At 44.1% G+C, this 576,716-nt stretch overlaps 1 protein-coding gene across 1 annotated transcript; it reads left to right on the top strand.

The window, feature by feature from the left end:
- Positions 1 to 137,782: 137,782 nt before the first annotated feature.
- ERBB4 (erb-b2 receptor tyrosine kinase 4) lies at positions 137,783 to 514,137 on the top strand. Its single transcript, XM_066322426.1, has 27 exons — positions 137,783 to 137,835; positions 168,425 to 168,576; positions 250,383 to 250,569; positions 333,122 to 333,256; positions 353,131 to 353,196; positions 361,166 to 361,284; positions 365,254 to 365,395; positions 366,803 to 366,916; positions 368,291 to 368,417; positions 371,255 to 371,328; positions 372,512 to 372,602; positions 374,056 to 374,255; positions 379,268 to 379,400; positions 382,085 to 382,178; positions 383,646 to 383,800; positions 389,721 to 389,795; positions 407,541 to 407,673; positions 410,783 to 410,905; positions 413,129 to 413,227; positions 434,396 to 434,581; positions 488,150 to 488,305; positions 490,788 to 490,863; positions 492,819 to 492,965; positions 494,194 to 494,291; positions 496,527 to 496,697; positions 510,596 to 510,887; positions 512,686 to 514,137. The coding sequence occupies exons 2-27, from the start codon at positions 168,520 to 168,522 to the stop codon at positions 513,120 to 513,122; spliced, it is 3,687 nt and encodes a 1,228-aa protein (XP_066178523.1). The 5' UTR covers positions 137,783 to 137,835; positions 168,425 to 168,519; the 3' UTR covers positions 513,123 to 514,137.
- The last annotated feature ends 62,579 nt before the right edge of the window (positions 514,138 to 576,716 follow it).

Genomic DNA, 576,716 nt, shown 5'->3' with positions numbered 1-576,716 from the left:
CAACAAAGGATTTTGGTATTTTCCCTACTTTTAGCTTCATGCATGTAGATATTTCTGCTTGGGGATTAGAATAGATATGTGAAACTCGAAGGGAGGTTGAGGCTGAAGAGGAGCGTTCCCATCACAGAGGATCTGCCAGGAGCCTGACCTTCTGTAGAGGGTTTTGCTCAGGAAAATTGACTGTTCAGACCGAGCCAGAGGTCACTCTCAGCTTGTGGAGCTTCCTTCAGGCCGTAGCTTTTGGCCTCTTTGTTTTTAAACTCATTTTTCTACAACGGAGCAAAGCAGGCACATGGGAGGACGGGCTGAGCACGGGGAAGGTTTGCCAGCAGCAGGACAGCCACATAAAACCCCTGCATCCCGGCTCTGAGCTGTGGCATCACAGCATCCCTGGGCATCAGTGTAAATCCATTCAGTATGCTTCTCGCCTCCCAGCCTTGTAAAGTCGTCAGAAAATGAAGTGAAAAATGGTGCACTGATTTCTAGTAACTTTACTCTGCGGGAACCAATTTGGAAGCGTTTGAGTGCACATTTGCGGGAGGATTTGGGCACGAGCGCCGCGAGGTCTCCAGCAGTACATTTCCTTTTAGAGCCTGTAATTGGAGCCCTGAAATTTCCTCCGACGCTTTATTTTAGAAATAGCTGAGGGTTTGGAATGGAGTCATATAAAGTTATGGCAGCACTTCACGATTTTAGGAGGCTTTGAGCGTGCCAAATTGGAGCGCCGGCACGGGTCTGGCTGGCTGTGGCAGTCATCGGGACTGCTCCAGGTCACAGCTGTCGGCGACAGCGGGGCAGGAGCAGGCTCTGATGACCTTTTCCGAGCGGCACGATGAGCCTGCCGCTTAGGAAGTTTCACGGAAGATCCCCCCGAAGGAAGGCAGTTTCGTTGGTGACATTTTCTGTGAGCAGATATCATTAGTGAACCTGACTGCTGGTGGCTCGGGGAAAGCCGCCGCGTTCTAGGTGGAACTGAATTTCCCAGATGTTGGCCTTGTCCTCCTTACATCTTCCTTTCTTATTTATACGGGCCTGAGTGCAGGAGAGCAGGGCATAAAGAGCTGGATGTTCGCTGGTCTCTGCAGCCCACTTCGTGATTCTTTTATGGGTATTACCTTGAACTGCTGGTTTCTTTTAATCACTGCTTTCTGGTTTGTTTTTTTTTGTTTGTTTTGTTGATGGAGAACTGTTATTTGCAGATCATTTTCCCTGACATGGGCACCCCACCCAGTGCTGCAGGCTGAAACTCATTCTCAGGACTAGAATTGATATCAGCTCTCTGGGAGGTACCATGGCAGATCTCAGCACCAAACGGTGCCTTCATATCTTTGGGTAAACACAAAGTAAAACCTTCATATTCAGCTGTCATTTATACTTCTAGCAATAATTTAAGGTCTTCATAAATTGACAGCCTCCCCCGTGGAAGCAAATCTTTGTTGACAGCACACGAATGAAAGAAACACATCGGTGGCATCCTTTGGTTGGGCTTCATGGGGAGCAGAACAGCAAAGGAAATGAAGACCCAAGCTCCTGTGTGAGCTCCCTCCCATAGGTGTATTTGTATCCAGAGGGAATTTTTTTTTCTCTACTGGGCCAGAAAACCAGAAATCAAATCTGAGAGAAAGAATAAGCAACCAAAATATGTTTTCAATAAAGCAAAAGAAGCAAAACTTTTAACTTAGAGAGTCGTTTTGACTCTCTCTTTCTGCTTTTTAAATGTGTTTAGGTCTCTAATGACTTAATGTGTGCAGCTGTAAATCTGTCTGATAGCAGGCTCGGTTTTCCTTTTGTGCTTTGACAAACACAATGCCTGTGTCCCTGTAGTTCTTACTCCACTGGTGTGCAGGGGAGTGTTTTTCTTCAGAGCAGTAGCACAGTTTGAGGGCAGATCCTTCCAGTGCCCTCAAGTGCATACACCAGTTTGGATCACAGCCTGTCCACGGAGCAAGTATCCTAAATTTCCTTTCCAGCCAGTGAAGTCTAGTGCTCCACTTCAGGTGTGCAGTCTGTGAGAGACCCAGGAGTCTGAAGCAGTCCTGCAGGCACTGCCAGTGCACTCGTGGAGACTGGCTGAGGGGCTCATGGACCACCACCACTCATAGCTCCCTCTACAGCTGTAACCAGTTCTGGTAGTAGATGGTTTTGACCTCTTCTGCTCCTGCTCTTCCATCAAGTTACTTTCTTGTGTGGGCAGAATCTCTTGTCGTTCAGGTTGGCCATCCTAGGTTCTGGTTGCTGTGCTTCCCTGCCACGTTGACTGTACAGCAGAATAAAAAGAGTGGTGAGGAGAAAAATAAAGCTCAGCATCTGTCCTGCCTCACATCTGTGTCACAAGGCAGAATTTTCTGTGTGTGCTGGCAGAATTTTTTGGTGTTATTATAAATGTAATTATAACCAACCACTTAGAACCAGGCAAGGTTTTATCTGGAAGAGCCTTCTCTCTCTCTCCCAGGCGGCACTGGGCCAATGAGCTGTCACAGGGAAAGAAACATCAACATTTTGTAACAAAAACTCTCCGGGACCTTTGTTCCAAGAAAATAATTAGGTTAATTTGACATTGTTGTCTTGATCCAGGATATATGCCCTGTGTCTGGCTGGCTGGCTGCAGCACTTGGAATTTGAGAGCACCAGAGTCATGATCCAGTTCACACGTCCTCTCAGTGTTTATAAACAGGGAGTTCTAAGTCATGTGGTTGAATTTTTTTTTTTTTTACTGATGAAAGTTTTCTGCTGCCAGGGTTACCCACAGTGGAAGAAATCAAATCTGAATTACACTTGACATCTTTTAAGAGTAGCCAAGAGGGTGCCTCAACACATCATAATATCTCTGAAGTATTTTATTTCATGTCAGTGTTGTGGTTTATATTGTGTGCATGTCTTTTTTTTTTTTTTTTTTTTTTTTTTTTTTTTTTTTCCTTTGTACACACCACTTGCTTTGCTGGTCAAAATGAAACTGATAGAAATACATTTCTGTAGCCCAAGTGACTTCAGGAACTTGTAAAGCCATTGAAATTAAAAAAAAAAAAAGGAAGAAAAGCATTCTTGACTCTGACCTTCCCCTTCTTCGGGAAAAATAGTAATCCTTTTTTTGTCTGCATGGGATTCTGAATGAAAGCTAAGATACTTGTCCTTCAGGCTTTGGATGTTGGGTACTGGGGGGGAAGTTCCCCCTTCTCCCAGGGGACATTTGGGAGTGAGGGACCCACTGCTTCCCGTGGTGTTTTTAACAGACTTTTCTGAGCCTGAATTACCTGCTTATTTTGTCCAGAGGTCCCAGTGTTGGCCCAAGTCCCTTCCTTATACCTCTCCTGGTTTCAGCAGGATTTAGTCTGTGTCAATTTTAATCTCTAACGACCTTGTGAAGTCATTCACGCGTTAACTCTGCTCCTCCTCCAACATAAATCTCATGTCCAGCCTTGTGGGTAAGGAGGGAAAGAGCACAGTGCACTCATTTAAAAGGAGCAGATGCCCTTGGGCAGAGCCTTTGGATGCTGGCCTGGTGCTGAGAAGCCCTAGAGGAAGAAATTCCCAGTCCTTTTGTGTGAGGGTGCAGTTTCACTGCTGGTTTGGGGATGTGCCTTCAGACGCTGAGCCATCTCCCCACATCTGACGCAGCGCCCTGCCTGGAGAGCGTCACTCTCTTTAGACCCTTAAAAAGGATCTTTGCATTCTTTGTTGTTGCTGTTCCTTATGTATTTCTTCCTTCTAGTAGCCTATATCTGTATCTAGTGTTTGTCAAGTACAGAACAGGGTTGGTTTCTCCTGACTCAAAGCCCCAGCTGGCTACATTTATTCCAAAAATCTGACATATAAAGCGTAGGAGCCAGGACTGGTGGAGGGCGGGATGTTGATTCTGCTCTGCAGCTTGTCTTTAGACATTAAACAAGACTTCAGGGTTGGAAAGGAAATGCGGTGTTTTAAAATTGCATGGAATGGCCAGTATTGAAAAAATAATTTAAAAATAATGAATCATCTCGTGTGTATAAACAGAATGGCATTGAGTAAAATAAATAGAAATATAATTCAATTAATATACGTGTCTAAATATAATGACAGAGTTGAAACACAGCTGCTCTGTGCTTATTGAACAGACATGTTTTGACAGTATTGAAGTGAAAAAGCAGAAGCAATTATCCTACATTTTTACCCATTACACTTTCACTGAAAATTATCTATTCCATTTAAATACTCCTATTTCACTGAAGGGGGATTTCGCAGTATATGCAATCCTTACTGAAAAAATAATCCAAAAACACTAGTAGGATATTAGGCATTTTTGGCATGTTAAAATTCCTGCCACCAATAGAATAAAACTGTGCAGGATAACCAGTGAGATTCTGCTGTTGTAAAACATGAAATACAATTATCACTGTGCGAATGGTGTCTTCTCAGGTTGCAGCAAGCGTTTGACCTAAACGAAGACTTGCCCAGATAGTAGTGTTTTGGAGACATCTGAGTGGGGATCAGGATTCTCTCCTGTCTCTTCATTACTGCTCTTAACTGCAGAAGTTGTTGAATTGTGTTGAGGAGTCCAGCCATTTCTCAGTGAAGAATGTAATCACAGAATCTCAGAATTTAAAGATTATCTAGTCCAGCTCTTCTGCAATGTGAGAGTTGCTCAGACCCCTGCCCAATCTGACCTTGGATGTTTCCAGGGATGGGGCATCCACCACCTCTCTGGGCAACCTGTGCCAGTGTTTTACCACCCTGATTGTACAGAAAAGAAAAAAAAAATTAATTCCAGTCCAGCTGCTGCTGGTGCATTCTTGGATGGAGAAGCTGGTGCCGGTGACTTTGGAAAAGGACAGCCCACAGCAGCACATTTCAGCTTCCCCTTCAGTTCAGAGTACAAAGGGATTTCTGAGCTGCAGGGGTTAAGCCTGGAAGTAATCTGTCTGGCAGTCCCTCAGGGAGCTGCCAGTGGGAAACCTTGCTATGCTAATGGCATCGGACTTTCTCTTTCTTTTAAGCCTGACTTTCATGGGATCAGTTAATGATAGTGAGTTAGAAAACCAGTTGTTTTGCAAAGTCAATAAATGTTGCATGCAGTGTTGCATGGTTTTGTTACAAACCTCTCATTAGTGCCTTGAGCAAACAATACAACTTCCAGTCCTGATATTTATTGGCAGCCAGGACCCATGGGTAGCCCAGTATCTTTTCCTCCTAACACATCAGAGGAGTAAATAAAACCTGGGGAATGTATGAAATCATGCTGGCAGAGTTTGATTAACCTGACTGGAGGCAGCTTTTGAATGGGATATAGTAAATTGAAGTCCTGCTCAGATTCAGTGATACTCGCCTTTTGTGGCCACTCATTTTGGGAAAGAATGACTGGAGGATCCATGCCAGGGAGTTTGTGTGCAAGCATGTTTCACACTGCAGATTTCCATGGCCACCTGTGAATTAAATGTGTGTGCCCATGTGTTCAGGTTCCATTTTACTGATGAGAAACAAATTTCACAGATAAGTGCGTGCTGGTGGTGCAGGCCAGGAGGTGACACATCCACTGCCTCCCTCCTCTGGCAAGTCTTTGCATCTGGTATTGTCAGGGTTGAGACCTATCCTGATCTGTATCAGCAAAGGTCCATTACATGAAAAGCAGTATTTGAAGGCTACTTTTGAAGTCTTCAGGTCTATGTACCCTCAGTACTTCCTAAAAAAGTGCTGCTAGTGCTACATATTTGAAGCCATAGCACAGAAACCTACAGATACCGTATCAAGTTGCTCAGTGGAGAAAATCCACCGTGCCTGCAGTTAGGCTTTCACCATCCCAGTCGTTATGCACCCTGTTGTCATCCCCCTGCAGCCCTCAGGGGTTTGAATTCGTGTTTTGTTTAGTTTAATAGATACATCATCCTGTGCACACTGTCACTTTTTGCATGCTGGATGGTGATGTGCTCTGTGATATGTATGAAAATGCTTCGAAGGAAAGAAAAAAGTCTCTGTACATAGGCATTAATTGCTGTCAGATCCTCATGGTTTGGGCCAAGTCATTCCTGAACAGGCACACGTTTGTTTGCTCTGCTTAGGCTCTAGTGAGATGCTTTAGTATCTGTCATTAATAGCGAAAGAAAATAGTTGGTTTAACTGGGGGAGAAAGCAGCAGTGGAGGATGAAGGTCCAAGAGCAGTTGCCAAATTTCTTTCAACCAAATTGGCTGCCAGTGTGTACTGTGAATGAAGAAAATTGAGAACGGCAGCTAAGGCTTAACTAATGCAATCCTATTTGGGGCTGCAAACAAAGGCTTTGGCCTCTGTCCACGGGATCTGACCTTTCCATTGTGGATTGAAAGTTAAAATGATGGCTGGATTCAGTGTGACTAAGAAGGTACGAGGAGAACGAGACGAAAGCAGAAACCTTGGCCAGGTGTTGCTGAGAAGTGCAATCTGTTCAATGCTGGAAAAGCAAAAAAGCTTTGTCTTCATCTGCAGGTGTCATTTAGAAGCAGGCTGAACAAAATCCTTCAGGATTTCGGAGGGTGATGGTGTCCATCCAATGCCACTGGCATGCTGGGCTGTTAAATAATCCTCAGCCCTGCCGGCTTTGGGAGTTATTAACTATTGTCACGACTTGCCTCCAACTCTGTCTCTAGGGGCATCTTTTTCCCATTTGCAGTTATTCATATGAAGAGCTCTTGGGCCTGGTCCAGGCTTAGCTCTTCGTTTCCCCCTTTGCTGGGTGCCCAGGGAAAGGCTCTCTAAGAGGGGCCTTTCATTGCTGCATTCACAGGCTGGTCTTGGCTGACTTGTTTGGAAATACACACACCAAAGGAGCAAGCCCAGCTGCTGCCTTAAAGCAAGTGATGGTAAACTCACTACTGCTGCAGCAAAGCCCCGGTAAAGCTGATGGGTGACCTGCAGCACACAGGTACCAGCACACACCTGCAAACGAGCTGGTACAGCCTCCTGGGCGTGGCTGTGCCACCCCCAAACCTGCTGAGACCAGAGGGCAGGCTGGAACACCTCGGGGAGAGAGGTGGAAATAATTCAGTGGGCATGCCCTGGGTGGGCTGTGCTCTGTCTGTCCAGGTTGGGGTGTCACATGCACAGTAACATCATAGGCGCTCTGGCTGGCCTCAATTGTCCTGCTAGGTGGGAAACGGCAGCATAGCTGACCTAGAACAATGTAGGAGTTGGCTTTTGCAGAATATCTCTGTTTTTTTGGGTGCTTTCCTACTCCAGTATTTTGGATTTTTTTTACAAGGCTAAGAAAGTCAGAAAATCTGGAGTTGTTTTAGATTATTGCTCGTAAAAATCGTTTTAAGAGCCTTATAACTGTAAATGCAAAAGCAAATAATAGCAGGAATCTCTGTTAGATCCTTGCTCTAGCCAAAGCCTAAAATTGTCAAATGCAATGGCAATTAAAATATTAAAGCCAGCCCTCCCCTTCCCCTTTCCCTTCCCCAAGATTTTACATAGTCCACTACTGGATGTCTTTTAATGCTGTGTCTGAAAGGCTTTGGGGAGGTGCAGGCAGTCAATACTTTGCTTTTCCATCAGTAATGTTGAGGAAGTGGATTCCTTATCTAGTGACAGCAGACTGCTGCTTTAGTGGCACTTAGGTTGCCAAGAACCTCCCTGGCTTGTTAGGGATGAGCTGTCAGGCCATGAGCAGTTGTCTCCTTGCTGGAGGAGGTCCTTCTGTGGATCTGCCTGTGCTGGGGTTGGTGTTCCAGGCCGTGTGAGGAGCTCCATGGCATGGCTGGGTGCCAGCTGGGAAGGCGTCTCCATCAACACAAAGAATTGGAGAAGAATAATTTCCCCGCACGCGGCGACAGAGTAAACAAAAGTTATAAATAGGAGACGTCCTGCTTGTAGTGAAAATCCATCTGCACATTCAGCAACGCAGCATTGTGTTCAGAGAGGATGAGACGTCTCCTTTCTCTGAATTTTTTGCCCTAAAAAGCACCGTTTACATCTCCTTTCCACCATGCTGAGCTTCACGGCCGTGGCGGGTGTCTCTGGCAGCCTGCAGAGCCTCAAGGCATTCCTGCAGAAACACCATGGAAGACAATTTCAGTTTCGAGGGAGAGATGACCAGCAGCTCCAGTGGCGAGACAAAACAGTTGAAAATTGAACACTTTTTGACTCAAGTGAATACTCTGACTCAGCAGAGTCTCTGCTGTTCTTCCCTGCTGGCCCTGCCACTCCGGGGAACTCGCCTGGAGAAGAAACCACTGAGGCATTGCAGCCCTGCAGTGTGATCTCAATAGGGTTGGGTTTTGAGGGGCAGTTTTTCTTCTTCTTTTTTTTTTTTTTTTTTCAAAGAAAACGAACATTTTCTAGTGGGAAAACATAACGCTTTTTCTGCCCAGAATGTTTTCCTTTTAAAATCCAAACAGAAGCAAAACGCAATCTGTTCTGACAGGAGCAGGGAGGGAGGAAGTATTGGCTGGCTGTATGCGTGCTATTTTTGGTTTAACTCATGGAAGACAAGTCTCTTGGAGTCTCCTTAGAATGCCTGCACATCACAGGAGGCTCCCTGGTAGAAGAACAAGTGGATGGCAGACCCTGAGCACCCGTGCAGGGTGGAGGCAGTGGATAGAGAGATGAAAGCAAGAGAGAACACTCTTGGGTCCTTGCTCAAGGAGGAGGGAAGAGCAGTGGGGAAGGCTTCTTCATGATGTATCTGAACTCTTTCTGAGGAAAAGAGGCAAGGCTTTACTTCAAACAGAGTAGTTATGGGTTGCTTCTTTCTTTTTTTTTCCCCAGTTGCTGTTTCTTTTGAAATTTCTTGGCAGTTTTAAGAATTAAAAATGTAAAAAAATCTTCAGACTTACATTTCCTTGTTCTTTTTCCTCAGCGTTTTCCATTCTTCATTTTCCCAGAGATAAAATTAAGGAATGTTAATAGTGAGAAGAAAAAAAAACCCACAAAAAACAAAACCATTGATTTTTTTTTCTCCCATCGAAAACCACTGAGAATTCCCTTTAGGCGCCCTTACATTCTAAGATATGCTATCAATAAACTACTCAGCATTTCTTAGCTCTTCCCTGAAAGATCTTACTTTCCACAACATCGCTGTATTTACAAATAGCATGAGATCATATTGCATTCCTGATGGGTCTTGGAAATGAGATGTTTGTTTAACAGTGTCACACTTCATCTGCTAATGCCTTGGAGTTTTTTTTCCCCTGTATGACCAAAGAAATGGGTTTTAAATGGCTGATAAATACACACATGCATGTCCACACACAGACACAGGCAGGCCAATCTCTTTGCTACATACTCACTTTCTTAATGCCATTTTTTCTTTTTTCTTTTTTTTTTTTTTTTTTTTTTTTGGTTGTTTGAAAAATCATGTAAGCATAATAGGGATAATTAGCTTTGACTATGAGCAAATCTGGCAATAAAACACATTAGCTACAGCTTTAAATCAACATCTCAGCCTGCAGCCTTAACTCATAGTCCTGGTAAAATCTAATTAAAACTGAAATGATCATCTAGGCATTTGATTTTAATTGCATGTGCGTGTGCATGTTTGGCTATTTGGCCTGCACAACCGATTTTCCTGAAGTACTGGAGTTTGCTGAGAGCTGCTTTGAAACTGATGCCACAATCACAGGGAAAAGACACAAAAAACTTGACAGACACAATTCAAAGCCTTCGGATGGGCGTTCTGAAAAAATAGTCCTGCAGGTAGCATGTCCGAGCTGTGTTATTAGATGGCTGCCTAAGAATATTAGTTACACATTGCGAGGAGAATACTCCAGGAACTGGAGCTGAAATGTACAATAACAGAGCTGCAGCTTTCCCCTCCCTTGAAAGAAGAGCTCTGCCTTGACTCCAGCCGTGAAAAGACATTTGTAATGCAGATTAAATCTGTTCACATGGGGAATTTGTGGGGAATTACAGATGCATGTTACATTCACATTTGGACTTCCTCAGCACTAACTTCACCTTGTAGACCAGCCTTCCACCCTCTGGAAAAGCCTGTGGGGGCAGGCACTGGAGCAGCAGACCTACTCCTGCCATTTGGAAAACTTGCTGGGCATCTGCCTTTGGAAGAGCACCTAAGGATGACACCCAGGTGCTTCCCTCCTGGAAATGTCTGTGTTCCCACTGATCTGTTCTGACTGGGAATGTCACCTCAGCTCTCCCAACAATAACATCGAGAGAACAAATAAAAACAACACGAACCGTCCTCTGTATTTCAGGAAGAGCAACCCCTTTGTGATCAGGGAACCCTTCTGGGAGTATGATGGATCCTTGGGAACCTTGGAAATCTCGTGGGGTGTTCCTGGACACTCTGATGATAATGTAGGCTTAAATAGCCTCTGTGGTTGGAATTTTTATGTAAAATACACCTTAAAACCGAAAGCAAGGACATGACTACTCTGAAGGGACATACTGGATTTAAGTGAGGCTGAAGTTGAAGTGTGTTGGTCCCATTTCATTTCCCAGTGCTACCCGAAAATAAGCGGAAGAAAGTTTCCACGTGCTTCGGAAAACCAAGGATGCAATATTTTAATATGGGGTGTTTACAATGGGCTGAGTGCACCCTGAATTGTGCAAGGTGACAAGGTTGAGGCAGTTATGCAAAATACAAAGGACCCCTTTGATGCAGTGGCCACAGTGGTCAGAGGTAAGGTTTTTTTTGCACACTGACAGTAGTTTGTAGGTGTGTGTGAGCCTCTGTGCTGCAAGATGCAGCGTGAGCAGAGTATTTGTGCAGCTCTGGGCTATGCTGCTGCTGCACAGAGCTTTGTGCTGTGGTAGCAACCCTAACACTGAGTGCAAAGTGGGTTTAGGCGTGGTGAGTGTTGGTTTGTTGGGTTAGTTTTTCATTCATACAGGGCACTTTGTTATGTTATTTATTCAGACAAACTGACGAATTTTAGAAATTTCTCTGGCTGAAAAATCCACAGGGTGTGGCCCTTCAAGCTGAGGATGTGGGAGCTTTTCCCACTCACTGACTTCATCGTGTTCTCCAACCAAGATGATCCAGCTTTTGGTCTGTTGGTGAATGGCAGACCAGCACAACTGACCGATTTGGCCAAGCCAAATCTGGCCTATTTTTACAAGACAGTGTTGAGCTTCGACCATGGGCCTCTCTTCTCTTGACTGAGGGTAGGGAAGTTCAGTCTAAGTTAAGGGATGGGATAAAGTTGGGTGTGGGGTGTGCTGGCCTCAGCCCCAAAGTTGGTATTCTCTGTTGCAGAACAGGAGTTTTAAGAAGAGGAACAGGTATGGGGAAAGAGTTTGCTTGAGAGTTAATTTACCAGGGCAGACTGTTCAGAGCGTTTGAGCTGGTGGTGCACGGCGTTCCCCAAAGACATGGTAACTCTGCCTAAAGTCAGCTCCAGCATGAATGCTAATGATTAATGCCTGGAGATCCCAGTGGTCTTGGAAGCAATATAGTTAAGTAAAAGGCAATGGGTTGGATAAAAGGTCTTAAATCAGACTAATGTTGGCAAATGTCACTTGAAAGAGGGATTTTGGAGGGGAAAAAAAGAAAGAAAAAAAGGAAAAGTAATTTAAGAATAAATTCAAAGGAGGGGAAGCAGACATTCCACAAACTAATAAAATCTCTGCAAATGAGAAAATCAGCCTGCTCAGATTGAAATTTAATCACAGAAAGGATTTCATTGTAACAAGGAGAAATATAATTACCACTCAAGAAAGGAGAGGGCTTTCTGCCTCTCGGCTGGCAGGAGGAGCCCAGTGCTGAGCAGGGGAGATGGTGTCAGGGAGAGAAGCAAGGCCCACAGCACTTGTCTTACCAGCAACAAGCACAATCCCTGCCATAAGCAGAGCCACATTCCTTAGTGAGGCAGCTGTGGATGCTGATGTGTAAATATCCTGGAAGCATTCCTAGGGAAGGAGCATCCACATTCTCCAGAGGTGCAGGGCCGACCAGGAATGCTCCTTGTGGGTCCTCGTGGTGATGCTCTTCCACCTCAGCTCCCACTTGGCATGACTTGGGAGAAGGCACTTGGGCCACTGGAAATGCCCGTGGTGTTGTGCCACAGCTGTAATTGCACTGCAGACTCATTTAAGGCCATCTGAAAGGTCAGTAAAAACTGAAATGAAGTGTGATATAAATGCAGAAGTTCTTCCATGGCCAAAAAAGAAAGTATCAGTGTGCGCACCTTGTATTGCCTTTTGAAAAGGAGTAGGTGTTGATGGTTTTAAGACAAAAAAAGACTATAAAAATCCCACCTGTTGTTTGTAGTGCAGCAGCACGAATCCTTCCAGGAGCAGGCTGACCACACCGTTGGACTTTTAGCTTTATTTAGAAACAATTACAGCCTCCTCAGAGCTCAAAATATGTCCATAGTTTAACAAGTCAATATTTTCTCTGTTTTCCCCTGCTGAATAGACTGTTGTTTCCTTCCTTGTTTTGTTGTAGATGCAATTCAAGCTGGGTTGGTTTGATTGATATGTTCTGTTTCTTTTCTCTATTTATGGCATTGAGCTCCTGGAGTCTCCACTGACTTCATTAGAGTATTTTAGAAAATAAGTATCCTCAGCATTATTTTCTTTCCTTGGCCTAGTGGGGGAAGAAAAAAAAGTACAATAGAAAAGCACATACTTTAAAACATAAAACCAAGCAGCTAGTTTGGGCATACAGTGGAGTGGGGAATGATAGCAACAATATTTAAAAAGTTCCCCTTCAGCATTCTATCAACTGCAAGGTTTTTAAAAGAAATTAAGATTAGCGTATTTGACAGCTTTTGACCACATTTGAAATTGCTGCTGAAGTGCTTGGTGGGCAAACTCACGTTCTGCTGCTTTAATTTACCTTTCTAAAAAAATTATTTTGCTTCCACCTCTTTCCTGCTGAATTTTAGAAATGTTGTTTGCTTCATCTCACGGCTGACCTCGTCAGGAGGAAAGGATGCATTTTGAGTGGCAGGGAGGAGAATTAGCATGTGGCTGTGCCAGCCACCTGACAGGGTGCAAGATAAGACATTAATCACAGCCACTGCTCTCAAAATACACGTGGTCTCACACCGATGGGTGCTCTGGGTCCTTCCCTGAATGTAGTGGGCCACCAGTGGATTGCTCGAAGAAAGTCCCATTAACTTTTAAAATGGGAAGTTTCACAGGATCAGATGTCTTTGTGTCAGCATTGGAAGAGTTAATAAGATTAGGTGAAAGGAAAAAAAAATTAGAACTCTTTAATTGGCCAGAATATGCAGTGCTACATCTCCAGCTCTCCGTGCCAGCAGAGGTATTTGGCTAGTGGGAATTAAACAAAGAATTGTGCAAACATTGGGAAGCGTTGCTGAAATTATTCAGCAGTCTTTTTTTTTTTCTTTCTTTCTTTTTTTTTTTTTTTTTTTTCTACTTTAGGATTAATTTGTAAATTTACTCTTGATAATCATTTATAAAATAACCGTAACCCTGGAATATTTCAGGTCACGTCAAGATCGTGGTTTAAACATGTTGAGCCTGGTAAAATGAAAAGTCAATCAGAATAGAAATACGACTCCTGTCGTATTTCATACTGCTTTGAAAAGGCTGGTCCCAGGGAAATAAAAAAGAGGAGTCCCTGGTCTTGTAGATTTGTGCCTATAGCTGCTGCTTTCAGTAGGCTGTACGTCTAGGAACAGACGTACATATTATGTTCTCTTTGAGAACATAAATACTGGATTTTTTTGGTTTTTTTTAATCTGTGAAAATACTGTCTTTTTTCTTAATTAATTCCACTATTAAACAAAGAGCAGTGAAACATGCTCTTATGATGTGTATTTTTACAGCAAAGTATTTAAAGTGGCCCGTTGGATAATTTCATGCTGCATTAAGTTCAGTAAGATCTTCTCATATGCATCATTTTTACTGCTTCCTATATCTTTGGCCATAAGCTTTTTAATTGCCATGCGAAGAAATAGAATACAAAATTCAATAAGAAATACATTTTTTTGGTTGTTTTTGGCTCCATCTGATGCAGCGTTTTTCAGACAACGGAGTGAACCTCGGTTGTGTGTTTTGTTTGGAAATCATTGGGTTGCCTTTAGGGTGCTACCCTTGACTTATCAAAGGCTCTAAAAGCAGCTGCCCCGTGAAGAGGAGAGGTTTCATTAGGGCAGAAGGTTCAACCTCTGGAAGGGAAGAGTGCTGGTAATTCCAGCCCTCGCAGCCATTTGTTGAATCTCTGGGATTTGGGGAGCATCCCAACGGCACAGGGAACACACTTAGGGGTTGTCTCACCCACCTCATTTTCTGTCTGGGTCTTGCACCCATAACCCAGATCAGCTTGTATTACCCCACAATGGATTTTGGCTTTCAAAGGTCAAAAATATCAGAGTCATTGAAATGACGGTCTTTTTCTAACAGAGCTTTCCTCAAGACCAGCGTGGTTGTGTTTTGAGGAAGCGGCGCTTCCAGCAGAGGAAAAAGAAAATGTTTTGCCAAAAAACTATTCCTGGCATGGTCTAATGCAGAGTTGCAGACTTAAGATGAGCAGGCCTTGGGACACTTTCCTTGGAGGTGTTTTTTGAAACCAGACCACTCCATAAATACTTAGAGTTACATTTCTGAGGCTCACATTCACAGAGCCTTTATGAATGCAAATGTGGCGCTCATGGTTGAACAAAGGGTAAACTAAAAAATGGAAGCTGATGTTGTTTGCTTTAGAGAGGAAAAAGAGAATAAAAGATGAACTGAAGACTTGGTTTCCACAGCTCTGAGCTCCATGTCTCCTTATGCCCATTTCCATGATTCTCTGAGTGCCTGTGGGGACTCTCTGAGCCTCTTCCCAGAGAGCTGCTGCATGATGGACCAAAGAAAGATGCCCTGAGGTTCACCCACGTGTGTTTTAGGTTGGATTATGGCTCTGGCTTGGAGTTCTGGCATCAAATAGCTTCCACTCCATTTCTGAGACTTTTAACTTGCTACTTATCCACCATTGCCTGATAGTGGTTTTAGTTGTTTGATAGCAAAGAGCTCCCCTCTTAGCAATGTGTTTGCTAACTGGCTGAGATGATGTAAAAAGCAGCCTGAAAAGGCCAGATCCTCCCCAGGGCTGAAACTGATCCTAGTTTGGTGTAAAATCCAGGCTTTAGCTGATGAAAGATGATATAAAAACTAGGGGTTTCTTATTGCTTTGCACTTTCTTTGCTATCTTTAAAGGAATTTTGTCAGACAGACACGCTGACCAAAACGGGCTTGTGGCCTGTGTGGGGTATGTGCATTTATGTGAGCCCTCTGTGCTCTGGGGCTTGACCCAATGGTAGAGGACTGTAGGGCTGCTCTAACACTGTCCCCTTCTCATCCTTAAATGCAGCCTAGAGAGGAACTTGTGGCACAACTTGTGGTTTGTCTTCCATGCTGAATATTAAAAATGCAGAGTGAAGGGGGCTGGTAAAAGCCCAGCTGTGTGGAACTTGGAGGATTGAGCTTGGAGGTCTCCACCTGCAGCCTGGGCAAGAAAGCGTGGCTGGGGGACTGGAGGTGGATCACTGTGCTCACTTTGGATTTTGGCACTTCCCTTTTGCATGGCTCAAAGGTCTCTGTGTACACCCCAGGAGTGTAAATCTCCGGAGCTGGCTTTGTCTTAGGAGAATTATTGCAGCGTTTGGTTATAGATTGTCTGTGGATGGACAGAAATTGTTCTGTTTCCTCCTAGTGGGTTTATTCTTTGGGTTTTTTGTTCATTCTTTGAATTCTAGTTCAAGTAGGCGGAATATTCCTTATTTTCTTTCATTATAAGGTAAACACAATTACCGTGATATATCCTCTCCAATTTCTGTTATGACTGTGCTTTGAAACTATAACCTGTTTTTAGCTGGAAATCCTTAGAGGAAGTCTAAGGAGCCAGAAAATGCTTTAGTGGGAAAGCGATATGTTTAAATAAACCTTACAGAGATAGTGCTCGCCCAGTAGATGAAAATATGAAGTCTGAGTATTGTTGGGTAGAGGAGTAGCTCTGAATCTCTCATTCCTTTCTATCTCAGGTAACCTGATTATCGCTGTAATCTCTTTTGTTCTGTCACTTTGAAAAGACAGTATCATCTGTCATTCTGTGGGAACCCCCCACCCCTGACAAATAATTGTAGGCAGAAGCAAATATTCCTTATTTAAGCATTGGTTTAAAAATGAGAGTAATATTTATATAGCCAGAAGCATACTTGATATATATTTTTATATATATGTGTGTATATATATATTAAAAACAAAAAAAAAGAAGGCACTGTCTCTTTTGAGCCAAATATAAATCGTGCTTTGTATGGTTTCTTCAGGAGATATCTGGGTTGTTGGGACATTACCTGTTAAAGGCTTTATTTTCTTAGCAGGTGACCTTCTGCAAAGGGGCACTGGCACTGCCTGAGCGTGTCTAAGCATGTGTGTGCCAGCACATACATTTATCTTCCAGACAGGGACTTGGACATCTGTAGGACTAAACCTTGGACAAGCACTCAGGAAACGGGATGTATTTTGTTCCACCAGCTAAGGTCCTTGAGAAAATAAGATTCAGTTGGGTTAAATAATAAATGAAAGGAATTCAATTATTTTTTGGTTTGTTGGTCCACCCCAGCGAAAAATACCCCTACGTCAGTAATAGCAATATGATGTGATAGCGCATTAAACAGGCTGGGTTAACTGAGGATTTCTGTCCTCACCATGACCAAAACCAGCACCGAGTGCCTCTCCCATAACCAAGGGCTACATTAGCTGGGCAGATACACAGATTTTTTTGTCCTCTGTGAACATCCAGGCCTCTGCTGACCCCCCTGAGCATCCCTGGGAGCTGGATGAAGCTTTGGGGGCCGGCGAGGCGTCGGCCAGGAGGGTGCCCAGTCGGGGAGCGCGGGTTTTTTGGCTGAGGTCGGCACAGCTGCTGCCCTTGCTGGCAGGCAGGGAGGACACCTGTGTGCCCCTCTGAATGAAGGCAGCCTTCACTCGGGGGGATGCTGCTGCAGCAGCCGTGCCCCGCGCGGAAGCGCGAAGAAAAGGCCGATGCTCTGTGCCACGCGTGCTCGGGCGCATACTAAGGAAGCAGCAGGGGAGGAATAAAAGGCACTGGCTCGTTGGCACTGGCTCCTTGGCTGGCCTCGCTGCTATTCAGAGCCTGCCTGAATTAGCAAGGCTGGTGTAAAACCATTCTGCACCACCACAAGTAATATGGTAATACTGGAAACGCAGGAAGGGAAATCCCGGCCCAGTTAAATTCGTGGGAGCTTTTTGTGGTGAGATCAGTGGAGCTTTCAGCTCGTCTGTTTAGTGTTCGGGAGAAGTCGTTCCTCAGCATCTGAAACTGATTTTGTTGAAGTAAGAGTGTTATTTGTTTAGGAATGCTTGATAAAAAAACCCGGTGACTTTCCAGTCTGAAGCGAAACTGGGACAGTTTCTTCTTAGTATTTCACTGCAGTTACAGCTGGTGTGAGCTCCTCTGGGCGATGCCTGTCAGAGGGAGCTGCAGCACCTGGGAAAGGCTTTGAAAATCAATCAGGGCTCCCCTCTGCTCTCTCCTGCTGCCGTTTCCCCCAGGCTGGAGGAGCCCTGTCCTGTTGGCAGAGGTCCAGTGGCACAGCCCTGCTGATGTCCAGATGCGATTCGAGCGGCAGCTCCTGTGGCCACATTCAGCCCAGGTGGTTTCAGCTCTGCTCTTCATGCTGGCCATGCATTTGCCCTTGCAGTCTCAGCACACAGAGAAAAATCTTCCAACTGTGTCTGTTTCTAGCTAACACTGTCTGTATCTGCATTATTCTCTTGATGGAGAGACATTTCCCATCAGACATTTTAAATAAGAATTTAGTGTGAGTGATGTCTAGTGATCTCCTAGTAATTTCTTCAAATGCTTAATCATAGCTGTGTCCCTGAATATCTTCTCCATCTCAGCCACAAGACTTTCAAGCTGTGACAACTGCTTCAAGATAAAAGTGGTGTGTACAGAATTTTTGTATTTCTTTTTGTAAGAAAAATATTATATATGTTTGCCTTATGTTTTGTTCCCTGTACTTTCCTACCTATTGCAATTGGACCTGCAAGTGAACCACTAGACCTCTAAGACAGACCTTTTTTAGATGTTATCTGTTTTCCAAGTCATTGCTGTTCTTTCTTTGCATCGCCTCAGCAGAACCAAAGCATAACAGAGAGCGATAGCAATCCTAATTAAACAAAACCTAACTTAAAGGAGCTTAAAAACCAAAAGATACTGTTCCTCAGGGGACAAGGGATTATAACTGGTTCTGTTTCGTCTGGGTGGTCGGTGTCGCTGGAGGTCTCTGAAGGCTGCAGATGATAATAGTGTCACACATTTTGCTGGCAGGTGTTGATCTCTCAAGACAGAAAACAAGCTGTCTCTGCCCACCTTTGAGCCTCTGTAGTCCAGAAAATGGCTTTCAGCAACACTCTGGTGAAGCTTTCTTGCTTCATTCAAGCCTGAGCTTCCTGTTAAACTGACTGCGTAAATGTCTGGATGACTGACTTGAGGGAATGAAATAGCAGGGGAAAATAGTTTTAAAATTAAATATAAATATATATATATTTTGGACCTGGCTGTATTTTTGCTTAGCCACACAGCAATTTCACAGGGTATTTCAGCAAATTAATTCTCCTGTCCTAATGGCGTGCATGGATGTGTGAAGGCATTTGCCTGTTTGTAATAATATACACCAATTACACTTATTTTTTGAAGGAATCCTCTTGGGAGGGTTTTTTGCCCTCAATTCTTAGCCCCAGTCCACAGGATTTGGAACTTGGCTGTTCCTTGTGTCTTCCCTGAGGTGGACTCACTCCTGGACTAGGTGAGATGTGTTATTTCTGGTCTCTGTTTAAAGAAGAACAACCAAAAAGCTGTCTTTCCCAACATCATTGCACTTTAACCAAATATTTGCATTGCAATTTTTGATGAATTATAAATGAATCAACAACGTGCCGTAAATTTAGTATTCAAAAATACCCTACATGTCACATTACCTTGATTTCCCCCTTCATTCCTAAAGCGTAGGCAGACTGCTAAGATTGGCAGATGCAGAGTGTGAACGAGGCAGTTTCTGAGTCAGTGGGTACAGCTCGGATTCCTTCCTCAGGAAGGGTGTCCCTCATTTGAAGCTGTCAAAACAGCACTTGATGGAGGCTGCAGTTGCTGGAGCACTGTGTGGAGAGTGAATATTCGAGATGTGTCTTCCTCCAGGAGTGGTTCTACAAGCAGGGATCACCTTCCTCCTCCCTCAGCTGTGCATCAGTGAGATGACCAGCAAAGACTTGCATCAGTGATGGCCAGCTTAGCTTGGGTGGCTCCACCCAAGGAGGATGGAGGTGGTCTGGTCCAAAAGTGAGGCTGACAAAGCGGGGCTTTGCTCAGGGTCCTGCTGATAGCCGAGGTGAAGGCAGAGCTGGGGATGTGTCCAGCTCAAAGCGACTCCTCAGCAGGCATGACAGACACATTAATGTTATGCTGAATTTTTTCCTGACAAAAAATGAACCTGGTTGTGATGCTCTGTCATAAAAGATGGATGGCTTTAGGGTTGTTGGCCGAGGTGTGCAGTGGGAGCCGTGGGGCTGGTCCCAGACCTTGCTCTGGCCTTGTTAATAAGCAAAGGCACGTCGTGAGCTTCAGCGTAGCTCACCAAGGTCACGCTCAGGTGGTGAAATGTTTGGAGTGTCTGTGCAATTAAAAACTAGCTGAGGGTAGAAATCCTGCGCTGCTAATTCCAGTCTCCGCTGGAATACCCTAGCGATCGGTGCTGGGCTTTCTGAACAGTCTCAGATGATGAACTGCTGATCATGTCCTTTCTAAGCTCTCCATAGTTAGGTCTTTGTTTACCTAAACAATTCAGCTTCTTTTTAGTGTGTTGTAAGCACAATCATTAGTTCCTGTGCTTTGCTAAGGGAAGGAAAGCAGCATGCTTTCTGCTTTGTTTTTTAATGCCGTTCAGTGAAAGGCTGAGACTGAGCTCCAGACTTTGCCCCAGGAAATGGGAAGCTCAGAAACTCTGAATACTGATACTTTTCCTGTTATACAGGTTCATAACTGACACGGTTTTCAAGGTGTGAAAGTTGCCAGGAGTTTTGCTGTCTATTTGGGGAGCGGGAAAATGAAGGGGTTTTTTTTAAGGGATGCTGGGCTGACACTGACATCACCTGAAAGACTGCAATGCAGGAGCTTGCTCTGAAGTGGAAGTATCCTGGTACTGCTCCACAGCAGAGTAGACCTTTGTGTTCCCATGTCCATTTTTTCCTTATAAATCACACCAGACTGATTAACTCATTCTCATAATTACTCAAAACCATGTTTTGCTGGCGTTGTCGCCGAGTTGAATCCCAGTGTTAGATTTCCACAGGTCTTATTAAGTGACTGTGGAGGGATTTTGTTACCACGGCAGCTGTTCTAATTTTGCCGTCCCGTGTCATCCGCAAGATCTGCTTTCTCTTCTCGGATACCTGGAGTCCCATGAGTTCACATTTTTTAGGTTCAGTCATTCTTGACTCTGAATTTCCATGCCTCTGTGAAACCTCTACCTCAACAGCTTTTAACCTGAGGAGTGTAACTTAAAGCAAGTCTAAAGTCAGAGGGCTTTGAAGGGATGCTCCAGGTCAACACCAGGTAACAGATACTGATGATTCAAAGGAATCTGCCAACAAGGATCTTTTTGCTGCCAGAGCAGCCCTGTACATCACTTCGAAGGACTCTTGGTGACTTTCAGGCAATTTGTGTTATAAGTGAATAGATTTTCCTGCCTGAAATGAGTGATAAATGCTCAATATTCAGAGTTATAAGGAAGCAAACTGTTAAATACAAAGACGCTGTTAGATACGTGAAGAGAGTGCTGTAGGAATATTTGGGATGGTGAAGAAAAATGGAAAATTGAAGGGGTAAAGGAAGGATAAACGAATGCAGACTATTTTTAAATATTGTTTTCTACAAATGTACATCTCCCCCATACAGCTTTTAGAGTTCTTGACAGACGTATGTGCAGCAATGGAATCAGCAGACAGGCAGCTTTGAACTGTGCAGTGGATGCACAAGGAATATTGATTCATCCAAGCTTTCACTAACCTTGGTAATAAAATACTTCAGAGTCCAGAATTTCAAATGGCCAAAGTGTTCTTCAACCTTGTCTGCCTTGTACTAATGACAAACTGGCTTTTGTTCAACAAAAGGCATCAGGAGTTCTCTTTCCAGCAAACGTTTTTATTAAAAAGATATTAATGTGGTAGTGATCTTCCTTCATTGTGGGGAGGTTTGAGGTCTTGTCTGTGTCCCTGTTCCGTCTAATGCTGTTTGTTTGGTTGTCTGGGGTCTTTGGAGGGCAATTCTTGGGAAAAAAACCCCTTAAAAATCCCATCTGGAACACCAATGTAACTTGCTGCTGTTTTTATTCTCCATTATGGCAGTTATTATGGGCATTAGTGATAATTTAGATGATTTTTTTTTTTGGTTTTGCATACAGAAGAAAGAGTTCTTTTCATTTAATCCCTCCAAGAAAAGACAATCATCATCACAGGGCATTTTTGTGGGGTTTGTTCATGCTCTTGACATTGCACCTGACAGATGTAGTGATAGAGTGAGAAAGGTATTTTTTCCTGAAGCAGTGTAAGAGTTTCCCTCTTCCAGGTTTTAGGCTGGTACCCTGTGCTTCTCATGCAAGGTGTGCACTCGGCTGTAGATCCAGCAGAGCAGAAAGAGGGAACTGAGTAGACTTTTTTAGGTCAGAAATGTTCTGTGGTTCCACCCAGCCTTTCAGTATTGACTGAAGGATTTGTGGGTTTTACAGCAGAAACAAACAGAAATGGTGATTTGTTCCATGCCTCTGCTTCACAAGAGGAAGTGGTAAGTGATTCAAGTAAACTATTAGTTACCAGCTAGCTCTGTGGCAGAAGAAGTGAGCAAGTCTTTTTGCAGTTCTTACATTTCCTGAGCCTCCCTCTTTGGATTTCCCTGCCAGATGTTTCCCGTTCAATCCACATTGGTTTCCATTACCACCTTGAAAATTGACTTGAGGTAGAAATGCATATTACAATTATATTGCTGACTTTTGCATAAATTAGTGTCAATTTCTCTTAAATGTCCTGCCACTTTGGACAAGTGTAGTTTATCAAAAAATAGTAGTAGCCATTTGAAAGTGTTGTTTCTGAGTTCAGGGAAGGGCTTGTTTTTGTGTCCTTTAAGATGCCTGGCACTGGAAATCCCTTTCTGTAGACACGGGGCAACTGAGAGGTGTTTCAAAAGATTTTATTCTATTATCAATCTTGTAGAAGAATGAGACATAAAACTCAGTGCCGTTCTATCAGAAGCCAAACTGTTTCTTTGTTACAGTACCTTACAAATGGTTTTCAGCCTATTAGCTTTTGCCACACAATGCTAACACCAATCACCTGTTATTTTACCCCACATGGTCATGTTACAATACACCTTTCACTTAGATCAGTTCATTTAGATCACTTCCACATTAGATCAGTTCTAATTCTCCAAAATGTCTGGGCTGTTTGCAAGGCCATCGTTTGAAACTTGTTTCCAGTTCAGTTTCTCTCTCAGCAATGTCTTCTCTATTCCACGGCCTCTCTAAGTCAGCACACCTTATCTCAGAGTTTGCACACAGATGTACAAGACTATGTGAGCTTTCAGTCAGGCTTTGAGAATCCTCTACAAATCCATTTCTCACAGCCTGGCTCCCAAAGCAAGATGCTGTTGTGGAGGCAAAAAAACCCCGAGGAATTCCAGGCAGCAGCTGGCAGGAGCAGCCCTTGGCCTGTTCCCCATGGGCAGATCCCCAGATCCTGTGGCTGCCCCGGGCAGGGAAGGAGCAGAGAGGTTGAGTGGAGGGTGCAGAGAGCAGAGGCACAGCTTTGTGTGGAGTGGTTGTTCATGGGAGCCTAATGCCTGTACACGAGAGCTAAATGGAACTCTGTAAAATCCTTAACACGGCACTTGATGTTCTCTTTAGGAATCACGAAGCATGTAACGTCCTTATGTTCTCCAAAGGGTTTATTTGGCAGCCTGTTAGCATCTCACTGTGACACGACTGAAGGGGGAATAACCAAAACAACAAGGTGCAGGGAAAGGAGGCAGCAGGCACCAATTTGGAGTAACAGCTTCATAGCAGGGTACCTGTGACTCCTCTTCCCTTTCCCTGGATGGGCAGCAAGCCTTGATGACCTTGAAGACAACATTATGTTGGTCAAATGATGATGGGGACTCAAGGAATTTTGCCTAAGGCTCCCAGTCACTGCTGGATTCCAGTATATCTGGGGATGAGCCAGTCTGTGTAGTCCAACACAGGGTTTGTTCATTCACTGTGGTCTTCTGCAGTTATCCAGATTTTGGGCCCAGAAGTATCTTTGCAGCTAGCCAGGAGCATCCTGAAGTTGCAAGGTGAATATTTCCATCAGTGGGAAAGGAGATCTGTGCTGTGTAGGTGAGGATGGCTGCTTATGAAGAGGAAGTAAGTAATCAGGGTAGGAAAATGAGAGGAAAGGGGAGAACAAAGTAAAGGATTAGGGTATTCAAGTAGCTGGTAGATTAATGGGGCACAGTGCATACCTTTGGTCTTCACTTCTTTGATTTAAAAACCAAACCAGCTTCCAGCTCATCTGTAATATTAATTTTCATACAGATGCCTTTAATCCTACAGTTTCCATTTTCAGAGCAAACAAAGATGTATTTATTTTCCTTATAAGCCCTTTTTCCTCTCCTCCACGCAGTGTTTTCGACTGAGCACTTTTTAATGACTGAGAGACAGAGAGAAGTAGTAAGTGTGCAAATGGCAGCTTGTCAAAGGCAACTTGGAGCCACAGCCTGGGCACCCCCAGCATACTGGGGGCATCCCTGCTTGGTTCCTTGATTCCAGCATGGTCCCTGCACCTCCAGACAGGGAGTCACTGGGATGTGGGTACACTCCTGGGGACACACACACGTATTTATGTTTTACTAAAAAAGTTACACACATTTATTTATGTTTTACTAAAAAAAGCGACTGCTTTGCCATCACTGTAACAACTTTCCCCCTGGGTGAGCATCTCGCCACATCTGAGCAGTCCCACCCATCACACTCTACTGACTTCCACATTGTCAGTCTGCTGGAGCTGCTTTTGGAACCACTTGGGGTTCCTCTCCATTTGGGGACAGGTGTTGCATTAGAGAAAACCACTTTCTGTTTATTCTTCACTCCATTTGGGGACAGGTGTTGCATTACAGAAAACCAAGAGAGGAGGCCATGCAGTGGAAGCGATGCTGCAGTGTGAAAGTTTGGCACGTGCTTTGCAGAGGAATTCCAGAGAGAAAAAAGCTCTGGGAAACCTTCCCTAATCCTCCTGCTGTTCTCCTTTATTTTAAATGTTTCTCCTTCCTCTCAGTGTGCTGGGCATTTGGACTGGGACAGGTTTTTCCCTTCTTCCTGCTTCCCATCTTTTCCTCTCCCCTTGCCCAAGGGAGTTAAGGGGCTGTAGACCTGGAAGGTCTGTGCAGAACATGGGAAAGAATGACATCCCCATTTTGTAAGCCTTTTTTGTGCCATCTGGGATTTTCAGGGTCTGCATATTTTTATGTGGTTGTTGTTTTTTGTTGGTTGGTTGGTTGGTTTATTTGGGTTTTTTTTGTTTTGGGTTTTTTTTTTTTTTTTTTTGGTGTTTTTTTTTTTCTTCTTGTTGCTGTGGTGGTGGGGGGTTGTGTTTTTTTTTTTTTTTTAAGATCCTTAAAATAAATGTAGTACTTCAGCGTCTGTGTGCCTAACTGTGTATGTGTGTGTGTCTTGGGGTGATTTTATGATAACATTGATAATATTTATTGTATTAATTGATAATATTGTATTCCCCTGTAGTCTGCTTCATGGCCTGAAATGGGTCCTGTAGCTTTCCCCTGCCCAGTCTAAGTAGTTTCCCATCTATAGCTGAAAGAAATGAGAGATGAGCTGTGTCTGGATTTTGCAATATTCAAGAATTCTATAAATGACATTATTCTATTATTATATTGTATTATGTACACCTGTTGTTCCAGACAGAAATCTCGGGTTCATGACTGGAAGAGCAAACACCCAACCATAATCTCTGCAAATACTTTGGTTTGCAGTAATAATGTTTACGGCACAACAATTAACCAGCCCGATTCCCCCACACTCAATTATTTTATACAGTGCATCAGCTGATTTAATCAGCTCCCTTTCTAACAAGTCTGTCCTTTTTAAAACAAATGGATTTCCAGTAGGATCAGATTTTCTTTCCAACTATTTTTATTTCTGGTTTCTTCAGAGATGATTTAATTGCTGTAAGAATGGTCTTCGTACTTGCCATTCTTGATTATATTGCTACTTAACAAGCTGTATTAAATGCGTGAAAAAATCAAATCAGAAAATTGAGCCACTAGACAGCAACAAGGAAAACATTTTTTTTTTTTTTTTTTTTTTTTTTTTTTTTTACTTCAGTACTGTTGCCACTGATGGGAAGTGTGTGTAATCAAGTTATTTTTGAATTATCTTCAAGCTGGGAGGAAAAGAAAACTTGGGATAATGGATAATTTGAAAGTAACTGCACAGAAATGCCACTAAAAATGATGGCTCATAAGTTGATGAGCCTTTTCCTTTACCGTTTCCTTTACCTTGTTCATGCCACAGGAAGGTGTTCAGCTGCAGCCTGTCCCAGTGTGGGGCTTCCCAGGTGTTTGGAATGGAGTTAGTGCTGGGGAAGGGCCTCTTCTTGTCTGGTCTTGGCAAATCTTGCCCAGACAGAGCAGTTCTGGGCACTGTGCAGCAGATCCAACCCATGGTGGGCACGTGGGCTGCTGGGGCAAGTTTGGGGCGGTTTCATGATCCTAATAAGTTGCTGTAACTCCACAAAGAGCTGTGGCACATGGTTGCGGTAGTGTTCTCCAGGGAGGGGAACCCTCTCAACCCAGGGCACATCCCCTAGGATGGAAATCAGGTGCTTCTGAGGCCCATAAATGAATGAGATCCTTCATCCTGGGGTGGCTGAAGGCAGTGGGGAAGCTCTTGGGGCTTCCTTGGTGCTTAGAGAGAACCCCAGCCTCTTCGGGCAGCTGCTAAATATCAACAGCCCTGTCTGCTACCACGGTCCTTGTTGTGAGCCCTGCTTTCTTTTCTGCAAAGGGAAAGGCCTTACAGGAGAGGTCAGAGCCTGAGGCTTGCAGACACCTCCCCTGTGGGAAAAGGGAGCAAATCCCACCTGCCAGGTAGGATGCAGGCACAGAGGAGATGGGCAGTGTGAGGCAGAAGTATTGTTCTCCATCAGAAATACGAGTGGCACCGTTGGGACGTAATAACTCGCTCGCAAGGAAAAGTTTCTTTCTAATGTCCATCATTTAATGGTTGGCTTATGCCCTTGAAGTGAGATGTCTTCTATCTGTAATACAGCCACGGTAATTTCATTCTAAAAGTACCCTATTTGATTAAGAAGCAGCCATGAAGGCAAATATCACATCTCCAGATGGAAAGTTGGCCTGGCAGGAGAGGATGAGGAGCTGCCATTAAGTGAGGCCAGGCTGGGGTGTCCCCTCCGACCAGGGACACAGTGTGGCACGGCCCATTTGTCACAGCAGGGATATAAATTTGTTTTCTAGCCCTGACATGTATTTGTCCTTTCCTTTATTGCAGCGATAATTTCTTAAAAATACCGTTAGGAAAAAAAAGACAAAAGGAAGTGTGGAGAGCGTGAGACCTCAATCTTAATTTTGTCCTAACCTTTACCAAATGGATTAAATAACTCCTGCAGGTAACGCCAGCAGCGTTTCTCACCTGAGTGTTGATGGCCCATCAAGGTGCTTGTAGAAGGGGAAAGCTCTTCACCTTGTGCTAGTCCTTAGAGCATGAAATGTCTTTAAATGAATTTACAGAACAAAAAAAGATGATACGGTGTGGTAGAAAAGCACGGAAATGTTAAACCAGTCTTGTTGAACTGCAGATCTCTCTGCCACTGAGGTGGGTTTTTTTTTTTTTTTAACTTGAGGATTTTTATGCTGCCTCTGTAAAATACTGAGATGCTCTTGTGTGATGGTCCAGCATCCAACTATCAGAGAGGGTGGGGAAGAGATGAAGAGCTGCTTTTCCCAAAGGTTTATGGCAGAGCTGTGTGCCTGGCAGTGTGCTGCTGCTCAGGACAGAGCTCTGGGCAGGAGCCTGGGATTTAGAGAGCTCATGCTGGTGGTTTTATGGAGCAACCTGTGCCTGTGAAATGGTGCCCCTGAAGCAGCTGGACACATTTTAAGCCAAGTGAGAACAACTACACAGTATGGAAATGGTGATTTTATCCCAGTACACCTGGCTAAGGTGATTTTATCCCAGCACGCCTGGAGGATGTTTTTGTACTTCCAGCTAATTGGAGATTATTAAACTCAGGGAGGTGGCAGAAGGGTACAAGAATAAGGCGGTTGTTTTTTGGAGCGAACTCCTTTGGGTAAAGCAGTGCCTTTTAAAATAAGACAAAGCATTTATACCCTGTGCATCCACCCCAGTGAGTCACAGGGCCCTCCTTTGGTGTGTCTTCTGTCCCATCTGATCCATGGAGTGGAGAACAAAGGGGGATGTGGGATGCTCTGTTGGGAAGGTAACCATCATATTTTTGTTTTCTGAAGCTACATAGGAGGGAAATCAGGCTGATAGCTGCTGAATTGCCCCAAAAGGATTGCCCCAATTGCCTCTCCCTGCATTCCCAGACTGGTGTGTCCTGGCTGTATGGTCTGCTCCCAGCCTTGCATTTGTGGTCTTGGTGCCATTTCCATCCTGGAAGGAGCCACACAGTGCTTCTGGCCCTGTGAAATGGCTACAGCACATTTTGCTGTAATAAACTGGGGTGATGAACTGTGGTGAAGAGGCTGATTTAACTGCCTTTGCAGGAAAAGAGAAAATAATTGGTTTTGTTGGTTCTCTTATTTTCATTCTTTTTAAAAGAGAGAAATGAAATGCAAATACGGTAGAAATTTGAAATACAAATACAGTATACAAAGGGAAATGTGCATTTGTTCAGCAGCTTTTATAGCTCTCCTCTGCAGTGTTTAGCCCCCACAAGCAGCCTGTCCCAGACTGTGAGAGTGCTGACCGAGGCAGGAGACAGGAGGCTTGAGACAGGAGTGCACCATGTTGTTTTCAACACATAAAAGTAGGAGGTCCAGTTGGAAACACCTGGGAAAGAGCATTTGTGCTTTTGCAAAAGTTCTGGGGCAGGACAGCCTGTACCTGGGAGGAGAACAGAGCTGGGGGTGCCCTTGTGGGAGCTCTGGGGGTGCAGCAGCTCCAGCTCAGCCTCTGGTTTCTCAGCCCTCCTTCAAGATGCTCCCAGGGGTTTCTCTGACTCCGTGGCATTGGAGTCTCTGTGCATAGTTTAACTGTCCTAAACATTTTCTGGATAAAAAGTCAAGCTCTGTGTGTGATCCTCTAAATCATCAAAAATGGGTCACTGAGCAGTTTAGCAGGAGCACGAACTGGAATCTCCCCCTTTTCTGTGTATCATCATTCATCTTCACCTGCTTGCCTCCAAAAAAAAAAAAAAAAAAAAAAAAGGGCTCTGAGTGGCCCTCTGAGCTGTTACTGCTGTTTTACTGAAACCTGAGTGTGAAACCACACTCAGACATGTGCCAGCATGCTGCAGGAGAGACAAAGGTACACATAAATGCTCACGCAGCTGCTGTTCAGGATTCACCAGCATAAAAACCACAGTGGATGATATTTTGAAGCCCCATATCAAGGTGGTGTTCACCAAGTAAAAAGCTGTTTTAGAAACTGGGAGGCTGTGAGAAACCTGTTTGGAAACCTGTAGGCTGGTTAAAAAGGCATTTAATTAATAAATAGGGTATTCAAACAAAGGTGCCAAGTGATGGGAGTGGGCAGAGAGGTAGATATTTGGGGGGTGAGTTTCTTTAGCCTGGTGACTTGCTGGTGAGTTTTGTGCTCTGGATGTTGTGTTGTACTGAAATGCATAAAATGATGACTGACTGGTGTGTTCAGAGTGCTGTTCAGACATTTTTCCTGCTCTTGAAATGGAAGGTTGGCTGCCCAGCAGCCATGTGCAGAGGTGTGGGGATGCAGATCTCTCCAAGGAAATGGCTTTTCCCTGGAGCACCTGCAGTGGGCACAGTGGCTGGGGCCCCTTCCCCATCTCCCTGTCTGAACCTGGGAAAGCTCTGTAGCTTTCCAGGGGTGAGGAGCTGAGAGGGGGGAGCAGGAGGAGGTTGGAGTCTGCTGTGATGCTTTTGCCAAGAGTGGGGAATTGGTCCCAAACATGGGAAGACACCAGTCCAGCCACCTCTTCAAGGGAAGCTGGCTTGTCTGTGTGCATTGAGTGAGGGGAGCCAAATTAATCTCTGACGGGAGTAGGCTCAACCCATTGCTGGAATCAATCACTTATTTATGGTGGTGACAGCTTTAAGCCCGAGTTCCCAAGTTCATTTAAACACCACTAAAATCTTTGACACATTTTAAAATACAGTGAGGAACATGTTCATTGGAGAGAATTCCACACGGAGTCATTAAATGCAGAGAAACAACCTGTGGCTCAGGAGATTCTGCTCCATGAGCTCCTAGGGACTGGGGTGGGGGGTAGGATTCTGAGAAATCTGGAGAGATAAACGATGGTACCTGCTCCAAACATCCCTGGTGGACCTTCATCACAACAGGGTGAAGCCAGCTCAGGCTTTCTGTGTGCCCTCTCTCTGTCTTTTGGGCTGGTTTGGGAGCTCTGTGTTCCCCAGATTCACCTTGACTCCCCTAAATCCCCCCCCAAAACCCCTTCTTTCAGCAGATCCCTTACCTCTTATCAGGGGAGTGTTTAGAGCAGCTGAAGTGCCTTGTCTGGGAGACTGATGGTGACATTAAAGCAATGCTTTCCAGCCCTCTGCTGCTCTTCCTTGGATTGCTGGAAAATGAGGAACAGGGCTTGCCAGCCAGGAAGGAACCCTGGAAATCCATGTTCATTGATCCAATGTCTGTTATTTCTTTGGCTTGTTGGTGAGTCCTTGCTGATGGGTGTGGGTAAAACCTCCAGGGAGGGGAGAGACTGCCCAACAATTGTAGGTCATACTAATTTTTACCTTCTGTGCTGGGAAAAAAAAAAACCCCAAACATTGTTATATGACATAATTTAATCATCACAAACATCCTGTGAGTTGATTTATTAAATTATGGGGAAGGGTAGTGGAATGCTATCTTTTTGGGATTTAAAACAAACTAAAAAAAAAGGAGCTAACTGATTAGTCCCATGCTACAGTTATGGATGAAGCAGCACAAAACAACATCCAGCTCAAACGACAGACACAAAGGTCGTGGCTGGTAATCACAGTGACACCAGGATGAGTTTTTCTAGACCAGCTGTGAAATTGTGCAGTAAATTACGTTGCATGTGATGTGTTATTCCCTGGTTTAGTAAATAAGCTTCCTGATGGAGGCAACTGCAGGGAGCTGTGCTGGACTTGGGTAGCCAAGTGCTCCAGGAGTGCTGCTGAGGGCTCATGTGCTCACACAGCTGCAGGTGTCCTCTTTGCTGCCTTTTCCTTGGATCATCCCTTCAGCTGGGTGCTCTCCTGCTCTCTTCCCAGATTATTCAAAGCCTGTTGTGTCTTAAGGCTCTGCATTGCCTGTTTCTGCAGGTGAGCAAGGGCTGCCTGAGTACCACGTGCTGCACTGTCTGCAGCTGCCTCAGGGTCAGTGCATGGAGGATGCTTCACTCCCTGATCCCTTCATCTGCCCTTGGCACGGCTCATCCCTGCCCAGATCCACTCCCTGATCATCTGCCCTTGGCATGGCTCATCCCTGCCCAGATCCACTCCCTGATCCCTTCATCTGCCCATGGCATGGGTTGATCCCTGCCCAGATCCACTCTCTGATCCCTTCATCTGCCCGTGCCATGGCTGATCCCTGCCCAGATCCACTCCCTGATCATCTGCCCTTGGCATGGCTGATCCCTGCTCAGAACCATTCTCTGATCACCTTCATGGATTGATCTCTGCCCAGATTCACTCCCTGATCACTTCATTTGCCCTAAGCTTGGCTGATCCCTGCCCAGATCCACCCTCTGATCCCTCTTCTCAGCACCGTGAGGTACTGGTAGTGCTTGATGCAGGCAGTGTGCTTTTTGCCCTGGTTGCTCTAGGCAGAAAGAGCTGCTGCTCCTGGCCATGTTTGAGGCTGGATACTGAGATTTTTGGTTTGTTTGTTTTTAACCGGGGAAGCACAAAGTAACTCTTGAAGAAATTGAACTGAGGCCATCGTGGTCTGACCACTGGATCAAAATAAGGCAGTTTGTTGTGAAAGCAATAATGCAGTGAGAACATCCAGAGCTCAGCTCACGTGTGAAGCTATGGAGTGCATCAGGTGGAAGCTGTTTCCATAGCTGCCAATGCCTGTATCCATTACCCAAATTAGCACTCAGCAGGAGAGGGGCTCTCCCTCCCTCACTGTGCTCAGTGGTACCTTCTCCCTACCTGGAGGGGAGGAGTGAGCAATCACCTGTCTGAACCAGGTTTGTGCTGCTGTGGGGGTGATCACACTGCACATCACCTCCCTGGTGCTCTTCCAGGAGCTGAGGAATGATACTACAGCATCTTCAAGAGGTGCAATGGCAACATTAAAAAGATGCTCAATATTCAGTTAACTTAAAATTTCAGTATTCAGTGGTAGTTCTTGATTGCATGTAGCATTCTCTTCCCTGCAGTAGCTGTTAGGATCATTGGCCATGGCAACTTTGTGGTATGGCACTGAAATCTTGGGCTGTAGTTTCTTCTTCAAATCCTATTTTCACCGAGACGTCCCCATAAGCGATGAAAATAACTGTACTCATATGTTTATTTGGAGGCTTCCTTACTAAGGAGGTGTTTAATAAGCACCTACCAACAGAAACAAATTGAGTTCCTTGAGTCACAGCTGGAGTTGCAACTTTTTCTCCCTTGATTATCGGGGAATATAGTCTGCATGGAAGAATTCAGAGCTTCCAGAGACATCTGGTTGCTAAATAATATCATTAAAGTAAATACAGCATAACGGGGAGCTACTCCCACGTTCCTAATGAGCAGAAAGTAGGGTTTGGGTTGGGGAAATTCATTAGCTGGTAGAGGGAAGGAAGAAGGGAAGAAAAAGAAAAAAAAGGAGGGAAGCCAGAGAGAAGGGGCAAAGTGAAGGGAGAAGAGGAGAGGGTGAAAGAGAGGAGGTGAGGTGCCCTGTGCTGGAGCCTGGGGTGACACAACACCCAGGGAGTGTTTGCTGCCAGAAGCAGATGATGGTGGTGCTGGAGGTAGCTGGTCACACACAGCTGAGGGACCAAGAGCTGGTGACACACAGCTGAGGGACCAAGTGGCCCCTCAGAACTGTAGGACGCTGTCTTGTGGAGCACTTAGCAGTGTTGCTCAAAGTTTAGAGGCTCTTTTTCTCCCCAAGTGACTGTATAAAGGACATTTTTCTTCCTAAGTGACTGGCTTCTTCTTTTTGCTCCATAACTAATTTAGAGAGTGGGAAGCCAACTTAACAAATCTGTGCAGAGTTCCTGTATTTAGCTATGGGAGAGAGAAATGCTCATAAGAGCAGCCAGGTGGAAGCCAGTGAGCTGGGCTGACCTGCTCTTTGCAAGCCACAGTGTTGGACTAACCACTTGGGGAGCTCCAGAAGGGCTTTTCCTCTCCTTCCAGAGAGGGCCAGCATGGAGGTAAGGATACCTTGAGCTCCCATCTCCTGATGGTATTTTTCCCAATGGGCAAAGCCCAGGCACTGCTGTGGTAGTGCCAAGGGAAGAAGGTGAGCCACCTTTGCTCCATGACAAAGCCAGTGTGGTGTTTGGGAGGGGCTTCCAGTGGGGTCTCATGCCCAGGGCTTGGCTGTGTGAATATCCTGGCTGTGCTGTGTGATGGATGGTGCTTTTGCTGCCTGAGCTTTGCCTTCTCTCACTTGGCAGCTGCCGAGCATACAGTGGGGGTCCTTTTCCTTCTTGGAATTCATCTGAGTGGTGGTTTTCAAGAAGTATTCTGAAGTGGTTCCTTTCTGGCTTTATGTTTGCACACTGTTCAGCCATGAGGGGAAATCTCTAAGACATGCAGGAATCTTCAGGCCGAGGGTGTTCTCCCTGCTCCATTGTAGACGTGGATTGTTTTGGCAGAAAAACATGTTTGGGAGACCCTGGCAAGGCAGATTGTCCCGAGGATAATTTTTCTGCTGAGATAAATAAACCCCACATGTGTTTGCCTGCGAGCCTGTCACTGCCTGTTTGATCCTCGTTGTCTCCAGTGTTGTGCCCAGCAGGAATTAAAGCCAGCAGCACCTCGCTGTGGCCCTGGTGATCCCAAAGAGGTGAAGGATGGTGCCTCACATTGCTATGGACAGGCCTCCCCTCGGGGCTGCTGCATCTCCTGCAGCACAGCAGGGATTGCTCATCTCTTTTCTTCACCTTCCACACTGAAATCACAGCAGGGAAAAGCATGGATGTGGGTTGGTCTGATTCCCTTACAGCCCTACACCTCCTGCAAAGTGTTCTGTGTGGATGTTATTCCTCACCTCTTTGTCAGGAAACCACTGTGGGGTTAAGTGTTCTGCCAGCTGGGAGGAAAGGTTGGGTGAGGTGATAGTGCCAGAGCAAGGACTCTGGTTTTGTGGAAAACAGGCAATAACTGTCCTTATCTGTTATGCTTCGCTGCATGAACCTTTCATCTACTATGCTCCAAGGAAGACTTTCCCATCTAATACTCTGCTGCTAAATAGATATTAAATGATATATTTCCTTACTTGCTGTGTGTTATTGTCATTTTGGTGTGTCTGGTTGCACACAGCGCTCTGCTGTTTCATGGGCACAGCACTGACATACGTGTTCTCTTGCAACAGAAGTGTGCAGGTATCACATCCAGAAATCTGTATAGTGAAACTCCCCTGTGAACTTCCAGTATGAAAGGCAAAATGGAATCCAACTGTCATCTAAATGATTTCATAGGGGGTGCTTGGAGTTTTGTCCTCTTCTTGAGTTGGTATGAGATGGAAAGTTTCACTCTGTTCTCCTATACCTGTGTGATTTTTGAGCTGGTCAGACTGACGTAGCAGCAAGCAGAGGTGTCTGTGTTTATCTTGCTCACAAAATAGTCCCACTTCCAGATAGCATCCTGGCATTCCTGGCTGCCACATTCCTCACTGCTGTGTGTTGCTGGGTCCCAAGAGGAGCAAACCTGAGAAATCAAGAAATTGAAGCTTTTCTTACACGTCTTTGATTGCACAGACCACAAACAGAATAAATTCCTGATTAGGAAATTCCTGCATTGAAACTTTTGTGTGAGGAACTGATTTAGTTGCTGCTTAAACATGCAAAGCAGTGGCATATGTGAAAACACATGCAGGAAATGTAAGGTGCAGTTTATATATATTTTTTTAATGGGGTTAGTTGCCCTCATAATGGAGAACATTGGTTTACAGGGTGTTCTGATAGCTCTGTGAGCTTCACAGGGAAAACAATTTGCCTTTGGGGACAAATGTCTAAAAATAAATGAATTTTTCAGGATGTTTGTACCTGAGTCACAGAAGGGTGGAAATTCAGCACACTGCCTCCCAAAACTCACCCATATGATGCCATCTGTCTACTGCAGAGTTGGGGAAGAAGCAGTGAGGAGCTCTCCAAGCCTCTGGTGTTCACTTTATTAAATGGACAGCCTTGCAAACCATCTGGACTTTCTGTAGGTGTTGGCTGCGTAGCATTAGGTGCCTTTTTTTGGTTTTCTTACTTTTTCTTCGTGTGTGTGTGTGCATTTCACAGAAAAATGGTGGGATGGTTCTGACTGGGGCAGGCAAAGTGGAAGATAAGCCAGCAGCAATTGCCCTGCATGTCCAGGCAGCGTTAGCAACACTTTCCCTCACCTCTGTAGGATTTTCCAGTGCTCTTCAAAAGGCTAAGTCTGGGGAAAAGTGACACAACAGCAATTTAAGGACTGCCGGAGGTTTTCGATGGCACGGAGCATTGCTGTGAAGTGACGTACAGAGAAAACACTGCTCCTGGAGCCAGTCTAAATTTATCACTGTGTCACAACAGATAGTTAAATTTAAATGTGTGTCCAGCAGTTGCCATTTCAGTAGGTTGCAATCAGCTTGAATTGATATTACCCGAATAAATCAAAGAGCTGAATAGCACGTCCATTTCTGATACGGCAGTGCAGTGCACATTATCTGAGAGTAAAAGGAGTTGGTGCAGCTCTGACTGTGTTACTGAAGCCCAGCTCAACACTGCAGAATAAAAGAACAAATTTTGGTATATTCTGGACTCTTCCAAATGGAAAGTGCTTGCCACTGCAGTGTCCAAGCTGGTAAATTACTGTGGCTGCTTGTTCAGGGATCGATGTGCAGTCTGCTGAATGCCATCATCTGCCCATGACTGGGAATGTGGTTTTCTTCATTGAAGTTAAAGGTTACAGCCAGTTTTATGCAGCTGCATTTGGTTTTGGGACAGGTCAGCCCTGGGCAGCACTGTGCAGTTAGACTTCGCTGTGATGCACCTGTACTTTCTCCTAGGGAGAAGTTTTTTCTTGTCACTATTCCAGGTCACATCACATCTGGAGTGTGTTTTTGAAGAGACTTTCCTGTCCCCGCTTACTGAGTCTGGGTTTCTGCTGTGGAGCTGCCTCAAGGTGCCTGTGCTCAGTTTCTTTGGGCTGAAACTCCACTGGATGATGTGCTCCCAATCAGCTTCAGTTGAGAGCAACTAAAGCTCTCTAGTTGCTCAGAAGACTTTAATCCACAGGATTGGGGTGGATCCGGTCGGCTCTGAAATTCCCAAATGCATGTGCTGTGGGTGTTGGGGACTGGGTGCTGCTCTGTTTCATTTTCCAGGTCCCTTGGCAGTGCTGAGCTCCCTCAGCTCAGGGAAAGGTGCCTGGAGCTGGGTGCTGCACACGTGGGAGGAAAGGAGTGACTCCAGCTGTCTCTGCTTTTCTGGGATATTTCCATGCAAGGGGATGTGGAGTGTCAGATGAAGGAGGAGGTCTCCTTGCTGTTCACTGCACAGCCTTTTACTGCCTGACTTCCTCTCTGCTCAGTGCTGCTCTCTGACATCCTGGGAAAACCTCCATGCTGAATCCACCTTGTCTTGATTTCACTTGGGAGAAACAAATTGCTTCCCATCTTACATCTCCATCAGCTCTGTAAAGTCTTTTGTTTTGCTCAAGTTCAGTTCTTCTTGCAGACATGGAGAGATAATCACATCCCTGCTTTTCTCTCCTCTTTTCAACCCACCATGAACCTTCTGCTGCTGTCCTGCCTCGTTTGTTTCTTCCTCTGATTCTCCTCATTAAATAAATTTCTGCCAGAATGTCCTGTCAGATGAACAGTAAATTAATACATTGTAGCCCAAACTTCAAATAGGAAAAAAAAAAAAGTATTTAATTGCCATGACTTGTGTTCTTACCTTACCACAGTCAGTGATAAAATGGCTATTGACCTAATTGGGGACAAGGCATTGCTCTCCCTAACTTTGTGTTTCTTCTTAATCACCATTAATGATTATTTATCATTAATAACTTCATTTCTTGTTTGTGTGGAGAGCAGTTGTCCTAGTTGGCCAAAATCTTCCCTCTTTGTTGGTGTAATGGTTATGGAGATTTTGGGGCTGTAGCCCAGCAACCTCCCTGATTGAGCTGGCACAGGGAAGTACCACTTCCAGAAACTCTGCAATATGAGATAGAAAATAACCCACCCAATGGCTATAAAATGCATTCATTTAGCTCTGACATTTTTTGTTAAGCTCTGAAGAGAAAGCATATGGAGATTATCTTTCTGGTTTATATATTGAAATACAGGAGCTCAGGGGCAGAATTGTAAATGGTGCACTTATGAGTTTATTTTGCAACTCATAGGTATGTTTCCTCACCTTGTTGTATGGAATCGAATATTTAAGTTTGCATGGCACTGCCTTTGATGTCTGGAAGCCTTTGTGGTTTTTTAGATGGCTCTTTACATCAGGTTTACTGTCGTCCTGGTAGTTTAAAGGAAAGCAAGAACGTGATCTCATGACTCTGAACAAGACCTTAAAACTTTGACACTCTCTTTTCCTGGAGGACAAGATATATTCTGGTCATCTACAAGCCTGTGTTTTTCAGTGACAGCAGCTTTTGGTGCTGTCTGGAAAGAAAAGCTACTCTCTTTGATGGAGAGAGGGTTTCTGTCCTCCTTGACTTTAGGAGAAGGAAAGAAAGAAAGAAAGAAAACAGCACTTCAGTTCTTTTTTCTTCAGCGTGTACACCGTGTCATTATACAATAAACATGTTATTCCCTTTTTCTCCTGAAATACCTTTTCCTTTCAGTCACTTGATGCTGTGGGAACATTTCTGGTACTACACGCTGCAGCATCTTTGTTCTGCAGACAGCAGTGAACCAGAGGCAACACTGAGGCTGGGTTTGAAGCTCCTCACTGGGAAAAGGAAAACTTTACACTTGTATTTTAATGAGTGAGGCATGATCTAAAGCACATCACAGACTGGGTTTTTGTTTGTTGTTTTCCAGTCGTACATCCTAGCTTTGCCATGTTCCCATGACCTGGTGGAGCAGAAATGAGTAATTTCTGTATCTGGAGGGCTTTTGCTCTAGCACCTCATTACCTGCCAGGAATGCCTTAATGCCTCTTGTGCCATTTCTGGTTTTCCATGTGTGATGACCAGCTTTCTGCATTTCAGGGCATCAGAGGTCAGCCTGTGCTAAGGCATGTGACATCCCCTCTGTCCTGGCTGAACCTGGTTCCAGCAGAGGACAGCTTGCACCTCCTGGGCTTCCTCTGCACCTGAGGCATCAGGAGCGGGCTGATGTCTTCGTGGCCTTTTTGTCTCACCCTGAGACTGAGTCAAAGGAGCGAGAGGAAATTAATAAATGTTAATATATGCTGGTTTAATTGAGAAGCGCTGTTTTCATCAACTGCTGTTTGAAGAACGGGCTTAAGTATGTTTGCAAGCCCAAACAAATGTTGGCTTTTTAAAGCTGTTGCACAAATACAGGGATCTTGCTGCTGCTAAAGAGGTTTAGAGCTATGAGCCCAAACTCTATTGATGAATAATGTGGCTGGGATTCAGTAAAGCCTGTTAAAGATAATATTTTTCTCTTCAGTAGCTTAAGCCAAGCTTAAGCCAAGTCAGCCTTCAAATCCTGACTTAGGCACCTTATTTTGTGTGTTGTGCCAGCACCACAGCACTCAGCATTCTGTGTTATTTGGAACAAGCAGGAGGTGATCTCCACCTCATTCCTGTTTTCAAGAGAACGAATGTGGTTCTTCCTTCAGACCTTTCAAAGGCTTCACCTCTGGTTGGAGAGAAGGAAGAGATTGTTCTGCTGCTGACAGAGTTCAGCTGTTTCTGCTGCTCTTCTCACCATCTCCTAGGCAGAGGAGTCTTGGGGCAGTGATTATGACATGGGGGAGTAGGATCCCTGAAAGCAAAAGTGAGACTTGTGTTCAAAAATATTTGAGAGAAGTCTTTTTGCTTTCTTAGGGAAAATGGCTGAGACATCCTTGCATCCTGAGGCTCAAGTGACATTTGCCTTAGAAACATTTTTAAAATAGTTCTTTAGGTAAAATGAAGGTCATTTCTGTAAATTAATTACACTTGAGGCTTGGAGAGCAATGCGATTTAAAAGTTACAAACCAGAGCAGCCTTTCCAGATTGGTGGCAAAGTCTGAAGGCTGCAGACCTGTTTCTAAACGTAGTCATGGTTACTTGGCTTGTGTCTGACGGAGAGGTTTGTGCCTAATCCACCAGGCAGGTAGGAAAGATAAGACCTATTGACTACACTGCGTAGCTGGAAGACCTTGAAGGAGTGTGCTTGGGGAAGGAATGGATATTCATAAATAAAATTACTTCAGTGGGTGAGTTCAGGCACAGCAACGTGCGTGAGGAGCATCTCTGCCTTTCTCTGCATGCACACCCAAAATATGGTCGTTTTGTCAGAGGTGTGGTGCTCCAGGTACAACAATTAGGATGTCCCTGAGTTCAAAGTGAATTCCCTGCTTGAAAGCAGGTTATGAGGGTCCTTGTGTTCTGGTTGATTAATTCTTGTGGTTTCCTGTGGAAATGGCCCTTTCGTTATTTCATCGATACCAAAATTAAAGCGTGGCCCCACTCAACAGCAAGAACAAGGAGCTCATTGTGGCACCCCATATAGCACTGACCTTTCTGCAGCAGAACAGCAGATCCAGATCTGTAATACTGGGCACAGCTTGCTGATTGTGCTGTCTGAGATCTCTTTAAACTGGCTTTCTCCAGCTGGGATAACCCTGGAAAAACAGCCTGTCCTATGGCTCTGCTCTCCCCAGGAGAGGAGACAGGCAGCCCTTCTCACTGCCGGGGATGCTCGGGGTAATGCTTCCATCTGTGTAGTGCCCCCCAGCCTCCTCCCTGCCTGAAGCAGGGTTTATTTTGCCCTGCTCAGGGCTCAGTGGTGAGTGAAAACCTGCCAGGGCTGGAGGGGATCACTGAGGCAGGCTGGGCTGGGCTGACACGGGCTCTGGGTGGGCACAGACACCAAAAAACAGGCAAGGGGCTGGCCGGCACACATCATCCCCTGCCTGGGGACTGTGCAGGGAAACATTCCCCGGGGGAAAAATGGGCCACCTGAAAGGCATTTGTGTATCAAACCCCAGCTGAGGGGAACAGAAACCCGAACATGGGGACTTTTTGGTTTTACAAGTGTACCAGAGGGGAGTTTTTGTGACTCTGGGCAGATTAATTTCATTTTTTTTTTTTTCCTCCCCCACTCCTCTTACTAGTTCATTTAGCAGTGTTAAATCAAAATGCAGGAAGCTGCTGGCTGTGCTCATGCTGTGTCAGGTGTTTCAGACAGCCTCAGTTGTGACCAAGAGCCATTGCAAAAATCTAAACTGGGTAAAGCACTGCTGGAAGCCAGAGATTAATGGCATTTCCCGAGTAATTTTTGAGTAAATAATCCCATGTGTTTGTTTACCTTTTATCACAAATAGCATCAGGAAACCTGAGAAGATATATCAACCTCATTTCCTAGGTGCTTTGACGTCCAGGCTGCAGAAGAAGGAGATGGAAAAGCAATCAGATGTGCATGTTGCTTTTCAGAAAACATCCGTTTTCTTTCTTTGGATACATATTTATGTTAGGGAAATATTCCTTGCACATAAGGCTCATAGGACCAAAAGGAAGTATTTCCAAAAAAAGACAAGAGAGCTATTTTCATAGATTCATCATAGGATCAGAGAATGATCTGGGTTGGAAGGATCTTAAAGATCATCCAGTTCTACCCCCTGCCACGGGCAGGGACATCTTCCACTATCCCTGGCTGTTCCAAGTGTCCTGGGCTTGGACACTTCCAGAGATGGGGCAGCCACAGCTTCTCTGGACACCCTGTGCCAGGACCTGTGCCAGCACTCTCACAGGGAAGGATTTCTTTCCTATAACTAATCTAAAACTGACCTCTGTCAGTTTGAAGCCATTCCCTGCTGTCCTGTCACTCCATGATCTTGAAAAAGTTCCCCCTTGGCTTTATTGTAGCATCCTGTAGGTACTGGAAGGTGCTCTAAGGATATTTGAGATGGTTTGCTTCTATTTCTGGATAACCAAGAGCCACAATGCTCTGGTATTCATTTTGGTGCGAAAAGAGGTAAATTAGAGGCTGGGGGTGGCTTCTGTAAATGCATGGGGAGGATCTCATTTTGCTGCCTGAGGGTGATGGGGAATGGAAAGAAGAATGGATCTTATTCTGCTGCCTTAGGAAGATTCTGGCCTTGCCTCCAGCAGTACAAAGGATGCACAGGACCAACTGGACAAAGTAGGATTTGCATTGCTCTCTGTCCACAACATTCAGGTCCAGAGAACAGGAGAGTGAGCACTGGCATAAATGAAGCAAACAGACCAGTGTGGACTCTTGGACCAAAAAGCAATTAAAATGTGAAGGATGGTTTCATCTAGGGCTGCCCAGAGAGCCTGTGGGATCTGTTGGGCAGGGGTGCTGGTCCAAGGCGGGTGAGGGAGGAAAGGCAAGGATGGGGAGAGAGGAATTTCAGGAAGGCAGAGCAATGTGCAGTATTTGAGGGTTTGGGAAAGAGGGAAGTGAACATTAGGACTATAAAACTCGATGCCTACTATGAGCCGCCTGCCACAAGTGCTCTGCAGAGAGCTGTGATGGTTATTTTCCCCGTCTGTTTTTTAATTTATTGTACCAGAAGCAGGAAGGCAATGCCCAAAGTCTAATGCAAAAATAAAACAGAGCAGTTTTTGATTGCACTGCACAGTCAAGTGGAGAAATGAGATAACTGGGACTCCAGTTTAAGACCCATCTGAGCAAAACCCAAGAGGAGCCTGGCTGCAGGTTGAGTGGTGGAGCCACTGGGGCTGCCTTCAGGAGGGGAGCTGAGTGAGATCACTCAGCAGCCTCTGACAAGGAGTGCTGGTCAGGAAAACTGAACTTCTTGTAGACTTTAGAGTGGCTGTGCTGTTTTGAATGTCCCTTACCTGTCTGAAGTTCAGCTGCTTTTGATGGGCAGAGTCCTGCAGCCTGGTCTTACAAGAGCTGCTGGGGCTCATATAAGATTAATGGTGCTGCTGTCAGGGGTATTACCTGGCAAAGAAAAACTGGCAGATGGAATACTGGATTCTTTTAGAAAGGCTGGTAGAAAAAAAAAATCCTGTGTTTTTTTCCCTTCCTCCAGGACTGAATTAGTCAGGATGCCTGGGAAATAAAACGGAGTCACGGTGTTTACTCTGTGAAAAGTAATGCTCTCCTTTCCCCTCCCTGAGGTTATGTTTTTACAAAGGGCAGTGCGTGAGCATTGCTGGCTCCTTTGGCACCTCCTGGTTCCCGGGGGCGTGGGAATGTGCCAGCAGGAATGCCTAGAGGAGATGGGGGCCTCCCTTTGTGCTGCACCCATGGCATCCAAGTGGGGAAAGAAGGATAGGAAGAGAAACTGCTAGCTCTGGTGGCTCCCGTTAGGCTTGGAGTAACATGTTTTATTTATTGATTTTGCTGAAGAAATACTCAGAAACAGAAGGAAAAGAAATACTTAGAAACAGAAGACAAAGAAATACCATCTTCCAGAAAGTTAGAGATGCCTGTATCTGTCACTGGAAACCAGGTGTGCTCTTGGAGAGGCTTCCAGCAGGAGTGCCCAGCCCACCCTCTGGTATTCTGGAGAATGGCAGCACATCCCTGTTCATGAGGCAGTGCTGCATTGAGATCTAAAACCTCGCTCAGACATAAAAAATTGTTTTGAAAGTGGACAAGCGCCAGCAACACCTGGAGAGTTGTGTTACATTCATAATTAAGAGGTGGCATCAGAAGGGGACGTCTGGAAGGATTTTTTTGTAAGAGAAGTGGTACAATTATGGTAAATGAAGTCAGAACAAGGGCACGGTGCCCTGGCAAGGACTGGTGATTGCTAAAACATTCTGGGCTCACTAGCACCTGGAGAGGAACAGGGTGCTGTAGTTGGAGGGATTCTGTCTGCCATGGGCATTTGTAGGTCATCCGTGTGCTCTCCTGGCAGGAATCTTCCTCTGTCCCCAGGTTAAATTGGTACCAAGCTGTCTACAGCACATCTCGGCCTCTCACGTGTTGTGCAGCTTTACTTCAGTCCGTGGAGACATTCACAGGAACAAAATGCTGTGTTTTCCCCGAATTTTCTGGGGAAAAGTTATCCCTCCTTCTTTGGCAAGCCAGCTTGCAGAGATGCCACATCCCAAGCAGTGTGAGGCAGGTATTCCCCAGGGATTTACACTTTCAGTATCACTCCTATCCTGAGCACCCAAATGCAGAGAAGCCTGAACACATTATGCAACCACTGACCTTGATCGGGTTCAAAATTATCTTAAACGTTAAACAGTAGCAAGCATGACTTTTATTGTGGGAAGTATTTTATGTGGCATTCAAGCATGATTGCTGTAGTCTGGGGTCTGCGTTTGACTTTATTATGCTTCAAGTTTTCCCAGTTAATTTATCAAAATGCCATGCAGCTCTGGGGGGCAGCTTTGTGGTATATGATTGACTAAATAATGCTCTGCATTTAAAGGCTTTTAAAGTTACTGCTTTCACACCAGGTGTATTTGTTGTTGTAGTGCAGGTCACTTCCTCTCCTAGTTGTGCTATCCTCCAAGCAGAGCTCAGTAGAAACAGTTTCTAACGACATGAAGCGGATTGAAGGGATGGACAGTGTCTGAAAAAGAGGTTGTTTTCTTACCCAAATGTTATTGAGCCGGTTGTTCAGTTTCCTTTTGACACACACATCCTTTTTCAGATGCCATTTACAGATTAAATGGTGAATTTTGGTAAGAGGTTTGGAGGCAGCCATCAGTTTGTGAAGTGGCTGCAGGCATCGTAATATCCTTCTTACTTGACTTGAAATTCACCCACTGCTTTCAGTAGAAAACGAAATAACTTTTGAGACCCTTTACTCGTGGCACAGTAATTTTAATTGTTGTCATTTCCTGGCTGCTAATGAAAGAACTGTGGAATCTGAGTGTCCTGTATATTTGTGTTTCAGAAGGGTTGAAGAGGAGATGGAGCCTGGGCCGTTCAGATTAGCGCAGCAAAGCGAGGATGCTGATGCTGTTTCAGGATGGGGCTCATTTCTTTTCTTTCCAGGGAACATTGGCATTTCTAGTTCATTAAGTTCCAAAATAGGATTTTAGGCAGAAATTCCAGTTTCTGACAAGTCATTTGTCTTTACACCTAGGAAAAGATCGTTTTCTTATTGTATTAGGGAATTTGGCAGGAGTGTATTCTCCTTCCTCAGCCATTCATAGTTGTTGCTGCACTCTGCTATGCAATGATACAGTTGTATGTAGGGATTTCTTCCTTCCAAAACCTATTTTCTAATCTTTTTCTAGCTGCAAACTTCAAAAGAGAATGATTATTTCGGGAACGTACCAAGGGTTAGGTAAGGACTGAAGGCTGTAAGAAAGTCAGAGAAGAGGCATCTCAGTAACAAAAGAGGAGGCATCTCAGGAATAAAGTAGATTTTATTGGGGGAAGAAAGTGGAGAACAGGTTCAACGATGTGGAGAAGCGCCTGAGCCACATATTCTTTTTTTCTCTAAGGTAAAACTCAGAGCCTGGCTTAGGTCACGTTGTGTGTTGTGTGATCTGTTGGCCAGCGCTGGCTGCGTACCTTGGAAGGTCGACACAGCTTGATGACTGGGTGAACAGCTGTATTACTGTAGCCATTTCTATTTTAGAAAAGCTAATGAAGCATTTGTGAAGGCCTGAGAACAAGGTTGAGAGGAGAGGCCATTCACACCAAGCAATACACTGAACAATAAAGGAGCTCAGGGTATAGGGACACGCAGCTTTCAAAGCTGACCCAGAGCCGAAATGAAGTGCTGGGGGTGCTTGGCACTGGAACGTGATTGTTTTGGTTTGGAGGTCTGTGGTCCTGGCTGAGGTAACTTGGAAGTGAGCTGAGGTGATGCAATACCATCCCTGCATGAGTGAGTTCGTCCCTCCCATGTTTTGGAGCCTCAGCACACGTACAAACCCACAGTCCTAGCACTTTCAAACAAATGCATTTACTGTAGGCAACAGAAAAATGCAAGCTCAGAAAGAGCTGTGGGACTAGCTCTCTCAGGCAGTGCATGGAGATTTAAGCTGCCTCCAGTTGACATTGTCAGGAGGAGTGTGGTAATTCTTTTCATCCATTCTCTTAATTGCAGATGCTTTTTGAGATGTCTTGGTGAAAATTTTTGTGAATCTCTCGAGGGTGACATCTGGTCGTGGTAGGAGGCTCTAAAATTGCAGGCTTTCTTTACTGCTCCTGTGCACTCCGTGGAGTCTGCTGAATTTTCCTTGCTTAGTTGAAAAGGGGAGGTTTTAATTCAGCGAGTATGGGATTGGTGATGCAATGGGAGGGGCCATACCTTGCACCAGTCACACAAATGTCTCTGACCGCCTCCAAGCAAACTTTTCAGTGTCTGTGCCTGCTGCAAGTCGAAAAGTCAGTGCCCCGTGACATGCTCCACTTTGGCTCCCGTGGCATTTGCCCTGTCTGCAGCTGCTCTGGTAGATTAGATTGTGTGTGACTCAAGCGGGAGTGGGGCTGATCTGACAATAAATGTGTATTTTAAGTGTAGCTGTTGCGCTGCATTAATGTTGTTTATCTTGCCACGGTAGCCGTGCGTTGGCACATGACATGAGCGATATTAATGATGTTGGAAAAGGCTTTTTAAGAGACCGTGCTGGTGCTAAGTCAAGTGTAGTGTAATTGCAGGAGTATCTGGTCTGCTGATAAAATAAGGGCAGCTAATTGCCAACACTTTTGTTTTCTCAGTCTTTCTTACTTATGAAAGACTTTTCTCGGCTTGGTAAATGTATTCCTTTCAGGAACTTGTGTGCTTTCGCACACAAGGTAACTTGTGTGAAAGCATTTGCAAGATTAATTTTCACTTACTCTCGGGAGAATTGGGGAAGATAAAACAACCACGTACCTTCCCATTATATTTTTGGCTGTGTTTGCCCATTGGGCTCTTTCTAAGATGCAGGAGCTGTAGATAACAGACCGTGCAGCACGTTGTACAAAGGTAGCCTCTTCCCACACACAAGGCCCATTAGGAAATTTTCAGCTATCATTTGTTAGTATATTCTAACAAATAGGAAGTATATTCTCCTTTTTCAGTGATTTATTGGCCGATTTATAAAGGTTGCTAGTGAAATTACTTGGAGTGGGGGGACTGAAAAATGGGGATGAACAAGCAGCCAACTGAAAATCCAGCCCTTCCCTCATGAGCCATGGTCCATACCATTTTCCAAGCAGGAACATTAGTAAGAGCCAGTTATTTCTGTTGGTTTTCTTTCATCTTGTTGGAAGCCACATGGTTCCTGTTCCACTCCACACACTGATGAGACTCTTGAATCATCTGCTAGTTAAATAAAAATTTTGAAGTCAGTTAATGTTTTAATAGAGAGGATTTGTAAGCTTGGGTTTGGAATCTCTTTAGAGGGATACATTGAGTAAGGTAAAGAAACAATTATTATGTATAGACATTATGTGGATCTCCATGAGTTTGTGAAGTCCATTTCTGTGGAAATAACCTGGCATTGTTAGCATCTTCCTCAAAGATTCATGCCAAGGTTCTGTTATTTATTAGATATTTTTCTTTTATTAAAAAAAAAAAAGGATTATAGGATTTTTGCCACCCTGTATCACATTTAAGTCTGTTAAATCCCCTGTATCTCTCAGAGACAGAATACCAGAGGCTTGGAGGAAAGTGTTAAACCTGTGAAGCTGACGTAAAAGATAATATGGCCACAGGCTTCACCCTGAGCTCTAATAGTGAGAGACTGCCTTTCCCACCAAGGTTTACAGTTTAATATCGCTCCCGAGACGTGCTGTCATTAACCGTGACTTTGGAACCAAATCCTGCGTCTTGTTCCATCTTAGGGACACTCGGAGGGCTTACAGTGTTTATTGCCTGGAAACCAGAAGTTTCATGGCATCATGGAGATTGCACTTCCTCCAGTGCATTAATTCTCCTGCTCTGTCGGCTGCAGTGAGACGAGGCAGAGCTCCTTCACTTGTACTGCACTGCTACTCTGTGAAACGCCTGGAAAACTGAGCAGAGCCTGCTCAGGATTGCTAAACTCGGGGGAAAAAAAAAAATTACACTGCTTTTAATAGATGTTACTTAATTTGTTTCTGGAGGATGAAAAGTTTTGTCAGCTCCTTCTCTTACCTAATAGCGCTCTAAAAATGATGTTGACTCCTTGGTAGTCTTTCCTTTATGTTTTCTTCATAACAGCCTGTGTACATTTTGCCCTCTGTAAGCACTGCTGACCCTCTGTAGTTGCCAAAGAGAGTAAGAAGGGTCACAGGGCACTGTGGAGTGGAATTTTCTGTGTTTGTGGAGCCCACACTGCAAACCTCCTGTCCCTGATTAATGTCTATGAGTGCAAGAGAGTAAGATCAAGGATCAAGTCATTTCAGAGGGTAAACCAGTTTTGAAGTTGTGAAGACGACTTGCTAGGAGGCATAGGAGAGGCAAAAGATGAAATGACTTGAAAGTAGAGTTTAAGCTTCCACCCACTGTGGTTTGAGGACTTTTCTTGGTGAGGTAGCAGGCTCAACTGATGGCATCCCTCGTTCTTCCTCTCCCCTGGAGAAGCTGAGTTTGTCCGTGAGTGTTGTGGGCTGTGCTCCTGGGTCTAAGTGAAAACTGAAATTCAGTTTACAGTCCCAGTGTAACTGAACAGGAGAGGCTGAAAAGCAAACCCTGGAATGGAAATTTTGCACGTGGGATGTGGAGCTCTGCAGTGATTAGTAATAATGTCACGGGATGGAAATTAAAAACAAGCAACTTGTGTAGGCTAGCACCTGTGACAATTCAGTTTTGCTCTGGTCATGAGATGATCACCGTGTAACAGGCCTTAACTCCAGTTTGTAATTCTGTAATTCCTAAGCAATTGTAACTGTCAGGGGAGCTCAGTGTAAGCTGCTGCATAAACCCTTGTAACATGGCTGGCAAAGACAGTGACAATGGATGCTGGAAGCGTCAGGGATGTCTGACTGTGGCATCCCGTATTTATATCTGACTCAAACCTCTTATTAACCTTCACATAATGGATTGTCTGCGTTTCTTACCCAGGAATGCACTTGGGCTTGTGCTCAGCTCTGAGTGTATTTGCAAATCCAGCTGAGCTGTGTGGGAATTAACTGTTGCTGAGCTGCACGATCTGCTGAGACCTGGATTCAAGGGCCACTCTTTTGGATCCACAAGTTCCTCCTCCAGGGCCAGCTGTCGTGATGTGATGTCTTTGACTCCCATCCACAGCAAATGGCCTCCATCCCTCTATATCTATCCCTCTATCCCTCTATTGCTCTATCCCTTTATCTTTTACCTGGTATACTGGTCTATCAGACTAGTCCCAGCTGCTCTGCCTTTTCTCTCAGCTCAAAGAAGCTGTGGCCTTCTGAGAAGAAGGAGGTTTTCCTTAGTCTTGGGTCTCAGTGGTGGTGCCAGTGAGGAGCCCCCTCACTGTGTTAAAGACTTTTGGCCACAAACTTTTGCTTTTGGCTGCCACCTGTGAGAATTTAAATCTATATATTTTACCAAAAAATTTATATATTTATATTTGTTATTTTTTATTACTCAAAAATTTGTATTACAGGTTATTATTTACATTTTTATATGTATATTTGGTTTATATATATATATACTTATATGTTTATGTTTATGTACACACGCTTTGTACATGTATTGATTTACAAATATTCGTCTATATGCAACGTCTATATGACTCATAAACACATATTCATTGTTGTTTTGTGGTAAACAGCATTTCCTTGCTATGTTTTGATGCACAAGGACTAGAAATGTCTACTTCAGGAGGTATCCACCTGAAGAGGATTATCATGCAGAGGCCATAAATTATATAAAAAGTGTTTGTTGTTAAACTGTGATAAACTTAGCCACAGGGAAGCATCTGGCACTTTATTGCCGATGAGTTCCTTTGTGTTCCCCTTAAGCTCCAGCCAGACAACGGCACATTTATAACTTTTTAAAAATTAAATGTGGAGCAGAAAGAGCCATGTTGGGTTGGAGATGTGAGGCGCTCCGGTGGGATTGCTCCAAAGTCACACAGCTGGTGCTGCATCCAGTGAAAGCCTTTCTTCCTCCTTCCATGGCTGAGGAAACTGGGGGCAGTGGGAGAAACAAGAGCAGAACTTAAGGAATCCTCTTTCTGGTCTCTAGCTTTGCTATCTATCAGCAATTAAATAGAAAACCGACCCCAGCAAATGAGACTAACTTGCCTCAAACTACGCATTAGCTATGGAATAACTTAATGGACAGGTTTTTTCTCTCCTTCTGGAGAAAAGGCACTCAGTTTGAAGTCTCAAGGCTCAAGTAATTTTTCTCTGCAGTGAGAAATGGCAGGCAGTGCAGTAACCTTCAGAACATGTGAGTAACACCAGTTCTGTGTCAGAAAGCTGTATAGCTGAAATGGTTTGCCCAAAGTACCTGGAGTCAGAGTGCATACAAAATGTGCTTGGTCACAACTCATGTTTTATAGGAGTGTAAAAGGAATGGAGCTCTCTCTGAAGGGTTTTAAAGGCTGGTGGAGTGAGTTACTGGCAAGTTGTCTTGGCACTACTAAGGCAAGCCTGGAAGGTGTCTCTGGAATGCAGGAGTGTCCTGGTTTCAGTTGGGATGAGGTTCATCATCTTAGTTGCTGGTGTAGTGCTGTGCTTTGGATTTAAGGTGAGAGTAACAGCCTGAAACTGATAACTTAGTTGTTGCTGAGCAGTTCCTACATGAAGTCAAAGTCTTTTCAGCTTCTCATGCTGCCCTGCTACTGAGTAGACTGTGGGGAACACAGAGCTGGAAGGAGTCAGGACAGCTGAGCCAGGGGATTTTCCACACCGTATGGTGCCATGCTCAGGGTACAAACCAGGAGGAAAGCTGGCCAAGGCTGCTGCTGGGGCATTGGTCAGCACGTGGTGGACAAATTATGCAAAAAACAAAAGGGGGTTTTGTAACATCTGTAACACAACTGCATTGTGCGACATTTGTTTTGTATGTTAATACTTTATTGTTGTTATTATTATTATTTTCCCAGCACTATTAAACTGTCTTTATCTCAGCCTGTGAATTTTGCCTTTTTCCCCCCAGTTCTCTGTGCCATGCCAGTGTGGGGCAGAGTGAGTGAGAAGCTGTGTGGTATTTAACTACCTGCCAGCTGCACGGGTCACTGACTCTGTACTGAAGTGTATTTGCATCTTGACCTGCTGTGAATGAACTCCTGACTGTGGATGGGGAAGTTGGCTGTAGGAAAGGTTATCCTGAAGGCATGTTTAAGGAGAATGAGCATGAGCAGTGAATTGAGGGTTTCCACATCATGAGGTTGCCTTTTCTTTGAACAACACCGGGGTGATGGTGGTAGAAGTGTTTATATTTGGAAAAACAGGAGCTGTCCCCTCATGGGGGGCATAAGGCTCTCCAGTTTTCTCCTCAGTTCTTGCAAACTGTTGTATTGTGTAATCCTGTCTGCAAATTTTACTGTGCCTTGTTTTACAGTGCTAGGCTGCCACTTTTGCTTTTCCTCTTGCTCTGGGAGGACAGCTGTGGGAGGTTAAGAAACTCTCACTCCCAGTCTGAGTCTCCTCATTGCCTACATTGCTCTGGTGCTAGCATTGTATTGATCAAGTTCAGTTTGGGGGTTTCTGTTTCTTTTGGAAATTCATTCTATCTCCTTGGTAATGTATATGTAGGAACTCAATGCCTTGTTAAACTTTAGTTTCTGAATCTAAGTAAGTTCAGTTCCTGGGTCTACCCACAGAAAGTGGGCTCAGTGTTTACTCTGCATACCTGTAGCTCAGCTTCTTTCTGCTTGAAACCATCTGTGAAGGAAGTTGCTGTGGCTCCCTCACCAACATAAGTCTTTCTCCACCTCTGGAGGGACCCTGCTTGCAAAATTGCCCAGCTGCCTCATGGTATTTTCACCAAAAAAAAAAAAAAAAAAAAAAAAAAAAAAAAAAAAAAAAAAAAAAAAAAAAAAAAAAAAAATCAACAAAACCCGGTCAACTGACCAAAACCAGAAAACCCCACAGCAATGAAACAATGACAACAAAACCCCCAAACCAGAAAAAAACCTCCAAAAAAACCCCAAACAACATCCTCAAACAAAAAGCCACCAAGAAACCCCTGCTTCTTTGCTTCTTTCTTGCAATTTTGTCTTTGCTTTCCCACTGTGTTCTCCTATGCAGCAAATTTACTCCTCCAATCAATTTCTAATTTCCTGGGTTGTTTTTACTCGGGTTTGGTTTTGGTTTTTTTTTTGGTGCCACAGATGTATTTTTCTTGTGTGAAATCTGCACAGAAGTGCCTGGGAGTATGGAATTGTCCACGCTGCCTCTCTGCTGTTACAGCCTCATTTCCACTGGCTGAAGTCCAGCACCGCTCCCAAAAATTTCTGTAGTCTTTGTACCATTTTGATGCCGCTCTTCAAGGTGTACTTTGTGCATCATTTCTGTCAGATACTTACTCGGTGTGCATCTTATAGATCCTATACCCTTTCATGTTTGTTGTAATCCTCAAATGTTTCCTCAATGCTATGATCTTTTTTTTCTCCTGTAGTGCTCACTTATAGTCAGAGAGCAATTGAGCAGAATCATCAGATCTGTTTCCCTTAAATATGTCCTGTTTTGCTTTCTGAAGAATCAAGATTTCTTGGGCCTAATCCCTGTTTTTCTTGCCTTCCTGTTCCACCACTTAAGCTCATCTGTCTGCTATAGCAGAGCTCAAAGGCAGGAGGGTGCCTTCACCTGCCACTGTTGATGTACAGCCACCACCTGAACACACCAGCGGTCTTCAAGCAGCAGAACAACCAACCAGGCAGGAACATGCTGATGTTCATCCACACCAAAGGAATACAGAAAAGCAAAGGAACAAATTCCAAGGAAGCTCCCTTGGTGATTTTGTTGTTGTTGTTCTCTGCTTTTTCAACTTCTCAGCAGGGATACAGGCTTTTTGCATTCCTGCCTGGAAGCCAGCAAACCCACATTGGTAGTTTAGTTTTCTCTTTGAGAGCCCCTCTGAGCTGGAAAGGAGCCCTACAAATCTTGCAGATACCATCCTCAAGGCATCTGTGGCTCTGTGTCTGAATTGATTTCAAACTGCCGTCCATAATCCGGATAATAATCTACTATTCACAATTAGATGTAGTTCCAATTTCTTGAATGCTCAAGCAATCATTTTCTTTGGTAATTGAGTTCCCCGTAGAATTCCGCTATTCTGATCTCCTGCTCGGAAAACTAAGCATATTAATTTGAGAAGCTGCATCAGTGCCTGGCCAGGACAATGGCAGCAGAATAATTGCATGGAAATCTCTTACAACAGGTTTATTTTCATCTAATAAAGCTTTCCCTGGCGGTTATGCTGCATGCCATGAATTGTGATACAAGCTCTAAGGTCTGCATGTGTGTGCTTGCATGGGCAACTGGATTTAAGTATAGCACTCCAAGATACCTTCACTATATTTTTTGTAAGTGTTTAAAGATCAATTTTTGAAGTATTTACCATTCTGTCTTTCTTTTCATGATGAATTTGGGGTAAGGGAAGGGGAGAGGAGAAGTGACTCCTCCTGCCTGCAGGATTTATGCACATACAATACACATTTACAGATACTGGAATGAAAGGTATGTTCCAGTCTCTAAATGAAGATTCAGTTCTATTGGATGCAGGACAAACAATTAATAAGGGACTAGAGGCCTTTACAAGAGCTTATAACCCAGCAAGGCAACAAAGGAAAGCAGAAAACAGGTGCAGAGGACTGAAAACATTATTAATTAGTACTTTTGAGCTGTGGGCTGGTGAATGGTGGGACTACTGTGTTTCAGATTTCATGGAGTTACTCTCAGTATTTTTTTTTTTTTTTTTTTTTTTTTTTTTTTTGGTTATTGTTGTTATGGTTATTTTTGTTGTTTCACCTACTGGGGTATTTTGTGGATTGAATGCTTAAATAAGAGAAGGCGTGAAGAAGATTAAATAATTATGGAGTGATAGCAGGATCTCTCATATAGAGATGGAGTTCATGCTTGTCTTACATTTCTAGACATGACTTCTGTTTTCTCCCATAACAGGGTCAAGTGGCACAGTCTGGCATTTTCAGAGGGTCTGTGTGGCCAATTCCTGTTGAAGTTGACTGGACTGTGTGGATCTCTATGTCTTGAGATTCCAAATGCATTTTGGGCCTGTTTTCCTTCCATGTCTGTTTGGTAGTTTGATGGACTTAGTGAGGCCCAAACTTGCAATATTAGGCAAACGACTTAAATCAATGTAAGAGAAAAAAACATCAGAAATGTGTCCCACAATGGGGCTGAAGTATTCTAGGGATGCAAAGTTAGTTATGAATGAAAGATCTTTTCTTTTCAGACTTGCTGCATCCCTCACTTTCCATAAAGGATAGCACAATCTGTAAATGAATGCCTCTGTAAATATTCAGTGTATGTCAACAGTTATGGAGCACAGTGGTGTTAGCTTTTTGTTATTTACAAGTAGTTGCTGTAAAGTTTTACACAGTAATCCTACAGCAGCACCATTTCATGAAGAACCTTTACTTCCTGGCAATCAGATGAGTGATGCTTCAGAGGTCAGATTTTCAAAGGAAAACTGGAAGTGCAAAGTCCTGTTCAGAACCTCTCCTTTCCTCTCCCACTAATACTGATCAGCTAAAACTATTTCAAAAAAAGAGTATTTTTTTCCTAATGAAAATGTTAAGTAATGCAAAAGAAAGATCTTCTTTATAATCTTGGCTGTATATGAATGCATAAAACCAAGGAAAATACAATGTACGTACCAGGCCACACCTTGGCTGTTACATTTCCACTTGCTAGGTTGGTTTGATGGGATGTAATGACAAAAGCCTGAATATTGAGGCACTTTCCTTCTGCTTCTATCAGTGAAGTCACTCTCAGTTTCTGCATTGCCTCCCTTCCACCAGACATAAATATCCTTGGCAAAACCACATTTATTATATATACAAAAAGCAACCCATGCCTGGCATATTTATTCTCTTTTTCCTGCCTCAGTTTATTGGATAGCGGAAAAAGCTACCTGCGCCTGCCCCAGGTATGTGCATAGATGTGGAATCATAAATGTTGAACTATTATTGAAGGTGGCATTTTATGTAAAGCAGAGGGAAAGCTGCAGAAGCCAAGCTGCTCTTTTTGCCAGTGGGTTTCCCCTAGTTCCTGCTGTCAGTGGTGCTTATGTTCATCTTGGTGTGTTTCACATCTCTTTCCTCTTGGTGGATATGATCCATTGCTACCAATCTTTGCAAAACAGTTTCGTGGGAGTGTAGGAGAAAGAATCCAGGTGACCTGGCCCCTGATAATTAACAGCTGTGTTAATTACCAATACAGCCTGGCCCTGATGAGCCACAGCTGTAGCCAATAAAGACAAATGTGATAAAAGGGAGTGGGTTGGCTGCTGAGGGGGAATCATCATGGAGGAGGAATCTTGAGAGAGACTCATGAAGATGCATGAGGTCTTGAGGAGAGAGAATCCCTGCAGTGAGGTCAGTGTGGGTGTGCAGCCAGAGCCTGTTGGTGGAACCTGCAGTCACAGTCTGGCTGGGGAAAAGCTGCAGTCAGAGGCTGCACACTGATCCCTGCAGGCAGAGTTCAGCAGGAAATAAGCAGCAGTCAGAGGCTGCAAGGGAAACCTCCAGCAGGAGCTTGGTGCAGGCAGAGGCAGGGAATGGTTGGAGTCAGGATGGCTGAGCTGTACAGAGGAACAAACCAGGGCCCTTTGCAGGCTGGGATAAACAAGGAGTCTGTGTCTGGGCTCATTTCTACCCTCTGACAAGGGGCCTGCTGCAACATGGTAGGTATTACAGTTTTCCCCACAGCAGCACCAGTAGCTTCCCTCCTTGCACACTGCATCTCTGTGAGCTAACCTCTTGGATGGCTTAATTCTGTTCTGTGCGATTTGTAACATTGTGCACACCTGTGCCACATGCACCTGTTTGTATTTTTGACTCGGTAGTGGTCTCAAACCCAGTGAGTGTGAAGCAGTTCTCTTAATGTAGTCCTCATGCTGGAATGGGAGTTGGCATTCTTCTTTGGAGAAACTGCCTTTGCTTTTATGTGATGGACTCCTGTGGCTCTATGCCTAAATTAATGGAGAAACGAAAAGGCTTGCACATTCTGGATCTGTGGAATCTGAGGGGATGATAGGTTAAGGAAAATTTACATTCCTTTCATCCCTTCTCTGATGTATTGGTCCCCAGAGAGCAGATGAGCTGTCCTTAGGGCTGGCAGCAGCATTCTTTCAAAGAAAAACCCTTTCTGTTTTGTTCTTAGAAGAGAGACAAAGCATGCCATGTAGGAAGGGGCATGATTGAGAGGGAGAAGAGCAAATTACATGTGCTGAAATAAAGGTACTAACACGTTCAATCAGGCCAGCCAAGAATTCCTTGATGTCATCTATGGTTGTGTCAGGCCTCTGTATAAAACACTTGAACTTAACAGTGGACTGTGGAGTTCAGCTGGCTATTTGGGTTTTTGTTGGATTGATTTTCCCTTTCTGTTATTTTTTTTTTTTAACACAATGATGGTGTTTTTTACAGCAAACACCAGAAACTGTGCATGCACCCTCCACAAACAGAATATACTTGTTAATATATTTTGGCATTCAGAAGTAATCTGTGTCAAATATTGAGTATCTGCTTTCCACTCCGCTGGCAAGTCCAGGGAAATGGCAGGCCATTGGAGAGGCATTGATTTCTAGCGTATGTCATTAGAATTGCATTATAAAGCTTGGCACCAGGTCTGTCTTAATCCATCTTTTCACGTCGAGAGGAGAGAGAGAGATGAGTGCTGTCAGCCCACCAAGTGTTCAAAGCTCCCACATCTGATGGCAGGAGTGCTGGGCATAGCTGTTCTTCCCAGCCCGGATCCAGGATCAAAAGTGGATTGAGACACCATCCTTCCAGCCATCTGCTGGGGTGAAGGATGGCCATGGAGATGTGCCTTCTCTCACTCCTTGTGTGACAGGGAGTGTCATCGAGCTCCCTAACCACAGGCAGCTGCTGATTTAGCTGACGGTTTGCTTTCCATTTCCTCCCAGTAGGCGCTCTTAGTGTGATGGAGAGAAGTGCAGCTGTAAACCTGAAGGACAGGGCTGGGTGGGGGTTGAAGGAGTGCTTGTTACTCTTAAAATTTTGCTTGTTTTGCTTTGGCTAAAGGGGGTTTAGTGGGATGAATCTTGCAGGATTTAGGGAGGTAAACCCTGGCACCTGCTCTTGTCCTCACAATGCTGTCTGGAGTGAAGTGTGCAAACATAACCCTGTGCAGTTTTCTGAGCTGACTCCTGGGGGGTTTAAAATCAGGTTAGTTTCAGATTTTGTTCTTTTTGTTTGCATTAAAAGTTTTTTTTCCACTCCAGTCCTGTGTTTTACAGCTGTTCCTTAGAGGTCTGATGCTTTTAGTTGTGTCTTGCTCAATCTGTAGCTGTGTACTCATCTTTTCTACCTGGAAGAGGTATAATATGTCATTTCTGCCAGCATTTGTCTGCTCTCACTCAGTGCTCACTGTGGAGCCAGCTTCTCAGTGGCAAGTACCTAAGGATCAGTGAGATCCTGGCTATCATGTGTCAAATACTGACAGTATAAACATGACATTTACATGTGTGTGGATGAACACACACCTTATGTATGTATGTGTAGATACACGTAGTATAAATCAAGGGATGATTAAAAAAAGGAAAAAAAAATCAACTAACCAAATGTGTCTTGTGAGGGAATTAATTATAAAGAGGCAACAAGCTGTCCCTAATTAGACCAGATGACATGTTAACCTTAATTTTTAACACTCCTTGACTCTGTAGATTCTCAGCAGTTGCAACTAGGAGTTTATGTAAAGATGCAGAGCTTTTGTCTCATTATATAAGATTAGAGCTAGGAGTTTCTGGAATGCCACAGTTAAAGAAGACATATTCAAGGTGCTGGTAGCTTGAAAAATAATAATGCCTGGAGCTTTGCTACCTGTTAAGCATCAGCATTCACTTTCAAACCAAAAAGAAAAATATCTTCCTCTTCATTAGAGAGAGCCCAAGCTGGAATGCTGAATGAAAAATTAATTTTTATGGGTATTTTTAAAAATAAATCATCTAGGTCTGAATTCCTTCCTGACACCTGAAAATTACCCTATTTTTGTCAAGATAAACTTGTTGCTCAGTTCCTGTCCATCATCTGGCAGTACATACTTCAAAGACGGAATTTCTTTCAGCACTAAATTGACAAACCACTTTTGTCTGAATGCCAGGGGCAGTGTGAGTGTGGTTCTGGACAAGAGTGATGAGGAACCTGCTCACAATCACACGTGCACAAAACCACCTGGGGCCTCTGAGGTAACTTTGCTGGAAAGCTTGTCTCAGCATGAGTGAGAGTTAGCAGCAGCTTGTCTATACTGAGAAGGAGAAAAAGAGAGTGAAGTGGGAGTTGGGGAAAGTATTTGCTTGCTCGAAATACATGATGGTTGAATCTGGTGAAAGGGTAACTTTGGGGATCCTGGATGTTTGCCATAGCAGGCCACCACAGAAGTGGTGTTGGTGTCTGAGTCATGTTTTCCTCAGAGGTGAGGTGTGGTGAATTTTAAATGCAGTCATTTGCTGAGCAAGGCTGTGAGTGCAGTGTTTGTCAACAGATTGTGCTTATTGAAAAGAAAAGGGTCATGGCAGTAAAAATAGGAATTCAAGACCCAAACTGGAGTAGTTGGATGCTAAAATATACATAGAGGCCTCGGGGGACTTTGCCTCTCTTGCAGAAGCTGAGGCCAGCTGGTTTGTGCAGTTTGAGAGTGGATTCAGTTTGCTGCTGACCGATGTGCACAAGTGGCACTACATTAGCTGGGTTAAATGCTGTTTCCCAGGGCTCAGGCTAAGCCCAGACCTGAGCTTGGTTTGCCTTCAGGATGCAGAGCTGAGATCAGCTCGGCCAGAGGCTCTCTGCTCTTGTGCAGGCTGCAGGAGACCTTGGGGTTAACCTCTTGTGTGGTGGGTTGTACCTTGCCAGATTGGGCTGTAGAAGCACCAGGTACTGCAGGTATTCCTGTCTTCTCTTGGTCACAGGGAAAAATGGCATTTGGGTTGGTCTTATGTTGCTCCAATATCTGTTTAAATGTTCCTGACTGATAAACAATTACAGCTTCAGTGAGGGGGCAATCATACTGAGTTCTCCCTTGTTGTACCAGATCACAGATATAGGATCATATAGTAGCACTGCATTTTATGTGTGTGCATCCTTCTCTTCTAGATGGCTTTGGGTAGCTGTTTGTGCAAAGGTGTGCAAAAATACAGCAGGAGGCGTTTGAAAAAGAAATTGGTAGTGAATTTAGACACTAGGCAGTGGGAGTTCAGAGGTAGGACACAGCCTTTTTCAGAAAAGTATGTTTCTGTCAATAGGTTTTATACCCAAACTAAAGCCACCCAAAATAACTAGATACTGAAATGTAAATCTTGTTATCAATCTCAAAAGCTGTGAAGCATAATCATCTCATAGAGAATTATGGCCCTTAATAGCTCCGTCTAAGACTGCATTATTAGCTGAATAGTCTCATTTTGCTGGACATTTAACCTTACATACACACAATTTATGATGGATTAATTTAACAAGTTTTAAAACTTCCAGAGTAGAACAGAGGTTGTGATCCCAGTCCTGACTGTGAACAAGCTTCATTCCAATTTGCTATGCATCCCTTTCCATTGTGCCAGTGTTTGGTGGCAGTTCACAATACCTGTAAAAGCCAGCAGTGTACTCTTTGCTCATCCCACACGGGTCCAGGGCATCAGATCCACATCAGACCTGGAGCTCATCTCAGTTCTGTGGTTGCCTGCAGACTGAGGTGACCTTGATTGTTTTCATTCTCCTTGAACTACTCTCTGGTTTTGTGCATGTGTGATTTATCTTTTTTTTTTTGGTTGTTCTCACTGTTGGAAGGCAGCTCTCTTTTGATATGTAGGAAGTATTCAGGTAGGTGAACAGACAAGGCAAAACAGGGTGTAGTGGTGGTGGGAGGGAAGAAACTGCAATGGAATCATTCTGCTGTGCTCCCAGCAGGGAAATTTCATTTCTGGCAGTGCTGCTTTGTATTGACTCCAGCTACTATCTGAGGTCTGTTGCCACAAAAAAAAAAGTAGTTTTTGTGGCAGTGGGTGCCTCAATATCCAGCCTATTCTTTTCCCAAAAGTGCCGATTTTCTCATTGGCATGCATGACTGTTTCCTGTGACAGAGCTGGAAGTCTGCAAGAACACCTCCAGCCATAAGTAACCCCTCAAAAACCTGTAAGAAATTAACTCAGATTTTCTATCTTAACTTGGATCATTAATTAATTCTATCTCTGCCCCCGTTACACAATTAGAAATATTGCCGGTGTCCAAATGTGCGATTACTACATCTGTTAGGAAAGGGAAGAAACAAAAGAATTAATGTTGATGATAATTTATACTGACACACCAAGGATGGGGAAAGCACTCAAGGCACTGAAGACCTGGCTGGAGCTTTCAGCTGAGCATTTGGAACAATCTAATGATTTGGACATTGTTCTTCTTTCTTAGCCTATTGTTTTTCCTTTACCTCCCGCTACCCAGTGACCCAAAAGTCTTTTAAAGCACACGAGTGCACTGTCCACACATCAACACTGCAAAGTGTTCCAGGGCTTTAGAAAGACTTGCTTAGCAGGGAAGTCTTTAAAGTAGGAATATATATCTGTAACTTTTAAAAAATTGTATTTGGAGCCTTTTATTTCGCTTTTTGAAGGACCTTAGGAGGTTCCTCAGTGTAGCATGTTGTGTTCATGTCACTGTGCCTGCTGAGTGAGAGTAGTTTGCTCCCTTCTTGCCCCTTCTGTATGGCAAAATGGTGCTTAAGGGCAAGAGGCAGCCTGGCTTCTCCTACAACATTTCCTTCTATGTTCAGTTGTTTTGGGGGTATGAGGTCCCTGCCTGCCTATTGTCCATGAGTTGTTCAGTGCCTTTTGAGTGTCCTGGCACTGCCTGTCTGCCTCTCAGCCCTGTGCCAACAGTGAGTCTCAGGTGCTCACCACCTCCTGTGCAAATTTGTTTTCTCTCTTCTAAATCAATCTTCTCCTAATTTTACCAGTTGCCCCTTCTGCAGCACTTGGCAAACTGCACTTCTTTAAGCTTATCCACTGCATCTTTGTTTTTGCAAACCTTGGAACTGCAAACTCTTCAGCTTTCTGCCCCCAAACTGAGCAGTCTGGACCCTTGGGCAAGGTGGCAGCTACATCCCCTTATGGTGTTCCTTGGCTTTGCTGAAGAACTGCAACCTTCCCAAGATGGCACTGCCCACAGGATGGGGATGTGCCAGGGACTCGTGAAGCGGCAAAGCAACACCTGTCCTCCTCACAGTACCCCTCCAGATGATTCACAGCATTTTCTTGGTGCTCTTTCTGGAGGCCACTGCACAATGAGCCAATGATCCCGGATAACTGTCAGTGATGGCTCCAAGATCTCCCACGACTTCAGTGTGACATAGGCAGGGTTGGGTTTTTACCCTTACCTAGTGAAGCTCAGCTGTCTCCTCCTTGCTTGCTCTCTTGGTTTTTTGGCTTTCTGCTGCTGTTCTTCACCACTGCTGCAGCATTTGAGGACGTCCATTGTTTTAGTTTCACCTGCAGGCTCTGAGATTCCACCATTTCTTCCTTCTCCAGGCCTGTGATGGAGGTACTGAATGAAATCTTCATTAATATGTACCCCAGAGGACCCTGGTGCTGGCTCTTTTTGATCCTCAAACCTTTTGCTTCCTAACCAGCTTGTAGTCCATAAAAGACACTTTTCTTGAGGCCCATGACAGCTTAGTTTCTTAAATAATCTTTTGCATGGGCTTTGTCAAAGGCTTTTTGAAAATCCAATTATTTTGAAAATCCCTTTTATTCACCCACTAGTTGACTACCTTGTGTGACTCCTATCGTTATCAAGGCAGGATTTCCCTTTGTTAAAGACATGCCAGTTCTTTTTCAATAAGGTCTTTCTTATCCGTGTGACCAGGGGCTTTATTCTTCATAATAAGCTCTTCCACCTGAGCAGGGTTTGCAATGGGGCTTGGTGATCTCCAGCTCCCAGGACCATGACCTGGGCCATTTTTCTGGCAGTGAACCAGCTGCTGTGAGGAACAGTGAGGTGGTTCTGTCACTGGGAAGCAGCACCCAGGTCTTCTCAGTACGAGTTTCAGCTCTAAACGCTGAGATACAGGTTTGAATGCACTTTGTGATGTTTATGTTTCATGGTGGATTCCTGGGCAGCCCCTGCAGGTGTTCACTGCTGCCTCAGCAACAACCACCAAAATGTCTGGATACAACCAGGACCCTCCACTGCCTTTGGGAACATTGACAGAGTTTTCTGTATCTCCTTCAGGTGTGTTCCTTGTCCTTTTTCTTCTGTTTTTCCCGTGAAAGAGCTGCTCAGGGCAATGGGACCTCAGAGGAGGTGGTGGCCACTCTCCAGCCAGCTGTACCCTCACCTCAGGGATGGGCTGCTCTGGGTCAGCAGGGCCCTGGCCTGCAGAAGTGTCACCTTGGATCCCCCTTCTCCTAAAGGGGAACATCACTGTGGCCACATGTTGCTGTCCCACAAAGGGCCCCAGAGGATCTGGCACCTTTGAGGTGCTCCTGCCTTGAGAAGAACAGAGTGGCCATGGGTGGCCCCTGGGCTGGGGCAGCTCTGAGGGACTGCCTCTGGAACAGGCAAAAACTGGAGATGAGTAACAAAACCACTTGTGTTTATCCACTGGGGAAAGAAATTTGTTATTCTATTCCAGAGACCATCCATGGAACAAATTAGGGGGAAAAAACCAAAACAAACAAACAACAACAAATCGGGAGATTTGGGAAAAAAAGAAACTTAATCTCCACATAGTTCTTGCTGTGGCTCCAGGGAACACGGACTGCATGCAGAGCAGAAGCCACAATGTCCCTGAAACTTCGTGGAGGCTCCAGTGAAGCACCATCAGCTCTTTAGTGCGATGGTTGTCAGAAAACAATTCAAATGTTTTTGCAGCTCAACAGATGCTACACGTAAACATGATGTCCTGGCAAAACCATGTGAATAACGCTGCTTAACACACTGGCACACAGAGAAATGCAAATTGCAAAAGCATTAAAATGGTGGTGTTATTGATGTATTCTGTTAATAGCAGTGGGAGGTGACTCCTGAGATTTCTGATGAGTTGTGCTCATATCCAGTTGCTATGAGAAGGTGGGTAGATTCGCTGTGCTGCTCCCTTGCAGCCTTCTAAAGATTTGGTAAGCAGGGGAAGGATGTGTTTAGACCCTGGAGAGCAGGTGCCTGTTGTTCTGTTGCAGGCAGAGCATTTTGTTACCCTCCCATGAGTGATGGCATTGTGCTGGGCTGTGTGTGGTGTCCTTACTGCCACCCCTGTGGAATTTGAGGGCACGGTGGGGGAACCTGCCTGGTGCCTGTGGCCTTTGTCTTAATGAGCAACTCTTCCTTTTCAACTTGGGGGTGTGGGGAGGGGAAAAAATCTTGATGATTAAAGATGCTGTGCTTTCTTTTTGACTACTCCTTATCGATAACTCCTCACGATGCTGCGGCAGTGCGTATTCCCCATGAAACATTAATAGCTACAGGCTTCTCGTTACTGAGGCAGCCTTCTGATGCCCTGGCAGGCAGTGGAGCTGCAGGTCAGGATCAGGATGTTCCTGTGGAAGGAGAGGATGGCTGGCCCTCTCTTGTTCTTGCGCTTAATTCAGCACAGCAGTGCCTTTAGAACTGGACCACGACTTTTAATCAGCAGCATTATGGATCCTTCACAAGTCAGCTTGTGCATCAAATCCTTTCCTTGCTCCTTTAGTGAGTTTAGTCAAAGTGGTCCTTGTAAGGAGCCTGTCCAGCTTGAGGAGATGCTGCTGGAGGGTTTTCCACCATGCTGGCCTGTTCAGCACATGCCAGGCTCTGATTCTGGCCACGTTTAAGACTCTGACAAGCCTTGCATTGATTCCAGTAGGGGCAAGATGTAGCCTGACCTGTTTGTACAGACTGGTGCGCTGGCTCGTAGCTGTTCAAATGTGCATTTTGGTTTTATGTGCATGTTCTTTGCCACTGGATACACCAATGCATTTATTAAATCTGCCATGTCAGCCTGTCAGTCGATGGGGCTGCACTCTGTCTGCTCCAAAGCTGAGTTGTTGCTGCACTGACTTGGCTGGAGTACTTGTTTTATAAGTGAATTTGCTACGTGCATAGCTGTAATTCAACTTCTTGGACTAGTTTTCACTGGGATAGCTTTCCTTTTTTCCCCTTCTTTTTCTTGATTTCTTTCTGGAAAATCAGTAGTCATACGGTGAGATAAATGGGAATATTGACACTACGGAATACTTGTCTCAAACTCTAGCAGATCAAAGCTTTTAGGGCCCTCTTTCTTCCTTTTGAAACAGAGCCCGAAATTGATCTTCAAAGCTTGTTTCCTAAAATTGGAACAAAGATGGGTATCTTTATTCAAACTGAAATTCTGATCCATAAAAATGTTCTTAACTTTAGTTGGAATTTCATTGATTCTTGTGTGGCCAAGTCCCGACTGGTTCAGCAGTGAGTTGATAGATGAAAATGCAGCTGAGAGAACGTAGAAAAAAACTCTAGGTTTTCCAGGACTAAGAAAATGTTTTCCCTTTTGCCTGTTTCCTTGTTCCCATGGTGATGGCTATTAGTGGAGGGACCAGCTCTGAAGTTGTCGGACTAGTCAAGCTGTATGTTATATGCTGCAAGTTGAGAGTAATTTAGTGATTAATTTGCAAAAGTATCTGCAACTTCTGGTGCCCAGCTGGAGCCACTGGAAGATGATTTTCTATGCAGTGTCCTGAAAGGAAATTCCTTTAAAGCTTGTTATAAATCAGGTGTTCCAAACTTGCCTGCTTTAGATCTTGTAGGAGACGTAAGCTTGCAAACAGACCTATTTGATGTCTTAAGTTTTGTTTTGTTTTGATTTTTTTTAAGTTCTCTTGCAAAAAGGCAGCTTTTGGGGGAAGTTAGTCAAAAGGAAGAATAATTTAGAGCAGATGCTTTGCACATCTATCGCTGTGTGTGCCGCTAGACAAAGTGGCTGCTTTAGAAAGGAAGCACTTTATCAACAGATCTGCAATCTGTCAAACACAACTGACTGCTGGAGAGTCTGTCAGGAACAGCAATTTGACAACTGAGATGGACTTGCTGGATCTGTTGAGAGCAGCACCTGCTGTCAAAGGGGTAAGGAAATATTTAGGCATTGGTTAACATACAGAAATAGTGCATTTTTTTTTCCCTTGAAATCCTGGAGTAGCATACCTTCAAATTTAGAACAACCTTCAAGTTCTCAAATATCTACATGCACCCCTCCTCCTCAAATCTCCTGGCAGGCTGAAGAGCTGCACATGGTGAATTAAGCAGAAACTCTTTTTTTTTTGTTTGTTTGTTTGTTTCTAGAGGATCCAATGCACGAGAATCCTGGTTTCTTAATGAGCGTCCACGGGGAAAAGGGATGTCATGGCTTTTTAGTTTCAGCCTGAAATTGGATAATATGTTGACTTTCCTAATGCATGATTAATATTTTTTTTATTTCTTCATGAAGAAAAACAAGCAGCGAGCTCATTGTGGTGTAGGCCATGAGTGCAGCTGGCGTTTTCAGTGCAGCAGGAATGAGCTGGCCGTGTGGGAAATGCTTCTTTGCACCATGGAAAGAGTTTTTCCCTGCAGTCTTGGAGCCAGGCAGGCACACAGACATCCCCTCACAGGCTGGCAGGAGGCAGGGCTCTGATGGATGGCTGCCTTGCTGGAGAAGTCGGTCGTGGGTGCACCTCACTCGTTTCATTATTTAATTACGCAGCGCTCCCAATGCTGGGCAGTAAAACTGCATTTTCACCCAGAGCTGATTTCCATTTAGTCTGTCATGTTAATAGTGAAATAAATTGCTCTAATTGCCTGCAAACTTCATCAAATTCATATTTCTTCCTTTTTTTATTGAATATTTATTAAACTTCATGTCATGTCTTGCTTGGTTGGTAAAAGCGGCCCAGTCTGTGCATAACATTACGCTTTAAAATGCAGGGTGTCACATTTTCCCTCTTCCTCTTGAATTTTAATTTAGATCGCGAAGTTTTGCATTCATGTTCATATTAATCATGCAATTTGAAGAAAAAAAAACAGTCTGCAAAGCACCCTTGTCTCTACATCAGCTCTGATTCTGCTGAGCCTCTTATTTAAAGGGAGAAGCCCCACTGGGGCCAAACCTGAGGCTGGCGTGTGTTTGGTAAGTTTTGGACACCACTTTCATGGAGAACATGTACTAGAAGTAAAAATGAAAGACTCTGAAGCCATATGGCAAAGAAAAAATAACTAATGAAAGGACTAAACAGTATTTTCAGGGATTGATATTTATTTTCCCGTATCTCGTTATTTTAGAGGCAATTTGATGGTTTTATTTTTTTTCCTGAGTGATTGATTTGCCTACTGTGTGTATTTGTGAGAGTGACTTGGAAACCTCCAGGTAGTCCCATTCCTAATACGCAATGCTAAGCAACATGCACAAATCTTCCAAAAACTGATGAATTCAGATGGGGTCAGGCGTTTACGAGCAATTTTAGATACCTTAACTCCAATTAAGTATTTGCCTGAGGAGGAAGGCAAATAGCCTCAGCTCTCCTGAGAGTGGTGAAGAAACATTGTAGTGGTTAGAGAATCCTTTGGCCTCTTTTTAAAGTACTATTGGTTTTCAGCCTCTCTGGAGTTTCTCTGTTTGGGTCAAGGGCTTCTGACCTTTGAGGTTGAGAGCACTTCTCTGCCCCTCAGATCTTTGTCAGCGAGTGCTCCTTTTGATGCACTGATCATCTGGTTCTGGGAGCAATCCTCTGGTTCTGTGCATGCCTCAGATGGCACCTGGCAGCAGTTTTCTCAGTGCTGCTGGGCAGGTGGTGGCCATGCAGGGACATCTTCCTTCCCCTGCTCGCCTTCGTAGAAGATCTTAGAGCCAACTGTTAAAGCAGTTACATTTTTACTCTTTAGATAAATTGCTGTGTTCAAATGCATACTTAGATTGCTATATTTTGCCTCCCTTGTCAGCTCTGTCAGTTCCAAAACTCACAGGAGGTAAAATTCAGCCTGTTCAGACTCTAAGGAAGGTGGTTTCATGCCAAGTGATCCTTTTTTCCAAGTGCTTCTAGGTTTAAATTGCTGCATAGTCTCTTCCTTTTTTTCTGCTCTACCATATATCCATTGAAAACATGTCCCTTAAAAACTGTGATTAACTACCTCACTTTCTTTGCTTTTTCTATTTTTTGTTCTTTTTTTTTTTTCTCTCCCCTCTCCAAGCTTTTTAACCATGCCAACTGGTATTATTTATGGCTATAATTAAAATACGGTACATGTACAAGATGCTGAATTGGGAGTATATCTGCATTTAAAAAATATATAAAGAAATTACCCAGGCTATTGATCAACCCAAGTGGCAAATGCACTGAAGAGGGTTTATCTCTGTGTCAAATGCTTCTGTCAGAAAAACTCCAGAGGAATTGTATATAATGGTTTCATGCACCATTCATAGTCTCAGTGGTGGTGTTACAATGATACAGACTTGCTGAAGGAGTCCTATGCTTCTTTAATTAAAAGAGAAAAAGAAAGGAAAGAAGTTAAAAGTATGATTTGTATTCCAACTAAAGAAATGAACGGGTAAGTACTTATCACCAGGCACAGCTTTTGTGTTTATTCATCCAAGCACTAGAAGCACATATTTTAGCATCTGAATGATTATAAATATGTTTACTAGCTATCAAAATCAGAGCTGTTTAATTTGAGAATCCCAATTCATATTCAGATGCGTTTTGCCTTTCACTACTAGTATTAGTTATCCCCTTCAGCATTCACAGTTCTGGCATTCATCATTTTTTTTGGCTCACAACATATTGAGACGTAACTGAGGACGGGTGTCAAAGTGGTTAAGGGACATGTTGTGTGTTTTGATTGCTCTTACGTCAATGTGCCTTGTCAGAAGGGCTGAATGCAGACATTTGGGACACATGCAGCATTACCCACTGCATCAGAAAAGCAGCACTTTTTAATTTCTCTTGTTTCCAGTGGCGTACTTGTCCGAGGAGGGGAAAAAATGAAATAGTCCTGATGCAATTAAAAATGATTGGCGCCTGCCTTGAAATAGCCATCTCCAAAGCACACCTTTTGTAGCTGCAACAAAGCAGTTGATGATCATGGTCTAGGAACCTACCAGGGCACACGTGTGTGATGCTGCATTTGTTTCCTGTGTCGTCTCTGCCAACGTGACAAAATGTTCATCTGCTGCACATTTTTTTTTTTCCCATCCTTTTTAAAATGCTTTTTTTAAGACGTCTGTCCCAAAAGTTCATCCAGATGGGACCTTACATCAACAACAACAACAAAAAAAGAAAATAAAAAGGGAAAAAGTAAAGAGCAGATCAGCTCAAGTTGTGGATGGAGTCCTGACAGGCTTTGGGAGCAGCCTCTGATCCTGTAACCACTCCATTGAAAACAGTGGGAAGGAGACCCCTTCCTCATTTAGCCTGGGTGGGTTTTGCTGTGAGACCTGTTGACAAGCTACATTCTGATTTTTCAAAAATTTGAGGCAAAACACTGTATTTTAAAAAAGTCTTTTTGGAGTATAAAGTACACTTTTTCCTTCATGTCTTTGTACTAGCTGATACCTCCTTTTCTCTTCCTAGCTCTTGTAACAGATATAATAATGTATGTTGTAATGGATGTAATAATAATAATATTTAGCGGGTCACTTTCTCCAAAGCCCTCAGCTTGCCTCACAAACCAGAGCACAAATGGCCCTCAGAGGTTGCACAGTGGTTGGTGAACATCACTTTCCATTTCAGCAGCCTCTGAGCCAGAGGGTCTTGGCAGTTCCTGTCACTCTGGTGCTGATTTTTCCAGGGTTTTGGGCCTGCTGAAGTTGTAAGAATTCATGCCAGTGTTGGTGAAGTCTACCATGGGCTACCCTTTTGGAACTGAAGGACAGCTGGAAAACAAACTCTCCCTCAGATTCGATGGGACTCTGAAGGGTCACTCAAAATGCTTTGCTAGCCACTGTGAAGGCCTGCTCATGTTTCGTGGATGCCCTTGGTGACTTATAATAATAAATGCAAGCTAAATATAGGGAAATTTTTAATTTTTATTTTTATCTGGTATTTTTAACAGGCTCTTCTGCCTGTTTGGAAGTTTTATTTTGTCTCTCTAGTTCTTTCCATGGGAGCATTCTGCTGCTGATTGGTGTGTTCACTGTTCTCTGCACGCTTCTTTCTCTAGTAGTGCCCTACTTGCTGAGTATGGCAAAATCTTTCTGTGCCACAGATTGCCCTTTGCTGTTCTTCCATTTTCCTGGTAGTCCTTTCCAATTATTTGACCTTTTGTTTTCTTGATGACTAATTTTTCCTCTTGAAATCTTCTGCTTTAGTCAGCAGAAGTGGGCAGGGTTCTCCTCCATACGTTAGACCAAATGCTGTGTCTCACTCAAACCCCTAAAGCAGGGCTTAAGATGAATGTTAAGTTTTCCTTATATTGATGCTCTGTCTAGAGTTGCCTGTCATGTTTCCAAACTCCTCCTGGTTTCTTGCAGGTCTGGGGGATTACTCAAGGGATGCCTGTTCTCCCTCTGTACATCCACTCACAGGATGGGGAAGCAAAATAATGGCACTATTTTCCTGTTGTGTAGTGAAAATTCTGTAGCTCTCTAATTTGTCTTCCTCATAAGTTTGTTCTTACCTAGGTCGTGCATTAATCATTTTGTTTTCCAGTGTGTAATATCTTTCCTCAGGAGATTTCTCCTTTCTCCCCCATCCCTGCCTTGCATACACTTTGGGTTTGTGTGATGCCAGCAGTGGCTGAAGGCAAATACTATTAATTTGAAATCTGAGCATGCTGTGCGAAGGCTGGCGGGCGGTTCCAATATGTTTGTTTTTGAGAAATAGCAGGGCTGTCTTGGGAAGTGTTATTATCATGCACTTGTCTCACAGACTCTTCAGGGTTCACGTTTTCAAGTGCCTCGTGGTCAATAGATGGTTGTTAGGGGCGAATATCCAAAAGCACTCAGCAGCCCCCAGCTCCTGTTGGGAGCTGCTGTGGCCCTGGAGGGTGACCCTGGTGTGCTGGGCAGGGACATCCCCAGGGCTGGCTTTGGTAGCCTTGGGTGTGGGATGTGTTAACCTCCTGCTGCAACATTTGTCTGGTGACATGTGGGGAGAGGGTTGGTTTGATGTAAAACCATAACTTCAGCTGTGGCCTAAGTCCACTGATGTCAAAGCAAATTGTTTGTCCATTATAATTCTCACTAATTGCTGTAATTTTGATACAGAAGTATGCAAAATCAATAATTTTTTGAAGAACCCTCGAGGTGAGCGAAGAGCCTACTGGGGGAAGGGAAGCCTTCAATTTAGTGGTGGATTTAATTCACAAGAATTATTGTTTTGCCAACAAACAAAAGTATGTTTTGCAAGTGCCATCTGTCCTTTTAAAATCATATTTGAACAGCGTTGCTGGTGATTTCCCAGAAACAAATCTGTCTCCTGTCAGTTTAGAGGAAAATTGCCCATAATGTTGGGGTTTACCTTCCTCCTCAGGTAAACCCGGGGGTTGGACCTAGTTAGTCTGTGAATAGTCACAAATACTGCAGCACCCAAATGTGGAGACATCTACAAAGTATTGTGCTCTATTTGTTTCGTAGGCAGGGGATCCTTAGCGCTTTCTGAACATTGATCCTTTTCCTCTGTGTGGGTTTAAGTAGCAGAAGTGGCTGCTACTATAGGGAAAAAATCATTTTCTTTGATTATGCCACTTGAAAGGCAAGTTACGGTATTGAGCTTAGTTACTCCCCACTTTATTTACTCCTTTTTTTTTTTTTTTCTTGATAGAAAATATGGGAAGAAAGTATTCAGCATTTGTAGAGAGATACTTGTGTTCTTCTGCCAGATACAGAGGCGTGAAAGAAAGCATTATGCATAACAAGATATTCTCAGGAGATCTGTTTAGCAGAAGGGCAGTGTTAGATGTAATTTGTTTACTGACAGAGTTTCCAACAATGGTTCAATGGACCAGGAAACATCACTAAAGTAATGAGTCCTTTCCTTTTTTAAAGTGATTATGTTTGAAGAGTGCAAATTAACCCGCTTTTTGAAGCTGCTGCTTAGGTGAAACAATTTGCTGATGAAAAGGCATCCCCCAACTGGCTCCAGCAGCCGATGTGGATAGAAGGTGCAAAGGCCGTGAGTGCATAGGAGAAAAGCTGTTTTCTGTAAATCAAATGCCAGCAGCAACCAGGCTGATCTAATCCAGGACCTACTGCAGTGAAATTGTGGGGCCAGGAACAAAGGCGTTAGATTGTGTGTGAAGAAACTACTGTAAATAAAGCTAGCTTGACTGAAGATCAGCACAACTCCTGGGGGAAGCCAGGGGATTACCCAAATGCTGCCTGATCTCCTCACACAGCACAAAATGTCTGTCAGCTAGCCCTGCTCACTGGTTTCTGAGTGAAGTGTTCCTGCAGCCTGCTCTTCATCCTGGTGGCTTGCAGGAGTTTGGGTATAGATATTATTGGGGATGTGATCTGGGAATAAAACAGGGTCATCATCGCTGGGTGTCAAACAGCACCTCACATAGCTGGCAACAATCAGCCACGACCTGAGGTTTCTCCAGAGAAATGACCCAGGATCCTGCAGAGCACATGAAAATATTAAGTGACTGTTTCACCTTTCTTTAGGCAGATGCTGTTGGTTATTCACGCCTGACGAAGGCAGAGGTGCACTTTTATAGCATTTCCAGCCAGCTGTGATTGTGAACTGTCTGTAATGGCCTCTTCCCTTCCACGTTGTGTGGGTTTTGGTTGTAGCAAATGCAAGAACCAGGTGCTCCTCTGAAAACGAACGCAAAAGGCGTATTTGGCAGTCGGGTGAGAAAAGTCATGTGGGAGATTTCCAAATGACCTGCTGAGCATTAGGCTCAGCTATCAGTGGGGACTCAGTGCCCAGCTGCCATTTGTCTCTGCTTCTCAAAGGAGTTTTTCCATAGAAACAGTGCTGTGTAGTAGATGAATTTAACACTGCTTTTAATTTGGTCAAGTGAAGGTTCTTCCGAAGGAGCGGTTGATTTTTTTTTTTTTTTCCTCTTACACAAATCATTACAAAATTATCTGGGCATGTAGTTTTGATTTGCTTAAATACTGGAGTTGGGCTTGAATGACTGAAACAAGCACACAGTGTTATCTGATGCACTCGAGACTCCTGACAGATAAATAATTCAGCCCTTCAAGACAATGTTTTGTTAGAAATTAGTGTGCCTACTGGGTATAAAGCAAAGAGGTGCCATTCATAGTAATGCAGACACCTCCCTGGGGTTATTGACTATTCTCAAGTGAGATCTGCTCACTTAAAATGATCACCTTTTTCAGAAAAACACATTTACTTTAATGGCTTTCAGTATCTCTAGCTTAGCTGTTTTGGTGACTGTTTCCATTTCAGTGATTAATGCTGTTAATAACTATAATCAGAATTCTTTTCAATGCCATCCTCTGCTAAAACTGGTAATGCTGGTGTTTTTGTGTTTTCCATGGTTAAATGTATTTTCTGTATAAAAATTACATGCATATCTATTTATTTCTGAAGTAGAACAAAGCTACCCAGGACTGATGCCCACCACAGCTTCTGCTGCAGTGTTAGAAAAGCCAGATATGAATGTGCCCCTTTTTCCTTCTCTCAGCTGAGCTGCACATAAAAAACCAGAAAGGAGGTGTCAACTCCATATTACAGAACTTTTAAAAGCAATTCTGCTTCAGGCTAAACCCAGTTTATTCCACCTCCTGGCACATTGAAGATGATGATGATGACCTCCCAGCAACCTCTGAGGTATTCCACGATGTTTAATTCTCAGTTAGGGACTTTGTGTTTGCCAGCAGATGATGTTCTCATGGATTTCCCTGCATTTGGCCTAGGCAGGGAATAGCAGACAGCATCGTGAAGTTCTGCTCTGGAGTGATTTTTGGCAATAGGTGTTGCAAGGCCATATGGATTTGACCTTATGTAGACTCATCCCTAATCCCATTCCTCCCGTTCCGTTTTTGCAATTGCATTATTAGCTGGCAAAGAACTAGGAGTTAGGGCTGTGAGAAAAAGAGGAAGCTGTCAGAATAAGCGCAGGAAGACAGAAAGATGGATTGAAAGTGCCTGCTCGGTAACTCACTGCCCAGTCCAATGTGTATTGTGGTTCTGATGTGAGTGGCTCAAGTACAGGTGTAAAGAAAAAAATAGCAGGACAGTTCCACCACTAGTTAATAGATTTTATTTTGTTGTACTCATGTCTGACTTTCCCTTGGTCTTACTTTTTTATTAGAAAACCTTCTCAAGAATTGTTGTTTACTGAATTTCCTATTCTTTACTCTCAAGTCTATGATCAAGAGTTTTAGGGTTTGATTGCTTTGGTTTGGCTGGTTTTCCTATTTTTTAAAAAAATAACATTTTTTTATTTTTTTTGTGGCCCTACAATTTAGAAATACTTACTAAAAATCTTTAGGAATGGTTAACTCAATGAAAATAAGTTATTTTGCAGAAGAGAGTTTCACACAGGCTACAAAGCACTGTTTTGTTCACAGAGACAGCAGAGAATGACAGTGAATTATGAATGCAATGGTACCTGGAAAATTACCCTTGCTTCTTTTCCTAGTGGTGATGATGCTTTTGAAAAGCAGTTAAGTGCAATAATGATTTCATGTTCATATTTTTCTTGCAGTACAAGTACTGGAAAATGTTCACAGATATTGGTGCAATAATTTCCAAGGGAAAAAACCCAAAAAAACACCCAAACCTCTCCATTCTAAATTCAGACTTCTGAATTTAATATGCAGGTGAATGCAGATGCACTTGAGCTGGAAAGGGGCTTTGAAGAAATCTTCCTCTTGCCTTTTTTTCTTCTCACCAAAATGACAAAAAGTGCGTTTATGGATCTGTTGTGAAAATTTGAGATTTCATGGTGAAAGTTGTCTCTCCAGAGTTCTTCCCCCAGCTCCACCTTCTTGTTCCATGAAAGCCCAGCTCCCTGCAGGAGTTTGAATGTCCTTGTGCAGATGATGCAGAAGGTGGCTCAAGTTGTAAATGTGAGGGGCTTTTCTTTCTTCTTGGGCAACAGAGACTGCCTGGTCTGTGGTGATTCAGCTCCCAGAAAAAATGTGATCAGAATCAACAGGTGTTTACTGTACCTGAAAATTTTGTGGGTTTTTTTTAAGCACTTAGCATGTTGTATTTATTTTGATGTAAGCCGAATTGCTTCTCTCAATAGATACCAAAGCTTCTGCCAGTTACTGATGTTACTTCCCTTTAGCAGCAGCTCATGGCAAAGCACCAGAAAAGTAAAGTGGTATCCTGCAATAATCTGCAGTGAGTTGTTTGCCTTCCACAGATCTAAGGAAAAGGCCTGTGGTTGAGTTTGATCACTTCTCACTGCTGTGTGCAGAAAGACAACCCTGGATTGGGGAACTACTTACACAAAATGCATCAAACTATTTCGTGCTGTTAAAAGACCAACTTGAGCAGTACAGGAAACTTACTTTTGAACTCCTTTGTGCTGTTCTCTTATTTAAAAGGGGAAAGAGATGACACTACTCCCAGCAAATTAAACCAAAACTGAACAAAAAAAGACAGATGGGCTAACCAGTCAGATGTTCATACTTTCAATTTAAGGAGCAGGGGTTTGTCCTACATTTTGTGGCACTGTTAACTGCAAGGAGAATGCCATAAAATGCAGTTCATTCTCAATTTAAGCAGTGTTTGGTTATCTGTCTAAAGCACCATGCATGGCAATTGAAAATGTAGCAGCGTCTTGTTCCTTTACCCCAGTCAGTAGCTGTTTATTGGTAGAATAAATAAGTAGTAGAAGTCTCTTCTAGAAATTGAGTTCAGCATTTGGTCTTCCCTTCTTTTTTTTTTTTGTTTTTGTTTTTGTGTTGGCATTCCAGGTTATTTTGTGGGTACAGCATTTGTCTGTTCTGAAAGACCAGTGCCTCATGTTGCAGACATTAGATTTGTGTCCTAGACCTGGGTTGGGAGGTGGTGATCACACACCCTGATGTGGCAATGAAAGGCACCTGCAAACCCCCATCTGGCTCCAGAGGCTGGGATTTGTTGGGAGGCTGCTGTGAAGGGAGAGGTGTTGGTGCATGCCATGCTCTTCTGCTCTCAGCAGGCATCTGCTCCAGCTGTGCCTGAACTCCAGGCGGAGGCTGGGCTGCTGTCTGATGATGCTTTCAGCAGCTGGTGATGGTCCTTGATCTCTGCTGTCCCATGGGGCTGTCTAAAGCCGTGTGTTGGCCTGCAGGGACCAAAGGCTGGTAGAAGAATGTGATGGAGCCTGTGAGCTCTGTTACATGAGTCTAGGAGCTGAGTCCAGCCTGCTCACTGCCTGCTGTTCCACTAGAACAAATGACAAGGCAGGAGGTGAGTCTCTGCCTTTGATTCAAAACCAAAGAGATGGGAAATCATCTCTCTCTCATCGCTCAACCTGGTCTCTCAGAAGTAAGACAAATACCATAATGAAATCTATTATAATTTGTTTTGCCATGGGGTGCTTCTTTTTTTTCCCTGTCCCAGGCAGTTAAACACAATACCCACTGGAACTGCTGAATACTTTCCTGTGTGGCAGTAAACTGTGGAACTGCCACTTGGGGAGTTGTTCAGGCTGTTTTGGGGCTTTCAGTTCGTAGCTAATGACCTCCATAGTGGTCAAACTACTACTCCAAAGGCTGGAAGTCAAAGCAGCATCCGGGCCACTCAATATATCAGTGTTTAATTGACAACGTGCAAGACCTGCTCGTGATTTACAGCCCGATAAAGGGACACACTTTTTATGTTCTGCCAACACAATTGGCAGAATATTTTAGGCACAGATGGCACATTAGCCTTGGACAGCTGGTTCCCTCTCTGCTGTCACATCCAAGGACCATCTAACTAATACTGTCACACATGACCCAGTTCACTGGGTAAGCGAGAGGGGTTCTCACGCGTGGCTTCGTGTCAGCCCGGAGGCACATGAAAATCAATCTGCTAAAAGACTGCCTCGAAGAGGTTTCCAAGACTTAGCACCCCACCATGCCCTTCTGGCTGTTCACTTGCTGACCTCCCTCTTTCAGCTGCGTGAGCGTAACCAGAGTTTGCTTCTGGGTGTGGAGTGTGCACATGTGCAGCCTGCAGAGCGTGGTTCTCTCCTTGCCGTGTCCTCTGCTCTGCATCCGCACAAATGCGGGTTTAAAAACACAGAGGCAAAGCACACACGTGTGGCGTGAATCTCTTTAAAGTGAGGCAGTAGGGGATCACTGAAAGGTGGCTGTTTAGAAAGGTGTATCTTTAATACTTAGTAAAAAGATTTAAATAATACACGGTAGGGAGGCAGTATATAGTGACAGTATAAATTATGTGTAGATGATAGTGAGGATGAAGTTAAACTTCCAATGCTCTTGGAAAGAAAGAGAAAAACAACCCCAAATTTTTTTCTAGAACTTCCAATGCTCTTGGAAAGAAAGAGAAAAACAACCCCAAATTTTTTTCTAGAATGCAAAGAAAGGTCTGAGGTGGAAAGCTGAAAGCTATGTTTGTTGACAGATGAAACACGCTTCTGAGATCACAAACTTAGTGTTTCAAGGTATGGTCCCAATAAAAATAAAACAGTGTTTCCATAATTTCTTGTTGTTCTATCAGAGCTTCATTGACTTTGCTGCAAACTGCTGTGTGGAAAGCCTTTAAAATGTATTTTGGTTTACAACATCAGATACAGACTCCAAGAAGTGATGAGATTAGTTATGAGCTTTTATTGATGTCAAGTTATTAGACCAGAAAAATTGGAGGTTCGTGTTTAAGGATACAATTTTTATAAGGTACAATACAATTTGTAACAGGAACAAAGGTCTTGGATTGTGGAGAGGCAAGCAACCAGGAACTAGGAGGGAGGAAACATCACCCTGCCAGGGAAGCACTGGGAAAATATCCACTTGCCTTATCCCTGATCTCTTCTGTCAGCAAATCTTCACTGTCTGTGGCTGGAGAGCAGCTTGGTTTGTCTTGGAGCAAGGAACATGAGGATGTCTGTGTATAACATGATGCTCACAATATGCAGGGGATGACAGGGTCAGTGTCTTGATCCCAGTCACATCTTGCAGAATTTCAGATAGCTGGTGTTATTTATGGAAATTTTGTGCTGTTTTAGAGGTTAATGATAACAAAAGATAGACTGAAGAACCATTCAAGTTCACTTATTTTCTAAATTAGAAATAAGGTAAAGGCTTTGGTTTGGATTTTTCTTACAGTATTATCTGCTGTTTTCTTTAGGATTTGTCCCCAAAGGTGAGACTTCCATTTGGTTTAGTGGAGAAAGCTGCCTAAACATATCACAAAGTTCTTTATTTAACATTAATGGAAGCAGATAGCAGTAGTTGAGCTTGGCTTTAATACTGATTTTGTTTTAAGCTCCTATCTCCAGGAGGCAAAGCAGACTCAAGACTCTGAGCTGTGTGTTAAATGCCTCTGTAGAACTGCCATGGAAGTTGCAGGCTTTCATTTTCATGGAATGTGGAACGTGCAGCTCTGGGTGTGAGAGCGCTGCATCAGATTTCATTTGCTCTGGAGTCACTTGCAGGTGACATGTAAGAGTGGCTTTTAAATTTGCTTTTGGAGGCACTGGAATGAATTTGTAAGATTTCCAGTGTACTCTGTGTTGTGCGTACTACTTGGCTGACCAAGTGTCTCTGAAGAATAACATTTCTGAAGGCTGTGTCAGAGTCAGGTAACCTTTGAAAGACTTTGTGCTGTAGTAACACAGTGGAGTACATCACACTGATTTAGCATCCCAAGGGATTTGGGAATCTATAATTAACAAATTAGTGCCAATCACCAGCCTGTTTGGACATTAAGGATCGATTAGCATTGGGACTGACATTGATGTGCTCCAGAGTTTTGGTATTTCATTTAGCACCTTTGTGCAGCAGAGGATGGCAATCTGCCGTGGCCTCAGCACAGTGAGGAGAGTTGTCAACCCCGGGCAGGAATTAAGGTGTAATTGGTTGTTCCCAAACTGAGCAGGTGACCATGGGGGCTGGGGGAGCCAGGTTTGAGCCACCTGGGAATCCTGCAAGTGGAATGACCTTCCCTCCCATTTGATCATTCCTTTTCACTCCTGCCTGTTTGGCAGTGGGGAAGTGCTGACCAGCTAGATCCATGGAATGTGAGCTGTAACTTCAGGTCTCAGGCCATTACCTAAAATTAAAGCATATGTGACAGAGAAACTTGCACTATGCCACAGAAAGGCAGGTTTGTACTGTACACCTGGTGGTGTTTTCTGCCTTCTGTGTTTGTTCTTGCCTTCAAAATCAGGCTATGAGTAAAGTAAGTATGGAGATGAGTGAAAAAAAACCATCTATTTGAGCTTGTGTGATTATTTAGAATACCGAAATAAAAAAAAAAATAACTGCGCTGAAAACTATATATTCCATTTGGTGTAATTATAGATAGTACTGCTGACTGCATACGAGCCATAGGCAGAAATTATTAGCAAATGGGTACACTTCTGTGTGCTTACTGGCGTGCTAGTAATTGTTTCATCCTTTCAGATCATCTGTGTAATGGCAGAGATTGTGAAAGCCCTCGTCCTAAGCTTTTATTCAGTAAAGGAGCTGTGCTTGATAAGATAAGGCATTATGGCTGATAAGAACCATGCAACTAAATGAGTACATGACAGGACCAAGTGGACAAGTGGATGAGTAATGGAATATCCATTCAGTGTCCAAGGAAAAGTTTACTTGATTTTGAAGAGCGGGTTGTTTTCTGCTGCTTTGAATTTCCTAGTGCCTGTTAGTTATTATCTATGCGAGTATTTTTATCTCTTGCTGCCTCTGGGTTTTGACTTGGAGTTTTTGCTGCAGTGTGAGGAGAGTGTCCACTGAAGGAAACAGTTCTCCCAGACTACTCTGTTGCTGTTGGGGCTTTGCACTTGTTGAGCAAGACTTCTCCATGAATTGGTGTCATTTGAGACTCCAGGTTGCTGCTGGTATCCAGCACCAATAATCCATGTGATTCTGAAAAGAGCACTGTTAGCCTGGCAGGGAGAACTGACCAGGCAGCTGGAGGTGCTGGGCTCTGACACATCTCAAAGTGTTGCTGCTCTTTTGGCCTGAAATGGGAATGACCACGCTGGGCTTGGCGCTTGGGGAATGTCCTGGGTGTCCCTGTGTGAGCTAGGAATATTTCCTGAGGAAAAAAACTCAGGCAAGAGCTGACTCCATCTGAGCTGTTAAGGTTTTTGGCAAAATGAGGATTGTATTCGGAATGAAGGGTCGCTCCAGGTGAAATTTCAAAACCTCACTGATCACCTCCGTGAGCTTCATGCAGACTTTTCTTCCCTCGTGTTGTGGTAGTTAACTTAGGAAAAAGAGGGATTTGTCAGAGTTTGTTTTGTTACAGTTGGACACTTTTACCCAAGTATTCTTCTCAAACAAAAAAAAAATGAAGTGAAATCCAGTGTAGACGCAGAACAACTCATAATGACAGCTTTAAATCACTGCTCTAATTAGTGAGCACTTCCTGGGGACTCATTAGAATTATAAAAGCATTATTGTTAGTATGCAGTGGCTGGAACATGTCAAGTTTTGGGCAGTTCAACAATATTACCTTGAAGAAAAGAGTTTTGCAGCCTTTAAGAGTTTTCTGCAGTTTGTGAGAAAGCAAAAATTGCGATGTCCTGGAAATCCTCTATGAATTGGGCCTTATGTTTGCTCTGAAAAAATGAGGAGGGGTTTTGAGTTGATATGCCACAGTCTAATAGGTATATAGTGACTGCTTAATGGGATTTACATTCGCTCAAACAAAATTAGGTTGGTAAAAGACAATGCAACATGCTGTAATGTAAACGGGACTGACGGCAGAATTAAATGTTTGTGGAAACAGGGCAGCAGATCTATCAAGAGCTAATTAGACAGAGAGTTCAGAGACAGACTTGGGAGTAAACAGCACCAACAAAGAGAGAGGGGAGAGCGAGCAAGAAAGAAAATGGAGTCTTTGTGTGGCGATGAAAAGGAGTTACAAACAAGGTTATTTAAATTGGAAGGTCTGATGGAGCCTGTCCCGTGAGAAGGACTTAGTCTTTATCTGAACCTGTTGATTAACACAAGTTGAAGGGCAACTTTGATAACCCCTTTTATGTGCAAATAGTTCCTCTTTGTTGCAGTTTGCTATTCGTGGTATCTTCCTCCCCTACACTTTTTCCACAGGATAATATTTCCATTTCAGCCTTTCTCTCAGGCACCAGTTTAAAAGCAAGGCTTCAGCCGAAGCATTTCCAGCAGCAAGAGAAATCCTGGAGAGCAGGGCCAGGGAAGACAAGAGAGTTCAGGTATTTCCTGTTCCCTGCAGGGCTGTGTGCACGGGAGGAAGGCAATCTTGCAGAGAGGCATCAGGTGAAAGTGATGCTGTGGATAAAGTTGGCACGTGAAGGATGCTGCTGGCCTGCCATGCCATCAGCTGTGGTGTCCTCGCCATTATTGCACCATTTGGCACACCCACTGCCTTTTGTAGGCTCCTACTGTCACATGGAGGAAGCAGTATTTGTTTCAGTAAAACCCTGGGTATATTTACTTCACCAAGATCAGTCCCTGAATTTAGCAGGAACAGGATTTGATCAAAATAAATTTCTAATAAAGAAACTTGCAAAATCATTAGTAAATCAATTGCTGAGGTATTTAAATGATTCTTGTTTAGCCTTCATAAATTCTTTCTTCAAAGCTTAAGAAATTCTAAATTCTTCTAGCTTAAGAAATTCTCTGGAATGAAGAAATTCTGAATAAGAAATAACAAGGTAACTTTGTGATTTTATATTTATAGAAGGCTTATTCAGGGCAGGCCATGGCATTTCCCTTATTACCATCTTTGGCAAATCCTAATTTGGGTCTGGTTGTTTTGGTTTTTTTCCCTCTGAGCTGTAAATAGATGATGGACCCTGCTGAATTTTGCACAATCGTGTTTGTACTGGGAGGGAATCAGAAAAACCCTTGTGCTTTTTGGTTTGGATTTGTTTCTTTTGTTTTAATGGGAGGATTGTCCTTTCTATTTTACTAGCAGAGCTGTGATTATGAGCACATAAGAGCTAGGATGAGAAGCTGTGCTGGTTTCTCTGACAGAAAGTGTCACTTTTCAGAGGGAACCATAAAGCCTTGCTCCCAGGGGCTGGCGAAGCAGGAAGAAGGGAGTGCCATGTTCAAGGGCCTTTCCCTGCCATTCGAGCTCGGATTTCTGTCTGAAACCAAATCCACGGACTCTGAAAGCCAGATCAGATGGGAACACTCTGTGTGAAGTGCCTCACAACACAACTCCAGCTTCAACAGAAATGCACCGAGTCTTGTCTTACGTGCTCAGAGATGCTGAGTCTGGTAGGGAGTGTGATTTGTATCTCTTAGGGAGTGTTATTTGAGGAAGGACATCTGGGCTTGTGCCAGGGAGATGGAGCCTGTGCAGGGTCCTGGAGCTATGGGATAGGGAAGGTGGCTCTGGCCGTGCAGACTTGGCTCAGGGCTGCTCCAGCAAATCTTCCTGCATTCATTCTAATTTTTTTTAGTAACTTGTGCTTTTGTTGGGATGCTGAAAATCCATGCTGCTTGGGGTTTATTCCTTTTGCTGAAGTAACACTCCTGCAAGGATTAAAATAATGTGGGGTTTTGTTTTGCGGTTTTATTTTATCTATAAAGAGGCATTCCCCAGGGGAAAAAAAATGGCCTGGGTGTAGCAGTTAACCATCAGAAATGAATTACATTTTTCTTTTTTGCTTGCTTAGTGTTCTTGCAAGTGCAGGTCACAGTTTCTTTGCCTTTACTTCATCAAGAGCAGCATCCTTGTGTTTGACAAGGTCTGTGGGAAACCATTGACTTTCATGTTCGTTTGATTACCGTTTAAAAATGAAAGCTCTGCATTTTGGCACGGACAACAAAAGCACAGGGAGGCTTTGGATCCCCTTTCTCTGGTGTCTCACGCAAAGAGGAAGGTGAGCTGCCGTGTTTGAGGGGTTTTTGTCAGGGAGCAGCTGGACTGTGAGCTGCTGACCGAGGGGGAGGACCTGCTGGGGGAGAAGTCTCTGCACCAGGGAGGCAGGAGGACACTTCCTCCAAGTCCTCAGGCATCACCCTCTGAGGAAATTATATTTAGGGAAGGGTGCCTGCGACAGCTCTGGCTTCTTTTTCTTTCTGCCGAGGTTGGGATTAATGCACAGGAAATGTAGATGTTGTTTTCAGACTTGGATGTTTATTATTTCTCATCTATTTAGAGACCCACCAGCCATGAGCTCTAAGTAGCCAGGTAGAAAACGCAGGGAAAGTGGAGTACCTCTGACTCTTTCCAAGGTTATTTAAGTGCTAATTATGCAATAACGAGGTGATATCTGTATTATTTATACTTCTGAGCCAATAATGACCACTCAAGGCCCGCAATGCAGACCTTATCAACCAGTTACAGAAAACCACCCAAACCCATGAAGAAGAAGGACTTAGACAATGCCCAAAGCGCTCCTTCTCGACTCATGTGTATTGCTGTATACTAAAACTCCAAAATCTAAGTTTCCAGAATTCCAACAGGTGCCCATGCTCGAATTGCAGGGAGGAACCTGCAGGTAAGAAGGCAAAACTTCCCGTGTGGTGGATCTGAGAGATCCCTTGCTGTAATAATCACCATAACAGATTATAATGGCAGGCAGCACCAGTCGTGCAGTGTAAATGGCAGAAGCCTTAGCATATGTTGTTACTTTGCTGGTAGCTGTCACCAAGCTTGTGACTGAATGCAGAAGGATAAAAACACACACCCTTTTACCTTGTTTCAGTCACACTAGGGCCTTTGAGAAATTTTTTTTTCTTGTTTCTTGGGTTTCAGCTGAAGAACACAAAGCAACAACTCAAAATGTGTGAAGGTATTTCACTACAGCTACACACAGAAATAGATTTCATTTTGTTCTCTGGGGGGGAAAGAGAAAAAAAAATATTAGTGCTAAAGAAAAATATGGTTTGGTGGTTTTCTTTCCTGACTTTTAGACACAGTTTCCAATGGCAGTTACTCAGAAGAAAGGACCATTCTGAACTTGGCACAGTGAATCCTTCGCTTGCCCTACCCTCTGCTAGCTCTGGGTTCAGTTCATTCTGTGAAATGGGAACAGAGGTGTTGTTTTGGCAGGGAGGTGCCAATTTGAGCTCTTGTGTCCAGCTTTGCATACAGTCATTGTCTGCAGTCACAGTCACTGGCTGTTGCAGGCTGCAGGGGACTCACAGTTGGTTTTATTATAATGCTTTGAGGTTTTATATGGATTTTTTTTTCCCTTAGGAAGTAAATATTTGTCCTAACATTTCATCTCCCTCATTTTTTTTGTACTTTTAGAACGTCATAAAATGCATCAAATCGTGTAATTTTGTTAATTCTGTGCTGTTACATACACTGTATAATTTTAGTGCAGAGGTGCTCTTCCAATGAGAGATTGCTATTTCATGTACAAGCTTCATTTAATTTCAGGGTGGGAGAATTTCCAAAACTCAGGGCGGATTCTTAGATGAAAACCCCTGCCCCTTTGAAAAACTCAAAGTTTGAGCTCCGTGAAGGCTGTGCTGAGAGCCTGGGTGGTTCTGCTGTTTTCTTCTGTGCTGTTCTAGTAATACAAGAGTGTATTGATTGATTACAGTTGCCAGATGCGACCACTGTACAGGAGTAGTCTGGTCTGGAATTTCAGGTGTAAGCAGATTTTAGCTGCTCATTTTCCCCCCACCCTCAGCTTGTCCCTGGTCCGGCATCCTCGCCTGCTCCCTCACGTGATAAATAACACTGTCTCACCAAGGTCAGCTGCAAAGGCCCTTTTTACATATCTCATAAATTTTAGCCAGGTGCCACCGATGTGAGATTAATGTAATGGCACTCCAGCAAGCACTCAGCCTTGTCTTAATTATGCTAAGGTTGCCGGTTCACCGTTCCTCTTCATCTGTCTCCCGCTTTAGGGAACACTAAACACTATGTCATTAGATTGTCTGTTCCACAACATTGGCCCTTTGCATTTACAAAGTCATCAGATGGCTTATGACCTAGCTTTTCTAAGAGATTAAATTAAATAAATAGTCAAAACAAAACAACATAAAAAAAAAAATTAAGTAGGAAAGGAGCCTGTTGGTGGAAGGAGGGCAGAAGGAGAGAGCTGAGGGGGTATAAATGCATGTGCCTTCATGTTGGGCTGCAAGCTTGGGAGCTTTTTCCTCTTTTATTGGTTTGTATTTGTTTTGGTTTTGTTTGTTTGGGGTTTTTTGGGTTTGCTTGGGAGGTATTTTTTCTTTATTCTTTTCCTTTATTATCCCTTTCCCTTTCCCTTTCCCTTTCCCTTTCCCTTTCCCTTTCCCTTTCCCTTTCCCTTTCCCTTTCCCTTTCCCTTTCCCTTTCCCTTTCCCTTTCCCTTTCCCTTTCCCTTTCCCTTTCCCTTTCCCTTTCCCTTTCCCTTTCCCTTTCCCTTTCCCTTTCCCTTTCCCTTTCCCTTTCCCTTTCCCTTTCCCTTTCCCTTTCCCTTTCCCTTTCCCTTTCCCTTTCCCTTTCCCTCCCCTCTTTTCCTTTGGACTTTATAAATCCTCTACTGTGCCCTTTGGGGAATCAGTTGAGAAGGTGCCCCCTGTGGCTCAAACCAACCTGGATTTTTTTCTTCCCTGAGCTCTGGCAAGGGGACACAGGGAAGCACAGTGAGTCCCTGAGCTCTGGGGAGGGGACAGAGGACAGCAGGGAAGGGGACACAGGAGAGCAGGGTCCCCGGGCTCTGGGGACAGGGGAGAGCAGGGTCCCCGGGCTCTGGGGACAGGGGAGAGCAGGGTCCCCGGGCTCTGGGGACAGGGGAGAGCTGGGTCCCCGGGCTCTGGGGACAGAGGAGAGCAGTCCCATGGCAGTGAATTGGTGGTGGCTTTGTGTCATCTTTCCAGAATAAAGCTCCTGTTGAGGCAGGGAACCATTTCCTCCTACATCTGGGGCAGTATGAGTAATGTTTCTTGGACATTTGTTCCTTTCCATCTGCAGGCTCAGTTTAGCAGCCTGGAAAAAAGGCTGACCTTGATTTTTATTTTATTTGTTTTGTGCTTTATGGCCGCAATGGAAGAGACTCTTGTTTCCAGTCTGAGCGTCCCCTGCTGGCTTTCCAGGGAGGAGAGTTTAGAGATGACCAGAAAGGACTATTTGATGCACCACTTTTATTTTCTGTGAAAACAAATGCCCCAAAAGGGCCTGAGCAAGGCCTGTGTTGGAGCTGCTTGGTGGCTGTGCCCAGATTGGGGCAGTCTGAAACTTCCCCATGAGGAAAGAGGAATCAGGTGTCTTCTGTGTCCAGCAGCAGCTCTCTGTGATGTGCTCAGATGGCTCATTCTCACTTTCTCCAGCAGTTCCTGAAAACAAATGTGGGGATTGCAGATGAGACAAGTTTTTCTGTTGATTTGCAAGCTCTGAAAACATCAAGTCTTAATTTCTGCAACCGAGGCTAAATTCGAGCTTTGTGCTCCATTTACTACCTAGTACTTCTAAAAAATCTTTTAAAAGGGGAAGAAAAAGCATTCTTGACAAAGGAGGGCCTTGTGTGAGGCACAGAAATGCAGGCAGAGGGAAGCAGTCATGCTCTGAATAGCACACAGTGCCCACTCTTTTCCAAGCTCCCCAAGCCAAGGGAAGGGACCCAATGAGGAGGTAACGAGAACAATCTGATTTTTTATCTGTGTTGTACATAAAGCTGCTGCCTTATGGCTGCTACTGTGTGCTGCAGGGACTTGTGTACCAACATCTCCCTCTCTGCCTGCATTTCCTGAGCCCCAGGATCTTCAGGTCCCTGCCTTGGTTTCCCTGCTGTTGGTAATTAATGCAACAGCCACATGTTTTCCTGCTGGGAGGGAAAGGGCTGGGGGTGCACACCTGACCTTTAAAAAAATCCACTGCAGAGGTTTCATGGTTTTAAATACATCAAAACGAATCTATTCAGTCCAAAACTGAAATTGCTGGAGATAATCCTAAAGAGACTCTGTATCACTGGTTACTCCACCAGCTGCTGGTGGCTCCAAGGCACAGATCTGTCACCTGGCTGTCAAAGCATCTGGTCAATAAAGCAGGTATGGAGTGTCAGCAACGACCAGTGACACAGGAATTACTGCTGTTGCTTTATTAACATAATTAATTCTGTGGACTTTTTTAGCCAATAGACTTTCTACAGTCAGCTATCCATGGAATAATTATTTTTTAACCCCCAGAAATTTTTTGAAATTCACCTGCGGTGTGTGTGTAAGCAACTTAGTTGAAAGTGTTTTGAAAATAGTGTTGAACCTCTGTTCAGGGTCAGTCTCCTGCCAGTGTAATTCCAGTGGCAGCTTCTGTCTGCAGTAGAGTTTGCTGGTTATTCCCAGACACAGGAACTGCAAAGGTGCTATCCAGTAATGATCTGTGCTGCTGCACTGTCGCAGCATTACAGGAGTGAAAATACCTCCTGTCACCACAGTAGAAAGCACACCTCTGACTTCCTCTAAAATATCTGTGAGAAGAAACACAACCATGGCAAGCCCAGTCCTAATCGCACATTCCAGCACATGGAAGGTCTTGCACTACCAACTTCTAATGGGACAAGATTTTATTTTGTAAAGTGATTTATTAAGTTGAAGTTAATATGCTTACACACAGCTTGAATTTCAGCTTTGTTTTGCTCGTCTACTAGAGAAGAATAAATGCCACTTCCTCATTTTTGGGCGTAACGTTTTTGCAAAAATATTTCAGGGGCGGATTTAGACGACTGTGTTCTGGTGAGTGCTCCCACAGAAAGCAGACCCCTGTGCCTGACCACCAGAAATGCAAGCAGGATACTTTGTTCTCCTCAAAACTCTTGACTTCACTGCAGGGACTGTTGACAAGTGTGTGAACATCCATCCTGATGGCCCTTGGAGGAAGGCTGAAGTGAAAACATTGACTTTTTGCCTTACCTACCCATATTTCTCAGAAATAAAGGGAAAAGCTGGGGAATGTAGATGTAGAATGAAATAGTGCATTGCCTTGATGTGGTCAGAAGTGAAATGTTTAACAGTCAAGTGGCAAATGCAGTGGGGATAGGAGTGCTTTTAAAACACCCCTATTTTCACTGAAATTTTTCAGCCTTCCTGAGGTTTTGTGTTTACCCAACTAATTTATTACATTGATTGAGCGCAGTAATTGCATGTTTAACTGAAGAAAATGGCTTCATTTAAGCTAAAGGTTTATCTCTGTGTCAAAAAGCTCGTGAGCAGATTGGGTGGATCTGGCTCTTTTCCTTGCCCACCTCCACATTCCTGTGTAGACTGGATTTTTTTAGAGCTCCTTGCCCTTGCAAACATGAAATGCTCTCCCTGCTACCCAAAACTCCAGGGATAATGTCAACTTCTTTTCAGCTACAATATCCTTATTTCAAAAGGGAGACTGTGAGAAAACATCAGTGGAGAACCTGCCTAAATGTTTGCTGTAGCCCACGGTGTATTTTTTGACTTTTGGAGTGAGACATGCGTGTCTTAAGGAAAAGGGTGGGGTAAAAGGAAAGATGTGGAAAACCCACCCAGCCACGAGTCTTTCGAGCTGCGAGACAATTTTGGAAATGCTTTGTTCACTTAGAGGGTGCTGGAGTTAAAAAATGAAAATTGCTTTTGCAGCAAAGTGCACCATGAGGTCTGCAGGGACAGATTAGCACTTTGGCTCTGTGAGCCTTATATAGTAAATGCTGCTTCAGTGGTTACTCCAAGATAGGATATGAAGGTGAGGGAAGTTCAGAATTGCTCGAGCCCCTGTGATTCACAGTTAGCATCACATTAAAATAAGGGCCAGCTCTGATTTTATTTAATTGGCAAAGACAGTAATGGATCAATCAGGCAGTTTAGTGCAGGGGTTTTGTGTGGAATGGTTTTGTAGCTTCATGAGCTATTTCTGTGCTGCTGTGACATAGGAAGCTTTGTTTTCCCCTGTCAAATTTTAGTCAAAATGGCCAGGATGATGGCCTGTTTTGATCCTTGCTGTACATGGGCAAAAGGAAGGGGCAAGGGGGTTAATTTTGAACAGGCTGCAGAGGAGCAGAGGCAGCAGGGTTTTGTCTGTGAGTGCAAGATGTTGCATGTGTTACAGGCAGGGGTGGCACTGGATAATCTCCAGAGGCTGAGATCTAATTCACCTTGGTGCTGAAAGTAAACCCTCGGCCCATGAACAATTTGATAGTCCCAAATTAGGGCTGCACTATCACTGTTAACTTCTGTAAGAGGATCAGAACTGCCCTTATTGGCATGTGAAACATTTATTTATTTATTTGTGTTTGGTTTAGAGCTGCCTCAAGCACACCCCTGACTTGGATGGGAATTCTGCACTCATCTTAGAAACACTGTGAAGTATTTTTTGTGAGCAGTTTGTCTTCATCCCTGGTTACACAAATCTGATTTCCCTTGTGATCCTAAAGCAAGAGATAGCGAAGAATTACCTATGAGAAGGCAAATCCACTTCAAGGTATTGATGATTTGGTTTAGGCTGGGAAATAGCGAGGGTAAGCTGGCAAGACAGCCAGGTGCTGGAACAGTCTCCTTCTGGGGGCACTGGGAAGAAGCATCCTGGCAGGTTTCTGTGAGCTAGAAAATGTGAGGCAGGCTGTGTAGCCTGATGATCTGCCATGCCAGGGCTTTGGCTAGAGGACTTGAGGGCCATCAACCCTACTCCAACCAGCTACTGAGAGCTGTCAAAAGTCTCTTTTGATTCTGTGCAAGTGCAGGTCATTCTTGGTGCAAGTTACCCAGGGTCCACATGCTTCAGGTGGTCTAAGAATCCTCTTCTCTTCCCCAGCATTGTCTTCTCACTTCCCTGAGCTGAAGTGCAGCCACAGTGCTGAGCAGGAGCCAAATCTTGGACAGGATTTGCAGTCAATGACTCAGAGGTGCAGCTGTAGGAGAGGTGTTTGATCAGACACCCTGTATGCCAGAGAGGTTTCTGTCCACCCACTCCAGTCTGCAGGTTGACAGAGGGAAAGGGGATTTCTGTGCCTGCAGCGAGGTCTTGGACAGCTGCTCACTTCCCTGAGCTAGGGCAAAGCCTGCCTGGTGAAGAAGGAAATGAATCCTATAAATGGCTTTGATACTATCAGCAGAGAGGGCATCAAAAGGAATATGCAGAAGAGGCAAAGATCATGGCTGGATTTGCCATCTTGAGTGTAGTGTTTCCTACACTTCACACAAAACCACCTTTTTCAGTAGGGGATATCCTTTAACAAAGACATCAGTAATAAGACACAAACCAAATAATTGTCAAAAGAAAAAAAAATCCTTCCAATGCCAATTTACACTCTGTGTATTCTGGGTGGGCTGTGTTTATGGGCTGCCTCTTGCAGATTTTAGTGCCATAGAGGCAAGCAGTCTCTGCTCAGGAATAGAATTCCTGGCGTTTTCCAGGTCACAAAGACAGTGACTCAATATTTGTTAAAAATAATGAAAGCCTGTACAGGATAAAATGATGGCAGGAGTAAAATGTTGCCTGGAACGTGCTGGAATAGGTAAATTTTTAGCAAAAGAGACCTGTCCCCTTGCAATTTTCTCCCTCTCACATTTTAGTGAGTGCCTCTTTCACTAAGCCTTTAATGAGTGCAGTTGCTGGCAGTTTGGCCCAGTCCCTGGATTGTGCTTCATTGGCCAAAGATGTGTCAAAAGTAAAACTCGACAGAGATCTTGTCACAAGAGGGCCTTTTCATTAGGGCATGTAGTGATAAGGGTACAAGGGGAAATGACCTTAAGCTGAAGGAGGACTGCTTTATATGAGGTATTAGGAAGAAATTCTTTACTGTGGGGCTGGTGAGGCCTTGGGACAGGTTTCCCAGGGATGCTGTGGCCTTCCCATCCCTGGAAGTGTTCAAGGCCAGGTTCTCTGATGGAACTCTGAGCAACCTGGGATATAGTGCAAGATGTCCCTGTCTGTGGCAGGGGTGTTGTAAGTGGATGATCCACAAGGTCCTTTCCAACCCAAAACATTCCATGATTAAATGCCTGAAGTTTTGCTATAATGGAACTTGGGATGTGTAGAAGATGAATATATCAAACATCTGCCTGGGCAGACAGAGGTTTGCTTCATTAATCACTGAAGAAAAGTTCTTGGTACTGAGTTCTTGCCAACTTTATCCCAGTTAAATATTTGCCTCTCGTTTTAGAGAGTTTGCGTTTGCCTGCAGGTGCAGGAAAGGAAAGGAACTGCTTAATTCAAATGAACCTTTTGTTTTAAACTATAAATAGGAAGTCATCCTTGTTTCTCACTCCTTTAATCAGGCAACTTTTTATTAGTCTTATTTTGACATTTGTGTTGGAATTAATGTGATTGGCAGCAGAATCTAATAAATGAGAATTTCAGAGGTGTTTCTGAGCTGCTAAATGAACCTTTGCCTGCCGTTTGACTTGGCAGCACTTTGTCGAGTTCTGCATCAGCTGGGTTTTATTGTGTGGGGAGCTAGATAATCAAGAAGGGAATGGTACGTGGCTGCAAATTAAACATTTTGCTCCGAGTGCTGACTGGTGGCTGAGCAGCAGTGTAATGTCAGAGAGGGAGGCTGGGGGAGCGCCAGCCCAGCGCTAAACGCGCCGTGGCAAATGTTCAACAACGCGCTCGTGTCAAAACAAATCAGATCATAAGCAGCACCAGCTTGCTCTGCTTTGTTTGCAGGGAACTTCTCATCCCTGCCTCGTGATGAACGGTGCTGATAAGCACAGGGGGAGTTGCTGTATATAGCTAATGTCTGCTTTAATACCTCTTTGAATATTAATTTCCTAGCAGAGGGGTTCTTTACGTTTCGCCCTTTGCAAGCCTACCAAAGGAAGACATGATACTGCTACACTAATGCTGTAATTGATTTAATTGTGCCAGTATCTGACTTTTTTTATTTGGTTTTGGTTTTTGTGGGTTTGGTTGTTTTTTGTGGGTTTGTTTTGTTTTGGTTTTTTTTTTGCTTGTTGCATTCATAAGGCTTTTCACTGTGCCTTGAGTGAATGGCAGCATCCAGCAGTGGACATGACCTCTCTTGTGCTGGGCCAGGAGTTTCAAAATCAATGGGCTACATGCTGCTTCTTGGATACAGAGCCAGTCCTGCTGAAGCACACAATGCTAATTTGTCTGAATATTGATAATATGTTGGGAGAAGCCATCCCCTCTCACTCCCTTACCTCAATGGACCTATCGATCTTTTTGTTATGTTTCTGTAATTTATAGGACATGGTCTGATGATTAAAGAAAATTATCCATTGAGCAAGCTAATTTTCAGTGTCTGCTTCAAATACTATGAGGGAGTATAAGCAACATAAAGCTACAGCTGTTCTTGGTTGTGTGTGGTGGGACATGGCTTGAGCCCTGTAGCTACCCAGTTTTATATAACTTTAGAGGTATTTGGCTGAGTCACAGTTCTTGAAAACAAACAATATTTAAATTTTATTAAAGAACTCCGGTGATCCTTGCTGTTGTCACATTTGGAACACTGTGTTCTGGTAAAATGGAGATCACTGTTGTTATTGCAGCTTTCCCCAGGACAGGACCAGAACAGATGACTCACTGGTTTAAGCTGGCAACACTCAATCTGTGAGCAGAGGTTTTTGCTGCATATTTGGCAGACAGTACTTTTCCTAAAGACCCCACTTCTGCAGGTACCTTCCAGAGTCACTTGGTGTTTTTCTCTGCAACAGGTGCATTGGGGAATGATGACATAGCCTCCTGCAAACCTGTGGTCAGGAATATTTGTGTGCTGCAAACTGGTTCCCTCGTCCTTGTTTTGGGACAGGATGAGGAGCTTGGTGCTGCTGAAGCAAAGGAGGATTCAGATGTAGAGCATTAAAGTGCTTGGAGGTAATTGTGGGGCTCCAGGAGGTGGTGTTTTTGTTCCTGGAGAGTGTTTTCTCTACACTTCAAATAAAATTAAGAGGAGAAAGGTGAGAAAAAGTTTGCATATGCTTTGAAAAAGCTTTATGCTGTGCTCTACTTGATGCTTCCCTCACTTTGGAGTTGGGAGAACTTGTCATCTTCCCTTCTGGTGTCACTATTTTTTTCCCTCTTTTTTGGGGTAAATAAAAGTGAACCTCAGAAGTGTTTCCAAAAGTTCTGGGCTGCCTAATCAATAGTACCTCTGCTCTCCTGAAAACATGAGCAGCTTGGTGTTTAAAAAGTGGCATTTTTAAAAGCCGAGCAGTCCTGCATTTCTTGGAACTGCACAACAAGGAGCAGCTCGTGATCGTACTTAACTGGCTGCAGAGGGAAGGTATGTAATGAGAGAAATATCCCCCACAAACCCTGTTAAAAGGGCTTTGGGTATGTAATGGGACAAATATTCCACCCCAAACCTTGTTAAAAGGGCTTTAGGTATGTAATGGGACAAATACCCCCCACAAACCTTGTTAAAGTGGCTTTAGGGGGGTGGTGAGCACTTGGAAAACACCTGAGGAACTGTGCTGACCATGTACCCTGAAGTTTGCCTTTTTTCAGATGCTCTGTGAGGTGGTCTTCAACTACGTGTTCTTTTCTCCTGCACAACGTTTTCCTTGGGCAGGCTCTGCTTCAGCTAGGCATTTAATGCTGTTGGTTAGACACCAGTGTGTGCCTGTGTCTGCTTGAATGCACACATTCTATTCTTCCATCAAGTATCCAAAATAAACTTTGAGCCTGGGCTGGAGGCATCTCCTGAGAGTCACCAGGAGGATTTGATCAGGTACATGGGGGCTGCTTTTGATGGTGGTTTTGCTCATCACTTTGCCACAATGAACACTCTTCACAATGGCTGAAGGAAAATAAAGTAACAAAACCTATGTCATAAACAATAGTATTGTTTATTTAAAAAAAATCCAAACCAACAAAGCACATCCCAGCACTATTCTAGCCAATGTTTTAATTACATATGAGGCAGGAGGACCGAACACTTTTTCTTACTCCTTTTTTTCTTTCAACTTACAACAAAGGCACAAATGGCAAGCAGCAAATTTTAAACTGAAGCTGTGTATCCAAACAAGCAAGAAAAAAAAGCATCTCAAGAAAAGCCACAGGTTTGAAATCTGATTTTTCTAAATCATAAATAATGTATTGCATCTGGCTTTTCTGATCAGGGGTTTCAGCTCTAAAGGGCATGCTGGGCAGAGCTGATGGGCAGAACCAAAAAGATAAGCCATGTAAATGACATGAGCTGCAAAGAGGATTTCATCTTTTCGGGAAGGTGGGGGGAATCCTTCATCAAATGTGTAAAATTTCTTTGATAACTAGACCTGGCAGGGAAATGCATGGAGTTCCAGCAGTGATAATCAGTGCTTCAGGTCTCTAGAATAGCCAGTAAACCAAAAGATTTGTGTTTACCTAATTCCTTCAGGACTCGAACACGTGAATGTCATTGCATTCGTGCCAAATAAGGGCACATATAGAGGAAAGAAAACTCCAAAATGTAACAATAGAAGGGCTGGGTCTTGTGTATAATTTTTTTTTTTTTTCATGGTTTAGGGACTGCTTTCTGCAGATCATTTTTAGTGCTAGATCTCTCCAGGCCAGTGTCCCACTGCAGGCAGGGATCAGCCTGGCAATCCTCTTGGGTAGTCCCCAGAAGCTGTTGTTTAACCCAAACTCTCATTCTTTCTCCCACTGCATTAGCCCAAAAATTCATGGAAGCATTAGAATTTCTCACTCAGAGCTTGTGCTGGTTTTTTAATATGCAAACTTTGGCCAGAATTAGTCAAAATGGGCAAGACCTATCCTGTGAGGGAGGCTCTGCTCTCTGGATGCTCCGCTCTCTGGATGCTCCAGTTAAACATAAGGAAATAGCCCCTCACCATCCCAGGGTGGGCCACCACTTCTGTTCCGGGGGTGCAGGCCAAGAGTGACTCCCCTAAAGTAAAGGTGTGTCCTTTTCTGTGCTTGGACACAAGTTTTAGGAGGTGATGTGTCGCTTGTCACGAGCTGTTTTCGCTGGAATGTGTAAATCCCAAGTCGTGCCTCTTCTCTCTCCTCCTTAGGCTGCTGGTTTTATTGCTCTCCCTTTGGATGAAAGCTGTCTGGGAGCCTCTTGCCCCTGCAGCTCTGTCCCTGGGAGGAGGCTGCTGGAAGAAATCAGGTTGAAGGAGCCTGTGAAAAACGAGATTCACTTTTTGGTAGATTTTAAGAAATAGGTTTTAATAAAAGATAAGACAATTAGGAGATAAGGAAAAAAAAGCAAAGTACGGTTGGTTGGGTGACTTGGCATTTAGCCAAGTCCACAAATTGCTATTTCACAGGCTTTCTTTAAATACCCTTTCTGTTGTATCAGTTTGTGGAATATTCATATTTTCCCATAAACTAGTTTCCATATTCCAGGGACTGTTTTGCAGGGCCCCTCCTTGGGTCTGCCTTTTTAGAGCTGCGTGTTTCTGGGCTGTGTCTTCATTATCACCTCCAGATTGGGCCTTGGTCTGTGCTTTCTTCAGATGGGAGATGCTGATAGTTGGTGTATCAATAGCAGAGTCTTCTTCACATGTTCACTGGATGTTATCCCAGCCAAACAGACAGTTTAAGTACACTATATCACTACTACCACTATGCCTAATTTTCTTTACTAACAGCAGAATATAAAAACTTATATCCTTACCGCAAAGTTGTTAATCATATAGCACACACCTTGCGAAAAGCCAACTTTATAATAGTCACTTATAACAGAGCCTAATTTTCAAGCTGACCATGCCTTGGCGCAACCACCCTTCCTCTCCACTCTGCCACAAAGGTTCACAGTCCAGCCCTGAGGAGCTGCAGCAGAAGTAATTATCCACTCTCTCTGCTGCTGGGCTTGGGGGGCATCAGTGAGAAAATGTGTGAGCTCCTGTGAGCAGCAAGAGGGTGCTCCTGAAGGGGATCCTGAGCTGTGGTTGGGATGTTAATCAAGGTGTTAATTGGGAGTCTGACCTGGAAGCAGGCAGGAGCCCTGCAGGCACTGTGAGAAGCTGGTTTGCTGTGCACAGCGTGGACTAGACCTCAGATCTGAAGGCAATTTAGAGCTCCATTGATTTGTAAGGTAAAAGGCTGATGTGAGTTTGCTTCATTCCTCCTGTGACTCAGGGACAGTGAGCCAGTGCAGGGGGAAGCTGAGCTGCCTTCACCCAAGGAGAGTTTGGATGCAAAGTGTAAAGGTGAGCCTGGCCTTTGCAGTGCCCAAGGAAAATACCTTTCAAATTCTCCCTTCTTCAAGGAGGCAAAGTCTTTGTGGTAGGACCAAAACCCCCAGGTTGGGATGGCTGAAGGGGGAAATGGTGTTTTTGTTCCTGGAGGGTGTTTTCTCTACACTTCAGATAAAATTGTTAGGATTAGGAAGGTGAGGGAAAACTTGCATATGCTTTGAAAAAGCTTTATGTTGTACTCTACCTGATGGTCCCCTCACTTTGGAGTTGGGAGGACTTGTCATTTTTCCTTCTGATGGTGTCACTTTATTTGTTTTTTGGGGCAAATAGATGTAAACCTCAGCAGTGTCTCCAAAAGTTCTGGGCTACCTAATCAATAGTACCTCTGCTCTCCTGAAAACACGAGCAGCTTGATGTTTAAAAAGTGGCATGTTTAAAAGCCAAGCATTTTCTTGGAGCTGCACAAGGAGTAGGAGCAGCTCCTGATTGTAGTTAATTATACAGCCTGGGGCTGGGATGGCTGAATGTGAGTGTGGTGGGTGTCAGCCTCAGCAGAAGGGTGTCTGCAGGGGCAGGGAGGGGCTCCCTGTGGCAGTCACAGTGCTGGTTCTGGTGGGCCAGCTCGCAGGATTCCATGTCCACTGTCCTTCTGCACCTGAGAGGTGATGACTTTGCCACCACATTATTTGGATTTTGCCAGCGAATTATCCAACGTGGCGGATGAACCTGGATTTGTGCTCTGGATCTGTGCAGCGCCGTGTAACCATCGCTTTTGTCACTTGGTGGGGACTTGTGTTTTAGCTCATTTATCTTCATAATGAGTTCTGTTTCACACTTCTGCAGACAAGCACAAACGTAGAAATGAATGCCATTAGGGAAGGAGGAGGATCCTGGAGGCTGAACTCTCAGAGAAATGGGGTTTTTACCTCTGGAAGTACATGGAGGGCCTGCATTTTAATACCTACCAAGCAGCTGATGTCCTTGCTGCCAAGGAGGAGCTGCATCTTGTCCTTCTTCTGCTCTTTCAGACAATACCAGTTGTCCAGTGCCAGCCTGTGAAACGTGGCAGGGGTTGGTCTGTTCTTCACAAAAGCTCAGCTGTTGTGTGAGCAGTGCCTGAGCTGGGGACCTGAAAGAGATGGAGTCCTCCCTCCATTACAGCCTCAGTTTTGTAGTTTTGTAGTTTAAAGCACTGTACCTTTTTGCTGCTTTTTTTTTTTTTTTTTTTTTCTTTTCTTTTCTTTTTTTTTTCTTTTTTTTTCCTTCCAGCATTTCAGAATTCCAAGTCTAGAAAAGGAAGATTCCTCTGTGTGAAGTGTGCTGGCCTGTGCGCCCAGAAAGTGCTGTGAATCAAAAGGCTTGAGCTTTTTTTGTGAGATGAGACAGATTGCTGCCCAGCATCTCCAGAGGACAGCTGCTGCTTCTGGTTTTCGGGGGGATTTTGTTGTGGGAGAGAGTGGCAGGAAGGGCTGGAACAAACCCCCTGTTTCTCCTTTTGTCCTTCCCAGGCTGCAGCAGGAGCTGGCAGGAGGGCAGGGGCTGCCAGGACATGGCTTTGCAGGGAGACTGGTTCCCTCAGAGGTGGCTCCTTGGGAGGATGCTTGGATTGGAGCTGCCACGTGGCTGTGAGGGAACATGCACTGGCTTTGAGATGGGTTTCCAGGAAATCTGGGTCAGGATTCCGCTTTTGTTGCGTTCTTGGAGTCGTTCGTTGATGTATTTATTTTTGTGGCATGAGTCTGCTGTTGTGTTATCTTGTCTTGATATCTTCAGTTCCAGCTTTCATGTTTTTCAGGTTCTGTGCTGCCCAGGGGTGCAGTTCTGAGCCTCATTTTAGGTGTCACTCAGCTCTTCACAGAGCAGGGAGACAAAACAAATCCTTTCCTAATGAAGTCCAAGGACAATGGGTAAAACTTTCAGGCCCAAAAGCACAGACAATGGTGAACTGAAGAGAGAAAAACAAGAAGGATGAGACCTCACAACCTGAAGCTGTAACTGGACAATTAAACCCCAATATGCAAATGGACCAAAACTTATAAAAGTGTGAGATCTCATGACCGGTCATCCATTTTGTGGCCATTTTGGGTCCACCTTGGCTATAGCCCTGGCCAGGCTCTTGCCCTGCCCAAGGTATATCCTATACTTTTCAATAAATATCTGCTTTATTCTCTAGCTCTGTCCAGTCTCTGATGGGGCAGATTCTTGTTCCATTTTTGATCCCTTCCTATCAACAAGGTCTTACAACCTGTTAGCCCCACAGTTAGACTTTAGGCTCTCCAAGGTGGGACTTCATTTGTGGATTTGTGTGTGCTTGACACAGAAGAGCCATGATCTTCATCAGGTGTGTAGCTACTCCTGCAATGGAAATAACATTTCCTTTCTCCCCTTGCATGAGCAAAGACATGCAAATGTTGCACAGGGGTGGCCTCTGAGCAAACTAGGACGTGAGTGTCCTGGAGATCCTTGGGTATAGAAGGCTTCTCTCTTTTCTCTTTAAGCATTTTGGTGAAGCTGGTTTTTCCAACACTTTTTGTAGTCTTCCAGGCAGTAACATGGAGGAGGAAAAAAAAATAATTATGCTTTAAAAGCACAGAACCATGAATCCATGAATGTAAAACAGAGCAGTGATACCCTTTGAACCTCAAACCGAGTAGCTGCAAGCTGAGGTTGTTGGTTTGGTTTTTTTGTTTGGGGTATTTTTGTTGTTGTTGTTGTTTGGGTTTTTTTAAAATATTATTTTTCCTTTTTTGTTTACCAAAATAGCACATTGGAAATGTGGGGATACTATATATTCTGAACGATTTTCCAGGGTTTAAGTGTAGCTATTACCTGCCTCCTTTTAAATGAGCCATTTCAGAGTGATAATCTCTCCCTATCAGATCATGATTTTGAGCAATTGGTATCTCTGATATTAGCTTTAACCTTTCCAGTGTAAGCTCATTAAGATGGAGAAAACATACACAGGGGAGATCACACAGAGCTCATCTTTCAGTGAGCAGTCCTGCCTCTTTAGCAAGGGAAACTGCTCCAAAAAACAGTCAATAGAAAGGTGTGCTTTTTCCCAGGAGAGCACCGTGGGATAAACGAGGTTGTGGATTCATGAAAAATCATGTCCCCAATCAGCTCTGATGCTTTGGTGCATGTTGTTGATCCCTCAGCAAAACCTGGGGGAGTGGAGCAGGTGAGGGAGAACACAGGAAGGAGGAGCACAGTGCTCACTGGAGCTGCTGAAAGGAGGATTCTTTAGGAAAAAAAAACCCGTGTGAGGCTTTTGCTTCCTCAGTGCCGTGATCCCTGCAGCAGATCTGTTGCTGTTTACATTTCACCCTAATCTCTACAATGTTGATCTAGATGTTTAATGAGTGGATTGGTGTGAAATCAGGCTTTAGGCTCCCAGGCAGTGGCTTAGTAAATACAATAAGCAGCCGCTCTTCTAGCCTGGAGGGGCTGTTATGAATTTTTTATCACTTTTTTCTTTTTTTTTTTATCACATACCAGTCTGACAGTATTTGGATTCGTAGAAAGAAAATAACCCCAACCCCTCACTTTCCCAAGAAATCTCCATTTCAAATATTTACACAGGGCAACACAACTGCTACCCCGTTGTTGGTGAGTAAGCCCTTCGTGTCATTCTGACAGTGGGGGAGACAGACACCTGAAAGAATCATTCTGGTATTTACTCTGACAGGCAGATTGAGAGAGACCTGATGTGAGAGGAGGGTGTCAGGGAGCCTTGGGGGCAGGCATAACCTGCTGAAGGCCCTCACCAGTCTTTAACTCTTTCTGTCAGCTGAGGGTTGGGTTTTGAGAAGTGGTGGTTTTGCCATCCCTGTTCTTTAACTGTGCTCAAAAATGCCTCCTGGAACTGATGGACCAGCTCTGTGCAATTGCCCCACTAATACTTGTTCAAAACCATTGTCTTGCTCTTAGTCTCTTGCAAAGACTAAAAACCCACCAGAAGACTGAAAATTAAAAGTAGCCCCTTTTAGGTATCTCTGCTAAATGAAGTTTTCATTCCAAACTTTCATTGGGATGAAGCAAGGAGGGGACAGGGCTCCAAAACACCTGTACCCAGGTGTACAAGCAAATCCTGCTCATTCTGTGCTGCTGGGTGGGCAGGAGCTTTGAGGCTGGAGCTGCAGTGTCTGCTGCAGCACACATAGACTGGAGAGAGAGACAGTGACTCCCTATTAAAAATAGGTAATGGGCCATGACGTCCACTAAATGAGGTCTTGTGATAGTCACAACAAATGCAGTGTTTCAGGCAGATGAACATAATTCTGTCAGTGGGATTAAAAGGAAATGCTGCAAAATTACACAGATGGTTTTCAAGAAGTCGTAAAAAGTTAATTGAAATGTGGGGTTTTTTGGTTGGTTTTTTTTTTTTTTATTATTCGTTCTATGCCATGTTGCTGCGGAGCACTGGGGGTGTGGATAAAAAAGGATTTTTAGGGAGGTTAAGTAAAGTGAGAAAGGATTTGATGGGACCTGTTTATAAAGAGCTCAGGGGAGGTTTCTTCTTGTCCTCTCCTGCAGCTTTGCACCTGCCCAAAAGGAGGATGCTCCTGCTCATTCCTCCTTGCAAGGCCACCTGAGGGGAAGAGGCAGGAGCACTCCATGCTGGTGCTCTCGGGGATGATGGAGCTGCTGAGGGGCTGGGGACACTGAGAGAACCTTCTCTCTTCAAGAGAAGAACCCATTTTAAATTGTTCTTTGTTGATTCTTGCCTGGGCAGTGCCATTTTCCTTGTGCTGAGGAGCTGGCCAAGCACACAGCCTGCCCTGGCAGCTTGTGCACAGAGTGACAGTGTCCAGTTTGCCCAGCAGCCTGAGTATGAAAAATTAGAGCAGTCCCAGGAACCCTGGGATGCATATGGGCTTTCTCATCCGAGTATTTCAGCCCTTCCAACTGAGCTGCAGGCCTTGGCTTTCAGCCTTCACAGCCAGTTTGCTTCCTTGAAAATTGAGTGTGTGTCACAGATTACAACAGAGCTGTGACTTCCATTGTGGGTGTTTTTTGTGGGTTTGTTTGTTTGTTTGTTTGTTTGTTTGTTTTTTTTTTTTTTGTTTTTTTTTTTTGTTTTTTGTTTTTTTGTTTTGTTTTTTTGTTTTTTTTTTTTTTTTGGTTTTTGTTTTTTTGTTTTTTTCCTGCCTGCTGCTCCTTGCAGAGCTGGAATCTGAAACCTTGTGGATGGGCTGGTTCTTCTCTGCAGACCTGCTGATGGGTGGTGCCTGTCTGTAGAGTTTGGCAGTTGAAAAAGTCAAGGGTGGCTTTGGCATTACGGTGAGATAAATGCACCAAATACAACGTGTCATGTGTTTTAAGAATAGCAGTGATGCACCCTGAGATGTGGGATCCTTGTGCAGGAGGAGGTGTTCTCTGTCCCAAACACACCGTGGATTAGCTGGGAGCCAAAACCAGAGGCACAGAGTCCAGGCAATCTGGCTAATCCTGGGGGCAAACTCTGCCTGCAGTATTTGGGTATGTGATACCTGGGTGGGGGTTTTGGGTCTTGCAGGGATCTTGGATGCCCTGCAGGCACTCCCACGGTGGTCAGTGCCCCAGAGAGCTGTGCTGAGGGGACAGGAGGGTTTGTGTGGAGCCTGCCAGCATCCCATGGGCTGCCTCGCGATGCCCTGGCCACCCTGCATGCATGGTTCAGGGGGTCAGTGTCCCTGAGACGTGTGACAACTTTGTGTTCTGCCCCTGTGCTGTGCCAACACCTTCCCAGCTACCAAAGCACAGCACTGGGAGCACTTCTATGGGAAAAATTAACTCCAGCTCAGCCAGACCCAATGCACTCCACTACTGACACCGTGAAAGCAGGATTGGGAGAGCAACAGCATGGGAACAAGCTGTGTCCTGTGAGGGTCAGATGAAGGGGATTGCCAAAATTTTCACCTCCACTTGGCGAAACTGAGCTATGGAAGGGCACCGTGTTGGCAGCTCCCAAGCAGGGAGGCACTAGAGCCGTGTTCTCCCTGTCCCAGCAGCAGCCAGGCTCTGCTGCCATGGGTTTTGGCACAGACACCTCAGCTGTTTGTGGCCACAAACAGCTGGGGCCAGCCATCCCTCAGCACCACCTGTGGCTCAGCCAGAGATAAAGGTGCAAAGACCCAACCCATGTGCCTGAGCAGGCTGGCAGAGGTGGGCAGCCTCCCTCTGAGCCCCTTGGTAAATGTCAGCATCTGAACCAGAGCAGAAATACTCTTTCTGTAGAGATGTTACCCAGGAGGACATGCTCTGTCTCCATCCAGGCAGGGAAGAGCTCTGCCAGAGTGCTCCTGTGGTCATCAGTGCCATGGGAAAGTCCAGTCCCACCACTGAAACATCTCCCTGGGAAATATCTTTATTCAGTGTTCCAGGGTGACCTCGTGTGTGGTGTTTTTATCCCCTCTTTGAGTTCTTGTGTGTCATTTAAAGCTCACTTTTTGGGGAGGGATTTTCAGCCCTAAAGACTTGGGTGGGAAAAATCTGTTTCAAAGATTTCCAAATCGTCGCAACCTTTAGCACAGTGCTGGGGAGTTCATTTCTCCCTTTAATGCTCACCTGGTGTTGTTTTGCCTGTTGTGCAGCCTGTGGAAAGCGCTGCAGGGATTTGCATGGGGTTTGTTTGACCCTGCCATGTGATGAGCAGGATCAGGTTTTGGTGGTTTTATCAGCCTGTCAGCATGCATCATTTTCTCTCAGGGGAAATAAGTCATCTGCTTTGCCTTCCCTGCTTGTTGCACATTTGACTTGATGCTGCCACTGTGGCAAAGATACCCTGGACTCTTTTAATCGTGCTCCTTTGGAGGCAGGGATAAAAGAACGTGTTCTCTAATTTGGGCCAGTGGTGGTTTGAAGTAAGCATCCTTGTAAACGAGCCCCCTGACCAGGTTTTGCATTTCCGTGTCCCTAGTCTGCCCTTACATTTTAGGGATTTTGATCATCAAGATCAAGTCTGAGGCACCCAGATCTCAGTCACAGCTGTGCTTAAGGCAACTCCTTTTATCTCTCTAAAGCAAACCCTCCCAACTGTAAGCAGGTAAGGAGGATTAACACTAGTTAGTAATTTGTCTCTTGCTCTTTAATATGCCTGTAGCCCCATGGGGACAGACACTGCCTGCAGTGCCTCAGAGGAGGCAAAGAGCTGGACAGACAAGGCACCTGCAGGGCTCAGGTGGGCCTTGGGCAAGAAATAAATCCGTGCCTTTTGCTCAGGTACTCATTCAGCCTTCCCTCTGGCTTGGCAGCTTCGAAATCTCCTGCTCCAGCAGCAGTTCTGCAGACAACTGTTGAAATCCACAGCCAGACAGGAGGCAGAACTGCAGAACTGTTTTGTCAGAAATTCGTCCTTGAATGTTTCCTGCATCTGTGATGTACCTGGGGGATGAGTTTCAGATTTCCCACCGTAGTTTTGTCAAATTTGCTTTATGTTGAACTGCTTTGAGACCGAAATGGAAGATGTGGCCTTGTCAGGCACCTTGCTTTGTGATTTGTGCATGTTCCAACCTCAGTCAGTAAAGGAAAACAATAGCATAGAAACCCCCCACCTGTGTTAAAGCGTTTGAAAATGTGGGATTGAGCTGTGTCTGCTGTAAAGTGACATCCTGGCACGTGCTGGGACTTGCAAGGCCACTGGAGAGTTTCTCAGACGTCGCCTTGTGCAACCCTTTGAAGGCAGAACGCGACGCAGGGAAAGTGTTCTCACCAAAAATCTTGGGGACTTCACTGAATAAAAGGTTTAATCAAGACTGAAGAGGACTTCAGTGCTCTGAAACACTTCTGTAGTGCTTGGGTGAGTAGGGATGGACTGAAAGAAAGGACGCCTAAGGTTTGGTTTTTTTTTCCTTCCTTGCACACAGACGCTGGCAAAATCAATAGTTTCATCTTTGCAGTAATTCAGGTGACAGTGTGCATAGTCACAATCAAAACACTTCACATGAAAAACTGCCACTCTTAATAGGAGCTTTTTAAGCAGAGCAATTGGCAGCTACCTGCTTGGCTTGAAGGAATTTATTAGAATAAATTAGCCATTTCTCTTTGTTTCCTCCACTGCCGTGTTACAGGTTTACACACAGCTTCCTACGTGCCCCTGTGTATTTAAAGTGCATAAAACTGGTGTGTAGAATCTGCCTCCATTCCTGGCAACTTGAGCAATTAGTTGGGATTTATTGGCAAAGAAGAGGCAACTTTCCTGTTTCCCTGGTGAGAATTCAGTTTAGTGCCCTGTGTGATGGCACACAGAAGGTGCATCCCTCAGAAGTAATGACTGCCTGGAGACTCCTCATCACTCAGATGTCCACTGTGCTTCAGTTGTGTGGAGTAAGGACCCTGTAAGAACAGTGGATCACACCAAAGGATCCGTGGAGCCTTGCTGCCTTTCTTCAAGCCCTTTCTCCAAAGGATTTTTGGACCATTGCATCGGGTTTCCCACAACAAAAGTAAATTTTGTGCTGCCCATGTCTTGCTGCTGCTGGGAAGGGATGTGAGCTGGTGGGTTTTGGCAGTGCACTCTATCAGGAGCACGAAGCCACACTGTTAATTTAGGAGAAAACCGTGCTTCTGCTCACATTGTTTCTTCACCTTTACAAATCTTGTTGGTGTTATTGGATTTTTGTGTTTGGTTTTTTTTTTTTTTGGGTTTTGTTTTTTTTTTTTTTTTTTTTTTTTGGTTTTTTTTTTTTTTGCACTTAAACTTTGTCATTTTTTCCTTTTTTTCCTTTTTTTCCTTTTTTTCCTTTCCCTTCTTTCCCTTCTTTCCCTTCTTTCCCTTCTTTCCCTTCTTTCCCTTCTTTCCCTTCTTTCCCTTCTTTCCCTTCTTTCCCTTCTTTCCCTTCTTTCCCTTCTTTCCCTTCTTTCCCTTCTTTCCCTTCTTTCCCTTCTTTCCCTTCTTTCCCTTCTTTCCCTTCTTTCCCTTCTTTCCCTTCTTTCCCTTCTTTCCGTTCTTTCCCTTCTTTCCCTTCTTTCCCTTCCTTTTCTTTTTTTTTTCCCTTTTTCCTTTTTTTTTTTTTTTTTTTTTCCTTTTCTTTTTCTCTTTTTTATTAGTATTTTCTGCTTTCCACCATAGAGCCTTGGCCTCTTGAATAGCAGTGGCTGAGCAGGCAGAATGCTTGAGCAGTAGCCAGGAAAGTTCAGCGACGTTCAAAAGCAGCACAGAAGAAACGATTATGGATTCTGGGTGCTTCATTCCACTGTTTTCAGCACTGCTTGATCCTGCTGTTCTGCCATGTCTTTTGGGATGACCCTGTTCTAGCTAAGATATAATGGGCTGGTGTTAAGAGACTGCAAACAGAACCTTCAACAGCTCAGATGGGCTAATGTGTATTGAAGGAAGGACAGCCAACCAGCAGTAATTATCAGGAAACCACAATTAAGTTGTCTTGGTTCAGTGTTGTGGGCCAGGGCTTTTTCAGATGTCAGAACAGGATCTGGGCAGCCACAACCTCAGGTTGTATCGCTGTGATAATTCTTCCTCCCTTTGTGCTGTCAGCTTTCATTTCAGGCTGTGTCATGTTCAGATGGGCAGGATGCCTCATGAAAAGCCCTGTCTATGTGCCTTGTTACTGTCCTTTACAGCTTGTGATTTGTTGGGTATTTTTGGGTTTTTTTTTGATGGCATTTTCTTAATAGACCCCGTACCACAAGACATTAGTCACTTGAGCAGCCTTCTCTGGTGCCATGAGCATTCTGGACTTCATCTGCATCACTGTACAATGTGTTTAGTTTTTCTGCTAGTTCACAGCTGATATTTTTGGGAGCTACAAGTTACTACAGCATTTTTTGATGAAGCCCTCCACAGGGTGAGTGGAGCAGGACTGTGGCTGGCTCTGATGTAGCATCTCTGGGCACTCTGCCCTTGCCCTAATGTTACTGTGGGGAATGTGCTTGTGGGTGCTTCACCCCTTGAAGCTGTGGTTGCTTCTCCTAAAACAAATAGAGGCTCTCCCTGCATTGGAGAATGTGCACCAATTACAGCTAATGGTGGGCAATCAGTCTGGATTCAGCAGGAGCTCCACTGTCACAAACAGGCAGCTTAAATTTTATTGCTCTGGTTCTGCTCTCACAGCTGTAATTGGGTCAAACACTTTGGCAAGGGATGTACTTCCATTGCCCACATCCTGCTCTGCAAAGCCTTGGTGCCACCAGAGGGGACCTCCACCCCTCACCTCCCCCTTGGCAAAACCTCTGTGCCACCAGAGGGGACCTCCACTGCCCACATCCCCCTTGGCAAAGCCTCTGTGCCACCAGAGGGGACCTCCATTGCCCACATCCCCCTTGGCAAATGTGCCACCAGAGGGGACCTCCACCCCTCACCTCCCCCCTTGGCAAAGCCTCTGTGCCACCAGAGGGGACCTCCATCCCTCACATCCCCCTTGGCAAAGCCTCTGTGCCACCAGAGGGGACCTCCATCCCTCACATCAAGGGGATGTGAGGACCTTGGCAAAGCCTTGGTGCCACGTCCAAGGTGCCAGAGAGCAGCTGGTGGCTGCCAAGCCCAGACAGGGCTGGGACTGGCCGTGGCACTGACCAGACGTACCCAGTGTGAGTTGGTTTTCTGACAGCCCCACAAGCAGGAGGGAGGATGCAGCACCTGGCCCAGTGGTTTTTATTTTCTCCTCTCCGTGTGTGAGATGGCAGTGACAATGTGGGGAGCGGACCTGCCTTGTTTAGGGCTGTGTTTATTGTGATTCCAGCCCCTTCTGAACACTTCATGGGTTTGTACAGGCCAAGTGAGAGAGAAGCACAAATTGTTTCCATTTTTCCTGATGGGGGAACTGTGAGACAGAGCAGCGTTTGACCTCCCACATCACATTGCTGACGTTTGGCACAGCTGAGTGTTTGGAGCGCAGATTTCTTGAATGTCAGGCCGGTGCCCTATAAACACAGGTTGCCTTTTGTTGTTTGCTGGGCACAACTGTGTGGGAGAAGCAATAAAGCCACTCTGTAGGCAGGGCACTGAGGAATGCTGCTCGATTTGCATATGAAAACATTTATCCTAATACTCAGAGCGAACTGAGCGACCAGCGAGGGGTTTCCATGGGCCCGGAGTCTGGCAGAAAGAGGGTCACACCACCCTCTTCAAATGAACTGCTTGAAGTTTAATTAAGTCCATTACCTCCTGGGAAGTTGGAAGCTCCCGAATTTCTTAATTGCCTCCTGTGCAACTAAAGCTCCGTTGTAAATGCAGAGCTTGGAGATTTTCCCTTTCCTTGCTGATGGCGAACAGCAGCAGCGGCGAGGAGTGTGTAGAGCCGTGGATGGATGGCAGTGATGGATGAGCCAGCACAGGGAGACACAAATAACGTGGCACATTGGCAGTGGTTTTCAGCTGTCTAGGAAGGAGGCAGAGGGGGCTCCGCCTGCACACCATCTGGATGAGGCAGTGGGCACAGGGAAGAGGAGGGCGCTTTTCACTCGTTGGAGATCAGAGCTGACACTTGGATGTGTTCAGGGTGCCATCTACCCTGTCTAAATATTTATTTCTTGCGCCGTGCTCAGTCTAATGCAATCAGACTACAGTGTGGAGGGCTGCCATATCCTTTTAGCTCTGAATTTGTCTTGCAGTAACAGGCTCTGCTGCCCCCAAACCACGCATGGAGATTGCAGGGAGGAGAGGAGGGAGGCTGGAGCACCAGCTCGCATTCCAGCACCTCTCCTTCCCGCACTACATCTGACAGCACTTGCTCCGTGCACTACCTTAGGCTGTGTCACTCCACTGAGTTCGTGTGAGCCTGATTCCCTTTTCATTAGGAGGGAGATAAACGAGCCAGCGTTACCTCTTGATGTATAAAAATGTAAATTGCATTCCACTGGTCTCGGTTTGTTTTACCATTCCCACTGATTGTGGAACACTCTTGCACTCTGCGTGTTTTCCAGGTACTCCCCCCGGCTGAAGAGCAGTGTGCTGTGACAGGCCAGCCTGAGAGCCTCTCTGCTGAGCAGAAACGTGCTCAGTTTGGGTGTGCTCACCCTAAGTTGAATTATCCATTGTGTGTGCACACCTCCTCCACCCATGCACAGTCCTGTGAAGGTGCGATGGCTTAGGAGAAATTTGGTGGTTTTTTTAAAAAATCACTTGAGTCCTGGGTGAGACGCAGAGTTGGATTTGTTGAGCATAACACAGCCACTGGAGCCTGTTGTCATCAGTCCTGCCGTGCCTGTGGCCTTGGTGTGCAGAGCTCTCTGTGACACACTCGTGCAGAACTTGTACACTCATTGCACAAACACACAGTGAATAAAGAGTGTGTACAGTGTTCTGCTTGAAAGGATGCTTACTCTGCTCATCTCAGACTCCACTGTGATGATTTCATTTGGTCCTTTGTTCTTGCAGACTTCTTAAATTATTTTTTAATAGGATGGTTAACTTGGACTCACCACCCCATCGTGTCTGTAGTTCAGACTAAAACTGTTTCAAATCAATAACATGGGGTACAATTTTTCAAGTTTCTCAGCGTGGAAGAGCTAAATCATCCAGGGCTGTTCTTGTAGCTCTGTGTGTTACAGCAGCATGTGGAGGAGAAAAGCTGAAATACAGTTAAGGAGTGGCTTGACCTCCATGCAAGGAGTGCACTGTTAAGTATTCTGATTTTTTAAAAGTAAAGTTTACCTCATTTTGGCTTTATAACCCATTCTTAGATCTGTTGTAGGCATTTGATTTAACAAATTTAAAGCAACAATGATACATAAGAGATAGTCTCCAGTTCAATAAAGGAATTACAGGAACAATCCCTGAAAAAAAATTGTTTTGCCTATGTGCATTTACAAATCAATTTTCATGATCTTGTTTAATTTGTGTATGACTGCATACGTTCACTGTGGGATTTATAGCATTTACTGACTGTGTCGAACACCCTTTCAAGTTGTTCTTACAATTTAGTGCCAGAGAAGTAAAAATGCTTGTGATTTACATGGGCTGAAGGAGAACTGGTGATCCCAGCACAGTGCAGAGGTGGTGAGAACCGTGGGCTTGATGTGTGTTCTGGTGAGGTGGGTGACTCCATGAGTGTTGATAGATGAGGGGCATTGGGTGAAAGACTGTCCCCCTTTCAGCCAGCCATTCCCAGGAAATATTTTTGAGATACTATGCTGTGTTTTTTCCCTGTCTGAGAGAATAGCATTTTTAAAATAGCAGCATAAAGGTCGGGGCTCAGACCCAGAGGCTCATGTGCTGCAGCAGGGCAGGCTTGACAAGCTGTGAGAGCACCTTGCTTCCTCATCCTCTGATGAGAACGAGAGTAAGAGACAGTGGGAGCAATAGTAATGCTTAATTAAAAGGTACACTATTGTCCCCTGTGTATATTTGCAACTGTATATAATGTAATTAACATTACTTTAAAGATGCATGGAAAAATACCTGCTCCTCTGGGGACTTGGTAAGCAGCTAAAGGGCTCTGTGTGCAATGCCACCTCCTCTCTGAAGCAGCTGAAGGGAAAATTGGTGTTGAAGCAGAGCAGGAAGGCTCATTATGTTGTGTAACTGCATGTACAAAGTGGGTTGTGTTTGTCTGAGCTGGGCTGGGGGAGCAGTCTGTATTCCCCTCCCTGTGCTGGATGGTCTGGAGGCCAGGCCAGGTCCCATGGCCATGGTGCCATGGCAGAGCCAGAGTCCCCTGGGTGCCAGCCCCATTCCAAGGGAGCCAGAGCATCCCTCTGGCTGCTGCATGCACCTTGCCAGTGGCTCTGGGACCACAGGGTGAGGTACCCCAACTCTTCCAGTTGTCAGGCACAGGAAACCTGCTGGATGCTCTCCCTTAATACCACTGATGCCCTAAGTTTCAGCTTTCATGTTTTTCACATTCTGTGCTGCCCAGGGGGGCAGTTCTGAGCCTCATATGAAGTGTCACTCAGCTCTCTTCACAGAGCAGGGAGACAAAACAAATCCCTTTGCTCCTGGAGACTAAGAACAATTTTCAGGCCCAAAAGCACAAACAAGGGTGACCTGAAGGGAGGAACAAGAAGGATGAGACCTCACAACCTGAAGCTGTAATTGGACAATTAAACCCCAATATGCAAATGGACCAAAACTTATAAAAGTGGGAGATCTCATGATCAGTCATCCATTTTGTGACCATTTTGGGTCCACCTTGGGTGTAGCCCTGGCCAGGCTCTTGTCCTGCCCAAGGTGTACATTTAAGGCCCTTCAGTAAATCCCTACTTTATTCTCCACCTCTGCCCAGTCTCTGTTCCAGGTCAGCCCTCCCAAGGCATCATCTTTAGCAGATAAACTCAAACACAGGATGAAAGAGAGAGAATGGGGCTGCTGGAGAAGCAAGGGTGACCTGCCCTCTGCTGCTGGGTGGGCCTCAGACTCTCACTGTGGCGTCCACCTTCAGGTGTATGGATGAAACATGTACAGCAATGATAGAAAAGGTCTTATGTGCTGTATTAGTGGCTGAAAATTTACTGTACTTCTTTTTGATGAGTTTGTAAAATTGTGCCATTGCTTTGTTCTTACAGAAGCCCTGACCCCACCACCCGTCCCAGCAAATGAACTTTCATGTTCTCAGGGTTTGTAACTGGAGCCTTTTGTATGGTTTCCAAAAAAAGGTGCTGTGTTTAAATGCAGGTATTTTACTGCTCCGGTATCTTTCTACTCTCTTTGCTTAGTTCATCCCTCGGAGATTGTTTGTAATTCTTTATTTTGTTTATATGAGGAATATTAAAAAAAAAGGTGTTATTCCTAGCTCTGTGTGAGATCACCCTGTTTATGAAATCACACCAGCTTGAGACACAATTACCACAAATAATTGCCAAGAATGCTTGCTCTAAAAACAAAATTTTACAGTTACTGTTGCCAGTGCTTTTCACCAATGAAGGTTGTCTATTCAAGGCTGAATATTATGTTTTCCTGCTCAATTATCAGGCACTGAGACTGTGCACTCCAGTAGGATATCCTTGAGTGGCATTTTGTTTAATTGAAGGACTGAGAGGAGCAAAGTTCTTGGTCCTTCAGGTGATGGGGACAGAGAATTTGGCAGTCATTTCATCATCATTTCCATCATCCCAGGGAAGTGCCACAGTGAACAACAAAAAATAACCACAGCCAGAAAAAAACCTGTCCTTTCTGGCAAAGAAAACTTTAGAAAATGTGGTTCTACAGCAGGAAACCTTCTTCAGGTTATTTTTCAGCTGCACCTGGTGTTGCTGTGCCGTGGATGCCTTGTCCCTTGCTGTGTGGTGGGTGACAAACAGGCCCCCCTTGGGCACAAGTGCTGCTGTTGCCCCTGTGAGGGATTAACTCTGCTCATCACATGGCAGAGTTGCTTTTGGTTCCTTTGGTGTGCTTCCCTTCAAAATCCCAATTTCATGTAAAAATGAAATTTGTCTCAGATTTTCAGGCCTCAGATTTTTATTCAAATAAGAAGTAAATGGCTAAAGGCAAGCCAAAATTGTTGGGAATTGTTTTTGGAAGAAAATTCTCAGGTTATGCTGAAAGGCACAGACACATTGCTCTTTCATCAAAATAGATAGCAGGACTGCAGGGAGGGGTGAGGGATAAGAAATGGAAACGGAAAGAAAGGCTTTTCATTACACCTGCTCCCTGGAGAGACAGGGGACATGGGAGAATGATGCTACTAATCACTGATAGTGTGGGGTCTTGCCTGTTAAATCCATCTGGCCAGATAAAAAACTTGCCATTAGCTGAGAATTTGGTGGTGAGCCCTTGCTCTTTGCAGGAGCTGTACAGAAAGGGCTGTTGCCTGTGATTTGAGGAAAATTGGCAGGTACTGGGGGCTCTGCTGGGCGCTGCCCTTGCACTGGGAAGCTCAGCAGAGGGCTGGATAATGCTGCACTGTGCTCTTGCAGGGGTTTCTGGCAGGCAGTCAGCTGCCTGAAGAGTTCATGGCTTTAACTTCAATAGCATTTTGTTACTTTTCCCCCCACCATGACTGGTGTATGCTTTTATTTTTAGATATGAGTGCTGGTGGGGCCATTTTTCCCACCACTCCCTTGCCTCAGGAAAGTCTTTTCAGTTTGTCAAAACCACCACTGAAACCAGGGCTGACCATTTCCCTTGGCAGGGAATCTGTCCTGAGCTGTTACTGATGAGAGAAGGGTCACTGGAAATGTAGGATTTTAGGAGGAGTGCTGATGAAAATCAAGAGATTGGGAGAAATACTGGCTGCCAGAGAGGGCTGGGTTGCTTTGCTGCATGCTGGAGCATCTTTCTCCTAGAAAAAGTGGCAAGTTTTGATCCTGCCAGTGCAGGAGCAGTGCTGATGTGGTCATTTCATGGTCAGAAAAGCTCCTCACTCTGTGAGGAAAGGTCTGGGAGCTGTAATGATAAAAGTTTCTGTAACTTTAAGCTACCATGAAGCAGAATAGCTGCTTTTTGTATCTTAAATTTATTTCCAGGATACAGTGTATGAGCTCTTTTTTTTTATTTTTAACTGTGCAAAATTATTGCGTAAGCTGTGACTTTGCCATACCAAAGCATCTGGTCTAACATTCAGATGCCGAGTCTCTGTAGATTCCCCTAATTCCAGTTTTATTTCCTTTCATAATCAATGGTGGGGTGTTTTGCATTCCTGAAACCCAGACTCCAGAAATGCTGTGATCTATGGGAATTTCAGCTTTGATAAAAAGAAAAATTGCAGAACGTAAACATTAGATGTATAAAAACAACTCAAGGAATACTCTGAATACATGTATAATATATAAATATATATACATGAACATGAAGATATATGTCTTGTGTGCATGTATACAACACAAATGACTGAGGAAGTCCATTCCATGGTGATGCTGATGCGGTTAAATTAAAAGCATTAAAAATGTCACATTTAAAGTGCAGTGTCTTCACATGAGAAAATATATTCCCTTGGCTGCCTAGAGATGTTTCACTGAGTGCAATTCCAGGTCAGAAGTCCTTTTCCTCTCACAAACACAGCGTAGAGATGTAGTGGGATGTCCTTAAAAACAATTCCTTTGTGGAGAATAACTAACTGAATTTACTGCAGAGAAAGCATTGCTTACTGACAGAAATATGGCAGAGCTCTGGACGTGTGCTTTTGGTTACTGAGGTAATTGAGAAAATTAAAGGATGATTCTGTTTGGCATGAAGTGCACTGGGTGGGAGCCTCATGCAGCATTCTTGGAACTCCCTGGGAAGGGAAGGAGCAGGAGGTTCTGCAGGGCTGGATTACAAATCCATGTTTTCTTCTTCGCTGTTCTTGCTGGAGTTGTTCTGTTTGAAACTGGGGAATCAGTTAACAAGTAATTTATTAACTGGACAGTTTTCTCCACATTTAAGGGCTTGCTCTATGCCTGTGCACGTCTGGCTCCTGCCACCTCTGAGGCATTTGTGTGTCCTAAAACATGTGAGTAGCTCCCAGAAGTCAAGGGCATTGCTCATGTGCTGTGGGAATTTACAGGGCTGAGACCTCAAAGAAAACCTGGTCTAAATCTGAGGCTGACTCATCTCCGAGAGAACCTGTTACACTGAGTAGGTGCTTTAGGTGAACTTTCTTGCAGGATGAGGCTCTGAAAAATAGAAGGACAGAGCCAAACTGGTGTGCTTAAAAGCAGCATTTGACTTGGGATAAGCCCCATCTTTAGGATCCCACCTTGGAGCCCCCCAGTCTTATCGTGACCTAAATCTTCAGCCTCGTCAATGTCCATGAGCCTAAGGACTGTGAGGCAGTAGCCATTTCTGGAAATGCTGGCTTAAAAGGAAAAGGAGATGGGGAAGTAAATGAAAAAAAAAAAAAAAAAAAAGCCAGGAATAAAGGGAGCAAAAGCTAGCATGAATAAATCGCTTTAGACAGAGATTGTTATTTCAATCTGTGATGGACAGTGTTCCCTATTTTCATATAAGCTCTTCATCAGTGTAAGAACATGGCTGCTGTGGCATGGCCTTTAGCTGGAGTGGGCTGGCAGGGAGCCACTGGATCTCACTTGTTTTTCTGCTTAGACAGGGCATTGTCAAAGGACACAGTGGCTCTTTGCTGTAAATCTCACTGCTATTTATGCTGCAGCAGCGTGCGTGATCCAGGCAGGACTCATCTTTCATGAGGGTTTTTTATACACTGACCAATAATCCATAGGGTTTGAGCATGGTCTCTTCCCTCTCTAGTCAACATCAAAAGAAGATCCCAGAGTGCTGAATAGGGATTTTTCTCTCTGCTGCTGTGGTTGGGGGTGTAAAGCAGAGCACAGTTCAAAGATCTGCGTTCCTGAAATTGCCTTGTAATGCTTTATTCATATCTTTGATACTGCCTGACAGAAGGCAAATTTATTCATTCTGTTGCCTGGCTGTGATAGAGAGCTTAACTCCTAGAGTAAGTAAGATAAGTAGTTTGCAGAGATGCTGTTTAAAGCCTTTACCTGGTTTGGGGCTGCAGGAGGGCAGAGATGCCACCAGAAGCGGTCCTTTGGAGATCACCCAGCTCAGATTCCTGCCCCAGGGAAGCCCCAGCCCCAGAGTGGGCAACTTAGGCTGGTTCAAGGAGGATCCCTGCATACAGGGATGGGGTCCTTGTTCTTGTTGGAAGATAAGTGTGGGCAGCTGGTTACCTCCTTTTTACCAGCACAGGGAGCCCCAAAGACACCTCTGGTAGCCCTCTGGCCCTTTTGTGGGCCACAGCTCCACTGCATGGTGTTAGCCTGCACCCCAGCACTGAAACTGGCCCTTGGCTGATCAGCCCTCACTAGGCTTCTGGTAGAGTCCATGCACAGGTTTATCAGGATCCCTCTAGTGCTGAGTTTCAGCTCTCCCTGAGGTTGTCACCTGCCACCATTCGCAGAGGACGTGCTCAGAGTTGGCACCCGTGTTGCTGAGGGTGGCCCTGATGATGGTGCAGTTTCCTTCTGGTCCTTCACTGCTTGGAAATGGATGTCAGGAGGATGGGCTGCCAAGTGACTGACACGGTGCTCCCATGCCCTCCCTTCCCTAGGGGTGGGGAGAACATCAGTCCTTCCCAGATGTCAGGAACCTCCCTTGAGCACCAGTTTTTCACAGGTGTTTTTCCAATTTTCAGTTTTACAGTTTGGGTTTTTTGTTGAGTAAGTGATGTGACACATACACAGAGGAGATATTACAAGCTGTAAGGTTTTATGGTGTATCAGGAAAGGAAGAAAGCAGATCTAGCTGTTGGCAGCAAGTATTAAAAATGAAGCAGGTTTAGAAAGGATTATTTTTGCCTTTTTATTTGGAGAAATAATCTCTCTTTAAAAGTTAGTTACTAATATCCCCCATGACTATACATTTATCTCTACCCCTAATAAAGGATTTTATCATTAATACGCATGAATTTTCACTTACATTATAATCCAATCAGAGGCAAATCTCCCCCTTTAAATGCAAAGTGTTCAGCAGAACAGGGACTCTTGGATAATTTGTTGAGTAAGATGGCTCAAACACGGCAGAGTGAGTTTAATTTTCACTATACTCCTTGGTGCAGCAGAAATTGCCTTTTGCTGTGTGTTTTGTGTTTTCATATGAACGTCGTGGAGGGGTGGAAAACAAACTGATGGAATAAACTGGGCAAACTTGGAGGCTGAGGGGCTTGTCAGGTATGGGGAAGTGTTTGAGGAGCAGTGGGTGACAGGGCTGCCCAGAGAGAGCAGGCAGGCTTATCTTTCCCTGGGGCTTTGACCCATTAGAAACCAGTACTCAGCTTGCCAGCCTTGTTCTTACTTACACTCAGCTGAGTTTTGGGTTTTTCTCCCAGTGAATGCCAAATAATTCTAAAACTCCTTGTGCAATTTCAGAGTGGTATTCTTCTCCTCGATGTGACTCTGCTTCACCCCAGTGTTACAGATTTTAGCAAGTCAGTAAAATAACTCCAGGATTCATTTAATGACACAACACCCTGAAACTGATTTTTTTTTTTTTTCCCTGTCATTTGCCACTGTGGCATTTCTGCTGTTTGAATCTTGAAGTGGATTTGTTCTGGAAAGCTAGAACAAAGAAAGCTGGGTGAGCTTCCCTCACCCAGTTGGGAAGGTGAGGAAAATGCTGGGAGCAAAGTCTATCCCAAGCAATAATGTGATACTGCTGTTTCTAACTGTTTAAAGCAGTCCAAGCATAGTGTGCTCTCAGGACCTGTGTAATGCTTCCCAGTCTCAATTGTGGCTCCTAAAGTGGTGGCAGAGGAGAGGAGTAAATGCCACTCAAAGGAAATATCTCCTTTATTAGGGCCTGACCTACCCATCCCTGAATTAGGGGAATCCTTGCAGAGCCATATTCCAAACTATTCCCTTCCTGCATTACCCACTGGTCATGGAACCAATTCCAGCCAGCATGGGGCAGATGTGGCAGCAAATCTACTAGCCCTCTGTGCAGCTCAGGAGGTCACAATTTCCCAAAGTGTGGCACTCTGAGGTACTTTAAAACCCTTGGAAGATGAAGGGAAGAGCCAAGTGCTTTGCTTTCAGTCTGCCTAGCGAAGCACACAGGGAATCCCTCCACTACTGCTGCTTTGTTAATGGATTTGTATCTTGTTCCAAGGCAGGGATATCCATCCATCCATCCATCCATCCATCCATCCATCCATCCATCCATCCATCCATCCAATCTCTTCCATCACACCTCTCCCCACAATCACTGCCTCTCCCGCCATCGCTGTTTAATTGGCACCTCAGAGCTCCGTGCCAGGACTCTGCCAACAAAATTTGAGTCTCATTTTGCCACGTCTTTTTCCTATTATTATTCCTTGGGCAGAGGAGTAATGCACTGAGGTGTCGGTTCCCTCCAGTTTTTAGAGCCTCTTGTGTGAGCTAGCGGTGTAAGGTCATTTTGGTTTTGTTTAAACCTTGGCTTTATCAAGTGGCTGTGCATTGTCACAGACTGGTGACTTGGGCAGGACTGGTGTTGCTCGGGTCTTACCTGATGCAGTATGAGTTGCTCAAGGTGAATGACTGGGTGTCCCACTGAAGGAGGAATACAGGAGACCTCATGCCTGATAATTAACAGCTGTGTTAATTACCAATACAGCCTCAGCCCTGATGAGCCACAGCTGTAGCCAATAAAGAGAAGTGTGATAAAAGGGAATGGGCTAATTGGTGAGGGGAGGAGTATGAAGAAGGAGGCTCCTGGTCAGAGAGAATCCCTGCAGTGAGGTCAGTGTGGGTGTGCAGCCAGAGCCTGTTGGTGGAACCTGCAGTCACAGTCTGGCTGGGGAAAAGCTGCAGTCAGAGGCTGCACACTGATCCCTGCAGGCAGAGTTCAGCAGGAAATAAGCAGCAGTCAGAGGCTGCAAGGGAAACCTCCAGCAGGAGCTTGGTGCAGGCAGAGGCAGGGAATGGTTGGAGTCAGGATGGCTGAGCTGTACAGAGGAACAAACCAGGGCCCTTTGCAGGCTGGGATAAACAAGAAGTCTCATTTCTACCCTCTAATAAGAGGGCTGCCGCAACATCCCATTTACTTCTTGCATTTAGGGTGTGCTTTAAATTCTCTATTGCCTAAAGAGGGCAGTGGGATGCAAAGCAAACCTTGCCCATAAGCACTTGATTCTTCCTGCAGCTCCTCTTGAGGGTCTGTGCCTGGAGGAGCATGGAGGTTGAAAGTTTCCATTCATATAGAATCACTTGGATTATCTTGGGAAGCAAAAAGAAAACAAAATTTTTCCTGCTAAATCACAAAATCCTAAAGGTGTGCACCGAAATGGTGCCAAGTGCCTCAGAAGCTCTGGGCAGGGATTAGAATTAGGGATTTACCAGGTCATCTAACACATTCCTCCTTTTAAATTGCTTGTGCCACACTGATGCCTCTTGGTTTGCAGCATTCAGAAGGGCCCTGTGGTGAGGGACAGTGATTTGCCAAGAGGTGAGCTGGGCTGAGGTCTGGTGCTATTTTACATAATGGGGTCAAAATTGCACACAAGGAGAGTATTTAGAAGAAGGTAAAAATAAATCTGCTAAATATTTGGATAAACCTGTAGCTGCTCAAAATGCTGATGGCTTGATTATTTGTCTTTGTCTAGTTAAATGCTGTTTTTTTAAAGTCTTTTGCTACCAAATGACTGATCTCAAAGAGGCTTACAGTAAAAGAAATACATATTTAATTTGGAAAAAGTCTTGCAGGGAGGAATGTATTTTTGCTGGTTTGCACAATAAAAGAGCAAACCACTTTTCATTCTTGCCTGATTTCAAAGACAGAAAATTGTCAGTTTGCCATGAAAGGCTGTTTTTGCTGACACAATTGGTAGTTTAGCTCTGCTTTGATTTCCTATTCTAAATATGTTGCAAGATTATAGGGTGCATCCCAAGAAATATTCAGCAATTTTTTTCCTTTTGAATTGCTTAAAAATTAAGATAATGATTATGAACATGGCATAAGTCTGTGCAAGATGTATTTTGTTTCCTTCTCCTTGACACTCAATGTGTGCACTCTTGGGATGATGTTTTGTTACGGGACATCAATTCCATCACGATATTTTGAGTTATTAGTAATGAATTCAAAACTAAATGCAAGTCTAGAGTGTCAGCTGGTGTAAGTCAATGTCATTCCATAGAAGTCAGTAAAGGCATGCCAGTTTTTCTGGGATGGTGGTGTGCCCTGTGGTTATTTTTCCATCTGTCTCCATAGTGCAGAGCTGGTTTTGCCACCACAGGTAAAATTTATATGTATATGAGGAATAGAAGAAGGGCTCAGTCATTTAAAATTGTGAGGGAACTCGAAAAGCAATTTAAATATTTGCCCCTCCAAAGCAGGCAGAGACAGCTGATTGTGATCATTGCTAAGAAATCTAGATATCATCTAATGCATGGATGACGGTGTATTTCCTCAGTGGTGTCCCAGCAATGGAAAGCATCTTCCATTTCTGCTTCACCTGGGAGTTGGTTTGGGGCAGGCTGACACTTTCAGTAGATTCCCTCAAATCACCTTCCCAATGGGCACAGGTTGTGCTGCTCAGTGTGGCCACAACCATTTTTATTTATTTTTTTTATTTTAAAATGTATTGCTGAGGCAGCAGTGACCACTCAGGTCTCTCTCCTCCCCAGCTGTAAGGACCTATGGCAGAAAGTGGATGCACTACACTTCTTTACTTTCCCAGTTTCTCAGTGAATCAGGAATAATTTTTACAGATGGAAACCATATTTTTCCTAAATCTTACTTGTACAAATGATGGATCTGTTTTGGTATTTCCACCCTTACCCTTGCAAAGGAAGAAAAGACAGGGACATACATCCAGCAAGGGAGGTTGGGAGCCTGAGAAATACTGCTGGATTATAACAGGAAATGTAGAGTCAAGGTGGAGGTACTGCCCCATTGGAAATACCTCTATTACCATGGCATTAAATTAACCTTGAGGTTTCACAAGTTCATTACATCCAGCTGTTTATATTGGCTTTTTATGAGAGGTTTTATTCAGGGTGAAATCCATAACTGCAGTATTTTTACAGGCAAGGAACCCCTCATGGTGAGGGTTGGGGGTTTTTTGCCTACTTATTGATGGCAAATGCTTGCAAAATGTGTTACAGATCGAAAAGTGAAAAAAGTACAGCTTTTGTTTATATGGAGTCACTATTGCAAATGTCATGTTTGCATATTTTGAAATTAAAAATCAATACACCATTACAATATCAAGAAAGAATATTTTACAAGCATCTGTTGTAAAAAAGGTTATGGATTTCCTCATTAGCAGCTGGCTTGGAATAGAGTGAGAAGGGATGGGGCTGTTGGCAGGGCACTTTGGGAATGCTCTGCTGAGCCTGGGGTTTGGAAAACAAATACCCCTCTGCTTTTGGGAGGCTGGTCCTGCTCTGAGTCGGTGCCTTGTATATCCCTTCCAGGGCCAAATCAGAGCTGCTTATTCTTGTTGTACTTTATGTACCAAGTAGAGGATTAGTATTTTTTCTTGTAAGTAGCTGCTAATGCTAATTTTCCAGGGCAGAGCTAGAGGAATGGATCTTAAAGCCATTTTAAAAAAAATTATGACAGGGAATGAAAATGATAAAACTTAAAGCCTCTTTCTTTTTTTCTTGTCTTTGTTTAACCAGTCAAGGCAACTTAGTCATAAAAACGTGTTTTGCTTGATATATTCTGCTTTCCCGGAGTTTCCCTGTGTGCCAGTGGATAGGCTGGTGAGAATCTGAACCCTACCTGCAGCTGTTCAGTGGTGTTTTTATTAAGAACATACACAAACAGCCCTTTTAGCAAAAGAAAACCAGAAATAACTGCTTGCTGGGGAATGAATTACTCTTCTTGAGCCAAAGCCAATGATAACGTGTTGAAGTAAAAATTTCCTTGCTGTTACAATAATAATGTTTTTTGGTAGGCAGCATGTAAGATTTCTGCTATGATTCACCTACTCACGTCTTTGGTTTTTAGGAACACAACTTTTATATGTGGTGTGCCACTAAATACAGATTTGACTAGCCCTAAGTTCCTTGCTGAATGAGCGTGTGTGTGACTAATTCACTGTCTGGGACAGAAGCAAACTGTTCTCTTCATTAATCAAAGAGGCTCCTTATTGGCCACCAGTTCCAAGTGATCTCATTTTTGTGCCTTTCTTTGAAGTTTCTGGAGCGAGCCAATGCATAGAGATATTTGTAGGCTGTGTTGGATTAGGTTAGCTGCTAGACAGATAAGTTTGGAGCACAGCATCTTCTAGAACTGATCTGGGGTTGCAGGCTCACCTATCTTTCTTTCCAACCACTATGTATTTTATCAGCCTTCAGCAATTTTATAAACTCCCCCAGGACCAAGCGCCTTCTTTTTCTGTCTGTAGGGGATCATTGTGGAGATGAAATGAGATAAAAGGAGAACCAATTAAATAAAATACTTGGGTAGTATCTTGGTACCCAGGCTTGCTGGGTTGAGAACTTGTAGGTTTTCATATCATTTATTTCTAAAATTATTCTGTAAGAAAATGTAAGAATTCGAGCAGTTCATGTTCTTCAGAGGATTGACACCTCAGCCTGGGGTATTTTTGGCTTGTTTTTCGGGTTTGGCCTTTGCTTTTAGTCCATGGTCCTCATGCTATGGAGATGTGCTGGTAGCCAGAGGCGCAGGAGAATCTACCCTGTCCTTTGGAGATGTGATGGCAGTGAAACCACATCTTTAGCCTGTACCATAACCATTATCCCACCTTGCTGGGGGCCAGGAGAAGAGGACATTTGTGATTATACACCCAACTCAGTCGTGTGCTTCCTTATCAGACGGTTTCAACCGACAAATCCCTAAGCTCAGCTGTCATTTCTGAAAGATTAAAAAGTGTACTAAAAAAAACCAAAAAACCAAAAAAAAAAAAAAAAAAAAAAAAAAAAAAAAAAAAAAAAAAAAAAAAAAAAAAAAAACCCCAAACATGAACAAGCACGCAGATACATTTTTAAAATATACTTTTCTTTTAAAAACCCCAAAACCCAAGCGGAAAAGGTGAATTACCACTTTTTGTGCTGGATGACAGTCACACAAACGGCGTTATCAGCAGAACCCCATTGAAGTGAGAGAGTTTGGTAAAATGCAAATGCCCATTACTCAAAAAGCTGCTGGGAAGACAAAGTGACTGCGTGTGCTGGGATAGATGGTGGCTGGGTAGAGATCTATTGTGCGGTGAGTCGTGTGGCAATAAAACCAGACAGATAAATGCGGGTCAGCAGAGGAGATAAGACAGGCTATATAATGCCCAGCCACCTTCTGAGGGAATATATAAAACCACAAGAGCCTTTGCAACAGATGACATGAAAACTTACAGCGCTGGTGTTTTCCACACAACAGCAGCGCAAATCTTTTTTTTATTAACTAAGTTGAACTTTAAAATTATGTTATGACCAAAAATCAATAAAGAGAAACTGATTTAAGTTCATCCGAGTGTGAAGGGGTTTATTACCAGTGCTACATCACTCTAATGATGTACTCTTAAAAATTTGGTTTTGTGATATATTACATCTATTATTGCTAAAAGGATAAAACTGCAAAGCAACAGTGGACATTAATAAATCAATTTAAAGAAAAATGGGCAGGTAGCCAGGGGAAAACGAAATCCAATTTGCAGTTTTTAAACACTGTGCAATTGTAATGTATGCAAATGACACCCACGCCAAGGCTCCGGGTTTTCAGTTGCTAATGGGATTCTCTCCTTTTGTTTGTTTGGCCTAGGATAATCCTCCTCGGAAGCTGCACTCTGAGAGTGCACTGATATGTAATATTTCTGCAGCTAATTTTCTCACTTAACCTTCCAGATAGATCCACACTATAAAAGCAGCCCACAGGGCTTTGTTGATCAGGTTGCATGAAGCATTTCTCGGAGTTGTTAAAACACAAAACATCTGTCTTCCCGTCTCCGTTCCCATCCTTGTCCTGGTTTTCAGATGTGTGCTGTGTGCCGTGCCGAGGGGTGCTGAAATGGTGCTCTCTTTCTGCTCATTAACACAAGAGTTAAAGTACGACCTGTGCTGCTCTGGTTTTGAAGATGTAGCTAGGTTAAAAGTTTTCAAAAACATACCCCAAGATTTTTCGTTGTTCTCTCTACCTAATTTATAACCAAAATGGAGGTAGCAATGGAGCGTGGTTTTGGCAAAGCACACTTTGAATTCCTGTTGGGAAGCGTTCTGTGTCCCCTGATGCTGTCTGCTTGCAGGCTGTGCTCTTCACAGAGAATTACAAAAGATCCTCTTTGCCCGTGACCTTTCTTATTGTAATGGCATCTGACAGTGAAAAATGCTGGGATTTTCAAAGGAGCCTAGGAATTTAATTGGACATCCACCTCTTTAAAACTCGTTCAGCGAGCCAGGCTTATTTATTTTTATTAATATGCTCACAACTCTGGGAGAGAGCAACAGCCAAAACCAACCCGCGTCCGTGATTACAGAGAATTTGTGAAAGGCAGGGATTGAAATAAGGTGTCGGTGAATAAATGTGCTTTTGTCAGCCCTGCTCTGGAAACTCTTCAATCTGTGTTAAGTCCAGAGGCTTCTTCATTAGGGCACCGATGTAGGGGACAAGTGACACCCTGGCAGTGGCAGCGACAAGCTCCACGGTGATTATTTCCTAACCATCATCATACCCAAGGTGCTGGGGTCCAGGAAGAGAGGAGTGAGGTTTCTGCTCTGTTTCTACTCCTCCTTAAGGGAGATCCTTCGTTCCAGGTGGGTCAGGTCTGTCCTGCTCTCTCGTGCTCACCCTGCAGAGCTGGCAAAGATGAGGAGCTGTGAAAATACGTTTGCCCTTTTTAGCGCCCGGGTTGTGAGACAGGTCTGTTGAGTGTTTGTGTCTGTATTTGTTATTTGCTGAGTGCTGGCCAATATTGTTAGATGAACTCAGTGAAATTAAAAATTTAAGAGGTTGTTTGTGGATTTTTTTTATAATAGCATGTTGCGCTCAAGGAATGTGTCTTTAAATTAGTGTCTGTAGTGTCCTCCAACTGTTCCCTCTAAGCTTGGGGAAAGCTGAATAAAACATAGGTGGAAACAATTTGGAAATTGCTTTCAGCGCCAAATAGGACTGGGATCTTTGCTTTCTCTTATGTAATCTCAAGCTTGTTAGCAGCCACTTTAACTTCTTGTTAAATCAGTTTTTAATTTCTTACAGGTTTGCACATTACTAATGTAAAGTACAGACTCCGGGAACAGGGAAGTGAAGATGCTTCTCTGTTTGGGAATTGGCTCGAGTGGTGATTTTGGATAGCCAGGGGCTCAGGCTTAAAACAGTGTGCAGATCACCTTCAGGCAGCTGCAAGGTAAAGGCAACCCAGCAGTCAGCAGAGGCACGGCAAAGTTATTGCAGGAGGATCACTACAGTGATACTTGAGCGCACATCTTTATTAATATTGAAATGTCAATGGTATTTTTAGCCCAGCGTTTATTACCCCTTTGAGCAGGGTGCCTAAATGAATCCAAATGTCTTGATAGATGTCTTTCCTTGATGCCTGCCCCAGAATAGTTGAGAACCAAACAATAATTACAATCACTTCTATACAGGCAAGAGAATCATAATCTTGGATCTTGCAATTTTCTTCTGTCTTTAGCTATCATATGAGTCTGTCATTCTTGCAAGTTTTAATTTCTGGCATCTGCTTGGCAGGGGTAAAATTAGCTTAATTGCTGTTAGATTTTTCAGGAAGTCTTCCAAGCGTTACTCCAGCAGACAAATTGTGTTTGCCTCTCCACAAACAGAAGCAGCGATAGTACGTGTCCCAGAATGTATTACATCCACTTACCAACGATTTCACAGCAGCCCTCACAGCCAGAGCACAGACAGAGCTGGCACTGGAGAGTGGCAGCAGAGTTATCAAGCAGAAATCTTCCCTGTGAGCAGTGATCTCCCATGATTATGGACTCCCGGGAGGTGTTTGAATGGATTAAAGTGGGATGACACCACAGGTGATGTCAGGCTTGCTCCCTGCTGTGTTCTCTATCCAAACTTGTCTGGTGAAACATTGGGCTGCAGCTTGCAGGCAAGGATGAAGGATGAATGTGGATCCAGAATTCCTCAAACCTTTGGGATTCTGAAGGCTCTCAGGAGCCCACTAGTGAGAGCACAGCAAAGAGCACACTCAATGTGTCCATGTAGGAGGAGGCAAACACCCGCTCATCTACAAGAAATTTGAAGCAAATATTTATTTACTACTCACAAGTTAAGCTTTTGTGAGGAGGAATGCCTGCTGCCATTTCAGTTCAAATTACTAACATGGGGGGTTAGTTTCAAAAAAAGGGGTCTGAGTCCCCAGCATCCTTGCTGTGGTCTCAGGCATGGGATAACTGAAGGAGTAACAGGAAGGAATGTTGCCACATGTGGAGTTATTTGTGTACTGCCAATTCTACCTGCTCTGGGAGGATTTAATAAGACAAAGAATCTCAGGAAACTCAAGCCTAATCTATTTTTTTTTAAAAAAACTAAGGGAAAATAGATCTAAAAGAGCATGAGGAAGTAATTTTATTGAACTTGAAGTCTCTATTTGTCTCTTGTTGTGCCTGGATTGTTTTATCCACAAAGGATTCATTTATTACTCTTTTTAATGATGGAAATCTTCTGGTCACGGGTCTATTTAATGAAGTATCATAAAAATAAAACCTGTGTTATTCAATGGTATGGACAGGGCATCAATATTTTCTTATTTCTCATAATCTAGGGATTCAGTTTCAGGAAAACACAGCTGACCTGGGGAGAGTAAGACTCCTGTAATCTCACCTAAGGCTCAGCCTTTGCACTTCACTCAGTGCATCCACAGTCATGTGCTGTGTGGATTTGCAACTGATGGATGCATTTGCTTTCATTTAGTGTTTTGTAAACCCTGCAATACAATTTGTACCAATGTCCTGAAGATGTATTCTAGGCATCGATTGAGCTTTTTCAGTTTCCTGCGTAGTGTTTCTTGTGCTGTGTTTCTTTTGAGCATTATTTTGAGGAAGTGATGTGATGCTGTCTGTCCAGCCTCACTTATCAGAGAGCAAAAGATGCTGTGTTCCTCTCCTGGTGCACAAGACTTTTAGCTTCTTCTAAGACCTGTGTGTCAAACTTTCATTTCGGTGAAAACAGGGCAGCATTTCTGGTGTCTTGAACGAAGCTGCTCTTCATACCATCTTAAAAAAGCCCAGATTCCAGGGAATTCAAGTGATTGTTGGCTGTATTAGAGAATCTGCTGGGTTAGTCCTTACTTCATCTGTCCTTCCTCTATAAGCAGAGAGTCTGAAATTGGTGATAAAAGGCAAGTATCAAAAACGGTGAGATAACTACCTCGAGCAAGCAAGGGGCAGAGTTGCTCTGCATTATGCAGAACTTGGACTTGATAAAGACTTCACTTTTATGTGTTTGTTTCTGCAAGGGCATATTGAGTGAGAATTAGACGGAGCCAGTTTGGCTGGATTCATAGTGGCAGGAGATAACAACAGTAGATGAGAAACATGTTTGTCTGGGCCAGAAACCTGGTGTTGCAGGGAACAGTCCAACAATATTCACTGATGTCCAGTTTTCTTGGCATAAACTGGTGCAGTTCTTTCTTTTGAGGTACCTTCTGCCTTCCCCTGGTAATTTAGCATGATTGCATAATGATAGCGATTTAGTGTTAACAGACCCTTAAGTTCAAAGCCATTAGCTGCAATGAACTTGAGATGGAGTCAAGATTTATTTAATCTGCGTTCTGCCAAAACTAGGAGGTAAAACCCAACATCAGTCAAATAAAGCATTGCCACTTGTCAGATTAAAAACCCCGTGGTTCTGGCTGATGGGTTAAACTAGGCTGCTGATTTGGTCACTTCTGAAAGGACATGTCATCTTGTACTTGAGGCATCAGAAAAGCTGTAGATGTCATCCCTCCGAGCCATAAAGCTTTCTTCTGTCTCTTTTACAGCCTCTCATAAGCCCTTCAAAAGTTCCTCAAGCTTGTGTAGTTAGAAGTCTCTTTATCTGTCATTTTGTTTGAGTTGAAATACTTTGTGGAGCCGTCAGATTTTCCACAAAACGTTTGGGATGTAAATGTGCTTTTGTAACCTGGGATAGAAGGGACTGGAGTTCCAGTTTCTGGCTTGCCTGATATGGCAGCTTTTAATGGAGTTTTTCTTCCCTGGGACTAGACAGCTTGTCATTTCCCTAAGAAATTCCCAAGCTTCAACCTGTGATGTTTCAAGTGAACGTTTGGTCTTTGTTGAAGTAAATCTGGCCAGCCTTAAGCAAAATGGGGGCCTGCAAATGGGTCCCTGCAAATTCTCCCAGCATTTTGGCGCAGTGGTTTATTGGTGAACATGGAGGAAATAAGGAGTGGCGAGTGTATGGCTCCCTGGGGAAACCCGGGTAGGAAGCATAGGGCTTTGATGGGAAAATCCCAGCCCTTAATCACTGCCCTCCAGGCTGACCAATGCTTTCCAGAACCCCAGAGATCAAATCCATTAGCTGCAGGTTTTGGTGCAAGTGCACAAGAGTTTCGTTAGTGGAATGATTAGAAGTGGACTTCTAAAACACCAAACAGCAGCACCTGCCACTGCCTGCCCTGACCCCACGTCTCACCTTCTACCCTCACCCCCCTCCAGTTTTATAGCACAAATAAAGCAGATGTGCAACATACAGTGCCCGACTGCTTCTTTAAACATATTAAGATTTTACAGTTATGTCTTTAATTACCTATTACCTTTCCCAGTCCATTATTAATTAATTTCCAAGCTGGCAAACTGGGAGGATAAGAGCCAACAGTGTGTTTTCTGCCTGCCCTGGCAGTGCAGGAATAGTTTTGGTGTCTTACACACCGTGTCTGTCAAAATGTCTGTTTGCATTTTCCATCTAATTTTTCTTCCCTCTGTGTTGAGCAGATGATGCTAGTGCTGGAGCTGATGTTACTTTTTATTTTTCTTTGGGTTTTAATGCATTAGGACATCTCTCACAGGAGAGGTGTGTGGGAAGAGTTATTTGTACTTGGGAAGAAGTGTACGTTCCCATTTAATGCCCGTTTGAATTCAGCAGCTCTTTAATTGTAGTATTCAGTAAGTGGGGCTGAATGTCACATTTAGCAAGGTAATGTCTGAAGAATGTTGCTGAAAACAAAAAAGGAATTGGCAAGAATTGTGCAGTTGGTTGCTTTTGGCCAAGTCTGTTGACATAAGTGACGCTACTTTCACTGAAAAGAGTAAGTTTAAAAAAGCAAAACAGAAGGCAAAGTCTTTAATAATCTACACAAAGTCTCACATGGGATCTACTCAGCCATTTTGCTCCTTTCTGTGTGTAAGAGAAAGGCAGGAATTACGTCTGTGAGGGTATTTTTTTAAACTAGTACCGCATGGCAGGAAAGCAATTATCATTCTGCCTTGATCTTGGGGCTGTGCGATGCCTTGGCATCGAGCCAGAGCCAGTCCTGCCAAAATGACCTGGCTGGGACACCAAAGGCAAGGCCCGCAGCATATCGTGGACCGAGGAGTCGGGAGCATTGAGTGATGAGGACTCCGTGCTTGCAAACATCTCGGTATGATTCATGGCTCCTCTGTCATTACTCTGCTTCCCTTTTGGCTGAGAGGCTGTGGAGGCTGAGGTGGACTTGGCAAGGTGGGGATATTATCTCTGACCAGACGCTGGCCAGGCCGACTGAGCAAGTCTGGGAGCAGGAGAGCTCCTAGGAGAAGTTTTGTCTGGCAGTTGAGGCTGTTTCCCGTGGTGTGTCTGCTGTAAAATTGCCCTGGGTTTTGCTGCCACCTGAGCTCCGAGTTGCCGAAGTGGCAGCGCAGCACAGGAACTGTGTGACGGAGCTTTTCCTGCCTTATCTAATAAGGTCCATGGGTGACAGCTGATTAAATCACAAGCCTGGGGAAATAAAAATGTAATGGCTGCCTGTAAACAACATCTTAAGTTAATTTAAAATTTTCTCCTAAGATGATCAGTGTTTATTAAAAAAAGACATAGGTAGCTGTCCCTGAGACCTAAGGATTGTGCCTGTGCAGTGTCCACGACACTTCTCTGTGGCTTTGTTGGAACAACAGAATGCAATACATGCTGTTGAGGTGTATTAAAAAATCTCCATGGTTATATTCTTTTCATCAGATGGGCTTAGAAACACGGAATGTGTGGCAATAACTGTGCTCTGGTTCTGATGAGCTACCAGCAGTCTTGGAAAAATGCTTGGCTGGCATCTGCACTGAGGCCTTGGGAGGGCTGACCTGAACCAGACTGGGCAGAGGTGGAGAATAAAGTAGGTATTTATTGAAAAGCCTCCAGGAGCCACCTTGGGCAGGGCAAGAGCCTGGCTTGGGCTACACCCAAGGAGAACCCAAAATGGTCACAAAATGGATGACTGGTCACGAGGTCTCACACTTTTATAAGTTTTAGTCTATTTGCATGTTGGTGTTTAATTGTCCAGTTACAGCTTTGGGTTGTGAAGCCTCATCCTTCTTGTTCCTCCCTTCAGTCCCCCATTGTTTGTACTTTTGGGCCTGAAAGTTGTCCTTGGTCCACAGAAGGAAAAAGATTTGTTTTGTCCCCCTGCTCTGTGAAGAGCTGAGTGACACTTAATATGAGACTCAGGACTGCACCCCTGGGCAGCACAGAGTCTGAAAAACAAGAAAGCCAAAACTTAAGGCGTCAGCACAGGTTTCTGCAGGTCAGCCGGATCATCTGATACTGAACTGCAAACTCTAAAGGAAACCAGTCCTCAAGTACTGTGCTGTTTATTGATCTAGTACATTAGCCAGTTCTGGAATATAAAAGCGATGAAGAAATGAGGAAATTCAGGGCTTTGTCTCCAAGGATGTGTTTGACACCAGCCGTGTGTCTCATTTGTGCTGTGGTGAGCACGAGGCAGAGCCAGTCACATGGTGATGCCACTCTCTCTCTGAGAGAGCGAGAGAAAAAAGAGAAAGCTCTGGTATGTTAGGGAAAGTGGATGTTTACAGTTTAGTGCCTTCCATTTTTTGCCTTGAAGATCACTGGTAGAAGGATTTTTTTTAGAGCTGTCCCTTTGTCACATCAGAACCGTGTTCACAGAGCATTGCTGAACCCCACAAGAGAGCTGAAGGAGTCTTGAGTATTACTTTCTCTTTTTTTAGTTTGTCACAACCTTAATGTAATTTGAAACACGTCTCTGTATTTTGTCAGCTGTGTAAGAACACGTATTTGCCACAAAGTCCCGTTAATATGAGCACCCTCCCTTTCCAGTTTGATAGAAGGCACTGCCAGCAAACTTCCAGTCTGAGTTGTGTTCCTTCTCTACTCTTGTGAGTTAGTTAAAATAGAGGAGTTAGATAAACTGGCCGTAACTAATTTAGTTATTATGCTGATCCCAAAATGACGTCTGCAATGCTGCAGCTGCTTTGCGGCTAAAACACCAGGAAATTTGGTTGTTGTGTGTTTTGCAGGGAGTTTCCTAACACCACTGTATTTATTTCTCATTTACTTAATGGAAGTGCTTAAATCTGAATGATACGTGTGAAAACAGATCCTGTCTTGCTTCAGAGCTTAGCAAACCAGAGGAGGAAGTCAGGCTGAAAAACTTGGTCCAACTACTTTTTTGCTCTTGAGAAGTTTGGTCCAAGGACTTTTCAAAACATGACTAGAATCAAAATGAGCACTGTCAAGCTCTGTGCTGAGCAGCCATCTCCTGTGTCTCCCACAGTTATTCTGGTATTGTTCTCAAGTATGATTTCATACATTCTAATGGGAGAAAACAACACACTCTGTTGATTTTTATCATTTTAAGGTAATTTGATGTAGTAGGAGCTGCATGTTGATCAACTGATGATAAAGAGGGGAGTTAATCAACAGCCATTAGGTACTTAAACATTATAACAAGTGAAGAACAACCCGTGGAGGGAATCAAGAGTTCTCTTTGTTGTCCTTTTTGATTTGTTTTAATTCTGTCTTCCTGCAGTTGCTTATTTGAGAGTAAAACAAACGTGGTAGGTGGGACTAGCTTGCATTAAAAATTGTACAACCCTGAAAATCTCTTATGTGCATATCGCAGAAAAAATATTCCCCTTAACTAAATGAGCAATTAGTATTTACCAGTGTGGAGCTCTGATTTTTCAGCTGATTTAACCCCAGAGAGAGGTGAGGTGTTTTCCACTCCTGTTTGTCTTTGTGGGGACAGCAGTGAGTGGCACAGGAGATGCCACAGTGGGCAAGTCACTGTCTGAAGGGAGAGCTGGTGCTCTCTGCTACAATCACAGAGCAGAGAGCACAAAGTGTTTCACGCTCAACTGCTTGGTGCTGAAAAGTGTTGAAGCCACCCCAAACCCCTTATTTACTGCAGATCCAGGGGGGCTGTGCAGCTCATGTTTTTCGTGCACTTTGAAACTGCAATCTGTCATGCCTGTGTAGGCAATGCATGGTTTTGAAAAAATGCTACTTGGTTTGCCATTTACTCAGTCTTGAGGGAAAATAATGGTATTTTTAGGTATTCAAACGCTTGTGGGCTAGACTCTGCTTTATTCAAAGCTTGTTGAAAAAAAAAAATAACCAAGATGGGGCAATCAGCTAGCAGGGAGTAGGCAGGAGGAGAGAAGTAATTTTGGGGCTTTTGTGTGTTTTTGATAATATGAAACCAGTGATTTAACATGACCTAGAATCACATAGCATAAAAACAGATCAAGTAATCTTTTATTGGTTTAGTTATGTCACTTTTGTTGCTTTCTTTAGCTGTGCATTTGTACAAAGATTTTGAATTGAGAAATTGAGTTTGAGTGACGCTTTCCAGTGGTGTCGTTCAAAAGGGAAGAAAATGAGAAATTTTGAAACCTCTTAAGGCACAGCAGGCTTCACTGCTGTGAGGGTGGTGACATTGCAACTGCTGGGGACAGCCCCATTGGTCTCAGTGGCCTCTGGATTTCTCATGTGATTTACACAAGGAATCTTAGTGTGAGTGAAATTTGTCTTTTGCAGGTGTATTTTATGTTTCTTTCTCTTCTTTTGTTTCTCTTTTTTTTTTTTTTTTTTTTCCTCTCTCTCTCTCTCATATTTACTCTCAAATAAAACCCCTACTATTGTCACTGGCATATGGTCTTGTTTGCACCTTAATTTGGGCAGAGGCGTTTCTAACAGCTTCAATAACCAGGTCATGACACAAGTGCCAATACGCTCCTGTAAGATTGATACTATATCCCTCTAATTCGAGGGAAGCTCCAAGGACGGAAATGTCCTTTCATATACCCAAGACCCTAAAAAACTCCTGGGACCAGATGTGTGGGCACCCAGGTGCGTGGTGGCTGCACGGGGGAGGCTGTGGTGAGGTGCTGGAGCCTTGTGCTCTGCAGACTTTGGTGAGTGTCCTGCCTCCAGGAAACGCTGGGACTGCCTTGAGCTGGACAGAGTGCATTTCACCAACTCCTCCATGGGCACTGCTCTGTGCTTTCTTGATGTAGACTTGTCTAAAAGCAAATCTGGAGTCCTTCTTGAAGAGCTGGGAGGAGAGACGAGCACCTCGAGGTGTATCCATGCTTGGCTGGATGATGCCGGCAGCGTGTTTTCCCCATCTTGGAAAAGCAGGGAGAGGTGAAGGAAGGACCAGGGGACTTGTGAGTGTTCATTGCCTGTTTCGGTTGGGTTCATGTTTCCGTGGCAACACACCCTTGCCTGCCTTGAGATCCAGGGTGAAATGACCCCTGTTGTGTCTGTGAGGGGCTGCCAGGTTTTGTGAAACGGGTAGAAAATCAGTCAGCTTTTGGGGCAGCCTTGGCTCTGCGGTCAGACCGCGTAACACACACAGAGGCAGAAACCCGGGGAGTGGCTGCAGTCTGCTCTGGTTGGGCTTTAGTTCAAGGCAGACAAGAGGGGAAATGCTGAGTAAAATGATCTTGTTGGGCTGATTTTTGTATTGAATAAATGAAAGTGCTATTTTTAATGGGGACTGTGAAGGGAACTGTGATGATTGAGGGCTACGAATGAAGCACGAGTCGTAGAAGGGGATAATATTTCAAGGTAGATAGTACAGAGAAAATGAACATAGCTCTTTGGGGTAGTGTTTTGCTTTTCCAACTGCTTGTTTACTTTTTCCTGCTACTATGAGTCAGTCTTTTAAAGGTACTGCCGTGTTTAGTATTGGGCAGAAGCTGAAAACCTCAGCACACAGTCCTGAGTTCAGACTGAGCAGTTACTCAGCATCCATTAATTCACTTAAACAAGAGCTGGATTTCGAAAATTGCATGGCTCTCAGCACTCTGTTAATAAGCATTTTTGAAAACAGAACTCTCTATTCTGGTGCCTGAGCAGGCATTTATCTCTTCTGAGAATGTTCCAAATGGTTTTTTTTCCCAGCAATGTGATACAGGAGGAAGTAAAGGCCTGTGCTTGCCATGGGTTGGAGTGGGACGAGCAGCTCAGCTGGACACTGAGGGAGGTCCTGCTGGAGGCTGACTTTTCCAGCCCCTGAACCGTGGGACTCTGCACAAGGGGATGAGCCATGAGCCCAGTATTGCAAACCCAGGCAGCTCCAAAATTCCCTGTCTGTAAAAGAGCTTGTGGGGACAGTTGAAACCTCTGCTGTCCTTCAGCAGAACTTCTGGATCTGCCCGTGTGCTGAGCTGGGAACGTGCCCGTGTTCTGTGCCACCTCATCAGCCAACCATGAGCACCTCTCAGTTCTGCAAGGACCACTCTTGATCCTCCCTGTGACAATGTGTTTTTGTAGCACTGGATGAGGCAGACCTGCTTCTGCCAGTGCCTGGGACCTCCCTGTGATGTGTGTTTGGTTCACATCCGCTCCCTGGAAGTGCCTGGAGGTTGTGTCACAACAGGAGCCTCTCTGCTCCTGTCTCTGACCCATTTCCCTTGTTTTGCACCCTGCAAGATTGTGGATTGTGTGTAAGGTCCTTTGCCTGTCACTGCTCTGCATTCAAAACTACTGAGCTGGCAGACTGCTTGTTCCCCGAAATATTAATCCCTAAATCCCTCCTTACACCACTAAATCTGAAGCAAATGCAATCTTTCCCCCTTCTCTGCTAATTATATTCATTTGGAAGCAGACGTAGCAGTCTCCAAGGACCATCCTTTTAATTTCCCTTCCACGTGTAGCAATTAGCTGGGGGTAGTTACTGGCTCAAACAATGAGTGCACTGAACAGGTTGGAGAATGAAGTACAGCACGAAAGTTGTAGGGCTCTACCGGTTCAATGTGAGGAGTTGTCAGCCAGGGCTTGACAAAAACGTCTTATTGTCAGGTAATCAAAGCCTGGGGAAGTCCAGCCCCTGGGGCAAACAGTGGTGGAATCCTGCTTTATTCAGATTTTAAAGGAAAAATGGATTTTTTTCTCCCCCCTCTCTTCACAGTATATCAGATATAAGTCTTGGATTGCCCTGAGGAGACAGGTGTGTGTTTTTTCACGACAGAGAATTCATATGGTGTAAGTCATTTTTGTATTGCCTGGACTACTTGGTTTTTCATTGTAAAATGTACATCTCTAGCCTTTTTAATGCCTTTTTTTAAAAAGTCTTTATCACTTGGCAGGGATGTAAAAAGTTAATAACAGATTTATAATTTTATTAGCATTTATGCTGCAAGCACTAGAGAGTTCCCCAACCCAAATTTAATGCATCCTTAAAGTCCTTTTTATTAGCTTGTTAATTCCCAGCAGTACCATTTTATGGAAATGCGAATTAATTTTTTTTTTTTCCAGAGGAGAAACAGTAGTTTAGATCCAGATGATGAAAACATGAAGGTGTGGGGTTTTGTTTGTTGGTTTTGTTGTTTTGGGTTTTTGTTGTTCTTTTTTTTTACAGGGGGAGGGGATGATTCTTCCTTTTTATTTCTCCAAGAGTGACTGTTTTATTGTAGCATTACAATTGCTTGTGACAGATATAGGTGACACACCAGGTGACAAGGAGTGGGCTCCTGGTGTCATCCTCTCCAGCAGGGAACCGTGACCGAGCCCTGGGCAGGCACGAGCACCGTGTGTGCACTGGGAGGGAATGACAAAAAGCCTCTTGGTGACCCAAACCTGCTCATTCCTGCTGCTTTCTGTCAGACTTTGTCACTTCCAAACACAAGTTGGGTGGATTTTTCTTTCTTTTTTTAGGTCTGTCTGTAAGAGATGAGCTCCATTTCTGATCTGTTTATTTTGATAAATGCCCTTTATGTTAACAAGAGACTTGGACTGTGACTTTTTCCCACTGAGGACAGGGAATTATTTTAAAAACAAAACTAATTCCCTCATTCCACTGGCACACTGAAAATGAAATTCCTTTGGGGGAGGAGCCATGCATGTATTTCAGTCTGTTCCAACTGTAGTGTTATGCCCATGTTATTTTTATTTTTCCTTCATGAAATGAACAATATGGTGTAAATTAAAGATGTGTAGTGGCTATTGCACCCCATATAAGCCCTCCTCATTGCTTGTTCATTCATCCATCCGTGATTCCATGTGGGAGCCACTGAATTTGTGGTTACTGTTCTGCTTTGCACATAGCAGGAGCAGACCCGTGCAGGAAAATAGATTTCAATCGTTTCCTGTATCACTAATTGTAATTTCTAGGGCTCCCTCTGTGACAGAGCGAACAAAATAGAGCTTTGAGAAAAACTATCATTAGCCTCGTGGATCAATATGGTTTAGGAAATACAAAACAACTTCAGCTGTTTAAAAATAGGAAGTGCCAGAGGGGGTTCCCACCACCCTGCTGGAAGCAAATCACAGCATTGATCTGTCTGCAGAGTAACTGCAAAATTTGCAGAAAACAGGTGAACCAGCTGGGAATATAAATGGAGCCTCTCTGCAAGCCGTGCCTGTGTCGGGTCTGGCCCTCCTGGGATCAGCTGTAAGTGAGACAGTCGCTGGCTTTGGGAGGAGGAGTGGGGAGGGAGGTAATGCCAGCCACAGGATGCCTCTCTCCCAGCACAGCCCTGTGCATCTCCTCCCCTTAATGGCTTCTGTCCACATCTCTCCCTCTCTCGGATCAGAAGAGCTGCTCAGGGAAGTCACAAGCCAGTTTGGAGAAATCCACCCATGGGCACAGGACAGGTCATGCAAAGAGAGAAACCCCAGCTGGAATGGCAGCAGTAACCTTAGCCCCAGGTCAAGAAAAATGCTGGGGGAAAAAAAAAAAAAAAAAAAAAAAAGGACAGTGACCCCTTGACTCTTTAAAATCCGTGGAGTAGTTGTATGGGGTTCAGTAAAACGTTTCTCAGATAATTTACTTTGAGGTTTCTGAACCAATCTCTGGCAGTTCCATTTTTTATTTATTCGTCAAGGTTAAACTTTTTACACCCTGCTACGGAAGACATTTCCCCTCCTCTCCTTGCCAACTTCACCTCCCAAACTTCACCTCGTTGGCATCGCTGCCTTGGCCAGCACATCCTCCTCATTCCATATCAGGAGGGGCTTACAAATCCGGAGCTGTTTTGGGGTGTGACCATTCATTCATCTGTGGCAGAGCAGCCCAGGAACCCCAGGAGCTGCCCTGGGCTGATACCCAGCTGGGCTAGGGGCTGTTAACACTTGTTTTGTGCTCTCTTTCTGCACGGTGTGCCCAGAGCCCTCCCAAGATCACTCACCAGGCTTTTTGGGGATTAAGGTCTGTAGCCTTGCTTTGTGGTATTTATTAATGAATGATTTATGAAGGCAGGGCTCAGCCCTCCACTGTTAACTCCAGATCCTGTTACATTCCTTCCCAGCCCACAGGGTTAGTTTTCAGGAAAAATGCAGGCAGGGTAGGGCAGCAGCAGCACTGACTTTGCTGCATGAATATCGCTCCTGAGAATATGAATGTGGGCAGCTGTAGGTGTCTAGAGAAATTTGAATCACCTGAGGGGTACTGGGCTCTTGTCTTTTCTTGACTGTAACCCACCAGAACTGAAGTTTCTTTCCCTTGTGTCACGTTACTTCCAGGCAAGGAGGAATTCTTGAGTGTTTGGCTTGTTCTATTTCTATCTCAGCTTGCCAGTACTGAATCTGCTACTTAGTTTAACTGGTATTTCAGCTTGCCAGTAGAATCCCAAATTAAAACATCCGGGTGATGAAAGCCATCTTTGTCTTGACCAAGAAAGAAACTGTGGCATCCCAGGACTAAAAAAGTAAATTTCTGTGGGCTGAGCACATGTCTGAGAGAGTTTATTTACTGAAGCAGTTGCTGGCCAGTCCTCTGAGTGCAGGATTCCTCCCAGTCTGGCAATGAATGTCCAACCAGGGCGTTAAATCAGCTTTCTGTGGAAAATATCCTTGTTTGCTGCGAGTCCAACTTGGAAAACCCTGTTTGCAGGATACTAATTAATGGTTTTCAGTGAGGGTGAAATCAATTACAAATTGCTGTAAAACTCTGATAAGCTCCTTGAAGCAAGAGAACCGAAATCTAAGTAAGCCTTATATATATAAGTATACAAAACCTAGAGAGGTTGACTTCAATTAGGTTTAAAAGATGCTGAAATATAATTTTGCTTGAGTACTAAGCTAGCAAGCCAGGATCCCTCTCTTATAAATGGGTGCCTCTAAGTGTGATTTAATCCCAACAGGAGCAGTCATTTGCAGCAGGACTGCTCCCTTTTGGTAGCAGACTGTCCCAGGCTGCTGACAACACTGACTGGTGGCAAGATGTTGCATGTTTGGATGGCTAAAAATCCATAGGAGGAATCCCACTCCTCCTCGTTTTAAGATCTCCCTGTATTACTGCATTCTAAGAATCACTGGGCGAAAGATTCACAAGTAAGCATGACTGCTTAATCCCTAACTAGCTCCTTTACTGAATCTTTATAGATTATAATAATATATTAGAGGTTTTTTGTGGTTTCTTAAGCTATGCTTAAGATTTTCCTGCTCTGTGTTCAGAGAGCTCATTGGCATTTGTGCAATAGTGAACAGCTGAGAAATGGTCTTCTGTCAGTTTAGAGTAATTTACTGGAGCTGCCAGGGTTTGCATCTGAAAAAGACATCTTGCACAACTGTTTCTTTAAATATATGTTCGGGGTTTTTTTTTGGTCACGTGTGCTTTGTCCAGGCTGTCAGCACGTTTTTGGATACTACAGCGTGGTATTTCAAGACAAAAAGTCAGACTTCCCTACGCCTCAGAAAGCTCCTTCAGGGAAATAATGCCTCTGAGGCAGGACTTGTAGAAATACCAGTGATGTCCCAGAGATCTGGGCTTTTCAAAATGCCTGATGTAAAGACATCTCATTTTGAAGACTCTAGTTTTCATAAAGGCATGTTAAAATGTGAAATGCTTACTTTTTTCTGACTTTTTTGAAGGCCAGCCTAATAAATGATTTCTTTTTTTTTTTTCATTTTCTCTTCTTATTCTAAAATTTGCATTTTCTCAGTTTGACCAGGGTTTTGCAGAGGAAACAACAAAGACACAGCTTTAGCGCAAGCTCGTGGTAGAACACCTTGCTGTCCTGAAGGGGTCATTAACTGAGTCCGAGTTACACTGGGGTAGCTAAATTCCTCATTCCTCTTGACCTGTCTCTGTTCCTAGTGCCTGCGATGCAAAACTCCAGCCTTGCAGGGAGGAAATAACAGCCAAGAGTTAAATGTTTAGAGGACCCTCTGCAGCTGGGAGGGTGGCAGATATTCCTATTGGCAGGCTGATTATTGTAGCCGAGCACTGGAAGAGACAGGCGGTCCTGGTATTGTCAGTGATGGCAGAGCATCATCTGAAATATTCAAAGAACAGCTGTGGTGGTTTTGGCTGTTGCAATCTTGATTGTGTCAGCACAGATAGATTTCTTTCTGTTTTTCCTGGAGAACATAATAGTCAAATGAAACCTGGCTAACTACAGCCTTGGGGCTGAGTCGCTGTGCTCTACCTGCGATGTGATTGCAATTTTTGACAGGAAGACTAATGCATGTTTTATTGTTGTGTATTTAAATTTGATTTGGGGGTAGAGGGAGAGAATGTTTTATTAAAAAGAGAAGGAGAAGAGCTTCTTTAAATATTTCCTGTTGCTCCTCAGGCAGGCTGTGGAAGGAGAAGGCAGGGAGATCGAGGCAGTGCTTTTCTTTTTCAGGGGGTTTGAGTGCCACAGAAGTGCTTCTGTAATAATTCCAACCCAATACAGACATAAATTAAGAAAGGCAATGTAAGTAAGGGCTTGAATCAATTCTGGCTCAGCAGTTCAATGGAGCTGTAAGTAAGCACTGGCTAAGTTACACCTATATTTTGCAGGACCATAGTTTAAAATCACGGTGTTCTCCCATCCGAGCAGCTCGGATCAGATCAAAGGGTGTGGTGATGCTAATCTCTTGCTCATGAGGTTTGTGGCACTGATTTATTGTGTTCAGTGACAGCTGTGGAGAAAACCCCTTTGAGCTCCTAATTTCTGAACACACCTGCCCTGCTGGATGGGCAAAGAGAGCCTGAGATGCTCGTGGGCACAACAGGGAGTGTGGCACATGTCCCTCCTCACCCTTGGCATGGCACAGTTTTGTGGCTCTGTTCTGCTACATGTAGAATAAGGATGTAAAGTCTTGGATGAGTCTTGTTTTCCACAGAGCAGGGGGAGGTTAATTCTCCTGGGGAGCCTCAGAGGTCCAAGACATCTGATGTTGTCACCACCCAGTATAGTTGTACCCAGAGCCGAGCTGCTGAATGAGCTGGGGAAATTAATGGGGATTTTGCAAAACAGCTTTTGAGTTTGTTTGTAGTTCTTTTTCTTCTGGAGAGCATCTGGCTTTGGAGAGGAAAGTGGGGTTTGGGGCCTTACATGCAAATAAGCCCTTTGCATCAAAGTTAAATATGTAAGATGTGCAGTCCAGGTATCAGGGACTGGTAAACAGCTCAGGATCCCTCTAGCACTGGATTTTTAAATTGTGATCTGTCATCTTAGGCTCCTGTGTGCATTTTGTGAGGAGGTCCATAAAACGCAAGGAAAAGAAGAGGTTTGCTGTTAAAAGACATTAATTTTCTGTACGCAGTTGCAAGCTTTCACTGTGAAATTTCAGGAGCCCAGAAACTGAAAGATTAAATCTGCCCTTTTGGCAGCTCTGTCTTTTATTGCAAACCCTTGTGACAGCCCTGGGCATGGAGAAAAAAAATATATAATAAAGAGGAATAATAGGCAAAGTGATACCAGCTTCAGAGTTTGGTTTGTATACATTTGGAAACAGACTGTCTGCCTTGGAAATACACATTTTCAGGAGCTGAACATGTGTTGGCATCAGCCAAAATTATGGGAGGATTTTTATTCTTAGGTATGTGATGCTTCTGTGGGTCCACTAGAAATAAAATAAAAACCCTGTTTGACTTGACAAGATGGGAGCCAGTGTAAACCATTGATGAGCCAGATGTGAGACATGGAAGAAGATGCAGCTTCAGCAATTTACAGCTTGATTCAGCCACCAGTTGGGTCACCCTCAGGTCTGCAAGAAACTCTGTCATTCTTGGTTTGGTGATTGCTACAGCAGTGCAGGTGACTCAGCTACTCTTTGTCTGGTCTTGGTGTCTTAGAATTCTTTTTTTTTAATGAGAAAAGTTGGATGTGGGTGGGCAGGAGAGGAGGACCTTGTGCTGCACTTGCCATTTTTGCTTCACTATCCGGAATTTTCTCAGGGCCGGGTGACTTTTAGCAGCCACAAAATGAAGGAGTGTTGAATGATATTTTCATTTTTTTTTCATTTAATATATAATACAGGTGGCTCGTAAATATAATATTCTGTTGGGTAGAGAACTCTTCCAGACATAAGGCAAGTGAAGAGCATGTTGCCAGTTGAGAACTGCTCTGTGGAGTTTACGCTGGTCATCAGCTGCTCCTTGTGTCATTGTGTGTGTCCATGTACTGTGGGGCAGCCACTGGCTGAGGGAGAAAAAAAGAGTTTCACTGCTGAAAATCATAAGGAGAGGAGAAATCAGGTGTAAACAACGCTGGAGGTTGTTCCTGTCTGTGCCATGTGGTCCTATGTGGTAGGAGAAGGAATACAGGTGACTTGGCCCCTGATAAGTATCAGCTCTGTTAATTACCCAACACAGCCTTGCCCCATGAGCCATAGCTGTATCCAATAAAGATAAGTGTGATAAAAGGGAGTGGGTGAGCTGGTGAGGGGAGGAGCATGAAGAAGCAGGCTCCTGGGCAGAGAGAATCCCTGCAGTGAGGTCAGTGTGGGTGTGCAGCCAGAGCCTGTTGGTGGAACCTGCAGTCACAGTCTGGCTGGGGAAAAGCTGCAGTCAGAGGCTGCACACTGATCCCTGCAGGCAGAGTTCAGCAGGAAATAAGCAGCAGTCAGAGGCTGCAAGGGAAACCTCCAGCAGGAGCTTGGTGCAGGCAGAGGCAGGGAATGGTTGGAGTCAGGATGGCTGAGCTGTACAGAGGAACAAACCAGGGCCCTTTGCAGGCTGGGATAAACAAGGAGTCTGTGTCTGGGCTCCTTTCTACCCATTTCTAAGGGGGCTGCTGCAGCACTAGCTGTCCCTGCCCTCCTGGTCCGGGTGCTACACTCAGAGTGACAGTGGGAGAAGCTGTGACAGTCATGGATAACAGCAGCATTAGCTCAATAGTAAACTGCAAACAAAGAGATATTTGTGAGTGTATTCAGAATGAAAGGTGAGATATGATCCAACTCTCTGCAGATTTGTGTATTCATTACTTCAGCCGTTGTAAAATACCGCATTTCCTCTGTAGATTCTCTTGGACTTAAATTTATGTTATCTGGGCATAAACTAGAGGATTTTTCACCTAAAAAAACCCTCCCAGCTGTAGAGAGTTTCATGGGTTACTGAGAGGGATTCAGCTCTTTAGCTGCTCTGAAATCCCAAGGGAGTCTTGTGGGTGTAGAGCCTTAGGTGAGCTTTCTGGAGCCTGACTGGAAACTGTCACTCTGCCTGGAGCTGGAGATGTCACAGAGGTGCCACCTGACAGGTCCAGAAATGAGACGTTACAATCTAATTAGCCAAACTACTTAGTGATCAATTTTTTGGGGAAAATAAGTAGATAAGTGCCGGGGTTATTACTGCAGGTGGCAAAAGGGGTATCCCAGAGCAAGTGCGCTTGCAGGTATAACGGGTTGAAAAAGGGAGGGGACCCCATTCTGCATTAAATCTGGGTGCTAAGCTGGATCTGACTTCCCCATATCTGACTGACTTCAAGCTGCCTGTCTGCCCTTCTCTTCGCTGCCTGCAGTTGTCAGCCTCTGGCAAAGCCTGTTGAAGCTGCTGTGAATTCTTTCTCCAAAAAAAAAAAAAATTTAAGTGTCTTATAAACTAAACTGGGGTCTGATGTAATTTGTGTGAAAACTGGCTGGAGTAAACATCCTCCCTAAACACCTGTTGTTTGTTTTGTCTGTTGTTTGAAGGCCTGATGGCGGTGTTTTCCTCCAGTCCTTTGTTTTAGAAATTATTAGGGATTTTCTTTTGATTTAGGCTGTTGTTGGGGTGGTGTGCACTTGGTAGAACTCGGACGCCGTGAAAACTCTCCTATAGCATGTCCCCTTGCATTCAGCATTTTTCTTCCATAATAGTGATTAATGAATAGCACAGCAATTAATTAGCTTTCGGCTTATTAGCAGAGGTGGTCGAGTGCAAAAATATTTAAAGGTGTATCATCATTCAAGAATCCCATTTAGGGCTGTAAACTGAACTTGCGTTGTCTTTGCACCTGGAGGGGTTGGCTCAGCACGAACAGCAGAGGACAGTCTTCCCTTCAGAGGGATACAAAGGAAAACACCAGGAAAATGTCTGTTTGAGTTTTTCCCTTTTCGTCTCTTCCCCATCTCTTGCCTTGGGAGCCTGCAGGCTCTCAAATGATTGTGGGCTCTAATTGGAAATTGACTCCCTTGCTTTTAAAATCTTTTCATAAGGCTCTCTCCTACTTCATTAAATCATTAAATGAGTTTAGCAGGTATTAGTTTTGAGCTTTATTAATTGTGACTTGTTTTTCATTATGAGATAATTGTCAGTCACGAAACATAACTGCTGCAACATATCTAAGCAGACAAAAGTTTCCAGGAGGCAGGGAGATAAGAAATGCAGAAAGGTCGCTTGTACAAAAACTTATTGAAATAAATCCTTCCTAGAGGTATTTAAGCATTCCTGGAGATCCCTTGTTTGGTGTGCTAAACGAGCTTCAGAAGCTCTGGCAGGAATTTGGTGAAGAAAGTGATGCATTTATGGTTTGAGTTGACCCTGGATATAACCAGTCCTGCCCTCAGTGGGAAATACTCCCAATTTCCAAGCAGGGCAGAGATATCCAGCTCCTTGGAGGCTCAGTGCATGCTGCGGGGTGCCAAGGGGGAGATTGAGGTTCTTCTTGCAGGCCTGCTGTTGCTAGCCGCCAAAACTGCTCTTGATTTTCACAGACTCCATAAATTTTGTGGCTCGTCCTGAGCGTCCCCAAGTGCCCCCCACGCCAAGGGGTGCGGGGGGCATTGGGATGAGTGCCCTGTGGGCTCAGGGGCTTGTCCCTGCCACGGCAGGAGGAGACTGGCACCGCAGAGCGCAGCGCCCGCCTGCTCCGTGCTGACAACAGCACTGCAATTTATCTTGAGCCATTTCCCCAGAACTTCTGGGAAACAAACTATGCATCATTTTAAAGATGCTTTCATGAAACAATTAGGCTGCATTAAATTATTTCTACTCTCGTGTGTAGCGCTTCCTCAGCGTAGACAGACCTTGACAACTCCAGGGATTGGAGAAAACATCCAAGCTGCTACCCAGTTTGGAACTAATGCCTGGTAAATACATTTCTAAGTTTTTTGGGGCTAGCAGCTATTAATCTAAATGTAATTCATCCTTCCACTCAGAAGACATTACAGTTGTAATGCCAACATTTGCAAGCAACAGTGAGTCATAGTAGTAGCCTCTGAACACCCATTCTTTATTGAAAACAGATATGCCATTGCCAAGCAATAAGATAAAATCTTTTCTGCAGATTTTGGAATGTAAAAAATGGCTTCTGGAATGTAAAAAAAAGAAAAAAAAAAGGAATTTATAAAAAAACCCCAAAAAAACAGTTTCTGAGAATCCTGAGAGTGAAAGATATGTGGCCTTCTAAAGGCTGTGTCTTAGAAATGACAGCACTGCTGTGATTCCAGGAGCAGGATATTTCATCTGTTGTTTAATGGGCTAACAGAGTAAAATATCACCCTGTGATGATTTTGAATGTGTGTGGGTTTCTTTATAGCCTTTCATGGAGACGCTGGCTTCAATTTTGTCCTGGAGAAGCTCCTGATATAAATTGGTAGAAGACCAGTAAATCAGGCAGAGGTGCTGGTGCAGAGGAGAGGCTGTGCTGGTGGCTGCTCTCTGCCTTCTCTTCCCTCTCCAGCTCTGGGCAGCACAGAAAACTTGTTAACTTTTCCAGTGAGGCTGGAGCAGCACCATCTCTAAACTAGGCAGCTCAAATTTGGTTTTGGAGCACTCACGGGGGGATTCGCCTGTTAAATTCTTTATCTCCTGTTCTTTACTGCATTAATGGGAGTGGTTCATTCAGGTTCTGCTGAATGTAACCTGAGGTAAAAGCTATTACACAGAGCAAATATCAGAACTGGAGTTTAATCCTGTGAGTGGCAGGACCTTGCTGTAAAACATTTAGCACATTGTGTTGGAATGGGTGCAGAAGCAAAGAATTTCCCTGTAACAGCCATCATTAATACAGGGATTATGAGGATTGTAAGTTCAAAGGCAGGCATGAGTTCCTGTGAAGGTAGTTACCATATTTGGTGTTAGAAAATTACTGTCTCCATGAGGGGATGTGAATTTGCCCCTTGGCATTGTCCCCAGTTTTGGACAGAAGGAAAAAAAGAGAAGAAAGATGAAAAATTTGGTGTAGAAGAGACCTGGGGCAGAGGAAGATCGCCGGTGTCTGTGCATAAAAAGTGCTGCAGAGAAGGACATTGAATGAGTCATGGTCTTAAATGCCAGCAGGAAGGACGCAAGGTAGGAATTAGGGGGTGTCTCTGTAACACTGAGGATGACAAAGCATTGCAATAAATAAAATGGAGAGCTCATGGGTGCTTCATCATGGTTCCATAGGGCTGTGTGTCTGTCTCAAAGATGCAGCCTATCTCTATCAGAAACCTGTAGAGGTGGAGGGGAATTAGGTCTGGCTGTACACAGCCTGAGCACCATGTGAGTTAGAAAAATCTGCTTCTCGCTTCAGGCACAGTCCTTGCTAACCATTTCAAAGTTGCTTAAGAGTCACCACAAGTCAGTAAAAATAATTTTGAACTTGTTGTAATGCAGCCAATGAACATTTTTTAGGAGACAGGATTTACTTCTCCTTCAGCTAGTTGGTGACAGAAGCTGAGCCACTAGGTTAGGATTTTTTAAAAAAACCCTTGCTTGTGACCTGTTTGCATTCATAAACAGATGCAGTTTCTTCTTCTTCAAGCTGATATATATCTTTTGCCTACAGCCCAGGCAGAGAAACGGATATTCTCCTGTGTGTACTTGGAAAGCTTCTACCACAGATTTCAGTTCACTGCACTCAGTGGAGTTCAAGATTGTGCAAAGCCAAACAGCTCTTTTATGGAGTCAATGGAAATGTTGTTTCTTAGGGCTTTTTTATCTAGCATCTTCCTAGGCAAAGTTGTCACTTTCCTCTTTGCTTACAAACGGCACCAAAAGCTAAATGTTGCCTGCTGGAGTTAATCAAAAGGCTGAACCTGATGGAGCTCCTGTCATCATCCTCAGTTCTCCCTAAACGATGGAGGCAGCTGGATTTAACCTAGCAGAGCGTGGAGAAGGAGCAACAAATACTGTGTTGGGGTTATTTTCCCAAAGATCTGTGCACCTTGGCAGGCTGATTTGTTTATAATCACCTTGCAAGAGTGCAAAGCGAGCTATCTGGCTGCAACACTAAAACCATTAGGAAGGAGGATTATTGTCATGAATGCAGGTTGACACTGAGCTCTGCCTTCCAGCCTCTCCACACAGCCACTGTGAGGGGAACCCCCCAAAATATGTCTGCTTTTGGCTGGCTGTCAAATCCAAAATGAAACACCTGTGTGCAAGATAAATTCATGAGGACTGAGTGCTAACTGGTCGTCTGTGGTCCTGACCACCTGCCAGCCTTTAGGAACTTGCAGTTATTTGTGTGTGTGGGTATTTATTACCTACTTGTGATTTGTTTGTTGATCCTTTTTGTCCCTCGGTCATCTGCAGTAAGGGTCAGGCAGCCTGTGGATATTTTATTTGTGCAGAAGGTGGTGTGGCAGGGAATGGGAGCTGTATTCACTCTTTGCTTCTTTACCTTTAATCTAGATCCCTCTGCTAATGTTTCAAGAAAGCGCCCCTGGTAGTTTTGGACTTTGCAGCTTCATTTTTTTGTTTCAGTGAGCTTGAACTCCCCCTAAAAGCCATTCTCTCCAGAGGTACTTGGCTAACCTGGACGGCACTCCTCGACACAGAGGGAAGGATTCAAGGTCAAACTCGATGGTGCTTCCTCATTTTCCTGCTAGTTCCATTAGCATTCACGACTGAGACTCCTGCGTTTCAGTCTCCCTGCAGAAATATATGGGCTCTCCATGAAGAGAGGATTCCATATGCACTGCTTTTGGTGAAATCTGTTTATCCTCGCAGTCGGCCAAGAATAAATAAAACAGCCTTATGGCTCCTGTGAGTATACACTATATGCTTCAATTATTGGTGCATTATATTAGGAGCAGATGCTACATTCCCCCATATAAAAGGGAAGAAGATTTCGGAACAGTAAAACCAATTTTTTTGCTTATGCACTGTAATTATCACCATTTCTTCATTTCAAAGGCATCTGCCTGACGCACCCTCATCGTGATGTGCTGTGTTACCATTTGCGTTACATTTTATTCCTGAGGATAACAGCGACAGTGGTTGTTCAGGTTGGAGGGAGGATTCTCCTCGTTTCAAGCACTTTGAACCTTGGTGTAGCACGGGGTGGTTTTTTTTTAGCTTGAATTGCTTCAGGCGTTTCTTCTGGGCAAGTCAAATTGCCAGTTTGCCCTCAAGAGAGCTGGCATGGATACAGCCCTGCTTGCTTAAGGCTCTGTGGTTTGTGCTGCTTGGGAGCTGCCCAGGGCAAGGGGCTGGAAGGACAGAGAGCTGTGGCATCTCCAGACATCATTTGATTTGCTTTTGCTACTCTTAAAAACATTACTACCATGTATTCTCTCTCTATAAAGCGCTTTGGTCAACTGAACCTGTGGGCTCACTTGTTCTCATACTATTCAACAGAAAGTTTCTGGGGTACAAAATAACCCCACAAAAGCGAGATTGGGATGGGCGCTTTTGCTGATACTGGATTCCTCCTGTAGACTATCATGTGTAAGAAAATAGTTTTCAATAATTTTGCCAGGCTTCCTTCCCAAAGGACATAAAACTTGCTTTACTTCAGCGTTGGAGTCCTCAGCTCCAGCGTGCAGAAGTGTTCTCTCTCCTCTAAAGCAGGACTGAACTGAGAGCTGTTCTGAAGCTTTGCCCCCCTTTCACTGTAGCCATTGTATTGATAACACCAAAAGAAAAAAAAAGGTATTTCAGCTGTCTCAGATTCTTGTGCCCATAAAACTTTTCTAATGTATTTCTAGCATCCGCACACTTCTCTATGCCATATTCTGGCCCCTAGGAGATCAGCTCTTGGTAATTTTTCACCTGTGTCTGCTGTGAAATCAAATTTATTCCTTACCATTTGATGTCATCTGGGTTGGCTTTTGCAGGCTGAACCTTACTGGAATAGGATGGTGTTTAAAGCACAACTGCAGCTTGAAGGGAGACAGAACGGGGGCTCAAGCATTTGAGTGGCCACAGCCCCCCCGAAAATCACCGCATAAATTTGGCTTCCCTGAAAAGAGACATTTTTAGGGTGTGTTTCACTCCAGTCCTTGCCTTCCTGCAGTGTTGAGTCGTGCACAGGGGGCTGGCAAACAGCGGAGCCCTCCTGGGTGACAGGCGGGGATGGGAACAGTAGCAAGCCCCGAGGTGTGTTGATACAGTCGGTCTCGCTTCCTCCCTTCCTGTGATATATTAACTACTTTGGAAGTTTCCCAGCTGTTTCAGGGGATAAATGATGGCAGTGGGGAGCCCATATTTAACCTTCACTGTTCAGGCTGCACGCTTTGTAGTTGTCGTCTTTTATCTGCCCGGCTCGCTGGGAAAGGCTTCAGACATCTCCCTGCTGCTCCCCCTGCCCGCCTGCTGCCCTGCACATGGAAGGCACAGCCACTCCTGCCTGTGTCCTGCAGAGCTCAGCCTCCATCCTCTGCACTTATGGATGCACCACAGGCATCCCCCAGGGAGTTCCCAGAGGCTCCCCCAGCATCCTTTGGCTCCAAGATGTGTCACTGGCTTCTGTTGTCAGTTTGTCTTCTCCCAGCTCAGGTAGAGGTGATTTGAGTGGATTTCCATTATTTCAGTGAATGGTGGGTACAGGTGGTTTGGGTAAATAGCAGTGAATCTCAGTGGTGAGGTTCCCCACCCTTCTTACTCCCCAAAAAGGTTCAAGCCTGGAATAAGTCCTGGCCTCATGTGAGTGAATTTCAGGTATTACCCGTGACAGTTGCACCAGGCTGCACTGGGAGGCACATGCAGCTGTGCTGAGACATCTTGGTGGTCCCTCCTTTAACCCAAAGGGGTTTTACCTGGGATTAATTGTTTTGGTTTTTCATGGCTAGAAGGGAAAGAAATGGATGAAATCTTTGGGCTGGCTGAACTCACCTTGTCTAAACCCCTGTGGTGACCCTGGGTAGGGCTGTCACTGAATGGCATATAAGCATTTAATTTAATTATTGTGGCTCTGAAGCTGTTAAATACTACACTATTTGAAAACAGAAAGGAAAATAAGGGGGTTATTCTGCATTATTTTGGACCACAAAACTATCACTGCATATCTTGATGGATCCTAGAGCCATCAGAGGGCACCTGGGCATGTAGGGCTGGGTGTACAGGCTGGCTGCTGGTACCCACATCAAGCAGGGAGCTGGTCTTGACCCTGTAGAAGAGATTGTCATGCTGAGTGTTCAGCTGGGGTGGCTGCAGAGAGCTGAGGGATGCTGTCATGCACCATCAGTGAAAAGCATGTGACACTTTTTGTCCTTAGCCGTTGTGTATGACCTGCAGTAAGGAGTCACCTGTACGAAATCCAGGGATGGGAGACGCAGGAGAAAGTGATTTTCCCACTGGTAAGAAGTTAGCTGTGTAAATGCCATGGGGGTGTGGGGAGGGGAAGAACAGGCAGCGTGTTCTCCTGCACATTTTCTGAAGGAAGAGAATCAGTTTGGTTATCGTTCCTCTGACTGAGGCTGTGGTACATTGAAATCTGATTGAAGGTGTCACAGGTGCTATGCAAATAATGTAGATAAAGTACAAGTCCTCAGGATCTCGCTGATACTATTTGGACAGCAACCAGTAAATAGGAACAAAGGAGACAGAAAAAGAAAGTAGCAGGATTCCAGCAGAGACACATGGGCATAAATGTTTATTTTGACCAGGAACTTGGAGGCCTCAGGAAGCTGTGTGGCCATATAACACACCCATATCCAATAGCTGTCTTAGTCTTTAGCCGTGTGTGAGAGTACACAGAGAATTTGAAATTATATTAGGTAAGATTATGTGGCTGGGCAGAGAGAAGGGCTCTGTGGCCACCCAGGGCTTCCTCTAGACCTGCTGTTTTGATTCTGTGATGGAAAGTTTTTAAAGAGTACTTTGCTTTAGGTCTCCCTGATTTGTTTGTCTCGCTGCTTTTCTGGCACTTCTGTGTCCACCCAAACCGCCCCTTTAGCTTCAGTGCTGAGTGCCTCTGTGTGCTCTGTGCCACCAAGGTACCAGCTCAGGGAGCCACAGGCTGAGATATTCCTACTCTTACGAGGCATGTGTCAACTTCAGGATCATTCAGAAGATGCAGCAGTCTTGCGCTTGGATTTTTGTCTGAATCTAAATTTCAAAATGGAAAGGGTTTATTCATGGCAGTTCGAGGGTGCTCACCTTTGCTACATTCCCAAAATGCAAATACATGCTGTTCCAAACCACACTGACTTCTGTCCTTGATGCTGAGATGAGTGAGGTGCTGCTTTCTCATGTCTCTGACCTGGGGGCTGTGGAATTATTGTCACTGACTGTAAACTGTATCCTTGACTGTGAACGGTGCGGGAGCATTTTGTTTTAAAGCACGAGAGGTGGGCCACGTGCAGTTTATTCAAGACTAGCCTTGGAACCCTGGGCCTGGCAGCTCACAGTGGACATCTGCCAGCTAGACAGAGCCTTTTGCTTAATGAAGTTCCAAGACAGGTGGTGGGAGCTGTGATTTATGAGGAAATAATCTGAAGGAAACTGATAGCAGAAAGTTTCTATGCAGCTTGTATTCTACTTGTTCTCAGTCTGTCTCCCCTTAGACTCTCAGCAGTGTTGGGTAAGGGAAGCTCACCTCCTGACTTGGGGTCAAAGTGCCTGACCCAATTGACCAGACAATTCAGCGTGATTGGCTTCAGGCATTGCCTGAACTACATGAGAAAGATCTTTTCTCCCTCTGTTGGAAACGTAGAAAATAATGCGCACTTTCAGTTTGGGAGCACGTTTTGGAAAGCTTATTCCCTTATTTGAGCATGTCCAGTCTTCCTTCAAAGCCAAACTCAGCATCTTTGCATGGTCAGTGTGCCCAAATCGCATTGATAACCTTATCTGAGCAATAAACCAGCCACAGCCGTCTGATCTTTTTCCTTTTCACATCCCCTCCTAAGCAGGTGAGAGTCAGCGAGTGCTGTTAGATCTCTCCTCGAGTTGTTGGTTTTCTCTCCTCCGGAGGGACTGCGGTGGAGGGTACTTGCTCTGCTAATGAGTGGTGCTCAGAAGCCATTTAAGCCCCTCGGAAAGTCGATAGTTGAAGCAGGTAGCCCCCGCTGACGTCCGCAGAGCTGCTGTGCTGCATCCTCCCTGCTGCGCCTGGTGATAAGGCACAGCTTGAATCTTCAAATGCCACTGGGAAGGATGATCAATCTCAATCCAGCCCTCACTCTCTCCCCCGGACGACTTCTGCTGAGGAAGAGAGGGAAAACATAAAAGCCGTGGCTTTAGGGCGTGAGAATTTGGAAGTTGGCGGAGTTAAAAATCGATCATGACCCGCAACAAAGGACTCGCAACTTCATCGCGGGCAGGGTTACTGCTGTGCCGTCCCAAAAGCGAGTAAAAAACCATAAACGCAGACACAAGCAAAGATGAAAACTTTTGTATTCTTGTTATTATCCTCAGTGGAGGAAAAACTGCTTATTCCATCCACTTGCCAGGCAAACTGAAGCTAAAATGAAATAGGGGGGATCCTACTTATCTGATGTTTGCAGCAATGCTGTGCATATCATATACAGCAGGGAACTGACACAACACAAAATGTAGCATTAATCCCCAAGAAACATTTTACAGACCTGAACACAAGATGCTATGGCTTCTATTCAAGGAGGATTGATTTTTTTTTTTTTTTTTCTTTAGGGATCTTTTTCAATAGTTTCAGCAATTGGAGTATTTCCTGGAATTTACTTAATTCTTTTGCTTTCCTAGAACGGAGTACAACTTAATAGTGTAAGGCTGTGTTTGGTGGTTGTGGGTTTTTTTTTTCATTTCAGGAATGTGTTAACACCCAGATTCTCTCAGAGGTCTTTTTTCTTTTGCTGAGATTTCCCATCACATGTGGAAAATGCTTGCACCTGTATAATGCTCTAAGATCTGACCCTGTGAAGCAGATACTTTAAATATAGGATTAAAAATCCGTATTTTGCCAAGCTTCATGTCAAAATGTATTTTGAGGTAAGCGATGCTTCAATCTATGGAACTCGGTGCTTTGCACTGCTTGAGATCCAGGCAGTGATTAAGTGCCTGCCTGGTCCTTAAGTACATGGAGAAAGGCTTGGGAGCTTTAAAATTAGGTGTGAATTCTTACAGGGAGGTTAATTTAGTTGATGTATAAAATAAGAAGGGAATCCCTGTTGCTCTTACTGATTGCCAGACCCCTGAATTAAAGACTTCAAAAGCAGTGATGAAAATGCTCTTATTTCAGATTGGTGGTGCCCTGTGCCTTGCCATTTTTCTTCCTTACCATGTGTTCCTCCACTGGCTTTTATTTTTCTCCTCATTCTGGCACATCCTGCATCTTTGGTTATCTGGCACTGAGAATCCCAATTATCCACGAATTCTTTCCTAGGTGATGGTTTTTTTATGATCTGTGAGTCTCCTCTTTCTCTCTTCTAGTTTTGAGACTGAAGGCAAAATGGACAGATTTACACCCAGAATATAACTAATGTGCAAAAAATTGTTTCCAGGGGTGCTTTCCCCTAAGTTACAGACTCCTTCAGAATCAAGTGGTCTAGCAATAGCTAGGGAAAGAAAAGAAGAAAGAGAAGGTGTCTGAGTTTTCAGTTAAGCTTCTTTTTAATGAAATGCAATGGCCTGCAAAACGTGGAAATCTCTCCTCCTGTTTGCTTTTATACCAGAGGTATTTTTTAAGGTCTGTTGTGTGCTCCAGGTCTGCTCTCTGCAAGGTGATTTATTTGTGTCGAGTTTGCTGTGTGTCTGTGACATCAGGAGCCTGGCTGAGTAAAATTGGACCTGAATGAAAAGGGTTTTTTTTTGTCTGGGAACCAACAAGATAAATTTACCAAACAAAGTGAATCTGAATTTTTGCCTGGTAATGTTGCTTGATATTGCTTCACATTATTTCTTACTTTGTGTATATATCTTACTATATATATAAGACTTTATATGAGTTGTAGTAATTTCTCCCAGCTGGGAAAAAGATTTCCCAAAGTTCATACATTTACTTTTTTTCCCCAAGTCCAACCAAACTTCTACAAATAATGGCATTACCTCCAGACCTAGGAATAGGTTCTTGTCTGCTGTTCTTTGAGCTGTCACTTGCAGAGGTTTTATTTCAGGAGGATGAAAAAGTACACATGCTTTCCTCCTGCACATGTGCTTTACATCTCTTGCATTGCCTCTCAAATCAAACACTGAAATGCATTTGGAGAACTTCCCTGTGGAAATGCAAACCACAACTTTTGTTGTCAGTTTAATTCTGAGGTTAAAATAGGTATTTAATTAATTTCTTCCCTGAAGTTGGGCTTTGAAATGGTGCCCAAATAAAATGATTCATTTCATCTACTCTGATTTTTTTTTTTAGCAACAACAAAATGTGTTGGGGAACTCCTCTGCTAATTAGCCTTTTTATGGTTGAGAATTTCATTGGTTTTTGCAATTATAAGGCTGGAAAAATGTGCCCAGTGTTTGCACACACCGCGTGGCAACAGCCTGTGAGAGTGGGAGGGAGAAGATATTGCATAAAAGCAATCCTTTCAGTCACAGTTCACTCCTCTTACCTGAGTCCTGCACACTTGCTCTTGCAGAGGTGCTTCTGGAATTTGCTGAGTCGGAGCCCTTGCTCCTGCCAGCGCTGCAGTGAGCCCAGCTCTGAATTCCCTCCCAAAGGAAGGGGGCTGCTGGAAGGCTGCTCCCACCCCACAGGGCTGGGGTCTCCTGGCCCAGCTGCTGTTTGTAGGTTTCCCTCACCTCATGTTATAAATATTGGGGAGTTAATTCGGGTTTTTAAAATAGATTTTTTGTATAAAAATATATGCTGTATCAAACGCTTCTGCTTTCTTGAAATAAAAGTGTGGTGCAGCTACAAGTTGCTTTCAGGAAGAGCAGACCCATTCATCTGCAAAATAAAGACGGGAGTCTCCACCAGGAGATGGGTTTTCTCTGGAAATGGGATTGCCAACGACTCAGTGATTATCACTTGATTGAGATTTTATTTATATCAGACCAGTAGGCATGTATGTGAATGTGAAGTTTTCATAAATTTAATTAGGAGTTTTAACACTGCTCGGAAAACTATTCATCAGATTAGCAGAGGAAAAGAAAGGAAATATAAATTTGAAATACCAATGAAGTGGATAATGGGGCGAGGCAACTTTTTGCCTCGAGCAAGAAAAACTGTATAAAAGTGGACTGTGCATGGGCAGAATTTGTGACCAGGGAGGACACGGCATGGTGTCGGGTCTGAGGGTCACCCAGCATCGATCCTGGGGTCCGTGCTGTCCCGTGGAGTTTGGCTTTCTCCATAAAATTCTATTCCGCAAAAATTTTATCAATGAGTTGGCGTCGTTTTATGAAATTAGACTCGTTATTTATAACACCTCACCTGCGTGGTTTTGGCTCCCAAGAGGTGTGAGCAAGAGGATGTGGCTGTAGGGACAAACTGAGGCGCTTCTGAGAGAGGAGGGGCAGAAGGGAAGGTGATAAGGGAGAAGGACAGATAAGGAAAAAGCCAGGGAAAAACTTGAGGGCAAGGACCAGGCTACTTCCCTGGTGAATAACCCTCTCCCTGGGGTGCTGTGCTCAGTATTTCCATGTGAACTCGGGGTGGTGTGTGAATATAAAACTGGGTAATCCGAGCTCATCAGCAGGAATTTACTGAACTCTCAGTAGTAAGAAAAGAAACCCTTGCAAGGTCTTCAGTTGCTCTATGAATTATTCCACTTCTGTTTTGCCATCACTTTTGGTGGTGTTCTCCACCAGGTGGTACAGTAAGCACAACAGAAAGGAAATCAAAAAGACAGGACAATCCTCAGGGGTCTGTGTACAACCTTGATGCTTTAATGAAGCAAAAGTAATCTGTCTTTAGGAGAAAGATTTTATTTATTCAATTATATTGGATTGAAACTTGTTAATATCTAATATCCTGTGTGCTGGGAATAGCTAGTAAAGGAGTTGCAGCCACAGCCTTTTTCTAAATATGATTTCAGGGGTAGTTCTGAGGCTCAAGTACATTTCCTCAAGGAGAAGTAGTGTGAGATGAGAAGGAATTCGATCAGTGTTCTTAAAGATCTGTGAGAAGCCAGCTTTTTGATTTTAATATGAATTTAGTGCCTTATGGTAAACGGCAGAAGAAAATCCCAGATACCCTGCAAATCAGAGAGATCTTTCCTCTGGAAAAGCCATTTGTCGTCAGACAGGCTCATTTTGGTGGCACAGTGCTCTTTGTTGGAAGCGAGTTTCACGGACATGAGACTAAGGATCCTCCAGTGGCCACGGTTCTGTCTCTCAGCCTTTGGTACACTCAAGACTGAGGTGTGCAAAGTGCTGCAGTAAATCGGGGATGTAGTCAGTAGTTTTGGTGTTTCGATGAAAAAAGGGAGGTGTGAGTTGCAAACTGTGGGGTCCTCTGTCTTCCTCTACAGCCACACTGCAGCTTACCTTTCCTAAAAGCATTTATTGATTCTCCTGACTTGTGGCCCGGAATTAGTGGGGGCAGTTTGGGGTCCAAGAAAAAGAGATATAGGAAAAGTGAGTGGTGTAATTGGAAGAACACGAGGAAAAGGAGGAGCTGCCTGGTGTGATTTCAGATTGCATAAACTCTGTTTCTACCACGATGCTTTTGTTATGTGAAAATCCATGTGCTGACAGCACCATGGAAAGAACTTTTGGAAAGAAGCATCAATCTGACAGCAGGGGAGTGTGCACTGGCATCCCAGGTGGTCAGCTCTGTTGGTAAACAGGATGCAAAAGAAGATAAGGAGGAAAGTAATTCTGGCACAGTCGTTTCTACTTCTCCCATTACAAAGAAATTACGAGCAAGATGTGTTTTGAAATAAGAAGCAACTAGTTGTATAATGCTGCTACGAAGTACCTGAAGGAAGGATCATCACAGAATCAAACTGCCACAAAGAAAAGCAGTTGTAGCTGTGGAAAAATAATTTTGGTGCTTTTCCTTCTCAAATACAGGTATGTGGAGGAGCATCTCAGCATGACAATGAGGTGATGCTTGTCATTTGTGTGACAGAGACAAATTAGAATCCAGCCATCTCAGGGTGGGAACGATTTTCTTGAAAATTAATGACTTGATTAGAAGGAGAAATGAAGCTTCTTCAAGGGGACATGCAAATAAAGGAGGAATCACTAAAACTGTCACCTGGTGTAAAGCGAACATTACACAAAGAAAGATTGGTGGGATAGTCTACAGAGACAAATTTGATGCGATATTAATCATGCAGCACCAGTGGGCGCAGAGGGGAGAGGGAGGGGAAGGATTCAGCGTGGCACGTGTGTGACTTAGAGAGGTGTTTCCTGCTGGAGCAGGGGAGGAGTATCCCATTCCCCAGGGTGGGTACATCCTCTGCACCCCCAGAATGGGATTTTCCAGGCCCTGTATTCTTCTGGATGGTCTCCAAGCCCAGTGCAAGGGGTTCACCTCCTTTCATCTGGAGACAAGGGCCACAGAGAACCTTAACTGCAGTGAGTGCTTGTAGTTCCCCAGTGGCAAACCTGCAGAGCGTGGTGGGTGGGCTCTGTAATCCAGAAATCCTGGGGGATTTCTGCCACCTTTCAGGAGGACTGTGGCCATGAGGAACCAAATCTTACAGGAGCAATTAGCTTTGGCTGCTAGCCCAACCTTTCCTTGCCAGGGAAGGAGCATGACTGAGGACAACCAAGGCAGCTAAAGCAAAAGTGGTGCTTTTCTTAAGCACAGAAGTGTTACCTACATTAATGACTACAAAACAAGCAGTATGTTCACAGAGGGCAGTGATTTGAGCTCAAGGTGGTTTTTTAGGTTTTTGCCAAGTCCAAATGACCTGTAAGGTGTATATTTTTGTATTTTCTCCTTGCTGTGGCTAGTCACAGGCCTTTCAGCCTGATGTAGGCAACACAACAGGACCCAAAGCTGTTCATCAAACCCTGTTTTCTCTCGTGCAGCACTACCAATGGAAAGGAGACTGATATCCAACCAGTTCTCTTAATTGCATCAAATTTGTCACACATAAGTTTGATGAAAATTCGTGAGGGATCTTGCAGACACCTAAGAGCAAATAAAAGTCCAGCACCCCGCTGTAGCTGCAGCTGACAAAAGCGGGTATGAAGATAAGCTGGCAAGCTGATGATGTGGTGATTTCTATTTCCTGGACATCAGCACCAGGGGCACTGAGGCAGCCGTGCGCTCTCTGGATAGTGATGCCAGGGACAAGCAGGGTGGATTTCTGCTGCTGGGAAGCAGATTTTTGGCCCATGTATCTGCAGGCTCTGCCAGAAGCCCTGGAACAGTTTTCATACTTTCAGACATATTTTTACAACGATGTGGCTTAGATTTTGTAAATGATAAGGAAAGCATGGGTTAGTGAGCACACAGTTTTCCTCTGGGAGGTAGGGCTCTGCACAGGCTGGATTTGTGGCAAGTCTTAGGGGCAGGAGCCATTTGTTTTCATTTCCAGTTCTTGGTCTACCTGCTTTGGAAAATGGCTGTTTTACTGTTGGTAAGTAGTCTGAATCACTTGGTTTTCTAGCTGCATCACACCTGTATCAGGACAGTTTCCATCCACGCTCCCTCCAGGCCAGGCATTACCACCTGGAATTCCCTCTGCCTCCAACATGGCTGTGATAGGTTGTTGTTGTGGTTTTTTGTTGTTTTTTTTTTTTTTTTTTTTGCCAGAGAGTAAGTGTACTTTGCTGGTCCATACTGGACATTTATTTTTCTGAGATCAGGGTGATGGCTTCCTGCAAAGCCCCAAGAAACCTTGTGAAAATCAGCATCAGCACGTGTGTGCAGTTTTCACACTGAGTGTCAGGGGCTGCCTAACTTGCCTTGCACAAATGCCCTCAAATGTTCACATTTAGCATGCTGGGTGTACATTTCTGTGCTTCCTCATGCTCTCAAAACATGATCCTGTACAGTCATGTCATGCTTTGCTTGCTTGTTTTTACTAAGATGATGCCAGCCTGGCAAAAAGACTCTGTTAATAGCAGGTCAATTCATTCCCCAGCTAAGAATTTCTCTTGATTTCCAACAGAAAGTTTTGACGCCTCTGCATTTTTGCTGTTGTTTGAAAGTAGTCACTTGGATTGTCTTCTTATTACCCGTGTATATTTAAACACAAATTGTATCTGACTGCGGTGACACTAATTAAGGTGGAGGCACTCAGATGCAGCCCCCCTTGCGGGGAGCGTGGCCAATAAACCTGCCGTGACTGGCAGGTGTTTCGACCACTTTAGACAACAGCAATTTCATAAAGTGTCCTTCCCCTTCTCCTTGACAAGGAGGGGACAGCCAGGCCCCCTCTGAGGCATCCTCCAGCAGGCAGGGACCAGGTGGCCTCAGGGAGCACAGAGCTGGCACCCAGCTTTTCCAGGCTGTTGCCTCCTGTGTTCTGTAATCACAGATTTCGACCCCACCCTGCCCTAAAATATAAAAGGATTTTAAATTATCTCAGTGGTTTTATAATATCCCAGCGATGTGCTCCTGAGGTATTTGACCAAATATTATTAAAACTCTGCAAGGGCTAATAGTCCTGGAAGTAGTGCGACGCCTTCCTGTGACATTGAAATAATTTAGTAATTTTACAGTACATTTGAATTTTGGCATTGTTCAGCCACTCAGTTTCCATTAACTTCGCCTGGAATTTCTTATGTCCGTGCGCACAGGCAAAAGCGTCAAGTTTCTCCTTCATGCTCCAGAACGCCACCTGAATCACAATCGTGCTGCAGCTAATTGTTATTAATTAAGCTGTTCCTAGCAGCCCGAGCTGGACTGTGCTTTTCTGTGGATGCAGTGAAAAGCGAAGGCGTTCAGCACGCCCGGAATTGTGGGGGAAGAACGAGACAGCCCTTCTCCTGGGAATGTCTCTGCCCCCGTGAGAGAGATGCTTTTGGGGAGGGTCTGGGTGTGTTTAAGGATGGACTGGTTACCATCAAGGAGCTGTGCTGCCCTTGGCTGCCGTTTCCCTGTCACAGCCAGGCAGTTCCAAGGACATTTTCCAGCGGAATTCGCACGGAGCCGCTCCGGCCGCACGTGCTCCCGCATCACTTAAACACGAGGCCTTGGCCAGAGCCCCCGGCACAAGGTTTGCCCAGGAATCACATGGCAGGTGCCCTGTGCTCCCCCTCCTGCCTCCCTCCCCTCTCCCAGCTTCAAGGGATCGGGGAGTGGAGCGAGTGAGAGGAAGGGATTAATGAAGTGGGGACCCCGGGAGCAGCCTGCTGGCAGAGGGAAAATTGGGAAAATTGCTTCCTGGCTTTTCTTCTCAGTGAGGCTGCTGAGGAGCGTGCCTGCTGCTCTCTGCCCGGGTAGGAGCAGTGAGGCACCTGGCATTCATCTGTTTGCTTGTGAAAATAAAGCCAGGTGAGGAGGACTTCGGGCAGGAATACTGTCATCTTCACATCAGAGGCAGCAATGGGAAGCTGCTTTGGGTCTGTGGGAACGTGTCATCCATGTCTCCAAAAAAAAAAGGGAACCTGTCCTCTGTTGTGTCTTCTCCTGTTGTCCCTTTGCCTTGCCTTAAGAACCAGAACACAGATGATTTTGGCAATCGCTGCAAACTGTTATTTTAACACTGAGATAATGGTTACCCTGTGCAGGACGAGAGGTCAGGAATAGTCTTGGGACTTCTCCAAGTCCAAAAGAATGTGGAATGGCTTGTGTGCAGACCTTAGGAATAAGCCCGAGGGCACAGTCTGGTGGCTGCTCCAGATTGCTGACTTAAAGCCTTGCTGGAGCCAGCAGGGTGGAAAGGGAATCCCTGGGAGAATCATCGTGGGTGGATGGGGTGGGAGTCTTCTGCACCACGCTTAGTCTAGGAGAGATTTTCTCCTGCCATTTCTCCACGTGGCACCAAACTGAAGCTTTAACCTGATCCTCCTGGTGCTGCCACCACTTTTCCGGGGGCAGCTGCAGGGTTTTGTATGGCATTGCATTTCTTCTATCCCAATAAATTCTTTGGCGTTTTGCCGTTGCACGTCTGCTCTTCTGCTGGTAGTGTTTGCAGAAAAATCACCAAATCTCCTCTGGCAACCTGGGCTGGGACCTGGGAAGTCAGTGAAAGGCTTTATGGCTGTTTGCAGGGTAAACCCCCTCATCCTGCACTTATAACTTCCTCCCAGGACTGCTATTCGTGGCTCCAGTGATAAACTAGCCCTGCTGTTGCTGACTGGAGCATTCTAAACTAATGGTGCTTCTGCTCCCGGGATTTACCATTTGGAAGATGCTTTATTGCTATCTTGTGACATTTCTCTGCACTTTTATGCTCATTTATATAACTGATTTCTTTGATTTATGGCAGGTTTTCTTCATGTGTAACAATGCCATAAATTGCACAGCCCTCCTGTAAGTGGTTATGAATGTGAGATATTCAGTAAACTATGGCATGGGGGAAAGGGTGGATGCCTTTTGAAGAGGATTTTGACCCCAATCCCAAATAAAATAACCCGTTTTCTCAAAAGAAATAAGAAGCGAGCATCAAAATGAGTCCAGTATAGTCTATTTCTTGACCAGCCAGGTGGTTGTGGTTTTTTTAGTGCAAAATATAAGTTATTCATGTAGATAAAAGAATGCATGAGGCCAAACCCACAGGGTGGTGATGTTTGTGTGGTGATCTCTGGAGTTCTGTTATCCAGGGTCTGCAGAGGTTTTCAGAGAAGCAGCAAATTAATGTTGTTCTTTCAATAAACCTTTCTCTTTCTCTTCCCTTTCTGTTTGTAAACCTGCCATTTCAGATGTTGCTGTTTTTTATACCCTCAAACAAGCTCATATTTCCAAGGAGTGTTCAGTGGCCATCAGGGATCCAAAGCCTATCAAAGCCACTGGTCAGGCCTGTGAAATAAAGACCTTGGGGTTTGATTGTGCTGGCATCTTGCTTTGTAGAGAAAGAGAAACAGCACATTTAAAAATTACTTTCTGAGTTCAGCTGTCAGAGAAGCTTTCGGTTGACCTTTACAAATTGATACCGTCACAATCAATGGACAGAAGTTTACGGGCAGTCTCTGGGGTGGGGAAGGTGGGCATGAACCCAAACATTTATAAAATATATATAAACTGCATTTAAAAAGCCCAACAGAAATAACAGCAAGTGTTAACAGGGAGTGTATTTGAACCAACTGTTCCGTAAAGAATTTATAATACCTGAATCTAAGTATGGTTAGTTAGAACTTACCCACTGAGGTGATTTCTGAAAGTATATAAAACTAAAAATAACAAATAAATGCGCCTTAGGTTGGTGCAGTGCAGCAATGGGTTGGGTGAGGGAAGCGATTAGAGATGTTGAAGTTGCTTTGAGAGATTCAGCTGCATTTGAGGTGCAGTGTGAGACTCCCCCACGCTCCCTCCAGCCTTGGGAGGCACAACCATTTACAAAGGCTCAGGAGGAACTGTGTGAAGAGGGACAAGACACTCTGTGATTTCAGCTGCTGCCTCACTAGTTTTTAAAGAATCTATGAGACACGCTGAGAATCTCCTCGAACACAAACACGTAGCCTTCCCCTCTCCAGGTAAAACAGGCAGAGCCTTCCGTGCTGCAGGAGCTTGCCCAGAATATTCAGCTCATGCACAGTGAGGTTATCAGCACACCAGGGATGGGCTGTGCAGGAGAGGCTGCCTTCACAGCGGGCTGCATGTTCTTATGCACAGCGTGGAGAAGAAACAAAAGGTTATTGCCCAGGCTTCATTTACTGAAAGTTTGTTTTTCCTGCCTGTGAACTGCTGTCTGAAAGCACCTGTTTTAATAAAACATATGGGGTTTATTACTTAGTGCAGCCATGGGCACATGGAAGCTTTGGTGTAAGGAAGTCTTGTGTAAGAGAGCACGTTAATTCTTTGACTTGATGACCGTAACAGGTACGACCCCCACAGATTCCAGGGTGTGGTCTCTGTTCCTAGAGTGTATTTGAGTGTATTTTGGCTCTAGACAAGGTGTGGTGTTCACCTGGGGGTCAGAACAGCCTCAGCACAGCCCCTGCCTCTCCCTCTGATGCAACGCCATTCCCCTCATCTGCAGTGCTTCCAAGTCCAAGTAATTACCATTTCAGCTGTCTGGTGTGAGCTGGATTCTCCTGCCTGCTTGACAAGGTTATCGTGTGTGCTTGAGAACCTGTTATTTTCATTAATGAAAAATAAACTGCATTCAGTCCCAGCTTAATAGATGTGTTTGTATTGGCTAAAACGGGGTGTTTCTGCCATCACGTTCTCCTGCGCTGCACAGTCACCTTGAAGCACTTGGGCAAAGCAGCTCCCAAGTGTTGGGTCTGTCCTTGCCTGGTGATGGGGACACCCAGCCCCTGTCTTGGCCATTTCAGGCGTGGCCCATGAGAGACTGGCTTTCTTCAACTCCCAAGTGTTTTTTTCCAGGGACTGTTTAAGTCCCCCTGCATTTTTGCCTCTTGAAGTTGTGGGGGGGGGTGTGTTCTCACCGAAGCAGTCCTTTTCTTTAGGCGTTGAAATTCCGCATTTACTTTAATCATTTTGATTAGGCGGTATTTGGGCTGCGCGATAATTGCCGATGTAAGGTGAGGAAGATTTCTGTGGGTGATCTCGGGGAAATACCTTTTGCATGTCACAAGTGGCTTGTGCTGAAGCTGTAATGAGGCGCCTCTCGCTGTGTGCTTTAGTGGTGACTAATTACCCGTGTTACAGTGGAGACATAAAAGCACCTGTCCCACCTACCCGCTCTGAGCCGCATCTCTTACATAAACCACGCTTAAATACTGGGAAGGAGGATCTGAGGGCTCGGGAGCACCTTGCCCCAGTGTATTTTCAATACTGTGCAATATTGAGGGCTGCAATCCCGCAGTCCCCAGGCTGGGAGCCGGGAGGAAGATGAAGGAAGGCGCTCCCCCGTGCACACACAAGCTCCGTGTGTTTGCACAGCATTAATTAAAATGCATTTGAATTGAGTGAGTGCTGGCAGTGTTTGGGGCCCTCTGGGGAAGGGAGAAGCAGGGAGGGAGGCGGAGAGGCCGGCGGCTGTCGGGAGCTGTGTGTGTCCCGGTGGAATGGCAGGAGCTGCTGGGGAACGTGGCCACCAGGGCAGTGCTCTGTGCCAGCTGAGCACCCCTGGAGACCACTGCCAGCGGGAAAGAGCCCTCTGTGTCCCAGAAAAGCAGCCTGGTTTGAGAGCTGGGAAACTATTTGGGTCCAACCTCCCAGCAGATGTTACTGGCATCCCTTGCCAAACTAGGTCTGTGCACCTTTTGAAGGTGCAAAAGACCAGACCTGGTTCCCCTGTGCTCCCCCTGCTCCCACCTGTGGGTGTGCTCCCCTGGTGCTCCATCATTCTCCCTCCGCTCCTTCCCTTGGCATTGGAAAAACAATCCCAATCCTTCTCACTGCTGGGACCTGCAGAGATTTCCCCCACTTTGCCCTGGTAGGGAGCCAGGATACACGGTGACACAGTGATAGAGGGAAGCAGGCTGCCACTGCTGCTGCACTGGAGCAGGACTTGACAAGAGTGATGGCTGGAAAGCAGGGAGAACGATATTTGGACACTCTCAGGCCTTCAGCTTGGCACTCGGAAGAGCACGTGGCCTTGTGTGATGGTCATTTATCTGCAGGCTTATTAGTCTCAGAAGGTATTGGTGATGGTCTGTACTTCAGTGCTGTAGGGGAGAGTTTTGGTTCACATCATTAAGAGTCAATCAAAGCCTTGATCTTGGGTGCTGCACTCAGGTGCCCAGCTAGTGCAGGAAGAGTTAGTTTGTAGTGTTCTTCAGCAGCAGCAGAGAGGACGACTCCTCTGCGTGATGGTTCGGAGCAGCAACGTTTGCATGGACTAACTTGCACTCTGGATTTCCTTGGGGGAAAAGCGTAAGTCAGCTGGAAAAGGGATGCTGGGTACATTTCTTTTGTACTGGGAGGCCCAGTAAGGAGCTCAAAATGGAAGCCTGGTGAAAGGAGAAGGTCCTGCCAGTGCTAAGAAGCTGGAGGGCAGAGGAGATCAGTGTTGTATTCCAGAGCTACTTGAAAATGATTGTGCTGTCTCAAAATGCAGCCTTACCTGAGCTAAGCCAGCTGCTGGGAGCAGAGACCACTCAAAACCTTCCTTAGATAACATCTGCTAATTGCTTGTTTGGGTTATGCACTTCATTGGGAAGTAGCTTGCAAATGCTGAAGGTATTTCCATAAACAAAGTTATTTTTTGCATCGGGCATGAAAATCCCACAGTCTTCCTAAGCTGCCCTGCTGCGTAAGTGGCTGTAAAAAAATATTTTCATTTTAAATGTTTTCCTATCACAACGTGCGTGCTGGTAACTTGCCAATTTGACCACTGGAGCCACAAGCATCTCCTCGAAGCCATCCTGATGGGGGTGTTGGTCAGCAGCACGGTGCCACGTGTCACCCCCTTGTCACCTCCATCCCTCGGCTTCCCCACCAGCTTGGAGGCTTATCTGCTGCCTCCTTGTCAGAGTGAGTGCTTCCAGATTCACAGCAAGACCTCAAGGAGAGACAGATGATAGAGCAGATGGTAGATGACTAATTTGGCAAAGTTAGATGAGTGGAAATTGTTTGCTTTAATTGCTTGTCAAGTCCAGTACCTACATTATAGTTAAGAAGCGGCTATTTACCCTCAAATAGAACAAAATGAGGAAAAGGGTGGGGTGTGTTTGTTTGTGAAGAGTAGGGAGAAAATGTGCAGAAGTAAAAAAGAGAATTTTTTTCTTACACAGAGAAAAAAATTGGTATGAAGGCTGGAGGTGGCAGAACCATTGGCAAAACTTCCTGTATTAATTCCTGCCTTTTTTTTTTTTTTTTTGGTGGTAGCTGTGTGGTATAGGTCCTGCTCAACATTATTCCTGGTTTTTTCCTTTCCGGTTGCTGTGCCGTAATATGGATGTGCCATAACTAAAAGAGAAACAAACAATGCTGGAAGTACTGGCATAAAACAAGCTGTTGGTGATGGCTTGACGTGGTCAGTACAAGTGAAAATCCTTGAAATGTGGCTGTACAAATCTAGTCAACATTTTGCTGGTGTTTTTTGGTTGGTGTGAACAGGGAGGCACATCAGTAGAATACGCTGCGAACCACCCACCAAAGGGATTTTGGAGAGTTTGGCACAAGGAGACGGCTCCATCAGCTTGGAAAAGTGTTATCACACGTAGCTAATCCTTCTTGATGGAGTCACAATCGCTGTCAGTCTCTACTGTGCCCAGCTGTTTCTGTTCATAAATTTGGGAATGAGCTTCCATGTGTAGGTGGCATAGGATCAGCCTCCCCTGGAAGTGGGACCAGGCTGGTAACACACATCCTTGCAACTTTTCTGGAAGGGCTGGACTACAAAGGTGTATGAGATAATAGTCGAGATTTTAGTGACCAAATTTCAGGACATTAATGCTTTTAGTCCCTGGTACTTTCCAACCCAGGGACCACTTCTCCACGCTACGGAGAAGAAACGCTCTGGGGGAAGCGTTTGTACTGCCTGCACTCTGTCACCTCATCCCAGGGACAGGCTGGGCAGCAGCTGGGTGGCCATGCTGAGCTCCTCTTGTGGCCATGTGGCTGTCCAGGGGCTCATGCCAGTCGGGCTGATTGCGTGCAACTGGATTCAAATGGGATGATAATTTTCTAGTGTAGAGCAGACCTTGCGGAAGGAAAACACTTGTGCCAGCTGAGCTTTTAATTAGGAGTACAGAGAAAATTATGCTCTCCTTCATTACAGTCTCCCACCTAGGGAAAGAAAGGCTCCAATTCTAAAGCACTCTCCCAAATCACCGGGTTTACAGGAAGATGGCTGCTGACCTCCAGGAGTGTTTTGACTTCTCACGGGAAACATCTGCGGGACTGTAAGTGCAGGCAGCCCCTGGCTTCATTAGGACGTGCCTAATTGCAAGAAAATTCAGCTCATTCAAGGAGAACTGTAAAATAATAATGAAAGGATTAAAAGTGTGTTTCCCCTTCCTGTGTGCCTACGTGACAGGGTGCCCAGGCTGCTGCTGAGAGCGCGGAGCAGAAAGGAGCGAATGGGAATTGCTGAGGCACCCGCTGGTAATTAGTTGTTCCTTAAGGAGCTCGAGTATTCCCCCCATCTGGGGGTCTTAACAAATTGCCACGAGTGTTTGCAATTATTAACAAACAGCTTTGTTAGCTGCCTTTCAGGAAACCCCGATGATGGTGCTGTCTGTAAAAATGCAGCTAATTAAGTAAATAAGTGGGAAGTATGGGAGAGGAATGTGTTAGGAAGAGGTGAGGGCTGTTGTTGGGCTCATCTTTTCTGGGATGAAGGAACGTGTGATTGTTCCTTTTTATAAAGACATTCCTCAAACCAGTAAGACCAAGAATTTAAGCCTCCCTTTGTGGTTTTTTTTTTTGGCCCACTTGACAAACCGATTGACAAAGGGAGGTTGTGCTGCCTTCAGGCAGAGGCTGGTGCAGGGCAAATGCACTGCTCTCCTGCATCCTTGCCAAAGAGGTAATAATTAATGTTTTATGATTCAGAGGAAAACATATTCAGATGCTTGAGATAACTCCCTTAGAGTTAGCGATGAGGATGCCTCATCCCTGCTTCTTGGAGTGTGCTCTGGGAGAGGAGTGAGACACCAGGATTTCAGGTGGGGGTGACCGTGGTGGAGATAATGGATTCCACTCCTTAGTACTCCAGATGCAGGCTGATCTGGAAAGGGCTTGAATAAGAAATGGAACAAGTTGATCTCCTTCCAAAAGTTGAGCTGGGAGGATTATAAAATCCATTAGTATTGGAAGAAGCAGAAGTAGATGGAGGCAAGCGTGATTTCTTAATTTAACGTATAGATTTATCATCAGCAGAGCAGAGCAAAATAATGGGCTAAAAAGCAGAATTTAATGGACGTTTTTAAATGTCTCCATTATTTGCCACCTTTAAGTGAGCGTTTGAATGATTTGGCTATTTTATGAAAAAATGTCAATGGAAAATTAATTTCCAAGTCATGTGCATGAATACTGATGAAAAACATAAGTTCATTTCAATACAGAGGATTATTACAGTTGTAATTGGGGCCATTAGGAGCTGAAACTCTGTCACTTTAGGTAGCTGGTATTAAGTAAACAACTGAATGTGAAACGTGGATGTGTGAGTAATGCCTGGAATCCACTTTGGTGGTGGCCAAGCAGTGCTCTGCTCCAGCACCCACCCAAAATCCCCCATGACTGGGGTGCAGGTGAGAAGTGGCCACTGCCTTGTTGCTGGTTTGGGATGTCCCTGATGGAAAAGGCATGTCCTTGAGCTTTGGGATAATTTTAGTGGTGGATGGCTCTGCACATGAACACTCTGTGAGGATTGTTGTCAGGATGTGGGAAGAGCAGGAATGGCTGAGTGTGTTTAGGCATGATGCCTTGGGAAGGGAGCAGAGACTGGACAGAGCTAGAGAATAAAGCAGATATTTATTGAAAGGCCACCAGGATCCACCTTGGGCAGGACAAGAGCCTGAGCAGGGCTACACCCAAGGTGGACCCAAAATGGTCACAAAAATGAATTACTTGTCATGAAATCTTACACTTTTATAAGTTTTGGTCCATTTGCATATTGAGGTTTAATTGTCCAGTTACAGCTTCAGGTTGTGAAGTCCCATCCTTCTTGTTTCTCTCTTCAGTCCACTGTTGTTTTTGCTGTTGGGCTGAAATTTGTCCTTCGCCTTCAGCAGGAAAAGGATTTGTTTTGTCTACTTATTCTGTGAGGAGAGCTTAATTTAATATGAGGTTCAGAACTGCACCCCTAGGCAGTGCAGAATCTGAAAAAATGAAAGCTAAAACTTAAGGCATCAGGTGGAGAGATGGTTTTGAGGGGTTGGTGGCATGTCAGTAAATCAGGTTAGACTGGAGCTTCCCCCCCACACTTGGGCAGAATGTAGGGGAAGTCTGATTTTGCTGGGTGTGAAGAGCACTGGAGGGTTTTCCTGGTGGATATGCCCCTGCAAAGCCTCCCCCAAGCAAGGCAGAGACTACCTGACCAGAGATACTCAATATCAAGAGCAGCTTCAGACTGGAGGCACAGCCAAAGCTGCTGCTCTTTGCCCTGTGTTAGAAACAGAGAATGAGTATTTTGTGTTAACCAGCAGAGGTTTTGCTGCAAGAACAGTCAGAGCTCACAATCTTGATTTTTTTTTCTTTTTTTTTTTTCTTTTTTTTTCTGCTCATCCATTTCTGCAGCTGTATTAAACAACACACCTAACAATATACAACAAAGTACTTTGAAGAGGGTTCATGAAATACAGATTATGGTGGTTTTGCCTGGCATGACAAGGAAATATATTTTGGCGTGCCGGTGTTTATGCCTCTATACAGCTGGAACATCCCTGCAAACACTTATTATTTTGGCACTTAATTTTAAAGAGCTGCTACAACACATAGACCCATGTGTTCCAGGAGAGGAACAGGAGGTGAGTGGGATATGTTCCTGCTCTGTGCTGAGCTCAGGGGTGGAGGGACTGGAATCCTGTGTGACTCCTGCTCAGTTCCCACTTCATGCAGGGTTACTTTACTGCTTTTTAACTACTAATGGCAAATCAGACCCAGAACAATTATTTCTGCCCCGGAGAGGCAGGGAATTGCCTCTATGGCTCAAAATGGGGCACAAGACTTGTGAAGTACCAGTTCACAGCCCGTTTTCTGGCCTGTGTCCCTCCCAGGTTTGGCTCCCTGGCATCAGTGGGCCAACAGGAGCACCTTTGGGACTGTCCATGGCAGAAATGCCTTTTTACCCCATTAGTTGTCATTTGCCTTGAAAAACCTGCCAAGAGCGAATCTTATCTCTGTGTTTTAAAGGATTCTCTGTGAAGGATGGGAGATACTGTCCCAGCCTTTCCTCCTGCAAGTGAAGGACCTAATCTGCTTTTCTTAAATACTGGCATCTTTTGTATTTTGAATATGACATAACTATTAGGTGCATCGAAAGCGTACATCACAAAGCTGAGACACAGAGATTAATGACTTATAGTAATAATGGATTATTAATCATCCGTGATTATACCCACAATTTGCCTTGTGGCTTCAGCTTGTTGTGCAGGTCAGAGCCCTCTCTTGCTCTGAGTTCCGTTTCTGCATCAACTTGCATTGCTGGTTGGGTACCAGTGGGAAGGAAAATGTGCACTTCTGCACCCCTCAGTTGATGTAGGATGATCACTTTTGCTATGTGACTTGACTTGAGACAATCTGTGACCAGTTTTTTTGTAGAAGGAAACATCTCTTTTTAAGATGGGTGTTAAGTGCTTGGAATTGCTGTGAGATAAATTTAAAGGATCAGCATGATTTAGTCTAAATTAGCTTTAAGGTTTTTTTTTTTTTTTTTTAAGCCAAAAGAATTGATTGCTAGCCATATCAAAAACTGGGAGTAGTTACTGCAGTACAGTTTGGCTGTACAAAATTAATCTCAGTCAAATGAAACTCGTAACCCTGGCTCACATGTGGGATGGCTTCGCCCCTGCCGAATCCCCTTGCATCAGCGGGCTCCAGGTGTTTCTGCCTCCTCACAGCAAACAAATGGCTGCATTAGCTTTCAGGAAACGTTTAATGGGTGTGCAACACGGAATATCAGTGTTGCAGTGTATAGCTTTATTAGCTGAGCTGCAGGAATTTTTTTATTTTTTATTTTTTCCTGAGCTGTTGTTTGTCCTTAACAGGGATTGCAAAATGGAACGGAAGGTATTTATTAGTCCTTGGGAGCCTCAAGACAGAACAATACTTACCTGGCTGGAAATATGATCAGTCTCGTAATAGATACTGCTGCATTTAAAGATGAAACACACAAACCCATTTTGTAATTGCTAAGCAAGAATTTTTAGGTGTCCTGGCAGGCAGAGGCATGTGTCTCCCTGAAGAGTTTAGCACACAAGTGCAGGTCTCGAGGGTTTTCTAGTAAATTTGTATACATGAGCTAGGACAGGGCTTTGCATTTCCAGAAGAAAGATGTGCCATCTCCTAGTTGCAGTGCTTAAACCTTCCAGTGTTCCCAGTCCCCCAGAGCTACGTGAGGTCCCAATATGATGGGAGATTCCCAAGATGTCTTTCCATCTTGGGAATGTCCCAAAACAACTGTTAAAATATTATGAATAAAGTAACGTTTAGGTGTGATTTACTCTAAGTGGTACGGTTTTACAGAAAATCTAAAATTGGAATGTTCATGCTTTTAAGTTAAGCCTCAAATTAGGGTGGGAGCTTGTCTTTTAAAACCTGAGCAAATCAAGCAGTTCTGTTTTTCTTCAACACAGTATAATGAGCATAGGTCAGATATTTAAAATTTTTGACTGCAGCAAGAACTTTGAAATTTCACTTTTACCACGTCATAGAAAGAAATAACATTCCAGCATTTCCTAAGGTGGGCAGACCTAATGCCAGTTTGGAGAAGCAGCCCTTGCAGTGCCTGTTCAGCTTTGGTCTGTGTTCTTTAGCCCCTGGAAACACAACCTAAAAATTATCTGATCAGCCCTTCACCCAGTGAATGGTGTGCAATGAAACCAGCTTGTGTCTGCCCTCCTCGTGGCTCAGTTGGAGCAGATTTTACTGCCATTTTTAGGGCAGAGGGAGTTTCCTTGGGAGAAAACTTTGAGCAGGTTATGGCTCCTGAAGCCCTTTGCCAAGAGTTTGCTGGAAGCTCAAATTGCCCCAGCCTAAGAGCAAATAGTTCTGCAGCAAAGAGACCACAGAGGGAACAGAGATCAGCATTGTTCCCAGTTCTGTTGAGGTAAAAAACGTGTGGGAAAGGTTGTATGGCAAATAAACAGTCAATAATTGTAGTACTCTGGAAAACCTAATTACTTTTGGTATTTATAAAAAGGACCTGCACCAGTCAAAAGAGTATATTTTAGCCAATTTTACTGATTATCCCTCCAGTCATGGAGAATTTTGTTTGTATTGATCTGATCCAGAAGGGTGATTGGCTCCAGAAATGCCATTCTTGTCAGGCTCCTGTTTTGCATAACATAATGCTCATTTCAAATGTTTAGATATACCCAGAGTAATTTGCTCACAGATAAGAACGACCCTCAAGCTGTTGATTTAAGAGGAAAAATAAGTGCATTGAAACAGACAAACCAAAACCAGCCCAGCCCCACACTTGACCATTTAAGCAGCATCACTGTCAGGGCAGACTGAGCAATGTGTGAAAATTTAAAATGCTGCTTCTGTATTTCTTTCTCTGTTTTTCTGTCGGGTGTTGTGGTTGTGTTGGTGTTTTTTTTTGTTGTTGTTGTTTTTTTTTGTGTTTTTTTTTTTTTTTTTTGTCATTGAATGATGAGAACAGGCTGATATACTGAGCTGAGCTGGGATTCTGTGGTGGTTTTTAACTGGGCTTCAAAATGTAGAGCAGAGTGATGTAATATTAAAGGGCGTCCTTTGAAAACTGTATTAAGTTGGTGTTTCCTGACACATCTTTGCTGTGCATTCAGCCTGGGGACTCGTGGAAAGACAATGTGGTTTTTGCTGTTGTTTTTCTCCTATTTAATTGCATAAAGCTGAGGTTTTAAGGAAAGTGATAGGGAAAACAACATCGGGTGTAAGTCTTCAGGTTGCTCTTGGCTTGTCTAAAATGCTGTTCAGAATAGTGAAAATGTTGAATTATGCAGGTCAGCTTGAATGCACAGTTCTCTCCAGCCTTGTGACCTTCAGCAGTCCGTGATGGGAGTGCTTCTGCCCAGTGTGTGATTCTGTCACTGGTGGAGTTGGTAGGGCTTTGCTGGGACCTGGGTTTGACCCTTTGGGTGCTGGGGTCAGCCTGCTTGGCCTTTTCCCTGCATTTCTGCCTTTTCATCCTTTCTGCGTTTGGTGCTAAACACCAGCACTTCAGCCCACGTGATGAGAGGTGTTTAAATTGCTGAGATGACCACAGGCTGTATTCCTGCTATCCTGGCTGTACTGCTGGTACTCAAGCGTGACTTGCGTGACCCAGTCCTGTGAATCATTGCAGATTTTTGTTGGAACTCCCTGCATCGCTGTGTACAGACTTTATTTCCTTACGTGCTCCAGTGCCCCTCTTCCACAGTGGCCTGACTGACTGTGCTGTGGGTTTTTTTTTTTTTGCAGTGTGTGCTGGCACTGAGAACAAGCTGAGCTCCCTCTCTGACCTGGAGCAGCAGTACCGGGCCCTGCGCAAGTACTATGAGAACTGCGAGGTAGTGATGGGCAACCTGGAGATCACCAGCATCGAGCACAACAGAGACCTCTCCTTCCTGAGGGTAAGCAGGCTGCTCCTCTCCTTCCCTCTGCTGCTGGGGGCTGGAAAAGATCAGGCATCTCTCCCAGCAGCTCCACTGTGATGGAAGAGGATGATGAAATGTCAGAGAACAAGAGCAATGTCATTGCTGTGACAGGTGCTCCGTAGTGTGAGTCATTTAGATTTATCCAGGATGTGAGGGAGAAAGCTGTGAGAACTGGATGGTGACACCTTGCAGGTCTCTCACTTTGTGTTGCCAGCAGGTACAGGGCATCTTAGGTGGGGTTTAGGAAGGTCAGAGAATCATGCAGGGAAGCACTGGAGGGCTGGAGAAGCTAGTCCTAATAGAATGCTAGATATGGACTGATTTATAGACTAAGCAAGGGAGTGACTCTGGGACAATGTTTGTGGAGCATTTAAGAAAAAGAAAAAAAAAGTCGTTGGTGAATGAACATGAAACCTTCTTCGGGTATGAGACTGCAGCTATGAGCCTAGCAATCTCCAGCATCCAGGGGAAGTCTGTGATGGGTGAAGGCTACACTGTTTTTGGGGAGCCTGGGTGGTGCATTCCCTCAGTCCTCTTTACATCAAATTTTGGGTTTGTGCAGGAACATGTCAGTGTGGTTTTCAGATACGCTGTTGCTATGCTGGCAGCCTAAGAGAGAAGGTGAATATTGAGTTCAAAGAACTCAAGCCCATCGTTATTTGGGATTTCACAGTCTTTATGAATAAAGAAATATCTCCCTAAAGGAGCAGTCCAGGTGGGCATCTGAGGATGATGTGGCTGTAATATGGAAGGTAGGTGTGACGGCCAGAAATGGCCAGGCACCGCCAGTGTGGTTGCAGTCTGTGCTGTGACTGTACTCTCCATGCAACAGATAAGGCTTTACACTGCTCATATTGCTCTCCTGTACCTCTTAAAAAGGCTGATGTCACGTTCCAGGATGTGCTTGTGTGTGTCAGTGGCGGGTTCACGTGGCAGGAGCGGCGCGATTCAAATCCGGCAGCAGGAAGAGGCGGTGGGAGGCAGCCCTAGCTGGCGGGGTTACACTCACTCATTCCGAGTGCTCAATTTCAGTCTGTAAAACTGTGAACTTTCTACCACGGTTTCTAGCAAAGGCAAAGCCAAGCCTCCAGCAGCGTGTTGAGCTTGGCTTCACAACAAATTTGTTGGGGATTTCACAGCCTTGCCGCTCCATACATTGGCGTGTATTTACTCAAAGCGTGCACCAGGCTGCTGAAAGATCTCTGAGCAAAACTCAGCTACCAGACGTGTCTGGAGTAAAGTTGGGGGTGCTAATTGCGCTCAGACTAACAGATTGCCTGTTAATTTGGGTGACGAATGCCTTGGAAGTAAACGCTATCCATACATTTCACAGTTGTGACAGGTGGGGAAAACACATATGCTTTTGCTCTGAAATAGATACATCCTCAGCGCAGCTGGACCAGCGTTCCCCGACGCCTTGGACAGGTGGCAGATCCTCCTCCTGTGAGGCCAGGATCCCTGCTCTGACTGGGGCATCTCTGCAGTTTCAGATGCCTCCTGAAACCCCTGACTGGGCCGTGGTGCATGGCTCAAATTCATCACAGGCTGTCCTTCCGCTTCAGCTTTCCTTCCTCCTCCTGCTGCCTGCTGGGAGGTGTGGAGAACAAATTACTTGGAAATTAGGAATTAGCTGCCATAAGCAGCGTAAAATACTTGCGGAAAGAAGGCAGTAAAATCATCAAATGGGAACAAGAAGGGAAAGCCCTGTTGGGTAAATGAAGGTGGTTTGGTCACCTGTGCTTTTTGGTGACAGCTCTACTATTGCCTTTTTATTAGTTTTATTACTTCTCTTACCTACATCTGCTCCCTCACAGATGTCTCAGCAAAAAAGCAGAACTCGAAACAAAACTCAGCAAACTGGAAGGCCTAGTTAGTATGATAAATTGTAGTCATTAAAGTAGAAAACCAAACAGAAGAGAACATGTTCTCGGTGAGGCAAATAAATAAATAAATGTTGGCACATTTACGCCGATAATTCGACATTCATTAGTCAGGCAGTATTACTCCTTTTATCATATTAAAAATGGTTTTAATGGCCAAATGAAGGTGGCAGATGGGACATAACTAAGAGAAAGGCTGTTTGTCTCTCTCAGGCTTAAATAGGGGGAACAACACGCTCCTTCAGCCTGCTCCAGTGTTTCAGTCTCTGCTGCAGTAATTTCCCTCTTCCTCCACCAAAAACGCTTCAGGCAGACGCTGGTGCAACCCTGGGTTATCTGTGTCCCCAGCTGATGGTGACCATGGCTCTGTGTGCCCACCTGCCCTCTCTGTAGTGCTCAGCTTCGCTGGGCAACTTCTTGCTCCAGGACAGAGTGAAGAGCTGGTGAGCTGTAGGCATGCTGAGCCTTTTCATCATGCAGTAATAAACAAATAGCAGAAATGAATTGAAGTGAAAAAAACCCCATAATTTTATTTACCCTGCAGAGGAACATTAAAAGATCAGCATCCCATCTCTCATATTTATTTAGACATTTATTCCCTAAGTAGATTTGCTTTATGTCTACGAGTTAGCTCTCTGGATATCTGCTGATGAAGACTAAAAGGGGCTGTCTGTCACTTGAATGAAGTGCTCAACCACTTAAACTTCCAGGCCTGCAGTTCATGAGGAGCTGGATTTCTGTAAGAAGGGATTGCACGTGCCAGCTGTTCCTTTTCCTGCTGTTCTTACATGTGAGCAGAGCACGAGTACATACTGTCTGTGTTACTTTAATATATTTTATTTTGGTCCCTGGTTGTGTTGTAGTCTTGATATTGCTTTCCTGTGAGCAACTGCAATATGAACTTGTGTTCTGCATGTGCTGCCCTGCAGCTCTGTTCCTGCTGCTTGGTGCTTCCCTGCGTTGTGGCCACAATGGAGTCGTGGCAGAGGAGAGGAGCACTTGGTAGCAGGAAAAATTTGTGTCTAAGCCTGAGTGTTGGGCAAGGAAAGGCATTTCTGGCCTCTGTGGGCAGATAGCTGCCTTGCTTTGTCCTTCTTCTGAGGCTCAGCCTACTCACAGAAAATGTACAAGGGATTATTCCAGATTTGAAGTCCTACCTCTGGCAGCTTTGGCAATGAGGTGAGGCTGAGGTTAATGCAGCCCGTGGCTGCTGCAGTCCCACCTCCCTGTCACAGCCAGGGCAGGCTCTCCACTGGCACAGTGCTGCCAAGAGCGTGATTGAGCTGAGCAGGACAAATAATTGGGTGGCAAGCAGCCCCTGGGAGCTCCCTTGTCCCTGTGGTGTGTCCAGGCTCACCCAGGAGCCAGCAGTGACATGGTAAGGGATGGGGCCCCATCTCCCACTGCTTCCCAACCCACTAACACGCTTCACCTAATTGCACAGGCCAGGCTTCTGCACTGGGATTTGCTCCATGAAACCAGATAAGCTGCTAGAGCTGGTGCGTGTCTTGAGTCTCGTCCAGGAGAGAGCTGAGATTTACTTCCCTGCTTTGGACTTCAGAAAATAAAACCTTGAGAAAAGCTCAGATTGTTCACTGGTTCATATTGCAAACAACTGTTTGAAGAACAGAAGGGGGAACCTATTTTAGTTTTGCTTGGCAGAGCTGACAGTTCCTATTGTGGGCTGTACTTATTTCTTAATAATATCTCCATATTCAATTTTCAGAATAAAATACACAATTAGTGTATCACATAACAATCTTCTTCAAGTACTCCTGTTAAACACATTTGGTAAATGAGAGTTATCTTTGACTAATCCCCTGGCTTTTAGCAATTCACAGTCAGTAAATTGTCTTCTCGTGCCTGGATTTTATTTAATCAATTCAGATTATTTATTTTTAAAGACATGATCAAAGTTCTGTGCTATTCCCTGCCATAATTCTCGCAAGTGATTATGAAACTCATTTTTAACTGCAATCAACAGTCTTCAAAAATTATCTACCACTGCTTTATGGGTGGGTTGTTTTTTTTATATTTACCTCAGCACTGCCTGTGTAGCACCTCCAGCCACACTTGCAGAGCCTAGTCTGACATTTAACAGAGTGGATGTTTCATGGTGAAAGTTACATTTATTGCAGAGATGTAGGGTGCCATCTTCCCTCTGCCAGCTGCCTCAATGTGGGAGAAAGGAATCCAGGTGACCTGGTCCCTGATAATTAACAACTGTGTTAATTACCAATACAGCCTGGCCCTGATGAGCCACAGCTGTAGCCAATAAAGAGAAGTGTGATAAAACGAAGTGGGTTGGGTGGTGAGGGGGAATCATCATGGAGGAGGAACCTTGAGGAAGAGGAAAACCAGAAAGAAAGATGCTGAGGAGAGAGAATCCCTGCAGTGAGGTCAGTGTGGGTGTGCAGCCAGAGCCTGTTGGTGGAACCTGCAGTCACAGTCTGGCTGGGGAAAAGCTGCAGTCAGAGGCTGCACACTGATCCCTGCAGGCAGAGTTCAGCAGGAAATAAGCAGCAGTCAGAGGCTGCAAGGGAAACCTCCAGCAGGAGCTTGGTGCAGGCAGAGGCAGGGAATGGTTGGAGTCAGGATGGCTGAGCTGTACAGAGGAACAAACCAGGGCCCTTTGCAGGCTGGGATAAACAAGGAGTCTGTGTCTGGGCTCATTTCTACCCTCTAACAAGAGGGCTGCTGCTACACCCCACCTTCCATTCCTTACAGTAACCTTGAGACTCTGTAGAAGGTGGGATTCAGCTATTTGGACTTTATATTCTTAGTTGTTGGTTGTGTTTAATCTTTGGAGGAAGTTTTGGTGAAACAGACCCCTCTGCCGGGCGAGGACTGCCCGAGAGCCAGGGGATGAGTTGGGTTGCAAAGCATGCTGCCCGGCTACATGGCATTCAGAGCTGCTGCTTGTTAAAAAAACACAAGTGGGAGCTTTTAAAGCTTTCTGGTCTTTTTCAGCAAAACAGGGCTAAGCAGCCCCTTTGGAAAGCTCTGGTGGCAGAGCTGAAAGGAGATGTTGCCACAGAGAGAGTCTACATCTGGCCAGATGTGTCAGGTAGGGGTGTGCAGAGACGGGAGGGTATTGCTTGGCACAGCAGCATGGTGATGTGTGTGGCTCCTGAAGGCCTGGCAGCAAAATCCTGCATCCCTTCTGCAGCAAAATGGAACCTGACTGCCCAGCTGACAGGCTTCAGTAAGGTCCCTGCTCAACAGAAGGGGCCGTGGAGTCCTGTGCCTGTCAGGAGTTCTGAGAAAGACAGGCTGTGGGGGTTGCTGTGTCTCTGTGGAGAGGGATTTTCCCCAGAAGTGCTAGGAAAGCATTGCAGTGTGGCCTTACCCCAGGATTTCCAGGAGGGGTTTGCTGGGCAAGGCTGCCCTGTAGCATTTGTCATGCAGTGAGTTGCATCACTTGCCAGAGTGTGCTTTGTCTTTGGCTGGCAAGAGGCAAAGTGGCCTCCAGGTAATTACAGACATGGAAATTGAGTACATGTACTTATGTGTTCGACATTGCCCTTTCAGGACCTTACCTGTTAGAAAACAAAACACAAACAGCAGAGGAGGGATGGTCAGAGCTATGCATGCCACACAAATCCAGGTGGAAAGAGGACACCTCCAACTTGCTGTTGAACACAACTGCTGTGCTGGGTGGGTTACAAGAGACCAGTTGCATGCCAGACCGTGCTTCTGGCGTGGACAAAATGTTTCACACCGGCTGTGATCAGCTGCCAGCTGTGCTGGGTGAACCTGAGCTGAGTTTAAAGTGAGCTGCATCCCAGACTCAGAGGGTGGAGTGGGAGCAAAGGCTAATTGCAGAAGGCATATGTGATACAGCTCTGCTCCAGGAGAATGGAGCATATCTTCTGCCATTTCCCATTGCTTGTGGAGAAACAGCAGCTTAAAATAATCCCAGCAGTTTAAACCCTTCCCAAAATGGCTGGGAAGCAAGGAGAAAAATGCCACAGATTTGCATGGGGTCTTTCCTGTCCTGTGCTTGGAAGCAGGTACTGAGGTGCTGCAGGCACAGTGAGTAGTTGAACACCAGGCACTCTTGTGGGGACTGGTGTTCCCATGGCCCTCAGCCCTTTATATTGACAGATATCACACTCCACATAGTCCCTAACATAGAGTCAACCAGCTGCATCCTGACCCCACCACTCCCAGAGCCCCCCAGCTGGTGGGGAAAAGGCATCCAGCACTTTCTCACCTAAATGTCTTCAGAGGTGTCACATTATTATTTATCCCCCTTGTGTTATACTGGCAGATCTCCTGCTTTCCTGGGCTGCCCCAGTTCCATTACAGGTGAAATTCAGGCATGTCCCTGCAGCTCTGCAGGCTGGCCTTAGCAGCCCCTGTGCCTCCCTTGGATGCTCAAAATCCCTTTTTTTGCACTGTCTTTTATGGTTTTAACCCATTTTTTTGTACACACAGGACAAGGTGCTGCTCTTTTTGTGCCAAAGCCTCTGGTCTAAGCCTCAGGCTGCTGCTGCTGGATGCAATTTAGTAGCCCAGGGACCCTTCCCACACGTCTCCTTCCTTCTCCCCAAAAGACTGGGTCAATATACAATTAACCCTCAAACTGAGTTTGCCAAGCTGTAACCAAATATATGTTCATCAGCACACATCATTTAGGAGTTATTTTTTGGTGGCTTGGTAGGAAAGGTGCATCTGAAATGCCCAGTTGTGTTTAGGAGGAGAGTTGGTGCTGTGGGAATGCAAATGCACCTGTTTTGGTGCAGCAAAATGTGCATGGGCTGTGGTGTGAAGATTGGTGCCTGCTGAGCGCTCTGAGGCTCCCCAGGAAGCATTTTTTTGGGGGGGAGGTTGTTATGGTGGATGGCTGCGGATTTCCAGGGTAGCCTGAGTCTAATGGGGATGGCACTGGGCTGCTCCTGACATCCCACCTGCTGCAGGGCTGCCCTTGTGAGGGCTGCCAAAGCCACTGGGGTTGATTTGCTGTGTAAAACTCATGCCATCCTTCTCATGGAGTGATGTCCCTCCCATGAAGGGGGAGTTCAGAGGCTCCCCTGCCAGAGCTCCTGGGGGGCTTGGGGATGGATCCCACCCTGGGGCTTGTTTGGCCCCTTCTCTGGGTTGGCAGTGACCAAAAGCTTCCCCAGCTCTCCCACAGCCTTTCTTTCCCTGTGTCTCCTTTGATAATGGGGAGCATCCTTCAGCTGTATCCTGTGTAGAGAGGAGAGGTCAAGATTTGAAGTCCAGGTTGATTAAGGAGTCTCTTTAAATTGTCTTTCAGCATTTCCTATTCAGCAGCCATTGTATAGCAGGCGCCCCATCCCCAGCTGCCTGGGAAGCCTGTCTGATTCATGTGCAAGGCAGTGGTAGCCACTCCAGATCAGGAGAGAGATCAAAGAAGCCTGGCTTAAATTATTCAGAGCAGCCCAGACCCCCACCCATGCTCAAGATCAGCAATATCCTTTTCACTCTCTATCCCATTTTTGTGATTGCGGTGAAGCTGCCCTTGGTTAGGCAGAGCGGAGCACTGGGGAGGTGATGGAGGGCAGCTCCCTCGTGCCTGGGGGCTGCACCAGTCCTCCCTGGGATGTCAGAGGGAAGTCTGCCCTTCTCACAGGTCCTGTAGAACCTCACAGGTGCCTCTGGCAGCTGTTGGGTCTGGCAGGGGTGCCCAGGTGGGTGTGGGATGCACGGCATGGGAGCGCTCCTGCTCATGGCAGTGTGCCATCCCACAGTAATCCCACCACCCTGCTGGGAAAGGATGAGGGGCACGAGGCTCCAGGGCCAAAAATATGCCCAGGACGTAAGGATCACTGCTCCAGGTGGAGTGTTTCCCAGTTTTGCAGAGGTACATGCTGGATGGGTGCAGGCTGGCAGCAGTTCTGCTGGATCACGTGTGGAGGATGAGAACGCAGAGCAGCAGTCAAATACTTAACGTGAACAAAAATAAATGGATTTATGGCTCTGTCTAGGCTTGTTAATTTTTTAAATTAAATACAGACTATGGATTTCTTTTCCCATTGTTTAGTGCCTGATCAGAGTCTTCCTTCTGTCCATCCATGAAGGGCTCTGATGTATTTTGCAGAAACTCAGACATGTGGCTAAACCACAGAAGCTTCTGGGATGAGTGCTATAAAAATGTTGGCAGTGGGGAGAGGAGGACATTATTAAAAATAAAACAGTGCAAACCTTCTTAATTAGGTGTTGTCTCTCTTCAAAGCTGATCTTCCCTCTTGGCCAGTGAAACCAATTATACCCTCTCTTTCAACCAGCCTATGTTGTTAATAATCTTACTTTTTAAATGTAAACCTCTCCCCTACAAATGGGAGTGGAAATGCTGGCATTACTGAAGCTTAAGAAAAACAAACAGCAGAGTCAAGTTAAACCAGCCAATGGAAAAAAAAAAAACCAACCAGCAAAACAACTGTGGTTACAAACACTTTTAAATTATAGATGGATTTGTTAGGTTGTAAAGCAAATGAGCAGTGTTCTTTCGAGCATAGAAAGAAAGGTTATGTGGTGTAAATGGTGAGTGTAATGAGATTTGAAGTCTTAACCCCAGCTAGAAGATGGAATAAACTCTACCATTTCACTCTGTTCGCTGACAAGCTTTGCTCAGATGTCATTAAGGTTTATTTATTCTCCTCTTTGTCCACCTATCCTCTCAAATCCTTCAGTGGAGCAGAGATGGAAGTTGGGAGCACAGATGAAGTATGGAGAGGGATATAGCTACATATGTAATCGAGGTATAGCACAAGTGGAAGTGTGTTACACTTTCCTTCGAGTAACATTCTTCTGTTTTCCTGAGCATTTAAGCACTACGTTGCCAATTTTCTCTGTAACCCTCCCTCCAATCCCATTTTGCTATGGAATAAAATGAAATTAGACAAACCAACTGTGAGAGAGCTGAATAATCTTGCATTGTAATACACTGACTCAGAGTCCTGGATCAATGGGCTTGAATTACTGTTAAAATCCATATGAAAAGAAAAGCAAAGTCTTTTGCTGTAAGCTGTGTCAAGGGGTGGAGGAGCAGAGGGACGGATTGAGGCTTAGCCAACTGTTTTTGTGCTAAACTGGATCAATTTTAAAGGTTTCCTCTGTAGGTGCCAGCCGCAGGGCTTTTGTAGTTCAGAAATGTCAGCACCATTGTGCAGATTGCAGAATTCAGCAGCAATGCTCCCACCCCAAACTGTTGCAGTGCACCCTCACACCCAAGCTGATGTTTCCAGATTAGGAAAAGAGTTTGAGTTTCACCCCTGGACATTTAAGAACCAGAAACTTCTGTGCTTCTCCCACCATAATTGGTCCAGTGCCAGGACAAAGGCACCTCTTGGGTCTTTGAAATGTACCTCGAGACCTGTAGCTGTTTCTATTGGGCAGCTTTCCAAAAACCCCTCCTTGATTGTTGGATACTTCAGAAAGAGCACGGGGTCTCTTGGTGCTTTTTGGGGTGTCTTAGCCAGTGCAAAGGCCTTCCCTGCACTGTGCACAGCGTTTATTCTTTTTTTTCTTGTATCATTTGTTATTTTCTCTTTTATTGAAACTTTTTGATTTTTTTTAAAACACACCCAATCAGCCATCTCACTAATTATCATTAAGCCATTTCTGGGAGGTTGCTGGTCAGCCCTCAGAGCTTGATACACCTCTGTGGGGCTCAGAGCACGCTGGCCTCACCCAGAATTGTGTCACCAGACCTGGCCACTAATTAAAAGTTACAACCCCACAGTTGTGCAGATTCTGCCTGGGTGCCCAGGAAGGCTGGGGCAGAGGGAGAAGCTGGCCTTCCTGGGCATCCTCCTCAAAACCAGCATGTCAGGGGAGTGTTTTCATGGATGTCTGCTGGTGAAAGCTGCTTTGTTGTGTGGGGCTGGTGGGCTGGAGCTGGCCAGGGTGTGACAGAAGATGTGTCTTTGTGGGAGTGGGGGATTGAGGATGGGTTTGCCCAACCCAGCAAGCAGCCAGCAGGAATATCTCTGTTAACCACCCATGAGCTGGTTCTGAGTGCTGAATCCTGCAGGGTCTGAAAGCAGGCACCACGGACTTCTCAGGAAGGTTTGGTTAAAAAGTCAAGGGTCTACTCCTAGTTGAAGGCAGTACTTCCACAGGGCAAGCACACAACCGGTCTCATCCACTGGTACTCGATGTTAGAAGTTAACTCAAAGGATAATAGAGTCTGCCTGCTGTACTGAATGGCATGCAGTGTTTCTTTTCCCCCTTTGGTGGTCATTAGTCGTTCCAGAGAGAAAGAGTGAAGTGCTTTGAGGTGACGTCCGAACATAATAAACCTGAAAATGTCAAAAGGCAAGGCAGAAATATCACGCTGATTTTGACAAACCCGCACTTGCTTCATGCAGGAAAAATAATACTGATAGCTTGATGTTGCTCACTGGAGAGTGGTTAGAGCAAAAATACGTTTTGTGAGAGAGTTTATGCTCATGCTTTAAGAAAACAACTTTAATGAGCACAACATGGAGCTTGAAGCCCTCAAAGTAAATGCTGTTCTGTCTGAATATGGTAAAAGAGAGATTTGTAGCCAAGCGGGCCAAGAACTTGAGTGGTGGCCAGACCCTGATGTCACCATTTATTCTGATTTCTTACGTTTTGGGATGTCCACTATGTCTGATTCTCAGGTTTTGAGATTGACTCAAATCCTAAAGTGCCAGCAAAAAAGCTCTACAGTATTACAGATTAGTGTCTAATTCAGGATAACAGTGGTGATGGTGGTGGTATCTGTATATTGCTGTCTGCAGACAGGGGAGCTTGAGATGTGCAACAGGATTGGCTTAAATTCTGTGAACCAAAAATAACCCCCTGGTGTAAATACATACCCCAGGAATAGTAATGACAGTGCACCCTTAAAACTATGATGCAGAGTAAAGGCCTAAGAGAATAAAATCCATTCTGAATATCAGGGAAGCACAGAGGATGGTGAGGGAAAAAGAAAAGGTGACTGCAAACGTGTGACCTCCCTGCATTTCTGTCCCATTTGTGTGATGTTCCCCTGAGCACAGGACACCTTGCTGATACAGGGAAATGTGTTAAAGACACTATTAAATGCCTGGATCTCTGTGCAAGGGCACTGCAGGAGGGGATACCATGAACCTCAGCTCTAAATAAGTGTCAGCAATACGTGTGTGAGCAGAGAGAAACTGGGTGAAAATCTTTGCAGCGTTTATGCATTGCAGTATTTAATACCTGAAAGTATGAAATGCTTTTAAGTATTTATGTATTATGTTTGAGGTATTTATGCTGTGTTATAACCACTGTAGAGAGTGGAGACAGCTGCTCAGCTTTGACCTACAACGTTTTGTTGCTGCTGGTTGCAGTCCTAGCTCTCCAACTGGTGCTGGGCATCCTCCTTGCCCTCCTCCTCTGCCTGTTTTTTTTTTTTTTTTTTTTTTTTCCTTGAAAATGCTGACATTTGGAATTGAGGTCAGGTGGGGTCCATCAGTTTAGGAAGTGGGAGCTGACCCCCGTGTGCTGTCAGTTATCTCTGGTGCCTAGCAGCAGCGTGGCCAGAGGTCACGGCAGCGGTGCCCGGTAATGACGGCAGGTGCTGGAACACGCTCCCTTGTCAGCTCATCACTTCAGTGCCAGAGCAATAATTTGATCTCAGCAGAACAGCTGGTTTTAGACTACAGATTATCCACTATTTCATCTCCTCACGGAGCTGCAGAGCTGATTCATTTCAGCTACAGATCAATTATGTCCCAAAACAACACTCAGTTCACTTGTATCATGTGAAATGAAGATAAAACGGGCTCAGGCATTAAGGATAGATCTTGTATTACAGACCCTCTGTCCCTGCACATAAATACCCATCACCAGGGAGTGAGTATTCATTCATTCCTGCAGCCAGTCGTGCTCATTTCATTAGGAGTTATTTTAGCAGAACAATGCATATATAAGAATAAACTGTGCTTAAAAGGGCATTTATTTCTTGCACTTCCTGTGAGCGTCCCTGGTTGGGGGACACCCTAATCACTCAAAGTGATCAAGTGTTTAGTCAAATACATCTGCTCAGAGCCTGTTGGGAAGCACTGCATATTGCATGTGAGGATATCAGTCCTTGCAAAGCAAGTGTTATCATATAGGCTTTTGCTCGATGTTATTGGCTGTTGGAGTCCTGGAAACTTAGAATTTGGGATTTTGGTGTGTAGTAATACACATGAGTCAAGATGGAGGATTTGGGGTGTTGTATAAGTCGTTCTTCCTTCTTCATGGGTTTAGGTGGTTTTCTGTAACTGGGTGAAAAAGGTCTGTCTTGGGTAGTCATTATTGGGTCAAAACAAAACTAATATAGATGTCACCTTGGTATTGGGTAATTATCACTGAAGACTTTGGAAAGAGTTAGAAGCTCTCCATTTTACCTTGTTTCCCTAGCTTGTTAGTTAAGCTCATGGCTCGTGAGCCTGTAAATAGATAATGTATAATAACTATTCCAAGTCTAATCTCGACATCTTCATTTCCCATGTTATTCATCCTGTCCTTGGCAGAGAAGGACAGAAGCTGAAACTGTCACAATTGGTCTTTTAAGCAAAAGTTTCTCTGTGAAATTGAGAACTTTTGCTTAATTTGCAATGAAGAACCCTTCACCTTCTGAATCAACATGGAGCATGCTTGGCCAGCACACACCTGGACTATGCTAAGAAACAGCAAAGTCCCAAAAAGAATGGCATAGCTAGAGGTATTCCTAGCAGGCAAGGCAGCATTTCCTTGGGCAGAGTAGGTCCAGCACGTGTCAGTCTATACCAGCATGGATGTGTTGGCATCTTTCACAGCAGCCCTGCCATCCCCTGCTTGGGCATCAATTCAGCTTGTTCTGGTGGCTAAATAGAGCTAGCTGCAAGTATTCACCAAGCAAATGCTGGTAAAACGTTAAAATACTGCTTTGGCTTTGTGAGCCTGATGTTTGCACAAAAGGTGTAGAATTTATTTAACAAAAAAGGTAATTAGCGTGATTTTCCCCTGGTGGATCGAAGGGATGCAGGTGTCACGTGGTGGGTGTCACTGGGAAGTTCCCCAGTGTGCTTCTGTGCCACTGGCAGGGAGTGAACTACCCACCCTAGTCTGTTTTCTGAAAGAGAGGATTTTTCAGGTAGCATTTTGGAAGCTTTTGGAAGCTTTCTGCCTCTCTAGGCAGAGCAGTGGGAGAGGGGAGCACTGTGAGCAGGGTTATATACACCCCTGTGTTGGGAGGTATGGAGCAGCTGGCTCCCAAGAGACCTCATAGCACTCAGTAGTCCCAGGGCTGGTGTCCTCAGCTCGATCTAACAAGAAGAATTTGAAAATATCAGCCCTGAAGGGGAAGCATTTCAAATCAGGTAATCTGCACGCACATGCACAAACCCGTTGGAGCCAGCCAAGCCTGCAGCCAGGAGTTATAAAAATCCTATTTATTTAAATGGCTTTGAATAGTGTTCACCCACTCCCTGAGATTTCAGTTTGAAAAGAAATCATTTTGGTTGGGTTTCTGCAACTCAGCTCCTCCTGTAAAAGGTCACCTTTCTCCAAATGTGCCTTCAGATTGTGGGGCCTTGTTATGGTTTTTCTTTCAAAGTTTCAGTTGTTGCTTAAAGCCCCTGCTGTACCCAAAGTGTTGTGTTGTTCCTTCTGGAAGGAAATTACATATCCTTTTACGTCTAATAAGGGCTGAAATTTGTCTAGGTGAAGCAACTGGTAGTTTTACAATGTCTGCTGTCTGAACTCTCCCTGCAACTCTGAGAAGCCTAAAGCCAACAGCTCCTTCAGCAATTTTCAATTTTTCTTTTTCTCCCATGAAATTTTAATGCTCCATCATGGCATGAATTCATAGTGGATGCAAATGCTTATCAGATCTGCTGCAGACAGCATCCACTGGATGGTGATTTGCCAGAAGCATAAATCCCATTGTGTGTGGTTAGCAGGGACTTCTCCTTAGCAAAAGGAGCCGGTCTTCATCTTGGCTTCAGGAAAGCTCCCAGTAAAGGTTTCTCTTGTTTCCTTAAATAAACATCTCCAGCTCCATCCTCCAGAGGCATCTCAGAGTGCCCCTCTAGGGCTCTCACGAAACAAAAAGAACTCTTGTCTGATAGCACTTTTAAGAGGCAATGATTTGTCTTACCCCTCACTTAACTAGCAGGTAATCAGCCATCATCTGACTCAATACAAGGCATTTAAAAAAAATTTGTTCGTTTTTTAATTGAGCTAAATGCCTCCTCTGCTTTCTCACTGCCTCTGATCTCTGCTGGAGAGAACAGATCTTAGCAGCCTGGAACATCACACATTTCTCCGATGGCTTTTGTTTCCCGTGTGCTCTGGTTCAGCAACAGTTTTGGCTGATGGCTGTGGCAGCAAAACACCTTTTTTTTATTTAAGCTACAGCTTCCTAGAAATATGTCTTTGGGCTTAATCAACATAACCTTCAGCAGTTCTTTGAAACCCAGGATCTTAAAGCCATGAATGTCAGAAACACTTTATGGCTTGTGGGAGTCTTTAGTGCCTCTGACAGATAAAAGTGGAGGAGGAGGCCATCAAAAAACTCACCACATTCAGGCTGGAATGGGATCTCGCTGGTGGCTGACAGTTGTGCCCCTGCCTTGGAAAGGAAAGGCTACTGAAAGGAAAATGTATGACTAAAAGAAAGGATGAGCTCCGCAAGACATCTGTGTGCGCCGAGCTCGGGCACCCTTTGCTGGCAGAAACACTCCTCTGCCAAAAGGTCTTTTGGATGTCAGAGCTGTTGGTTTATTATTAGGACAGTACTGTTGTTGTTATTTTTAAGAAGGAGAGGATAAAATGAGAATAAATTACAGTAAAATGTCAGCAACTGCTGAAAATAGAGGAGAAGCAACAGTGTGTCTCTGGCATTTTTGCAGCCAGGCAAGCACGCGCAGCAGGAATAGTGCCAGCATGCAATTTCCATCAGCTCCAATTACTACCTTGGCCTGGTTTTAAATATTTAAAGTTTCATGTTTAATTTTGGATGATGTTGAATAACAAGAATCAAAATATGGAAATTCACTAAGGAGTATTGGTCGTAGCAAGCGGGTATCAATAATGTAAGCCGTGTGGGACTGAATGGCCCTGGTCTTCTAAGACTTTTCCATTTCTCTTGTGTTCCCTGTCTAAACGTGATTTATTAAACAATCCTCTGAAGGGATTGTCCTTCTCCACTATCTTTTATTATTGGTGGGAGCCAATTTGAGGCTCGCTCTGTTGTGCGAGGGACCGGCTCCCTCGTGTGATTGATGAGCCAGATGGGAAGTGATTAGACTTTTACAAGCCCATGCTGCTTGGAACAATATTACCAGGAGGAAAAAAAAAAAAACAAAAGGCTGTTGTTCAGATTTTCGATTCATAGCCTATTATTGCTTCTGAGGTTCTCCTTCCTCCTCTTCCGTGTCCCCTCATTTTTCTGGCTTGCTCTGCACCATCAGGAGAGTGCATGGAAGAGCGGTCGACGGAGGTAACCGTAGCTGTTGTGGGCAGCCACACTTTTTTCCTTTATTGTTGTTATTTTTTATGAAGACTGATTGTGATTTGTCCCTGATGTGCTTCCCCAGAGGTTTGCCTTCTTCCAGGAGAGGCGATAAACCAGGCAGGCTGTGGAACAAGGCTGGTAGGAGGAACAGGAGGACGGGTAGGACACAAGGAGGGGCAAACCACAACCCTTTATCTTGGGGCTGTCGGTGTGAAACCTGTTTGCCCTCTGTCAAAGAGCGTTTGCTGGATCCATGGAGTTTCATCCTAGAAATGTAAGGTGGTGCATAATCATCTTTACCCCTGTGCTGGAGTTCTGGAAACTTAGATTTTGGGGTTTTGGTATAGTAATGCATGTGAGTCAAGATGGAGGATTTGGGGTGTGGTCTAAGTCCTTCTTCACCTTCTTCTTCATGGATTTGAGGGGTTTTCTGCAATTGGGTGAAAAGGGTCTGCATTGCGGGCCTCGGGCGGTCATTATTGGGTCAAAAGTATAAATTATATAGATGTCACCTTGTTATTGGGTAATTAGCACTTAAATAACCTTGGAAAGAGTTTGAAGGACTCCTTTTTATCCTGTTTCTCTAACTTGCTAGTTGATATTATGGCTCGTGAGTTGGTAAAGAGATAAGAAATAAAAAACCTCCAAGTCCGAACTCGAAACCTACATTTCCCCTGTATTAATCCTGGCCTTGCCAAGGGAAAAAAGAAGCCAGAGCCTTCATACCCCTAAGATTCCTACATCGATTCCTCGTGTTTTCATTTAGGGGTTTTCACCTTGTTATTTCTTTATTTTCAAAGTCTTCCTCAGGAGATCTCTAAAACTTTCCTGCAGGAGCGATGGCAAATTGCAGCCAGACAGCTGAGACACAGGCACTGTACAGCAGCCAGGTATTGCAGGGAATGGGGAACCCCATTGCCCTGGTACAAATTAAATGGATTATTCCATTTCAGCTTTAAATATGAGCTGTTTATGCACACAGAGCCTCGGGAGACTGTCCCCTGTCAGAGCTGTTTGCTCAAAGTTATCACTGAGGCCAGAATGAGGTGATGCCCAGCCTAGAACATTTGGGGAAAACCAAAAAAATGCTGGAGAGATGAGCACTGCTGCCTATGGCTTCTTGATATCTCAGTGGTAGGATCTCATCTCAGCTGGAGTGGAGCTTGGGATGTGGCTGCTGTTTCTATGCATTGAAAGGATGCTTCATATGGGTATTATCCTGCTGTCAATGATAAAGCTTTTGCAATAGGGGGAAAATAAGGTAATGTGTAGGCGAATCTGCGGATGGCTGGGACAAGGAATTCTGCCAACCCGTATATTCTAGAGCATGTGGGTTTATTGCAGGGTCTGGGTAAAAGGGCCTTGCCTTCAGCCACCAGCCTGGGCTGGAGGGAAGTCCCAAAGAGAGAGGGAGAAAGAACAGGAGGGTGAGAGCTGAGAGAGAAGGGAGTGAGAGGGCAAAGGGCAGGGGGAAGAGAGCAGGGGAGAGCAAGAATAGGGGGAAGAGGAAGGGTAAGAGTAAGAGGTAAGATAGCTAAGAGTAGCAGGAAGGAGAGGAGGAAGGGTAAGAGAGCGAGGTCCTTGTTACAATACATTCTATCTCCTTTTGTGATGAATATTCTAATTTTCAGTGACCAACCAACACAAGACACAAAATCCTATAGAATCTACATACAGCCTATAAGAACTACTACATTACCATACTGTGTTATATTTTAAACTCTAAAAACTACTCTTTAGACTTCTGTTTTCCTGCATTGGTCTTTAGATCCCTTAGCCAGCAGAAAGGGATTGTTCAATCCAAAGGGATTCTCCTTCAGCTTGCTAGGCTATTGTTTTCAGGTTATATAGTAACTAAGACTCAGTATCCTACAACTCAAAGTCAGCTTTCATTTCTATTTCGATTGTAGGTTTCATATTTTCAGAATCTTTTACTAAGCAATCATATTTATAAGGTTTCCCTGATTCATCTTCCCCAACAGTAATGGGTGATGTTTTATGAGAAACCTCATAGTAGATTGCAGCACCTAGGTGAGGGAGGTGGGAAAGGAGGATTTGTTACCAGGAGAAGCAAACTTCTGTAAAAACCAGACCTGTAGAAATACTTGATGCTTCAGCTGAACTGGGAAAGAATTAGGATTAGAAAAGTCAGTTGGGGTAGCCCCAAGTTTTATTTAACTCATCAAACTGAAAGTCCTGCAAAGTGTTTCTTTTCAACAATTGAAATTTTTTTTGTTCATCTCCCGGTTCTTAATTTGTTTTAAGTAACGTGTTCGAATCAACTTTAAAGCACTAAGCACCTTGATTTTTCAAGTGTGTTTTTCCTTCCCCTTCCCAGGCAGAGCTATTTGCCACACTCAAGATTAATATGCAGTTTGCTTTGGTCAACCAAATATTGATTCCCCGTGCTGATATGTTTATTCTTTGAAAACTTTCTCCAAACTAATAAGGATGGATTTTTCCATGGCATTTTATCAAATCTGCCTTCTCTTTGCTGGGTTAAAATTTGATGGAAACAGGTTATTTGTAAAAATGCAGGTCAGATTTTGCTGTAGTGAAAAGAGTTCATGTCTCCATAGGAAACGTAATGAATGAAACAAAATGAGGATCACAGAAGTTGTAATAAAATTTGTAAATGTGTGTATCATTGAACTTCATTGAAGTTATTGTAAATGGTGTTGTTACATTGTTTAATTAGTTACAATTAGCCCAGGAACAGCTCAGTCTCTGCTGGAGCCTTTTCTCTTGGATTTACAATAGATCATGGTAGAGTATTTTTCCCATTACTGTCATGGAAGCAGTAATTGAGCTGGATCTGATCTCCCACATTGACTGGCTTTATCCATAAAAGTATAATTTATATATGTACAACTAGTTGTCTTTGCCATTTTTAACGGGAGCCTGGAGCAGGCATAGAAGAGATGGCAGAATTTATAGTCTGCTAAGGCATTTTTCATCAAGAGTCATCTGTGAAAACAGATTTGAGCCTATAAAGCAGGAACAAGATAGTTCTGGCAAATCTTGGAAGTGCTTTTCTTGGGGTCCCTGGACTGGTGACATCCTGGGCAGTGGGGTTAGGGGTTTGACCGCAGACATACCTTTATGCATTGGGAATCCTTCTCCAGAAGAATCCAGAGAAGAATCCAGTCCTTGCAAAGCCTGACCCTGGTGGATGCAAGGATTTTGCCTTGCTAAGCATTTCAGTGCATTTGGGGGTTTCTTCATATTGATCTGCTAAACCCGTTCAATAAAGTGATAAATAATTTATTTGCTGACGCTTTGGCCAGCCTGCTCTCTCTGCACCTCAAAGAGATGTGCTGTGAGAGCTGTCTGTGCTAGCTCTGCAGGCAGGGAGGGCACTCAGAAACAGAGTTCAGCTGAAGCCTCTCCTGTGAGCTCGGCACGGGACGAGGAGAGAAGGATGGATCTGCCCCCCAGTCTGGAGAAGGCTTTGAGTTTTGGGGAGGCTGCTGGGTGAGAGGTGCTGTGCAGGGGTACCAGCTCCTGCCTAGGCACAGCAGCTCCCTATTGGGTTGGAGCTGGAGCCAGATGGGACTTTGTGTGTTAAGAAAAGGCCAAACCACCTGAAGCCTTTCTCTGCCCACCTGTAAACACAGGCTTGGTGCAGCTTAACGTGCACATGCCACACTCAGGGAGGGTAAAAGGAGTGTCTTGTGTCTCTGGACCAGGACAGCTCTTTGCCTCAGCTGCTTAATGCACCCTCCACCTTGCTCCTAAACCATCAGATGGAGCAACAGCACATGAGAAGTCAGACTGGCAGCTCCTGGCAGGCATGGTGCCGGTGGATGGACTGGAGCTGTCTCAGCAAACACTGAGCCATGTGCAAGTTTGCTCAAAACTGTTTCCATCAAAGGAAGACTACATTATTTATGATTCCATTTTCCTCTCTGTTTGGAGAGCATTTATCAAATCAATCAGAGAATTAATTAGGTCATTATTATTTTTTCATTATTTGCCTAAGCCTCGGTGTATTTACGCTACCCAAATAGAAAGGCCACCAGTAAATGGGATCAAGAGCTTGAAATAACTTTTTTCTTCCCCATACTTCAGGGGAGGAGCCTGAGAGTGGCTCTGCAGTATGACAGCTGGCAATGAAGTTGTGATATATAAGAAGTGATGGGATGCTGTCAAGTGTCATTTGTCATCTCTGTCCTGAACGAGACGAGCTCTGTTCTGTGCTCTTGGATGGGCAGAGTAGTTTTGGGCCCCATTTCACAACTGAGACACCAAGAAGTTATAAATCAACACACATGAAAGGCCCCAAACAGCTGTGACCCCCGCCACTTAACCCTTTTGCACAGGTTCCCCTGCATCTTTGTTAATGTCCCCTCCCACATGTGGTGTCACCTCCACCATCCTCTGGTTGTGGCTGGAGCTTCCCAGAGCAATGCCAACCACCATTCCTCTGGTCTTTCCTCAGAAATAGGTTCGGTTTTTTAATTCAGACTCATTTAGTGGTTTTGGCAGGATGAGACCAGCAGTGAGTGGCCTGGCTGGCTACCAGGCTTGTGGGCTCAGAGGAGTGGGGACACTGCTGTTCCTGGCACCACATTTGCCAGAGGGGCAGTGCCTACAGACTCTCAGCCTCCATGTCAGCACACGGGTCCTGTAGTTTGGGATTTGCTGCTTCCTGACCTGCCTGACAGGGAGAGGACCTGTTCCTGCAGGGTGGTGTTACCTCAGGTGCACAGGGAGCTCCCCAGCCAAGGGGGACACCAAAGTGGTGCTTCCCATTCCCCAGTGCCTGGGGGCTCCTGGGCCAGGAGCTGTGGATGGACGAGGGCAGGGGAGGATTAGGGGTTTGGGGGGAATTATAGCAGCACTCTGTCTGTTTGCCTTAAACTGCTGGACAAAAACTCAGTGGTTCCAGATGTGTTTCAAGAACATCCCAAGGTGAGGAGCCAGAATGGCTGAGTATTTTCCAAGACGGAAGCAGGACAAAGGGGTTGTTTGGAATATGATTCTGCATGACCCCTGTACCCCACCTCATCGACTCCATATGGGGCTTGTTTGCAAGGAAACTGTTGGGTTTTGTTCTTCCAGCTGCTTGGAGTGTTAATGGAAAAGCTTTGCAGTGCGATTTTCCTCCAGGTGACCCAGCTATTCTGAAAAGCACTAAGGGCCACTGAACAAAAGTGTATAATGTATAATTAATGCAATAATTGTATAATTTCATTCCCCTTTTCATCAAAGTTGCTGTACACAGTGCATGTATTAAATATGACTACAGTGCTGTTTCCCAAGACAACTGCTGAAGATGAGTTAGGAAGTTCTCAATAGGCTATTCCATTTAAACATTTTCTTTGCAAAATAAATACAGGCTGTCTTGTGAATAAGAATGAGATTAGCTGAAGTCATTAATTAGTATGACTTTTTAAAAGGAAGCTGTAAATGGAATAATTTACCACATACAGCATCTTAATTTTCTTCACTGTGAAATATTTTTCTTTTTTTTTACTATTTATTCTCTGCTGCTGTTAAAAGGTTGCCATTCAAGGCCTTTCATAAGTTCTAAACTTCATCTTTGGAGGGTACTCCTTGGTTTTTTTAGCTTGCGTCTTTTTCACCCAGGCATCCTGCTCCTAGGTTTTGGACAGAGGGAATATTATACCTGTGACTGAACCATCTTTGTGTCTCTTGGATTTTGTTCCTCTGGGAGTTTCCCATCACCAGAGGGTTCAGTTTGGTGACCAGAGCTCAGTGCCTGAGTTTTGACCTGCAGTTATCTAATAGATCAGAAAAAGAGATTGCAGGGTAGGAGATCTCTAAAGGAAGGGGATCTCAGTGTTGCCATGATTTTCTCTTGTAAAATCATGTAAAACTCCTGGCAGCGAGCTGGAGACCTGAAATCCTGAAAAGGGACACAGAAGAGCTTTGCATCAGTGTGTTGCCCTCACGTTTTTTTTTGTCTTCACTATGTAGCTCGGTTTGAAAATTGTTGAGATGCACGTTGTAGGGAGATCAAAAAGATCCTTTTTGTTGGGTGGAAGGGGTTAAACTGAAGTAACTGAAGTTTAAAAAGAAAACTTTTGAGGAGTTGTTTCATAAAGAAATTCAGAAAGATGAAATTAAGGTGGTTTAGTCTCAGAGCTTTTCTCGAATGCTTGGAGCAATTTGTTTAAACACTGATTTTAAGATTTATTTTCCTACCTTTTTTTTTTTTTTTTTTTTTTTTTTTCCAGTGGCATGATTTTAATTCCTTGTCTGGTGTGCCTGTTAATTTTGCACGCTATCACAAGCCTAATTCTTCTCTGTTTCAAATGAATATCATATAAATTAATTGCCATATGATTACCATGTAATTACATTGTGACTCATGACAGTTTAGACAAAGTATCATAGCTGCATTTTAAGGAGTGATAAATGTTTGACTAATGTGTCAGAAAAATGTAAATATATTTTGATTATTGTGGCACTGTTAAACACATTAATTCTCTCCCTAGTTTCTGCAAGCTGTCAGTCATGCTGTGGCAAAGAGCAGTCAATCAGACTTCCTAAATTGATCTGGTTTTAGGCAACATTTAGCATTTGAAAAGATTTTTGCACCAAAGGCCACGGAGGAGAGAAGTGGCCTAAGTGGCAGTGCAGGATCATCCACGACACTCTGGAGACACCTGTATTTTCCAAGTCAGCTGCTTATTAAATAAATCTATCAAGTTCTATCTTTAGTTGAAAAACTCGGGGCTTTTCTCATCAAATTAGCTAAGTTGCTATTCAGTAAGTCCTGTGGTCAGTGTGAAGGGGCAAAAACCCTTTTACTATCTGCTGTGAGGCGTCAGGCAGGCTCCCATTGATGGCAAAAACGTGTTTAGCATCGAGTTCCTTGCAGCAGTGTCTTTAGTTTAAATGGCTCTGAGGTCTTTAAGGTTTTAGGAAACTGCCTTTCAGTAGCTTCCTGGGGCTGGCTGCTCAGATAGTGGGTGTTTGCTCTCGGTTCTGAATGCCATCACCACTGATCTGCTCTTATCACTCAGAGCGAAGTGTCCCAAGCCAGACAGCAAGATTAAAAGAGAGCATGTTGCTGTTTTCCAGCTTTCTTTCGTGCCTGGCTGTCAGCACCACTCCAAAAGCTCAGGGTAGGGCAGGGTCAGCCCAGCCACACAGAGAGCTGCTGGGCTGCTGCACGGATTTGGGCTGGCAGCTCACGAGTGCTGCTCTTCTGGCCCTCTTTAGAGAAAACCTCTGAGACTAAACCGCCTTAATTTCATCTTTCTGAATTTCTTTATGAGAGGAGCCCTGAAAACTTTTCTTTTCAAACTTCGGTTTAACCCCTTCCACCCAACAAAAAGGATCTTTTTGACCTCCCTACAACACACATCTCAACAGTTTCCAAACTGAACTGCACGATGAACACAAACAAAACACGAGGCCAACTAATACCCAGCTCTTCTGTGTCCCTTTTCAGGTCTCCAGGTCGCTGCCAGGGCTTACACGATGTGCCAAGAGACAATCATGGCAGTACCATGCCTTTACAGCATATCCCTGTGTTACTTGAGTCACTTAAAAGGGTGTGGAAAGGCTTCAGGAGCAATTCCAGAGTGGGACTGATCTGGTCACAGCCCCCCACCTTTCCACCCAACACCCTGCCTCCATACTGTGCCCTAGGGTTTGGGTTTGTCTGGATTAGCAGTGTAGCTGCTGATGTTTTGCCAACTAAATTAAGCAGCCATTAGTTGAAATGATTAATTGAACTGAGCCAACAGGACAAAGTTCTCTGCTCATTTTAAGGTCCTGCTAGGCGCAGACTAGTAGCAGCTGACAGCAAAGAAATAGGCAAATCCATTTAAAACCAAGTAAGCTGTGGAGCTGCTGAGTAGAGGAAGGGCAAGGGAGGTGTTTCTAGTGGGTTCACAAGCTGGAAATGATCAGCCTCGTGGCTTAGGATCCCCTTCCTTGGTGCTGAGTGACAGCTGAGTCACTCCTCCATCTCCCATGGGCCCTGACAGGCAGGGACTCCGGCTGGCAGGGCTGCAGGGAGCTACTGAGGATGGAGGCATTTCCCAGCCACCCATCTCCAGCCCTTCAGCTGGAAAACCGTGTCCCAATGCCCTACAAACCCACCTCTGAAGAAGCTGTGTCTAGTCTGCAGCAGCAGTGAAGTTGCCCTACTTCTGGGAAGGGTGAACTTCAAAAGCCTGGCAGAGCTTGGTTCAGTTTTAACAGTGACTTCTTTCCTCTTCCTCCTTGCTCTCCTTTATTAGCTGAGGAAAGTGGGGGAAGAAAATAAATTGGAGGACTTGGCTAATGCAATGTGTGACATTAGAAATTACCTTAATAATGGAATGCATGATTAGACCAATTAGAGAAGCAGGATGGAAATGCTGTGTGTGGAGGTAGTGCATGCTTAGCATACACAGCCCCTAAAAACAGGGCTGATAACCATCAGGGAGGCAAGAAAATCACTCTTGTGTTTCCTCTGCTCCAGAACTCTGGTTTGATGGTCTTTGCTGTGGCCAAAGCCAGGTCACCTTTGTCCTTCTGACTTCAATTATTTTTCTCTATACCTTTGAGAAAAGACACTGCTGTTTCAGTGAGCAGAGTGAAAATGGGCATTTTCTAACAAATTGCCAGTCCTTCCTACTGGATCTAAATGTGGTGTGTAACTTTGGGAAGGCTCACACCATATGCTGTGATTGATGCCATGGATATGTGACCACAGCCATGCGTGCTGGAGCTATGTACAGCAGTGGTTTGCTTGAAAAGGGGAATATCTACATGTTTGTAGAGGATATACATGTGAATCCTATGGGATGGCAGCTTATCTGTCCCATTCTTCTAGGATCACCCCTCTCATCAAATCTCTCCTTTAAAAAAAAAAAATAAAATCCTAGGGATTTTGTGTCTTTGCAAATGGAAAACTGACCTTTTGTTTTGGTTCATTTGTTTATTTTGTCTTTGAGGGGCTGAAAAATAAAGCCACTCTATTCCAGCCATACGACCCTGTATGAACACAGCAGCACTAATGCTGTGGTAAGTGATGTTGAAATGCAAGAAAAAGCTGTAAAAGTTAATTCAGTGAGGAGTGCTGAGTGGATTTTTTAACATTGTTATTAGCATGCATGATATGAAAACCACCTAATTCTTACTATAGGAAAGATTACAAGTCTTTGAGAAGGAAAACAAAAATCTGGGGCGGTTTTTAACATATCCCTTTGTATAAAATTTGAGTGTTCTGGGTGTTCAGCTAAGCATTTTTTACAGTGCTCCTTGAGACACATGTTTTCTGGCCTGCCATTTCTGGGTATTACTTATTTCTTCCCTGGCAGTCCCAGATTTTGTGGAAATTTTGTCATTCTTCTAAAGGTATGGGTGAGCTGAGAGTCAGAGCAAAGTTTTGCTTGCAGAGCTCTTTGTCCCCAGGCAAGCACAAGTGTCATTTTTGTTGGAGGCCCAAAACTGGTGGGCAGAAGCAACATTTCTGCTGGTTTTTCTCGGGGAAATAGTGGACTCTTCCTCTTGCCTCGTGATACAGCACACTGTCAGTCCTCTCTTTGTTTTCTACATCTGCACTTCCAATCTCAGGGGTGTGCTGGTATGGTCTCCTTGAAGGCTGTTCTGCAGATAGCTGGGGGTTAAGCATAGCCAGGCATAAACAAAGATGCTGTGTTGGGTAATGGGATATTCAAGGGCCTCGTTTCGGATTGATGATGATGAATGGAAGAAGGGTTACAGGCTAGAATAGGCGTGGGAGTCTGCTTAGCCACAAGAAACGCTTGACGCGGTAGGAAAGTAGGGAATTAGAAGTAATTTGCCTACCTCAAGTACTGTACTTTCTGTATGAGAGCTATCAATTGTTTAAATAGAGAGAATTGAAATCATACTGCCTTTTGGCACAATAGGACTTAGTCTGATTTTATCCATTAGAGTATAAATTTGTCAGGAGGAATGCTGGCTGGGGGCACTTGGGCTGGGGTGTGAGGAGACAGGTTCAAAGAGGTGCCAAGTGCCTGGCTATTGGCTTTATTAACTGGAATGTTTTGCTTAAAACGTTGCCCAGAGGCTTTCAGGTTTAAAGTAAGTCTTATCCTGTGTATGTGTGCACCTCTGGGAGTCCACACACATTTAACTTGCTTCAGGAGCTCTGGGTAGGAATTTAAGGCTGGCAATGCCAGAAAAAGGTGACCCTGCTGTTCCCTCTCAAGTCTGCAGCATGGTGCAATGCAATTCCTGCAGCACAGTTATTTTTCCTCTCTGGACCTCTGGCTTCCCCTGTGCGATGCCAATTGCACACTACAGCCAATCCTCATATTGCTGCCCTTCCTGATCTTCCATTGCCCAGCCTTCTGTCCAGAAATATTTCTGTCCAAGAAAACAGGTAAATCTTGAAGACATGCATTTCCAGTGCTTATTTCCCAGATACACTTGTTTGTATGGGAATTGCTGAGGATTTAGGCAACCTTGGTACAGTAGCTTTGCTGTGCCCTGGCTTAAAACTTGCCCACCTCCAGCTGCCTGTCCCCCGAGCAGAGACCCCTCGAGCTCAGGCTCTGGTGTTGGTGGCTGTAATGGGGTGACCCTGGCTGGAATCCAGGCACCCACCAAAGCCACTCTCTCTGCAGGTGGGCAGGGGAGACAAAATACAACAAAGAGTTCCTAAATTGACATAAGGACCAGGAGAGGTCACTCACCAAATAACCCTCACGGGCAAAGCACACTTGAGTTAGAGATATGAATTGAATTTATTACTGACAAAGTCTCGGAGCAGGATAATGAGAAGTAAAATAAAACCTTAAAAACACCTTTGCCCCACCCCTCCCTCCTTCCAGCTCTACTTCCTACCCCCGTGGTGCAGGGAGAGAGGAACTGGGATTGTGGTCAGTTCATCACCTGTGGTTTCTCAAGGAGAAGAGTCCATCCCCTGCTCCACTGTGGGGTTCCTCCCTCAGGAGACAGTTGTCTATGAACTTCTCCACCATGAGTCCATCTCACAAGCAACAAAACCATGAGAACTGCTGCAATGTGAGTCAATCCCACAGGCAACAGTTCTCCCAAAATTGCTGCAGTGTGGGCTCTCCTCTCCATGGATGTCCCACAGGGTCACAGCGTCCTGTCAGGCATCCTCCTGCTCTGGTGTGGGGTTCCTCCACAGGTTCTGGGTGGATCTCTGCATCCCTGTGGATCCCCGTGGACTGCTGGCCTACAGTTGCTTCACCACAGGCTGCAAAAGAATCCCAGCTCTGGTGTCTGGAGCACCTCCTCCCGTCTTTCTGCACGGACCTTGGTGTCTGCAGAGTTGTTCTCCTCACATGTTCTCACCCTGCTCTTCTCTGGCCGCAATTACAGCTGCACCACAAGTTTTTCCTCTTTCTTCTCAAGTCTGTTATCCCAGAGGCATCACTAGGAGTTGTAAATGGCCCAGTTTTTGCCAGCAGCACATCCATCTTTGGAGCCACCGGGGATTTGCTCTGCCAGGCATGAAGGCAGCTTCTCACAGAAACCACCCCTGCAGCACCCCACTACCAAAGCTTGGCCATGGAACCCAAAGCAGTGTGTGGTGTGTGAGTGCAAACCCAGCTTCGTGTGCAGATGAGATTGAGCACCATATCTTTACCTCCTTTCTTCTGAAATCTGTTGTCCCAGAGGCATCACCACCAGTTGTAACTGGCCCAGTTTTTGCCAGCAGCACATCCATCTTTGGCGCCATGGGGAATTGGCTGTGTCACACGTGAAGGCAGCTCCCAGCAGCTGCTCACAGAAGTCACCCCGTAGCTCTCCCACTACCAAAGCTTGGCCATGGAACCCAAAGTGGTGTGTGGTGTGTGAGTGCAAACCCAGCTCTGTGTGCAGATGAGATCGAGCACTTTATCTTCTTTCTTCTGAAATCTGTCATCCCAGAGGCATCACCTCCAAATGATGGTGGCGAAGGCCGCGCTTCCATCTTTGGCGCCATGGGGAATTGGTTGTGCCACACATGAAGGCAGCTCCCAGCAGCTGCTCGCAGACACCACCCCTGCAGCTCCCCACTACCAAAGCAGTGTGTGGTGTGTCAGTGCAAACCCAGTTCTATGTTCAGATGAGGTTTTTGCTGAGGCCTGCCGGGGCCGTGTCTGGGCTGTGGGCGCCGGCCCTGCCGCCTTCTGCCGCCGCAGACGGGCTGGCTGGGCACGGCCAGAGCCTCCAACCAGCCATCTGTCACTGCCCACAGCCCTTTCCCTCCCAAGGCACGAGGGGTTTAAACAATCACAGAAGGTAATTGCTCAGTGATTTGTCCGAGTTTCACCCGGCAGTCGCTGCTCAGCCCAGCCGTGCCCTGTGTGAGGCCTGGCTTTCTCCAGAGACGGGGGCTCTTATCTTCTGTTTCTGCTCCTTCCTCTGTTTTCCTGGAGTCTTTGAATTCCCACACCTGGTCCCCCCACTCACCCAGGACATGCCTTTTGTTCCCGTGGCATCTGCCACGCTGCAGTCGCTTTTCCCGTTTGCTTTTCCCGTTTATCCCAAAGGAGGGGCAGTGTTTATCCCCAATGATTTTAGCATTTATTGTCTCCTGGCCTGCTGTGGGCCCTGCAGCGGGAGCTGGAAGCTCTGGTGTTTGCCAAGACGTGCTGCCTCACAGCCTGAGAGGGCCATGCATTCCTTTGCCCTGGAAAACAGCAATGTCTGGCATGCTGCTGAGGCCTTGATCTGACAGAAGTCGTGCTGGAGTTGACTGTCAAGATGTTTTTTTTTTTTCCAGTAAATTAAGAGATTTCTGCTTAATAAGTCCATAGAGATGTTGATGTGCTATGAAAAAAAATTCCCTTTGCATGGCAGGAGTGAGGAATCTCCCCTGCCCCATCTCCCATGTTGGCTGGTCATTGGAAGGAGTTGTGCACAAAGAAGTAAACAGGGTCACTGTTGGCAATTTAACATACTTTACTCCTCAGTCACAGCTTTACAATAAGAGGTAAAAGCCATTTCAACAATACTTCTGTTCTTTTTTGTCTCAGGAGAAACTATATGAATATGTACATCTCATCCTTGAAAACTGTAACTTATTTAATCTTGGAATGGGTCTGCTGTAGCACTTTCTTGCTTGACAGTGGCCCATGTGAAAGGAACGGTGACATGACCAAGAAACTCAATTCCAGCTAAAGGAAGGAGTCATAGCCAGGACAATAAGAGGAAGAACTAGCACGAGGATGCATTCCATTTTGCCAGTTTTCACATCAGGTGTAGTTGCCAGCTAATGCAGGTGAAGCAGAGCAGGTGCAGGTGTTGTATCCAGGGTAAAACCTACAAGCTTACTGTTTCCTCAGCATTCTTTTAGTACGAATCACAAGAATTTTTCCTAATTGTTTTTCTTAATTGTGTTCCTAATTTTATTGGGTGTCTAACAACCTCAGTCCCAAAACCAGCCATATTAACTCTATACTATCTAAATACCTTCTAGAACCACAAAAAAATGCATATTCTGATTTTGTTTGGCTGCATTACAACCCCTGCCCTAACACTGGGCACACAAATTCTGTCCAAACCGAATGATTTCTGGAATTTCAGTAAATACCTCTGGGTGCTGAAGGCTCTATCTGCTGCCAGTATAATTCAGCTGAGCAAGGTTTTATGTGCTAAGCAGCTGGTGTTTCTTGGTGTTGGCATCCCACAAACACAGCCTTCAGTGTGATTTCAGAGGGAGCAGAGACCCTGTGCTTCTGTGAGTATTGACAGTCTGTGCCCAGGTTTTTCCTAAGTGTTGTGTCAAAGGGTTAAGTAAATACGGAGGCACATTTAATCCTGCAACCTGTGTATTTGAAGAGATCATCCTTGAAACTACCACCAAGTTCACCAGGAGCAAAATCCACAGCTTTGTGAAATTCAGTGGAAAATTGGCTTCAAGGAGCATTAACTCAGGTTCTCAGTGAATGTCTTTCTTCTTGATTAAGAGAGAGGGGAAAAAAAAAAAAGGAGAAAGAGCACCTTTAGATACTAAAATCACTTTTTTACTTTCCCTGCAAGTTTGAATTTGTCCACTACCTGGACTATTTTACTGTTTTATATATTGATACTGATAGAGAAGTAGGTTTAAGCTTAATTCTAGGCTCCAGGTGGTTTTTAGAAGGTGATCACGTTTACAGCCCTGAGATTTGTTGCATGGCTGTCTCCCCTTCCAAGCCTTACATCTAAACCCCGCTTGCTCAGATGTGAAAATTCTGTGGCATTTCACAGTTCCCGTGAAGGAAAAGATCTTTTTCTGCAAAGCCTTTAGCCTTATTTCCATGGGAGATGGCAGTGTACTTTCCCCCAGCACCCAGGCATGCATGGAGAGGTCATGGCCAGCTCTGCAGCCTGCTCTGACTTGGCCGTGGGGATTTTGGAGAGGGGCATTTTTCATCCACTCCTCCAAGATCCAGCGGGGCCACAGTTCTCCCAGTCTGCCAGCAGGGCTGAGAACTCCAGAATATCAGGCGTGGTGTGGTGAACACAAATGGCAGCTCAGCTGAGGGTTGGAAGTGAGAAGGGGTGCTTTTGAATCACTTGGCCCATTTTATTAAATCATTCTGAATTAGGTGATCTGAAGAGGAGAATTCTTGCTGCTCCGGGTCCGTTCAGTGTCGGAGGATTGTGGAAAAACACAAAAGACCCTCTGGTTCCCCTGCTTGGAGCCCAGAGCCCCTGTATGGGGGCCTGCTGTATCCTCCTCCCACCACAGTGTGGGAGAGACAGGCTCTGCAGCTCCCTTTCTGCTCTGGATTGGACTTGCTTGATGCTGCGTGTGATAATTTTATTTTAGGCACCATAGTACGGCCATGTGTTATTTTGTAGGAGCAGCACTGTGTCATCCAGCTGGTGGCTTTTTGTTTGGCTTTTTCTTTGCAGAGACAAGCTTTAAACTCAGCTTTTACAGTAATGCAGGAGCATCAGCAAAGCGCACCAAGGCAGGATTTGCCCTTCCCATTGCTCTGTTCCTGTAAGGGACTCACTGCTAAGGTGTGCAAACCCTGTTTTTCATTAGGAAATAGAAAAACGTATCTTGTTTTAGTTAAAAAGGAGCTGTTTGCTGGAAGAGAGGTTTAGGCTACCGAAACCTTACTGAGTGTGGGTACCAGTGAAGGAGAAGAGCATGAGTAAACACTTGTTCCATCATTTCTGTGCATGCTTGGTTTTCAGCTCACTTGTGTTAAGCTTTTCAGCTTTTGCATCTGCTGTGTTATTTTGCTTTCATTTTTTAAAGTGTTCTGTGTACATCTAAACCCACTTGAGGATGATCTGTTTTCTCCTTTTGATTCTTTCCAAGGCAATAAGACATCTGGCTGCTCCTGGTGTGAATTATCAAGTCTCATTCTTTTAACCCCCCTCATCACTTTATTTGTAAAGTGCTCACCCGCTGAGATACCAGGGGCCATGTGCAAACAGTTTGAAACAACATTGGGAAATAAATGGCATGGGCAAAAATGATGGGATGCTTTTTAAAGCGGAAGAGCCGTGAGTGCTGAAAAAGGCATGTTGGGGAGTGTGGGAGAGAGGTCAGATCAGTCCAGCATTGCTGCAAAACCCAGCGCTGACCCTTCTTCCAAAAGTCAAGTGTAAAGTTCAGCTCTTCCTCCCTGGGTGGTGACTCCACCAAGCACAGGTGATGCCTTAAGTTTTAGCTTTCATGTTTTTTCAGATTCTTTGCTGTAGGGGTGTAGTTCTGAGCCTCATATTAAGTGCTAGTAACCTCTCTTCACGGAGTAGGGTGACAAAAATCCTTTTCCTGATGAAGACCAAGGACAACTTTCAGGCCCAAAAGCACAGACAAGAGTGGACTGAAAGAAGGAACAAGAGGGATGGGACCTCACAACCTGACGTTGTAATTGGACAATTTAACCCCAATATGCAAATGGACCAAAACTTATAAAAATATAAAACTTCTTAATCAGTCAGCCATTTTGTGACAATTTTGAGTCCACCTTGGATGTAGCCCTGCTTAGGTGTACCCTAAAGGGCTTTCAATAAATACCTACTTTATTCTCTAGCTCCGTTCAGTCTCTGTTCCAGGTCAGCCCTCCCAAGGCATCACTGGGATGTGCCCTTAAATCTTCTTCTTGATTTGGCCAATGCTGTAAGAAAATCCACATCCCTGACCATTTGTAAGAGCAGGACCCAGCATTGCTGGGGTGATGACCACTGCAGGAGGAGACTGGAAAGCTTTCAAAAACTGAGCTGCCATCCCTGGGACTGTTCAGGGCCAAGCTGGATGGGGCTTGGAGCAACCTGGGGTAGTGAAAGGTGTCCCTGGCAAGCGCAGGGGGTGGGACGAGATGAGCTTTAAGGTTCTTTCCAACCCAAACCCTTCTATAATTGCTGTGGAGGCAGCTAGTGGGGAGACCTGTGCATGAAGGCAATGGGTGCCTTGGTGTTCAGCTCTGCCTGTGCCAGGACAGTGTCTCTGGGAGCTCTGCTAGAAGTAAAGTTGTGGTGCTAAAGCCTGGCTGGCTGAGGCACGTTTGTTGCTCGTGTGAAGTCCTTGGAGGCAGCGTAAGGATGGAGGCTGAGCCAATGAGCTGTCTGGATCATTTGTTTGTGTGCCACCTCTGCCAAATGGCTTTTTTTGGGGAGAGCCCTGCCAAAAAAAGGCCCAAAACAACATCATGCTGCCAAGATGTTCAACTTTCTGCGCTCGCTCCAGCAGATAGAGATATCCAGAAAGACAAAGCGCTGCTGTGATGTTCCTCTTTTCCCTCGTTCGTTCCAGATGCCCAGATGGCCACACCAGCCTGGGGCTCCTTTGGGAATGGCATGGATGGAGCGACCTGCCTGTGCAGGGATGGGGCAGATCAGAGGATGGGAAGGCATCAGCCCCACATGCCTCTTTTCAGCAGTTTGTGGTCTTCCAGCACTGCTTTTGCAGGATCTCTGCAAAGAACCTTGTGGAAAACAAATAGGAGCTTTTGTAGAAAATAAGAGGGTGATAAAACAAATAACACATCACTGGTCTGTATAATTTTAAAATAGCTTAGATGCAGGAGAGTTGCCAGTGGATGAAAAGAAACATCCAGATCTGATCACAGCTTAGAGTGGCTGCAGGAGCTGAGCAGTCTGTCCCTCTGTCCAGGATTAACTCAGTTTATCCTGAGCACTGTGGGAAGCAGCACTAGCATCAAAGAGGATAAACACTGGTTTTCCTGGTGCTTTTCCATCTGACAAAGCCTTCAGACCCTCACACTCCACCCAGAAGTGTTAGGATTGGTGCCGGCAGGAGGTGAGTGAACCCCAACCCTTCCTGGGAGCAGATTGCTCACATGGAAATCTGTCCCTGGGTTGGGGGGTGAAGAGCTGGGGGACAGGACTGAGGCAGGATTCAGGGGATGGATGCCAAACACCAACAAGGGCATTATTAGTAGTGAGGTGGGTGCAGGTGTTACAGAGACAGGGTGCCTTCAGCAAAGAGTCAAAGCAAATTCCTCTCTGCCAACCTTCCATCCTCGGGATGTTTATTCAGATGCCATGCATTTTTAGTAATCCTCACTGGGACAAATTCAGTCAGGTCTTTCAAGGTTTTCTTGGGCAGAGATGAAGGCAGGCACATCCATGAACACTTCAAGGGCAGGTGCCTACAGGAAGTGAGGAATTTTGACCAAGTAACAGCTTGAGACTGAAGTTGAGAAATTTGGCTTTGCTGTGCTAGATGGCAATGAGAAGACTCAGTGGGTAGATCTGAAACTGAGGAATTTAATCAACATAGCAAAGGACAGGTTCGATTTTAAGCACTTGTCTTTATCTTCAAATGGAAATGTAGGGTTTGTGGGGCTAAGAGGGAAAAAAAAACCCGGGTAAGGGAGGTGGGTTTGGAAAATCAGTGTTGTTTTCAGCTGGCCCTGCTGCGCTCTGTTTGTACTGAGGTGCTTTGCTGATATTTCTGTGTTGCTAAATCAAAACAACTCATTGATTACAAAGTGTTGATGGAAGAGTAACAGCCACGACAGGGAGGTGTGGCTGAAAGGAAGTAACAATCTCAGAATGGAAACCAGTCAGCCCAGTGGCACCTAAAACTGATGTGTCTGGTGTTCTCACCAACACAGGGCTGGAGACATCTCACACCTACATTCAGAAGGTTTTAGCCAGGAGAGAGAGGGGAAAGGCTGAACAATAATACGGGTTGCTTGAACTGATTGAAAATGAAATGGACAATTTTCAGCTGCAAAAATCAGGTGAAAGGACAAAGAAAACGAGTCCTACAGGACCAACTAATAATCAAGATAAATGCTGAAGTCTGCACAGTATTATTGTGTACTGTGCCGTGTTTGTTGGATTTCTGAAATGCCGTGAGAATTTCCCCATGCTGCTGTCTAGGTTGAGTCAGACTTCTCAAATGCTCACAGTGAGATTATTATCTAGGCTTTCCTTTAAGGTGCTAAAGAAAAAAAGTGCAAAAATGCTTATGATTTTTTTCACTGAGGTATAAAATAAATAAATATGAGCATAAAATGTGTTTTGAGAGTTTTAGCCATTTTCTCCCTGTTAGCAGGATCTTGTGCTATGGCTAGGAAGTGTTTTGAAGGCATAATTAATAATTTCTTTATTTTTTACACAACTATTTCTCTAACACTTTCCTATTCTTGTTAGCTTTTGGAAAACAAACTCAGTTTGAACTTGAGGGAAAAGAAGTTTGAAATGTTTTAAACAAATTAACTCCTCCTAGGACCTTAACTACCATGCTCTCTCAGAATTTTAAATCAAATCTGTGAATAAAGCCTATGAGGTCCTCTTTTAAAAATGAAGCAAAAAAAAAACCAACAAAAAAACAACCCAACCTCTGAAGCAGACCAGAGAAAAAGAAGACAATAGTGCTTGGAAAGCAACCTCTTGGCAAAGAGGAACAAGAGCAGTGGAATAATTTAATTGCTCATCAGCTAATTATACGGTATTATAATGTTAATGTGTCTTCATCATGACAATGTAATAGGTATAGATTGAAGCATATGAAAAAGAAAGTGTTGATGCAGTAATTATAACTAAGAGCAGAGCTGTTAGAGTAATTATAGCGCTTCATCAGGTAATTAACGTATTGTTCAACTTGAGATGGAGAACAAAGAGTGAAGAAGTTAAATATTGAAGGACATGCCTTCCCTGCTCCCCAGCTCCCTGTGCTTGCCGCAGGAGGTGATACTCCGTATTGATACTGCTATTTTCTTATTTCCTTGGACATCTTTTATTGAGTGGGGGAGTGGCTGCCGGGGTGCCTGCAGGCAAACAGGCCAGCAGCCTGGCAATAGTTATGTTAGGCTTGTCTTAGTTTGGAAAGACTGGTATCTGCCGGGGAAAAGCTGGAGCCTCTCTTAGAATGGAGGATGTAAACCCCCTCCCTCTGAATTATCATAATTTTGAAATCAGGGGCTCTCAGGCAAAGATATGGGAATAGGAATAACAGCTCTTTACCAGGAATATTAAAAATGTAGTAGTACAAAAAAAAGCAATCAAACCAAAAAGAAAACACTGACAGAGTCAGAATGTGACCTGACCCCCTGTTGGTCAGGGTGTTGGTGTCAGTCCAAATAAATCCTCCTGCAGTGACAGCTGTGGTTCTGTTGGAGCAGAGATGATCCTGTAGAAGGGTCCAGTGGTGGTGAGATGGGTCCAGCCTTCCTCTGGCAATCCAGTGCAGACAGGCTGTGCTGGTGTTCTGAATCCCAGGTTTGATCCAGGTAGGAATGCTGGGCTCCTCCCCCTGGGTGGAGCATCTCCCAGTGGGATGATGTAATTGTCTCAGCCCTGCAGTGAGCCTCGATGGCCCATTGACAGCAGATATCCCCCAGAGGGAGGATGGGTCATGGCAGAGATAAGAACACTGCCCCACCTGGTTTGAACAGCTGCCCCACCCTCTCCCCCCAGAGCTGTGAGGAATAGAAGAAATAAAGAAACACCTCCCCAGCCAGTTTCAAGAGATGGGAATCGAATACATCTTCCATTGAACCCAAGACAAAGCTGTTTATGCTGAGGACCCTCTGGACCCTCCTTGCTGCAGAGGCAGTCAAGGTGCAGATGGGTGTCTGGCACTAAAGGGCAGCAGGTGCTGCTGCAAATTGACCTGTGGTCAAAGACACTGATTCAGCACGGGCAGAACTGAGGCACAGGAGAGGTCCTGGAGCAGAACGACCACCTGAAATTGAGATTGGTTTCTCCTGTCCACCTGCATGACTGCAGGATGCCAAAGGCATCCCTGCCTAGGCACAGCCCCGCATTTGTGCTGCCCACCCCTCACTCCTGCTGCCCCAAACCCCTGTGGGAAAGCAGCACTGGCCTGGCTCTCACAGCTCCCAGGCTGGGGATTCTGCTTATTTGGATCAAATCCAATGTGCCCCCAGTCAGGCCTCCCATAGGGAAGGTGCCAGGCTGCCCCTGGCACATCCCTGCCCACAGCATCACTGGGGGAAACCACTGATCAGGGTTTTCATCTTGATCACTGCTCCAAAGAGGGATGTGAGGCATGTCCCACCTGTGCAATTTGACTTAGGCTGTATGAAAAACCGGTTCAGGATCATGGAACAGTGCTTGAGAGGGGGTGATGTATCTGGGTTTGATTTTCATTTGCTGGTGAAGTAGACCAGGTTGTTTCCAGCTTTGTACAAACTTAATAAGGAAGCCCTTGTGTCTTGGGCAGCAAGTACTTGCAACCTAAACATTACTTTCAAATATCCAGTTTTGTGTTTGAAGCCCTTCCCCCCAAAAAACCCAAGAGTTTGTCTCACTCATCCCACAGGAGAGCTTAAAGTTGCTAGACCAGTGCTGTACACATGTGGATGCACTTAACCATGAACATATACTTCCATATACATCTATACTGGTCTTATTCTCATCTTGGTGGGCAGATTTTGTCAGAATCAGTAGGTTTTGTCAGGGTATCTCCCAGTCAAGTCTACACCTGAAGCATGGCACTAGCAAAGGGTGGGTTGGTTCCCTGTCCCTGGTCCATCAGGACATCTCAGCACTGCTGCCTTTTACCAGCCTGCAATCTGCAAACACCTCCCTGGAGAGCTAATGATTACTGCTGGCAGCATTTTTTATTTCATTTTTGGCTGAACTTCCCTCCTTCACCTCAGCACAGTTTTCTGTTGAAAATCAAACCACCTGGCAACTGATTGTCATTGTGAACAGCGTAATTTGTGATGAAATTAGGGCAACAGTGGGACTGGTTTGGTGAGTTCATTTAGCGATGTGCTGATTTGCAGGTCAGTTTGATGCCTTGCCACAGTTTATTTAAATGTTGTGTCCCCTTGCAGGCTCTCCAGGTGCAATGTGTGGTCCTATTCCCAGCCTAAGTGGTCAGAGTATTTGCTCAGTTAGAATCAAACTGAGTGTTAAAATTTTATTTTAAGGTAAATCATGCCATGCAGCAGGAAGGAGGATGTTGTTCTTCTGGTGAAAGGTGTGGAGACAGATACTGTACAGTAACAGAAAGGTGGGATCAGTGTAAGAAAATGGGATTTGGAGCAGGTGAGCTGCAAGGAGCTTGGCTGCAAAGGCAGCCAGTGCAGAGCCCTCAGGATCATGAGCTGAAATCACTGAAGTGCAGTAAAAGAGGGCTGAAAGGAAATTAGATTGCTGGTAGAGAAGGAATAAACCCAGAAGAGCAAGAAGAAGTATGATAGCTAAAAGGGCAGAGTTAGATAAGGGTGTGCTGAGTTCTAGGTTAAAAAAAGACATCCAGGTATCAGAGAGCAGAAGCTTTGGAGCAGCCACATGATCATAAAGCCGAGTGGAATTTCAGGATGGAGGTTGTTAAGTTTATGAGGGGGATTACATGCTGCAGTGGCAGCAAGAGCACCTCCCTCCACCTTGATCCTGAGCAACCTGAGTACATCCTGCTGAGGGTTTTGGAGGGGGGTAAGAGAGAGGAGCTGGAGCTCTTGTGGCCCCAGTGACCATGCCCTGGCATTTGTGGGTGCTTTAAGCCCACTCTGCCTCGGGAGAGAAGTAAATAAATGTGATTAAAGTCTCTTGTCTCCTCATCTGGAATGCCGTAGTTTAGGGCCTCGATTCATCATTATTTGAGAGCCTAGTGTTACTAAGGTCATGTGTTAGCAGTAGGCTGTGTTTCAGCACAGCTAACCCAACCTGAGCATTTCAGTCTGCCTGAGTGCAGCTTCAGTTACTCTTCAAAATGAATGAAAAACAGACACCTATGTATTTTGAACACCTCTGGGAAAAAAAACAGCCTTAAAATACAGTTATAATGACATACTCCATATGCAGCCAATTGTAGGCAAAATGGAATAAAGCTAGGGGATCAAAAAGTGCATTTTAATGCACTTTAATACTTTTCTAGATTGAATTTGCCATGCTCTGCAGAAAAAACCAAACTTTTATTGAGCAGAATGATATATTAAATTTGGTTGACTCTTTGGTGTTAGAAGCTGGGGAAGTTTGTTCCCTGGTAAAAAGCGCATTTCTCTGTCTTGAAAAGATTTAATTGTATTTCCTCTGTCACAGGCATGGAAGATGTGCTCTCTTTTAACAAGTCTGTCTGTTTGGGCTCCAGTGTGTGATATCAATAGCACTCTGGAAAAGTCCCTTTCAGTGAAACAGGAGAGTTTATTCGGATTGTGCAGTAATGATGGATGGACGTAGAGTATCTCCTGCTGCATTGTGGCTGACACTGTACAAATAGCTCAGGACTGCCTCAGCACCATGTTTCCAGTTCATTCCCTCAAGAACTGGCACTGCTCATCTCAGCTTGAGGGTCTGCTCTTAGCCTGGGGGTCCCAAAATCCCAGCAGGGTGAAGCTGCCGTGGCACAGCCAGTACGAGTGATGCTGTTAATCCACCCACAGTGGTTCCTCTGGCTTCAGGGAGATTCTTTCTGGAGGGTTGAACTTGTTGGTTTTGAAATACTCGTCATTCACAGCTTCTTTACCTCTGTGTTCCTGGTTTGGGGCCAAACCTAGCAACTGAAACGTGGGAATGAAAATAGGAGAGGTGGTTGCAGGAAACAGCAGGAGCATCAGAGGAAAGGTGCTTCTCCAGGGGAAGTCAAAAGTGTGCCATGCAGGCACTACCTCCTTCCCCCCAGGCAAAGCTCCTTCTTGGCCCTGATCACAGCTCAGTGCCCCAGACCTGCGTGTTCTATTTACACCTCTGAAAGATTTGCTGTTAGGATTGAGAACACTCTGCTTGTCTCTTCAGCTTTGGGATCCTGACTGGAATTCTTTCCTCAATGAAATCAATGATACCTTACACTGGCAAGAGCCACAGCTACCTGGGCATTGGAATTAATTTTTAGATAAATTTACCAGGTTTAATTTGGTGGCTTTTGTATCTTTTCTGTGTTGCTTATATGTTTAAAGGCGGGCTGAACAGGATTTTGCAATCCACCTCGTCTCCACCACTTGGAAATATTTTTATCATTTCTCTTCTTTGTTTCAGTGGTCACACTTTTATTGTGGTCTTCTTTATTTTGGCTTTGTCCTTGCTGGTTGTAACCACCATGGTTACAAGTGGAACCAGTGGTTCTGGACTGCCTACAAACAGGAGTGTGTTGCAGCATCCCCTTGGTATTTGCTTACTCTTTAATCCTCCTAATATTTTGCATTCCATTCTAATGCACTTCTATCTGGGGTTGTGGCCAGGGCTGCCCTGTTCAGAAATACTTTGATTTATGTGTGCAAATGGGAATTAAGCCCCAGGTCAGATACAGTGGCAGATGGAAAGCCCTGCCTCTCCCCTCTGTAGGTACCCTCACAGCCTGCCCCATGTCCTCTTGTCCCTTTGGAAAATGTCATCCAGCACCACCATGGCCTGATACTCATGTCCTCCTCCCCACTGATGCCTTAAGTTTTAGCTTCCACATTTCTCAGGTTCTGTGCTGCCCAGGGCTGCAGTTCTGAGCCTCACATTAAGTGTCACTCAGCTCTTCACAGAGCAGGGAGACAAAACAAATCCTTTTCCTGCTGCAGACCAAGGACAATGAGTACAACTTTCAGGCCCAAAAGCACAAACAACGGGGGACTGAAGAGAGAAAACAAGAAGGATGGGACTTCATCACCTGAAGCTGTAACTGGACATTTAAACCCCAATATGCAAATGGACCAAAACTTATAAAAGTGTGAGATCTCATGATCAGCCATTCATTTTGTGACCATTTTGGGTCCACCTTGGGTGTAGCCCTGGCTCTTGTCCTGCCCAAGGTGTGCCCTAAAGGCCTTTTAATAAATATCTGCTTTGTTCTCCAGCTCTGTCCAGTCTCTGTGTCAGGTCAGCCTCCCCAAGGCATCACCAGCACCATGCACCTGTTTAATTTCTCTTCTTTTCTTGCAAGTCATCCATTCAGATTTCCTGGGAGTGGAAAGGAGAGTTATTGACTGTCTTTTCATGAGCTGTTTTGAAGCAATAAATAGAGGCAAAAGACAAATGCAGCTACATCCAGGGAAAGAAAAATCGTAATTAATATCTCACCAGAGTAAAGTGTCTTTTTAAGGGCAAGAGGGGAAATAAAAGGAGGAAGAGGTATTAGCTTGACATATATCAATGTTTTAGCTGGATATATATTCACTGCAGTTGTGACTAGCATGTGATTGACTAATAAGGGAACACAGAGACAGCATAGAAATGAAGCCTTTGAATGAACTCTTACAGAGATTCCATCAGTTGATAGAGTTGATAGAGATGAAGATAAATCTCAGATGTCAAAATCGTGGGATCATGGAGTTGCATTTCTTTGTGGTGGGGACTCTGTACATAGAAACGGAGTGTTTAGCTAACTGCTATTAAAAATGTTATAAATGCAGGGTATTAAGTGTATGTATCACAATGCAATGGCTGGCCCTGGTCCTCTTGGGAAGGGTTGCTCTGCAAAAAAAGGGGTGGCATTTTATATCAATGCCAAGAGTAATCCCATGTGTGGTGGGCTGTGCTGAAGGAGAGATCTCAGCCCTCAGCACATGTGTAAAGGTACAGGAAGGCACAGGATACATTTAAAAGCTGAGACATCTGCCCCTAATTTATGTAATCATTTGACAGTGTAGGCCTGAGGCCAAGAACAGATAAATTGCTCAGGCACTACCCAATAAGTTACAGCTGATGTGTGACTATAGTAATTGTGGGGTCTTTTACAAGACCCGTGTCTTGCACAAATACAATTACTGTGTTTTACAGCAGTCAGTGCAAATCACACATTTCCATATTGCATACCACCGTGGTATCTGATTAGCACCAAATTCAATTTGTGCTAATAAGCCTAAGGCAAAATTAGCTTGGTACAGTGTCATTTAGCAGTATTTAGACATGAAAACCGAGTTGTTTCGTTTTGCTTTGCGTAGGTGTTCTGTAGTACAGCAAACAAGGGGATCCAGAGTGTTAGCCTGAAAGATTTTTCTCTCTAGGAAAGACGGTGTGTGTTATCAGGAGTTGTGAATGTTGACATTACAGAGGGTGTGACAGTCACAAATTTACACCTCTGAGCTCACAGGAAAGGGTTCAGTCAAAACAATATGAGAGTATCAGCTGGATTTTTCACAGCAGTCCAAGAAGCCCATGATACAACTCGATCATACATTTCTAGATGCCAGCACTAGTTGCCTTTGGTGGTGTGTTGGGCTTGGGTACTTAAAGCTTAACATGATTTAGGAAATATTATCAAAGTGTGGCCCACAACACAAAGTTGTTGCAAGGGGCACTTTCCTGCTCCTGAGTTCTGTGAAATTCCAGTGAAATGCTGGCTTTAATTGTACCTGAGAAACTCCATTAATGTAAGACAGGATGGTTTTGTTTTGCCACGTCAACTGTTCCCAGCAGGATTAGCCACAGCTGGACCTGTGTCCACTAATGCTGTGTGAAATGGCTTTTAAAAGGGTAATATTAATGCCTTTAGAGGCAATTTTCATATGCAAATCCATTAGGAGTGCACAAATCCCTTGGCTGTTTGTGAACCCTCAGGGCACTGAGGCGCTCGTGTAAGGTTATTTTTTTCTTTTCCTTTTGAGCTGCCCCTCCTGATGCTTCCCAGTCCACTGCTGTACCAAGCCTGATATCCTCCTTAATTCCACTGGGGGGAATAAAGTATTTCACTGGAGCTGAGTCTTTGCTTGGCTTTCAAGAACTTGAAGAAGTAACTTTATGTTGTGCCTCCCTGTTTATATATATACTTAATTAAAGATAACACGCTGTTACCTCCATATAAACTGTGAAGTGGCCCCAAATATTTTTTTTTTCCTGTGTAATAAGCCCACTGCTCTGCTTGTTTTATTAGATATTTGCTGATTTACACTTGCTAAGGATCCAGCCTGGACCTCCTTCCAGTCAGATGGGTGTGAAACTGCCTGCAGGACCTTGATTGTCAGTAAAAAGCCAATGTTAGCAATTTTCATCAGGCAGCATGGAAATTAATTAGCCCAATTTTATGGAAATTAGCTCATTATAAATAATTTTAGTTGGCCCATTCACAAAGCACTTTACACATTAGGAGAAAAAAATATAAAAAAAAAAAAAAAGGAAAAAAGGAAAAAGCAAAGCTCTGTGAATTGGATACCGAAAAAACTCTTTCTAAAAACAAATGCTCTTCAGCAGCTGTGCCATTGGCAGGGGAGGGGTGGCACCCGCAGATTGAGCCTCTAGACTGTGCTTTTTTCCCCACTCAGTGCCTGAAAGAGCAGCAGGGAGGGATTTGTTGGGGACTGCAGATGTCCTTGCAGAGCCTGAGGTCACACATTCTGCCCCTGCAACCTTTGGCCTGGCCAGGGGAGGAGGAGGAGCTGGCAGAGTGGACATCTCCCAGGGGTGCTGCTCCTGTGGCTAAGAAGAAATAAAATAGTTCAGGCACAAATGCTCAATTACAGGGGAGAGAGTGGGTGCAGGTGCTGGAGAAGCTCTGCAATCTCCTTCCTTTGACTCTTTAGACTGTAAGGAGTCACATTGCAAGGCAGAAGGGCCCTGAGTTCTCAGTGATCTTGTGTATGTGGGGGTCTGTCACAGCCCCAGAAGGTCCCTTGGATCAGGTTGGCCCTGTGAGATCTCCAGGCAGTCCAGACCAGACAATCCTGGGGCTGCTGTGTTTTGATCCCCATCTTTTTTAAGGGTTTCTTGGTTCTGAGGGGTGTCGAGCCCAACCTCTGTCTCCTGTTTCAGTTTTTTATCCACTTTGGTATTTTTGCCAAGGGTTTTTTTTTAATAAAACCTGTCTTCAGACTAGTCATGGAACACACAGGTCATGCAAGGGGACAAAGACATTCACTCCAAGCATTGTCACTTTGCTTGAGGAGTTTCCAAGGTTTGCTGTCTTCAGGGTGTCTGAAAGTTTGCCTGGGGCTCATAAATTTCCTTGAGCCCACATGGACTGATTGTCTTGTTAAAAAACAGATTTTCTTTCTGAAAGTGTTCTCTGTCACCCCAGTTTTATTCCTCTCTCAGATCTGTGTGTTTTTTGAACTGTTGCCTTCTCTCCCTTTGGCTAAACAGCATTCTTGCAATGCCTGGAAAGAAGCTGGGGGAAGAAACCCTCCTTATTTAGGGAGTGAGTGTCCTGTGTTCCCAGAGAGCCAGATTTCTCAGGTTTTAATCAGGTGTCATTGCTCAGCCACAGACACCAGTTCCAGGAGTGGGGCAGAGCATCATGTCCTGCCAGATAGATTCCCACTTGCTTTTTCAAAGAATTCACTAAATTCACAGAATGACTAAGTTGGGGAAGAGAGTTTCAAGATCATCAAGTCCAACCAAAGGCCTTTTGTATCTCTCTGGGCATTTTCCTGGGAATAATTAGCATCCAGCAATGGGATTTTCCTTCCTTGCAGCCCCTTCCTTGGGTGTCTGGCACTGTTTGTTTTGCAGGGGGGTGAGGGAGGAGCAGAGCACCCCAAAAGGCTCCTTTCTCTACCAAGAGAAGCCCTTTGTGCATGAGCATGTGAGGATGCTCCCAAGTGTGTGGCAGCAGACAAGAATCAGTCACTTCTATAATCCTCAATTTTCTCAGCCCCTCTGTTTAAGGAATTATGGCACAAAAGTTGTGGTTCATTTTGAAGTGTGAGCTTTAAATAAATTGTAGCTGAAGGAGTGTTTTGGAGGTGAGAAAAAACCTTTCTGGCAAGTGACAACATCAGAATTATTACTCCTTCACAATTTGCTTAAGCAGCCACTATAAACAGCTTCTAATCAGGCTCCCTTGGTGTTTAGAGATATCTGTGGATTGATTTTAATTAGATTGGCACCTCTTTGTTAATTCTATAATGTTTGTTTGCTCATAAGTTAAAGAGTATTTGGATGCTGTGAAACTGTTTAACTTCTTTAGTTAAATTTGAAGGAGTGGGCTCTAAGACATGCTGTTTTCTCTGCTAGTGGGGTTTTACAAGAAATAAATGTGGGGGTTTTGGGGGTTGTATTTTTTTTTTTTTTTTTACACCTCAACTGCAATTTGAAGCACCTTAGGCATCTCCACTGAATTGACCAACACTGCCCAATTAAAAATAGGAAATGGCACCAACACAGGAAAATGTCAGTGGTTGGGTGTCTTACAAGGTAATTTTTTTTTTGGTGGTTATTCCAGAGCAACAGGTTTGTGGCATTAATAAAAATCAAAGGATGGAAAAGTTATTTACAAGGTGTTTCAGAGTCATTAATGCCCAGCACTGAGGTTTTTTTTCTGGAGCCCTCTCTGAGCACCTGCCTGCTGCTGGAGCTGCTGGGCTGGAGCCCTGAGCCAGCATTTTCCCAGACTGAGGAGGAGTTTAAATCTCCATCATCAGTGAAGATGCTGAACCCACGTGAACCAAATGGAGGCTGCAAGTTGGGTTTTGCATTCCCTTCTTTCTGTCTTTGGTGTGAAATTGCTTCACTGGAAAAATACCTGATTATCTCTAATCTGCACCTTTTCCATTATGTTTTTTTGTTGATTTACCTTGATTTGAGTTTGTTTTTCATAGTTATTATGGACTTCAGCCTACTTCCCACAGATTGTCAGAGCTCTTCCTATGCTGAACCCATTTCTGTCTGATTATCCGAGGGTGCCCCTGATGTGATCCTGATGAAAAGTACATAGGGGGCTTGTAAATTGAAAAATGAACTTTGAAACACACCCTCCCTCCTGCCCAAAATGGAGAGTGTTCTCCATAAAAAGAACATTCAGCAATGAAATACCATTTGTGCTGTATTGCCTTTATAAATTTGGGCTCAGAAAATGTGACAGGATATATTTTATCACTGATGTTATCAGGTCTGCATAATTGTTTCCACAGCATCCTACTGCAGCCAGGCTGAAATAGGAAAGAAAATAACTTAGGAGTGAAAGGTGGGCCCCAGAGGAAGTGGCTATGGATTTGCAGCAGAGCAGACTGTGGGAACACAGAATTATCACACAGAGGAGCCCTAATTCCCCTGAGCAGGGCCTGCCCAAGGTGGGGCACAGGAGAAGGCTGAGAAGGGGCTCCCAGAGTGAGGTGTCAGGACATCCAAGGCTCTAAGTTTTACCTCAGGGCTGATGCACGGTAAAGTTTCCAAAAAGGCTGAGATTTGCACTGGAAACATTGCTCAGGGAAACATTTGGAAACATTTCCAAAGGACTGCATCTAGAAATGCCCCAAACACCACAAGCCTCCAGCTAGGATTAGGCCCTGGAGATGGGCATCCTCCACACTGGGGATGGTGGGCTCCATCCCAACCAACTCTGCACAACCAGCTCTCTGTCTGGTGTTTATTTGTCTCCAGCACGGGGTACTGAGAGAATGCATGTGCTGGAGCCAAGCCCAGCACCATGGAGTTATCCATGCTTTACTTCCAGTGGGCAGTTATTTTGAATCCTTGGATTTCAGTCCTTCACCTGGCATTTCTGCCTTTCATCCTGGATCATCTCATCTCTTCTTGATCTCAAATCGGACGACAAAACAACCCAACTTTCTCTTGCTGCAACAAGTATTTAATTCAAAGGCTGTCTGAAGATCAAGAGAAGAATTTCACTTTTTGCTGAACTAGTTGTCCAAGCAGCCAAACAGGGCTCAGTATTTTCTTTTATAAAGATTGATTATAGCAAGCAAGATGATTCTTCTTGGGTGCGATACTTTTGAGTCTTAAATTTGAAAAAAAGGCACAAAATTATGTCTTGGGTCTAAAAGTGTTTGTACAGTATTTGCATGATGACACAGTCCAAAAAGCCCCACCTGAGTATCATTGTAGGAAAAAAATATTTCAGAAGAAGGAGTTCTGCTCTCTGGTGTCTCAGTTCAAACAGTCCAGGGAGTTGGAGAGACTGTGAGGGTGATGAAGCACTGAGCCAGAGAAGCTGTGGCTGCCCCTGGATCCCTGTAAGTGTCCAAGGTCAGGCTGGAAGGGGCTTGGAGCAACCTGGGATAGTGGAAGGTGTCCCTGCCCATGGCAGGGTCTGGAAGTAGATGATATTTAAGGTCCCCTCCAACCCAAGCCATTCTGTGATGAGTCTGTGATTTAGGGTTAGGATGGACAGGTACATCCCTACTGAGGTACACTGCTGGGTGCCTGGCTTGAAACCTCAACATTTTAGCTGTCAGAATGGTGTTGGTTGTGATTTCTGTATGACATTCCAAGCAGTAGCCAAGCCTCCTGTCCTAGGGATGCTGCTTTTCCAGGTGCCTTTGCTTCCTCTTTCTTCTTTCCAGTGGCAGATTTGATTGCACTTCCCTCTGCAATCTTTGCACTGAGCCACCAGCTTGGTATTAGCATAAAAATCCAGTGCACTGCTCTCCTATGGAAGCATTTGCATTCGATACCCACCAGCTTTAATATCCTCAGACATACCCCTCTGGTGAAGGAGAGCCCACAGGCAGGATCCAAGCCACATGTTTCATGTGGGCTGAGCTCTCCAACATGTTGATGTTAATCCTTGACTTTTGATTAGACACACAGAATCCTGCAGGAAGGGGCTCTCGGTGCCTTGCTCCTGTAAACTTCAGCTTCGATTTTAGAGATGATTTCCAAGCCCCTTTCTTTGGGAAACCCCTGTAGCAGTTTTTTCCATGTGCCTCTCTATCTGAGCAGGAGGTGAGCCCCTTGCCTTGACATGAGCAAAGCCCGTGGTTCCTGACTTGCAGGCTAAACTGATTATTCACTAGAAAATGAGAGAAAGGCTTCTGTCTCACCGCAGCTCTGTCGAGTGAAATACCCAAGTGTGGGACAGATATACTCCCTCCTACACGAGGAGATTACCTTAAAGACAGTTGTAATAGTCTGACTTAAACCTCTAAATGCAATTAAATCCTGAGTTAAGCCTGAAAAATTTGACCTGACATTCTGTCTTTGACTCATCCGGTTTTTTGTGTTCCGATATTACGGGGAATGCGCTGTAATGGATCACACACTCCAAAGAGTGTGCTGAAAGAGCCGGGGTAAATTAGGGACAGCACATCAGGCTGGATTTTCAGAGTCAACCATCAATTTCCCTTTTGTAATGTGTGCTAACGTCTGACAGCTGAATATGTATTTAATGGGATTTTGAAAACATAGACTTTTGATCTATTAGAACAACACGCCTTGTGAGAAGGTGCCTGTGCTGCTGCATAGCTGAATGCTTTAGGAAAATTAACTCACTTGAAAGCTAAATAAGGCTGAAAACCAGCTTGTTAGCAGAGGAGATGCCATCCACTCTGTCCCAAAACATTGCCTTGGCTAGGGGGGAGCCTCAGCCTTTTTTGAAGGCTCAGAAATGTTTAATTAACCTCACTCTTCCCATTATTTTTCACTTTAATATGCCATGTAACTTACCAGCCCTTCCATCCAGATGTCCCTCAGATGCTGCCTCCCACCTCAAGAGCGAGAGAGCTCTTGATGAAAGCTCAGAAAACTTCAATCTGACCGTAATTTCAATGCTCACCACTGCCAGATCAATTCCCTCAGCCCATCAGTAAGTGTGAATGTGTTCTCCCCAGCTGATAGTGCTTTTCAGCCTCATACCTCAGCTCTCTGTTTGCTGCTCACAGGAGATGGCTGCATTTCATGGTTTTCTCAATGGTTTGGCAGTTTGGCCACCAGTTGCCCCAGGGAAGGACTTGCCCTTTGGGTCAGTGTTGCTCCCAGCCTCTACTGCAGTGCAGGTAGTAAATAGCATCCAGGAGAAATGCAGCTCACAGCGACAGGATGAAGTAAGTGGAGGGTTGTTTGGTTCATCTGCCCCTGTCAAAAATATCAGATATAGTAAAAAGTATCAGGAGTATCAAAAATCTGTCAAAGATTGCTTGTGAAGAACTTCTGCTGCAGAAGAGGCTGGGGTGATTTAGGTAAGCATCTAAAGCACAAAGTTCTCTGAACTTTGAGCCTTGCTGCAGCTTTCCTGTTATTCCTGTGAATCAGCCTACATCAGGTTTCTGTAAACTCATCCCTGGTATGAGAGCAGTAGTTTAGGACTGGTTCTTTAAAGCTATGATTAGCCCTGTATGCTGAAGATTTGCAATTATTTCCAAAATCTGGAAGGATCCTAATTATTAGCATCCTCCTGTGTGGAAAAGCATGATAAAGTTGGCCATAGAGCAATGCCTGGGCTATCAGTTTCCATAAATATTTAGAGGTGCTGGAATAAAGGAGAGCAGGGAGGGAGGTGATGTGCTCTTACTGTATCCCATTTCATGGTTATGATAAGGGCTGGTGTGGCACTTTCACCAGGGGAAATGTGGCACTGCTGGAGCCATCTGGAAGGATTACTCTATTAATTTCCATTGTGCCTTTAGATATCTTTTCCTTTTCTGTGCCTCTGCCTGTGACTGAGCCAGTTGAAATTAATTTTCCTTCTGTGACAGGTAAACAGGTATCTGCATCCAGCCCGTTGCAAGATTTTTTTTAAGCTGCACCAACCATTTTTTGGGGGGAAAACAATCGATAGGGGCAATGACGAGCTTCAAGCTGCCCAAATTGTGAGAGAGTAATTGCAAGTGAACAGTAAATCGTGTTGCCCTTCACTTGAAACACAGCCAGCTTAAATAACTCCTGGTGGTTTTCCTCTCTGACTGTTTGTGGATCTTTACTCATTTTGCTGAGGCTGGGAGGGAGATCTGAACTGAAAAGTTGGGGAGGGCTGTGAGCTTGCCAAGTGACCATCGCTACAAGTGGGATTTCTCTTGCCTTATAAAATGTTCCTTTGTCAGGGTTGTCTTGCAAAACAGCATAAAACAAGAGCCTAGTAATTGCAGACAAGGTGCAATTTAAAATCCTGTGTTTTCCAAAGGCAGAGAGCCGGGCAGAAAGCAGTCAGAAAAACCACTGTAGAGATGTCATGTAATGAGATAATAGTCTTTTTCTTTCAAGCACTTCTGGCTCGCCTTGCTGGGCAAAAAAATATTTACCAAAAGCAACACATTTTATATTTTTCTTAGATCCTTCAAGAGAACAGCAAGTAGTCATAGGAAGGGGGTCAGCTAAAGGCTCAGGGCAGCAGATCAAGTGAGTGCAAGTTGTCTGTTTGCAGAGGATGCACTTTGATGTAGAGCAGTTGGGAGATGATATCACAGGGTTTCATAGTGCAGGCAGCACTTTCCAGTAATTACTTTTTTTTTTAAATTTTTTTTTTTTATTTGATGCAAAATGTTTGCCATGGTCATCAGCTATAGAGTAGGGAGCAGATTTCTGACTTTTCCCAGCTACAGGTCTCCCAGAGGTAGCTGGAGGGATAGAAGGCAGCACCATCAACTGCATCTCCAAAATAGCTCAGTTCATGTGTTTCAAAGCTGACCAAGTGATTTTGGCTTGGGTGAGCAAGATTAAAATAAGGAATACCCATCTGGGTGACATTTTTTTCCCTCCATATGTTTTCAATGCAACTTTTTTGTCCCCTTAACAAAGTCTAAGTCACCCCTCAAAAAAAACAAAACAAAACCAAAAACAAAACAATCAAAAAACCCAAACCAAATAAACAAACTAAAAACCCTCAACAAAACCAAACCAAACAAAAAAACTAAAAAAAACCCCAATAAAACAAAACAAACTCCCCCCCATCAAACCCTTGAAAACTTTACTGCTCAAACCTCCATAGATTTTAAAGACAAGAAATACAAATAAAATCACTCCCAGGTTTATCCAGTGGGAGGTTTTTTTTCATATTTTAAAGTGTCTTGGCCCAAAGACCATGAAATCTGAGGAGGCAAAATTTTCTTGGAACACAATAAAAATAGTTATTCAAAAAACCCCTTCAGCTATGGAAAAAATGTTTAATTAATGAGATTTCTTAAAAATAGCTCAAAGTTCTCTAATCCTTGCCTCAATATTTGCATCAAATCTGTTGATGAGTTTTTGCAGTGGGTTCTGTGGTGTCTGCTTCTGCCACCAGCTCTTGAGCCCATCCTACAGTATTTTGGGAAGGATTTCCATGTCACTGACACTTTGCCTGGACAGGTAGCTGAACTGGCTTTGTCTTTGAGTGAAAAAGGCCCCAAAAGGTGTTGTAGTTTCATGTCCTTTGTAGGACTCGGTTGAACTGCTTTGCTTGTGGAAGCACGAGAGCTGCTGTTTTTGTGTTTGTCTTGTGAGCAAGAGGCCCATGGCAAGATTTTAGGCACAGCAGAACCTTTCCAGAGCTGGATAAATGGCAGGCAAGAGAAGGCCAGGCCTTTCTAATCTGAGTGCCAGCCAAACTTCTCCAGGGGATCCTGCAAAGAGAGATCATTTACACTCCTATCAGTGTTCTGTCACTTGGAAGTGACCCACCAAGGTGAAAAGAAAACATTGGGGTGTTTTAGTCAAGGTTTGAACATGAAGCCCACGAAGGGCTTTCAGGTCAGTCCCTTCAGAAATAAATGGGATGAGAGTCTCTGCCCTCGTTTCACTTGTGTGAAAAGGCCTTGAGACCTAGAAAGTGTAGGACTTGGAGCTTGAGATAAAGCAGAAAATATTTATTGTTACACTCTTGTAATGGGTTAACAAGGCCTTAGACAAAATAAAATGCAATTACTCGTGTTTGTTTTGCAGACTAGTGAAGAATTTAGGAGGCAGTGAGAAGTGGCAGTGAGTCACACAGAGGTGTTTGTGCTTAAAACCAAATCTGCTCCTTTCTAAAGAAAAGGGCCTCTACACCTTAAGGCAAGACTCAGGGGAGAGAGCTTGGTCTGGTGTCAGCAATGCTTAGGCTGACACTGGTGGGTCTGGGTCACGTGTAGGTCAAGGTGTATTGTAATCCTAAATCAACACAAATGAACGCAGCTCTGGCTTTGGGGTTATTTTCGACCTAAATTTTTGGCACCTGAAGGGGATTTAGCCCTGAAGCAAGTGGTGATGAGTGTAGCCCTAAAACTGTGAGAGGGGACTTGGAGTTGGCTGCTCCTGACGTGACCTGCAGTGAAGCTTCAAAAGGTGCGTTCTGGGGAAGTCCTTTGCCTCCTGGTTTGGTGTCTTTCCTTGAGTGCCTCTCCTGCTGCACCAAGATACCCCTCAAGAAGCTTGAGTTTGGGGCATGGAGAAGATGATAACACTCAGCATGGATGATGCTCTCAAATCACTCCAAAGAGATTTGGGCTTGGGGAGCCTTTTTGATGTTTCTTAAAAGAGCATGGCAAGCTGAAGTTTCTCTGGTAGGATTACATGGCTTGAGGGAAGACCACATATATTAAAAGCTTCACAGCACTGACTTATTTTGTCTCCTATTAAAAGCTTTTTCTGATCAAATTTGGCTTTGAATCCATGCCAGCCTCATAAATCTGGTTGGTGGTGGTTCTCCCCTGACCCAGAAGTTAAAAATAAGGAAAACAAAAAATACAAATACTTTCAAACTGTGCTGTAATGACATGAACAAACAGTCTTTGTGTACTTAAAATAAAAACCTTTAAGAGCTTTCTTTTCCCACAGATTAAAAAAATAGCCAGATAGGGAGATCCATTGAGCAAATTTAGTGCCTTGAAATATTTCAAAGAATTTTCAGGCAGTGAACATTTCCCCTGTTTGTGCTGGTGACCCTTGTGGTGCCCGAAGGAAATTTTAGTGTTGAGAGACACTTTGAAGCATTGAAGAAATACTGTGGAATTAAGCAATAGTCTCTAGTGGATTAAATTGGTAGGACTTCATCCCTACTTGGAGATGGGCTCTAGCCCAGAGATTTTGGGAGTGTACAGTGTGGAGTCATAATAGGCCTTTTTCATACTATTCAAAATGAACTTTTTATTTCTGAGAAGATGTAATACTTTTTTACTCACATGCTTATTTTCCTAGGATACATGTTCTCTAAAGTAAGAAATCTTCCTGCTGCTTAAACCTTTCTGCTAAAAGACAATGAGACTTCTAGGAATGCTGCACAAAATCCCTCCTCTGCACCAGGGATGCAGCAGATTGTGTAGATTGCCAAGAACTTACCCAGCACCTTTGACTTTCGAACACCACATTTGCATGCTGTTATCTCTTCTGAGTGTCACTGTGTTGCTGTTTCCCAGCACTGATCGTGCCTGGAGTCCGTCTTGTAGATGTATCAACCCTTCATTCTCTCTTGTAGTCTGTGTCTGACCACCCAGCAAAGCTTTCTGACACCTCTTTGCCTCAGAGCATGGGGGTAAATGTCTTTGGCTTGCAGGACTCGAGTACATGCTTCACTGTGCTAAATAAAGATGAACTCTTAAGTACTTGCTTGTTTAAAGTGATCATTTTCTAATGGCATGAGGTTTCTTCTCCTAATGTGGTTAACAAATTGCTGATGGCCAGTTTGATATTCTTCACACGCTTCTAATATTTGCAAGAATTTGCCATCTACTGTACTTTGGAAAAATGCCATGAGTTGGCACTGAACTGTTCTGAGGGATATTTTTGCAAATAAGTTGTGTTCAATCACACCAGTGGTTGTTACCATCTACATACATCATCTTTAATAATTTCTGTTCTCTTACTGGTGACTGGAGCCAATGTTTAAAATGGTTTTCAGGAGTTACCGAAGACAAATAATGTTTATCTTATGAATCATCAAATGGAGTTTTTGTGCTAAAACTCATGTAACTATTAAATATGTAAATAGTTCTTTTGACATAATTCAAATTCTCCTAGAATTTGACTCAGTAAATGAAGGTGAATCAAACTTGTGGTTATGATTCATAAAATTACATGTGAACCTCACAATATGTATTTAAACCATGCCCAGTCTTAGGGGTAGAAATCACAGAGCCAAATTGCAAACTGGTTTCCAGAGAGCTGGGACCAGCTTCTCCTGTGCTTCGCCCTTTCTGCAGCTCCTGGCTCAGATGCCTGTCTCAGAAATCCATTGTGCATCAGTTTACCAGAATTTCTGACTGTGTCTTCAGTGGGAGCTCTGTCCTCATGTGGCTTTTACGTAGCTGTGCTTTGTATTGTGGCTATGGACATTTTCTGCCACGTAAGCATGCTGTTTTATTGGTGTGGGGGTGTGAGAGGCTGCTTCTTTGAGGAATCTGAAATTGGCACAGTCACCACTAGCAGTGCTCCCACAGGATGATTGATCTTGAGCCTTGAATATGAAATTGAGTAGCTTTTCGAATTGTTTCAGTTCTTAACATTGCAGTGACATTCTAGAGCCTGTAAATGTAGATTCAAATACCTCGAATCATCTAGTGCATTGCAGACTCTGTGTCGTTAGTTACAAGCTTGTTATTTTTCCCAAAAAAAATGCTGTCACAATTAGGTCGTACAAACTTTTTCTGTAAATCAATCTATTAAGCTCCATATTGAAGGGCGACATAAATAAATGCCTGGCGTTTGCTTGTTGCTGCTTGGTAATATTGAACCTAAATCTTAACATTCAAAGGATGAGTAAATTACAGACGTGTTAATTTTATGTTGTTTCCAGCTTGCTATTCCAGTAGCAATCCCGTTGTCCTGCACAGCTGTTCTGCCTTTGTCTTGCTTCACCAATAATGACATCCAGTGCCTTAGACCATTATCTTCCTTTCAGCCTTTCTCCTTCCAGCCCTGTCTTGGTTTCAAAGACAGGTGTCTGCCAAGGAAGGTTCCCTTGGGATGGAGAATGTGACACCCACCCCCCGCCCCCCCTTCCCTCCAAATTATTATCACTTTGAAATTGCAGGGCTTTCATGCAAAGACATGAAAGAAATGACAGCTCATTGCTCGTGTGCACATGTGTAACAGGACGACCCAAGCCCCAGCAGCACCAAAGGGGATGAGGAGCCCCCAGCCGCCTCCTGCCGCCCTCCGCTGCAGTTCCGCTCCCGGCCGCCGGGGGCGCTGCCGGCTCCGGGCGGGGCGCTCATTCCTCCGCGCCGCCAGGGGGCGCTGTGCCGCCGGCCCTGAGGGGCCCCGTGATGGCGGCCTGGCCCCGGCGGGCGGTGACGGGCGGCGATTGCCGGGCTGCCGGGCCGAGCTGGGCCGTGAGGGGACACCCAAACAGCAGGGAACAGAACCAAGGAGGAGCAGACAGTGCAGGGACACCGCGGCAGGCCAGGAGCTCTGCGGTGGCACAGGGTCTGGCCAGAGCCGAGCCCGGCGCTTTGGCGCTGGAACTGAGCTCTGGGCAGGCGGATGGCAGGGGAGGAGGGAAACTGCTCCTTCATCCCCTGATCCCGAAACAGGACCCAGCAAAACCCAGCCAAGCCTCTGGGGCAGCCCCCTCACCTTTTTCTCTTGGTACTGCCCCAAATCTGCCCCCGGCCAGCATTTAATTCCATTGAAATGTTGTGGCACCCAGCTACAGCTCCTGTTTCCTAATGGCCCCGTTTGTCTGTCAGCAGTGCCCCACACTGTCCCTCCTCCAGGCAGCAGATGGGAGAAAATCCTACTGGAAAGACCAAACCCAGAAGAATGACTTTGAAATTATTTCAATCTATTTTAACTAGTCCCGCAAAATTTTGTTTTCCTTATGCAATTGCCTCTTTTCAGATGCTCCATTCCTCTGCCAGTGCACGGAACATTCACGGGGCGCTGGTCTAGGGCTCCCTGGTGACTTCATCGAGGGCTTTCCTGAAGGCAAATGGTGGAGGAAGGCTCAGTAATGGTGATTATAACTTTATTAGCTACTTACACGTTTCTGGTGGGGAATCTGTTCACTGGGGAGCTGTGCTAAAGGAAGATGACAGAACATCCCTGTGATTGTCCTGGTTCCTTTTATAGTGCCGTTTCTGCTTCGTGGAAGGAGTCTAAAACCTGTTCATTTCCCAGAGTCTCATTAAAGACTAATCTGGAAAACTGAAAAAGAAAATACCTACTTTGGATCAGTCTACCTACGGTTAAAATAATTGCAGTTGTTGAACTGGCCAAAAGCTTTGCACTTCAGGTACTTCATTGGTAGCTTCTGTTTCCATAGGTTCAGCAGTCAGGGTGAAGAAAGAGAGGAGGCAAGAAGGGAATTACTAGTCCTGTTATTATAAGGCCTTGATTATTCTTGCATGAAACAGGTTTTATTTATCTCCTTGAGCATTTCATAGATTTCCTTTTATAAGGTTAGTAGAGGTACTTTTTCATCTTGTCACAGCTCATTCCTCCCACCTTTCTTGGTGTTGATTTTCACTAGCTGCAGGGTCAGTGAGTCCAAATGTATTTTGCCTCTCAACTCTTTGATCATTCAATCTTGGCACGGTTATTTTGAGGGTTTGGGGGTTTTTTAATCTATTTTAGGTCATTGCCAAATGATTTTGGATAATGAGCTATTGAAGAGCAGCAGAAGACTTCCCCACTACTACCAGCAGCAGCAGCATTAAAAAAAAAAAAAGATAAATGCAGTATTGATATTCCTGCCTTTTGGGAAAGTTCTGCTCTTTCAACATTTGTGGCAACCTTGATATGGGATGACAAGTTAAAGTATCCAGAAATTTGGCAGAACGAAACGGAAAAAAGAAAATATTATCAGTTAAATAAACAGCTTAAAGGAGGAGAAAGAGGCACTGCCAGGAAAGCTGGGCTTGGGTCAGTGGAGCATTTCTGGCTCAAATCTTGAAATCCATCTCTGCTGCCTTTCCCTGCTTTAGGAAAGCTATGGCTGTCATTTCTGGGCTGAACAACTGTGAAATGGTTGCTGCAGTTTCAGGGTATGAGCTTTTGTCATCACTCTTGTCCTGCTTTACATAATCTGTAACAGAGCAGGTATAGATTTTATTCGCCCTTATTGTTCAGAGGAATGTTTAGGTGAGAATCAAAACTGAGCAGGAACAAGTAAGAAATGTTAGGTGACATCACCATTCGTTCCCCCACCAGGACAAGAGACAAGCACAGTGCCAGGGTTTTTAGGGCCTCCTAAGGGGGGCAGTGGGAATAATAAAAAAGTCTGAAGTTGTGCAACAAAAGGCAATGGATTTTCTCTGAAACTGCCTGCTTTCGTGGTGGCTTAGTTCAAATGTGCCCAAAATTCTGGGTTATGCCTATCACAAAACATCAAGAAAATCCTTTGGGCTGTGAATTTCTGTGTAATGGACCAGGGATCACTGACAAAGTCCTCCAAGGCCAAGCTTCTGCAAATAACAAGTGGTTTTCAGGAGGAGACAGCATTTTGAATACATCTGTATGTCCAAGGGAGCTGTTACCAGGTGCTGAACGCTGGACATAAACATAAGGAAGGCTTGAGAAAAGCAGTCAAAAGATGTACAATTCTGTTGAAAGAACGAGCTGGTAGGAAAAGCAATTCCCAGAGCAATTAAAATTCACCTCTGGGGTGTCCAAGGTTCACAATGAGGCAAAGACAGCTCCAGATCTTGGCAACAGATAGAAATAGTCTGTGTTGACAAAGAAAACGTAGCAGCTTGGAAAGCAATGTTTAGAATATACAAAATTCTATAATAAAAAGGGTTAGTAAGGCAGAACAGTTTAAAAGAAGACATTTGTTCATAAATCTTTCTGATGTCCGCACCACAGGAGCTAAATTTGGTGTTCAGTTTGCTTTGCTTTTAGACGTTGGTGATGTGTCCAGGGTCAGACTTGGATGCTGCTGTTCAGACCACCTTCTTCAGTGAGTTATTTGCCTTAGAGGAGTTCCCAGGGGTGGGTTCTTGTTGTTTTTCCATAGCCTGGGAGATTCCTTGGGATGCAGGGTTTAGGTAGCAAAGATGTGGAGACCTAAGAACAGCCTTTCAGTATCCCAAGGGGGCCTGCAAGGCCAAGGGCTCTTCTTCAGCAGCTGCGGTGGTAGGTCAAGGAGTAATGGTACAAACTGAAACAGAGGAAATTTAGGTTAGGTATGCAGGATAAATTCTTCCCTGTGAGAGTGCTGAGGCCCTGGTGCAGGTTACCCAGAGAAGCTGTGGCTGCTCCATTCCTGGAAGTTTCCAAGGCCAGGCTGGACAGGGCTTGGAGCAACCTGGAGTAGTGGAAGGAGTCCCTGCCCATGGCAGGGGGTGGAACAAAATGGGCTTTAAGTTCCCTTCCAATTCCAATCATTCTGTGATTATAAAGGCTATAAAATCTGTTCTGCTCCACTTCACATCTACCAGCAGCAAAATCTCTCTGAGAGATGCTCTGCCTCAGAAAAAGATTCTCAAATGGAAGCCTGACAGTCCTTGAATGCCTGCTGTGCCAGGGCCTGTCCCTGTGTTTGACACTGTATTAAGAACTGCCATGTGCTTCTAAAGCAATTTCCCTGCCCAGCATTCCCAGGCTATCTGTGCCCTGGGGTCACTGCTTCCCAGGGACTGCCATGGCACTGCCAGCTCCCCCAAAGTGCCTCTGTGGCTGTTCCTTTGGCAGCACACAGTGTGCAGCCCCCTCTCTCCTGCCCCTGCACAGCCGTGGGATGTGCAGCTCCCAGCTTCCAAAGGAGCTGGGCTCTGCACTTCAGCTGGAAGCCAGAGGTTATTTGAGTTGTAATTATGGAGCTCTCTCTGAAATAAGACATGAGGCCTCAGCTAGTTTTAGGCCTGTAGGAAAAAGTAAGCACTTGACATGAGTTTGCACTGTGTGAGCTCTCTTTGGAGAAACCCTTATGCACTTCACAGGGATGTGTGTGAAATCTGAGGATTTCACTGTAAGAGAGACGAATGGGGTACTGGGAATGGGGGAAAAAAATTCCTCAGTTTTAGAGAGTGTGCATGATGCTCCCAGTAGGCAAATTATTATAGCTTAAGACTGTAATTAAATTAAAATGCAATGCCTTAGTATTTCCTGGGCAGCCCCTCCGTGAAGCACCAAACTGTTTCTTTTAGAGAGAGGTTGTGTAACTTGCCTGCTGATCACTGGATAGAGACACATGAATAGTTCGGGGCAATGAAGGAGTGATTGGAATACTAAACCCTGTTTGTAGAGGCACTGGGGTGAGGGGAAGGGAGTGTGCATCCCCTGTGGACACCCTGTAAAAGGAGCATTGCTGTTTTACCTCTCCTGCCCTAAGGGTGTGGGTTCTGACAGGTACAGAATGACAGCTGGAGAAAAAAAAAATTACTTACGCTAATTATTCAAAAATGAACTAATTGCTATTAATTATTTTATCACAAAATCAATTAATATTGTACTGCAACCTATTTTGAATTAAAGGGGTCGATAAGAATCAGATAAACTGTGGACACAGCAAAACTCCAAAGTTAGTCTCTAATAAGAAATGAAGCCCCAAACAGTTCAGGACTGAGATTGAATTAGTTGTTATTTTTATTAAAAAATAAGAGCCCACAGCAAAAACATGAAAGCAGAAGCTTCTTTATGGGAGAGGAGAAAGCTGTTTGTGATCATGAATGAAGTTGAAAAGGACAGTAGTAGCAACGGGTTTTTTCTAGCTATCTACATGTTTCTGAGGTGATTTTCATCTTAATTTAAAGAAAAAAAAAGAGAAAAGAAGACTCACTGTGTTCCAGTGTTTAGGTTATTGTGCTTAAAGTGATGCTTGAAAGGGAATAGATCTTCAATACTTAATCATCCCTCGAACAAAAGCATGCTTTATGTTCTGCACTGCCAGTAAAACAAACTCTCGGTAGCTTTGGTCTTAGTCTTGGAGTGAGGAGGTTTCTAAGGGTAAAAAAGTAAATGGAAAAAAATAATCGGTTCTGTGGAAGTATCTGGGTGGAAAAATGCAGTTGAGGGGATGGTATGTAATAAATTCCAGGCCAGTTCTCATGGTGACATAACTCAGCACTGCTCTGTTGGCATTCCTGGGGTTTGTGCTGTGAGAGCCACAGCTGAATTCTGGGAATTCAGGGACACCAATCGTTCACAGTTGGATAATGGCACAAACAAAACCTGGAGAACATCAGAGGCATAATTAATCCTCTGCCTTTGCTTTTGAGTCATTATGTGGGGTATGTGAGTGGGTGGAAGTTTGCATTAGAAAGGGAGATGTGCTGCTGTCTAGAAAAGGATGTGGATGTCTGGTGTGTGGCAAAAACATGCAGGTGTTTGGATGCTGGTATCTTATTTTTGGAATGATTTGCTGGCTGGTTAATGATGGCAAACCAGGAGAAATGGATACGGGCTTCCAGAGGATGGGTAGGTTTTGTGGGGAGATGCAGGAGTGCTGTAATGCATGTGCCTAATAGAGATAAAGTTATCTGGCCTAAATTTTTCAAACTCATGAGCGGAATTTAATGTTTGGGGCTTCATTGACTAACGCACAAAGCAATTTGAGTAATGAAAAACTGCTCTTTGTCAAGCAAAAGCAAGAGGCATTGATGGAAAAGCTAATTTATTTACTCTTTTATGCAGAGAACATTCTTTGCTGAAGTTCAAAACTGACTCTGCAGCTATTGATGAGTACTCCTGCGAGGAAAATGGCTAATGAAAGCACTGACACCCTCCCCACGCCTCTCTTTTGAGACTTGAAAGTTGCAGCTTTGCTGAACATTTGTAAAGGAAGCACTCACAAGTGTTCGTTGTTGTTGTCTGGTAAAAACTTGCATTTTTCCAGCACTAAGTGCTAGAAATAGCTTGTTTCAGAGCACTGAATGGCTGGAAGGCTTTGGTTACTCCTGGGCCTGCCCTCCTGGGTCTCATCCTTCCCTTGCCCTCAGCAGCCTGCCCTCTCCTAAAGCCCTCTGCACGCCTGCTACAGCTGTAGCTCTTTCAGAGGATCTGTGATCCACCACTTAGGGGCAAAAGAAAAAGTGCTCATTTTCCCTCCAGCTGAGAGACTAGGATCATTGCCATCATTTACCCTGCCCCACATCTCATCAGCACTTCTGACACTGTTATGTATTTATGGGCCCCATCTGATGTGCTGTTTAAGAGCACCTTAGTTCATAATTCCTGATTCTAGAGACTTGTGAAATTCAGCTATGACCTATGATCATCTGGCTAAAGTCAAGTCCATCTTCCTCTCTAAAGCTGTGGCAACAGGCTGGTTGCCTGAGCATAGGAATGCTGTGTCTTGCTGTCAGTTTGAAGTCAGAGTATGGATCAGGAATTTTGCTAAAGCTCGATTGAGAATCTGTGGTTTCACTCTTCTCTGTGCCACGGGTCTGAACTGAGATTTGAAGCTGTAGCTTTTGCCCAAAGCCAGTAAATGGGAGATATTGGGGGTCCGTGTGCTTAAGTGAAGGGAAATAGTGTTTGGAAGATGGAAGGAAAGAAGGGAAGGAGCTGAGACTTGGGCAATTTAGTGTCTGCTCTGACAAATTAACCCCCCTAATGACTGGGGATTTGAATCCTCACCTGATAAACTCCATCCACCTTCTCTTAGACTCACTGTATCACATCCACGAGCTCTCGTTGCTTATAAAGCTTAAGAAGTTCTGTTATGTGACAACAATGGTATTGCAGTGTGTGTTAAAAGGTATCAACTTCTTATAAAGACAGAGAGGTCTTTGAGTAAAAAATGTTAAAAATCTGACCATCTTTGTCTTGAAATCAGGGGGCGATTAACCTGAGAAGACTTCAGGCTGTGGTCCTGTAAAATGACTTTCTCCCTGTACAAACTCCTACGTCCATGTCCAGAAATGGAATGCCAGCTGAACAGTGCTCACACACACACAAATATGCTGGAATGGCACGAGTGCCTACAGTCTAAACTATGTCAATCCCACAGACATTTTTGGTGGAAGCGTATCACAGTAACTCGTGGTGCTTTTGTGCAGACCTCTGCCCACACTGGAAAGCCACACTCATGTTGACTGTGGGGAAAGCCTGTCTGCACTCCCACACACCACACAGCAGGACTGAAGGGAAAATATGGGAACATACCAGTGCAAAACATACCCTTGTAATTTAATATTCTATTTCTATTGACCTCCTAAAAATAAAATTGAGACCTGATCTAACAAGCATGAATTTGAACGATGTGCCTTAAAACCAATAGCAAAACTGTGTTATTTTTATGTCACCTACTCAGAAGTCAGTAACATGCCCTTGTCTGGGTACTCCAAGATATGCAATTTTTAGAAGAAAGATATGTCTAGAGCTTTCTCATTCTGTTTCACACTTCATGTAGTTATCAATGTGTTGTTCTATCATGTTATGTAGCATGTAAGAGGGCAAGTGCAGTTAGGTGCTCACTGTGTAGATGGCAAATCTGAAGAGATTTTGGAGGGAGTTCTCTCTAAAATATGGCTGGGCTTCAGTCATGGATTTTTTTTTTTTTTTAAATTTTAATGCTTCACTTTTTGCAAAGGTCAGTCTGTCTGCAGAAAAGTGACATTTCTGTGAGAAACACAATCTAATAGACATGTACAGCAAAAATGAAACCCAGAGCACACCAAATCCTCCCTGTTAGTGTTCTCAAGTGGACACAGTCAGCTTTGAAGATCTCCAAGTCACATTCCTGGTGACAGTGGGTGGCCTCAGAGGAGTAGGGATCATGCTTGGCATGTGCTGAAGCATCCCTTATCCAAGGGTCCCAGGTGTTAGGCAGAATGTTACAGAGAGTAAACAGGCAGAGATGAAATGTTCTGACTGACCATTTGTTGAAGGTGGGGCTGTGAAGTACCCACTCAACTTTCTGGTTTTCAGACATTTTCTTGCTCTGCTGTCTCAAACATGTTTGTCTGCCCTGGCCTCCTCCTCCTCCTCCTCCTCCTTGCCTTTGATCGATTTTTCATGAGCTTTGTGCAGAGGGTGACTCATGTCCAAAACATGAGCACAGCTGTTTACTACTGAGACCTGTGTGTACTTCACAGAAGGGTGTTTTCTCTGTTTCTGTAAATCTGGCAGAGCTTCCTTTTATCCATGGCACTGTTTGTTCAGAAGATGGAAGGTTATTTAGAGAAAGCAATCGGGGGACATAACCTTTTTCCCCCTTATTATCAGAGATTTATGCAATGTGACTTTGAGAGTCTTTATCACAGTTTTCACAGCATTTTATCCACTTGGGTTAGAAGGAAGCAACCAGGAGAGGGGCAGGTGTTCTGCAATATCCAAGGGGTACTAGTGAAATCAGAGATTGTCCTCAGAGCAGGGTGGTCCCAGTGCTTTATCTCCTTTCAAAATGATGCTGAATTTATTAGAGGGCAGCAGGCAGTGCTGCAGGGAGTGGAGGTGATGTGCTGGCTGTCCCTTGGGTTTGGGGGTGGAGGTGTGACAGGCTGCGGTGGCCAAGGTAGATACCCACAGGACATATTTGTTCATCTGGGGTGTAGCCACTGGTTTTGGTGTGTGTGTGTGTGTTCAAATGCTGCCTCTGGAAAATACCAGCACATTTCCTATAACCCCAAGATCCTGTGCTTTGCACATGCACTGCTGTGACTTATGGAAAAGCTCTGAGGGTGAGTGTTGATGAGTGATCCACGGCCCTCGGTGGTCACTGGCCCCATGATTGTTGAGGTCATCCTGGTTTTGAGTGTTAATTGCAAACAGGTGAATATTGCCCTGTGTTCTGATTCTCTTGTGCCCTTCAACAAGATAACCTGGCAGGGCTTCTGGTCAGAGCTGCCCAGCAAAACTGCTCCATATCTACTGCCTGCTGCTGCCCGTGGAGGGATATCCTTACAGACACCTTCCCGTGGGTCTGTTAGTCCAGACACCAAATGCTGTCCCCCGCCACGTGCCTGGGAACAGCGTGAGAGCAGCAGCAGGAGCTGACAGGCTGTGCTCTGCGCTGGCCCAGACGGCCAGTCTCGGGAGCCATGCTTATAAAGCACTTCCTAATGAAGGGAAAAGAAGCCAGAGAGTTATTTTCTAAGAATAAAAATCCCTTTATGGTTTTTTTGAGAACTACGTTACACTTTGCACAAATGATCGCCTAGCATCTGGCAGGCTGGGTTTTTGCCATGTGTGGCAGAGGATACAGTTTGTGGAGTTGGAAGCAATCAACTCAAAAGCTTTTGTGCAGTCCTGGAGCCCAGGAACTTGTTAATTTTGAGCAGTCGTTTTCCGCATTTAGCCCATTAGAGACTCTATTTTTGGTGACCTAGTTTGAGCTCTTTAAAAAATAATCAAGCAGCATTTTTCAGATCTGATTTGTAATGGGACTGTGGATTGGTTTTGCAACTTGAAATGAAAGTTAGAGGAGGGGGATAGAACTTTCATCTGCCTGGTCCTTCAGAGCTAACATTTGCAATTGATTTTAGAGGGCCTCTAGGAAGGTTAATCTGACAAAGACTGTGGCTTGGCTTCACCACTTCAAGGCTTATTGTTTGACTTGCCGCTGGGAAAATAATAAAGTAGCCAGGTTTAAATAATACTTTCTGTGCAATAGCCTCCAGGAGTGCTAGCAAGCATTACTGGGCATCATCCAAACACCGTCAGAGCCTGTGGATTTGCCTGCTCCCCAGTGGGTAGGATGGGGTCTGGATTGGAGAGGAGCAATTGGAGCACATGCCAAAACGTCTAGCCGTGGGTTACACGCTGGCTGCTGTGGCAGAGCTGGGGTCAGGGCTTGCACACACACATCCTGCTTCTGTGCTCTAGCTCAGCTCTGGGAATTAGCACCATGCAGGAGAGCTGCCTGCCTGTGAGTGCCTGTGAGTGCAGGGGGTCCCTGGGCATGACAAACTTTCGGTTCCTGTCAGGGGACAGGCATGCTGAGAGCAGCCCAGGCCAGGCAGTGGCTTTTTCAGGTGTGCACTTGGGACAATTCCAGTGAAACTAAAGCAAAGAAAATGACCAACGAGTAAAATCTCAGTTTCTGGCTTCATATATGAGTTGGTTTTGCATTTTCTGGCAATTCAAGATTATGTTTCCAAATACCAGATTGCCTGGAGTGGCATTGCAGTGGAAACAACCTTTTTTCACTTGTTTGTTCTTAATTTTCTCTGGATACCTCTTTTCTCACTGTGCCAGGAAGCTGCTTGGAGAGCAGACCCCAATTCCAGGCTCCCTTCTGAGGGAAAGCAGCCTGGTGAAACTGGCACTGCAAACAGAGTGATCCTCTGAATCCTCATGAAGAGTCTCTGTGATATTTCTAAGGATCTGCAAATTAGAGATTAAATCTGCTAACTCTGAAGGAAGGGTAAAGACAGCTCCCCCTCTCTAGGAGACACAGCAGCCCCCGGTGTGGAAAGGTTCACAGGTCGTTGAGGTGCCTACAGGACAAATGTGCAGGCAATTGTGTGGTGGATGTGTGCATCTCCTGGCTGCTGTCCTTGGAAAATCCTTCACTGGGGTGCATGGAATGGGAGAGATAGAGCTGAGGCACGCAGAATTGCACCAAAGGTTTGGAGCAGCTGTGGGTCAGCTGAGCCCTCTTGTTATTGAGGTTAGAACAGCTCCTTCATCTCTCTTGATCCCTGCTCAAGGCCAGGTTGTGTGGGGCAGAGTACAGCTCTGGTTTAAATTGGAGTTGCTTTCTGTTGAATGCTCTGTGCCTCTCTTTTCTCAGCATAAATATTCTTCCAGGGGCCACGAATTGTCAAAGATGATAATATAATTCAGTTGACATCAGATTCTAATTAAAAATCTTTGGCCTATTAGAAATATGAGATTCCTATATTTAATTTATATTTGATTTTTTTAAAGAAGAAAATCAGTAATTTACCAGTTTCCATTGCTATTTTCCTTTTTCTGTAGCTCAAAAGTGTCTTGATCCAACAAACAAGATATGGCAAATATTCTAAATAGTGTTCAATTTTATTTTTTTTTTAACTGAAAAAATATGTAAATGCCCGAGAAATTATACTTTGAAAAGTGGCTACTGCAAATTAACAGCATTTCACATGGATCTTACTTTGCATTTTTAATGCCCATAATGGGTGTCCCAAATTACATGATTTGCATTATAAACCAGAACAGCTCCTGTGTCGCTGCTGCTGTCCAACAGTTGAATAACAAGGCTTTTCTTTCCAAACTGTATAAATACATATTTACCCAAATGATGCAATTTAGGGCTCTGTTATTTACGTTTTTCTGGTCAGTCAATCACGCTGACATCTTTAATTGCCAATGCTTTTTAAATGCATCTGAGCAAGTCTGGTGTTTGAGGAATGCAAGTGCCAGGCATAGGCTGGGAATGATCATTTTGTTATTGCACTGACATTTTGCCTCTTGAGTGGTGCCTCCTCTTTCTCTGCCTTTGTCTTATGGAAAATGTTGGGTTATGGTGTTGTTCCATGTTCAGCAGGGATGGTTTTACCTTTCCCCTCCCCGTGGCACTAAGGGATAGGTTGGGGACACACTGGTTCCTTGGGGTCACTCCTGTCCCAGGCTTTATTCTGCAGGTGAGCTGGCCCACATTTCACCAAAAACCCAGGATGCAGTGTCCAGCCACTTAAGGCAGGAGCACCTTTGGTGTCTTTGTCCTCCTTCTCCTGCCTCCAGGCTGTTTCTGCAGGCTCCTGCTATCTGAAGCCTCTGGAGAAAGAGTTGGATGATCTCCATCATGTAATCCCACCATCATCAACATTATTGATTGCTGAGAATCCTAACCTGGGTCATCTACACCTGTCTTCAGTAGCTTTTTGGGGTTGCTGGTCCTCACTGTCCAAGGAGATTTGATGTCATTCAATTCCTGCATCATTAGTGTGGTGTTCCCAGGGCTTGAATTTCACTCTGAGCTGGTGGTTGGAATCATAAATGTGTGAACCCCTTTGAGTCAGCTCGACTGTTGTGTTGACTTCTGGCTCAGATATGAAGAGGGAGCAGGTCAATGGGTGGATAAACTCACTTTTCTTTAGTGCTGTCTCCCTTACCCAGACAGGTTCCTGAAGCATCCAAGGGCTGTGGTACCTGTTTCTCAGTGACTTTCCCTTTGGACTGTAATTTTCTGGTTTCAAACAGATTTGTCAGGTGCCTGTTCCAGCATGCTCCAGCAAGGATTGGAAAAATAATCCCAGGGTAGATGGCAGGAACCCAAGTTCATTGATATCTGTTGGGATACTTGTGGCCTCCCCACAGAGATCTACTGGAGTTCATCTTCACCACACTGTTAGTCTCAGGACAATTTCCTCCAGGAAGCACTAGGGGAAACCAGCAGCTGTGGTTTTGTTGTTCATGGATCTGCTGCTCTCCCTCATCTCTGGATCTTGAGCAGAGCCCTGCAGTCTCCCCAGCTTTTTTTATCTGTCCCTGTGCCACTCACAGAAGAGGTTTGTTGTAGTGGGCATGAGGGGTGATGCCAATGGGACAGTTTCAACAGATGTTGCTTTAATGAAATAAAGCCTGGAGAAAGGTAGGAGTTGTGTGTTGTGTCTCAGTGCCCCATAAACAGGCATGATGTCTGCTGTTTGAGTCAATGCCATAGCTCTCTCTGCAGCTTGTGAACTAATGTTCACTGACAAATGGGCTTCAGGAGGAGGGGAAAAGGCCAGTGCCACAAATCTAGCCATTGCTGAAATGCCCAGGATCTGAGGCTTTTCAGAGAACAGAAATGTGATTATGATGAATGATGGAGGCAACAGCACTTTGTGCTGTTCTAATAATACCTAGCCAAGTGAAAAAAATCCAATAAATGCCTGTGGTTACCTGGCTGTGCAGGAGCTGTGCTGGTGCCAGCCGGTGTCAAGCACAGCCCTTTCAGCCCGTGGGGGATCAGGGAGGAGAGCTGGTTGATGTGTTGGTGGCTCAGGGGATTATTTCCCCGGCAGGAACCACAGATGCAGGAGCTCTGTCAAGGCACCCTCCAAGCCCCATTGCCTTTCTCCTCCACTCAGAGGTCTGAGTGCTTCCCAAAGGAAAGCTGGTACAATTCTCCTCTGGGTTTTCCAGGAGCAGCCGTGCTGAGCCTCAGGAGAGCTGAAGGTGGTAGGAAGGGAGTTGTGGCTCTGGCAGAGGGAAGTGAGGGTTGTGCTGGACAGTGGCTCCCAGTGACACAGCAGAGCATTAAAGCAGGTTTTCCAGCACTTCTCTTCTGCACTTGCCTGCATTATGAAAAGAGGCAGATTCTTAGCTCACTCCCTGAAACCATCAGGGTGGTAGTTTTTTTGTTGTTGTTTTGTTTGGTTTGGGGGGGTTTTTTGGTTTTTTGTGTGTGTAGTTTTTTTGTTTTGTTTTGTGGTGGGTTTTTGGTTTGGTTTGGTTGTGGTGTGTTTTTTTGGTTGGTTTTTTTTTTTTTTTTTTTTTTTTTTTCACAAAGAGAAGCAATGCTCTGCTTTTAATCAACATTTTCCTGGCATCCTGTTCCTTGTGCTGACCTCAGTGCAGCAGTGCAGAATGGAGGGATCTCTCTCCCTTGCTCTCATTTGCTGCTTCCATATTACATGGGCCTGACCTCCTTCCCTCGTGTCCCAGTCCCTGAACCGTGTTTGGCACCTTGCAGCAATTCCAGACCTCCGGGAAAAGGCTGTGCACTGCATTTTATGCATATGTGGAGGGCTGTGTCCTTGTGGGGTGTGCAATCAAATCCAGAGCTGCCAAAGCTGAACCATGCTGTGGGGTCACCATGAGTCATGTCACTGTTTACAGGGCTGCAGGAACTGGCCGTGGTGTCCCATTCTTTGTCCCAGCCTGTGGTGGGGTGAGCAGAAGCTTACCTGCTGGGCAAAACACACAAGTCCAAAGAGCAGAGCTACAAGCTGCATCAATAGCAACACACATGCACCTCTAAGAAGAGGAGAGGGTGGGAATAACGGCAGTGGGATACTGAAAAATCAGGAATTAAAGATGCATAACACAAACAGCTAATTTGCCAGATCGAAACCCAGCAGGATGATGATAAAAGTGCACAATGTTTATTCAGATCTGAGTGACTATTTGTTTTCAAAAAATGCGTTTTAGAACTTAACATAAATTCAGTTATATGATTCTAGCACAGCTTACTATTTATTAGGGAATATGTGGGGGGTTTATAGCCTTTGTTCACCTTAGGGACAAAATTAAAAAAATAATAAAAGAGACACATTTTATTTTAATAGTAAGGACTTCCTAATCTAAGCACTCTTAGCAGCTAGGCTGCAGAGTGGAAAGAAATGCTGGATATTTCCATTTATCCTTTGTTGTGGAACACTATCACCTCTCTCTATCTCCATCAGCAGAGCTAGGTAATAATTTACTGCAGTGGACACTGAGGGATATCAGCTCCAGGACGCTCCAGTCCAGGTAGTTTGTCATCATGAGCTTTCAAGAAGGTAAATTAAGTTGATTAAGGGAGAAGATCTGTCATGTCAGCATTTTTGCCCACCGAGAAGGCAGCACTCCTTCCCTCCCTCCTTATTCCAGCCTGTCTTCCTTGTACTGAATTTTCTTGTGTATGGAAGTAGCTTTGAAGAGCTGCTTTCCTAGCTGTGCCTCAGAAATAGCAGATGTTATATATATGGAAATGTAAATGATGCTGATTAGCCAAGTGTGGTTCGAGGTAAAAAGTTCAATCAGAACACGGAGAGCAGGAAGGGTATTTGGCCACTGTGCATGATCAGCCCTTCAGCAGCTGCCAGAGAGATTCCTACTAAAGCTTGGGAAAGCAGGGCCTAGGAAAGGCAGCCAGTGTCTGTAAAAGATGAACACACATGCCTGGTGTAACACTGTCTTTCTGGAAATATTAACATCTTGACCCACAGCAAAATTTCATCATCCATCCTCGATGTGCTTCAGGAGCCTGTTTGGTTGTGACCCAGCACAGTGTTAGTGCTGTCACTCAGTGTTCAGAGCCCTCAGGGGCTCAGCTGAAGTCCCCAGGCTGGAGCTAACTTTTATGTGGCTCTTTGTCCTCCTGCCCAGACCAAGGCTGAGCCTCTGCCAGGGAGGATGGACACCATGGAGGAGGACATGGCTACAGCAGTGATAAGTACAGCAAAGCCCCTGGTGACATCAAAGGGACTTCCTGGTCTTAACCCTGATTAGTCCTGAGCTTGTTTTCTTCTCTGAAGGAAAATACTTCCTTCTTCTTGGCTTGTCACATAACTGCTAATATTGAAATGAACATTCAGTGTCGTTGGTACAGCTAGAATTAGTCCCAGCACAACTTTCCTAGAAGGAAAAAGCCTTCTGTGAGGAACCCTGGAGGAAGGCAAATATTTTTGTCTGTCCTCCTGCTCTGTAGCCCTCCCCTCTGTGGGCACACACACAGACACACATGCAATCCCCTCAGCAGCTCTATCCAGTCCCATTCCTTGGGTGTCCAGTGTGAGAAAGGATGGCTTGCTGGCAAAGACACTTCCACTTCCAGGAAAGGATAGAGCATAAAGATAATTAAAAATTTTGGGAGTTCCTGTGAAACAGCCTGTGATTAAGCATAAAGGTTTCTCGTGGAACAATTAGGTGAATTTGGCCTCAGATATCTCCCCTGACTTCATGGCCACTGGTGAGCGATACTAAAATGGTTGGAGTTCTGTCTGTTTTAATGGATTCAGCTTTAGTTATGAATCTCATCAAGAGCAGTCAAACCAAAGGACACTTTATTTTGATTTAATTTGTAGATCTCCTGTAAGTTTGACTGCAACAGAGAAGGAAAATGCAGTTTGCCTTGTTATTGGCAACACCAACATGTGAAGAGACATGAGCCTGCAGTGCCTTTCAGATGCTCATCTCATACCTGTACCTCCAGTCTCATACTTGCAGGGAGAGTGGCAAAGGCCGTGATAACGAAGTTTCTCAAGGAGATGTTACCCCTTAGAGCCAAAGCTGGGTCAAGAGCCAGTTCTTTGTTCCCTGGAGTTTGCTGTGCACCCAGCCACTGGGATTTTTGGGGTTCCATGTAGCCATTGTCCCATTCTGATGGTTATTCTGGCAAGGGAAAGCAATGGACTGCCAGGACAGTAGTGATCTCTTTAGACAGAGGAATGCCTTCTGATAGTTAGGTGCTGGTGAGACACACTAACTTTGGCTCAGTGCAAGCCAAATGTGATCTGCTAGCAAGGAAAACATGGATAGGCCAGTGAACCTTGCCTGGGAAGGGCAGGATTGCTGGGGTGTGTAGTGCAGCATGTGCAGACCTTACCACCAGCCCTCTTTTAATGAGTAATTTGAAAGTAATGCTTATATGGAGCAGCAACTTTCAGCTCTTTTCACTAAGCTCTTAGCATTGGCTTGCAAAGATCACGGCTGTTTCTCTGTAAGTACTGATAATTTGTGTTTTCCTCTTGACTTTTCAACTTCATTTCAGTTAAGAATTCCATTACACAGCGTAAGGGCATTGTGTGACACAGACCTTTCCCTTTTCTGGAAAGCTTATAGCCTAAATGCACAAGAGAGGGGATGAAGGCTGGCAGTTTTCTGAAGGCAAAGGAAAATTTGCTAAATCCTCTCTTGGGGACCAGCGAAGCAGAGAGATGAACTGCTGGGCTGGTGGAAAGGGAACAGAATCTCTAAAGGAGGAGGAAAGAGAAGAGCTGAGCTTGGCATGCTTTGTGTACAGAACAAAAGCTTAAATGCTCTACTAATTGCTGCCAATACCTGGGAGTGCTTCGAGCTGAAGGATAGTGGCAGCACACACGTAAATGCCAACTAAAATAAGCCCCCTTGGCTTTTGAGAAGGCTTGGGCAGGTGACAGTTCCCTTCTTGCTCAAGCTCTGGTTCAACAGAAGCCAAAGCCCAAAGCTCTTGTGGTGTCAAGTCTTTAACATTCACACCACCAAATGTAATTAAGCTCTGCGAGGGCTGCACCCTGGGTAGAATTTATCTCTTGGTTTGTAATGCTCTAATTTAGCATCAAATATTCATGGACTGGCAGGGTCAAGTAGGGATAGAAAAGTACTGTAACAGGCATAAGCAAAGTAGGATGCGAAAGAATTCAGCTTAAAGGTTAGTCATCCATGGAAACCCATTAGAAAAATACTGTAAATAACGTCCTCTATCTGTGAGTCTCAGAGCTAAACATGAGCCACTCCTGCCCCGACCCATGGAACTGCCAGAGCATGGGGTGTGCCAGCTCACACACGGAATTCAAAGCAGAATTATATAGTTACATACCCAAACTCTTCCAAATACTGAAGCATGTTCGGGGTGCTCTGCACTGAAGAAGTCTCTTGCATCTCATGGGTTTAAGGGGCAGAAAAAGCTGGGTTTGAGACATCTTGTATATATCTATGAAGGGGTTTTGTAGGACCAAATTACTTTTTTGGGCATACCCTGCCTGTTTAAGGACATGGTTCAAAGCCTGTAAAATTATGCTTATTGATTTCAAAGGATCAGGATCTATACTGTCCAATTTAATATTCACAAAACTAATTTATTCAACAAATGAAATTACTGAATTGAGCAAAACGAATGGATTTATTTATTCATTCAGGAAGATGTTTATGGGGCCTGAAAGGTGTGTTTTGGAGTATCTGGTAGGGAGTTCTCAGGCTGGGCACACTGGGTTGGGAGGAAGGGCAAACACCTTAACCCCTGAGACTGTGCAGGGAAGTAACTGAAATTCAGAGCAGCTGGGAATAAATAATGAGCTGGGCAAAGTCCAGGTGTCTTCTTTTGTCTGGCACCAGGGTAAGAAAAGAGAGAGGATAAAAATAATTCCGTGGAGCAGTGTGGAAAGAGGAGCTGCAACATCTGGAAGTGTGTGGGACTTTAGGAAGTGTGTGGACACAGCGAGCTGAGTACAGCCTGGACGCTCCATCTCCAGCAGTAAAACACCCATCACCTGCCAGCTTTTCCCAGTTGCCTCTCCAAAGCACTGGCAGCTACAAGTAGAAGAGAACTGGGTAAAAAGAAAAGTCATTTGGAGCCAGAAATGCCTGCGACTTAAACCTGCTGCTGTAGCTGCCAGTTGAGCTTTCCAGCCAGGCTGGGTGCTGGGAGAATGAGAACTGAGAAAAACCTGTCATTTGAGCTAGGATTTCCCCCTTATCTCCCAGCAGCATGCAGTGAGGAAACTACCTAAGGACTGCATTTTTAGACACCCAAAAAATCTGAAGACAAGAAATTGGGCAGGAATACAACACACAAACACACTTTTAAAAAGCATGTATGTGTATCTGTAAATATGTAAAAAGCCACGTATAGCTAAAGTCTCACACCTGTGTTGTGCAGGAGTTCTGAAATTTCTGGAAGCTCCACAGATGCAGAACTTAATTCTGCAAAATCCTCAGGCACCTTTTAGAGTTAAATTAATACCGGTGTAATTAAAATGGTAATACTATTTGTTAAAAGAAGAGTATTTAAATAATTCATTTTCCTATTGGTTCTGTGGCGTGTGCTTAGGTTTAGCAATTATATGCTAAGTAAAAACAGCCTCTCCTGTAATGATTTCATGATAATCTGACCTTTGATGGTCCTGGCTCACAGCAACTGGCACTTTCTGCAGAGTTTACAGACTGTAAAGTAATTAATATCAATGAAATACCACTGCTGGCCTTTTCATGTATTTGGGTCCTTGAATACTCCCTTTTTCCCTCTCTCAAGCATTTTTTTTCTCCCTGATATCCCTGACTCTTGGGAGTGTGGCCACTGGACTGCTCCTGATGAAGGGCACATCCAGCTGAGGGGTGCACTGGTGAGTCCTCTCTTTTGGGGTTCAGGAGACATAATTGACAATAGGCCAGGCTTAATTTGATTTAATATTAAGCACAATAATAGCTCTTGAAAAGCTGTCTTTCAGGGAAAGGTAATAAGGGTATTAATAAAAGCAGGTGAGGAAAGATGCCCTGGTTTGAGCTTCCTGCATTATTTCATCACTGTCAGTCAGCACAGAACTCCCTTGAGATTATTCCTGTGTAGTTAATAACATTGTTTCTGTGATGACTTTAATGACTGAGCCTTTATTCCATCCTTAGCTATGACAATAATCACTCTGGTTCTTTTTTTTTTTTTTCCTTCAACAAGCTATTGTGTGGGGTTCAGCACACTAAGGAACATTTTTAAATATAGAGGTTTCCTCTAATTAAGTTACTGGCAAAAAAAAATTACTTGTCCAGTCATTTGCTGGTGATGAGTACTGAAAGAAATTATATCTTGTAGAGAGTATTACACTTTTCCTGCCATGTTCCCCCTTAAAAAAAGAGCAAAATGATATAAAATAAGCAGTAAGATTGCAAACTCAGGCACTCAGAAATTAGATAGTGCCAGAATGATGGGTGTCTGGATCTGTCATTCCCCACTCCTGATCATGAGCTTTTCCTCTTTCTTCTCTTATCTCTTGCCCTGTATCCCATTTTTTCCTTTCATAAAATTACCTTTTCTCCTAAAGTCTTAATTTTTAACCTTTTTAGAATTTTTATGCCAAGGCCAAATGTCTTTTTCTGCTCCGTGTCTCGAAAAGAGAGAAATAATTTCCTCTGCAACTTTTCCAACCCTTCTCAAAAAACTCACCTGTAATTCAAAAAAAGGTGTCTGCACACCTTGAGGGAGTCACCGTTTGTTCACTGTACATTTAGGATATCTGGTCATTCTGGACATGATTTTAAAAGTTCCTGTTTCCTATAAGGTTGTGCATCCACCTTTGTTCAGAAACCACACAGAAAAGGCAATGAGTGGGAGGAGTTTTTAGTGTGCCCTCTTGAAGAAAAGTAGTGGAATTGATGCAGAGGAAAATCTTATTTTAGGGTTCGTGTAGTCACTGCAGACTAAAGGTTGTTCCCCTGGTTGGTGGCACCCTACATAATCTCGAAAAGTGGAGTTTACATTTCTTTTTTAAAGTATACCTCTGTGTTTGAAAATCAGATCATTTGCTAATTGCTCACATCTTATAAATTATGGATCTCTCCTTAAAGGAGATTTTAACAATCTGTTAAAGCCTGAGTAACAGAGTAATTCTCCAGCTTCCAGATAAACAAAAACAAAAAACTACAGCTTTAGAAACGAGAAGCCTCTTCACTTTTTATCTAAATGGAAATAAACCAAATCAAAAGCCAGTGATTAATGAATCTCTTCAGGGTTTCTATTCTTGAAAAGGTCTGAGTTAAAAAGGCTGAAATTGTTTCAATAGGTAGGTGGGATGTTGAGCTCAGATGTATTTATATATGCTCAGCCAGAAATAAAGAGTTGCAAAAATCCAATATCTGGATGAAGATTCTCCTCCTCAGTGAAATCAAACAGTTAACAACTCCAATATTCACTCATTTCAGTGTGCGAAAATGTCCTAGAGCACCAATAAAAGCGGTTCCTCCCAGGAAATGCTTTTAAAATACTCATTAAAGAGTGGATGTTGTACATATGAAACAAACTGGAAGTGGGTTTTTAGGAATCTTATTTTCTTGAAAAAGGGAAGCAAAGCTCTCCAAAAATAAGCAAACTGCTTTTCCAGGATTGGACAGCCAGCTATTTGCTTCTTGCAAAAATGCAGACTGAGAATGTTGAGCTGAAATTTGGCAAGGTTAACACATTTTCACTATGTGTAGTCAGATCCTGTGTCCAGAAATAGAAACAGCCTTTTTTCTTGCAGGAGTGGTGGGGCACCTTCACCTGCAGTTTAAATAGCAAAAATAGAAAATCCTGTTGTTCGGCTCCACCTCTGTACCAGATCTCTGGGATGTTTAATTCATTCTGCATTATTCCAAAGAGTGGGAATCACGACAGCCAAGAGCTCCCGTTGCTTCCACAGCAGAGACTGAAGCAATGTTAATAAATGCATTTAATTTACTTGTCTAACTCTAGATTTTCCTGTAATTCATTCCAACTAGCCTGGCTGTGTAGTAGGAAAAAGCGATCACGGTATCTGATGTACAAAGCCTGTCACTCACCATATATCAAATGAACAAATAAAAGTGCCCTGTTCCATTAAATGACCACAAAACATTCTAAGGATCTTCACATGCACCTTGCTTACCATGGGCAATTCTGGGCACCCTGTTAGAGCTTGCACTGCTTTTGTCATGGGTAAACTCTTCCATCAGACTTTTGATCAGACACTTGACTTTTTGAACGCATCATGGGGAAGGCATCCTTCCTCACCTCTGCTTTTTGTTCACCGTGTACTTTGTCCCTCTGCAGCCACAAGCTGTCTCTGGTTGTAAGCTGGAGAAGCTGGGAGTGCTTGTGAGCTGTGAGAGACTGTGAGCATCCCCCTCCTCCTCCCTTTCTTCCATTTCCTTCCCATGGGAATGGGTAGATGGGCTCCCTGTGGTGCTCCAACCAGTCCCATGGGCCAGAGGACCCAGTTTTAGCAGCCTGCTAAAACTTAGTGCAGCTTAGACACGAGCAAAAACGTGAGGGGACAGTGAGGGATTGAATGCTCTTGTCTTCTCTGGTACAGGGTGCCTTGTTCTGCCAGAATAAATGCACTGCCTTGGCTTCTGCTCTGCAAAGCCCATTGCCATCTCAGAATGTCTGTGGCAGTGCAGCCAGTGTAAATGTGCCCGTGAAGATTTGACAAGACAGCCCTGACATTGGCTTTTTCAGCTAAAGTGTCCTGAGACCCTCAAATGCACTCAGCTTCTCACGGGCTTGTGGCTCTCTGAGGGAAATTGATAAAAAAAGATGTCTTTGCACATGATTATTACCTTCCTAAAATCCTTCCAGAGTGTTGATATTATTTAGTTTATGAAGTGGCAGTTTGTGCAATTTTATGTTGCCTGGAAAGAAACTATGATTTACTCGATTTGAAGCTCCCAAAAGCAGAGAAAGCAAAAGGCATCAATCTGTGCTGTTGGAAATTCTGTAACCGAGCAGGTATTGGCTGATGTGCTTTGAGTGTCTGCAAAATGCAGCTACTGCTGAACAGCCTGAGTGGTAAAGCATTTTGTAACAGCATAATGCTCTCATTGTAGTCTTTTCAATCTCATTTAGGACTAACCTTTCCCTTGGGAGATGATACAATAAACTCTCCTGGAAAGCACGCTGCAAATATGTTAAAGCCAATCAGTTAATACAGTGTAATGTCAAAAGTCTTACTGACTGGTTAAACATGTGTCTTCCACAGCGCTCCTCAGGACAGACAGATGTTAGCTGTGAAGATGGGGTTGTTACAGAGTGCAGCCTTTGTCTAGGTCATTGTGTTGCTCCACATAAACAGCTTAGGATTTATTGAATGCTCTCAGCCAGCCCGGGCAACTCAAAGTTTTAAGCAGACACTTCTAGGACACTTCTAAGCAGATATACAAACAAAGGAATTGTGGTTTAGGAAACGTTGGGAAGACTCTCAGATACTGACGTAACCCTGCTCAGTGTCTCTGCTCAGGTGATATTTTCAACTGAAAAGTGGGCAAAGACACGTGGGGCAAGCTGACACCTGAGCTTCAGCTGAAGAGGTATTAAGCAGGCAGAATACTAGGGTATGTCATTAGAAACTATATTTCAGAATTTGAAAACAAAAGGGTTGGGGGTTTTACTCCTGTTATTTGCCTATTTCTACTTAGTGTTCCCATTCCCCCATTCTTTTATTATTATTTTGTCTTTCAAGTCCCAAATTGTTTTCTCATCAGTACTTTAAAAATTAGTCAAGATACGTATTTCAGTGGCTCCCCGTGGTTTTACCTATCACCTTTCTTTCCAAATGCCAGATTTGGACATTGTCCTGGAATTCAAAGGTTTCTAGACTGGTATCTGTTTTTCTTCCAAGACCTCCCTAGACCCTACTGTAATGTGTATTAGCTCAGACACAGCCAAACTTACCTCAGATAAGCAATAGTGTGTTTCCTACATCAAGCTCAGTAAATAAATAACTGCACAGCTAATGCTCCTATTTTAATGTATGAAAAGTCCCAGTCTTGGAATAATGCAATATAAAGACCAGCCATTCAGAAAACAGAGCTTTAGTTCAACAACTCCCAAGGTGGGTTCTGTAAATTGTGTAGCAAAATCCTTACAAATTTCCAGTGGCCTTAAGAAAAGAAGCATCTGACTGACTGCTGCTGTAGAGCTGAGGGAATCGAGTGTGGTGTTCAGTTCACTGCTCTGCTGCTCAGGGTGTTCTGTAAGCACATTACCAGAGAGGAGCAGATGTCTGTGAGGGAAAGGGTCTGAGTAACAGCTCCTACCAACTGTCATAAATAACTGAATCACAGTTCGATTCTGCAGCACACAGGTACAGCTCTTAGCAAAATTCAATCCAGGCCCTTCCTTTGCTGTTAATAATACACCCTAATGCAAATTGAAAGACTACCACAAGATCCTCTTTCTTTATTAACCAATTTGAATAAAAGCTGCACCTTCAGTGCTGTGGACAATAATCTCTCTGCAGCTGCAAAGGCAGCTCTAGTTAGGATACACTGCTTGATTCTGACCAGGCACTAGGAAGTGTTTTCTGCAAGCTGTGTTCTGGTATTGATCAGTGTGCTCAAACTTTAAGGGTTTTTACTGAAGCTTGTATAGAGTACCTGGAAAACCACGGGTGCTCAGGAGTGCTTAACATCACAATTTCCCAAGTGTTGACTAATTAAGGGATGCACAGCCTGGAAGGAGACAAGACATGAGCTTGCAGTGGGACAGAATTCCTCGTGTGTGTGCCATGTTAGCTGTGACATAGTCTCTAAATGGGGTGTCCTCTCAGACAGGAGGAATGTCAGTGTGTGCCACATATTTCTCATGGTGCACGTGGGGCTTGGAGAGAAGCTGGCTGAGGCTGGATCTCATAAATACCTGAAGTGCTTTGAAAATCTCAGCTTCTCGTGTCATTAGAAATTCATAACTCTCAATGAGCAATGCGTGGAACAGCTATTATATATTATTATATGTATAACAGCTATATTATATAATATTTATATATATAACAGCTATATAATATATAATGGATTATACATTATAGATTATACATAATTGAGCTCCATAAATGGCAATTTCCACATTTCAGTCATTATTATTTCTCCCAGAGTTAGAATTGTAAGCTGCTTAGAGACTACTTTTCAGCTGGTTATTCAGTAAACTTTTATTTTTTAGTTGTGACAGTGACAAGTGTGTTGTATTGCATGGGCAAAAATGTATGGAAAAAAAAAAGGAAATTAATTGATGGATACCAGCATGCACACAAACCTGCCTCACTGAATTTTTGAACTTATTTAAGTTAGGCAGGTGTTGATTTTTTGCTGTACTATGGGGTTTTTTTCTAATTATAAAAATTTGTTTCTTTGAAATTTGGCCAGTTGGATGTTGGGCAGTTCTCACCAGATACAAAAGCATACTTTTCAATTGATAAAAAAGCGAAATGTGAGATAATCTGTTCAAGTCCACTTGAGATGAGAATAGTGCCTCCTTTTTAAAATATTTGTGAATGGAACACACTTGTTCTTCAGGTGATGAATCTTTCCCTTCTGCACTTGTGTTTACTGATGCTTTCAGGTGAGATTGGAGTAGACCAAAATGTTCTTAGCTTCTGTGGAAAAGGGGAAAAACACCCTAAAAGAGAATTTACTGTCAGTGGTCCCACAATGACCCCTGTGACAGGTTTTTGTTGCTGTCACTCCATGCTGGGGACAAGTGAGTGATCAAGCTGAGGTAGAAGGGACATTTCCAGCTCAGGTTCAGCGACTGGATAAATGTGTCTGCAGCTGAAATAAACCCCACAATAGAGTTCTCTTCGGTGCTTCTGCCACAGCCCAGCCCTCCTGATGGATGTTAAGGAGCCTTGGTAGTGTTTATGAGAAACATCAGCCTCCCTAATCGTTCATTGATCTGTTGTTCTGGGCGGAATGATGAAGTTTTCGCTGTTATTTTGCTCTGCTTCACTCAGATTCACTTGATTCGAACCGAAGGACGATTTAAGATGGCAGGGCACAATTTTACTCCCATTTACTCCCAGCTGACAGGATAATTCTGGTTTTGCTGTTGGGAGCTTCAAGTGCTTAATCTGTGCTCAGCTAATATTAGTTGTAATTAAAGGAATGGGCTGTCTAGAGCTCGTTTTTACAGTTCATCACCTGAAAAAGAACCTGCAAAAAGAAGCCTTTTGCTTTTGGTGTCATTTTGAGTTTCTTTCTCACCCTCTGCAGGGCTGTCCATCTTGGGGTGGACCCCTGGGGAGGGCAGCACCTTCACTGGCTCTGTTTTCATTTTAGGGTAGCTATTTTTAGATTTAAAAACCAAAAAACTGGCTATGTTTGGGCTCGTAAAGTCTGTTAGGAAACTGGTTCCTAGACTGACATGGCTGTTCCTGGAGTGCAGGACACTCCTGGACACAGACACAGCAAACTGTGGAGTACAAGTGCTCATCTCCTGTCTGAAAATGGAGATAAAGGGCTTTTTTTTTTTCCTGGTAAATATATCAGAACCCTGTGGTTTGGTGTGTTTTTTGAGCAGCTCATTAGGCATTAGATATGTCAAGGATTAACACTTTTTCCCCTGACACTCCTTTTGTTTCTGCTGGAAGCTCGTCCTTATCCAGAGGCTGATCCTCAACAGGCTCAGTTTCTTTTCTGTCTTTCCTGAGGGACAGACTCATGGGAAATGTGGTTTTGCAAGTGCCTGCAAGCCCTGGCAGGAGAACCAGAACGGGAGATGGTGGCACTCACTGTTGTGAGTCTCTCTGCCTTGTTGGGAGCACAGATGGAAGCTCAGGACACCTGAGTCCAGGATACCTGCCCAGGGAAGTGTCCAGCCTTAAATTCAAAGGATGAGAGGTTCAGATCATGCCTGACCTTGGCACGAGGTGCAAGGGAGGAGATCTGGCTGCTGGTCCCATCTGGCGTGAGGATTTGTGAGGTGGTGTGGAAGCCAACAGGCGTCTTTGCAGGGACTCCAGCAGGGCTGGGAGTGAGCTCCAAGTGGGCAGGGCTCCATTTTCAGTGAGAGTCATGTTAAACCTTGCAGTGCCTGGCAAAGTGACAGTGTTGGCCAGGAGCGGCACTTAGAATGCCTTCTGCGTTCCCGGTGCATTTTTTTAAGATGGACCGGTAAGAAAACACCCAGCAAACCAAAAACCAGGTAGAAACCATCCTGCAAAGCAGGTTATTGTTCTGCATTTTTCATTCCTGTTCAAATTTGAACCCAAATGAAACTCTGTCTTAATATAACAAACTGCTAGATTTGGTTGGTCAAGCAGTTGTTTCCTAGGAAATTAGAAACCCCTTTGGATTTATTTTCATATTTGGTTTTGCAAGCATGAACATGGCAGCGTCTCCAGCAAATAAATGTGTGTTGCAATATGGTGGAAGCCATGGGACTGCAAAGAACCTTCTGGTTTGTCAAAATACTTTCCATAATTTGTCATTTCAGTTGGTTAAGCCAAAGTGCAGGGCTTCTGAGGCAGTTCACAATTATCAGCAACAGTACTTTGTCATTTTCTCTGGTGGGCTATTTTTTTTTGTTATATTTTGGTCTTATTTTGGCCCCTTTTTTCAAGTTTGTAATGAAGATTTGCTTCTCTACGTGTGTGTGTGGCAGTTCAGCCCTGTGCTGAATTGCAGCCCTATCAGGTGGAATTGCTGTTTGGCAGTAAGACATACCCTAAAAATAGAAAATGTGGTTATAAGTGACAACAATTGGCAGGGAGGACCTGTTCAGATGCAATTTTGGAACCGCTTTTAATTTTTTTCCACTCAATTCCAAGTTAAACATCCATTTAAATTAATTAGAGCAATCACAGTGTCCCTAGAATATCAGTGGAGAAACTGAAGCCATGAGTGTAATTTAAATATTTCCTGAGTTCTGAGGAGATGCTAAAAAAAGCCAGCTTAAAGGAATTTTTGCATATGATGAAAAGCAAATTCCTGACCAAACTGGCTAAGCTCAAATGTCTGAAGGCAAAGAGCTATCATGAAAGTGCTGTAAAGCTTCTGATTATAATGAAATTAGTGTCCCAGGGTATAATGCAGCTCTACATTTAATACTTAGCTGCTGAACCATACTTCTCAACCTACCTCCACTCACTGGGTTCTCATCAGAGTCCTGTCAGGACACTGGGCTTTGTTTAGATGCCAGGCAAGTCTGGAAATGACTCCACAGCTTTTCCAGCAGCTTTCAGCTGAGCACAAATGCGTGCCTTCAGAAGGACAGCTAGTACCTCGATTTTGTGGCCGAGAAATCACTCCTTCTGCACACTGCCACACGTGTTAATAACCTTGCAGGCTTTTATAAGCCTAATTAAAAGCCTTGTGCACGCTTAAACGTGAAAGCATGGCAAAGAGCTGAACCAGCAAAGCAAGATCCTGTCCTTGGTGCTGCAAATCCACTGCTGCCTGCCTTTATTAATGATACAGGCACGAGAGACACGTTGAATTCTCTGCCTGCTGTTGCTTGTCGGGTTGTTTTTATTACAGTATCGACTGGAGTCCCCGTCATGTTGGCTGTAGTCTGGGCACGTCACTCCGAGCAGGAGTTTTCTTTCAGTGTTTTGTTTAAGGTATTGACTTTGCCAAAGGGAAGGGAAAAGTGCAGGCAGGCACTTCAGCACGCAAGCAGTGGTATCAATTTCTAAGCCATTAAAATATGCACATGCACACAAACACACGACTCTACACTGGTTGCAGGCATGGGGTTAGGTGAGCTTTGAGAAACAGACTCAAGAGACCCTCTCCAACATGGAGATTCTGCCTCGAGGATCTGGCCAAGAGCATCCTTCAGCCTGTGCCAAGGTCTTCTGAGGATGGTGGGGTCATTTTAAGTGTCGAAATGATATTTTTTCAAAGGCATTTGCGTATTTCTAGGCCATTTCTTTCAATTCCTTAGAATGAACTTTATTTTCTAAGGGAGCATATTTCTCTGCTATTGAGTGTTCTGAATTTTTTTTCCTTACAATTTCTTAGGCATGTTAGTCTTCTGGACTTTGAAAAACTTTTTCTGGTTATTGGGTTTTGGGGTGATTTTTCCCTTTCCAGACCAGGCAATCAATTCCTGAATATGAATCCTGAATAAAGCAGGAGGTTTATCGAGCAGTTCATCTCAAGCCAACGAAGATTTCAGCCAACTCAAAGGTGCAGCAATCATTTTGCTAAAGGTCTGGGTAGCAGTTTTGATTGGAGGCTGGGATATATAGTTGTGGATGGTTCTAGCACTGCCAGATGAAACTTGGAGATGAATCTTTGCAAATGTTCAGTCATCGGTTCCATGTGAAAGTATTAATACAGATGTGTTAATACAGACGTGTGTTGTCTTTATTTCCTCTTGCAAACCAGCCTCCCTGTGTCCCATTTGTTCCAGTTTGATGGTGAGCTCTTCCAGAGGTGTTTTCCATGCTGTGTCCCTGCAGTCCCACCCTGAAATACACTGTACAACACAGAGTTACTTGCAGAGAGACAGTCTCATCTGAACTGTGGCATTGCCCCAGTGGATTCTGTTCGTGTACTGCAGAGGCCTTTGACCTGCTCTCTGCTTTGAGTTGTGCAAAGCCATCCTTTTGTGAATCCTTAATACCTCACAGTGAGTTTCTGTTCAAGCCTCAAGAAACTGACAAAAATGGCTACCTCTTTATTTTCTACCTTTTAAACAGCTGTTTCCAGTAAACTCACTAAAATTAAAACAGGAACGCGCTTGAAATCATTATGGTAAAACAGAAATTGTTTTCCGGGTGGTTTGGTTTGTTTTTTTCCCTTGCGTAGCAGCATCTTGTCCTAAACCATCCACTGTCTGGGAAAGCTCAGGACAATTAAAAGTGGACCATGCCTGATGTGTTTGTTCCATTTGTGCCTTTCAGTCCATCCGGGAAGTCACTGGCTACGTGTTGGTGGCTTTGAACCAGTTTGAATACCTGCCCCTGGAGAACCTGCGCATCGTCCGTGGGACCAAGCTCTACGAGGAGCGCTACGCTCTGGCCATATTCCTCAACTACAGGAAGGATGGCAACTTTGGACTCAGGGAACTGGGCTTGAGGAACCTGACGGGTGAGTGAAACTTGCAAATGTGGTGGATTGCTTGCAAGGAAAAAAAAATGAGCTTGGTGGGTGTTTCCCCAGTGCCCTCAGTCACTTGCATTCTGCAGGAGACTGAGGTACCACGAGAGCCTGGCAGTTGTGTGTTCTCTGAGGGGTTTGTTGGTACATCATTCTTTTTTTGGTTCACAAAAGCAGTTCTCTCCATAATGATCAAAGGCTGCCTGTGGGAGTCCTGGCAAGAGCATGTTAGAAACAAAAACAGTTGTTGAAAGAGTATGTGAACTTTATTTCTGTGTGTTGGTATCATGACCATGTTGGTTTCCTTGTGATCTTTGATTATTGCACGCGTTGCTTCAGGTGCTGGGTATTTTCTGCCAAGGTACCTTAGCTTTAGCATCCTCTCTGCCTCTTTGTCTTTGGTTTATTTAATTTTGGAACTCCCTTTCCTAAGCAAAAACAGTGCATTACATATAGTGAGAACAATGCTTATTCTTTTGAGCCAAAAATGTAAGCAAAGTCCACAGCTTCATGTTTACCTGTAAATTCGGGGCTGAATCATGCTGTGGAATAAATCAACAATTAATTTCCTCCATCTGAGGATCCAGAGTCAGTGGTTTGGGAGATTAAAACTTGCTAAATATCGGTGGACTGTGACAATAAAGAGCAGGCAGTGGCTCTTCTTAGGGAGTTCACTGGAAGTGTTTTATTTACACCTGGTTCCTCATCAACTATGATCATTTATACCCTAACCTTTGGTAATTTTGATGTGGCCTTGTATCTGCTAGTGGCTGAAAGCTGACTGAAAATCACTGACCTGAGCTGGCTGTAAAGATTGAACCTCAGTATGGAAAGGTGGGAGCCTTCTGAACTATATTTAGGCACCCTTCCCTCTCTGCTTTTTTTGTCTGCCAGTATTCAGAGAAGCAGGAGTGCTTACAGTTCCCTGTTCAGCCTCACCAGGCTGTGCAGCAAGGCTTTCAAAAACGGGAGGGAAAAGAAGGCCTGAAATTTTTTACAAAATAAACCAATTTTGGATGACTCTGATTAGGCTCTTTCCTCTGGTAATATTTTTAACAATTTTCTTTACTGAGACCATCATGCCAATATCAGAGTGCTTCCCTAACGTCTCTAAATCCCTGCCATCTACTACTCTTCACTCTGTCACTGTCATAATCCAATTTCTTCCTCTCCTGTTCCCATATTTCATCCCACCTTTCTGATACAGGGAGTTCATTTTGACTGACTGTGCCTTCACATCATCCAGAGCCACAGCTTTGGGTGATAACAGCATTATCTTTTCCTTTGTATTTGTTTTCTGGTCTTTGAGTCTCAAAATGCCTTGTAAAGACACTAGGCTGGGTGAAACTGAGACAGAGAGGTGAGGCCAAGGCCAGAAGATGATGGGTCTGAGGTGGTTCTGTCAGGTGGGAGTTGTGCTCTTAGCCATTTAGCCATTGCTTTGCTGTTCAGTAGGGTAAAAAAAAATTATCTTGTAGGCTTGTGCTCAAATTTTCTTCTTGAACCAGCTTCCCTGTGCCAATTGGCAGCTCCTCAGACTCCAGAGATGCCTTCTGGGAGCTGCTGTGACGTGACAGACACAGCACCAAAACTGCCCAGCAAGTGGTTTCATTTTCTTTTTTAGTGTCTCGAGAAAACTGGCCTTAGCTCAGCCTGTCAATCTCTCCCGACATGAGATCATCACAGCCACTTCTTCTCATTTAGGTGTTTACAAAGGCCTCTGATGGGATTGTTTGACTCGAAATGAATTGTTGTCTTCTGGAAGAAAAATGCCCTAATAACACCAGCTTGTCTCCATGGAGCACTTAAAACAGCTTCTGGGTGCTGAATGTTGAGCCAGTGTGTGCTTGAAAATACTCTTAATGTTTTCTAGATAACATGCCAGAGTGTCTCCAGCAGCTGTTCTCTGCCCATTTTGTGCACTGGTGAAGATGCACCTGGCTATTTTAACCCACGACCTGCCTCTTGCTGCACATGCTCTTCCCCCACAGCATGTGCATACTTCATTAATTTTCCTGGCACATCCTTAGCACTAGTAGCTGCATAAAAATAACTGGTGGATGTGGGAGTTGGTGATGTGATGGATCAGCTGTATCTGAACCTATTCTTTAGGCTTACCCCAGAAACCACAGGTGAGCTGCTAAACCGAAGAAGCAGCAGCCCCCACGAGCTCCCATTCTTCAAGTCCACAGCAGATTTGAAGAGACTGGCTTTGAATCGTGCATCTCTTCCACTTGAGTAAAATATTACATGGCTCTTGTCTTGCCTGTGAAGAATTGTCATTCCAGGGCTCATGCCTTGTTCACAGGAGTTGGGGGAATTCTTTTTTTATTCGTGCAGTGCTGGATGATAGGCTCCTGAGGGTATTTCTGCCTAGTACCACACAGCAGACAAACACAAGCCCTAGTCCCTGTGTTAAATAAATGAGGAAGCTGCTCTCACCTGCAGCTTCTCCTCAGACACAGGATTTCGGTCTCCTGTGCTGTACCACTGCAGTATTCTCTATGTGTTTTTAACAGCTGTGTTTTTATTGCTAGATATGACTATCAAGTTTTCATATTTAAATGTAACTTTAAATGCTTGAATTTCCTCCCTTGCACTATAAAAAAAAAATGACAGCTGTGAAGGCAGTTAGTTTTATCTCACACAGAAAACATGATCCAATTCTCACTCATGATGTCTGTCAAACCACAAGGGAGTTTTGTTTGTATAGCTCAGCCCAGGACTGTGTCCTAAAATGCATGTGACACTTGCAAAAAAATCTTAGCTATAAAAATCCTGTTCTCATTTGTTATAAAAACTTAGTCAATGGTTCCACAAACATGTCAAAACTGAACTGACACTGAGCTAATGAAGTGGCTGCTGCCATCTCAGCTGGACTCATCTCAGTGTGCAGATCCAGCTGCCAAGTAGCCTCACAGTGAAAAGGAGGGTTTGACATCCTGGATGTAAGAGGAGGGTTTGACATCCTGGCTGTATTCTTCAGGCTGAGATGAGCAGAGCAAGTGGTGCTGAGAGAGAAGGTGTGCCAGCTTCTTCAGTCTTTGCCCAGGAGCCACTGCAGGTCACCTCAGCTCACCCAGTGGAGGGGCACCATCAGTGCTCACATGTGGAGCACTCCAAACACAGAGGGAACCTGATGGCTGCATCTCATTACAGCAGTTATCTCTCTGAGAGGGGAAAGGGGGATATCACACAAGTGCCAGGACCATTCAGGAGGTAGCCCCTATTTTCCTCTGTGCAGATGAGTAAGAGAGATCTACAGCAAATGATGTGTCTTTGAGCAGTGACAACCTCATCTTCCTATTGGCCTTGGGGACAGCAGCTTCTGTGCATCCCTTGAATTCTTTGAATATATTAAAATGAAGTGGACTTAGCAGTGATAAGTGCAGTAACACAAAAAAGAAACAAACCCATGGCAAAATATTTAGGGGTTTTCTCTGTTTGTGTTCCAGGAATGCAAATGAATGATAAATTAAGATAACTGAGGTTCCAGTGAGAAATGGATATATTGCAGCTTAAACCATTTGATCAGTGATAGACAAACAAAGGAAATCTAATTTGATGAGCAGGAGAATGATGAAGAAAGGACCATTTTCACAGGTCCTTTAGAAAGTAAATTTTCTGAAATTGTAAATATCACCTTCAACAGATTTTTTTTTTTTTGGAACTGATTTTATATCTTAGAGTTTTTGATTAAATTTGGGGGTTATTTTTCTTTTTCTGCAGAGCAAAATTTTAATGTTTGATGGTTATTTCTATAATGTTTTCAGTGTTTTTTCCCCCCACAGGAAACTGAAAATGATAAAAGGTACTTTAGAGCAGCATCACTCCTTAAAAGGTTGCTTTTTGAGCAGTTTTCTGGGTTTTTTTTCCTTAACAAGCTCATTTACTGCAATTATATTGCAGCTCACTCAAATTGGAGGGAAGGGCATGGGAGGAGTCGAGTTCTGTTGGCTGTGCCTTTGTTGGACCTAAAATTCTTTTGGAAACGGTGCGTGGATGTCTGAGCAGGAGTGACGGCACATCAGGGATGTTTGCAGCAGGGATGGAGACCACCCCCTTTTTCCTTGCCTTGGTCACAAAGGCTGTGCCAGCAGCACCTTTCCTTGGAGGACACGCAGGAGCCATGTGGCTGTGACCCTCCTTGTGGCACATCCCCGCATTCCTTGATCTCCGCGGCGGATTCTTGGGATGAGCGGAAAGCGCTGTGTAACTCGCCTCAGGCTGCTGTGCAACAGGTGGGCGAGGCACCGCATCTGTAACCTCGGAGAGGGGTTGCTAGGATACATGGAGGCGTGAGGAATTGGTTTAAACTCCCTGCGGCCCCTTGGCATCTCCGCAGGAGAAGCCGCAGCAGCTCCATGGATGCCCAGGCGTGCTCCTCTCCTGCATCCCCGGAGCTGCCCTGCCCACGGGGCCCAGCACAGCTTTGTGCCCAGCCACTGGGGAGGAGAAGAGGGAGGAACACCTCCTTTCCCAAGGGATGGGTGGCTGTGGAGGATTCTCAATATGGTGCCACAGACCTCGGGGACAAGCAAAGAGCCAGCCATGAGTGCCCCTTGCTCGCCCTGTCCTTATGGGAGAGGGGGAACGAGGCTTGTGGCTGCCCTCAGGCTCATAAATGCAAGTGTGCCTGCTAGAGCATGTCTCTTTTCTTCCCCTGTTAGACTCTTTCCCAGAGGAAAAAAAAATCATCAAAAAACCCCAACAACAACAACAACACCCCCCCCCCCAAAAAAAAAACCCCCAAAACAAAAACTACCAAAAAAAACCAAAACCAAAACAAAACCCATCCCATTCCAGCTGCTGCTGTCCTCCGACATCACAGATCACAGGTGTGATTTGACAGCCAGGAGAGCCCCCAGGATCCAGCCCTGGTGGCACTGGGAGCACTGCTCCCTGCCACTTGGCGTCCGTGCCTGGGAATGCTTCCAGCCTCTCCCAGGCTGCAGATGTGGCCCCAAGGAATCCCAGATAAGCGACCTGCAAGCTGAGGAGCAAGTGCCTCCAGCTGGCAGAAAACTGCCCACAGGTCTTAGCAAGGCAAAAAACCTGGTTTTTATATGGCCAGAAATAAATGCTGATTTTGAGCCTTGTGAAATTTCTATTCATGAGTTTATTTTGTCCAGTAACAAAGGTAGGACGTTGGGGTTTGAATTTCAGCAAGGCGAGAATTTTGCGCAGTGTCTCTGAAGGGTTTGGATATGCTCTTTTCATGCTAAATAGTATAACTAATGTCTGTGATTCTTTGCAACTCATTGATCAACAAATTATGCTCAGTTTCCTTTATTTCACAGCACTTCACTGTTTTCAAATCTGTCTGTGGCGTTAGAAATGTGCAACCTTGTTTGGAATGACTATGGCAAGGATTTAAGCGAAAAGCCCATCCAAATAATGATATACTGGCAAATATTTTAAACTGGAAATTCAAAGGGTGCCCCCATGTGTGCTGGTACTCCCCTTCCCCCCCAATGCTTTCACATGAACTAGGAGTCACATGTATTGCAAAAAGGTCTAACCAGTTTATTGAAAGTAATGCACAGCATTATTGACATGAGCCAGTGCTGTCATGCAGCAGGATAACTTCATGTCACACAGCCTCTCCTGCAACAAAGCAAGGCTTAAAATCAAGGGGAGGAGAAAAGAGGCCAAATCCTTATCTGGTGTAAATTGGCTTACTTGCTTTGATTTTATAATGAAGTGAAATTTAAATTGCCTTTACTTCATTCAGTGGATAATTTAATTCGTACTTTAATTTATAAATTAACTAGTGTCTAACATCCACTTAAGACCTTTTAAGGATGTTGTGTACACAATTAATACCAGCTAATGACAGCTGACTGAAGGCATGTCTGCCCTGGGAGGTCTGGCCAGGGATCCTTGAGCCAGCATCCAGCCTTGCTGGCTTTGGGAATGGTGTTGACCACACCACGTGGGCCCTGTGCTTGTGCTGAATAACCCAGCAGATCATTCCTGTCTCTGCAAACAGAAGCATATTTCCTTGGGCTTTCAGAGTCTTAATTATGTGGCTGCTGAGTAATGAAGGGTCAGTAGGTAAAGATTCGGGTCTAGGCTAGATGGAGGAAATCCTTTGTAGCCCTGCAGTAATCTACTTCTACTACGTGTGAATCATACCACTTCTACAACAGAGCAAATAATGCTTGCCTGCTTTAATTAGATCAATTTGGAAGGTGTCATTGAAAATGCTATTCAGAGAGGATCTGGTGTGATGGTGGGCTTCAACTTTAACACTGTCAAATGTTAGTTTAAATGTCATTTATAAAAATACATCCAGGTATGTTGCCATTGTTACCTGATAATGCCATGTAAAATAGTAACACCACTCATTCGGTTTTTCCTTGGCAGTTTCTCTCTTTCACGTCTCTGCAGTAGTTCTATCCGTGCCTTTTTCAATTATGAAGCAAGAAATTCTCCATGTTCTGGAGATGTTGAAACACCCTTTAGCTTTCTGGAAATGTAGGCAATCAAGATAAATCCAGTAAGACTGAAGCCTTGCGGTAATGGAGTAGCTTTGCCTGGTTTCCACGATTCCAGAGCTTCAGCAGCACGGGGGATTTCTCTGTCTGCATGTTTCGCAGGGAGTTAAACATCTGAACAGAGTAATCCCTCCATTTCAATCACACGGGTCAGGAATGGGAGACATTTCCAAATATCCAGCTTTGGCAGACAGATCTGTGCTGAGCTGCACTATAACTTAAGTGAAGTGCAGTAAGCGTTAACAGTCGGGAAGGATTGTACAGTTTATAGTGACAGCACGGCTGAACAAATAGATTTCCCAGCTTCCCAGCAGCTTGGGAGAGAAAGGAACAGCTGGATTGTTCTCCCCAGCTTAGGCTAAGTCTTGACTAGGTGTTCTAGACATTTAAATCCTTGATGCTCCAGTAGTATATCTTCTTCAGATGAATGAAAGAAATATTACTTTAAGTGGTTTTTGTTTGGTTTGAGGTTTTTTATTTTTTTATTTTTTCCCCCTTTCTCTCTACAGTCTTCTGAGTTCATTGATTTTCTCATTTCCTTCTGACAGGCTACAGCTGACAAGGAATTTTGTGCTTTTGTAAAGTAATTAAAGTCTTGTGTTACATGGGGAATGTAATCTATCTGCACTCCCTGGCCAAAGGCAAGTTGCTGAGCAGGACAGTCCAGTTGTCACCATCCACAGTGGGGACATGAGCTGTGAGCCACTGGTGGGGCAGAGGGACCAGCCTCCAGCCCCGTGGAGCTGCTGACTTCTAGGGCTCAAAACGGCACAAAACTGTAGGGGTCAGGTGTCAATTCAGTGCAGGAACTTAAAGCTCAGCAGAGGCATTTCAGTGACCTTGCACACGGGTGTGGAAAGCTGCATATCCTCACAGACCTGCATTTAAACCAAGTTCAAGAGTGGACTCTTTTTCTAGTTTTTCTTGCTAGCCTGTAGAAATAGTAAGTTTGGGTTCAGGTCATGATTCATTGCAAAAAGAAAGAAATTCTGAGTTCAAAGAAGGTTGGATCAGACCCCTAGGTTTACATACTGGAAGTAGTTGCTATCCCTAGGATATTTTCATGCCTGTTCATTTTCATGTCATTTGCTGCAGAGAGGAATTCCCTAGAAACCCTGTATGGAGGGACTGGAGAGGCAACGAACCGAAAACTTTCCTTTGCAGCATTTAGCTGCAGGAAAGCTCCTGCAGACAGGGGGGACAGAGCAGCCCCCACACACTCAGCACAGGGGGATGAGTGTCACGTAGGCTGACAGAGGCAAGGCTCCAGCACAGCCTGCTTGTTCCCCGGCTGCACACCAGTCACAAAGTAAGTCTCCTCAAAGCCCCCAGCGGGTATTTGCAGTTTGGGCAGTGCAGAGCTAGCACACAGAGCTGGGATGTGAAAGGGAATCACTGCTGTTAACAGGATGCGTTGGGTGTTAGTCTGTAAAAGAAGGTGCAACAGGCTCAGGCCCTCTGCAGTGCTGCACTGCTGCCTGCAGTGTCCAGGCTGAGGAAAACCCTTGGCAGCTTCTGAATTTGCCCGCAGGTGACAGCAGTCCCTGGTGGGGAGCAAGGGGTTCGCTGTCGGGAGCTTCTTCCTGTGGCTGGGGAAAGTGAAGGGAGCTGACAATAACAATGGTCAATTGGCCGACAATTGCAATAGACCCTTCCTGACCTGACTCGTGGCAGTGGAGGTGCTGCCCGGGATGTATCCAGGGGCAGCAGTTCCAGGCAGCCAGGAGTGAGTGTGCTGTGTAAACGGGGAAAATGCAGGAGGCATCTGCCCTGCGCCTCTGCAAAGACACCGAGGCAAGCCAGAGATGGGCAGGAACAGGGAACCTCGAGGGCAAATAGAAAAAACTAGAAAGAGAATAGAAGGAGGAAAAGAGAGATGCAGCCCTGCAGCAGGGAAATCAGAGTGAACAGAGGTGGGGGAAACAGCCAAGCAGGTGCCCCAGGAGGAACGGCAGCGCTCACCTGGACTGTACCTGCACGGAGGATGAAGGAGCAGCCAGGCTGTTGGATACAGACCTGCTGGAGCTCTCTGGCACTGCAGGCTCCCTGGTCAATCCCACCTGCCTTCAACCACGGAAAAGGAGCTGTGATTGGTGTGAAGTGCCAGCGTGAGGGAGTCAGAGCTGGAGGCAGGTAATATGTGTGGACACGGAGCTGTCCGGGGGCTGCAGGAGCCTTTTGTGCTTCGCCAGGAACATGCCTGCGGGCGTGGAGTGGGGGAACAAAGGTATCAGATGAGGAGAACACGCTGGAGGCCTTTTTCTTTGATGTTTGGAAATCGCTCAAGGGGCTGTCTTCTCTGAAACCCCTTTGCCTTGCCTTTTTTTTCTTCTTTTCTATTTCATTGTTTTTCTCCTTGGTGAAACTTTCATAGATGTACTCTCATTTCTTTAAGGCTTAGAAGTGAGAGCACATCCATCCATCCAGCCCTTGTACAAATGCTGTGCTCACGCTGGAATTCCTCGGGGAGCTGGCTTCTGCTTCTGCCTGTCAGAAACAGCAGAGCCACGTGCTTTGGGTTTGAAACTCTGGACTTGGGAGGGGGGAGGCAGCACAGAAGGAAGGGCAGCATCAAAGACATCCCTGTCTGCCACGCTGGAGGGAGGAGATTGTGGTGTTGCTTGGGGCTATTTTTTTCTGTTGGTGGTTTTTAACTGGCTGGCTGGACACGCATTCAGGTTGATGCCACAGGCTGTGGAAACTTTGGATGCTGGTTCCATCAGCAGGAAGGTCAGTCACCTTCCAAAATTACTCTGGGGTACGAGTACCTGAGGGCAGGATGAGTTTATGTGGGGAGGTTCAAGATGTTCTTGCTTAAACTGCTGCTTTTCCCCTCCAGCCTCATGTGCATAGACTTAGTCAGGACAAGTGGAAGATCCTTGGGGAACGTTTTTAGAATTGAAAAATATCTGTCAGGGAAGCCTTCTGTGAGAAAGGAAGTTGGAAGTTGGAAGAACAAGGGGGAAAGTGCTGAAAGTGCCAGGCAGCACCTTTCTTTTAAAAATGACAAAGTATGGCTTATTTAAGAGCTTTTCATGCTTTCTCCTAACAATTGACTTGTATTTTCAATCAAATTATGTTAATTGAACAATAAAAATCAAATCTGTTTTAGACTGAATTTTGTTTTATAAAAGCATTCTGGTTCCTCCTTGTTAAGCCAAAACAACATCAAATAAATGCACCTGAACTAGTGGTGGACTTTAAGTCATGACTGAGTTCATTCCCTGGTTTGAGGGCCCAGGCCAAATCCTGCTGAAATTGCCCTTTACTAGCACTGTACAGGAAGCAGAGTGGATATGTATCCCAGGAGATGCCTTTCCCATCTCTGGTGAGTTTCCTTTCTATGAATAATCATCTTCCCCTAATATTCTTTACAAACCTCAGCCAGTTAAGGATCCATTATCCTGAGCACAGTGTTGCAAACACTAATAAAAAACGTAATGTGGAGGAGAGTCAACCGTTAATAATAACAACAAAAGTAATAGAAAAGGGTAAGGCAAATACAGGGAGGATGAAGGCAAAGCACCCTGCCCCAAATGTGGTCAGTGGGGAAGCTGGGCTGGACACAGCTGAATGTGTCCTAGGCTGTGGAAGGAGCACCCAAGGGCTGATAAAGGATTTTCCTTCATGTTGAATCAATAGGTACAAGCTGTGTTTTGGGAGAGCTGGATGTTGATTGGCATTGGCAGGACATCCAAAGCCCTGAGCATCCACAGCATGGATGTATCCTGCCAGTCCCACCGTGACCACGCAGGAATTAATTGGGATTTGTTCTGAAATGGTGATACCACGCTCCCTAATTTTTTGAACTCCACCCCCGTGGCACTCTTCAGTCAAATGACAAAGCCTCCATCCTAGGAGTTGCCTCTGGCTGGCCTTTGCTCACAGTAAGATGTTTCCTGAAGTGCTGATGCAGGTGTGCTCTGCAGGGCTGCACTGTGGAGGTGACAGTCCCCAAACACTGCAGCAGCAGCTGGGCTCAGAGGCCCTCCTGCTTTAGAGAGGGCTGGTCTGTGAGTGAGGCTCGATGCCTTAAAAGCAGGCACAGAGCTGAAGTATGCACAGGGCGAGGTTGCAAGGGCAGCATGCTCCTCTTTGTGTGTCAAAGAAGAGCTGAGAGGGATGTTTTAATGGCTGTGAATGCATAACAGCTTAATCCCATGGGCTGTGCAGTTAGCCCAGTGCCAGCTCCATAAAACTCACTGCAGCCCCCACCTCATCCAGCAACAAGACTCGTAGATGTTCAGAGCTAGTGGTTTTGATTTAATATTCAGAAGCATTCAGCTTCCCAAATAAAGATAATAGTTTTGCTAGTTGAGAGGTTTATTAATATGTTAACATGGCCTTAATTTTAAGCCTTCTATTCCTCCCTTTCTAGAAAAATGTCTTGCCACAAACCAGCCTTGAAGTTTGGAAAAGTAATCAAAGCTCTGCTGAGCAAATTTGATGACACTGATGGGTTGAATGAGCTATGACCTCTGCTGGCCTCATTCTGCTCCATTTCCCTTTCAGGCTGGTAGCAGTAGCTGGAAGTAAATATTAATCTGCTAATTTACCCTCTGGTATAAATAGAAAAAAGTGTTTTGTCAGTGTGCCTGTCCAACCTTACTGCTTTGCTTCTGAGGACGAAGTGGCAGTGCTGCCTGTGTGTTTCTCTGCTCAGGGGACTTCTCTCAGAGATACATGGAAGAGTTGCTTCCCTCTCTACTTTCTTAGGTGAGTAATTAGAGTTGTAATCTAGGGTTTAAGGATAGCCAACAAAGAAACCTTGCTCGGGTTTAAATAAAATTGCTCCTTAACATAACCTGTTAAATTGAAACAAACCCCACATGAATGTTCTTTTAAATCCATTTACAAGTGCCTTGTATTGATTTAGCCTACTTCAGTAACTCAGATGAGCTAAATTGATGTCTGTGCACTACGTTAAGTACATTCTCTTGGGGTTTCATACCTGGCGAACTGACTTGACTTCAAAACTGATTTCAGTTAAACCAGTGCAAGCTGTGTGTGAAGAACAGACCTTTCTTATTTGTTGCTACTGGTTTGGCCAACAGCAGTGTTGACACCTTGGGGGAAAATGTATCTTTGCCCTACTAACTGTGATGCTGGGGTCTCCTACTCACCCTGCCCCTAAATTTGACTTTTAAGTGACACTACCATTGCCCAAACCTTAGTAGCCGCCTTCTTTCTGCAAGGCAGCTGTTTGAAAAGGATTGTTTAATTTTTTTTTTCCCCAAGATGCTCTGTCCCCTGGTGTCTGGAGAAGGGAAGAGAAACAAAATGCTTGCAGACCTACTCTCTACCCTCCTGCCTAATGCCCCCTAGCCAAACAACAGTTAGGAGCCCTCCAAAGAAGGTTTCTTTTCATTTTCAGACAGTGCCTCTCAGCTTTGGCTGAGCTTGGTGTCTCTTTGTGCCACATACCAGAGTCCCTTCAACCACTAACCTGACAAGCTCTTTTCATCTCAGCCACCTAGAGCTAATCTGAGGTGCCCAAACTGACACTTGTGGCCAAATCTCTGCTTCACTTGATAGTGTGGAAAGGAATTGAAGCCTAACCCAGCATCCTGCTGAGCATGGCACTGAGGGCCAAGGTTTCCCTTTATTCCTTGCAGAGACAGGATATGGGATATGGTTCAGGTGTGCCATTTACCACACATCTGCGAGCTGTTTGTTCAGAAATTGTCACTCATTATTTGAGCTGTGGTAGCTGGTGCTGTATAAGCTCTTTGCACCCTAAATGGAATACAGAAATGTGGTTTGCCTGGTTTTTATGAAGGATTACTGGACCTATTACCAAGGTTTAGATGGTGAGAGTATCAAACAGCAGCAGCAAAATATCCTCAATAAACACTGAGGTTTCTTTTACTTGTTATGAAAAGTGTTTCAGCATAGACATTTCAAAATTAGGGGCTGTGTTCCTGTTTTAAGGCTCAAGATTTTGCAAGTAAACCTAAACTTCTGTAGATGGTAATGTACAGACCTGAGCTCCTCCTTTCTAGAACATAAAGGTCAGCAGTTTACAGCAGACTTATCTGTGAGCAGCACTTTCCAGTTGCAGCTCAGAAACTCCTGAAAAAAATTAGCCCCTGTGCTAAATAGTTGAATGTGATCAAGACAGGAGGCCACCAGTGGACCCAGAGAGGTGGATGAAGCAGAGACAGGGAGACAGAGCAGCTTCTCATGGAGAAATAGTTCTGCACATCCACGGCTCCCAAGATAGCCAAGTTTCATTTCTGTTTGAAGGCAAAGGGGGTTTGGGGGGAAGGATTTGAAAGGTCAATGCGATAACTTGCTGGATGTCCGCATCTTTGAGGAAAGAACAAAAGATGTTTGAAAATGGATCTGGTGTCTGATGAAAGGTGGGAGAAGGCATAAATAGTGTATGAGAGAATGATAGGCTCTGGAAGATCCTGAAAGTGAATAAAATTTGCTTTTATTTGATGTGATGAGGAGACATGAAATGCAGGGAGAAGAAAAAAGATTGTTTCGAGTGGTGAGCTGGGCAAGTAGTCACACAGTGGAATTCAGAAGGAAACAGAGAAGGGTGAAATTACTTCTTAAAGGAGACATGCTGTCATCAAAACATGAGAAGGGCCTGGACAGGAGCTGAACATTCAGCGATAGAAAAAAAAGGCTCTGTTAGAGAGGGCAGAGGTGGCATAAATGTGTCACGTAGATTGAGGCTCTGAAGAAGAGGTGGGAGGAGAGAGGGCTGCAGGTGGCATTGGCTGGGGCTGAAGGAGGTGCTGAGTTTGTTCTCTGTGACAGCTATCTGCCTGGCACTTAGAAATGTACTGTCTTGCTCTAATCTGCAATTGCCATCTCCAGGTGTATCTGCAAGCACCTCCTGGGAGATTTTGTCAGGAACGGTGGATGCTGAGCAGCTGGGGAGGATTGTCCAGCCTCCCTGCCACCAGAGGCTGTGCTTTCTTATGTCAACACATTGTCATGCTCGCAGATGTCACCAGGAAACAAATACTGGCTTTTGTAACACAGGCCCATTCTCAAGGAGAGAGACGTGGATTCCAAAAGGGAGGGTTTCAGTAAATGCACAAAGAAGCTGCAGCAGCTGAAGTTTACATTGTGTTTTTCTTACTCTCGCACTTGGTGTATTATCTAAAGAGATCTGTGAGTGAGGTGGTAAAACAGGGCTTTTTTAATTATACATCACCCAGCAAACTGATAAGGCAAACAAAGCAGCCAACCAAATAGCACAGGCATGAGCCACTTCAAAATAATAATGTAGCAAGAACAATAGGGGAGTAATTCACAGCTCCCTAAGAAATTTTCGCAGTTCAGAGGGGGTGAGATAGCAAGCAGCTATTGACTGTTTTCCTTTCATGTTTTCCACCTGTCTGCCGTGTGATTGGGAAGTATATTACCCGAATCCTTGCGGGAGTTTTCCCAGGATTGTTTTAAAAGCCTTGCTCTGCAAGAAACAATCCTAATGGAAACAAAGATGTGGATATGAAATGAATACAGGGAATGGAAGGAGAGTGACAGCCGATTTGAACTACAGTTTAAAGTCTTCATAACTTTGGTGACATGCGGATGGACAGCAGCAGCTCCAGCATTTCCCTAGCCCGTCTGGGCTGCTCTGGCCTGGCACAGTGGGGTGAACTGGCACAGAGGAAAGTGGCAAGCTCAGCACGTGAAGAATTCAGTGATTCTGCAGCCTGAGGGTGCAGGGTGGTTGTGAGCTCTGCCTTATGCACAGAGCCCAGGGATGGAAATCCCAGCTGCCTCCTGCCTCAGCTGCCCTTGGAGGTGGAGAGAGGGAACCCGGCATGAGCCACAAAGGCTTCCCCAGGCACTGAGCAAACATTTGGGTGCAGGCCAGGAACGTTCCCCATGCTACCAGAGTCATACTGTTCACAGGCTGAGAGCTGAGTGGCCTGAAGCCAGCCCACAACATCCACTTGAGATACCACGATTGCAGCACAGGCGTAACCTTTAAAGGAAAACAGACACCCCCAAACCCTGACCTGATCCCGAGCTCTGCAGCAATGCACATTTGATGTGCTGTCCAAACCAAGGAGAGGAAAAGCTCTCCTCACAGTGAGTGAAGAACTAAAGGAATCAACCCACTGCTAGATCTCTTCTCCTTCAATATTAGCATCTTTATTCCTAAAGGAGCATTTCCATACTGGAGAGATTTAGTAGAGATACTCATTGCAAAGGAATAAGATGGGGAAAAGAAAGTTTTATGCTTTGTTGCTTTTCTGCACATGTCTGTCTATCTATCCCTTCAGCTTTCCAGTTTTCATCTTGTGGCAATATTATAAGGGTCACTTTCAAGAGGCAAAGATCTAAAATAATTACCCCTGTTTTCAAAAGGTGGTGATGGCCACATGTTTAGAAACAGAGAAGCACGTAACTCACATTAGTAGGAGTTAGCCATCTAAGAACCTTTGAAACTGGTATGCACTAGGAACACAAGTCCAGTTTGGAAAGGGTAGGCCACAATCCTGGAGTCTCAGGTTCCTGTGCTAGTCTGAAAAAGAGATTGAACATCTTAAGTTACATAGACAGGTTTGTGAAAGTCAAATTGAGGATTCTTCTGAAAACCTTAGGTACTCAAATTTTGTGATGGCCTGTGAATTTCAGCTTCCATTCAAAAACAAATAGATCCATTGCCAGACGTCACAAAGGCAGAGCAGAAATTAAAAATATGAATCCTAAATTCTGAGAAGATGGACTGCACATACAAAAAATAACATTGATTATTTTTAACATCTCAGCATTTTTTGGACATGATGTCTCGTGGGCTGGCCGAGATTCTGGAATGCTGGGGGCTGGTTTATCCCACTTTTGTAAAAATAGCAGACATCTAGCAAATGCGAAAAAGCTGAAGAACTTTCCACACAACCTTTTATTGTGTGCTTGCAGGGTGGGATAATGTAACATACTTTTGCTTTACTTTTAGAAGGTCCTCATTGAGATTTACTGGCAAATGCACAAGTCATTTGTATTTCTGTGAATACAGTGTAGAATATGAAACTTTCTGTTTCTGGCCACTTTCCAGCCAGCACTATCTGTTTATTACAGGCCATGTGTGGGAATGGAGTCATAAACAACCTCTTACTTTGGCAAAACCAGAACACTAATCACTTTTGTATTAGCTCCAATAAATCCTGAAAAAGTAAATCTTGTGGATTAAAAAGATAATAATGTGCTAATCCTTTCTGTGGTCACTAACCATTTTAAGCTGTTCCATCTCTCATGCCTGAAGGATAAATCCTCTGGCTCTTGATGAAAGGCTAGATAGCGAAGTACGTCCGCACATCAAACACCACACTCCTTATCAACAAACGCATTTTTCTCACTCCTGCTGATAATTTTTGATCCACTTTTACCTTCAATGCGAGCTCTCAGTTTTCCTCTCCCACCCCACTGCCTGGTCCCCTGTCACCATGACTCCTCACTGATGAAGAGGGGGCCTTACAGAAAGACCTTCCTGACTGGTGATGGGGATTCAGTTATTAGTCAAAGACTTGTAGCAGTCACATCCAGCTAGCCCATTTTATAGACTAAGTGAATCAAAAAATTCATTGTTAATTACATAGCAACAGAATTGTTATGGACATACTCTGACACCTGTTAAAGTCAGGGAAGAGGTTTTGCTGCTTTAAAGGGGCCATTTCCCTTGGTAATGGAGTTGCCCAGAGTTAGAGCCAGAAGAGGGGGCAAGGGAAGCAAAACAGCTGAAGGCTTGGAGGTGCTGCACACACTTTTCTAAGTTAATTTCTGCTTTTAAAGAAGTTTAAAAAAATCACAGCTCAAAAAGCTCCTGATTGTAGGAAATGCAGTAGCTGGTTGCAGCAGTTGCAGTTGCATACGCCAAACTGAGACATGAAGGCAAAAACATCCTTCAGATCAGTTCCTGCTCCTAATCTCCAATAAATATTTTTAGTGGGTGTATCAAACAAAGCCACAGCAAGTGCCAGCACAGCCTGTAAGCAGGATTGTTCACATCATACAGCCATCAACACACTTCTGATTTTTCATGTTTGGCAATGGAAGTGGTGTTTTTCTGTTGCAAAGTGAATATTGTTCCTTACACAGAAATGCAGGAACCTCATTGTACATGGAACAAGCAGTTGATTAAAGATTGGAATAGTAATGAATGTATTAAAGTGGAATGTACTTGGGTAATTGATTAATTGGTGCAGTCTAAGCTACTTGCAGAGCATTACATTCACTCTCTGTTAAATCAATTTTTGTCTTTTGTCCAAGCCTTGTGACTGAGAGCTGAAAAAGCGTGAACAACTATTGAAATCATCCGGACTGGTTCTGTGGGAGCTGGGAAGAGCCCAGGATCCCATTTGCAGCCTGTTGCTTGCCTTGGATCTCACTCTAACATTTCATTAGTAGTATCTCAGGACTGCAGGCAGGTGGAAGATGTAATTAGTAATGCTCTCATCTTCCCACAGGCCACTTTTGCATTTCTCCCACCTTGTTGCTGAATTCTTAAAATGAAAAACCCATGGTCTCATGCAGAAAGAAATGGCACGGTGACATTTTAATTAATGTGTTCATCCCAGGGAATATAGGATTGTGGTGAGAAGCTTCAGCCTGGGATAAGAGCTACACATTCCTTAGCAACACAAGAATAACAGAAAGGACTCTCTGATTACATTTGAAAATCACACAGCGCCTGAAAGCCACAGACTGATGACTCTGGGCTAGCACCAGAACAACAAGCTCTGCAAAGCAGGACTGTGTTCAGGACTAGCTCTTGAGGACCAGAGAGAAGAGCAAGATGGGATAGGGTAGACTTACAAGAGCCTGCTTTATGAAAAGCTCCAGTTTCCTACTTTTAATAGCTGTTTGGCTATTGGTAAAAAATTATATTTTAGCTCCTTTCAGGGCCCAGTGGAAGAAGAGCACACAATTCAGTAAATTGATGGGGCACTTAAAATGTAATAGTACAGCAGACTCTGTGCTTTTTGGGAGTTTTCTTCCGGGCTTTTCCAGGTCTGTGCTGCCTTCTGCTACTCTGTGGCTGTGGCACTTCTGCCCTCATCTAGTGACTGACACAAACAGATCAAACCTCAGTGCAGGCCCAGTGTGTGTCAGAGGATGTTGGGGCTGTCAGCAGCCCCTCAGTGATTTTGTCAAATATTCTGGAGAAGTGGGAAAGCCCATCTCCTAGGAACTCTCCTCCCTGGTGTGCTTCTGACCACTGTAAAGAGCTGCAGCTCTGTGTGCCATCCTTCTCCCTGGTGACTCTGTCCCAGATGGACCTTTCAGGCATCCAATCTGTTCATCTTTCTCATGGTTTGTTGAAAACAATGAGTGAGGCTTTTAAGAAGATGTAACAAACAGAAACTGGAGGAAGGTGAACCTTTAGATTCATTCACAGGGCACAGAGCCGTCCCCAGAGTAACTAGCTTACCCTTGTTTTGTTATTTGCTTAGGAGTATTTCACCAAGCTTTGAGCCTAGCATTTAGAAAAATGCTGAAAGTGAAGCGCTGATATAAAATAGTAATGAGTAAATTAGTAAAATACTGATTTCCCAGCTAGAGAAGCTGGGCCCAGCCCAAACATCTAACTTACAAAATAATGTTAATTCCTTGCCAGCCAAAAAAAAAAAAAAAAAGCCCAATCACCTGAAACTTTTAATTTAAAACTAGTTTCCAAATGCGTAAACAACACTCTTATTCATCAGCTAAGCTGTCAATCCATACTAAAACTTTGTTAAAAAAAAAACCCTTCCACATCTTCCACATTCATACTAAACCACCACAATTAGTAAAATACTGATTTCCCAGCTAGAGAAGCATATGTAGAAACATTTGCAGAATTAGGGCCTAGAGTGTTTTGTTTGCTTCTAAACCCTCCAGGTATGCAGTTGTTTGAATGTCTTTCATTTTGATGCCTAAATGTGCCCTTTATAAGAGCCTTCCTTCCAGTTGCTACTTTAAAGAAGGTTTGTATGTCTGGCTTTTTATTTCTCATACAGCCTTAAACTCTACCAAAAGCCAAGAACACTAAACAGCAGCTACTGTTGGCATCTGAAAATTAGGGCTTAATTCCCCTCCATGAATATTCAGAGTTGGGAGCCCCTAACACTACAATACAGTAAACACCAAGACTGCAGGCTGCCTCATTCACTTGCACAGGAACTCTTTTTTTATCAGCAAACACGGTTTTGACAACCACTGTGAGGCAACATGGCCCTATATCCAATATCAACAGAATTTGCATGAGTTTTCCTGTTAATTGCTGGAGTGCACTGTGCTGTGTGATGGCCAGGGAATGCAGCAGGGAGGTCTGAGCTTTGCCAGTCACTTGCAATGCAGGATTCAGCTAATGGGAGTTTATTAGCTCCAAGGAACAGCATTTAATGAGCTGCCACCCTCACACCAGGCCTGCTTTCCAAATGGTGAATGGTGCCTGCCAGCCCACAAGTGATGGATGAGAGAGAAGGAGGACGCAACAAGAGGTTTCTGGTATTCTTTAAGCAAACCCACTGAAATCCCAAATGGCAAAGTGGGTGAGCCCTTGATAATCTCTTAGAAATGGAAATAAAAGGCGTATTCCTCTGACTTGCTCTTGGTGAGTTATACTCACAACAGTCTTAACCAAAATGTATGGAAAGAGGATATAAACATCTGTGGTTTTAAGCTCCTGTTTTCTTCATAGCCTTTGAAAGCTTTATGAATGTGCTGTTCATTATTAAAAAATGGGTGTTTCCATGGGCGGATACTCTTCTGTCAGAGTGAGCTAATTGTAAATTAAGGTATCAAATATTCACGTTATTTTGAATGCAACTGGAAAAGAAAAATCCTTGATGGTGTGCTCTTCCACATCATTGTGATGTAAATATCCTTAATAGCATCACTGTAAAACATGATTCTCAACAGCACTTCGTGTAACATTGAGTGTAAACTGCACTTTAATTAGTGCTGCTGTTACTTTGATTCATTCCTATAGGGCGGTTGCTAGTCTTGACAGCATACGCACTTCTCCACTCTCTTAATTGATCATTGTGTTGCTTTATTATTTTAATCAGGACTCTGACCTGCACTGAAAAATGGAAAGAAGCCCATTTTGCAGAGACAGACATGCAAATCTCTTATCTCTGGTTTCTTTAGGTGACTCTCTGTTAGAGTCTCTCTGATACTGCGACACTGATTGGCGAGAACAATTTACCACTAAGGCATAATAAGGGAAAATGTAATAAAATGTCACTAGACACTGCTCATTTACAGTTGTTTGGCTAAAAAATAGGTTTCATAAAGCTTAGGTGAACTTGGAAATCACCTGAACACGTGGCTTCCTGGATTTATGCCTCAATAAGCCTCAATATATGCTCATAGCCACTTCAGAGTGCTGTGCCTATTTATCTCACCTCCAGTCAAAAACTGTGCAGAGGGTTGTGATCAGATGTGGCAGGGAGCATCTCCCAGGTGGCAGACACTGGCCTGAGGCCCCAGAGATGTGACTGCAGGTACAGGCACCCCATTCCTGAATGACCTTTGGAAGTTGTCCCTCTTTGTTGTGCTGTCCACCCTCATTTGGCCAGCAGAATAAATTTAACCTACAAGTCACTAAAAGCAAGTTTCCTGGGGACTACCTAAGACAAAGAGGGTACCAGCCTCTTGTGGGTCCTGCCTGCCCTCCTGCAGGGCAAGTATTTAATCACAGCTTCCTTTAGGGTACTCCTGAACTCATACTGCCATGCCTGTTCCTGCAAGCACATTAATTAATCAATTACCAAAGCAGCATTAAAAAAAAGAAAAAAAAAAAAAAAAGAAAAAGAAAATAAATACTACAGTCTCAAAGGGATTACAAATTCACAAATGGCCCCAAACTTGTTCAGTCCAGTGCTGCCCTGTGGCCCTGCCTAGTGTGTTTTGATGCTGGTGTTTCAGAGCATGGACTGATCTTCAAAAGATGGACAAAAGTGGCATCCCTTCTCAAACAGGGATTGCTCAGATTACTGCCACGGAGTCATTTCCTGTATGTCACCAGCGCCGAGCAGTACACTCTGTCCCAGAATAGCACTGAAGCTGCTCAGAAGAAATTTAAGTCTCTTGCTTGTGTTGCAGTTCCAGACACCTGTAGCCCTGTCCTTACCACTTCCCGTTCCTCCTCTTCTCTGGAAAGGCAGCTCCTCACTCTTGATCTCCTGGAGTGGACTGTTGTCCTGGCTGTGGGAGGAGGAAGGCAGTGGCAGTCCCTGTCAGGATTCCTAGGATAAGGAGTGGATAAGGAATTGAGTCCCAGCGCAGTATTTCATTATCATCACTGATTACGGAATTCACGTCCAAGAAGAGCTTGCTTTTCAGCTTTCAGCCGGTATAAAGCAGACTGCTTGTGCATTTCCAGCCTGGTGTTATGTAGATATTGAGAGGGAAGGAGATGTTCTGTGGTCACAGATGTGATTTTTTTTCTGATACTGTCTCAAGACAGACTGTTTCTGTGTTTAGTGTAGTAAATCTTTATCTGGTTGCCCACAGCACTTCTGTGTTCAAAGGACTTCCTTGCTTTCAAGATTCTTTGCAGCTATTACTTTAAACTTCCCCTTGCTTTTATAGAGTTCTTTATGTTCCTACAGTCTTTGGGACTCTGTCCTGGCTTACATGTGAGCTCCATACCTTACAGGTTGCTGTGCTTACAGTTGCTTTCATTTAGAGAAACCAGTTTGAGTTGTGTCAGGTTTTGTGTTAGGAAAATTCCTGACAATTCCTGGCTCCCTTGCCAGCAGGAATTGCTTGAATCCAGTTGGTAATTTCTTCCATGAGACCTGGGCTGGGCTGGTGCCCCAGTGCTGCCCTGCCCTCTGGTCCTTTGTTCATGGCAAGGCAGTTTGTCCTGAATCATCGGAGTAATGTCTGAGATAAAGCCACAATGAAATGAAATTAGTTAGCTTTTTCCACTGCTTTCGGATGAGACCTTTCATCATTAGACTGTGATATATTTTAATTTTTTTAAATTGTTTTACATTTCCCATGACAAAAGAATGACTTAAAGTGAAGATGAGAGATTTCCTTATGCAATATCACATCCTTCAGTGCTTGGCTCCAAGAAAATTGCACATTATTGCAGCATGAATCAGGTTAGATGAGCATTTGCTCAAGGAAAGGTTTGTGTCTATGTACCTGCACACACAACCTAAAGGCACAGGGTTTGCTTTAAAACTCTTTTCCTTATTGATCATACTTGAATATAAAAAAGTGTGTAGATCTTAAAAGCATACGTATGCTTTATATTCAGTGCATCCCCTGAATTTTTTTTCTGAAAGCCACAGGTATATTGCATCCAAGATAAAGACCTGCTCAGAAAGGGTTTCTACCCAAAATTTCCAAGGCTGGAGTGCCCCACAGCTACCTGATGTCCTCATCACTTTTTCTTGCTGATATATTTTTCATCAAATCTCCCCGTGAGGAAGCCGCTTCCCCCAGTTTTCTGGGTGCAGTGCAGTGCAGTGCAGGGCTGGGATGGGGTGGGAGGTGTTGGGTGGGATGTATCTGGGAACGCATGTGGCTCCAGCACTATGCTCCTGCCAGCCACCCGGCATGTAGGAAAGGGAATCCGGGTGACCTGGTCCCTGATAATTAACAGCTGTATTAATTACCAACACAGCCTGGGCCCTGATGAGTCACAGCTGTAGCCAATAAAGAGAAGTGTGATAAAAGGGAGTGGGTTGGGTGCTGAGGGGGAATCATCATGGAGGAGGAACCTTGAGGAAGAGGAAAACCAGAAAGAAAGATGCTGAGGAGAGAGAATCCCTGCAGTGAGGTCAGTGTGGGTGTGCAGCCAGAGCCTGTTGGTGGAACCTGCAGTCACAGTCTGGCTGGGGAAAAGCTGCAGTCAGAGGCTGCACACTGATCCCTGCAGGCAGAGTTCAGCAGGAAATAAGCAGCAGTCAGAGGCTGCAAGGGAAACCTCCAGCAGGAGCTTGGTGCAGGCAGAGGCAGGGAATGGTTGGAGTCAGGATGGCTGAGCTGTACAGAGGAACAAACCAGGGCCCTTTGCAGGCTGGGATAAACAAGGAGTCTGTGTCTGGGCTCTAATAAGGGGGCTGCTGCTACACCATATGCTGTGGAGCTGTGCCTCCCCTGGTGCTAGGACTAAGCTTGTAAACCCCACAGTTCAAAAAGGCCTTTGTAAAATGTGATCATAGGAAGGGAAGTGTTTCTTTGAGACTATTCCTGGAAATGTATTTTAAATAGTCCCTAAGCATACGGTTCCATTATATTTAATCTGAAGAGCCAGGAGGGCAGAGAAGATGGAGTGTTGAAGTCATAAGGCTAGGGTTGCACTCCCTACAAGCTGAGGGGAGTTGAGTTTAGCTGCTTGGCCAAGTGGCACCATGGGAGTCTGCAGGAATGCTGAGAGCTTGAGGCTGTGAGATGCTTCCTTTAGATTCCCACCTTGGGTGGATGCACTTGTGTGTGTAACTGTACACACAGAGCAGCTTCGCTGGAAAAGTGATCCCAGGGCTTGACACTGAGCTCGGAAGTGAAATTTCTCAGAACAGTGGTCAGCACGACTTGCATAAGCTTTTAAACCACTGAAGATAGACTTCTGTAAGGCTCATATCATCATTTAAATTTCAGTAGGATAGTTTATTTAACAGATGCAAACTTTGCCTGATTTCTCAAGTATGCAGTGAAAGACACTGTCCACACCATGTCAGACCATCCCCAGAGATGCTGATGTGGGCTGAGTGCACCACCTTAAATCCACACCTTAGAGGGTGCTGTCACAAAGTGTGTGTACAGTACAGTGTACAGGCCCTTGGTTGGGATGCTGCCCTTGCTGAATTTGCCGTTGTGCAGCTCCACTGAGTATTAGTTTTTAAAGCAGGTAACACCTTCTGCTTGTAAACAGGGATTACAAACAAATGCCTGGTGTTAGAGCCACAGCTTAAACGAGCTGCAGAGTTCATTACAGGGTGAGTGGAAGTTCCTGGAGGCTTCTAACACAAGGACATTTTCTTGCTGCTCTCACAGGCTCATAAGTGAGTGGCAGACCACTGCCGTTAGTGTTGCTACAGCATTGTAATAAACTGGGGATTTGATTCCAGAACTCCAACGCTGGGATAGTTGCTTGGGTGCAGATTCAGGGCTGGGTGGGGGTGACACTTCTGAAGTCATGCCACATGGAGATATTCCTGATCCTTTCATTCTTTTTTAGGATTTACTAAATAGTTTCCTTTTTTGATCTAGGAATAGCTGTTACAGTTTGCTGCTGGTCAGGGAACAGTTAAGCCTTCCTCCAGGGCTATTTTTAAATGTGGCAACAACTGTCTTCAGTGTTTGTAATCTGTCCAGGAATAGACACCACTTAACAAGAACTCTAAGCAAAGAGCCTTTTTCAGGAATTCCCACTCTTCACAGGCGTTTTGTCTGGAGATCACTTTCAGCCCAAGGACACTTGGCAGTCAGCTCGGTGCTCCCAGTGCTGCTGGAGCAGGTGAGGGCAGCACCTTCCAGAGCACAGGCAGCTCCACCACACTGACTGCAGGAGGGGACAGCACAAACCCACACTCACACAACCCAAGGTCTGTGCAGGCCAGGACAGGGAGTTCTCCAAGGCTGACTGGAGCCAATCCAGCTTGGTCCTGCTGTCTGGACATCTCTGCCACCATGGAGCGTGCTTCTTGCTTGTAGTTTGTGTCTGCATCTCATCACTCACGCTGAGCCTAATTGCTTATCAGGCAGTTCTAGTGTGAACAGCAGTTGTGTACTTCAGTGGCAGGTCCTGTTAAGTTCAGCCCAGCCAGGCCACACTCATTATGTTGGGAGGAGGGAAAAGAATCTCCATAATTATAAGACTTGCCCAGCTTTCTCCCCTGCTTCAAAGCAGTTCATTCTTTGGAGGGTGGATGGCATCTGCAGAAAATGCATCTGCCTTCCCATCTCCTCGTCACATATATTGGGTTATTCTTTATATTTTGTGTTGAGTGCTGCTGTATTATGTGCTATAATCAAAAATAGCCTCTGGAAAATGTGTAACTCAGCAAAGGCCGGGTTCCCTTGGTCAGTGCCTGTGATGGGCATTGCATCTGCCCACTGCTTGCAATTGCTGCCACACTTCTTGTCTTCTGTATCTCTGTGTCACACTATGCCCAGAAAGCTGAGCTCTGGACCCCTAAATTTAGGCAACCCAGAGAGCTTTTTATGCCTGTAAGGCTGGATTATGTTTGGGGCTGATGCTGAAAGTGGAATCGGCTGTCTTTGTAAAACCATGTAAGTATGGGAAGGTGCTTGAGTGTAACTGGAACATGGTTAGTGGAACTGAAGGGTGTGCTTGTACAGCATTCAGAGAGCCTGGAAGGTTTGCCAGCTGCAGACTACAAAAAAAGCTAAAGTACCCATCCATAGGTCCCCAGGCAGAATATAAACCTGAATATTACAGGTGCATTCTTGACTTGCTGAATCTAATGTACATTTTGCATTACTTGGGCAGGATAGAGTCCTTTAAGGTGTTATTTTCTCACTGGAAACTGGAAAATTATTATTTTAAAATAGACTAGAAATCAGCTCAGTGTAGGCAAGCCTCTGTCATTTGCCAGAGACATTTGTGGCATACAGGCAAGAAGTAGCATTTTAAGCCGGAATTGAAAATGTAGTTTTCTGTGCCAGGGGTTGAAGATTATTGCTGCCTGTGATTTCTACATCTGATAGTTCTGAGCTGTGAAGGGAACATTTCATTCTCAGCCAATTCTGATATGTGAGAATCCTGAGATCTGTTTTAGAATACCGCTGAAAGTTAACACCAAAGTTGCAGCACCTTGTGAGCAGTTCAGGAGGTACAGCCAGACCTGAATTGCATACCTCATGGGACACACCAGGTTAACAGCACTGTTCTTAGCAGGAAGGCAAGGAAGTCACTTTGCAAAGTGGCGACTTGCTTTTGATGAAGCAGACTAGTGTATAACAGTAATTGAATGACGAGTTTGTGACAGAGTGTTTTTTCTTATGTTACCTGTCAGCATTCATCCCAGTGGATGTTGGTGGGCTTTTTTAATCACTAGATAGAAGTGAAGAGACTGACCTTCAAAGGAACTGAACTTCAAGGTTATGGGAAGTGCCAGGGCCTGATAAGACATCTGTGAGTGTAATGCGCCTCTGCATTGAGAGTTTAACAAAACCAAAATAGACAACCCTCCCAGGGTTCTCTTGAGGGCAGGGATATAAAGCACAGGTTTGTAATGAAGATGACAGTGGATGGCTGCATCTTGAAAAAGTACAAGAGAAGAAAAATGGAGAGAAAGTGCTTAAAAATTCCAATTGTGGCAATAGGAAGGTATAAATTTTGTAATGATTTATTTCTCTCATGATCGATAGAGCCCAAAAGAAGTTTTAGCCAAGTATGTAGATTGAGATGAAAAATTAGCAACCCAAAGGCTGTTAAAGGGAGTCCAGTTCAGCTGTTTGCTGGCTCCAGCCAAAGGACTAAACAAGGACAGGAGAAGTTGAAATGAAAAAAATTACTTTTGTTAGGTCAATATGCTACACTATCCGTTTTTAATTAGGCCATGACAGCGAATCTCTGCCTCTCTTGCACTACTCGTATATTCAAAGATCATCCAGAATATGCTAATGTAAGGCTTTTAGTATCCTTTTAGGGATACATTTAGCATATTAAAAGCATACTGTGAGCATTAGCAAGACATACTGAACTGGTGGTTCACAGTCAGCCAGACCTGGAGTTTACTGAGGCCACAGGATGCTCTGTGTCCTGTAAATTATTACCGTGTATACTTTTAAAATTAAAAGCAGGTCACTGTTTTCCTTAGTAATTAAGGCTGGAAACTTATTCCACTGTGCCCATCTGCCTTAATGTGCTGCTTGATAAAATCTTTTCTTAACTGATTTATTCAAAACATGTAAATGTCTCTTAGATTCTTTTCCATCAAGACAATCATGACCAAGTAATTATAAATGGTGAGTTCATCATTTAGACACTGTTAGTCAGAATTCGGACTTTGTAGAAATTCAGGCCAGAGGGAGAAGGAGGTGTGGAGCCTCCCCCAGTTATGAAGACCTATCTTTCAGAGTAGCAGCAGACTAGAGGATCCTCATTCATTCCTCCTCCTTCCCTGAAAGCAGTCAAGCATTTTCCCTTCTCTCTGAGTGAGTGGCACTCCCTTAGACCCTCCACAGCTTCCCTGTGCTGCAGCAAGGACCCTTAGCCTCTTTCTATCCTGCTTCACTGCTCCCCAGGGACCTTTGGATGAACAGTGGCTAACAGCAAACTTTTCTGAAAGCAGGAGGAACCCTTGACAGGATGTCCAGGGATGGGAGCTGTGATCTGTGATACTTCATGAAACAGGAACTATGCCCTATCAGAAATAGCACCAGGTTTTGTGCAGGGAGATCCCATTGCATTGTATTAACCAGTTTCCTACACACCTCCTCCCAGGGTACCTGTTGTGGAGCTGGCCATGAAACCTGGTTTGAGGAAAGCAGAGGAGCAAACTTCTGTTATTCACTGACTTCCAGTTCAAATGAGGAAATGGTGGATTTTGGTTCTCCAGAGGAGCTAGGAGATTAGTGGAAAGAGGTGCAGAAAAATAAACTCCTGCTGTTAGAGATGCAGCTGGGGGACAGCAGTCACTGAACCCCATGTGTTTCTGTCCCTCTGCATTTCTCAAGTACTTCTGGGCCCTAATGAGGAGATGCTGCCTCCTGTCCTCTGGAAATGCTTCAGGCTTCCTTGAAGGTGTGTGTTTCCTTCCTTTGTGCTTCTGTGACATTATGTGAAAGACAGTTGTTCCACCTTTGCTTGTTCACACCTCTGAAGGATTGTTTCAAGAGCCAGCTTGGAACAGGACACTAAAAACTGCAGGCATTTTATAGAATTAAGTAATTTCAAAATTACCATAGCAATTTGCATAAATTTCTGTGTAATCACTTTAATACATTTTCAGGCTCCCCAAGGCAATGTTTTAAGGCATGTTACATAGTAAAAGTGGGATGAAACAAATGAATGCTCATGCACGTAGGGCAGGATTTTCCAAAGCAGTCGGTGTTGGTGGTGTTCTGGCAGGATTTTGCATCACTGGAGTCTTTGGTGACAAATCTCCCCAGATCCCTGCTGAAAGCTCTGTCCACACAGTGTGGGGCTGCAGAGGTGCTGACCCCAGAGCCCTGCAGGGTATGGACACAGTCCACTCAAGAGTTTCCTCTAGAAGCAGTCCATCCACTTCAGTGTTATTATTTGCATAATTTCAAATGCTCAGGCTCTTAGAGGGCTGAGTCTTGTGTGACCCCCACAGTTTCCAAAGACCATCTCACTGGGAAATCATCTCCTCCATGAAACAGCCCAAAAAATGGCCATTGATCCATGTGCACTGGCAATGCCTGTCTGGTTTTTGAAAGAAGGCTTCCACAAAGGAGCTTTGCCTCAGCCCAGGCCATTTGCTGGGCTAGCTGGTACCTTCTCCCATTCTGAGCACATGGAGTTTCCTTGCCTGAATTCCTGTAGTGTTACTGGTCATGTCCAGCATATTTGACTGCTAGAATGGGTAGGAAAAGGCTCATCAGAGTCTCTTCCCTGTAATGGTATGCACAGATTGTGATCTGGCCAGCACTTATCTCTATTTCAAAAAAGAGAGTGGGTGGAGATTCAGGAGCCTTTCACAATAAATCATGATTTCCAGTCGTTATGGCTTCTTTCTGAACCTCATTCAGTTCATTTTATTTGGGGTTTGTCAGTAAAACCAGACACAACACTCCATGCTGAGTAGCCATCCTGAGAGCCTCTTTTTGCACTGAGCCCTGCTTCTTGACACTTTAACAGCCCTGGCATGACTGAAACTGTTTCCTGAACCATCTTTATAGGTTGTATTGGCTCTTCAGGTGTGGTTCAGCACTTGGCAGCCCCATAATTTGCCTTTTCTCTTGGTTTTTGCCAAGTTCAGAATATCTTTGGCAGGAGGACAGAGAGGGCTCCATGCAGGTGTCTGTGCATTTGGTCAGCGTATAAATAAATTGCTGTGACTCAAGAAATGCATCATGAGCACTGTAAAGAAGCTCCTCAGTGCAAACCTGCTCTGGAACTGATTTTGCTGTGCATTGCAACTGTTACTGAAGATGATCAAAGTCACACTAAGTGTTAGAGCAGACTACAACAATTTTTTCTTTATTTCATGTGTCAGTCTCTTATTGTGCCTTGTTCTAGGCTGTCTTATTTTAAATCTGTACGTTTTCAAAATGGTTTCACTGTTCTGCCACTAAAGATTCAGCTTTTTTAGTGAACCATCAAAGAATCAGTTATTGACTGACTTTGTCTTGGCAGAAGTGCTTACCTTTCAGCTTCTTCTCTGTATAAGAAATCTACTTCATTTTCTCTTTGTTAGGCTTTAATAGAGTACAGTTTGGTAGGGCCTACTGTGCAGTAAATTAATTTCAAGTCTGAAACTGAGAACACTTTCAACAGGAAAGAAATTTTAGGAGATACACATATGCATATGCCTTTTTTTTTTTTTTTTTTTTTTTTTTTTTTTTTTTTTTTTTTTTTCAAAAATTAGGGCAGGCATGAATTTGCCTCAGCATTACATGTTTATTTCAGTTGTAGTTTCAATGGAAATTTCTGTAAAATAAACTTGGTATACACCAAGAAATGCACACACACAGCATGTAGTCTTATGGATAATTACAAGAAATCTTATTTAATTTTTCAAGTGTTCAGTGTAAAAGCTGGAAATGCTTTTCTTTAGTGATGGGTAGATCTCATTTGAAATGTGATTTGAGCTTTTATTATTTGGGTTAGTTTAAGTCTCACGTGCTAGCTATTGAAAAAAATTTATATTTTAGCTTCAAAAGAAATTTAATTTAGCTAATTGAATAATCTCATCCTTTTGTTTATCCATGGACGAGTTATCACTTTGTGTGGCATTGGATTTAAGGTGAGGTTTGCATACTGGTGAGGTGATTCCACTTCTCTGCTGGAGAAGTTTTGCTCAAATCCTCCCAGCAACCCTCCATTAACACCCATGTTCATTTCTCTTCCAAAGAAAATAAAGGAAGTGTGCGTGTGAAATCAGAGAAGTAATTAAAATGGCAAGACATAGGAAGCAATAGACTTCAGCATCATCAAAGCTTTACTTTATAGAACTCTCCAATTCAAAGCTGGCCCTTGCAAAGGTATAACATCAAGGTAATTAAACTTGTTTTGTAGTTTGGTCACTTTGCCTGTTATCCCGCTTATTTGGGTGGTATTTTATTAATGATCTCTCAAGGGAAAACTACTGTAGCTGGCAAATTAATGAAATATTAATGACAGCCCGAGCGATGTGTGTGTGATTGCACTCTGGAGAAGCCTGACCTGAATGTGCTGTGCACTGGCTGTGCTCTGTGAAGAGGAAAGTCAGCACAGAGCCTGCTGTGAGTCCCGTGTCCCCAGGGACAGCCCTGGGTCAGCAGGTGGGGATCCACAGGTAAGTCAGAGTCAGGGGTGGGCACTGGGGCAAGAGCCACAAACCTGCTGAGCTGAAAAGGCCAAGAATGAGCTAAAGGAGCATGGCCCAAGAGTGAACAAAATCTCCAAGGAGGTCTGGAGGCAGAGGAAGAGGAGGGAGCTGTAAGCACGATTCCAAGAGAATCTGGCAGAGAGGAGAAAGTGACAGAGAAGCCCGTCTTGGTTCTGGGATGCAAAAACATCCCAGAGCAGCAGATACTCCTGCAAGCACCTTCCCTGATTTTTTAAAAGTCCTTCCCCTGTTGCTGTGCAGGGGAAGAGTTGTTGTTCTGCAATAAGTGCCAAATCCTCTTTCCCTGATGTATTTATCACAGGACATCTTTGACAGTGGCCTCTTGTGGTGAGCTGAGGTGAAAGCTGTGTCTAGGAGTTCTTTTCCATTGGTAACCTTAGTTTGTTAGCCCTGGTTGTGAGAAACACGTGTAAAGAAACTGCAGCTTTCCTGGAGCAGGCTTGAGGCAGAGGTGTAGTACAGTAACAGTTAAAATAGCCCAAACAGGGCTTTTGAAACTTGTTAGTTAAAATTTTTTCAAGGCCTCTGGCAAAACAAGAGCTTTTTGGAGTCATTCAACCTTATTAGCTCTGCAACTGTTTACGTACCACCATGTACTTAAAACATGAACTGTTTAAAAATAACAGCGTTGGGAGGATGGCCCAGATTTTTGAAGAATAACAAGTCATTTCCAATTCCTCTGAACCCTTCTCCTCTTTCCCTGAGTGTGCAGCATTTCCTTAGCTTAGAAGCTTTTTGATCATTTTAAAAATTAACATTGCAGCGGGTTCTGAAGGGATGCGCTCATCAAGGAAGCCAGTTCAGGTAACAAAAAGGCACGATTGTTTGTTGTCTCTCTCGTTATGGGGGAGAAAAAAGACCCTGCCAGCTGATCAGAGCCCCTTACAGCTGCTGGCTCCCAGGTGCTGCCTTCCATCCTCTCTACCCTCCCCTTCCCAGCGGCTCTGGGAACACGGGCACCACGGAGATTCTTCCTGGGTGGATGGTGGTCCACGATAGGAAATGTGGCAGTGGTCACTGCAAAACCATCTTGGGTTCCCTGATGGGAAAACTTCCCTTCCAGCTTGGCCAGATCACCTGTAGGTGACAGTCTGAGGAAAGGGGGGGTCAGAGAGGGAAGGAATATGCATGTTCTGGAGGGTTTTCCCCTGCTGGATGGTTGGATAAATGAGGAAGTGAAAGGAGTCATGGAGCCTAATAGGCTTTCCTTGGGAGATCTTGGGCTCACCCCTTACTTCTGGTGTGGGTGAGTTATCTCCACTGCTCTTACCTTGCCTCTGCATCTGTAGAGCAAACCAGCAGTAATCCTTTCAGGAATTCCCTCTTCTTTGGTGGTGGTACTCTCTGGAATTCCCTTTTCCTTGTGCCTACACAAGTTTGGGGTCAAAGGCTGTCCCAGTCTTTGGGGCTCCTGTGGTGGCTGAAGCCTTGGGTTGCCCTGTAACCATAAACAGCCTCAAGGCTGAGTTGTTGGCTTTTTCCTAGTTCTGAATACAAAGCTGCAAGACAAAAGGCATTTTAGCAAGGGATATATTTGTGCAGGTATTTATGCACGCAGCCCCAGCAGCACAGGGAGTGAAGCTGCTGAAAAATCAGCTGTTGCCAGCACGGCCTCTCCACTTGTCTTACACCCAAGTGCACGCAGCAGAGTTAGTGACTGCTGATGTGGAAATGTTCTTTTAAACCAGGCATTCATAATTAAACTGAGATCAAATACTCAGCCTTCACTCTGGTGCTAATGATGTGCAATAGCTTCCTTTTCTTGTATTATTTTTTCATGTTTGTCTGTGTGTGTGTGTGTGTATTTTTGCAGCAAGATAGAAATTATATTTTTAGTCAAGAGCACTAATTAATAATTCATTCATGAATAATGATGAAAGTAGCTGATTAAAATGTATGTCTAGTTTCAAAAGGAATAATCTTCAGAAGTTATAACTGTTTATAAAGTCCATCTCACCCCCCATCTTCTCTTCCCAGCCTCTGTGGAGCAGCTGTTGTTATTCCCATTCACAGGTATCAGGTAGTAATTATACTGGGGAATGTATCTAATAGGTAATTACCAGGGATCCAGAGTAATCAAGTTGCAGTTACAAAAGGTGCAATATGAGGGAAATCAGCTGCAGCCCTTCCTTCAGCCATGTGTCTCTTGGTTCAGGGGGACAGTATTAGATGGTGTTCCACCTACTAGTTCTCAGTGTCTGTATTTCTTTCTCTCCTTCACTCTTTCTTTGGAAGGACAAGGAACAAAACCCTGAAAACGTAATACAAGGAGAAAAAGTAAAAAGAGAAGAGAGATCAAAGCCTTTCATTAACATATAGTGTGTGTAAAACCACCTGCAGGGGCAGATTTGTCATGGTACATTTTTGCAAAAATCATTAGCTTGTCATGGCAAAATGGAAAAACTAATAAAACAGCAGTAAAAACAGGTTAAATTCTGAGCCTGGAGGATCAGCTTGTCTAAAAAAAAAAAAAAAACCCACACTTTTTTTAGGGGTCAGGTCTTACTTTCTCCAATCCTGTATGACCATGACCCTTTCCCTTTTAGCCTAGCCCTTTTCCAGACCTCAACATTTCTGTAGTGTTTTGTATTTGACATGTTGAAGAACACTTATTATTACCCTTTCCCCTCTAGATGATCTTTTTTTTTTCTCTCTCCTGGTGATGCAGTGGTGGTTGTACATAAAATTATAGGTTGCTCCACTGTCCTCGTCCTTTTAGCTACTCTCAGCTTATATCCTTAGCTCAAAAGTACTTGAAAAAGTTCCAACAAGTTTTTAGGCAGAAGGGCACTTACTGAGGCCTCTCCTGTTGTATCATGTCTTTGTGAGCTGTGAGTCCTTATTTTTTTGTTAGTGTGGATATGGTTATTACTCCTCGTGAAACAAAGTCACATTACATGCACAGTTGGCAATGTTCAACTCCTAATAACTCATCAGTGTTTGCATTCTGAACTAAATGACCTGAAAAAATTGTGGGTTAAAATGGAAAGGAAAAGGAGGAAAGGGTAGACACATTAGAAAGAAGAGAGGTTCAGGAATGCATTCAAAACTGAGAAATCTTAATTTTCCAGACCATCTAAAACAGGAAAGCCATTGAAGTGTAGGACTAGGTGTTCATCTGGTGTAAATAGATATGGTTCACTGGGTATAAGGGAGCTATGCAAATATCCATCTGCTAGGGATGCAGACCACTTTTTTTTTTTTTTTTTTTTTTTTTTTTTTTTTTAAAAGGCATTTAGAAGCCAAAGGAAATGTGAGAGAGCTGTTTATTTCTAAAAGCTGTGCCAGGTCCACCCCAGATGAGCAGGAGCAGGATGACAGTGCTGATGCCCCACACTTTTACTGCCCCATTCAGCCAAATCTCTCCATTAGGATTTGCTCCTGCAGGAAGGTCCTGCTGGCATCCCTCGTGTTCAGGCTGCTGCCACAAACACCCTTTGTGGCTTGGAAGAACTGGACAAGTCACCATGGAGGCAATGGTGGCATCTTCTGCTCCTCAGCTTGTGTCTCATTTGCTCCATCCTGCCTGGGACTCATTTCTTCCTGGAGCTCATTAAAAACATGTGGGAAAAGTGGCAGTGAATACCACTACAGGCATTTAGCTGGAGTAGTGAAGCATTACAAGTGAGAGTTACTCTTGTTTATTAATTGGTTTTTTCCCTTTTTGAAATATAAAAAATTCTGTTGGTGAGAGAGCGCCGAGCAGGTAGTGTGATATAATGACAGAGTCAGGAGGCCACAGACATTAACACACACAAAATCTATTTGCCCTCTTCAGAAAGGAAGTGTTCTTTGGGGTTTTGGGGGTTTTTTTTGGTAATTTGTGCCCCAGGGGTGAAGCTCCCAAATGTACTCTTGCAAGTGTTAGTTCCATGTCCATTAAAGTTCCATTGCAAAACTTCCCTTTGCTGCTGAAGGATTAAATGTTACCTCTGTATTCCTGCTTTCAGCCCCTCTGGTGCCATGAGATCTCTCCTGTGCATTGCACTCCGTGTGTGATGTGACAGGGTGAAATGTCTTTTGAAAATATATTGTGGTTTTCCTATACCAGAGCCCTGAAGTGCATTGAAAAAGCTTTCTGAAGAGCTCAGGAGCAATAAAAATTTGTTTGCTACGTTTTGTGGGTTTGTTAGTCCATGTAAAGCAGTTTTCTTTGAACAAGTGACCTCTTTCTTGGTGGTTCCATTGTGCCATGCTGGCTGTCCTGGTAACACAGACAGGGAGGACTCTTCTTCAGGATGAGGGATCTTGCAGAGACCTGAGCTACCAGGGACCAAAAGCTGCTTTGGACACCGGTGGTGATATTCACGTACATGCAGAGATTTAGGGTGATGTTACTGTGGAAGATGCCCTTTTAGCACTGTGGGTGGGAATGAATTTGGCTATTTGGATTCTGTACCCCAAAATTCCAAAGCAGACCCTTAATCTGATGAAAGCAGCACTTTACTAAAAGCAGTAGACTAATGCATGATATCTGTGGTAGCCACTGTTTTTCTATTGCTGGCTTGACCATTTTTTATTTTCTTCTTTATCAGGCCTGGCTTTGATCCTCAGGAGCCTCCTGCCCATCTCTTTCTCCTCAAACTAGCTAATCATACCCCTGCCAGTTTTTCAGTAAAGATAGTGCTGCTTCAGTTTTCAGCTCTGCTCTGCTTTGGCGTTAGCACCTCTCATCCTTTAGGCACATTTATTTTCTCCACTTATTTATCTCTCTGATGGAACAATCTTGGTTGTTGCAATGGTCAGAGGTGGTTTTGATCTGTCAGTCCAACATCTTTCTTAGTTAAAATCATAATGTGAAATATATTGCAGTTATTTCTGTGAGAAATAAAGCTTTTGGGGGTGTACCAAAAGAAGGCCTACCCTTATGGTTTCGAATTTTTAAAGCAAAACTGAAGCATTCTTTCTATCAAATCAGCTCTTGTGATTCTCCTTCGATCACACTGCCAGATTTTTCTTTTATTACCTTGAAGCAATTTTTCCTCCCCTCTTACCTTCCCCACCCTTTTAATTTTCAAAGCTTTGCTTATGTCCAAGCTTCTACTGAAACTTCCTTCTAAACAGTGGTGATCCATAGGTGGTCATAATCTGGAAAATGTTCCTATTGCTTTGCATTATTTTAATTATTAATATTCCAGTTGTTAATATTCAATAGTGTCTCATTATGCAAAGCTTTTGTCATTCTGAAGAGCCACAGTTTTAGCAGGGTCCAAAGCACCAGAGTTTTCTTCCGAGAAGATAAAAATTTGTGGTATTTACTGTCAATAAACTTGTAAGATAAAATTGTATCAGCAAGGGGGCAGAAAAGCAGAAAATTGCAGATATGTGAAGAGCTTACAGAATAAAGAGTTAGTTAACTGTTTTTCTAAGATGGATAGAACAGTGTAAAATCCACAGGTAGCAGTAATCGGGGTGGCTCATTCTGCGTTTGCTTTCTTAACACTTTAAAATAATATTTTTTAACTGAAAGTAGGACACAAATAAACTGGTTCCATGTAGAAGAGAGAGAAAACAAAAAGTGATGAGCTCAGCTGTTTTCACCTGCTTAATACCTGCACCCAAGTTTTAATGGACATGACGGAAAAAGTTCTTCACAGAGAGGGTGATTGGGCATTGGAATGGGCTGCCAGGGAGGTGGTGTGGTCACTGTCCCTGGAGGTGTTTAAAAAAAGCCTGGATGTGGCACTCAGTGCCATGGGTCTGGTTGACAGGTTGGTGTCATAGGCTGGACTCCATGGCCTCAAAGGTCTTTTCCAAGCCAGCTGATCCTTTGATTCAGGCCTCACTGGGACTCTGAATCACAGCATTGCCTGGTCACTCTAAAGCACTCAGTGCCCAGCCCAACGGCCAGGAGGTAATTTGGGTAGTGGGGAAAAAAGTGTGACACTCATCAAGTGACAGATGCTGGGAAAAGAAAGCCACGATGCTTTTGCCCACAGCAATAAATCCCCCAGCTCTGGATTCTTATTACCTGCAAAGGCTGCTGGTGACAGGGCTGTGATGTCCAGCACCAGTTGGCCTGTGGCTCAGCATCAGCTGCAATAGGGACCCTAATTGGTTTTTGACAAATCCTTAGGAAGGCTGCCAGAAGTCTTCTGGCACGCGCTAACAACTGGTTTATGGTTCTGCACAAATGTACAAACTCCTGATAGAGGTTAAATGTACTGCATTAGCAATTGTATTCAATTTGATTATATCATGGGAAGAGAGAGGTGATGATTTTGCGATTCACTTGGGAGCCATTTGAAAATATTGCAAACTTGACAGATGGCAAAAAGATAGCTTAGCAATGTTGCATTATTCCTACAGTGTTTTAGTTCCTAACACCTGTGCTCGTTCCATGCTAAAACAAAAGCACTAGGCCAGCACTTGGCATGGCTCTTTGTTGCAGATTTATCAAAGACACAGTTTCTCACCTGGGAAGGCCTTACCTTCATTTCCACACTAGGAATCACAACTTTGTCTTTCCATAACAAACCAGAAGTGCAAGCAGGACATTCAGCTCCACTGAGTTCAAAGTGCCAGAGGAACCCAACTGCTGCTTGGTTTCTTTGTACTCCACACAGGAGCCGAAATGAAAATGTGGATGGTGGTGCACAAAGCCAGTTCGCCTCACAGCCCCTGTTCAGAACAGGCCTTCCTGCACCTTTTGATGTGGAAGGCTTTGAAGATGTGCTAAGGGAACAGGTAGTCACACAACCACATGCTTTCATGCAGAATCCCACCACGGAAGAGCATTAAATACACAAGTCTCATTACAAACAGCCTCAAGGTAAAGAAATAAGGAATGGTGGGATCCCAACGTGGCCCCAGTACAACCAGGACAGAAGAGAGATGGGGCACGGCTCTCAGAAGGCTGGCTGCTGGTCTTGGTCTGAGTCAGAGCCATTTTCAGGGCAGCACAGTCCTTTGGATGAGAGTCAGCTGCCATGGGCTCACTTTTGGCTCTTCTGCCCACAGGGCTCAGTCTGGTGCCCAGAGCAAGGAGGGGAAAGGAGGGGAAGAGGCAGGGTTAAAACTATCCCTGGGCTGTTTTGTTCAAGGCTTTCTCTCTTTCTGGGACCCTTTAACTACCTGTCCAGTGCAGCTGTGAACATCACAGGCAGAACAGGGCCCTGAGAGAGGATGGTCCACCTCCCACAACCACCTTCAAACTCTTCATTCTTGCATGTGGAACTGGACAAAACTCTTGGCAGACTCCCATTTCTAAAGCTACCACGGTCCATAAGCTATGTCACCATGCCTACTGTGTCACATTTTGAGATGTGTCATTCATCACTTTTTTGTTATTTGCACTTCACTTTGATTTTGCTGAATGAAACATCTTCTTTTCTCCCACCATCTCTGCAGCATTTTTTGTACTCTTTGCCTCCCCTTTTTAATTCTTTCCTCTTTCTATCATACAAGCAAAGCTTGTAGTCTTTTCATTCTAAAACATAAATCCAAAAAAGGAAAAAAAACCCCATGTTTAGAGACTGTGTTATACAAACCTATTCTTCAGGGCAAGCACATTTTATCCATTAAGCAGAAGAATACCTTTCAAACTGTGACTTGCAAGCTTCTGTGGGTTGATGGAACAAGCAGTTTCAGTTATGGTAAAATCATCCATGTGGAAAACCAAACTGTTAAACATTCCAGACAAGATAGCTTTTCAAACCCTGGCATGGAGACCAGTAAATACCCAGTAATTCTGTGACCACCAGTTGTTTGACTGAAGCCAAAGATAAGCAACCTGTTGCCTTAAAGGGCCATTGTGTCACAGAGGTGTCTGATCAGGATATTCTCTGTTATTTGACAGGGACTGAAATGTTGCCAGAGGACGTGAAAGAACCACACTCACCCATCAGGTTGTGATACGAGAAAGAAAGAGTTCATTATGTTTTGGGGCTTAAATAGGGTTTGAAATTTGGTCAGGAATTGGGGGACGAGAGTAGCACCTCTCTGACCCCAGTGGTTAACGTAGAAGTGCATTAATTTGTCCTTCCCCTTGGAAGGAATGTATTATTTACCAAACATCAGTCTTTGTTTTTGTTAGAATTCATGAGAAAGCTCCAGTCCAGGAATGAAAACATCAGAAGGCTGAAACAGCAGGTTGACACTGATACAAATCAGCACTGGTGGGAATTTCTGAGGCTGCTGAGCTGCTATCTTGGAATCACAGAGGAGCTGAAGCTGTGGCCCCCACAGCCCCCAAGTCCAGGGAGCTGAAACGTGGTCAGGGCACAGGGAGCTGCTGGGAAGTGCCAGGCACTGCAGGGGGCTGGGTGAGGGTCCCCCACAGTTACAGCAGTAAGACAGGACAGCCTCTGTTCCATCTTCATCCTGGTTGCCCAGAGCTCCCAAGGAAAGGTGGCTCAGCCAAGCCCTTGTGGGAAGTGGTGGAGGGGGAGTGTTTGTGGTGGCTATGTCCTTTCAACTGCTTGTTGGGGTGGAAGATTCAGGGGCCTGGAGGGAAAGGTGATGGGAACTCAGTGTTGTGTTGACAGTCAGACAAACCCCCGTGAGCTGTGGTGGGAAGATGGAAGGGACCTGCTCTGGGGAAAATGGAGATTTCCTGCTTTTTTTGCTCTTGTGCATATGCCTTCTCTTTGGAAAGGCTGTGGTGACAGGAAGTGGGAGGTGATAACTCTGAAGGTGTTTTGAGTAATGATGGGGTGTTACATGGTATTCAGAGAAGAATGGCTCCATCCCATTTTCTGCCTGGTGTTTCAGTGAAGGGGTGCCGGAGGATTAATCACACATGACTCCTCTGGAGGAGATGTGCTTACACTGCTAACTGCAGGGTGGCTGGAGTTGTGTCTGCAGCCCTTGGCAGGTCTGTATGAGTTTGCTCTGCTCATGCCCACAGCTGAGTCTGAGCTGTCTCTGCTCAGTAACACCCTGTGTCAGAAGGCATTAGCCCAGCTCTAGCAGTTGCTGAAGCACATACGGAGCTCTTGGGGGACTCGGAGCACGGATAAATCTTGCTCATCTGTAAGAGAGTGGTACCTATTCAGAAAGGTACCCAACTAGCTCAGAGTGAGCCAGCTTAGCCACCAGGCACAGCCCAACTGTGCAGCACAGCAAACTGCCCCACCTAGAAGGCCTGTGTGTGTGTGTGACAGCTTGCCAGTCACGGCATCCACGAGCTGGTCCCTTCTCCTTGGCCACCACGTCTCAGGAGAAGTGGGATTTTCTCTGCTTGGGGACCAAGGAATCCTTTCTCATGTTGTGTTTTTGCCCAGGTTTTAGCTTTCATATGTTTTAGACTCTCTGTTGCCTAGGGATGTAGTTCTGAGCCTCGTATTAAGTGTCACTCAGCCCTTCCCCGAGTAGGGAGACAAAACAAATCCTTTTCCTGCCGGAGACCACGGACAGCAGGTACAAGTTTTTAAAAAACCCTTGTAACAAAAGCATAAACAACTGTAAACTGAAGAGAGGAAACAAGAAGAATGGGACTTCCTAATTTGAAGCTGTAACTGGACAATTAAATTCTAACATGCAAACAGACCAAAATTTATAAAAGTGTGAGACCTTGTGACCAGTCATCCATTTTGGGTCCACCTTGGGTGTAGCCCTGGCCAGGCTCTTGTCCTGCCCAAGGTGTACCCTAAAGGCCCTTCAATAAATACCTATTTTATTCTCTAGCTCTGTCCAGTCTCTGTTCCAGGTCAGCCCTCCCAAGGCATCAGTGTGAGAGAGCAAAAGCCTTTGGTCTGCACTGCTCTCTGCAGATGCTTGAGATGAACATTTGGGGGAGAGGGTTCAGCTGTGTTTTGCTGGATGTCTTTGGGAGGCTCCATGGGTTAAGGCCTTGCATCGTGCCTTCAAAGGCTGTGGCTCTGGCTGTGCTGTCCCCACAGCCACTCTGTCCCACTGCCCTTTGTGTCTCCAGGCCTTTACTCCACCTGCCTTGTCCATCCTCTGTGCCGCCTGCCCACGGCAGAGGCAGTCATGCATACTCTGTGTGCAGGATTTCTTTATGGAATGCAGAGGAAGGGATTTTATGCTATCATTGATAATAAACAACATCACAAGATAGCAACAAATTGATTTTTTTAATCATTTCATCTTCTTCCCCTACTATTACATGGGATTATTCTGTCTGTTAACCTTTCAAGCTATGGTGCTAATTTGCTTTATTGCTTAAAACCCAATGTGAATTTCCCTCAGGCTGTTCCAGAAATTGCTTGCTTTGTTATCAAAGGATCAACAATTCACTGAAGACATCTGCTATTTTTTTTCCTCAAGCTATTTTAAGAAGTATATAGGGATGTGTACAAGGAAGAACTGTTGAAATAGTTTAGAAAGTACTGCCCCTCCTGTTACAAGCTCTTCATGGTGCTGTGCAACAGTTGTACCATCCCAAAATGCTCACTCATCCCTGGAATGGTTTGTTGTCCCAGGCACCCAATACAAATCTTGGCACAGAGACTTAAGGTTTGTATTTTATTCCCTTTTGTACTATAAAGTGAGCAGACCCAAGAAAAAGGTGGAGAAGGTGCTGAGGGAGATTTCCAGTGAGTACTGGAGTGGTCAATTTAGTGGTGGCACGTGAGCAGACAGACTAATGCTCACTGTAACTCCCCTCCTCTGAGGTTCTCATCACACAGATCAGAAAAACTAACAGCACAGGCATGAAACGAGGGATAATAAATCCATTTGTAGACTGCTGGCTGGTCTGTGGAGGTCCCTGCTGCAGTCAGGAGTGTAGCAGGCACGAGTAATGTCGGTGCTTTCACCTCTGTGGTGCTCTTCCGAGCATGAATCTGCTGCAACTCCCACTGGCAGCAATCCATTTCCTTTAAAATCAAGCGCTTCTTTCCAACACTGTGTAGCAGAAGAGGGAAGGTCATAGGAGCCTAGCCTGAGCTGTGTTGACCGTTCCTGTGCTCCTTTACTGCTCATGCTTTGTGACTTAAGCTTTTGCATTTGCTTGAGTTGAGGCTCTCAGAGTGCCCCTTTGAAGCTGGGTTGTTTTCCAGATATAGCTGCAGGAGCAGCTTTGGGTACAAGCTATTCTTCCTGTCTTCAGATTTATGTTAGACAAAGAGGTTTTTTTCTGCCAGGAAATCCTATCCAGGGTTCGCCGAAGACATGTTGTAATTAGTTCATTTGTTTGACATGATACTTTTAAACGACCTTCTATGAGAGTGGCAGTGTGCAGTTGTCACCTGCTCAGGTCTGCTTTGGTTGTGTTGCTCTTCTCTTTGTTCTCACTCGTCGTTATGATTTAATTGGAGTTCAGCAACGACCCTGACGGAAATGAAGGGAAGGATTCAGGCAGGAGAAAGCAAGGAATGTGAAAATGAAGCATAGTATAAAGGAAGCTTTTGTAAATTGGATGCCACACGAGGTGAAATCGAAGCAAGTTGTGTTTCCTGGGAGCATCTGATTTCATTCTTCATCTGCTTACTGAACTTAATGAGTGGAGCTGTTATTAACACCAAGGCTATTTTCCATGACCCGTTTTGTCTATCTGATACCTCTGAGTGGTGTAAACATCTCTGCCAGGGGAATGGGGCTGTTGGAGACCAGCTTCTGAGGGCATGGAAGAATCACCTTTCCCACCTGGACTTTGTGGCCAGAACAACTCATCTGACTTTACACTCCTGCTTCTCACTGAGTGACTTTGGCTGGCAGGGAATTAAGCTAACCCTTATCTCCCTGGAAAATTTAATAAAGATTTGAAATCACTTCTACTATATGAGTGATCCACCAACCAAATCGAAGAGCCCTAATGAGATTTTCATGTTTCTGACAGACTACTTTACGTATGGTTTTCGAAAATCTATAACCTTCTTCAGTAAAATTCATGAGATATTTTAATTTTTTAATTTAAAAAAATATTCACAATTTTTGCAAGGGAATTTTTAGAAGTAAGGAGTACTTTCCTGTGTCTATAAACCAGGATTAGCCCTTTCCACGTGTGACAGTAATAACATGGCAGCTGAAAAGGTTAGAGTTTTCATCATGGGGAAGGAAGTCAGGCCCTGAGCTATTGGTTTTTCCTATATGGAACCAGTTTATCAAAGAACCTTTTCTATATTTAGCAGATTTTATGTATGTTACATTTTACATTTATAAACACGCAGGAATAAATATATATTTTTTAATAGAAATTTTTTTCTTTTATTTTGCTTGCACTGCTGCTGACCAACAATACCTCTGTGTTGGAAAACAAACATCCTCCATCTTCTCCATGTCTGATTTCAGCTATGAAATGAGAGAAGTGGTTTTATTATGCTCATTGTGGAGCTACTTGCTTGGAGACCTAAGTTCTCCTTCTGATTCAATGTCTTTGCATCTCCTGGAACAAACAAAAGGAAGAGAAAAACAGAAGAGAATTACAGAACAGCAGTAGTTTCTTTAACTGGAAGCAATGTACCAATTATTCCATCTGGCTACGTTGATGCCTTTTTATAGTTTATTGCTCCTTTGGAAACAATAGTCACAATTCCCTTGTGCAGAATGCTCTCATCCTTCTCATCAGGAGAGATGACAAGAAAGCCCAGATCTCACAGGGCTTCAGGGCAGCTCTGGGCTGGCTCCTGGATGGCCCTTCTCTGCAGCCAGGAGAGAAATGTGGCTGGGAACAGGGTGCCACAGTGGCCCCTGCACGCCCCCAAAAATTGTCAGTGTCATCAAATCAAAGTTTTATGTAGATTGGGGCTGATGTTGATGGATTTCTTTCATTCAATTGAGGGAATTGAATCATTGTCAACAAAGACTTGAAATTAAAGAAATTAACATCACCCAAAACTACCTTTATTTTCAAATAAGTTGTTCTAGTAGTTGAAATGGAAATGCCAATATTCTCAATTCAAGTTAACAAAGCACTTGGTATCTTTATTTCAAAAAGATTTTTTTTCAAATTTGATCTTCTGGTTGGTTTGAACTCCATTTTTATGTATTTTTGGGAAAACTCAAATCTTCAGAAATCTCTCTTCCAATGTTCCCAGTTGATAGTGTGTTGCAGTAGACATCCCAGGAAGAGAAATGCAGTTGTCTCAGCTGGAAGAGGGTGCATCCGTAGTTCTCTGAGGAGTTAAAAATCTGACCCCACAGGTTTTGAAGACCCTTGAAGGACACAAAGTGCTTTTAAGGATGCTGATACCCTGTGCCTGCTGACTGGAGGGGAAAGGACTGCTGGAATGGAAGCAGTTTGGTGCTCAGACACAACTGCTTCACACAGATCCCACTCCCTTCCACGTTGCCAAGCTCCAGTATTCCAGACACTGGATTGTGACAGCTGTCAGTCAAACTCAGCTGAGTGTCAGCTGGCAGAATGCCACTGTTGCCTGTAGCAGCACAGAATTGTGCTCAATTTTCATAAAAGACAGCAAATTTAAAGCATCTCACAGAAAAGGAGAAACGCCGGGAAGGGCACTGTATGGAGCTGCAAAGGCTTGGTTAGTTATTGCCTCTGGACTACAGAGCAACCCAAATCATCGTGGACTTCTCCATGTATTTGCAGGGGGAATTCCACTCACTCTTTGCTTGATGCTGTCCAAGCCAGTCCTGAAAACAGAAGGAGCGGGGGCAGCAAAGGAGGTGTGTTACTGCCCCTTATCCCCCCAAAAAGATGCATTTTCTCTAGAAGTTCTGGATTAAGCAGGCTGGCATTTCCCCAAGAAACATCCTTTGGTTTGAAAAGTTCCAGAGAGCTCTGGTGCAAAACAAGGTGATTAAGTTTCAGAACTCCTTTAAAACTGCAAGATGAGCGGGGGGGAAACACTCACCAAGAGGTGCAGGCAGACACACGGATTTGCTTTGGAAATGGAATTCAAGAAGGAACTCATTTGACAACTAGTTATTAAAGCCATAACTGCGGAATCTTCAGTTCTGAAATTAGCCTCCCTGCTCCAGTAGAAATGTCTTTTCTCTGTGTCTTATTTGTCCTTCCTTATGTCTCCACAGGAGTGGTCTTATGCAGGAATTTCTAACCAGCTATCTCCCACCATGTTTTGTGTATGTTTTGGGCAAAGAGGACTTTAGCCTAGGGATCAGATGATTTACAGAGTGGAAAAATACTGCTTTATAATAAAAGCAGGATATTGAATAAACCCCAGATTTAATACCTGACCTAACAGAACACCCTGATGAATGTAATTGCATTTTAAGCATTCTGATTGAATTTTTGATCCATATTGCATTTGTTTTGCTTGTGAATCTTTTATGGGGGGAAAAAAAAAGTGTCTGGAGATTAAAGGATTACTGGGTTCTTAAGAAGCCAAGGCAGCTGCTAAAGCATCTGAATATTCTTGCTGAAATTTGGTGGGAAAGTTTTATTAATACTTTCTATTCTAGCAAGCCCAAATAGCCCAGGGGAAGGGGGATGAGGGAGAAGAGCTGTAAGGGACAATTGCTTCTACAGGTGAACAAACTGCAGGGTATTAGCAAGAGCTGGAACAAAACAGTGCTGTAATTGAAATAAGAACTCATCTGAAATGATTATGGGGGAGGATGAGGCTTTTCTTTTTTCCTCTCTAATTTTCTGATGAGGTGGAAAGAGTGAGCAGTACACTCAATGTATAAGAGTTACTCATTTCTGTTCTCGGTGGCAGGGAGTGTGGGCAACATGCTGGAACCTTTAACCCCTAGAAGTAAGGTTCCTGCAGGAGACAGGGAGGCAACAAGTGTGTTTTAAAAAGGGATTTCAGCAGGAGGTCAGGCTTCAGCAAGCACCTTCAGCACAGAGTGTAAGTGATAGGTTTACCCAGAGGATGTGATTTAAAATCTTTTAGGGTCAGGATGTGTCTTCAGGCAGGCAGAGCACAAAGCAGCTTTGCTCTCTTTGTACACACAGAGCTGTGGGGAGCTGTGACACTCTGTTTGTGCAAAACACTGCTAATTATTAGGGTCAAATGGCCACTGAATGTGCATGTAAAAAAGAAGCAAATACGCTGCGTTGATTTGGCTGCACAAAGGAGCAAAGTCATCATCTCCCAAGGACAGATAAAACCCTTCCAAGCACTGTGAGATCCAAGGAGGACTTTCAGGCTTTAATGGGCTCTCTCAAATTTATGGTGTGTTTTAGCAAATGCTGGCTGCGACTGGAAATCTGCTCCTAGCTTAACAAAACCTCAAAGCAGATCTTAAGAAGCCTGATCAGGGCACATGATAAGCAAAAGGTAAACACAGCAGTGCTGACGGGGCTGGTGGGTTTTGATCTGTGAGTGCAAGAGACCACCACATCTGTCGCAGCTGAAATTTGTTAACAAAGGAAAGCGGCACAATTTTTTTGCTCTGAAATGATACAAGCAATAATATTTTTAATGTTCCAAAACGGTAGGTTTCATATTTCATTGGTAGCGCCACTTCAAAATATGCTTATCATAATTTCTGTGCTAGTCAAAGCTTCACAAAGCATTGAAAGTGAGGACAGAACTAAGGAACTGAACAACAAAAGGAGCATTGGAAAGAAACGCCTAGGGAAAGAACTTTTTAATTTCTTCTGTCTAGTGCTTTTGATTAGACATAGAACATGGGGCTGGGAGGAGGCTTTTTCTCCAAGTCTGGAGTAGGTGGATGAGGTTTGCAGGTATTTCTAAATGCCAGACTTTCCAAATCAATTGGAGGAGTGTAAATCCCCTGAGAACATTGTAAAGTCCCAAGTGGTTTTGTTCAGGACAAAGAAACCCCTTAGACATGAGGGCAGGGGTAAAAATCTGCATTAGCCCTACAGAGCTGTGCAACATTTCTAGAGGAAATGATGCCTTGGTGAACCTCTGCCTTGGTTTAAACCCAACCTGAAGTAAAACAGTTTGAGTCTTCTGCACAGTTGTTCATGTTGAGCAAAACCTGTGACCAGAGTTGCAGGCTCATGTCTGTTCCACCTTTTTTTTTTTTTTTTTTTTTTTTTCCCTTAAAAATCCTGTGAGGTATTTAGGTGAAGTTTGGGCTGCACAGTGCATAGTGGAGATACCTGAAGTAGTCATTCCAATACACTTGCCTTTGGGAAAATTTTATATTCCCAGGTACATTGTGTAGGCTTGTTTGTCATTTTCTGGCAGCAGGAAGATAGACATGACCTGAAAAAAGGAACAGCTTCCTTTGGTTGTAACTGGAATCTGAAGTTCTCAAATGATGTAGCACTCTTGGCTTCAGTCAACTTTCCAAGCCAAGTGCCGGAATTTAAAATGTCTTTCTGTGTGTGCTGTGGATGTGTTTCAGGTGTGGTTATGCCTACTTCAGTTTGATAAAGTGCACTGGCACTTGGATTTTGTTCTTATAGCCATATACAGCTGAGAGTGCTGGATGCCCTTAAAACTCCTCACAGCAAACCCTGCACCAAATGGCAGGAGTGAGAAGACCTGGCTGTTGTGCCAGTCTCACTCACAGCTGTGATGGCCTAAGAGCTGCCACCTTCTGATCCCATTTCTGCCATCTCTACCCTCTTTGTACCCACTTGGATGTGCAGGAGGATCCCGTTCCAGCAGCAGGATGGGTGCATTCATGGTCTTCTTTTCTGAGGTTGTTGATGGATGGAAGCAATTTCAGTTTTGAAAACTCTGGTTGTCGTGTGTAAAAGACATCAGCTGAGTGGGGAAAATGCCATTCCATCCATTCCAGGTGCAGTGGTAGCACCTGGGCAAACCCTTCTAGTCTTTCACGAGACTTTCCTATGGCCAAATGGGGCAAAGTTTTTAAAAGAAGGGGAAAAAAATAGAAAACAGTGATAGTCTCTTTCATTACTTTTTTTTTTCTCCCCATTATACATCCTTCCAACAGAAGGGTGAAGCTGTCTTGTTTTTTACTGACCAGTCTGCAAAGATAAGGCAGCGTGAAGTCAAAGCTCTACAAGTCATTGGGAATGCAATTGAGAATAGCCACAGTCCTCTAATAATTCCACTGGCTCTAATAATTCCTGGTTGGATTTCCTTGTGTCTGTCATTGCTTTGCTTATGATTATAATGCTTATGGATTTGGAGCTTAGCATCTTTTTTTTTTTTTTTTTTTTTTTTTTTTTTTTTTTTTTTTTTTTTTTTTTTTTTTTTATTAGAAGAAAAAGATCCTTAAGCCCCATGTATTGAAATGAACTCATGTAATTCATAGGAGCTAAAGGATGAAATAATACAGGATCATAGTTATTTTTTGCCCAGAAAAAAATTACATTAATCCTGCCATCCCTTCACTGCTAGCAGGAGTCACAAAAGGAAATCTCCCAGGTCCTTTGGCAATAATTTTGGAGTGACCTTTTTGTGCTTCCCTGACCTCTGCTCTGCTGTGATGGGAAGGAAAGGGCAGGAATGGGAGATGACTGAGGGTGTTGCCCCACACTGGGCAGTCACAATGAGTGAACCAAGCTGTCCCTGTCATGCTCAGAGCAAAGCCAGCTTGGAGATTCCCCCTCCTAAGGGCCAGAGCTGCTCCTTGACTTCACTGCAGCAATGGGGTGGAGGAAACAAACCAGCTAATGGCCTGATTCTGCTGGGTCAAACATGTTTGCTTTGAAATGACCAATTCCTCCAGCATCAGTCTGCTGGTCATAAGCAATTTACAGCATCTAGTGATCAAATTAACTGGTTTTTTCCTGTTCAAAATAATGCTGCTGATCCTACTGTAGATAGTGGTACTTTGTGAAATAATCATTAATGGGTTCAGAATGCACAGTGGGCACTGTGACACCTTATTAAAAGCCAAGATTTGCCCAGGCTAATGTTCTAATGTTAAACTTTCTCTAAATACAATTAGATGTTTGTGTTAAACCAAGAAGTAAACCTGATGTATAATTTTGGGTCACAGATCATTGAAGTCAGTGAATGCACTTCACTAATTTCATACGGAAACTTCGAGGTCAGGCGAACAGCATGGGATGGGTGACCAAAAAAAGCAGTTTTAAAACACTGTGATATATATTCAAGTTTGCTGTAAGAGGACTGTGGAGTAGGGTCTCAAAATGTTTGTGAAAGCACCTCTCCCCTTGCGTGTTGCCTGGACCCTGTGATTTTACACAAGTATAAAATGGGGGGCTGCTCAGTGAAGCCCAGGCAGCAGTTGTATGGCTCAAGTGATGATGCTCAGCTTTTGGATTAAAATAAAGAGAAGGCTTTTTGGTACAGAAGGAACAGAAAAACACGTATCTCAAAGGCTCAAAAACTAGGCAGGAAACAGAATCTATCTTCAATGAAAAGACAAAAAAAAAAAAAAAGGAACAAAGCCAAACCCTTCAACTTTTTGAACCCTTCATGGGAGTTTGGGAGCCTTTTACGCCGAAGACTTAAGCTTGGCCTTGCTAACCCTATTAATGGATGTTGTTGCTCCCTGGGCTTATCTTGTTCAGCAGGAAGGGAGGGAATGAAGCAGGCCAGAGGAGCAGCTCTGTAGGAAGAGGGATGGAAGCCACAGCCTCTCTAGGAAGGGAGGAGGTAGTGGTGCCTATCACTTCTCTGCAGATTTGATGCTCACCCTCCAGTGTGGTCTGAATTTCTCAAAATGTCAGCTTTGCAAAGCAACCTTCCTCCAACTTTCCTACGCCTCAGCTGTGGCAGGCAGTGCAGCATTTTGTCCTTTTCATGTCTTTTTATGTCACAAGTTATAATACAGTTAGGGTGAAAAGAAGGAAAAGCATTTAATTAGTGGGAAATAATGAATGTCCAGGAATCAGAATATTTTAAGAGTCCTAGTCGCTGTTTACAGGAAACTGGTTCTCTTTTAAAGCTTTTGCTGCTTTGCATAGATAGGATTAATCAGAACATCTTATGTTCAGGTTCCTTTTGCTACTCTGATAGCTTGCCTTAATGCAAAATGGGCTTCTAAGAGCTCCACAAGTAGTATATTTTAGTCCTAAATGTAATTCCGTTTGCAGGAAAGATAAAACCCTGCTACAAGGAGGAGGAGTTCTTGGAGCTGAGCCCATATTTTTTGAGGATATAGCCTTGATCTCCTAAAAGGGTTCATTGCAAACTATTGAAAAGCAAACACTTGTGGGTAAAATATTCTGTATGATTTGCTTTAATTACTCTCCCTCAATTGTATTGTGATATTGCTTGATACTGTTGGCTGTGGCCCCATTTATCTTGAGGTTGCTTGTTTAAAGGCACGATTGCCAAAGTGTGATTTTCAGATTGTTAGACCTGGAATATCAGCTGTTCATCATTCAAGATAGCAGGTTGTAGGATATTTCCTGTCTTGTTTAAGCTTATAAATAACAGTTATTCACTTCAGAAACATTTAGCAAACCTCTGCTGTCACAAAAGAGAAAATGTGTCTTTTCAGATAGCTTAACACGATGACCTACTTTGGGCTTCTGTTTTCATAAGGTTCTTTAATTTTTGGAGGTCAGAGTTGGCATTCCTCAAAGTAATTTGTGTTTGCAAGAGCAGTGGCTATTTTCCCCTCTAGAAATAAGACCTTTTCTCAGTATGTCCACTTGCACCCTTCTGGTACTATTTATTGCTCCTGAAAAATCTTGGCCCAGTGACATAAATAAGAATTCTTTTGAAATCTTAGCTCTTTCTCCTTCCTCCTTCTGCTGTAGCTCCATGTCTGTTCAGCATGGTCAGGGAAGGAGATTATTCCCTCTCTCTACGCAGGAAGGACTTTGGCCACCTTCCTCCTCCATCCTCTTTTCCTTAGACCAAGCAACCCTATTTCTCCTGCCCTTATAGATCCCTGCTCACCTCTGATTTTTTTTTCTCTTCATGTTTTCTCTCTGGGTTCTCTTGTTTTGAAATGCAGTGCTGAAACTCAGCTGCCACAGCTGAGCAGTGTGAAGGGATTCTCTCAGCCACTGCAGCCTCCGTGCCTCTCTGCACACTGCAGAGGGATGCTCACCTCTGCTTGTGACACGGTGTCACAGCTCGTGATGCTATCGTAGGGCTGAGGATCGAAATGCTTTCCTCAAGAGCTCTCTCTTTCTCCTCCTTCTCATTCAGTGTTTGTACAGTGGATTATTTCTGTTTCAGGATAGTCCTTGGCACTGGTCCCTGTGAATTTTGTTCTTTCCAGACTTATTTTCTGGATGTGTCAGGACCATTGGAATCCTAATTTTATTCTCCTGTATACTTAAAGGGTTCTTACACCTTCACATTGCCTGAAAACATAAGAACACAAGTTCTTGTCTGTTCCTCAGGCAGTAGTTGTAGAGAATCAGAGTAAGGCTCCTGGTAGGGCTCCATTTTGACCTCAAGACATCAGAAGCTGTTCCCTGCACACAGCTACTCAACCAGCTGCCACCCACCCCAAAAGTTTTCCCAAGACTGTCTTTCCACAGTGTGCTTGTAAGAATGCTAGGCAGGACAGCCTCACGTTCCATCTCGAGTAGAAGAATGTATATTTGCTAAAAAGGTGTTGAGTTTTTTGAAGTGTCGGCCTTCTGCAGTGAGCCAGGGGCTCCTGATGTGAGCACCTCTGTGATGTTCCACGCTCTCCTGCTGGGCTGGCTGGTGGGAGGCAGCACTCCAGGCACAGCAGCTCTTCCCACAGGCACCTGCAGAGAGCAGAAAAGCTTTAATCAGGGCTGGAGAAGGGAGTGTCTGGTGGATTCCAGACCGGCATTTCTCATCTCCCACAGAGCAGCCGTTCTGACTGAGGTGCCAAGTGAGGCTGGACAGACCTGCTGCTCCTCAAAATGGGATCATGTTTGGGTCTATGGGAAAAGCTGCAGGTTTGGGGAGGTGTGGGGAGGGACACATGCCTCAGGGGGGTTTTCCTCACCTGAGCTTTAGGTGGTTTAAAGTCCTTGGCCCTCTAAAAGCCCCAAGTCGAGTCGATATAAAAAAGCAGAGTCCTCAAGGTCTGTTTTCAGGTTTCTCGTGTTGTTTATTATTCGATATCTCAGAATTTTCTCTGCTCCCCAGCAGAGGTCCGGACAGCAGCTGGGACACGAGGCGACTGCCCGCCTCAGGGGATGTCCCCTACCATTTATACAGATAACTACGTATTGGTTATTTACTATTTTGTATCGATGCCCAGTGCCCACACTAAAGGTGACATTTCTACTTTGCTCCAATCCACTCTAACCACTTTGTGCCATCACCACCCCAAATGATGGAGGACAAGGAAGAAGGAGAAGTACTTGAGGTACCACCCAAATTCCACCATCTTGTCCCCATTTACTTCTATTCTATAAACTCTAAAACTACTGAATTCTGTATCGTCTACTGTGCTAAACTACTGTTTCCACATCCCGGTGGTTTGTAATTCCTTTTGCAGTGTTGGAAGCTTTTCCCATGGATTAAAATGAACCCCGGTGTTTTCCTGGGCTCTGTGCCAAGGTCTCTGAGCCCCCTGGACCGGCTCCACACCCCCCTGTCCAGGGCTCCAATTCCTTTCCTCGGGTCCCAGGCCATCCAAGGGGATGTCCTGGACTCCAACACACATGGAGCTGGGCACCAGGCTTCTCCAAAGGGATTGTGCTGAGAGGCTTGAGGCACCTCTGCCAGCATAGATCCAGGCTGCATGCAGCACTCAGGGCAGCATAAACCCACCTAATGCTTTTTAACCTGGTGCCTTCTTCTCTAGAGTAAATATTTGTGTCATACAGAAGGTTCAGAAACACAAAATGAAAGACTGGCCCACCTCACAAGGCCGTAGTGTCTATCAGAAAATCAAGAAGCTGGCTCTGCCTTCCAAGTGGCACTTGAGGCTGTGTGAGCACAGGGAAGCATCAGGCTGCCACTGCACTTACTCCTAGAATTAAAAATGGCCATTTCGGTGTGGATGGTGCAATGCTAACTCCACCATCTGGGTATAACTATTAGAAGAAAATGTTTGCAGCTGAAAATATTGAATCTGTGAAATTCCTGCTTTTGCCAGCTGTTTGCTTACTTTGGTGAGGTAGTTATCAGTGCTGCATTTCTTTAGAGGAACAAAGTGTGGTAATTCCCCATGAGGCACCAGCCCTGCTGCGAGATCTGAATCAAACCTCTAAATCTACGCTGTCCTTTTCCAGTACATCCCAGCTGACAAACATTTCCAAATAAAGGTGTGGCTCCCACAGGTCTGGGCGCTGTGTCCCTCTGCCTTGCTGACATTGAACTGTTACCCCCTGAAATTGTCCTTTGGTCACTTTTTGTGATCCATCCTGTGCTTTGGGGTTTCCACAGACACTGTAGGTCTCTGTATTGCTGTTGGACAAAGTCTGTGCTCCTGAGAGTCTCTGACTCCCCAAGTTCAGTTGCATGGCCCAAAATATTGGGCTTGGAGCAGAACCCACCCCAGCATGGACAGAGATTAAACACAGAGTGTTGTGCTGAGCAGGTGGGAAGGAGAGGTGGGCAGGTTTTATTTGGAAGGATCAGACTAGTTTGAGCAAAAACCAGCCCATTCCAAGAGCTGTGGATTTTTCTCAGTGTTTAATCTTGTGTAGGGAAAGTGTTATTTGTCAACAGCAAGTTAAAGGGAACAACGTTCTCAGGGAGCTGCTGAGCAATGAAACTGGGAAGTAGTGATGCAGATCAGCCAGTAGTTAGAGTTTGGGGCCTCATGTGTTTCTACATGCTGCAACTGCCATCTAAAATGGTTTATTTGTGTAGAACATTATAACTCCTTTTTTAAAATTTTTTTTTTCATCCTTGGACCAGTAATTTCAATGTCTGTGGCATCACATCCCTGATTTGTGGAGCAGGGTGACCATTGCTTCTTGGCAGGTGCTGGTAAAGCTTTTTACACTGATGGTGTGGACTGTGCTGGGTGGGATGGTGCAGGAGAGTCATTCTGGAGAGGTGCCTCTCATGGATCCAGGAATTATTCTGGAGCCTTCAGCACTTGCTGCCTTTCCTTTCCTTGCCTGATGTTGAAATATGTTCATATGATAGCCAGCCTTCACTCTAGAGGCTTTGCCCTTTCAAGGTGAAAAATCCACCCTAGCCCCTTTTTCAAGTTTGTGTAGCTTTTCTTTCCTCTAATTTTGAGGAGTTTTTTCCATGTTTATTCTTGGTTTTCTGCAAAAGCAGCAGAGGATTCCTTGTATACAGCAGCAGAGTTAAAACAATCAAAACAATAGGACTTAATTACAGGTTGGCAGTTCAGTAATGTTATTTATAACACAGGTGTTTGTATGAGCAATTTCTATTTGTTAGTCAAATGCTCTTTTCCTACCTGTCTGAAAGTCATTCCTCTAATTCCAAATTCTGCTTTACCTCACTGATGGTAAATTTAGCAGGTTTTATTTGAAGGTTACACCAAAATAGGACTTTTCATTTCTTTCTTCTTTTGCAGGCATGAAAATAATACTGATAAAAACATTTTAGATTTACACTGTTAAAGGTGTTGGTTCGTTTCTTCTATGAGAACTAGAGAAAAATAGACAAAAGCATTAATTTCAAACTCTAGCCCTTAGGATAGCTACAGAATATTGCCTTCAATTTAAGAAGAAAAATTTTTGAAATTCCCAAGGGAAGTTTCTGTATTTTGTGGAATGAATCATTGAAGTAGGAATATCAGAGTCATCATTCTTTTTTCTATTATTATTTTTAAATAAAAGAGATGAAAAGCTTCAAGGAAAAAAAAAACCCCGTTAAATGTAGAAAAGATTTGGGAATGCTATAAACATAGCAGCTCTAATTTAAACCCAACCTTATAAACAGAATATTTTCTTGTGTGTTTTTATTCCATTATCTCTTGCTCCAGTAAATACTCCTGCATTTCTCCATCTTGTACTAAAGTCTTCAGAAAGCCAATGTTCATGCACATAGTGGATTGCAGCCTGCTTTGAGGTGGAAATCAGCTTTTGAGAAAGACACTACAACACTGAGAGTGTGTTTGGTGGAGGAAGCTAAAGGGGACATTGCTTGTTAACTGGAAGTGCAAGGACTGCATTATTTTTCATTTTTGGTATTGGGAAAGAGCTGTGTCTGCTACTTTGGGGTAACTTTTTTTTTTTTTTTTTTTTTTTGTTTTGTTTTGTTTTGTTTTGTAAGATAGTGACTGCTTTTTCTCTTGATTTTTTTAAGATTTGATAAACTCTTTACCAAGAGGAAATACGTATTTATTTTTGAAAATATCTTGCTGTTACAATCTTCATTGGCTGTGCATACAGATGAGTAATCAACATATTAAAAAAAACCAAAACCAAACAACCTCAGTGATTTTCCCATCATGGCAGCTAGCTTTAATCAAAACTTCAAACCATTAATGTTCTATTAAAAGCGATCCCATTTGCCTTCCGCAAGACAATGTGGGTATGAATAAACCAGTTTCTCAGGGGGCTGAAGGCATCAAGCTCCCTCCCGGGGCGAGGAGCCAAGGTGCACATTAGCTGTTCAGCCAATGAGCAAAGCGGCCAGTTAATAAGAGCCCTGAATAATTCCGTTTGGAGGCGGCGCTGAGGCGCAGCGGTGGGAGCCCAAGGTCCCGAGGCACGGCCCCGTTCCCCAGCAGGAAGATGAAACATCCTCCCCGGATCCTTGACGTGCTCGGCCGGAATGGGAACGAGCAACCAGCACAGGGAGCTTCTCCACGTGCTTCTCACACCGCAGGAGCTGCCTTCGGGTTCCCTCCGCCACCATCGCATCGGTTTGGTTATAAATAGCGAGTCCAATTTCTTAAAAGAACGCCAACTTAATGATAAAATGTTGCAGAATAGAATTTTATGGGGAAAGCCAAACTCCATCAGACAGCACGGAGCCCAGGATCGGTGCTGGGTGACCCTCAGATCTGACACCATGCCGTGTCCTCCCTGGGTCACAAATTCTGCCCACACACAGTCCACTTTTATACAGTTTTCCTTGCTCGAGGCAAAAAGTTGCCTCACCCCATTATCCACTCTGTAGGTGTTTCAGATTCGTTATTTCCTTTCTTTGCTTTTGCTGGTCTGGTGAATGGTTTTCCTGGCAGTGTTGGGGCGCCTGATTAGATTTACAGGAACTTGGCATTCACATGCCCACCGGTTGGATGTAGATAAGATCCCAATCAGGTGATGGTCACTGGGTCTTTGGCAGTCCCATCTCTGGAGAAGGCCCATCTCCTGGTGGGGACACCCTTTGTTGTTTTGCAGATGAATGGGTCTCCTATTCCTGGAAGCGGCTTGTAGTCACACCACACTTTTATTTCAAGGAGGCAGAGGCATTTGATACAGTATATATTTTTATACAGGATATCTATCAAAAAAGAGCGAATTAATCCCCCAATATTTATAACAGTTTTCCTTCTTCCAGCTCCACAGTAGCCTCCGGAGCAGCCTTTCCCCAGGCAGAATGGGAAGGAGCGCCTTATGATTTGAGGTTAAGATAATGTTCTTTGTTCTCCTGGTCCCAGGGAGCCTTTGACAAAGGGTTTAAAATAGGAGCCATAAAGACTTCCCCTGCTTGCCTGATGAAGCAGCTGTTATTTTTCCTACCTGCTGGTTTTGGCTGACACAGGATCTCACAGTCTGTAGCTGTGCAGCACCCTCAGGAGTCAGAGACTTGCCTCTGTGTCTGTAGTGCCAGGACAGGGATAACCTGCCTGAAGGAGCAGAAAACTTCGTGGCACAGCGAGAAAATTACACCTGGATCTTCTGGGTCTTAGATCTTGCTGCAGCCACCAACAAATTCTGCTCTTAGAATCGTAGCTCCCCTCTCCTGTTGTAGCATGGTGTCCAAAGTTACTGTATTATGATGTGTGTGGTAAAGGAAATTAAAAAACACACAAGAGACGCAGGAGTCAATAACCACAGGACTTCAGGAAAAACTGGGGGTTTAACGTGGGGAATGGGGTTCTCTTTATATGTAAAGATCAGAGATGGTTTGGCTTTAATAGATGAAGATCAGGAATGCAGAAAACATTTTCTATTTCCTTTTGAGAGAAGCTCCATGAAACTCTTTGTGCAGTACTTTTTCAAAGGCAAGTTCATTCAACTGAACCATTTAGAGCTATAATTAAGAGCACAAACCTATGGTACTGGTCTTACATTCAAAGAAGGCTATTGTAGAATTACAGCAGGTACCGAGAGGCAAATCATCCAGGGGGCATGGAGTTGCTGCTTTTAAGGAGTGTCTGAAAAGTCTGAGACTTCACTTGAGAGTTGAAGGCTGTGTGATTATCATTTGAAAAATCAGGAAGGCGATGGATGAGTTGAATTTAGAATTACTGATCACTAAATGCTGCGACGCTAGAGCAAGGGGCACTTAGTGAAATAAGGACAAGAGAGATTTCTGAGAGGTAAAAGAAAGGATTTCTTTGCACAGGAGGTGGTGAACACCTGGGACTCACTGCCTTGTGAATTTGGAAAGACAGGTAGTGCCAGCAGGCCCAGAAGGGTTTGGCCACGCTCGGTGCAGGACAGGTTCATAAATGGCTGGAAAGGGACCTGACATCCCCAAAGCACCATCTGTGGATAGAGGGGGATGTTGAAGGAGAAGCCAGGCTGCCTCCTCTCCCTAAGGACCAGCTCTTTTGCCACATGGACTGGGCTGCCAGGCCACTGGCATGTCCCAGCCAGACATTTCTGGTACTTAACAGACACATTGGACCCCTTCCACAAGTGCCCAATTCCCATTCAGTTAGTGTTGCAAATATAGGCACCACTGCCCATAGCATTTTCTTTGTGAGGCATTTGTTTTAGGCTGGGAAGGAGACAGAAGCTTCTCAGGATCCTGAAAGTTTTCTGCTTTTCTGTGTAAATGCTGACCCATTCCACAATCCAGCAGAAAGCTGTTGCCCATTACCCTGCTTTGGCAGAAATGTTGCAGTTCCCCAGGCAGGAGCAGGAGGTACCACCAGGCGTCTCAGGTGGCTCCAGCTGTTGTTCTTTTAGTAAAATGGAGGTGAATTCCATGGAGGAGTGACAGTGAGAACAAATTACTTACTCTCTGAGTTATTAGGGCCAAAAAGGCATCATCACATTAGGAACTTTTCTTAGCTGCCCTGACAGCTATTTTGTCTGTCTTCTTAAGAACTTGAAAGCTTGCTGTGTAAAATTGTTGTGTATTATCTTTAACAAGTGGCTTGGAATTCACTCAGAGTGAACATGCCAAACTTCCCAAAGACTTGAAAGTTTCAGGCAAATAGCATGAAAATAAGTATTTATCACACAGTGCTGTCATCCCTTGTCTTAAAGACATCAGGAAGCCCTTTCATGACCTTTCTTGTGAAAAGGTAATGAGGAAAACATTTATTGGCTTTTTATGCATTTCTAATCAAAATGATAATGAGAAAAAGCAGTTCACTCTCTCATGGTATGTTTTATTTCAGTCCTCTCTGCTAGTTTCGTGCAACTGCTAATATCTCGTTATCATCATATTCTCCTGTCAAGATTTCAAGGCAGGAAGGAGCTTTCTGACAGGACAACCTTGCCATTGCCTTGGGAAGCATATTTTTAGTTTCCCAAGATAATGCACACTTTCTTTTTAGATCCTGCACATTTTGAGAAAAAATCTTAATTAGAGTTATTTGTGAACATGATGAAAATGTGAAACCTGTTTGTTTCAGTTTTCACGCACTCCTCTTTTTGCAAGACATTTTGAGTTCTGTAAACTAGCAAGAAAGCGCAGAAAATACCCTTCAAATTAAGTAATATACTAAATATTCCCTTTGCAGTAATGCTCCTGTTTTAGCAGTTATCCCTTTTTCTCACTCCCAGCTGGGAACATGCTCTTCTGTTCTTCATTATGCCCTAGAGAGTGTTTTGAGCCTAATTGGTGGAAGGACAGATTGTTTCAGGGCTTGTCCTGTGGGCTTTCTCTGGGCCATGAGACTGTCTAAGTGGGACCCTGGCAAAGCTGCAAGTGAATCATGTTCAGTGGCAATATATGCTTCTCTCAGATCTGGAATGATTTTGTATGGGAGGCTGTTTCAGCCACAAGTTACTTTGGGGATTTCCTAACTCCCCCAGGACAGTTCTGCTGATGCACTATCTCAGCTTTTTTTTTTTTTTTATTTTAAAAATACATTTTGCTTTGAATATTTTCCTTTGTAATATATATTAAATTTTTTCTGAGGGCAAATCAAAAGGAAACATTTACGTTTGCTGAAATGAAATGCTTCAAGTGATCTGAAAAAGGGGTCTTTTTTTGCTAGAGGAATTTAAATTTTTGACTTTCAGCTTAAAAGACAATGAAGTCAGACTTCAGAATTTCCAATCTCCTGAAAACAGGACTTGCAGGCTTCACCTAACATGGTTATGAAACTATTTCCCCTGTTTTTTCTCTGTAGCAGCTCTACAGCTGGATTATTTTCTCATCTGCAACAACATGTCTTCACTTACTGGTTCAGGAAACTAGGCCAGATAATACTAATGATTTAATCCCAAATCAAAATATCACTTACAAATTTATCTCTCTCCTGCAGCAATTCAGTGCTGGGCGGTGGAGATATTTCATTGGCCAGACCAGTCAGTGCAGAAAACAGTGTTGGACCAGCAGAACTAGCACAGCTATTTTGGCACTCTCTGGGTGCTGCAGGATTTCTCCGAAGAGCTTGTAAATACACAATAATGATAAAATTTCCCATTCCTTTGAGGCTGGGGTCTCCAAACTGCACCACTGAAGTTCATTGGGGTTTTAACCAAAAACCTGTGTCTCCTATTGTTTTTAAATCAGGTGAGCCCTGGGTAGTTACACTGCAGTAGTGATAGTAAAACTAACAAATACCCGGTTTTCTTGCTGGTGTGGCCAGCCTGGGAGTCCCTGGAAATGCTCTTCTGCCTCCATTTTTTGGTTTCTGACATTCTCTTCTAAGAGAGTTTCAAGGTTCCTACTCTTTTTTCTCTTTTTTTTTTTTTTTTCTTTTTTGGTCTTCCCAGTGTTATAATTGATTTCAGAAATTAGTCACCTCAAGGTGGCTTGTCACTGGAGTGATCTGTTAAATTTGAATTTTCTGTGATGTCACATTGAAAAAGTTAATGAGGAACGTGCTGCTTCTGCCGTGAGAAGTGAGAACATGAACTGCACAGTGTTGGTGAAACCTCCCCTTCCAATGGGGTCTGCAGCAGCTGGTGCAGCTCTGGAATCTGGGCAGACCACCAGATCCCAGCCTGCATCTCCAGTGCTTTGGTAGGATTCTGCTATAGTTCACAGGCACTCAAGAAAAGCATTTCCTTAATGCCAGGCTTTTCCCACAACCTCCCCAGGACACCTTCCCAGAGGAAGCTGCAGGTGGGCACAAGACATGGCATTCTCAAGGGATGCTCATCAGTTCTTTTGACTCTCAAGAGGCCAAAACTCTGTCACTCTGCACAGACCCCTTCTATCAGCTGTATGATCCAAATTAATACAGAAGACCAAAGGAAACTAAGGATCTGGGAATAAAATGGATCAAACACAGAAAGGTTCGAGATACAGCCCAAAACCATGATGAAAACCAAACCCAGGTTAGATGTTGGTTCCAAAAAACTTGATAGATTTTATTTAACAGTAACAGAGGTAAAGAGAAAGAATAAATAAGAGCGAGCGAGCAAGAGCAAGAAAGAAGGAAAGAGAGAAAGAGAAATAGAGGGAGGAAGACAGGAAGAGAGAGAAAAAAGAGAGAGGAAGACAAGAAGAGAGAGAAAGAGAAAGAAAAAGAGGAAAAAAGGAAGAGTGAGAGAGAGAGAAAGAAAAAGGAAAAAAGGAAGAGTGAGAGAGAGAAAGAAAAAAAGGGAAGGGAAGGGAAGGGAAGGGAAGGGAAGGGAAGGGAAGGGAAGGGAAGGGAAGGGAAGGGAAGGGAAGGGAAGGGAAGGGAAGGGAAGGGAAGGGAAGGGAAGGAAAGGAAGGGAAGGGAAGGGAAGGGAAGGGAAGGGAAGGGAAGGGAAGGGAAGGGAAGGGAAGGGAAGGGAAGGGAAGGGAAGGGAAGGGAAGGGAAGGGAAGGGAAGGAAAGGAAAGGAAAGGAAAGGAAAGGAAAGGAAAGGAAAGGAAAGGAAAGGAAAGGAAAGGAAAGGAAAGGAAAGGAAAGGAAAGGAAAGGAAAGGAAAGGAAAGGAAAGGAAAGGAAAGGAAAGGAAAAGGAAAGGAAAGGAAAGGAAAGGAAAGGAAAGGAAAGGAATCACCCTTCCGAGGGTCCCAATGACATTTTGTTGTTCCCCTCCATCTGGCCTTGGTGGTGAGGGTCCCCTGCAGCCCTGCTGCCAAAAAGTATAGAATCCAGTGGATTAATACATGTTTGGGCCAGGTGGGAACACCCACATAACTTCCCTGGAGAGGGCCAGTTTGACACTGTGTCCTGTGAGACTCTGGATCTGTTTGATCATCTGCAGTGCTCTGGTGCAGGGTCTGGGGACCCCTTGGGGGTGCCTTTGATGGGCCATGACCCCTCTGCTGTCCTTCACGTGGATGGAACTTCTCCTGGGGGAAGGATCCCACAGCAGAGCTGGCCTCCACAGCAGAGGATGAGCATTCACTGCCTCTGATCAGAGGCTTTTCCTCCACACTCCCAAAACCTTTCCTCCCTACCCTTGGGTATGAGGCTCTGTGCCAGCCTGGCAGCTGATAGCCCAGAGCTGGGGTCTCCACCCCGAGGTGCTAAGCTTGATCCCTGTGTGAATGTACTCTTCTCCCCCAGCACAGGGCTGAGTCACTTTATCTTACACACATGCAGTCCAGGACCCCATTCAGAGTTTTGATGGTTTTCTCTGCAGCTTTTGTACAGTTTTGCTGTAACTGGCAAAGGTCCTTCATGAAGATGCTTAAGCCATAAATTATAAGATTTCAGTCTCCAACACCAGCGGCCTCAGGTCACCTCAGATTTCACCTTTTTCCTCCTGAACTTTGCAGGGAACTAACTTTCCCTCTGCTTGGTCCTTGTTAGAGCTGAAACATCCTGCAGCATTAAAATTGGGTGTTTGTGATTACTTGACAGGAGCAATCTCTCAGCTGGTTTATTTCTGACACCGTGTCATCAAAGCTCTCCTGAAACAATATGCACTCACATGGGAACAGAAACCCGTTCCCAGTACATGGGCACACTGCTAGTCCTGACGTGCTGTGAGGTTTGTTCTGCCTTGTTATAAGGAACTACAAAGCAAGCAACCTGCCATTACTGAAATGAGGTGGCAGCAGGGAATATTACTAACTGCTTCCTGTTGGTAGGATTTTTCCAAGTAAGAAAGAATCCAGATTTGGGAGGTCTTCAATTTTGCATGAAACATTGTGGAGGAGGGCTGGGAATGCTGCAGCAACAATAGCCTGACTTTTTTCTTTGCTTTAATTCTGAAAGATAAAGCCCAGACATGGGGAATGAGCTGTTACCAGAAGTAACAGAATAAACTGGGCACAGAAAAATTTTGATAGGAACATTTTTCCAATAATAATGCTGCAGACTTCAGAAGTGTACAAAAATTCTTTGTCCTGATTTACTTGAATTTTCTCAGAGGAAGCAGCTGGGGAAGGGACTGTTGAGATTGTTTTGCAGGTGTGAGTGTTATGCCAGCTCCATCTTCTAGATGGCCTTTCTGTGCAACCTTGCATACGTAGCCTGTTCCAGAGCAGAAGATTTCATGTTCAGTTATGCTGAACGGTTAATGTTTGTTCTCCAGGAAAGTGCTTTCATGAACCATTAAGTTGACATTTCCTTTATGTAGCCCATTTGATTTTTTTTTTAACTCCCAAGACCCAGAAATCTAAAGCTCTGTTCCAAGAAGAGTGTATTGAAAACAGACCATGTGTTCACACCAGCTATGTGCCCAGGTGTGGCATCAGACAGTCCTGCAGCAGAGCCCGCTTCCAGAAGGGAAAGCAGAGACCATCCAGCACAAAAGCAGCTTTGCTGCAAGTGTCCCTATAGGGCAGCTGGCATCTATTTGTCCTGATGACAGAGCACCTTTCTGCTGCCTGGTGACTTGTGACCTCTCGCAGAGAGGATGAGTATGTGGAAGGCAGAAATAACGTCCCTGAAGGGCAGAGCTGAAGGTGTGGGGCAGGATTTGGAAATGCTGTGATAAGCATGGCTCCTCGGGCTGGAGTGCAGTGCTAAGGCCTCAGCACTGCTAAAATAAGGGCACTCAGAGGGCTTCTGGTTTGAAAGATGCTGTGATTTAAGCCACAGGCAAGGTGTAGCCAAACCCCCTAGAGAGCTGTCTCCACAGCCTTGTTGCTTGGTGATAACCCTTGGCAAGCTCATGGAAAGGTGAAGGGTAGGGCTGCCCTGGGAATGTTGCTCCATCTAAGAAATCCCTGTGAAACAGGCATCTGGTGTGAGATAATAACCTCCATGGGACAGCCCTGGCAGGCACAAGTGTTCAAGGGTGCCCTCGACACAGAGCAGAAGATCTTAAAATAACTCCCTGGACTTTGCAGGCCAAAGTTCATTGCTCCCCAACCTCATGGTGTCAAGACCACAAAGTGTCGTCTGTGACTGAAGTGCAAAGGAAGACTGAGGTTTGGAGAAGGAGTCAGGCTGTTACTGATACCTAATGATCCCTTTCCAATGCTTGGAGCACACAGGAAATGAATGAGGGATGAGGCCTTTCTTCTTTTTTATTTAACCTTTCTTTCACATTGCAAAGTGTCACTTTTTAATCCGGGTGTAATTTCTGGGAGAAACTTAAGAACACCATGATCCTCAGAGGAAAAGAGACCTCAGTTAGAATCAGCGATATCGACAGAGGAAACTGAGACTGCAGTATCACATCTTCCAAGTGGCAAAGCCTTGAGACCAGATGGCTTCAACTCAGTTTTGCAAGTATTCACAAGAACATCTGGTTCCTTGAATGCATCAGCTGTTTTACCTCTTCCTGAGCTGCAGTAAGTTATTCATTTCTTGTGGTGTCACCTCTTATACACAGTCCTAAAGAAAGGCTAAAATCACTGTGCAATCCATGACTGCTTATGCCTGTGATTTGTCAAGAAATCGAATCTTACCAGTAACAATCAGCTTTATTTCCTTCAGCCAGTGACAACATGAGGAAAATGCTCTATGTACCTCAGCTGTTGGGAAAACTGTCCAAAAGCCTTGCTTTGATGAGATGTGCTTCTGCCTATATATCCCCCAATATCCATGGCACTGCTGACATTTCAGGAGGCTATTTTAGTTACTTTGGAGTACAAAATTCAATCCAAAATTTAAGAGGGAGAAAGGAAATCTTGTGTGGAAGCTACTTTTTAGATTTCAAGTGTCTTCTCATGATCTCGACCTTCTTTCATTGTTCATCATTGTGTACTATGCAATGAAAAGAATGCTAAGAGAGACAGTGGTACTAGAAATTGCCTTGGATTGGTTCTTGTGGGAAATCCAGGCACTGAAAATTCTCAAAACCTTGTGCATGCAGGCCCAAACATAGAAATGAATACAGGGTTTGACCTGAGACCTTGGAAAAGGCTTCCAGATTTAGAGACCATAAGCAAGAATGTGGGTTTGTAGTATAGGCAGAGACACATTAAGATAGGTACTGGAAATTATTAAAGCCTTAAAGTGTAGATATAGAACTAGTCACAGAAATAGTAAAAGTTTTCAGGTGTAGCAAGTAGGTTTGTGTGTTATTATATGATTGGTTAAGAAAGTCCCCATTGTGGCATAAACATATAAGACAAATTAATTAGGGATTGGTGTGAAAATAGAAACAATCTCTGTGGCAGTAGTTGATTGGCTAATAAACCTTTAAAAGACCTTGTGGCTATAGATCTTGTGACCACTGACCACTGACAGCTACAGAGCTCTAACTTACCCTGTGAAGACCTTCTCACTCCTTCATGAGACTGTAGAAGATAAAACCAATAAATCATGCTTTAAAACATATCTCAGTGGTCCCGTCTGTAGGAGATTGGGATATTTGGATACATAATTAACATGATTGAGAAGAAGCTGTTTATTCTTTATTTTAAGTTACAGTTATAGATTTTAAGCTGCTTGTTGATGTGGTTACATATTATTTGATTGGTTATTTTGCTTTGTCTATGCATTTAGCACACACCCTTCAGGACATTTGGTTAGAGTCTATCATTATGTTGGGCTTCTTTTATTTAGGTTTTGCCTTTTCGGTCTTTGGTTTCTTAGGTTCTTCATTTTCAATTTAGCCTTGTTTTTGTGTTAGTAACTTTGATGAATTCCTGAGGGTCCTGATAAAAATAACTACAGGTGGTTTGATAAAAATACTTCTAAACATGGTACTCAGAACTGCCTAAATTATGCAGCTATGTTGCTACACTGTCTCTCCCAGATAATCCAGATAGGTTCTTATACCAAATGCCTTTTCTTTGTGGCCTTTGCAGCAGAAATACCCTGGCAGATTGCTGCCATTTTTGGTTTCTGGCCTAGAAACCTCACATGTGTGCCAAAGCCAGTAGTAAGCAGAAAGCCTTGCAGTGACATAGTCTACAGTTGTAGCTTTCCTGTTTCAAATGTGCTGTCTTGGGTGGTAATGGGATGGATTGCAGATCGCCCTGGGCTGAACAAGAACACACTCATTTTGCAAAATGAGTGTATATACAAGGGAGAAGGAAAAATTGGATGTTTTATGGGGGTTTTATCACCTAAAAACCTCCAGTCATATATAATGGGTATGGTATTTGATCCAGCAGTGTGCAGTAAGTAGCAATCAATGTGAACTTCATTCTGGAACTGCATCCTGTTGGTTCCCTCTCTGTGCTATATAAATGCAGAGTATTTCAGTACTCTCAGTTCCCTGCACAACTGCCCTTTTCTCTCCCTCTTTCTGCAGATAGGAGTTGCTCTTTCTGCTTGTTGATACCAATAAACCAAAGAAAATGGTAACAATTGATTTGAAAGGCTTCTAAGGTGTCATATTTGACTTACATATTTGATAGAAGGCATGGGCTTGCATTCTTTGGACAATATACTTTTAGCAGAGCTTATGATATTTTAGGGTTTCGGGTGAGGTTTTCTTTGAGCAGCGGTATTCATACTCTTAGAATAAAGCAGAACACAAAATTGTTCCTCCAGCCAGGAATTGATTCAGCAATTTATGAAGGTAAGCAACAGTGGCATGTGTAAGTGCATTTCATCCAGTCCTTTTGTTACAGCAATAGTGACATCTTAAACTGGAGAGGTTTTGGCAGAGGCTCCCAAGCACTGGGTGTTTCTTTATTTTGTTGTTATTTCTCCATTTGTTTTTAATGACAACCTCTGGCACTCTGACAGATGCCTTCTGCTTGTTACTCCAGAGAGCAGGCATGGCCTCTGAGCGCTTGGCAAGACAAGAAAGGGGGTATGTGACAGGTGCTAGAGCAAAGGACATCATATCTGTACCGAGATTATCTCTACAGTATGATTCCCCTAGAGAAGGAAAGCTTTGGGAAAGACCACTTGTCTGCCTTAACCAAAAATGGCATTTAAACCCATGCCAGAGGCTGTTGTCCTAAATAAACTAGTGCTTGTGGATTCACACGTCATTTTCCATTCCCAACAACTTTTAAATTAGGTCCAATCTATTTTTTTTTTCCCCTTGCTTAGACTTCTGAGAGGAATGATTTTTCATTCTTCTCAGACAGCTGAGTTGGAAATGGACTTTTGAAGGATGAGGGTCCTGTCAGTGATGGAGAAATATGAGGTGTCAGGGCATGATGAAATATCTTCCAGTTACTCTGGCTTTCTCTGTGGGAAGCTGGCTAAAGGCCAATTGCAGTAAGCCTGGAATATTCTGTCATGAGTGAAAGCTCCCACCTCTGAGAAGAGGGTAGCACATCAGCAGGTGTGGCTTAAAATCTGTCAGAAATGACAATACTGCGTGCTTCTGTAGGGCTGTGGGTGTGCAGAGTGCTCAGAGAAGAGAACTTAAATTCACTGAGAAGAGGGGACATTTTCCATTTTGACCTCATTTTGACTTCTGAACCCACCAGTGCATTCTCTGTCTGCCACAGATGTGAGCAGTTCTGAAATTCTGTTTTGCCCACTGATTGCCACTAAATAGTCAGCAAAGGCTTTTAGGGTGAGGAGCTGGAATTTCCTGTGAGCTTTGTGTCCTATAAACTAACAAACTCTCTGGAATGGATCATCTGGCATTTGAACTGCTGTACGTATAAAGATATGAAATGCTTATAAAAGGAGCCATGCTCAGTGAACTGAGACAAACTGAAATCCAAAGAAACCAACTCTTTTGTGGCATAATAACATTCACCAAGACCCTTTGTAGGTTTTTCTCACTGATTATAGGCGTTATCTGCTTCATTAATTTAAGTACTGTTATTGTATCAATCAAGTACTTTTCCAGTTCCTAATTGCCAGGCTGGGAGCTGATAACTAAGTTATCTTGGCCAAGAAACAGTTCAGGAATGACAGTTATTTGGGTATTAATTAATTTTTCTAAAGACCTTGATTAATTTAAAATCCACATGAGTCTCTTGTATTTTTATTTGCCTTTTTGAGCACTTGATTGGCCTTTAAATGGGTCACTCCACTTTGTACTAGTAAGTAATATATTCATAACATACATGAGCACTGATTTTCTGCAAATAAAAAGTTCAGTAGCGATCGAAATATTTTCAAGTTACCCAGGACGATTTTATATTTGTTTCAAATAGAAATATTTTAAAGAGCAATTCAGTCAAATGAACACAATAGGTATTTCTGCAGAAGGTGCTGATAAAACCACTGCAGTGGAGTTAAATCTGCTTGTCATTTGAAGGGCGTGGTGGCTGCTCGTGCTGCTCGTGGCATTCATTTCTGGTCCTTGGCAGAAACTCTCATAGCCCATAGTAGGCAGTGGAGGACATTTCAGGTCATCCACATGGGTTTGTCTGGTTTTAAGTGGTACACAAGGAATTCACATGTGCAAACAATCACAGCAAACACATGAAAACATTTGAGAGCAACAGCAAAGCATGTTTGTAGTCTTTGAGAAAGCTCGCTTGCATGTGGAGTGAAGAAACTCAAAGCCTAGAGTTAATTTTTACTGCAAGTTCCACCCCTGACATGTTACTATAGTTTGGCACCACCAAAAGCCACGGTCAAGCCAAAATATTATTATTATTGACTATATTAATTTGTATAATTGGGCCAGGCTTTGGTTGTTACAGTTGTTGGTACAGTGCCATGTAAGAAGACTGGAAGTGATTTATTTACAAGGATGATGACACATACACAAGATTTTCTAGCAATTCATCAGTCCAAAGCACAAGGTTAATTACACAATGTATCCACAAACAAACAGAAACTTCTCAAGTCAGTACATCCTTCTGCAAATCCAGAACCAAGTTAAAAGTTAAAGACTCTCCCCTCTTTAATATATATTCTTTCGAGCAATGAGAGAGAAGCACAGAAGAAGTTCATGTTAACACCCCATCCAGTTTCTGCCTCCTGCCTGACCCAACATCCTCCTCACAAGAGCCAGGCAATGTATTCACCCTGAGTAAAGCTGGGCATAGCCCTCAGCCAGGGAAAGCTCTCAGGGCAGGTCTGCTTTTTAGTTCTGTGTCTTGCTTTGCTCAGACAAAGAGTATTGGTTATTTAATGAGCAGTTCAAAATTATTGGAAAAAATTCTGAGGGAAAGAACAGCATCTTTGTGGTATCCCTTATTTATAGAGCCCTGTCTCATCTCCAGCTTCTCTGCATCCAGGATACTTGCACTGAATTAATTTCTGAGCTAGGTATTACTGGAGGAATAATATTAATAGTAAAAATAATAGTAATAATAACAATAAAGCATAGTATACCTCAGAGTATAAAAAAATAATCTTGAAGTTGCCTGTATGGAACACAGTTCTGTATCTTGTGGGATAATGGCACATGCTGCTGATAATCAAAACTTCCCTCCATCAGTGGGATGTGGGGTTATAATTTTCTGATAGGCACAGTCGGTTGTGTATCTGTGTTCATGGCTGATTGATAGCCCACTTTAACAGCTGTACCAAGGGGAATGCTTTTGTCTGTGGTGGCTTCTTCTTTATTGGATTTTTAAGATACAAATTTAATAAAGCTCAGTTTTAATTAACAAAGTAAATATAAAAGTGAGTTACGAGTTTAAAGGGAAAATGTACAGGAACCCCATGACTGCACAGAAGATCTGATTTCTTTTTCAGCCTTGAAACACATTCAGTCTTCTTATTCTTGTCTGGCAGAAACATTTCATATGCTAGGAAAGGTTAATTATTTCTGAAAAGAAATCAAAATCACCGAAGGAAAAAAAAAAACCTTAATTTTTAATTATAGGTGGTTGTTTATCATCATGAGGTTGTTCTCCTGCGTATTTGATGTGTGGCTATATTCTTCTTCTGTCTTACTGTAAAAGAGTGCAGTAAGTATCTTTATGAGGGTTTTATTTTTTCCTTAACTGAGATTTCTCTAGATCCCTCTGAGTGCCTCATATGCACATGGCAGGTTTCATTTTAATTTAAAGTGAGGGTGGTACTGTGGCCTGCCTGGCACTGCTGTACTGGGGGGAAACAGCTGGTCTCTGGTGCTTGCTTTTCTCTGCCTGACCAGCTATCATTGTTAACATAGGGTTAATAATTTCTGTGAGCACAAAGCTGGGGAATAGAACCTCAGCTTTGCTGCAACCAGGATGTGTCTTCCATTGTTCCAACCAAATCCAGTATAACTTTGCCTGGGTAATCGGGGTGGGGGGAGAAGGAAAAGGTTGGGACGATTTGTGCTTGGAAATAAAGCTATCCTTTACTAGGTCGGGTGAAACTGCACCTAATCATCATAAGATAGATAACCTTTGTTGGTAGCTGAACATGATTATTATCTCAAACTAGAATCATGAGAATCACAAGGGAAGATATTTACCAAAATTCATGCTTGGGCATATACAATAGAACAATGGAGGTTAATGTTTAACATAGAGTTGTGTAACAGAGGGGTATATATAATATTGGGGCCTTCTTGGACCCTGGTTGGAGTTGGATTTGGGTCTGTACCCCGGCTCCCAGAGCTCTTAATAAAGCACCCACATAATCATCCCCCTGATTATGTGTTTTCCACACTACCATCATCTCTGTGTCAGAGTTAGGCAACTAAACTCCAAGTTCAGGTTCAGATTTGCTTGGCCTTAAAGCACCTCCCTCTTCCCTAGCTCAGCAGCAGGTGCAGAAGGGCAGTTGTAAGAGAGGTGTCAGCACCTGTGGCAGGGTCCCTTGGGTGCTGGTGACACTGCCAGGGCAGTCTTTGAGCTGCCCAGAGATAATATTTGCATCCCAGACTGTAAAAGTGTGACTCCAGAGATCTGGGAGTGGCTGCTGGAGCCCTGGGCGCTCTGTCCCTCTCGCAGTCAAGGACATTTTCTCCTTTGCTCACCTCATGCCAAGGGCAAGGCTGGAGCTGGCTCGGGGTGAGCCAACACTCCTGGAAGGGCTTGGGCAGGGAGGGGAGCCTGAGCTCAGCTTGCTTATCCAAATTCTTGCTGTCACCCAATTCTTCTACCCTGGTGAGCCAGCTTACCCCTTCCCAGACAGTTTCACACGTGGCAAATTCACAGGAGAGATGGATTCAGTGGGAGATGATGCCCTCAGCTTTGGTGTGACCCGTGCCAGGTCTGAGCACTGGGCCCTGTCCCAAAGAAAGTGCTGCTTCAACAGCCTTGTGAAAGGCAGAGGAGGAATATTGCTTGTTATTTGCAAAAAATTCCTCACCTGGCAGTTTTTGGGTGAAAAATAACCACACTTCTAAACACTGCAGACCGGAGTTAGCAACACACATGTGCCCTGTGAAGAGTCTCAGTGGGAGTTTTGTTGAACCATTGAGGGGTATTAGGTTAGAAGGGTTAGCTTTGCTTTCCCAAAAAAAAAAAAAAAAGTGTCTTACAAACACCCAAACCTGTAATTAAGTCCATAATTACTAGGATGGTTTTCAAGTGCTTGTTGGTCCAATTCATGTCAGAGTATGAGCTCTTCCCAAAATGCACATGTACCAGCACCGTAGTTTCCAGAGATCACTCAGACAAAATGAGGAGGCAGCAGCCTCTAAGAAGATGTGGGGAGGGTGGTTTGGGAGCCTTTTTATTTTCCTTTGCTGTCGCTGTGTTCGTGGAATTGGTTCTTTTCTCTGAGCACCCAGGTGCTCAACGTGTGTGGGACTGCGTCTGGGAGACTGGCTGGTAAATTTGACAGGCTTTTTATTATCTTTATTTTCATTTAAACATTGACATCACATCTCATTGGCTTCTCTTGGCTGTAATTAAAGATCCTGTGGAATTAAGAAGCATTAAATTCCTTGAGATTTCAGCCTTGGGAATTTGCCCAGAGGCACACAGCTTACAGGCCTTCACTAAGCTTCACTTTCCTGGAGTCACCTCCCCCTCCCCTGCCTCATCCAAGCCTTTGTAAAAAGGAACCATCTTTTCAATTTTGCTAATTAATTGCTCTTGCCAGCCAACAGATGTTTTGTAGCCTTTGAAGACCAGGCATAGAAAGGTTTATAACTTCTGCAGCCTTACACTGCCTGTGCAATTTGAACAAGGACACCTGAAGCTCAAGAGAAAGAGGTTATTAAAGACAAATAAAGAGTTACTATAATTTGAAGAACACTATCCCTCCCTGTACTGGACTGGATGAATATTCCCATCCGTTTACCAATAGTTTGTAAGTTCTGGGCATGGTGCTCCATGGACTGAGAATGAAATTATCATTCAGGAGATCTTGTAGAATTATTTATTTGCTTATAATTTTTGATCTTAAAGGCTGTGGTAAGAGAAGCCACAAAGGTAACCTTGGGCAGTGCAGGGGAAGAGATTCAGGCTTGAACCTGACTTAGCTGAGCCTTGAGGCTGGGAGAGGAGTTGCTTTGGTTCCCCCTCAGCAACTCTGCTCAACACCCCATGGGCTGTTCAACTGCTCCCCCTCTCTCGTGTGGGGTTATTTGGGAAGGCCTTCAGCAAAAAAAAAAAATCACCAAGGCTTGTTCTTATTGCTAAGGATAGCAGTTAGTACAGCAGAATTGGTGGGTCAGGGCACTTGATCTTCCCTCCTGTTGTCTACATTATTAAAAATGATCTCACTGAAACAAACACCATCAATCAGTGCCAGCTGCAGTTTAGCAGGAGTGTAGACAAGGACAAACCACACATTTGCTGCCTGCAGAGAGGCTGTTTGGGCTGGTTTAACTGCAGTAAAACACTGGAAGCAAACCGACCCTTTTGCCAGGAAGAATATATATTCTGCTATCAAATGTGACCAAAAAGGCAACCCACACTTCTGGATACAGAGCGGGAATGGGTCAGAAAATGCCACTACTGAGAGCTGACTGTGACCTGTTAGTGAAGACATAGATCTCATTGCAGTTTTACTTCCATGTCACAACAGGCCACAGCTTCTCTCCTGATCTACTGCAGCATCACTGAGAGCAGTTTGGGTTCACTGCAGTTCCCATGTGCTGGGGGAAGCAAGGGATGTCTTGGGAGAATGTTGGTAACCATCAAAATATCGACGGAAGGAAAGAAAGAAGAGGGTTTTCATTGTTCACTTTTAAAAAGCAGGAATGGAGGGTGAGATGTTAAAATTAGGATTGGTGGAGGATGAGAAGGGCTCCTATATAAGAGCAGCCAGAAGAACTAGGGAACACTTAAGGAGAGTGATGGTGGTCTTAAAACAGTGAATGAACTCACCCTGAACTATCTCTTCTGCTTAGCACTTTGTCACCCATTGCTTTAGCTCCCTGTATCCAAAGTGGTTCTTTTGGCATGAATTCACAAGTGCTTATTTGCCTCACCTGAGTACCAGGTTTGAGGTTAGTAGTTTGTAGTGGTTTGACACTGGCCCAATGCCAGGCACTCACTCACCCTCCCCTGACACAGCTGGGCAGAGGAGAGGAAAAAAGACAATTAAAGAAGGGGTCATGAGATGAGATGAGATAAGGACAGGGAGGAAACACTTCAAGGGCAAAACAGGCTCAACTTGAAGTTGCAAAGTGAATTTATTACTAGCAAAATCAGAGCAGGATAATGAGAAGTGAAATAAGCCCTTAAAAACAACTTTTTTCCCCTCAGCCCCTCCCTGCTTCACACCAACAGTGCAGGGAGACAGGGCATGGGAGCTTTGGTCAGTTTGTCACCCCAGGTTTTCTTCTGCTGCTCTGGGAGAGGATTCCATCCCCTGCTACATTGTGGGGCCCCATCCCGTGGGAGACAGTTCTCTGTGAACTCCTCCAGCATGGATCCACTCCCATGAGCAGCAGTTCTCCAAAGCTGCTGCAGTGTGAGTCCCTCCCTAAGGCAGACAGTCCTCCCCAAACTGCTGTGGTTGGGTCACTCTCCCACGGGCTGCAGCCCTCCAAGGACAGGCTGCTGCAGCCTGGAAGCCAAGGCCCCCTCTGCACAGGGTCTGCCCCTGGAGCACAGCCTGGGCCAGGCATCACCTGCCCTGCCATGGGCACCTCCAGGGGCTGTGGGTGATCTCTGCATCCCCCGTGGGTCCCCAGGGGCTGTGGGTGATCTCTGCATCCCCCGTGGGTCCCCAGGGGCTGTGGGTGATCTCTGCATCCCCCGTGGGTCCCCAGGGGCTGTGGGTGATCTCTGCATCCCCCGTGGGTCCCCAGGGGCTGTGGGTGGATCACTGATCCCCAGGGGCTGTGGGTGGGTCTCTGCATCCCCCGTGGGTCCCCAGGGGCTGTGGGTGGGTCTCTGCATCCCCCGTGGGTCCCAGGGGCTGTGGGTGGGTCCCCAGGGGCTGCAGGGGCACAGCTCCCTCCCCGTGGCCTCACCACACCCTGCAGAGGAATCTCGGCTCCGGCACCTGGAGCTCCTCCTGCCCTCCCTCTCCACTGACCTTGGTGTTGCCATGTTGTTTCCCTCACATGTTCTCACCTTCGTCCCATTCTCTGAAAGAAAAAACTGTGCCCCATTTTTTAAAAAAATGTTCTCCTTAACTCTGTTCTCACAGAGGCATGACCACCCTCTCTCACTGGCCCAGTTTTGGCCAGCAGCAGATCCATCTTCAGAGCCATCAGGGACTGGCTCTGCCAGGTGTGGGGGAAGCTTCCAGCAGCTTCTCACAGAAGCCACCTCCGTGGCTCCCCCAGCACCAAAAACCAGGCTGTGCTGAACCAACACATAGTTTAAAGAAAATTAGCCTGAATTCTGGATTTTTTTGTTTACATAGAGCCACATTTTAGTGGTTTCCTCTGTTTCATTATTACCTTATGACAGATGCACAGAAAACAGCCATAAGATCAAAAAGGTGTGGTCAACTAGACCATCACAGAAAGCATGTGAGTTTTGGGAATAGAGAACTGTTAGCAGGAGCACGTTATCTGTGTTAGAGTTCAGCTGCATGGACAGGCTCCCTGACATGCAATCAGATCTGAAACCTGATTGAAATGTGCGTTCAAAAGCAAGGAGCAGGACTGACAGAGACCTCTTAGCAATTATGGCAATTAAAGGGGAAAAATGGGAGTTGGGACAGAAGGGGCTCAGACCTTCTCAAACCTCTGAACTTACAAAGAAGGCCCTACTAATTACTGTGATTAACATGCATGTTCTCACTTCACAGGCCTTCTTTGGTTATCTGCTGCTTGCCCAGTGCTGTGGGAGGGCAAGTGCAATCCAAGGTCTTACAGACTGTAGGAGCCAAGGAAGAGTCCCTCCACAGTCCTATGTGCAGGAGGAGGATTTTCATGTCGTTCTCTCAGTTTCAGCACAGGAGAGTCAGGGAAAGGCAGAGGCACCTCCTACCTCAGACAAATTTCAATTAAAATTCCTGTTTGAAGAGCCAGCACTGTATCTCAGGAGAGGTTAACAGCGTAGCATAGAAATGTGAGAGCATACTTGAACAGACCCCATCCAGAAATTTTAAGCTCAGCAGACACAGACTCCTCTTTCGAGCCCAGAGAAAAAGATTAGTTGGGTTATGCAATTGCTAGAGCTGGCATAAAACCAGCTGCATGCCAATTACTAGCCTGTATGCAAATACTTGTACTGAAATTCAGGATGCAGCTGGACGTGGCTCTGGGCACCCTTCCAGGATTATTCCAAGGCACATTATCACGGCTTTGAAAGCGAAGGGCTATACGGAACCAGTAATTTTTTACAGCCTTTCAGAAAATGGAGGAAAGTACCACTACATCCAGATCTTGACTGTTTTTTCAAAGAGAGAAGGAATTTCTGCCTGTTGATGCCAATCAGTATGTAGTTGAGGCACTTGCACTCCAAGACAGAAGGCCATCAGTCTGTTTGCCAAGTTTAAGGCCTGAGTGCCAGATGTGCTTGGGATAGGAAGCAGCCTGCTTGGTTTGTCAGGGGCTGTATGAAAAGAGCTGGAAAACACACCACCGGATAATGCCAGAGCTGAAGCTCTTGGGGGTGCTGCAGGGAAGCCCTGCTGCATTCAGATGCCCCTGGCCCTGCCGAGGTTTCTGTTCCTGCTGCTGCTTGACTTCCATGAGGAAAGCTGGCCTGGATGCAGCAGCAATGCCACACAAATGGCCATGCAGCATTTACTCTCACAGAAAGAGCTGATGGCAGGAGAAAAGGGACGTGGCAGTCTCACAGTTATGTATCTCAGCTGATGGAAGGGATAGACTGAGAGCTGCCACCAGCATACTTGAAACATGACGTGATCATTTGATCAAAATATCACACAGCAAATGTCCTGACAAGGAGAGGCTTTTAAATGCTTGGGTCTGTCTTGGCAATACAAAGGTGAATCAGTCAAAGAGTGCAGCCTCATCCAGGCTGAAGAAATGAGATGAATATCCTGTGAGGAGAGAACTTTGTGAAAACTTCGGGGGAAAAAAATAAAAGTTCTCTCAGTGCCATTTCTCAGATCTGGCCCATCTGGAGATGATGTAAAATGTAAGACAGTCTTCAGCAGAGAGGTGGTTTCTTTATGGGTTCTGTTTGGTTCAATGGACCTCTTATCTACTCCCTGAACCCGAGCACCAGTTTCCTCTTTTTCTATCCTGGAGTAGGACTCTCTGTCCACTGCTTCCCCAGATTTCTTCAGATTCTCTTGAATGCTGTCTGCCTGCCCTTGGCAGCAGGGAAGGAAGGAGGTGGGGTGAATCCCTGTTGGAGCAGAGGGACAAGAAGGTTTAGGTCCCTGTGTCTTACACCAGAACTCTGAGCAGTCAGAGGTGAAGGAGGATGGTTGAAAAATGCATCTGCAGTCTTACCCCTGGACTGGTGGCTCTCTGTAGAGTTTGTGGAAGGATCTGCTGGAAATGCTTGGAGACACTAGGAAGCTCTGCTGGCAGTAATTCCTGTTGTAGGGCTGGCAAGTAAACACGCTGCCCCTCAGGAGCAGGAGCCACTCACCTGGAGAAACATTCCAAATGTAGCAAAAACTCTGGAGAAATTATGAGGAATTTGAACTGTGGCGAGTCAGGAAAGGTGGTTTGGGTGTGTGTCAGCTGATCAGTGTGATGCTAACAGGGTATAGGTAGCTTTCCAAGAGGGCACACAAAGTGACACTGAGGTCTGTTCAGCCTTCACTGAACAAATTTGGAGAGTGCCTGATGCAGAAAACAAAGGTTGTGTTGTGAAAGACACAGGCAAGGCAAGCGCTGATACAGCTGCTTTGGGTCATTACACCAATTTATGTCCTATAGGATGCTCACTGTTAAAGATAACCAGACAACAGGAATAAATTCCAGTACTGGGGTATCTGTCAGAGCCTCCAGGATTTCTGCATCCTGCTGGGACACCAAGGAGACTTTGCCCTGTTGGTGCACCCAGTGCTCAACACATCTTTGCCTCTTGTCCTCCTTTTGTGAACAGGGCAGAGGAAAGATGATTTGGTTTGGATTCAGAAGGTTTTAATGACATTTGAATACTTGGATGTCCACAGCTGGATGTGCTGGCTGAAACCCACACTCAGGGTTTTTTGGAACAGCTGGAAGGTGGTGTGTCATCAGAGAGGTGAAGAGGCACACACCAGTGCCCTGCAGCACCAGCTCACCTCTTCATGAGTGTGCTCCTGTAACTGGGACACAGGTATCGCCATCAGGGAGCACTGGGATACCTGAGGGTCAGGCCATGGCTGCTGTGGATGAAATGAGTGCTCATTCCTGGCTGTTGGCATATTGCTGCTCTTGCTGAGCACCAGTGTCTTCTGGGGTGAGCCAGCGATGTGTCACTCTCTCCCTAGACAGTAATTTAAAACTCATCACTGATTCACTCCTGTCGCTTAAATGAATGCAATTTGCTTTTTGCTAACCAAAAATCAGAAGACTGAAGGGCAGCAGTTTTTTCATTCATCTTAGTCCACGTGTCCCCTTTGCATGAAATGGGGGACAGTGACAGCGACATAGGTTCTGTATTTCAAATACTGGAGCATTTCTTTAAGCGTGCACATGATGTGCTTTTAAATATATGTCATCTTCCAGGTGGGTGTTTTGTATCACTGAATGCTTACCAGTAGGTAGAAGTATGCTTTCATAAAAAATTGAGAGAATGAATTGCTAATGGAGTGTTGTGAGCACTGTGGTAGTAGATGATTAATAACTGTGGAAGGACAAAATAATTTGGGTTGGAAGGAATATCTGGAAGTCATCCGGTCCAATCCTCTAAGAGCAAGGTAACTTTAGACAAGAATCAGGTTGTTCATTGTTTATTAGAATCTCTCGAGATGGAGATAGCACCAATTTGCTGATCAGTCTGCTCCTGTGCTTAACCACACTCTGGCTGGGAACAATACTTTTCTGAATTCTAACCAGTGTTTCCCATGTTGCAGCTGGTGTGTGTTGCCTCTTGTCCTTGGGCACGTCTGAGAAGAGTCTGTGTTCCCCTCTAGTCTTCCTTTAGGTAAAGGCAGGCTGCAATTAGAGGTCCCCCCTCCTCAGTCATCACTTCTTTAGGCTTCTCCTGCCTCTTTCCCTGACTTGGAGAAGCCTCTTGGAATGTTCCAGTTGTAAGGTTTATATCTTAACCTACCTGTCAACCCAGTGAATTATATTGAGTAAACAGCAACTCAAGGCACTTGGCTTCTAGCACCAGGTTCAGAATTTGACTGGACAAAGTGAGGCAATTAGCATCTCGTCCTGAAAATTAATATCCCTGTAGCAGAGCCAATATATTACAGGAAAACTCCTCCTGCAAAGTCAACAGGGTCAAACAGCTTTTGAAAAGCTCATGATGGGAAAAGAATGAGGTGGGTGAAGCTGTAAACAAGCAGTGCTGCTCCCGCAGTTCCCATCTGCAAAGGAGATGGCAGAGCTGGGGCTGGTTATTTAACACCAAGGACACGGCATGCTGATGGCATGGGTGTGGTTAACCAAAGTAGCCTTGATTCGAATCTTCCTCCTCCAAGCAGAGTAATTATTGCAGAGCAGAAAGCCTCCTCCAGAGTGGAGGGGAATGATTTAAATGTAAACCTGGGCCCAGGTACTTCAGGGAATCAAGATCCGTGTAGGTAGAAGCTGCTGTGGTCTCTGGAAAGTGGCTTGAAGGGAGAACCCACTAAGATCAGTGAATCTAGCAGGATTAGGGACAGAGACCATTTCCTTTGGCACAAACCAAGTGTATTGGGTAAAAAAACCCACAGTTACACTTCAGAGCAGGAAGTGTTTCTGGTGAGCAGAAGCACATCTTAAACTGAGTTCACACAATTGATTCCCTTTTGAATGGGTGCAGGGGTTTTGTGTAGGGGCTTTGTGTTACTCATTGGACTGAGCTGTTGCTGCTCTCTTCTGCAGTATTTTGGATCACTTTGTGTCCATGCACAGAGCCCTTTGGGGCCACGTGTCTGCCACAGCTTGTGCCCAGTGGCTGCAGGGTGCAATGGTGTCCAGCAGCCTGACACAGACCTGCACACACGTACAGGCACTTCCCAAAGAAAAATGTGATCGTGGAACACGCCTTGGAACTCTGGGCTGTTCATCCCAAAGGGATGGATATTTTGTGCAGTGTTTTTTTCCTTTTACAGAGTTAACCAGGTAAATGATTTGGTGTCTTACTTTAACAAGGCTGTGAGAAGGAAGAACTCAAGGCATGCAGAGACAGAAGAATAATCCAATTACAAATGTCTTCTCTGGCTGAAGCTATTCATGAAACAGATATTCCCTTTGGGGAGATGGCTAAACACGGGTGGCCCAGAGCCTGTTGTCCCCTAATGAAATAGTTAAATAGTTTCAAGAACCCTGTGAGCCTGTCTTCACACACCTCTGTGGTGGGAAGTGTACCCCATCCAACTCACTGAAAGGTAATCAAATGATCCATTTTTTATTGAAGCAGCAAAACAGGTGGCCAGGATTAGGAGATTTATGCTCAGGTTCTACAACCCAGTGTTCTTAGTTATTGAGCAGTTGGAAGTACAAATCCACAGGCTGCACATAACACTGATTGCTTTTGATAGAAATAAAGAATATCTTGCTGTTACCATCAAGCCTTGAAACTGACTTCCAGCTAATGACCCAAATAAACTGTATGTGAAATTGTATAATTGAGATCGAAGGCTGTCTGGGGCTTCTAGATGGGACACAGATTCCACATCCATGAGCTTTTGAGTATGGTCATTGAGCCGAAATGGAGAAGGTTAAAACTCTCATTTTCATTACCAAACGCCCCCCATCTCCCAATACAAATGTGACATTTCAATTTTGCACAGTCCAACTCTTCTTAAATCATCTGTATAAAAACTTCAGATCTTGATTGATGATGGATGAGCTATTGTCTCCTGAAGCACCCAGTCCTCATTACCCTTTAAAACAGAGCTTATTAATGATGGACCTGAAGTGCTTTCCCAGCGGGTCATCAGCAATGAACTGTGCTGAGGGATCAAAAGACTTGGTTTGGCATGAAATTTCCAGGCCTAAGCTGTTTTCAGATGATGCATTCAGCATCTTGGGTGGAATAGGAGAACCGATCCCCATCAGCAGGGTGCTTATGGTAAAGATGCAGCCCTGTCAACATGCAAAGCTGCTTCAGCTCTAGTGAGGCTTGGAAATTGGAAACCAACCTTGGGAATTCAGGTGTCATCAGCATGTGTTATGTAATACATACATGCAGGATTTACCTGTATATGGGGGGGTGGAAAAGACAGCTGCTTCCTTCAGAACCTGTCAGCTGGAAAGGTGTAAGATACACTCTGGTTTGCTTTTGAAGTGGACATGCCCCACAGTTTTTTCCTAATTAGCTTCCTCCCCTTTCCCTGCCCACTTCAGAGCTAGTTCTTTTCCCTCTCACTGTGCCTTCTTGCAGTTCCTTGTGCCAGCTGCTTTTGTAGCACCAGAGAAGAGCTTTTCATTTGCAACCTGGAATAGCGATAGCCATTTTATAGCCATTTTTGTAACAATTTTAGAAACAGATTCTACAGCTAAATAGATGTTTGCAAACCCCACTGCATATAAACATACATGAGTAACTTTCACTCCAGGACACATGACAGAACGAGAACATGTTTTGCCAATTTAACCCACGTTAGAAATTGGATAGCAGACCATGAGGGATTACACTGTACACAGACACAAAAAACCCCTCAGTAAAATGCCCCTTTAACAGATGGAAGACGAAAAGTGGTTTCCCTCTCTGGTCTAAGCAGACACCACCCTTGCAGAGCCAGTGTCCCTTTGCAGTGATTCTACGCTTCTGGTGGCTGATAATGTGTTTTCAGTGACTCCAGTCAAACCCTGAGTCCCTTTTTGAACTTGGCAGACTAAGCATGAACAGTGTGTGATGTCCCTGTCTGTGTTCCTGGCACTTCAGCGTGAGCTGCTTGTGTTTCTTGGTTGCCAGAGACCTGCATGTTTCAATTTCTCCTGTTAGTGTTGTATGGTAGGTTACCAAAGTCTGTGGGAGTGTTTCACTAGGCTAATGAAGGCAAGAAAATAGCAGCTATAACAGCAGATAATACATTTCTGATTTCGCTTTCTGAGTAAATAACCATTTAAGAGAATTTTAATCATATGCAGCTATAAGTCCCCCACAATCATCTGAGAGTAATAAGCAAAATAATAACAGAATTCAGTGGCAAGGACACATGCTGATTTATTTTTGTAGAACTTTGGTTGCAGTGTTATACTGCTTTTAAGCCAGTGGAGTAGCTCTAATAAGGAAGATGGTAAGATTTGTCATTCACTTCAGAAGCAAATGGCAAAAGCCAGAGTGGAAGCCCAAGGGTAGCACTTGCTGCTAGTGAGGTCATATTGGACTAACTGTTTTCCACTGTCACAAAAAATCTGTTTTAGAAGACAAAAGTACTCACCCCCCAAATGGTATTAAAATATGTTTCACTCTGAGCAGTCTGGGTTTGGGCTTCTTTGGCAGGAATGGGCTCCTTTGTCCACAAAATTCACTCAGGGACTTGGCATTCTCTCTTCTGCTCCAGCCTTGGAAAGAGTTGAGCAAAGAGGCACCTCAGGTGCTGCACACAGGAGAAGAAACCTCTTTTTGTCTGGCTTCCATTGCTAGCTCACCTGCACGGGCAGAGATCCTGCCTTTCTCCTCCTGTTTATTGTTTAACTTTATCTCTCACTTTCAGGGCTGTAAATTAAAAAGAGATGATGACTTTATGATGATGAGTTCATTATGCAGCAGCTCCGTTGTATATTGATTACAGTTGTGCTTCATTTGCTTAACATGTAACAGGGTTTATTTGCTCTTCCCAGGCATTGTTCTTGCTAAGACAGGGCAAAGAAGTGCAAAATGCATTTTGAGCTTCAGTCAGTGAGGCCAATGCATCTGTGCTGATTTACACACATCGAGGACTTGGTATAAAGTAGGATAGCAGCTTGGATTGGGAAGGTGCAGTGGAAATGAGTCTGGATCCCAGAGAGCAGCAAGAGTCAAATACAAGTGCTCTAAAGATTGTGCTAAACTTCAAACTCAGTGTCACTTAATATCCACTAGAGCCCACCTTTGATCTTACTCAGGTTTGTTTGCACCTCGGTGCATCAATAACCTGGAAACCTTTAATTCTGTCGCTGGTGGAAAGTGGTGCAGTGCAGGGAAAATGGAGGTACTGTATCCCATCTTTGGGAAAAAGCAGCAGAAACAGAGCATTTTTTTGTGGTTACTTTTAGTAAATCACAGTGCAAGGTGTTGGCTTCCCTGAAGTATAGTGTGTGGTACACTTCCTGGTTACCTTTGTGCTGAAAAAAAGTCATTCTCTACAAATTGAAACTATTAGAATTACTTTTAGACAAGAATGTGTCAAAGTTCCCAGCAGGAAAGAAACTTGGATAGGCATTGTCATCAGGGGATGCTCTGGAAACCCATAAATTATCCCAGTTCATTGTGCTAGCTGATAGAGGAATTATGTGGAATTGTGTGTGTGTTTAAGGAGCTATAAATGAAGATTTCACAGTCTTTCATTGTTTTTATGTTACTTTTAATCAAAATCTGGGCCATAATGGATTAAGTAATCCGGTGTAGCTGGGAAATCATCATTAATCATGATTTCAAGTGTTCTCCTAAGTCCCCCTTTCTACCCAGAGCAAAATTGTTAGCAGATGCTGTATGGGGTTTTTTTCTGTGATCATAAGAATATTATACAGGCAGATCATTGCTATATCTCTAATCTGCACTCTTTTTCTGTATCAGATTATTATCATTGTTTTCATTTATAAGCCCCTTTTCAGTGAAAAGCCAAGCTTTTAAACCAGAAGTTTCTAAGAAATAATAATACTGATTAATATGGTGGAAAGATGTATTTACAGATGATCCTTTATTTAATACATTCCTTGATTGGGGGCAGCCTCATTTCCATGCTGTGGCCTGTAAACCCTGAAATTTAAAAAAAGGAATGAAGCACAGTAATTTTTTTCCTTGGTGTGTGTAAACATTTGCATTCCCACTACAGCTTTTAAAGGTTTTCCTGGCATTATTAGAGGATTATCAGACAGCCCTAATCATTGCTGCTGCCACAGTCAGGAATTACTAGTCTTCATGCCTCTGTGAGAAGTGTGGCACTCCTGGCTCTACAGCATCATTCCTGTCATTCCAAGGTGCCATTAGTAACTGACCTTCAGCATTTCTCTGCTCAGGCTTGAAGCTCTGACACTGAAAATTTTAGACCCCTAGTTGCTGTTAAATTTCATGAAAGTCACATGCATTGTCTCCTGCTTTGGAAATCAAAGAGACAGGTTAAGTAGAGGAATTGTGAGTTTGAACAGAGGTTTAGGGGGTAAAAAAAAAAAAAAGTTTTTTGTCCAGAGTAAAAACCCTGCTGCTACAGCCAACAACCGTAAGATCATTTTCATGTTGAGATTTGATAAATCAAATCTTTAGAGACAGGGCAACAGAATGGTTTTTTTAAAACAAACTGCTATAAATGTGAAAACAAAAAGAAAACCCAAAACCCCCAAGAAAACACACAAAAGCCCCACAACCTAAGAAGAATCCCCCAAACTTCTACCTCTTTAGAAACCATCTCCCTTAAACACAAAGCAAGGCATGCCCATAGGAGTTTTGGATCATAGTGTTTGAGGTTTGGATCGTTGTTATGGAGTATTTGGGTATTTTGGAAGATGGAATTACAGCAGCACAGGCTGTAGCATAACATCTCCAAACCTTGTGCTGACTGGCCACTTCCCGTGCCCTGTGGCCTCATGACAGCATGGTTCTTTATTACAAGTTTTAAGCATTTCTGCAAATTAATGAAATGCAGTATAGTGTGATTGCCTGCTTGTGTTTTTTAAAGTCATCTGAATGTTGAAGGTTATTTTACCCACAGAATACAGAACTGCTCCATACATGATCGCACTGGAACAAAAGGTAAACAGCTCTGTGTCAGTCTTCATCAGGTTTGTTCTGCTAAAGGGTTTCTGTTTACAAATACTGCGAGCTGCTTGTCCTCCAGTTTTCAGGTTACGGAATGAGATTACAGTGAGAATTTTATTTTGCATTTCAATTTCGTGCCCTCTCTCCAACACACCTTTAGCAACAGATTTAATCAGCTGTCTGAAGTCTTACAAGTACGTTGTTCTCTTGTTCTTCTGCACAGAGATACTGAATGGAGGGGTGTACGTTGGCCAGAACAAATTCCTCTGCTTTGCAGACACCATTCACTGGCAAGACATCGTGAGGAACCCCTGGGCCTCCAACTTCACTCTGGTTCCAACCAACGGCAGCTCAGGATGTAAGTACTGCTTTTTATTCTCAGCCTTGTCATCCCCTCAGCCTGAAAGACGATAAATACAGCCACAAGTTTTCCCTGATCCTCTGTTACAGGGGATTTTATTGTTAAATTTTCCTTTCATTGTGCCCTGCATTTTTTTCTAAGTTTGGAGGACCACTTATCCTGTTCTCAAAAACAATGTCTGTAGAGGGTATTTGTGAACATCATAAATTTTCTGAATTTTCTCTCATCTGCTCACTCTCATCCGCATTTCCTTTTTCTTCTTTATTGCTAAAGCCACTGTGGTGCTATGGAAGCACAGACGTTCCTGTTTGCTTTGCATTTGTTCCTGCTGCTCAGGCTGGTCCTTGAATCACAATGGTCTGTCTATGGCATCATAATTAGCTGCTGGAGTAATTATGGTGAAAGCTCACGGATATTTTGACTTCAGATGAGAAGTGAACCTCAAAGAAATAGTTATCCTGTTGTCTTGTGTGTATATCACTGAAGAGAGAGAGAATTTGCAGAGGATGGGGAGTTCTTCACAATACAACTAATCATTCTTTTTTTTTTTCTTTTTTTTTTTTACTATGTTTTCTTTATTTTAATGCTTTCCATTCCACACTTGAAATATCTAGAGTTTCTCTATTTCCCTTCCCAAGAATTATTCGCCTTCAGTGAATCATTCTTATGATTCCTGCAGCAATAATGAATTGTAGTGAATGGTGGTGACAGGGGTAAAGTGTTTAAGCAAAATATCCCATAATGGAGTAAACTGTGCTCAGAATGAATGCTGTACTATTAAACAGTACCCTCAGGATGTACCAACATTGAAATTCAGAGGCAGGCTGAGAAGAAGTTTATATCAGGTGTCAAAGGTGGCACCACAGTAGACATATTGTTCTGAACACTCCGGATATGGGGACATTCTGGAGTGCTTTCCATACCTGAAGGTGTCCCTTGAGGATGTATAAATGACTGATTGCCTCTCTAGCTTTCAGTACAGCCAAGAAACATTTCATCTCTTCTCTTATATGTTGGGAACTCAGACAAAAAAAAAATAAAATGTTGAGGCTCTGGGTACAGATCGTTTGATGAGCCTCCATAATTTCTGAGCAGCAGCTTGTTTTTAAGCAGGTGCTTTGTGGTGTAATAGATTTTATAGAAAGTTGACTTGCTTCTGTATATCTCATCTGTTCCCCTTAATACCAGAGCACAGGTACTTGAGATAAGGCTTCCTCCAGGAGCCTGTCAAGCTGTACTGCTCCTCCTCATCCCAGCTCCAGAGCTGAGCCTCATCCCTCCTGCCTCCTGGCTGGAAACCTGACAGAGTTGTAATGCAGCCAGCTCTCTTATTTGCATCTTAAAATCCCTCATCACTGCTGATGATCAGTTGTAGGCAGAACTGATGAAACCTTTGAAGGTGAGGGAATGCCTGTACCCTTTTATGAGTCATTGCTTCAAGAAAAAGACTTGGTTCTTACTCTGTTTTCTCCTCTTATTGGGTTTTCTTTTAACCTTTCCCAGTTCTTCAAGACAAATGCTTCTGCTCTTTTAAAAAAGCAACCAACATCAATACTATCTTTTTGAGGTAACAGAAGTGTTAGTGGTGACTCCAGAAGAACCGGAACAAGATCCACTCTGAGCACTTTTAGAATCACACCCTGAAAGCAAAGAAGGCAAATATTAGTGCCCACACACAGCTAGATGAAGAAATGTATGTAGCAAAGTCCAGTTTTCTTCAAAATTTTTTAATTCCTTTTAATTTGTTTTGAAACGTAGGGAAGGGACAATTTGTGCTTTGCCATTTGTGCTTGATAAATAAGATAAACAGCATTATTTCCATGATGATTGAGAGCTATGCACCAAGGCAGCTTCCTTAGGATAGCCACCCAAATTTTACTCTATTTTTCCTTGCTTGGAATGAAACAGTGCACAACTGGAATGTATTTAATTTAAAAAATATAAGTGTCTTTGGAGAAACTCGATCCCATCTCAATACAATTCATGAGTCCTGTGAAATTTGATTAAATTAGCTAATCCAAACCAGTTCTGTCTTCACAGCTTACATAGGTGAAAATTTAAACCCCATTTTACAAAAGGCCAACAAATGCTTAAAAAGGTCCAAAGGCTTCGGGTAACAAAGAACTCAAGGACAGAAATCACCATTTAAAAGAGCTGTAATTAAATACCTGTCTGTGTGTGGGTGCATGCGTGTGCTATGCACACACATAGGACTTGGAGAAATGGACATTGAATTTTAACCCTGGAGATCGGTGTAAAGCATCATTAAATAAGGTATACACTTCTCAGTTTTGGCTCACATGTCACTTCTCACAACCTGCTGGGGAGTGTGAGTGCTTGCTGTGCCCAGCCTTGCTTTTCTGCACTGCTGCAAATGATGCTCAGTGCATTCTTTTCTGCACAGCCTGTGACCCATGCTTTTCTGGATTCAGCATGTGAATGTATTTACTGCTGAAGTCTCAGGTGTCTCCTATCCAGTGGAAATCTTGGCTAAATCCACTGGGACTGCAGGACTACGTGTTGCTTGGCATTACTGAGAATATTCCAATGTCAAAATATTTTGGAAAGAACTACTGGGTTTTACTGTTTATCTCTAAACCTTTGTAGGAGGGATTGTGAATCAACCAAACCTGTTGTGTGAAGCCCAGCAAAGTCCATCCTGGCAGCAGTTTAGGGAAGTCTGTGGAAATGTGAGATCCTGTAAGACCTGGTTAGCAGCATCATGTGCCATGTTTAGCCATGACTGGCAGGACTGGAGAGCACCTTATGCCCCAGGAGTTGTGAGGGCTGTTCCACTGAGCACCTCAGCAGTGATCCCTGGCAGGGGATGTCCAGGGACAGAGGCTGTGAGCTGCCACGAGTGTCAAAATCTGGTACATCGTTGTTCCAGCAGGAACAGCACCAAACACAGCACTTTGGCATCGCTGGCATTGTTTCCAGCCATCACTAGAGGACACAAAGCCTCCCCAGAGATGTCTACACGTCCAGAAGAACAAGTGCCCAGCCTCAGAGAAGATGCCCATGTTTGCAGGGTGTTGGCTGTGGCCAGAGTGACTGCAGCAGGTTGATGTGAACGCAGTGTCACACCAGTGTGTGTGGGAGCTCAGGGCATAGCCCTGTCGGGGAGCTGACACTGCATGTGCCCATGCTGTTCCCTTCCCCAGCCAGCTGGAAAAGCTGATCATGGTCTGACTTTGGGGATAATTTCATCTGAACCCTCCTTGCTGCTCCAGTGCAATCAGCAGAGGAAGACAAAAGGGCGGAATGAAACGAAGAAGCTCTGAAGTAAAATCAGTCCCCTGCCTCTGTGCCTGTTTCATACCGTGGATCTGCCAATTCTGGCAATCTCCTTCATTCACATCAGTGCTAGACAGCAGGGAATGTGGCCAGTGAGCTCTGGGAATAAAGCCTCTCTGATTCCCTTCTTCACAGGCTTTCATTGTCACATCAGTGTTAAGGAGCCAGTTGAAAAGGCCATGGTGTCTTAAACACTGACAGAAATACTGCAGACATGAATCCTGAGTGCTGCTTCTCCTTTTTTCTTCCAGTTCTGATCAAATGCATGCAGAAGAGCTCATGTTGGAGGCCTCTGAGTGACACGGTGTCACTGTTCAGATGCACAGAGGCAGTGGCTGCTGGGGCAGTGCCTGGATAAACAAACCCTGCACCAGGGACCACACGTGCTTCAGCTCTCCCAGGGCTGTGCCTGGCATTTTGACTCGTACACACACTGAAATATTTACTGCTTGCACCACCTTCCCATGCTGGTATCTTGTAGCTGAAGCGTTTGGAATTAGTTGTAAGCTGAAAACAGCCTCCTTTTTCTGTTTACCTGCATTCTGTGCTGCCAGCCTGGGGTTTTTAAGCTGAGCACATCGCAGTGGGAATCTCAAAAGCACTTAACTCTCCAAGGAACAAAATTTTCCCTTTAGGTTTACGTTACCGAAATTGTTTCTGCAATGCTGAAAATCTATTTTCTCTCCTTCCAAAAATCAGCTATGAATTCAAGTATTGGCCAAACATGCTGAAGCCTTGCTTTGCAAGAGCCTATTGCCCTGTTAACCACTTGGATTCTGAACTGAAGACATGAGCTCTGCTCTTTGGAGGTAGAAACCCAGGGTGCAGCTCCTAGCAGGAAAAATAAAGCAGGGGAAAAGCATTAGGCTTCATGCCTAAAATGCTTTAAGTTTAGTAGAGCTCTCTGAGCAGCTTTTGGGAGAGTCCAGTGAAAATCTGGTTGCATTCATCTGTGTCTTCAATGTCCTCCTCAGTTTTGTTGTTAGCAGGAACTGGAACAAGGTTCACATTTTGTCAGGTGAGCTCTTTTACAGGATTTGACAAAGACCGTAGTATTAAATCAGAATTTTCAGAGGAATTTTACTTGGAGCTTTTGTTGCACAGAAAATTTTGTAGAGTTTGAATTGGTACATTGAGGTCACTTCCATAGCCAATAGCATATGTTCAAATCAATTAATAACGGTCTTAAAAATACTGAAATGATGGATGTGTGTTCATGATAGAGCTGGTGATTGTTTGGGTAATATGGATGCAAAAATCACTCTCCATTTTCAAGTTTAAAAAAATTAAGTTGCTTTTCAAGGAGTTATTAAAAAAAAAGCTGGACTGTGTGTTGGCATGTGCTCAGAGTCGTGCAGAATAAACTCTGTGACAATTACATCCATTTTGAGGTATTTTCCTGGACTGAAGTTTCTGCTCAGACTCTGAAGTGCAGTGGGATCTCTGAAAAAAAAATTCCCATTGTCAATCTGGCTTTTCAACAGAGCGCCTATCAGCTGTGAATAAAGCCGGAATTTTTGGCAAGGCAGTTTTTCAGGCAGAACAACTTTAAATCCTTGCTCTTCACAGCATACCACTCCTCTGTCATTGCTTTGAATGTAATTGCAGCCTGTGGTGTGAGAACACCCCAGAACGCCACAGAGTGACAGGGAGAAAAGGCTTGGTCTTCATTGCCTGTGACTCAATAAATGCCGTGGCGTGCGTGTTCTGTAGGAAAGGGAATCCAGGTGACCTGGCCCCTGATAATTAACAGCTGTGTTAATTGCCAACACAGCCTGGCCCTGATGAGGCACAGCTGTAGCCAATAAGTGTGATGAAGGGAGTGGGTTGGCTGCTGAGGGAGAACCGTTATGGAGGAACCTTGAGGGAGAGGGAAGAAGAGGACCATGAAGCAGCAGGCTCCTGGGCAGAGAGAATCCCTGCAGTGAGGTCAGTGTGGGTGTGCAGCCAGAGCCTGTTGGTGGAACCTGCAGTCACAGTCTGGCTGGGGAAAAGCCTGCAAGGGAAACCTACACCAGGAGCGCAGGGTTTGGTTTATAACTGTGAAAGGGTTTCAGGCTTATTCTCACCAGAAGGCCCTGTGGGAGAGGCACAGCTGCAGGCTGGATGGTTGGCAGTTGGTTGAGGGGTGGGAGGCAGTTAGGAGTGAGGAGAGGCAGCTGGAAGTGAGGCTGGAGGGATGCATGGACAGAGCATGAGCAGGAGGGTGATGGCACGGTGGAATGTGTGGACAGCAGCACTGCAGGTGGGCCAGCTGATGGGTGTCCTCTTTTTGGTAAGTTCTGTTTGGTTTCAGTTTTGTCAAGTAAAGACAAAAGGTATATAATGTGGTTTCTACAATAAACCAATCCCCTTTGCATGCATAAAGGGGCCTGTGTCCCTTTGTTCCCCATTGCTATGTAGGAGCTTGGTGCAGGCAGAGGCAGGGAATGGTTGGAGTCAGGATGGCTGAGCTGTACAGAGGAACAAACCAGGGCCTTTTGCATGCTGGGATAAACAAGGAGTCTGTGTCTGGGCTCCTTTCTACCCTCTGACAAAAGAGCTGCTACAATGGTATTCCAGGAAACGCTGCTTGAAAACTCCGCTCTTCCAAAACTTTGTTCTTTTTTGCCTGTTGATTCATAGATTTTTTTTCAAGGCAAAAAGAGCCTTAAAATATCATTAGCTCTATGTTCTGTATGAGAAGCCTGGAATATCATCAGCTTGCCTGGTGTGGAGCTCGGTAACTTCCCTGGTTGCAGCTTATCTTCCAACCTGGCTTTGAGATCCCAGTGGCCGTGGGGGCTCTGGTGCTCTGTGCACTTTTCTGGTAGTGCTCTGGAGCTTTGCAGAAGTGCAGCTGTCCCTCCAGAAGTTGGTTACTTCCCAGTATGAAAAGGAACAATACCAGCTGCCTTTATCTCTAATCTGAGCACAATTGTAAATCATAGGTGTTGCATCTTCCACTTTCTCTGGCTGGCTCAAAGAGCTCTCCTAGCCAGCTTTTTCTCTCAGTGTACTGTGTCATTAGCTTACCTCCTGATTTTCTTCCAAAAGCTGGACAGATAGAGGCTCTGCCATCTCTCACAAGGAGGAATTTCTTTTTTCAGCCCCAGAGCAATTTTCATTGCTTATCAATGTAAGCTGTATATTTTTCAGTTTGCTTTTACAAGGCAGAAGCCAAAGCGTGTGTGGCATTTTATTCCTCATATAACCAATAGAAGTGAAAACCATACCCTTTGTGTTGCAGCTTCATGTGAGGAATTTGGTGTTCAGGCAGTTTCTGATATCTGTGTGGTTTAGAGACTCCCCTTTTCCCCGCCCCAGCAAATACAGCCTGTGTGTTCTATTCTGAAATGTGCAATCCTGTGTTTGGCTCTATAAAAGTCATTTGGTGTGAGTGACTCCAGTTTCCCTGCCAGCCTGGCTCACTCTCTGATACTGGCTGCTCCTCACTGTAATTTGCTGGGATTTCACTCTTCCTGTCTTCTGTCTACTTTATTGCCTGGGATATTTTAATAATTTCTAAACCTTTGTCTGCAATATTAAGAAGTGTCAGTCCTGGGCATCCCTGGGGAACAACACCCCAATTGTATTATAATTGCTCATTTACAGCTACTTTTGGAGAGTCCCCAATTAGCTGGGTCTTAATGCATTTTTCATGTGTTTTATTAATATTGAAACATAGAGACAAATCTAATTAAATGTTTACCATTTAGCCAGTGCTTTGCATTTTAATTAAAGGAACAAAAAATGGACTTCCCAGCTGTAAGTGGATACATTAGGCACAGAGCAGAGTGGGGGCAGAGGGTTCTTCCAGCTCCTTGCACCCTCCGGCCCCTCATAATACTCTTCCTTGTGGTGTCTTCTATCTTCCCAGCTTCAGAATATTTTGAATTGTATTTATCTTCTGTACCAGTTAGAGTTCATCCTTATTTCTAGATTATTTTTTTGTTTTGTTTCCCATTGCTTCTAATTTTTCATTCAAAAGGACAGCTATATCTTTTGCATCTCTGCTGTCTATATATTCTCCAAGAACAGTTCTCTTTGTTCTTTAGTATTGGTAAAAACAGTAGGATAGGTTCTGATATCAGCAGTCCAATAGTTCTGCCCCATATGCCTGGCAGTTTACTTCCAGCTTTTACCTTTCCTTTAACAGCTCTTGCAAACATCTCAAATTCAGGAGCAAAATTTTGGCAAGGTCCACACCGAGGAGCATAAAAATCAATGACCCAATGATCTTTCCCATTCAGAGCTTTTTGTGTGAAACTCTGAGGGGTGAGGTCTGCAGACACCTGTGGTACATATCCCAGTGCCCAACCCCTGAGTAAATAGGCATCTCTGTGCCATCCACTGGAGCTATAATATTGATGAGCCATGTTTGATTTTTGAGGAAAGAGTCTAATTTCAGGATAGCCCCAAACATTTTCTTGGTGACAGACAGGATAATATTTTTGCCAATCCACACTGATTAATCCATTTAACACCCTGTCCCTTTTCTTCCATTCTGGCATTAAAGCCTGACATCAAAGCCCTGAATTATCCCAGTTAGCCAGTCAGCAGCTGAACACACTTAAAAAGAGAAGCTGATTTCTTACACCTCAAAGTCAAAGAACTTTTCAAAAACACAAACACAAGGGAAGGCAGCTCTCCTCCTGTGGGTTAAGACTCTACTTGCTTTGTCAGGTGCAAGCATTCAATCCAGCAGTTTTAAAACATACAGCCCAAGAGAAACAGATTTTTCAGCACTCCAGGTGACCCAAACAACATATTCATTGGTGTTTCAGATAGGAGTTTTCTTCTCCTGATACTTGAGTCCCCATTGCTCTGTTCCCAGGGGCTCCCCTGTACCCCAGGTGTCAAGTCTGGGTTGGCAGTGTCCCCTGCTGCTCTCTGTCTCCAGCTGCACCTCACTCTACAGCCCAATTACCCATCACATTGGGGTTACCATCAAGTGGAAGTCGAGATGGACACTGCACTCAAAGTGCTTCATTAAAAACTTCAGAGGGCTTCAAGTATCAGCTCCTTGTTATCTAAAAGTCCTTCACATCTTTTCTCTGTTGCAACCCCAAGGGCAGCTCCACACTGCTCTCAGGATCTGTCCATCTCTGCCAGCAGCTAGTCTGTACACCCAGTGTTTCAGCTCTTCTCACGCTGATGAGGGAAGTGTGCCCAGCTCCATCCAGACTGACCTGGGACTCTGCTGTCCCTAGCACACAGCTCTGGCTCTTTCCTTCCTTCTTCTCTCCTTTCTGCAGTTCCAGCTCTCTCCTTCCTGTCCCTAGCACGGCCACCTGACCCTGTTTACCCTACATACAGCATCTTTTCTGTCCCTTCCTCCTCACAACTCAGCCAGCAAACCCCAACTCCCCTCTACAGTGACCTCACTCCTCTGTCACACCCAGAGCTGGGGGGCAAGGCTCTGCCCACTCTTTGGTAATTAACACAGCTCTAATATATTAAGGGTAAGATTGCTTTTAGTACTATTTTTATCTGTCTCCTCACAGATATTTGCATGGAGTTTTGTGTAAGTGGTAAGCTTTACATTCTCCTTTGGGTATTGAGTCTCTGTTTGGAGTTGCCAGGAAGGGATGTGGGTGAATTTGTGTACAGGCATTTATTGCAGCTACAGAATGAGGCCTGACAGGTGGGCAGCCCCTTGATTTAATGCTCAGTAGTGACCTTGTAATTCTTCACAGAGCACAGTAACTCAGCTTTTGTACCAGAGTTGCAAAACCAGTAAAGGATTGTTTTTACACAAAGCCACTTAGCTGGAAATTTATACTAAGGTCAGACCATTGGGTGTTTAACTCTGAAGAATAAGAGTTTGTCAGATCCTTGCAATCTCTCCCAAAAGTCCTGACCTTACACCAGTTCCCAGGTGTGCTGTGCCTAAACTGTACAAAAATGCTGTTCATGTCCACACCAGTGTTTTCAACTGGGCCACTCAAAACAGACTTGTGCACAGGACAGTCCTGCTGCCCTTGGGAAGCCACACAGAGTCCTTTCCCTCAGTGAATGCAGCAAAAATAAAAGCACAAGGAAAGCTTTCCTTCAGAGAGCAGTGGAGGCTTCTGTAACAGGAGACAATTACATTTAAATCCTGAGTGTTTGTAAACCAACGCCCCAGCCCTCAGTCACCAGGACACAGATGACAGAACCACGTTTTGTCCAGTTATTTCCTGCAAGGCATTTTGTGTCTTTCTCCAAGCACGAGGAGTTTGCTCTGCAGAAGGCCAGAGTAACAGCAATATGTTTATGTATGCTGGTGAAAAGAAAAGAGGGAAGTGACTAATTCATGCTTAAAGCCACCTTTCAGAATAGCTAGCGTATCATTTTTTTGGTGTACATCTAAATTGGAAACTACCTACAGAGAAAATGGCATTGCAGAAAGTGTATCCTGAAGACATTTGTTAGTGCAGAGTTTGTTAAATTATAGCCTTTCATTGAGGTTATTACTTGGAGTTCAATTAACATTTTAAATGTATGTTTGGAGACCAGCAAGCGGTGCCTCAGCAGACAGGTGGTCTGGGTACAGAACACATTCCCTGCCGCCAGCATCACCATGGCAAAGCCAGGAGGAGAAGCTGTTCTTTTCCGTAAAAAGCCACAAACACCTCAGCCCTTTTGTGAAAGCTCCTTCCGTGTGGCACACGCTTCACGGGCTTAAAGCACTGCACTTCAGCAGCAGTTATGGTTCCTTGGACTTCTCAGTTGGAAAGAGAATTTATATCGGATAGACAGAAAGCCCCACATCTGCCTTTTGTTCAGGAGGCTGCTTTTCCTTCCATTAAGGAATCTCTAGTCCGGACAGAATTTATTTATTTACCTGCAATTGAAAGGCAAATACAGTAACAGAAAAGATTTGATTTTAAAGAATAGTTTTTGTCAAGCAGCTATATCTGAATGTGGAAGAATAAATGAAATCTAGCGGTACAGTGAGTTTGATTTGCGTTAGAATGGCAAGCTGGACTGCTTGAAGTTGCCTGTAATGTTTTTTTCTTCAACCCAGAACAGTGTGTTTTAAATAAAGGGAATCAGTTTAGCTTTCTAGTAAACACCTTCAGCCAGCATTTTCAGAAGGGATTTGTCAATTGGTGACTGCCCTTGAAATAGATTTGAAAGGCAAGCGGACGTGGCAGCTAATGGAAATACGACGCCTCTCACAGTTGAGTTACTGAATAAAAAATAAGTAATGAACACAAATAAGAAAAAATAATGCTGTGAGGGACAGAATTCCTTATGCTACCAGAGCCCAGCAAAGTAACTTCTCCTGACATGGATTTCTAGAAGTCATAGGCATGGAGAAAACCAGCATTAACAGTTTCTGAAGAATCTCAGGTGCGGGCATCTCTTTGGCACTGAGAAATATATTTTGCAAAAATATGAACAAAACCCACACAGCTGCAGAACCGACCCCACCCCTGCCAAAGTGCTGACCAGTTTCACTGAGTATCTTCCTTCTTTTAGCAGTTGCAGGGTGACAGTCACTCACCCAGTGGCAGAGGTTACCATGCTGATGTGTAAAATATTACAGTGGTTCTATCGTTACAGAATTGAAGTAGGGCTCCACGTAGTGGCGTGTAGCAACTGTTGGCAAATGCTTATCTGTAAATGGCAACCTGTGTGTGTGTAATGTATTACTGCACAGCACCTGTTTATGAGCAGATTGGTGTTTAAACAGTGTATTGCACAAGGGAGAGACTTTCAGGCTGAATGAAAGCACTCCTCTCCATTACAGGCTGCTTGTTTATCACAAGCACTAGGAAACAACCCCCAAATACTCAGAATATTTAAAATAGCCTAATTGCGTGGTGATTGCCAGATTTGGAGTGAGTGGGTGGGTGGGATTGGTCTCTCACAGCAAGCATCAGGTGCTCTCATGACCTGCCTTCAAAGAGCTGCCTAGGGAAAGGGGGAGGAAAGAAAGAGTATAAAATCAGCTGCTGAATAGTGTCTGCAGGATCTGTGTGCCTCCCACCCTCCGTGTCTCAGCCCCCACTCAGATGGGCTTGGTTGGTGCCTCACAGGGGTGGGTGCAGTGTTGGCACTACCCAGGTGGCTTCTCCCAATGCTCTGTTCTCCTCCCCTCATCGAACACAACCACCCCAAGCCTTTGTTGCTATCACATCTGTGTTTTTTAAGGATTTTGTTGGGTCTGTCTCTTCTGGCAGAAACTCTCAGGAGTGTCATGAGAGTTGCTGTCCTGTGGACAGCTTGGCTCAGGGGCTCTGGCCACAGGTCTACTCAAAAGGAGCTTCATGATCTTCCTTCTGCTCCCTTCACACCTCCTGCAGTATTACACCTGTGTGGCAGTCCCATCATGCCCAAAGCATCACCTCCTGGCAGATCTCTGATACCTGAGGATGGTCCAGGACACTGCAGTCTGAAATTCGTATGATTATTTTCACTAAATTTTTGTGTATAACAAATGCTGAATCTAAGTACCAGAGTATATGTCCAACCATCATTTTCCAGCAGTGGAAAATGCACCTCTATGGTTCGAGTGGTGTTTTGTAATCATCAGTTTTGTTTCAAATAACGAGAAAAACGTTTTGGATAAGCACATTAAGAGGCTTATCCAAACTTAAAAAACTGGCCTAAAACTGGACTCTAGATTTTATGGGAATGAGGAATTGCTTTCTAGTATTTCCATATAATTGAGTCAGAAGATGATTAAAACATTAGCACTTCTAAATACACCCTGCCAAGACTCTAGGAATGCTACGTGGGATCGAGAAAGAATAAAATGAATTTTAAAAGCCAATTCAATTTCAAGTTCTGATTTCTTTTCTTTGAGGTTTTTACTTTGTTTAAAAAATGAAAACTGTATGTCCCTCTGTTTGAACTTTATTACTGCTTTGGCTGCATTACAGGAACATTAGACCAGTATTTTGATTTATGTGGTATTCACTGACTTGATCTGTTTGAGGAGTTGCTATTAAACCCACACGAGAACTCTCTGAGCTGTGTGTTTGAGTTTGTTGGGAATGTCCTTTGAAAATCTCATCTAATGGTGCAGGAATTTTTCTCCCAATGGTGCACATCCTGACCCTCGAAAAAGCAACTTATATCTGCATCCTTCTGTTCTCAGCTAACTGTGCATTGGACAGTAAGTGCTGCTGCTCTCGCAGACAGAAATCTGGTTCCAGGTTTATTCCAGGCACTGCCACAGGTGTCCCTGTGCTCCCCTGCTGCTGGCTTGTTTGTGGGTTTGGATTTCCTGTGCCATCACACCAGAAATAGCCGGGTCTGAGAGCCAGGGGATAGTGACCTCAGGTAGGGAAGGATGCAGGGTCAGTGCTGGGCATGGCAGCACTGCTGCTAGGACAGGAACCGGATAGTTCCAGACACCCCCCTGCAGGGGGAAATGCCGAGGGGAATATAAAGATGTTGGCTTTCTGTGGTCTCTGCTGGAATCTGCAGTGCCTTCCTCTCACAGACCTCTCTTCTGCTCACACTCGAATTTCCTCAGTAAGACAGACTTTTCTCCCCTTTTTCTCCACGTTATCAGCTCAGGAATTCTTTGGGGTGTGGGGGAGCAGCGTTCAGTTTCCTACCTTGCATCAGGGCGTTCAAATCTGTACATCCTGGCTCTCACCTCCCAGTGGAAACTGCCCCAGCCTGATCTTGGTGTACTGCCTACTTTATCTGATGAAGTTCTGAGTAAAATACAGAAATAGTCCTGGGGTGCTGTGCTCCATGGCTCTGCAGTGCCCACAGCCAGCGAGCTGTGGGGCATGAGCCCAGGGATGGTTGTGTGCTGTGCCCAGCTCTCTGCCTTTGGGGCTGCACAGCTGTCCTGGGGAGGGATGGCTGCCAGCTCTGTGCTCTCCCCTTGCAGACAGCAGCCTCCAGAATGTTCCTGAGAGCAAAGAGCCTCCATCACAAGAAGCAAAGGAGACAACAAGACACCTAAATTGACACGCTGGGTGAGAATTCACGTGCAGGTGGTGGGGTAGCACCCTCTCCTTCCCCAAAGAGGAAATAAGAGCTACTCCAGTGTTTTGAAGAGGCCTGGGGCTGATCTGTGTGCTTTGGGATGGTCCACTGGAAGGAATGTGTTCATTCTGATCCTGGGATAAACTCCAGTTAGCAGGGACCAGGCTGCTGTTCTGCTCCTGCCGCACTGTGAGAGGAGGGGCAGGCACCTATGGATGATTTCTTGAACAATAATGATTACAACAGAAGGGTTCCTGAGGCTTTGTTGTTCTTGATGAGCCTGCCAAGCAGCAGGTATGACTTGACCTATCCTTTTAACCTTCTGGCTGTGTCTCCCCATTTGCTCAGCATCCTTGTGTGCATGTTCAGGAGGGCATTTGATGCTGATTGCAGCTAATTCACCATCACAGTGGGGGGAATTCACTTACATTGCTCTGTGCTAACAGCTATAAGCAGTGATAATTAATAGCTCCTAATTGCTTAATCGCTGTAAAGTTTTAGACTATGTCATATGTGAAGGTTTTTATTTTGTGTGGATGACTAAACCCCCAATTAATGCATCGAGTCGCACAGCCTTACCAGCGCTGTCTGCTCCAGACAGAGAAAAATAACCAGTGTCTTCATTACCCCCCTCAGGTCCCTTTCTGTAGTCATTACTGTGGCCTGAAGACATTTTTCTGTAGCAGCTGCAGTAACGTAACAGTGAGCTCCCTATCAGCTCAGGGCTGTCAGCAGCAGATATGAATCCAGCAGCCCCAGCCTGTTCGGTGCTGCTGACATGCTCTTCTTGACTTTCCATTTATTCCTTTACCTCTGGTGGCCAATCTCTCTTAAAATCAAAACTGTCAGCCACCAGTGGATCTGGCAATACTCTATAATTTTGCAGTTCTCAACAGACAGCTAGTCCCTGTGCACACACTAGGGTTGTCTCCACCCCACATTACTCAAGGTAATGCATCCCTCTTTGCTATTCAGTTTTTGTTTTCTTCAGTGCTGGCTAAGTTTTATCTCTGTTCCCTCTCCCCACTCCCCCTCACAGTGTCTCTGTATCTCTTTCAGGGCGTATCTCTTGGATGGTTTTCATTTCCCAGACCAGTTTCTTTTCAGCTGCTTGTCCCTGAGTCCCTCTCCATTTGTGTTTGTCTCTTTTCTTATCTGCTGAGGAGCATGAGGGGGAGATAGAGGTGTTGACTGGCAGAACTGGAAGTCCCCTTTGGAAGTGATCGTGAGCAGGAGTTTCTTCCACCCTTGCTGAGCTTCAGGCTGGGTGTTCCTCCTGGCAGCTGGGACTGGCTCTAGGGAATGGATGGATGCATCCACAACAGGTTCTGTGCTTTCCACGGTGTGAGTGCTCCTTGATGAACTCTGTGAGCCTTCTCTGTGAAGGGATCCCGTTAATATTTGTGCAGGGTGTCTCCAGGGGCATGGAGACTTCAGGGGAGAAGCAGAAATACAGAGAGGAGGCAGAAAGGTCAGCTGCTGCCATTTACCACAATAAAAGTAACACCACCAATGCAGCTACAGCCTGTTAAAGAAAAGCTTGAATTTTATGGAAATAACCCTGTGTTGGAAAACTATTTGGTGATAGATCCTTAGGTGAATTCATCTGACATGAGTGAAAGCATATAGCTTTTTAGCAGTGAAGGAATTGACCCTTAGATTCCTGTATCCCATAATGTTTCTACAGAGGAAGAGAAAATGCGTGCACTAGATATTTCTGTAACACATTTTCTACTTGTGCAGAAAGTTTTACTTTTTCTTGCAGTGTGTGTCTCTCCTGCCATTAGGGAAGGAAATCCTGGGAAGTGTGAGACTCTCTTAGGTAATTAACTTTCAAATCAATAGGAGAGATCTGAAGGCTTGCACAGGCCCGGGGTGGAAATGCAAAATTATTTTTACCCAACAGAGAAGTGTGAATGAATGAATGAACGTGTGACAACAGGAATAGTCAGACAAGGACAGGGAAAGCATCATGGGCCTGATACAGGCAGAACAATCCATCACAACAACAGTATCTTTAATTCCTCTTAATGCTATGTTGCAGTGTTTGAATTACGTTTTGACTTTGTTAACTGTGCATACGCAGAACTAAGGCGTTTAGCTGCCTAGAAAAACCACACAGGTGTATTCAAACCTTCTGTCTCACCTAAATCATGCAAAGAACAGCCTGGGACTCTTGCCACGGAGTACAGCAGGAATTTCTTGGACTTTAAGGCTGGTGATGTCTAGGAACATCTCTATGGCATCTCTAACATTTTTTCAGGAGTGAATTTTTAGGCGAAGGATGAGTTTATAAGCAGCTTACAGAAGCTAATAAATTATTTATAGCTGTTTTGATAGTTAATCAATTATTTTAGATTGTTAGGTAAGTAAAGAGGCTGCTTATAACTCTGGCTTAGAACCATCTAAGCCATTTTATTTTGTCTGTGTTTGTTTACACTTCAGTATCAGTGTTTTGCAGGCATCCTACCATTGAATGGTGATTTATTAACCTGATGGAAACCATTTGTAAATGTAAGTTCTGTGGAAAGTGGGACATTTCTTCTCTTATTTCTACTTTCTTTCTCCTGCTGAGAGGGGTCTGCTGGAGGCATCTGGCACAGCTGATGGGGAAGAAGCTGGCTTTCTCCTGTGTGTGACACTGAGCTTAGAGCTCTGAGGAGGGCTTCATTTTTCTTGTCTCGTCAGTAACTTAATCCTTTGCGGTTTTACTGTTTCTGAAATAATAAAGTCAGTCTGGAGTCAAAGGAAAGCCCTCCTCAATTCTCAGGAAAACACAAGGATGAAGTAACCTTGGTCTTTCCTAAGCTAGTGAGCAAACATTTCCTGCTGCTGACTTTCTCTGGCTGAGAAAGCAGAAGCATTTCCCACAAATAAAATCCTATCCTGGAAAGGACGAGGAAGGTGCTCTGCCCAGAGCCCATAATTCAGATCTGTTGCAGTAGTTTTAGCCAAGGGAAGACAGCCCTGGAGACAAAACATTGGTTTTCTGTGTGCAATTTGCCAAAGCAAAATTAATTCTCGTGTTCCAGTGGGAATCTGCCTTTTCTTAACCTAGATTTCATTACACAACCTGTGACAATTATGGAAGCCTCCAAACTGTCACTGTGTTCAAAACAATGCTACTTATTCAGGAGCAGGAATGTACTCCAGTGTCCCAGCTCTAATGGGGGGGGGGAGAATTTTGGAGGTTTTCCTTTCTTATCTTGCTTGGAAAAGGAAAATATACCTTCACTAATGTGAAAAATCAAGTGAATGGGCCACGGTTGTGCCCTGCAGAGGTTTGGGTTTTTTCTTTTTTTTGGCCAAATTCTTTCAGCCCTTTCTGCTGTATGTTGGAGGGGTTTTGAATATTTAGACACAAGAAATAACAAGAATGATTTATGCCACAAATTTTTTGGTGGGTTTTTTTTTTTTTGTTTTTTTTTTTTTTTTTTTTTTTTTTTTTTTTTTTTTTTTTTTTTTTTTCAATTCTGTTGCCTCACAGTCTTAAAAATCTTAAGAAATATACACAGGAAGATCTGTGCGTAGGAGTATAATTCCTCCAAGGGCCTTGTCAACCTTAGGGGCCAATCCATTTATTATCTTTAAGGCTGACGTAGAGATCTCTTTGTGAGACCTGCTCCTCACATAAATGCTTGTTATGCTCCTGAGTGTGTATGTTGACATCCACAGGACTATTTCTGTCTTAATTTTGCAGAGTTGGTCTTTAATGGGTTTCAATCTGTCCTGTCCTTACTGCATGACAGATTTTCCCTTAGTGTGGAAAACCAGGTGAAATGCAGAAGGATGTGAGGGCAGAATCTGGACCAGTTCGTATTGAGAGCAAAGAAAGTTGTTTTTTCCTCTTTAAACAACCAAGCCCATATAGATACACTATTTGGAGGGAGTTTGGCTTTTAATTTTCAGTATATTTGACCTTCAAAAGGACACATAATGTAATTCAGAGGTGTGCTGCCTACAAGCTCAGCTCCTGGTTGTGTCTGTGCAGCTGAGAAAAGTGAAAACAATGAAACAGACACTTTTGAGTTCCCGGTGAGAAAAAAGGAAACTGGCAGCCTTTTCTTGCTTTATTGTTAAATATCTCTATTTAAATGCAAATCATCATCTGACACTGCCAAACAAAGTCATGTACCAGGCAGCAGGCATGCAAGTTTAAAAAAAATATAAAATGATGTTTTGAAGATGCTGAATTGCTTTTATTTCCAGGAGGAATAGAGGTGGCTGAATAAATTTTTGGCTGCACACTGAGGATCAGCTCAGATATGAAGATTTGTATTTTAATTGCAGCTTTTACAGAGGTGTGGGCAGACTCTCTAGTTAGGGATCACTTGGAGGGATGCTGAAGTTTCTTCTGTGTTATCCCACAGCACGTATTACAGCGGAAAGCCCCGTGTTTTTTACAGAATGTTCTGGAAGGGAGGAGGAATTCAGGGACAAAAAGGGGAAGGAGCAGCCAAATTGCTGCCTCACAGTGTCTCAGGAATGTGTGGTTAAAATGATCTGTGCAGTGCTTTATGGTGCTGGCTGCAGGACCTCTGGCTTTCTCCTGACCTCTGAGCCCAGAGAGGTGTGAGATGGCGCCTCAGGGGAGGATTGGATAGAGGAAGAGGCTGAATCCTGGGTGGGTTGTGGCTCCTCCTGAGCTGAGCACAGCTCACCCTGGTGCAGGTTCTCGGAGTGTGCATCCATCCTGCTCCTCCTGCTGAGCAGGAGTAGCTAGTTAATAAAAGCCACTTCCAGGGGAGCATTTCTATTCAGTTCAGCAAGTACCCAAATCAGCTAACAACCTGGATCTTATCAAGCCTCATCTGCTAAAATTCTTCCTTTAATTTGCTGTTTACCTCACCATTTTAAACTTTCATTCTTATAAATCAACGTGGATATATTTGCTTTCTGTGCAAGGTTCCAGTAGTCTCTTAATAATCATAATAATCATTATTACTGATTAAAGTTGCATTATTCATGCCAGATGGAGTGCCTTCTCTGTCAGCCAGAATGAGTTTGCATTTATGTAGTTATAGTACATTTGTGATCTAAATAAACAGATGGTAGAAGGTGACAGCGAATTATGTGCTGGTGATATCAGCAACAATGTTTCCCAAGTATAATTGCTTTAAATGAACATGAATGCAACAAGGAGCTGGTTGTTTTAACAAGGTAGTTGGCGTTCAGTGTGGTAATTACCAGGCGGCAGCATCAATAGCACCAGGAATGCCAAGGAGGGAATGCTGGCTTTGAGAAATCCGTGTCAGAGAGTCCGACTTCACCCGACCATCAGGGTGGGTTTGCTCAGCTCTGCAGCGTCTTGCAGGTGTGGGCACACTGCTAGCAGAGGAGCAGGGTTTGTCTTTAGGGTGATCCAACCTTAGCTGAGAGACATTTTGCACTTTCTCCAACACCGTCTCCCATCAGGGCACGTGGCAAGTATTTGATTTAGTGTAATGGAGCAGTGTTAGCAGCAGCAGCTGTTAATACACGATTGAAAGGATTGAACTTGGATCAGGTTCAAAGGGGAAATTCACTTAACAGAATCTCAGCAGTACTCAGCGATGGATAAAAGTTTAATCAAACACAAGGTTGGGTTGCTGCGATCAAAAGCGCAGTGATAAGGACTGTGCATAGTCTTCCAGAAACTTTACATTGGGTGTCTTGGCTCATCCCATGGGCTCTGGCCTGCCTCCCCTTCAGGACTGCCACGCCTGGCAGTGTGCCTGGACTTTGGCCATGGCCAGATGGTAGCCATGGAATGGGGGCTCCATTCCCTCGCAGCTCACACGGCTGGGGGACTGTCTGAGTGCTCTCTCCAGTGGGGTTGAAGTGCAGCCAGAGGAGAACATTCCAGCTCTTCTCCTTGCTTGCCGTGACATGGACATGCCAACTCAACTCCCATTTCAGCCCAAGTGCGTTTCAATCACTAATTACCAGGTAGTTTATAAAACCTGTCATTGCTAATGCTTCTTCTTACAGCTGTATCCCTATCAGCATGTGGAAAGATGATGCAGAGCATCACTTCCGAGGTCTGAAGGAACATGAGGTTCCTTCTGAAGCACAACCACAGGCAACTAAAAACTAGCAGCCAGAAAAGAGAAGGTCCTGTGAGCTTTGATGGCACTGGAGTGAAGTGGTTGCACAGGGCACATCTCCTTTACTATAATATTGGACATGCAAATTTGTGGGGAAGAGGGGTGGCTTTTAACCGAAGCTATTGAGTGGAATGTCCCATTTTTGAGATGAAATTGGACAGCAGGTAGGTAGCTGTATGGCCTTCTCAGCACAGCCATCTCTTCTCCTCTGGAGGAATCAGCAGCTCCTACATAGGCTGTGGAAAGCAATAGTGATAGCACTGAGTGATGACTTTGTTCCTCAGTTCTCCAGACTTGCTCATATTTCTTTTTGTTTTAAAATGTCCTGGTCATTATGCATAGCAAAAAGGGATTTAGGCTATAAAGCATTTAGATAAGCACCTGTATTTCATGTAAGTTTGACACCAGGTCTGGTTATTTAGTTAGGCCTTTTTTACAGGTGCTGTTTCAAACTTGCTAAAGCATAAAAACCTTCCAAAGACAAGATGGACTCACATCTTCCACGGCTGCTGGATGTTAAAGCAATGAAAAGGGTTTCCAATCTCTGTCTTTCTGTCTGTCCTGCAGGTGGTCGTTGCCACAAGTCCTGCACAGGGCGGTGCTGGGGACCAACAGAGAATCACTGCCAGACCTGTAAGTGTCAAAAACAATGTAGCAGAGATCATATTCCTTTTTTTTTTCAGTTATGAAATATATAATGTTATAAATGCTGTGTTCAATATAACTCTAAAATATACAAAGGGGTTTTTTTTCTGTGTGTTTTTACCAAGAGATGATCTGCTTTTTTCCCCACCCATTTGAATGATATTTTTCTTTCCTCCCTTGTGCTTTCTAAAACTGCTTATGCTAACTTGAATTTTCTTTTCCCTACTTGGTGGCAACATGGAGCATGGCTCTTGAGAATATTGATGGTTATTTTGGAATACACTGAAATGAATACTGCAGGAATAGAAAAAAAAAACTTCAAGGCAGATTTGGAGATCATTAATGACCACCTGACACTGCAAAGTTCTTGGTGCCAAAATACTCTGTTAATTTCAGTGGTAGCCTGGGAATATTAGTTATCCTGCAGAACTGTTCTCTTTATAATAACTTCAGAATGTATTTGAATGGTACTGAAAGAGAGAATAATGGGTTTTCTGTGAAGGAAGTAGTAAGTGGAAGATTACTCACAATGTTTGTCTGTCCTCTTGAATTTAGAGAGCATTAAAATGAGTTTCTTCCTCACGTGCTTTAAACTTCACATAAGCACTAAAGAGCTAGAAGTACAGTCACAATATTAGCAGACGATAAAAGAGGAGAAAATTGAGAGCTGTCTTTTTCTACAAGTTTTTTTTTTCCATTTTTCCTGCAAACAAGAGGGTGAAAACCAGTTGCTTTTACTGGAATCACTCTTCCTGGGAAGTGAAGTGGTTGCTGGGAGCTCCCCCAGAGAACACTTCTCCAGCTTGTGCTTGTTTTCTTGGCTGAGTTGTAAATGGGAGGAAGGACTGTGACAAATGAGCCACTCCCAGGCGAGCACCCCGACTAAGCTCTGAGCTGAGGAGTCAGCCCAGTGTCATCTGCCTCTTTCCTGGGACATTGTAGGAACAGTGCAGAGGTGCTGGGGGTTTTGTTTTGTTTTCCTGGATTTTTTTTCTTGGTTTTTTTTGGGTTTTTTTGTGTTTTTTTTGTTGTTGTTGTTGTTGTTGTTGTTGATTTTTTTGGGGTTTGGTTTTGTTTTGTTTTTTGGTGTTTGGGGTTTTTTTGTTTGGTTGGTTTTTTGGTGGGTTTTTTGGAATTTTTTTGACCACTTGTAGTAAGAAATAGGACAGAGTTAGAACGGGGGGACAGCTTGAGGTGAATGTCTGAGTCTGAGCAGGAAATCCAAGCTGCCTTGCTGACCCAGGAGACAGAGCCATGTACCTGCCTAGAGGCTCTGCCACCCCGCTTTCCCTTTAGGAGCATCAGCTGATTGTGCTGGAGAAGCTGCTCACAGCTACAGCTCTGCTAAAGTTAACCTGTTCTTGCATCCCTGCTTCATACTGTGTTTTATGTGCAGGTGTGGTTACCAACCCCTTAGGAACACACTCTAGGACCAAAGCACAGTGATGTAGAGCAGATTCTTCTTCGAGTTAAGCTAGGACCTCTCCTTCCTTTGCTGGCAGTCTTCATGAAGGCACCAAGGAATTCAGTGCTCCTTACCAGGAAAAAAAGTCGATTCTGGGTTGTGTGCTTTATTAGATAATGGAAAAGGACTTAAACCCTAACCAACCAAATTATTTTATATCATGGTTAGAATTAATTAATGAGGGTTTTTTCTCTGTCCTAAGGAGAAGCTTGTTAGTCTATTAAAACCAGGGCCTTTATAAGAAGCTGCCTAATCCATCCAAACATGAGTAGATTTATTGAGGCCTTCAGTGGTTCACTTATCCAGGAATAGTTTAAAATCCTGGCAGTCCTGTTCCATAGGGAGCCCAGGATGCTGGCTCAGGCTGTGTCTCCAGCCTCATGGCAAGGCAGGTGTGTACCTGCACAGGTCCATGTGGCAGGATCAGCTCCCATGGGCTCAGCCTCTACAAAGCCCTGAGATAAGGGAACTGATGTGCTGGATTAATGTAGTAATACCAGGGAGAGAAGAGCTTATCTGCAGCGCCCTGAGGGCAGGAGCTCAGCAGGGCTGCACGCAAGGCTGGCTCCAGGAGTGACAGCTCTCTGTGCCTTCACAGTGCCTGCCCTTGCAAATCCCAACACTGGGGACAGGCTGAGGCACAACCATAAACCAGGAAAAGCCATGACCCATCCAAATTTCGGGGAGATCACACTCTTCTACTTGAGTAGCTACTGCACATCCTCTTACCTTCCAGCCCACTCTGATGGTCAGGGACAGGAATTAATTTTATCCTCGTTGCCTCCATGACCTCGCTGCACCTTGGACAAGCAGCAGGATTAAAGGAAAAGCCTGGTAAAGGGTGTTTCCTCGTTGGATTTTCACACAGTATGTTTCCTTAGAAAGTGAGTGGAGCAAAGAGGGAGAATTTGAGTAGAGACTCAAAACATAAAAATGCGAGTGGGGCTGTGCTTTTGCTGACTTTAAAAGACCTGCCTGGCTTTCAGGCCCACAAATGTAGTTGTTAAATACAAGCTGGAGGCGGGATAAGTGGTGTTGTGCATCTTGTGTTTACCTTAACCTCATCACCTTGGGGATGCACACCTTTCCAACACGTGTAGGAAATACTCCATCAGTGCTACATCTAGTGCCAAACTGCTTTGATCCTAGAAACAACTCAGAGCTGCATTTTGATAATTTCTTTCTTTTTACTGTGGATTGAAACAAAATATTTTAATGAGCCCCCCTCCCAAGATAAGATTTAAATTATTTTCCTGGGAAAGGATAAAAAAAAATGAAAGATCTTAATCCATGTCTTTCATTTCAAATTACATATGGAAAAAAACCCAAATCCCTTTGTGTTTTTTTTCATGAATATCATCTACCTAGCTGCTTCTTATGTTGCCTTCCAGCAATGTCTTTGTTGCTGGCTCTGAAACACCACCTGCATCTTACTCTGTTCTAATGTCTCTCTAAATGTGACAAGAAAGTTCATTTATTTAAGAAGACAATTAATAGGAAATTTAAACCAAGCTGTTCTTTTGGGAGGTAGAGAAGATAAAAATTCCAGGGTACTGTTTTACACCATTAGCAATCCTTTTTACCTTAATAATTAAAATATTAGATGTTAATAGAAGAATTTTAAATTGAGGCAATGTAACTTGTTTCAGTGTCAGTAAAGGCTAATGTGAGAATACTTTTAAAAATATTCTTTTTCTAATTGTATTTGGCACACACTGAGTAGAATGTAAACCACTTGAAATAAAATAATAACAAATGCTTTTGGAAGCCACTAATCAAATTTGAAAATCTATGGTTAGGTTGTTAACATTTTTGCTGTTCATGTCTGTTAAGAGTTTCATGTGGAAATTGAAACTTTTACCATTCAATTATAAAAGTGACAGATTATGCACTTTTCCCAAGAGGAACGTAACTGAAAAGACAACAATCTAAATTAAAACATAGACCCAACTAAGGGAATGCAAAAATAAAAAAATATAACCCGTAAATCAAACCTGAAACATGAAACATTTAGCGAGTGTCAGGTCCTCCATGGGTGTGTGTGGTCAGAGCACAATTGTATTTACACTGTCCTTGTGCAGCTGGTGTTACTGGGGAGAAGGTGCCAAATTAGAGCAGCAAAAGGCGAGCAGGGGCCTGGTGGGGCTCACAGAAAGAGCTGAACCAGCAGCTGGGATCAATTGGAAACCCAGCATTTCTGCTTGGAGCCAGCATCTTTAATTAAAACCCTTGTACTGCTCTAGTAACTTTGCATGTTTGTGCCACTTCCATTGATTTCAGCTACTTCCCCTTTTTTCCCTTCACACGTTGATAGTGTCCTGGTGCAATTAAAGAGGAGGGGAAAAGAGAAAGGAGACTGATAATTTGCACGTGTACATGAGGTGGTCATTTCATCCTATCCCCAGCACAGCTTATTGCTGTGAAATCCTGGTCGAAGTTGACAGTCTCACACAGAAATCCATCTCAATGCACATTTCCCAGGACTTTGGTGTTTGTCCTTTGGTCTTGGCCCTGACTGTGACAGTTCTGAGCAGTTGGACCCTCCAAATTCTTGGGATCGCACACGGAATCTGTAGGAATCCAGGCAGGACTTGTGCTGACCATCAAAAAGTCTGGTTTGAAGCTTGGGGTCTCAGCTGGGGATTAGTGAGGCCCTCCTCACGGCTGTGTTGGGTGAAGATATGAGTACCTGGCACCTGAAATGCCCTATTTTTGGCAATATTTATAATTCACTCTTTCAGATAGGTCTTGAGTTACAGCTATAAAATCCATTGATTGCGTTTGGAGGAAAGTGTTTGGGGGAAAAAAAAAACCTTGTTATCTTTTTAAACCAGTGCAGCTACAGGTCTTTTCTGTGGGTTTACCCCCTGAGAATGATTGCAGGGAGCTGAACTGAGTGATGTTTATTGGCTCTGAGCAATCAGATTGTTTCAGGCCTTCAGACAATACACAGAATTGCCTTGTGTTTGCTTGGTCTTGGGGAAAAACCTTCATTATAAAGTGTCTTAAATATGAATCCTTAAGATTCAGAGCCCACTAAACTCATTAATGTCTTGGTGGGTGTAGTGTCACTGAAGACACCTGACAGATCTCCACAGACCTTGACCTTCAGTAGCAGCTATAAGGTAAATATGGCATTGATGCCTTGGGAGGGCTGACCTGGGACAGAGACTGGACTGAGCTGGAGAATAAAGCAGATAGTTATTAAAAGGCCTTAAAGGTACACCTTGGGCAGGGCAAGAGCCTGGCCAGGGCTACACCCAAGGTGGACCCAAAATGGTCACAAAATAGACAACTGATCATGAGGTCTCACACTTTTATAAGTTTTGATCCATTTGCATATTGGTGCTTAATTGTCCAATTACAACTTCAGGTTGTGAAGTCCCATCCTTGTTTTCTCTTCAACCCACCATTGTTTGTGCTTTTGGGCCTGAAAACTTGTGACCATTGTCCTTGGTCACAGAAGGAAAAGGATTTGTTTTGTCTCCCTGCTCTGTGAAGAGAACTGACTGACACTTAATATGAGGCTCAGAGCTGCACCCCTGGGCAGCACAGGATCTGAAAAACGTGAAAGCTAAAACAGAATGCATCAGCATACAGTGGAGCAGGAGATAGATATGATACGTTCTGGCCTCTTCCTAGAAAAACACATTGGCACTTCTGTTGGCATGGTTTGTTTTCCCTGAAAAATAAACAACTGGGGAAGAACAGTGACAAAACTTTGCTGTAATTATTAATTTTGCTTCAGGAAAACCCACAGTGTTCTCTATCCCAAGCAGCGTGGTAGAGACCCTCATTGAGCTGATGTCTAACCAGAAGCAAAATACACTTTTTGAAGGCGTCCAGTTCAAGTATGGTGCTGAGGATAGGACTGTGTTCCTCCAGATCAGCCCTGGTGTGAGTGGCCCATCCCAAGATCAAACCCAAAACCTTGGTGTTACCAGCACCATGCTCTAACTGAGCTGTGCCTCTGTCCTTCCTCCACAGGGAACCAGTGGCTCCATGGACAGGGTGGACACTGTGGCCCACACCCAGCAGCACCTGGTTCTGGGGTGAATAAATCAGAGGTGAATTAGATGGCTCACACTGATTATCCACACCAAGAGGCTTTACACCAGAACTTCCCAGGTTTAAGGAGAATCTCCAGTAGCTGTGGGGCAGCAGCAAGGAATGCATTTAACAGTGGGCTCTGTGGCTCACGGCTCAGGGCAGAACGTGGCTGTGACCATGTCAAAACACGAGTGCCATGGGGAAAGGGGAGCAGAGTGTTTGGGTGGTGCCCCCTTGGCTTCGGGAGCAGCTGCTCCCCTGGGCAGTGGCACAGGTGAACACAGAGTTTGGGTTGTGGGGTGAACAGCCCCCGTGCCTCTCCACTAAGGGGGAGCCCCTGGGAATTGGGGCCTTCCCTCAAGGCAGGGTCAGGCTGGCCTTTGGCACTCTGTGAGGCAGGCAGTGCCCAGTGCAGTGCAGAGCCCGAGCTGCTGGAAAACAAGGCACAGTCACAGACTGGGGAAGGTATTAGCTGGTTTTCATGAGCCGAGACTGTCACCACAGTGTGCTGGTGGCACACAGCCACAGGTGCCGTTGTTTCACATCTGTCTTAATGTTTATCAGTGCTGTCACTTAAATGAGCAGATCTTTCTAATGTGCTTCTCAGGCAGTGTTGACAGTAAGTGCCTTCACAGAATTTCCCAAATTTCTCAAATTAGATTGCACAAGCCACAAAAGCCTTTTCTTTCTCCCTGGGGGTTTTCCTCTGGTATCAGTAAGATGAAATTGCTCTAATAGTGCATTGTTTTATTCCATAGATTACAAACAATCGCTTCTTTTTAGTTATTTACATTTTTATGTCCTAAATAAATACTGTATGTACCAAGAACCTTCAGCATTACCTTAAGTACTTCTGGCAAATAGTGAAGGGACTTTGGATCCAAATGTACTTATAAAGGTGTTAGCTATGCATTAAAATAGTAGAATTGAGCAGAAAGTCGGATGGAATTTGGTTTTCTCTTGCTTCCTGAGAAGTGTTTTTCAAAGAGAAGTAATTAGATGCTTCTTAAGAAAACAGATGTTGAAGGTTAATTTCAGAAGTGTATCATCCCAGCCTTTATCAAAAGACAGTTGACAGCATGGTAGGCAGTGGTGGTTGGTGTAGATTGGATGATGCCAATTCCTTTTTCCATAAAATAAAGGTTACAGCTGAGGGAGGGAGGGGAGGAGGATGCTCCACTGGTTGACCATTCTTGGCACAAGGTTAAGCCCCCAGTGGTGTGGAACTAAATCCAGCTGGTAGATCTAGTTGCTTCATTCTGTGAATGGAGGCAGAATTGCATTATTTAGAAATAGCAAGTGGTGTTTCCAACCATGCTCCAAGGTTGCAGTCCGTTCTGTTCCCATTTGGATTGCTATCAAGGGCACCATTTGGCTGTGACAGTGATGGTCTCTCTCTGAATTTTGCTTATTTACTCTGTGTTGCTGTTCTTCATGGGGAAAACTCACATGCAGCTAGTGAGCTCTTCTGGTTGTTGTTGGTTTGGGGTTTTTTTGGGAGGGTGGGGGGGAAGAGGGTGTCATATCCTGTTTAAAAAAGCTAATGATTTGAAAGCAGCATTCCCCGTGAATTTTCAATGGTAAGGGGGCACACTAAAAAAATTCCTTCTCTACGATCCTTGAGCAATGTGTGTGCTCCTCAAGAGGGGATTGTGCAGGAATTCTGGATACAGGTATCATGCAGACATTTTGGATGGAGGTGTTGTGCAGATATTCTGGACACAGGTATTATTATGCTGTATTTGTTCTGGGTCCAGGTGTCCTGCAGGCAGACTGCACACATGTCCTGCAGGCATCCTGGAATCCAGGTGTCCTGCAGGCATCCTGGAATCCAGGTGTCCTGCAGGCATCCTGGAATCCAGGTGTCCTGCAGGCAGTGTGGAATCCAGGTGTCCTGCAGGCAGTGTGGAATCCAGGTGTCCTGCAGGCATCCTGGAATCCAGGTTTCCTGCAGATATTCTGGAATCCAGGCGTCCTGCAGACACTCTGGGTCCAGGTGTCCTGCAGATGTTCTGGAATCCAGGCGTCCTGCAGACACTCTGGGTCCAGGTGTCCTGCAGATGTTCTGGAATCCAGGCGTCCTGCAGACACTCTGGGTCCAGGTGTCCTGCAGATGTTCTGGAATCCAGGCGTCCTGCAGACACTCTGGGTCCAGGTGTCCTGCAGATGTTCTGGAATCCAGGCGTCCTGCAGACACTCTGGGTCCAGGTGTCCTGCAGATGTTCTGGAATCCAGGCGTCCTGCAGACACTCTGGGTCCAGGTGTCCTGCAGATATTCTGGAATCCAGGTGTCCTGCAGGTGTCCTGGATCCCAGTGCCAGCCCCCTGGAGGCCGTTCCCCCCCTGCTGGGGGTTTCTGCAGCCCGCTGTGGGTGCTCCCCCGGGAGCAGCTGTGTGTGTCCGTGGCTGTCCCGTGACACTGTCCCTTTGGTGTCCCCGCAGTGACGAAGACGGTGTGTGCGGAGCAGTGTGACGGCCGCTGCTACGGGCCCTACGTCAGCGACTGCTGCCACCGCGAGTGCGCCGGCGGCTGCTCCGGACCCAAGGACACCGACTGCTTTGTACGTGCCACTTCTGGGTTATTCTTCCTGCCGGTCACTCTGCGGCTTCTCAATGCTTTAATCCGTGAAATTCAGTGGTTTGTCCCTTCTGATGTGCTGCAGGCGCACTCGCAGATTCAGCGTGCAAACTTTAGCATTTTTCAGCTCCTATTAGCATCGTTTAATGTTATCGTTTAATGTTACCCATTAACAGATCTATGGGATTTGTAAATGCAGATTTGGAATCATTATTATGCTTATCTCTGTGATTTTTTTTTTCTTTTTCTTTTCCAAAATTAGCATTTAGAGGTGAGAGCAAATTTTTAGAAGTATTCATCATTATATTTGAACGTGGTTTTTATTAATGCTCTGTGTGCTTTTCATATGAAAGTCAAGAATTCTATTTAGCTTCTCTGTGCAAGGCATTCCCTGTCTCTGCCAGACTTAAATTAACTTCAGCTTTTTTACTGGACATTCTTCTTCATGGAGATGGAAATAATGTGGTTCCCAAAACAGTCTCCCTCAAATGCATGTTATCGTGTGTGTGTGCTTCAGATGGAAAGAAGAAATGGCTTTTTCTCTAAAGAAATGGACAATCTAAATATCTATGCCTTTAGAAAATCTGTCTTGCTTCTATTCCATTTTTTCTCTAAGAGTTTTAGCAGCTTTAGAACCCAAAACTGATCTCAAAAGAATGCATAGCTCATCTCACTTGGTCGATGAGACAAGTTTTGCTAAGGGTTTCAGGAGAAGCAAACCTAGGTCTAAAGAAGCCTAGAATTAGAACCTGCATAGAGAGGGGGCTTTCAAAGGTACCCACATGTTCAGAGAGACAAATACCTGTGAAGCTGACTGCCAGGTGGGGCTGGGAGGAGGGAATGGAAAACTGCATTTATATTGAAACTGTGGGCAAGTGACTCATAATGAACTGGCAAGAATGAATCTCTCCCTGGCTGGGCCTGCCTATTTGATAGTGATTGGTTTTGTGCTTCCAAAGCACACTCTAAATGCTGTTCTTTGGCTGCTGATGAAATGTCGTGGTGGCCTGACAGCCACCAACAGGATTTACTGAAGTTGTTCTCTGTGGCTTTTCACAAGTAAATGCTCAGCACATATGGTGTGGCTCATCCAGCAGTCCCTGGGAGTTCTCTGTTGGCTTTGAACTAGAGAGACAGGAAAATACCAGTCTTTCTTCTGTCATGTGCAATATGAATAGGTAAAGGGAAGAGGAAAAATGCAGTCATCCTTCCCAAATGAGCACTGAGGAACGTCCTCAGAGCTGATGTAACTTTTGTCAAAGGTTAAGGACTGCTACTGGCAAGTAAAACTTTATATAAGGAAGGCCTTGTAAAATCGTGGCTAAGTATAAAAGGAAAGTGACTCATCTGAATTAGGTGTAGAAAAGCGAGTTATAGAACCATTACATGTTCATATTGTGGTGTATGGTGCTTGGTTGAATTATGTTTGTTATGATTTAAAACTGTTACTGGTAAAGGCCTAAATGTTTAAAAAGGTCTGGTTTTTGCCATAAGAGGGTTCTCCTTTGCACCTGTCTGGGGACAAGCCCTCACCCACGAAGGACAAGTTATTGGCAGCAGGAGTGGTGCAATGCTGCAGCCTGAAAGTTAGACTTCCTGAGTTGTGGCAGCTGTGGAAATACGCATGCTAAAACTCAACTGGTATGTTTTTTCTGGTACAGCAGAGAAGCACCCAGGGTTTATTCTCATTCCCTTCTGGCCCCAGAGCAATGTAAAAGAAATTCAGCAGGGGTCTGGCAATTTTCAGGACTAGTCATTTCTTGCTTAGACACAGTGGGTGAAAAGTGTAACCCTTTAGGCTATAGACAACTGTGCTTAGCTTTCAGTGAGACACAGAACTTTGGATTTTCCCTGTGTGTTTCTCTGTGCTTTTATTCACAAATTAGCAGCATTTAGCACAAAATGGTAGAAATTTGCATATATTATCGAAGCAATTACAAATGTATATAAAACATTTCAGTCATAAATTAAAAGTTTCCAGATCTTCCAGATGAATTTTTCCTGAGAATTGCCATGTCTCCAAGGAGAATTGGTGCGCTTTACTTTATGTATTTGCTAAACTGTTATCAGAGAATTGTCATGTACATGATGGAGTACCTTTTAAGCCAACATGTAAGAAATGGGTTGAGGAAACAAACTAAATTAGTATTTATTAATAAGCAAAAGTACAGCTTATGAAGCATTACAAATCCTTTAGAGCATTATGGCATCTTGCAACAGCATCCTGTTCTAAATACGGTTTTAATATCTGTAGATAAAATTCATCCATCCTCCTCCATCTGCTGCCATCCAGTCATTTGCATATTCAGTTCTAAAAGCAAGACAGTAATCATCATCTGACATAAATGCCAGCAAACATGCTAAAGCAAAGTTTTACTGATGTTTTTATCTCGGGTTCAAATTGGGTCTAGAACTTGAAATGCATGGGAGGGTCTGGTTGACTGCCTAGTGGAGCCAGAGAAAACACAATGCCCTTCCTTGGGTGGACTTGTAAAGTGGTTATCTTTGTAAGGGGAAAAAAAAAAAAGATAAATCTGTTTCTATGAAAGAAAACGGTCAGGTTTTTATCATAGGCATTTTAAAGGAGCAGGAGAGACAGGATCAGCAGTTTTGCTTAGCACATGCTCCATGTAGGACAGTGCTTTCATCATGGATCTCCCTGCTTGTTCCTTTCAGCAGCAGATTTTGTCCTTGGATACATTATTAGCCTCTCCTTTCTGAAATCTGCTGGCATGACAGGTCCCAGGGTCCTGCTGCTCCTGATCCAAATGGAGATGAGTACTGCTAGTAAAATCAGCAGAAGAGAGGAATCTTTTTCTCTTTTCCCTCAGTCCCAGCCCAGGAGGCAAGGGGACAGGACATCTATATTATTGTTATACTTGTTGACTCTTTAAAGGCACAAAACCATCTGTGTTTTAATAACCTGGAAAAAGACCAGAAGGATTCACTCCTAGACTAACACTTCTAAAGCAGCCTGGATTATTACAGGTTAGTGGGGAGGCAATACCCAGTAACAGTGGCTGCTTAAACTGCTAGAAAGGTTCCAAGCCAGGCCACAGCCTTCACATTCATACAGATTTTTCATTCATGGTATGCTCTGTGAAAATTACTGTGATGTAGAAATTACTCCCAGCAGTTTTCTTATCATCTGTGGTTAAAACCATAGAGGCGATGTGTGCTGATGAGGAATGTCAAAATCGGCAGCCCTTTCTGCTCCTAATTACCAACCTTGCACGGTCAATTGTTTTCCCTGCATCCCATTACTTTTGTTATCCACACACTGGCCTCTTCATTTGTCAGGGCCCTGTCCTCTGTCAGCTGTGCGTGGCAGAGCCCGAATGCTAAGTGGGATAAAGTCCTCTCTTCCTCTCAGTGTGTGAAACAACTGACCTTGTTAAACTTGCCACTTAGGGAAAGGCCCCCTCCTGTGCTGCCTCAAAAGATGTTCTTATCCCTCTCGCCTCCTAATTGGGAATTACAGCTTTGGGCTGGATGATGTAGTCATGCTGGAAGGAGCCTAAAGGGTTGGACGTCTGAAAAAGTCATTAACGTTTGCTTAGACGATTATAAATAGCTGCTCACTCTTGGCACTTTCAGAATGTCCTATCAAGTTGAGAATTAGTTGATTGTGAGTAGTTATGAAACAAATGACGGTGTTGTTTTGGTTTTGTGGGAAGTGTCTTGGCAGGCGACTGTTGCCAATTAAGGGGGCTCACCAAAGTCCCTAATTTGAGAAGTCACCAATTTGCCAAGATCCTTGTGAAAATCTAAGTAGCCAAAATGAATGGTAGGGAGCTCTGTATCACATTCTTCACTGTCACAGCAAGTCTGAACAATCAAGGCCATCTTTTACACAAAAAAACCCACTAACAACCACCCCTAAAGCAGCAATATGATTTAATTCAGTATTATTTTTTTTGTCTCCCTTGACTTTTGTCTCTCCCTTTTGCAGGCCTGTATGAATTTCAATGACAGTGGTGCTTGTGTCACACAGTGCCCCCAGACCTTTGTGTACAACCCCACCACCTTCCAGCTGGAGCACAACCACAATGCCAAGTACACCTACGGGGCTTTCTGCGTCAAGAAGTGCCCACGTGAGTGCTGTGTTCCCTGCCCTGCTCTCTGCCTTCTCCTGCACTGATGGGGAGCTGCACTTGCATTTTGGGAGCCTTAAAAACAGTGACAGAACCAGAGCTGACTGCAGGGCACAAGCTCTCCGAGCACCCCACACATGCTTACAGCAAGCCTGAAATAACTCAGGTGATAACTAAAGGTAGTGACAATTTTGTGCTGCTGACGGCTCCCAAGGATCCCAGAGGGATTTTCCTAAAGAAAGGTGGTTTCTGTTTTCATGGGCAACTGCTTGTTACATTCATGCTTTGCAAATTCCGAAATAGTGGAAATGGATAGTTAAATCAGTAGGATTGTAAAAGGGTGTGAATTCTGCTTCAGAAAAATACCAGTCCATCACCAGCACCTGGAACCAAATGCTGTCATGATATTGATGCCCCTAACTTGGAGTAATGATGATTTGACAGAAAGTTACCCAGAGCAGTTCTGTTCCAATGAGGAATAAACCTGTAAGACAGGAATGCAGTCTTAAAACTCCAGAGTAAAATTAGAGGGGAAGAGGGAGTTAAAGAAAGACGAATCCCATGCATTTAAAACCCACGTGCTTCTGAGATACCAGCCAGATGATGACAACTAACAGAAAAAATTACAGGGTCATCACTTACACAGTCTTTGAATCTGCTGGTTTAATTGGAAAGAATAATAAAGGAGACAGTATTCTTGCTCTCCCTTTCATTCCATGAAGGTTTACAGTTGTGCATTAATTATTTTATCCATGATTTATGTGTAAGAAGGATGGGTGATCTGTATTAAATGGAGCCATGATTCAACCCAACCCAAAATCCCAATTTTTAATCTCTGTGGAGGACTGACAGCAGCTGGGGGCTGGGACTACCAGGGCCTAGTTCTGCCTGTAATAACCTGTGGTGGGTTTCTTGAAGCAAGACTGGATTGTTAAGAACCTGATATCATGCACTGTAAGGGATATAATTCTTTGCCCAAATACTTCATTGAACACTTACCATTTTTCCCCCCTTTCTTATCAGTATTAAGCATTTTCTTAGGTAGGATCAGTCCTTATTCCCTTTGGCTGTTGTTATACTGGGAAAAAATTTAAATACTTGTCGTTGTCCTGTGCACTGTTTTATCCCAGATGTATACTGGGTGCATGAAAAAGATGGGACAAACTACCTGGCTTTATTTCTCTCCAATTACTGTAACTTTTTTTTTCCCTACAAAAAATAATGAAGTCAAATTGAGGGAGAAAGAGGGATGACAGTTCATGGATTTTGTAAGTCACAAAATAGTGCCTATTTTGCTTACACACTTCTAAAACCACAGAACTTTGAATATGAATGTATTGACACAGAGCTCAAAAATATGTCCCAACTTTTATTCACTTTCTGCCCATATCTCCTTTCTCTTTTCAGACAACTTTGTGGTAGATTCCAGCTCTTGTGTCCGGGCATGTCCCAGCTCCAAGATGGAGGTGGAAGAAAACGGAATTAAGATGTGCAAGCCCTGCACTGACATTTGTCCTAAAGGTAGGCAGTGGCTCAGTATAAATTTTCTTGGAAGTAGTTTGCACAGGGTGTTATTTTGGTATGAATTGCCCTTCATTGAGTGTGTTGTAGAAAATGAATAGCCTTTGAAACCCACACAACTTTGAGCTATGTAGGTTGTGTGTCAAGCACATACAACAGAGTGAAAATTTATTAAGTTGTAATGGTAATATAACCAAACCAATTACTTTTTATTAGATACAAATGAAGGGGATTTCTCTTGGTTGGTTTTAGAGAAATCTGGGAGAATTCTTCATTGTGTTATTTTAATGACAGGTGTTTCCTGAGGTGTTTTGACATTGTCCTTTTGTCATTCCGAAGGGGGCCATGCAAAAACCCCTGACTTCAGTGTCTGGGATGTCTCATATTTGTCAATACAACATTTGGTTTCCATTTCCTTCCCCTGTCTCTGCTTTCCCAGAACCTTCTGCCTCCTTTCTCAGTGTCTCAAACACAGACCAGTGATGGTTCTGTTGGTAAGACTGAAATCTGCAGGTCACTTTGCTGTTCTAGACTCCAGCAAGGAGATTTTCTGCTCCTTGCTTGAAGGTCTGTGGAGCAAAGCATCACAGGTTTTCCTGCATGGGTTTATGCCACTTTTCATTCCTAATGGAAGCCACTTCTGGCTTAACTGTGGTAAATACTTTTGTTATTGTTGAATAGATAGTTTTATGCCTGAAAACACAGGTATAGAATTCCTTACTTTTCTCAGGAGGAAAGCTGTCACATGTTTGTAAAAGCTTCTGCTGGTAGTTGCCATCACAGGAGCCCAGTTAGGAAGACAGAATACATTATATGGTTGAAGTCATGAGGGGTTTGTTCCTGGATGCATCCTGTGTCCCAGAAAATGCAGCTAAGTTACATACACAGACTACAGAGAGGAGTTTCCTCACTGGCTGCCAGTTTCTCCAGGCACCAGTAACTTGCTGATTGAGCTGATAAATAACAAGTTATTTATACAGCTTTTTAAAGGGCCTTATGGGCATGGATGGTTAATTCCCTAAATCCACCAGAGAAGGGGATCTCTGGAGCCATCAGTGTTAGGGCCCCTCAGTTTCTCAGTGCACCAAGAAATGGCGTGGCTGGGCTGAGTGGGACTTGGTGTGCTGGGATTTGGTGTGGTTGATCCTCCCCTTTATACCCCACGTGAAATGCCTCATCCTGTGTGCCAGGGTTCTGTGGCAGGTGCTGTAGCTCTCTGCTTGTTTTAAACTGGCATGTGCTTCTTTGGGAATACGGGTGCAGGATGCTGTTTTAACACCTCTCTCCTGAATGACTCGTGTCTGTAAGGCCAATGTGTCCTGAGTCAGCGATTGTTTTCCCTAGCTCTTTACACAAGCTCCTTGTTTTTGGCAGCGTGTGATGGCATTGGGACAGGGAGTTTGGTGTCAGCTCAGACAGTGGATTCCAGCAACATTGACAAGTTTGTAAACTGTACCAAGATCAATGGCAACCTCATCTTCCTTGTCACTGGGATTCATGGGTAAGTGACAAAACCTTATGTCATGGTGCCACCTGAAACCAAGTGCATCCCCCTCTGAATTAGGGCTGCAGGCTTCTTTTATGCAGTAGCAGATCCAGGATAAATTAGTTTTCTGCCTTCCATTGTGGAGAAAACCACTGCCTTGATTCTTAAGATTCAACCTCTAGGAAAAGAAAGGATGGATTAATTGTTTGCACTAAAAAGAGAAAAGACAACTATGATTCTCTGGGTACTTCATGAGACTCTCAATACTGGCTTACAAAGAAGGTGGAGAATAGAAGGGAGAAAAGGAAGTTGCCTTCCATGAGTTTGTTTAAATTTTGTATGGCCAGCAGAATGATATGCAGGGAGGCAGCCTCTCCTAGCATAACTTGTCAGAATCTGAGTGGCTGTCAGTCCACACGCACGCACAAAAGCTGCCCTCTTGTCCATCAGTTTGGAGAATCTATTTAAGTTTCAGTTGCAGAGGCACACAGAATTCACTGGTGTAAAAATCCAGTATTTTGGTTTAAATTTTGTTTATTGTAATAGGTCCAGAAAAACCTCAAAGTGTCACATGGCTCTGCTCTGGCCAGATGACCCACCGAGAGGCTGGATGGAAACCTGTAAATCTCACAGGACAGGAAAAATAAAAATTAGGCAGATGCAAAAGAAGTAGCTAGAGCCCATGAGAAACTTTGTGTGGATTAATCCAGTGTATTGCAGGAAATTTAATTTCAAGTATAAGAACTGCTTTTGCAGGAAAAATTATATTAGCTCATTAAAAAAATCTGTCTAAATTAAAAGAACCAAACCCAACCTTGAATAAAATTGTACTTGTCTGAAAAATATCTAAATTTGGACTATAAGCAGAAAGTTAAAATATTCTGTTTCTATTTTACAGAAGAGTAGGACATGTAATGTTGGAACTGTGTAGAACTTTGTGTCTCATTCTTGATGAAGAAAACTCACTTCAGCAACCCTAAAGTATGAGGGCACTGAGCTCTGCAACCCTAAATTTTTCTACAGTATGAATTATATTAGTAGAGGTTAAAATAAGAAAAGATTTGAGAATGAATGAAAATATCTAGATTTCTGAAACAGCTTTTTTTATTTAAAGTTTAAATTGCATTTTGCAGAGCAGCAATGTGAAATGGAAATTAAAAAAATTACACTGACTACATGAGTAGTGTTGTTAGATAAATGAACAGTATAGAGAAGCAACAGTCTTACTTACTTCCTCTCCAACTTTTACTTAACTTTTGTCACAAATTCACTTATTCACAATGAACTGCAAATTTTAGAGTATGAATTTTCAGTGGTTTAGATTGTAGGGAGTTAAAGTCTGGTTCTCTGGGGAACTGGAAGACTTTCAGTGGTGGCAGAGAATAATTTTGGTGAAAGATGCAGAGGATTCTTTTGTTGTTGTTTCCATTGGAAACTGTGCTGTTGCAATTGATCCTGTCCTATTTTTTTGATCCTGTGGTTCTGTAGCCTATTTCTTTCCTGAGCACATGAACTTCAAGTCTTGTTGAATTTGTTATAATTTATGTAAAAATATATATGTAATTCTGAATGCTTTTATACACATCTGTTTAAAGTAATTAAGATGTATACTATTCTACAGTTTTATATGTTGATAAATATCAGACATTTGGCTGTTTAAGGGATTTAAATGTATATCTGCATCTTTAAAGCTATTTTATCTTCAGAAATCAGAGGTGAAATTTAGCTGCCTCATGTTTATTGCAGGCAAGGCTTTTCCTGTTTTGATGGTAATGCATTTTGAAAGCAAAGTGCTGTGCTTCTGTTAGGTAGTCAAAATTTGTTATTTCGTTTTCTGAGGGCCCTACATTGTTAAAATAACACGTTTGATGCCTCTGTGGTCCACTGGGCTTTTTTGTTAATGCTCTAGAACTCGTTTTGTTGCTGCTAGGCTGGAGTTGACCTCAGGGTGGTTAGAGGTGACCCCATCAGTGTGTCACCTCTCAGCCTAGTGAGGCCTGTCCCCAAAGACAGCCAGGTGGGTCACCTGCATCTTTCAGCTCCAAAAATCACGTGTCTTGGAAAGCAGAAGGAGGAGAGGAGGAAACGCCTGCTCCATATTTATTGGGGATGTTTCCTGCTCTCAGAGAACACAGAAAAATCCCATAACGTGCCATTACAGAGGAATTTTGGTTTGGTTTAAGCTTCTGGTAGATTTTTTAAATAGGGGAGGAAAGTAACACGTTTACTAAGTGATGGCACTCTGAAAACTGAGGTCAGCTTCATCTTTTTTTTTTTTACTATGGCACATTGAAGCTTAAATTTTAAAGTTTTGGAGGTTATTTCTTTTCTCATGGACAAACTTGGTTGGAAAGGATCCTTTTAGGGGTTGCTTGTAAAAAGTGTGCCCTTCAGATGTCCCTTTTAGAGGTTCCTGGCAAAAAGTGTGCCCTTCAGATGTCAGGAACTGCCACATGCATGCCCTTAGCTTTGTTTTGTTTACGGCTTGTCACTCCTTCAGGAGCAGCTTTGTAGTCCTGGTACACAATGTCACAGCTGTACCATTCCTGGAAAAAACACTGAAAATTCATATTTCCTCCAGGAAGGTCACTCATGGTTGTTTAGAATCACTTGAGTTTCCATAGCATGCATGTTTGCTAAAATGTGAATGAGTTGTACCTTTATGTTCCTTCAAGATGATGTGGGAGAAGCTGGACACAGATCTTCAGGAACAACAGGCTGAAGAAGCTTGGTGCATATCCTCAAAAAAGCAAAGTGTTGAGCACCTTAATGCTGTTTCCTACATGCTATGGCTTTGAGAACCTGATCTTTTCTCTTTTAGAGTGTCACATGATGTGATTTTATTCTTTCAGAGACCCGTATCACACCATCGCTGCCATCAATCCAGAGAAATTAAATATCTTCCAAACAGTGAGAGAGATAACAGGTAACACACTTCTGATCTCCTATAATCTGCATGAATTAAAGAATTCATCCTCACTTTGCATTTATAGTTGTCATGTGTTGGGTTTTCTGAAGAATACAAGGCACTCTTCTTCATTAAGCTCACCATGCTGTAATTATTATAAAAGTTTAATACAGAAAACTTCAGTATCAGTTGATTTTCACCAGTGTGTTGTCCTTTGAACACAGGATGCCCATTATGGCAGATGCTAAGTGGACAAAGGATCTTGGTCCCCTCTTGGCAAAGTAGGACAAGTGTTGCAAAGGGAGGGAAATGTGAGGAAAATTATGCTGAAATGTAGGGAACCATTTTCTTCATCTGAAAGCATTTGAAAGCTCTAGTCTGCCATTACATCTCCTTCCCTTGGACTAATAGAAGATGCTGCTGCAAGTTAGCTTTTGTAATTTAAAGACAGATGTATAATGTGGTGGGAGTGAGTCCCATTTTTTGTGACTTTTCAGTGGGGTCATAGAACTGGTACTCAGTACTTTGTTTTCTTGCATCTTGCTTCTTGTTTCACCGTGCGAGGCAGAAAGGAGGGAGATACTACAGCTCTGAGTTCTCATTTGTTTTCTGATTAGATATAGGTAGGGAAATGCAAAAAAAATGTTCTATTTCATGCACAAAAAACCCCACCAAAATACCTTTGTGCACCACAGCTTGATGGTAGCTGTGTGGAGCTCAGCATGCTTCGCCTCTCCAAACTGCGAATTTCAGCGAACCGGTGGGATTAAAAATGAGAGTAAACTCTTAATCTCTTCCTAATTAATGTCAAAGATAATCTGGCACCTCTGCCTGTGTGTTATTTGCCATTCCTAAATGCAGTAATTGACAGTCTCAGCCTTGCTGCTGAAGTGGAATTACCCCTGTGCTTAACTGTGCATTTCAGCCCAGTGCTGAATCCAAGTCGTGGGGAGCTGCCCTCTCAGGAGCTCTGCACAGCACAAAACAACTTGTGCAGAGAGTGAACAGTCCTCACCTCAGACATCAGGACAACTTCTCTTTTTGGGAGGAGCTGGTGGTGAGCAGCCTGAGAGTCTGCAGCTTTCCTTATTTATTTCTTTTCCTCAAGCTGGCACTGTCTTTGCTGTATAGGCTACAGCAGTCCTAACTCACACAGGGCTGAAATCATTTGCATTCACATGTTTGCCTGTTCCTCCTTCAGGGTATTTGAACATACAGTCGTGGCCTGAGAATATGACAGACTTCAGGGTGTTTTCTAACTTGGTTACCATCGGGGGGAGAGCTCTCTATAGGTAAGGTACTTACTTCTCTGTCGGTGGAATAATTTTTTTATTGTTGTTCTGTGATTCTTTGTTCAGTAACAGAGAATGCAACATCCTTTGGGAAGGACATCATAAATTAATCTTTTTTTCCTCTGTTACCAAGGTGTTCATTACCAGTATCTTTGCTAATCAGTTGTTTATTATGAGTAATACCTTCTCAATATAATTATTTTTAAAAAAGAGTCTTGGTTCATGGCTATTACCTCATTGCCTGGGACTTACATTTATGGTTTAAAATACCTTGTGAAGAAACATAGTTTGAAAGGAATGAATCACAGAACTCAGCCTCATTATTGGGAGTTTATGTGGTTGTGATTAGACTGCAGGCTCACATGCAAAACAACAAAGTGGTTTTAAGAAGAGGTAAGAGGTGGAAGGACATTGAAATCACTGAGGCACCTTGCAGGTGAGGTGTTAGTGAGCTCTCTGGTGACATTTTTACCAGAGATGTTTCTGTGTGAAAACTCAGATGGATAAATCGGTTTGAGGAGAAGAAAACATGGTGAGAAATGCTGGGGGAAGCACAAGGAAGTACCTGAGCAATTTATACAGCAAGCTCTGGATCCCCTCTTTGGAGATAGGGTAAATCAGGCATGGGATTCTGCTGGCATCTTAAACAGCAACCTGAGCAGAATATGAATAGCAGTGAAACCTTGAGGTTGAATTACAGCCCTGCACTCTGTTCCAAGGCACAACTTTTATTTGGAACAGCTGGAAAACAATTATCATCATTAAAATACAATAACCTAAAGGATGCCCAGAAACTGGATATTGTCTTCACTAATCTTCAGTCATAAAATATGTGCAGTCATTTTCATGTTGCTCAGACAATCATTTACTGTTCCTTTGATGAAGAAAGGCGATAACAGCATATTACAACCGAAGAAAAATGAAATGTAGAAAGTGGCTAAAAAAAAATCCATGAAAATAACAATTTCTTCCTGTATTACTTGAAATGACATTAATTTGATGTCTGGCAGAAAATGTTTTAATACATTTTGCATGACTTTGTCATTTTCTCCTTCACATATAAACTATCATAGTATTAATGCTGTTGAAAAAAAACCCTGAATTTCATTCAGCTTTCCTAACAGTGCATTATCTCAAAAAAATCTGTTAATGGCTGAAATGAAACTGGTTGAGGAGTTCTGCTGGGTTACCTGGCCTAATGCTATGAGCATCACAGCTTGTGGTATCTCACTCCTGGCAGGACTCATAACTTCCTAGGCCATAAAACTGGATGTTGACTCATAAAATATTTGTGTTACCACAAAATAAAAGTTTTCTGAACATTTCTCAGTTTTTCCAGGAAGATCATCTTGACACTTGGAACTAATTCCCGTTGGCAATTCCCTACCAGACACGATAAGTTGTGCCTTCTGAAGCTAATTCCTATTCTCTCTCACTTTTGTTCTCATCCCAGTGGCCTTTCCTTGCTCATCCTAAAGCAACAAGGCATCACTTCCCTGCAATTTCAGTCCTTGAAGCAAATCAGTGCTGGCAACATCTACATCACAGACAACAGCAATCTGTGCTACTACCACACTGTCAACTGGAGCAGCCTCTTCAGCACCCCCAGCCAAAAGACAGTGATCCACCGGAACAAAAGGGCAGAGAACTGCAGTAAGTAGCTGCTGCTGGCTGCCACAAACTCAGCTGGGGCCCTGGGGAGTTCCATGGACACCAGGGCAACTGTGGGCATTTATATCCAGGGGCTTGGCCCAGCCCGAGCAGCAAAATGAAATGTTTTAAGGCGGGAGCAGAGAGAGTGAGTTACATCCTTAACATGATGGGAATGATCCAGTTTCACAAATAGGAATTCGGAGGGTGTGTTCATGACTTTACAGCCCTTTCCTTATGGAGTGGGATTAGCATCTTCTGCTTCCCCCAGCCCAAGTGGCTCTTCCTTAATCCAGAATGGTGCTTTGGGGACTCTTTTAGGTCACCAGGTTCTCCTTTTTCATATTTGACCTATCTGAAAAAAAAAAATACTGCTTCAGGGAAGCTTACCTGCCACTTCCTGGGCTGAGACCATAGTACTGAAAAGCCAAAGAAAGCTCTGCAGCAGATAAAATAACTTGTTTATATAGAAATCAGGCAGCAAATTGCATCAATACAGGCATATTGTAGCAGCAAGGCAGTTCATTTTAAGCATCTGTTAGACTGCTTGCAGGAGAGGAGATTCATTAAATTGCTCTATGTTTAAGTGATATTGCTGATGTTTGTGCTCTGATCAGCCAAAAATGTTTGCTTTGGGTTTTTTTCAAGCTGTGGTCCTATTTTTGACTTGCACTTTAGTTCCTTTTTTCTGTTGGTTTGAGGGGGTTTTTGTTTATTATTTTTTGAGGGATTTCATTTCTTTCTTTTTCCCTCCCATTCCTTTGAAGTGCTGTTCTGTTTTGAGTGAATGGCTGTGCTCATCACTACAGTGTAAGTGTACCTTCATTGTTAGGTGAAATACAGCTGGAGCTTTGGCTCAGTTACTTTTCTAATCTCTCCTACCACAGAAGAGCCACAGGAAGTACAAAGTCTTGTTTGGTCAATCTCCACGTGGTTTTGGTTGTGTGGCATTTCAATGATTGTTAGTGTTCATTTTATTAAGCTATTTCTTTACGTGCAAGTTACAAAAAAGTGCAGGTGAAGAAAATGCTGCTTGCTGTCCCTGCAGGCAGTTTTTACTGTGACTGTGCCTGAGGGTGTAGGGCTTTTCTTCTTAGAAAAGACTGCCCCTTCTTAGATAGCCAACTATAAAAATAGAGTATTTATTGGGAAGTAGAGGTGCTGCCGAGAAGGTACAGGAATATGACACTGCTTTTTGCTTTCCCCTGCAGTGTAACAGGATCATGTGGTGAGGAACCACCTGGTTCTGTGCTTGTGCTCTACTAACAACTGTATTTTGTATGGCATGGAGAAAGAATTAGCCCTTTTGAGATTTTCTGTATGGAATTTTGGGGCTGACAGAACAGAAGAAGGAAGAAGCTCGAGGTTTTGTTGCTCATGAAAGGTTATATTCCCAGATCTGAATCGGTCCCATCTTGCCAGAAGATACATGAACTTGTGAACCTTCTAGAATGCACAGGTTTCCTCTCTAGCAGATGAAAAACTGCTTACTGTGGGAGAAAAATCAAGCTCTTGGTGCTCTGATGTTTTCTTACTTCAGATTGGCTCTCTGTCTGATTATCATGCAGCATTTAATGGAAGAACAATCCACTTTCCTTCATTCCTAGACATTTAATATAAAAAGAAACTAAGCAGTAGTAAGGTGGAGCACAGGCCTCATGTCTCACACAGCAATAATTCCTCTTTGCTTCCACTTCAGCCAGTGGAAAGTGCTACAACATTTTCCAGCATGCAAAATAGTCTTTATATTCCTCATACCCTCAATTATTTGATCTTGCTGTTTATACCACTTCTTAACAATGTTGAAATAGTCCTCAAAGCTTTCACTGCCTCCAAGACAGTTTTTTTTAAATAGGTTAAAAGCCTAGGCAAAGGCTGATTTTTGTAGAATACTGAAAATACAGGAGAAAAACACATATGTGTGTTTTTAATTAAAAAAAAAAAAAAAGGGAAATCCATAAACCCTCAGGATGCTCTAGTGCTTTGTGTTTTTCAGGGATAGAAATGTCAGTGTCCAAGCTCATGTGCACAGGGAACAGAGAATGGGTGGGTAGATTTTGCTTTTGCTCCATGCAGAAGTGAAAAGTCTGCCTTTTTTTTTTTTTTTTTTTTTTTTTTTTTTTTTTTTTTTTTTAATGAAACAGTCAGAGGTGACTCGTAAAATATGAGTGCACACAAAATAATTGCAGGAAAAAAAAGTTCTTTTACCCAAAGTTACGTGGACAATTCTCTCAGCTTTAGTGACGCCTCGCCTGCAGTGTAAGGTGACACCCTTCTAGGCAAAGGTTGTTACTGATGTGATTATTATGAATTATATTAATCTAGCCACCAATTAACAACTTGAATAAATGATTACATTCATTATTTAGCATGATGTAAAGCTAATTGAAGTCTGCAGGAGTTTTTCTATTCAGTTTATGGAGCTTTGGATCAGGCCCAGAAGCATATAGCCAAATTTATTTTTTTTTCTTTTTTTTAGTAGCTAATTTTCTTGTGGTTTATTTAGATTGGGGAGAAACACTGAGCCTTTCTGCTTCTAATCTGTGTGGCCCCATTAATAAAGAATGAGCCCTTCCTTAAAAACTCCTGACAAAATCCAGTTCCTGTCAAGAACATTATTGTTATTTCTTTCCACATGTGATGTGCTGGAGCTGCAGAACATGCTCAGCCCATGGAAATGCCAAATAATGTGTCAAAATTTGAAATGTTTCTTTAGCCATCCCCACAATTAAAGAAGAGAAAGGCGAGAGAAATGAGTTTTTGCAAGTTGTCAAAACAGCCACTCCCTCCTTGCCAAGATTATTTTATGAAAACACTTCAGGAGGAAATGGTAATTTTTTAGTTTCTGTTGCTTGTTTCATAAGACTACTGTGTTGGCTACATTTCAATGGGGTAATCATGATTTTCTTTTTTGAAAAGCTCCCTTTTTATTTGTATACAGTTATTCACTGTAATTTCTGACCTATCTTGTAATAATATCCCAGATATTTTAGTGAAATACTCTGTCTGTGCAAATAAATTCTGATCTCAGAGTAGTTTGAAGGGTGAGAAAGATGAAAAGAAATGAAATCACTAGTAGTAAATCACAATTTCAAGTTACTGAAGAAGGTGAGAAAGCAAACAGGGAACTGCCTCTCTGTGATGAGTGTGGAAAACAAAATCAGAAGAGCTAGCAATATTCTTAAAATTAAAAATGAGAAACAAAGGGATCTCCAAACCAGGTTAAGTTTTAGTTTGTTGCTTGACAAAGATTTAAAATGAGTCATTGATTAGAAGACAAAACCAATATGAAACTATATAAAAAGCTTATTTAATTGTAACTAGGATAGTTTCTGGGTTTGTGGGGGTTTTTTTCAGGTTCAGGCAAATAGTGGCAGCATCGTGGAACTGCTGACATCTGATAGTTATTCTGAAAAGCAAGTCAGGTTAGGACAGTAATGAGGAGCTGAGTTTTGTGTCCCTGCTCATCCTGGCTTTGCTGGGCTGGCTCATCAGGGAAGGAGGACAAGGCATCTCTGAAATGACCTCCTGAGTCCCTCTTGCTGCCCTGGAATTTGTGATCATTAATACACTTTATGCGTACTGAGCACCTGAAATGACCCCTAAATGAAATAATTTTTTATTTGGCTGTACCTGATTTGAGCTTTGAGGTGAAAGAAAAACCAGAAAGATACTGCTGAATACATTTTGGATGTTGGTATTAAAAAAGGATGTGTGATACAGAAATAAAAAAAAAAAAAACACCTAAATCCCAGCCTTGATAAAACAAGCTCAGGCTTCTCATGCCTGAGGTTGTTTGTGGTGTATTGAGTAAGACAGTACTGGAGAAGGTGGTAGAACTCAACCACCTCTTTTTCATTTTTTATTCCTATTAAGTTGTTTCCAGTGGTTTAAAAAGCAAACAAGTGTCTGTATTGTTGCCATCTCTGATATTTCAGGTCCTTGCTGGGTTTGGTTTACTCAGTCCAGTGTGTAATCCATTTGTGTAAAACACTGCATTGTACAAAAGATAAATTCAAATTAATTCTGTCCTTTCACATGCCAGGGTTAGGCTGAAAGTGCCCCCAGATATTCTTCGGATGCTGGAGAGTTGATGTGTTTCCTTTTGCTCTTTGCTCATTTTCTCCATCTGTCACATCACCCAGATATCTACCTAGAGAATGATTTATATAAAACAAAAACACAGACTTAGACTGTTTGAAACACTTTCCCTCTAACCCTTGGTTCATAGTGTATTTTGGTGTGGGCTTGAGGGTTTTTATATAAAGCCTTTTTGGCACTTCAGGTGCTTTTACACCTGAATAATATAAATAAATAATTTAAAAATCACAATGAATGGTTTCTTCCCTTCAATTTTTTTCCCCATTGTCCGTAAGTTTTATTTCAGAGAGTCCTCAATTCATAGGTAACATTTTATGTTTTAGTTTAATGGACCTTTAGTGGATTCAGACAACTGGTTTTTGAATCCTTTAAATTTTTGGCATTTACTGGGCCCAGTGTCAGGGAATTCTACAGGTTGATCTTTACTTTCTATGAAGAAAAAATCTCAGATTTTAACCCTATTGGATTCCTGTCTCTTTGAATGCCCATGAGGGACTTGGAAGAAGCAGTGAACAATTGTTTCATGCTTACACACTTCCTCCTTGCCATTCAGGATTTTAGAAGCTTTAATCATGTCCTTTTTCTCCCCCACCTCTGAGGCTGCATCTCTGTTTATTCCTGGTTTAGAAGCTCTCCTCTGGTTTTGATCATCCTTGCAGCACTCTGTTCAGTCTTTTTCCCACTCAGTTTTTTCTGAAAGGAGCAGACCAGGAGTGTGTAGGATCTTTCAGCTGAGTGCTCTGTGTGTTTGTGTTGTGGCATGATGGTGATTTTATGCTTTTTTTTCTGTCCTGTGTCTGGAAAACGAGGACATTCCGGCGGCGTTTCTGAGCGTGTCGGAACACTGACAGAATATTTTCCCTCGGATCTGGGAGGGCTGTGTTCTTTACTGACAGCACCCCTTCTCTCTGCAGCTGCTGATGGGATGGTGTGCAATGAGCTGTGCTCCAGTGATGGCTGCTGGGGGCCAGGGCCAGACCAGTGCCTGTCCTGCAAGCGCTTCATCAGGGGCAGGACCTGCATAGACTCCTGCAACCTCTACGACGGGTAAGACACTCCCCTTGGGCTCTCCCCCAGCGCTGCTAATTAACACTGGGGAGGACTTCAGTGGGCAAGTCATTTGGGGTTTGCATTAATCAGTATCTGGCTCCACTGCCAGTGTTAGTGATTTGGGGTGAAACGTGCCATGTACTAAGATTTAAGGATTTCTAAATCTGAACTCGTGTAAAAAGCTTTCCCTGGTATTCCACTGACTGAAGTTTTCATGCAGCAGCATCACCTTGCACCTTTTGCATTGCTGGCAACATAAACAATTTGATTTAGGTAAAAAAAACCCTTCATCATTTATCCCTACTTGATGCCCTTACTCAGAACCATACAGTTATGTTCTTTCAGATGAGTTGGATTCAAGGATCTGATACAGAAATTCTCTGAATAAGGACCCCAAAACAGAAAATCACACTCTCTTTTTCATAATGCACTGTGTAATTGTACACAGTAACATAAATACAAAAACCCAACAGGAGTTCTTGCCCCTTTTCCTTGTGCTGGTTGTACTGGAGGAACAGCTCCACAGCACAAGGTGGTTGGATCTGCCTTATGACAGAAAGACAAAGCTGAACTGAGCCAAGTGAACTCCCACATATGCATGAAAATATTCTCAACTCTTCCATCTGGAGAAGGCTTGCAAAAATTACTGTCAGAGCACAGTTTTATGTGCTCCAAAGCTCCTCTTCTCTCCTCCCTTTTCACCCCCCAAATAAGAAGAGTAGCAGACCCCAGTTGTGTTGTCAGTGCACTGGAATAAGTTGGTCCTCCCTTGGTGTCTTTTGCTGCCATGGAGCCTGTCACAGTAAGAGCATGATGACACTCAGTCTGTTCTGTTCTGTTCTCTATCCATGGGTGAATGGTATTTACACTTTCCACAGGCCTAAATATGTGAAAATATTTGTAACCTGGGCTAGGGGAGAATATTTTGTTTGTGGGAGAGCTCTGCATGTTCATGTTGTAGGACACAAACAGTTCTTTGGGGTAGGGTCAAGCTCTATTTGATGTCATTTTTAGTCCTCAGCAGGAAAAATCTGGTCCCAGAGCCAGGGAAGGGTGAGCTTCCTTGCAGCACTCCAGTGAGGTTTTCCTCAGCTCAACCCTTTCTTGGTTTGGAACAACAGGTGTCTGCTAAGGAAGGCAGGAGCCTGAAGATGTAAACTCCCTCCCTCTGGATCATTATAATTTTGAAATTAAGGGTCTCTCAGGCAAAGATATGGGTATAGGAATCACAGTTCTTTACTAGGAAAATTAAAATAAAAAGGCAGTACTAAAAAAAAACAAAACAAAAAAAGACCCACAAAGCAAAACCAACCAAAAAACACTGACAGAGTCAGAATACAACCTGACACTGTGTTGGTAGCAGTCTAATTAAGTTGTGGCTGCAGTCCTGGAGTGACAGATGTGGTTCTGTTGGGGCAGAGATGATCCTGTAGAAGGGTCCAGTAGTGGTGAGATGGGTCCAGCCTTCCTCTGGCAATCCAGTGCACACAGGCTGTGCTGGTGTTCTGAATCCCAGGTTTGATCCAGGTAGCAATGCTGGGCTCCTCCCCCTGGGTGGAGCATCTCCCAGTGGGATGATGTAATTGTCTCAGCCCTGCAGTGAGCCTGGATGGCCCATTGACAGCAGATATCCCCCAGAGGGAGGATGGGTCCTGGCAGAGATAAGAACACTGCCCCACCTGGTTTGAACAGCTGGTAACAGAATACAGACTGCTGGTTACATCTTGCATTGCAACACAAGACAGTGCTGATGTCCTCAGCAGATCCTAATGGCTGTAGAGGAATGGAGGGTGAGCAGTGACCAACAGAGCTCAGAGCCTACACCCTTTACCTGGGTGCTACTGGAGCCCCCTAACATGAGTGTGCAGCACATCTGTACACATCTGGTTAATGCCAATATTGTAATTGGTAATGCAGTAAGATGGGATCCACTTGCAAAGCTTGGGTTGGTCCACTCTGAGCCTGCTACAAAGATTCAGTCTGTCTTTAGTGGAGGAGAAACAACTTGCTCAGATGTGAAGTCATATTGTCCCAGAAAAGGGTGGGATGGATTATGTTGGGAGAGTGCTGGAGGTTTGTGGTGAGGGATAACTGGCAGCTGAAATGTTTGAGGGAAGAAATTCAACCTGCCATCACTACCTTTTTCCCTCTTCAAAGTGGTTAATAAAAAAAAGTCACTTGAATGGTAGTTTCCTGTGGATACGTGAAATAAATGAGTAAAAGGGTTTGTTTTGACGTGTTATAGATTGAGACCTCAGTCTAGAATTATTGCTGAAAACATTACAAGCCTTTTGGAGCTTGGGCTTTAAAACATGTGTTCATAGAAACCTACTTGCAACAAGAGCAGCTCTGCCATCAGTGCTCACGTGTGACAAGTGGCTTCCTGACCCTGAGCCACGAGTGACAATCATGAAAATCAAGAAGTCAGCAATTTTGTCCCGTTAATGAAGTCTGTATTTCTTAATGAGAGGAAGGCCCCCCCTATAGCTTTGTGTTGGTGAAGAAGGTGTCTCTGCCTCACGTGGCTGTGGGTGAGGTGGTGGCCTGTCCTCGGCTGCTGTGACAGACTGCTGCCCTCAGTGCCTTTGAGGTCAGTTCCATCAGGTGCTCGTCACCCAGCCAGGTGAGCTCAGTTCTGGGCTGGAGTCAGCTTTCTCCTAACCTGCAGAATATTTTCTCAGGGAATTCCGAGAATTTGCCAACGGTTCTGTCTGTGTGGAGTGTGATCCCCAGTGTGAGAAGATGGAGGAAAACATGATCACGTGCTACGGGCCGGTAAGAGCAAAGTCTGTTGTACTTGTAGGGTTTTTGTAGGTTTGGAGTGGTTGTGTTTGCTTTGCTTCAGGGTAACTTGCAAAACTGTGCTGAAGAACAGGTTAAACTTAGAGACTTGAAAGCAGCTACTGCAAATTAGTGTTAACAAAAGCAGAACACACACATATTCTGCATCAAGGGAAGGAATTCTACTCATGCTAAATTGGTGATGAGAATAAAGTGCCTTGGATCTGCCTCCTTAAGAAAGTGATTTTAAAAGTGGTTTTTTTTTCCCTGAGTTGTCTTAATGCTTTAATGCGCACAATATTTTACAGATAGAAAGCACACAATTGGGATTTGAGTGCCCTCTTTTATCCCTATTTTTGTGCTTGATACTCAGTTCTCTCCTGATTTCTCCCCAAAAAAAGTGGAGGAATTTGTCTCAGTCTTTCAGTTTGAACAATATGCTGGGAGGCTGTTAGTTGTTAGATAGCCTTTAAGTTGTTTTGATAGATAACATTTTTCCTGCATCCTAAATGATGGTTAGCTCTTTCTCACCTTTATAGTGGCCAGTAACTTTTCCTTCTAAGATTATTGTTCATTTGGGAGATAGAAGTTGTCTCTGTCTTCTAGTTTTCTGTGTATTGCCAAGATTAAAAGTCACAAGTGTGCTGGAAAGGAGGAGTTGTATTTTAGGCTCTTCATAATTGAAAAAATATAACCCATAACTTATTTCCTTATTTCTGTGACTTACTGAATGGAAAAAGGAAAGGCATTGTAATTTTTCTTACAATACTGTGTTTTTCTGCAATACAGTCGTAAGGCAAGACTCTAATGGTTCAAGTGTTCATCCCAAGAGGGAAATGTGGATTTGTAGCAGGGCTTATGGACATAAAATCCTAGGCCAGTGCTCAACCTGAACACCAGATTTACTTATACACTGGCTTATCAGCACAGCTTTAAAATTTTACTTTTACCTCTTCCGGGAGTCCTGGTTTGTTGTTCTTTACAATTTGGTCTTTGTGTGTATTGAGAAGAGGGAGACCTTGTAGTCCTTCAGCCTTGCTGTGAGCAGATGCCATGTGCAGAGTGCTTGTGGAAAATGGTTGTGGAGGGCAGAGGTAGGAGAGCCCACTGAGGGCCTTTGCAAAGGTGGTTCAGTCCTGAATAATGCAGCAGGGAGCTTCTCAGCATTAAAGTGGGCACTGACTTCATTGTACTAAGCACACCAATAACATTAAGAAGCTCATCTAGAAGCTGGTATTTATTTAGTCTTGCACTCTGCAGAAGAAGTTAATGGCCAACAGCACCAGGATTTAAACATCTGCTGCTCCTTAAGAGAGGCTGGAACCACGCAGGTAATTCCCTGTCCCCTGGGAAAAGAAGCTGCTGCTGTTGTTGCTGAGTGTGTGCCAATGCAATCCTAGTGCAGCAGGAAAGGACAGAGTGACTTGAATGCACTGTATTTCTTTCTTCCACACTCTCCAGGGACCTGACCACTGCACAAAGTGTTTCCATTTTAAGGATGGTCCAAATTGTGTGGAAAAATGTCCCGATGGCTTACAGGGAGCCAACAGCTTCATTTTCAAGTACGCCGATGAGGATCGGGAGTGCCATCCGTGCCACCCAAACTGCACCCAAGGGTGAGTGCAAGCTCTGTGCAGGGAGCCAGCCTTTACACGTACTGCTCCTAGCACAGGGGGGTTTGTAGGGAGTTTGGCTCAGTAAAGCACCTGTCCCACTCCTGAAAAGAGAGTGTGCAGTAGGAATTTAACCTTGGATTTTCAGGTCTCTCATGATGTTCAGGTTTTAGTCCTGAATGACCATCAGCTTATCACAAAAAAACCCTTTGGAAAACCACAGAGAAGAACTTTCCACAGCAATGCTCCCAGCTTTCCTTCTCCACTGGTTTGTAGGAAATGCTGCCCTTTCACTTAATTCAGGCCTGTAAAATGACTTTATTTTTACTATTTGCTCCTTGACAGGATCTCTGCTACTTGGTTTTGGTGGACTAAGCCTGCAGCAGCACTGTAAGACAGAAGTGTTACTGCTCTCCTCTCCCTACAGGGACTGATGCACAGAGTTTAAAACCAGATTTTGTACAGGAGCCTGAGACTGAGCATTGATTTCTGAAGTCCTGTACGAATGCCCTGAATAATTTGTTACACTTGGACTAATACAGCCCATGGATCTGAGCCCGAGTTAAGAACCTGTGTGACAACAATAGTCACATGCACACCTATAGTCTTGCCCAGGCCATGTAAGTTATTTCTGCCTTTTCCATGGGACCATTCAGAGTGTCCAGCACACAAAGAAAGGCAGCAATGGGAAAAAGAGAAAACATCAGTCAGTGCAATAATCTTCGACAAGAGGCTCTTATTGTTTAGCAGCTAAAATTAAACCAGTAAATTATTCAATGTAATCTTGATGTCAACAGCTGTTGCCATTCAAAATGAGACCTTTTGCTGGTTTTGCAAATTTAATTACAATAGGGCCATTAGGGAAATGAGAGGGAGATCACAGAGACACAGCCAGGATCTGTTACAGATTTGTCTGCCCCCCAGACCCTTTAAATCAGTTATGCAATAAGAAAAATGCTGCTGCTGTGGAAGAGGAGGGTAAGAAGAAATGATATCAAAAGATGAGCTCACTGCAGGAGCTCTGGTCCTGGCTTTCATAGATGGAGGAGGTGTCAGTGCTGATCTAATATGACAAGACCACAGATGCGTGATGGACTTGGTGTCTGCCCAGCATAGGAAGTGCCTTGCAGCTCTCCTGGCCTCCAGGGAGCAACACTTCTTCCTATTCCCTCCTCTTTCCTGAGGAGCTCTATCTGACCCAGCTCTTTCTAGTGTTTGTGGCACTACTGTGTTTCTCCTAGACCAGGAGGAGAGCAGAAGGTTTTCCATGCCTTCCATTTCTCCATAGGCAATTGGTTTTTTATTGACCTGCCTGGATCAAGAAGGGAAGTTTTTATGTCTTACGCTGAAAATGTGACCTAGTTCATATACAAGTATGGAGGGCATTAGGCAGCTCTGGCTGACCTTGGCAGTACTCATTGGCAGCTGTTGGTGACACAGGACTCCCTTATGGCCAGTGATGTTGTCCTTTTAATAGTTGCTTTCAGTTTTCCCTCCTTTCTATTTTCTCCTTCTGATTAGCTGAAAAAATATCAGTGCCCATCCTCAGAGAAAGGACAAGTAAAAGGGCCAAAGGTCTCTCCCCCAGTTACGTGAGGTGCACAAAGGTGTGATTATCTCCCAGATGAGGAACTATCCCTTTTTTGTGACACTAATACTATTCCCTGTGCAAATCTTGGTCCTCTTAATAAAGAGTTCATGTGTTTGTTCTTAGGTATTTTTTATCCCTTAGAAAAACAATGCCCTCTCCCCCCCAAGTCTGGGTAAGCATGGCTTACTATTCTTTTTTGGTGTTCCTAGAGACTTTGTGGCATATAATTATGTTAACGAAGCTATTAATGACTGAGAGGTTTGGGGTTTGCAGGTTGTCCAACATTGTCAGGGGCTGAACATGCCCACAAAGAGAAGGGAAATCAGTTACTCTTTCCTTTCCTCCTTCAAGGCTGAATTCTCTAGTGTCATATCCTTCCTTTAAAAAATACTGTTAAAATTCCCCTCAATCATGATTCTTCACTGAAAAACGTTGTGGAGAGAACCCATTTTGCTACTTGGCTCACGTCTGAAAGGTAGAGAGAAAATGTAATTCTGCTTCATCCCACACATCTGTTCTCCTGGCTGCCAGATCAAGCGCTGGGATAAAACCAGTGCCCTCTCAGCACAGCTGGGATACCCATCAAAAAGGCTTGAGCTGCTGCAGAGCCATGCTTCCCAGCCTGGGATTATCTCATTCCTGCAGTGCTGCTCTCTGTGAGCCAGGCTGCTTGATAAGATAGGTTATTGGTTCTCACATGTCTCCAGTCAGCCCCACCAGTTGTCTCCAAAGAAGGATCTTTCCCACCTCTGTTTCCTGTGTTTTGCCACAAATTCCATCTTAGCTTTTGCAGAGGACTGCTTCAGTGAGGCTTGCTAGCACCATTCCCCTCCCTCATTCAAGTGTAATGACTATTTCTCTTAATAGGTGTGTAATTAGCCAGCCCTGTTAATGATCTTGCATTGACCAGAAGAACTGTCAGTGACTTCCTTGGGTGCAGCCACTCTGCTGCTGCCCTTGCCTCTCTGTGATAAATACCCACTTGAAGCCAGTTTGGAGCAGATGTGAGGCACGTGGGATAGCTATCCCACTTAATTCAAGAGAGTTGGAAAGCGTTTGGCACCTCTTCTTGCGGAGCTAGCCAAAACTGAACACTTCCACGGGAACAAAACACTAGTTACACAATGGCCAGTGCCAGGCTGCTCCATTGCTGGACAGCACACAAATGGGAGAGCTCACTGGACACCTCCCCTCGTCAGACAAATGTGTTTTGTCACACAGCTCTTTGAAGGGAGGGCAGTACTCCTCACCAAAATGCTCTTTTCCTCCTAAGCCATGACCAGAGAAACCAGGGCCTTCAGCAGCACTGTGTGTCCCTGGAGGGATCTGAGGGCAGAAGCACCGTGTCCCCTCTAAAGCTCAGGTGTATTTTTAGGAAGAAAGTTTGAATTCCAGATGAAAGAGTATTGCAAACACGCTCTGGATAAGAACAAGTGTTACTCTTTTTTTTGCAAAATTTCCTCTTAGCCCCTGGTCTAGTCCAACTTTGTTCCTCTCACCATGAGTTCTGCTCACCTGTTAGCTCACTAACCCTGGGGTAGAGCTGTCTGACTTTATCCATGACAATAGTTGGGTGACCACCACAAAAAATGTTTTCTCCTGCCCAGAGATAATCCACTTACACCATTGTAAAATCAGTTTTGTTTGTTTCCAGTGACCAAGATTTTTAAAAATTCGTCTGGCAACAAATGGCTTTGCTACCCCATATCTATGCAGTTAGGACCCCACCTTTCAATCTTAAAGAAAGTTGATTAATGACAATGTTTCTGGATTGTTTCTGGGGGAAAAAAAAAAAAAAAACAAAAACCTGTTGTTACTGCAATTTTCAAAATCCTACATTTCCTTTCAGGGGATGATTATCTGTTAAGCTAGGATGAGCTCCAAGTGTAATTTTCTGGATAAGCTGTATTGAACTTGTGTAAGGTACTGAATATATCATTAATAAATTGGCATGTATCAATGAACCAGTTCATTTTACAGAGCCAACTTGGAAAAGAAAATACCATCCAGACTCCAAGCAGAAGGAACACTGGGTGTGAACGGGGTTACCAACGTGCTGTTGTGATTCTGTCAGGCTTATATGAGTCAAAAAGCCTGAAATGAAGAGACTTCCTTCTTGGAGAGTTACCTGATGCCTTGGTGGTACAAAATACCCTGTTAATAAATATTGCCATAACTCACACAGTGTTGTACTTCCCTGCATGTGATCAGGACAGCCACTCAGGGGGGGAAACTGGGAACTGCCTAAATCATGGAATTGCACCTGGACAGAGTTTTCTCTTTTGGGAAGCCGAGTCTGCTGAAGAGGATTACAATTTGAAATAAAAATCAATGATCCTTCAACTTGCAGTGGGTGAGGCCCGAACAGCACAAGTTTGGTTCAATCCTGTTCTCCAAATGTGAAGTGACTCTGAGGCAAGAGGCTCTAGATGCTAGTTCTCTAAACCCTCAGAGGCTCTCAGACCTCTAATTTGAAGATACCCTTCTTTTTATTTATAGCAAGAGCCTGAGCTCAGCTTTTCTTGGAATGGTAGGAAATGGACGATCTGAGCAATTTTTCAGCCTCCTTTGTTGCTGACCCTGTTTTCTCCAAATTGCTGAGAATGCCGTGAAAGGAAGAAACATTGAATGTGTTTGAGATGGGTCAGAATTCAGACAGTCCTGAATTCCAAAGTCTAATGCCCAGGACAGTTGAAATTCCAAGAGTTCTCTCTGCTAAGTTTTTGAACTGTGTTAAATCAACCCCTTACATTTATGCATTATCTGGATATTTAACACATCTTTTTTTATGTCTGCACATATGCTGGAGAAAGCAGTCATTGAGAAAATCCTTCCAGTTTGTGTTTGCATGTCAGAGCAAATGCCTTATGTAAAAACAAAAATTCGAGTAAACAAACACAGGGTAAGGTCTACTTGGTCTGCTCTCCCTGATGAGCAGCTATGAGGAAATTCAATTCACTGACTTCATTTTATAATGGCAGAGTGATACCAATTTAAATGCAGCAAAAGCTGATGTGTGGCAAGTGATGGTGAAGCAGAAAGAAGATCTCATGGGAGCTTATTTGAACTCTCAGATTTTTTTTGACATGCATATCCTTCCATCAAAGCCAATCTGAAAACCAGCAAACTTTAAAAGAGTTGGGGATCACACCTTAAATTTAAAATGCCTCCACAGAAGTAAGTTGCGGTCTACTGATGTGTCAGATCACCTCTCCTGCCTCTAGTAGACGTACAGCCAAAGGGCCTGTTAATAAAATGGCTCTGAGATCTTGTTAAAGAGTTGAAATAAACGGTTTAGTTTCCTTAAATGCCAAGGGCTACATAGTCCCCATGGTTAGAGTAGCTGGCTGGGCGTGCAGCACTGAAGGGGGTCAGGTTCTTTTAACCCCTAAAAGCTCAACTTTAGGTCTCTGAGAATCCTGACTGCTGTGTAAATGTATATTTGACTTGCTGTTTGAATGCAGGAGACCAGGAAACCGCTCCTGCTCCCCATGGGGGCAAGGGAAATCCACACATGCCACAGCTGTTCTGCAAACTCTTTTCCATGGCTGCGTTTTAGTGGCGCTGCATTTAGGGATTCCTCGCATTTCCCATGCCTTTGGTGAGCACCTGCTGATTGTGCAGGTGTGGAGGACTTTTGGCAGCATCTAAGGAAAGCAGAATGAAAAGTCTGAATCAGCAGACACCATTTTGCTGTGGTTTTTGTTGCTGGAAGTTGATCCTTGAGCTTCTCTGTTAAAAAAGTATAGTCAGCTTCCAAAATATTTCTGCAGATGCCCCGCCTGGGAGCTTAGAACAGAATGAACAATGGCATCAATTACAGAAAGAAAAGCAAATTCTGGATCGCGCTCCTGGAAGTCTCAACTTGTAAATTAACAGCTTTTGTGCAGTAATCACTGGTTTGATGACTCATAAAAACATGCAGCAAAAGCAACTCTGTTGTCAGGACTCCCACACACAGGTGAACCAAGACATGGCCTGCCTTGGAGTGCCGTTGCTATTATTGTTCCTCTTGTCACAAGCTATAATTTTTTGGTGACACAAGTCCCTCTTAGGCAGAGAAGACGAGCTAGAATTAAGAACACAAAGGGGTTTCCTGCTTCTCGGATGTGTAAATAACAGCTGTCTCTCTTTCTCTCCCTGTTTCCACTTTGGATTTGCTGCAGGTGCATAGGGCCACACCTGGAGGACTGCATTGGGCTGATGGATAGGTACTGGCTGGCTGCTGGCTGCCTGTGTGTCTCCATCCCGCATCCCGTGTGGACAAGGGCGCATGAGTGTGCATGTCCTGGGGCGTGGCAATGACCTGGTTTGTTCTGTAATTGCCTGCAGGTGTAGAGGCCCCGCTAGTCACGACTGCATTTTCTATCCATGGACACGGCAGTCCGCTCTGCCACAGCACGCTAGGTAACATCCCACCCCATCCTCCAGGCCCCGCCTGCCACGGGAATGTCATACTATCCAGTTTGTGCACACACCCACAGCTCGTCCTCCAGTCATATCTGCCTCTCCACAGCCAAATTCCGTTTGCTGCTTCCTGAAAAGTCATGAAATAGTCACCTCGTTTAGGCTGATTTTAAAAAATGCCTTTTTTTTTTTTTCTCCTTAATTTTTCTTTTTTTTTATTTTTAGCTTAAATCAATAAGGATTAAAATCTGGAATTTCCCGCAGACATTCATGTTTGCAGATAAAATTTTATTACGTTGATTGAATGATATTACATGAAAATTCTGGTAAAGTTTGGATTCACTTGTTTTCCCTTTATTGGCTATTTTTTTGTTTGGTTTGTTTTTGTGGGGGGTTTTGTATTTGTTTGTTTGCTTAAGACAGAATTTCAAAGCAAATGAACCTCCTCCTTTCACATACCTTCCCTTGAAAACGTAAATGTTTCAGCAAAACCAAATTTCTTCCTCAATTCACATAAATCCGCTATTTGATTTTTTTCATTTTCTGTCTAAAAGAAAAATTGTCACCTTGTGGCAATTTTATTTTTCAGTAATGACAATTGAAACAAATTCACATAGGCTTTACTCTGCATTCTTTTTTCATGGAAGCCCTACGTTGCCATTGAGTTTGTTCATTCTTAAATTCAAACTGGTTAATATGACTTCTAGGCTTTGGGATTACTCTCCTGAGCTAAGATTAGATGAAAAACGCATAAATTCAATCAAACCCATCTCATTAAGGATTACAATCTGAGGGTTTTTCCTTGTGTTTTTCAAAAGGTTTTTAAGGTTGCCTTTCCTTCCTAATTATAATGTAAATATATATATAAATGTGAATGTATATAATGTGAATATGCCTATTTCTAGCTTCCAAGGGAGAACATATTTGGACTTGAAAAGCAGTGCACTATAAATGCAATCAGATGGTACATTTTTTTATTAACTCAGTATCAGTTCTGACTTAATTCATTGACAAATGAATAAGCAACAGAAAATTAATTTTTCAATGTTTCAATGTTTTGCTTTAATCTTTCTGATCGGGGATATCCAGTTTGAGATACCTCTGTGGGGCCTCATTTTCAGATGAGGACTCATCCAAACAGAGCTGCCCCACTTGTAAGGGTCCCAATTTCATCAACTTTACTTGAAGCACAAATACAGAAAACATATTATTATTATTTCCATAAGTTTAAGGAAATAATAACAATTATTCCCGTAATAAGGAGGTTCCTTAGTAAGGAAAAGCATTACCAAACTCCAGAAATGAGAGGAATTGTTTTACTCTGTTCAGTGGTTTTACTCCTGCTCCACTCAGTCTGAGGAGGAAGGCCCTCAAATGTTTCCTGTTTCCTTTGGATCTGATGGATATTTTTTTTTTGTTTCAGCCTTGCTGAATTTATTTTAGGAAAATTACTGCACTGTGTTTAAATGTCAGTATGTATTCTTTCACTTTCATGGCAAAGAAGGAAACTTCATACCTCTATATTAGATTTGTGAAATTGTGCACGTTTTTTTCTTGGTTGTTTTTTTTTGCTGTTTGTTTTTTAAATTGTGAAAATTATTTATTCTGTTTGGGCTAAAAATGGGCAAAACTGCACTGGCAAAGTGACACTTTTTGTGACAGTAAGGTTGTAAATCCAAAATGGATGTGTTTAACTTTAGATAGAACCTTCTGCAAGTCCCTTTAACGATTGTGCACCCTCCTGAGACTTATAAATCTTAAATTAATTAATAATCAGTCTGATCCTTATCTATTGGCTTGAGTTTTTTCCATTGACGTGAATTATCAGTGAGTAGAAGGGGACAGGATTTTCTGATGTTCAGACAGGTGAAAGTGAGAGCAGGGCTTTAACCCAAACAAGATATTCCTCATCTTCTCCTATTTCCATTTTCACAGCAGTGTTGCTTTTCTTTCCAGTTTTTTAGTTTGCAAATTGTTTATGCCACGATCCATTGACTTGAGGGCTTTTGTAAGAGTCTGGTAGAATAGCAAAGAAATTCTTTCTGTCGTTTTTAATAAAGCTGAATCAGATGTGCATCACATGGCTTGTTTTCCAGATGACAGGTGAAACTTTGGGTTCTCTGCTTTAGTCCATGTTTGTGAGAAAACAACCATACTTTTGGCAATGCACTTCTTTCTGCATAGTTTGATTTTGGGTTTTTTTAACCTAGGTTCAATTGAGTTCTGTCCAAAAGAACAGCTCCTCATGCAGCTTCCTGGATGGATTAGTCCTGTGGGGCTTTGGGTTTGGTTCCAGTCTTTCCTAGAAATTGTCAAAGCAAAGATGGAAAGTAGAAGAGGGCTGGAATTTCCCAGGATGCCCAGAGGAGTTATCCATCCTCCTTTCCTGCCTTTTATTACAATGCCACTCCTCCTTTTGCTGCCTTCTGGCAGTTGCATTCAGTGGTTTTTGTTGGAATAGCACATAATAGCACCTTCCAGCATATTCTGGATCAGCAAAAGGATGAGTATGCCTGCTCCCAAGAGGGGGATAGCTGTTGGCTAAAAGGATGATTCAAAAACTGTAAATACAATGCTCTGCTGTTCATTAAGAAAATACTCTGGACCGTCAGGAGAGGCTGGTTCCTTTCAAGTTCACCAGAAAAGTTCAGCTAGTGCAGTTATTGGAGTGAGACTGTGGTGGACAAAGTTTTTACCTAAAGTATTAATTTTAATTGGTTTATCCTTGCTAGGCTTCACTCACCTTAATGCTAGGAGAGAAAAGGTCATCAGATGAGGAGTGAAGTTTTTGTTTTCTGTTGTGTGTGAGGTTGTCCATCTAAAGATGTGATCAGGAGCACGTGTTGGATGTGAGAGGAAAGAACCAGCACCAGCAGTGATGTTCCTGGTCTGAGTAAGCTGGTGTCTCTGTTTATGCCCCAAGAAATACTCATTTACATTTCCCTTTTAACTAACAGAAACTAATTAGACAGGCCCACTATTGTCAAGTGCTTAAACAGAATGTTGTGGAGATGTTAACTCTAATTACAATCCTGTTGCTAGCTTAGTATCCAAAAAGGATGTCCTCTCAACAAATCATCACTTCCTCAACAACACCAACAACAAAAAAGCTGGTTTTATCTACTGCTTATGTGTACAAGAGCTAATTAACAGTAAACCCTGTGTAATGCAGGCAAATCCTTTCATAGCTGTTTTGTAGCCCGTCACAGTATGACTTCAACAGAATTTCACAGCAGCTCTCAGTAGTTGGTGGGGAAGGGAAACCACCTCTAATAAATTGCTTCTGTTCATGGTTTTCACGGTGCTCAGCTCCATGGCTTGGAGGAAAGCACTCCATATGCTCTCTGTTTTTATAGAATAATTGTGGTTGTTCTGCAGGGGCAGAGGATCTCTGTATAAGATAAGAGGGAAAAGAAGATCTGTGAGTAAAGCTAAGCTATGTTACTGGGTTGGTAAAAGATGCTACTCTCGAGAGACTCTTAATGTGGAGCTTTCTGAAAATGTGTCAGAGCACAGCAGTTGAAGAAACAGATTTATTTTTTAAGAACCAGACTAGAAAAAAAGACAGTTTCAGATGCTTCCTCCATGGGTTGCATAGATTTACACATCATCAAAAAGGACAAAGTCACAGAACCACAGAATGAGCTGGGTTGGAAAAGACCTTTGAAATCATGAAGTCCAACCAATGACCCAACACCACCTCAACTAAACCATGGCACTGAGTGCCACGTTCAGGCTTTTTTTAAACACCTCCAGGGACAGTGACTGCACCACCTCCCTGGGCAGCCCATTCACCCTTTCTGTGAAGAACTTCTGAATGCTCAACCTAAACCTCCCCTGTGTCCTCTTGTCCCATTGCTGGTTTCCTGGGAGAAGAGACTGATCCCCACCTGGCTGCAGCCTCCTTTCAGGTTCATGAAAGAGAACTTGCCTCTACTGAACTGGTTCTGAACCTTTGCTGAGGGCACTTTAATTCTTGCCATGGCACTTCCCTGCCTGGAGCTTTAGGAGGAGTACATTTGGAGTACCCCAGTGATGTGAATGAAAGTCACTGCAGTGACCTCCTCCATTTTTTTACCACTTCCACATTTTTAGACTGATCTTCTTGTGAAAGGGTGTAGGTGGGTATTCCTTTCTTCCCTGTTGTACAGATAGAATCCTAGAATAGTTTGCATTGGAAAGGGCCTTAAAGCCCATCCAGTTCCAACCCCTCTGCCGTGGGCAGGGACAACTTCCTCTAGCCCAGGCTGCTCCAAGCCTCATCCAACCTGGCCTTGGACGCTTCCAGGGATCCAGGGGCAGCCACAGCTTCTCTGGGCACCCTGTGCCAGGGCCTCCCACCCTCACAGGGAAGAATTCCTTCCTCATGTGTGACCTAAATTTCCCCTGTTTCAGTTTGAGGTCTGAGCACAGTTAATAAATCGCTCATTGTGATAAAGCTGTTCTGTGCCACGTTCAGAAAGATTTGTCTGTGATCAGTGAGGGTCTGTGCTTCATCTGCTTTGCTCAGCAGGGTTGGCTGGCATGGACTCATGGTGTGGAAGGACTTAGTAGGATATGCTGCTGTAGACTTGCTATATAGGAATAAACTTTTTAAGGTCGGGGGAGTGAAAGAACTGGAAGCAATTCTTACACAATTCTGTTTAAAATCTGTTCTGTGGCTCCAGTAGTTTGAGCATCCTGTTGAGAGAGCACAGGATGGAGTGAGGTCAGAAATCTGATGTGTCTAAAAGTTTGTTATAGAACAAGTAGAATGTGAGCAATAAACTTTTGCAGGATCTTGATACTGTTGGTACTCACTGACCAAGTTTCTCAGCAGCTGTGCTCGTTTTTGATAGGAAAATTCTTTGTTTGGAAAACTGACTAAATTATCTTTACTGAAACTATGAGCAGGAAAAAATGATGAGTGACAAAGGGCAAATGGGATAGGTCAGTGCAGGAAGAAAAGAAGCAATAGGAAATGCAAATTAATAAATGGTTTGTTAGAATGGAAAACAACACACAGGGCCATTGCAGAGGTCATTGCTTTTGTTTCTCGTCACCCTTGTATTGTGTGTCTGTATTGATTTGGCTACACAAATAATATACAATGCAGAAATAAAATTGTGCCACAGAGAGGTGACCTTATTATAAAGCAACAGTATATATCTCACTGCTGTCCAATGGGTTTCCCTCATGACTGGAAATAAGGATTTAATTTAGATTTAATGTTGTTATAAATTAATTATCTAGTATTAAATATACATTTGTAGAGCTTTCAAAATATGGAAGATGTAGGGTTGTTTAAACCTCAGTGAATGGTTTCTTAATAATTCATTAATATTTAATATATAATAACTCAGAACTAAAGCTTATGGTCTTACTTCCAATTTACCTGTGCAATGTAGGGTTTGACACTCAGTCGGAAAAATTTACATGACAAATGTGTTTGAGTTGAGAGCCCAGCCCAGACTTAATTCTCTGCAATCTCCCTTACTCCTTGTGACCTTACTCAGCTGTGAAGGAGCTGCAATTCCTGCATGAAATGGGAAGCTCTTGGCTGGGGTTCTTTAGAGCAGCTCATCCCCCCTTTTGCTTTTCATTGCCTGTTAAACACCAGTTTTCTCCAATGGTGGGGCACAGAACATGTAATGCAGATAAGAGTTTGCACATTGGCATTACCTTTTCTGTTTGTTTTACACACTAAAATGTGTGTTTACTTCTCAGTTAAATTGCAAGGGCTTTTCCAGCGCTGAATCAAAACTAGCAGATAACTTGTTAATGATGATAGTATAGCTGCAATTTGCTGTCAGTCCTTTTCGTTTGTTTTTCCAGGAATGGAAATACCAGTGTTCAATTTGATACTTTAGTAGTGTGTAGCAGCACAATGGTAAACGAGTTAAAGTAATTAAACAAGCTGTAGGATTCAAGGAATTAACCAAGTCCTGACTTTAGTGCTATGTGTGGGAAGTTGCACCTCAGCATTTACCAAAGGTGGGAGCACAAATACCAGCAATCATGCAGGAAGAGAGCATTAGGAAATCAAGCCATCAGACCAAATTACTTAATCTCACTATAATTTTTTTCCATGCTGTAAAGCAAAGCAAAGCAACAGGGTGAGAAAATGTCATGTAAATTATCTGTACCTTTGGGTAGTAGTTTCAAAAAACTAAATTGGATTTCTAGTGGGAAAGGGGTCTAATACTAAACTCATTCCCCATGCCATGCCCTCCCTTTTTCAGTTCAGCTTCCTTTGCATCTCCTTTCTGTAAAGTAGAGTTATTTTGCCTCTTTTCTCCCTCTTTTTAGTGGTAGTGGACGGAGTTGAACAAGAATGTAGACCCTGTACCTTCAGAGAGACTGATTCTTTTCCCAGGAATGTGTGTTAGAGAGGCTTTGGAGAAGAGCCATTGGAAATAGTACCTTGTCTCTTGGAATGAAGTTTAGGAACTCAAACAGCTAAAGCTTGTTTTGGCTGAAAGTGAAGGTGTAGAGCCAGATTCTCCTCTAGAGTTACAACAGGTAAGGAGATGAAAGTTGGTTAAGGATGGCACTAAGTCTAGCAGACTGAAAAGGAGAGTTGGGTGTCTGTGAGGTACAAAAAGGGTGAAATCTGAGAGACAGACACTCAAACCAGCGAAATGCCAATGCCTTTCTAATAAAGGGTATTAATCCCTGGAATGATTTTCTGTGGTTCTCTTGTCCAGCACTAGACTTGTGAAATCAAGACTTGGAGGTTTTTTTTGCAAGCAAGAGCAGTTTGTGCCAAGCTTGGAGGCAGAGGGTGGTGTGGCTGCTCCTGCCACGTGACAGGACACTTCCATGTCTGTGGCAGTAGCTTCCAGCTGTGATCAGCTCTTGGCTCGTGGTCTAAGCTAGAATGTCCTTTGAAATTTGATTCAGAGTACTGAGTTGGACACAGACAAGCAAATCCAGCTGCTGAATCCTGGGCTTTGGCTCCTGTCAGCTGCGAGTGAGGCACAGAGGGAGAGTTCCACATGACTACACAAGATTTCTGTTGTGTTCACGTGTTCTTAGGTCAGGTAAAATTCTAAGTTTTCAGACTGTCCTTTGCCAGGGGAGACGAGAAACTCGTTCAGATCTTATCAGTACTATTGTCAAAAAGCTTCATGCCTTTTTTTTTCCCCAATCTGATGTAAATTTTTAATGACACCATCTTCACTTGCTGGTGAACAAGATCATTTGCAGACGTATTGGCTGTTTTATCAATAGAAGATAATGTCGAAAATGATTTCTGTAGTTATCTGAGATTGAGCAAATGGTAAAACAGGCAGGGAAAGGTTATGGGATAATGTGAAGAGCAGGGGCTGGCTAGTTCTGATTGAGCTTTTCTTTGGCAGAGGGTTGTGAGGAGGTAACTGTGTTTGCCTGTTGTGGTACATTTCTCAGCAGAGGTACTAGTTTTCATACTGAAGAGTTGTGGCATTTATGCAGAAATCTGAGAACAAATACACCATCAGGAGAAGGACCAAGCTTTGGTTAAACATGGTCCAGTCATGATGTAATCCCTGATCTGTCAATGATACAAAGTTTTTCTAGTAATGCCTAAAGGAAAACTCTCTGAAATGCAATCAGCCTTTTCATTAAAAAGTGTGAACTTTTTCCTCAAACAATTTGTCTTGGACTCCCAGTACTCTGCCTGTGACATAGCATGTCCTCTGGAAACACAGGATTTCAAAGCAATGCACCAGTGTTGGACATCTCTTAAAATGCTCACTTGGATTTTTGTTACATGTTCTTACTGTATTCACTGTTCCATTTAAACTCATAGTTGTCATAAATCCAATAAAATGTTTAGATGCTGTCACTGAAATTAGGTAGTAGATATGTCTCAGAAGGCACAGAAGCTGTAAAGCACCGTAACATGAGTGAGAAGAAGTGGTAACAGTGGAAAAGCAGAAGGAAGCAAAAGGATGGAAGATGTAGTTTTATTCGTTACCATTTCTTTTGCTCAAATTAGTCCTGCAAGGTTGGAATCTGTAGGCCCAAAGTCAGTGTAGGTCATGCTGAAGAGGAGACAAGAGTGCAGTCCCTGCTTTTGGTGATTTGGTATGTTCATCTGCAAACTGATCAGGAAATAATGCTGGGAACATGGGCCAGGGAATGCAGATCCTGTAGGCTGCTGGGACAGAAGCAAACTGCAGTGATGTGGTAGACTGGAGGAAGGTGTGTAATTCCAGAAGGGCAGCTCAGCAGCATGGCAGTGGCCAGACCCATCAGGCTTGAACCAGCCATGGGGATATTTTCAGTTCATATGCCAGTGGTGTCTGTATCCATGGGCATTGCTCTGCTTGAGTAAACAGCCTTCCTTAAAAAACATGTGCAAATTTCAGAAGTAAATCACATCTTCCCCTGCCCCCGATGGACCGATGAAGGGAGAAAAAGAAAAGGTAAAAAGCATCCCTGCATTAAAATGGACCACTAGTTGTTAATATGCATAGTCTCAATCACAGCAGGGATAAGTGACAGAGAACAGGTTGAAGAGCTAATATCCTTGCTTGAAAACTGTCCCATCTCCCATAGATAGGCTTTTCCCTCCCTCAGTGGCAGTGATGTCCTCTGCATGGGAATAATTGGGATGCAGGCTAAGTTCAGTGCTGTCTCACTTCTGCTCGGGGTGAATCCTCTCTGCTTTCATTTCCTGGATCAGGGCTGCCAATTCCAAACTTCAAGATGTTTGAGTCATCTTCTAACCAATGGATTTTTAAAACAGGGGAGCAGTTTCCAGGAAGCTTCCAGTGAGTAGGAGGGTATCACTGAGAAAGCAAGCCAAAACCTATAGTTGTATCAATATGTTTGTATATACCCTCTCAAGGTTTCATCAGCCTTTTTGTGCTGCTGATTCCTTAAATGTTTCAAATACATATATTTTTGAGGTGGAATGAGAAGCAATCCCTCTGTCCTGCATGACAGAGGCAGGGGGAAAAAATAGTATTGAAGCATTCTCTCTCCTTGGGCTTTTTTTTTTTTTTTTTAATTTTCTTGACCTCTAACGAGCTTCAGACTCTGTGAGACCTAAAAGGCACAAAAAGTCAGCAGGATCCACTGCCTGCCAAAGCACTGGTACTTAGGTGTGGGGATTTGGTGGGATGGGGAAAGGAAGGGGGTTGTGATTGAAAGAGGAAAAAAGGATTTTTAAGCTGGATCACTGTTTCCCCAGATGCTTGGCCTGTTCTGTTCTGGCATTTCAGCAGCTGTCAGAAGATGAGTTTCTTTAACATTTAGAAGCTACAGAGATAAAGCAGTAAAATCTGGAATGTTCTGTCGTATAGAAATTTGGGAGAAGGAAAGACCAATTTTCCTAAATTATCATTTTCCTCGATGTGGACTATAAAACAGCCATGACAAAAGAGCAGTTGGAGAGTTGGGGCTGCTCTTAACAAACACAACCCTGTGGTCAGCAGAGCTGAGAGCAGAATGGTGCTCACAGAGGCTGCTTTCCACAAAGTGGATGAGATTCCTTTGGCTGGCTGTGGGGACAGAAGAGAGCAGTGACAGTGGGTGTGTTTGCGGCTTCTGTGCTGAACTTTTCTTCCTAGAATGGCCTGTGGGGGAATGCTGGCCGTCATTAGACTTAAGTTAGAATTAAAAGGAGTTGCAAGATACTCCAGAGTTTCTCTCTGGTTCATTTGGTAACATAAGAATGACTGGGAAGTGACTGATAAGTTATTAACCCAGAAGAAGTTTTGGGCATAGAATTGTGTAAGGAGTGATCCTGTACAAACCTGTATCAGGAACAGGATGTCAGTTTTATATGTGCTTTTTGCCCAGTAAGCAAATGGGATTTTCTAGTGGTTGATATAATGTGTGTGGGATGTTTAGACAGTATGCTATTCCAGTAAAACACTTGTGATAAATCCAAAAGCAGCATCAGGCATACTCAAAGAAATTCCTTATACCCTACACTTTATCTGCCTTCAATTTTTCTCTCTATTTATGAGCATTGGCTGAATTTCTTCCCTGCTATGCTCCACAAAGATAAATTCTGCCTATTTAGAACTCAAGTGATGAGTAACTAAAGTCTGTGCTGAAGTGAACAGCATCATGGCTGTAACTGGTGTTCTAATAAATGTCTCAAATGCTATATTTATATAAACATGCCAGGGCAGAGTGAAGTGTGACTGTTTTGATTTAGGCTTTGAAAGAAAGGTTTTTAACTGTAGGTGTGCATGAATGTACGTAACACATGAAAGATAGGGATGCATATTTCCAAAGACATCCTGCTACAAATCCTCCATGCACTCTCATCTCAAACATAGCTCCAAAAGATGCTTTAATGCCACCACTTGTTGAAAAACCTCATCTGAAACCCACATAAGCTCTTATTACAGAAAAAAATATTGGATATGACAAGAAACTTGAAGATTGGTGATGCCTTGAGTTTTAGTTTTCATGTTTTTCAGATTCTGTGCTGCCCAGGGCTGCAGTTCTGAGCCTCATATTAAGTGTCACTCAGCTCTTCACAGAGCAGGGGGACAAAACAAATACTTTTCCTTCTGCAGACCAAGGACAATGGTCACAAGTTTTCAGGCCCAAAAGCACAAACAATGGTGAGAAAACAAGAAGGATGGGACTTCACAACCTGAAGCTGTAATTGGACAATTAAACCCCAATATGCAAATGGACCAAAACTTATAGAAGTATGAGACTGCATGACTGGTCATCTGTTTTGTGACCACTTGGGGTCCACCTTGGGTGTAGCCCTGGCCAGGCTCTTGTCCTGCCCAAGGTGTACCTTTAAGGCCCTTCAATAAATACCTGCTTTATTCTCTACCTCTGCCCAGTCTCTGTTCCAGGTCAGCCCTCCCAAGGCACCATTGGGAACAGAGTGTGATAGTTCTATTCTCATCTCTTTATCATGTCCCATTTCGTTATCCTAGAATCAGAGAATGGTTTGCATTGGAAGAGACCTGAAAGATCACCTCATTCCACCCCTTGTCATGGACAGGGACACCTTCCACTATCCCAGGCTGCTCCAAGCCCCATCCAGCCTGGCCTTGAACACTTCCAGGGATCCAGGGGCAGCCACAGCTTCTCTGGGCACCCTGTGCCAGGGCCTCACCACCTTCACAGGGAAAAATTTATTCCATATATGTAATCTAAATTTCCCCTCTTTCCATTTTGGTGTTTAGTTTTTCTTTTCTGCCAGTGTTTAGTGCTGTACCTTAGTCTTACTGTTCCCTTATGTGCAGGGGCTTGTTCCCCTTGGAGAGGTGCTCGGCCAGAGGTTGGGGCTCTCTTCAATGAACAGAGTTCTTCTTCATAAAGGAGAAACATAAAGTCATAAAGCTTCAGAGGAAGGAGTCTGGTTCAGAATGTCAGGTCCCCAAGTACAAGCCTTGAAGGCTCTCTGCTGTGAAATATTCCTGGAGCTTGACAAAGCAAATGCTTGCTGTCCCAAGTAACTCAAAGCTGGAACAGGAAGGAGTCTGGTGTTCTCAACATTTAAACACAATATCTGCTCTGTGCTCCTTAAAGATTCTGAATGATTGCTTTCAGAAAAGGCAGGTGTAAGAAGAGAAATCAATGCATTTTTTGAGGAAAGATATTAATTTGGGAAATAAAGTAAAAATGAAGGCCATGAGCTAGAGAAACCTCCTTGCAGCTCCTTAGAGGTAGACAATCCACCTGTGCAGTCTACAGGCACAGTCATGTGTGAGTTTACGTATTTCTTCTGTTGAATAGCTCAATTTCAGCAAACACTTAACACAACTTAAGTGAATTACAAGCACTTTCCACCAGCGGAATCCACAAAGTGTTTAAAAAAAATAACAAAAAGCGGAGCACAATATTCAAAGAGTTTTTCTCCTGATAGTTATTTAAAAACACTCCTGAACTTTCCCTCATGTTCTCTATTCTTTGTACTTATAAAAACTTAGTGCAGAGCAGTGTGCTCCAGTTGTGAGCTACAGTTTGTAGCTATGAGACCCAGCTCAAAACTGGATGTTTTGGTACCTGTAGATTTAATTTTCATTAATCAATGAAAAACACACATCACTTGTGTTTCTCAAGTGATGGAACAGGCCCTGCCGTGGGTTGTGCTGCTCTGGGGTGCTCCTGGATCAGACAGCAATTGAACAGCAGACAGGCTGTGTTTTTATTGCAGAAAAGTGTGTTTTCTTAATTAATAATCTCATGTACACAGGCATGATGGGCCAGCTGACTGCCACTGTTGCAGAGAAGCTGAGTTGATTGCTTCTAACTGGAATTCTTTATGCAGGGAGAAACTCTTTGAGCTTATGCTGATGGTTTTGGTTTCAGAGCAGCCCATCAGCATCCCTGCTCATTACAGCTCTAGTTTCCTTGATAAAGCACGATATTATTGTTTCCAAAGAAAATGGTAAATAGGACAGCTTTATAAAGCAGATTGCTCTTTTACTTGCTGAACTGGCTTCACCTGTGAGTCCAGTCTAGTAGGTTTAACTGGCTTTGTGTTGCTGGCAAATCAATCTACATTATATGGGGCATGACTTGGCATATTTTAAAAAGAATGCTAATCTGTTTATTTAAGGCACAAGCCTCAAAACAGAGTCACTGTTCAAGCTCTTAACTATAGCATTTCTTATTTAAGTTGAGGCAGAAAAGAAAAATCTCAGCCTAAAAATGGCAGGGGTGCAAGAGATTTTATTGGGACTTTTCTGTTTTAGAGGAGGAGAAGCCCATAGAAAACTTTGATATTGATGCTGTAATCCCAGAGATTTCTGTAATTATTCCTAGTCAGATGTAATAACAGGGATTTAAAATTGAGAGTTCTTAGTAATTTATAGTGAAAACATAATAGAGTGGTAGTTCTGAATTATGCCGTTCAGATTTAAAACCAGTTTTAGAGAAATCCATTGTGCACTGTGTGTGGTAATAAAAATGCCATCGATTTTTAATCAATACATATGAATGTGTAGAATGTTAGGCTGTATTGATTTTCAAAGCTGGGCCTAATATTTTTTTCTCTATCTTCATTTACTTTGCTGAGTAAAACGGGGACTCCACCATTCTTAAAAAAGAGGTGTGAGTAGACCCTGCCTTTACAGGCATTGATACAAGAACCAGTGTGGGCAAGGAAAAAGCAGTTTTGTCACCAGTGTTTGTCCACATGAGCCTTGGCCAAAGGGAAAGCTGCGTCTGCTCTTTGGTGATGTTTAAGTGCTGAGGGGACCCAGACACAGACTGCAACCCTCAGGTCATTTTGCACGTTGAAAAGTTGTGGCTCGTTGAGAGTTTGCCCATCTCTGGATTAAATGTGGAATTGGTAGTAATTGTGTAACTGTGAGATCGGCTGTGAGTTAAAATTTGTTTACTCATGATTAGAACTCCTAATCTGCCCATAAATAGGGCCATTTATCGGTATTCAAACACCCTCAGATCAGGAGGAGAGAGGGGGAAGGCTGCCTTGTTCTTGAAAAAGAGTATAATGCAAAGCAGTCTTGATGTGAATAACATCAGATGAATGCTTGCCACCCCTGGGGTGAACACCAGGCACTCTGGATGTTGTGGCTGTCCTAAAATAGTCACAAAAATGGACGGCCAGTCACAAGGTCTCACATTTTTATAAGTTTTGGTCCATTTGCATATTGGGGTTTAATTGTCTAATTACAGCTTATGGGTATGAAGTCCCATCATTCTTGTTTTGTCTCTTCAGCCCACTATTGTTTATGCTTTTGGGCCTGAAAACTATTGTAAAGATTTTAGGTCTTTGCACAGCAGAGAGAGGCTGTTGAAACATCCACAAATTTGCTTCCCAGCCTGGTTGTTTATCTTGTATATTTTAAATACTGAGATTATCACCCCAGGATTAGCAGAATCCATCACATCTCTGAAAGGGCAGCTTCAAAGTTGGCTGGAACCCCCACTGATGGAAGGGGTGAGGAATGCAGAATGTGGGAAGCAACCATCAGGAAAAAATAACACCTCGGTAACAAGGATTTACGAGAAGGAACTGCTTAGCAAACACTCAGGGTTATAAAGAATCCTGTTTGGCTATAGAGATAAAAACTCAAGGAGGAGAAAACTGATAGAGGAACTTGCAGCCTTCTAACAGCTTGTCTTCAAAGCTCAGGTTCTTCACATCTCATACCAGGTGGGTGAATGCCAAGGGTGGAGAAACAGGTGGTGTTTGTCAGCTTTACTCCATGGGCCACAACTCGATTTCCTCTCCTCTTTCAAGAGTGTGAGACCGACCGTGTGCTCATCTAAATCAGTAACTAGGCTTTAATACCTGATCTCAGGGCACTGTGGGAATTGCAGATCTCCTGATCTTTGGGAGTGGATGGAATGGTATGAGCATCCTTGTCCATCCTGGAATGCTGACTTTGAGCTCAGTGTCAGTTTTGGTGTGTGGGGAGTCGGTGTTACGTGTTTCTAAATGTGAAAACACAGTACACATTTGAAAAGAAATACATATACATGAATACTTGCTCCAAAGGGAGTACTGGAATCTTTCTTTCAACTTTTAGCCACAGATATACAGTTTCTAGTTAGAGGCAAGATTTTCATGTTGTGGGGTTTTTTTCCTCCCACAGCCTCTCCAACTGATGCCTTTTCCACTTCCTACTTGGGTATTCTCTCCTCAGTTGGGGGAGGGATGTGGGATAGCAAAGTAATTACATGGGGTTGAACTATAATTCAGGGCCAGATTTCTTGGACTGCTAAGCCTGTTTTCATGAGCATGAAAATCCAGAAGCACCTAGCAGAGATTGTTTCCATGCTGTGGAGTAGATTTCCAGTGTGTAAAGGAAAGCAGAGGCTGTATCAGGAGTTTCCTGTTGGTGGATTAGTGGTGGGACAGTAAGAAATGTGAGCTAGGATTGACTTTTGGCTGTCCATTAATTATGCTGGACAGGCAGGACTGACGTGAAATTACCTCTCCTTGCTTGACTTCAGCTTTTCTGAGCCTTTTCAGTCCTCCATGCTTTTAAAAATTGCTTTAACAGGATGGGGGCTTTTGATAATGATTTTTTGTTGTTGTTGTTGTTTCATCAGCATTGCTCATGGAATTAGTTTTAAATGGGCAGTAGTTTGAGGGGGGCAAATGTCAGGAATTACAGTCGTGGAGGTGGCTGTGGGACAGCAATGTAACAAAAGTAAGTGGATTAAGCCCTTAATACCACTAGAGAAAAGGAGATTTGTGTGTCCAGCTGCCTGTGAAGCCAAACAGTTTGTCAGGTGCATGTGCAAAAAAAAATGATTAGATTAAAATAAACCAAATGGGAGAAGGTTTTGTGACTTCAGCAGCAGCTCTGGTCAGTGCCACCTTGCAGGGATCCGCGTTGAACAACCCCAGCAATGTCCCAGCAGAAAGGTAAACAGCTTATTGGAATTCATCAGGGTATTAAAGGTAAGGCTCTGCAAGCATGAAAATAAGCAGAGAACTGAGGCAGGAGAACTGTTGATATTAGCAGAACAGAGAGAAAAAGCAAAGCAAACCCAACAAACCCCAGTGATGGGGTGGCACCCTGAAAACTGGGTTTAGGAAATCATCCACACGTGGTTGAAAGCAGTGGTGAAGTGATAACAGACTTGGCATCTGGTCCTGGAGCAAATAAACCACAGGATTGTTGACTTTGGGGCTTAGCTCAGCAGCAGAGAGAGGAGAAGCTGCTGGGTATGTGACCATATCCAAGCCTGGGATGTTTGTGACTGACAGGATTTGATGCAAGGGTGATGGATTTGGGAGTCAAGGCGACTGATCACTATTTGAGTGGAAAATACAGCTTTTTCTGTGTTTCACTGATTTTTTTAGCATTTAAATATGTTCCTTTATTGCACATTGTACTATCCCTTTCATGCCTCCTTTTTAAGCTGGCTTGATAACATGTTTAGGTGGTACCTCCTGAAAACTCAGGTACAGTATAGCATATTTCACATTAGCAACTAAAATGCTTGTTTAGTGAAGTAATTGAAAATGATTTCCTGTTTTTCAATTACCTACTAAAAATGAGGACATTCTTTCAAAGTCAGTGAGAGTTCACATGATGAATCATAAAGATCCATTTTGATCCCCCCTTGTACTCTGTAACAATAGAAAGGCTACAAACCTCATTTTATTTTCTTCATTACTTATTATGTCCCCTTTAGAACCATTTCTTTATTACAGTCTATCATGTAAATATTATTTGGACTACTTTTAGAGTACACAGTACTATAAAACTGCAATTACTTACTTTGACAACTGTTATGCTAGTTATTAATATGCACTTTAAAGCTGAGAGTTCTCTTGCCTGTTTAGTCAGTCTGTGATTTGGTGGTGTTTGTTAAAAATTATATGACTGTTCATACAGCATAAAAGTGAATTTAAAAAATTCCTCTGCTCAAGAGCATTAGGCAGTACAAGCTCCACAGAAGGCTTTCGGTGGCCAGTGTTTTTCATAACTGCCTACTAAAGAGTTTCTTGCATCAGCAGTGTAGAAAGACATGGAAACAAAGAGGAGCATTGTTTGGGGTGGGCATGCCAGATTCCTTAAGCTCTGTGCTCAAAATCACAGAGTAACTACTGGGGTTAGAAAGGGCAGTGTGTTTTAAGGCTGGAGGAGGAGGTGGAGGTGGTACTGGCCTCGTGTTCCTCAAACACCATAACCTGTTTCCCAGGCAGACAACATTCCCCTGCCTTTATTTGCAAGCGTAGAGTTTCCATCATAAAGTCTGTGAACTGCAATGGGCCTTTGTGTTCCTGTGTTTACCCTGGGAAATTGTGGTAGTGGTGCTTTAAACACTGGATGTGAGAGTAGGAGGCTTCCTCAGAGGTAATGTAGACACAGCCTCATGCAGCACAGCAGGTGAGATGGCACTGCTTCAGGAAAGGTTGTAAGAAGAAGAATAAAGGGTTGGATAAAACAATTTAGTATTTCTGAGGGAGACTATTTAAAATTTTCCATAGCTGTGTGGTACATTTTCATTAATAGGCTGTAATGTACCTTTCATCATCATTCAGATGTAACTGAGGGAGGCTTTTAGAGCACAGCAGTGACATTTCCACAATCTTGACAACAGGTAATCTATTTCCTGAGCTTACCAGGCAATGGTTTCAGCACCATCACACTCTGCACTTGTCACGCTATGTTTTTACCCATCTTTTCACCCATCTTTTCAGCAACTGTCCAGCCATTGTTGGAAGGTGGAAGGATGTTAAATGCTGTGAGTGTGTTCATGTCGGTAAGTTGTTGGCATGCTGTGAAAATGCCTAATTTAGAGTACTGCTTTGGGTTTTTCTCTGGAGGGAGCCTGATTTGTCCATTGCCTGTGCAGGTGACCTCCAGATCTTGCCTGTGAAGTTCCCTCTCACTTCCTCCATGCTCAGGAAGGCACTTTGTGTTGGTAGCCTGGAAATTTTTCATTGGCTTGTTTTCCTCTGAATGCAGGAGCCCGTGACTCCTGCATGGTGTGGGTGCAGCCAAAGTCAGCGTAGGCAGATCTCTTGCAGGAAACTGCAGATACCTGTGTCCTCATTTTGCCACTGCAGATTTGCATTTGCCATCAAAGTGCATGTTGTGTTTTCCTTGTCCACACGACTCCTCACATGTGCATGGGGGCTTGTGAACAAAGATAGAATTGGTGTCATGATTAAATGTCATGATTAAAAACAAGCAAATTCCTACCATGTGTCAATGTGTTTGCCCTGACTTTCCATTTGGGCTGGGATTCCAGTCATAAGGCAGTTAGTAAGCTTCCCATGTGACTGTGTTTTATGTAGCCAAGCATTCTTTGGTCTCTGGCCCTAGCTGTGAGAGTAAAATCTCTGATTCTGATTGCCAGAACCCCCCTGATCGCTGCAGGAGTTATTGGTGGCCTCTTCATCATCGTCATCATGGGCCTGACGTTCGCCGTCTACGTTCGGCGCAAGAGCATCAAGAAGAAGAGAGCACTGAGAAGGTTCCTGGAGACTGAGGTGAGCTCACAGGCTGCTCGGGGAGGCATGCAGAGACATTCTGCTTTCCTACTAGAGGTGTTCAGGTCGCCAGTTGCCAGAGAGGCCTGTAGAAATCCTTTTGCTTACTTGTGCAGACTAAACTGGTGAGCAAAGTTATTCCAGATTTTCTGCGCACACTGTACAGATTCATGGCTTCTGAAGACCAAGAAGAGTTCCCCCATGAATACAAGAAGGCGTGTCCCACCAGATTTCTCAACTCTCCACTGAGCTTCTATCCCAGTTCATCAGTACATTTAGCAGCTCTCATGCTTTAATATTACAGTTTCATTCTGGCCCTGTTTAATTTAAAGCTAAAGTAAATTCCTTCAGCAAGCTCTGGTACAAACTTCCTGACTAATGGCAGATGTTCTGAGTTACTGCTGTTCCTAGTGCCTACAATGCCTTTGTAATCCAGATTTTGTCAAAGCCTGCGATGATCAGTAAGTATCAGTAATGATTATGTAATAATTATGTATTTTATTAAACCAAGATACTTCACAAAGCTTAACCAATTGAAGTTCGCAGTTCTACTGGCAAAAAAATGCGGCAGAGCTATATAACAGAGTGCTGTGATGGCTTCATCCTGCTCTTTGAAGTGTCGTTAGTGAAGGGGGCAATCTAGGAAGTGTATTTAAATATACCATTAAATGTGTATCTGTCAGCTACTGCAAAGGTGATTACTGCCATCTCCTCAGTCCCATACTTGAGGCAGTTGGCAAATGATGGTATTTTTAAATTAGGGTGCCCCTTTGTAAGATAATAAAGCTTGGAAATGCTGTTAGCTAGTGACTCTTTGATAAGACATTATTAACAGTGCTGCTTTCTCTTCTGTTCCAAGGGTTCTGCTCCCACTCATCTTCACTGTAGAGCCTGGGAGTAAATGATTTATGCATCCCCAGTCTGTTTGCACAAGTATCTTCATGTTTGGCTAGAATTTGTGTTGCTTGTTAAACACTGTTCAGCTGTATAGAAAGCTTAACCGTACTGAGTGCCTTTAGATGAATAAATCCTGCCATTGTATCAGCCCCTACTTAAGCATAAATTGTTTTAAGCTGGTGGTTCTCCTTGCATTGGCTTTGAAGTCCGGGTTTCATTTTTCATTTAGTTAGATAAAAGCTGCGGCTGGCAATAGTCCTGAGAGACCAGGGCCTCCTACTGAACATGTGGGGAAGCTGCTGTCTTGGCTGAGAAACTGAAGGGTAAATTAAGAGGATCCTGAAATAAACACATGAGCAAATAGCTTTGGTTGAAGTCTCTCTTTCTAGCTGGAGGCTGTAACAGGATTTACTCCCGCTGTAGATCATTCTCCATAAAACTCTACGAGCCTGGCTTTAGATCCCCACAACACATCCCGACCTCTCCCTGACATTTTGTGTTGGTGGGCTGAGGCACAGAACCTCTTTTCTTCCTTCACAAACTGAAAATCTAGAAATGTGCTGCCAGTGTGCCTGATTTTCCTTTACAGTAAACCGTTCTTTCATGGTATAAATACTGAACATCTGAAGTGGGAGGGAGGAAAGAGCAAACACTCCACTTGTTGCTGTTTGGTTTTTGTTATGTTTTCTTACCTGTTAATTGCCAGATACTGGGATTTCTACCTGAACAAAACTAATTAGTCTGGTCAACAAATTAAGTAGTTCATGGTGCCCAAAGAGCCATAGAAGTAGTTCTCAAGCTGCAGAGCATGCTGCATTTAGCCTTGTAAACAGGCAGCTTTGAAATGCTGTAGTGGTTTCAAAGCAATTTGAGTAGGAGGAGCCCGGAGTTATTTTCCTCATCTTGTAAAGGAACAGAATGTTTTTCTTGTGTTGTATTGAGTGTTGTCCTCTACGTGTATTTTTTATTTATTTTTGAAGAAGCATTGTTTTTCTGGCAGAGATGGTATGAGATCTAAGAGCATTTTTAACTGAATGTGCCATTGTGGCTCATTTACAAAGTTTCTTGGGACATCTTGAGCAAATTATTTAATTGCAGTAAATTAGTGGCTGTTATAAATTAGTTTTCTGCTCTAAGGTGTTTTCTCTCTAAAGTTGTCCTCCTGTGTGGTAAAAAACAGAAGTTCAGAAAAATCCTCCCTTCCTCAAAACAGAATAAGAATGTGATGAGCCATTTAGTCCAGGCCATTAAAAAGAAATATGGCCAACTTAAAAGACACTAAAATGGGCAAAAATAGGATGTGGTACACTGATAATAAATGCTATATTTCTGTCATGTAGAAAATATTTATACTGCCTCCATTATCAAAAGTCCTTGGATGTGTTACTCTGACACCAATTCAATTTCCAGTTCATAATTCCATCATGTGGTTTCTGGTGGAAATTACTGTGTTTGAGTGAGGACTTGCTTTATCTGTTCTCTTGGTTTTGTGCTGTTGCTGGTTTGCTTTTGAGGATGAAAAATCTCTCCAAGATTTTTCCAAGATCTCGACCACTGTCTTGTTCCAGTGTTTCCTTGGATTGGTTGGTCTCACTATAAACTTCTGATGGGTTTTCATGTTTAGGGGAAGGGAATACAGGTGATCTTGCCCCGGACTTGCTAACAATTAACAGCTGTCTTAATTACCTGCAGCCTCGCCCCTAATGAGTCACAGCTGTGTCCAATAAAGGTAAATGAGATAAAAGGGAGTGGGCTAGCTAGTGAGGGAGAATTGTTATGAAGGAACTCTGAAGGAGGAGGAGCGTTGAGAAAGAGGGATGTAGAAGCTCATGAAGCAGCAGGCTCCTGGGCAGAGAGAATCCCTGCAGTGAGGTCAGTGTGGGTGTGCAGCCAGAGCCTGTTGGTGGAACCTGCAGTCACAGTCTGGCTGGGGAAAAGCTGCAGTCAGAGGCTGCACACTGATCCCTGCAGGCAGAGTTCAGCAGGAAATAAGCAGCAATCAGAGGCTGCAAGGGAAACCTCCAGCAGGAGCTTGGTGCAGGCAGAGGCAGGGAATGGTTGGAGTCAGGATGGCTGAGCTGTACAGAGGAACAAACCAGGGCCCTTTGCAGGCTGGGATAAACAAGGAGTCTGTGTCTGGGCTCCTTTCTACCCTCTAACAAGAGGCCTGCTGTAGTAGCAACGTTTGAGACTGCTGGATTTTCCTTCACAGCTTGTGGAACCTTTGACCCCGAGTGGCACAGCGCCCAACCAAGCCCAGCTCCGCATCCTGAAGGAGACAGAGCTGAAGAGAGTCAAGGTCCTGGGCTCTGGAGCCTTTGGAACAGTGTACAAGGTGAGTCTTCCCCCTGCAGCCACATGTCCCCTCTTTTAACACTGGAGTAGTGAAGTTCTACATTGCAGCAAAGCGCCCTGTCCCATGGGTGGGCTCCTGAGCCTTAGGAGAGATAGGATACTTGAATTGTGTACAAGGAATGCATCCTCAGGCTCAAATGGTGGCATGCAAATGTTATTTTTTGGTGATGAAGACATGTCAGCCCCAGTCATTTTTATGTGCAAGAGGGCTCCACAGGCTGAACTGTCCTGATGGCAAAATGCAGCCCCAAGGTTTGCCCTTCTGCTCTTACATAAGAGCAGGACACTTTTGGAAAGAAGGATAAACACTGTTTTTCATTTCACAAGTGTCACGTGGGTCTTGCAACAGCTATAATAATGTAGTAAAACAATGCCATTACCTGAACTGTAACACTTCTTCTTCTTCCATTTTAATAGAAAAGATGAGTTACATCAGGGCACCCTTTAATGACTGGGATGGGAGAGTGGGACCTACAATGGAGAAACTACTTCTGTTAAAGAAGTATTTATTTTTTAAGATCTGCTGATCATGTCCAGGTGTCAGAGGCATGAAGTAGGGCTTAGTGGGCAAGTCAGACCAATTCCCCAACCTTTTGGAAGCAGCCCAAACCTGCCAAATGAAGGTGGTAGGTCAGAGCACCTGCATCTGTCCTCAAAGAGGGGAGGAAAGGAAAGGAAAGGAAGCTCAGACCAGGTTGCTATAGCTGCAAGATTAGAATAGATTTATGACTAAAGAGTTTGAATATACTTAGATTATAATAAAGTGATAGAGGTGAATGCCATGAGGTTGACAAGAACAGCAGTAGTCAAGAACGATGGAAAAGTATCTCAAGATGCACACAGTTTGTGAATTTTAATTTTGAATTTCCTTTTTAAACAAGAAAGTTCAAGTTTTTGATTCTCAGGTATTAAGTACTTAGACAAACAGCCCCAAAATGTTTCACTCGTAAGTATGTTATTCTCAGGGTGTTCTGTTCCTGCATGATGTTATGACCTGATGATAATCAGTTTTGAGAGTTTACTGATAGCTTCAGATTTCAGCATCAGAATCCAGACAGTAAATCCAGATTTTTGTTTAATTCTATCCGAATCAGTATCAGAATTTTACCTGAGTCACTAGAAAACGTACCTGATGGCCATGCTGCTATTGCTCTTTAGAAACCCTGTGTCCTGGTTTGAAAGGCAGGTGTCTAGGGAGGGGCAGGGCCTCCCTTGGAATGGAGAATGCAAATTACGATAATTTAGAAAATTCATGGGGCTCTCAGGCAAATCTGTGGGATAGGAATGACAGTTCTTTACTGCTGTGTGTCACCAGGTGAACAAACCACACCAACCCCGGCGTTAATAACAAACGGAAGCAGTAACACCCTCCCTGAGCGCGGCGCTTTCCCCTTGGGTGCAGTTCCGCGTACGGCCAGCAGGGGCGCTGCTGGCTCCCGGTGGGCAGGGCCGGTGCCATGGTCCTCCGGGGCTGCAGGGGGCGCTGTGGGCGGCCCGGGGGGCAGGCAGCGATGGCGGCTGGGCCCACACGGGAAGAGAGGGAAAAGATTGACCAGAACTCCGGAGCTGAGGCCGAAAACACAGGGCTGTAAAGGAGCAAAAAGCCTCCGAGCAGGGCTGAAGGAGCAGCAGGGGCCTGGGACAACAGCAGCACAGTGACAGGCCCCTCTTAGTGAATCAAGGATAACCGGCCTCAGTTCAGTGGCTGCTCCCAGGAGCAGAGGCTCACCCCACAGCGGAAAAAAACAGGACTGAGCTGGGCTTCTGCAGCAGCAAAATGAGTTCTTTTCCCAAGCAGCAGCTACACACACTGTCACTGTCCAAAGGCTCCCATCAGTGACAGGGAGCTTCTCCTCCCCTCTGCTTCAAGCACCAGCCATTAGTGATTCTTAGCAACGCAACGGGAAAAATTCTACCCTAAGGAAAGGAAAAAAATCAACCCCCCAACACCCTGTTGGGGACAAGAAAATCTAGAATGTTTTCTGATACAAGATGTTTCATTTTACATCAGACTTGGTTCTGATGTAAGGAGTAGTTCTATGGTTTTGTTTTTTTATTTTGTAAGTTTGTGTCTGCTCAGTTCTGAGTCTCCTAACTGATCTGCATAACACGTCAGAATGTGTCAAAAAGAGCTGTAACTCTGAATCGAGTTTTTCTGATGGTTGTCTTATTAGTCTTTTGACACCTTTTTTTCTTTTTCTAGGGCATCTGGGTCCCTGAGGGAGAAACAGTAAAGATTCCTGTGGCCATTAAGATCCTGAATGAGACCACTGGTCCGAAAGCCAACGTGGAGTTTATGGATGTAAGTAAGACACGAGCAGCATCTTTGGGTTTTGGCAGGGGAGGTGTCTTTCTGTAGCCCACAGAGGCTGTGAAGACAAATTCCTGCCAGTTTTCTTTGCTTGTATTTCAACAGCAGAAGGAGGCATGTGCACAGCATCTGGCAGGGCTGGGTGTTCTACTGCATGTGCCCCAAGGTACTTGGAGTTTTCTAATAAAGTGTTTTTTCTGTCAGTATAAGACTAAAACCTCTCTCTCTCATGGGCTAGGTATTGTATCTTTCTGTGCCAGGAAAGCCATGGAAGAGAGAGGAGGAGTTGCAGGGGAACATCTTGCCATGTATGTGGGTCTGTATTGGTTTAGAAGTCACAGGAACAGAAATTCAGCTCGGTTCTCCCCCAGTTTGGTGTTTCCAGAGTCTGGGAGCTGGCAGCAGCAGCAAAGCATAACAGAGCGGGGGGGGGATAAAATATGCTGGATTTAGAAGTCCTTTTGCTTTACTAATCTGAAATACCATGGGTAAGAGGTCAAGATGGTAATTTCCATGAATGTTCTATGATCACAGAGGCTTTGCACTCAGTTTTCAGCTCTGTGTCAAGATCAAGGCTCACTGACTCCATGAATCTCTGTATCTTATTCAGCGACAATTTTTTGACAAGTCATAGAAATTTGCACTCTTTTGTAAGTCCCTCTTGTGAACTTGACCATTACATATGACTTTCAAGTCTTGCTGATCTGTTCAGTGTCTAGGCCTAATTTGTTAGCATTAATGAGACTGTAAGCCACAAGAAGAGAAGGTACTCCCATTATGGTATGTTCTTCCACCTAGAAGTGAACAGAAATGTGTAGTTATGGATTTGTGTGTTCCAGACAGCTGTTTCATGTGTGAGTTCCTAGGCAGCTGGAGGAAGGGATTTCCTCTGCTTTTTTTACTGAGCACTGCACATTTATGTTGGTTAGATTGCTTCCAACCTTGATAATTCTATTGTTCTGTAGTTCTGTTGCATTCAGTAATCATTTTGCACAAATAATAAATAAAAAAAGGCTTTTTTTGCACTGTTTAAAATGAATTAATTGCACTAAAGGGATAACAAGTATTAGATGTTTTTGCTAAACGGACAAAGAGCCTTGCTAATAACAGAGGTGCCCAAAGAGAGGTGGGGTCCAGTGAACTGGCTGTCAGTGGTCAGTGATAGATTCCAGCCTGAAGGTAGGAAATTGTTATCACTGTATGAAAGTCAGTGGAACTGAGCAATTTGTACCAGAGCAGGATCTGACCCCTGATCTGATGGAGGAGTAATTGTAATATCTCCTCCTCTGATACTGATTAACCTTTAAGCAAAGAAACATAAGGTCCTTGGTAAAAGACCAAGTTGCTTGTCTGAGGTTTCATAGCTCAGCTTAGGTCAGTTTAGTTCACTGGACCACACTTCCCCCCAGTGTTTGCCTCAGAACATCTGATAAACGGCTCAGAAATGAAGAGACTTTTGACTGTACAGTTACAGTAGAAAAGGTTTCTCTTTAAATTAATAGTTGCTCCTGAGTCTCTGACCCAGTGGTAGCAAGATGAGGGAAAAATTAAAGTTGTTTTTAGTTCTCGAGGTTAAAAATAATCCTTAGGGGGTTTTTAATCATGATAAAAAGGAATTAGACTTCATCATTAGTTGATACAAGTGGCAATAAGGAGAAATAATATGTTTTCTATCAGTGTTGCTTTTGATATATGTGCAGTGATTTGTAATCCTTTTCCGTGCTGCACTGATGAAGATGATTAAATTTCATTCTTGTGAAATAATTACTCATCCAGTTATACAGAGGTTCTTGCCATCCTTACCTCCTAAACCAGTCATTTAGTTCCTGAAACAATACATTTTCTAAGAGAATGACCTAAGCGTTATTTATGGTTTTAATACGACTATTGCTTCCTGTCCCAAAAAAGACAGTTTTAAACACTTCAAACATTTAAGCCAAAATTTAAAATATGAGGTGGTAACCTAAATTTCTTTCACTGAAATATGAGTTAGAGTAAAAAAAATGTTTTACTCGTTCTCACTTCAAGGTTTCAGTCAGTATAGCTATCCTGATAAAACTGGATACTGTTTACTAATCTTATTTTGTGAGGAAATATTCAAATGCACATCTGAAAGCAAAATCCATTTGCCATACTTCAGTAAAAAGAGTGTTATGAATAACGGTTGTGGGATAAAAGCATTTGTGTCAGATTTTTACAGGTATATAGGTGGCTGAATGCCACTGTGAACATTCTTTCTTAAACAAGGGTCTGACAGTGTTGGTGGTGAATAGGAAGAGGAGGTTGGTGGTAAGGTGTCATTATGAGAGTCACACCCTTGGCTTTCTTTTTTTGTCATTGCTTTAGGTGTGCTTTTGTCAGCAATTATTTCTTCCTGGGTGGGGAAAGTCCTTGCACTTGTAAGTGAAAGTGAGCATTCCTTTTAGAAAGGCTCTGGGAAATGGAAAGCCTTTGGTAAACAGCACTTTGTGTGCAGAGGGAGTATTTGGGATCCTCCAGTGGCCACAGAAATGGCTAGCGTAGATGTTAGTGGCCCTGCCTATAGATCTGGTGAAAGCTCCTAATGTTGGCAGAATGTGAGTCTAACAGTGCTCTGCCAGCTCCTGAAATTCTGCTAAACGTTATGGAGGTGTAAAGAAAAACATTTTGGCTGCTGGGCTGTCATTTCAGCAGCTGAAGCCCTGCTAATGGAGCAGTAATGGCTATAATGATATAATGCCTGATGTCAGCCCTGCCTGCTCTGGCCAAGCACCTCCCATCAGGAGGTGATGAATTGGCCATCATCCAAAAGCACAGCCCTGACTTTGGATTTTTCTTGAGGGAGCCACAGCAGAGTTGATTTTCCAGGCTTTCACCTCCCATTTCCAGGTAGCCCTTTCCCTCTGCTCCCTGTGTTTATCCTTAGGTTCTATCATTGCAGTAGGTCTGTGCCTGCTACAGCAATACAAGCTGGAGTCTGCAAAATAACCTTGGCCTTTATATCTATTAATTCTTATAGTGACAACATTAGTGATAGTGCCTTGTGTACTTCACTGTGTATGGCAAATGCTGAATAAGCCACCAAAGAAATTTTTTTTCATTCAAGAAAGAGGGGGGAAAGTAAGAAATGGATTTGTAGAGAATTCTCAAAGCCTGACAGAAGGCTTACATAGTATGTATCTGTATGCCAACTCTAAGATAAAATGTGCTGACTTAGAAAGGCCATGGAATAGGACAGACACTGCTGAGAGAGAAACAGAACTAGAAACAAGTTTCAAAGCATGGCCTTACAAATAGACCAGATATTTTGGAGAAATAGAACTATGGAAGATGTACTGTAGCAGGACCCGTGTGGGGTATTTCTAGATGATTAGTTTAAAAGCATTAGCAGCATTTTGTTTCAAAAGCTGATAGGTCAAAAAACGCTCATAATGTATTGTAATTACAAAATAATTTGGCTTCTGATTGTGATGGTGTTAATTACAACATCTCACCGTTCACAGGAGACTGAAAATAAGATAAAGTTTTTAAAAGACCTCTCCATTGCCCCATCTCTGGGTCAGAAAAAGGTAATAGCTGACAAGAACCAGACTGCACAGGAGGCCTTCTATGGATTTATTTTCACCACACACAGGTTGCCATTCCTGTTTTGTAAAGTGTAGGTTTACCCTATCTCCCCACACACCTCTGGGTGTACGTTGATAATTACAGAGTCTGAAGGATTTCCCCCTCAGCATGGTAATGTGCTCAAGTTGCAGGGCACAGTTTCTGCTCTGGCAGGTCACACTCCCCTGTCCCCAAAATGGGGGCTGGAGTTTGAATTCACAGTGCAAGTGCTCTGGCTGCTGCTGTGCCTCCAGGGATGTCTGGGAGGGAGTCACCAGTAAGACACAGGGGCATCAGGAGGGAGCTCCATGCTGCTCCTCACCTAAGGCTGGGAATGGAATATGTGATGGTCCTGAGTTTTGTGGAGGGAAGAGAATCTCGTAGCGAGGAAAAAAGGCAAATGTGCAGTGAAGAGGCTACTCAATGGTAGAGCAGGGACTTACAATTTCACTTGGGAAAGCAGTTTCCCCTCCTCAGCCTCAATTTGTTTGACTGTTACGATTGTCTGATAAGTCAAGTAGCCATTGGCCTGGTCAGATGGTTTAACATCAAGCCAGTTACTCAACTGACAATGTAATAACTTCTAAAGACATGCTGCAGTTGGAGAGCATAGCAAACAGCCTTTGAGGCTAAAAACATGTTCTTAAAAAACTTGTCATGAGGAAACAGGCAGCTGATGAGGGCCTTTCCTCTAAGCTTGCTGTTTCCAGGAAGTAATCCTATGAGCCGTGGTTGTTTCCAGGATTTTGAGCCACTTACAAGTTCAGTCTATCCTCTCTGAGTTTAAATGCTCCATTATCTGTTAGAATATAATTAGAGGCTGCAAGCACAAGTCAGCATACACAGAGTTCCTTGGGAGTCCCTGAGCTCATTGAGATGAAGACAGTTTGACTGATGGTGGTCAGCTGATATTGGGCCAGAAGCTAATAATAGAAGGCAGTGCTGCTTAGCTAGGTGAGAAAGTTAACTTGGGAAAAATTAAACTGAAGGCTTTGGGATTTATGGTTGGAAATAAATTTCCCATTCTCATTTGTTTCCTAGTAAGAGAGCTTCAGAGGCAGTTGGTTTCTTTTATGGTTTTATAATTAAGATCTAGGGGCTTCCTGGCTTGGTCTGTGCTCGCTGCAGTTGCTGCTGTCTGCAGTGGCAGCACTTGGAGCGTGGGAGGACATTTGTCACGCCAAGTGCAGAGGTGGTAAGTGACAGTGACCTCCACCAGACATGTAGCAAAGCAAATTAAAGCTGCATGTAGGGGACTGACACCCACATCTTTTATTTATGTCTGGCCTAATGGACTAAATTAATAAATCACTCAGATGTGCTGCAGAAACAGCTTTTTCTAAATTGTACGCCTGTCTTACAGTAAAGACAAGCCCTCAGCTTGAGGATATCAATACCGAACTTATCTTCAGTTCAGAGGATTGAAGACAAAAAAAATCATGTAGCTGACTAGAGCATTCTTCCTCCTGTTCAGCTGAAACCCCCACAGAGATATGCAAAGGCCTAGATGCTTTCTTTGTTTCCTCAAGTATGTCTAGATGGGAAGTACACTGGAGGTACAGCTGGCTAGTCAGGTGAAGAAGGTGAGAGAAAACTTACCTGTTCTTGGTTTCCACTGCTGGCTTTAGACGTAGGAAGGTTCTGGGCTGAAGCTTTTTGGTTCTTTGCTTGGCCCAGGGTGGCATTCACAGAGCCTTGAGGCTGTGGACAGACTCTGATACACAATTTCTCACCTGACACAGGTGCATTTGCACTCAGTCTCCTTGTAAGATCCTGCCTTATGTGACTATGTGGGTGACTGGAGAAATGTTTTTTTAATATTTCTAATTCCTTGTACGCATCATGCTCCTGCCCAGCCCAGTGTTTGACCCAGGTCTTCAACAGACCATGCAGATGCTTCTGAAAGTCTGAAAAGTTGTTGCTACTAACAGTAGTTGGATCCAGATACTCCACAGTTGTTCCACTGGCTGCTTGGGAAATACAACAGAGTTAATCCTGAACCTGAGTTGAAAGGGCAGGTTTAGGATTAAATGAAATCCTTTATGGCAGCAGTGAGACATTTTTCCTTATCCTCTTTTGCTGTCATTTCCATACACATCCTCCTTTCCAGCTGGCCTGAGGGGTCTGTAAGCACTGCCTGGCTCTGTGCTCCAGCTCAAACAGGTTTTCACTCCACCCTGACAAGTTGCAGGAGGTGGGGGACAAGGGGTGACATAACTCCAGTGATTGTAGACTTCGTTTTGTGCAGCCTCCCCCTCCTTCCCACTCCTGCACGCTGGAAGTGTGAGCAGAGCCACTTAGCAGGGGGAACTGTCTGCCTATCAGTCCCAGGCACAGAAGCTCACTGTGATTGCAATTACAATTTCCAGCTTGTCCAGAGATGCCAGAAATCCAGCTGTCCTTGAGAATGCTGCATGCCATGCACAGGCCCCAAGAGTGCTCAGCCTCTGCAGAAGCTGGAAATCTGATCTCTGATGAAGGTTAACTGCTTTTAGTCATGTGAAGGTTAACTGTTTCAAGGTTACTTTTCTGTTCTTTCCATCTTAAGCAATAATTTTTCTTTAAATGTGTGGAATTTTTTTTTTTAATTTTTCTTTTGCTTCAGTAATTTTCCCCTCCACAGTGTATGAGGCTAAAATGTGTGTGTATGTGCAGAGGGGTTTAATTTTCCACGTGCAGGACTGTGTGGCTGTGTGGTGAAAGGACACGCACAGACAGACAAGCCAGACTGCTTGGCAGTAATTCTGCTGGCAGAACACTCTAACTGGAAAATGCAGTGAGGGAAAGTGAGTTTGCCTGCTGCTGGTGGTGGGGGAAGTCTGAACCCTGTTGAAATCCACGGGAGCTGTGAATTGGCCTGTGAATTTGGCAGAGCCAGGAGCTCACCTCTAGGGTAATCCTTCCAAGAAGTCTGTCACAGGTTTAAGGAAGAATCCCATGCTTTGGTGAGGGACTGACATTACAAGCCACCCCCTAAATGTGTCAGGAAGTACATTCAGATGCTTTTTGTTCTGGCAATTGCAGAACTCCTTATTTCAGGTTTGCAGTGCTTTCTGATGTGGAAACCCTGCATAAGGTTGGGTAAACCTGTGCATGAGAAGATGATCAGGTGAGAGTGTTCATTTATTCACAGGGAAATACAGCTGTGGATTAACTAAAGTATTCAAGAGTCTAATCAAATGCAGGAATTACTTTTGGCTGTAAAGTGTGTGTGTATGAAGGAAACGTTTTGAACTGAGATCTTGTATTACACACTATTTCAATGTGTAAGGTACCCTAATAACAGGGTTGATACTTGTCTCCTTGGTGTGTACTTTTGGGTACTGAAACATGAGGTGAGTTATTTGCTTGGCTGTATATGCAATTGTTCTGAAGGGCAAGATCCCAGAGTTGCCACTGTTTTATCAGGAGAGAGGTCATTTGAAAAAGTGTTTAAAAATGAACAGGCAAAATGGGAATATTAAAAAAAAAAAAAAGAGCCAAAGAGGTGGTGCTAGGAGTATTTTAAGTGGTACAGAATAGTTTAATCAGGGACTTAATCAGGAGCTCATGGGATTTGTATTCCATGATGAGTTTTCTGTTGCACTCAATAGTTCTTGGCATTGTGCAGTATGTTTCCACCCTTTACCAGGGCTTAGATCTGAGGCTGGGTCAGAATGCTCTCCTCCAGCTTCTTATCCTCCCTGGGCTTGTGTGCTTGTATCTGATGTGGGCTTTTAGGAGAGTAACCTTACTGACTTGAGTAAAAAATTCTCTTGGATGCTGTAAAGCCATGACTTTTGGGGACTCATCCCAAGAGGATAGCACCTGCAGGTGTGGAACTTTTCACCAGCTCAGCCGGTAGCTGGTTCTGTTTAAGAGAGGGGAAATGTACCTCTGCAGGCACAGATCCTGCTGGAGTGCAAGGCTGCAGCTCACAGGCTTGTCATTACAAACAGGAGAAGGAGTCTAGCAGAAAAGGGGCTGGGGATACTGGGATTCTTCTCACAGTCTTGCTGAGATTGTGCAGAAATAAAAGTGACAAAACCTGGTAAAATTATTAAATTAAAGAAAATAAGGTTCTTTAATAATGCTTGATGTTACGAGAAGCTGCTGTCACAGATACCCAGTTTTAAAGCAGAGTTTGGCACTGACAACAGGGGGACAAGTATTGCCTTACCACTAAAACTGAAAACCTGTAGTTAAGAAATAGCCTTGCATTCTTTCTCTGTGCCTCCAGCTCCTATTAGCAATATAAAATAGGCACATGTTAATGTTTAAGTTCCTAAAAGGGTGCTGTGTATGCCGGAATGTTGCCAAACTGATAAAAAATGCAGGGTTTTATGGGACCCCTGTTAATGAAAGAGAGGCACTGTTTCCACAAGCTTAACTGTAATGCATCCCAAACAAGCCATCACTGGTTTGAGGTTAACAGCAGATCTAATGAGGTGCCAAGTCAACTTAAACTTGAGGGAGAACAAGGCTCTTTATGTTGTTGTGAGGGGAAAAAAAAAATCCATGTAGACATACAAATGCATACATGTGGCTATTTTTAATAGGAAATGTAAGGGTACAGAAGCACAGGCTTATAGGACCCAAATTTCAAGGATCACTGTCAAAACACATTTTACCTCCAAATACTGTAATTTGCAGTACTTCTCCCTCAGTGCTTTGTTGCAAATAATCCCTCCAAAATTTTCTGTGCCTCAGCACTAATCCAGACCCATCTGATACATCAGCAGCTGTCACAGCTTGATAAAATAATTAATGTCAGTTTACATTAGTAGTCTACCTATTATTTACAAGTGACAATCAGATATTCCTATTGCTGCTTGTGATGGAAGAAATAAGACAGGGAAAGGTGGTTCCTGACTGACTTGCTGATAATCTTTGTAATATTCTGCCAGTATTGTTTTGATATCAGTGCAATAACTGGGATAAGCAGATGTGTTTGAGGTCACACTGGGGCTGGCAGTCCACAGAGCAGCAGATGCTGGTTTGAAATGCCTGGTCCTTCTGTACTGAAGCTCGAGCTCCAAAAATAAGGAGATTTTGCAGAGCAATATTTTCCATATTAATTTTGGTGTTGCTTCTTGTTGTGATAATGCAGCATCTCTTGGACCTGTTGAAAGGGTGGTGAGATTGTCCCTGATTCAGTCAAGACAGACAACAGATGAGGGGGAGAGCAATGATTATTACTATTGCAGTTTATAGGTGGAACTCTGAATTGCAACACAGATCCCATAACCTCTGAACGAATTACTTAATTTTTTAAATTGATTTTTAATTATCTTCATGTTTTGAATTACCTTAGGATGTTTATGTAGACAAGCAAACACTATATGCGGTTTCTTTCAGACAAAGCTGTTTTATCTACTTATCCATGGTGGATATGTCTAAAATGTTGTTTTCATTAGCTTTTGCCCAGGCCAGGTGTTTTAAAAATGCTGAATGGTGCTTGCCATATAAAGCAAATTGTGTATTCGCAACAGGAGAGAGAGAATAGGTATTCTTCTCTCTTAGTTACTTGCAAAGTGATTATAAATGTATCCTGAAGGTTTCTTCTTCATATGGAATATCAGGCTTTTAATTACAGAAGCTAATATGCCTTGTACAAAATAGAATTGTGTATGTTTCTCGTAGGCCAGGGCCTGTTTCTATCTGCATGCTTTACATGACAAAAGACACAGAAAAGTTTAGAGAAGTCTGGTTATGTAGGGTTTTGAGCTGTGCTGGTAAATCCTAGCTCTGAGGCTCTCCTTGATGAGCCAGCACAGGTAAATTCTGAGACGTGGAGCAGTGCAAAGGTAGGAAGCAGGTGAGTCACAGAGAAGAGTTTATGTGATGGAAATGTAAGCTGTCCATGGAGGAGGGGAATGTGGGACAGGGACTGGCTGCAGGCAGTTCCCAGGGCTTTCACTGACTGAGCCATGTCAGTGGATAGGCAGCCCCTGGGCAGAATCCTTGTGGAAACATCTTCCAGCGTCAGGGATGCTTTTGCTGCCTGGGCAGTGCCCTTTGAAAGAGTTCAGTGGGATTATTAGCACGCAGAGAAGCAGAATTTGACTTCTTGTTTTCTGAAGCCAAGCAAATTATTTTGGTTTTTCTAAAATGAAGTCTTGTTGGTTTAAATCAGTAGCTAGAATCACCAGCTAAGAACACAAGTCCCTCTGAAAAGCTATTTCAATAACCAAAGCATTTGGAAAAAAAAAATAGTATTTGGACTGAGGAGAGAAAATTAGTTTCCTTACTAGAATTGTTTTCTTGGCAAAATGTTGAACAAATATTTCTTGATAAAACATTTATTAACTTGCTGAAACTAAAAGGAAGAGTTTCTGCTGAAGCTTTTCAATGGGAGATACATTGCAGTGACTTCCTCAGCCAGAAGATGTGTTTTGAAATATGATAGTGATTGAAGCACCTGGTTTTATCATTTTCTGAATGAACTCTGGTGAATTCCTCCTCCTTTGAAGTAATTCGTTGTGTCAAAATTCAGACTATGTTCATTAGGCAAGAATGTCATCAAATCCCGACTGAAATGTTAAACACTTTGTGCATGTGATTAAATTGTGGACAGCAGGGAACCATTCCCCAGAACTTGGCCATTTCTGAGGGTCTGAATGCTGTGTCCTGTCTGGTTTTAAGCAGGGGTGGGAGATGTGTTTGGTTGCTCTGTGACAGATCTCTTCATAAGGTGAGGGACATAGATTGGAGTGAAACTCCAGACCAAAAAAAAAAGTTATAGATGTCAGTGTTGATGCAGCTGTTTGGCAAGCTCTCAGAGTATCATGGAGCTCCAGAAAACACCTTAAACCACATTGTGTCACCTTCTAAATGCTTGTGGCTCCACTCAAACTTGCAGATCAGCCCTCTGCAAGAAAGCGAGGGGTATTCCTCTCAGTGAGGTGCTGCAGCTTTCTGGGCCTTTGGCATTTCACTGGCACAGGAGTACAGGATAAGTGACCAAGGAACTGACAAGTGATGGTGTTTTGAGTTGCCCCTCAGATGCAGCATCATCTTTGATCCCAGTAAGGTGGTCACACCATGGTGGTGCTAGACCTTTTGAAGAAACAAAAATGTGAAGGCATGCAGCAAGGAATAGATGGATAAATTACATGTAACCATACTTCTCCTTTATAAAATCCATGTCAAACAGTAATTGTGTTGGTTAGAAAGGCTGATGGTGGAACAACTGTGGATACTTTTTCCTGCTTTTTATTAAATGCCACCCCCTTGGGTGCTGATCTTGGCAGTAAGAGGCCAAATTGGTGCTGGCAGACAAAAGTCTGCACAGTGTGGATGGGGTTCCTGCTTTGTAATCAGGCTGAAAATGGACCCAGCTTCAGCTCTGAGAGTCAGCTTTGCATGGCACATGCACACAGCTGCTATGGATGTGTCTCTAGCACTTTGACACAGTGGTAGTGCCTTGAGCTTCCAGCCTTCCTAATAGTTCACAGAATCACAGAATGAGCTGGGTTGAAAAAGACCTTTGAGATAGAGTCCAACCTATGACCCAACACCACCTTATCAACTAAACCATGGCACTGAGTGCCACGTCCAGGCTTTTTTTAAACACCTCCAGGGACAGTGACTGCACCACCTCCCTGGGCAGCCCATTCCAATGCCCAATCACTCTTTTGGTGGAGAATTTTTTCCTAATGTCCAGCCTAAACTTCCCCTGGTGCAGCTTAAGGCTGTGTCCTCTCCTTCTGTCAGTTGCTGCCTGGAAAAAGAGCCCAACCCCACCTGAGCACAGCCACCTTTCAGGGAGTTGTAGAGAGTGATAATGTCACCTCTGAGTCTCCTTTTCTCCAGGATAAACAACTCCAGCTCCCTCAGCCATTCCTCACAAGGTTTGTGTTCCAAACTCCTCACCAGCCTCATGGCCTCCTCTGGATGTGCTCAAGGGTCTCAATGTCCTTCCTAAACTGAGATCCCAGAGCTGGACACAGCACTCAGTGTCCATCCTAAACTGAGATCCCAAAGCTGGACACAGCACTCAGTGTCCATCCTAAACTGAGACACCCAGAGCTGGACACAGCACTCAGTGTCCTTCCTAAACTGAGACACCCAGAGCTGGACACAGCACTCAGTGTCCATCCTGAACTGAGACACCCAGAGCTGGACACAGCACTCAGTGTCCATCCTGAACTGAGACACCCAGAGCTGGACACAGCACTCAGTGTCCATCCTAAACTGAGATCCCAGAGCTGGACACAGCACTGGAGCTGTGGCCTGACCAGTGCTGAGTACAGGAGAAGAATGACCTCCCTGATCCAGGCCAGGTGTCATTTGCCCCCCTTGGCCACCTGGGCACACTGCTGGCTCATGTTCAGCTGCTGTCACCAGTACCCCCAGGTCCCTTCCTGGCTGGGCACTGTCCCCAACCTGTAGCACTGCAGTGGTTGTTGTTGCCAAAGTCCAGGACTTGGCACTTGGGCTTGGTAAACTTCATACTGTTGGACTTGGCCCATCCCTCCATCCAGCCTGCCCAGGTCCTTTTGCAGACCCCTCCTACCCTCCAACAGATAGACACGTGCTCCCAGCTTGGTTTCATCTGCAAATTTACTGGTGGTGGACTCAATCCCCTCATCCAGACCATCAATGGCCTCAGACCCCTGGGGGACACCACTAGTTCTTCCTGAAGTATCCCTGGCAGTATCACTTAAAACCTTTGTCACCATTTATTCCAGACAGCTGCAAGGCTGTTGAAAAGCCTGGTTGGCCTTGTTGAAATTTGCTGTAGGAAATGCAGGGAAAAAATGTTTGGGTTTTGATTTGTAGAGTCCTGTTAGTTGGGTAGTTCCTTTGGAAGTGCAGGATCTGTGATACCAGGCCGTCTTATGAGTGTAATTAATGATCTTGAGATTGTGATAATTCACAAAAGAGGATGAAAGCATGACACAAATTATTACTTCCCCCTCTTTGTAGCATCTCCAAATTAGGTCTCTTATGAAAATAGGCATTCCCTCCTGCAGTAGTGCAAGTTTGAATGGTGTCTTATCTGCAACTTTCTGCTTGGCCTCTGTCATTCAGTGAAAGTTTTCCTTTTTGAGAGTGTCCACACAGGCAGAAATAAAAACTAGTAAATACAGTTGTATTTATGGATTTGACTGAGGTGTTAGTATTGGTAGCAGGCAGCCACTCATTGAAACACGTTTGGTTTGGGAGTTGTTTGGCTTGCCCTGACAGATGCCAGGACCTGAGCATGGCCTTACACCAAAGATCTGATGTTGTATTTGTTCTGGAGGTTATTGCAGATGCCAATGTTTTATCAGCCTGAATGTTACATATGTCTGGATGTATTACCCTGACAGTAGGGTGCCCGAATCTTGTGGAAATCTAGGGGAGAATTCAGCTGAATTTATTGCTAATGAACACAAAGACTTTAGAGCTGACCAGGTGTTAGCAACCCCAACCTCACCCACACCTGCATGAGGCATGGGCAGCCCCAGCCCTCCCCTGCTGTCCCCACCCTGCTCTTTGAGGGCCAGGGGTTCTATAAAGAGTCCTTTTAAAGAGGTTCTCATCTTTTCTTCAGGAGAGGGGTAGGTCAGCAGGATGCTAAAAGAAAGTAGGGAAGAAAAGGTGGGAGGCAGAGCTGTAGAAACTTTAGAAGAAATCAGAGGCAGAGCAATGTCCATGTGACACAGGGAGCATGGGGCAGGTTTGAGGCTTTTGTGGCTCACTGATGCCAGCTTGGTCAGGAGAATAAAAATCTAACAGTGAACCAACCAGTCCAATGAACCTTTCCATGCTCAAATACCATCCCTTTGCAGTACCCAGGTCCTGAGTGTGAGGTTCTTGTGCAGCTGAATACAGATGAGGGAAAGATGGAGATGAGTCTGATTTGAATTCTTCGTTGTGAGATATTGAATACCAGGCAAAATGTATCTTTGATTAAAACAATTCTTAATGTTGATTATACACTTGATGAAATTAGGTTTTAATCTGATGCTGTCCTTTTAAATTGATCCTGAAGAAGGAAGGGCCTTTGAATGTGTGATGATAAAGTCAAGCTTTTCAGTGATACCAGAAAATATCAAAGCAATGCCTGAAGATGCTTCAGAAAGAAGTGAAAACGTGATAGATTTTTTTTTCTTTCTAGAGACCTTGCCATCACTCATCCTAAAGCAAAAAGCAAAGCAATAACTCCCTCCTTTGGAAAGGTATGTGCAGCCAAGGCTGACAATATATAGAAGCTGGTCAGTGGTGATGTCTGCTTACTCTCCTGTTTGAGCACCACTGAAATGATGCCATTGTTAAAACTTCAAATATTTTTGGTAGTTGCATCAAAATAGTAAGAAACAAATCACTTTGGACAGACTGCTCATGAAACAATGATCTGTGTCACAGGCTGTAAGTAAAACATTTGTCACAATGACATGAAATTTTTACTCTTAAACCACCTACTCCTGATCTCCAAGGGGGGAATCCTCAGAATGAAGCCCACTGTTACTTGTCCTGACAAATTTCAGTGAGAACAATACTAGTTGCTGAGGTCCTTGGCTATAATGCACCAAAGTGGACTGAAAATGGACCAAGATTCACAGAAATGGTGGTGGGAGCTGTCCCTGACCAGATGTTTGAGGGAAACTCTACACTTGGTTTGTTGTGCACTACAGGTCTGTTTCTTTATAACTGAAGTTCCTCCTCTATTTAGCCTGAGCTAACTCAGGCTCTGACTAATTGGGAGACTTAAATGGTACAAAGCAGGGAGAAAGAAGAAGCACGTGATGTGGGAGTTCTACAAAATTTCTCCTTCACTTTGAAGCATTTCTGCATTAATTCTCAGCACCTGAGCCCTGTTTGAGTCAGCAGGATGGTCCATGTTCTTAGTGTTTGCAGGACAGGGATCACAGTACTGCTTTTTTTTCCTGATTTATTTTATATTGCTCCAAAACACACAGCGAGCCAGAATTGCTTCTGTAAGTGCATGAAGGTGTCTATTCTTGCATGAATAGGATCTCCTGCTTCTCTGAGGTGGGCAGAAAGGTTTGACCCAGCAGTCTGTATGTATGCATTTCAACAGGGAGAGCTTTTGCATCCGTGCTTTGTGCTAGTTTTGAGTGTTTGGAGGAAAGTGGGGCATCTCTCTGATGCATTTGAATCACACGGGGCAATGTCTGGCTTTTGAATTCAGTGTCAACAACACAGGCAGTGCCTGTGAGGAGTCAGGCAGACTGGAACCCTCTGTGCTGTGCAAGTGCTGTGACAGGCAGGGCAGCCTCAGAGGGTTTGCCTACTCTGAGAGATGCAGCACTTTTAAAGACACATCACACCTCCAGAAAAAGCTCTCAGCAGTGAGAGAGCAGCCAGAGACCAGCTCTGCTCATGGGCAGTGGAGAGCACAGTTCTCCAGTGTTGTGCCATGCCTGGCTGCTCACCAGGCTGCAGGACACTGACCTGAGGCCATCTTCTCCTGATGGCACTGGCTTGATACAAGTCAAGTGAGTGGCACTTGTCTGATGCTGTTTCCATCACATTTGTGCATGAACAGACCAGAGGGTGTGATCTCTGAAGTGGAATTTTATTTTTGGTTGGGTTTTTTTTTTAATTAGTTTTCCTCCTAGAGTAGTGGCACACCTGACACATGGATTGCCAGAACTTTGTGAACACTCTGTCTCCCCATTTAAGGGTGCAGCACACTTGTACTCCAGTCTAAGTATGCAGTGACTCCACTGGCTACCCAATGAACCTCTGCTTGAGGTCCTCATTGAAAGCTGCACTCAAAAAAGCTCAAATCTCTTACATCCAAAAGATACCAAGTCCAGAACCACCCCTTCAAAGCCTGTAGCCTGCTGAATCCTTAGAGTTTCTCCTGGCTCTGAGGAAATGCATGCAAACAAGACTCATGGTGTGATCTTCTCTGTTTGGTTACACAGAAAGGCTCCTTAGGGAGGCTTCCTAAAGCAGAACAGGCATGGAGGGGATTTCAAGGAGATGCTGGTTAGTGTACAGCTCTGGCTAACAGCTTGTTAAACCCCCATAATGACAGCACTTTTGGACCTCTTTATTTAGTTATTGGACCTGTTTTCTTAAGCAATTTCCTGCTGTGCCAAATTCAGCATTTCCCTGTAGAAAAAGCAATTGGCTGGGTGAGTGTGAGTTCAGGGTCTGGATCTGGATGTGCACTGCTGCACTTCCATGACACCACCTCTGATGAACCTGTAGTTCTGTAAGCGTTCACCTTACTTCATGCTTACAGCATGGATGTGGATGTATGGAAAGATGAATAACTTAATATTTTTATTATTTTATTAAAATTGATTTTAGTTTTATAATAATTTTCATAAAATTTATTAATTTTTGTTCATTTGCTCCTGAGTCCTGCTTCTCCAGAGAGAAGTTGAGGGAATGTTGTGCAGAGGCTGGGAGTGGCTGCTGTGTGCCAGGAGGGTGCAGTCACAGAAACCTGTTTCCTCAGGAATACTGGCACAAGGCAGGCTTGTGTGTGTAAATCACAGGAGCTGAGCTTAATGGAGCAATAATATAACCACATTGAGAAGGGGCAGAAGAGAGGAATGATCAATGTGACATGATTTCTTTATGCAGAGTAGCATGTCTGAGAAGGGTGGGACTGAGCTGAGCATGGAAGGCTCAACTGAAGTCACTTGTGGTGGGGCTGGGGGGACACAACCACGGCCCTGCCAAGCTGCCTGCAGGTTTAGCTGCCTTCTGAAAAATTCCTTGAAGTACAGCAGTGCTGGGAAGCCATGAAAGCACCACTGTGCATAGGCAGTGCAGAGGAAACACAGCCATGGGTGTCACTGTCACCACCAGTGTGGGCATGTGTGTTGTTCAATGTATGTGCTGTCTCCCAGCTTAAGCAGTTCTGCAGACTGCGCAGGCTGAGTCAGCTACCACCTAAACAATTTGCAAGACCCAGCAGACAAACAAAAGGCTTTGAAACACATTAAATGCTGGACTGTGACTGGATCTGCCCTGCAGCAGGTCAGATGTGCATTTCAGACAGGTGTTTGCCCCAGCCACTAGGAAAATTGTAAAATTAATGTAAAAAGAAGTGTGTTCAGTGTTGTGTCTCTCCTGTTAGCTCAACTGTGCTTTCAGAAAAAATGCACAGTGCAGTATGAAGTCAGCTTTTAAGTACATTTATTTCCTCGACAGTTATTAGGAAAAACAGCTGAATTGTTCTTTCCTGGCATCTTCTGGTTTGCTTTGTTAGAGGGTGTTTCATGGCAAGAATATTTAGAAGCAGAAGGTTAGATCAGATTTTTTCAGACCTTGTGCTTACTTAGCTCTTTGTCATTTGAATGTCTTCATCTGGGTTAAGAGGAGCAGTAACATTTACTCTGGGCTTGCCAAACTGGGGAAGCAGATCTGTGATGGTTCCCTTGAGTGTGTGGAGCATTGTGAGGGGACAGTGGCAGCCTGGGGGTGAGTGTCCCCCAGTGCTCTGTGTATGTGCTAATGAATGAGGGCATGAGCTGAAGAGAAAGTGTCCTGGGCCACTCTGGGTGGAAATAAATTTTCTGTATGGACCTAAGTATCCAAAAGTATGGCATCACCTTACTGCTACTGGCACCTGCACCTTGCTGAGTCCATTGGTTTACAAACTACATGGTTAGGGAAACAAAACCAGGATCAAAGGCTGTTCTGCAGGAGCCACCATGCTGACCAATATTTATGGATTATGTTTCCAGCTGTAATTGGTAGCAATAACATAGCAAAGTAGGAAAGGGGGGAAGGAAATACCATCTTACAAGATGTGCTGTACACCTGCTCAGAGCATGGAGGAGAAGGGAATCCAGGTGATCTCACCTCTGATAAGTAGCAGCTCTGTTAATTACCCAACACAGCCTGATGAGGATGGCTGTAGCCAATAAGGATGAGTGGGATAAAAGAGGGGCTGAGCTGGTGAGGGGAGGGTCATCATGGAGGAGGAACCTTGAGAGAGAATCATGAAGAAGGAGGCTCCTGGGCAGAGAGAATCCCTGCAGTGAGGTCAGTGTGGGTGTGCAGCCAGAGCCTGTTGGTGGAACCTGCAGTCACAGTCTGGCTGGGGAAAAGCTGCAGTCAGAGGCTGCACACTGATCCCTGCAGGCAGAGTTCAGCAGGAAATAAGCAGCAGTCAGAGGCTGCAAGGGAAACCTCCAGCAGGAGCTTGGTGCAGGCAGAGGCAGGGAATGGTTGGAGTCAGGATGGCTGAGCTGTACAGAGGAACAAACCAGGGCCCTTTGCAGGCTGGGATAAACAAGGAGTCTGTGTCTGGGCTCATTTCTATCCTCTAACAAGGGGGCTGCTGCAAGATTCTTTCTTCTCACAGTCTTTAGAACTGGGTTTTTTTTTACCCATCTTGGAAGTTTGAAATTAAAATTGGGCTTTAGCTGGATTTTGAGTTACTTTTCACACACAGCAGCCAAATTAATGATATGTCAAACATGACTGCAGACTATGGATAGATCAGGAAACAGTTTTAGGTGAGATTTCCAAATTGTAATTGCATCTCTTTCAGACCCCTTCTGACATAGCTCTGCTGACAGTAACTAGTAATAGGTGTGGTGATTGCTCACTGGGACCTGCAAACTCGACCTCCTTTGCGCTGCTGTCATGTTACTTAGTGCACATGGCAGGCGGCTAAGGGTGAGCAACTAAAATAATCTTTGTGTCATTGTTTAATGCTACTGTTTATTAAGGCTTGTGTGTACAAGTCACAGGAGCTGAGCTTAATGGAGCAATAACGTAATCACACTGAGAAGGGGCAGAAGAGAGGAATGAGGGACGTGATTTTTTTTTCAGGAGAGAAAAATGAAATGAGATGGGGCACTGTTTCCACCTGTGCTCCAGACTTCCCATGTGACTTTGGATAGAAGGTTGTGTCCTTTTGGTACCTCAGTTTCTTCCCATTAAATCAGAATTTCAAACTCCTTCCTGTAATTGTGCCAGTTGAGTGTAGAGACAAGAGGTGCAGACAAACAGCTGCCAAAAGGTCCAGAAAATTGCAGAGGCTGGTTTTGAAAGATGCCAGTGCCACCAGCCAAATGTGTGAGTTTAGGTGCCTCAGCTGCTTAAAATGCTTTAGGCAATTACATTAGGAACCAGGCTGCTGAGTGTCAAAGTGCCACAAGGATTACAGCTCTAGGGTTTTTCATGTCCAAACAGGTTTGAAACTGGAGACTTGTGTTCTTTATTTGCTGAACAAATTCCTAGAATGCTGCTAATTCATAATTTTTGTTGTTTGTCTAATCAGGCTCTAGCAGAACAATTGCAATCTCTTTTACTTTATGTTTGTGCCGTGCTGGATACACATAGCTCTGACTTTAGTTCTTATGTAGTTTGAAGTGCAATAAAAATAACCACAGTTTTACCAAGAGGATAACTATGTGAAGCCAGGATTCATGCTAAATTAGTATCTATTAGTGGCTTAGATCTATAATGAAGATTTCCTTGCTCTCTGTGTGTGTTTTAATTCATTATGTAGAAGTCCATAATATTTTAGAAAAACTATTTTTTTTCTTTTTTCCCTGAAACTCTTGCCCAAAACTATTGGAAAATCACATGATTTCCTGTAACATCAGAATGAGACAAATGGCACTGCTTGCTTTTATTACTGTACAGAAGTGGTTTTCCTTTAGACACAGATAGACTTGGCAATGGAAAGTAGCTGGAGACTAATGGACACAAGCTTCAAAGCTTTCTGTGTGGGCCCTCAGAAGACAAAAAATAAAAATCTCATCCCTGTTCTAATCAGTCTGGATTATAAAGAAAAGTACTGCAGCTCCAAGCTCATGGGGAGCCTCTTACCTTCACTCAGAGGCAGAGTGGGCAGCAAGTGCTATCCCCAAATGCATCTGCAGGAGAAAAATGAATGGGGGAAAAAGGAAAAAATGAGGCAGAGTCAATTTGTGCTCTGGAAGCTGGATAATTCACCTGTCTACAGGTATTTATTCTGGTGGTCTTTAGGGGTATTTTCAGGTCACAGTAGAAGAAAAGCTAAAATTGTTTGAAGGAGTCCCCATGCTTAAGTGTTGAGTGGGAACTGTATTAATTTGAATATGGGCAAAACTAGTTAAATTCAGATCTCTTTTCTAATTTGGTGTATCAGAATCTTTCTCAGACCTGCTCCTCCATTATCCCATCAAATAGCCCCTATTTATTCATTTATTTATTTCTTTACATACATTGAGGAAGAAAAGGGAAGGAGTCACTCCTCCCCAGTGAGGACCATCTGCTCTTTTCATATTGGGAGGGAAAAAACCCTACAATTAGTGTCTTGTTCATCTTTTTGTTTTATCAAAAAAAAAAAAAAAAAAAAAAAAAAAGAGGGGGAAAGAAAGTAAAAGAACTATTATGCAAATATCTGCAATTTGGTTTCAAATATTCTTTGTACTATGATGAGCAATTTTCTTTAATACAAACTCAGCCTATTTTCCAGAACCCTTTTTTTTTTTTTTTTTTCCCTTCTTTTGCCTTAATATAGGGAAGGGGGAAAAAAACCCCAACATCTATGTTCCTCTGGTGGCAAATTTGTCTCATCTTTTTTTCTCCCTCTTTCTTTCTTTGGCACTATTGCAGCTGTTATTCTGTAACTTGTCAGATGTCATATTGGGTTTTTTTGAGGGGGGGGGGGAAAAAAAGGAAGACAGCCAAAACAGCCTTACAAAGCCACTATTTCATCTCACTTTTCATTGTTCCATTGCCTGATAAAGTGGTCTTGAAATGGAGGACTCCGTGAATGAGAGAGAAGAGCTTTTTCCTTGCTACATTTGAATGCCATTTGCTTGTGATGGCAGCACTACCTCTAAGAACAGTTTTTTAGGGTTTTTGTAAGGAGCTCCTGTGCTACTGGTGTGTGAGCTTTAGGGTCAAATAGCATAGCCAATATTAAACCTCCTGGTCCTTGCTCCTGGACCAGCTTGGTAACTGAAACCTAGTGTGGTAGCAGAAAACTTCTCACAGCCTGGAGAAGGGAAATGAAGTATTTTCTGTGTGAAAAGCTAAAGTGTGGAAAAAACCAGAATGAACACATCCAAAATCTGATGGGAGAGGTCATGGAAGAATCAGATGCTGAGCTAAGAGGCTCAGATTTAGAAGGCAAACTTGGGGTAAACGATTTCATTACCTGCAGCTGTAATTGGAAGATTAACTCCCCATATGCAAATGGACCAAACCTTTAAAAGTGTGAAAACCTGTGAGCTGTTGTCCATTTTCAGGGTGTTGCCCCTGGGTGGGTTTTGTCTGCCCTGAATGTACCTGAAGGCCCTTCAATAAATATAACTGCTTTTTATTCCTTTAATTTTGTCTGGCCTCTGTTTTTCGGTAGTCCCAAAAAGGCATCAAAACAAGACCAAGAAGATTTTAATTAAAGTGTGTCACACCTACATCTTTGTTTCTGTGGCTGCAACAGGACAGGGAATGTGGGGCAATGCAGAATTTTAGATTTATGCAGACTCTTGTTTGTTGGGACTCAGAAGGTCAAGTGAGCGTTCCATCAGGTTCCCTAGGAATGCCTAGCACTGGATAGACAGGAGTTGTTGATGGGCTCAGAGGACACTCTGATCCCCTTTGGTCACTCCTGTGCCTCCAGTCTTTGAGCACACCGTGCTAATGTTTGGGTCACTTTTGTTGTTACAGGAAGCTCTCATCATGGCCAGCATGGACCACCCACACCTGGTGAGACTCCTGGGCGTCTGCCTGAGCCCCACCATTCAGCTGGTCACTCAGCTGATGCCTCATGGCTGCCTCCTGGATTATGTCCATGAACACAAGGATAATATTGGCTCCCAGCTCCTGCTCAACTGGTGTGTCCAGATAGCCAAGGTAAGTCGTTCATGTTGGGGTTTTTTTCATCATTTCTTATCATTTTCATAACTAACGCTAAAACGTGACTTTTCTTTGTTGTTTGTGTTGGATTTTTTTTTCAGGCTTCTTTTTGTTTCCAAAAAGGTTGTGTAGTTCTTGAAGTACACACTGTTTTGGCTGCTTACAGTATTATAGATGGCTTGTCAACATGTGAAGTAGAGTGGGTTTTTGGACTGTCTTTTGAACTGTGTGTTGACAAGGGGTGGAGATTGTTTGCTGGGGCGAGGGTGAGTGAAGGAAGAAGCCCATTTGAAATCTGGGGCTGGACAAGGCAATTTTTCAACTTCTGTTGTTCACTGTTAATACATATACTGGTTTTCAGCCCTTCTGGATCTGCATTGCCAGGTATGTCACCAGTTGTCTGCCCTCACACTGGCAGGAAAATAAACATCTCCTTCATGTCACTGCTCAGGTGGTGATCCTGCTGTGTTTGGGTCATAAACTCTCCTTGGCACAATGTTTTACAGCTGGTTTTAAGTGTGTTTAGGTATTCAGTGTTGTACTAAGAACAAGTACTCAGTATTCAGGAAATTGTTAGCAGAGAATAACAAGATCTTGCAGAGTACAAGGCCATCATCACTAATCCATTTTAAAGGCACTTTTGAGCAACTGGGATTGTTTACAGTGATGTTACTACAAGTAGCAGTCTGGATCCTGCTTTTTGCATTGAGTTACTTGGAAGTTGTTTAAAGTTCTGTGTTATTTTGGTGAAAATGCTTGTTCTAAACACGTGCCACAGACTGCTATCTTACATTAAATCTGCAGCCTTAAGTGAATTTCCTACAACACCTATTACAAAATCTTAATTCAAGTTGTAACATTAAGCTTTTAGCACTGAAGAGAAACCTGGGGATTCATCAACTGTTTTGTTGGACTAAATATCAAGTAAACATTTGCCTCTTTTAAAAACTTTAATACAAAAAATGTTCTTAGAAAAGTAAGAAATTGTAGAAATTCAGCTAGCCCTGTGTTGTTCTTTGAAAACACAGAAGTTTGAGGAGCATCATGAATAGGGATTGTTTTCTTTCCAGAATCAGATCTGTTGTTAAGCCTTCCTGAAGGAGAGAGTAGATGAAATTAGTGCAGTGCTGGGTAGAGAGGCTGCTCCCTGGAAGAGGTGGGAGAACCCAAACCCCACAGTCTGACCTTGCAGCATCCTGTAGATGTGTTAGTATCTTGTGCTCTGCAGCCAGAGTTGCCAGGGTTTGCCTGTATGGAGATGTGCTAAGGTTTGTTTAGGGCTGATATCAGACCAGGGAAGGTGGGAGAGAAAAATCCATGTTCCTGTTGGAGTCCTCTCTCTCACCACAACCTCCTTCCTGTCTGTTCTTCACTCTTTTGATTTGACAGTGGCTGTTATCTGATGGAAAACATTTACACAGTGGCATCCCCAGAGGTAATCCTCCACGATTTTCACTTTGTGTGTGCATGTGGCCCTTGGCTCCTTGGGCCAGTGGCATTGCTGTGGCCCTTGTAGTGGAGCAGACAGCCTGATCCACAGCTGCAGAGCTGACACATCTCTGGGAGGGCCCGTGGAAGCTGTGTTGTGGCTTTCCCAGGGTGATTCTTACCAAAGTGAAGCAGCTTCCAAACTGAATGCCCCTGTAAATGATTTCAGCTTAGTGCAGGGTTTGGATTTGGGGACATTCCCTGTAAAATTGGCATCTGCTGCTTTTCTTGGTCACCCCTGTGCTGTGGGAGGAGAAGATGAGGAAGCACAGATATGTGAAACCTGAGGTGGTAAGCAAGTGCAAAGAGGTGAGATCATACATGTAATACCAACTGATACAGTGATGCCAGGAACAGAAAAGGAGTTCCTTTATTAATAAACTGGACTATTATTGAGAGAGTTTAGTGAACTTCAGCTAGTTTATTCAAACTTAATTAAATTTATCTTCTTCCACCTTCTTCCACAATAATCATGTCAATTTGGGTTAGAGAGTGTACACCAAAAATTGTTTTTTCAGATATGGTAAGAAGAAAAATCTTTGAGATCACCAGACAAGGAGTCCCCGTATCCCAAAAAAGTGGAATAAAAGTAATGCTGATTTTCTATTAACCTGTCCCGTTGAACAGTGACTAGGAATCAATCTGCTGCCTGAAAACAGCAGACTGTTTGCCTTGAAACAGACTGATCCCCAGAGGAATGGGTGCAGCAGGCACAGATTCCCATTCACTGCAGAAAAGGGGGGTGTGTATCCCACATTCCTGTATCCACTGTGCCGGTACTTCAGCTGCTACCATACAGCTTGGGAGTGTCTCTCCACATGTTGCTTTTCTAGGCTGTGGGGAATGATTGGTTGTGTCTGAAAGGTACCAAAAGCACGATTAGCAGAGTCGTAAGAGGCAGAAATCATCGGTGACTTCCCAGTCCTGTTCTCTGCTCCCTGAAGCAGCTCCTGGTATCTTTTGCTGGATGCATTGTTCTACCTTCACCTTCCCTGTTTTGATGGAGAGGATTTTCCCCAACAAGAAGCCGCTGGAAGTGCCTCAGATCTGAAGTTCAGGCTGATTTTTACCAATTGTTTAAAAATCAAGTTGCTGCTGCAGCACAGTCCCTCCCTAACTGCGCTTTTCTCCATCTGCCAGTGTGCAGGCACTTATTTATGGAAGTCACTGCTTCAGAGTTCCCTTGTTCTGCCAGGCTGTTCATTTCCATATGTCTCTGCTTGTGTACAGCTAGATGCAAAACTAGTTAGCCACTCTGCCTGCTTGCCAACCCACATATGGCTCTGGAGATAGCTTCTGAAGGCTGATGACAGGGCAGTTATAAAGGGTTATCTACTGCCAATTGGAAAAAGCTTGGGTGCTTTTTCTCTTTGCTTATACAGATTGTGTTGGATTTATTCAGATGTTACATCATTGTAGGGTAATTGTGCTCTCCTTCCAGAAGCTTTAGCTTCTTATTTTATGGATGAAAGCTATAAAAATAGAGTAGCCCCCGAGCATTCTGCATAAAACATGGTTGTTAGACGGCAGCTGTGTCTAAGGGGGCTCTTCCCTTCTGCTCTGCAGATACACAAGGCTTCTCCTGGTGTCTCCCTGTGATGGGGACTGTTCTGCTTGGAAATGAGTGTTTAACCTTGTAGCTCTGAGATCAGCACAGCAATTTCACGTGGAGTTTGCTGTCCAGTAAAGCAGTGAGCTGTGCTCACGTATCCAGAAACTTTGAAGTGGGAGTAAAGAGTGTGAGCTTTGGTGACCTCAGAGTGTGGAAGGAGGGAATAATACTTCATGAACACCCCTAGTGTTGGCTGCTTGAGAAGTGGGTTGAATCTCAAATTCTGCCAGGGTGTGACAGGTACAGGTGAGTCAGGAAGATTCCTCACACAGAAAACAAGTGCTGTGTGCATTGATATCTCAGTGTGTTTGATAGAGTTTCCTCAGAAAGGGCTGCCCCAACACACCCTCACACACAGCTCAGAGGTGTGAGGGCGAGGACATTCCTATGGAAATGGCCTCAAGAAGGGAACACACATCTGGAGGGTTTTATTCAGGAAAGGTTGGCTGCCCTCTGCCTCTGGGTGAGGTTATCTAAGGGACCTGTGTTTGAGGCTGTATCCTCTCTCTGTTACTGTTGTGGAAAATAAGCTGGAGCTCTGTTGGAATCATGAGAGTGGGCTTTTGTGCTGTGCTAGACTCTGTCTCCCTCAGGGGCTCACAGAAATGCAGTTTTGCTTCTGTAACCTTGCATACACCACACACTGACTTCAACACAGACCTGGGCAATCCCATCTCATCTTTTACTGTTTGTTTGGGGGTTTTTTCTGTTTTCTTTCTGCTGCTGTTGATTTGCATTGCATCCACACTCCTTTTGTGAGCAGAGTTCAAGGGCATAGGAACTTCTCCTGCCCCAAAGAAGCCAAGGCAGAGGAAGAGTCAGGAAGCAAACTTCCCACCATGAGGCAGCTTGCCAGTGAGCACCTTTCCCATGGAGGAGAGCTCAGCTTTCCTGGGAATTAGCCTGGGCCCCATGCTGTTCTGCCCTGTACCCCTCAGGGGCTGCCAGACCTGGTTTTTGTGTTCTGAACTATAATAATTCTTCCATAATCCCTCAGAATGTTAATGAGGTAAAGCAGAAGTGGGTGGTTACAATGGAATGTCGTGGAAGGAAAATCAAGTACTTCAGGGGATTACTGTTATACCTTTCCAATATAAAAGAATTCTCAAATTACCTTAACTAAAGCCCTGCACAGCATCAGTTATCCAGGTATGCAGGAAAACAATGTCTGAAAACCCTCTAGGAAGGAAAAAGAGAGCGGAACTTGGGGATCAAGTTTTAATGAAGCAGATGCACATCTTCAAGTCCACTGAGTGCTGTTGCAGCACACTTGGAGTCATTGCTGTCTCTAAGGATTCCTTTCCAGAGGTACAGAGCTGCAGCTGGAAGCCTCCAGGAGCCAAAGGCTCTCGCAAAGCCTCCTTGCTGCTGCTTGATCTGTCTTGTTTCGCTGGTGTGCCAGGGCTCTGTGCCCTCCTGAAGTTCTCTTGGCCAAGGAGATCTTGTCCTGAAGGGGTTTCTCTCTATGCCAGGCTTTTTGGGAAAGTGTATTTATTACTGCACTTCTCAACTGGCTGTAAACTCACAGGCTGTGTGCAGGTCAAAGGGCCAGTGTTGGTTTTGCAGCTGAGAAGCTGATCCAGAAGCATCTGAAATCCAGTGGGTTTGGGCCTGCACTCCTGATCTCTGGACAGAGGGAGGCTCTGAGCAGGGAGGGCCAGGGCAAGTGAGGTTGTTGAGGGGTCTGTCTTCTCCATCGACACTTGATGGATGAGGAACAACTTGCTAGAGACAGCTTTTGTCACTCTGCTGCAGATGGGATGAGAGAGAAGCTGTGAGAAACGAGAGGAATCGGGTAGCTGGACAGGTTGGGAAGAGGTGGAGGACAGTGGCTGGGGTTCAAGGTCTTTCTTTTTCATTACAGAAGCCCACCCTGCAGCTCAGTGACTATTCCATCCTGGAGTGAGCAAAGGAGCTTAATGACAGTCATCTATCAGCTGTCCACATTTAGGCTTCAAGATGTCTCTGTTCCCAGAGCTCCTTGCCATGACAAGGCTAATTGTACAATCACAGTGCCCTTCCAGCCCCTCCTGACGTGCTGACCCCGGCCAGGGCCAAGGGCTGTGATAATTAGCACTGCAAGCAGGCCCATTAGCATAAATGTAGTTTGCTAATGGGGCTGCTCCATGAGGAAGTGCAGTGTGCAGAAGAGTGGCATCTAAACCAAAGGCTATGAAATTAAATCCATATTGAAACAAGGCTTTAATTTTGTAGAGGAGCAAAATGAAAATACATGGGGGAAAGTGTCGCTTTCCTCTCTTGAATCCCTCTACAATTTCCTTTTTCTGTTCCTATTTGTCATGGCTGCTTTTCTCACTCGGCTGGAAAGCTTGGATATTCACAGATGGAAGGGAAGGATCCTTTTCTGGGCTTGTTGGAGAGCTCTCACTCTCAGAAAACAGAATGCCATCAAGTCCCAGAGGGGCATTATTCAACCTTGCCCACACCCAGGGACTTTTGGGTACCCTATGAGGTGGCTCCCAATGTTCACACAAACTCAGGAAGCCCTTGCAGCAGACTTCAAGTGGATCTTGCAGAGTTCTTCATCCCAGCTTTTAATTTCTAGGTGGTGGAAGGGTTCAGATTTCTTTCTTGCTGTGATGAACTGGGCTGTCTTGGGCTCATGTGAGAAGATGAGGAAGTTTCTTTGATCCTCTGAGATATTGTTTTTTTCCATGCAAGGCATGTTATTGTGCGTAACTATGTACCTATTTATAAAGAATTCCACATAGTTTTCTTTCCCTTTGCTCGCCAGTCATTTCTTCTGGAGTATTGAACTGGTTTAGTCACTTTTCTACCAAACCCAGCAGTTCACAGTGATTTCCGTAGGAAAGTATTAAAACAAAGGCAAGCACAAGAAAATTCATCAGCTTAAATGCTGACCAGGTTCTTCTCATTTCCCTATTCTCCTTTCATCTCAGATGAACTGTCCACTCACTAAATTCCCAGTCTTCCCTTTGCTGTAATTTTTTATGCTTGCTTCTGTCTTTCCCCTGCTTTCACAGTGCTTTGTGTCAGCAGCACTTGTCGCTTTTTCTCCAGAGTCCCCATTTCTCCTTCAGTCTCATTCCCTGGCTGCTTGGCTCCCTTTCAGTGGTACCTGCTCCATGCCATGAAGGAGCACAGCAGCATCGTGTCTGCCACCCATCAGAGTTCTTGTGCTGTCCTGTGTCACCCCAGGGTTTGCAAAGGACTCAGTCCCTTCCTTTCTCTGATAATCATAAATAATAAAGCACTGGGTTTTGAGGGTTTTATGGTGGGGGATGGGTTTATAGCAGGTTATAATCCTAATTTCTCCAGTTTTAATCTGACTCATGGGTTATCTAAGTTCCCTCTTCCCTTCTCTGTAAAAATCCAGTGCTCTCAAAAGCATGGTTTGTGATTGTTAGGGGGAAGAAAAACAAAGCAGAATTTCTAGTCATTTGCAAATGGCATCAGCCCTGGAGAAGGCACAGAAATGAGCGATTTATTGCGCAGAGACAGACAATTTATTGTTTTGTCAAATGAAAGGTGCACTTAGCCCTGACATTTATGGGGTTTCTGATATTAGAGACCTGACAGCCCCAGGCTACAGGAGCTCTGGAGGCTTTGCCTTGGTGCCCCAGCGTTCTCATCAAGCACGCTGAGCTGCGTTTGGGGACGTGGGACACACTCAACATTACATTTTCCCCAGCAGCCCCCAACAGACTGGCTTGGGAAAGCATTATTGAAAACCACTCTTAAATCAAATTCAAGATATTACAGGAGCCCCTACGAAGGTCTGTCAGGATTTCCATTATAAGCACATATTTTTCAGGTTTATAACTCAACCATAAAATTCCGCAGGACTGTGACTTGGCATAAAGCGTCTCAGCCCAAAGCTTTTATTATTATTCCAGAAATATATGTATTTGGCTATTTTTTAAGTTGCAGAACTTCAGAAACAAAAGCTGGATTATTCTCTTGATACACCCATAAATTAAAATGCAGTTTTCCCTAGTAAGTACCTTTCTCTCATTGTATTTTATAACAAAACTTATGCTGCGTGGATGATTACAAAAACACAAGAGCAAGGAAGACACACACATACACATATATGTTAATATATAACATATATGTGTGCATATATATAGTATGTGTGTTATTATATTAAAATTATTGGATAATTATTATATATATGAAATATTATATACTATCTGCATTATTGTAAAATAATATAATATGTATTATTTTATATATATAGTCCATGAGCCAGAGTAAAATCCTCGCTGCTTCTGTTTTTCTTTGCTGTCTGTGTTAGCAGAGAGGAATCATATTCCACACTTCTGCAACACATTAATATCTTCTGATTAGAGGGGAAATAAAACTGGGTTATGTGTCCCATGGAAAATACCAAGCATTTAAGGAATGCATTACCCTGAACTGAAACAGTCCTGAGTTTTCCAAATGAGGATTTTTTTTCTGAGACCTTTGAAAAGTCTTTGGATTTGTATGACCTTTTTTTAAAATTAATGCTTAAACTTGTTTTGAAAGAAAAAATACAGCTGTCTTTCAGAAGCATTTTTGAGCTATTTTTTTCCATAATGGTGTTTTGTCAGGTTGTTTCATATGCATAAACCAGGTCAGTTTTAGCGAAGGCAACTTTATTTTCCACAGTTTAGGGTTCATTTCCTAGTCTTTGAACAACTTTTTCTTTCCACAAGGCATAAATGTTATTTATATACACAAGACAAATAGAGAATTTGGTGTTTCTGAAGAGGAGGGTGGCTCTTTCTGCAGTGACTTTGTTTTGGTTTTTAGGTTGTGTTTCATTTTTTTTCCCCCACGTTTTTGGACTTTAATACAAACTTTGTAATCTCACATAGAGCTTTAAGTATAAGTCTGAAATACACCAGACAGGTCACTTTTGATGTAGACAAGGTGTGTTGTCATCACTATATAAAGCTCTGACTGTATCTCCTCTAGATAAGTCAAAAGCATCCACTTATACCCCAAAAAAGGAAGCCAAGTTGTAAAAAGTTCAGTTGTTTGGGGGATGTGAGAGAATTTAGATGTTTGGATGTATTTAGTTGAGCTAAATGCAGTTTTGTATGCTGAGTGTAAGCTATAAATTTAGCATGGTTAAATACCCAAGAGGAAAACAAGTGTGTAAGGTAAAAGACAGCAGTGGCATGAGAATGAATGAGGCTGAACTGGCTGTGAATAAATTTAGAGTGGCGCTTAGAAGGAGGTTATTAGCCACTGTAAAGTGGTAAGGTGCTCAAACCCAGTAAAAATAATGGAAGATAATGAATGACTTTTAAGATGGAGCTTGGTGAGTTTATGAGGCAGGTATGGACTGAGTGGCAGGGTTGCTTTGAGTTCCCTGTTTTAAAGCCGAGTGGTGACAGGACAAGAGTAAACACTGAAAGAATGTGTCCCCACACTTTGCTCAGAGACAGCCCAGGTCTGGAATTTGGAGCTTCAGGAGATAAAGATCAAGCTGTGCCTTGCACTTTGAACTGTTTCCTGTTTCTCTGGTTGTGTTTTTTTTACTTTCTCACCTTACTTCTCCTTAATTCAAATTAAATCAGATTCTCGTTCTGTTAGCGGAACTGAATAATGCATCACTCAGTTTTCATTGAAATCAGCCAGGCTATTCATGCAATGATGATGCTCTTCTTGTGAGTAAACACATCAGAATCAATCTTGTGTGTTCAGCTGGCTTCATCCTAAGAAAGAAAATGAAGCTTTCACTTCATCTCTCTTTTCCCCATGCCTTTGCCCAGGGCTTGCTATCAGTAATTCATAAGTATGTGTACAGTAGGTGGAAAAAACACATAATGGAATTATTTAATGAAGACTTTATTACATTTAAACATAAGGGTTCTGGTTTGTGTTGGAGACTAACGATTCAAAACACTCTGCAAAACTGGCAGTTTGGAGAAAAGGTAAAATAACAGCGTCTCTGATTTTGGCTACATTTAAAAACACTTCATTATAGTTCAGAGCTCGCCCACCTGGACAATATTTTAGTGAGGAGGGAATTTATTCTGTGTTTTCCCAGTCTTTCCCTATCTGTCTTGCCTTCCAGCTCTCATTGTTCCTGGTGAGGTATTCAGACCTACACATCTTTTTGGATTACCAGTATTCACAGGATAATGTCTCATTTTGTCTGTCACCATTGTTGCATCCCTCCCATTAGTTATGAATTCTTTTCTCCTCTCCTCTGTACAAGTACAGCTTGTTACCTCCTTCTCTGTAATCTTTCCAATTTTGCTCTTACTTGACTTTCTTTCCCATACTGTCTTTCTGAGAGTAAAATCTTAATAATGGTGTTATGCTCAATGCAGTTCTGTGTATCTTGTAATATAGGACTGAGACTAATAATAAACCTTTTTACATCTCATTTTAAAGCCATGAGTGTCAGAAAGAAAGGAAGTTTAATCACAGAAATTAGAGGAAAACTTTGTTTTGACAGCTCTATATTGGGACTGTGTTGTGGGATTTTTTTTTCTTTGCCTCCCAACAGGGATAAGCACAGATTTAATTTGTGGCATTTTATTTTGTTGGTAGAAAATGGTGAAGGTGTTTGGGTTTGGTTTAGAACTGTGCTTCCTCAAGGACCATGGCAGAGTGGTCAACCAGGAGCACATTTATTTTAGGGTTAATTTGCAGAAAATTTTAAGAAATAAATGATCAGTTAAGTGAGCAGGCTTTTGCCCTTTCTAACAGTCTGACATGGTGTGCAATTGCTGTGTTCTGTCTCCTCCCTCTATGGGGCAGAATTTGGGGGGGTTTTAGGTAAATTGTGGTTTAGCCCAATTTACTGGGTGATTTGTGCTTCTGTGAAAATCTCAGGGGTTGTTTGCATATTTTGTCCTTCCTTGGAGGAGGTTTCAGCTTCACTGCCAGTCTTTACCTTGGCTGTTGCATGAATGGGATTGAAAAAACCTGATGAAAACATGAGGAAGCTCCTTTTTCCAGACAGAGCTGGCCACTGATCAGAACTTTAACAGCTGAATAGAGAACAAGATCAGACTTTCCAAAAGAAGCTGCAAAAATGCACTTGACATATTTAATCTAGAAGTAAACTCAAGCAAGTTAGGTTTAAATGCCTCCATGATTTGTCCTTTATTTCCTGGAAGGTGTTCTATGGAATGTCAGGAGGATCATATGATAACACATGATCTGTTTCTGACAGCATATGTAGTGAATTTAAAAGCTTTTGAAGATACTCCTTAGTGCATGTTTCATTGCAACACAGACTGGGAGATGCTTTCAAAAAAAAAAGTGTCAGTTTTTCTTTAAGTAGTAGATGCTCTTAATGGTTGTTAACACTGTAAAATTTTGCACAAAAGAAACTGATACTACCACTATGTATTTGTATGATATGATGTCACATTATGATTACAGAATAATTACAGGATGTCACATGTCATAACAATATAAAATTAACGAAAAATTCCTTGAGCAAAGAGAGAGCAATTTTAAGAGAAGTTAAAAGCCCTTTTTTTTTTAGTTTCACGCGCATGCATGTTTTTGTATTGCAGCAAAGTGTTAGGGCTCTTGGTGTTTTGCCCAGCTAACAACAGACAGAAACTATACATGGCATTCTTGAATCTGTTTCTTTGGTGAGGTCCAGTGTTGTGTTGCTTCCTGTGGTGAGACTAAGAATCCACAAAATGGGAAGCAGCAAAGCAGGTGCACTGCAGGGAATATTGCAGGAGTGCCCAGAGCCTGTGCCTGCTGAAGCAGTGCAGGAATTGTGCTGAAGCAGGTGGGTGGTGGCTGGTAGCTAAAGGGTGAAGTCACCTGGCACTTTGGCTAGAGAGAACCTCGGAGGGGTTTTCATTTCACAGTCGGTTTGTGAGCGAGAGCTGTCAGGAGCTGCCTTCTGCTTCCACATCGTCTGCATGAACTGATGGCCTTTCTCTGCATCTGGGCTGCACACTGGGAGAACAGACACAGTTTGGATCTGGAGGTTTTGCCCCAGAACAAATGAAGGTGAAGAAAAGATCACTCACATTTTAAAGCAGTAGACAGCGAAATGCCACTGATTCCTGAGCTCAAACCTACCTTAGCTAACATACCTCCTTCAGTGGCACCTGCACCCTGTCCTAGTTCAGAAGGCAAAGATTCAAATGGGACTGTGTCTTTATGGTAAAAGACAAGATACAAGCTTAGGAAGGGCTGGATGTTATTCCTGGCTGTTTCATAGAATTTTTTTCTTTTCTTTTTTCCTTTTTAATGAGGTTTATGTTGTTGTTGGGACAATCATGACACACAGAATGACACAGTGAAAGTCTTCAGAAGGCTCTCTTTATTATGGCCACATGTTGTCTTTTATACAGTTTTAACAAGCCTCGAGGGCAACTTTAATTGTTTAATAGCTTTCTTGTTAATTATTCTATTGGTTTGTAAAAGGTGTTTTACTTGTCTATCAAATCTGTCTATTCTCTTCTTGTTTTCATATTTTCTTGACTGATTCTCATTGGACAAATCCCTTGTTATTACACTGCACTTATTTTTAACTTTTAGAATAGATTGTTGTGTTCAAGGAACTTCTCATTCTCGAAACAGTTTCATATGGGGACTTACAGATTACTTGTTAGCTGCACTTAGAAGAAATGACAGGCTAGCTATAAATTTAATAGAGCAGGCCTGATTTTATAAGGCCTTTCTTTTGTAATTCTTCTACCTGTCACAACAGGTTTAGACACAAGTTGAGTTCTCTTCAGCAAATGGGCTTGTACTGTTAATGAAGGAAAGCATTTGGAGGATCCAGTGAAAGGCACTATGCACATACCGAGAGTTACTGCTCAGTTGCTTCTAATTGAATTTCATACGATTATGTATTCCAGACATGTCCCAGGTTCGTTTGTTTATTTACCTCAGCCTGAAGTGCAGGAGTCAGATTCCAATTTCCAGGCTCAGCGTACATCTATGTTTCCTGAGAGTGTGCAAATTGGCATTTCTTGATAAATTCAGCTCTGTGGTACAGCTTTCTTGGCTTGCACCAACAGGGTGGTGATGTGGGCTCCCCTTTAGGTAAAGACTTTCTAGATGGAGGTGGTTTGTGTTAACCAGTTCTGCTGTGCACTCGGGGTGTAGCGAGCACCTGCAGTGCTTTATCAAATCAGAGCTGGCAGGTGGCAAGTCAGAGATGTGACAGTGCCTGTCTCAATGCATGCGGAATATGCATAAAAGTCAGAATGAAATCTTAGTGTTGAATACACCACGTGGTTGTTTTTTTCTTTTCCAAATTACATGGGCATGCTTTTATTTCCACCTCGACTATTTTTAAAAATTCCATTATCTCCCTATTCACACCAGGAGGAACATTACTTGGCAAACTCTTTTGAGTTTGAGCCAGTTGAAATAGTCCCAAATACCATGAGTAGGAATGATTAGGGACACAGACATCTGTCTGTGGACTTGCATTGTGTGTTTGAATCTTTGGTTTTCCAGATTCAGTTGACACGAGACATGGCATCATTTATGGCCCATAGTTGGTTTGTGAAGCCAAAACTTACCAGAAATGGATAAGAGAGACTTACATGTAGTCTTCTTTTTATAATTGATAACATGATCTTTCACTGCCCTGAAGAGAGACAGCTAATGGGTGTTCTGAGCCCAGCAGCAACTGGAGATGGTTAAAAGCAGCAGGTATTGTAACCTCAGCAGGTCTGTAACACACTACCTTTTCTAGTGTTTCTGGTAGTCAGTACAGCTTCAATAACAGAAAAAACAGCTCTGTAGGTGTTTTCTGTACAGTTTCTGAAACAGAATCTCTGGCTTGTTGCCAAGTACTTCCTGTGATTCTTTGGGAAGGAAAAAAAAAACCCAAACAACGCAGTGGAAACCCGAAGGAGAGCCAGCCCTCTGTGTGGAACATGAGCAATCTCCAGAAGAGTCACACTTTCTGCTAAGCCATATAATGAGTCAGGTAATTCTGCCTCAAGGGTGTTGATGTACTTGGGTACCATATGGAGCTGCATGGCACTTCTCTTCATCCTAATTAGCAGTCAGAGGAAAACTTCCTCTCGGTGTTTACATACCCAAAGCTTTTCCCATTCCAGCAAGCAGATTTTCCTGGCCGGCTACAATCTTTTCAAAGTGTCTGGGCTTAAGCATGGTGATCTAATAGAAGGACTGGAACATAAGAGCCCAGGTAAATGTTATGTAATTGAATCTGTCTCTATATTCTGGTGTCTGCCTTGCAGAGTACATTCCTTTTTTCATCCATCACCTTGTTGATGCTCATTTACCGTGGCATTTGGAAAGGCTTCTTCTCAGATAACATCACAATTAAAGAATGAGTTCTGAGATCAAACTAGCCTTAGTGGGAACTGGTAAAAAGCATGTGAAACCATTTCATTTATTAGGACAGCATGCCATTTACAAGGAAAACTATGGATGGCTTTCCAAAGCTGCCATATCTCATTAGGTTCAGCATGGTTCAGACTGCAGTCCCTTGGCTTGTCTTGTCATAGGAGCTTGAGCTGGAATTACAGCCCATAATACTAGCCCCCACAGGGACTAATTTATGTTTTCTGCAGTAACAAGCTGTATTAATACTGCCCAACTGTGTCATTATTGGCCACTGGTGTGTGTAGGTGATGCTAGTGTGTGAGTGACACTTCTGCAACACGGTTGTTAGAATATCAACAAAGTTTTAGTGCCTAAATGGTCAGGCTTCTGTGAAAACCTCAGCCTGCAGTAAGAGAAAATGTGGTGTTCTCAATATTACCCCACTGACTTGGTGCAACCAGATATTTCAGTGTTCAGTCTTATTTTGAGCAGACTTCGATGGGAAAACCATGACTGCAAGTGCAAATGTTATTTATTTCATGGTTTGAGCTCAGTGTGAGTTGGAGTAACAACTGATCACCTCACAGGTCCAGTGAAAGGCCCTCTTACAGCTAGAGAGAGATGTGTGATCTCTTTGTACCTCCAGGGATGGTTTCATTCATGGATCTTTTACTCCTTGCCCATGAAGGAATGAATCATTCAGAAAACAGGATGCTTGCCAATTGCTAGTTTGTTCCAAAAACAGACTAAATATTGAAATGGTAGACTCAGCACTGGTGTAGTCTTGCTTTGAGAAGGAGGTTGGAGAAGTGGCCTGGAGAGATCCTTCTGACATTTCTGTGTCTGTTCACTGAAGAACGTGTGGGCTGGTATAAGTTTCTCTGTTGTCTAATTTTTCTATTCCAAGCCCAAATAATGTCCAGGAACAACCAAATAACATTCTGTGCAGGATTTTTCTGCAGGAGTGTTAGGTTTTTGTTGACTGTGACTCATGACAGGCATTACCCTCAACTTCTATTATAAATACATCAATTGAGATTAAGTAAAGAAAGGTTAGAAAGTGAAGTTCCAGGCTGAGTAATTCTGACTGCTTGGTAAAGGGCAGGGAAACACTTCTGTGACGAGCACCATTAGAAATTTCCACTTCATGGAAATGAGGCACATTATCAGAACTACAAATTAAAGTCTAAAAAGTACTCCTGTGTTTTCATGCCTTATGCTGGCCCTACATGCTGAACTACTAATATTGCTTTACCTGTGCCTGACAGCAGCCACGTGCAGAGCACAAAGCTCAAAGTGAAAATTAGGAAAGGAGCAAGTGTGAGGTGAGGAACACTGAGAAAACGTAAAGGGCTGAATATACAGAGTTTCAAAGGAAACGTGATTTGCTGGGTAAACAGTTTGAATTCCAAGGACCAGCTCATAATACCTCTAGGACACATGCAGTATGTCCTAACCTGGCTGGTTTGCCCCAGTGGCAAATAGGGGGTGCATTTTCTAGAAATTCTTGAGCAATTTTACCGTTGTTTGACTTTTGCAGAACACAGTGCCAGCTCCAAGCATGATGCCCTCCTGTTCCTCTGCTGCTTCAGGTACAACCTCTGAAGCAGAGACAGAACACAGAGACAGGAACCCTCCACCTGTACTTGCAGATCCCTCCTATGGCGTGTACAAAGGCAGGATAACACTGGAAAGGGTGGATAAAGAGTCCTTGAGGGATGCAAAGAGCCAGTTAAGTACAGGTCATAAGCCATTCCAGATGGACTTGAATAGATAATGGCAATAAATAGATTTTTCTGAATCCTCCTGACTAATAACTAATGGGGTCCCTGAGACAGGAAAGCCAGTGGAGCATCACTAAATTCTCTGCAGTCTCCATTGTCTTGTGTTCTTGTATCAAATATGAGCAAATGTGCGCATTTATTTCAGCTTTAGAAAGAAAAATGCACATTCCTTTTTTTCATGCGTTTGCCTACCTGCTCCCAGAGTTATTTTAGGAGCACAAGCCACAAGCACTTGGGGACTCAGAGGAGCATTTGTGAGCTGCCAGAGGTTCATGTGCTGCTGGCCAGCGACCCCAGCTGGAAGGTGGCACTTTGGGAGAAACTAATTAATGCAGTGCGATGTTTGGACACTGAGATGACTTTGAATTGGAGCCAAGATTAGGAGCCTTCTGGGGAGAACTGAGCTAAGAGTTTAATATATAACCCATTAGATTAATTAGGGGCTTTTCCCCCCCAGCTTTGTGAATTAAGAAAAATAAGCAAATTCTGTCCAATTGTCGATGCTGCACCTCCAGGTGCAGAGAAAGCCTGGGGCTCCTCTTTGCTCCAGGCAACTCCCTTGGGTGTGTGGGTTTGGAATTTGTGTTCCTGAGGCTGTTCTGTGGGAAGGGCTTGGCTGCTGGGAAATTGGCTGGAATATTCATCCAGTGCTGGGCACTGCATAAATGTCGGTCTGTGGAAGTTTCTCCCCCCGAAGGCTGTTACACTGCTGATATTCCAAAAGTGGTTTTCCTTGACTCTTTAGGCAGTGAGGGATCTCTCTAAGGTAGCAAACCTTAAATCATCCTCTTTCATCTTCTTTTTCAGATGGTTCAGTAATGACTGCTGCAGGCAGGTCCACAAAATAGCCATTCCCCATTTAATCTTATTCACCCCACCCTTGTAAACATATCTGAACAGAGGGAAGAAACTGTCCTGTAATTTGCATTTATTTTGTGAGTTTTAATTTACTTTCTGCTGGCATTCAGGCCACCAGAACAGTGTTATGTTTCTTGTTCTATTTTCCTTCATATAAAAATAAATGTCAGGGTAATCATTTGAATAATCTTTCTTCTTTTTTTTTTTTTTCCCTGAAAGGCTAGGTACTTTCCTTTGTCTAGTCTCCTGTGTGTCTTCTTTCTGTTTAATGTAACCTTTCATAGATTAAAAAGGCAATGATGTTAATAGAATTGCATAATTGTCAGGAGATAATGTTCTCACAGTGAAATATTGCTATTGAGGCTTAGCTAAGGCATTTAGAGCAAACAAGCATGCAGAAACAAAACAAAGATGTTTATTTTCAAAGTGACAACATCTTTGCCATCACGAGTGTCTAGATCCTCAGATTTCTCATTCAGCCTCTGCAGGAGTGGGACTCCAACATTCCCAGGGCAGCAATTCCTAATGGTAGGTCTGGTCATGACCCAGTATGTGAGCCATCAGAGAGGAGCAGAAATTTCAGGATTCAGACCCAAATGCAGCCTTCCCAGAGATCCAGGCATGTTTGGGGGCTTGGTTATAGGGACCACCTCGTATTTTAATTCCATCTCAGTTCCTCCTGTGCCACTGCAATTACACAGGGGGGTGAAAGAGGGTAAAATATGAGCAAGTGGACTCACACCTCATCTCTACAAAAAAAACCTCCTTCCTCCAAGGTTAGATTTCAAAGGTTTAGGGGCAGAGACCAGTCACTCCCAACTTAATTTCTGAATGTTAAGTGCAGAGTGTTAGTGGATGGTGGAAGTGAATTTTGGTGATGATGGAAGTGAATTTTGCTGATGGATGTTGGTAGCAGCAGTGGAAAGGTTTGTTTGGAACTGAGCAGAGGGGAGTGATGGCATGGAGCAGTGTGGTCTGTAAGGAGAGGGAACAGCAGGTAAAGGCTCTACACTTGTGGAAAGCCAAGGCCCAGCACGTTCTATTCAGCAATAAGAAAAATAAGCCAGGTATCGTCTCTGAAAATTGCTTTTGAAAGCACTCCTAGATTTCTCCCTTCTGGATCCAAGTATGCTGAGTATGTAGCTGAGAAGCAATTGAAGTTACTGCCACCATCTAAGCAACAATTTAACATATAAAAGTTTACATTTTATATAAAGGTATCTTTAATACTGTAGAAATATGAATCCTAGAATCTGCAAAATCTGAGAAAAATTACTTCAGTTTCCTGTTGGCAGGAAACTCATCATCCTGTTGATGAGTGAAACCATGAAATGAACCCTGAAGTGGTTAATGGGCATCTTTTTATTGCACCTTCTGTGGTTGTGTTTGAGACACTGTGCCCAGGCGACATGAAGAAATTTGAGCTGGAAATCCATCTCAAATGCAGGTTTCCAGGTGGATGTGTGTATAATGGAACAGATGATGCCAAGTGCAGGGGTTGTCCGTCCGCCTTGTATTAGGGGGATTTTGAATTTCAGACAAAGCCAAACAATCGTAATATAAGGTTGCATGAAGGTTAATGTTGTTTAGGCAGATGGTGAATTGCAGATTCAACCTGTTGTCACAATAATGGATGTGTTTGAAAAGAGGTTCATGTGGCAAAGGGGAGAAAAATGAAACAATGTGCACATGCTTCTACATACAGACTTAGCATTGCTGCCTGCCACTCATCTCCAAACCTATACATGTGTGTGCTTTTTTAGGGATTGAGCATTGACCCTTTGCCACAAATCAATATGAAAAGTAGGACTACAGATTCAAAAGCATGCACTGTTAATACTGGTGCCATAATTTTGCTTGACAGCAATGACAGAAGCATTTGATCTGAGTCAGGTGAAATTTTATATCCCTATTAAATGTAATTTCCCCCCCTTCTCCACCACATCCATTTTTTACCCTTCTCCCTTCTCCTGTTTTACAGCTTCAGAGCAAAGTGGCCCACAAAATTAGTGCTTTACAGGGGCCTGGAGTGCTCAGCCAAGTGTTTCTCCAGTGCTTTGAAACCCCGTGGTTCTTTCTCCTCAGGAGCTCTCTGAGAGCATGGAGTGGCTTTTTGATGAAGCTGAATCTCCCCATTCAGTCAGGTATTTAGCTAAAATAGTGCAGACCCAGAGCTTTATGTTTTACTGTAAATCCCGTTGAAAATAGGTGAGCAAATCCCCTCTAGTTGCAAAAAAATCCATTGGAGTCAAAGCATCTGTGGGGATTTATTCAAGCTAAATAAAAATAATCTGGGAGGTCAGCTGTAGCAATAGTGTTAAATCATTTTATGAAGCCACATTTGATAAGTAGTCATCCAAATTACCTGAGCTTGTTGCTAACACCTGGTTCAGGAGCCTTGTACACAAAAATAATATCAATGGGCAGCAAGGGGCATAGCCCACTGCTTCAGAATTGATTCTATTCCTGGAATCAAAAGGAGATTTTGGATCCTTGCAGCTTTTGCAGGCTGTATCACTTACACATGTGCCTGTAATACTTCCATTTTTCTGCAAATTTTACTCGGAATAAAAGGCTCAGGCCATCATTACTGAAAGTTTAGGACTCACGTAGAAAATTCCCTTTGTGTTTGTACAAACCCATCAATCCCTAGCTGAAGAAAAATGCATTTGCTGTAGAAAGAGGCAAAGAAGAGATACAGAGAAGCCAAAACTCTTAATATAGCCTTTTGCAAGGACTGCAACTTTATCAGGCTAGGTTATATGTCTGCTGCAGAGGTAATTCTCCGTTTGGACTGTTAACAGACTTTAATCTTTTTTTAGTATTCTTGCAATAAGTCAGTGTAAAAATTAAAAATACTTTGCCCTTCTTCTAAAAGCCATTAAAAAAGCCTTACTTTTTCCACCCTTCTTTCTGCCTGTGAGGAGTTGTCATTTTCCATCAATTCCATTTTCTCCAAACTGTGTATTCAGCTCTTTTTAAATATTCATTTTTCCATTATATTTTTAACCTCACTGTGATCATCTTTTGCCTAATTACTTACCTGAATGCTTTCAGCTATATCCTGAGGGGGAATGCCAGACTAAAACCAGCAGTGTCACCAGATAATGTCTGGAAATTGGGAAGCTAGACATAGTTAACAGGAACCCATCAGGATACTTTGGAGAATGACAGTCACCAGAATCAGTGGGGTTGGAAATTATCATTACTATTACTACATCATGTCCTTTTTTTTTTTTTTTTTTTTTTTTTTTTTTTGGCATCAGCATTCTGTCTGTAATGGTACTTGCAGAAAAGATTGCTCAGGATCTCAGAACACATGAATATGTTCCCCTCAGTAGGGAACCTGGGCCTTTAGCACTGTGTAACCCAAAAAAATACCCTTTGGGTGGAAGCTTCTTGTCTTACCCCTTCCATTATGGCAGAAAAACAGGCTGGAATAAATAGAAATAGCAATAGTTATGTTTAAACTCCCAACTGCCTACTCACCAGCTGCAAATATTTACTTCCAGTACAGTCCAAGTGTTCAGTGACTTGGAGAATCAAAGGTGTGTTAGCTGTGTAGACACAACTGCTTAATTTCAGAGAGCAGAGTAAACAACCTGGAATGAAATTTTGAGGAAGGAAGAAAGTATTTGAATTGATCAGCCTCATTAGCAGACTGCTGCACTAACCCTTTTTACTCTGAAATCTTTGCTGTGTCATTAATCACACCTTGTGTGAGGGGATTGCTGATATTTTTGCAGGTACAGCTGTGACAAGCCAGATCTGTTCTGGCTCTCCTGCATTTCCAGTGGTAGACATCAAGGAGGCAGGGACAGGAAGAATGGCAGAGATGTTTCCAGCTTCCTGGAGGACTCCTGGCATTGCTCTGTGGCAGTGTGAGCTCTTTGCTCCCCAGCTGTGTGGAGTTCTCTGAAAAAACCTGTCTGTCTATTAGAAAACTGCAGGTCACAACCACAAAGATCAGCTTCAGGTACATGTTTGCAGGTGTCGATTAGCATTGACAGACTTTTCCATAAACTAGTTTCCGTATTCCAGGGACTGTTTTGCAGGGCCCCTCCTTGGGTCTGCCTTTTTAGAGCTGCGTGTTTCTGGGCTGTGTCTTCATTATCACCTCCAGATTGGGCCTTGGTCCATGCTTTCTTCAGATGGGAGATGCTGATAGTTGGTGTATCAATAGCAGAGTCTTCTTTACATGTTCACTGGGTGTTATCCCAGCCAAACAGACAGTTTAAGTACACTATATCAATACTACCACTATTCCTAATTTTCTTTACTAACAGCAGAAATAAAAACTTATATCCTTACCACAAAGTTATTAATCATATAGCACACACCTTGCGAAAAGCCAACTTTATAATAGGCATTTATAACATCACAGAATCACTGAGGGGGAAGAGACGTCCAAGATCATGGAGTGAGTCCAACCCAGCCCCAACACCTCAACTAAATCCTGGCACTGAGTGCCACATCCAGTCTTCGTCTAAACACGTCCAGGGATGGTGACTCCACCACCTGCCCAGGCCTTTATCACCCTTTCTGTAAAAAACTTTTTCCTCATCTCCGACCTGTATTTCCCTTGGCGCAGCTTGAGACTGTGTCCTCTCCTTCTGTCAGCTGCTAAATGATAATACTCATCAAGAATGAGTATGATTCAAAGGTCACCCAGTGAAGGATGACACAAGTGTGGCCCAGTGCTGGAAAAACAGCCCTTGTTTTCTTTGGTCTGGGAGTCTTGGTGTTTGTCCCAGGTGGCACAGCTCTGCAGCAGCAGTCACACCTGCAGCAGCAGTCCTGCATGCACTTACTTCTCTGGCCCTTGGGTGAGGGATGCAGCGCTGCCTCTTTCACCAAATCATGGGATCCTTGTTGGATCCAGAAGTGCCTTTAAAAGCTTGCTCTTTGTGGACCCGAGCTTATAAGATTTTACTTGCCTTGTGCCTGGTGCTTGGCTTTCCAAGTGTCCAAAAGGACATCATCCCTTTTGAGCAGGGATGCCCAATGCAGATGTGGCTTCCCTGGTGCTACAGACCGTGGGGGGGCTGCACTCGCTTTAATAAATGCAACTTTGTCTGGCTCAGCCAGCGCAGCTTTGTTTGGGTTGGTGTGTGACAAAAGGAAGAACAAAAGCCTCGCGTTGTAACGCGTTTTATTCCCCACCAAAACAAAGAGGAGAGAGAGAGAGAGAACAGGGCTGTTATGGAGATTATCATCATTCTTTTGAGACGCGATGGTATTTTCCCAAGTAGGCAGTGACATTTCTTAATTACTGTCTTCATGGGTAGCCATGTGTAGAGATTACTGGGGGCTCAGCGGGGCATTGTTCTGCGGAGCCTCGGAGCATGATATTGCTGACAGTACAGCGCTGCAGCAGCCACTGCTCCTCTCCTCCCCTCACTCTTCATTACACCGGCTAATTACTGCAGCTCCCGGTGGCTGAGCAGCGTGCCTTATCCCCTGTCCCCAGCAGCCCTTGGCTGTCAGGGTAATTGCAGGAACGGGGCTGCTCCAGAGCTGCCGTCATTCTCCTGTCAGCCTTGGACAGGGAGGCGAGCTGTGCTCTGAGCTGGGGAAGGACACGAGCAGCAGGTGCTGCTGGGGACTCCTTGGAGCTGCCGTGCCCCAAAAGGAGATCTTCAAAGGGTTTTGTTTCTGTCTCTGCCTTAAAATGCACAGAACGTGCGTGGGTTCGTTTCTGTTCTCAGGTGTTCTTCATGTCAGGAGTAGAACAAGAACAGGGCTTTTTTTTTTTTTTTTTTTTCAATTCAGCACCTCAGTTTCATTTCTAAGCAGAAAAGTTTGAATGTGCTAGCCAGTACAAGTATTATAGATACCTTTTTATTCAATTGTATGGATATTTTGCTCTAAAACGTTCAAGGGCATAGTTATGTTTTCACCTTATGGAATACATAATTCTGTAATCTAATCAGCAAGCAATTTGTCTTTGTACTTTTGAAAAACTTCACTTCCCCCATCCCTGTCCCACAGACACGTATTTCTGTGGCTGTGTGTGGTTAGAGAGCATGAAAGTAAATCCTACAGCTGCCTAGCAGTGAATTCACATTTTGATTCCACTGACAGCACACTGGGATGGTATCGTGTGATATTAAACTTCCAGTTGATAAGAGGTCTGAACACTAGTATCAGCTCTGTGTGAAATATGGTTGATTCTGGGTGTACACTAGAAAAACTGAAAATAGACTTGCTTTGAGCTGCACAGCTTTAACAGCTTGGTAGCTGCAGACACAAAAGCAGAGTCTTAAGAACTTGGCAGCTGTGACATCCACCATTGGAGTCCATCAGACATTATATTAATAGAAAAAAAACGATTTTGAATCTCTTTTAAAAACTTCGTCCATCTTCTTGGTTTATGTAAACTAAAGTTGGGGTGTTTTTCTAACAGATTTGTAAGTAAAATATCCATAGGATAGAAATACCCAAATATTTACATAACTGGGTGTAATTATATATACATACTTACAAGCTGAACACAAAATGAGCCAAATGGTTTATTGAGTGCATTCACTGCTTAGAACCATGTTTCAGTAGCCTGTGATCCTTTTCTGAAGGTCACCTTGTAAATCTGGGCTGCGGAATTTGCTTTACAATTAAGTGCTCAGTCTCTGTCCTGCCATTCTTGGAGATGGGAATGGTGTCCAGTAGACCTGGACATGCCCCCCTTTCCCAATGTATTGAGATGTTGCATTCACAGTTCAACCAGATCTATTAAACACAGGCAATAATTTATCTATTAAATACACGTTTGATGTATTCAGTGTCTCCTGGGTACACTTTTGCAGCCCTGCCAGGCTTCTTGTTACTGGCCTAGAGACTGTGACTCTAAATGAAGATTGTCCTGGTTTTTGGCTGTTCTAGGAGACAGCCTTCTCCCAGTAACTGTACCCTGTGCGTTTACTTTTCACCTTTATTAATGAATGATCTGTCAGAGATGTAAATTTTAAGGCATTTTTGTTAAAGCTCTGTTCTGGAAGGGATGGCATATCTAACAGAAGAAAGACCTGGGAATAAGTCATTATTGAGCTTGGAAACTGTGATGTTAGAGAGTTAACTGCCCTTACACTTGCCTGAGGCTCTAATCAGCAGACTTGGTGGTAATGAGTGATTTCATGGGGCCTATTGCTTAATTTCAAAACACGGAGCTGTATAAACAGCTCTGCAGTTCATTACAAAGTCAAATGTGTTTTGCCATTTAAATGGACAGAGGTGACTGTGAAATAGAAGTGTTTCTATTTATTTCAACTGAATATGCTGTATGTAGCAAGAGGAAGGAACATGGAATAATTGAAGCTCAGGATTCATCTTGGTCAGTGTTTATTTGGTGCCTGGGCTTTTTTTAGCTCCCTATTTTGTTCTGTTCCGTTTGGTTTTAATCTGAGGCCGTGAGGAGAGTAGTAGTCAGGCAAGAAGAGTATAGCCCTATTTCCTAATGTAAAAATTGGAAGTACATTTGTTTGAAAAAGAGTTTGAATATGCTGTCACTTAGTAAAGTGTTAGAGGAACTGAAAACTAGAGACCAAGAAGTTCACAGTTTAGTTCATAATTGAAGCCCCCTGAAAATAGTATTTAAGCCTCCTATTAAATACTTCAATATGTTTAGTCAGGGAACATGCTGTGAAAGCTTACCAAGAAGTTTCTGAAAAGTTACTAAATAAAAAGTTACAAAGGGTTCCTAATGTTACTAACAAGGAAAGTGCTGTGTAAATCGAAACCAAGGATCACATTATTTGTCCTTTACTTGCTGTAGAGGCGATTTTGCAGGATGTGCAGTCAGTCTCAGAGAGGTTCCCAGGAGGCTGGGAAGTGCAGGAATGAAGGCCTGGGAATGTTTGGATGTGTGTCTGTGTGTGCATGCCAAAGGATGGGGCAGTGGAGACCGCAGAGCTGCACCAAGGTGCTCAAAGCTGTGCGAGTTCCCAAAAATTCCAGGAGGTGCCAGAAAAGGGAACTGGAGCTGAGGCCTGTAGCTCTCTTGCTCCTGCTTAGTTAATAGAGATGATAATTCCAGAGGGGCAGGAAGAAAACAGAGGAATGCTCTGAGCAATGCCTGTCTCTTCTGGATTTGAGGAGAGCAAAGAGACAGAAATCACTTTAAGATACTGTCAGAGAGTGACGCGCTGAGTCAAGAGAATGCAGAGAACCATGTGGTGGTGAGGAATAAGCCATGACCTCCACAGGCTGGGAATGTCCTTCAAAATGGCCCAAACACTCCTGTGTGGAAGAGGTGATCTGTTTGGATGTCATGGATGTGAGGATGAGCATGTTACAGCTTGTGTGAGCTGTTTGGGGCATGCTGAGGGGGAGTGTCAGAGACCCCTTGGCCATGGAGAATGGTAACAGCATGGAAGTGAGGTTTTTATCCACACATCATCACCACTGGCAGATTTTCCATGCAGAGCACTCCAGGGAACATCTGTCCTATAGGAATGTCTTCTTCAGCCAAGTTCTGGTGGCCAATCTGGCTCTGCACTGGGAAAGTTAAATTGGCATGCACATTGCTGTTTAAAAGGGGTATCTCATCTTTCCAGTGCACTGTTCATTCTTGGTTTGCATTCTGATTGCTCAGCTTTGCTGTGGTTCATGAGTTGATTAATTATATCCAGGGAAAGGAAACAGCACTGTGGTAGAACAGGGCAGAAAGAGAGAATATGGCAGAGCCAGAATGGACACGAGAATGGAAATTGAGGGGTTTCGTTTCATGGTGTGCAGTAAAAAGTAGGTACTAGGTCCCCTAACTTAGTTAAGTCTTTTAGGCTGAGCAAAGAGGGAAAATTCCTGTTCCCTCCCTTATTTCAAGTCATTTTGCAATGCTGCTAATGGAAGTAAAAGGACATCATTCAGCACTTGAAAAAGTGGAGCTCTGCATCCTTTCCCTTTCTCAAGCATTTTCTGGCTTAAACTCTTGATGGCTCTTCACCCTACTGCCTTTAAAGACTTTGTACAGAGGAACCTCATGAGCAGGAGCCTGGGGTGAGGAGGAGCCAGGCCTTTGGAGCCCGTGTCAGCAGGGTCAGTGTGAGTGTCCTGCAGCACAGCTTTGGGGCTCTGATGGAGAAGCAGAGAGCTAGCCATAACCTTCTGTTCTAGTACACTGTCTTTCCTCAAATAACACCGTGATGATACCTATTAATTTCATCAGAATTATCATAATCCTGATACAGAGCCTACTTACCAAAGCATGAGGCTATAAAATCTTTCTTTATTTTTCTGTTGGTATTTCTCTTTTTTTTAATTGTTGCACAGTGACTGATTTTAATTGAGGCACACTGGACACAAAGGAATGCCAATGAGATGCTTTCCTTTCCAAATCTGCATGCCAGCAGCATCTCCACTCGATGCTGACTGGCACAACTGCCTTTCCTAAGGATTTCAAGTGCTGTTTTTATACTACTACTGTGCAGTGCCATGGGAGAGATCACATGTCAGAACAGGTAAAACCCCCAAATCACATCTGTGAATATCATGCAAAGAATAAAGTGTGTGTTCCTTCTGTTTTTGTCTCTCGTGTTGATGCTCTCTAGCTCTATGCACGTGTGTGTGTGTTTTAACATACAGCTCTGTGTTTATTAATGCCATTTATGGGGAGGTGGTACAATCACCCTGCAAAACACCTTCTTGTGCATTGCTGCTAGCAAGGGGGGTGAAGATTCCAGGTTCATGGAATCCCAGCACGGGTCAGGCTGGAATGGACCACGCTGGCTCATCTGGTCCCACCTCCCTGCCCCAGCAGGCTCATCCCAGAGCACAGGGCACAGGATTGTGTCCAGATGGCTCTTGCAGTGAGGAAACACCACACCCTCTCTGGTCTCTGTTTGAAAAGTTCTTCCTCCTGTCCAGGTGGAACTTCCTGAACATCTTTCCCATTCCTCATGTGCCATTGCTGAGCCCCAGAGAGCAGAGCTGGGCCCTGCTCTGAGCCTCCCTGCACACGGGGACACACAGGGATGAGGGCTCCTCTGGAGACTGAACATCCCCAGTTCCCTCAGCCTGTCCTCATCGGGAGGTGCTCCAGTCAAAGTTGTCACCACAGCCACATTTTCTGCGTTGCCTCACCTGCTGGGAGGTCCAGAAAACTCTGTCTTCCTTCAGAGCTTTTTTGGGACAGCCTTGGCAGGAGCAAAATTAAGGATTTGTTGTGTTTGCTGTGTTCAGTTGTGTTAAGTGCCTGTGTTTGGTGTAGTTCCACAAAGGATGCAAGAGCTCTGTTTGCAGGGGTGCCAATTAATTCAGAATTAGACAAACCGAATGGAGTATTACAACAGCTGTATTTGTTCCTTTTTGCTTTTCCCTTTTTTTTTTTTTTTTTTTTTAAATTTAATGAGGCCTGATATTCTCAGCTAGCCGTGGTGCACAAGACCTTCAGCTAAAACTGTCAGCTAATGAGGATATTCCAGCGTGCTTCACCTGAGGCATAAAAGAGGAGCGCAGCCACGTCGGTATTTCCTTGATTTGGCTGTCTATTCTCTGCCTTTTTGAGTACGACACTTGGAGTGCAGGTTGGGGTTGTTAATGGGGTATCATTGAAGGCCTTGCTGTGGTGCTGTTTGCTGTTTCTGGCAAGCAGAGCCCGGAGGGTTTGGTTCCCCAGCAGGAGCAGGCTGTGTGCTGTGTGTGCCAGGGGCACAGCGGGCTCCAGCAGCAGCTGGGCTGTGCCTTCCCTGCAGCCAGGGAGGGCTTCTGCCTGGCAGCTCTGCTGTCTCTCATTACATGCAGGCTCAGGTCTGTGCCGTTCCAGGCTCCTGCACAGCTCCTCTGGAGAGCTGTCAGCTTCCTCCTCTCCGCCAGACTGCTTGACAATGCAGCACATGAAGTGGTGGAGCACTGAGCTCTGCCACCTTAAGGGTTGTGGGTTTTTCCTCTTTCCCTCTCTGGCTGGTTGTTTTTTTTTTTTTTTTTTTCCCTCTCTTTTTTGCCTGGAGAATTGTTTTCTAGAGGAGAACAGCCTGTTTCTTATTCAGCTGCAGGTTGTAAATTACCTAAGGCTTACAAAATCAAATTGGTTTTAGTAATAAATCCCCGGGTGCATTATCTGTTGTTTGCAATATTTCATGTGTGTGAGCTATTCAGCTGATTCTTTTTTATAAATCTCATTTTTAATCAGTCAGTCACCAGCATTGACCTTCCTAGTCAATTGGTATATAGTGATAACTTCTTACAGGACACTTTTTTTATCCATGAGCATCATAGATACCCCTTCTGTCCAACAAATAACCATAAAAGCAGACATCCTTATGCTCCTTCACACCTAGAAAACGCTAATGCTGGCAACCAGACACCTGAAGTTGTTGTTATTATTATTTGGGGAGTACTTTCTGCTTTTCATTCAAAATGCCTACCAACAGAATACTTCTTATTGTCAAAATAACCTTATTATTTGAACATCATCTCCCAGCTCCGTATCATGACAGAAATCCCACTCACAACAGGGTGTTCTCTGATCCTGCTGTCATTTTTTTTTTCTCTATTCTCACAGGCAAACATTTGATCTCTACTTCCAAAGCTGAATGGTTTTCAGGAGTACTGCAGGGCTGTTTTCTGTCATTCCTGGGTTTTCCTTCTGAGTTTTGTCCTCTGGGACAAAAATGTAAATGCTGTGTCTGTTCTTGTGGCTATTTGTTGTTTGCTGCATATTTCATATATGAAGCTAACTAGAATTTAATAGCCCTTTGTCTCTCTTTGGGAAGTCTTGTCTGCTGTGCATCACTCAGTTACTAACAGACATTTATGTAGTTTAGGCAAACTCTTTACTAGGGAAGTTATTCTGTGGGTGTTAGCAAAAGTTCAGATGCATGGGACCAGAGTACAAGAATTAAGAAGAGAGGGGGAGGCAAAATGTAGAAGTGTAGATGCTGTCTACACTGTGGCTTTGCAGAAATAATTACTTCAGTTACTCAGATTTCTAGAAGGAAAACTCAGAAGCTGTTTAAGATTAGTCAGCTGTTCAGAGAGCCTGTTGATGGACCAACTTCTTCCTAGAAAAAGGACAAGCTGTTATATTACAGCCTTTATAATGGTATATAAATAGCATATATAGCATTTTATTGCTATATGAATGATATAGCCATTATAATGCTATATAAATAGCATATATAGCTACACATGCTTTAAAAACACATTTTTGCTGAAAGTTTATACAGGATGATATGAGCTAAAAAAGCACTCTTTTCCCCCCTAAGTGTAAATTTGGTAAGAGCCTGCAGATCTCAGCCTCTCCCTTTCCTAATTCTCCAAATAGAGGGATTTTTAATGTAGAAACGGACCCAAAATTGCTGAGGAAGGGAAGGTGAAATCAAGAGCTTGTCCAATGTCTGTCACTGACAAGGAGATGGTGCAGGGGCAGGCGGAAGGCAGAGCTGGCTGCAGCCACAGGCACTGTTCCCTGCCTCAGCATCCTCAGCCCGGCTGAGATGCGCTCAGGGAGCCCCAGACACGGCAGTTCCCTCCCCAGGCTGGGAGAGAGTCTGTCCGGAGCCCTCAGAGCTGCATTACAGCTGCACACCAAGTGCAGCACATAAAACCACTCGTGTGTCATCGCAGGCAGGTATTTTCTCTTTGGGCTAAAATGTTTTATCTGCTTAGCTCCTGATGGGGTTGGGAGGCACCTTTTTTACCTCTCACAGGAAGGCTGCTGACCCTCAGCTGGTGCTAAGTGAAGGCCATTGTGTTAAACAACAATGCTGACTTACAAAGGGAGAGCAATTCTCTGTAAAGGTTTTATAAAATCTTTCCCAAGGGCTGCTAAACCTGCCTTGCTGTAATGCTGGGCTGGTTTGGGGGTTTTTTTGGTTTTTTGTTCATGGAAAGATTGGAAGTAACCCACACACAGGTTTACAATTTCCCAGCCTCTTGCACATGACTTGCAGCTTTCAGTCTTCAGACAAATGTTATGAAAAGCAGTTTTGCCCAGGTCAGTACTTCTGTGGGGCAGGGTTCCCAGAAAAGTGGGAACTTTTCAGACCTTTACTGTCTGAAGCTGGAATTGTAAAGAGTGAAGTCTGAAATGGTCATGACAGGACCTTCATTTGATGTTGCTTTTTGGAGATCCCCATTGCTCTTTGGAATATTGACATATCAAAGAAATCTTCTTCCTCAGAGGCTGAAAACAGAAGTGCACTGCAGAGCTCACATCATCTTGGAATAGGCCATCATCTGACCACACCAGTAACTCTTTAACAAGTCCAGCTTTCTAACTGGTTGTCTCTGTGAAGTATTTCATCACTGTTTACTGATTTCAGTGCAGTCCTTGTGTTCATTTTGGAGAGTAGCATGTGACTTCAAAGTGGAAAGTGGATGCTGGTTGATAGTAAGAATAACAAGCTGATGCTTTTAGAGGTTCATGTTGCCCATCACTCCCTTGTGTCAGAAGCTCTCGTTTATTTGCAGTTTCCTCATGTGCAGTGACTTGGGCGGTATTTCTTTTTGTAATTCAAGTGATATCAAAGTCAGCTCCTTGTTTCAGCCGAAGGATGATGTTCTGTTTAATGGCAGCTGGTGAGCCAACACAGCTCAAAGAAGCCTTCATGATTCCTTATCCCTGCCAACTCTCAGCCTCCATGTTTGAGAGCCAGAATGACCAGGGATGCTGCAGAGAAAATGTCCATGGTGGCTTGAATTGCAAACAGAAAGGTTTGGGGAGGCGTAGGAATTCCTTCTTCTAAATCACCTGAAAAACCTGTCAAAAACAGGTAGCCCTGCAGATAAGAGGAATCCCTCTCAGGGCTCTCCTGCAGTTGGCAGCACTGTGGAGGACAAACTTGCACAGCCAGGGCCAGAAATGGGGGACAGGTCCTTTCCTCTCTCACAGTAATCACACACCTGAGGGCCATGCTCTGTTTTGGGGGGTTTTTTGCTCCTCTCATTTCATGATGGACATTCTGTTGATGAGCAAATGGCATTGCCTGGATTAAACATTTTGGCCCCACTCATCACAGCAATCTGTAAGGGCGAGGTAGCACAGAACTGCAAACAGGCTGTCTCCTTCTACACAGAGGCAATTCCCCATCTTCCAGCTCAAAGAGAGGTCTGTTGCCTCTGTCAGCTCCCTGTTGGCAGTGGAAGTGTGCACGTAGATCCCACATGGACTGCCTCCTCTCCAGGGTGGACAAACCCCCATTTTCTCACCTTCCCCTTGTGTTTTGTCTGGTTCTTTCCCCTCCCTAACCATCCCCTCCTATCCTCTGCTGGGGTATCTTCACTCTGCTGACATCTCTTTTACTATCAAGGGGTCTCATATACAATTTCAAATAAGCAGAGGGGAAGAATCTCTTCTGATCAAACTGCTGGTTATTTCTTGCTGTAAGCTCAGTATGGGACCAATCTCCAGGATACAAGAGTGCCCTGCTGGCTGCTGTTCAGCATTGTCCTGAAATGGACACTACATGTTCCTACCACCTGAACTGAGTGTTTTTCCAAAATCCAGCTATGCTACATCTTGGCATTTTCTTTGCAGTGGGAATTTCCCTGCAGGTGAGAATGTAAGGAGGAGTGTGAATTCCTGTCTGGAGGCTGTACCTGCTCTCCTTTCACCTGGAGCAGAGATTATTGACGATGATGTAACATAAATAATGTTGGGACACAGCCCTGACAATGAAACTCTGCTGGCAGCATATTCCTTTTCTATATTCCTGTCTCCATCTCATGCTTAGCTAAGGAGCACAAAAGGGAAAAGTGAGTTTAACTGTGCTTTGGCACGTGTTCCTGTGGCAAAGAGAGTGAGAATCCAAAGAGACTGGGATTGCTACTGAGCTTTAGTATTCACTCTCTGTCTAGTGGTATAGGATACAGGAGTGCCTGTGATTCTGGCTGGTGATCCCTTTCTGTCTGTCCAGTCCAGATTCCCTCTCCAGCACTGGAGTCCCAGGCAGCACAGATCTCTCAGGAGAATGCAGTGCAGGACAAGAAGGGAATTGCCAGTTCTGTGGGCAACGCTGGACAGATCTGATTATTTCTGAAGAATTGCATAATGAAAAAAACATGCAAAACCTCACTCCCATCATAAAAATTTACCATGGGTACTAAATTGAGTAATGGCAGGGATTAGACATTATTTATTTCCATGCTGAACTCTGACAACAACATGGAACCAGGTCTGTCTGAAACATCTTGTAAACCTGAAAAATCAATGTCCTGGGTTGTTTCTTTATTAGCCTTGATCTCTCCATCTCTTGAAATAGTGTGGTAGATTTGCCATCTTTTTAGTGGCCTGCAGCTGCATTCAAGTGGCTGTTGTGTTGATTGTTGAAGGGAGGGACTGAACTCCCAGTCCTTTGGAAGACCAGTATCCCTGCTGTTGATTTGATGTGGTTAATGTCACACTGTTTCGAGTGTGGGGTGTCTTCAGACAGTGAAAACAGCACAAGACTGGGGGCAATGTTTGTGATAAACCTCTGGATTTCTGTCCCACCTTTGGCAGACCTCCTAATTCTCCTGCATGTCATACTCCCCTGTGCAGTGCCAGTGGAAGTCCTAACCTAATTAGTATATAAGCCTCATAAAAGTGATGCATTACCTGGGGGTTTTCATATGCTCTGCATTCATTTGTGGAAGACAATATAGGGATAGAGTGTTGCTGCCAGGATGAATTATCTGCTGTCCTTCCATTCATGTTGCCCCACACTGTTGAATTAGTGCACGGGTCAGACTTGAATGTGCATTTCTGTCCCCTTCTGTCACTTTCTGCTGATCCACTTGGTATTTGATGCACAGATTTTTCCCAGTGCAAAGATTTTCTCCCAGGTTTAAAGAGCAGGAAAAGCCCATTCCAGTCCCAGTCCTGCACAAAGGCAGGGATGTGGAGTGTGTTAGGAGGGTTCACATTGCTGGTGCTGGGGGGCACAGTGTTAGAGTTATCTTAGAGGTGCTGGTGCTCTGGGGGTGAGTGGCTGCTAGCTCTGGGCTGCTAGCAGTGTGATATTTTAAAATAGATACCTTCCTCCTATTATTTCTGGTCAAAAATGAGTGAAAGAAATAGGGAGTAATTTTTCTTCTCAGGCTTACCACTGTCAGTTGGGTTTGTGTTGATTCAAGTGCTCTTCCTCAGTGACCTTCATCTCCCCGTGCCTGTGAGATGTGAAAGATGCTGTTGACACAAGCAAAGGCTCAAGCTCCCTCAGCTCATATCCCAGACAGCACTTTAACATGGCATGTTTGATGCTGCATATTTCCGTCTTGCTGACAAAGTGGCAGTGAAAGTTATTGCATTCATCTGGGAAAGGGAATGGAGCAGAATGAAAGCCACAGCAAACAGTGCTACCTTTCCTTTCCTCCCTGTCCTTGGTCACTAAAACCTCTGAATGCAGGAGGCAAAACTGAGGGGTCTGGGCACTTAAAACAAGCCTTAGAAATGCACCCCACGAAAAATTGAGGCTTAAAATCAAATTATCAGGTGCAAAACAGGAAAACAATCCCAGGTCTTTATTTGCAGGAGCAGTGGCTTCTGCATTTGCACTAAGAAATCAGCTTATGCACACTAAAATGCGATTGCAGGGTAGTACTAGAGGTAGTACTTACCCTCCCCACTCATATTTGTCCCACTGTACTTTCCTCAAGTGCATTACACTGCCAGAGAAATGTAGAGGAAGAGGAAACCAGCCTCATGTTGCTTCACACACATCAGAGCCACTGCCAGTCTCTATAACACATTTGTTGCCAAATCAGCACAAGCTGAAGCAGTGAGGTTTGAAAAGGCAATACTAGGAGAAGTATAGAATAAAGTGGTAGGGTATTTTTAATTGCAGAAAAAAAATCTGGTTTGTTTTGTTTAATTTGGGTCTTTTTATTCTTTGCCTTAAAACTAGGTCTGCCTGCCAAAGTGGCCACTGTTACCATGCCATGGTGGATTGCAGTTTGGGTGTACAGCCCTCTGCCTTGTGCTGAGGCATCCAACAGACATCTGCTGAGCAGCAGCACATTGTCATTTCTCTGTCACTGCAAGGGAGAGCTCACCTTCCTGTCTTCTGCAGCCTTTTCTTCCATCCCTTTCTGTTTCTGAGGACCTTGGTGTTGGGGGCCACAGTCCCCTTTTGCTGTGTTTGTGCTCTTTGAAGGGCTCCTTGCCTGTGGGACTGTCGCTGCTGCTTGTGCTCGTTTTAGGTGAATGACCCAAGGCAGCTGGAACAGTTCAGGAAGGTGATGGTTACTGTTCCTCGGACCTGAGAGAAATTTGGGAGCATTTGTGTGAATTACACAGATGTAACAGGTGACCAAAGGCAGGCTGCAGACACAGCCAGCAGCTGGAAGGGCAGGGAGATTTGGGGCTTTTCAGACAGGACAGGGAGGAGGTTTAGATTAGATATTAGGGGGAAAATTCTTCCCTGTGGGTGTGGTGAGGCCCTGGCACAGGTTGCCCAGGGAAGCTGTGGATGCCCCATCCCTGGAAATGTCCAGGGTCAGGTTGGATGGAGCTTGGAGCAGCCTGGGCTAGTGGTAGGTGTCCTGGGGGTTGTACCTAGATGATCTTCAAGGTGTCTTCCAACCCAAAGCATTCCATGGTTCTGTGAGGAGACACGGAGTTGGTACAGGGGAGTCATGCCCTGTTCCCTGCTGTACACCAGTGATGGGGACATCTCCCTGCCAGAGTGGGACAGCAATAAAGACAACATATGCTGTGCTCTCAGTTTCCAAAGCCAAGAATGGTTACTTGGAGCTCATTGCCTCTCCACATCATTTTTTCCTTTGGCCTGTCATCTGTGTAAGCGTTACCTGTTTCTGCTCCTCTGTTTTCCCTCCACAGATGCTCCAAGTGGAGTACAGAGCTTCATGCCCTGATGAATAGGTCATATTGTTTTCTTTTTATGGGATGAAATAAACCTGTTAAATAAGAGCCAGCAAAGAGCCAATTTCTCAGTTCTTATCAACCTGGAAGTCTTTTTAGCAGAACAAGCTGAGCATCCCCTGCTCTGGAATAGGGAAAGACTTCTGGAAGGAAACTGAGGTTATTACAACCAGGGCTGGGACAGGGAAGGAGGAGGAGGTCCCCATTGTGGGTAATGAGTGCAAATGAAGGAAGACCTCAGAAGCTGCGAGCCTCTGGATTAGCCTGGCCAGCTGGAAAGTTTCAGAGCTCTGGGTGCTGCCATCTACTGTGGAAAGCTGTTCCCGGCTGGAGCTGCAGCATTCCTGCCTTCCCAGCCCGGGGACTGAAACCCGGGCGTGCATTCCCGTCTGCAGTACTGCAATCATTGCCCAGGCCAGCTGGTAGGAAATCATGCTTATAAGTCTATCAGAGAATTACAGTTTAATCGCAGCCTGTAGCAGAAAGACTGCACTAGAGTTGAGTGTTTTACATGAAAGGCTGCTATTGAAAAAATGTTACCCTGCACTTCAATAGATCTTTGCTGCCAACTGCGTTTGGGCTCTGTTGAGCTGGCAGAGTTCATTGCTGACAGACTAAGAGCAGGGCATCAAGGAAACACACCGGAGGGGATTTTTAAAACAGTCCAGGAGAGACAGACAGAGAGATGAGAGAGAAGAGAGCTGGGTCCTGCTCGGAGTCTGGGCTGGAAGGAGCCACGCTTTTTTGCCTTTGGAAAAATGTTTTCTAGGCAGTGAGCAAACATAGATGGCATTCTTCTGCCAGCCAGTCAGCAAATAGCTTAAGCAAAGGAAGGGGACAGAGCAGCTCATGTGGGTCTTACAAGCCCTGTGAGAACTGGGAGCTGGTTTTGTTTGCCTAACAGCTGAAGTGATTGCTTCTGCCACTCACCCAGAGAAAGCTCCCGGGGGTCCTGAGGATCCCTTCCCACTGAATAATCCTGATCAGAATTGGGAGAAAGGAAAAGGAACCAGTATTCTTTGTGCTGCTGAAAATCGGTCACGAGCCCTGGGAAAGAAAGAAAAACCTACTTTTACAGGAAAAAGGTGAAAAGAAAATCTACATTTTCCCTAATATGTTTTACCTGAGTAAATACAGCATGAGCAAGGTCATAGGAGGCTCTTCTGCTAATTTTTTCAGTGGCTGCAAAGCTCTGGGCTGTTTGTAGCTATGTTTTTGAAAAAAGTCCTTTCCTTTCCATACCTCAGGCTTCGGGGTTTCTGGAGTAGTCTCTTTGAAGTTTTGTTCCCTGCTAGTTTTGAGCAGCTTCACTGGATTTTGTGAGACAGGGTGTCCATGGGCAGAGTGGAGCAGCTGCTTGAAATCCAGGTGAGCAGGCAGAGACACCTCAGGGCCAGGACAAGGTGATTTCTTTAAAGGGACTCTTTCTCACTTGGTGAGGTGGCCTCATGGTGCAAACTCTTGCTCTTCATGGAGTATGTTTCTACACCAGCTCTATCATCCATCTGCCACGACAAGTAATCAGTGTAGGCTGCACAGTTTTGTTTTCTGCCCAGCAGGGGAAGGATTTTGTTCCACGATTTCAATTGGGGCTCTCTGCATGCTAGAAATGCGTGTCTTCTCTTGGAGTCTCAGGAGTTAGGTCTGATCAGCCTCTTGATCAGAGAATTGGGATGAGCATGGAGAGTAAAGCTGAACCTGATAATTACGTATATTTGAAGGGATGCAGGATGTGAAGGTACATTATGCTTCCTCTCGGCAGCTTTCTGTCTTTCTCGCTTTATTCACTTTAATCCAAAAGCCATGAAAGTTGAAAGGGTTTCATTGCTGACAGGTCAGGTTCTCAAGAAATTTTCTGTATCAGAGTAACAATTTCATCTTTGCATTTTTTGCATATGTGTGTATATTAAAGTAATTATTCAGTGAGTTGTCTGGATTGGCCACTGCTGCTCCAGATGTTACTGATAGAATCCGTTCATCAGCAAAGATACATGCAAGAAGCTTTTTCCTTTCTGTGCTCTGTAGAAGATTGTAGAAGATAATATATCTGCTAGGTCTTGCAGTAGCTGAACTGAATTCTGTGTAAGCAGGATGTGAACAAATAAAATGTCCTGCTACAAGCAGTTGTTAGGTGTAAAAGCAAATAATAGAAGAAAAATTTATTTCTTTTAGTAGAAGAATCTATTTCTCTGGTTCTGGATTTGTTGTAACTTGTGCATTGATTTTGCTTTATTATTAGCATGAATGCCAGGTGTTCTTGTTGTTCTCTTTGTTTCTGTTAATACTCTTTTAAAATAGTCCTGAGTAAGCAGGAAACTTTGACCATTAACAAGATCCCAAGAGTTTCTTATCAATTTGTCTAATTACTTCTGTTTCACACTATTGGAAGACTTAGTGCTTGGAAGCAAATGAATTTGAGCCAGGTACAACTCTGAGACAAAATTTTGGGTTAGGAATTGACACAAAAATCCTCTCAGTTTGTGTCTGTATCTCTTGGCCTTGGGTGCTGGCTGTAGTCATTTGTGTTGCCGCATAAATGCAGCAAAAAAATTATTTATCAAAAATATTTATTAAAATCTCAGCTCTAGGAATTCTCAGATTTCACTATGAAGTTGTGGTTTGCATTTAGATTTTTTTCCCTCACTTTAGCTCCTTTTTGGCTAATTCTCACCAGTTTGAAATGTGACATATCACAGTTTATATCACTGATTATTAAAATTAAAACAAACAAAAAAGGCTCCAGCCTTTCAGTCATGTACATATATATGGAGTGCATTCATCCACATCACCTTAAGCTTCCTAAATTTCCTGGTTTGCATGCAAACTGAGGTGCCACATATACACAGGCTAGACTCTAAATATTCCATTTTGGGAACATGGACGTGCAATTTCTGTGTTGTAGCACTTGTCTCTTGCTTCAGTTTGAGATCCAAAAGCCAGTGGGTCGAAATGTTCTTAATTAAGGCTGTTCATAGCTTTGAAAATCCTGTCCATCCTAGACCTGTGTGACTGTAGATGTGCTCTGGGTTTAGTGATTCAGCTTGTGTTGTGAAAGTCGCTGAGGAAACCAGCCCAAAGTAGAAATGAGACCAGGTTTGCATCTCCATCAAAACTTTCCCCACACTGAAGAGCTGTTTGGGATTAGAATCCCAGTTCATGCTCATTATAGAAATAGTTCTTTTCTGCAAGCTCAGAGCTGACATTTGCCTGAACTTTCTCAAATTAGGATGTGGGGATGTGGTTTGAACTCATTGTTAGGACAGTTTGAAGGGCTTCGTTCTTGTGCAGACAGATGTGATGCAGTGAATTTCAGTGGGTTTAGAGCAGGGTAACACCAGCTTGACAGAGGGAAAAATTAATTTCCTACCAGATCTGATCCTTATCAGAACCTGCCTTTAGCAGCTGACTCGTCTGGTTTGTACACCTTGTAGCTTTGTGTTAAGATTTGTGTTTACAATGTCATTATGCACAAACTCTTCCAGAGAGAATGGGTTTTTTTCTTTCTCATAATTAAAACAGTAAGAATTAATGAGGGATTGGAGAGACTTGCTGTTTCTGTAGTGATGAAGTGGACTGCTTTCTGTGGCTAAGAGAGCAAAGTTAACACAGTGATTATTTTGGTCTGAACTAAGTCCTGTTGTCAAAGATAAAAGTATTAAAATTGTATTAGACATGTAAAAAATTACGACCCAGAACAGTAAACACATATAAAAGAATATAGCTTTGATTCTAATCTCAGCTAATTACAAGAGAAAATATGATCATTTCTTTCCAAATTTCTCTCTCAGGGCTCACCTGAGGGCTGCAGGGGGAAGCCCAGCAGCTGTGGGATAACCAGGGCTGGAGAGGAGAGAAGCTGGGGAAAAGGGGCAGTGATTGCCCTGCTCGTGTCATCAGAGAACAGCAGCTCGCTGAGAGACTGCCTCTGTGTTTGAGAAACCCCAGAAATGTTGGCTTTTTGAATTTAATGTTCTGTCCCTTTTGTTTCTGAAAGGTATTTGTGCCTCACTCTCCAGAGAAGTGTCTCTTACTGTGTCAGCTCGTGTTGGAAGCACAGGGATGTGGATAGGTGGGTAGTCAGGAACTTCTGACTTAAATTGAGATTTCTCATGCTGTTTCCATGAGCTTAGCAGAGAGATAATGTGTTACAAATTTTACTTAATGATTTGTAGTTAATAAAAGAATATATGGAAAATCCTTCTTCCTTGGCGACAGATCCTGGCTCCCCTCTGTCTTGGGTTGAATGCAGCATCTATCCTTCTCAGGTTTTCCTACAAGTCATGCTAAAATCCTGTTCCAGCTTTGTCCCTCCTGCATGTGCAGTCTCATACAGACATCCAGTTGGCTTGATGTCCTTCCCCTTTTCCATGGCTGTGTTTTCACCCCACAGGAGACATCTGGGCTTCCTGGCTGGCCTCCTGGGGGTGAAATCCCCCCTTCCTCAGCCACCTAATCCATTCAGCAGACTGAATGTCTTCTCACTCTCCTGCTAAAAGAAAGCTGGTTTTCACTGCCACCTGGTCCCTCGATGTTTCACTCAGCTTCTGGAATAATATTATTCGTTCTCCTTTTGCCGCTGTTAATTTTTACACAAGAAATGTGCAATCCAAATTCCTACTTAAAATATGTGCACTGAAATGTTTCCAAAACATTTGGTGCTTGCTGGGCCAGCTGCTTCTTGTGATGTACCTGCTTGTTCAGCACGTGCCAAGACTCTGCAGTTTGGCTGTTGTGAATGGAAGCACAGACATTAATATTGGTCTGGGATCGTGGCACATGAAGATGGCCTGGCACGAGGTAGAAATGATCCATTGATACTCTGAATATTGTAGCAGATATTAGAAGATATTTAAAGGATGAACTCAGCTTTCAGCTCTTTCAGGAGGAAGTTTGAGAGTCAGGTGTTTGGGGAATGTCTTTCTCTAAGTCTTCTTGCACCTCCATCCTGTTTGCCTACAGTTGTGTTTTAAACCCCCAATCCTCAGGGTATTCTGAGGTCTCCAGCTCTGTGAGTTACTCTGATTTCATTTAAAGCAAAGCCAGAGAAGTTTCTCCTCACTAACTCTGAGGCTGGAGGCACAGGGTGGGTCATGCATGTTAGGGAAGCCTAAGCTGGCTACAAAGCAAAGGCTGGATGCAGCACAGATGTTTTACCTCCTGTGTAGCTGTGGAGGCAGCCCAGGTGTCCTTAGGCTGGAAATTCCACAGCAGCAACGCAGGACACTGGATCTGCACCCAGCTGCTCAGTCGTGTTTGGGCACTGCAGAGTCCCACAGGCAGGTCCCAGGTTCCCTGGACATTCCTGTGTCCTCTCCTATCTGCAGTGGTCACTGACCTGCAGAACTCACCTTTAGCAGCGATGATATCCCCAGCCACAAAAAGGTTTTTTAAAGCTTGCCAGAGACCAACTTACCCTCTTCAAGGATCTCTACCAAAACCAACCAGAAGTCCCCAGTGAACCCTGGAGGGCTGGAGAACAGCTGGTTTTAAGGGATTTAGATCCCTTTCCAACACTGAGTCCTCACTGAAGGACCTGATGTGTCATGCTGATGCTGCTGGTGCCCTGCTGTCCTGCTCTAAATCTTACTGCAGACTCATCCAGGAGAAAAGGCACGGGTTCATTTTACTTTGCTGCTCCCAGTGCTGGGGGGCAATCTGTGTGGCAGGAGGAATGGAAACAGGAGCAGGCAGACTCTCCAAGACTGCCTGAAGGCAGGTTTTCCCTGGCAGCCTCCCTCATGGACTCTCAGCTGTTTAATAATGTCTTGAGCCTACAGTGCCTTTTTTTTTTCCTTTAGTGGGAGTACTAATCACACTCTCATCTATCTAGATGCCTATTTTTATGAAACTCATACAAAGATAATATCTTTGAGACCTTTTCTCCCCTGTCCAATCTGAATAAATTCAACCACCATTTTGAAAAGCTATTGCAAGGGAAACTGAAGAGAGACACAGAGATTGCAATGAGGGTAATTTCCATAGAAAACCAGCCTAAGTCCAAAAAGTTGTAAGAAAACTCCAGCCCTTACACATACCTTTTTTTCCTAGCAAATAGCTTCCTTTCCATTTTTTAAAGGAGATTTAAGTAACCATCCAGCCCTGTCCTGAGGGGGGAAAAGCCCTGCACTACATAAATACACTTTGGGCCTTATTTTATGAATGGCAAACCTCACATAACTCTGGTAGCTGCCACCTGCTACTGCTCAGGAGAGACACTGTACTGGAGCACCTTCGTATCACCAAGTGGAGCACTCTGGCACATCCAGGAGAGCAAGCCTGGCATATCTTTGTGATCTTTTCTGTAAGAGCAGCAATGCTGTAACCCCCCAGAAGGCAGACTGCCACAGAAGTCAGTCCTCAGTACTGCAGAAGGTTCACCTTTACACTCATCAATACAGCTACATTTCATGTCTTGGTATGAACTGGGATTACAGGCAGCATGACAGACACAATTCTGCCAGTGTTGTGCACTGAAAAATCAAGGCCAAAGTGTCTTTCTTAAAAAAGAAAAAAAAAAAAAAAAAAAAGGAAAAAGTTAGAAATACTTTCTGTGTTCTGTTCTTATTTGCCTTTTGGCCTTCCAGACATCAGGGTGTACTTTAACTCTGTATGCATGCTCACCCATTCTTTGATTTTGCTTTAAATGAAATCAGAATAGCTCAGGGATCTGTAGACCTCAGAATACCCTGAGGAATGGGGGTTTACAACACAACTGTGGGCAACAGGAGGGAGGTGCAATAAGACTTAGACATTCCCCACACATTTGACTCTCAGACTGCCTCCTGAAAGAGCTGAAAGTTGAGTTCATCTTTTAAATCTCTTCTAATGTCATAGTGTTAATGGGTGATTTCTGTCTGGTGGCCCCACAGTGCCAGGTCACCTTCATGTGCCAAGGGAAACAGGATCCCAGACCAATATTAATGTTTGTGTTTCCAAGCCCAACTGCAGAGTCTTGGCATGTTGTTGCCTCAAGTTTGCCTGCCTTTCACTGTTTGCCTTTTGTTCTCACGCAGCTTCAAGTAGACTCTGTATATTTTTAGAATTTATCTATTTCTTTACATTCTTGTCCTCTGGGAGGAGAAAGATGATGGTGATGTTCACCAAGGAGGTCGAAGAGGTGGATGCCTGTGTAGCCAATCTTTGGCCTGCTGATCAAAGTGTAAATAAGATGGAGTCAGAGAAATAAAGTTGAGAGTTTCCCTGCTGACCTTTCTGCTGCCTGCTCATTCTTTGGTGTCCCTAACAGTGATAGTTTGTGCTGAACAAGGAGGGACATCACAATGAGCAGCTGGCCCAGCAAGCCCAAATGCTTCCCATTCCTGAGCACCATAGGGGGACCATGGCTGTCATGACTTTGAGGCCAGGTGATCTTCAGCCTGTCTTGGGCAAAGCTGAGTGAGGCAGTGTCACAGAAATCTCCACAGAAATTCCCACTCTGTGGTTTTCCTGAAGACAGGGTCTCTCTGACCCCTTTACCAGCACTGCAGGAGCTGCCCTTTAGTGTCATTCAGCAATTCAAGCAAAGATGATCCATCATCTCATGGGTAGTGCTGTGCTGCTCTGCAGCTCCCCAGAGTAGGTGCAAGAAGCCCTAATTTTTGTTGAGGATAAGTGGATGTAAATAGGGCTGCATTCTTTCTTCCAGTAGAACTTCATGCATTTGTGATCAACGAGGCCCCCTGGAGCTCTTTGGAAAAGCAGTTCTGTGAGCAGTAGAGCTGCTGAGAGCTGGTTGCCTGTGATTTATGTCTCGTGATTAGGTTATCTGGAATTTAATATGTTCCTAGTGCTAGTTAAAGTATCCTCAGTAATGTCTCTCTCTTACGTGGAGTCTCTTGTGCCCAAGAAAGATTGTGATCGCAATAGCAGGAAAATATTAAAGCCTTACTCCTCTGCTTGCTTACCTGCTTTCAGGAAACTCAGAGCACAAAACTTTTGAGGCAAGTGTAGTGCCACATCAGGTTGAAAGCACTCATAAGCTCTCAGAGACAGACAGACAGAAAAATAAATATGCATGTCACAGCTGCATCAGCCCGATTTCTTAGGGAGCCAAACGTGGCAATGTAGTGGCAAAAGAAAGTAAATGTGAATTCCAATGAAAACAGTAATGATGGTGTGTGAGCAGATGAGGTCCAGCTTCTGAGCAGCTCTCACTACCATTCATGTGTCTGTGTTTGGCTAGGAATCCATCAATGAATATTTCTGGGGTTGGGAGTGCAGTGTGTCCTTATGTGCCAGAAGTAATTTTATTATGGGGAGATTTGGAGAGGTTGTGCAGGTTTACTGGAGAGGCAGAGCCAGAATTACATAAGGGGGTGTTATAATCCAGTCATAATAAATCCATGTGTGATCCCAGGCATCCTCACCCACCTAAGTGCCTCTAGAAAAGCTCTTTCTATCACAATCCAGAACCCTGGTGACTAGTGGGCAGCTTTTATTGACCTGATTGTTTTATCAGAGACAGTTTGATTGTCCTGCCATGCTCCTGAAGAACCCTTACTGTAAATACCTTCTTAAAGGTGGTTTCTGCTGGGAGGTCATGTTGTGCCTCTGCCTATGTTTTAATCAGCGTGATTCAGTCAAGGCAGAGAAATATTTTGAACCTGGTGTGTGTTAGTTTTAATTGGAGAGGAGAAAAAAACCAGCCTGACTGGGTCCTTGGGGAAATGGTGAATTTCTACAGATGATCCTTTGAAAGATCTCAGCAGTTTTAAAGAGAGAGAGGAGAACTGTGAATGAGGCAGCCAAGAGATGGAGGAACAGCTGAAAAAATGCCAGCGAAGAGAGTGCAGGAACTGTGCTCAGAGATTTCTCATGTTTGGGTCTGATCCAAATGAACCAAAAGCAGTGTGAGACTTTTCTACTCACTGCAATGGTTTTGCTGTTAGCAGAGCCTTTTAGGAATCTTCTCCTTTCACTACTAAGAAGATGGCTCCTGTGTCCACATGGCAATTTGCCAGAACTAGTTTTGGCCTGTTGGCAGTGCTGGAGCACGGAAATGCTGCTGCAGAATTGCAGGAGGAACAGGGACACCTTCTTAGCCAGGGTGTGGATGGCTGATCCCCAGAAGATCTTGGTCGCAGGTGAGAGGAAAAGGTTGAATCCTCTTAAAAGCCCTTTGGCTCCTCCAGGCCATATACTGTGTGAATTCCATAGCCAGGGCTAGCAGTTCCATACTGTAAATTATAGAAAAAAAAATCACAGCTCTGATCACAGCTGTAGATTAGAGGCAAAAGGTCATAGCTGGGGAGAAAGCTGAAGTGTGAGTCTTCTCAAAGAAGACTTGGGATTTTACAGGAGCCCAGAGCTGCTGGGTTTCCTCTGCTTCCCCAGTGATTTACTTTGCCAAAGGTTAAAATCCATCTCCACTGGGTTTCTGTGTTCCAGCTGGGTGCTGTGCAGTGGTAGCAGCACTGACCCAAGGTTTGACCCTGTCTCAGTTGTAATTAATGGAAAAGCTCCCTTTAAATGCAGAAAATCAGGAACTGAGGCTTAAGACACTTAAAATGTTACTATCAATGGAAATTCACCTGCCCTGATTGCTCTGTGTTCCACTCAGGTCACATGTTTCTCAGTAGCTCTCAAAATTTCTAATGTATTCACCACCCACATGCTCAGATCTTGAGGTGTCAAAGTCATGAGTACTTTTCTTTCTTTTTAAATAAGTCATGGCATCCCTGGCTCTGGAGACAACCTAACAAATGTAGCTGTAACTGAAGTATTTGCCTTAGCTGGGAACTGTACAGAAATCAATTAAAACAGCCAGTTCATGCTCACTGAGAAGTTTCTCAGATTTGGGAGCTAAAACCTCCAGTGCTGGGCTTCACCTCAAAATAAATGGATTTCAAAAGCTTGAGCAAACCTCAGATTTATCTGGGACCTAAAAAACCCCAGAAGTTTTGTTTGGAGGCCATGATGAAAGTTTCTATTTAGATATTTACTACTTTAGAAGTAGTGTAGGATTGTGGCCCCTTGGTAGATCTGCAGAGCCCCTTTACAGTAAGAGTAAGCCAGTGTATGGCACAAAGTATCGCTGCAGTCAGTGCCCGGACCTAAAGGGTAGAATCACACTTTATTTTCTGTGAGTATCCTGGAACAAAGCAATGCCAGGGCTTGTTTAAATTGCCTTGGATGTGGTGCCCCCATATCTCCATGGAATGGGCGCCTGGATGGGGCTGAGCTGAGGAGCAGGGGAGGGGACAGGCCATGTGCTCAGCTGTCCTTTGGCACTGCAGAGCCCCTGGCTGTGGTTTGCATCCCCAGCAGCAGGGGAAGGTGGCAGGCTGTGTGTCCTGCTCCCCACACAGGCACAGGAGGAGGTTCAGTCTGAAGGCAGGGAGCTCCTGGGGCACGGTGGCAGCTTGACTTACACTCTGTGGGCTCTCACTCTCAACACAGCAGTGCTCTGAACCATTAATAATAATGGGATAGTTTAGCTAGGGGGGGCGAGTAAGTGTCTCTCTCAACCACATTTCTGCCTTCCATACACTCCATTCCAGCACTCATCTGTATTTATTGAATAAGGTTAGTGGGTTATTTAGCAGGTTTCTGCAGCCATTATCAGAGAGCACAGTCTGTTTATGTGGCTGGCCTCTCCTGTTCTGTCACTGTCATAAGCTACTCAATTAGTAAACGGGGAAAAAAAGAAAATGTATGTAATAGGTAACTATGGTTACCTGTGATGTGGGTTTTTAAGAAGTGCTCAGAAGCCTAGTGGCAACAGAGTTTGGAAGTTCAAAGCTGTAATTTATTCAAGAACTCTCTTGAATCAGAGTATCAAACGCATTTAGAATAGATTCAGAGCATTTTCCTTTGTGGAACAGTATTGCAGTCCTAAGCAGAAGCCAGTGTGCAGGCTGACTGCTTGCTCTGCTCACCGGAGAAGAAAAGAGGGGAGGGAGAGGGTAAATCTGCCCTTTTTCGACTTCTCTCCTGCAGAGCCTGGTAGCCCTGGCACTGGAATAGCTTGGGAAACTTGGTGGTTTCTGAAAGTACTTCTTCCATTGTCCTCTTGTTTCCCTATTTACCCTGAAATGGTCAGTTTAAAAGGGGTGAAAATGCAGAGTCCTGAAGGTGCGTGAGCTTCAGGGGCATCTTTCAAATCAAGGTGCCTACAGCAGAAATTCTGCCCCAGTCATGCTGCTTGCTCAGAAAGAAAACAAAATCCTCCATGCTTAGTTTAATGAGGACACAGGATAGTGCTAACAGCAATTAATTGGACTGAAAGTGCCCTAAGAAACATATGTGTTGAGGTAGAAAATTTCACCTCTCAAGTGATTCAGAGGGATCCATGGAGTTCTGTACATATTTGCCTTTTGCAAAGCAAGGAGCTGTTGTGGGCTCTTCCTGTGGGATTTTTGTCTGAACACAAAATATCCTGCCACCACAGTGTTCCCTGTCTGCTCCGTGGGCACTGCCCAAGAGAAGGGGAGAGTCATTTCAGCTCTCCAAAAACACTGTCTCCACCAAAGCAGCCAAGTACACAGGGTGCAGGAAAGACCTCTTCTGTCACATATTTTATTATCATAACATGCCACTAGGTAAGATGAATACTGGAAAACTTTCAGTTTATCAGCACGTTTCCAGGAGAAAATTATCTGCTACAGGATCAGGAATCATTTCCCAGGAAAGCTGTCTAAAACAAGTCTGTAATTAAGAGAAGACATTGGGCTCATCCCTCTGTTAGAGGTTTGCTGGATCCCACCTTCACACAGGTGGCTTTGCTTTGCCCTAAGTTCATTTCCTAGTAGGCCAGCAAAGAAATTCTGAAGGCTCTCAATGCTTCCCCCAGTTCCTCCTGTTCAGCTGACTTGAAACACACAGCAGGTAATTAGTTAAGGGTGCATAAAGTTGGGGATATTGCAGTTCAGTCAGGTGCAGGGCATGGCCATGAAAGGTCAGGCTCTGTGGTAAGCTTTGGAGTGCTGGAGAGTTTCCAGTGTTTGCACTGGGGCTGTGCTTGTATCTGTTAATCTGGAGGTTCCTTATTAATAGGCTGCACACTTCATTGATTTTTAATTAATTTCTGAAGAGACACAGAGGATAAGTGCTGCAGCCCACAGACATCTCTGTACTTATTGCAGTCCACATCTCTATTGATTGCCTGCCTAAGGAGCAGAAGTAATCCATTTTAAATACACTTTCTTGGAGAGGCTGAATGCAGTGCACAATACACTCTCCTGACTGTAATTGCATTGGCAAGAGGTCAGTGGCTGGGTGGGGGAGAAGGAGCCCATTGTTCAGATTTGCTGCTGTGGGCTCCCTTCCAGGAAAGCCAAGTGATCTCCCTGGTGGGCAGTTTGGAGCTACAGGATCAGGAAAGCACTGGTCACAGCTCCCCCATTACAGCTGCATTGGGAACTCCTTTATACGCTGCTTTTAGCCTTTCTGCCGCTTCAGAGGAAGGAGCTGGAGCTCCTCTAAGTGAAGCAATTAATGTAAGGGAGCAGAATGGCATTCACAAAGCCTGTTCAGATTGATACCTCTCTTTAGCTGCCACTTTGAAAAGCATCAAACACTTTCCAGGAGTGCGTGATCCACTGGGAGCTGAAACCTGAAGCCTCTGAGCCCTCCCCAAATCAGCAGACAGGTCTGTTCCTCCTGCTGGCATGTGGAGCACAGATCTTTGTCCATTTGCTTTTGAAACAGCAATTTGAAAGAGCCTTTGCCATGAGGACTGTGATCCTGCCAGTCTCTGAACTGCAGTCACTTTGCAGTAAATGTTACTGCCCGGCAAGGAGAGTTTTGCAGTAATAAGTTTGTTATTTAGGCAGTTAGTTCTTGTTTAAAGGCCTCTCTCACAGAAAAGGGTGGTGTTGGTGCAGTTGCAGCCAGAACTGCACAAAGTGCAGTGGAGATGCACTTGTTTGAAGATACAAGCTGCAGTTTCTCTCTCCTCTTTGGGCTGCAGAGTCCTGTGCTGTGGTTTTCTTCAGAGCTAACAGGAGAACATCCCTGGCCTTTTGAGCTCTTTGGGAATGAGGGAGAGGAATAGGGTCTGTCCACACAGCCCAGGAGGCTGGGACACCTGCTCCAGGGGAAGGGGTGACACAACCAGCATGACCCAGTTTGCCCACTGCATGGAGCTGGCATAGGAGAGCACCTTGTCTTAAGAAAGTGCCTGAGTTAATTGCAGAATGGAGATTAGACACAACTCCACAGCTCCCTCCCTCAGGAGTCTCCTGCTTGGGAATGAACTTTGCACAGCTGTGGCTGCAGGTGGGCCCAGAACTCAGAGCCACATCCAGTATGGCCAGTATTGAAACAAACACCTGCTCTGCATCTCATTGCTTGTGCTGCTTAATATATTTATGTAACACCTTCCATCAGAAGAATGTGAGGTGCTTCACAAACCCTTTATATTCAGCATCACCTAATCCAGAAAGCTGCATAATTTGAGGGAGCCTGGGAGACAACTCATCTTTCCACAGGAATTCAGACAAAGGAAGTGTTTGATGATGCAGTGGAACAAACTCCCCTTCTGGTGTTGCCCAAGGAGCTTCAGCACTACCCAGGGTGAAGAGCTTTATTTCAAGGGCTCCACAAGCTCAGAATTGAGAACCAATCAATTCAGCAGTGACCCACTTACTTGTGCCGTGAGGGGGTGAGATGACATTCCTGAGATGTTAATTTAGGATTGGAGTGGGTCTGGGCCCATCAAAATGTCTGCTCAGTCCAGTCAATTAGGTATTGAAATGTCATAAGCTTATGAAATTGCTTCTCCTCTCATTTCTTTCCACTCTTTCTCCCTTTATGAATCACCTGTCATTCTGGAAGAGACTGCATTTTTTCCTGTAATTCTCATCTAATCAGTCTCATAGCCTCTTTCCCTTCACTTTGGCATCTTGAGTTGCTTTCAACCTGTTGTGCTTTAGCAGCATCACTATTTTGTGTCCTGGGATGGAGTTTAGCAGTGCAGTAAATCAGGCTTTTGGACTCCTGTTTCTGGAACAAAAAAACTACAGCTGCCACATGATGCAAAGCAAATATATTTTTTTTTTGCTCTTTTGATGTGCAACTGGCACTTTTATATTGCCACAGGTAGTGTGTGTCCCCTTGAGGTTGGTATGAAGTTAACTCATCCCAGTTTTGTGCTTCAGCTGAGCCAGAGCACATGTGAGGAGACAGAGTGTGCACTTCTGGGTGAGCCACAAGTGGGGAGATGTAAGATGGACCTGTGTTCAAAGTATCACTGCTCTTTTCCCAGCAGGACCAGCTCAGATTACCTGGGCAGGAGTTGGGTTTTCACTGGTTGCCTTTCCAGAGGGGCAATAACGCAGCTGCACTGGAATCCCCTCTCTTGAGTCAAATACAGAGTCTTGATCTTTCTTCTGTGAACTGTGAACTGTTCAGTCTTGAAAAGCTTTAGCAGAGTGACAGCAGGGCTGTGAGGAAAACGCTGTTATCAGCAGTGTCCTCTCTGCTCAGATGGCAGAGCTGGCTGAGTTTCTGTAATCTGGTCCTGCTCAGCTGCACAGGACAAGGCAACAGTAGGCAAATCCAGGTAGTTATATCAACTTTGGATCCTAAGTGCATCTGAAGATGGCCAGCTGGAGATTAAAGCACTTTTACCCTGAGATACAGCTTGCTACACATAAATAGCACATTGCTTCAAACTTAGACTGGACAGAAGTGAAAAGTTGAGAGAGCTTGTCAAATGAGCAGGAGATGGGAAGAAATGCATTACTATCATATAAGCTTTCTTCATCTGCCCTTTACCAAAGAGAAATTAACTCACCCCCTGTAATTGAATTGAACTCCTAAATATTTGGGCTTACAGACAGCACAGGATGCAGGACTGCTTCTCCCTTGCCAGCCTCACCAGGGCTGGCAGAACTCCAGACTGTGGGAAATCGAGGCACAGAAAGCTCCCAAAACCTTGTGAATACAGGCCCAGACATAGAAATAATTACAGGGTTTGATCTAAGACCTTGGAAGAGACTTCCAAATTTAGAGACATGAAGCAAGAATGGGGATTTGTAGTTTAAGGAGAAGCATGTTAAGCTAGGTAGTGGAAGGTTTTAAAGTTTAGCAAGAGAACTTGTTCTAGAGCTAGTAAGAAGTTTTAAGGTGTAGGAATGTAAGTTTGAGAGGCACTGTATGATTGGTTAAGACTATATGCACTGCAGCAAAAGCATGTGAGACAAGCAATTAATGATTGGTGTAAAAGGCACTAACTAACTTTGTGACAGTAGTTTATGGGCTAATAAACCTATATAAGGCATGGTAACTAGAGATACTACAGCTTCTGATGTGAGGATGTTCTCACCCTCTTGTGAGACTGATAAAGAGCAATAAATCAGATTTTTACGCTGTCCCTCAGTGGTCCTGTGTCTCTCAATCCCAATAGCAGACATTTTCAGGAATCCTTGGCAGGTGGCTGCTGTGCTTAGCAGGAGGTGTGAGTCCCTAGCTCGGGCTGGTGGCATCCCCCTCCCCTGTCCTTGGCTGTGAGGGTGACCTGCAGTGGCAGCTGCCAGCCAGCCCACACAGGACATCACACCTCTGCAGCTGAGGTCATTTCAGTCTCTCTCTCCCACAGCTCTCTCTGGAGGAACCTGCACGAGTGTGGTTGCTCCTGACAACAAAGGGCACAGTGTTTTCCTTGAAAGTGTATTTAGCCCCAGGCAAAATTACACCTTTTCCATGGGGTATGCAGGGGAAAAGATGATCATTTGAGGCTTTCTGCAGTGATTCACGTTATTAAGCAAGCCTTGAGTTATTAGGATGGTAAGAGAGCAGTCTCCAAGGCTGCAGATTACTCTCCAGGAGAATTGAGTTGGACATGAAATTTTCTTCCTTCGTGTACCTCCGTGAAGAATGAGTTTGATGAATCTACCATGTGTGCTGGCTTTGGTGGGTGGAAGTTATTATTAAAGAAAGACAGGCTGCTCTTAATTCCAGGGTGAGATATGATCAACATGCCCTCAATTTAGGGAAATAATTATCTTTAGTGTAGACAACAACCACAGTCACACTGAAGAAAAGTGTTTGTAGGAGGTTTGCTATGGGCTGGTATTGCTGAAGATCTTGGGGCAGGTGAAGGTCTTTGTATTTACTTTTTGAATTTGATTTGTTCTTGCAAAATGATGTCATGCGTCGTGCAAGACAGAAGACATATGTTCAACTTCAGCTGGTGATTCAACACACTTCAGTTCATCTCTAGCAATTATCCCAGAGGGACTTGGCACTTAATGACTTACACACCTCTTTGAATTCTGTCCTGAGTAATGAATATCTTTTTTCTGGAGATGAAATCCAGACCCCTGAGGGCAAGAGCTCTCAGGCAAGACTCATGCAGTTCAGAGCTGGGCATTCCATGCACCAGTAGCTGCCACTTTGGAAACAAATCCAGAAGTATCCTCAGCACAGAGGTGGGACTCCAAAAAGTCCAGAGAAGTGAAGGAAATCAAATGACAGTGTTTGAAATAGTCTGTGCTTGTCCCTCTTACAGTCTGAGCTCTACAAATGGAGGCTGTGCTCGAAAGCTGCCCTCAGAAACTGGGAGGCAAACTACAGCAGCAGCAGAAAGCAACACTGGATATAATAAAGTAAGGGAACAGCAAATTATGGCCACAGCTTTCAAGGCAGATCTCAGGGGACAAACCTGTGATTTGCCAGAAAAACCTCATTTTCCTTTTTTAAATTTTTTTTTATTCTCCTATTTCCTCCACCAGCCTACTGGTGATACTTCTACAGCACAGGAAATCCCAATACTTCCTGAACCTAATTTGATGTTTTCTACACGGATGTTCAGCACTTGGAAAGATCAGAAAGTTGTCCCAGATCATTGTCTTCTTTTGTCCCGTGGATTTTTTCCCAAAAAGTCTCCTTTCCACTGTCCCACTTCAGTTTGTTACCAGCCAGCACACTTTCTCATTTTCAGGGCTGATATTTTTCTTGTGAAAAGAGCAAACCTGACTGTGCCTGAAGTGACCATTCCAAAACCAACACATTGCCAGAGAACTTATAAACGCTCCTTAATAAAATTGTGAAAGATCTTTTTTCTTAGCTCTTAACAGGTAACTTTTAGTCTGTTCAACTCACAAAACGTCCTCCTTAATAAAATTCTCTCATGGGTTTTTGGTTGGAGATGCCACCAGCTGTGTATTTTTATCATACTTTTGTATCATATGAAAAGATTAAAGATTCATATAGAGCTTTTTTTTTTCCTGCCAGATTCAAAAATGTCTTCAGATAGTGGTTCTCTGCAGAATATATGTTTAGACAGTATTGCTGCAGTGAATTCTGCAGGATTCCCTTTTTTAGATGCTTTCCCTTCCCCTGGGATAATCTCATTTATTGAAAATATATACACTTATACCTTTTCATTTATACTTCTGCCACCCACATTTAAAGCTTGTTGATGGGCTATCAGGAGAATCAAACATGTTTTCACTGGGCATTCCCCAGAGGATTTCCATTTCTCCAGAGCACGGGCTCTGCAGAGGATTCTGTAGCTGCCACCCAACCCTACAGGGGCTGCTTTTAGCTTTTGGATAACACAGGTGGGAGACAGCCCTGAGAAAGTTGTTTGACAACAAGAGCTGAAGCAAACTGTAAGTGTCATGATGCCCAGGCAGTTATTTCTGGACAGAAAAGAAAACCAGCTCTGTGGTATTGCTGAGGAGCAAGGCAAGGTGTTGGTGATTGTGCATTTTTCTAGTTCCTGAGAGAATACAATAGAATTTTCCTAGAATGGTATGAAATAACAGCACAAGATTGGAATAAATGGATGTGGGTGAATAGAATAAATAGTGAAATGTCCTAAACCTACAGGTTTAAAAAAAATGCTTGAAATTAGTGACAGCAAAATAAGACCAAAGAGGCGTAGTTAAGGATTTGGTGTAATACTTTCAATGAAGGATGTTTTTGCACATCTTACCATCCATTCCTGCCATCATTAACTAGTTAATCTATTAAAGATTATAATTTCATTTGGGCCTGATATCTTCTGATGCCAGCAGAATTCCCTCATCAACTGGTACCACAGTGTGATTCTTATGTGACTCACAATTGTTTAGCCCATGAGATTTGTCTTTTTTTCCTAGTGGTTTTAATTCGATGTCAAAAAACATTGCTGTAAAAAAATTATTCTTTTAAAGACTTGTAATTCTGATGGTCAAAAGCCAGAAGTATTGCTTTGCACTTGGCAAGAGGGTGTATTTGCTTTAACTAGCAGTGCTTCTAAAGTATAACTTCAGTTGCTTTATGCCAGTGAGTCCCTGTGTCCTCTTTCAAAACCCCTTCATGTGTCTGCATGAAATAGAGTTTATGCCAAACATATTTTCAAAGCTTTTATTGGTGTTTGCACTGAAATTTTTCATCTAAAACCAGTCTAGGACTCCATTTGATGATTTTTTTTTTTTTTTTCGTAAAGACATCCACTTTCCTAGAATCTTAGAGGTGGAGAGGACCTGAAAGCCCATCCATGTGCCATGGGCAGGGACACCTTCCACTATCCCAGGCTGCTCCAAGCCCCATCCAGCCTGGCCTTGGACACTTGCAGGGATCCAGGGGCAGCCACAGCTTCTCTGGGCAGCCTGAGCCAGGGCTGGGTGCAGAGACCACAGGAGGCAGCTTGTGTGGGGTCTGGTACCTGTGAGCTCCTCAGGCTGTGAAGGGGAGATAAAATCTGGCCCCTGGCACTGAGTAATCTGGTTATTTTAATCTCTACATGTGACACTCTGAATTATCATCTGTATTATGGGATAATATGATCTCTTTGGCATTCAGCAATGATTTCTTAAAAATTATCATATATATAATACAGAGCTAATATATTAAGAGGTACCTTAAAGGCAATTGTCAAGTATGTGATTTCATCTCTAAGTTCTAATAACAGTGGTTAATGTTATAAATGCCTTTTAATGAAATTACAGGCTTGTAACCCTGCCCAACTATCCTTAGTGTGTGATATAATTAATAAGACCAAGCTTTGGTGTTGATCTCGGTGTCACAAAGCGTGGTGCAAATTTCCATACTGATGGTAGCTGGTTAGTCTCCCATCAGAATAAGAATAAGGTTAAGGCCAGGCAGTTTGAGTATATGTTACCTTATCTTTAAAGGCAGCTGGATGGGCTTGTTAACAGAATATACTTCTAACAGAATATATATGCTCATAAAAAAAAGGGCCATTGATCTAATGCCTCATTATAATACTACAGGCAATATTTTAAGGGAGTGAAAAGGTGAGGGAGTTGCAGCACTTGGAATAAAGAATTGTTTTCCTTCTAATCCACTGAGGATAGTGAAAATTTGTGACCAACTTAAAAACCATTTGAAGAGGGGCAAGAATCTTTATCTTGAATTAAAGACACTTGTCTGGAATGTAGCAGAGCTGGGATTGTTTCCCAGTATGGCCTAATTTCTGGGGGGGGGTTGGCTAAATTGATTATTTTTTATGGTCATCAGATTTCCTGTCTGAAGAATAAGGACTATAATATTTCTTTTCTTTGTCTCACATTTCCAGATTTTAAGCCTGCTGAAGCTAAAGAGTTATCTCTGTGTTACTCTGTTGGGTTTTTTCCCTTTGGTAATTGAATCTTATAGAATCATCCCTACTGGAGTAACTCAAGGTCATCTAATCCTGCCTGCTGCTCAGGGGAAGAGCAATGTTCAACTTCAGCCCTCTAGGCCATTTTCTCTTTGTAAATACTCACAATTGAACCAGCCATTTGACATGTCACCAGTGAAAGTTACCTCTCAAAAGCCATGTGGTACTTATTAGCATTATTGTCCTGTTGTTATTCCTTCAGGGAATGATGTACCTGGAAGAGAGGAGACTCGTCCACCGGGACCTGGCAGCCCGAAATGTCCTGGTGAAATCACCAAACCACGTGAAAATCACTGACTTTGGCTTGGCCAGGCTTTTGGAAGGGGATGAAAAGGAGTATAATGCTGATGGGGGAAAGGTGAGTGCTGAACATGTCTGGCAGTAAATCTGCCATGCTGTGACAAACCTCCCCAGGTTACTCCTTAGGTCACTGTGTCCCCGTGGGACTGTGGCTGTGGAAGGGAGTCTGTCAGAGACTGAGCAAAGCCCTGCCTTGCACAGGAGCTGTGTTGTAAAAGCTGCTCAGGTTTTGCACAGTGAGCTTCTCCAGGCACTGAAGCATAATTGCATGAGCACTTTTCACACTCAGAATTCGGTTTTTTCCACGTGCTCCAGTTTGTGTGTTGTTATGAATACTTTGGTTCGGTGAGTGATGGATGTTCTGGGGCCCAGCCTCTTTCCCTGGCCAGTACACACCTCAATACCATGCAGTCCCATTTTCCCAGACAAGTAATTTTTGTGAAAACAAAAGGGAAGGCCACAGAGAACACAAGAATTTAGCTCTTCTATCCCATTGGAAGAGCCTGTGTATGTTATGTCTTGCGTCCACCTCTTCAATACCAGGCCACTATGAGCCAGCTTAAGGATCATTTTGAAACCAGACATTTTTTCCCTATTCCTTTCCAGCAAACCACACCATGGCCATGTAGTGCCTTACCTCATTTCTGCCAATTTCAGATTAATGCATGATAAAATTTAGAAAGCACTAAGTGCGTGGTGCTTCTGGCTGTTCCCTAAACATCTTGAAATTCCCCATTTCAATCTGTCACAGAATCCCAAAGGAATTTGCATCACCTGTCTCTCCTTTTCCTGGATGTTCGGTTTGTTTTCTGTCTTCTTGCTCTCTGTGGTTTTTTGTGCTCACTCCTGCCCTTGTCTGGGACAAGCAGCTGTTGCCAGTGTGTGCTGTTCTCTGGGATGAGCTGCTGCCCTGGGATCACCTGGGCAGCTCAGGGAGGTGAAGAGCTTGAGAGGAGCCACCAGTGCTTTCCCATTTCCCCGTGGAAAGAGACCTCCTGGCAGGGAAGGTGGGGGTTTGGCAGCTTTCCCTGGTTCCTTCATTTCTGTAATCTTCTCCTCTGTAACCCCTCGGCCTCTTCCCTCCATCTGACAGTGAATGACAGAAAAAGAGCTGATCCTTGCAAACCACCTGTTCCCTGGCAGCTGTGTCTTGGACTTGTTACCCTGCTTTGGAGAGCTCTGGAGCAGGATTTATGTCAGATGTATCACTTCCCAGGTCCAGAAAAGCATCCTGGGAAATCCAAAAGACATCATGCTGTATTGAGAGCATGCTGAGGGAGGTTCAGACTGGACAATCCAGTGGTTTTCAATAGAGGTGCTGCAGTTTCCATCCTTGAAGGTTTTCAAGTCCAGACTGCAGAAATCTCTGAGTAACTTGATCTCTTCAGCTGTGAACCTGAGGTGGGACTAGGGGCCTCCTGAATCACTTCCCACCTGAGTTATCCCCTAAGGAACAAGGGAGCTTTGCTCCTTCAGCAACTGCTTACATCTGGGACACAGTGGAAAGGAAAGCAGTGCACTTCTGCAGAGTTTAGTGGGGGAGGAGGAACTGTCTTTGCAAGAGTTAAGGCAGCCTTTATTCCAAGCTGCTATTTTTGCCATAACTCCATAGGTTGTGCTCATTAGTGAACTTCATGGAAGGCAGTTTCATAAGGGTTAGAATGAAGACACATCCTCTGCTTTTACACCCACCATCTGTTCAGATTTTGCCTGCAGTTACTCATCCCTTTGGTTTATTCCAGAACCTCTCCCATAGTTCCAAACTGGAGGCAACCCATACAAATCTCTGCCAGGTAAAAATCCCCTAAGTGTTTGTCCATCAGAAATTCATGGACTGTGAGGCTGTTCCTGCTCAGGAATGGGAAACACCTTGAATCCCATTCTAACAGCAATCCAGAAGGTGAGCTGGAATGCAGGAATGAGATTAGCTCTGCCTGCACACCCTTCTCTGGCAGAAGAGATGAGCTCACCCCGAGGGTGATTCACTGAGGCTGCTGACTTGTCTGGGGAGCAGCTTTGCTCCCTGCAGTGCTGACACACAGAGCTGGCATGGCTGCATTTCTAACAAATATTAGGAGTTCACAATAGAGCACTGCCAATTCTCCTTATTGTCTGTTTGCCGTGAGGATGATGGTGAGGTCACCGTGTTGTAAACCTGGCCTCATTAGAGAACAGTTTGAGATAGCAGATAGAGATCTCAGATTGTAGAGATTGCAAACTGCTAAGGAAAAGCTGCTGCATTCCACCTTCTCTGCTGCGCTTCCAATTTAGGGGAATTATATGCAACTTTTGTGCTGGTCCCTCTTTACCCAGGTTTGATGAAAACATGAGTTGTTCCACTACTGTGAATCAGTAAATATCAGAAGTTCTGCAGGTAACTGGTTCATCTTTCTCACCTCCAAGTTTTATGAGGCACAGCCCCATTTCTAGAGGGCAGGAACAGCCATTTCCTCTGAGGAGAAAGTTGTCTGCATACAGGATCTGTTTGTATTGTTTTAATAATGTATTTCTAAGGTTACGTTTCTCTTGTCCTTCCCTAGATGCCAATTAAGTGGATGGCTCTGGAGTGCATACACTACAGGAAATTTACCCACCAGAGTGATGTGTGGAGCTATGGTAAATCTTCACGTGATTAGTTTAAAAAGTTGTGTCTTTTAAAAGCATTAAACCAAATTGTGTTAGTGTGTTAAAGTATCTTTTCTCAAAGGAGTTAATTCCAGAGGCGTTTGCTCTTCAGGGCTTTTTTTTTTTGCCTTTAAATGTGTAACTCTAAGCAGCAATTGTTACTCTTTCCTGTGTTACTTCCCTGCTCACTGAAAAAATATTATCATGATGTTCCCCACTGGGGTGAGTGCCTCGAGGTCTGGTCTGGTAGCAGTTGGGCTGATTATTATGACAGAAGAAGACCTCTTTCAGCTTAGCCACAGATTCATAAAAATACAGCTGCAGGACACAATTTTCGGCAGTCTTTGAAAAGCTCAACTCTAAAAGCCATGAATGTCAAAAAACATTTTCAGGCTTATGGGACTTTCTCTACCTAGAGTCAGATAAAAGGGAATTTGTCATAATACAGAGCAAATATGGCAAGAGGAAGAAAAGGGAGACACCAGCTCTCCAAGCTAACTAGAACAAACTCTATTTAATTTCACAGATAACTTGGGAATTGGTGAGCTACACACACAGAGAAAAAGTCATATTTGAGAAATGAGGTGTTCGTTCGGTGTTGCTAATGGTTATTCTGATGAGCTGTTTGCCACAACTGCTGAGCTCTCTGCCTGTTTATCTGGTGCAGTTATCACTAATAAAATCATCTATACCTTTGCCAATGGAAATTTGCAGCAGTGTCTGGGGCTGTGGAGTCCTATTTGCATTTCCTGTTGCCATACAATTTTGAACCAAAAGGGTGTTCAGCTCTATTCATTACTCACTTTTACCTGTGGGTAGCAGCAAAAGACACTGTTTGCTGTGGCTGGGTAGCTGCCCTCTTCTAGTGAGCTGAAAAAAGCCTGGGAGAGTTCAATTGATCTTGTAGAGCTGCTCTTTCTCTTCAAATTCTGTATACCCTGGATCACTCAGGAAAAAAATATGCCTTCATTTATGAAATTCATTTTAAATGCAGGAAGGTCAGAACATCTATAATCAGAAAGGAAAAGACCATAAACAACTGACAAGTTACAGTTATTTAATATCAACAAGGAGATGAGTGAGGGTGAAATAAATATGGTTTACTCATTGGGTAATTTTGCCCATCACTTTTCACATTAGCATGACAGTTGTCAAAATAAGATACTGATCTGAGGTGTGCTTAAAATGACCTTTGCAATACAAATAAAAGTTAAGCAAAGTGGTGTGAGAGCAGCATTTTCAATATTTAAGATTCTGTTTGGGCACGAATTCCTTTACTTATGATATATGGTCTTTATTTCCAGCTCTGAAGCCAAACCAAATCCTATGGCTTTTCAAAAAGAGAATCTTGGGTTTGCAGTACAGCACTATCATAAACTCAAATCCATAAGGTGATTTAAGGGGAAAAAAATGGTAGCAGTGCCTGTGAATGGCTTACAAGGCACAGCCAATGACCTAATGGTACTCAGTGCTGTACCTTTGTGGGAAATTGATGCTCTAAGTTAGGGAACATTTGTGCTTTTTCCCCTTAAAATAATAGAGTACATCAGGCGTTCATTTCCCTTTTTGATAAAAGAGCGTGATGCATTCTTTTGTTATTGCGCCCATTTACTTTACCACCCTTCATTTGTCTCAGACCTTTCTCGTGGGCCTCAGGTCTCTCATGCTGTTTCTTACACCAATAAAAATGAGGGGAGTTGCTTTCAAAGATTACCACAAAGTGCTGGTTCCCCATTTTCCAGGATTTTTGATGGTGGACTGTGACAGTTTCAGCCCAGATGGCAGCTAAGCAGTGTAGTCACTTGCTCAACTCCTCCTGTCCAAACCTCAGGGTTTTACCAGGTGAAGAAGAAGTGACTGCAGCCCAGAAGCTGGGCCAGGATACTCTGCTGTGAGAGGATCTGGGTAGTGTGGCCTCCAACACTGACACTCTTTCTTGTGCCTAGGAGTCACCATCTGGGAGCTGATGACCTTTGGTGGGAAGCCATACGACGGGATCCCAACTCGGGAGATCCCCGACCTCCTGGAGAAGGGAGAGCGGCTGCCCCAGCCCCCAATCTGCACCATTGACGTTTATATGGTGATGGTGAAGTGTAAGGAGCTTTTCATACCCCTGTGCTCACTGCGGGAGGGACACTGCTTTAGAACATTTGCATAGGTAGTCTGACAGAGCTGGGAAAAACAGGGCAAGCTGCTGCTGCTGCCAAACAAAAGCTTCCCAGGATACTGTAAATTCCATTTAAATACTGTCTGCGCATCTTTTGCAATTTTGCAATTGTTAGCCATGAAGGGCCGAGTTAGCTCAGCTTCTTATTACTGTCAGATGTTATCTCATATGCTTGCTACGAAGTCAAAATTGTATGATTGTTATTGTAAACCCTTGTCATTTCCATGACAATTGATTCTGATGTAAAAAAGATAGTATTAAACGTAATTATGGCACATGGATACCCAGCCCGAGAAGGCTGTGAGGAGAAATCCTGATTCCAAATATTGAGGAAAGAAATCACAAATGTTTTATTGTTAGTAGCAAGAATGATGATTGCAACACTAATAATAAAAAGTAAAATTAATAGAAGAAATGCTACAGATAGGATTATTTTTATCGTTCTTAGTCCAGTACAAGAATCTATGAATATTTTTGCTCTAGTAAAAAAGGAAAAAAGTCTGCATGTGGTTTGTTCCAACTTTTTGTCTCCAAGATACGCCCTCTAATGACAGTATCCTCCAAGGTTATGCTCCTAATTCAAAAAGAATTAGAAATATCTCTCTGATATTTCTGGCTTAATTTAAGTGAGATTAACATAGAGACATCTCATCCATCATATGTACTCCTTTTCCTTTTGCTTTGTACACAAAAGCCCTGCCAAAAAAAAGGAAAGGACAACTAGAAGTAAATTAAGTGTCATCTGAGAACAGTTGTACTGTTCATGGAGGTGTGGAAATTAAATTGTGCAAGGGTTTTGTTGAGTGCAAAAATGTCCCGTCTGGTGAGACACATCCTTAATAAAAGTCAGTCAATACTGAGATCTAAGTGTGCAAGACAGAGAAAATTGCAAGGTGATGTTGCTCTCTCTGGGACAGAGAGGAGCTCAGCAAATTAAGAAAAATTCCATGCAGCAAGGAACAATCCAGTCTGGCCAAAACCAGGTGTTTCCCATTTTTTGCATCATAGGATTCTAACTTCCCATTCTCCTGGGTTCCTTATTGCAACTTTTCTTTGGGCCAGAGCTATCAAGCACTCCAAACTTGTGCATTTAAAAAAAGGGAATTATTTCCACCCTTGACAATTAACTCTTTTCTTTCTGATCTTTCATCCAGGCTGGATGATTGATGCTGACAGTCGGCCAAAATTCAAGGAGCTGGCTGCTGAATTCTCTAGAATGGCTCGAGACCCTCAGAGGTACCTGGTAATTCAGGTAAGCAACCCTGCAGCACCACAGGGGTGGGAAAAAGAATTCTGTCTGCAGCACCCAACTGTTACGGGCATTGCCTTTGAATCTTCTGAAGTTCAAGGTGCTCTTGAACCTAAAGCAAACAGTGACCACACTGTTACAGAAGCATGAAGCAGAATGGACAGTGTCAGCATCCCAAAAACAATAATATTAATAATACCACAAGCTGAGATTTATTTCCTAGGCTCGTGTTTATGAGCACATACAGAGTCTCTGGCTTCACAAGCTGCTCAGTGCTTTGCATTCCCTCATGAAACCGGGGACAAATTTTGTCCATCAGCCGACAGTGGATCTATTTTTAGACCAAGCACTTCCTTGGTTCTAAAACTGATTAGGCTGAGTCTTTTCCCTGTACTGCTGAGATCACAAGCAGGATTCTTTTCACAGCCTAAACATGAAAGTTTCTTAGAAGACAGGGGGTTGCGTCACACTGGTACCTCTAATGCTAGGGAGGAGCTTTCCCTCTCTGTCCTCCTCACACTCTGAGGGCTCTGGAGGTTTCCCAATCCTTCATCTCATGAAACTGCCCTCTGGCAGTAGGGTGATACCTGGTGAGTTCAGGTAGCTGGAGCTGTGCCTGAGTACAGGCATGTGTCCTTCCCTTATTCTGTGGCAGCCTGGACCTGTGTGTGTTTATTCCAGCTCAGATCCAGCCACACAGTGTAAGGGTCTCAGGTAAGGGCCCAGCGTGTGAGCAGTTCAAAGGAAAATGCAAACTTAGAAGTGAGGTGATGGGGAAACACCAGAGACCAGGGCAAGGGAATAATCTGATCCTGGGAATGATCATGCTCTGCCTCATGCTGTACCTGTTCCGTGGTATCATGGAGCACAGGGCAGAGGTGCACCCAGATGATCCTCAGCTTCACACTCACAGAAGAATTCCTGATCAAAGAGCCTCCAGAAGTACAGCCAGGATCATTCATGTATCCTGGCTGGGTCCAGGGCCAGTCCCACAGTGTGGTGTTAGATTTCACTGGGCAGAGCTGCCAGATGACTCGTGGTGTGTTCCTGCACACTGTGAATGCTCTCCTTCAGCTTCAGCTCAAGGAAATAGTTAGAAAGTGAAATACTAGTCAAGAGGACTTGTGGTGCTGAATGAAGAATTCCTCTTGCAGTGATGAACTCCCCACTGAATGAGGAATTCCCCGCTGTGGTAAATTGTAAGTTCAGCTGAATCTGGAAAAATCAGTCTGAGTAAATGACTCTGTTAGATAGGACATGTTTCCTTATTCCAAATACCTCTTTCCTCCATTTCCACCTCACTCTTCCCTCCCCTGTTGCATGGTCTGGTGGGTGTCTCATCTCTCCAGTGCTCCTTGCAGACAACATGAGCTCCTGGAGGTGAAACTAGGCTCACTGCCTTGCCCTGGTACCTGTGCCATCAGCACTCCCCCATCCCTCCCCGGTGCAATCAGCACCAAGTTTGAGCTTTCCACTGGGTCTGCATGCACCCATCATTCCCTGCTGGATTCCACATTTGGCACAAGAATTCTTGAGGAGTGGGAGGCCACTCTCCAGGCAGCCAGTGGAGTTTAGCATTGTTTCCAGTGGCTGATGGGTGTCTGTGGCATGGGCTGCCTTTTGAGATGTCTGGTGGCACCAACCAAGTGCCACAAATCCATGAGTGGATTTTCCTCTCAAGCTCGTAGGTGTTATTTCAAGGGACTGTGGTTCTCTGGTTTGATTTTTGTTGTTTACAGCTCTCTCTCATTCTGCAAAACTTTCCATATGGATAGGAGAGAAATTTACCCTCTAAGTCCCTCAAAGTCCAAATTAAAATAAAGCAAACATCCAGATATGACAGTTCCCTTGTAATTCCCTACCCCTCCTATCTGAGCTTAAATAGCTGAGATATTTCACAAAATAAGTCAGAACTTGGGTCAGAGACTGATCTTGTGTGGGAAAAAGAGAGAAGAAAGAACAAAAGCTCAATCACAAGAATCCCAAAAACATGGTTTTGCTTGATTCATGCAGTTACTCCCTTTTCATCATCATATTCCCAGTAAAACAAAAAACAAACAAACGAAAACCCAACAAAACAAACCCACAAATTATGTGGATATATTGCTTTTGAACAAACCAACCAGCATGTGTGGTCCCTGCAGCCTGGCTGCCAGGGCACTAGGAAGGCTGAAATTCTCTCCTTGGGAAATTAATCCATCTTTTGATGTTTTTCCTCTCTCCATACGATCTGTTTAGGGAGATGATCGTATGAAGCTCCCAAGCCCAAATGACAGCAAGTTCTTCCAAAATCTTCTTGATGAGGAAGACCTGGAAGATATGATGGATGCTGAAGAGTATCTTGTTCCTCAAGCCTTCAACATTCCTCCTCCCATCTACACCTCCAGGACAAGAATTGATTCCAACAGGGTAAGAGCAAGCTCTGACAGAAAATATTGGTTATTATAAAAGCACAGGTGGAGATTTAAGCACACCAATCAAACACAGGCCAGCCCTGCCTTGGGAATTACAAGCTCCCATTGTAAGGAGAGTGGCTATAAAAATGTTGTCACTGGGCTCCCTGTTCACTGTGCCCCGGTGAATTCTAAATGAATAGCCCAGCCTTGAGTGAACAAAGGCTCAGCTCGGGCTGCCTGTCCTGGAGGCACAGCTGAGGCTCCTGAAGTCAGGCAGTGTTGCATCTGCACTGTGACGTGGCCAGGAAGTCCACAGCCCTGGTGCTGCCATCCTGTTGTCTTGGCAGGGCTGGCACTGATGTCACTGAGGGCAGCTGGAATATGTAGATAATGTAGCTTTTGTGTCTGGAGCCAGATTTGCAGCCCAGCCCCTCTTCCTGTTTGCCTGTGATGCTTTTACTGCCCCCTTCCCAAATGTGTGTTTGTGCTGAGCACGTGGCAGATGTTGGCAGGCTGATCTTTGCTCCCTCCCTGTCAGGGGAGGAAATGCTCCTCATTGTCCCTGGGGACCTGAGGCACAGAGAGTGTGCAGGGGGAATTCAGCTCACAGAACTCCAGCCATCTGAGGGACAGGAATACAATCCAAGTATTGGGATCTCTTCCCCCAGTCCTCATTTCGTGTTACTGGAGCAGCAGGGATGAACATTGCTGCCTACCTTGGGCATTTACAGTAGGATAAATAATTTCTGGAGGTGTCTTTCCCTCTCACTGACTGCTGACAGGGCAAACTCATCCCTGCTGTGTGAGGTCTGGGGTGTTGAATCCTGTCCTACATGTCTGTGCCCCACTGCAGGTGAGGAGCTAAGTCACATCTCTGGAATGTCCCTCCTCAGCAGGTCTGACCCCTGCCTGTCCCTGTGCTTGTAGGGACCGTTCAGCCTTGTAGCAGCTCAGTTCCCCTTCTCACATAACCAGGAGATGGTGAAATGCATCACTGATGGGAGGGCATTCACACAGGCATCAGGTGTGTTCTAATGAGGGACTTGTTTTCTCTCCAGGCTCCTTCTGGTCCAAAGTCACGGTTTAAATACTAAGTATAGTCCCTTGGAAATGCTGGTGTTTATGCCTCAATAGTTTAGACACCTTCTGGACATTTATCCTTAGCTGAGGTAGTTCCAAATTCAGAGCCAGGTGTGAGCTGATTTCAGCATGTGAGTCAGGGGAGGTGAGTGGAAGAGGTGAGTATAATCTGAGCCAGGAAGCTCCTTACCCTCTCCTGAGGAAATCAGTGCTTTCTGGGAACAAGGAAGCCAAATCTGATCTTAATAGTCAGTTTGGAAGGAAAGTGCTACTGTTTTAAAAGCAAGGAAACTGGAGATGTCTGGATTCATGTAGCATTTCTCCTGCAGCACTGAAAGACACTGAAGTGGGGACAGTGCATGATTTAGCAGTAAGTGAGAAACTTCCTTTTGTGGCTACAAGAGTTAATTGATGGTGATCTGAAATAAGTCAGATTTACTTCTAGCTCTCTCTGGAGAGGTTGTTTCCCTTCCTGCCAACTTCTGAGGAAAGAGGGGAAGGACAGCAGTTACCTTTGGAAGGTACTCACTGTCACAGGGAGCTAAATCACTGGAGCTTAGTTTGACACAGTGGAGTAATTCCATTTACACCAACACAGGGCTGGGAGGGCTGACATCTTGGGTGTGTTATACTCATCTCATTCCCAAATTGGCTGGAAAAGCTGGGACACATTTAAAGGAGAAACACTTAGTAGAAAAATGTACTTGATTTTCCAACATCTCCTTTTGCCTTCTGTCTTTGGTACCAGCCCCTCTGAGGAGCCCACTAGACCTGAGGGAATTCCAGTAAAAATCTTGGAGTTAATACTCTTAAAGATTTATTTACAATGTGTTATTTGGGCAACCAGCATGGTCACTGGGATATTCATGGGATGAAAACACAGGCATTTATTTTTATTCTTAGTGGTGGTGGTGATGGCGTTATTATATGAAAATGCAAATAACTTTCACAAAGCCTTTGCCCAGCTTCAAAGCACACCATTGCAGCTGCTTGCATACATGTGATCTTGAATTCAGCAGAGCTGCAGAGACACCCCAGGCCTTTTTTTTTGCCATACAGAGAGACTCCATCACATTCTTGACATGACGTCTCCTTTCCTCAGCTCACAATTTCCCATCTTGGTTTGAAACTGTGATCTTGTTACCACTAAAGACAGTGGGAGCTTTGCTTTGCAATTCAATTTAATGACAGTAGGAAGACTGTATCCTCTTCTCAGTAACTCCTGTTGCTGGGAATTTTTCTCTGGCATTGTACAGCAATCTAACATTTAAACAAAGCTTGAATTACCCTTTGGCAAAAGTTTTCAGTTTGTGAGCCAAGTTGCCTGACCCAGACCAGACAGAGAGGTCAGGGAGGGCCAAGGTGGAAGCAGCACTCCTGGTTTCCTTTGCAGAGTGATGTTTCAACGTGTGCAGAAAGCCACATACATTCTGTTGCCTTTGTGAAGCACTCATTTCCTTGGTACGTTAACTATTCTTTTAGCAAAGATTGGTTTAAACATAACAAAGTTGCTGCTTTAAGATAAATGTGCATCTGCTGTGCACAGCTCAGTGCAGATGGATGTCAGCTACAGGAATCACACAGAACTGAAATGCTGTCAGAGCTCTCTATCTGCACTTGTCTGATTCTGTCTCAGTGTTTCCTTTGGATGGTCTCTGATTTATGTTTGTTTAGCGTAGCATATTGCTATTGCACAAACTCATTATGGTGCTGCTGCAGCCATGGACACCAAACAAATGGATACAGCTTAGGAAGTTTGTGATCACTGTGTCTGGCAAATTGCATTTAGTGGGGAGATTGTGAGGCAGTTTGGTGAAGCAAAACCCACAGGAAACAGGTAGATGATCTCCAGATCATTTTCAGGGATAGGAAGGATGAAAGACACTGTGCTGACAGTGTTGGTTGAATGGTCCAGCAGCACAGCTCCATGGGGACAGAAGTGGGCAGGGAAGGAAGCAAGGAGATAATGAACCTTCTCCCACGTAGGCTTTGAAGCCAAGGAATGAAGGAAGAACAGGAGCACTTACTTTCTCAGGAAAGCCCTGAAGTTTCCCTGCAGTGGTCTCAGGTCTAAATCCTTGCAGCTACTTGGTGGGAGAGGCACCACTGGAGGAGTCATGTGTAAAACAATCCCCTCATGGGAGGAAAAGAGCATTATGTGCATTAAAAGCACAGTGCTGCAGCCCGTGGATAGAACACTGGAGAGAGGGAAAGCTCCTGGGAAGTTGCCAGCTCCTGAGGAAGTCTCACATCCTTCTTCCTCCAGGGGTTACAGAGATTTATGAAGCTGCAAGGCTCAGACACAGCTTCAGCATTTCCATCACATCCACACTGGCTCCCTGCTGGCATGTCCTTGGGACCTACCTGTGCTGCTGAGAGCAGAGCCCTGCACAGGCTCTGACCCTTAACGGTGGCCTCTGTTCTGAAGTCCACTCTATGACTGCTGCAGCTTTTAAACAAAAATTACCATCCTAAGCTAAATTGAATTCTTTCACTGCATCTGAAACTCTTCAGTTGCAATTTTGTCTCTGGCTTTTTCCAGTTTTTATTTTCCACTGTCTAGAGATACTCCAGAAAAATAGAGCTTCAGAAGCTCTGTGCTTCTGAGAGATAAGCTGGATCCTCGGCAGTGTTTCCATGAGCACAGGACCCCAGCTAGGGCTGGAGTGTCCTGCATTCACATCCATTAGATGATTCATTCAGGTATTTGTAACCAGTGCTGTCCTGTGTGTGCAGAGATAATGCTAATACAGCAAGCACTCTGTGTGCCCCATGATGCTTTTAGCTCTAAATCCTCGGCTAATCCCTGCTGAAAACCCTCTATACTGTTTATTACTCATTGATACTGTTCCTGGAATTTCATTCCATACACTGTATATCATGGAAGCACCTGCCCACCCTGCAATTAAATGTCGAGCAATTTTTTTGCAGAGATGTCTAATCCATATGTCCATGGAGACTATCCTGCTTGGCTAAAGCACACTGTGGGACACTGGAAGCCAGTTTTCAGTTCTCTGAGCAGTATCTGGTGTGACACTGCAGCAGTCCTGGCATGGCCTCAGGTCTGGTAGTGCAGCTCTTGGCAAAGCCAGGAGGTGATGCCTGGAGTTTTAACTTTTTTCACATTCTGAGCCTCATATGAAGTGTCAGTCAGCTCTTCACAGAGTAGGGGGACACAACAAATCCTTTTCCTGCTGGAGACCAAGGGCAGTGGTTACAACTTTCAGGCCCAAAAGCACAAATGGGGGACTGAAGAGAGAAAACAAGAAGGATGGGACTTCACAACCTGAAGCTGTAACTGGACAATTAAATCCCAATATGCAAATGGACCAAAACTTATAAAAGTGTAAGATCTTGTCATCCAAGTGTAAGACTGCTCATCCATTTTGTGACCATTTGGGGCACACCTTGGGTGTAGCCCTGGCTCTTGTCCTGCCCAAGGTGTGCCCTAAAGGCCTTTTAAAAAATATTTACTTTATTCTCCAGCTCTGTTGTAGGTCAGCCCTCCCAAGGCATCAGTTTGTGGCGACCCAGATGGGACAGTGAGGCATCAGAGGGAACTGTGGTTTGACCATGATTCCTGTTGTGTCCAGGGCTTTAGCAGCACCTGGTGCCCATGTTTTTTCCTGTAAGAGAAGGCAGTTAAGTGTTCTTGCCCCAGTCGTTTCTCCAGGTGTGTCCTGGCCACATGGAACTGACGGCAGTACAGCTGCTTCATCTTGAAGTTAATCCCAAATGTGTGTGAAGGGGCCTCCAGGCTGTATGGAGCTATTAAAAGCATTTTGTCCAACCTTCTGGCACAGCAGAGACAAGAGTCTCATTCTCCTCTCTAATTTCTGTATCAAGTGCAGAAATTCTATTTGAGGTGGAGTTTGTCTTTTAGAAAGATTGTCTTGATTGTATCAGGTGGGATGGAAAATACATCACAGTTTCACTGGGCAGTGAATGCTGACTCTTCAGCAGGGTTTGGATCCTTTTCCTGCCTGCCATGCACTTTTTTGTGCTAAGGAGCTGCCAGCTGTCAGACACCTCTGGTTATCATGGTGTGATTCTTGTGCAGGGCCAGGAGCTGCACTTGATGATCCTTGTGAGTCCCTTCTAGTTCAGGATATTCTGTGATTCTCTGATTCTTCTGCTTAAAAGGCTAAACAGGATATTACCACTTGTATATGTTTGCTGTTAAATGATGACAACACAGATGTTGGTCTTTTTTTTGGTTTGTTTGTGGTGTCTGCCACCTTTCTGCTTCTGCAGCATCTTCCCAAAAAATAGTCTGAATAAATCTTCTCCTAAATGTGATACCTCTTAGGGCAGTTTGTCAGGTTGTGGTCTTCTTTAGTTATTTCTATTCCATTTCTTTAATTGCTGCTCCTTAAAAGGTGATCAAAAACTTTCTGAAAATCTTAGTAGTCTTTTTTTTTTTCTTCCGTCACTTCCTTATGCAAGTGTGGCAGGCAATAAAATCTCCAACGTCAGAACAGATGGTCTTGTAAACCAACTAGACGTTGATTCAAAGCATTTCATAGTGTTTCAGAAGATTACACTGAGTAACTCTGTTTTTGCTCTCTTGCTTCTTTCCAGCTGCATGATTGCTTACAGAAGTCTGTATGGGCCCTTGTGTATGTCTTTTGCTAAACACTACATTTTGTGGGTGTCCCTAGGAGAGTTTAGGCTGCATTCAGACCTTTAGGGTAATTCTGAAAGTCCACCAAGCTCCCTTTCAAGAGCTCCAGTTCCCATTTTCTGCTTTCCTAAGTTTTAATTTCAGAGGTAGGAGCCTCCTGTCTGTTCTGCTCTGCCTTTTGCATTAGGCACTTCCCAAGAGCTGTTAGTGTTTAGTTGGTGTCTGGCACACCATCACAAGTATTTTTTTTTACCTCTTTACTTTTTTTCTTCTGGAAAATTCTTCTGGGTCTGTTTCTAGTCTTTGTTGGAAGTGTGGATAGCACCAGGCCAACCTTGTCCATGAAAAGCAGGAGATGAACCCAGACTGGTCAGCCTAATTTCATTGCTCAGAGGGAAGAAGTAGTGAGAATAAGCGGGCAAAAATACACTATAAAATATATTACATGAAAAATTATTTTGGTCTTAATATTTTACATAAAAAAGGAAGCTCCTTACAAAATACGTGTATCTAGAGCAGGGGTATTTAAATACCTTTTTAAAACTTGTTAGGCTTGCTAGAGGAGAAGGGAAGAAAATTCCTGTGGAGGACTCAGATGGAATAGATGATTCCTGGGTCTTCCCAGAGAATTCTTTGGCAGTGCTTTATGGCAGTTAGTTTCTTGCTTTGCAGACAGGCTGGCTGAAATCAGTGATACCTCTCAAGGAGTAAACCCTTCTCAGCCTGAACTGATTTTCAGGAGCAAATGGTCAAATTAACTCAGGATTTGGCAGGGAAGTGCCTTAAGACAGTGCTTTTTTAATGCCTTAGCTATTTTCTGTCACTTTCAGGCTTCTCTATTCAGGCACATAGCTTCAGAGTCAGGCATAAGGAGTTAGAGACTTTCCTAAAGAATTGGATGGTATTTTGGCTACTACAAATTGTCAGATGGATTAATAACAAAATCAGCACCTCACAGTACTTTCTGCAAGCTCGATGGAATCACTGGGACTGTATTTGTACATTGCATCCATCCTTGATGTGTGACATGTAAATTCATTGAGCTCTAATATAAACTGCTTTAAAATCAGGCAGCATCTGCTGGATCCATGAATAGCTGCTGGCTGTGTTAACAGCAAAGAGAGCTCACAGCTGATCCCTTTTCTTTTCTATCCTGAAAAGAAAAAGTCAATAGATATAAAAGAGTAAGTAATAAATATTTTTACACTGCACTGATGAGGCATTCTTGGAAAACAGCAAGCTAAACAGCTCTACATAATTCAGTAGATGGAAAAGTGGACTGAGAGTCAGGAAATAATTATGAGAGCTGGGAGAAAATTTTCCTTCTGTGACGAGATGTGAAGCAGAAATTGTTAATGGAAAATATCCATTTGTGAGGAACACTATTTGTGCTTTCTTAAAATAATTAAAGCACCAAAAAACAAAAAAATACACAGGGGCATGATTTGCAAATGCACCAGGCAGAGATGCAGGGAGCTGGCCCTTAAACACCAGCCTGGCCCCCAAGGTGGAGAGGGCTCAGTGTCCCAGGGCAGTGGGACTCCTGGGATAATGTTGGGAGGACTCCGAGGTGGGCAGGAGGACTACAGAGCATCCTCAGTAAAATAAACACTAAATACTGTACTTTCTAAACATAGATGTAATGGGGCTAAATGCCAGCACAGCCTAAAAAACACCCCTTTGTTAGCCAGAGTAAAGAGTCTGTCTTTCTTGTTGAATGCTGTGGGAGGGGAGGGGAAAATAATTTTCAAAGCTATAAAAAGACTCTCCAAAAGATGCAGTTGGGAGAAGTGGGAGGAGGCACAGATGAAGTGTAGATTTAGAATGTTGAAAAATGATTATTTTATCCAAATCAGCTGGATGGTTAGTTCTTTTAGACTATTATTGCCACCAGAACCTCAGCCCTGCTCTAAATCAACTCAGCATTTCATCAAGAAGCCTATTCTTTGCTTTAAGAGACCAAGAGTGCACAATTATGGGTTTCTTTTCCCCCTTGCATAATAAAATTGGGAGATTATCATCAAGTTTCTATTCAGATTTTAGGAAGGCTTTTTTATTTTATTTTTAAAACCCATCTTTGTCTGTAAAAGCTCCCTGTTCAGGCCAGCATGTGGCAATGATTACTGCTGTAAAGGCTTCGATGGAGATGTGCTCTATTTCATTCTCAATGAGGGTTGATGGCATTTTGAGAGGCTCAGAATATCCTTTGATTACTGTATAAAACAGGCTGGGGAAGATGGCAGTGCAGTGTGCTCATAGGAGGGGGCTGCTGCTCCTCCCAGGATCGTTCATCAACTTTCTTTGTGCCTTTTTTTATTATTATTTCTTTTTTCCTTTTTTTTTTTTTTTTTTTTTCTTGTCACAATCACAGATCACGGGTGTGTTGTGGTTTTGGTCCTATTCTCCATCCTTTCCCTGTTTTTGGATTTGAAGCTGGAGGTTTGTAGAGAAAAGGAGATGCTGCTGGTCTGTGTTTTGGACAGCACAGGAGCAGGAGCAGCACTGACCCACAGGGAATTTTTAGAACAGGTGGGAAATGGAAATGCTACCTTGTGCCTTTCAAATTGTGGGGAATTGGCTCAGTGTTCAAAAGTGCCGTTTACCGTAAAGTGTCTTGGAGAGTGTATTAAGAAAGAGAGTGACAGAAAGCTAGTCATGGGTGACAGGAAGGAAAAGAGAGGCAATGCCAGCTGTCTCTCTTCCTGCTCTGCTCTCTGTTTGACACTCAGGTGCATTAGCGTCTCTGCATTAGATGCAGTGTAAAAGGCAAGGGGAATCCTTGTGTCTCCCTTCTTGTGTCGTGCCTGGCTCCATGTGCATTTTGTGCCAGCCAAAATCCAATGGCCAGCCCCTCTGGAGGTGGGAAGGATGCAGCTTGCTGAGGTCCAGAGAACAGGTGGGGTTCCAAGCCTTTGGTGCCATACAGCAGAAGAAGACTTTTATTTCCAGCCCAGAGTATCAGGCTCAAAGAGATGAGGCTACAGGAAGGCATTTCACCTGCCTTTTCCTGTCAGTGTGGCTGGATACTGAGTTTTGTGCCCAAATTGCACATCTCTTAAGAGATTATTTTCACTGGTGGTGTTGTCATCTTTGACTTCTCTACTTGGTAAGTGTTAGGCTGAAAATGCATGGGTTATGTCTGGTATTTTCCACTAACAGCACAGGAAATAGCGCAGTGTATAGTTACATTGATTCCCATACCACTATGCCAAGATTTTCTTTGTGATATATGCAATTTGCTGTTCACAGTCCAGACTAAATTAGTCCTAGAGGGCAGCTTGGGTATCCCAATCCATATGGACTGCTCCAGAAGAGTTAAAGAGAGCTAACTCGGAAAGAATTAAGCTGTTACAAGAGAACATAATGCAAGGGAAAGTGGTGATGACTTATCTGAAGCTGAGAGGTTGGTCAGCCCTGACCTGAGCCCAGGGGCCAGTGAAACATCTGTTCTGACTTTGGACAGGTTCAGGGATGTCTGAACCCCACCCTTGTGCCAGGACAGGGGCTGGCTTACCCAGCTGGCACTGGCAGCCCCTGGGACCTGAGTTAGAGCTCAGGCTGCCTGCAAATCCTACCTGTCCTCTGGCAAAGAGCAACCAGAAGAAACTTAGATGTAGAAAAGGACTCAATCTTTATTCTGTTTATTTCTTCCCTTGCTGATCTAAGCTGGATGTTTTATGTCTGGGCTGTAGAAAAGCAATTGTTGGAGACTGGAGCAAACACTTGACACAGGCTGATGCTTACATTGTTTCAATACTTGTGATTAACATTGAAGTTAGAATATGTGACGCGTTTTCCAGCAGGAAAGGTACTGCTGGAAAAGGGGCTGGGACATCATCATTTCCCATGAGGATTCCCTGATCCCCAACTTTATGGCCAGGGAATGCCAGACTCGTGTCAGGTGCTGTGAGCTGTAGGGATAGATATGCTCAAACCTTAACAGCCCAGGGAGGTGTCTGATTCTTTCTTTTTATACATGGCCCTTCCCTGAGCAGGAGTGGGGCCAGAAGCTCCCAGAGGTCTGCAGAGCCTTCCAGCAGTTACCATACAAACAGCACTCCATTTCCATTTAACATTACACAGTGATCTCATGGTGCATGCTTTTCCCTTTGGTTTTCATCTCAGAAATGTTTGCTGTCTGGAGCAGGGCAGAGCAGTCTGCAAATTCTGTGGAAGCAGGACTGCAGCCAAGCAGAGGTGGCTGTTTTCCTGGAATGGTCTTTCCTATTTGAATTTCAGTTTGGATCAGTTGTAAATACCAGGCTGCTCCCTTGGAATGTCGCTGGAGTTTGCTTGGGGGCTGGTGGGACACTTGGCATTGTGTGCTCTGCCTGCAGCCCCACCAGACCATCCCAAATGTTATTCAGATCCACTCACACAGACCACTGCTGAAATTCTGGTGTTTGCAGCAAGGTCTCGTGTCTCACAGTGCTTTGGTTGGGTGACTTGAGCCCGGATACTTCCTTAGTTTGAAATTAGGTAAAGAGTTTCTAGGGGAAGGAGGAGAGTGAGCTGTTTCTGGGGGCACACAGCCCAGGACTGATGAAAAAAGAAGTTTCCAGAGCTTGCTCAAGGCAGATAATCATTGAGTTGCCTGAAGCATGGAGCACAGGATGCCCCTGAACAGGAGTTGGGAGCAGCATCCCAGTGAGAAGGCCTGGAATGTTTTACCCCTGCTGTCTGTTTTACCACCTGTTTGGTGCTGTCTACGAGAGCAGAGGAGAGGAAGAGGGAGTTGGGTTTTGTGCACTTTGAGCAGTGTCACAGTGAGTTCAAACGTGTGTGTACATTCATGCTGGCCAAGTCCTGCCTTTAGCAGAGAGAAATCTTCCAGTGCCCTGAGTTTAGCAGGCTGCTTAAGAGCAAGAAGCAGCAATGACTGGGCAACCCTACCACCATTTCTGTGGGTGGCCAGGAGAACCAGCCCTGCAGAGAGAGGGGGCTGCACCCAACAAGGCTTTGACTTCCTTACAGTTTAAATTGCAGCCAGAAAATATTATGTCCCTGCTATAAAGGAGGAGAGATTTCCCTTTAGGAGATTTTAGAAGCAAGGCATTGGAAAATGAAATGAATGAATAGAAAGCAATAGCACAGGCCAATATTCACAGAAATGCTATTTGCCACTCTGATCAAGGCTCGTTTTACACAAACATTGGCTGTTATAACAGCTGAAGAGTCGCTCGTATTTCATACCAGAGGGCCTTGGAAAAAGGCTTTAGGAGACATTTTCTTGGGTTTTATTCTTCCTCTGTGTTGTCATTTTTTTGCCTAAAATTCAATCGTGTGGCATACAGAATGAAATCTTGGGCATTTCTGCTTGTGGGCAGTTCAAAAAGTGAGGCTCCTTCTGGAGTGTGCCGAGTTCCCCTGTGTGCACTCCACAACTAATGGATATAACACACATTACACCATCAAAAGGGAACCAGTATTGATTTTTTTTTTTTTTAAATATGAGACTTCTTAAGTAGTAAGAAGCTGAGACTTTAAATAGGTTTATGTAGTGAGGTCTTTGAGCAACCAGCTACTAAGGTCTATCTCAAAAAGACAGAGTTGATAATTCCAGTGAGACTTTTAGGATCAGAAATCCAAAATTCTAGTGCTTTTCAGTCAAGGAACACCCACTGATTTTTTCAAGATAGTATTTTAAATGCAAAAACAACAAACCTCCCCCCCAACTGCTACCAAAAATCAACAAAGTAAATCGGATTTCACATACAAAACAAGCTATTTCTGTTTTACCTGGTAAAATCCAAATATATTTTCTTCTCAGTGTGATTCATGTCCTGACCAATGAGAGTTGTCTGAGGGTAATCTTGGAATCGTACAAAATTGACCTCACATGGCAATTACCAGTCAATTTAAGGACACTTAAACAATTATATTAAATTTTCAAGCCAACTAAATGGCACCACAGCTGTTTTCTTTGCCTCCTGTTCTAATGGAACAGTGGCTGCAGGGGGAAAAATGCTCATGGGGGAAAAACTGTAAAGAAGTAAAAATATGCAGACAGCAGTGGTGGAGAGAGCCATGTGTAAGGTTCTGTGGTAAGGGGTGTTACAGGACAGGTATGTTTAGCACAGCACCAGAGGGGAGGCATGAAAAAACACAATTACAGTGATCTTAGTGGGCAGGCCATTGACTGGAAAGGCTCTTGTCAGCAAAAGGAGCAATAAACACATTAATGGCAGTCCATTGTCTCCTGATGCCTTGGGACAGGGCTAAGAGGACCTGTTACTGTGTTGTTGAAGTTGCAGAGCATGTATTTAAATATTAGAGTGACAGACAAGAAGAGCTGAAGATAAAACAGTGGGTTTAGCCTTTTGTGCTGAGGATGGAGCAGAGCCCACACACATAATGTGGCCATCCTGGAACAGCATTTTTTTTAGCTGCTAATCTTGGAAACTTACTGGCAGGGGGATACAGCCCTGTGTGCAGAAGTCAAGCCTTTGGCAAAAGATTCACTTTTCTAAGTTGACTTCAAGACATCACTGAAAGTACTTCAAAGACAGCTCTGCCCTTTTTCATCCAGAATCAATGAACCAGCCTTGGAAGTTCATGGGAGTGCCTGCTTGGAAACAGGGAGATGTAAATAAAAGGGGTGTGATGCACCTCAGTGTGGCTTTTGTGGGCATTTTTCCATAACTGCCCCTGAAGGCCTTCAAATAAGGCCTCTTGTATTACCTCCTTAATAAAATTATCTCAAGTTTCATTTCCAGGTTGAGAAAAAAGAAACAGTGCAGTGTCACAGAACCATCAGTAGGGCTTTAAAGTAGCATCTGGCAGGCTCAGGAGCTTTTTTTATCCATTTGTGTAACATATTCTGCACTGCAGCCTGTCCTTGCCCACGTGTCATTAGGAGTGGGCTGTAAATGTGGAGAGGTTCAGAGGTAATCACAGCATCTCCAGATTTCAAAGTGTTCCTTGATTGAAGGACCTTCCCAGGTGTCCCAAACATTCCTCTTGCACAAGCAGCTTGTGAAGTTGGAGGCTTGCTGCAAAGGCTGCAGCCAGTGTTGCTGGTGTCTGTTCCCTTTAAAAAGGTAACATCTGGTAAAGTGTCTCATGTCCCTTCTTGTGTTATGGCCTTCACTCGCAGTGAGCCCAGGTGGGATCAGTGGCCCTGCCTGACACTGGTGAGACACAGCTTTTTGTTGGGGCTGAGGCATTTGCCCTGACTGACTTTGAATTCTGGGTGCAGTCAGAAAATCTGACTGATGTGCATGTTTCTCCCAGTTAGCTCATACAGCTCATGGGACTTGTTTCATTCATGTGGCCTCTTGTTATGTATCCATCATCCAATTTTCTTTCCTATTAGAGTGAAATTGGACACAGCCCTCCTCCTGCCTACACCCCTATGTCAGGAGTAAGTATTTCGCATTCAGCCTTCATCCTTTAGGCTTGTGTTCTTTCTTCACTGTGTTTTTTTCTTTTTCAAACTCCTTTTTCTTTCATAAATGGCCCAAAAGCCAACAGGTAATGAAGTGTATATATAAAGAATCAAATAGTTAAGATCTCCAGACTCAGCGTAGATTCGTGTGCAGACTCTAAGGACCCACACCCAAAATTCTGACAACTTTTCTTGAAAAAGCACTTAGGTAAAAGGCTTGGATGAATCTGTGCATCTTTCCTTCCTATCTACAGGTCATGATGTTGGAAGTTCCTTGCATGCCCGTGCTGACAAGAGTTGAACTATTGAGTTGAGGTGCCAGTAATAATATGAGGTGCCACAAACACAGGCCACCAGCCTGAAAGGCACATCCTGATGGAATTGCACATGGTGTGGGTGACTCCCTGATTCTCACCACAGAGCACACTAAGAGCATCACCCCAGGAATAAACAGAGATGACTGTGGTTTCTACCCCAGTCAGGAGGAGATTTCCCAAACATGAGGTTTAGAGGGCTTTGGTCAGAAATCAGGGGAGGCTGCCAGAGTGATGAAAGAGGAGATAGCTCTTCACCTCTTGCAGCTGTGTGTGTCCAGCCTCCACGTGCTTAGTGCCAAGTTTTCCTGCCCCATCTCCATCCCCACTGAGCACCGCTGGGCAGGTGGATACTCTGTGGGTCCACACCAAAGGCTGGAAGTGCAGCATGGACAGGGCTTCCCCAGCCCACCATGGCAGGGCAGGCACAGGAGGCACAGCCACTGCTGTGGAAGCTTCTCCCCTCGGGATTCTCCTTCCCCATGCTGTGTCCTTTCTCCCAACAGAACCAGTTTGTATACCGGGATGGCGGCTACACTGCAGAGGTGCCGATGCCGTACAGGGCTCCAGGCTGCATCATTCCAGAAGCCCCAGCTGCTCAAGGGGCCACAGCTGAGATCTTTGAAGACTCTTGCTGCAATGGCACGATGAAGAAACAGGTGGCAACCCTGGCAAAAGAGGACAGCAGCACCCAGAGGTACAGCGCTGACCCCACCATCTTCATCCCCGAGCGCGTCGTGCGGGGAGAGCTGGATGAGGACGGGTACATGACACCGATGCGAGACAAACCTAAGACAGGTAAATATTGCCTTAACAGAGAGGCTCCTGCTCTAGCCTGCCTGCATTTATTCTCTTCGTACATCAGCAGCTTTTCATCAAAAAATGGCTTTATTTAATTACCCGTCAAGGTTGAAGCATTCTGACTAGATTAATATTCCTTTACACGGGGATTTGGTTTTCTCTCCTGAGTTTTCTACTTTGAAATGCTCAAATGTGCCGGTATGTCAAAGTTGGTAAGTCCCCTTTTTACTTTTTTTTTTTTTTTTTTTTTTTTTTTTTTTTTTTTTTTTTTTTAAATAATAAGCGGAATGAAAAAAAAAGCCAAGCCCCCTTCTTACCCAAACACAAATCTTCAGTTATTGCCAAGGAAAGGATATATCTTCAGCCAGCCATAGTCCCAACTTTGCTTTGTTTATTGATCGTCTTATTCTTGGCATTGTGCTTGGTAAATGTCATGTTGAACCTACCACAGAACTGATACACACAGCTGGCATTTTATACCCAAGAGAAGGCTAGGATTGAAAGAACAAGATGTGCTTTAAAGAGAACATCACTGCAAGGGGAAGATTGCCTAAATCTGTGCCAGCTCAGCATGCTGCACTTCCCAGTTTGCCCTCATTCATTTCTTCCTCTTTAAATAATGATAGCAGTCATTTAGATGTAAGAGGATGTGTCATTATTCATTTGCTTCCAAAGCTTTGCATTAGCTTTAAAGAAATTAATAAATGCAAATGTAAATGGCAAGTTGCCGCTGTGTTTGCTAAGATTTTTGGAAGCCACTTGTCCTTTGTGTTGCATGATGGAGGAATGGAGGGAGTCCTGGGTCCTGGGTTGTCATGGTGTGGCCACACACTGTGTGTTCCATGCCAGCTGCAGGGTTCAAATCACACCACTGCTTGGCTGTCATCACAAAAAAAAAAAAAAAAAAAAAAAAAAAAAAAAAAAAAAAAAAAAAAAAAAAAAAAAAAAATCCCTCTATTCTGCTCATGTTCAATGGCATCTTAGCTTAGATTCCAAGGTGTTCACTGGGTCTTGAATCTCTGCCTTTAATAGTTTTGGCCCATTCTGGATGAAACCAGAGGATCCCTTGCACCAGGACTCTGTGGGCTGTGTGCGGAGCCCTTGAGCAGCACTGTGCTGCTGGAAATGGGGTGTTAATCCACAGCAAGTGATTTGAGGCAATTGTAACCTGCTCCAAGTCCCTTTTGCAGCTGATCTAAGGCTCTCTTGTTCCCTTTCCAGGGCTCATTTGTATAACGTTTTTTCTCATAATGCTTCAAGGCCTTTTGTCCTTCAGGGATGGAAGGTTTTTAATCAGGCAAATTGTTCTGTTAGAAATGAAGCTGTCTTAAAAGTTAGCCCTTGGGGATAGGCTTGGTGCAGAGAGGCTTAACCAAGATTCCTATAGAGTTTTCTGGAAGGAAGGACTGCAGAGCAGAGGCTTTGCTAACAGGTCCAAGGCTGCAGGGGCAGAAGTCAGTCAGCATGTTTGTTCTGTAGATCACACAGCCAGAGGAAGTCCAAGGGAGCACGTGGACTATGATGGCTCAGTTACAGCTGGAGTTCAGTTGGCCAGGGTGTCTGATAAGTCAGTCTTCCAAGGGATCTGTTTTAACTCATATTGTCTGTTTAGCTTGTAAATACTTCATTTTTCACAAGTGTGTGTTCAACGCAGTCGGCTCTTGATCCCATCTGCAGTTCTTGGAATGGCTGAGGCGGAGGGTGCTCTAACTCCAAGGGCTGCTTCTGGGCACGTGATGCTACATGGATGGATTACCACCACTCTTGGCTGACTGATTTTTTTATCTTCCTTTAGATTACCTAAACCCAGTGGAAGAGAACCCGTTTGTTTCCCGACGGAAGAACGGAGATCTCCAGGCTGTGGACAACCCAGAGTACCACAACGCTCCCAACGGGCAGCCCAAAGCCGAGGACGAGTACGTGAACGAGCCCTTGTACCTCAACACATTTGCCAACACCCTGGAAAACGCCGAGTACCTGAAGAACAATTTGCCAGAGAAAGCCAAGAAGGCCTTTGACAACCCAGACTACTGGAACCACAGCCTGCCCCCACGGAGCACCCTCCAGCACCCGGACTACCTGCAAGAGTACAGCACAAAATACTTTTACAAACAGAACGGACGGATCCGGCCGATAGTGGCAGAGAATCCCGAATACCTCTCCGAGTTCTCCCTGAAGCCTGGCACTGTGCTGCCCCCGCCGCCCTACAGACACCGCAATACCGTGGTGTAGTGGCTGTGCTCTCGCTGAAGTGGAAAGGCAACCCCTTCTAGCTGCCTCACTCGTACTCCCTCGCTGCCCCCTCTCCCTGCCCTCGCCCATCCTTCCTCCCTCCCTCCCTCTCTTTCTCCCATGAGCTTCCTCTTCTTGCCAGTTCACTCATTTTTGATATTTCTAAGTGAAAGGATGTCTTGGAGTTGGTTGCAGATTGGGTTGGGAACCTGGAAGGAAGGAAGGAAGGAAAGAGACTGAAAGAAGGAGTGTACAGCCTGGCCTTTCCCACTTCCGGCAGATGCAGGGGCTTGGATGCCCAGAGAAGGCAGCTGGTGCTAGGAAAGGCCAGTGGCAGTGCTGCTGTCGAGCTCGTTCTCAGTGATTCAACCAGCCACTGTAGGGAAAGCCACAGAAAGGCTGATTCTTTCAGCAGGAACTGATGGGAGTCTGTACAGCATTCCTGGAAATCTCCGTGCAATTTCCATCAGGGTGAAAAATGGACAATTTTTATATCCTGTGTGATAGCGTAGTAATTGAGATTGAGAATGCAATTTCTTTCTCTAACACTTTCTATCCCAGCAACTGAAAATGGCTAACATAGCTTTTCAAAAACATTCAGATCTTCATTGTGGCTTTCCAAGAAATGATAATGTGACTCCCACATACAGCTAAACCCTTCTTCTGAGCCACACCGTGTTTTGTGCCAATTCCCAGCCACAGAGACTCCTGCTCAGAACTGGTACCTGACATGACCATTTTTGTATATGTGCCAACACGACAAACACTTTAAACACACAACACCTTTCAGAAGAGAGTAACAAAACCACACCTCCAATATGTTCCTTTTGAAGCTAAAAAAACAGACCAAGAGATGAAGATTTGTATGCCAAAAGCTTTGCTTTCCTGTTTTATACCTGCTGACTATAAACGCTTCAAAAGATTGTCACTAATTCTTCCCTCTTTTCCTTCTTCATGGTCATGAAGGGAGCTGGGGATGCTGTCAGGCAACTGAGGAAAAGACAGAGAACTGAAGAGTTGGATGTGGGGTGGGGTGGGAAGGGTCCTTTAAACTGGAAGACAGACACTGGACTGGAGAAAACGCACATAGCGGTTCACTGGAAAGTTAGTTTGCACTTAACCTCTGATTTTATTTGAATTTTCTGGATTTTGAATGAAGCAATATGGAAGTGACCAGCAAAATACAAAATAATAATTTTAAATTAAAAAAAGAAATGTAAGTTATTTGTAAAGGATGACTGTGGAAATGCCAAAATGAAGCAAATCAAGTCTTTGGAACAATGTCTGCCACTTCTGAGAGGCCGATGCAGTGACTGGTTCAGAGAATACAGTGACAGAGCAGCCAGCTCTTCCTGCTGCTCTATGAAGGACAGCAGAGCAAGCCCTGGAAAGGATCAGGGGAGGCAAATGTCCTGCTCTGGCTTGCAGCACAGCACAGAATACCATTTTTCTAAAAGGAGGATTACTCTGGCACAGAAGACAGTGCATATGAGGTTTGAGAAGTCAAAATGTGCATGATTTGCAGAGCTTTCTGTCAAAAATGTAAATAAGTATGAGTCAGTCTCCTTGCACTTAGTTCTGCTTTTATCAACCTCAGTTTTTAGGTAGACACCCCCTGACCTGCTCCTCTTTGGAAATCTCTTTCAAACCAGAGTTGTGGATGTTTTAGTGACCTGGGGCAGACGGAGCTGGGAAAGGAGACGTAAGGGCCGGAGACACCAAGGCTCCTGGCACAGCAAGGCCACGAGTGTAGGAGCATTTGTGAGCCTACTTCCCACCAAACATCTTAAGGAACTATTAGGTACCTTTGGAGATCTGCCTGTCTCTACCCATTAAGGCTTTTAAAGGGAAGAAACCATACCTGATGGATGGCAATCTTGGGTGATGCAGCAGTATTTAATTTATGTGTTTCAGTTCTGTCAAGGCTGACATCTTTGGGGTGACCTAACCTGCAACAAAACCAGCAGTTGGAATGGCATCACCCTCCTCTAAATTCCTGCCATTCCAACAGCTTGTCACCTTTAATCTTAGGGAACAGAGGAAGGGAGTAAGAAACAAGCAATAGTTACCTGAAGCTTAGTGGCTGAGGGTCAGCTTGCCAAAGGTGTGCAGAGATGTTAAACCTGGGTTGGTGGTTACCCTTGTGGATGGAAAACAAACTGTGTGTGATCACAGGGATGGTTCAGCCAGCGAGCTGTTTGTGCACCAGCTGTGTCCAGGCCAGCTGCAGCCAGATGTGCATCAAGTACATGGCTGAAGGTTCTGAAAGCACAATGAGCAGGTACAGATCTTGGAGCTGTTAAAAGATATTGGGTCAAATGGTACCAAGGTGGTTTGTGGTGGTAGGACCAAGCGGCCAGCAGACCACTGTCATGGGGTAGATGGACAATGCTGCACTGAGGGCCCTCTGCTGGGACACACACTGGGCAGGGGCACAGAAGGTGCCATGAGGCTCTGGGTGGCTGCTCCAGGGGAGGTTTGCCCGCAGCAGTGCTGACCTGATGCACAGGCTTAGGGTCTGCCAGGCTGCCTGGGGACACAGGCCAGCAAATGGGTGTCTCATTTCAGCCTGCAGTACCACAGGGAGGTGGAGAAGGGTTGGTTTGGCCCTGAACAAGTCTTCTAACAGAGTAACTCCTGATGGAGAAAAGATATAAAATGAAATGCTGGCACAGCTCACGTGATGGAGTTCAGAGATGAATCAGGCTGCTGGGGCAGAGGCAGGCACACCTCCAGAGCCAGGCCCTGGGATGGAGCTGCTCACACAAGGTGAGGCCTGTTTGTTCCTCTGGTAATGAAGTAGTGTTCATGTTAGAAACAAGCTCATGGAGTAGTCCAAATGTAAATACTGGTGGGGTTTAACAGTTTAACATTTTATTTCTTACAAGGCTTGAATTATTTATTAATTTTATTTGTAGACAGTGGGTGTGCTATAATATATTAAGTAACATGGAAATGCAGAGGTTCCTGCAAGTGGGGCAGCAGGAAAGCTGGAACAGGAGCTTGGGCTCTGCCTGGCAGCCAGGATGAGCCATGCTAGTGGGGTCTGGGAGAGCAGAGGCTTAATGAACACAGTGATTTGGGATGAGGGAGAACTCCACACACTGCAGCTTCACTTTTTATTACTTTCTGAGCTTCTGGTTTGAGTTGCAGTTGCCAAAACTGGCCCTTGGGTTCTGTGCTGTGCCAGTCACTGCCCCTTGCCCAGCAGATGTGTGGTGCTGAGGCTGCTGGTGAGAGGGCTGCAGTTATCCGAGCCCTGCCCCTTTCCTCTGGAAGAGAAGTTCTGAGCTTAGCTGGCAGGTTTTGCCTCTGTGCAAGAGAGAGTTTAATCACAGCTAAAGGAAAAAAGAAAGGGAAACTGCAAGCAGAAGTGTTTGGCTGCTTTAATCCGATCAGCAGAAACCTGGCTGTCCCCACCTCGCATCTCTGCCTTACTGGGTACTGCTGCTGGCTTGGTGAAAGAACCTGGGCAAGTGCACATGGCAAAATCATGGCAGGCATTTAAATGGGATTCATATGGGATGAAAGATGAGGGCCAAGCTCTTTAATACATAATGACAGGTCTGGGGGAAAAGCACCTCTATCCACACACAAATGCATGTTGTCAGCACAAAGCAGCAGGTGAGCACACCAACAGGAGTCCTTTGGGTGTAATTCACTCTCTAGTGCTACAGAAGTATCTGTACACAGCACACTGAGGTTTGTGAGTTTAGAATGCAGTCTGCTGTTTATAAATGCTCTCCTTGCTCCTGTCATGGCCTGTGTGATGGGAGAGTAGTGACCAACTTTTCAAGAGCACATTTTTACCCGAGTATGGATCAGCCACTGTCCAAGACACAAAGCAATGAGCTAAAGGAACGAGAACAGCAGCTTCTTTTTTCCTGACCTCTTGCAGTGTTACTTGTCCTAGCTGTTATTACCTACCTGAGGGTTTTTGCAATCAGATGCTGGGGCCAGTTGACTCACTGTAACATAATTGGCTGAAACCAACTACTTTTACATTTCCTTCTTCAGATCTTCTCAGATTTTTCTTTTTCTGTCAACAGCCAGGAGGGATTTTTACATGGCCATTGGCTCAGATGTTAGCAGAGTATTTACAACTATATTTCAAACAGGTTGTCTCTGGCAGGTAGCAAGAGATGGAAATAAATCTGCAGTAGGAGCCACCATAGGTCTGTTTCAGGTACCCTGAAATCCTTTTCTGTGTACAAAGAAATGCTGTATATTACCCCTGGATGTACCACTTACTTGGTAGAAAATGTGCTTCTTGGCAGCCAGACTCATATGCAATGATCTGACACCTGTTTCCACTAAAGATCTCACCCTCAGCCACCACCAGTCCCAGCCCAGAAGGAAGGGGAGTGGCAGCTCTGGAAGAGCAGCTCAGCCCTGACTCTGTGGATCCAGTCTTTCCATAGTTTTCCATAGAGCTAGGCAGCACAGGGGAGAGGTATGAGTTGTGAGGTGAGTCAGCCTAGAAATACAGCTTGGTTTGAGAGATAGAAAATCATGTATTAAAGATTTTTTTTTTTTTTTGGTCTAATGGTGTGTCTGTTTAGATGTTGCCCACCGTGGAGGCAGCTTGACAGAATGATGGGATTGTTTGAGCTCCTTTATTTTGTCTGGGAGGAGACTGGCCCAAGGCAGAAGGAGGCTGTTGGTGATGTTACTCCCCACGGAGAATACTGGCATGTCCTTACAGGAGAAACAGCCCCTGCAGCACCCACCAGCACACACAGGGACACTCCAGTGTGCCAGCCCTGTGGGGAGGAAGGAAGGGGAGCCCCAGAGGTGCCCAGGGCTGGCAGCTGGGCAGTGCCCATCAGTCAGGGGTGGCTGCTCCCTGCACAGCCGGTGTCTCAGGGATCCCACCCTGCTTTCCCAAGTGCATTGACTGTGGAGCTCAGATAGGGGTTCACATGCTTGGAAGGACGTTTGGCTTGAGGGTGACTGGTGAAACAGAGGCTTTGGAATAACGGGAGCCAGGCCTGCAGTTTTCAGTCACCTCTCTGGCTCTTAGAGGGCACCTCAGAGGGGACGATGTCACCTCAGTTTCCCTTTGGCAAGGCTTTTTCAAAGGATGGTGGCACATGAAGTCTCTGCACCTGCTCATTTCCAGCTGTCACTTGCTATAGTCTCACTCCTGTGGATCTTCAACCTCTGCTGCCGACAAGAGCTCCTGTGTGGTAATGTAACAGATCTTGGATTGGGGTTCAGGTTGTTTTTCAGAAAGCCAGGGCTGGGTGGGGTAGGGTAGCTGGCTGTAGTGCTTGTGTTCCATCAAGCAGGGAGCTGCTGTTGTCCCACAGAATAGCCTCGGTGAAGCACCACTGTGTGTGCAGGATTCCCTCTTTTTTATTTTCTGCCTGCTGCTAAGTGTTTGTTAGGAAGGTGGCAAAGGTCACTGTTAAAAATGGGGCTTTCAGACTGGGAACTAATAACAAAAATAAAGCTATGTGGTTAGAAGCACCACTCTAAAATGTCCAAAACATCATGTCTCAATGTTAGTTTTAATGTTATTTTAGCACAGTTTTATTTGACCACTGTGTGGAATAGTGGTTTGTTCCAGTGGGAGCCTCCTTGCTCTTGAGGAAATCACAGGCTGGGGAGGCTGTTTGTGGTGCTGCTGCAGTGAATGGCTGGGCTCTGCCTGTAAGTTTGGACAATGCAGAGCACTTTTTAGGGGACTTTGTGAGTGTTCAGGGCTGACTGATGGTGGTGGATTTAGTGGGGCTTGAACTGTAGCCAGTCTCATCTCCTAATCACCAGAGCCAGAGGGACACCTCCTGCCCAGGACATCCTCCCAGCTGGGCTCTGTGGCAGCAATACAAGAAAAGGTGTGAGGGGGAAACCCAAGGACATCCCACAGGAAACAAGAGGAATCAAAGCTGGGTTTGTTGTGGGTTTTTTCCTAAATATGACTTATTTAATTTTAGAAGTGAGCTTTGTGGAGCTTGGCAAAGAGATGTTTTGAGAGGGGCTCTGTAAGGCGTTAGGCATTGTGAGTAGTTACATCCCAGTTCCTCTCCCCTCGCCAATAAAAAAAGCCATGAAATCTCACTCCAGCTGTGCTGTGGATGAACCCTGCAGGGGGAAGGTGCATCCTGCCCAGCACCCTCAGGCTGCTGGCTCAGGTGTGACCAGGGCCACAGGTACACGGAGCCATGGGCTGTCACTGAGCGCCGTTTGCTCCCCAGCTCAACCTTGGAGCTCTCCTAGGTGGGAAACACTGTATTGTCCATAGCACTCTGAAGACTCAACCCTTTTGGGATCACCACAGTAGAGAACTGTGACTGGTATTTTCTAAGTGTAGATATGTATGCCGTTCTTTCGAGGTAAGGTACTCTGACATATGTAGCATAAACTGGTCCTGCTGTTAAATGGGTCGATTATTAACTGAGCAGCTGTGTAGGGGGTAGCTAACTTTGAATGCATGAAATGCACTGTTCCTCTGGACATGGGATGGGAGGTAGGTACTGGCTACTTGTGGGGGTACTTATGGTGGGGCAATGCAGGAGGAAAATGCAGGTGAATGAGAAAACTGGTAATTTTTTATAGCATTTTAAAGGTGGAAATTGGTACCCATTCAATGCATTATTCACAATGGTTTTAATCCCTTCTTTTGCCTGGTTTTTGCTACTTCCCCAATAATGTAAGCTGGGATTGTTAAATAGGTATCAGTCCTTGTATACGGAAGGAAAACTGAGGGGAAAAGAAGTCTCTTTCTAAGAACAGAGATAACCAAATTGTATTTCCTGATCTGGTGGTCTTGAACCCCTGACTTTTCAGACGAGGCTCAAATTCAGGCCCGGGGTGTGACATTAGTGTCCCTTTGGAATCCAAGACTCCCCCCTGGCAGGTGACACTGGGAGAGCACTGAGCTCCTGGTGACTCCTGATCCCAGTGCCAGCACAGCCCAGAAGCAGCAGCAGCAGCACAGATGGGGTGAGTGGTCTGGGTTTCTGTCCATCCTGCACATTCTGAAAGAGCCACAACATAAAGCCACAATACTTCTGCCTTATGAAGTACCTTCAGAAGAAGACAAGTGTCAGCATGGTGGGGAAGACACTCATTTCTTGCAAAGTGATGCATTCAGAGTTAGCTGCCTTTCTGAAACAAAAATAAAAAGAAATTCAATACCTACTGTATGTTACTTTGAAAATGTGAATAGTATTTTTATAGCTTGTTAAAGACACAGCTAGTTGCATTTGTAAATAAGGATAATGTTGCTTTTATTTTCCTTGTGAACACCATTGTTTGGAACATAATTGTCCTTAGGGTTGATTTGTATATAGGTAATTTGCTTGTGATTTAAGCCGCTCCTCCCCTTTCCTTTCTCTCCCTTCCCACCTTCTGGTTTTGGTTAGAAGTACCATTCTCAGCATTCTGTGTGATTCTGTGTTTTAGCACTGTTGTGGTGTGTTCAGACTTTCTGCACTTGCTTACACAGTAGGGTATGCCAATCGTGTGTGGCGTAATGTTACTTTAACCTTTCGTTTCTCATATTTTAGCTGTTGAGAATTATACACTGTTAAAATACTTACTGACCTGGGTTAATATTAGGTACATATTTTAGCATAATTTCCCTCCTTTTCATGGTTTCTCGGGTTTTTTCTTTTTTTTTCCTTTCCCCTTCCCTTTTGTCTTGTTTGGAAGCTGGGAAGAAACCTGTGGATCTTCTCTTTGTGTGGTTCTATTCCCCACTCCCGTGTGCAGCCCAGAGTTTCTCCTCATGGTCCTTGGGGTAGAGCTTTATCTGTTTGTTAAGGCAAATGTAGACTGCGACCCACCTTGCATCAACCCACGCTCATCCCAGCTGAACAATTTGAAAACTGTTCTGCCTTTTTGTTACATGAATCTGTCAGAAATATATTTTTAATTTAATATAAATGAAATTCAATAAAATATGAAACAAAGCCTCGGTGCACAAGTGAAGTCTCTTGGAAAGTGGCTCGGGTGCTGCCATAGTGTCCCTGTGTCCATGGACAGCCCTGGGCTGGGGCAGCCACCCCCAGAACCCCACACACCCTACAGCCACACAGATCCCAAACCATCCCACACTCCCCACACACACACACGGGATCACACACATCACACACGTGCCCTGTGCACAGGGATCACATCCTGCCTGACCCCAGATGCACCCCTCTTCCCTGAACATCCCACGTCCCTCCGTGTGTGTGCCCTACCTCCACCATCCCAGGGTGGCGCAGCTCCGAGCTTTTCACTCCTTTTCAAACAAACCATCACCTGTGAAGTGCCCCAGCTCACTCACCCACACTGCCCTGGCTCAGCTGGGTTGGTTCTCTCCCCACTTCATTGCTGGAGGGGACAGAGGGTGGTGTGGGGGAATGATGTAGATGTTTATGGAGACACATGAGTTCAGTGCATACATTAAACCTAACCCGAAGAACCACATACCCCACCACATCCAAATTATGCCAACAGGCGCTCCACACCTACCTGCCTTCATCTCACCCCACAGCTTGGCCGGGGCTGGCTCTGCCTTTGGCAGCTGTACCTTTAAATCGAGTTGGGAAACACAGAGATGCTTCCCAGCTCTCCGAGGGGCTGAATAAGCCACCCCCAGGAGCTGCCAGGTGCTCTCAGTCAGTCCAATGCCCACTCACTTCAAACCCACGACTCACACAGAGCTGGGAGATTAAACTGAGGCATTCCCTGCTGCTGCCACAGGTTCGTTCTCATGGGGTCTGGCTCACACCCTCACTCCAGCTGCTCCCACTGCCCCCAGTCTGCCTCCCTGGCTGCTGAGCATTGCCCCACACTGCCAGGCCTCTGGGAAGCATTATAAATGTACCTAGGAACCTGTAAAGGTCATTTGGCCCTTTGAGGCGCATTTTTAAAACACTCCAGTCTCCCTGGACTCTTTGTCTCATGAATGGCCACAGCGTTTTATCCCCAGCAGCCTGGAAAGGTCACTGCGGACACACAGTTGTCAGCGCTGGAATCCTGGAATGCTGGAACATTCCCTGCTGCCTTCAGGGAGCAGGAGCTGTGTGTAACACCACCACTTGCTCAGAGTGGGGTAGGCTGATGTAATAAAGCATTCACCCTCTGGAGCTGTCAGGAATATCAAGTCTGTTTTCCATGGGAGGGGAAAGGGGAGGTGAAAGAGCCCTGTGCAAGCCCACCCTTCCATGTCCCTGCAGCCACACACCAGGAGAGCACGCAGGGATACACACACACTGCCAGGCTGTGCCTGCTGCACACAGTGCCTGCTGCAGGGATCGGGCATCACTCTGAGCCGCACAGTAAAACAGGCCACAGCGGAACTTCAGCAGCACTTCAGAAATCAGCGATACAGGTTTTAAGACGTGCATACACACACATGGAAACACACACCCCTTTTCTCCAAGTGGGTGTTACATAACTGGCCAAAACATGAAGGAAATAGTAAATCAATCACCTATTTTCTAGAGAAATAGATTCATTTAAAGCTCTCTGCTACTCGTTCAGAGTAGCTTGGCAAAGGCCATGGGATTCAAGTGTTTAAATTGGCACTGAAGAGCACAGTTTAGCTTTTGCAAGCAGTTTCATGCCATATTACCAGTGATGAAGTTCTTGTGTCCTCACGCTTCCGTCTGGCCCGTGGCTACTCAGTGTTCAGCTTACTGAGGTTTGCAGAGGTTTACTGGCCAGCTGGCACATTTTGTCCCACTGCAACAATCCCATGCCCTGAGAACTGGGGAAATTGGTTTTGCTCCCTCCAAACGCAAAATAAGCAGCCACTGGCACTGCAATACCTCTGTTAAGGCCTGGGACCTTCCCAGCAGGAGAGGCTGCTCAACCAATTTCAGTAACAGCCCCAGAATTCAGAAAAATCTCTTTAAAGCTTGCACTCAGTTTGCAAGCCACAAAAGGACTGGAAGGCTACTGAAGAGGCCAAATGAGCATTCATTTCAAACAAGCCCTCCAATGCACTGATGTAAAGTAAAACAGGAAAGTAAAAACCATCAGCAGGTAAAAATCAGCTCCACTGATGAGGCTGAGGCTCTTGCTAAGATTCAGGTGCATTTCCTGTATCATCTCTCAAAAACTGGGCCAGCAAACATTTTGGAAGCTGCTGCCAGAAGCTAGGAAAAGTCAGGAGAGAAAAAAAAAAAAAACAAAACCAAGCTTCCCTTTGGCTCCTTTAACCCGCCTCTAACACACTGCTCCACCTAATTTCTCTGCCAGGCTCACAGGGAGCCCATCACCGTGGTGGGACAGGCTGCACCAGACACACTGGGCTCTGAGAGACAGCCAAGAACGGTGCTGGGAGGGCACTGAGTGGGGAGCTTACCTGAAAAGCTGGATTTCTTCCCTGATCCCTTTGTTTTGGCAAATCCTCTCCTGGCACAGTAAGGCTGAGCCTGAAATGTGTCCTCCTGAGACATTTTTAAGACCACATCACTAAATGTCTGCCAGCAGAACAACTGGGAGCATTTTGGCTTCAGTCAACTGAAACATTTCCTTGGTCCTTTTGAAAATTTGGTGGAAGGTGGGGGTTTTTTGTTTTATTGGGGGGAGCTTTCATTTGTGTTTTTTTGTTGTTGTTGTTGTTGTTGTTGTTTTTGTGTGTGTGTTTTTTTTGTTTTTCTTTTTTTTTTTTTTTTTTTTTAGTTGTCTACACAGATTTCCCCCAAGCAGGTTCCTACCTAGTTTTGGAACATTTTGGAGGGTTGGTACAGTACCACTGCATTCCCTGCTTCCTCCAGCCTGTACCAAGTAGATAATCTGCTCTTCTGCACTCAAAGCTTATTCCTTCCTGGGGCAAAAATTGTTTTAAAGAAAGGAGACAAAGCCATCAAACAACAGCCCAGACCTTTGCTCCTCACTCACCCGGGTTTTGCTGTTTGAGTCTGAGCCCTCTCCAGCCTCCAGTGCAGCCACCAAGGAGATGTCTCAGCAGCCACAGAGAAAACTGACATGGGACACAGGGTTTATGACAAATTGTGTGGGCACTGATGGACTCCTGTGACAATATTTTACCCCTAAAAGAGCCCCTGAGACCACAGGGAGCCTCCACAACCTCAAAGAGATGATACTGCTGGGCACAGCTGGGTGAAGTCCCCCAGCCTGCCCACAGCCCAACTCAGGGAGCTGGCATGAGTCTTTACAGGTGACTATTCAAAAAAAAAAAAATTAAATTATTACACTTAGAAAACTGTTTCCAGGCTGTCTGCAACCCTCCATTCCAGCCTGTCTTCCGCAGCAGAACAAGGCATTGCTGGGTTTTTGACCCTGACCACACAAGTGTATCCAAAGCCTTTGCTCAAGGGGACAGCCAGCAATTCCAAAGGGGATAGAATTGCTCCAACATGTCATGCCTGCTTGCTGCTCCAGAAGGAACAGCTGACAAACAGCCAGCACAACCACAAAATTTTCCTCCCTATGATAAATGCTCTCCACTACCCTCTGCTTTTTCCGCACCAAGAAAAGCCTTTACTACTGTGCAAAGAAAATCTGTATTAGTTGCTTCGTGCAACTGGCAAATCAACAAGATTGTGGCAACAAGGGAAGAAATCCTATTTTCCTTTCAGCCATGACCACAGAAATCTGCTTTGCCCCTATCACACAGGGCACTTGTTGCTGTGCCCCCTGCAAGGGCCTTGCACAGAGCTGCACAAAGGAGTAACAACAAAGGAAATACTTGGTTCCCACGGAATAGAAATCACCATAACTTTTCACACCTCTTCACCAGCGTGTCTTTCTGGCAAATCAAGGACCAAATTAGGGAGGGGATGGAAGGAGGGATGAACAAATAACTGTAATTAGGAAGCATCTGAACTTTTTCCTGCCCTGCTGCTTTGGCAGCTGTGTCCCCATGTCTCTCCTGTGACCCTGCTGGGCACTGCAGGAGTGGCCCTGCTTTCCTCAGCAGCTGAACCATGAAGGCAGCACACTGCAGCACGGCATGGGGAAGCCAGCCTGGGAAGCCACCAGGACACAGCTCCAGTGAAATGCAGCTTGCCAGCAGCAGGATCCAGCCACTCAAACACAGGCCAGTCAGCAGTGAGAGGTCCTGCACACCATTCCCTCTGAGAGACACGAAGCAGCACCTGGGGATGGAGACCACCTGCCCTTTGCCATGGATGGTAGTAGTTTTCCACAGAGGAGTTGTTCCCTTGTTCTGTTACTTTCTAACATGGCAGATGGCACTTTTGGGTTCCCCAGTTGTGCTGAATGCCACATCACTGCTTTACATTTCAAAGGAGCTTTGGCACCCCCAAACCCAGCCAAAGCGAGGGAAACAAACTCTAGTGAGGGGTACACGGCCCACAGGAACAGAGGCCACCCGGGCTGCAGTGCTGTGTGTAAGATGTGATTTACAGGTGAGGAGAAGCCCAGCAGGAGCCTGTCCCCGCCAGGTGCTGCCCGTCTCAGCCCCCAGGAGGGTGATTCCCACAGCTGAACCAGGTGTTTCTGGGGGGAATGACTAAATGGACCAAAAAAACAGAAGCAGAGGCACCTGCCCACAGCAAAGTCATTCACCCCAGCTCTGCCATGCTGTGTGGCTTGGGCTGAGTGACCTGAACAGAGAGCAGGGAAGCAGAAAACAGGAATTGTTGGAGAACTATTTTGTTGACTGAATTTGCTGCGTTGCTAAAACCAGCGTTTGGTGGGGCAGTGGTGGTTCCAACCAGGAGTTGTGGAAGGAAGTGGGGACCACAAAGCCTCTGAAGACCTCAGCAAATATGGTATCAGGCAGACACAGACAGGAGCTGTTTGTGTATGTGGGGCAGACAGATTGTGTGTCATGCCATTAGATGTATTGTCTGGGCCAGGAGAGAGAAATGAGGCAAGAACTTTCTTTCTCTGCTGCTTTATCTGCTCTAGGCAGAATCGTCAGATTATGCAGAAATACCAAGCATCAGACAGTGAAATGTTTGCAGTACATTTGCATTGTTTCCAGAGCTGAGTAAAACACTCTCATTTTGATTGAAGGTATCTGTTAACCTCACGGGAGAAAGCCATTGTGCATGGAAGGCAGGACAGATGACTAAGTGGTTTCCAGTGCTGGTCCACAAACACAGTTACCGTGGCCTGAGCTGGCTCCCAAGTCCTCGAGGGCAGCAGAACCACCAGCTGACCCTGCCAGGCCCTGGCCTGCCAGCACCAACACCCCCCAAGCCCTCACTGACCCCAGGGGACAGACCAGGCAGACACAGCAGTGTGGAACACCAAGTGTGCTCTGGGTGTGCTCATTAAGGCAGCTGCAGTGAGTGCAAAGCTGTGCACACCAGTGAGGCTGCAGAGATGGAGCATTCACCTGGAGCAGACCTCAGATGTGCTGCCACCCCACAGTCCTGTGCTCTCCAGCTGTTTTTAGCCCTGTTTCTGTACCAATGCCACAGTGGCCATGTGACCACTTCAGCACACACAGATATGTGACATGGAAAAATAACTCAGTCTCAGGGACTTTACTGTTCCTACTGTTTTTTTTGTTTGAGCCATATGCAGTGGCAACCAAAATCTGAGCAAGGAGTTTCTAACACGTCATAGAGACAGCCACAACACTGAGGGCTTCCACAAAACTTCAGGTTTCAAGCATCAGCACCTTGTTATGTAAAAGTTCCTCATACCTTTTCTCTGTAGCTTCCCACGGGCAGCTTCACACAGCTCTGGCTCTTTCCTTCCTTCTTCTCTCCTCTCTGCAGTTCCAGCTCTCTCCTTCCTGTCCCTAGCACGGCCACCTGACCCTGTTTACCCTACATACAGCATCTTTTCTGTCCCTTCCTCCTCACAGCTCAGCCAGCAGACCCCAACTGCCCTCTACAGTGACCTCACTCCTCTGTCACACCCAGAGCTGGGGGGCAAGGCTCTTCCCACTCTTTGGTAATTAACACAGCTCTAATATATTAAGGGCAAGATTGCTTTCAGCACGACCTCCAGCTGTCTCCCCACACTGATGGGTCTGATGTCACACAAATTAACAAACGAGTCTGCAGGTGGATTAAAAGCCAGGCATTGGTCATACTTATGATTAAGAGCAGCTGTTTGTGTCCCAACACAGAGGCTGAAACACCTGAGGCTGTAAACCCCAATGCTGCAGGGGTCTGCCTCCACTCCCTGCATCCCAGCCAGAGTGGCCACAGCAACTCACTGCTGTCTTCAGTTTTACCTTTCATGTTTTTTAGACTCTCTGCTGCCCAGGGCTGTAGTTGTAAGCCTCATATTAAGTGTTACTCAGCTCTTCACAGAGCAGGGAGACAAAACAAATCCTTTTCCTCCTGTGGACCAAGGACAACAGGTAAAACTAAAACTTTCAAGCCCAAAAGCACAAACAATGGGGGACTAAAGGGAGGAACAAGAAGATGGGACATCATAATCTGAAGCTGTAATTGGACAATTAAACACCAATATGCAAATGGACCAAAACTTACAAAAGTGTGAGACCTCATGACCGGTTGTCTATTTTGTGACCATTTTGGGTCCACCTTGGGTGTAGCCCTGGCTCTTGTGCTGCCAGAGGTGTGCCCTAAAGGCCTTTTAATAACTATCTGCTATATTCTCTGGTTCTGTCCAGTCTCTGCTCCAGTTCAGCCTTCCCAAGGCATCATCACCTCCTGAATCAGGGTGACTCTCACTAGTTTGTTCCTAGCAAAACCTCACTGCTCCAAGCTCCCTGTATCCACACAGCAGCTTGGCCTTCACCTCCCATCACCTCTGTGGGAGAGCATCAGCAGCTGTCCCCAAACCCTGCAGGTGGGATGGAGGGCTCAGGGAGCACAGCCTGCCACAGTGACACATGGGGACACACCCCATCCCAAAGGCCTCCCTCCCCAGCCCTAGGGGCAGCCTCACTGGGCTCAGCAGGGCTCAGCAGGGTTAGCTGGCACCACAAAGGATGCTGGTGTCTGGTTCTAAGGTTTCCTGGGCAACTTTTTCTCTTTCTTATTACGCCTGTTATCCCAGCACCCTGGACAAAAGGTTCATGGAGGTTACTGCAGTCTGGTGGGCAGAAAGATCTCAAAGCACCCAACCACCAAATGTGGCAGAGATGATGGAGACATTGATCTCATCAGTGATTCAGCTGATTGGATTGTGATTTCCCTGGAATCCATGGAAATGGATTCTGAATCTTTCTTGGTAAGTGGGGAAAACCCCACTGAGCTTTAACGGCACGGAAGAGCTTTACCAGGTGACTATCTGGAACTGCAATAGTTAAAATAAGTTAGGCTCCAAAATTATCAGAGCTCAGAATAGAGAATTATGCAGTGGGTACCTTTGTGCAGGGAAGCTGCTTCACTTCAGTCAAACAGAATGGAGAAACAATGGAGCATGTTTCCTGTCACATTAGAAATATTCTTTAGCTTTTAATAAAGACAAAAAGAGGAGGAGTAGGTGGATATTTTAGAAGCTATTATTCAATAGTTTCTAATGGTATCCACAGTAATTTGGGAATAATTTTGAGGAATGACATCCATAACACAAGAGATGGGTTATGTCTCCTGCTGCTCCTTGCAACAAGGGCAACACAAGGAAGATTAGGAAACCTTGGACAGTACAGTGGGCTCAGCCATCCCAGGCTTCAGTGCCTTTCTGACTAATATTTAAAATGCTTTTAACTGATCAGGAGAATGAAGACTTTGGATTAAAGCCCCAAGGCAGGCAAAAGACAGTAGGGGATGCTTTGCCTAAGTGCTGGAGCCAACAAACCAACCCTGACCTCCTAATTCCCAGGCCAGGGACCTGCTGAGCAGGTGATCACCTTGTATTGCAGCCCAACACGGGCACCTGGGGCTCCAAAGGAAGGTGGAAGGGGACACAGTTAGGACAGCTCACCCCACCCAACCCAACAGATATCCCAGAGCATGTGACCAGGACCACATTCAGGATATAAAGCAGGAGGGTGGAAGGAGGAACATTCAGAATGATGGGGCTTTGTCTTCCCAAATTACTGCTACACGTGAAGGGGCCCTGCTCTCCTGGAGATGGTAGAACACCTGCCTGCCCATGGGAAGGAGGGAATTGATTCCTTGTTTTGTTTTGCCTGTTTGTGGCAGCTTTTTTTTTACCTGGTCAACTGTCTTTGTCTCAACTCACAATTTTCCTCACTATCACTCTTCTGACTCAGCTGTCCCATCAGGTGCAGCGGAGTTTGGGTTAAATCCTGACACTCTGTTGTGCCTACGCTCCCTACTGGCAGATCTTAAAGCTGGGCAAGAAAATACGTGAGTCTGCCCTGAGTTACTTTTTAACTCAATGAAGAGGTGATATCCTTTTGGTTTTCATGCCATCCTTTCACAATGCACCTGCTGTGCCTCACTGCTTTGGCAAGCTGGCAGTGAGACACTGAAGAGTGCACTGGGATGGCAGACAGCAAACCCAGACGTGCCACAGATGCCTGCTAAGGGAGGGCTTACACCTTAACCCCAGCAGGGTTTTGTTGTGTGCTGGGCTTTGGAGAAAGCAGGGAGGTGCTGATACAGTCCCGCCACATCAGATGTGGAGACAGGAGGTGGTCACAGCCACTTTGGAGAGCAGAGGATTCCTCTCTTAGGAAAAGGAAATATTTGTTCTTCATGTGTACCACTAGTGACAACAGAAACCTTAGATTTACCATACCTTCCTTTGGGTGTAGACAGCCTCTGAAACCACCAGAGCAGACAGCTCTTCTTGTGGTGGTGACTGGCACCAGTTTCACCATGTCTGCAAAATACATCCCTGTAAACTCATTTCCTGCCCTGCCTCACTTGTGACAGGAGGCTGAGACTGCTGCTAAGGACCAACTCAGGGGCTTCTGAGGATGCTGCCAATCCAGCACAGCTAGAGGGTCTCCTTCAAATACCAAGAAAATCACTTTTCAAGAGCATCAGTGTATGGGACGTGACCTCAAATGAGAATTTCTGCAAGGTTCAGTGCCTTGTGTACTGGAGGACCTCCAGGTTGAGCTGGAATAAAATCTGTCCCCAGTTGAAAAGCCACAGTGCTTGGATTCATGTAGCAACAGTGGAAGGTCCACGCAGTGTGCAGTATGTCTGCTTGTCCCATATGAGGCTGTTATCCCCAGTTGTCACTGCAGGGTGTCACAGGGGCTGTGCAGGGTTATTGCACAGACTGGGCATTTCCTGGCACTCTGCACTGGTGCCTTTTTCTTTACAGCTGAACTCTTTCTTTACAGCTACACAAGTAGCTGTAATGGTCTCACTTCCTTCTGGAGCTTGACCTGAAGGAAATAGACACATTTAGGATATCTGACATAACACTGGAAACTTTCTGGTCAGATGAGGGCACCTCAGGCATGCAGCTCAATCAAAAGAGGAGACAAGAGGGAAAATGTCCTTGTTCAGAAAGACTTTGTGCCCTCTTGCTATGCTTGTGTGGTCCCACTGTGGCCATATGGATCCTTGATCAAAAGTCCAGAATCACCCTGTCAGGACAATTCCCCACCAAGAGGTTAATGAAGAGTCCACCAGATGGGCAAAATAGGGGAAATCCGTCTTAAAGTTGCCACTTAAATATCTCTTCACTGGAAAGCACTGAGTGTTGAACAGAAAAAAAAACTTTATTCTATTGGGAAGTAAAGTGCCCGCTATTAAATTAGTTGTTCTTCCCCATGCTCATTAACCAGGACACCAGCAGCAAAAGCTAGTGACATTTTTATCAGAAAAAAAAGAGGCCCCTCTTTTCCTGTGCCCCACAGAACTGAACCTGAAAAAGAGAAGGATGCTGACTTTTCAACGTAAGCAATAGTGCAAAACCCGAGGAAGGGGAGAGCTGAGCAGGATCCCGAAGGCAGATTGCAAAGAGATGGATTTGCTGATAGTTCACTTCTGGCTCCTGCTATTCCTCTCCTGACACAGCCTCTGCTGCCTAGCAGAGCAATCATATCCAAGTGTAATTGTCTAACAATTTTTCCACACTGAGGAAATAGTTCTGATTACAGACATTAACAAGTTTAGGCATTAAGCTTCCTCACTGTAATTACCCTTGAGCTTAGTCTCACAAATGAATTAATGTGCTGATCTCCTGGACTAATAGAACAAGCAAAAGGGTGATGAATTGCTTCCAAATCAGTTAAAATCAAGCATGACATCATTTAATTAATTTCAGAGCTTGAGGGGAGGAGAAGGGTGGTCAGCATGATGCTGAAAAGAAAGGTCTGTCTCCCTTAGTGATTTCTTTGGAGACAGAAATATGCAAACAGGGTCGGATGGGGCTGGGGAAAGGGTGCACCAGATGAGAAGGATGCTGTTGAAGGTGGAACTGTACAATTTCTGTGTTTGAGCAGGCAGGCCCAGGTGGCTGAGGCTGCATGACCAATTGACTACAGCTGACAAAGGTGCAATGCATGGGTTTCTTCTGGGTAGGAACAGATGTGTTGGTCACCTCACTTTGAGTTTTAGTTATTCCTCAATTTGTACACAAACCCTGCTGCTCCCCCAAGCAGAGGGCCCACTCCTGGCCTTCCCAAGGCTTGCATTTCCTCCCTGAGTGCTGAGTGTCTGACAACAGCATTGTCCAAACCCCTCACCTGGCCATCTCTCCTAACTGTACATACGTGATATAAAATACACCTTCAAATGACACACAAAAACAGACAAGAAGGCACCAAAAATATATACCCTAACACATGATTTCATGTCATTTAAATGACAAGGACTTTTGTCGCTGCTGATTTCAGTGAGAGCTGTGTATTGCCCACAGCTCTTTCACTGCAGGTTTGATCTACATTTTGTTTCCATGAATTCTGGAGCAGTGAAGGGAAAGAGGTGATGAGACATTTGAAAACTAAATTTGAAGATAATTGGTGACAGAGGTTCAAATACTTGGCACTGCTGCCTTTTGGAAATCTGGCCATGCACTTGGTGGGCAAACCACCTTTAGGGCTTTGGAGAACTGAGAGAGAAAGCAAAAAAGTGGTCTGGTTGAGAACTGATTTTTAAGGGAAACTAAACTTCCAGCACAACCCTCCTGTCAGTCATTCCCTGAAAGTCTGGTGGGATGAACTTTTAACTCAGAGGGAATTATTCACCTGAGCGCCATAAGGCATCTGGGCCTTTTTTGTACTTCAGTTCTCCAGGTGTAAAGAGGTAGGAATAAAAAAACCTACTCATCTCCAAGGGATGAAAGGTTTACAAAATGCTCCAAACTGTGCTCACCTAAGCATCTGGCAGGGACTTCTTGGCAGCATGACAATGCCATGGTATTCTAACAGCAAGAGAGGGATTTGCTTTTACAATATGACATTTGCCAGACAATTAAGGTGAAGAGCTGTGTGCTATAATAATTTTTAGTATTAAACACACACAATAAAAATAAATGTTCAAAGCAGCTTTTTTTTAATATAGGACATGATGATTTGCACATTATTGAAAGAACCCTTACTGCTACCATAAGCTTCAGTTCCAACTGTGTAATTATTACAAGGAACTTTTTTTTCCTCCCATTATATATTAATTGCACCTAAGAGATCCAGAAATAAAAGAATCTGAGCTTTCCAAACTTAATGGTTGGAGAACTTGCTCTGTGCGCTTCTTCTCTTATTTCTGTCATAGTCAATGATGGTCTGAGTGACTGAAATAGATAAATAAAAATGTGTTATGCACTTATTGTCCTGTGTCATAGAAACCTACACTAGACTCATGAAACTACAGGCAAAGACAGGAAATCATATAATAATTCACAAGTGTTTTACAATTTCCACAGGACTCCTTTGATCACTTCCCAGACTGGATATAAGGTTTTGGAGGTAGCCTCCCCTGCCATCCTGCAGCCCACAAACATCAAATAGAAGTATCCCAGAAGATGCAGCAAAACCAGACACAGAGGCCCTCCCTTCCTATATTCAGAGGGTGTTGTCGTATTCATGTTAATCTTTTAGATCACCCCAATGCCAACAAGATTGCAGACAGGATGTTTCCTGTACTTCTCTTTTTCAAGAATATAAATCCAAAACCCTTGGGCCCTGGTCCTGACCCCAAATCAAAACCTCACTCAGTCTCCTATAAAAATCAGCTTCCCAAGACAAATCTTATTGAGAACTCAGGCTTTGGCACCACCACCAAAGATGTGGGGGGTGAGATGCTGTATGGGAGTCGGCCTGATTGGGAAGCAGGGTCAGCAAGACTTCACCCCTAACAAACCAAGCCTGAGCTTCAAACCTTGGGAAACATTCATCTAACTCAGGGCGAGCCTGAGATCTCCTCCCAAGAGCCTTTGGAGTTTTTATGTTAATTAGTCCAAGTTCTACTCCCCTATTGGTTACTTGTGCCCCATATATGGTATTGTTTCTAGAATGTTCCACCCCAAGACCATATATTGTTACTTCTCCCTTGTTTCTGGTCTTTTGGAGCTTGTGCCTATACTGCATTCAGTTTCTGGGTATTGTCCCTATTTTTATTTCTCATTAAAATCATTTTCTTTTTGGACACTCCATCGTTCCCACTCCTTTTTCTTCACGCCATGCACACCCTGAAGTCAGGGGACTCAAGGATTTGTCACAGCCACCCTCACTGCAACATTGCTGGACCTACCATGCAAGAATTATGTGACTTTGACCTGGTCTTCAGCTCAAATCATATGGGACGCTGGTAATCCGGATTTCTAGTTAATCTGGACCTGGAGTCATGTCCTAATGTGCAAACCCTGCCTTAGGAGATGTAGGAGGAAATGCCCCCAAAGAGGAGAAAGCCCTTGGGGCTGAGGTCATACGGAATGCAGAGTCCTGTCCTAGCAGCCATCACCACAGTGTTTGCATTTCTATGTTAATATTCATGGACAGGCGAGCGAACGTCCTCTAACTGCAACTTCAGCCTGGTCAAGGTGACTGACCTTCTTCATTAAGTGCTTCCAAATTTCCAGTCCAGCCACGGATGTGAAAAATCTGGGCTAATTATAGGTTTGTCAGGAGGTCAGAAGTGCAGAGGGGAGGTAAAGGGGTTTCTGACAGTTATTTAAAGGCACAGCATCAACTTCAACAGGGTTTTGAGCTTGCATTAATACACTGTCCTGGTCTCTGTTATTCAGGTCAGGTTATCCAAAAGCAGAGCTAAAAATCTGGGAGGGCTTCAGATGCTGGGACCTGCCACTGATTCACATGACCAAGGTGAAGCTCCTCAGTAGTAAAGGAAACACCTTCTCTGTGCCTCCCCCTGATTTTTGTCCCAGTCCACTCTAAATTCTGAACATCTGGCACCCTCGTGGATGCTATAACACCATCCCAAACTGTGTGTCCACAACACTTACAAACGGTGCTTAAAACATAATGGCCTGTTAATATAACTTATGTCATCACAGAAGTCACACTAGCTCTTTCCCTTTTATAGCCTTCTCAATAAAGCACATTTTGAAACTCACTGACCTTTATTCTTTCCTTCTTTTTTTTAAGTTCTCTGGCATTATGTAGGAAAAAAATCAGTGTGAAGAGGAATATAATGCAGCTTGTTACCACTAACAAGGGAATGGCCCATAATCCTAAAGGGACAGAGCCTCAAGTGAGCTATGAAGGTCATCCTGTTGCATCCAGAAGGAAAATGCAATACTGATTGTGTCATGCTTCCCATTTCAGACACATTGCAGTCTGTTTTCAGTGTTGTTGCAATAAATAGCAAAAATAAAAGGTTTTCCTCTCAAATAGAATATCACACAGTAAGTCCTCCCCATTTTGGGGCGATTGAAGATAAATATCTGTCTGGATTTTCCAGCACTACTTATATTCCTCTGGATTTGATGGTTAGTTTGTTCATGAATCTTTAGGACCTGACTTCATATCCAGCCACTGCTTCTCCCTGCTGGAAATACTCAAACCTCTCAGTGGGTACAGGCACAAACAGCAAACTCACAGGCTTGACCAGGGTTACCTCCAGAGCCCTACAATAATATATTGTTTAGTTCTTGGAAATCAGTCTTTCCTGTGATCCCCCAGTGCTGCTTCATGCAGCCACGAGCCTCAGAGCACTGTAAAAAGATGACAGTGCTGTGCTAAAGCCAGTGTGGCATGAACAGGTCACTGCAGGGACCAAGCTGTAGATTACGTTCTGGACAAACACACAAGGCTGAGGAAGACATTTTAAGCCTTAGGTCATGAATGAAGATAAACAGCAGTTTACTTTCCCAGCCCTTAGTGCATCAGGGATATGCCAGAGCTCTGCTGTGGGCGAGCACTGGGGAAAAGCTTTGCTACTCTCTAAGAATGGAGGTTTTCTTTTGGTCCTTAGCACAAACACATCTGTGTAATGCTGCAGCTCTCAGGTCGATGGTAACTGGGGTGTAACTGGGATAAGATACATTTTTCTAGGTCCTAGTTCCCTGGTCCACTTTTCTACAGCCCTCAGAGAGCCTGAGGGAGGGAAGCTGAGTTGCACCTTCCTCCTCTGTCCCAGTGCTGAGAATCTGGTATTTTGGCCTCACTAAATGGCTCAGGATTTGTGCTCTACAGCAGTATTTTCCTTGAGTTGGTTTCAAAAGGAACATCTTCTTTAGGTGGGATGATGAGAAAAATAAAAACTAGTATTTTTCCTCACTTCACTATCCTCTTTTCCAGTTGCAAATGGTGCTGTGGAAAATGGTGTCAGGAAGTGTTGTGGCACCACCAAAACTCCACTTTCAAAATGATGACAAGGAAACGTTGATTAAGAAGATCCTGATCCCACTGTTTCACTTTGTGAAAGAAGGGGCATATGCAAATTCATGGTCATGTTCATGCTTGAAAGAGAAAAGAACACAGCAAAAAATATTGGGCTGTGCTGGGCCACATACCTGAACATCAACTCCTTATCACTGACTAGTTCCTCACTAATTAATGAACTGTTAGCAGCTTTGCCAAACATTTGACTCTTCAAGTGGGAAAGACAAATTGCAATGCTGCATAAGTAACAAAACCCAGGGAGCATCCTCAAGGCTGATTTAATGATGCAAAAAGCCAAAGAAGCCAGAAAAGAAACCGTGGTGGAGCAGCATTTCTGTCCATTCCCAAAAGATCCCTGAGCTAATTCTTCTTGTGAGCGGACTGGCAAGTGGCAAAACACAGCTCCAGCTGCCCAACAACAACCCTGGACATCACAGCTTGCCAGCCTTGAGCCACAGAACTGTTTTTGGCTGGGGAAGGTAATGATGCTAGTGGTGCTAATTATGTAGCAGCTTGGACAAAAGCAAGTGGCGCTGAAGGCAGCGGCTCTACTCAAGAAAGGTAAGCAGCAGAATGCTCTGCCAAATCTAAAACTTTGGCTGTTCTTCCTATTTGGCCACATCCCTCACTCACACCATGCTTAGCCCAGGCTGGTCTAAAGAGTGACAGAAGGAGATGGCTAGAGAAGCAGTTTCAATTTTTTAAATAACAAGCAACACTGTCAATGAGTAAAAATATGTAATTGTGTTTCTAGTGTACGTAGATATCCTCTCCTTTCACAAAACCACTACCTCTTCCTAGGTACTCTCCAGACACCAGTGTTCCGTGTCAGTCCCAGCAGGGATGAAGTCTTGCAGCAATATAATAGAGAAAAAAATTGCCTTTTAGTCTCTATTAAATGGATGGATCAATTAAATTTGTTAAGATGGGTTCTAACCTGCCTCCACTCCGAGACAGACACAGGAAACATTTTCAGTACAAACTAACAACACCAGCACTAATCCTATCGACTAGCTAAAGGTGTATATTTCATATGCTTAGTTTCATATGCTGATAGATGCACTACTTTTTTATACTTATCCTATACTCACATTTCTATCTGCCTCAAGTATTGATACATTACAAAAAAATCTCTGCTTTTGCTCTCAGTTTTCTTTCTTCCTTAGTCAGAAACTGAACAAATCGCTTCTGGGGATCAGAGGGATACCTAAGCTACAAATCTGAAGGGAATTCACAGCTAGCCCTACAAATCCTCCCCTGCCAACTGCTTCAGCCTCCTGCTGCTTTTCATTTTAATTCTTTTAAATTACAGCTAAGCAACCGTGCAAATTGTCTGATGCCAAGCCCTTTCCTCCTAAGAGAAGCCAGCCCAATTTCCACTGGTGCAGTTCTCAAAGGAGAGCAGAGATGGGGTATCACACTAAGCACTGAATGCTCCCTGGTTCAACAGGCCACATCCCCTTAGAGCAAAAGAAGCATCCCAAGACATCCATAGTGCACCTGTATTTGGGGTTTCTGCACACCTAAGCCATTTGCAGAGGAAAGAGCAATTCAGCTTCCTCATCACTCTTTTAGCCCTCTCCTCTCCACAAATGTGAGCTGCTCCTGCTGGAGATGTGTGGAGTCCACCTCCTTTTGCTGGCACTGCAGTGGCCCACGGCACTCTCAGCAGGCACTTCTGGGCATGGCCTTCAGTTACACTGCAATGCCCTGAAGACTTTGTCTGAGGGTCTAATATTCATTTTATGGGCAACTGGAATTCTTTTTTCATTTAATCTTGTTGGAAGTTTTTGAGCCATGTAGGATTCTGCACCCAAATATTGACTTTGTTCTGTTATCAAGGGAAATGTCCCATAACCAAACAGCAAAAGAGACCAGCGAGTAACTGCAAGGTGCTGTTGGGTAGTTGAAGGTTTGGGGTTTGCTTTTTTCTTTCTCCCTAGCTCTTAAGAAATCATCTCTGAGATGCAGAGCAGCTTGTATTTAAATATGTAACAGCACCCCATTTTTGTGTTAGAGGTCTGAGAATGGGGCCCAGATGCTATAAATCCAGCTTTATTTGCTTACACATGGCATTTCCCTGACTACTACCATTCTGAACCTCCCAAATCCATCAATCTAATGGAGATACATGGACAGTAAAGCATGCACTGGAAAACTACTGGCACACTGTACAGAATGATCAGATTTAATCAGCTGATAAATTATTCACTTCAATGGAGAGTCAAACCTATGACTTGAATCTATTTATGGATGTCCGATTAGTGCAAGTAATTTTCCATTGCTTTATTATGTTTGCTAATACATTAGGAAAACCATGTTGTGATAATACTCTTGCTTAAGTCATTTTGTTGTATGAGCACACGTGGGAAAGCTCATTCCAGCCAAGGCCAGGGACATGTTCCAGTGGGCACCACTTAGTTATTCACCACTGTGCTATTTCCAAGGGTTTCTGCACAGCCAAGTTTCCAAGAGAGTGGGAATTTCATTTAAGGAAAGCCATTACACTGCCAGGCTCTCGAAGTGGCACTGCTCTCTTTTCAGCCCCAGCTGCTGCTGTGACTAAGTGCAGGAGGAGAGCTGTCCTGGCTGTCCCCCAGACCATGATGTGGTGCCTGGAGGGGGAACACAGCAGTAAATTTCATCACACCATGAAGTATTTGTGTAGCAGCACAAGTAGAGAAGCAGCAGCAGATGCAGCACCAACAAATGATGCAGCACCAGCAACTGATGCAACAGACCTTGGCAAAACAGATCTTGGAGGAAGACCTGGACTGTCACATCTTGCAGGAGAAGGGAATGCAGGTGACTTCACCCCTGATAAGTAACAGCTCTGTTAATTACCCAATGCAGCCTCACTCTGATGAGTCAGAGCCGTAGCCAATAAGGATGAGTGGGATAAAAGAGGGGCTGAGCTGGTGAGGGGAGGATCACCATGGAGGAGGAACATTGGGGACCATGAAGGAGAGAACCATGAAGAAGCAGGGTCCTGGGCAGAGAGAATCCCTGCAGTGAGGTCAGTGTGGGTGTGCAGCCAGAGCCTGTTGGTGGAACCTGCAGTCACAGTCTGGCTGGGGAAAAGCTGCAGTCAGAGGCTGCACACTGATCCCTGCAGGCAGAGTTCAGCAGGAAATAAGCAGCAGTCAGAGGCCGCAAGGGAAACCTCCAGCAGGAGCTTGGTGCAGGCAGAGGCAGGGAATGGTTGGAGTCAGGATGGCTGAGCTGTACAGAGGAACAAACCAGGGCCCTTTGCAGGCTGGGATAAACAAGGAGTCTGTGTCTGGGCTCAGTTCTACCCTCTGACAAGAGGCCTGCTGCAGCAGTGTCTTAACTCCCATCTGAGAGTGGCCTGAGTATTTCATCCCATTAGCCTGTACTCAGGTCATCCTTACACAGCTGCATCCAGGTACAAAAGAAAGGAAGAGGCACAAGGCAGCATGATGGAGAAGAGCTTTGACTCCATCTCTTCTTCTCTACTGCTCTGGACTTGCCACAAGTCCAGAAACAGGACTTGCACCCTAGAAGGCCTCAAACAAGTTATCCTGGCTTTGGGCTGGATTGAAAGGACTGCAGTAGCACGTGTTGCACCTGCAGAGCCCCAGGTACTCTGCCCTGGGAAGTGAGGCACTTTTGAAAAAGACCAAGAAGGAAAGTAAGCAGAACTGAAGAAAGAGCTGGATGACAAAGGCCTGCTGGCCAGGTCTGCCACCCAGCTGATCCTGGAGCCCGATTTTGGAGAATTTTCATCTCAACAACTCTAAAGGCCATGGCACCCTGCCACCACCCTGACTCTTCCCTGCCCTTCTGCCCCCTTCCCCATGGCACAGAGCTCCCCTCAGACCACTGTCCTTTTGTTTTACACAAGGTGTTGGTCTCCCTTTCCTGCAGCCTGTGGAAAGCATTGGTTGCTGAAACTGCAAGAATTACGCTTGAAAAAAAACAGGTAATTGTTATAAATGAGAGCAACCTGAGCAAGCAGAAGACGAGGGAGCCCAAGCTGAGCAGGCTCCTAGGTCAGTCTTCCAGCAATTCCTTCTCTGCCATAGGACAGGGAAAATTCCCCTGAAGAGGCAAGGTAAAGTTTACCTATTTTTTGTTTCTTTTCTATAAAAGCCAAGCAGGTCAAACCACCCAAGGCTTTACCTTGCAGTGACACCACAGCACTGAGAAGCCCTGTACAAGACCAGGCTGATACTTGGGCAGGAAAAGGCCATGAGGCTCACATCCCAGAGCCAGCTGCAGGCACTGGCATGGCAGACACCTGAACATTCTCAAATTCCGAGGCTGTTTTTGGCATTGTTTAATTTTTAGCATTTTTTCCCTAGTCTCTGTACTTTTTGACTTGTGCGCGTGTGCTAAAGCAGAGGGCTCCAGCTGTGCCAGGAGCCAGGATGGGGCTGTACAGCTGTCCTGTCACCCACAGGGCAATTGTGGGCTGACAGCACCTCGGGGAGTTTCTGCTCCCCTTTTCCAGACACATCACTGCTACAGGGCTGTGTTTAGTGACCCGGCTTAGGTTTAGCAGCTGAAAGGAGCCAGACTGATACTCGCTCTTTTCAGACACGGGGAACCCCTAATCCCACACACTCTTCATCCCCTAGGAGCCAACCCACCAAAGGTGTGAGGTAGCTCAGCTCCTGTGTGGGAAATGAGGCAAAAGCAGGGGCACAGTCTATAGCTAATGGAGGTTAACTCCACACTCAATAAGCACATTGCCTCCAGCAACAGCTTCCAGCTGCAAAAAGCCAGGAGTCCCTGGAAACGTGGTCTCCCAAATGCCAAGCTGCCCTCTGGGGCACAGGTCCCTCTCTTAACACCATGCAAATGACATTAGAGGGAGGCAGTTGGGAGTGAGGAGGCGGCGGGGGAACCTTTTGTTGAGACTGCGGAAATTTTCAGTGAAATGAAAACAAATTGCTCTAAGTAAACCATTTGTCACAGTCTGATTACTCTGCTGCCACTCTGGGAACACCAATTTGTCATGCTAGATCAGGATAACAGCAGGCTGACTGTAGGAGATGGCATCCTGCCGTCTGGCTCTCCTTTTGGCAACACGTGAGAACAGCAGGGATCTCCTGGGTAGCTCCTTCCCAGTGCCCATCCCTCCCCATGGAGCAGGGACACACTGGGGACAGACCCATGCTCTCAACAGCCTCTTCCATCTCCTGGTACGCAACCTGGCCAGGATGCTGCTTTTACCTATTTCGCCTGGTGTGTTTACTACAAGGTGCCCATGGCAGAGATTGCTTCTGGCACCAGTGGTTGGCATAAAATAGCCTTGAACTGGATTTTGGCACTGAAGTGAGCTAGCAATGCACCTGCTGGCCACCATTTATCTTTAGAAGTCCATGTCTCTTGTTAGCTACACCTCCAGGAATGCTCCAGCACTGACCTGGCCCAGTCCTTTATCTGCATTTCCCTCTCCTTGGTGATACCTTAAGAGCTGCAACATTCTGTAGGTGGAACAATTAAAAAGGACAAATAAACAGAGGGGGAAAAAAAACCCTCAAACTAACAAAATGATGCCAGAGTCACATTTAAAGAGGTGCTTAAAGAAAGAAGATTAATGCAAGCAGGCAGCAAGTAAGGATTAGTCAAAATTCATAAAGCGTGGCGAAGCAGCATAAAAATATCCCTAGTTCAAGAATTTATTCCCTTAGCTTCATAGTCCATAGCTAATAAACAATAATTTGAGTCTTCCCTGTCTGTGTCACCCTGAAATGATGCAGCAGTTTGTAATTCTGAAACAAAACAATTAACTCCAGTCCAAGTAAAAATATCTTTCAGCCAATAAAAAGGACAAAACTCCTCAAAACATAATTTTAGGTAAATGCTCCATTCCAAAACAAAATGCTTCATCTCAGATTATTGATCCTATTTCTAAACCTCTTCTCCTTTTAAAATGATAGGTCAATATTTAAATAAAGAAATGCCTTTTTGAAAGAAAAGCTAAACAAGTTTTGTTTGCAAACCACAGGAAATGAACTAGCTTAGAAATTCTCTTTTATCTTCTTTTCCATTCAGGGACTTCTAGGGTTTGCCAGGTCCCTCAGCTTTTCCCACTGCTCCTCTGGGTATTCTCTGGCCAGCAGCAGGTGGGAATGCCTGGACCCATCACCCACCACACAGTGCTGTCCAACTCCTCTGAAAGTCACAAGATCTGGGAGGAAGAGGCAAGGAGAGATTCTAGAACACATCCCTCCCACAGAACAGCAGAAATCAAAGCATTCAGTTCGCACTGAAAGAACTTTGGGGTATTTTAAGAGCATAGGAATATTCCATGGCAAGGAAACGCAAAATGTTCCCAAAGTATATAAATGCCTCCTTGTTCTCAGTCACTGCAGCCAGAGCCTCAGGAGTGCCCTGAACGTGTAACCACAGCAATCTGCTCTGCCACATGGGTCCCCAGAAGCAGAGCTGTCAGTGTGAAGTGAAGCATTTAATGGAAACTTGCTCAACACACACACTGGTGGCACTGGTTACAGTGCCACTGCTGGCCATTCTACTTTATTCCCCTTGATTTTAGAAACTGTAACACACCTCCCATATTAACCATTTCTGTTTTAACTGGAGGGAAAGGCCTTTAAAACCACTATTTAAAAAAATTAAAAAAAAAAAAAAAAAAAAGAAAAGGTGTCATGAGAACTACAGAAACACACAAAGCAAGAGACCCCAGAGCTGCACCCCTAAGCATGTTCCAACCCCAGAGCACCAGAAACATTTTCTCGAGTACTGAGCACACGGTGGGAAGTCTGAGGCTGAACAAGAGAGCAGAGATGAGGCAGAATTCCCCCAGAGACCTGGTGATGTTCTGGGGCTTTCGTGTCGAGTGCTTTTTTGGCAGGTGCACACATTTAGACACAGAGATATGGAGCTAATTAGACGTGCACCAGGTCTCTGCTGGAGCTGAGAGTGTGGACAGGCTGATTCCTGCCCCAACACTTTGGATTCAAGGCAGGCAGGATGGACACAGAACATTTATCTAAGGGCTCCCAGGGGTTGTAAACATCAGCGTTATCTTCAGTAAGGATGGCAGTAAGATGCAAATTTTTAACTTGTCCAAGGGAAAAAACCTGACGGCGGCTCTACAATGTAAGGTGCTCCCTCCAGCAAGTGTGAGGAGGGCAAGAGGGAGAGTTCAGCCCATTTTGCTGCTTCAGAAGGAGCCTGAGGCACAATTCAGTATTCATACATCTGCCTTCCTCATGTTTTAAAAGTACGGTTGAGTCTGCTGAGGTAAACGTTACCTCCTAAAGAATAGAGCAAGAAACTATCAAGCCACTCTGGAAAGCTAAACAGAGTAGTAACTGTGCTTTTGTTTTGTTGCTCTCTAAGTCGTTTGATTTACTAGCAGAGAAAAATACTGATGCTGCAGGAAAAGGACTTGCATATTTGAAAAACATTTACCAGAAATGGGCAGATCTGTATGTATGAGTTTCAGCTAAATATTGAATAGCAAGAATGATAATAAAGTGCTGTGCCCTCATTATGGCAATTATATAGAATATGTTTCCATGCATGGGCAATCAACCTCTGGGATCTCTTCTAAGGACAAGAAGTGGAGGGGTTTTAAGTAAGAAAGGAAAGAAAGGGCATACATTGTCTACAGCAGTCAATATCCTTGCTATTTCCAGATGGTTCCACATTTCATATTAGATCAAGTGTTCAGGACTCAACAAAAAATTAACCCCTACTCATTAAAGCATTGATATTACTGCCTGTAAGGTAATAATACCTACAAGGGGATCATGATTTCTTAACTATTAATATTTGTCCTAATCTATTTTTATAAAGCTTTAAGCAGCTGCTTCCCAGGGATGAACACGAGTGGTTACTGCAGCTGAGAGAAAAAGCTTTATGGGGAGGAAGTGGCCTGATTATCAATAATATTTTAGGTCCTAATATAACAGGAAAAGCTGGTCTTATCATCCCATCTTTACATCAGTTCCTGACGACCACGCGTTCAAACCAATACAAGTGAAATGGGAGATCAGAGCACAAAGGGGATTTCTTTTCCTCCCCAGAGGCCTGTCACTCACCAGCCCAAGTCCCCAAATCACCTTCAAGAGACTGCTCACAAGCACCCGCGAATGGCGAGCACCCCGGGTAATGCAGAGAAAAGTGCTCGGAATTCAAAATGCACCTTCAGCCTGTGCTTCTCTAGTTCAAAGAGCACAGAGACTTCCCTTTTTTACTGTGGCCCTGCGAATTTCAATTGATCTGAAAGCAACTTGCATTTTCTAAATGCTGCTGCTGAGTCTGAACTTTGGAGAGAAATCCAGTCGCTAGAAATGAAAGTTGCCAATTAAAAATCAGTCTATTTATGTGGCTTAGGGGAGCTGAGAAGGAGAAAGGGAGAGAAAGGAAAAGCCAAATAACTCATTAAGTGATCTATATTGTGCCAGTAAGTTGGCAATTATAATTATCCTAATAAGACTTTCCCACTTATATGAGTCCTTCCATTCAGGGATCTCAAAACACTCTGCAACCATTAATGATGTTGGATTCATAACACTCCTGACCTCATTTACAGGAGAGGGAATTGAGGAAAAGAGAGTAAACACCATTTTCTGTAACAGAGAGCTTTCATTTTGTATCTGCCTGTAAAGTTTACAGGCATTCTGAAAAATCAGTCTGTTCTGAGCTCTTGAGCAGGCAGAAGTCCCAGACTCACACTGTGAGCACAAAAAAACCTCCCAAAAGAATAATGAGAATTGTGTGAAAGGCTGCCTGCAACCCTTCTGCAAAGAGTCTTTGGTCACCAACATTTGTCACCCTGGACTGATGTAGAGAGCTTCTTTCTGCCTCTGTGCCACACACAGGCATCCCTGCCCCTACCTGAAGGAGCAGTCATGAGATGGGTGACACCAGCGTCCACGTCTGCACACCCTTGGCTTTGGCTCCTCTGAAAGGAAAGAATGAAACAGAAGCAAGGTGAAATTCTGGGAAAAGAAAAAAACGAAGCAGAACAATGTCTTGGTTTGAAGGACAGGTGTGTGCCAGGGGAGGGAACCTCTGGAAAATCTGATCCTCTTTCCCTCTGAAGTTTCCCTCTGAATTATTATAACTTTGAAATAACAGGGCTTTCAGGCAAAGATATGGGAAAAGGCATAACAGTTTTTTACTAGAATATATAGATATATATATATCTAACAAGGCAAACAACAACAGCAGCAGTAACAGCAAACAGAAGCAGAACCCCAGACACAGCCCATCCTTCAGCTGTGGTAAAAAATCTGTTCTCTACTTCCATCATAGCCAGGATAAGACCTGTCAGAGGAGGGTTCAGGAGGACAGGAGAGGCTCTCACCCTGGACTAACACCGTAACTATTTATCCCAACAATCCACTCCCTCGGGAAAGAGCCTCTCTCTCTGTGGACCACGCAGGACTCTCCCAGTGAGATCAGCCTTTTAAAGATAAAGCTGGCCCTCAGAAATAATTCACCTGTTACATCTGTAAACATGTTGGTGCTTGCTGCAGGGTTTGTGTTAGAGGAAAAAGGCTTGTGCAGTAGTTTGGGACCAGAAAAGGCTAAAAATGAAGAATTGCAGAATTGCAGCTTCCGTTTGGGGGCTGCAAACTGCTGCCAGCACCATTCACCCCCAGGGCTCTGAGAGTCTACAAAACATGCTTACACTGGCAGCCCACGTTTTAGAGTTTTACAGAATAAGGGTGTGACTTTCAAGGCAGGGAGGAGCTTCTAAAACTAATTTCTGCAAAAATAAAAGAATTTTATTTTCATTGCAGACCACTCACAAATCTGCTAGAGAGGATTAATCTTATAAATTCTCCTTTGTGTGGCTCTTCTCCGCCCAGTAATATTCATCTAAAAATAAAATTAACTTTCATTCTCCCATCACTGAAATTCCCTGTCCAAATAGATAGCCAAATAATGTTAATACTGATTTTAATTCTGGAAAGTATACAAAAAAAGGGAATTTTTCTGATTATTAATGGAAGAAAAGCCCTATTTAGCATATCTAAATGTAAAGTGTAAGATTGATAACTCATACAATAGCAATCATGAAAAAGTTACAAGATGGAATTATTCTCTCAGGGCTTTTATCAAGGTACTTACCGTAAGTTAAATGTGAAACTCACACAGAAATCATTCAGAGAATTCGGCATTCACATACCTCTCTACTCCAAATAATTCCCCACGCAACAGTAAAATTCTCTCTTTATGACTACATAATTCTGGTTGTGTCAGCAATTAGCACGGGAAGTTTTAGGAGTGTGCTTCATTTTTTAAGAGTTGGAGGAAGGTGTGGATGGCAGGCAGCCAGGATGCTCTGGATGTGCTGGATTTCCTGGCTCTTGGACACACAGAGAGGGGGGATGTGAGCATCACACCCACCCAAAGCCCTTCCTCTTCTTCCAAAAGAGTTCCAAGTGAAGCTGCTTTCCACACTGCTGGAGAACTGAGCACTTCAGGATATTTGAAATGAAGATTAAATTCTGTCCCAGGGTAACACCTTTGTCAGAGGGAGATGAGGAGCATCAGGCCCTTTAATCTCCCTGTTCCAAAAGCACTCCTAATTAGCTATTGCCATGTGTGTTTCATTGTGGAGAAGCTGTTTTAGTTACTCCCAACAGTCACTGGAGGGAATTCCTGCTGTGCAGAGAGCAGAGCAGCATTCTCCTGCCTCATACCCATGATGGGAAAAATGCAGTGTGCCATAAAACTCAAAGTGCATTGTGCTAGTTATCAGCTGGTCTTCAGCAAGTAAAAGAAGGCCCACATAAGGTCCTCCAGAGAGGAAAATAACTCCCTTTGTCCTTTTAGCTCTTGATAAAGAAGTATTTTCTGGAGGCAACATGCAGCATTAAAAGGGACAGGAGCAAATCTTCATTCCTCTCTTTGCCTCTTATTCATTCAAATTCCTTCTCTCCTCTTCCTCTCCATGCCTCTTATTCAATTTTGCTGCACTTCTGGACTCTGGATCTCTGCAGGGATCATGCTGGGGAATGAGGAGAGCAATTTTATGTGATTTAAAATTTGTCTGACCCCTCCATGTCCAGCCCTAAGCTGTATTTCCTCTGAGATGAATTTTGAAGGCCATATATTTTTGTGTGCCCAGATTTTAATCTACCTGGCCATTTTAGAAACACAGAAGTGGAGGGAGGGGGGGAAAAAAAGCACTTTTAAAATGGCATGCTGGAAACCATATGAAAAACAAGCCTCCACAAACAGAAGCTCAAGCCTTGCTTCAGTGGAGCCAGAGGTAAAGCCCAGAAAAAAAGAATTTCTGCACAGGAATAGACCAGAGTGCTACCCCCAAAGGTGGTACCATAGGCGGAGAGCATCATTCAAAGTCTGGTTTTTGCATTAGCAGATGATACAATGTAGGAGAGATGTTCTAATAGCCTCGGACAGGTTTGTGGGGTGCTGGCAATGCCAAACACCTCCAATACTCAGCTTTGCTCTATGGGACAAACAGACACTGTTCCAATCATTTAGTGCCATAAATTTACCCAAGAAACCAGAAGAGTAGAAAATGGAAGAGTGTGTGGGGCAGATAATGCACAACTTGAATTTCTTTAGGAAAAGTTCCCATCTGACATCAGAAGTCTGCATTAAATACATGTGTTTCTTTCCATATTCATTAAAACAATTTGCTATTTTCATCACACTAATGATATGAATTCATTACTACTGCACAGTGTCTGTTCATACTCCTATGAACTGATTTTATGCATTGTGTCAAGGTTTCTTTGCATAGGCAGATGGGGTTTTTTTTTCATTTTCCTTAGTCTTTGTGGTTCAAAATTTTTGCTAGTTTTCTATTTTAATTGGTTCTGGGAAGGCTAGTTGGAGCTATTTGGAGAAAGACACTTTAAAGAAATCTCACTAAGGGAATGAAAAAGGTTTTTTCTTTCTTCTCACACTTCTAAGCCATACTTCAGTGGAGGAACACAGGGCACTCTCGGTGCTGGTCTGGAGTCCGAAGAATTAAAACCCTCTGCACACAACCAAAACACTGAATATTTAAGTCACCTGTGACAATGTTTCCACAGGATTGTGACAGCTGTAGGAAGAACACAAATGAGGACCATATAGTGGCCTTTTAGAAGAGAAGATTTATCCCCATTTTTGTAGTATGCTTCAGAGGTCACGGTAAAGAAAATCCCATTTGGATTCAGAGAGTAAAATTAGATCTATCGCAGAGATAGTCCCCTTAGGCTGCTTCTATATTATTTTTGATGGGGGATTTTTTTATTTTATTTCTTTTTAAGCTGGATGAATGTGCCAAGAGCAACAGTATGATGTTCAAGGAGGCCAAGTGGCAGGTCCTGGACTTGGGTGACAACAACCCCTGTAGGCTGGGGAAGGAGTGGCTGCCCAGGGACAGGGCCTGAGGATGCAGGTTACAGTGGCTGAACACAAGGCTTGGGGTTAGGTGACCTTAATATAAGCATCAAAACAGTGGATTTGAAAATGTTTTGGTGTCTGTTGCCACTGTGGCAATGTGAATGTGGTCACCTGGTGTGCAGTGAGCACTCCTTTCAGCCCTCTGCTAACCCCACGCAGTCGAGAACACAATTCCAAATTACAAGTGGCGTGAAAGATTTTCAAAATTCTCTAAATATATCTCTAACCCACAGGCTGTTAATTGCAATGTGTCACATCTCAACTCTCCACAGGAGTAAATTTCCCCTCTCAAAGAGGAAAAACAGAATAAACACTAATACTTAAAAAAAAAAAAAAAAAAAAAAAAAGCCTCACAAAATGAAATGAAAATATCCTTTCCCAAAACTTTCTTTCTACAGCTGAGGTACCTGTGTAGCCTTGAAGTGAGTGAGTGAGGAATTGGAAACTTCTTGGCTCTTTGTGAACTTCAAGCTGGACACAAATTTGAGACTACACATACAAAATAAATACATATGTACACTAAATATATATCTACATATAGACATACATATAAAATTCTACTGTGTTATGAATTAACAGTTATTCAGGTTATTAACACCATGTTGCTATCTTCAATTCAGCCATCTGCCTTCACCTACCATGTTTTATACTTCAACATTAAGCCTGTGTAGGCAAACCCAAGCTTTCAGCCTCTTCCCACCTTCCTGGCAGCATCTTTTTGACCCCAAACCACAGCTCCCCAAAGAATACCCTCAAACCAGCAGCCTTGACCTGCAGGATGCCAAGGGGCTTGAGTGGGCGCAGTGTGTGGAATGTGTCTGATCTCTCACCTTGGATCAGGCACTGGCAGCTCAGCGCATCACGACTTCAGTGTGCAATAAGAAAGTTTTTCTTCAACTCCTTCCTTCTCAAGATATTTGCTAAAACCCTGTCTGGGAGTTGTGGAAGAACACAGCTGAGTGGACTGGCCACCAAATGCATTTCACTCTAGTGTGTCTGTGACTGTGCCCTGCCATGTGGATCGACATCAGGGGGAGATCAGATGTATTTCAGTGTCCACGTGCATGACAATTCCCCCCCTACATTAACTAACTTCCATCAGAAAAATCAATATTTCTTTCACAAAGAGGAAAAGAGAGCTAAAAAATGTATACTGTGCAGAAAATACAGTACAAATGTCTTTACTAGTCCAAAGATTATACATCCAGAGACTGCAGTCTTTTAAAAGCCCTCAAATGTAATTTTGGAAGTTGCTTTACCAAGCTAATAAAAAGGGAACCAATGTAAGACCCCAGAAAGATACATATTTATTAAAGGGTTTTTCTCCATTTTTCACAATTACTGAAGTTTAAAATTATTTACTTGCCAATAAAAGGTTTTCTAGGACTCTTCAGGTACACAGTTACCCAAATGATCACAGCTAAATGGGACACCTTGGAAACAAACTGTACGTGTATCTAATACATTTAGCATTATATGGAAGTTTCCAGGTTTTCAGAAAACAGCTAGAAGAGTTATCCATCCACACATAAAAAATATTTACCCCTCCAAAGTGACTGGCTGAGACTATATACACTGAGAGATGTGGAGTCCTGACATACCAGAGCCTCAGCTGTGTTTGTCCTGCAGAAGGCACAGAGCAAAACAACTGAGGTACCCCACACTGGGGACAAGGGAAAGCTTTGCTGTGGGAATGTTTTCCTTGGAGTTACCTGCCCATGGATTGGCCAGCAGGGCTGCTGAGTCCTTATCCTCCACATTTGTCTTCGGCCTTAAAAAGCCACTTGCACTCACTATGCACAAGGTGATTTCCAGCTCTGTGGAGAAAGTACAAGCATGAATTTCTTTTCTCCTTGCTCCAGCCCTCACAGCCTCAGAGGAGGGACTTCATTTCACACAAGTGTGATTTTACAAAACCCTGGCCAGTCTCAAAAGCAAAAGAACACAAACAATACTATCCAATATAACATCCAACCTCTACAGAAAACCAGCTGCAGAAGCTACACAAAATCACAGGCATGTTTAGATGCTTTGCTCATGTGTTGTTGAAACAGTCCTTTAGAATACATAAAATCAGAAGAAAGGAACTTTTTTTTAAGATCACATATGTGTTCAGCACTTTTGTAACACTCAAACGAGCTACATTGTAGGGCTAACAAGATTTTCCAGGTGTCATAAGAAAAGAGGCAAAAATCACAGGTTTACACTGGGGTGAGAAGCTCACCTCAGGACAGACTGTGTGTTTCCTTCTGACAGTGAGGGTCCCACGGCCTCCAGGAAGGGCACATAACCTTCTAAAGAGCCTAGAAGTCTCCTGCAGCAGGGAGCAGAAATGCAGGTCCTCTGGTATGAGATTTGTCACCATGGGGGATCAAAAGCCTTCAGGGTACACACACCATTGCAGCTGAGAGCCCTGAGCCAGGCAGATCCCAGCCCCAGGGTCTGGCAGCAGTGTCCTGCCACCTGGGGCTCTTTCAGACATATTTCAGACTCTAGTGGACATATTTTGCCTCTCAACTCCTTACTCAGATTTCTCCCCTTGGAGGTGTTTTGCAGTGCTCTTTGACCCTTGCCAGCCAGTGTAATGCAGTGTTTTTGACAGGAGGTTGCTGGCAGGCTCTATGCCCTGCCTACCCCCATCCTCAGGAATTTCTCTGACTCTGAGGGATGCTGAGGACCGTGCTGGGAGCTCTGGACTCACACTGTACATTTCTGGGTGCCACATGCACTGTGTGGGGCTGCCACAGGGCGAGCACACCACAGCTGTCCCTGCAGTTTCCTTTCTCTGAGGGATTTATTCCTCCCTTTCACTGGCACCGCAGTCCTGCTGAATCAGTCTGTGTATGCTTTAATTTCTGCAAAATTCAATCGTCCACTTGTCTCCAGGGAGTCTTTTCCAAGGGGGAAACTGTTGTCATTTTCTTCAGAAACAGGGCATAACATTACCTATATGTTGTCTATACCTATAGACATTACCTATACAGGATTTCTTTGAAAAGACAAGCTGTAATGCCACCAAGCTCCAGCAGCTCCTATGGCAAATGACTACCAGGGGTGAGAGGTCCAGAGATCCCAGGCTTTGCCCCCAGTTCACCCTGTCCATCTTCTCTGTAGTTCTTGCAACTCCCCAGCTTGACAAATCTGCTGCTGCTCAGTTACTGCTATTTTTTAATGATCTCATTTCCATTGATGCTACTCTGCTGTAATCACAGGAGTTAAGGCAGAGTAAACTCAGGGGAGGGGCTTTTTGATTTGTTCATTGATGTCCTTTTTGTAATCTCCTGCCATTGCTGAAATGTTACTCCCTCTAAGGTTCAAAGGCCAGCTGTTTTGGCAGCACAGCTCTCTCACAGAGATCTGTTACCAGCCCTGGGGCAGTGAGCCACACTGCCCATGTAAATAACCCAAGAGTCAACTGATAATCTGGAGTCCTAACAACAAGCAGCTCCTGATTCCAGCCATGCCACACATTGCTGGAATTTTCATTTCAGTCGGCATTTTTGTTCTCTGGCACAAGCCAGAGCATCTTTGCTGTGGCTCCTAGTAACATCTTCTCCATCCACACATTTTTTGGGTGCTGTGTGCTCCTTCTTATCTTCACCAGAGAGCCGAGCTGACAGGGCACTCAGAGCTGTTTGTATGTCACTTCAGGGCTCCTTAAGGACAGAGCAATCCCCTCCAGCCTGTCTAAGAAAGCCTCAGGACAGACCCCTGTGGCTCATTTTGAGAGTGTATCTTGGCAATGCTTCTTCACGTGCCTCAGATGTCCAGCCTACAGAGATCCCAGAAAGTCTGAAGCACAGCACCGTTTCCCTGGAAGCCTTTACCTCTCTAACTTTTGCTTTTTCTCTCAGAAGTCCTCTGTCTCAGTTGGATGGCAGATCAGAAAACAGCAGGGGAATCATGAGACTTGCACAAAAGCATTTGCTCCTAGAAAGACTTTTGCTCCAAACCCAGAAGAATCAGGAGAAAGCTGCTGTCCTGATTGCTCCTTGTGGAAACCAAATCAACCCAAACCAACAGAGCTGGTGTAACTCCCACTCCCCTAACACAGCTCTCTGGGCACAGAAACAGTGGAGGATCATTCTCCTGAGTGCTTTCTGCCAGGAAACCATAGTGCTGCCTGTGACAGCTGCTGGGCAGGAACCCACAGCCAGTCAAGCATTGAGACAAATCTGAGGCCTGCCTATCATTCTTCTCCTTAACTTCAAAATAATCAGTAGGAAACTGCATGCCTCATTGCTTTCTTTTTGAAGCCCTGGCAACACCCCCCACACAGGTAAGAACTGCCTACACAAAAGAGTTAGAGAAAGGTATTTGCCTCTATCAGGACTGTTCTCTAACAGCACTATGCATGGGTGAAAACTGTTCTGCACATTGCCTTCCTTAAAAAAAAAAAAAAAAAAAAAAAAAAAAAAAAAAAAAAAAAAAAAAAAAAAAGGTAATAGTTCTGTCTAGATCAATAGAATATTTATTTGGCCTTGTAAGAGTATACATCTGGTTTGGCACTACCTCTATATAAATACACAAATGTTCCATATTTTTCACATTATCTTTGTTGCCAGTACAAGCATCACCGGAAACCCTCCTTGTGTCTTTCCAGAGGGAAAACTCTACCCTTAATCCTCACCTCCAAATACATCATGATAAGCAGTCTCTGACCCAATAGTTAGAATGGTCCTTCTCCTTACAATTATAAAGGGTTAATATATATCTATAAATGTATATTTATACAGGTTTGAAATGCATGTTTTTTATATATACATGAGCTTTCCTTAGAGATACATACAGACATGTATCTATTTATGGAGAAAAAACACCTTCCTTCTTTTAGAAATCCTATCTCCAACCCTCAACACCAGTTAAGTGCCATTTCCCAGCTTAGCTTTTAAGGTCAGGAAAAAATTATTAAAAAATTGTTTTCCAATTTCTTTCTTTCAAAAAGCCTAGCTTTATCATGGTGGACTTTCAACAACCAAAAATATGGGAGAGACTGCTGGAACCCTAGAAAAAGCTTGTCTCTCCTCACTGCTCATGAAATATCCAGAAGAAAACTATTCTCTTCACTCCTTATCTTCTGAAATCCTAAATTTACCATGCCTAATCTGGTTTATCTTGACAATTTATTTTTCATTGCAACATTGCTCTTGAAAGATTTCCTCTAGCAGGAATTCAGCCTTATTTTAAGTTGCCAGACCTATAGGATACAGTGGGAATTTTTCCTGAAACCCAGCCTGAACAGAGAGTAAAATAAGCTGGGCAAGTGCTACAACTCCCCCAAAACTGGCCTCAAAGCTCTTCCTTTCATCCTTTCCCTAGTATTCCTCATCCTTTCTCATCTCCTCGCAGTGATACTGATAAAACCACTATGAACACTTCCACACCTTCTGCTGGTACATGAAATGTGAGCCAACCATCTCCTGACACCTGCCCAGTGCAGTTTGGTTCAGAGACACCTGACGAAGAGTGGAAACTCACACCCAGGGCTTTGCTGTCAGGAGGAGACAGCCAGAAACCCTCCTAGGAAAGCCCCTGGGAAATTTAGGCGCTCCAGTCTTATCAGAGGTTTCCTAAGTGCTAGAATTGCTGTGTCTGTTAAAACAGCTCTTCCTTTGATTTCCATATTGCAAGTGAGATTAAGAAAAATTAGTTTCCTGCATGAGTTCCAAGGCCTTTGTGAATATAAACACAGGTGAATTCTCGTTGCACGTAAATAATTGATGGGATTCAAACATCCTGACAACTCCAGAAATTGAATTAAACAATCAAGATTTTTTTTTTAATTTGCTTGGGGTTTCTTTCCTCTTCTCTGAAGAGGAGTGAAACGCTCAGAGAGATCACATTCTTTGTTCTCTTCCTCCAAATTAATTAGAATAGAATAGGAAAAAAAAAATAAACGCAGAAAAACGAAACCCATAATTCTTCCCTCAATTATTTCACTTTTTTTCAGGACTACAATCTGGTTGCAATCACTCTTTCATGCTCTGTGAACCACGGATCAAGTGTGTGGTTGAAGAACTAGTTTGAACATATAGGTTACTTTTCAAAGGTAAAAGAGTTGTATCCCACCCCAGCAAATCCTGTTTGCTAGTCCCAGGCAAGAGAAAATCTCATAAAAAAAGCCTAAAGATACCATGGGTCCATCTTTTGTGATTAGATTTTTGAAACCTAAGAAGAAAAATGCTCTCTCCTGAGTTTTCCTGATGGCTCCCAGCTTCTGGATGGCTGTCAGAAAGACCCCACTGCAACCTCTTTATTTGTAGTGGGCAAAATAGTTTTACATTCCTTCTACCTTCTCCAGCTGTTTATATTCATTATGTTTGTGGAAATACTGTATTTTGAGACTTCTGATCCCTTGGGAAAAGTTAGAATGAACATCTTCAAAAGTTACTGTGGAAAGAATGACAGACTGTCCCCTCCAGAGACAAATTTTATATCTGAAGGCAGGCTAAAAGAGCAGGAAGAGATTTGGTATGGATTCACAGAAAATTTGAAAGCAGAGTTAAGGAACCTGACTTCAAGACAGTCCCTGAATCCCTACAAAATCTGGGTCCAGTGGTCCAAAGCTGGGCCCCATCTGAATGCAGAAAGCTCCAAACTATGCATCATCCCGGTCAAATTTTCATTCGGGACATTTCCGTTTAGGAATTTTGTTTTTTGTGTGCTGCTTCACTGGAGCTTGATGAAACTCAGACACAAACCAGTTGCACTTAACTAAGGACTAAGCAAAAAGGCAACAGCATGTACTGACTTGACAGTCAATTAATCTATGAATATTAAATGTGTTTCCCCTCTTCAGCCCTCTTATTTTCCCATGAGTTCTGCCAAGGGGCATTGTGCTTTGGATATTCAGATACTTCTCAACTCCGTAATGGTTTTCTAGTTGAAGTCAGGCATAAAGGGATGGAAAACATAGCATGCTTTACTGAAATCAGACCCTGTGAGCACTGATGAGCTATTTTTAATATTCCTAACACATGAAGCCTCTGCTCCAAGGCATTTATGTAACTTTTCTTTGTTTAGTGCCACCTCCATCATAACATAAGTATTTGCAGATCACTGAAAGCAGATCTCTTTAAAAGCATAAGCTACCTTAACACATGAAATCTGTAAAAACTTAGCAGGTTTATAAAGAAATAATTGAGTGATAGAGCCTTATTTGAAACAAATGGAAAAACTACCTCAATGTAAATTATTTGTCGTTATCAGAATTTAACTTCTTCAGCTCCTCCTTGGCAAATTCCTTGGCTTTTATTACAGCTGCCTGTGCTGAAATGTTGCTATCTGAAGACAGGCAGAGCTTGTTAGACACCCAGAATAGTCAGTTTAATTTTTTTCTTATATTAGCAAGTAGGTAGAAATCTTTCTTTTAACTTATTCAATGCAACAAGGCAAGTACTAGGCAGGGACTTTTGTCAGTGTCATCTCAAAAGACTTCATCTGGGACAGGGAACCTGCTTATTTGGTCCTGTGTACCAGAGATCTTTGGGGCCACAAGTGTGGGTGAACTCATGGTTTGTGGAGTTCTATGGAGCCTAAAAACCAGCCTGTGATGGGCTGTGCAAAACTCAGTCGCAGAGACCACATTAACACTCACACCCTACCTCAGTTTGGTAAATTGGACATTTAACATGTAAAGTTAGGATGCAAACTGGTAGCCTTTAGTGCCCATCACTCTCCACAGCTGGCAAAGGCTAGTGTCATGGGTTCACACAGCTTGGTCTTTAGTTAAAGGAGAAACAGTTCTGTGTAACCCTGTAAGGACCTGTTAATTTCCTGTGGAAGGGACAGGGACCTATCAGAGGCCAAGTTTTAGATACTGAGGTATTGTTTAACCACTGAGGAAACTGGATGCGACACTGATTCTCATTTCCTTCTTTGAGTGTGTGTTAATAAATCTATCTTTCTACCTTTAAATTTGGGCCTGCTTTGCTTTTTTTTCCTCATCCCATCTCACAGCAGAGCTCTGGTGGACACTCAAACCACTACACTAAATTTGGCAAACAGGGACAGGCGAACGTGAAACCACTACAGCTGGAGTGGCCACATAGCTGCTTTATAAGCAGGGAAATGAGACACAGAACCATTTCCTCCAGGAAACGGGAGGTGCAGAGCAGTGAACCCCTGTGGGCAGCACAAACTCTTTCAAGCTCTTTGTGAAGGCTGGTTTTGCACGTGCTGAAGTCAGAAGCAATTGATGCCCGACACCTTGGTTGGCATGGGAGATGCCCAGCACCAGCCCAGCTCTGCTCCTGTGGCACCTGATGTACTTTGCTGCTGGCAGAATCACCTCTGCTCACTCCTTTGGAAATTATTCTTTAGGAATTCTCCTTGTCAGGCAATGACAGATAAAGCCTCCCCTGGCTGATGGGCTGTAGCTCAGATTACCACTGGGGAGATTTCACAATCATGCTAGATTCCAATATTTTTTTTCTCTCTTTATTCTGGCTAAGAATTCAATTTTCTTTTATATGAAAAAATATGGCCAGAATATTTTTCTCATCTAAGCTGAAGGTAACTTCACTTAGAATAGCCTTGCTAGATGTCTTTCTCCTAAATGTAGTGCTCTTTGCAATGAACTTTGCAGCTTCTTTCCAAGTTGCAGAATGCCCTCCATTTTCACTGGCTTGTCCTGATTAGACCTTTATACTTCTGACTGATTTCCTCTGTGGTTCATGTCCATGCCAGGCAATAAAGTGGAAATCTTAATAACACAGTTTTGGGTGCAGTGTTATTCACAGGTCTGCATCATCTTCTATGGCTATACTCCTGAAATTGCCCTCTTCAGTTATATCTATTAATTTCCCATGAATTTTAAGAGCTCTCCATAAGTTATGCCCCTAACCTGGAGCCACATCACATTGGTTTTCTAAGCAGCTTCTAGTTCATTTCATCTCAAAATTCAAACAAAATATTTCTTATAATGTATTTTACTTTTCAGGGGTTTCATGCTGGTATCATGGCCAGGCAGCAGTTTAATTTTTTTTAGAGGCAGTATTCTCTTGCAAGTAGAGTCAGATTTACCTGTGTGATTCAAGCAGTACAAGAAACCCTTTTTATGAGACTGATCTGAATTTTGATTCTCTAATAAAAGTTGGAACAGGAGACAAAATTGGTGTGATTTAATTTATAATCTCTGAACCATGCTGCAAATGTAGCCCTCCTTCTCTGCTTCAAACCAGTTCCAATTTATTCTTGTGTATTATTTACACAGATCCGTTTACTGAATAGTTTATTAAGAGATTTTCAGGTTGGTCTTGCTGCTTGGAGTTATTTTACATAAATTGAGGAATGACTACTGGTTTGTTACCGTGTTTAGTATACATGCAGCAAAGAGGAAGATCACCTAAAACACACAGTATTGTTTTTGCTCCATCAGGGCTCCACACAAGAAACTTGTTCTGTCTGAAGAAAAATGTATAGCAAGCAATGAAATCCCAGAAGATAATCAAGGAGTCGCAGCTGAGTTTGTGAAGCTTGCTTTGGCTGCCTGTGCTCAGCAAATTTCATATTGTGAGCTAGGAAAGAAGGCTGAAATCAAAATCAAGAATAAGGGCATTAGGCACCGTGAAGGAGCAGTCTGCTCGTCTGAGGAGTTCAGCACTTCAGTTTGTAAAATGCTGGACATGAACGTGCAGGCACGTGGGACAACCTGCTTTCTGAGGGTGAGCGGAGCACCAGGACAGGCCAAGCCCCTCTCAGCACCCACAGTCCTGGAGACCTGGCAGGAAAGCACAAAGTGAGTAAATTCCAGAATGCACCAGCCACTCCCAGGATCAAGAGCAGGCAGAGGTCTCTTTACTGGACACTTCCAACTCCAAGGCAGCCCATGGAGAGGTCCAGAAAGGAAAAGCACAACCCTTCTGACAGCTGTTAACCTAAAGACACTAATTTAATTACTCAAATTGCAATAAATATTACAGGTAAAATACAGCAGAGATGACTCAAAAATACCCACTTATGATTATGGGATATGCAGTAGGAACATTACCATAATAAGCTCTGAAGAAATACAATGAAAACTATTACAGCTCCAGGAAAGACACATAAAATGAGCATAACAATATCTGTCTGACAGAAAAAGGAAGAAAGGTACATAATTTAGAGTACTGCTGTTACTGCCTTTAAGACAGATATAAAATGAAGAGTACTGCCTAATTCTGGCAGAGACACAGTGGAAATCATTAGTTATCTAGCTGTAAGGAGGATGTGTAATATGGAGTATTACTGTTACCTGTCCCTAAAAGACAGCAAGAAAGAGGGGGAGAGAGTGGTGATGGAAACCTGAACTGTTACCTGGCTCCAGAAGGCAGAAATTATGGGAAGATTTGCTGCTGCCCATAGCTGTGCTTTGCAGCTACTAATTCAAGTAGAAGGAGGGCTGGGGGGAAATGTAATGGTCTGAATTACACCATGGCTGGCTGGTACAAGGCCAGACCTCCAGCTGGGTGCAGCTGATAAAACCTCCTCACTTTGCTGTGCCAACTTTGGGTCTGTGCAGAAGGAGAGGGTGGGGAGGCAGGAGGAGCACAGCCCTCCTGGAGCCAGGACAGACTGTGCCACTGATGGACTGGCTACCCAGAAGACAGGTTAGTTAGAGAATAGAGTATTTATTAAAGGCCTTCAACAGATACACCTTGGGCAGTGCAGGAGTCTGGCAGAGGCTGCACACGAGATGGGCAATGGCCATGAGTTTTTTGGGCAGATTTGCATATCAGGGGTTAATTGTCCAATTACAGCTCCAGGTAATGAAGTCACATTCCCCCAGTTTGCTCTCCCCAGTTTACTTTTGTTTATAGTTTTTGAGCCTGAGGCTGTGAGGTGTCCTTTGTTCTCCTGGAAGGATTGCTTTGGCTGACCAAACTGTGATGAGAGCTTGCTAACAAATCTATACCGAGTTCAGAGTTATACACTAATCCACTACAGGATCTGAAAAACATAAAAGCTGAAACTTCAGGCATCCCCAGTTGTCCTGGGGGACTGGACTTCCCCTGGATCCCCACTTGAATCCTCAGCTGCAGCAGCCTCTAAGCAGTCACCGTTTCTCCACACACTCCCAGGAGCAGGCAGGAAGCTGTGGGCAAGAGCAAAGGTCGAGAGAAAAGGAAGACAGAAATGTGGTTTTTGGGAGCTGTGTGACACAGGATGTAGAGGAGCAATACATTTGCATTTGTGCAGAGGAAAAAAAAATGCTTGAAGCTTTCTGTAGCCTTCAGGATCTATCACTTCCCTGGATGAATGATGTCTACTTGCCTACCTTCAGAGCAAAGGGGAAACTGGGAAAAAAGTTGGTTGTTTGTGGTTTTTTTTTGATTTTTGGGGTCTTTTTGCCTTTATCACAAGAAACAACCATGGCTAAGATGGCCCAGACACTAAGTGGAATACCTCTCCAGTTTCTACCACACTCCTCTGTATTTTCCTCACACTCAGGCTTTGAATTTCTTTTTTCAAGGGTGTAATACTGACAACACTTGAGATAAGGTCCAGTGAAGTGTTTCATTTTAGCTCACTCAGTTTTAAGGGTCAGATCCCTTATTAAATTCCAGCTCAAGGAACACAAAAGAAACTCCATTGCTGCTCAGATTAATCCCTTTTTTCCCATTTTGACCACTATTTGCTGTCCATCACATGGAAAGGTGTGAAGTTCAGCTGAAACAAGTGAGTCTTGTGATTCACTTGTAATATTGAAGAAGAAAAGCAGTCCAGAGAGCAAGGAAGGGAGCACTGAATGGGCACGGAACACTCGTCTTGCATCCACAATAATTCCATCCTTTCCTCTGACAACACGTCAGTGGATCTCATCTCCTTCAAGGCAATGAAACAGAGAACACGCCACCCTGAGGCTTTCAGAAGCTGTGAGCCTACAGACACCCTCCAGCAATGCTCCTGCTCAGCGTCTATACCAGCATTAAACAATGGTGCCGTTCTCACCAGGATCTCATTGATAGATCAAAGAGCACAGCCTGGAGTTGGACCCCACTCCACACACAGCCTTTGGACCTTCCAAGCTGCAAAAGGCACCTGTGCTCCTCCCTCTGAGGGGGAAGAACAGGCAGAAATTAGCACCAAGTTTTGCTCATTTGTCCTGCCACATGGACACATATCACTGAGAAGGGGAAAGCTCCTTGTGGTGGAGCCATTCACTTCTCTTTCATGAGCACAACTGGATACAAGAAGTCAAGTGTAGATTACTTCAATTTTCACTCCAAAGTCTGGAGTGAAAAAAAAGAGCAGTAATTTTTAATTTAATGTGATTATTCTGTGAGTCTTTATATTGACCTGAACTGGAAAGAATGACTTGCTGACTCCTTCAGACAGTGCCCCATGTGAAGCCTCTGAGAACATCTTCTCTTTGAGGGCTAGAGACACTGAGCCATGCAGACCCCAAATCCCAATCCTGGACACTGAATTCCTGTCCTTAATACTGTTTTACACTCTTTGTCAGGCAACAGAACCCTGGTCTTAAACCATGTCTAAGGCTGTTAATCCTCAGCCATGTTTTTTTGGTCCCAAATTATTATTACAAAAAAAAAAAAAATTTTTTTTGTGTTTAAAGTGGATCCAAGTTATGCAAAGCTTTAGTCTCCTGGATTGACCTTAGTGTCAGCAAGAAGCCACTTCAGAATGCTGTTCACTTGGTGAGAGGAGAAGGGCATGATTCAGACATCATTAATTAATAAAAAATTATAAATACCTGGTTTAATGATTATATGAAAAGATGCAATACCCAGGACTGAACTTCTGATTCCTGGGATCAGTTATCTAATATCAGGGACATGGTATTCTGGGAATAACATGCTGTTCTTTCATTGACTTGCCTATGTCTGAAAATATTTTTTTTTTAAAAAAAAACCTGTCACCTCTTTCTTGTCTTTCCCCAGACTTTGTTTTTTCTCAATCTATTTTGCTTTCTAGTGTTTCTCTTTTGCTGTCACTTTTAATGAGTACACTTGGCTAGATGACAGGATTTCTGCAGAAATATGTTAACATTTGCCTTCTTTCCAATACACACTGGCAAAATGCATTCAAAGACTCTGAGTCTCAGAGTACCATGTTTCTCTTTAACTTTCATATTTATATGTGCATTCCACAAAATATACATGGCCATTACTGGCATGGTTCAGTAGAACAAAATTATATATTACATAAATAATCTTCTTTTAAAAAATGGGCAGCCACTATTAAATATTTCAATTATTGCTAAATTTCAATTCTCTGAGGAGAGCTGGATATAAAAATATATCAGTTCTATTACATTGTGACACAAAATAATGAAAACTGTCTAAGAAACATGCAAGAAATAAATTCAAGAAAATTCCCAAGCCCAGCCCTCATATTAACATTCCCTGCCAATCTCTGGGCATGGGTCCTGCAGGAATATGTGGAATCATTGACATTTCACAGGGAAAGAAACCATGGGTTTGTGAGCACTTCAACTTTGTACCTTTTCATCTCCATAGCTTGAGAGAGTGCTATGGTTTTGTGGCTTCCCCTAGCTGCTTCTCCTCTTCTTTGGCACCAAAAAGTTATAAAGAGTTGTTGGTTCAATGCAAAATACTTGATTGCAAGGGAAGAAAAATCGTTTTCTCTCCAATTCACTCCAGCAAGGAACTGCACTCCCCTGTACTGATCAAGCAGTTATCTGTTCACTCATACATAGGGAAAAAGGAAAGGATAAAAGGGGAGCTGAATGACCAAGTAGAAGAAGGGAAAACAAAGAAATTCAGGTAATTTTTGCAGCCAAGAAATATAAGAACAACCTTAGCTCTGGAGGCAATTGAATTAATTCATCCCTAGATGTTCCTTTTGCATCTTTGTTTTCATTTATTTCCTGCTTGGTACCAGCGACAGCGATACTGAAAAGTAGTGCATGACAACACAACCAGATGAGATATTTGTTGCAATGGCTAATTTGTGCTCAGTAAATCACCCTTACAAATGCTATGAACTCTTCTTCCTGCTTCACTGATGCTTTTTAATCCTTTGAGAGCACAGTGAGTGCCAGAGCCAGAGAAAATTCCCAGTTCCTTTTCTCCTGCTGTGACTGCCATGCCTGAAGCCCCAGCAGTCTCCACATGGGCACAGCCAGCAAGGAAGGCCAGGGGTTTATTGTTCTGCAGTTTTACTAAGTTTGGTTCTTAGCAAAATCTATACCAGAGTTTGCAAGAGGAGGATGCTGGAGGAGGATTTTGGCTCTATGGCACCGAAACATAAAAGGTGATAAATTGTCCTGGGTTGTAGTTTAGGATGTATTCTGTCACCATCTTCAGTTCATGGCCCATCAATGCCTTGTGCATGACTCATAGAGAACTCCCTCCGGGAGTTATCTCTCTTTAATGGGCCATCAAGGCCCTCCTGGATGACTCATCATCCCACTGTGAGATGCTCTGCCCACGGGGAGGAGCCAAGCATTCTCACCTGGATATAAGCTGGGATTTGGGACAGTAGAAGCAGCCCTCACTCACTGGATTCCCAGAGGATTGAAGATACCAGACCTTTCTATGAGATCACTGCTTCAGGAAGGCCACCCCGTCTGGACTGCTTCCATCACCCTGATCAGGTTGTATTCTGACTCTGTCAGTGGTTTTTCTTTTTGTATTGTTGCATTTATTTTATTTTATTTTATTTTTCCCTTTTTCTTCTCATTAAATTGTATTTCTGACTTAGAGCCTCTCACTTGGTTTGTTTTCAAACCACAACATAAATTTATTTTCTTTCAGGTTGCTTTGACAGAGGCATGAGCAGAACATGTTATATTCACATACTTGGCCTATGCTCAGGCACAAACAGGGAGAGAAAGAGACACAGGTTTGTGTCACAGGGGATGATGCCCTGGTGTGTGGCAGGTTTTGAGGCAGGGGACCTGAAATTCAGGAAGGCTGGGCAAGGAACTCCAGGTGAAACAAATCCCATATGACTGCCCTGATGTGGAGCCTAACTCAGGAACAGCACTAATCTTCCCTTTGAAAAGTCTTTGAAATCACTTGAAAGAAGGCAATGAAAGGCAGACTCCTGAAAAAATAAGCTATGTGATTTTTCTGCCCCCCACAGTTCCTTCCATGTGGGTTTAACTATCAGTTTAATTACTTCTGGTTCCATTTTTTTCTTTTTTCATTTTTATATTGGTTGCAGTGGAAATTCATACAGATTATGAATGCTTCCCTCAGCGAGCTACCTGAATAAAGATTCAAATAATAGAACCTCAAACCTGTGAACATGTAACTGCTAACCTCATCACAAAGCACACACTGAACTCCAACAACTTAGACTGCTATTGACTTAAAACCAGAATCCTTTGGCTTTCAGCTGTACTTTTGTCAAAGAAATTAAAAGAGGAATAAAGTCAAAGTGTAAGTTCAGGAATGACTCCCTGTGTAAATCCACACACTTTCCTGTACAACAAATCCAGCTTTATAGTGACAAGGGTTAACGAAGATCTAATTAAGACTGAGTGAGTTTCCACTCTTGTCCAGAAGAGTGGGGATGACTCCTGACAGCCCAGCCCATGCAGGGGGAGAATGCACAGCCCAAGGGTTTGCCCACCCACCAACAGTCATTCCAAGCAGAGCCATGAAGGGAATTCTTTGGAATGCTCTAGGGAATGCACACCTGTTCCCTTCCACTTCAGATATTACCCCTATCCTTTGGATGAAAGTATTGAAGAAAACTTGTTCACAGTAAAGCAGAAGGGACTGGTTCCTTTTTTTTTTTTTTCCCCAATTTTGTTGTGGTGTTTTTAACTTTGCTTGACTGACTCAGATAACACTAGCACAGATTTCTGGGTGGGTAAAAAGACTATTCTGCATTATAGCAATTATTTCAAACAAAATATCTGAGCTCAGTCTAGTCACTGTTAGAGATTAAGACAAAATTCTGGTGGAACAGGTGATATATAGATTAAATATATATGTAGATTAATAGAACGTATAGGTGAAATAGGGTGAAAAATATGAAGGACATGAAAAATTCTGGAGAAAAATCACCCTAGTTCCTGGGAAATTATTTGGATAATTTGCCTGTTATTTGGATATTTTTGCCTTGTATCCTTAAATTTACCTCCCTCTGCAGCTGCCCCTGGGGTGGTATGACAGCAAAGACCCAGCCCAGCTGGTACCACTGTGCTCCCATGCAAATGAGCACCCTTGTATGGACAGGGAGAGCACCTGGTGGTGTTCCACTGTCCCTCTGAAAGCAGGGACAGATGGGGACTGCCCCTGGGAATGCAGGAGATGTGCAGGGAGAGGTTCTCTTCATAGAGGCAGTCATGGTTGAGGAGGAGAAGAGGGTAGGAAGGCGACAGAGGTTAAGGGACCAGGATTTTATCTAGGAGGGGCTGGGTATTCTTATCCCTGAACCACACAGTGCTGTCAGATGGGCAGAAAACCTTGTTTTGAGGGCTACTTTACCCATATCTATGCAAATGCCCAACATAACTTAAACCACAGAGGAGCTGTCACTCAGTATTTTGTTGTTGGTCACAAGTGAGCTCTAAGAAAGGCAAACACTTTGAACCAACCTGCTCTTTGCTGAGAAGAATTCAGAATTTCCAGAGGCACAAGACACAGGCAGGGTGTTTCTGGTTCCCACAGGCTCCAGAGTTCATGGCTCATGCCATGCTGGCATTGGGTCTGCATCTTTCAAGCAGTGATGATCAGTGCTCATGGACAGCCCATTACCTGCTTGTTCCTCCTTGTGGAGAGCTCTGGATTCTGGCTCTTTCTTGGTGTCTCACTCCAACATCAACAAATTTGTTCTCAAATTTCCATTTCAAGGGTATCACTGCTTCTCATCAGGTTTTTTGCCAATGGATATGCCAAAGGTTCCTATATGAGATGAAATGACTTGTAGTTAAAAGCACAAGAAAAATACCATCATTCATTAACACGCGGTAGAAATGCAGCCTACATCACCAATAAATGGTTTTGGATGTATACATGTTAAATAGGTGTTTTAATAAATGATTAATCCATTTTTTAGAGCAGAAGATTGCTTAAACCCCTTTTATCCTCAGATCTGTTGAATAGAGGGTAAGAAAGAACAGTGCACTAGAAATACTGGTTTTCAGTGATGGATTTCAGAGTGAAAAATTCAGCACAGTCAGTGTCTCTCCCCACCCAGTTTATACTGTTTTTTGGAAACTCAAAGAAACACTGAAATTCTGATCCACTTTCTGCATGCTGGTCCTAGTGGTCATGAGGGTGCCACCCTTGTTTTACATATTAAGTGGAGAGCATCAGTCTCAGGCCTATTTATGTATTATTTCACGTTGGCTAAATAGTTCCTTCTCAATCCTGTGGCCAGTTTAATCCATCAATCCCCACGAGAGGTTTACAGGACAAACTGTATCACAGAAAACAAATTTATTCCCTCCCTGATATTTGGCTTTTTTTTTTTTTTTTTTAACCCTGTTTATGCTGAAGTTTCCTGATAAAGACATGGGTATCTTTCAGGCCATGTAAACTCAAACCTGAGGCAGGATGCTTAGTCAGAAAAGACAATGCCATTGTTTGTGTCATCTTCCACTGGATATATGGGAAATTCCAGGCTGACTGGCAGAAAACACAGCAATGAACCAACCCACAATTCAGTGTGGCAAGCACAGAACAACAAAAGGTTGCAGAAAAGGACTTGTACTGAGTATATGGCATGGCCTATATATTTGAACACCTCACAAATTCCCTTCACATGTTAAAATTACAGGTCAACATTGCATCTTCCATCCCAGCATTTTTGGTAAATTTTCACATCTTAACTTTTGTGCTTCATACTCCTGCCACTCTTGTGCAGAGTATTTATTCTTGCTGTCCAGCCTGCTAATGTGGTCTGAATGCCTTCAGGAGGAAGCTGCATTGCTGTTCCAAGCAGAGATTCAGCACATGCCAATTCACTGCATGAGAGAGCTCAGTATAACCACCCCTCTCGTGCTTTCAAATTTAATTCTGGTTTGCCACAAACGATCATCCTTTGTGCTGGAGCTTCCCTTTTCCTGATCCCTGCTAATGCGCCTAATCTGCTTCTTGTTGCTGGTATCTGGAGGTCTTAATGTCTTTAATACATTTATTTTTAAGCACTCCACAGAGGTGTGAGCAGAGCTATCTTTCAGGGAGGAGTGGGGTTACATAATGTCCAGATCACTGCTGCCTGCATATCTCTGACTGTCTGGGTGCAGGTCAAAGTGGAGGTTTGTGCTTGTGGGAAGAATATTATCTCATCACCCGAGTCAGGCTGTAATACCCAAATCACTAATGGCCTGCTATCTTCTTAGCCCAGGCTTTCTAGTCTTAGTCTCTGAACTCCTCGTGGCAGAGATTTCTCTCAGGCCAGGAAAGCATTTCAGCTTCTCCCACGATAAACCCCGTGCTTGTAAAACAGCTGTGCTACTAGAGCTTAGATAATCAGACAGAGAGGTTCTGCAGAGGGCTCAGTTTGGCAAAGAACAAAGGCCTGAAGAGGAAAAGGAAATAGGGTGAAAAATACGAAGGATGTGAAAAATTTTGGAGAAAATCACCCTACTTCCCAGGAAAATGCCCATTATTTTGGTATTTAGAAATAAAGTAGCTTGTAAGCACATGTTACATGAGTCAAACAACATTAGTTCAAAACTAAGGTTCTCAATTTTCTTGCCAATGGATGCAACATATTTTGTTAGCAAGACTCCTCAGTTTTCAGCACAGAAATTCAAAGTGGCCAGCACGAACCCCTCTCCCACTCTGCCAGTTCCCTTTAAAATGAACAGAACACGGCATTCTGAGCTTCCTTTTGAGGCAGCACAGAACACGGCATTCTGAGCTTCCTTTTGAGGCAGCACTTTCCAGTGTCCCAGAAAGATGATTTCCCAGTCCTAAAGCAATGGAGAATTTTTACTGCAGCTCTGGTCACAGGACTAAGTGGCAGCACCTGCTCTCTTCCAGCAGAGGAAGAACAGCTCTGGCAGGAGGTGGGACAAGAGGAGACACTGGTGCTCCTCCCGGCGAGGAGGTCCCTGGGAGCACTGCCCACAGCCCAGTACCCAGTGAGGATATTTGGAGGAGCTGGAAAAGGTTTTCTCACAGCTTGGCCAGGGGTACGGGCTGAATTGCTAAAGGGAAAGGACAGGCAACGGCTTTCCTCAAATACCTTCCCTAATGAAGAGGCTTGCTTTGAGAATTGGAAGTTTTACCACCTTGGAAGAGGCAAACAAAAAACCCAAAAAGACAGAGGTATATTATTTAAAAGTATATTATATAGAGAAACTAAATTCAGATATTCCACAAAGGATTATATAAATCCTTCTAGTTGTCACGGGAACACCCAGCACTTCCCCAGACACCTTTAGCCAGCATAACATCTTTAACACAAATCCACGTGGGGAATAAAAGTGATCTTTCCCTTGTCTGCCATTGGCAGTCTGTCAGTAGCTCCTGCTAGATGAGCATCTGTGTCAGAATATTTTTATTCCAGCGTCAAACGTTTCGACAGAAGTTCCCCCTCCAACCAAGTGCAACATGGGGGCAACCTGCATCACCCTATGCAGAGCAAGAATGTCAGAGGTGTTTCAACTCAGTATGTCCTCCTTTTAGCCCCAGGAGTTTTGGCAGGCAGCCTAAGCCTCCCCATCACGCTGTGGGGACTGACCAGAAAGGTATTTTATGCCAACAGCACTTGCTGATGTAAAGAAGAAAACAAGAACATTGGTCTGATTGGAACCTCTGCCTGGAACAAGAGGGGAATGACAATCCAAACCAATCATGTTTATATTGCTAGAACTCTGCCCATGGGTGTTTTTTTATTCCAAACATCTGGCTGAGCACTTTGCACGCTTAGAGAGGCCTGTAAGCTAAAGCAATGTCCTTCCTAAAACCTCTGGTAGGAACTATGTCTACCTTCACTGAGGCTGAGTTCAGCTTTCTTAATTCTGAAAAAGGATTTGAACACATCAATCTGTAGGAACTATAAGAACCATTATAAACCACTATAAACCAGCATGGAATTGAGATCTGGGACAACCTCTACACTTGTCTCAAGTGCTGTCCAGAGTGTGTTCAATTCCCCTGTTGTGCTGGAGCTCCTTTAATCACTGACCAGCTCTATAAAATACAGCATTTCAAGGGAGCACACCTTGTAAGTAATACACACTGTAAGTAGTTTGTAGTCCCAAGCCTGCAGCCCCTTGAGGAAAGGTGCTCATATGTAGTAACAGTGAAAGTGATGGTTTTCAACTTCCAGGGAGTTAAAACAGAAGTAGGAATAAGTTATTTTTGAGGGTGCCACACACTGCCTCTGCCCCACCTTCCCCTGGGCACCTGCAAGCTCCTGGCACAGCCCATCCTCTCTTCAGCCTGTGTCCAGACCTGCAATTTCCATCAGAAACAGAATCAAGCCCTGTGCAGCACAACTCCTGTTCCTGTGAGGAACGTCAAGTGTGGCATTAAGCATCATCTCTTGTCCAGGGTAGTTTGCTGAAAAAGAAGGGGTCAGGACTGCTTAATTGTGACCTGGATCCACACACACACACTTGTTGACGTTTAGGCTCCCCCAGTGTGTTTGGTGTGCAGGTCTCAGCATATGATCTGCACAATTCAGCAATGACCCTTGTCCACAGAGCTGTACAACTGGAGAGAAATACAGTGGAGGATTTTTTAACAAGGGAAAAAAACATGTTTACCCAGGAGAGAAGGCAGAATTATCTCCAGAAAGCTGGCACAAACCTGTGAGTGGCGGGCTAATTGATAAGAAAAATCTCACTGCACACCAGAAGCTGCAGAGCTTATTGCTTCTGCCACATCAAGCCTGTGCTGTCCTTGATAAGGTTTCTAACACAAAATCCTTGCTTTTGACATCTGCTACTATCACCCAACAGATCATGTGACAGAGGAACGAAGAATACTAACCATCACTAGATAAAGAAATCAAGGAAATACACATATGTCTGTATATTTGGACAATGGGAATGCAAACAGGACTGGGACAGTCTCCTACTTCTTGGCAGAGCAGTGCACACTTCAGGCCTGATACCATAAAAAAAGGCTACCAGACTTTGCAAAGACCTTTTCCTCAGCTGCATGATTTCTATGGACAGCGGGTTTTTTTTTTCCACCAGACTTCTCCATCTGCTATATTGCAACAGACAGAGCAAATTTGGACTCTTATTTCCTGCAGGTGCAGCTCACACAGGGCAGCGCAGAAGGCACTGGGCCATGGCACAGAACAATGTGTGGTCCTTGGAGATCATTCCTCACTTGTTCTTTATTTGCTTAACAACTGAATGTTGTACACTGCTTAAAGACTTCACTAATTGAATCTTTTTAAAGAGTTGTGCTAAAGCAGTACCATTATGGCTAAATGACATAAGGATCTTTAAGAAAAAAGAGAGTAAAAGCAGAAGGAGCCTGTGGGCTTTCATTAATGGTATTTAATCTATTAAACAGCTTAAACGTCACCTGCATTTTACCTACAATGTGCTAGATCCGATCAGCATTTCTGTTCTTTTCCTTTAATCACTTAGAGAGAGACGGGAACTTTGCACTTCACAATGGGTTAGAGATTTCCAGCAAAATGGTGTTTGAGAGGTGCATTTATGAATGTCGTATTCAAAACTCAAATACTTACGACTGTCGCTATATTTGTTCTGTCTACCTCTTTAGAGATGCCAGGTTTTTGTAACATTGCAGCATGTTTGTTACCCCAGTAACAGACTTAAAACACTCTGATAACTAGATGGTGGTGGCAGCATTTATTGAGTGGAAAGCTGTATTAATTTTTCAATCCACGAAAGAGAGAACTAACATGTGCGGTTCTGAAGTGGTGTTATTCTGCACAACAACCCACAAGAGCTACAACTGCACTCATCAGCAGTCACTGAGTCTGCAGAACCAGAGGCAAACCAGAGCACCAGTAATTCCACTGACATTTGGAGTTGCTTAAAATGACCAAAACATAACTGAGAATTTTACTACTTTGCTTTTTCAAATGTTCTGAGACCCTCACTTCAGAAGCTTCTAAAAGAATAGAGCTGAGAGGACAGAGGGAGGACATTTTTGGCACTTTAGGCCCTTGATTACAGCACTCAGAAAGGAGGGCACCAACAGAGCTTTTTAGCAAAACCAGAGGCCTTAACACCCTAAAATACTCCAAGTATTACTTTTAATTCCTATCTGAGTTTATATGCTGGGCCTTATCTCAGTTTAGGCCAGTCTCTATCTTATTACCATATTACTCTCTCTCTCGCAGCTCATAGGGGATGTAACTCCTAGAACAGATAGAGCAGGAGAGCCTCCATGCAGACATGAAGGTGCTACATGACTAAATCAACTCACACTTTCACCCACATGCAAGGAAGGATTTCTTTGAAGAAAATTCAGCCACATCAGTTCTTGGTTCGCCTGGGGATAACTTCATCATTAAAACAAAGCACAACCAGCACAGAAAATACACCTGCTGCTCACAGAGGCACCTCCCTCAAAGTTTCAAACCAGAGCCAGCCCAGCAGATTTCCCCAAGAGTCACACCTTGCTCACACACTCAGAACACCAAATGTAAAAACAGAACATAAACATCAGTTTGTGATGCACACCCAGACAGCATCAATCCTCCTATGCAACACAGAAGAAATGTCTCACTTTGGGATTCAGACTGACCCCAAAATAAAGGTCTGCAAGATAACTTCTCCTGAAGTTCACTCACTGCAATGCCACCCATGCCCCAAGGTCACATACTCACACAGTTACTGTACTGTGGGTTATTATATTTGCCATCCTGCACTGCCTTGAAGCATCTTCAACAGCTGTTGCAAAAGATGATCCCAGGATGATGCTCACTCTTTCTTCAGCTGGTTTTTTTTTTTTGCAATTTGATACCAACACTATAAACACCAATTTAGCCACCCCTTGGACCAGAGATTAACTATGGAGCAGCCAGCTACAGAGAAGTAAAACCACACAAGATAAGAGGAGAAGGACAAGCAAATAACTTTGAATCCATAGCATTATAGGGTCTTGATGGACCCACTTTTGTTGTCCCTGAGACACACCAGGGGTGGACTATATTTGCTACTGTCATCCTGCAGTGCTGTGACCTTAAGTCTTCCTGAAAATACAAAGGGTAGGGAGGGAGGCATAGATAAGGAAGATATAAATGAACTTTCCCACAAAGCTCCAACAGAATTGGAGCAAGTTGGGGTTTTGTTTGGTTTTGGTTTTTTTTTTTTTTTTTTTTTTTTGCAGGGGGGTAAGCAGTGAGAATAGAAGAGAATGTCCTACTTGTAAGGGCCACAGGAGAGGGAAGGGGGAGCAGAGGGGGATTCACTGGAGTGGCATTGCAGGATTCCTCACTGAGGAGGAAGGCAGCCTTGAAAGGGGCCTTGAAAAGGACATCTGAGAAGTTCCTTGGTACAAGCAGAGACAGGAAAATCCTTCACAAGTGATTGGAAGAAAAGCCTCAGTTCTGAAGGACACAGAAGCAGCTAGAAAATGATGGCCTTATTGAGAGATATAAAATATGCATATTCAACAACAATAACAAAAATCAATAAAAAGGGCACTCCATTTACCACAACATCAAGGTTATAGTTACTTAAGTACACAGAATTTAGGAAGATTATTTCATTGATACAGTACTTGATCGGTAATTCAATTACTATGCACAGGCCTACATCAAACAGCCACACATTCAGAAGATCTCTTTGGCATACTTCCCAGAAGTGAACTGTCATGCATCTTTCATGTGGCCAGTGCAATCAAATTTGCATGTACACACAGCAGAATGAGCACTTTAAGTAATAGGACATAATCCTAACACCAGTTTTTCTGTTTTAAAAAAATAAGAGAAAAAAACACCCCACCTATGATAAAAAAAAAAAAAAAAAAAAAAAAAAAAGCTGGAAGGAGAGAAGAAAACACAGGAGTGAGAACACAGAATGCTCTGATAGTAATGAGGACTGGTCCAAAGCCTCCATTTGTGTGGATATCCTGACATTGCTCTGGGATGAGTTTTTCTAGCCTTCCAAGTAGTCTGTGAGAACTAAAGATCCTGTGTCCCCCTGTGACTCTCCCAGGCCCTGGCAGATCTGTAAAACAGTTCTGCCTCAAAGCCTGGCTCATTGTAGCCTCACCCTCCCCTCCTCCCAGACATGTTCCAGCCATACTTATCCTTTGACATGGCTCCTCAGGACAATAGCCAAATCATGGAAAAAGGAGCACAGAGGTGTAAATTCAAGGTTCCAGTTACCAATTCCATCCTCGTAATATCAGTGCAACATATTTCAACAGCACTATATCTCACATTCTTAACTGACTTAAATTCTGCCAAGAAAACAATTTGATTTCCCATCTAACTGTAGTGAATAGTGATTTATTTCCCAGATATTTTATTTTAGCAATGCTGCATTTAGGCAGTTAAAATTTAATGGGAATATCCTCCTTCAAATTCTTCCCATCTGGATTATATAATCTTTACTACCAGACTTTATTCTGCCAGTCTGTAGATCTGAAAGTGATTTCACTACTTCCCTCCAATGAACTAAATCTTCTCTTTCCCTTTTCTTTAGAGTTCATTTTCTGTCTTCTCCCCCTGCATAAGGCAAAGGGTGAGCAGAGGGTTAATAATAATGAAAATCTGCATTTAACGCTAATAGCAACCCTTGATTTTAAAGGCCACACTGGATAAAATTTATAAGGGCTAAAGTGCTCATAAATTTTACATCCTACTACACACACTCAGATTTATGTACATAGAAAGGAGCCAGTCATCCACAGAGCTGTGGCAGTTTCAGATGTACAGTCCCTGTTAAGGAGATGCCTTGTTCAGCAGTGCCTGTGACTATGGGAGATGTCCACAGTCATATTTGTTTCCAGGTAATTACATGCACTGAAACACTAAGACACGCATGGACCTGAAGGTTGAAAACCTGAATCACTAAGTGCCCCTTTTCCTCTGTCCTGCTTGCATGAGTTTCTTCAGTAAAGACACTGGAGGAAAAAGGACTGGGCTATGAGTAAGGATTGTGGTGATCTTCCATGCTGAGAGGTGACAGCTCCTTTCCTGGGATGCCAGCTGCTGGTAAAGCAAATGGTGTCACCTGATAGGAAGTCCCAGGCATGGGAGCTGATAGCTCACCTCCTGTCTCCATGTTACCTCCTGTCCCTCAAAAAGGCAGCATACCTTTCAAGGAAATCGACCCAACAACTGTAAAAAGAAAGGAATTCTTCCCTCCTGGTGTATTTTTAAAGGGTTTACTGCAATGTGACCCAGACTTAATCCAAATTGTCTAGCTGATACCTAATTCCAGGCCTCCTCTGTTAGCTCCTCCCTCGCTGTGGCAGCTGCTGCACACAGATTTGCAGCCCAGTGTTAAGCTTTTCGTGGCACTCCAGCTTACACCTGCTTGGAAAAGGTCATTTGACAGGAACCTTTGCTCAGCAGCCCTCAGAGCAGGTCCACACTGCAGGACATGCTCCCAAGGTGACAGCACCAAGCCTCCTCACATGAACAGGACACTGCTGACCCTTATTGCATCTCCCAGCTCCAGCACTCTCCCACACCAAGGAAGTGCCACTTCTGCACAAATAACTCCTCAGTATTCCCCTGCTAACAAGGCAAAAACAGAACCCCACAAAACTAATGTTTCCTTCTCCCTGTATCTCTCCATCATGTATCACACCGGGATTCAGGACCTCTCTTGTACCTTGAAATAAAGGAAAAAAGGAAAAATATACCGAGTGCCACAGGAGGCAATGTGCTGGAATCAGCCTTTGACAGCAAGCTGCAGAGAGCCAAACCTGCCAGCCACAGACAGCAGCCAGCCTGCTGCATTGCTTGCTGACCTTTCCAGGCAAACCAGGGACTGCAATTTGCACGACTAGCTGTGTAGTTTCAACACACACTTCCCCCGTGACACTGAGCCCCACTGTGCTCTTGTAATCACTCCATTTTCAGGAGGGCAAACCTCAGCTAGCCATCGGTTTGCACATTATTCTCAGAGCTGCTGCTGTGACAGTACCTGTCTCTAGGACTGTTAACTGAGTGGACAGATCACCCATGAGGAGAATGTGCTGCAGCAAAGCCTTAAAGCAAGAAGAGGCTGCTCCATAGGATGCTCAGCAAAGCATCAGCCTTCTATTAACATCCTCCACAGCTACCACCCCTGTTAGCTGTTTTTCCTTTGCTGAGGGAGCAGAAAGAACGAGTCACCTTCTTTCCTCAAGGTACACAGGGGTGTGAGGCCACAGCCACACCTGGAGCATGGGACCAGCAGCTTCATGACTCCAGAATCCAAACTTTTACTGAGCAGGAAGCGCTTCTACAAAATGCAAGGAGCAGGTGAGATGGGGAAACAATGCAGAGTGAGTCCCACAAGCCAGGCTGGCAGGCAGCATGATCACACTGATATTGTGGGGACTGCCAGAGGCAAGGGAGGCAGGCAAGGAAAGCAACCACGGCTCACAAGGCAATTTCTTTTCATTTGGAAATAAATACTGAAGACTAATTTAGGCATGAGCAGGAACTTACATAAGTAGGTTGTTTTCCTTGGGATTGGATCTAATACCACATTGTTTTTTGCAGGTATCCAAACTAATGATGCTGGAAAAACCCACTTCCTGGGGCATCCCATTGCAATGCAGAGCAGTGCCTGGGAAGCCACCCTGCCCACCACAGCCCAGCCTCCCTGAGCCCACCACGAAATTAGCAGTCCTGTGAGCACCCAGATTTGCATAAAAGAAGCAGTTATCAGCAATTAGGCTTGCCAAGGCAAAATTCTTCAAGGCTGCCTCACAACCAGTGACAGATGCAACATTCCTGAGTTTAAGGTATAATTTATTCTTAGACTGGGCAGGAATATAAGGAAAACACGTTGTGCATTTTGCAAAGCCTCTCATTTAGGCATCTAAAAATAATAGAAAAAGGGAAGGAGGGAAGATGAATAGTGACTAAAAGATAGAATAAACTGCAGGCATAGGACCAGAATTTAATATTCAACAATGGTAAGAAATATCCAGACTATTTTGCTGCCGAATAAATTCACTTACTTGTTGTACACATCAGAAAATTTCATATTTCCCAGCTGTCCTGCTCCTTCAGGATTTGATCACAGGTAACAACCACAGTGTACAGGCCTTAACCCAGCTGAATTACAAACATGAGACCAAACACCTGAGAGGAGCAGGAAGAAGGGATTGTAGTGAAGAGCAAACCCACTCCCACCTAGGACATTGGAGCAGTGGTGTCTTCCCATGGTTCCCCCAAATCTGCACTAGAAGGAAGCACGGACTGAAGAGCAACCGCAGTTTGTAGGATATTCCTGTGGCTCTTGGTGCCAGGACATCCAGGACCTGGAGAAAGTCCCTTCTACCTTGCCTGAAACTCCAGCTCTCCTCAGTATGATTCCATCTCTGTATGCAAATCCTGTGGCAGGAAAGGTGAGTGAACTGTGCCAGAAATTTCTGAAGCAGCTGGTGCATGTAGCAATCATGGGATAATTAAGTCTGGAAGAGACCTGAGGAGGTCTTGAGTGCAAATACTTCACAAGCAGGTCAGCAACAACTTACGATGAGCTTGCACAGCTCAGCTCAGCTCATCCATGCTGCATGCTTTCCAGGAAGTAATTAACTCTCCCTTTCCTCACAAAATGAAACAAAGCTGGGATGAGTTTTGTCTCATCATCTCTGGAGAGATGGGGACCCTTGGTGGCTACCCATCCAGCCAGGATCTGGGATCAAAAACCCTCTGGGGAGAAGTCTTCCTCCTGGTCTATAGAGCTGGGGGAAGCTAAGTGTCCTAAAATCTTGGTGTCAAAGAAAGCAGAGGAGCCACGAGAGGGCAAAGTACCTCTCCTCACGGGGCAGCAGGCAGTGATCCTCCTCCTCTCTCCACAGCAACTTCTCAATATAGGCCCTGGATTATGATTTGCTTATTCCTGCTTTAAGGAGGGTTTCCAGATTCAGAAATGGGGAGGCCACTGCTCAGTTCAACCAGCTGATCTGGAACCACCAGACATCAGCGGGGTGCACGGAGCAGGAAATCCCAAACTCATCCCAGGGCAGGCATGTGGCACTTGGGACACAGCACAGGGGTGACAGGAAGGTCAGGCAGTGTTTAACAAGCAAATAAATAACAAATGGAAGCAAGAAGACAGAGACTCTGGCCACCTTTCTGAAGTCCCACACAAGCAATATGTGTTCAGGATCTTTTCTAGGGACTCAGAAGCCATTCTGACCTGATGATACACAAAGGTAACAGATATGGGTTCATATATTTCTGCATGATTTGGACATCTATAATTCAAAATAAACTGAATATTTTGAATAGTTTTTGTATTTGTTACAAAGGAATCCTTCTGCAAGTGAAATGTTTTTCTGGAGCTGTGGTTGACAGTGCCTTTTCGAGCACCAGATGCTTATAAAGGAACTTCAGCACCAGGGATGAAGTTCTCACTCCAACATAACTCTGTGCACAAGCTCCAAATCTTGATAAATGTCATTATTGGTACTGTAACATCACATTCACAGGACACCAGCAGTGCAGCTTCATTTTTATGACCCTTCCATCCAGTCTGCATTTGACCAGGACAGGCCCCCTGCCAGCCCTGTGCAAACAGGAGGATGCACAAATAAATGCAAACTCACACTGTAATAAAAGTGTGAGCAGAAAGCTGCAGAGATCTCAAA

This window comes from Sylvia atricapilla, chromosome 7 (assembly GCF_009819655.1).
Source record: "Sylvia atricapilla isolate bSylAtr1 chromosome 7, bSylAtr1.pri, whole genome shotgun sequence".
NCBI lineage: Eukaryota > Metazoa > Chordata > Aves > Passeriformes > Sylviidae > Sylvia > Sylvia atricapilla.
This window is presented reverse-complemented; position numbering and strand designations above follow the sequence as displayed.

What these genes read in the sequence shown, in the direction of transcription:
- ERBB4 (XM_066322426.1), top strand. Translation starts at nt 168,520, where the DNA reads ATGGGCAACCTGGAGATCACCAGCATCGAGCACAACAGAGACCTCTCC. An exon ending in AACAGTGAGAGAGATAACAG is followed by an intron (nt 371,329 to 372,511) that starts GTAACACACTTC and finishes TTCCTCCTTCAG; the next exon opens with GGTATTTGAACATACAGTCG. An exon ending in ATAATGCTGATGGGGGAAAG is followed by an intron (nt 488,306 to 490,787) that starts GTGAGTGCTGAA and finishes GTCCTTCCCTAG; the next exon opens with ATGCCAATTAAGTGGATGGC.